Source organism: Cavia porcellus, unplaced genomic scaffold (assembly GCF_034190915.1).
Source record: "Cavia porcellus strain 051 isolate PalLab524CR breed Dunkin Hartley unplaced genomic scaffold, mCavPor4.1 scaffold_11, whole genome shotgun sequence".
NCBI classification, from domain to species: Eukaryota; Metazoa; Chordata; class Mammalia; order Rodentia; family Caviidae; genus Cavia; species Cavia porcellus.
In genome coordinates, this window is record NW_026947494.1 from 86611788 (window position 1) to 87188503 (window position 576716).

A 576716-nucleotide genomic window follows, 5' to 3' on the forward strand; every position below is an offset into this window, starting at 1 on the left:
CACTGCGTGGTGGTCAGCATGGGGATGTCAGGAAAAATGCAGTGGCAATGTAGGATAGGTTTCTGAAAAACATCGCGGTGTGGTGCGCATTGTATGGGTGTGTAACATTACATTCACTAGTAGGAGTGAGAAAAACATCGCGGGGTGGTGTGAATCGGAGGGTCTGAATTAGGATAGGCAGTGAGTGGCAATGTAGGATGGAGAAAAGCACCGCGGGGTGGTCAGCATGGGAGGTAAGGATACATGCAGTGGCAATGTAGGATAGGTTTCTGAAAAACATCGCGGGGTGGTGCGCATTGTATGGGTGTGTAACATTACATTCACTAGTAGGACTGAGAAAAACATCGCGGTGTGGTGTGCATTGTATGGGTGTGAAACATTACATTCACTAGTAGGAGTGAGAAAAACATTGCGGGGTGGTTTGAATCGGAGGGTCTGAATTAGGATAGGCAGTGAGTGGCAATGTAGGATGGAGAAAAGCACCACGGGTTGGTCAGCATGGGGAGGTCAGAAAACATGCAGTGGCAAAGTAGGATAGGTTTCTGAAAAACATCGCGAGGTTGTGCGCATTGTATTGGTGTGTAACCTTACATTCACAAGTAGGAGAGTGAAAAACATCACGGGGTGGTGTGAATCAGACGGTCTGAATTAGAATAGACAGTGAGTGGCAATGTAGGATGGAGAAAAGCACCGCGGGATGGTTAGCATGGGGAGGTCAGGAAACATGCTGTGGCAATGTAGGATAGGTTTCTGAAAACATCGTGGGGTGGTGCGCATTGTATGGGTGTGTAACATTACATTCACTAGTAGGAGTGAGAAAAACATCGTGGGGTAGTGTGAATCGGAGGGTGTGAATTAGGATAGGCAGTGAGTGGCAATGTAGGATAGAGAAAAGCAACGCGGGGTGGTCAGCATGGGAGGTAAGGATACATGCAGTGGCAAAGTAGGATAGATTTCTGAAAAACATCGCGGTGTGGTGCGCATTGTATGGGTGTGTAACATTACATTCACTAGTAGGAGTGAGAAAAACATCACTGGGTGGTGTGAATCGGAGGGTCTGAATTAGGATAGGCAGTGAGTGGCAATGTAGGATGGAGAAAAGCACCGCGGGGTGGTCAGCATGGGAGGTAAGGATACATGCAGTGGCAATGTAGGATAGGTTACTGAAAAACATCGCGGGGTGGTGCGCATTGTATGGGTGTGTAACATTACATTCACTAGTAGGACTGAGAAAAACATCGCGGTGTGGTGTGCATTGTATGGGTGTGAAAATTTACATTCACTAGTAGGAGTGAGAAAAACATTGCGGGGTGGTTTGAATCGGAGGGTCTGAATTAGGATAGGCAGTGAGTGGCAATGTAGGATGGAGAAAAGCACCACGGGGTGGTCAGCATGGGGAGATCAGGAAACATGCAGTGGCAAAGTAGGATAGGTTTCTGAAAAACATCGCGAGGTTGTGCGCATTGTATTGGTGTTTAACCTTACATTCACAAGTAGGAGAGAGAAAAACATCACGGGGTGGTGTGAATCAGACGGTCTGAATTAGAATAAACAGTGAGTGGCAATGTAGGATGGAGAAAAGCACCGCGGGATGGTCAGTATGGGGAGGTCAGGAAACATGCTGTGGCAATTTAGGATAGGTTTCTTAAAAACATCGCGGGGTGGTGCACATTGTATGGGTGTGTAACATTACATTCACTAGTAGGAGTGAGAAAAACATCGCGGGGTAGTGTGAATCGGAGGGTCTGAATTAGGATAGGCAGTGAGTGGCAATGTAGGATAGAGAAAAGCACCGCGGGGTGGTCAGCATGGGGAGGACAGGAACCACGCAGTGGCAATGCAAGACACTTTTTCAAAAACATCGCGGGGTGGTGCGCATCGTATGGGTGTGTAACAGTATATTCACTAGTAGGAGTGAGAAAAACATCACGGGGTGGTGTGAATCGGAGGGTCTGAATTAGGATATGCAGTGAGTTGCAATGTAGGATGGAGAAAAGCACCGCGGGGTGGTCACCATGGGGAGGTCAAGAAACATGCAGTGGCAATGTAGGATAGGTGTCTGAAAAACTTCGCGAGCTGGTGCGCCTTGTATGGGTGTGTAACATTACATTCACTAGTAGGAGTGGGAAAAACATCGCGGGGTGGTGTGAATCGGAGGGTCTGAATTACGATAGGCAGTGAGTGGCAATGTAGGATGGAGAAAAGCACTTTGGGGTGGTCAGCATGGGGAGGTCAGGAAAAATGCAGTGGCAATGTAGGATAGGTTTCTGAAAAACATCGTGGTGTGGTGCACATTGTATGGGTGTGTAACATTACATTCACTAGTAGGAGTGAGAAAAACATTCGGGGGTGGTGCGCTTTGTATGGGTGTGTATCATTTCATTCACTGGTAGGAGTGAGAAAAACATCACGTGGTTGGGCGCATTGTATGGGTGTGTAACATTACATTCACTAGTAGGAGTGAGAAAAACATCGGGCGGTGGTGCGCATTGTCTGGTTGTGTAATATTACATTCACTAGTAAGAGTGAGAAAAACATCATGGGGTGGTGTGAATTTTACGGTCTGAATTAGGATATGCAGTGAGTGGCAATGTAGGATGGAGAAAAGCACCGCTGGGATGTCAGCATGGGGAGGTCAGGAAACATGCAGTGGCAATGTAGGATAGGTTTCTGAAAAACATCGTGGGGTGGTGCACATTGTATGGGTGTGTAACATTACATTCACTAGTACGATTGAGAAAAACATCACGGGGTGGTGTGAATCAGAGGTTCATAATTAGTATAGGCAGTGAGTGGCAATGTAGGATGGAGAAAAGCACCGCAGGGTTTTCAGCATGGAGAGGTCAGGAAACATGCAGAGGCAATGTAGGACAGGTTTCTGAAAAACATCGCGGGTGGTGCGCATTGTATGGGTGTGTAACATTACATTCACTAGTAGGAGTGAGAGAAACATCACGGGGTGGTGTGAATCGGAGGGTCTGAATTAGGATAGGCAGTGAGTGGCAATGTAGGATGGAGAAAATCACCGCGGGGTGGTCAGCATGGGAGGTAAGGATACATGCAGTGGCAATGTAGGATAGGTTTCTGAAAAACATCGCGGGGTGGTGCGCATTGTATGGGTGTGTAACATTATATTCACTAGTAGGAGTGAGAAAAACATCGCGGGGTGGTTTAAATCGGAGGGTCTGAATTAGGATAGGCATGAGTGGCAAGGTAGGATGGAGAAAAGCACCACGGGGTGGTCAGCATGGGGAGGTCAGGAAAGATACAGTGGCAATGTAGGATAGGTTTCTGAAAAACATCGCGGGGTGGTGCGCATTGTATGTGTGTGTAACATTACATTCACCAGTAGGAGTGAGAAAAACATCACGGGGTGGTGTGAATCGGAGGGTCTGAATTAGGATAGGCAGTGAGTGGCAATGTAGGATGGAGAAAAGCACCACGGGGTGGTCAGCATGGGGAGGTCAGGAAAGATACAGTGGCAATGTAGGATAGGTTTCTGAAAAACATCGTGGTGTTGTGCGCATTGTATGGGTGTGAAACATTACATTCACTAGTAGGAGTGAGAAAAACATTGCGGGGTGGTTTGAATCAGACGGTCTGAATTAGGATAGGCAGTGAGTGGCAATGTAGGGTTCAGAAAACACCAAAGGGTTGTCAGCATGGGGAGGTCAGGAAACATGCAGTGGCAATGTAGGATAGGTTTCTGAAAAACATCAAGCGGTGGTGCGCATTGTATGGGTGTGTAACATTACATTCACTAGTAGTAGTGAGAAAAAAAATCACGGGGTGGTGTGAATCGGATGGTCTGAATTAGGATAGGCTGTGAGTGGCAATGTAGGATGGAGAAAAGCACCGCGGGGTGGTCAGCATGGGGAGGTCAGGAAAAATGCAGTGGCAATGTAGGATAGGTTTCTGAAAAACATCGCGGGGTAGTGCGCATTGTATGGGTGTGAAACATTACATTCACTAGTAGGAGTGAGAAAAACATTGTGGGGTGGTTTGAATCGGAGGGTCTGAATTAGGATAGGCAGTGAGTGGCAATGTAGGATGGAGAAAAGCATGACGGGGTGGTCAGCATGGGGAGGTCAGGAAACATGCAGTGGCAATGTAGGATAGGTATCTCAAAAACATCGCGCGGTGGTGCGCATTGTATTGGTGTGTAACATTACATTCACTAGTAGGAGTGGGAAAAACATGGCGGGGTGGTGCGCATTTTATGGGTGTGTAACATTACATTCACTAGTAGGAGTGAGAAAAACATCACGGGGTGGTGTAAATCGGAGGGTCTGAATTAGAATAGGCAGTGAGTGGCAATGTAGGATAGAGAAAAGCAACGCGGGGTGGTCAGCATGGGGAGGACAAGAACAATACAGTGGCAATGCAAGACAGTTTTCTGAAAAACATCGCGGGGTTGTGCGCATCGTATGGGTGTGTAACATTATATTCACTAGTAGGAGTGAGAAAAACATCACGGGGTGGTGTGATTCGGAGGGTCTGAATTAGGATATGCAGTGAGTTGCAATGTAGGATGGAGAAAAGCACCGCGGGGTGGTCACCATGGGGAGGTCAAGAAACAGGCAGTGGCAATGTAGGATAGGTTTCTGAAAAACATCGCGGGGTGGTGCGCATTGTATGGGTGTGAAACATTACATTCACTAGTAGGAGTGAGAAAAACATTGCGGGGTGGTTTGAATCGGAGGGTCTGAATTAGGATAGGCAGTGAGTGGCAATGTAGGATGGAGAAAAGCATCACGGGGTGGTCAGCATGGGGAGGTCAGGAAACATGCAGTGGCAATGTAGGATAGGTTTCTGAAAAACATCGCGCAGTGGTGCGCATTGTATTGGTGTGTAACATTACATTCACTAGTATGAGTGTGAAAAACATCACGGGGTGGTGTGAATCGGACGGCCTGAATTAGGATATGCAGTGAGTGGCAATGTAGGATGGAGAAAAGCACCGCGGGGTGGTCACCATGGGGAGGTCAAGAAACATGCAGTGGCAATGTAGGATAGGTTTCTGAAAAACATCGCGGGGTGGTGCGCTCTGTATGGGTGTGTATCATTACATTCACTGGTAGGAGTGAGAAAAACATCACGGGGTTGGGTGCATTGTATGGGTGTGTAACATTACATTCACTAGTAGGAGTGAGAAAAACATCGGGGGGTGTTGCGCATTGTATGGGTGTGTAATATTACATTCACTAGTATGAGTGTGAAAAACATCACGGGGTGGTGTGAATCGGACGGCCTGAATTAGGATATGCAGTGAGTGGCAATGTAGGATGGAGAAAAGCATCGCTGGGTTGTCAGCATGGGGAGGTCAGGAAACATGCAGTGGTAATGTAGGATACGTTTCTGAAAAACATCGTGGGGTAGTGCGCATTGTATGGGTGTGTAACATTACATTCACTAGTAGGAGTGAGAAAAACATCGCGGGGTGGTGTGAATCAGAGGTTCATAATTAGTATAGGCAGTGAGTGGCAATGTAGGATGGAGAAAAGCACCGCGGGGTTTTCAGCATGGAGAGGTCAGGAAACATGCAGAGGCAATGTAGGATAGGTTTCATAAAAACATCGCAGGGTCCTGCGCATTGTATGGGTGTGTAACATTACATTCACTAGTAGGAGTGAGAAAAACATCACGGGGTGGTGTAAATCGGAGGGTCTGAATTAGGATAGGCAGGGAGTGGGAATGTAGGATGGAGAAAAGCACCACGGGTTGGTCAGCATGGGGAGGTCAGAAAACATGCAGTGGCAAAGTAGGATAGGTTTCTGAAAAACATCGCGAGGTTGTGCGCATTGTATTGGTGTGTAACCTTACATTCACAAGTAGGAGAGTGAAAAACATCACGGGGTGGTGTGAATCAGACGGTCTGAATTAGAATAGACAGTGAGTGGCAATGTAGGATGGAGAAAAGCACCGCGGGATGGTTAGCATGGGGAGGTCAGGAAACATGCTGTGGCAATGTAGGATAGGTTTCTGAAAACATCGTGGGGTGGTGCGCATTGTATGGGTGTGTAACATTACATTCACTAGTAGGAGTGAGAAAAACATCGTGGGGTAGTGTGAATCGGAGGGTGTGAATTAGGATAGGCAGTGAGTGGCAATGTAGGATAGAGAAAAGCAACGCGGGGTGGTCAGCATGGGAGGTAAGGATACATGCAGTGGCAAAGTAGGATAGATTTCTGAAAAACATCGCGGTGTGGTGCGCATTGTATGGGTGTGTAACATTACATTCACTAGTAGGAGTGAGAAAAACATCACTGGGTGGTGTGAATCGGAGGGTCTGAATTAGGATAGGCAGTGAGTGGCAATGTAGGATGGAGAAAAGCACCGCGGGGTGGTCAGCATGGGAGGTAAGGATACATGCAGTGGCAATGTAGGATAGGTTACTGAAAAACATCGCGGGGTGGTGCGCATTGTATGGGTGTGTAACATTACATTCACTAGTAGGACTGAGAAAAACATCGCGGTGTGGTGTGCATTGTATGGGTGTGAAAATTTACATTCACTAGTAGGAGTGAGAAAAACATTGCGGGGTTTTTTGAATCGGAGGGTCTGAATTAGGATAGGCAGTGAGTGGCAATGTAGGATGGAGAAAAGCACCACGGGGTGGTCAGCATGGGGAGATCAGGAAACATGCAGTGGCAAAGTAGGATAGGTTTCTGAAAAACATCGCGAGGTTGTGCGCATTGTATTGGTGTTTAACCTTACATTCACAAGTAGGAGAGAGAAAAACATCACGGGGTGGTGTGAATCAGACGGTCTGAATTAGAATAAACAGTGAGTGGCAATGTAGGATGGAGAAAAGCACCGCGGGATGGTCAGTATGGGGAGGTCAGGAAACATGCTGTGGCAATTTAGGATAGGTTTCTTAAAAACATCGCGGGGTGGTGCACATTGTATGGGTGTGTAACATTACATTCACTAGTAGGAGTGAGAAAAACATCGCGGGGTAGTGTGAATCGGAGGGTCTGAATTAGGATAGGCAGTGAGTGGCAATGTAGGATAGAGAAAAGCACCGCGGGGTGGTCAGCATGGGGAGGACAGGAACCACGCAGTGGCAATGCAAGACACTTTTTGAAAAACATCGCGGGGTGGTGCGCATCGTATGGGTGTGTAACAGTATATTCACTAGTAGGAGTGAGAAAAACATCACGGGGTGGTGTGAATCGGAGGGTCTGAATTAGGATATGCAGTGAGTTGCAATGTAGGATGGAGAAAAGCACCGCGGGGTGGTCACCATGGGGAGGTCAAGAAACATGCAGTGGCAATGTAGGATAGGTGTCTGAAAAACTTCGCGAGCTGGTGCGCCTTGTATGGGTGTGTAACATTACATTCACTAGTAGGAGTGGGAAAAACATCGCGGGGTGGTGTGAATCGGAGGGTCTGAATTACGATAGGCAGTGAGTGGCAATGTAGGATGGAGAAAAGCACTTTGGGGTGGTCAGCATGGGGAGGTCAGGAAAAATGCAGTGGCAATGTAGGATAGGTTTCTGAAAAACATCGTGGGGTGGTGCACATTGTATGGGTGTGTAACATTACATTCACTAGTAGGAGTGAGAAAAACATTCGGGGGTGGTGCGCTTTGTATGGGTGTGTATCATTTCATTCACTGGTAGGAGTGAGAAAAACATCACGTGGTTGGGCGCATTGTATGGGTGTGTAACATTACATTCACTAGTAGGAGTGAGAAAAACATCGGGCGGTGGTGCGCATTGTCTGGTTGTGTAATATTACATTCACTAGTAAGAGTGAGAAAAACATCATGGGGTGGTGTGAATTTTACGGTCTGAATTAGGATATGCAGTGAGTGGCAATGTAGGATGGAGAAAAGCACCGCTGGGATGTCAGCATGGGGAGGTCAGGAAACATGCAGTGGCAATGTAGGATAGGTTTCTGAAAAACATCGTGGGGTGGTGCACATTGTATGGGTGTGTAACATTACATTCACTAGTACGATTGAGAAAAACATCACGGGGTGGTGTGAATCAGAGGTTCATAATTAGTATAGGCAGTGAGTGGCAATGTAGGATGGAGAAAAGCACCGCAGGGTTTTCAGCATGGAGAGGTCAGGAAACATGCAGAGGCAATGTAGGACAGGTTTCTGAAAAACATCGCGGGTGGTGCGCATTGTATGGGTGTGTAACATTACATTCACTAGTAGGAGTGAGAGAAACATCACGGGGTGGTGTGAATCGGAGGGTCTGAATTAGGATAGGCAGTGAGTGGCAATGTAGGATGGAGAAAATCACCGCGGGGTGGTCAGCATGGGAGGTAAGGATACATGCAGTGGCAATGTAGGATAGGTTTCTGAAAAACATCGCGGGGTGGTGCGCATTGTATGGGTGTGTAACATTATATTCACTAGTAGGAGTGAGAAAAACATCGCGGGGTGGTTTAAATCGGAGGGTCTGAATTAGGATAGGCATGAGTGGCAAGGTAGGATGGAGAAAAGCACCACGGGGTGGTCAGCATGGGGAGGTCAGGAAAGATACAGTGGCAATGTAGGATAGGTTTCTGAAAAACATCGCGGGGTGGTGCGCATTGTATGTGTGTGTAACATTACATTCACCAGTAGGAGTGAGAAAAACATCACGGGGTGGTGTGAATCGGAGGGTCTGAATTAGGATAGGCAGTGAGTGGCAATGTAGGATGGAGAAAAGCACCACGGGGTGGTCAGCATGGGGAGGTCAGGAAAGATACAGTGGCAATGTAGGATAGGTTTCTGAAAAACATCGTGGTGTTGTGCGCATTGTATGGGTGTGAAACATTACATTCACTAGTAGGAGTGAGAAAAACATTGCGGGGTGGTTTGAATCAGACGGTCTGAATTAGGATAGGCAGTGAGTGGCAATGTAGGGTTCAGAAAACACCAAAGGGTTGTCAGCATGGGGAGGTCAGGAAACATGCAGTGGCAATGTAGGATAGGTTTCTGAAAAACATCACGCGGTGGTGCGCATTGTATGGGTGTGTAACATTACATTCACTAGTAGTAGTGAGAAAAAAAATCACGGGGTGGTGTGAATCGGATGGTCTGAATTAGGATAGGCTGTGAGTGGCAATGTAGGATGGAGAAAAGCACCGCGGGGTGGTCAGCATGGGGAGGTCAGGAAAAATGCAGTGGCAATGTAGGATAGGTTTCTGAAAAACATCGCGGGGTAGTGCGCATTGTATGGGTGTGAAACATTACATTCACTAGTAGGAGTGAGAAAAACATTGCGGGGTGGTTTGAATCGGAGGGTCTGAATTAGGATAGGCAGTGAGTGGCAATGTAGGATGGAGAAAAGCATGACGGGGTGGTCAGCATGGGGAGGTCAGGAAACATGCAGTGGCAATGTAGGATAGGTATCTCAAAAACATCGCGCGGTGGTGCGCATTGTATTGGTGTGTAACATTACATTCACTAGTAGGAGTGGGAAAAACATGGCGGGGTGGTGCGCATTTTATGGGTGTGTAACATTACATTCACTAGTAGGAGTGAGAAAAACATCACGGGGTGGTGTAAATCGGAGGGTCTGAATTAGAATAGGCAGTGAGTGGCAATGTAGGATAGAGAAAAGCAACGCGGGGTGGTCAGCATGGGGAGGACAAGAACAATACAGTGGCAATGCAAGACAGTTTTCTGAAAAACATCGCGGGGTTGTGCGCATCGTATGGGTGTGTAACATTATATTCACTAGTAGGAGTGAGAAAAACATCACGGGGTGGTGTGATTCGGAGGGTCTGAATTAGGATATGCAGTGAGTTGCAATGTAGGATGGAGAAAAGCACCGCGGGGTGGTCACCATGGGGAGGTCAAGAAACAGGCAGTGGCAATGTAGGATAGGTTTCTGAAAAACATCGCGGGGTGGTGCGCATTGTATGGGTGTGAAACATTACATTCACTAGTAGGAGTGAGAAAAACATTGCGGGGTGGTTTGAATCGGAGGGTCTGAATTAGGATAGGCAGTGAGTGGCAATGTAGGATGGAGAAAAGCATCACGGGGTGGTCAGCATGGGGAGGTCAGGAAACATGCAGTGGCAATGTAGGATAGGTTTCTGAAAAACATCGCGCAGTGGTGCGCATTGTATTGGTGTGTAACATTACATTCACTAGTATGAGTGTGAAAAACATCACGGGGTGGTGTGAATCGGACGGCCTGAATTAGGATATGCAGTGAGTGGCAATGTAGGATGGAGAAAAGCACCGCGGGGTGGTCACCATGGGGAGGTCAAGAAACATGCAGTGGCAATGTAGGATAGGTTTCTGAAAAACATCGCGGGGTGGTGCGCTCTGTATGGGTGTGTATCATTACATTCACTGGTAGGAGTGAGAAAAACATCACGGGGTTGGGTGCATTGTATGGGTGTGTAACATTACATTCACTAGTAGGAGTGAGAAAAACATCGGGGGGTGTTGCGCATTGTATGGGTGTGTAATATTACATTCACTAGTAAGAGTGAGAAAAACATCATGGGGTGGTGTGAATTTTACGGTCTGAATTAGGATATGCAGTGAGTGGCAATGTAGGATGGAGAAAAGCATCGCTGGGTTGTCAGCATGGGGAGGTCAGGAAACATGCAGTGGTAATGTAGGATACGTTTCTGAAAAACATCGTGGGGTAATGCGCATTGTATGGGTGTGTAACATTACATTCACTAGTAGGAGTGAGAAAAACATCGCGGGGTGGTGTGAATCAGAGGTTCATAATTAGTATAGGCAGTGAGTGGCAATGTAGGATGGAGAAAAGCACCGCGGGGTTTTCAGCATGGAGAGGTCAGGAAACATGCAGAGGCAATGTAGGATAGGTTTCATAAAAACATCGCGGGGTCCTGCGCATTGTATGGGTGTGTAACATTACATTCACTAGTAGGAGTGAGAAAAACATCACGGGGTGGTGTAAATCGGAGGGTCTGAATTAGGATAGGCAGGGAGTGGGAATGTAGGATGGAGAAAAGCACTGCGGAGTGGTCAGCATGGGGATGTCAGGAAAAATGCAGTGGCAATGTAGGATAGGTTTCTGAAAAACATCGCGGTGTGGTGCGCATTGTATGGGTGTGTAACATTACATTCAATAGTAGGAGTGAGAAAAACATCGTGGGGTGGTGTGAATCGGAGGGTCTGAATTAGGATAGGCAGTGAGTGGCAATGTAGGATGGAGAAAAGCACAGCGGGGTGGTCAGCATGGGAGGTAAGGATACATGCAGTGGCAATGTAGGATAGGTTTCTGAAAAACATCGCGGGGTGGTGCGCATTGTATGGGTGTGTAACATTACATTCACTAGTAGGACTGAGAAAAACATCGCGGTGTGGTGTGCATTGTATGGGTGTGAAACACTACATTCACTAGTAGGAGTGAGAAAAACATTGCGGGGTGGTTTGAATCGGAGGGTCTGAATTAGGATAGGCAGTGAGTGGCAATGTAGGATGGAGAAAAGCACCACGGGTTGGTCAGCATGGGGAGGTCAGGAAACATGCAGTGGCAAAGTAGGATAGGTTTCTGAAAAACATCGCGAGGTTGTGCGCATTGTATTGGTGTGTAACCTTACATTCACAAGTAGGAGAGTGAAAAACATCACGGGGTGGTGTGAATCAGACGGTCTGAATTAGAATAGACAGTGAGTGGCAATGTAGGATGGAGAAAAGCACCGCGGGATGGTTAGCATGGGGAGGTCAGGAAACATGCTGTGGCAATGTAGGATAGGTTTCTGAAAACATCGCGGGGTGGTGCGCATTGTATGGGTGTGTAACATTACATTCACTAGTAGGAGTGAGAAAAACATCGTGGGGTAGTGTGAATCGGAGGGTGTGAATTAGGATAGGCAGTGAGTGGCAATGTAGGATAGAGAAAAGCAACGCGGGGTGGTCAGCATGGGGAGGACAAGAACAATGCAGTGGCAATGCAAGACAGTTTTCTGAAAAACATCGCGGGGTGGTGCGCATCGTATGGGTGTGTAACATTATATTCACTAGTAGGAGTGAGAAAAACATCACGGGGTGGTGTGATTCGGAGGGTCTGAATTAGGATATGCAGTGAGTTGCAATGTAGGATGGAGAAAAGCACCGCGGGGTGGTCACCATGGGGAGGTCAACAAACATGCAGTGGCAATGTAGGATAGGTGTCTGAAAAACATCGCGGGCTGATGCGCATTGTATGGGTGTGTAACATTACATTCATTAGTAGAAATGGGAAAAACATGGCTGGCTGGTGCGCATTTTATGGGTGTGTAACATTACATTCACTAGTAGGAGTGAGAAAAACATCACGGGGTGGTGTAAATCGGAGGGTCTGAATTAGAATAGGCAGTGAGTGGCAATGTAGGATGGAGAAAAGCACCGCGGGGTTTTCAGCATGGAGAGGTCAGGAAACATGCAGAGGCAATGTAGGACAGGTTTCTGAAAAACATCGCGGGTGGTGCGCATTGTATGGGTGTGTAACATTACATTCACTAGTAGGAGTGAGAAAAACATCACGGGGTGGTGTGAATCGGAGGGTCTGAATTAGGATAGGCAGTGAGTGGCAATGTAGGATGGAGAAAATCACCGCGGGTGGTCAGCATGGGAGGTAAGGATACATGCAGTGGCAATGTAGGATAGGTTTCTGAAAAACATCGCGGGGTGGTGCGCATTGTATGGGTGTGTAACATTATATTCACTAGTAGGAGTGAGAAAAACATCGCGGGGTGGTTTAAATCGGAGGGTCTGAATTAGGATAGGCATGAGTGGCAATGTAGGATGGAGAAAAGCACCGCGGGGTGGTCAGCATGGGGAGGTCAGGAAACATGAAGTGGCAATGTAGGATAGGTTTCTGAAAAACATCGCGGGGTGGTGCGCATTGTACGGGTGTGTAACATTAAATTCACTAATAGGAATGAGAAAAACATCATGGGGTGGTGTGAATCGAGGGGTCTGAATTAGGATAGGCAGTGAGTGGCAATGTAGTATGGAGAAAAGCACCACGGGCTGGTCAGCATGGGGAGGTCAGGAAAGATACAGTGGCAATGTAGGATAGGTTTCTGAAAAACATCGTGGGGTTGTGCGCATTGTATGGGTGTGAAACATTACATTCACTAGTAGGAGTGAGAAAAACATTGCGGGGTGGTTTGAATCAGACGGTCTGAATTAGGATAGGCAGTGAGTGGCAATGTAGGGTTCAGAAAAGCACCAAAGGGTTGTCAGCATGGGGAGGTCAGGAAACATGCAGTGCCAATGTAGGATAGGTTTCTGAAAAACATCACGCGGTGGTGCGCATTGTATGGGTGTGTAACATTACATTCACTAGTAGTAGTGAGAAAAAAAATCACGGGGTGGTGTGAATCGGATGGTCTGAATTAGGATAGGCTGTGAGTGGCAATGTAGGATGGAGAAAAGCACCGCGGGGTGGTCAGAATGGGGAGGTCAGGAAAAATGCAGTGGCAATGTAGGATAGGTTTCTGAAAAACATCGCGGGGTAGTGCGAATTGTATGGGTGTGAAACATTACATTCACTAGTAGGAGTGAGAAAAACATTGCGGGGTGGTTTGAATCGGAGGGTCTGAATTAGGATAGGCAGTGAGTGGCAATGTAGGATGGAGAAAAGCATGACGGGGTGGTCAGCATGGGGAGGTCAGGAAACATGCAGTGGCAATGTAGGATAGGTATCTCAAAAACATCGCGCGGTGGTGCGCATTGTATTGGTGTGTAACATTACATTCACTAGTAGGAGTGGGAAAAACATGGCGGGGTGGTGCGCATTTTATGGGTGTGTAACATTACATTCACTAGTAGGAGTGAGAAAAACATCACGGGGTGGTGTAAATCGGAGGGTCTGAATTAGAATAGGCAGTGAGTGGCAATGTAGGATAGAGAAAAGCAACGCGGGGTGGTCAGCATGGGGAGGACAAGAACAATACAGTGGCAATGCAAGACAGTTTTCTGAAAAACATCGCGGGGTTGTGCGCATCGTATGGGTGTGTAACATTATATTCACTAGTAGGAGTGAGAAAAACATCACGGGGTGGTGTGATTCGGAGGGTCTGAATTAGGATATGCAGTGAGTTGCAATGTAGGATGGAGAAAAGCACCGCGGGGTGGTCACCATGGGGAGGTCAAGAAATAGGCAGTGGCAATGTAGGATAGGTGTCTGAAAAACATCGCGGGCTGATGGGCATTGTATGGGTGTGTAACATTACATTCACTAGTAGGAGTGGGAAAAACATGGCGGGGTGGTGCGCATTGTATGGGTGTGTAACATTACATTCACTAGTAGTAGTGAGAAAAACATCACGGGGTGGTGTGAATCAGAGGGTCTGAATTAGGATAGGCAGTGAGTCTCAATGTAGGATGGAGAAAAGCACCGCGGGGTGGTCAGCATGGGGAGGTCAGGAAAAATGCAGTGGCAATGTAGGATAGGTTTCTGAAAAACATCGCGGGGTGGTGCGCATTGTATGGGTGTGAAACATTACATTCACTAGTAGGAGTGAGAAAAACATTGCGGGGTGGTTTGAGTCGGAGGGTCTGAATTAGGATAGGCAGTGAGTGGCAATGTAGGATGGAGAAAAGCATCACGGGGTGGTCAGCATGGGGAGGTCAGGAAACATGCAGTGGCAATGTAGGATAGGTTTCTGAAAAACATCGCGCAGTGGTGCGCATTGTATTGGTGTGTAACATTACATTCACTAGTATGAGTGTGAAAAACATCACGGGGTGGTGTGAATCGGACGGCCTGAATTAGGATATGCAGTGAGTGGCAATGTAGGATGGAGAAAAGCACCGCGGGGTGGTCACCATGGGGAGGTCAAGAAACATGCAGTGGCAATGTAGGATAGGTTTCTGAAAAACATCGCGGGGTGGTGCGCTCTGTATGGGTGTGTATCATTACATTCACTGGTAGGAGTGAGAAAAACATCACGGGGTTGGGTGCATTGTATGGGTGTGTAACATTACATTCACTAGTAGGAGTGAGAAAAACATCGGGGGGTGTTGCGCATTGTATGGGTGTGTAATATTACATTCACTAGTATGAGTGTGAAAAACATCACGGGGTGGTGTGAATCGGACGGCCTGAATTAGGATATGCAGTGAGTGGCAATGTAGGATGGAGAAAAGCATCGCTGGGTTGTCAGCATGGGGAGGTCAGGAAACATGCAGTGGTAATGTAGGATACGTTTCTGAAAAACATCGTGGGGTAGTGCGCATTGTATGGGTGTGTAACATTACATTCACTAGTAGGAGTGAGAAAAACATCGCGGGGTGGTGTGAATCAGAGGTTCATAATTAGTATAGGCAGTGAGTGGCAATGTAGGATGGAGAAAAGCACCGCGGGGTTTTCAGCATGGAGAGGTCAGGAAACATGCAGAGGCAATGTAGGATAGGTTTCATAAAAACATCGCAGGGTCCTGCGCATTGTATGGGTGTGTAACATTACATTCACTAGTAGGAGTGAGAAAAACATCACGGGGTGGTGTAAATCGGAGGGTCTGAATTAGGATAGGCAGGGAGTGGGAATGTAGGATGGAGAAAAGCACTGCGGGGTGGTCAGCATGGGGATGTCAGGAAAAATGCAGTGGCAATGTAGGATAGGTTTCTGAAAAACACCGCGGTGTGGTGCGCATTGTATGGGTGTGTAACATTACATTCACTAGTAGGAGTGAGAAAAACATCGCGGGGTGGTGTGAATCGGAGGGTCTGAATTAGGATAGGCAGTGAGTGGCAATGTAGGATGGAGAAAAGCACCGCGGGGTGGTCAGCATGGGAGGTAAGGATACATGCAGTGGCAATGTAGGATAGGTTTCTGAAAAACATCGCGGGGTGGTGCGCATTGTATGGGTGTGTAACATTACATTCACTAGTAGGACTGAGAAAAACATCGCGGTGTGGTGTGCATTGTATGGGTGTGAAACATTACATTCACTAGTAGGAGTGAGAAAAACATTGCGGGGTGGTTTGAATCGGAGGGTCTGAATTAGGATAGGCAGTGAGTGGCAATGTAGGATGGAGAAAAGCACCACGGGTTGGTCAGCATGGGGAGGTCAGAAAACATGCAGTGGCAAAGTAGGATAGGTTTCTGAAAAACATCGCGAGGTTGTGCGCATTGTATTGGTGTGTAACCTTACATTCACAAGTAGGAGAGTGAAAAACATCACGGGGTGGTGTGAATCAGACGGTCTGAATTAGAATAGACAGTGAGTGGCAATGTAGGATGGAGAAAAGCACCGCGGGATGGTTAGCATGGGGAGGTCAGGAAACATGCTGTGGCAATGTAGGATAGGTTTCTGAAAACATCGTGGGGTGGTGCGCATTGTATGGGTGTGTAACATTACATTCACTAGTAGGAGTGAGAAAAACATCGTGGGGTAGTGTGAATCGGAGGGTGTGAATTAGGATAGGCAGTGAGTGGCAATGTAGGATAGAGAAAAGCAACGCGGGGTGGTCAGCATGGGAGGTAAGGATACATGCAGTGGCAAAGTAGGATAGATTTCTGAAAAACATCGCGGTGTGGTGCGCATTGTATGGGTGTGTAACATTACATTCACTAGTAGGAGTGAGAAAAACATCACTGGGTGGTGTGAATCGGAGGGTCTGAATTAGGATAGGCAGTGAGTGGCAATGTAGGATGGAGAAAAGCACCGCGGGGTGGTCAGCATGGGAGGTAAGGATACATGCAGTGGCAATGTAGGATAGGTTACTGAAAAACATCGCGGGGTGGTGCGCATTGTATGGGTGTGTAACATTACATTCACTAGTAGGACTGAGAAAAACATCGCGGTGTGGTGTGCATTGTATGGGTGTGAAAATTTACATTCACTAGTAGGAGTGAGAAAAACATTGCGGGGTGGTTTGAATCGGAGGGTCTGAATTAGGATAGGCAGTGAGTGGCAATGTAGGATGGAGAAAAGCACCACGGGGTGGTCAGCATGGGGAGATCAGGAAACATGCAGTGGCAAAGTAGGATAGGTTTCTGAAAAACATCGCGAGGTTGTGCGCATTGTATTGGTGTTTAACCTTACATTCACAAGTAGGAGAGAGAAAAACATCACGGGGTGGTGTGAATCAGACGGTCTGAATTAGAATAAACAGTGAGTGGCAATGTAGGATGGAGAAAAGCACCGCGGGATGGTCAGTATGGGGAGGTCAGGAAACATGCTGTGGCAATTTAGGATAGGTTTCTTAAAAACATCGCGGGGTGGTGCACATTGTATGGGTGTGTAACATTACATTCACTAGTAGGAGTGAGAAAAACATCGCGGGGTAGTGTGAATCGGAGGGTCTGAATTAGGATAGGCAGTGAGTGGCAATGTAGGATAGAGAAAAGCACCGCGGGGTGGTCAGCATGGGGAGGACAGGAACCACGCAGTGGCAATGCAAGACACTTTTTGAAAAACATCGCGGGGTGGTGCGCATCGTATGGGTGTGTAACAGTATATTCACTAGTAGGAGTGAGAAAAACATCACGGGGTGGTGTGAATCGGAGGGTCTGAATTAGGATATGCAGTGAGTTGCAATGTAGGATGGAGAAAAGCACCGCGGGGTGGTCACCATGGGGAGGTCAAGAAACATGCAGTGGCAATGTAGGATAGGTGTCTGAAAAACTTCGCGAGCTGGTGCGCCTTGTATGGGTGTGTAACATTACATTCACTAGTAGGAGTGGGAAAAACATCGCGGGGTGGTGTGAATCGGAGGGTCTGAATTACGATAGGCAGTGAGTGGCAATGTAGGATGGAGAAAAGCACTTTGGGGTGGTCAGCATGGGGAGGTCAGGAAAAATGCAGTGGCAATGTAGGATAGGTTTCTGAAAAACATCGTGGGGTGGTGCACATTGTATGGGTGTGTAACATTACATTCACTAGTAGGAGTGAGAAAAACATTCGGGGGTGGTGCGCTTTGTATGGGTGTGTATCATTTCATTCACTGGTAGGAGTGAGAAAAACATCACGTGGTTGGGCGCATTGTATGGGTGTGTAACATTACATTCACTAGTAGGAGTGAGAAAAACATCGGGCGGTGGTGCGCATTGTCTGGTTGTGTAATATTACATTCACTAGTAAGAGTGAGAAAAACATCATGGGGTGGTGTGAATTTTACGGTCTGAATTAGGATATGCAGTGAGTGGCAATGTAGGATGGAGAAAAGCACCGCTGGGATGTCAGCATGGGGAGGTCAGGAAACATGCAGTGGCAATGTAGGATAGGTTTCTGAAAAACATCGTGGGGTGGTGCACATTGTATGGGTGTGTAACATTACATTCACTAGTACGATTGAGAAAAACATCACGGGGTGGTGTGAATCAGAGGTTCATAATTAGTATAGGCAGTGAGTGGCAATGTAGGATGGAGAAAAGCACCGCAGGGTTTTCAGCATGGAGAGGTCAGGAAACATGCAGAGGCAATGTAGGACAGGTTTCTGAAAAACATCGCGGGTGGTGCGCATTGTATGGGTGTGTAACATTACATTCACTAGTAGGAGTGAGAGAAACATCACGGGGTGGTGTGAATCGGAGGGTCTGAATTAGGATAGGCAGTGAGTGGCAATGTAGGATGGAGAAAATCACCGCGGGGTGGTCAGCATGGGAGGTAAGGATACATGCAGTGGCAATGTAGGATAGGTTTCTGAAAAACATCGCGGGGTGGTGCGCATTGTATGGGTGTGTAACATTATATTCACTAGTAGGAGTGAGAAAAACATCGCGGGGTGGTTTAAATCGGAGGGTCTGAATTAGGATAGGCATGACTGGCAAGGTAGGATGGAGAAAAGCACCACGGGGTGGTCAGCATGGGGAGGTCAGGAAAGATACAGTGGCAATGTAGGATAGGTTTCTGAAAAACATCGCGGGGTGGTGCGCATTGTATGTGTGTGTAACATTACATTCACCAGTAGGAGTGAGAAAAACATCACGGGGTGGTGTGAATCGGAGGGTCTGAATTAGGATAGGCAGTGAGTGGCAATGTAGGATGGAGAAAAGCACCACGGGGTGGTCAGCATGGGGAGGTCAGGAAAGATACAGTGGCAATGTAGGATAGGTTTCTGAAAAACATCGTGGTGTTGTGCGCATTGTATGGGTGTGAAACATTACATTCACTAGTAGGAGTGAGAAAAACATTGCGGGGTGGTTTGAATCAGACGGTCTGAATTAGGATAGGCAGTGAGTGGCAATGTAGGGTTCAGAAAACACCAAAGGGTTGTCAGCATGGGGAGGTCAGGAAACATGCAGTGGCAATGTAGGATAGGTTTCTGAAAAACATCACGCGGTGGTGCGCATTGTATGGGTGTGTAACATTACATTCACTAGTAGTAGTGAGAAAAAAAATCACGGGGTGGTGTGAATCGGATGGTCTGAATTAGGATAGGCTGTGAGTGGCAATGTAGGATGGAGAAAAGCACCGCGGGGTGGTCAGCATGGGGAGGTCAGGAAAAATGCAGTGGCAATGTAGGATAGGTTTCTGAAAAACATCGCGGGGTAGTGCGCATTGTATGGGTGTGAAACATTACATTCACTAGTAGGAGTGAGAAAAACATTGCGGGGTGGTTTGAATCGGAGGGTCTGAATTAGGATAGGCAGTGAGTGGCAATGTAGGATGGAGAAAAGCATGACGGGGTGGTCAGCATGGGGAGGTCAGGAAACATGCAGTGGCAATGTAGGATAGGTATCTCAAAAACATCGCGCGGTGGTGCGCATTGTATTGGTGTGTAACATTACATTCACTAGTAGGAGTGGGAAAAACATGGCGGGGTGGTGCGCATTTTATGGGTGTGTAACATTACATTCACTAGTAGGAGTGAGAAAAACATCACGGGGTGGTGTAAATCGGAGGGTCTGAATTAGAATAGGCAGTGAGTGGCAATGTAGGATAGAGAAAAGCAACGCGGGGTGGTCAGCATGGGGAGGACAAGAACAATACAGTGGCAATGCAAGACAGTTTTCTGAAAAACATCGCGGGGTTGTGCGCATCGTATGGGTGTGTAACATTATATTCACTAGTAGGAGTGAGAAAAACATCACGGGGTGGTGTGATTCGGAGGGTCTGAATTAGGATATGCAGTGAGTTGCAATGTAGGATGGAGAAAAGCACCGCGGGGTGGTCACCATGGGGAGGTCAAGAAACAGGCAGTGGCAATGTAGGATAGGTTTCTGAAAAACATCGCGGGGTGGTGCGCATTGTATGGGTGTGAAACATTACATTCACTAGTAGGAGTGAGAAAAACATTGCGGGGTGGTTTGAATCGGAGGGTCTGAATTAGGATAGGCAGTGAGTGGCAATGTAGGATGGAGAAAAGCATCACGGGGTGGTCAGCATGGGGAGGTCAGGAAACATGCAGTGGCAATGTAGGATAGGTTTCTGAAAAACATCGCGCAGTGGTGCGCATTGTATTGGTGTGTAACATTACATTCACTAGTATGAGTGTGAAAAACATCACGGGGTGGTGTGAATCGGACGGCCTGAATTAGGATATGCAGTGAGTGGCAATGTAGGATGGAGAAAAGCACCGCGGGGTGGTCACCATGGGGAGGTCAAGAAACATGCAGTGGCAATGTAGGATAGGTTTCTGAAAAACATCGCGGGGTGGTGCGCTCTGTATGGGTGTGTATCATTACATTCACTGGTAGGAGTGAGAAAAACATCACGGGGTTGGGTGCATTGTATGGGTGTGTAACATTACATTCACTAGTAGGAGTGAGAAAAACATCGGGGGGTGTTGCGCATTGTATGGGTGTGTAATATTACATTCACTAGTAAGAGTGAGAAAAACATCATGGGGTGGTGTGAATTTTACGGTCTGAATTAGGATATGCAGTGAGTGGCAATGTAGGATGGAGAAAAGCATCGCTGGGTTGTCAGCATGGGGAGGTCAGGAAACATGCAGTGGTAATGTAGGATACGTTTCTGAAAAACATCGTGGGGTAATGCGCATTGTATGGGTGTGTAACATTACATTCACTAGTAGGAGTGAGAAAAACATCGCGGGGTGGTGTGAATCAGAGGTTCATAATTAGTATAGGCAGTGAGTGGCAATGTAGGATGGAGAAAAGCACCGCGGGGTTTTCAGCATGGAGAGGTCAGGAAACATGCAGAGGCAATGTAGGATAGGTTTCATAAAAACATCGCGGGGTCCTGCGCATTGTATGGGTGTGTAACATTACATTCACTAGTAGGAGTGAGAAAAACATCACGGGGTGGTGTAAATCGGAGGGTCTGAATTAGGATAGGCAGGGAGTGGGAATGTAGGATGGAGAAAAGCACTGCGGAGTGGTCAGCATGGGGATGTCAGGAAAAATGCAGTGGCAATGTAGGATAGGTTTCTGAAAAACATCGCGGTGTGGTGCGCATTGTATGGGTGTGTAACATTACATTCAATAGTAGGAGTGAGAAAAACATCGTGGGGTGGTGTGAATCGGAGGGTCTGAATTAGGATAGGCAGTGAGTGGCAATGTAGGATGGAGAAAAGCACAGCGGGGTGGTCAGCATGGGAGGTAAGGATACATGCAGTGGCAATGTAGGATAGGTTTCTGAAAAACATCGCGGGGTGGTGCGCATTGTATGGGTGTGTAACATTACATTCACTAGTAGGACTGAGAAAAACATCGCGGTGTGGTGTGCATTGTATGGGTGTGAAACATTACATTCACTAGTAGGAGTGAGAAAAACATTGCGGGGTGGTTTGAATCGGAGGGTCTGAATTAGGATAGGCAGTGAGTGGCAATGTAGGATGGAGAAAAGCACCACGGGTTGGTCAGCATGGGGAGGTCAGGAAACATGCAGTGGCAAAGTAGGATAGGTTTCTGAAAAACATCGCGAGGTTGTGCGCATTGTATTGGTGTGTAACCTTATATTCACAAGTAGGAGAGTGAAAAACATCACGGGGTGGTGTGAATCAGACGGTCTGAATTAGAATAGACAGTGAGTGGCAATGTAGGATGGAGAAAAGCACCGCGGGATGGTTAGCATGGGGAGGTCAGGAAACATGCTGTGGCAATGTAGGATAGGTTTCTGAAAACATCGCGGGGTGGTGCGCATTGTATGGGTGTGTAACATTACATTCACTAGTAGGAGTGAGAAAAACATCGTGGGGTAGTGTGAATCGGAGGGTGTGAATTAGGATAGGCAGTGAGTGGCAATGTAGGATAGAGAAAAGCAACGCGGGGTGGTCAGCATGGGGAGGACAAGAACAATGCAGTGGCAATGCAAGACAGTTTTCTGAAAAACATCGCGGGGTGGTGCGCATCGTATGGGTGTGTAACATTATATTCACTAGTAGGAGTGAGAAAAACATCACGGGGTGGTGTGATTCGGAGGGTCTGAATTAGGATATGCAGTGAGTTGCAATGTAGGATGGAGAAAAGCACCGCGGGGTGGTCACCATGGGGAGGTCAACAAACATGCAGTGGCAATGTAGGATAGGTGTCTGAAAAACATCGCGGGCTGATGCGCATTGTATGGGTGTGTAACATTACATTCATTAGTAGAAATGGGAAAAACATGGCTGGCTGGTGCGCATTTTATGGGTGTGTAACATTACATTCACTAGTAGGAGTGAGAAAAACATCACGGGGTGGTGTAAATCGGAGGGTCTGAATTAGAATAGGCAGTGAGTGGCAATGTAGGATGGAGAAAAGCACTGCGGGGTGGTCAGCGTGGGGAGGTCAGGAAAATTGCAGTGGCAATGTAGGATAGGTTTCTGAAAAACATCGCGGGGTGGTGCGCATTGTATGGGTGTGTAACATTACATTCACTAGTAGGAGTGAGAAAAACATCGCGGGGTGGTGTGAATCGGAGGGTCTGAATTAGGATAGGCAGTCAGTGGCAATGTAGGATGGAGAAAAGCAAAGCGGGGTGGTCAGCATGGGGAGGTCAGGAAACATGCAGTGGCAATGTAGGATAGGTTTCTGAAAAACATCACGCGGTGGTGCGCAATGTATGGGTGTGTAACATTACATTCACTAGTAGTAGTGAGAAAAACGTCACGGGGTGGTGTGAATCGGAGGGTCTGAATTAGGATAGGCAGTGAGTGGCAATGTAGGATGGAGAAAAGCACCGCGGGGTGGTCAGCATGGGGAGGTCAGGAAAAATGCAGTGGCAATGTAGGATAGGTTTCTGAAAAACATCGCAGGGTGGTGCGCATTGTATAGGTGTGAAACATTACATTCACTAGTAGGAGTGAGAAAAACATTGCGGGGTCGTTTGAATCGGGGGGTCTGAATTAGGATAGGCAGTGAGTGGCAATGTAGGATGGAGAAAACGATCACGGGGTGGTCAGCATGGGGAGGTCAGGAAACATGCAGTGGCAATGTAGGATAGGTTTCTGAAAAACATCGCGTAGTGGTGCGCATTGTATTGGTGTGTAACATTACATTCACTAGTATGAGTGTGAAAAACATCACGGGGTGGTGTGAATCGGACGGCCTGAATTAGGATATGCAGTGAGTGGCAATGTAGGATGGAGAAAAGCACCGCGGGGTGGTCACCATGGGGAGGTCAAGAAACATGCAGTGGCAATGTAGGATAGGTTTCTGAAAAACATCACGGGGTGGTGCGCTTTGTATGGGTGTGTATCATTACATTCACTGGTAGGAGTGAGAAAAACATCACGGGGTTGGGCGCATTGTATGGGTGTGTAACATTACATTCACTAGTAGGAGTGAGAAAAACATCGGGGAGTGGTGAGCATTGTATGGGTGTGTAATATTACATTCACTAGTAAGAGTGAGAAAAACATCATGGGGTGGTGTGAATTTTACAGTCTGAATTAGGATATGCAGTGAGTGGCAATGTAGGATGGAGAAAAGCACCGCTGGGTTGTCAGCATGGGGAGGACAGGAAACATGCAGTGGTAATGTAGGATACGTTTCTGAAAAACATCGTGGGGTGGTGCGCATTGTATGGGTGTGTAACATTACATTCACTAGTAGGAGTGAGAAAAACATCGCGGGGTGGTGTGAATCAGAGGTTCATAATTAGTATAGGCAGTGAGGGGCAATGTAGGATGGAGAAAAGCACCGCGGGGTTTTCAGCATGGAGAGGTCAGGAAACATGCAGAGGCAATGTAGGATAGGTTTCATAAAAACATCGCGGGGTCCTGCGCATTGTATGGGTGTGTAACATTACATTCACTAGTAGGAGTGAGAAAAACATCGCGGGGTGGTGTGAATCGGAGGGTCTGAAATAGGATAGGCAGTGAATGGCAATGTAGGATGGAGAAAAGCACCGCGGGGTGGTCAGCATGGGGAGGTCAGGAAACATGCAGTGGCAATGTAGGATAGGTTTCTGAAAAACATCGCGGGTTGGTGCGCAATGTATGGTTGTATAACATTACATTCACTAGTAGGAGTGAGAAAAACATCACGGGGTGGTGTGAATGGGAGGGTCTGAATTAGGATAGGCAGTGAGTGGCAATGTAGGATGGAGAAAAGCACCGCGGGGTGGTCAGCATGGGAGGTAAGGATACATGCAGTGGCAATATAGGATAGGTTTCTGAAAAACATCGCGGGGTGGTGCGAATTGTATGGGTGTGTAACATTACATTCACTAGTAGGACTGAGAAAACATCGCGGTGTGGTGTGCATTGTATGGGTGTGAAACATTACATTCACTAGTAGGAGTGAGAAAAACATTGCGGGGTGGTTTGAATCGGAGGGTCTGAATTAGGATAGGCAGTGAGTGGCAATGTAGGATGGAGAAAAGCACCACGGGGTGGTCAGCATGGGGAGGTCAGGAAACATGCAGTGGCAAAGTAGGATAGGTTTCTGAAAAACATCGCGAGGTTGTGCGCATTGTATTGGTGTGTAACCTTACATTCACAAGTAGGAGAGTGAAAAACATCACGGGGTGGTGTGAATCAGACGGTCTGAATTAGAATAGACAGTGAGTGGCAATGTAGGATGGAGAAAAGCACCGCGGGATGGTTAGCATGGGGAGGTCAGGAAACATGCTGTGGCAATGTAGGATAGGTTTCTGAAAACATCGCGGGGTGGTGCGCATTGTATGGGTGTGTAACATTACATTCACTAGTAGGAGTGAGAAAAACATCGTGGGGTAGTGTGAATCGGAGGGTGTGAATTAGGATAGGCAGTGAGTGGCAATGTAGGATAGAGAAAAGCAACGCGAGGTGGTCAGCATGGGGAGGACAAGAACAATGCAGTGGCAATGCAAGACAGTTTTCTGAAAAACATCGCGGGGTGGTGCGCATCGTATGGGTGTGTAACATTATATTCACTAGTAGGAGTGAGAAAAACATCACGGGGTGGTGTGATTCGGAGGGTCTGAATTAGGATATGCAGTGAGTTGCAATGTAGGATGGAGAAAAGCACCGCGGGGTGGTCACCATGGGGAGGTCAACAAACATGCAGTGGCAATGTAGGATAGGTGTCTGAAAAACATCGCGGGCTGATGCGCATTGTATGGGTGTGTAACATTACATTCACTAGTAGAAATGGGAAAAACATGGCGGGGTGGTGCGCATTTTATGGGTGTGTAACATTACATTCACTAGTAGGAGTGAGAAAAACATCACGGGGTGGTGTAAATCGGAGGGTCTGAATTAGAATAGGCAGTGAGTGGCAATGTAGGATTGAGAAAAGCACTGCGGGGTGGTCAGCATGGGGAGGTCAGGAAAATTGCAGTGGCAATGTAGGATAGGTTTCTGAAAAACATCGCGGGGTGGTGCGCATTGTATGGGTGTGTAACATTACATTCACTAGTAGGAGTGAGAAAAACATCGCGGGGTGGTGTGAATCGGAGGGTCTGAATTAGGATAGGCAGTCAGTGGCAATGTAGGATGGAGAAAAGCACCGCGGGGTGGTCAGCATGGGGAGGTCAGGAAACATGCAGTGGCAATGTAGGATAGGTTTCTGAAAAACATCACGCGGTGGTGCGCATTGTATGGGTGTGTAACATTACATTCACTAGTAGTAGTGAGAAAAACGTCACGGGGTGGTGTGAATCGGAGGGTCTGAATTAGGATAGGCAGTGAGTGGCAATGTAGGATGGAGAAAAGCACCGCGGGGTGGTCAGCATGGGGAGGTCAGGAAAAATGCAGTGGCAATGTAGGATAGGTTTCTGAAAAACATCGTAGGGTGGTGCGCATTGTATAGGTGTGAAACATTACATTCACTAGTAGGAGTGAGAAAAACATTGCGGGGTCGTTTGAATCGGGGGGTCTGAATTAGGATAGGCAGTGAGTGGCAATGTAGGATGGAAAAAAGCATCACGGGGTGGTCAGCATGGGGAGGTCAGGAAACATGCAGTGGCAATGTAGGATAGGTTTCTGAAAAACATCGCGCAGTGGTGCGCATTGTATTGGTGTGTAACATTACATTCACTAGTATGAGTGTGAAAAACATCACGGGGTGGTGTGAATCGGACGGCCTGAATTAGGATATGCAGTGAGTGGCAATGTAGGATGGAGAAAAGCACCGCGGGGTGGTCACCATGGGGAGGTCAAGAATCATGCAGTGGCAATGTAGGATAGGTTTCTGAAAAACATCACGGGGTGGTGCGCTTTGTATGGGTGTGTATCATTACATTCACTGGTAGGAGTGAGAAAAACATCACGGGGTTGGGCGCATTGTATGGGTGTGTAACATTACATTCACTAGTAGGAGTGAGAAAAACATCGGGGGGTGGTGAGCATTGTATGGGTGTGTAATATTACATTCACTAGTAAGAGTGAGAAAAACATCATGGGGTGGTGTGAATTTTACGGTCTGAATTAGGATATGCAGTGAGTGGCAATGTAGGATGGAGAAAAGCACCGCTGGGTTGTCAGCATGGGGAGGACAGGAAACATGCAGTGGTAATGTAGGATACGTTTCTGAAAAACATCGTGGGGTGGTGCGCATTGTATGGGTGTGTAACATTACATTCACTAGTAGGAGTGAGAAAAACATCGCGGGGTGGTGTGAATCAGAGGTTCATAATTAGTATAGGCAGTGAGTGGCAATGTAGGATGGAGAAAAGCACCGCGGGCTTTTCAGCATGGAGAGGTCAGGAAACATGCAGAGGCAATGTAGGATAGGTTTCATAAAAACATCGCGGGGTCCTGCACATTGTATGGGTGTGTAACATTACATTCACTAGTAGGAGTGAGAAAAACATCGCGGGGTGGTGTGAATCGGAGGGTCTGAAATAGGATAGGCAGGGAATGGCAATGTAGGATGAAGAAAAGCACCGCGGGGTGGTCAGCATGGGGAGGTCAGGAAACATGCAGTGGCAATGTAGGATAGGTATCTGAAAAACATCGCGGTGTGGTGCACATTGTATGGGTGTGTAACATTACATTCACTAGTAGGAGTGAGAAAAACATCGCTGGGTGGTGTGAATCGGAGGGTCTGAATTAGGATAGGCAGTGAGTGGCAATGTATGATGGAGAAAAGCACCGCGGGGTGGTCAGCATGGGAGGTAAGGATACATGCAGTGGCAATGTAGGATAGGTTTCTGAAAAACATCGCGGGGTGGTGCGCATTGTATGGGTGTGTAACATTACATTCACTAGTAGGACTGAGAAAAACATCGCGGTGTGGTGTGCATTGTATGGGTGTGAAACATTACATTCACTAGTAGGAGTGAGAAAAACATTGCGGGGTGGTTTGAATCGGAGGGTCTGAATTAGGATAGGCAGTGATTGGCAATGTAGGATGGAGAAAAGCACCACGGGGTGGTCAGCATGGGGAGGTCAGGAAACATGCAGTGGCAAAGTAGGATGGGTTTCTGAAAAACATCGCGAGGTTGTGCGAATTGTATTGGTGTGTAACCTTACATTCACAAGTAGGAGAGAGAAAAACTTCACGGGGTGGTGTGAATCAGACGGTCTGAATTAGAATAGACAGTGAGTGGCAATGTAGGATGGAGAAAAGCACCGCGGGATGGTCAGCATGGGGAGGTCAGGAAACATGCTGTGGCCATGTAGGATAGGTTTCTGAAAAACATCGCGGGGTGGTGCGCATTGTATGGGTGTGTAACATTACATTCACTAGTAGGAGTGAGAAAAACATCGTGGCGTAGTGTGAATCGGAGGGTCTGAATTAGGATAGGCAGTGAGTGGCAATGTAGGATAGAGAAAAGCAACGCGGGGTGGTCAGCATGGGGAGGACAAGAACCATGCAGTGGCAATGCAAGACAGTTTTCTGAAAAACATCGCAGGGTGGTGCGCATCGTATGGGTGTGTAACATTATATTCACTAGTAGGAGTGAGAAAAACATCACGGGGTGGTGTGATTCGGAGGGTCTGAATTAGGATATGCAGTGAGTTGCAATGTAGGATGGAGAAAAGCACCGCGGGGTGGTCACCATGGGGAGGTCAAGAAACATGCAGTGGCAATGTAGGATAGGTGTCTGAAAAACATCGCGGGCTGATGCGCATTGTATGGGTGTGTAACATTACATTCACTAGTAGGAGTGGAAATAACATGGCGGGGTGGTGTGAATCGGACGGTCTGAATTACGATAGGCAGTGAGTGGCAATGTAGGATGGATAAAAGCACCGCGGTGTGGTCTGCATGGGGAGGTCATGAAACATGAAGTGGCAATGTAGGATAGGTTTCTGAAAAAAATCGCGGGGTGGTGCCCATTGTATGGGAGTATAACATTACATTCACTAGTAGGAGTGAGAAAAACATCGCGGGGTTTTGCGCATTGTATGGGTGTGTAACATTACATTCACCAGTAGGAGTGAGAAAAACATCACGGGGTGGTGTAAATCGGAGGGTCTGAATTAGTATAGGCAGGGAGTGGGAATGTAGGATGGAGAAAAGCACTGCGGGGTGGTCAGCATGGGGATGTCAGGAAAAATGCAGTGGCAATGTAGGATAGGTTTCTGAAAAACATCGGGGTGTGGTGCGCATTGTATGGGTGTGTAACATTACATTCACTAGTAGGAGTGAGAAAAACATCGCTGGGTGGTGTGAATCGGAGGGTCTGAATTAGGATAGGTAGTGAGTGGCAATGTAGGATGGAGAAAAGCACCGCGGGGTGGACAGCATGGGAGGTAAGGATACATGCAGTGGCAATGTAGGATAGGTTTCTGAAAAACATCGCGGGGTGGTGCGCATTGTATGGGTGTGTAACATTACATTCACTAGTAGGACTGAGAAAAACATCGCGGTGTGGTGTGCATTGTATGGGTGTGAAACATTACATTCACTAGTAGGAGTGAGAAAAACATTGCGGGGTGGTTTGAATCGGAGGGTCTGAATTAGGATAGGCAGTGAGTGGCAATGTAGGATGGAGTAAAGCACCACGGGTTGGTCAGCATGGGGAGGTCAGGAAACATGCAGTGGCAAAGTAGGATAGGTTTCTGAAAAACATCGCGAGGTTGTGCGCATTGTATTGGTGTGTAACCTTACATTCACAAGTAGGAGAGTGAAAAACATCACGGGGTGGTGTGAATCAGACGGTCTGAATTAGAATAGACAGTGAGTGGCAATGTAGGATGGAGAAAAGCACCGCGGGATGGTTAGCATGGGGAGGTCAGGAAACATGCTGTGGCAATGTAGGATAGGTTTCTGAAAACATCGCGGGGTGGTGCGCATTGTATGGATGTGTAACATTACATTCACTAGTAGGAGTGAGAAAAACATCGTGGGGTAGTGTGAATCGGAGGGTGTGAATTAGGATAGGCAGTGAGTGGCAATGTAGGATAGAGAAAAGCAACGCGGGGTGGTCAGCATGGGGAGGACAAGAACAATGCAGTGGCAATGCAAGACAGTTTTCTGAAAAACATCGCGGGGTGGTGCGCATCGTATGGGTGTGTAACATTATATTCACTAGTAGGAGTGAGAAAAACATCACGGGGTGGTGTGATTCGGAGGGTCTGAATTACGATAGGCAGTGAGTGGCAATGTAGGATGGATAAAAGCACCGCGGTGTGGTCTGCATGGGGAGGTCATGAAACATGAAGTGGCAATGTAGGATAGGTTTCTGAAAAAAATCGCGGGGTGGTGCCCATTGTATGGGAGTATAACATTACATTCACTAGTAGGAGTGAGAAAAACATCGCGGGGTTTTGCGCATTGTATGGGTGTGTGACATTACATTCATCAGTAGGAGTGAGAAAAACATCACGGGGTGGTGTAAATCGGAGGGTCTGAATTAGGATAGGCAGGGAGTGGGAATGTAGGATGGAGAAAAGCACTGCGGGGTGGTCAGCATGGGGATGTCAGGAAAAATGCAGTGGCAATGTAGGATAGATTTCTGAAAAACATCGCGATGTGGTGCGCATTGTATGGGTGTGTAACATTACCTTCACTAGTAGGAGTCAGAAAAACATCGCGGGGTGGTGTGAATCGGAGGGTCTGAATTAGGATAGGCAATGAGTGGCAATGTAGGATGGAGAAAAGCACCGCGGGGTGGTCAGCATGGGAGGTAAGGATACATGCAGTGGCAATGTAGGATAGGTTTCTGAAAAACATCGCGGGGTGGTGCGCATTGTATGGGTGTGTAACATTACATTCACTAGTAGGACTGAGAAAAACATCGCGGTGTGGTGTGCATTGTATGGGTGTGAAACATTACATTCACTAGTAGGAGGGAGAAAAACATTGCGGGGTGGTTTGAATCGGAGGGTCTGAATTAGGATAGGCAGTGAGTGGCAATGTAGGATGGAGAAAAGCACCACGGGGTGGTCAGCATCGGGACTTCAGGAAACATGCAGTGGCAAAGTAGGATAGGTTTCTGAAAAACATCGCGAGGTTGTGCGCATTGTATTGGTGTGTAACCTTACATTCACAAGTAGGAGAGAGAAAAACTTCACGGGGTGGTGTGAATCAGACGGTCTGAATTAGAATAGACAGTGAGTGGCAATGTAGGATGGAGAAAAGCACCGCGGGATGGTTAGCATGGGGAGGTCAGGAAACATGCTGTGGCAATGTAGGATAGGTTTCTGAAAAACATCGCGGGGTGGTGCGCATTGTATGGGTGTGTAACATTACATTCACTAGTAGGAGTGAGAAAAACATCGTGGCGTAGTGTGAATCGGAGGGTCTGAATTAGGATAGGCAGTGAGTGGCAATGTAGGATAGAGAAAAGCAACGCGGGGTGGTCAGCATGGGGAGGACAAGAACCATGCAGTGGCAATGCAAGGCAGTTTTCTGAAAAACATCGCGGGGTGGTGCGCATCGTATGGGTGTGTAACATTATATTCACTAGTAGGAGTGAGAAAAACATCACGGGGTGGTGTGATTCGGAGGGTCTGAATTACGATAGGCAGTGAGTGGCAATGTAGGATGGATAAAAGCACCGCGGTGTGGTCTGCATGGGGAGGTCATGAAACATGAAGTGGCAATGTAGGATAGGTTTCTGAAAAACATCGCGGGGTGGTGCCCATTGTATGGGAGTATAACATTACATTCACTAGTAGGACTGAGAAAAACATCGCGGTGTGGTGTGCATTGTATGGGTGTGTAACATTACATTCAATAGTAGGAGTGAGAAAAACATCGCGGGGTGGTGGAATCGGAGGGTCTGAATTAGGATAGGCAGTGAGTGGCAATGTAGGATAGAGAAAAGCACCGCGGGGTGGTCAGCATGGGGAGGACAGGAACCATGCAGTGGCAATGCAAGACACTTTTTGAAAAACATCGCGGGGTGGTGCGCATCGTATGGGTGTGTAACAGTATATTCACTAGTAGGAGTGAGAAAAACATCACGGGGTGGTGTGAATCGGAGGGTTTGAATTAGGATATGCAGTGAGTTGCAATGTAGGATGGAGAAAAGCACCGCGGGGTGGTCACCATGGGGAGGTCAAGAAACATGCAGTGGCAATGCAGGATAGGTGTCTGAAAAACTTCACGGGCTGGTGCGCATTGTATGGGTGTGTAACATTACATTCACTAGGAGAAGTGGGAAAAACATCGCGGGGTTGTGTGAATCGGAGGGTCTGAATTACGATAGGCAGTGAGTGGCAATGTAGGATGGAGAAAAGAAACGCGGTGTGCTCAGCATTGGGAGGTCATGAAACATGATGTGGCAATGTAGGAAAAGTTTCTGAAAATCATCGCGGGGTGGTGCGCATTGTATGGGAGTATAACATTACATTCACTAGTAGGAGTGAGAAAAACATCGCGGGGTTGTGCGCATTGTATGGGTATGTAACATTACATTCACTAGTAGGAGTGAGAAAAACATCACGGGGTGGTGTAAATCCGAGGGTCTGAATTAGGATAGGCAGTGACTGGCAATGTAGGATGGAGAAAAGCACTGCGGGGTGGTCAGCATGGGGAGGTCAGGAAAAATGCATTGGCAATGTAGGATAGGTTTCTGAAAAACATCGCGGGGTGGTGCGCATTGTATGGGTGTGTAACATTACATTCACAAGTAGGAGTGAGAAAAACATCGCGGGGTGGTGTGAATCGGAGGGTCTGAATTAGGATAGGCAGTCAGTGGCAATGTAGGATGTAGAAAAGCACCGCGGGATCGTCAGCATGCGGAGATCAGGAAACATGCAGTGGCAATGTAGGATAGGTTTCTGAAAAACATCGCGGGGTGGTGCACATTGTATGGGTGTGAAACATTACATTCACTAGTAGGAGTGTGAAAAACATTGCGGGGTGGTTTGAATCGGAGGGTCTGAATTACGATAGGCAGTGAGTGGCAATGTAGGATGGAGAAAAGCATCACGGGGTGGTCAGCATGTGGAGGTCAGGAAACATGCATTGGCAATGTAGGATAGGTTTCTGAAAAACATCGCGCAGTGGTGCGCATTGTATTGGTGTGTAAAATTACATTCACTAGAATGAGTGTGAAAAACATCACGGGGTGGTGTGAATCGGACGGCCTGAATTAGGATATGCAGTGAGTGGCAATGTAGGATGGAGAAAAGCACCGCGGGGTGGTCACCATGCGGAGGTCAAGAAACATGCAGTGGCAATGTAGGATAGGTTTCTGAAAAACATCGCGGGGTGGTGCGCTTTGTATGGGTGTGTATCATTTCATTCACTGGTAGGAGTGAGAAAAACATCACGGGGTTGGGCGCATTGTATGGGTGTGTAACATTACATTCACTAGTAGGAGTGAGAAAAACATCGGGGGGTGGTGCGCATTGTATGGGTGTGTAATATTACATTCACTAGTAAGAGTGAGAAAAACATCATGGGGTGGTGTGAATTTTACGGTCTGAATTAGGATATGCAGTGAGTGGCAATGTAGGATGGAGAAAAGCACCGCTGGGTTGTCAGCATGGGGAGGTCAGGAAACATGCAGTGGCAATGTAGGATAGGTTTCTGAAAAACATCGTGGGGTGGTGCACATTGTATGGGTGTGTAACATTACATTCATTAGTAGGAGTGAGAAAAACATCGCGGGGTGGTGTGAATCAGAGGTTCATAATTAGTATAGGCAGTGAGTGGCAATGTAGGATGGAGAAAAGCACCGCGGGGTTTTCAGCATGGAGAGGTCAGGAAACATGCAGAGGCAATGTAGGATAGGTTTCTGAAAAACATCGCGGATGGTGCGCATTGTATGGGTGTGTAACATTATATTCACTAGTAGGAGTGGGAAAAACATCACGGGGTTGTGTGAATCGGAGGGTCTGAATTACGATAGGCAGTGAGTGGCAATGTAGGATGGAGAAAAGCACCGCGGGGTGGTCAGCATGGGAGGTAAGGATACATGCAGTGGCAATGTAGGATAGGTTTCTGAAAAACATCGCGGGGTGGTGCGCATTGTATGGGTGTGTAACATTACATTCACTAGTAGGACTGAGAAAAACATCGCAGGGTGGTGCGCATTGTATGGGTGTGTAACATTATATTCACTAGTAGGAGTGAGAAAAACATCGCGGGGTGGTTTAAATCAGAGGGTCTGAATTAGGATAGGCATGAGTGGCAATGTAGGATGGAGAAAAGCACCGCGGGGTGGTCAGCATGGGGAGGTCAGGAAACATGAAGTGGCAATGTAGGATAGGTTTCTGAAAAACATCGCGGGGTGGTGCGCATTGTATGGGTGTGTAACATTAAATTCACTAATAGGAGTGAGAAAAACATCACGGGGTGGTGTGAATCGAGGGGTCTGAATTAGGATAGGCAGTGAGTGGCAATATAGTATGGAGAAAAGCACCACGGGCTGGTCAGCATGGGGAGGTCAGGAAACATGCAGTGCCAATGTAGGATAGGTTTCTGAAAAACATCGCGGGGTGGTGCGCATTGTATGTGTGTGTAACATTACATTCACCAGTAGGAGTGAGAAAAACATCACGGGATGGTGTGAATCGGAGGGTCTGAATTAGGATAGGCAGTGAGTGGCAATGTAGGATGGAGAAAAGCACCATGGGGTGGTCAGCATGGGGAGGTCAGGAAAGATACACTGGCAATGTAGGATACGTTTCTGAAAAACATCACGCGGTGGTGCGCATTGTATGGGTGTGTAACATTACATTCACTAGTAGTAGTCAGAAAAAAAATCACGGGGTGGTGTGAATCGGATGGTCTGAATTAGGATAGGCAGTGAGTGGCAATGTAGGATGGAGAAAAGCACCGCGGGGTGGTCAGCATGGGGAGGTCAGGAAAAATGCAGTGGTAATGTAGGATAGGTTTCTGAAAAACATCGCGGGGTAGTGCGCATTGTATGGGTGTGAAACATTACATTCACTAGTAGGAGTGAGAAAAACATTGCGGGTGGTTTTAATCGGAGGGTCTGAATTAGGATAGGCAGTGAGTGGCAATGTAGGATGGAGAAAAGCATCACGGGGTGGTCAGCATGGGGAGGTCAGGAAACATGCAGTGGCAATGTAGGATATTTTTCTGAAAAACATCGCGGGGTGGTGCGCTTTGTATGGGTGTTTATCATTACATTCACTAGTAGGAGAGAGAAAAACATCGCGGGGTTGGGCGCATTGTATGGGTGTGTAACATTACATTCTCTAGTAGGAGTGAGAAAAACATCGGGGGGTGGTGCGCATTGTATGGGTGTGTAACATTACATTCACTAGTAGGAGTGAGAAAAACATTGCGGGGTGGTGTGAATCGGAGGGTCTGAAATAGGATAGGTAGTGAATGGCAATGTAGGGTGGAGAAAAGCACCGCAGGGTGGTCAGCATGTGGAGGTCAGGAAACATGAAGTGGCAATATAGGATAGGTTTCTGAAAAATATCGCGGGTTGGTGCGCATTGTATGGGTGTGTAACATGACATTCACTAGTAGGAGTGAGAAAAACATCATGGGGTGGTGTGAATCGGAGGGTCCGAATTAGGATAGGCAGTGAGTGGCAATGTAGGATGGAGAAAAGCACCGCAGGTGGTCAACATGGGAGGTAAGGATACATGCAGTGGCAATGTAGGATAGGTTTCTGAAAAACATCACGGGGTGGTGCGCATTGTATGGGTGTGTAACATTACATTCACTAGTAGGACTGAGAAAAACATCGCGGGGTGGTGCGCATTGTATGGGTGTGTAAAATTATATTCACTAGTAGGAGTGAGAAAAACATCGCGGGGTGGTTTGAATCAGAGGGTCTGAATTAGGATAGGCATGAGTGGCAATGTAGGATGGAGAAAAGCACCGCGGGGTGGTCAACATGTGGAGGTCAGGAAACATGCAGTGGCAATGTAAGATAGGTTTCTGAAACACATAGCGGGGTGGTGCGCATTGTATGGGTGTGTAACATTAAATTCACTAGTAAGAGTGAGAAAAACATCACGGGGTGGTGTGAATCGGGGGGTCTGAATTAGGATAGGCAGTGAGTGGCAATGTAGGATGGAGAAAAGCACCACGGGCTGGTCAGCATGGGGAGGTCAGGAAACATGGAGTGCCAATGTAGGATAGGTTTCTGAAAAGCATCGCGGGGTGGTGTGCATTGTATGGGTGTGTAACATTACATTCACTAGTAGGACTGAGAAAAACATCGCGGGGTGGTGCGCATTGTATAGGTGTGTAACATTGCATTCACTAGTAGGAGTGAGAAACACATCGCGGGGTGGTGGGAATCAGAGGGTCTGAATTAGGATAGGCAGTGAGTGGCAATGTAGGATGGAGAAAAGCACCGCGGGATGGTCAGCATGGGGAGGTCAGGAAAAATACAGTGACAAAGTAGGATAGGTTTCTGAAAAACATCCCGGGGTGGTGCGCTTTGTATGGTTGTGAAACATTACATTCAATAGTAGGAGTGAGAAAAACTTCACGGGGTGGTGTGAATCAGAGGGTCTGAATTAGGATATGCAGTGAGTGGCAATGTAGGTGGGAGAAAAGCACCGCGGGGTGGTCACCATCGGGAGGTCAAGAAACATGCAGTGGCAATGTAGGATAGGATTCTGAAAAACATCACAGGGTGGTGCGCTTTGTACGTGTGTGTATCATTAAATTCACTAGAAGGAGTGAGAAAAACATTGCGGGGTTGTGCACATTGTATGCGTGTGTAACATTACATTAACTAGTAAGAGTGAGAGAAACATCACGGGGTGGTCTGAATCGGAGGGTCTGAATTAGGATAGGCAGTGAGTGGCAATGTAGGATGGAGAAAAGCACCGCGGGTTGGTCAGCATGGGGAGGTCAGGAAACATGCAGTGGCAATGTCGGATAGGTTTCTGAAAAACATCGCGTGGTGGTGCGCATTGTATTGGTGTGTACCATTACATTCACTGGTAACAGTGAGAAAAACATCACGGGGTGGCGTGAATCGGAGGGTCTGAATTAGGATAGGGAGTGAGTGGCAATGTAGGATGGAGAAAAGCACGGCGGGGTGGTCAGCATGGGGAGGTCAGGAAACATGCAGTGGCAATGTAGGATGGGTTTCTGAAAAACATCGCGGGGTCGTGCGCATTGAATGGGTGTGTGACATTATATTCACTAGTAGGAGTGAGAAAAACATCACGGGGTGGTGTGAATCGGAGGGTCTGAATTAGGATCGGTAGTGAGTGGCAATGTAGGATGGAGAAAAGCACCGTGAGGTGGTCAGCATTGGGAGGTCAGGAAATATGCAGTGGCAATGTAGGAGAGGTTTCTGAAAAACATCGCGGGGTGGTGCGCATTGTATTTGGTGTATCCTTACATTCACAAGTAGGAGTGAGAAAAACATCACGGGTGGTGTCAATCAGACGGTCTGAATTAGGACAGGCAGTGAGTGGCAATGTAGGATGGAGAAAAGCACCGTTGGATGGTCAGCATGGGGAGGTCAGGAAACATGCTGTGGCAATGTAGGATAGGTTTCTGAAAAACATCGCGCGGCGGTGCGCATTGTATTGGTGTGTAACATTACATTCACTAGTAGGAGTGAGAAAAACATCACGGGGTGGTGTGAATCGGACGGTCTGAATTAGGATATGCAGTGAGGGGCTGGGGATTTAGCTCAGCGGCATAAGCGCTTGCCTATCAAGCAGGCAGTCATGAGTACGATCCCTGGTACCGATAAAAAAGAAAAAGACAAAAAAAAAAAAAAAAAAAAAAAAAAAAAAAAAAACAAGGATATGCAGTGAGTGGCAATGTAGGATGGAGAAAAGCACCGCGGGGTGGTCACCATGGGAGGTCAAGAAACAGGCAGTGGCAATGTAGGATAGGTTTCTGAAAAACATCACGGGGTGGTGCGCTTTGTGTGGGTGTGTATCATTACATTCACTGGTAGGAGTGAGAAAAACATCGCGGGGTTGGGCGCATTGTATGGGTGTGTAACATTACATTCATTAGTAGGAGTGAGAAAAACATCGGGGGTTGGTGCGCATTGTATGCGTGTGTAACATTAAATTCACTAGTAGGAGTGAGAAAAACATCATGGGGTGGTGTGAATTGGACGGTCTGAATTAGGATATGCAGTGAGTGGCAATGTAGAATGGAGAAAAGCACCGCTGGGTTGTCAGCATGCGGAGGTCAGGAAACATTCAGTGGCAATGTAGGATAAGTTTCGGAAAAACATCGTGGGGGGTGCGCATTGTATGGGTGTGTAACATTGAATTCACTAGTAGGAGTGAGAAAAACATCGCGGGTTAGTGTGAATCGGAGGGTCTGAATTAGGATAGGCATGAGTGGCAATGTAGGATGGAGAAAAGCACCGCGGGGTGGTCAACATGTAGAGGTCAGGAAACATGCAGTGGCAATGTAAGATAGGTTTCTGAAACACATCGCGGGGTGGTGCGCATTGTATGGGTGTGTAACATTAAATTCACTAGTAGGAGTGAGAAAAACATCACGGGGTGGTGTGAATCGGGGGTTCTGAATTAGGATAGGCAGTGAGTGGCAATGTAGGATGGAGAAAAGCACCACGGGCTGGTCAGCATGGGGAGGTCAGGAAACATGGAGTGCCAATGTAGGATAGGTTTCTGAAAAGCATCGCGGGGTGGTGTGCATTGTATGGGTGTGTAACATTACATTCACTAGTAGGACTGAGAAAAACATCGCGGGGTGGTGCGCATTGTATAGGTGTGTAACATTGCATTCACTAGTAGGAGTGAGAAACACATCGCTGGGTGGTGTGAATCAGAGGGTCTGAATTAGGATAGGCAGTGAGTGGCAATGTAGGATGGAGAAAAGCACCGCGGGATGGTCAGCATGGGGAGGTCAGGAAAAATACAGTGACAAAGTAGGATAGGTTTCTGAAAAACATCCCGGGGTGGTGCGCTTTGTATGGTTGTGAAACATTACATTCAATAGTAGGAGTGAGAAAAACTTCACGGGGTGGTGTGAATCAGAGGGTCTGAATTAGGATATGCAGTGAGTGGCAATGTAGGTGGGAGAAAATCACCGCGGGGTGGTCACCATCGGGAGGTCAAGAAACATGCAGTGGCAATGTAGGATAGGATTCTGAAAAACATCACAGGGTGGTGCGCTTTGTACGTGTGTGTATCATTAAATTCACTAGAAGGAGTGAGAAAAACATTGCGGGGTTGTGCACATTGTATGCGTGTGTAACATTACATTAACTAGTAAGAGTGAGAAAAAAATCACGGGGTGGTCTGAATCGGAGGGTCTGAATTAGGATAGGCAGTGAGTGGCAATGTAGGATGGAGAAAAGCACCGCGGGTTGGTCAGCATGGGGAGGTCAGGAAACATGCAGTGGCAATGTCGGATAGGTTTCTGAAAAACATCGCGTGGTGGTGCGCATTGTATTGGTGTGTACCATTACATTCACTGGTAACAGTGAGAAAAACATCGCGGGGTGGCGTGAATCGGAGGGTCTGAATTAGGATAGGGAGTGAGTGGCAATGTAGGATGGAGAAAAGCACGGCGGGGTGGTCAGCATGGGGAGGTCAGGAAACATGCAGTGGCAATGTAGGATGGGTTTCTGAAAAACATCGCGGGGTCGTGCGCATTGAATGGGTGTGTGACATTATATTCACTAGTAGGAGTGAGAAAAACATCACGGGGTGGTGTGAATCGGAGGGTCTGAATTAGGATCGGTAGTGAGTGGCAATGTAGGATGGAGAAAAGCACCGCGAGGTGGTCAGCATTGGGAGGTCAGGAAACATGCAGTGGCAATGTAGGAGAGGTTTCTGAAAAACATCGCGGGGTGGTGCGCATTGTATTGGTGTAACCTTACATTCACAAGTAGGAGTGAGAAAAACATCACGGGTGGTGTGAATCAGACGGTCTGAATTAGGACAGGCAGTGAGTGGCAATGTAGGATGGAGAAAAGCACCATGGGATGGTCAGCATGGGGAGGTCAGGAAACATGCTGTGGCAATGTAGGATAGGTTTCTGAAAAACATCGTGGGGTGGTGCGCATTGTAAGGGTGTGTAACATTACATTCACTAGTAGGAGTGACAAAAACATCGCGTGGTGGCGTGAATCGGACGGTCTGAATTAGGATATGCAGTGAGGGGCTGGGGATTTAGCTCAGCGGCATAAGCGCTTGCCTTTCAAGCAGGCAGTCATGAGTTCGATCCCTGGTACCGATAAAAAAGAAAAAGACAAAAAAAAAACAAAAAACAAAAAACAAAAAAAACAAGGATATGCAGTGAGTGGCAATGTAGGATGGAGAAAAGCACCGCGGGGTGGTCACCATGGGAGGTCAAGAAACAGGCAGTGGCAATGTAGGATAGGTTTCTGAAAAACATCACGGGGTGGTGCGCTTTGTGTGGGTGTGAATCATTACAGTCACTGGTAGGAGTGAGAAAAACATCGCGGGGTTGGGCGCATTGTATGGGTGTGTAACATTACATTCATTAGTAGGAGTGAGAAAAACATCGGGGGTTGGTGCGCATTGTATGGGTGTGTAACATTAAATTCACTAGTAGGAGTGAGAAAAACATCATGGGGTGGTGTGAATTGGACGGTCTGAATTAGGATATGCAGTGAGTGGCAATGTAGAATGGAGAAAAGCACCGCTGGGTTGTCAGCATGGGGAGGTCAGGAAACATTCAGTGGCAATGTAGGATAAGTTTCGGAAAAACATCGTGGGGGGGTGCGCATTGTATGGGTGTGTAACATTGAATTCACTAGTAGGAGTGAGAAAAACATCGCGAGTTAGTGTGAATCGGAGGGTCTGAATTACGGTAGGCGGTGACTTCCAATGTAGGATAGAGAAAAGCACCACGGGGTGGTCAGCATGGGGAAGACAGGAACCATGCAGTGGTAATGTAGGATAGGTTTCTGAAAAACATCGCGGGGTGGTGCACATCATATGGGTGTGTAACATTACATTCACTAGTAGGAGTGAGAAAAACATCACGGGGTGGTGTGAATCGGAGGGACTGAATTAGGATATGCAGTGAGTTGCAATGTAGGATGCAGAAAAGCACCGCGGGGTGGTCACCATGGGGAGGTCAAGAAACATGCAGTGGCAATGTAGGATAGGTTTCTGAAAAACATGGCGGGGTGGTGCGCATTGTATGGGAGTGTAACATTACATTCACTAGTAGGAGTGAGAAAAACATCGCGGGGTGGTTTGAATCGGAGGGTCTGAATTAGGATAGGCAGTGAGCGGCAATGTAGGGTGGAGAAAAGATCCACGGGGTGGTCAGCATGGGGAGGTCAGGAAACATGCAGTGGCAATCTAGGATAGGTTTCTGAAAAACATCGCGCGGTGGTGCGCATTGTATGGGTGTGTAACATTACATTCACTAGTAGGAGTGAGAAAAACATCACGGGGTGGTGTCAATTGGAGGGTCTGAATTAGGATATGCAGTGAGTGGCAATGTAGGATGGAGAAAAGCACCGCGGGTGGTCACCATGGGGAGGTCAAGAAACATGCAGTGCCAATGTAGGATAGGTTTCTGATAAACATCGCAGGGTGGTGCGCTTTGTATGGGTGTGTATCATTACATTCACTGGTAGGAGTGAGAAAAACATCGCGGGGTGGTGCACATTGTATGGGTGTGTAACATTACATTCACTAGTAGGAGTGAGAAAAAAACCGCGGGGTGGTGCGCATTGTATGGGAGTGTAACATTACATTCATTAGTAGGAGTGAGAAAAACATTGCGGGGTGGTTTGAATCGGAGGTTCTGAATTAGGATATGCAGTGAGTGGCAATGTAGGGTGCAGAAAAGCACCCCGGGGTGGTCAGCATGGGGAGGTCTGGAAACATGCAGTGGCAATGTAGGATAGGTTTCTGAAAAACATCGCGGGGTGGTGCGCATTTTATGGGTGTGTAACATTACATTCACTAGTAGGAGTGAGAAAAACATCGCGGGGTGGTGTGAATCGGAGGGTCTGAATTAAGATAGGCAATGAGTGGCAATTTAGGATGGAGAAAAGCACCGCGGGTGGTCAGCATGGGGAGGTCAGGAAACATGCAGTGCCAATGTCGGATAGGTTTCTGAAAAACATCGCGGGGTGGTGCGCATTGTATGGGTGTGTAACATTACATTCACTAGTACGAGTGAGAAAAACATCATGGGGTGGTGTGAATCGGAGGGTGTGAATTAGGATATGCAGTGAGTGGCAATGTAGGATGTAGAAAAGCACCGCGGGTGGTCACCATGGGGAGGTCAAGAAACATGCAGTGCCAATGTAGGATAGGTTTCTGATAAACATCGCAGGGTGGTGGGCTTTGTATGGGTGTGTATCATTACATTTCCTGGTAGGAGTGAGAAAAACATCGCGGGGTGGTGCACATTGTATGGGTGTGTAACATTGCATTCACTAGTAGGAGTGAGAAAAAAACCGCGGGGTGGTGCGCATTGTATGGGTGTGTAACATCACATTTACTAGTAGAAGTGAGAAAAACATCACGAGGTGGTGTGAATCGGAGGGTCTGAATTAAGATAGGCAGTGAGTGGCAATGTAGGATGGAGAAAAGCACCGCGGGGTGGTAAGCATGGGGAGGTCAGGAAACATGCAGTGGCAATGTAGGATAGGTTTCTGAAAAACATCGCGGGGTGGTGCGCATCGTATGGGTGTGAAACATTACATTCTCTAGTAGGAGTGAGAAAAACATTGCGGGGGGGTTTGAATCGGAGGGTCTGAATTAGGATATGCAGTGAGTGGCAATGTAGGGTGCAGAAAAGCACCCCGGGGTGGTCAGCATGGGGAGGTCTGGAAACATGCAGTGGCAATGTAGGATAGGTTTCTGAAAAACATCGCGGGGTGGTGCGCATTGTATGGGTGTGTAACATTACATTCACTAGTAGGAGTGAGAAAAACATCGCGGGGTGGTGTGAATCGGAGGGTCTGAATTAAGATAGGCAATGAGTGGCAATTTAGGATGGAGAAAAGCACCGCGGGTTGGTCAGCATGGGGAGGTCAGGAAACATTCAGTGTCAATGTCGGATAGGTTTCTGAAAAACATCGCGGGGTGGTGCGCATTGTATGGGTGTGTACCATTACATTCGCTAGTAGGTGTGAGAAAAACATCGCGGGGTGGCGTGCATCGGAGGGTCTGAATTAGGATAGGGAGTGAGTGGCAATGTAGGATGGAGAAAAGCACTGCGGGGTGGTCAGCATGGGGAGGTCAGGAAACATGAAGTGGCAATCTAGGATAGGTTTCTGAAAAACATCGCGCGGTGGTGCGCATTGTATGGGTGTGTAACATTACATTCACTAGTACGAGTGAGAAAAACATCACGGGGTGGTGTGAATCGGAGGGTGTGAATTAGGATATGCAGTGAGTGGCAATGTAGGATGGAGAAAAGCACCGCGGGTGGTCACCATGGGGAGGTCAAGAAACATGCAGTGCCAATGTAGGATAGGTTTCTGATAAACATCGCAGGGTGGTGGGCTTTGGATGGGTGTGTATCATTACATTCCCTGGTAGGAGTGAGAAAAACATCGCGGGGTGGTGCACATTGTATGGGTGTGTAACATTGCATTCACTAGTAGGAGTGAGAAAAAAACCGCGGGGTGGTGCGCATTGTATGTGTGTGTAACATGACATTCACTAGTAGGAGTGAGAAAAACATCACGGGGTGGTGTGAATCGGAGGGTCTGAATTAGAATAGGCAGTGAGTGGCAATGTAGGATGGAGAAAAGCACCGCGGGGTGGTCAGCATGGGGAGGTCAGGAAACATGAAGTGCCAATGTAGGATAGGTTTCTGAAAAACATCGCGGGGTGGTGCGCGTTGTATGTGTGTGTAACATTACATTCACCAGTAGGAGTGAGAAAAACATCACGGGGTGGTGTGAATCGGAGGGTCTGAATTAGGATAGGCAGTGAGTGGCAATGTAGGATGGAGAAAAGCACCATGGGGTGGTCAGCATAAGGAGGTCAGGAAAGATACAGTGGCAATGTAGGATAGGTTTCTGAAAAACATCGTGGGGTTGTGCGCATAGTATGGGTGTGAAACATTACATTCACTAGTAGGAGTGAGAAAAACATTGCGGGGTGGTTTGAATCAGACGGTCTGAATTAGGATAGGCAGTGAGTGGCAATGTAGGGTTCAGAAAAGCACCATGAGTGGTGAGCATGGGGAGGTCAGGAAACATGCAGTGGCAATGTAGGATAGGTTTCTGAAAAACATCACGCGGTGGTGCGCATTGTATGGGTGTGTAACATTACATTCACTAGTAGTAGTCAGAAAAAAAATCACGGGGTGGTGTGAATCGGATGGTCTGAATTAGGATAGGCAGTGAGTGGCAATGTAGGATGGAGAAAAGCACCGCGGGGTGGTCAGCATGGGGAGGTCAGGAAAAATGCAGTGGCAATGTAGGATAGGTTTCTGAAAAACATCGCGGGGTAGTGCGCATTGTATGGGTGTGAAACATTACATTCACTAGTAGGAGTGAGAAAAACATTGTGGGTGGTTTTAATCGGAGGGTCTGAATTAGGATAGGCAGTGAGTGGCAATGTAGGATGGAGAAAAGCATCACGGGGTGGTCACCATGGGGAGGTCAAGAAACATGCAGTGGCAATGTAGGATAGGATTCTGAAAAACATCACAGGGTGGTGCGCTTTGTACGTGTGTGTATCATTAAATTCACTAGAAGGAGTGAGAAAAACATTGCGGGGTTGTGCACATTGTATGCGTGTGTAACATTACATTAACTAGTAAGAGTGAGAAAAACATCACGGGGTGGTCTGAATCGGAGGGTCTGAATTAGGATAGGCAGTGAGTGGCAATGTAGGATGGAGAAAAGCACCGCGGGTTGGTCAGCATGGGGAGGTCAGGAAACATGCAGTGGCAATGTCGGATAGGTTTCTGAAAAACATCGCGTGGTGGTGCGCATTGTATTGGTGTGTACCATTACATTCACTGGTAACAGTGAGAAAAACATCGCGGGGTGGCGTGAATCGGAGGGTCTGAATTAGGATAGGGAGTGAGTGGCAATGTAGGATGGAGAAAAGCACGGCGGGGTGGTCAGCATGGGGAGGTCAGGAAACATGCAGTGGCAATGTAGGATGGGTTTCTGAAAAACATCGCGGGGTCGTGCGCATTGAATGGGTGTGTGACATTATATTAACTAGTAGGAGTGAGAAAAACATCACGGGGTGGTGTGAATCGGAGGGTCTGAATTAGGATCGGTAGTGAGTGGCAATGTAGGATGGAGAAAAGCACCGCGAGGAGGTCAGCATTGGGAGGTCAGGAAACATGCAGTGGCAATGTAGGAGAGGTTTCTGAAAAACATCGCGGGGTGGTGCGCATTGTATTTGGTGTATCCTTACATTCACAAGTAGGAGTGAGAAAAACATCACGGGTGGTGTCAATCAGACGGTCTGAATTAGGACAGGCAGTGAGTGGCAATGTAGGATAAGTTTCGGAAAAACATCGTGGGGGGGTGCGCATTGTATGGGTGTGTAACATTGAATTCACTAGTAGGAGTGAGAAAAACATCGCGAGTTAGTGTGAATCGGAGGGTCTGAATTACGGTAGGCGGTGACTTCCAATGTAGGATAGAGAAAAGCACCACGGGGTGGTCAGCATGGGGAAGACAGGAACCATGCAGTGGTAATGTAGGATAGGTTTCTGAAAAACATCGCGGGGTGGTGCACATCATATGGGTGTGTAACATTACATTCACTAGTAGGAGTGAGAAAAACATCACGGGGTGGTGTGAATCGGAGGGACTGAATTAGGATATGCAGTGAGTTGCAATGTAGGATGCAGAAAAGCACCGCGGGGTGGTCACCATGGGGAGGTCAAGAAACATGCAGTGGCAATGTAGGATAGGTTTCTGAAAAACATGGCGGGGTGGTGCGCATTGTATGGGAGTGTAACATTTCATTCACTAGTAGGAGTGAGAAAAACATCGCGGGGTGGTTTGAATCGGAGGGTCTGAATTAGGATAGGCAGTGAGCGGCAATGTAGGGTGGAGAAAAGATCCACGGGGTGGTCAGCATGGGGAGGTCAGGAAACATGCAGTGGCAATCTAGGATAGGTTTCTGAAAAACATCGCGCGGTGGTGCGCATTGTATGGGTGTGTAACATTACATTCACTAGTAGGAGTGAGAAAAACATCACGGGGTGGTGTCAATTGGAGGGTCTGAATTAGGATATGCAGTGAGTGGCAATGTAGGATGGAGAAAAGCACCGCGGGTGGTCACCATGGGGAGGTCAAGAAACATGCAGTGCCAATGTAGGATAGGTTTCTGATAAACATCGCAGGGTGGTGCGCTTTGTATGGGTGTGTATCATTACATTCACTGGTAGGAGTGAGAAAAACATCGCGGGGTGGTGCAGATTGTATGGGTGTGTAACATTACATTCACTAGTAGGAGTGAGAAAAAAACCGCGGGGTGGTGCGCATTGTATGGGAGTGTAACATTACATTCATTAGTAGGAGTGAGAAAAACATTGCGGGGTGGTTTGAATCGGAGGTTCTGAATTAGGATATGCAGTGAGTGGCAATGTAGGGTGCAGAAAAGCACCCCGGGGTGGTCAGCATGGGGAGGTCTGGAAACATGCAGTGGCAATGTAGGATAGGTTTCTGAAAAACATCGCGGGGTGGTGCGCATTTTATGGGTGTGTAACATTACATTCACTAGTAGGAGTGAGAAAAACATCGCGGGGTGGTGTGAATCGGAGGGTCTGAATTAAGATAGGCAATGAGTGGCAATTTAGGATGGAGAAAAGCACCGCGGGTGGTCAGCATGGGGAGGTCAGGAAACATGCAGTGCCAATGTCGGATAGGTTTCTGAAAAACATCGCGGGGTGGTGCGCATTGTATGGGTGTGTAACATTACATTCACTAGTACGAGTGAGAAAAACATCACGGGGTGGTGTGAATCGGAGGGTGTGAATTAGGATATGCAGTGAGTGGCAATGTAGGATGGAGAAAAGCACCGCGGGTGGTCACCATGGGGAGGTCAAGAAACATGCAGTGCCAATGTAGGATAGGTTTCTGATAAACATCGCAGGGTGGTGGGCTTTGTATGGGTGTGTATCATTACATTCCCTGGTAGGAGTGAGAAAAACATCGCGGGGTGGTGCACATTGTATGGGTGTGTAACATTGCATTCACTAGTAGGAGTGAGAAAAAAACCGCGGGGTGGTGCGCATTGTATGGGTGTGTAACATTACATTTACTAGTAGAAGTGAGAAAAACATCACGAGGTGGTGTGAATCGGAGGGTCTGAATTAAGATAGGCAGTGAGTGGCAATGTAGGATGGAGAAAAGCACCGCGGGGTGGTAAGCATGGGGAGGTCAGGAAACATGCAGTGGCAATGTAGGATAGGTTTCTGAAAAACATCGCGGGGTGGTGCGCATCGTATGGGTGTGAAACATTACATTCTCTAGTAGGAGTGAGAAAAACATTGCGGGGTGGTTTGAATCGGAGGGTCTGAATTAGGATATGCAGTGAGTGGCAATGTAGGGTGCAGAAAAGCACCCCGGGGTGGTCAGCATGGGGAGGTCTGGAAACATGCAGTGGCAATGTAGGATAGGTTTCTGAAAAACATCGCGGGGTGGTGCGCATTGTATGGGTGTGTAACATTACATTCACTAGTAGGAGTGAGAAAAACATCGCGGGGTGGTGTGAATCGTAGGGTCTGAATTAAGATAGTCAATGAGTGGCAATTTAGGATGGAGAAAAGCACCGCGGTTGGTCAGCATGGGGAGGTCAGGAAACATTCAGTGGCAATGTCGGATAGGTTTCTGAAAAACATCACGGGGTGGTGCGCATTGTATGGGTGTGTACCATTACATTCGCTAGTAGGTGTGAGAAAAACATCGCGGGGTGGCGTGCATCGGAGGGTCTGAATTAGGATAGGGAGTGAGTGGCAATGTAGGATGGAGAAAAGCACTGCGGGGTGGTCAGCATGGGGAGGTCAGGAAACATGAAGTGGCAATCTAGGATAGGTTTCTGAAAAACATCGCGCGGTGGTGCGCATTGTATGGGTGTGTAACATTACATTCACTAGTACGAGTGAGAAAAACATCACGGGGTGGTGTGAATCGGAGGGTGTGAATTAGGATATGCAGTGAGTGGCAATGTAGGATGGAGAAAAGCACCGCGGGTGGTCACCATGGGGAGGTCAAGAAACATGCAGTGCCAATGTAGGATAGGTTTCTGATAAACATCGCAGGGTGGTGGGCTTTGGATGGGTGTGTATCATTACATTCCCTGGTAGGAGTGAGAAAAACATCGCGGGGTGGTGCACATTGTATGGGTGTGTAACATGACATTCACTAGTAGGAGTGAGAAAAACATCAAGGGGTGGTGTGAATCGGAGGGTCTGAATTAGAATAGGCAGTGAGTGGCAATGTAGGATGGAGAAAAGCACCGCGGGGTGGTCAGCATGGGGAGGTCAGGAAACATGAAGTGCCAATGTAGGATAGGTTTCTGAAAAATATCGCGGGGTGGTGCGCATTGTATGTGTGTGTAACATTACATTCACCAGTAGGAGTGAGAAAAACATCACAGGGTGGTGTGAATCGGAGGGTCTGAATTAGGATAGGCAGTGAGTGGCAATGTAGGATGGAGAAAAGCACCATGGGGTGGTCAGCATGGGGAGGTCAGGAAAGATACAGTGGCAATGTAGGATAGGTTTCTGAAAAACATCGTGGGGTTGTGCGCATAGTATGGGTGTGAAACATTACATTCACAAGTAGGAGTGAGAAAAACATCGCGGGGTGGTGCGCATTGTATAGGTGTGTAACATTGCATTCACTAGTAGGAGTGAGAAACACATCGCGGGGTGGTGTGAATCAGAGGGTCTGAATTAGGATAGGCAGTGAGTGGCAATGTAGGATGGAGAAAAGCACCGCGGGATGGTCAGCATGGAGAGGTCAGGAAAAATACAGTGACAAAGTAGGATAGGTTTCTGAAAAACATCCCGGGGTGGTGCGCTTTGTATGGTTGTGAAACATTACATTCAATAGTAGGAGTGAGAAAAACTTCACGGGGTGGTGTGAATCAGAGGGTCTGAATTAGGATATGCAGTGAGTGGCAATGTAGGTGGGAGAAAAGCACCGCGGGGTGGTCACCATCGGGAGGTCAAGAAACATGCAGTGGCAATGTAGGATAGGATTCTGAAAAACATCACAGGGTGGTGCGCTTTGTACGTGTGTGTATCATGAAATTCACTAGAAGGAGTGAGAAAAACATTGCGGGGTTGTGCACATTGTATGCGTGTGTAACATTACATTAACTAGTAAGAGTGAGAAAAACATCACGGGGTGGTCTGAATCGGAGGGTCTGAATTAGGATAGGCAGTGAGTGGCAATGTAGGATGGAGAAAAGCACCGCGGGTTGGTCAGCATGGGGAGGTCAGGAAACATGCAGTGGCAATGTCGGATAGGTTTCTGAAAAACATCGCGTGGTGGTGCGCATTGTATTGGTGTGTACCATTACATTCACTGGTAACAGTGAGAAAAACATCGCGGGGTGGCGTGAATCGGAGGGTCTGAATTAGGATAGGGAGTGAGTGGCAATGTAGGATGGAGAAAAGCACGGCGGGGTGGTCAGCATGGGGAGGTCAGGAAACATGCAGTGGCAATGTAGGATGGGTTTCTGAAAAACATTGCGGGGTCGTGCGCATTGAATGGGTGTGTGACATTATATTAACTAGTAGGAGTGAGAAAAACATCACGGGGTGGTGTGAATCGGAGGGTCTGAATTAGGATCGGTAGTGAGTGGCAATGTAGGATGGAGAAAAGCACCGCGAGGAGGTCAGCATTGGGAGGTCAGGAAACATGCAGTGGCAATGTAGGAGAGGTTTCTGAAAAACAACGCGGGGTGGTGCGCATTGTATTTGGTGTATCCTTACATTCACAAGTAGGAGTGAGAAAAACATCACGGGTGGTGTCAATCAGACGGTCTGAATTAGGACAGGCAGTGAGTGGCAATGTAGGATGGAGAAAAGCACCTTGGGATGGTCAGCATTGGGAGGTCAGGAAACATGCTGTGGCAATATAGGATAGGTTTCTGAAAAACATCGCGCGGCGGTGCGCATTGTATTGGTGTGTAACATTACATTCACTAGTAGGAGTGAGAAAAACATCACGGGGTGGTGTGAATCGGACGGTCTGAATTAGGATATGCAGTGAGGGGCTGGGGATTTAGCTCAGCGGCATAAGCGCTTGCCTTTAAAGCAGGCAGTCATGAGTTCGATCCCTGGTACTGATAAAAATGAAAAAGACAAAAAAAAATCAAGGATATGCAGTGAGTGGCAATGTAGGATGGAGAAAAGCACCACGGGGTGTTCACCATGGGACGTCAAGAAACAGGCAGTGGCAATATAGGATAGGTTTCTGAAAAACATCACGGGGTGGTGAGGTTTGTATGGGTGTGTATCATTACATTCACTGGTAGGAGTGAGAAAAACATCGCGGGGTTGTGCGCATTGTATGGGTGTGTAACATTACATTCACTAGTAGAGTGAGAAAAACATCATGGGGTGGTGTGAATTGGACGGTCTGAATTAGGATATGCAGTGAGTGGCAATGTAGGATGGAGAAAAGCACTGCTGGGTTGTCAGCATGGGGAGGTCAGGAAACATGCAGTGGCAATGTAGGAGAGGTTTCTGAAAAACATCGCGGGGTGGTGCGCATTGTATTGGTGTGTAACCTTACATTCACAAGTATGAGTGAGAAGAACATCACGGGAGGTGTGAATCAGACGGTCTGAATTAGGATAGGCAGTGAGTGGCAATGTAGGATGGAGAAAAGCACCGTGGGATGGTCAGCATGTGGAGGTCAGGAAACATGCTGTGGCAATGTAGGATAGGTTTCTGAAAAACATCGCGGGGTGGTGCGCATTGTAAGGGTGTGAAACATTACATTCACTAGAAGGAGTGAGAAAAACATTGCGGGGTGGTTTGAATCGGAGGTTCTGGATTAGCATAGGCAGTGAGTGGCAATGTAGGATGGAGAAAAGCATCACGGGGTGGTCAGCATGGGGAGGTCAGGAAACATGCACTGGCAATGTTGGATAGGTTTCTGAAAAACATCGCGCGGTGGTGCGCATTGTATTGGTGTGTAACATTACATTCACTAGTAGGAGTGAGAAAAACATCACGGGGTGGTGTGTATCGGACCATCTGAATTAGGATATGGAGTGAGGGGCTGTGGTTTAGCTCAGTGGCATAAGCGCTTGCCTTGCAAGCAGGCAGTCATGAGTTCGATCACTGGTACCGATAAAAAAGAAAAAGACAAAAAAAAAAAAACAAGGATATGCAGTGAGTGGCAATGTAGGATGGAGAAAAGCACCGCTGGGTTGTCAGCATGGGGAGGTCAGGAAACATGCAGTGGCAATCTAGGATAGGTTTCTGAAAAACATCGCGCGGTGGTGCGCATTGTATGGGTGTGTAACATTACATTCACTAGTAGGAGTGAGAAAAACATCACGGGGTGGTGTCAATTGGAGGGTCTTAATTAGGATATGCAGTGAGTGGCAATGTAGGATGGAGAAAAGCACCGCGGGTGGTCACCATGGGGAGGTCAAGAAACATGCAGTGCCAATGTAGGATAGGTTTCTGATAAACATCGCAGGGTGGTGCGCTTTGTATGGGTGTGTATCATTACATTCACTGGTAGGAGTGAGAAAAACATCGCGGGGTGGTGCACATTGTATGGGTGTGTAACATTACATTCACTAGTAGGAGTGAGAAAAAAACCGCGGGGTGTTGCGCATTGTATGGGTGTGTAACATTACATTCAATAGTAGAAGTGGGAAAAACATCACGAGGTGGTGTGAATCGGAGGGTCTGAATTAAGATAGGCAGTGAGTGGCAATGTAGGATGGAGAAAAGCACCGCGGGGTGGTAAGCATGGGGAGGTCAGACAACATGCAGTGGCAATGTAGGATAGGTTTCTGAAAAACATCGCGGGGTGGTGCGCATTGTATGGGTGTGTAACATTACATTCACTAGTAGGAGTGAGAAAAACATCGCGGGGTGGTGTGAATCGGAGGGTCTGAATTAAGATAGGCAATGAGTGGCAATTTAGGATGGAGAAAAGCACCGCGTGTTGGTCAGCATGGGGAGGTCAGGAAAAATGCAGTAGCAATGTCGGATAGGTTTCTGAAAAACATCGCGGGGTGGTGCACATTGTATGGGTGTGTACCATTACATTCACTAGTACGAGTGAGAAAAACATCACGGGGTGGTGTGAATCGGAGGGTGTGAATTAGGATATGCAGTGAGTGGCAATGTAGGATGGAGAAAAGCACCGCGGGTGGTCACCCTGGGGAGGTCAAGAAACATGCAGTGCCAATGTAGGATAGGTTTCTGATACACATCGCAGGGTGGTGGGCTTTGTATGGGTGTGTATCATTACATTCCCTGGTAGGAGTGAGAAAAACATCGCGGGGTGGTGCACATTGTATGGGTGTGTAACATTGCATTCACTAGTAGGAGTGAGAAAAAAACCGCGGGGTGGTGCGCATTGTATGGGTGTGTAACATTACATTTACTAGTAGAAGTGAGAAAAACATCACGAGTTGGTGTGAATCGGAGGGTCTGAATTAAGATAGGCAGTGAGTGGCAATGTAGGATGGAGAAAAGCACCGCGGGGTGGTAAGCATGTGGAGGTCTGGAAACATGCACTGGCAATGTAGGATAGGTTTCTGAAAAACATCGCGGGGTGGTGCGCATTGTATGGGTGTGTAACATCACATTCACTAGTAGGAGTGAGAAAATCATCACGGGGTGGTGTGAATCGGAGAGTCTGAATTAGGATAGGCAGTGAGTGGCAATGTAGGATGGAGAAAAGCACTGCGGGGTGGTCAGCATGGGGAAGTCAGGAAAAATGCTGTGGCAAAATATGATAGGTTTCTGAAAAACATCGCGGGGTGGTGTGCATTGTATGTTTGAGAAACATTACATTCACTAGTAGGAGTGAGAAAAACATTGCAGGGTGGTTTGAATCGGAGGGTCTGAAATAGGATAGGCAGTGAGTGGCAATGCAGGATGGAGAAAAGCACCACGGGGTGGTCAGCATGGGGAGGTCAGGAAACATGCAGTGGCAATGTAGGATAGGTTTCTGAAAAACATCGCACCGTGGTGCGCATTTTATGTGTGTGTAACCTTACATTCACTAGTAGGAGTGAGAAAAACATCGCGGGGTAGTGTGAATCGGAGGGTCTGAATTAGGATAGGCAGTGAGTTGCAATGTAGATGGAGAAAAGAACCGCGGGGTGGTCAGCAAGGGGAGGTCAAGAAACATGCAGTGGCAATGTAGGATAGGTTTCTGAAATACATCGCGTGGTGGTGCGCATCGTATGGGTGTGTAACATTACATTCACTAGTAGGAGTGAGAAAAACATCACTGGGTGGTGTGAATCAGAAAGTCGGAATTAGTATATGCAGTGAGTGGCAATGTAGGATGGAGCAAAGCACCGCGGGGTGGTCACCATGGGGAGGTCAAGAAACATTCAGTGGCAATGTAGGACAGGTTTCTGAAAAACATCGCGGGGTGGTGCGCTTTGTATGGGTGTGTACCATTACATTCACTAGTAGGAGTGAGAAAAACATCGCGGGGTTGTGCGCATTGTATGCGTGTGTAACATTACATTCACTAGTAGGAGTGAGAAAAAAACCGCGGGGTGGTGTGAATCGGAGGGTCTGAATTAAGATAGGCAATGAGTGGCAATTTAGGATGGAGAAAAGCACCGCGGGTTGGTCAGCATGGGGAGGTCAGGAAACATGCAGTGGCAATGTCGGATAGGTTTCCGAAAAACATCGCGGGGTGGTGCGCATTGTATGGGTGTGTACCATTACATTCGCTAGTAGGAGTGAGAAAAACATCGCGGGGTGGCGTGAATCGGAGCGTCTGAATTAGGATAGGGAGTGAGTGGCAATGTAGGATGGAGAAAAGCACTGCGGGGTGGTCAGCATGGGGAGGTCAGGAAAAATGCAGTGGCAATTTATGATAGGTTTCTGAAAAACATCGCAGGGTGGTGCGAATTGTATAGGTGTGAAACATTGCATTCACTAGTAGGAGTGAGAAAAACATTGCGGGGTGGTTTGAATCGGAGGGTCTGAATTAGGATAGGCAGTGAGTGGCAATGTAGGGTGGAGAAAAGCACCACGGGGTGGTCAGCATGGGGAGGTCAAGAAACATGCAGTGCCAATGTAGGATAGGTTTCTGAAAAACATCGCGGGTGGTGCGCTTTGTATGGGTGTGTATCATTACATTTACTGGTAGGAGTGAGAAAAACATCGCGGGGTGGTGCGCATTGTATGGCTGTGTAACATTACATTCACTAGTAGCAGTGAGAAAAAAACCGCGGGGTGGTGTGCATTGTATGGGTGTGTAACTTTACATTCACTAGTAGGAGTGAGAAAAACTTCACGGGGTGGTGTGAATCAGAGGGTCTGAATTAGGATATGCAGTGAGTGGCAATGTAGGTTGGAGAAAAGCACCGTGGGGTGGTCACCATCGGGAGGTCAAGAAACATGCACTGGCAATGTAGGATAGGATTCTGAAAAACATCACGGGGTGGTGCTCTTTGTATGGGTGTGTATCTTTACATTCACTAGAAGGAGTGAGAAAAACATCGCGGGGTTGTGCACATTGTATGCGTGTGTAACATTACATTAACTAGTAAGAGTGAGAAAAACATCACGGGGTGGTGTGATTCGGAGGGTCTGAATTAGGATAAGCAGTGAGTGGCAACGTAGGATGGAGAAAAGCACCGCAGGTTGGTCAGCATGGGGAGGTCAGGAAACATGCAGTTTCAATGTCGGATAGGTTTCTGAAAAACATCGCGTGCTGGTGCGCATTGTATTGGTGTGTACCATTACATTCACTGGTAACAGTGAGAAAACCATCGCGGGGTGGCGTGAATCGGAGGGTCTGAATGAGGATAGGGAGTGACTGGCAATGTAGGATGGAAAAAAGTCCGGCGGGGTGGTCACCATGGGGAGGTCAGGAAACATGCAGTGGCAATGTAGGATGGGTTTCTGAAAAACATCGCGGGGTCGTGCGCATTGAATGGGTGTGTGACATTATATTCACTAGTAGGAGTGAGAAAAACATCACGGGGTGGTGTGAATCGGAGGGACTGAATTAGGATCGGTAGTGAGTGGCAATGTAGGATGGAGAAAAGCACCGCGAGGTGGTCAGCATTGGGAGGTCAGGAAGCATGCAGTGGCAATGTAGAAGAGGTTTCTGAAAAACATCGCGGAGTGGTGCGCATTGTATTGGTGTAACCTTACATTCACAAGTAGGAGTGAGAAAAACATCACGGGTGGTGTGAATCAGACGGTCTGAATTAGGACAGGCAGTGAGTGGCAATGTAGGATGGAGAAAAGCACCGTGGGATGGTCAGCATGGGGAGGTCAGGAAACATGCTGTGGCAATGTAGGATAGGTTTCTGAAAAACATCGCGCGGTGGTGCGCATTGTATTGGTGTGTAACATTACATTCACTAGTAGGAGTGAGAAAAACATCACGGGGTGGTGTGAATCGGACGGTCTGAATTAGGATATGCAGTGAGGGGCTGGGGATTTAGCTCAGCGGCATAAGCGCTTGCCTTGCAAGCAGGCAGTCATGAGTTCGATCCCTGGTACTGATAAAAATGAAAAAGACCAAAAAAAAAAATCAAGGATATGCAGTGAGTGGCAATGTAGGATGGAGAAAAGCACCACGGGGTGGTCAGCATTGGGACGTCAGGAAACATGCAGTGGCAATGTAGGATAGGTTTCTGAAAAACATCGCGGGGTGGTGCGCATTGTATGGGTGTGTAACATTACATTCACTAGTAGGAGTGAGAAAAACATCATGGGGTGGTGTGAATTGGACGGTCTGAATTAGGATATGCAGTGAGTGGCAATTTAGGATGGAGAAAAGCACCGCTGGGTTGTCAGCATGGGGAGGTCAGGTAACATGCAGTGGCAATGTAGAATACGTTTCTGAAAAACATCGTGGGGTGGTGCGCATTGTATGGGTGTGTAACATTACATTCACTAGTAGGAGTGACAAAAACATCGCGTGGTGGCGTGAATCGGAGGTTCTGAATTAGGATAGGGAGTGAGTGGCAATGTAGGATGGAGAAAAGCACGGCGGGGTGGTCAGCATGGGGAGGTCAGGAAACATGCAGTGGCAATGTAGGATGGGTTTCTGAAAAACATCGCGGGGTCGTGCGCATTGAATGGGTGTGTGACATTATATTCACTAGTAGGAGTGAGAAAAACATCACGGGGTGGTGTGAATCGGAGGGTCTGAATTAGGATCGGTAGTGAGTGGCAATGTAGGATGGAGAAAAGCACTGAGGGGTGGTCAGCATGGGGAAGTCAGGACAAATGCAGTGGCAATGTAGGAGAGGTTTCTGAAAAACATCGCGGGGTGGTGCACATTGTATTGGTGTGTAACCTTACATTCACAAGTATGAGTGAGAAGAACATCACGGGAGGTGTGAATCAGACGGTCTGAATTAGGATAGCCAGTGAGTGGCAATGTAGGATGGAAAAAAGCACCGTGGGATGGTCAGCATGTTGAGGTCAGGAAACATGCTGTGGCAATGTAGGATAGGTTTCTGAAAAACATCACGGGGTGGTGCGCATTGTATGGGTGTGTAACATTACATTCACTAGTAGGAGTGAGAAAAACATCGCGGGTTAGTGGGAATCGGAGGGTCTGAATTACGATAGGCGGTGAGTTCCAATGTAGGATAGAGAACAGCACCGCGGGGTGGTCAGCATGGGGAAGACAGGAACCATGCAGTGGCAATGTAGGATAGGTTTCTGAAAAACATCGCGGGGCGGTGCACATCATATGAGTGTGTAACATTACGTTCACTAGTAGGAGTGAGAAAAACATCACGGGGTGGTGTGAATCGGAGGGAATGAATTAGGATATGCAGTGAGTTGCAATGTAGGATGTAGAAAAGCACCGCGGGGTGGTCACCATGGGGAGGTCAAGAAACATGCAGTGGCAATGTAGGATAAGTTTCTGAAAAACATGGCGGGGTGGTGCGCATTGTATGGGAGTGTAACATTACATTCACTAGTAGGAGTGAGAAAAACATCACGGGGTGGTGTGAATCGGAGGGTGTGAATTAGGATATGCAGTGAGTGGCAATGTAGGATGGAGAAAAGCACTGCGGGTGGTCACCATGGGGAGGTCAAGAAACAAGCAGTGCCAATGTAGGATAGGTTTCTGATAAACATCGCAGGGTGGTGCGCTTTGTATGGGTGTGTATCATTACATTCACTGGTAGGAGTGAGAAAAACATCGCGGGGTGGTGCACATTGTATGGGTGTGTAACATTACATTCACTAGTAGGACTGAGAAAAAAACCGCGGGGTGGTGCGAATTGTATGGGTGTGTAACATTACATTCACTAGTAGAAGTGAGAAAAACATCACGAGGTGGTGTGAATCGGAGGGTCTGAATTAAGATAGGCAGTGAGTGGCAATGTAGGATGGAGAAAAGCACCGCGGGGTGGTAAGCATGGGGAGGTCAGGAAACATGCAGTGGCAATGTAGGACAGGTTTCTGAAAAACATCGCGGGGTGGTGCGCTTTGTATGGGTGTGTATCATTACATTCACTAGTAGGAGTGAGAAAAACATCGCGGGGTTGTGCGCATTGTATGGGTGTGTAACATTACATTCACTAGTAGGAGTGAGAAAAACATCACGGGGTGGTGTGAATCGGAGGGTCTGAATTAGGATAGGCAGTGAGTGTCAATGTAGGATGGAGAAAAGCGCCTGGGTTTGGTCAGCATGAGGAGGTCAGGAAACATGCAGTGGCAATGTGGAATAGGTTTCTGAAAATCATCGCGTGGTGGTGCGCATTGTATGGGTGTGTACCATTACATTCGCTAGTAGGAGTGAGAAAAACATCGTGGGGTGGCGTGAATCGGACGGTCTGAACTAGGATAGGGAGTGAGTGGCAATGTAGGATGGAGAAAAGCACTGCGGGGTGGTCAGCATGGGGAGGTCAGGAAAAATGCAGTGGCAATTTATGATAGGTTTCTGAAAAACATCGCAGGGTGGTGCGCATTGTATGGGTGTGAAACATTACATTCACTGGTAGGAGTGAGAAATACATTGCGGGGTGCTTTGAATCGGAGGGTCTGAATTAGGATAGGCAGTGACTGGCAATGAAGGGTGGAGAAAAGCACCACGGGGTGGTCAGCATGGGGAGGTCAGGAAAAATGCAGTGGCAATGTAGGATAGGTTTGTGAATAACATCGCGCGGTGGTACGCATTGTATGGGTGTGTATCATTACATTCACTAGTAGGAGTGAGAAAAACATCATGGGGTGGCTTGAAGCGGAGGGTCTGAATTAGGATATGCAGTGAGTGGCAATGTAGGATGGAGAAAAGCACTGCGGGTCGGTCACCATGGGGAGGTCAAGAAACATGCAGTGCCAATGTAGGATAGGTTTCTGAAAAACATCGCGGGTTTTGCGCTTTGTATGGGTGTGTATCATTACATTCACTGGTAGGAGTGAGAAAAACATCGCGGGGAGGTGCGCATTGTATGGCTGTGTAACATTACATTCACTAGTAGAAGTGAGAAAAAAACCGCGGGGTGGTGCGCATTGTATGGGTGTGTAACTTTACATTCACTAGTAGGAATGAGAAAAACATCACGGGGTGGTGTGAATCGGAGGGTCTGAATTAGGATAGGCAGTGAGTGTCAATGTAGGATGGAGAAAAGCGCCGGGGTTTGGTCAGCATGAGGAGGTCAGGAAAAATGCAGTAGCAATGTCGGATAGGTTTCTGAAAAACATCGCGGGGTGGTGCACATTGTATGGGTGTGTACCATTACATTCACTAGTCCGAGTGAGAAAAACATCACGGGGTGGTGTGAATCGGAGGGTGTGAATTAGGATATGCAGTGAGTGGCAATGTAGGATGGAGAAAAGCACCGCGGGTGGTCACCCTGGGGAGGTCAAGAAACATGCAGTGCCAATGTAGGATAGGTTTCTGATACACATCGCAGGGTGGTGGGCTTTGTATGGGTGTGTATCATTACATTCCCTGGTAGGAGTGAGAAAAACATCGCGGGGTGGTGCACATTGTATGGGTGTGTAACATTGCATTCACTAGTAGGAGTGAGAAAAAAACCGCGGGGTGGTGCGCATTGTATGGGTGTGTAACATTACATTTACTAGTAGAAGTGAGAAAAACATCACGAGGTGGTGTGAATCGGAGGGTCTGAATTAAGATAGGCAGTGAGTGGCAATGTAGGATGGAGAAAAGCACCGCGGGGTGGTAAGCATGTGGAGGTCTGGAAACATGCACTGGCAATGTAGGATAGGTTTCTGAAAAACATCGCGGGGTGGTGCGCATTGTATGGGTGTGTAACATCACATTCACTAATAGGAGTGAGAAAATCATCACGGGGTGGTGTGAATCGGAGAGTCTGAATTAGGATAGGCAGTGAGTGGCAATGTAGGATGGAGAAAAGCACTGCGGGGTGGTCAGCATGGGGAAGTCAGGAAAAATGCTGTGGCAAAATATGATAGGTTTCTGAAAAACATCGCGGGGTGGTGTGCATTGTATGTTTGAGAAACATTACATTCACTAGTAGGAGTGAGAAAAACATTGCAGGGTGGTTTGAATCGGAGGGTCTGAAATAGGATAGGCAGTGAGTGGCAATGCAGGATGGAGAAAAGCACCACGGGGTGGTCAGCATGGGGAGGTCAGGAAACATGCAGTGGCAATGTAGGATAGGTTTCTGAAAAACATCGCACCGTGGTGCGCATTTTATGTGTGTGTAACCTTACATTCACTAGTAGGAGTGAGAAAAACATCGCGGGGTAGTGTGAATCGGAGGGTCTGAATTAGGATAGGCAGTGAGTTGCAATGTAGATGGAGAAAAGAACCGCGGGGTGGTCAGCAAGGGGAGGTCAAGAAACATGCAGTGGCAATGTAGGATAGGTTTCTGAAATAATTCGCGTGGTGGTGCGCATCGTATGGGTGTGTAACATTACATTCACTAGTAGGAGTGAGAAAAACATCACTGGGTGGTGTGAATCAGAATGTCGGAATTAGTATATGCAGTGAGTGGCAATGTACGATGGAGCAAAGCACCGCGGGGTGGTCACCATGGGGAGGTCAAGAAACATTCAGTGGCAATGTAGGACAGGTTTCTGAAAAACATCGCGGGGTGGTGCGCTTTGTATGGGTGTGTACCATTACATTCACTAGTAGGAGTGAGAAAAACATCGCGGGGTTGTGCGCATTGTATGCGTGTGTAACATTACATTCACTAGTAGGAGTGAGAAAAAAACCGCGGGGTGGTGTGAATCGGAGGGTCTGAATTAAGATAGGCAATGAGTGGCAATTTAGGATGGAGAAAAGCACCGCGGGTTGGTCAGCATGGGGAGGTCAGGAAACATGCAGTGGCAATGTCGGATAGGTTTCCGAAAAACATCGCGGGGTGGTGCGCATTGTATGGGTGTGTACCATTACATTCGCTAGTAGGAGTGAGAAAAACATCGCGGGGTGGCGTGAATCGGAGCGTCTGAATTAGGATAGGGAGTGAGTGGCAATGTAGGATGGAGAAAAGCACTGCGGGGTGGTCAGCATGGGGAGGTCAGGAAAAATGCAGTGGCAATTTATGATAGGTTTCTGAAAAACATCGCAGGGTGGTGCGAATTGTATAGGTGTGAAACATTGCATTCACTAGTAGGAGTGAGAAAAACATTGCGGGGTGGTTTGAATCGGAGGGTCTGAATTAGGATAGGCAGTGAGTGGCAATGTAGGGTGGAGAAAAGCACCACGGGGTGGTCAGCATGGGGAGGTCAAGAAACATGCAGTGCCAATGTAGGATAGGTTTCTGAAAAACATCGCGGGTGGTGCGCTTTGTATGGGTGTGTATCATTACATTTACTGGTAGGAGTGAGAAAAACATCGCGGGGTGGTGCGCATTGTATGGCTGTGTAACATTACATTCACTAGTAGCAGTGAGAAAAAAACCGCGGGGTGGTGTGCATTGTATGGGTGTGTAACTTTACATTCACTAGTAGGAGTGAGAAAAACTTCACGGGGTGGTGTGAATCAGAGGGTCTGAATTAGGATATGCAGTGAGTGGCAATGTAGGTTGGAGAAAAGCACCGTGGGGTGGTCACCATCGGGAGGTCAAGAAACATGCACTGGCAATGTAGGATAGGATTCTGAAAAACATCACGGGGTGGTGCTCTTTGTATGGGTGTGTATCTTTACATTCACTAGAAGGAGTGAGAAAAACATCGCGGGGTTGTGCACATTGTATGCGTGTGTAACATTACATTAACTAGTAAGAGTGAGAAAAACATCACGGGGTGGTGTGATTCGGAGGGTCTGAATTAGGATAAGCAGTGAGTGGCAACGTAGGATGGAGAAAAGCACCGCAGGTTGGTCAGCATGGGGAGGTCAGGAAACATGCAGTTTCAATGTCGGATAGGTTTCTGAAAAACATCGCGTGCTGGTGCGCATTGTATTGGTGTGTACCATTACATTCACTGGTAACAGTGAGAAAACCATCGTGGGGTGGCGTGAATCGGAGGGTCTGAATGAGGATAGGGAGTGACTGGCAATGTAGGATGGAAAAAAGTCCGGCGGGGTGGTCACCATGGGGAGGTCAGGAAACATGCAGTGGCAATGTAGGATGGGTTTCTGAAAAACATCGCGGGGTCGTGCGCATTGAATGGGTGTGTGACATTATATTCACTAGTAGGAGTGAGAAAAACATCACGGGGTGGTGTGAATCGGAGGGACTGAATTAGGATCGGTAGTGAGTGGCAATGTAGGATGGAGAAAAGCACCGCGAGGTGGTCAGCATTGGGAGGTCAGGAAGCATGCAGTGGCAATGTAGAAGAGGTTTCTGAAAAACATCGCGGAGTGGTGCGCATTGTATTGGTGTAACCTTACATTCACAAGTAGGAGTGAGAAAAACATCACGGGTGGTGTGAATCAGACGGTCTGAATTAGGACAGGCAGTGAGTGGCAATGTAGGATGGAGAAAAGCACCGTGGGATGGTCAGCATGGGGAGGTCAGGAAACATGCTGTGGCAATGTAGGATAGGTTTCTGAAAAACATCGCACGGTGGTGCGCATTGTATTGGTGTGTAACATTACATTCACTAGTAGGAGTGAGAAAAACATCACGGGGTGGTGTGAATCGGACGGTCTGAATTAGGATATGCAGTGAGGGGCTGGGGATTTAGCTCAGCGGCATAAGCGCTTGCCTTGCAAGCAGGCAGTCATGAGTTCGATCCCTGGTACTGATAAAAATGAAAAAGACCAAAAAAAAAATCAAGGATATGCAGTGAGTGGCAATGTAGGATGGAGAAAAGCACCACGGGGTGGTCAGCATTGGGACGTCAGGAAACATGCAGTGGCAATGTAGGATAGGTTTCTGAAAAACATCGCGGGGTGGTGCGCATTGTATGGGTGTGTAACATTACATTCACTAGTAGGAGTGAGAAAAACATCATGGGGTGGTGTGAATTGGACGGTCTGAATTAGGATATGCAGTGAGTGGCAATTTAGGATGGAGAAAAGCACCGCTGGGTTGTCAGCATGGGGAGGTCAGGTAACATGCAGTGGCAATGTAGAATACGTTTCTGAAAAACATCGTGGGGTGGTGCGCATTGTATGGGTGTGTAACATTACATTCACTAGTAGGAGTGACAAAAACATCGCGTGGTGGCGTGAATCGGAGGTTCTGAATTAGGATAGGGAGTGAGTGGCAATGTAGGATGGAGAAAAGCACGGCGGGGTGGTCAGCATGGGGAGGTCAGGAAACATGCAGTGGCAATGTAGGATGGGTTTCTGAAAAACATCGCGGGGTCGTGCGCATTGAATGGGTGTGTGACATTATATTCACTAGTAGGAGTGAGAAAAACATCACGGGGTGGTGTGAATCGGAGGGTCTGAATTAGGATCGGTAGTGAGTGGCAATGTAGGATGGAGAAAAGCACTGAGGGGTGGTCAGCATGGGGAAGTCAGGACAAATGCAGTGGCAATGTAGGAGAGGTTTCTGAAAAACATCGCGGGGTGGTGCACATTGTATTGGTGTGTAACCTTACATTCACAAGTATGAGTGAGAAGAACATCACGGGAGGTGTGAATCAGACGGTCTGAATTAGGATAGCCAGTGAGTGGCAATGTAGGATGGAAAAAAGCACCGTGGGATGGTCAGCATGTTGAGGTCAGGAAACATGCTGTGGCAATGTAGGATAGGATTCTGAAAAACATCACGGGGTGGTGCGCATTGTATGGGTGTGTAACATTACATTCACTAGTAGGAGTGAGAAAAACATCGCGGGTTAGTGGGAATCGGAGGGTCTGAATTACGATAGGCGGTGAGTTCCAATGTAGGATAGAGAACAGCACCGCGGGGTGGTCAGCATGGGGAAGACAGGAACCATGCAGTGGCAATGTAGGATAGGTTTCTGAAAAACATCGCGGGGCGGTGCACATCATATGGGTGTGTAACATTACGTTCACTAGTAGGAGTGAGAAAAACATCACGGGGTGGTGTGAATCGGAGGGAATGAATTAGGATATGCAGTGAGTTGCAATGTAGGATGTAGAAAAGCACCGCGGGGTGGTCACCATGGGGAGGTCAAGAAACATGCAGTGGCAATGTAGGATAAGTTTCTGAAAAACATGGCGGGGTGGTGCGCATTGTATGGGAGTGTAACATTACATTCACTAGTAGGAGTGAGAAAAACATCACGGGGTGGTGTGAATCGGAGGGTGTGAATTAGGATATGCAGTGAGTGGCAATGTAGGATGGAGAAAAGCACTGCGGGTGGTCACCATGGGGAGGTCAAGAAACAAGCAGTGCCAATGTAGGATAGGTTTCTGATAAACATCGCAGGGTGGTGCGCTTTGTATGGGTGTGTATCATTACATTCACTGGTAGGAGTGAGAAAAACATCGCGGGGTGGTGCACATTGTATGGGTGTGTAACATTACATTCACTAGTAGGACTGAGAAAAAAACCGCGGGGTGGTGCGAATTGTATGGGTGTGTAACATTACATTCACTAGTAGAAGTGAGAAAAACATCACGAGGTGGTGTGAATCGGAGGGTCTGAATTAAGATAGGCAGTGAGTGGCAATGTAGGATGGAGAAAAGCACCGCGGGGTGGTAAGCATGGGGAGGTCAGGAAACATGCAGTGGCAATGTAGGACAGGTTTCTGAAAAACATCGCGGGGTGGTGCGCTTTGTATGGGTGTGTATCATTACATTCACTAGTAGGAGTGAGAAAAACATCGCGGGGTTGTGCGCATTGTATGGGTGTGTAACATTACATTCACTAGTAGGAGTGAGAAAAACATCACGGGGTGGTGTGAATCGGAGGGTCTGAATTAGGATAGGCAGTGAGTGTCAATGTAGGATGGAGAAAAGCGCCTGGGTTTGGTCAGCATGAGGAGGTCAGGAAACATGCAGTGGCAATGTGGAATAGGTTTCTGAAAATCATCGCGTGGTGGTGCGCATTGTATGGGTGTGTACCATTACATTCGCTAGTAGGAGTGAGAAAAACATCGTGGGGTGGCGTGAATCGGACGGTCTGAACTAGGATAGGGAGTGAGTGGCAATGTAGGATGGAGAAAAGCACTGCGGGGTGGTCAGCATGGGGAGGTCAGGAAAAATGCAGTGGCAATTTATGATAGGTTTCTGAAAAACATCGCAGGGTGGTGCGCATTGTATGGGTGTGAAACATTACATTCACTGGTAGGAGTGAGAAATACATTGCGGGGTGCTTTGAATCGGAGGGTCTGAATTAGGATAGGCAGTGACTGGCAATGAAGGGTGGAGAAAAGCACCACGGGGTGGTCAGCATGGGGAGGTCAGGAAAAATGCAGTGGCAATGTAGGATTGGTTTGTGAATAACATCGCGCGGTGGTACGCATTGTATGGGTGTGTATCATTACATTCACTAGTAGGAGTGAGAAAAACATCATGGGGTGGCTTGAAGCGGAGGGTCTGAATTAGGATATGCAGTGAGTGGCAATGTAGGATGGAGAAAAGCACTGCGGGTCGGTCACCATGGGGAGGTCAAGAAACATGCAGTGCCAATGTAGGATAGGTTTCTGAAAAACATCGCGGGTTTTGCGCTTTGTATGGGTGTGTATCATTACATTCACTGGTAGGAGTGAGAAAAACATCGCGGGGAGGTGCGCATTGTATGGCTGTGTAACATTACATTCACTAGTAGAAGTGAGAAAAAAACCGCGGGGTGGTGCGCATTGTATGGGTGTGTAACTTTACATTCACTAGTAGGAATGAGAAAAACATCACGGGGTGGTGTGAATCGGAGGGTCTGAATTAGGATAGGCAGTGAGTGTCAATGTAGGATGGAGAAAAGCGCCGGGGTTTGGTCAGCATGAGGAGGTCAGGAAAAATGCAGTAGCAATGTCGGATAGGTTTCTGAAAAACATCGCGGGGTGGTGCACATTGTATGGGTGTGTACCATTACATTCACTAGTCCGAGTGAGAAAAACATCACGGGGTGGTGTGAATCGGAGGGTGTGAATTAGGATATGCAGTGAGTGGCAATGTAGGATGGAGAAAAGCACCGCGGGTGGTCACCCTGGGGAGGTCAAGAAACATGCAGTGCCAATGTAGGATAGGTTTCTGATACACATCGCAGGGTGGTGGGCTTTGTATGGGTGTGTATCATTACATTCCCTGGTAGGAGTGAGAAAAACATCGCGGGGTGGTGCACATTGTATGGGTGTGTAACATTGCATTCACTAGTAGGAGTGAGAAAAAAACCGCGGGGTGGTGCGCATTGTATGGGTGTGTAACATTACATTTACTAGTAGAAGTGAGAAAAACATCACGAGGTGGTGTGAATCGGAGGGTCTGAATTAAGATAGGCAGTGAGTGGCAATGTAGGATGGAGAAAAGCACCGCGGGGTGGTAAGCATGTGGAGGTCTGGAAACATGCACTGGCAATGTAGGATAGGTTTCTGAAAAACATCGCGGGGTGGTGCGCATTGTATGGGTGTGTAACATCACATTCACTAATAGGAGTGAGAAAATCATCACGGGGTGGTGTGAATCGGAGAGTCTGAATTAGGATAGGCAGTGAGTGGCAATGTAGGATGGAGAAAAGCACTGCGGGGTGGTCAGCATGGGGAAGTCAGGAAAAATGCTGTGGCAAAATATGATAGGTTTCTGAAAAACATCGCGGGGTGGTGTGCATTGTATGTTTGAGAAACATTACATTCACTAGTAGGAGTGAGAAAAACATTGCAGGGTGGTTTGAATCGGAGGGTCTGAAATAGGATAGGCAGTGAGTGGCAATGCAGGATGGAGAAAAGCACCACGGGGTGGTCAGCATGGGGAGGTCAGGAAACATGCAGTGGCAATGTAGGATAGGTTTCTGAAAAACATCGCACCGTGGTGCGCATTTTATGTGTGTGTAACCTTACATTCACTAGTAGGAGTGAGAAAAACATCGCGGGGTAGTGTGAATCGGAGGGTCTGAATTAGGATAGGCAGTGAGTTGCAATGTAGATGGAGAAAAGAACCGCGGGGTGGTCAGCAAGGGGAGGTCAAGAAACATGCAGTGGCAATGTAGGATAGGTTTCTGAAATAATTCGCGTGGTGGTGCGCATCGTATGGGTGTGTAACATTACATTCACTAGTAGGAGTGAGAAAAACATCACTGGGTGGTGTGAATCAGAATGTCGGAATTAGTATATGCAGTGAGTGGCAATGTACGATGGAGCAAAGCACCGCGGGGTGGTCACCATGGGGAGGTCAAGAAACATTCAGTGGCAATGTAGGACAGGTTTCTGAAAAACATCGCGGGGTGGTGCGCTTTGTATGGGTGTGTACCATTACATTCACTAGTAGGAGTGAGAAAAACATCGCGGGGTTGTGCGCATTGTATGCGTGTGTAACATTACATTCACTAGTAGGAGTGAGAAAAAAACCGCGGGGTGGTGTGAATCGGAGGGTCTGAATTAAGATAGGCAATGAGTGGCAATTTAGGATGGAGAAAAGCACCGCGGGTTGGTCAGCATGGGGAGGTCAGGAAACATGCAGTGGCAATGTCGGATAGGTTTCCGAAAAACATCGCGGGGTGGTGCGCATTGTATGGGTGTGTACCATTACATTCGCTAGTAGGAGTGAGAAAAACATCGCGGGGTGGCGTGAATCGGAGCGTCTGAATTAGGATAGGGAGTGAGTGGCAATGTAGGATGGAGAAAAGCACTGCGGGGTGGTCAGCATGGGGAGGTCAGGAAAAATGCAGTGGCAATTTATGATAGGTTTCTGAAAAACATCGCAGGGTGGTGCGAATTGTATAGGTGTGAAACATTGCATTCACTAGTAGGAGTGAGAAAAACATTGCGGGGTGGTTTGAATCGGAGGGTCTGAATTAGGATAGGCAGTGAGTGGCAATGTAGGGTGGAGAAAAGCACCACGGGGTGGTCAGCATGGGGAGGTCAAGAAACATGCAGTGCCAATGTAGGATAGGTTTCTGAAAAACATCGCGGGTGGTGCGCTTTGTATGGGTGTGTATCATTACATTTACTGGTAGGAGTGAGAAAAACATCGCGGGGTGGTGCGCATTGTATGGCTGTGTAACATTACATTCACTAGTAGCAGTGAGAAAAAAACCGCGGGGTGGTGTGCATTGTATGGGTGTGTAACTTTACATTCACTAGTAGGAGTGAGAAAAACTTCACGGGGTGGTGTGAATCAGAGGGTCTGAATTAGGATATGCAGTGAGTGGCAATGTAGGTTGGAGAAAAGCACCGTGGGGTGGTCACCATCGGGAGGTCAAGAAACATGCACTGGCAATGTAGGATAGGATTCTGAAAAACATCACGGGGTGGTGCTCTTTGTATGGGTGTGTATCTTTACATTCACTAGAAGGAGTGAGAAAAACATCGCGGGGTTGTGCACATTGTATGCGTGTGTAACATTACATTAACTAGTAAGAGTGAGAAAAACATCACGGGGTGGTGTGATTCGGAGGGTCTGAATTAGGATAAGCAGTGAGTGGCAACGTAGGATGGAGAAAAGCACCGCAGGTTGGTCAGCATGGGGAGGTCAGGAAACATGCAGTTTCAATGTCGGATAGGTTTCTGAAAAACATCGCGTGCTGGTGCGCATTGTATTGGTGTGTACCATTACATTCACTGGTAACAGTGAGAAAACCATCGTGGGGTGGCGTGAATCGGAGGGTCTGAATGAGGATAGGGAGTGACTGGCAATGTAGGATGGAAAAAAGTCCGGCGGGGTGGTCACCATGGGGAGGTCAGGAAACATGCAGTGGCAATGTAGGATGGGTTTCTGAAAAACATCGCGGGGTCGTGCGCATTGAATGGGTGTGTGACATTATATTCACTAGTAGGAGTGAGAAAAACATCACGGGGTGGTGTGAATCGGAGGGACTGAATTAGGATCGGTAGTGAGTGGCAATGTAGGATGGAGAAAAGCACCGCGAGGTGGTCAGCATTGGGAGGTCAGGAAGCATGCAGTGGCAATGTAGAAGAGGTTTCTGAAAAACATCGCGGAGTGGTGCGCATTGTATTGGTGTAACCTTACATTCACAAGTAGGAGTGAGAAAAACATCACGGGTGGTGTGAATCAGACGGTCTGAATTAGGACAGGCAGTGAGTGGCAATGTAGGATGGAGAAAAGCACCGTGGGATGGTCAGCATGGGGAGGTCAGGAAACATGCTGTGGCAATGTAGGATAGGTTTCTGAAAAACATCGCACGGTGGTGCGCATTGTATTGGTGTGTAACATTACATTCACTAGTAGGAGTGAGAAAAACATCACGGGGTGGTGTGAATCGGACGGTCTGAATTAGGATATGCAGTGAGGGGCTGGGGATTTAGCTCAGCGGCATAAGCGCTTGCCTTGCAAGCAGGCAGTCATGAGTTCGATCCCTGGTACTGATAAAAATGAAAAAGACCAAAAAAAAAATCAAGGATATGCAGTGAGTGGCAATGTAGGATGGAGAAAAGCACCACGGGGTGGTCAGCATTGGGACGTCAGGAAACATGCAGTGGCAATGTAGGATAGGTTTCTGAAAAACATCGCGGGGTGGTGCGCATTGTATGGGTGTGTAACATTACATTCACTAGTAGGAGTGAGAAAAACATCATGGGGTGGTGTGAATTGGACGGTCTGAATTAGGATATGCAGTGAGTGGCAATTTAGGATGGAGAAAAGCACCGCTGGGTTGTCAGCATGGGGAGGTCAGGTAACATGCAGTGGCAATGTAGAATACGTTTCTGAAAAACATCGTGGGGTGGTGCGCATTGTATGGGTGTGTAACATTACATTCACTAGTAGGAGTGACAAAAACATCGCGTGGTGGCGTGAATCGGAGGTTCTGAATTAGGATAGGGAGTGAGTGGCAATGTAGGATGGAGAAAAGCACGGCGGGGTGGTCAGCATGGGGAGGTCAGGAAACATGCAGTGGCAATGTAGGATGGGTTTCTGAAAAACATCGCGGGGTCGTGCGCATTGAATGGGTGTGTGACATTATATTCACTAGTAGGAGTGAGAAAAACATCACGGGGTGGTGTGAATCGGAGGGTCTGAATTAGGATCGGTAGTGAGTGGCAATGTAGGATGGAGAAAAGCACTGAGGGGTGGTCAGCATGGGGAAGTCAGGACAAATGCAGTGGCAATGTAGGAGAGGTTTCTGAAAAACATCGCGGGGTGGTGCACATTGTATTGGTGTGTAACCTTACATTCACAAGTATGAGTGAGAAGAACATCACGGGAGGTGTGAATCAGACGGTCTGAATTAGGATAGCCAGTGAGTGGCAATGTAGGATGGAAAAAAGCACCGTGGGATGGTCAGCATGTTGAGGTCAGGAAACATGCTGTGGCAATGTAGGATAGGATTCTGAAAAACATCACGGGGTGGTGCGCATTGTATGGGTGTGTAACATTACATTCACTAGTAGGAGTGAGAAAAACATCGCGGGTTAGTGGGAATCGGAGGGTCTGAATTACGATAGGCGGTGAGTTCCAATGTAGGATAGAGAACAGCACCGCGGGGTGGTCAGCATGGGGAAGACAGGAACCATGCAGTGGCAATGTAGGATAGGTTTCTGAAAAACATCGCGGGGCGGTGCACATCATATGGGTGTGTAACATTACGTTCACTAGTAGGAGTGAGAAAAACATCACGGGGTGGTGTGAATCGGAGGGAATGAATTAGGATATGCAGTGAGTTGCAATGTAGGATGTAGAAAAGCACCGCGGGGTGGTCACCATGGGGAGGTCAAGAAACATGCAGTGGCAATGTAGGATAAGTTTCTGAAAAACATGGCGGGGTGGTGCGCATTGTATGGGAGTGTAACATTACATTCACTAGTAGGAGTGAGAAAAACATCACGGGGTGGTGTGAATCGGAGGGTGTGAATTAGGATATGCAGTGAGTGGCAATGTAGGATGGAGAAAAGCACTGCGGGTGGTCACCATGGGGAGGTCAAGAAACAAGCAGTGCCAATGTAGGATAGGTTTCTGATAAACATCGCAGGGTGGTGCGCTTTGTATGGGTGTGTATCATTACATTCACTGGTAGGAGTGAGAAAAACATCGCGGGGTGGTGCACATTGTATGGGTGTGTAACATTACATTCACTAGTAGGACTGAGAAAAAAACCGCGGGGTGGTGCGAATTGTATGGGTGTGTAACATTACATTCACTAGTAGAAGTGAGAAAAACATCACGAGGTGGTGTGAATCGGAGGGTCTGAATTAAGATAGGCAGTGAGTGGCAATGTAGGATGGAGAAAAGCACCGCGGGGTGGTAAGCATGGGGAGGTCAGGAAACATGCAGTGGCAATGTAGGACAGGTTTCTGAAAAACATCGCGGGGTGGTGCGCTTTGTATGGGTGTGTATCATTACATTCACTAGTAGGAGTGAGAAAAACATCGCGGGGTTGTGCGCATTGTATGGGTGTGTAACATTACATTCACTAGTAGGAGTGAGAAAAACATCACGGGGTGGTGTGAATCGGAGGGTCTGAATTAGGATAGGCAGTGAGTGTCAATGTAGGATGGAGAAAAGCGCCTGGGTTTGGTCAGCATGAGGAGGTCAGGAAACATGCAGTGGCAATGTGGAATAGGTTTCTGAAAATCATCGCGTGGTGGTGCGCATTGTATGGGTGTGTACCATTACATTCGCTAGTAGGAGTGAGAAAAACATCGTGGGGTGGCGTGAATCGGACGGTCTGAACTAGGATAGGGAGTGAGTGGCAATGTAGGATGGAGAAAAGCACTGCGGGGTGGTCAGCATGGGGAGGTCAGGAAAAATGCAGTGGCAATTTATGATAGGTTTCTGAAAAACATCGCAGGGTGGTGCGCATTGTATGGGTGTGAAACATTACATTCACTGGTAGGAGTGAGAAATACATTGCGGGGTGCTTTGAATCGGAGGGTCTGAATTAGGAAAGGCAGTGACTGGCAATGAAGGGTGGAGAAAAGCACCACGGGGTGGTCAGCATGGGGAGGTCAGGAAAAATGCAGTGGCAATGTAGGATAGGTTTGTGAATAACATCGCGCGGTGGTACGCATTGTATGGGTGTGTATCATTACATTCACTAGTAGGAGTGAGAAAAACATCATGGGGTGGCTTGAAGCGGAGGGTCTGAATTAGGATATGCAGTGAGTGGCAATGTAGGATGGAGAAAAGCACTGCGGGTCGGTCACCATGGGGAGGTCAAGAAACATGCAGTGCCAATGTAGGATAGGTTTCTGAAAAACATCGCGGGTTTTGCGCTTTGTATGGGTGTGTATCATTACATTCACTGGTAGGAGTGAGAAAAACATTGCGGGGAGGTGCGCATTGTATGGCTGTGTAACATTACATTCACTAGTAGAAGTGAGAAAAAAACCGCGGGGTGGTGCGCATTGTATGGGTGTGTAACTTTACATTCACTAGTAGGAATGAGAAAAACATCACGGGGTGGTGTGAATCGGAGGGTCTGAATTAGGATAGGCAGTGAGTGTCAATGTAGGATGGAGAAAAGCGCCGGGGTTTGGTCAGCATGAGGAGGTCAGGAAAAATGCAGTGGCAATGTTGAATAGGTTTCTGAAAATCATCGCGGGGTGGTGCACAATGTATGGGTGTGTAACATTACATTCACTAGTAGGAGTGAGAAAAACATCGCGGGGTGGTGTGAATCGGAGGGTCTGATTTAAGATAGGCAGTGAGTGGCAATGTAGGATGGAGAAAAGCACCACGAGGTGGTCAGCATTGGGAGGTCAGGAAACATGCAGGGGCAATGTAGGAGAGGTTTCTGAAAAACATCGCGGGGTGGTGCGCATTGTATGGGTGTGTAACATTACATTCACTAGTAGGAGTGAGAAAAACATCACGGGGTGGTGTGAATCGGAGGGTCTGAATTAGGATAGGCAGTGAGTGGCAATGTAGGATGGAGAAAAGCACCGCGGGGTGGTCAGCATGGGGAGGTCAGGAAACATGCAGTGGCAATGTAGGATAGGTTTCTGAAAAACATCGCGCGGTGGTGCGCATTTTATGGGTGTGTAAAATTACATTCACTAGTAGGAGTGAGAAAAACATCGCGGGGTAGTGTGAATCGGAGGGTCTGAATTAGGATAGGCAGTGAGTGGCAATGTAGGATGGAGAAAAGCACCGCGGGGTGGTTAGCAAGGGGAGGTCAAGAAACATGCAGTGGCAATGTAGGATAAGTTTCTGAAAAACATCGCGGGGTGGTGCGCATCGTATGGTTGTGTAACATTACATTCACTAGTAGGAGTGAGAAAAACATCACGGGGTGGTGTGAATCGGAGGGTTTGAATTAGGATATGCAGTGAGTGGCAATGTAGGATGGAGAAAAGCACCGCGTGGTGGTCACCATTGGGAGGTCAAGAAACATGCAGTGCCAATGTAGGATAGGTTTCTGATAAACATCGCGTGGTGGTGCGCTTTGTATGGGTGTGTATCATTACATTCCCTGGTAGGAGTGAGAAAAACATCGCGGGGTGGTGCACATTGTATGGGTGTGTAACATTACATTCACTAGTAGGAGTGAGAAAAACATCACGGGGTGGTGTGAATCGGAGGGTCTGAATTAGGATAGGCAGTGAGTGTCATTGTAGAATGGAGAAAAGCGCCTGGGTTTGGTCAGCGTGAGGAGGTCAGGAAACATGCAGTGGCAATGTGGAATAGGTTTCTGAAAATCATCGCGGGGTGTTGCGCATTGTATGGGTGTGTAACATTACATTCGCTAGTAGGAGTGAGAAAAACATCGCGGGGTGGCGTGAATCGGAGGGTCTGAATTAGGACAGGGAGTGAGTGGCAATGTAGGATGGAGAAAAGCACTGCGGGGTGGTCAGCATGGGGAGGTCAGGAAACATGCAGTGGCAATCTAGGATAGGTTTCTGAAAAACATCGCGCGGTGGTGCGCATCGTATGGGTGTGTAACATTACATTCACTAGTAGGAGTGAGAAAAACATCACGGGGTCTTGTGAATCGGAGGGTCTGAATTAGGATATGCAGTGAGTGGCAATGTAGGATGGAGAAAAGCACCGCGGGTGGTCACCATGTGGAGGTCAAGAAACATGCAGTGCCAATGTAGGATAGGTTTCTGATAAACATCGCAGGGTGGTGCGCTTTGTATAGGTGTGTATCTTTACATTCACTGGTAGGAGTGAGAAAAACATCGCGGGGTGGTGCACTTTGTATGGGTGTGTAACATTACATTCACTAGTAGGAGTGAGAAAAAACCCGTGGGGTGGTGCGCATTGTATGGGTGTGTAACATTACATTCACTAGTAGAAGTGAGAAAAACATCACGAGGTGGTGTGAATCGGAGGGTCTGAATTAGGATAGGCAGTGAGGGGCAATGTAGGATGGAGAAAAGCACCGCGGTTTGGTCAGCATGAGGAGGTCAGGAAACATGCTGTGGCAATGTAGGATAGGTTTCTGAAAAACATCGCGCAGTGGTGCGCATTGTATGGGTGTGTAACATTACATTCACTAGTAGGAGTGAGAAAAACATCACGGGGTGGTGTGAATCGGACGGTCTGAATTAGGATATGCAGTGAGGGGCTGGGGATTTAGCTCAGCGGCATAAGCGCTTGCCTTGCAAGCAGGCAGTCATGAGTTCGATCCCTGGTACTGATAAAAATGAAAAAGACAAAAAAAAAATCAAGGATATGCAGTGAGTGGCAATGTAGGATGGAAAAAAGCACCACGGTGTGGTCACCATGGGAGGTCAAGAAACAGGCAGTGGCAATGTAGGATAGGATTATGAAAAACATCACGGGGTGGTGCGCTTTGTATGGGTGTGTATCATTACATTCACTGGTAGGAGTGAGAAAAACATTGCGGCGTTTGGCGCATTGTATGGGTGTGTAGCATTACATTCACTACGAGGAGTGAGAAAAACATCGGGGGGTGGTGCGCATTGTATGGGTGTGTAACATTACATTCACTAGTAGGAGTGAGAAAAACATCATGGGGTGGTGTGAATCGGACGGTCTGAATTAGGATATGCAGTGAGTGGCAATGTAGGATGGAGAAAGCACCGCTGGGTTGTCAGCATGGCGAGGTCAGGTAACATGCAGTGGCAATGTAGGATACGTTGCTGAAAAACATCGTGGGGTGGTGCGCATTGTATGGGTGTGTAACATTACATTCACTAGTAGGAGTGACAAAAACATCGCGTGGTGGCGTGAATCGGAGGGTCTGAATTAGGATAGGGAGTGAGTGGCAATGTAGGATGGAGAAAAGCACGGCGGGGTGGTCAGCATGGGGAGGTCAGGAAACATGCAGTGGCAATGTAGGATAGGTTTCTGAAAAACATCGAGCGGTGGTGCGCAATGTATGGGTGTGTAACATTACATTCACTAGTAGGAGGGAGGAAATCATCACGGGGTGGTTTGAATCGGAGGGTCTGAATTAGCATCGGCAGTGAGTGGCAATGTAGGATAGAGAAAAGCATCACGGGGTGGTCAGCATGGGGAGGTCAGGAAACATGCAGTGGCAATGTTGGATAGGTTTCTGAAAAACATCGCGCGGTGGTGCGCATTGTATTGGTGTGTAACATTACATTCACTAGTAGGAGTGAGAAAAACATCACGGGGTGGTGTGAATCGGAGGGTGTGAATTAGGATATGCAATGAGTGGCAATGTAGGATGGAGAAAAGCACCGCGGGTGGTCACCATGGGGAGGTCAAGAAACATGCAGTGCCAATGTAGGATAGGTTTCTGATAAACATCGCAGGGTGGTGCGCTTTGTATGGGTGTGTACCATTACATTCACTGGTAGGAGTGAGAAAAACATCGCGGGGTGGTGCACATTGTATGGGTTTGTAACATTACATTAACTAGTAGGAGTGAGAAAAAAACCGCGGGGTGGTGCGCATTGTATGGGTGTGTAACATTACATTCACTAGTAGAAGTGAGAAAAACATCACGAGGTGGTGTGAATCGGAGGGTCTGAATTAAGATAGGCAGTGAGTGGCAATGTAGGATGGAGAAAAGCACCGCGGGGTGGTAAGCATGGGGAGGTCAGGAAACATGCAGTGGCAATGTAGGACAGGTTTCTGAAAAACATCGCGGGGTGGTGCGCTTTGTATGGGTGTGTATCATTACATTCACTAGTAGGAGTGAGAAAAACATCACGGGGTGGTGTGAATCGGAGGGTCTGAATTAGGATAGGCAGTGAGTGTCAATGTACGATGGAGAAAAGCGCCTGGGTTTGGTCAGCATGAGGAGGTCAGGAAACATGCAGTGGCAATGTGGAATAGGTTTCTGAAAATATCGCGGGGTGTTGCGCATTGTATGGGTGTGTAACATTACATTCACAAGTAGGAGTGAGAAAAACATCGCGGGGTGGTGTGAATCGGAGGGTCTGAATTAAGATAGGCAGTGAGTGGCAATTTAGGATGGAGAAAAGCACCGCGGGTTGGTCAGCATGGGGAGGTCAGGAAACATGCAGTGGCAATGTCGGATAGGTTTCTGAAAAACATCGCGTGGTGGTGCGCATTGTATGGGTGTGTACCATTACATTCGCTAGTAGGAGTGAGAAAAACATCGCGGGGTGGCGTGAATCGGACGGTCTGAACTAGGATAGGGAGTGAGTGGCAATGTAGGATGGAGAAAAGCACTGCGGGGTGGTCAGCATGGGGAGGTCAGGAAAAATGCAGTGGCAATTTATGATAGGTTTCTGAAAAACATCGCAGGGTGGTGCGCATTGTATGGGTGTGAAACATTACATTCACTGGTAGGAGTGAGAAATACATTGCGGGGTGCTTTGAATCGGAGGGTCTGAATTAGCATAGGCAGTGAGTGGCAATGTAGGGTGGAGAAAAGCACCACGGGGTGGTCAGCATGGGAAGGTCTGGAAAAATGCAGTGGCAATGTAGGATAGGTTTGTGAAAAACATCGCGCGGTGGTACGCATTGTATGGGTGTGTATCATTACATTCACTAGTAGGAGTGAGAAAAACATCATGGGGTGGCTTGAATCGGAGGGTCTGAATTAGGATATGCAGTGAGTGGCAATGTAGGATGGAGAAAAGCACCGCGGGTCGGTCACCATGGGGAGGTCAAGAAACATGCAGTGCCAATGTAGGATAGGTTTCTGAAAAACATCGCGGGTGGTGCACTTTGTATGGGTGTGTATCATTACATTCACTGGTAGGAGTGAGAAAAACATCGCGGGGAGGTGCGCATTCTATGGCTGTGTAACATTACATTCACTAGTAGGAGTGAGAAAAAAACCGCGGGGTGGTGCGCATTGTATGGGTGTGTAACTTTACATTCACTAGTAGGAATGAGAATAACATCACGGGGTGGTGTGAATCGGAGGGTCTGAATTAGGATAGGCAGTGAGTGTCAATGTAGGATGGAGAAAAGCGCCGGGGTTTGGTCAGCATGAGGAGGTCAGGAAAAATGCAGTGGCAATGTGGAATAGGTTTCTGAAAATCATCGCGGGGTGGTGCACATTGTATGGGTGTGTAACATTACATTCACTAGTAGGAGTGAGAAAAACATCGCGGGGTGGTGTGAATCGGAGGGTCTGAATTAAGATAGGCAGTGAGTGGCAATTTAGGATGGAGAAAAGCACCACGAGGTGGTCAGCATTGGGAGGTCAGGAAACATGCAGGGGCAATGTAGGTGAGGTTTCTGAAAAACATCGCGGGGTGGTGCGCATTGTATGGGTGTGTAACATTACATTCACTAGTAGGAGTGAGAAAAACATCACGGGGTGGTGTGAATCGGAGGGTCTGAATTAGGATAGGCAGTGAGTGGCAATGTAGGATGGAGAAAAGCACCGCGGGGTGGTCAGCATGGGGAGGTCAGGAAACATGCAGTGGCAATGTAGGATAGGTTTCTGAAAAACATCGCGCGGTGGTGCGCATTTTATGGGTGTGTAAAATTACATTCACTAGTAGGAGTGAGAAAAACATCGCGGGGTAGTGTGAATCGGAGGGTCTGAATTAGGATAGGCAGTGAGTGGCAATGTAGGATGGAGAAAAGCACCGCGGGGTGGTTAGCAAGGGGAGGTCAAGAAACATGCAGTGGCAATGTAGGATAAGTTTCTGAAAAACATCGCGGGGTGGTGCGCATCGTATGGTTGTGTAACATTACATTCACTAGTAGGAGTGAGAAATACATCACGGGGTGGTGTGAATCGGAGGGTTTGAATTAGGATATGCAGTGAGTGGCAATGTAGGATGGAGAAAAGCACCGCGGGGTGGTCACCATGGGGAGGTCAAGAAACATGCAGTGCCAATGTAGGATAGGTTTCTGATAAACATCGCGGGGTGGTGTGCTTTGTATGGGTGTGTATCATTACATTCCCTGGTAGGAGTGAGAAAAACATCGCGGGGTGGTGCACATTGTATGGGTGTGTAACATTACATTCACTAGTAGGAGTGAGAAAAACATCACGGGGTGGTGTGAATCGGAGGGTCTGAATTAGGATAGGCAGTGAGTGTCATTGTAGAATGGAGAAAAGCGCCTGGGTTTGGTCAGCGTGAGGAGGTCAGGAAACATTCAGTGGCAATGTGGAATAGGTTTCTGAAAATCATCGCGGGGTGTTGCGCATTGTATGGGTGTGTAACATTACATTCGCTAGTAGGAGTGAGAAAAACATCGCGGGGTGGCGTGAATCGGAGGGTCTGAATTAGGACAGGGAGTGAGTGGCAATGTAGGATGGAGAAAAGCACTGCGGGGTGGTCAGCATGGGGAGGTCAGAAAACATGCAGTGGCAATCTAGGATAGGTTTCTGAAAAACATCGCGCGGTGGTGCGCATTGTATGGGTGTGTAACATTACATTCACTAGTAGGAATGAGAAAAACATCACGGGGTGGTGTGAATCGGAGGGTCTGAATTAGGATATGCAGTGAGTGGCAATGTAGGATGGAGAAAAGCACCGCGGGTGGTCACCATGTGGAGGTCAAGAAACATGCAGTGCCAATGTAGGATAGGTTTCTGATAAACATCGCAGGGTGGTGCGCTTTGTATGGGTGTGTATCATTACATTCACTGGTAGGAGTGAGAAAAACATCGCGGGGTGGTGCACATTGTATGGGTGTGTAACATTACATTCACTAGTAGGAGTGAGAAAAAACCCGCGGGTGGTGCGCATTGTATGGGTGTGTAACATTACATTCACTAGTAGAAGTGAGAAAAATATCACGAGGTGGTGTGAATCGGAGGGTCTGAATTAGGATAGGGAGTGAGTGGCAATGTAGGATGGAGAAAGCACCGCTGGGTTGTCAGCATGGGGAGGTCAGGTAACATGCAGTGGTAATGTAGAATACGTTTCTGAAAAACATCGTGGGGTGGTGCGCAATGTATGGGTGTGTAACATTACATTCACTAGTAGGAGTGACATAAACATCGCGTGGTGGGGTGAATCGGAGGGTCTGAATTAGGATAGGGAGTGAGTGGCAATGTAGGATGGAGAAAAGCACTGCGGGGTGGTCAGCATGGGGAAGTCAGGAAAAATGCTGTGGCAATGTAGGAGAGGTTTCTGAAAAACATCGCGGGGTGGTGCGCATTGTATTGGTGTGTAACCTTACATTCACAAGTATGAGTGAGAAGAACATCACGGGAGGTGTGAATCAGACGGTCTCAATTAGGATAGGCAGTGAGTGGCAATGTAGGATGGAGAAAAGCACCGTGGGATGGTCAGCATGTGGAGGTCAGGAAACATGCTGTGGCAATGTAGGATAGGTTTCTGAAAAACATCGCGGGGTGGTGCGCATTGTATCGGTGTGAAACATTACATTCACTAGTAGGAGTGAGAAAAACATTGCGGGGTGGTTTGAATCGGAGGGTCTGAATTAGCATAGGCAGTGAGTGGCAATGTAGGATAGAGAAAAGCATCACCGGGTGGTCAGCATGGGGAGGTCAGGAAACATGCAGTGGCAATGTTGGATAGGTTTCTGAAAAACATCGCGCGGTGGTGCGCATTGTATTGGTGTGTAACATTACATTCACTAGTAGGAGTGAGAAAAACATCACGGGGTGGTGTGAATCGGACCATCTGAATTAGGATATGCAGTGAGGGGCTGGGGTTTTAGCTCAGTGGCATAACCGCTTGCCTTGCAAGCAGGCAGTCATGAGTTCGATCCCTGGTACCGATAAAAAAGAAAAAGACAAAAAAAAAAAAAAAAAAAAAAAAAAAAAAAAAAAAAAAAAAACAAGGATATGCAGTGAGTGGCAATGTAGGATGGAGAAAAGCACCGCGGGGTGGTCACCAGGGGAGGTCAAGAAACAGGCAGTGGCATTGTAGGATAGGTTTCTGAAAAACATCACGGGGTGGTGCGCTTTGTATGGGTGTGTATCATTACATTCACTGGTAGGAGTGAGAAAAAACATCGCGGGGTTCGGCGCATTGTATGGGTGTGTAACATTATATTCACTAGTAGGAGTGAGAAAAACATCGGGGGGTGGTGCGCTTTGTATGGGTGTGTAACATTACATTCACTGGTAGGAGTGAGAAAAACATCACTGGGTGGTGCACATTGTATGGGTGTGTAACATTACATTCACTAGTTGGAGTGAGAAAAAAAACCGCGGGGTGGTGCGCATTGTATGGGTGTGTAACATTACATTCACTAGTAGAAGTGAGAAAAACATCACGAGGTGGTGTGAATCGGAGGGTCTGAATTAAGATAGGCAGTGAGTGGCAATGTAGGATGCAGAAAAGCACCGCGGGGTGGTAAGCATGGGGAGGTCAGGAAACATGCAGTGGCAATGTAGGATAGGTTTCTGAAAAACATCACGGGTTGGTGCGCATCGTATGGGTGTGAAACATTACATTCACTAGTAGGAGTGAGAAAAACATTGCGGGGTGGTTTGAATCGGAGGGTCTGAATTAGGATATGCAGTGAGTGGCAATGTAGGGTGCAGAAAAGCACCCCGGGGTGGTCAACATGGGGAGGTCTGGAAACATGCAGTGGCAAAGTAGGAGAGGTTTCTGAAAAACATCGCGGGGTGGTGCGCATTGTTTGGGTGTGTAACATTACATTCAATAGTAGGAGTGAGAAAATCATCACGGGGTGCTGTGAATCGGAGGGTCTGAATTAGGATAGGCAGTGATTGGCAATGTAGGATGGAGAAAAGCACCGCGGGGTGTTCACCATGGGGAGGTCAAGAAACATGCAGTGGCAATGTAGGAAGGGTTTCTGAAAAACATCGCGGGGTGGTGCGCATTGTATGGGAGTGTAACATTACATTCACTAGTAGGAGTGGGAAAAGCATCTCGGGGTGGTGTGAATCGGAGGGTCTCAATTAGGATAGGCAGTGAGTGGCAATATAGGATGGAGAAAAACACCGTGGGGTGGTCAGCATGGGGAGGTAAGGAAACATGCAGTGGCAATGTAGGATAGGTTTCTGAAAAACATCGCGGGGTGGTGAGCATTGTATGGGAGTGTAACATTACATTCACTAGTAGGAGTGAGAAAAACATCACGACGTGGTGTGAATCGGAGGGTCTGAATTAGGATCGGTAGTGAGTGGCAATGAAGGATGGAGAAAAGCACCATGAGGTGGTCAGCATTGGGAGGTCAGGAAACATGCAGTGGCAATGTAGGAGAGGTTTCTGTAAAACAACACGGTGTGGTGCGCATTGTATGATTGTGTAACATTACATTCACTAGTAGGAGTGAGAAAAACATCACGGGGTGGTGTGAATCGGAGGGTCTGAATTAGGATAGGCAGTGAGTGGCAATGTAGGATGGAGAAAAGCACCGCGAGGTGGTCAGCATTGGGAGGTCAGGAAACATGCACTGGCAATGTAGGAGAGGTTTCTGAAAAACATCGCGGGGTGGTGCGCATTGTATTGTTGTGTAACATTACATTCACAAGTATGAGTGAGAAAAACATCACCGGTGGTGGGAATCAGACGGTCTGAATTAGGATAGGCAGTGAGTGGCAATGTAGGATGGAGAAAAGCACCGTGGGGTGGTCAGCATTGGGAGGTCAGGAAACATGCAGTGGCAATGTAGGAGAGGTTTCTGAAAAACATCGCGGGGTGGTGCGCATTGTATGGGTGTGTAACAATACATTCACTAGTAGGAGTGAGAAAAACATCACGGCATGGTGTGAATCGGAGGGTCTGAATTATGATCGGTAGTGAGTGGCAATGTAGGATGGAGAAAAGCACCATGAGGTGGTCAGCATTGGGAGGTCAGGAAACATGCAGTGGCAATGTAGGAGAGGTTTCTGAAAAACATCGCGGGGTGGTGCACATTGTATTGTTGTGTACCCTTACATTCATAAGTATGAGTGAGAAAAACATCACGGGTGGTGGGAATCAGACGGTCTGAATTAGGATAGGCAGTGAGTGGCAATGTAGGATGGAGATAAGCACCGTGGGATGGTCAGCATGGGGAGGTCAGGAAACATGCTGTGGCAATGTAGGATAGGTTTCTGAAAAGCATCGCGGGGTGGTGCGCATTGTATGGATGTGAAACATTACATTCACTAGTAGGAGTGAGAAAAACATTGCGGGGTGGTTTGAATCGGAGGGTCTGAATTAGCATAGGCAGTGAGTGGCAATGTAGGATGGAGAAAAGCATCACGGGGTGGTCAGCATGGGGAGGTCAGGAAACATGCAGTGGCAATGTAGGATAGGTTTCTGAAAAACATAGCACAGTGGTGCGCATTGTATGGGTGTGTAACATTACATTCACTAGTAGGAGTGAGAAAAACATCACGAGGTGGTGTGAATCGGAGGGTCTGAATTAGGATATGCAGTGAGTGGCAATGTAGGATGGAGAAAAGAACCGCGGGTCGGTCACCATGGGGAGGTCAAGAAACATGCAGTGCCAATGTAGGATAGGTTTCTGAAAAACATCGCGGGGTGGTGCGCTTTATATGGGTGTGTATCATTACATTCACCAGTAGGAGGGAGAAAAACATCGCGGGGTGGTGCGCATTGCATGGGTGTGTAACATTACATTCACTAGTAAGGGTGAGAAAAAAAACGCGGGGTGGTGCGCATTGTATGGGTGTGTAACATTACATTCACTAGTAGGAGTGAGAAAAACATCACGAGGTGGTGTGAATCGGAGGGTCGGAATTAAGAAAGGCAGTGAGTGGCAATGTAGGATGGAGAAAAGCACCGCAGGGTGGTCAGCATGGGGAGGTCAGGAAACATGCAGTGGCAATGTAGGATAGGTTTCTGAAAAACATCGCGGGGTGGTGCGCATCGTATGGGTGTGTAACATTACATCCACTAGTAGGAGTGAGAAAAACATTACGGGGTGGTGTGAATCAGAGGGTCTGAATTAGGATATGCAGTGAGTTGCAATGTAGGATGGAGAAAAGCACCGAGGGGTGGTCACCATGGGGAGGTCAAGAAACATGCAGTGGCAATGTAGGATAGGTTTCTGAAAAACATCGCGGGGTGGTGCGCATTGTATGGGTGTGTAACATTACGTTCACTAGTAGGAGTGGGAAAAACGTCGCGGGGTGTTGCGAATCGGAGGGTCTGAATTAGGATAGGCAGTGAGTGGCAATGTAGGATGGAGAAAAGCCCCGCAGGGTCGTCAGCATGAGGAGGTCAGGAAACATGCAGTGGCAATGTAGGATAGCTTTCTGAAAAACATCGCGGGGTGGTGCGCATTGTATGGGAGTGTAACATTACATTCACTACTAGGAGTGAGAAAAACATCGCGGGGTTGTGCGTATTGTATGGGTGTGTAACATTACATTCATTAGTAGGAGTGAGAAAAACATTGCGGGGTGGTTTAAATCGGAGGGTCTGAATTAGGATAGGCAGTGAGTGGCAATGTAGGTTGGAGAAAAGCACCGCGGGGTGGTCAGCATGGGGAGGTCAGGAAACATGCAGTGGCAATGTAGGATAGGTTTCTGAAAAACATCGCGGGGTGGTGCCCATTGTATGGGAGTGTAACATTACATTCACTAGTAGGTGTGAGAAAAACATCGCGGGGTTGTGCGTATTGTATGGGTGTGTAACATTACATTCACTAGTAGGAGTGAGAAAAACATTGCGGGGTGGTTTGAATCGGAGGGTCTGAATTAGGATAGGCAGTGAGTGGCAATGTAGGGTGGAGAAAAGCACCACGGGGTGGTCAGCATGGGGAGGTCAGGAAACATGCAGTGGCAATGTAGGATAGGTTTCTGAAAAACATCGCGGGGTGGTGCGCATTGTATGGGAGTGTAACATTACATTCACTAGTAGGAGTGAGAAAAACATCACGGCGTGGTGTGAATTGGAGGGTCTGAATTAGGATCGGTATTGAGTGGCAATGTAGAATGGAGAAAAGCACCATGAGGTGGTCAGCATTGGGAGGTTATGAAACATGCAGTGGCAATGTAGGAGAGGTTTCTGAAAAACAACACGGTGTGGTGCGCATTGTATGATTGTGTAACATTACATTCACTAGTAGGAGTGAGAAAAACATCACGGGGTGGTGTGAATCGGAGGGTCTGAATTAGGATAGGCAGTGAGTGGCAATGTAGGATGGAGAAAAGCACCGCGAGGTGGTCAGCATTGGGAGGTCAGGAAACATGCAGTGGCAATGTAGGAGAGGTTTCTGAAAAACATCGCGGAGTGGTGCGCATTGTATTGTTGTGTAACATTACATTCACAAGTATGAGTGAGAAAAACATCACGGGTGGTGGGAATCAGACGGTCTGAATTAGGATAGGCAGTGAGTGGCAATGTAGGATGGAGAAAAGCACCGTGGGATGGTCAGCATGGGGAGGTCAGGAAACATGCTGTGGCAATGTAGGATAGGTTTCTGAAAAACATCGCGGGGTGGTGCGCATTGTATGGGTGTGAAACATTACATTCACTAGTAGGAGTGAGAAAAACATTGCGGTGTAGTTTGAATCGCAGGGTCTGAATTAGCATAGGCAGTGAGTGGCAATGTAGGATGGAGAAAAGCATCACGGGGTGGTCAGCATGGGGAGGTCAGGAAACATGCAGTGACAATGCAGGATAGGTTTCTGAAAAACAACGCACGGTGGTGCGCATTGTATGGGTGTGTAATATTACATTCACTAGTAGGAGTGAGAAAAACATCAAGGGGTGGTGTAAATCGGAGAGTCTGAATTAGGATATGCAGTGAGGGGCAATGTAGGATGGAGAAAAGCACTGCGGGGTGGTCAGCATGGGGAGGTCAGGAAAAATGCTGTGGCAATGTAGGATACGTTTCTGAAAAACATCGCGGGGTGCTGCGCTTTGTATGGGTGTGTATCATTACATTCACTGGTAGGAGTGAGAAAAACATCGCGGGGTGGGGCGCATTGTATGGGTGTGTAAAATTACATTCACTACTAAGGGTGAGAAAAAAACCGCGGAGTGGTGCGCATTTTATGGGTGTGTAACTTTACATTCACTAGTACGAGTGAGAAAAACATCACGGGGTGGTGTGAATCGGAGTGTCTGAATTAAGATAGGCAGTGTGTGGCAATGTAGGATGGAGAAAAGCACCGCGGGGTGGTCAGCATGAGGAGGTCAGGAAACATGCAGTGGCAATGTAGGATAGTTTTCTGAAAAACATCGCGGGGTGGTGCGCATTGTATGGGAGTGTAACATTACATTCACTAGTAGGAGTGAGAAAAACATCGAGGGGTGGTGCGCATTGTATGGGTGTGTAACATTACATTCACTAGTAGGAGTGTGAAAAACATCATGGGGTGGTGTGAATTGGACGTTCTGAATTAGGATATGCAGTGAGTGCAACGTAGGATGGAGAAAAGCACTGCTGGGTTGTCAGGATGGGGAAGTCAGAAAACATGCAGTGGCAATGTAGGAAACGTTTCTGAAAAACATCGTGGGGTGGTGCGCATTGTATGGGTGTGTAACATTACATTCACTAGTAGGAGTGAGAAAAACATCGCGGGGTGGTGTGAATCGGAGGGTCTGAATTAGGATAGGCAGTGAGTGCCAATGTAGGATGGAGAAAAGCACCGCCGGGTGGTCAGCATGGGGAGGTAAGTAAACATGCAGTGGCAATGTAGGATAGGTTTCTGAAAAACATCGCGGGGTTGTGCGCATTGTATTGTTGTGTAACCTTACATTCACTAGTAGGAGTGAGAAAAACATCACGGGGTGGTGTGAATCAGACGGTTTGAATTTGGATAGGCAGTGAGTGGCAATGTGGGATGGAGAAAAGCACCACGAGGTTGTCAGCATTGTGAGGTCAGGAAACATGCAGTGGCAATATAGGAGAGGTTTCTGAAAAACATCGCGGGGTGGTGCGCATCGTATGGGTGTGTAACATTACATTCACTAGTAGGAGTGAGAAAAACATCACGGGGTGGTGTGAATCATAGGGTCCGAATTAGTATATGCAGTGAGTTGCAATGTAGGATGGAGAAAAGCACCGCGGGATGTCCACCACGGGGAGGTCAAGAAACATGCTGTGGCAATGTAGGATAAGTTTCTGAAAAACATCGCGTGGTGGTGCGCATTGTATGGGTTTGTAACATTACATTCACTAGTAGGAGTGGGAAAAGCATCGCGGGGTGGTGTGAATCGGAGGGTATCAATTAGGATAGGCAGTGATTGGCAATGTAGGATGGAGAAAAGCACCGTGGGGTGGTCAGCATTGGGAGGTCAGGAAACATGCAGTGGCAATGTAGGAGAGGTTTCTGAAAAACATCGCGGGGTGGTGCGCATCGTATGGGTGTGTAACATTACATCCACTAGTAGGAGTGAGAAAAACATTACGGGGTGGTGTGAATCAGAGGGTCTGAATTAGGATATGCAGTGAGTTGCAATGTAGGATGGAGAAAAGCACCGCGGGGTGGTCACCATGGGGAGGTCAAGAAACATGCAGTGGCAATGTAGGATAGGTTTCTGAAAAACATCGCGGGGTGGTGCGCATTGTATGGGTGTGTAACATTACATTCACTAGTAGGAGTGGGAAAAACGTCGCGGGGTGTTGTGAATCGGAGGGTCTGAATTAGGATAGGCAGTGAGTGGCAATGTAGGATGGAGAAAAGCCCCGCAGGGTGGTCAGCATGAGGAGGTCAGGAAACATGCAGTGGAAATGTAGGATAGCTTTCTGAAAAACATCGCGGGGTGGTGCGCATTGTATGGGAGTGTAACATTACATTCACTAGTAGGAGTGAGAAAAACATCGCGGGGTAGTGCCCATTGTATGGGAGTGTAACATTTCATTCACTAGTAGGAGTGAGAAAAACATCACGGCGTGGTGTGAATTGGAGGGTCTGAATTAGGATCGGTAGTGAGTGGCAATGAAGGATGGAGAAAAGCACCATGAGGTGGTCAGCATTGGGAGGTCAGGAAACATGCAGTGGCAATGTAGGAGAGGTTTCTGAAAAACAACACGGTGTGGTGCGCATTGTATGATTGTGTAACATTACATTCACTAGTAGGAGTGAGAAAAACATCACGGGGTAGTGTGAATCAGAGGGTCTGAATTAGGATAGGCAGTGAGTGGCAATGTAGGATGGAGAAAAGCACCGCGAGGTGGTCAGCATTGGGAGGTCAGGAAACATGCAGTGGCAATGTAGGAGAGGTTTCTGAAAAACATCGCGGGGTGGTGCGCATTGCATTGTTGTGTAACATTACATTCACAAGTATGAGTGAGAAAAACATCACGGGTGGTGGGAATCAGACGGTCTGAATTAGGATAGGCAGTGAGTGGCAATGTAGGATGGAGAAAAGCACCCGGGATGGTCAGCATGGGGAGGACAGGAAACATGCTGTGGCAATGTAGGATAGGTTTCTGAAAAACATCGCGGGGTGGTGCGCATTGTATGGGTGTGAAACATTACATTCACTAGTAGGAGTGAGAAAAACATTGCGGTGTAGTTTGAATCGCAGGGTCTGAATTAGCATAGGCAGTGAGTGGCAATGTAGGATGGAGAAAAGCATCACGGGGTGGTCAGCATGGGGAGGTCAGGAAACATGCAGTGGCAATGCAGGATAGGTTTCTGAAAAACATCGCACGGTGGTGCGCATTGTATGGGTGTGTAACATTACATTCACTAGTAGGAGTGAGAAAAACATCACGAGGTGGTGTGAATCGGAGGGTCTGAATTAGGATATGCAGTGAGTGGCAATGTAGGATGGAGAAAAGAACCGCGGGTCGGTCACCATGGGGAGGTCAAGAAACATGCAGTGCCAATGTAGGATAGGTTTCTGAAAAACATCGCGGGGTGGTGCGCTTTGTATGGGTGTGTATCATTACATTCACTGGTAGGAGGGAGAAAAACATCGCGGGGTGGTGCGCATTGTATGGGTGTGTAACATTACATTCACTAGTAAGGGTGAGAAAAAAACCGCGGGGTGGTACGCATTGTATGGGTGTGTAACATTACATTCACTAGTAGGAGTGAGAAAAACATCACGAGGTGGTGTGAATCGGAGGGTCTGAATTAAGATAGGCAGTGAGTGGCAATGTAGGATGGAGAAAAGCCCCGCAGGGTGGTCAGCATGGGGAGGTCAGGAAACATGCAGTGGCAATGTAGGATAGGTTTCTGAAAAACATCGCGGGGTGGTGCGCATTGTATGGGTGTGTAACATTACAATCATTAGAGGAGTGGGAAAAAAATCGCGGGGTGGTGTGAATCGGAGTGTCTGAATTAGGATAGGCAGTGAGTGGCAATGTAGGATGGAGAAAAGCACGGCAGGTTGGTCAGCATGAGGAGGTCAGGAAACATGCAGTGGCAATGTAGGATAGGTTTCTGAAAAACATCGCGGGGTGGTGCGCATCGTATGGGTGTGTAACATTACATTCACTAATAGGAGTGAGAAAAACATCACGGGGTGGTGTGAATCATAGGGTCCGAATTAGTATATGCAGTGAGTTGCAATGTAGGATGGAGAAAAGCACCGCGGGGTGTCCACCACGGGGCGGTCAAGAAACATGCTGTGGCAATGTAGGATAGGTTTCTGAAAAACATCGCGGGGTGGTGCGCATTGTATGGGTTTGTAACATTACATTCACTAGTAGGAGTGGGAAAAGCATCTCGCGGTGGTGTGAATCGGAGGGTCTCAATTTGGATAGGCAGTGATTGGCAATGTAGGATGGAGAAAAGCACCGTGGGGTGGTCAGCATTGGGAGGTCAGGAAACATGCAGTGGCAATGTAGGAGAGGTTTCTGAAAAACATCGCGGGGTGGTGCGCAACGTATGGGTGTGTAACATTACATTCACTAGTAGGAGTGAGAAAAACATCACGGGGTGGTGTGAATCATCGGGTCTGAATTAGTATATGCAGTGAGTTGCAATGTAGGATGGAGAAAAGCACTGCGGGGTGTTCACCATGGGGTGGTCAAGAAACATGCAGTGGCAATGTAGGATAGGTTTCTGAAAAACATCGCGGGGTGGTGCGCATTGTATGGGTGTGTAACATTACATTCACTAGTAGGAGTGGGAAAAGCATTCCGGGGTGGTGTGAATCGGAGGGTCTCAATTAGGATAGGCAGTGAGTGGCAATGTAGGATGGAGAAAAGCACCGTGGGGTGGTCAGCATGGGGAGGTAAGGAAACATGCAGTGGCAATGTAGGATAGGTTTCTGAAAAACATCGCGGGGTGGTGCCCATTGTATGGGACTGTAACATTACATTCACTAGTAGGTGTGAGAAAAACATCGCGGGGTTGTGCGTATTGTATGGGTGTGTAACATTACATTCACTAGTAGGAGTGAGAAAAACATCACGGGGTGGTGTAAATCGGAGGGTCTGAATTAGGATAGGCAGTGAGGGGCAATGTAGGATGGAGAAAAGCACTGCGGGGTGGTCAGCATGGGGAGGTCAGGAAAAATGCTGTGGCAATGTAGGATACGTTTCTGAAAAACATCGCGGGGGGCTGCGCTTTGTATGGGTGTGTATCATTACATTCACTGGTAGGAGTGAGAAAAACATCGCGGGGTGGTGCGCATTGTATGGGTGTGTAAAATTACATTCACTAGTAAGGGTGAGAAAAAAACCGCTGAGTGGTGCGCATTTTATGGGTGTGTAACTTTACATTCACTAGTAGGAGTGAGAAAAACATCACGGGGTGGTGTGAATCGGAGTGTCTTAATTAAGATAGGCAGTGTGTGGCAATGTAGGATGGAGAAAAGCACCGCGGGGTGGTCAGCATGGGGAGGTCAGGAAACATGCAGTGGCAATGTAGGATAGGTTTCTGAAAAACATCGCGGGGTGGTGCGCATTGTATGGGTGTGTAACATTACAATCATTAGTAGGAGTGGGAAAAAAATCGCGGGGTGGTGTGAATCGGAGTGTCTGAATTAGGATAGGCAGTGAGTTCCAATGGAGGATAGAGAAAAGCGCCGCGGGGTGGTCAGCATGGGGAGGCCAGGAACCATGCAGTGGCAATGTAGGATAGGTTTCTGAAAAACTTCGCGAGGTGGTGCGCATTGTATGGGTGTGAAACATTACATTCACTAGTAGGAGTGAGAAAAACATTGCGGTGTGGTTTGAATCGGAGGGTCTGAATTAGGATAGGCAGTGAGTGGCAATGTAGGATGGAGAAAAGCACCGCAGGGTGGTCGGCATGAGGAGGTCAGGAAACATGCAGTGGCAATGTAGGATAGTTTTCTGAAAAACATCGCGGGGTGGTGCGCATTGTATGGGAGTGTAACATTACATTCAGTAGTAGGATTGAGAAAAACATCGAGGGGTGGTGCGCATTGTATGGGTGTGTAACATTACATTCACTAGTAGGAGTGTGAAAAACATCATGGGGTGGTGTGAATTGGACGGTCTGAATTAGGATATGCAGTGAGTGGCAATGTAGGATGGAGAAAAGCACTGCTGGGTTGTCAGCATGGGGAAGTCAGGAAACATGCAGTGGCAATGTAGGAAACGTTTCTGAAAAACATCGTGGGGTGGTGCGCATTGTATGGGTGTTTAACATTACATTCACTAGTAGGAGTGAGAAAAACATCGCGGGGTGGTGTGAATCGGAGGGTCTGAATTAGGATAGGCAGTGAGTGCCAATGTAGGATGGAGAAAAGCACCGCCGGGTGGTCAGCATGGGGAGGTAAGGAAACATGCAGTGGCAATGTAGGATAGGTTTCTGAAAAACATCGCGGGGTTGTGCGCATTGTATTGTTGTGTAACCTTACATTCACTAGTAGGGGTGAGAAAAACATCACGGGGTGGTGTGAATCAGACGGTTTGAATTTGGATAGGCAGTGAGTGGCAATGTGGGATGGAGAAAAGCACCACGAGGTGGTCAGCATTGTGAGGTCAGGAAACATGCAGTGGCAATATAGGAGAGGTTTCTGAAAAACATCGCGGGGTGGTGCGCATCGTATGGGTGTGTAACATTACATTCACTAGTAGGATTGAGAAAAACATCACGGGGTGGTGTGAATCATAGGGTCTGAATTAGTATATGCAGTGAGTTGCAATGTAGGATGGAGAAAAGCACCGCGGGGTGTCCACCACGGGGAGGTTAAGAAACATGCTGTGGCAATGTAGGATAGGTTTCTGAAAAACATCGCGGGGTGGTGCGCATTGTATGGGTTTGTAACATTACACTCACTAGTAGGAGTGGGAAAAGCATCGCGGGGTGGTGTGAATCGGAGGGTCTCAATTAGGATAGGCAGTGAGTGGCAATGTAGGATGGAGAAAAGCACCGTGGGATGGTCAGCATTGGGAGGTCAGGAAACATGCAGTGGCCATGTAGGAGAGGTTTCTGAAAAACATCGCGGGGTGGTGCGCATTGTATGGGTGTGTAACATTACATTCACTAGTAGGAGTGGGAAAAGAATCGCGGGGTGGTGTGAATCGGAGGGTCTCAATTAGGATAGGCAGTGAGTGGCAATGTAGGATGGAGAAAAGCACCGTGGGGTGGTCAGCATGGGGAGTTAAGGAAACATGCAGTGGCAATGTAGGATAGGTTTCTGAAAAACATCGCGGGGTGGTGCGCATTGTATGGGAGTGTAACATTACATTCACTAGTAGGAGTGAGAAAAACATCGCGGGGTTGTGCGTATTGTATGGGTGTGTAACATTACATTCACTAGTAGGAGTGAGAAAAACATCACGGCATGGTGTGAATCGGAGGGTCTGAATTAGGATCGGTAGTGAGTGGCAATGTAGGATGCAGAAAAGCACCATGAGGTGGTCAGCATTGGGAGGTCAGGAAACATGCAGTGGCAATGTAGCAGAGGTTTCTGAAAAACAACACGGCGTGGTGCGCATTGTATGGGTGTGTAACATTACATTCACTAGTAGGAGTGAGAAAAACATCACGGGGTGGTGTGAATCGGAGGGTCTGAATTAGGATAGGCAGTGAGTAGCAATGTAGGATGGAGAAAAGCACCGCGAGGTGGTCAGCATTGGGAGGTCAGGAAACATGCAGTGGCAATGTAGGAGAGGTTTCTGAAAAACATCGCGGGGTGGTGCGCATTGTATTGTTGTGTACCCTTACATTCACAAGTATGAGTGAGAAAAACATCACGGGTGGTGGGAATCAGACGGTCTGAATTAGGATAGGCAGTGAGTGGCAATGTAGGATGGAGAAAAGCACCGCGAGGTGGTCAGCATTGGGAGGTCAGGAAACATGCTGTGGCAATGTAGGATAGGTTTCTGAAAAGCATCGCGGGGTGGTGCGCATTGTATGGGTGTGAAACATTACATTCACTAGTAGGAGTGAGAAAAACATTGCGGGTTGGTTTGAATCGGAGGGTCTGAATTAGCGTGGGCAGTGAGTGGCAATGTAGGATGGAGAAAAGCATCACGGGGTGGTCAGCATTGGGAGGTCAGGAAACATGCAGTGGCAATGTAGGATAGGTTTCTGAAAAACATAGCACAGTGGTGCGCATTGTATGGTTGTGTAACATTACATTCACTAGTAGGAGTGAGAAAAACATCACGGGGTGGTGTGAATCGGAGGGTCTGAATTAAGATACGCAGTGTGGGGCAATGTAGGATGGAGAAAAGCACCGCGGGTTGGTCAGCATGGGGAGGTCAGGAAACATGCAGTGCCAATATAGGATAGGTTTCTGAAAAACATCGCGGGGTGGTGCGCTTTATATGGGTGTGTATCATTACATTCACTGGTAGGAGGGAGAAAAACATCGCGGGGTGGTGCGCATTGCATGGGTGTGTAACATTACATTCACTAGTAAGGGTGAGAAAAAAACCGCGGGGTGGTGCGCATTGTATGGGTGTGTAACATTACATTCACTAGTAGGAGTGAGAAAAACATCACGACGTGGTGTGAATCGGAGGGTCGGAATTAAGATAGGTAGTGAGTGGCAATGTAGGATGGAGAAAAGCACCGCAGGGTGGTCAGCATGGGGAGGTCAGGAAACATGCAGTGGCAATGTAGGATAGGTTTCTGAAAAACATCGCGGTTTGGTGCGCATCGTATGGGTGTGTAACATTACATCCACTAGTAGGAGTGAGAAAAACATCACGGGGTGGTGTGAATCGGAGGTTCTGAATTAGGATATGCAGTGAGTTGCAATGTAGGATGGAGAAAAGCACCGCGGGGTGGTCACCATGGGGAGGTCAAGAAACATGCAGTAGCAATGTAGGATAGGTTTCTGAAAAACATCGCGGGGTGGTGCGCATTGTATGGGTGTGTAACATTGCATTCACTAGTAGGAGTGGGAAAAACATCGCGGGGTGGTGTGAATCGGAGGGTCTGAATTAGGATAGGCAGTGATTGGCAATGTAGGATGGAGAAAAGCACCGCGGGGTGGTCAGCAAGGGGAGGTCAAGAAACATGCAGTGGCAATGTAGGATAGGTTTCTGAAAAACATCGCGGGGTGGTGCACATCGTATGGTTGTGTAACATTACATTCACTAGTAGGAGTGAGAAAAACATCAGGGGGTGGTGTGAATCAGAAGGTCTGAATTAGTATATGCAGTGAGTGGCAATGTAGGATGGAGCAAAGCACCGCGGGGTGGTCACCATGGGGAGGTCAAGAAACATGCAGTGGCAATGTAGGACAGGTTTCTGAAAAACATCGCGGGGTGGTGCGCTTTGTATGGGTGTGTATCATTACATTCACTAGTAGGAGTGAGAAAAACATCGCGGGGTTGTGCGCATTGTATGGGTGTGTAACATTACATTCACTAGTAGGAGTGAGAAAAACATCACGGGGTGGTGTGAATCGGGGGGTCTGAATTAGGATAGGCAGTGAGTGTCAATGTAGGATGGAGAAAAGCGCCTGGGTTTGGTCAGCATGAGGAGGTCAGGAAACATGCAGTGGCAATGTGGAATAGGTTTCTGAAAATCATTGCGGGGTGTTGCGAATTGTATGGGTGTGTAACATTACATTCACTAGTAGGAGTGAGAAAAACATCGCGGTGTGGTGTGAATCGGAGGGTCTGAATTAAGATAGGCAGTGAGTGGCAATTTAGATGGAGAAAAGCACCGCGGGTTGGTCAGCATGGGGAGGTCAGGAAACATGCAGTGGCAATGTCGGATAGGTTTCTGAAAAACATCGCGTGGTGGTGCGCATTGTATGGGTGTGTACCATTACATTCGCTAGTAGGAGTGAGAAAAACATCGCGGAGTGGCGTGAATCGGACGGTCTGTATTAGGATAGGGAGTGAGTGGCAATGTAGGATGGAGAAAAGCACTGCGGGGTGGTCAGCATGGGGAGGTCAGGAAAATTGCAGTGGCAATTTATGATAGGTTTCTGAAAAACATCGCAGGGTGGTGCGCATTGTATGGGTGTGAAACATTGCATTCACTAGTAGGAGTGAGAAAAACATCGCGGGGTTGTGCGTATTGTATGGGTGTGTAGCATTAAATTCACTAGTAGGAGTGAGAAAAACATCACTGGGTGGTGTGAATCGAAGGGTCTCAATTAGGATATGCAGTGAGTGGCAATGTAGGATGGAGAAAAGCACCGTGGGGTGGTCAGCATGGGGAGTTAAGGAAACATGCAGTGGCAATATAGGATAGGTTTCTGAAAAACATCGCGGGGTGGTGCGCATTGTATGGGAGTGTAACATTACATTCACTAGTAGGAGTGAGAAAAACATCGCGGGGTTGTGCGTATTGTATGGGTGTGTAACATTACATTCACTAGTAGGAGTGAGAAAAACATCACGGCATGGTGTGAATCGGAGGGTCTGAATTAGGATCGGTAGTGAGTGGCAATGTAGGATGCAGAAAAGCACCATGAGGTGGTCAGCATTGGGAGGTCAGGAAACATGCAGTGGCAATGTAGCAGAGGTTTCTGAAAAACAACACGGCGTGGTGCGCATTGTATGGGTGTGTAACATTACATTCACTAGTAGGAGTGAGAAAAACATCACGGGGTGGTGTGAATCGGAGGGTCTGAATTAGGATAGGCAGTGAGTGGCAATGTAGGATGGAGAAAAGCACCGCGAGGTGGTCAGCATTGGGAGGTCAGGAAACATGCAGTGGCAATGTAGGAGAGGTTTCTGAAAAACCTCGCGGGGTGGTGCGCATTGTATTGTTGTGTACCCTTACATTCACAAGTATGAGTGAGAAAAACATCACGGGTGGTGGGAATCAGACGGTCTGAATTAGGATAGGCAGTGAGTGGCAATGTAGGATGGAGAAAAGCACCGCGAGGTGGTCAGCATTGGGAGGTCAGGAAACATGCTGTGGCAATGTAGGATAGGTTTCTGAAAAGCATCGCGGGGTGGTGCGCATTGTATGGGTGTGAAACATTACATTCACTAGTAGGAGTGAGAAAAACATTGCGGGGTGGTTTGAATCGGAGGGTCTGAATTAGCGTAGGCAGTGAGTGGCAATGTAGGATGGAGAAAAGCATCACGGGGTGGTCAGCATGTGGAGGTCAGGAAACATGCAGTGGCAATGTAGGATAGGTTTCTGAAAAACATAGCACAGTGGTGCGCATTGTATGGTTGTGTAACATTACATTCACTAGTAGGAGTGAGAAAAACATCACGGGGTGGTGTGAATCGGAGGGTCTGAATTAAGATAGGCAGTGTGGGGCAATGTAGGATGGAGAAAAGCACCGCGGGTTGGTCAGCATGGGGAGGTCAGGAAACATGCAGTGCCAATATAGGATAGGTTTCTGAAAAACATCGCGGGGTGGTGCGCTTTATATGGGTGTGTATCATTACATTCACTGGTAGGAGGGAGAAAAACATCGCGGGGTGGTGCGCATTGCATGGGTGTGTAACATTACATTCACTAGTAAGGGTGAGAAAAAAACCGCGGGGTGGTGCGCATTGTATGGGTGTGTAACATTACATTCACTAGTAGGAGTGAGAAAAACATCACGACGTGGTGTGAATCGGAGGGTCGGAATTAAGATAGGTAGTGAGTGGCAATGTAGGATGGAGAAAAGCACCCCAGGGTGGTCAGCATGGGGAGGTCAGGAAACATACAGTGGCAATGTAGGATAGGTTTCTGAAAAACATCGCGGTTTGGTGCGCATCGTATTGGTGTGTAACATTACATCCACTAGTAGGAGTGAGAAAAACATCACGGGGTGGTGTGAATCGGAGGTTCTGAATTAGGATATGCAGTGAGTTGCAATGTAGGATGGAGAAAAGCACCGCGGGGTGGTCACCATGGGGAGGTCAAGAAACATGCAGTAGCAATGTAGGATATGTTTCTGAAAAACATCGCGGGGTGGTGCGCATTGTATGGGTGTGTAACATTACATTCACTAGTAGGAGTGGGAAAAACATCGCGGGGTGGTGTGAATCGGAGGGTCTGAATTAGGATAGGCAGTGATTGGCAATGTAGGATGGAGAAAAGCACCGCGGGGTGGTCAGCAAGGGGAGGTCAAGAAACATGCAGTGGCAATGTAGGATAGGTTTCTGAAAAACATCGCGGGGTGGTGCGCATCGTATGGTTGTGTAACATTACATTCACTAGTAGGAGTGAGAAAAACATCAGGGGGTGGTGTGAATCAGAAGGTCTGAATTAGTATATGCAGTGAGTGGCAATGTAGGATGGAGCAAAGCACCGCGGGGTGGTCACCATGGGGAGGTCAAGAAACATGCAGTGGCAATGTAGGACAGGTTTCTGAAAAACATCGCAGGGTGGTGCGCATTGTATGGGTGTGAAACATTGCATTCACTAGTAGGAGTGAGAAAAACATCGCGGGGTTGTGCGTATTGTATGGGTGTGTAGCATTAAATTCACTAGTAGGAGTGAGAAAAACATCACTGGGTGGTGTGAATCGAAGGGTCTCAATTAGGATATGCAGTGAGTGGCAATGTAGGTTGGAGAAAAGCACCGCGGTGTTGTCACCATGGGGATGTCAGGAAACATGCAGTGCCAATGTAGGATAGGTTTCTGAAAAACATCTCGGGTGGTGCGCTTTGTATGGGTGTGTATCATTACATTCACTGGTAGGAGGGAGAAAAACATCGCGGGGAGGTGCGCATTGTATGGCTGTGTAACATTACATTCACTAGTAGGAGTGAGAAAAAAACCGCTGGGTGGTGCGCATTGTATGGGTGTGTAACTTTACATTCACAAGTAGGAGTGAGAAAAACATCACGGGGTGGTGTGAATCGGAGGGTCTGAATTAGGATAGGAAGTGAGTGTCAATGTAGGATTCAGAAAAGCGCCGGGGTTTGGTCAGCATGAGGAGATCAGGAACATGTGGCAATGTGGAAGAGGTTTCTGAAAATCATCGCAGGGTGGTGCGCATTGTATGGGTGTGTAACATTACATTCACTAGTAGGAGTGAGAAAAACATCGCGGGGTGGTGTGAATCGGAGGGTCTGAATTAAGATAGGCGGTGAGTGACAATTTAGGATGGAGAAAAGCACCACGAGGTGGTCAGCATTGGGAGGTCATTAAACATGCAGTGGCAATGTAGGAGAGGTTTCTGAAAAACATCGCGGGGTGGTGCGCTTTGTATGGGTGTGAAACATTACATTCACTAATAGGTGTGAGAAAAACATTGCGGTGTGGTTTGAATTGGAGGGTCTGAATTAGGATAGGCAGTGAGTGGCAATGTAGAATGTAGAAAAGCACCACGGGGTGGTCAGCATGCGGAGGTCAGGAAACATGCAGTGGAAATGTAGGATAGGTTTCTGAAAAACATCGCGCGGTGGAGCGCATTGTATTGGTGTGTAACATTACATTCACTAGTAGGAGAGAGAAAAACATCGAGGGGTGGTGCCCATTGTATGGGTGTGTAACATTACATTCACTAGTAGGAGTGTGAAAAACATCATGGGGTGGTGTGAACTGGACGGTCTGAATTAGGATATGCAGTGAGTGGCAATGTAGGATGGAGAAAAGCACCGCTGGGTTGTCAGCATGGGAAAGTCAGGAAACATGCAGTGGCAATGTAGGATACGTTTCTGAAAAACATCGTGGGGTGGTGCGCATTGTATGGGTGTGTAACATTACATTCACTAGTAGGAGTGAGAAAAACATCGCGGGTGGTGTGAATCGGAGGGTCTGAATTAGGATAGGCAGTGAGTGGCAATGTAGGATGGAGAAAAACACCGCCGGGTGTTCAGCATGGGGAGGTAAGGAAACATGCAGTGGCAATGTAGGATAGGTTTCTGAAAAACATCGCGGGGTGGTGCGCATTGTATGGGTGTGTAACCTTACATTCACTAGTAGGAGTGAGAAAAACATCACAGGGTGGTGTGAATCAGACGGTTGGAATTAGGATAGGCAGTGAGTGGCAATGTAGGATGGAGAAAAGCACCACGAGGTGGTCAGCATTGGGAGGTCAGGAAACATGCAGTGGCAATGTAGGAGAGGTTTCTGAAAAACATCGCGGGGTGGTGCGCATCGTATGGGTGTGTAACATTACATTCACTAGTAGGAGTGAGAAAAACATCACGGGGTGGTGTGAATCATAGGGTCTGAATTAGTATATGCAGTGAGTTGCAATGTTGGATGGAGAAAAGCACCGCGGGGTGTTCACCATGGGGAGGTCAAGAAACATGCAGTGGCAATGTAGGATAGGTTTCTGAAAAACATCGCGGGGTGGTGCGCATTGTATGGGAGTGTAACATTACATTCACTAGTAGGAGTGGGAAAAGCATCGCGGGGTGGTGTGAATCGGAGGGTCTCAATTAGGATAGGCAGTGAGTGGCAATATAGGATGGAGAAAAGCACCGTGGGGTGGTCAGCATGGGGAGGTAAGGAAACATGCAGTGGCAATGTAGGATAGGTTTCTGAAAAACATCGCGGGGTGGTGCGCATTGTATGGGAGTGTAACATTACACTCACTAGTAGGAGTGAGAAAAACATCACGGCGTGGTGTGAATCGGAGGGTCTGAATTAGGATCGGTAGTGAGTGGCAATGTAGGATGGAGAAAAGCACCGCGAGGTGGTCAGCATTGGGAGGTCAGGAAACATGCACTGGCAATGTAGGAGACGTTTCTGAAAAACATCGCGGGGTGGTGCGCATTGTATTGTTGTGTAACATTACATTCACAAGTATGAGTGAGAAAAACATCACGGGTGGTGGGAATCAGACGGTCTGAATTAGGATAGGCAGTGAGTGGCAATGTAGGATGGAGAAAAGCACCGTGGGATGGTCAGCATGGGGAGGTCAGGAAACATGCTGTGGCAATGTAGGATAGGTTTCTGAAAAACATCGCGGGGTGGTGCGAATTGTATGGGTGTGAAACATTACATTCACTAGTAGGAGTGAGAAAAACATTGCGGTGTAGTTTGAATCGCAGGGTCTGAATTAGCATAGGCAGTGAGTGGCAATGTAGGATGGAGAAAAGCATCACGGGGTGGTCAGCATGGGGAGGTCAGGAAACATGCAGTGGCAATGCAGGATAGGTTTCTGAAAAACATCGCACGGTGGTGCGCATTGTATGGGTGTGTAACATTACATTCACTAGTAGGAGTGAGAAAAACATCACGAGGTGGTGTGAATCGGAGGGTCTGAATTAGGATATACAGTGAGTGGCAATGTAGGATGGAGAAAAGCACCGCCGGGTGGTCAGCATGGGGAGGTAAGGAAACATGCAGTGGCAATGTAGGATAGGTTTCTGAAAAACATCGCGGGGTTGTGCGCATTGTATTGTTGTGTAACCTTACATTCACTAGTAGGAGTGAGAAAAACATCACGGGGTGGTGTGAATCAGACGGTTTGAATTAGGATAGGCAGTGAGTGGCAATGTGGGATGGAGAAAAGCACCACGAGGTGGTCAGCATTGGGAGGTCAGGAAACATGCAGTGGCAATATCGGAGAGGTTTCTGAAAAACATCGCGGGGTGGTGCGCATCGTATGGGTGTGTAACATTACATTCACTAGTAGGAGTGAGAAAAACATCACGGGGTGGTGTGAATCATAGGGTCTGAATTAGTATATGCAGTGAGTTGCAATGTAGGATGGAGAAAAGCACCGCGGGGTGTCCACCACGGGGAGGTCAAGAAACATGCAGTGGCAATGTAATATAGGTTTCTGAAAAACATCGCGGGGTGGTGCGCATTGTATGGGTGTGTAACATTACATTCACTAGTAGGAGTGGGAAAAGCATCGCGGGGTGGTGTGAATCGGAGGGTCTCAATTAGGATAGGCAGTGAGTGGCAATGTAGGATGGAGAAAAGCACCGTGGGATGGTCAGCATTGGGAGGTCAGGAAACATGCAGTGGCAATGTAGGAGAGGTTTCTGAAAAACATCGCGGGGAGGTGCGCATTGTATGGGTGTGTAACATTATATTCACTAGTAGGAGTGGGAAAAGCATCGCGGGGTTGTGCGTATTGTATGGGTGTGTAACATTACATTCACTAGTAGGAGTGAGAAAAACATCACGGCATGCTGTGAATCGGAGGGTCTGAATTAGGATCGGTAGTGAGTGGCAATGTAGGATGGAGAAAAGCACCACGAGGTGGTCAGCATTGGGAGGTCAGGAAACATGCAGTGGCAATGTAGGAGAGGTTTCTGAAAAACATCGCGGGGTGGTGCGCATTGTATTGTTGTGTACCCTTACATTCACAAGTATGAGTGAGAAAAACATCACGGGTGGTGGGAATCAGACGGTCTGAATTAGGATAGGCAGTGAGTGGCAATGTAGGATGGAGAAAAGCACCGTGGGATGGACAGCATGGGGAGGTCAGGAAACATGCTGTGGCAATGTAGGATAGGTTTCTGAAAAGCATCGCGGGGTGGTGCGCATTGTATGGGTGTGAAACATTACATTCACTAATAGGAGTGAGAAAAACATTGCGGGGTGGTTTGAATCGGAGGGTCTGAATTAGCATAGGCAGTGAGTGGCAATGTAGGATGGAGAAAAGCATCACAGGGTGGTCAGCATGTGAAGGTCAGGAAACATGCAGTGGCAATGTAGGATAGGTTTCTTAAAAACATAGCACAGTGGTGCGCATTGTATGGGTGTGTAACATTACATTCACTAGTAGGAGAGAGAAAAACATCACGAGGTGGTGTGAATCGGAGGGTCTGAATTAGGATATGCAGTGAGTGGCAATGTAGGATGGAGAAAAGAACCGCGGGTCGGTCACCATGGGGAGGTCAAGAAACATGCAGTGCCAATGTAGCATAGGTTTCTGAAAAACATCGCGGGGTGGTGCGCTTCATATGGGTGTGTATCATTACATTCACTGGTAGGAGGGAGAAAAACATCGCGGGGTGGTGCGCATTGCATGGGTGTGTAACATTACATTCACTAGTAAGGGTGAGAAAAAAACCGCGGGGTGGTGCGCATTGTATGGGTATGTAACATTACATTCACTAGTAGGAGTGAGAAAAACATCACGAGGTGGTGTGAATCGAATGGTCTGAATTAAGATAGGCAGTGAGTGGCAATGTAGGATGGAGAAAAGCACCGCAGGGTGGTCAGCATGGGGAGGTCAGGAAACATGCAGTGGCAATGTAGGATAGGTTTCTGAAAAACATCGCGGGGTGGTGCGCATCGTATGGGTGTGTAACATTACATCCACTAGTAGGAGTGAGAAAAACATTACGGGGTGGTGTGAATCGGAGGGTCTGAATTAGGATATGCAGTGAGTTGCAATGTAGGATGGAGAAAAGCACCGCGGGGTGGTCACCATGGGGAGGTCAAGAAACATGCAGTGGCAATGTAGGATAGGTTTCTGAAAAACATCGCGGGGTGGTGCGCATTGTATGGGTGTGTAACATTACATTCACTAGTAGGAGTGGGAAAAACATCGCGGGGTGTTGTGAATCGGAGGGTCTGAATTAGGATAGGCAGTGAGTGGCAATGTAGGATGGAGAAAAGCCCCTCAGGGTGGTCAGCATGAGGAGGTCAGGAAACATGCAGTGGCAATGTAGGATACGTTTCTGAAAAACATCGTGGGGTGGTGCGCATTGTATGGGTGTGTAACATTACATTCACTAGGAGGAGTGGGAAAAACATCGCGGGGTGGTGTGAATCGGAGAGTCTGAATTAGGATAGGCAGTGAGTGGCAATGTAGGATGGAGAAAAGCCCCGCAGGGTGGTCAGAATGAGGAGGTCAGGAAACATGCAGTGGCAATGTAGGATAGGTTTCTGAAAAATATCGCGTGGTGGTGCGCATCATATGGGTGTGTAACATTACATCCACTAGTAGGAGTGAGAAAAACATCACGGGGTGGTGTGAATCGGAGGGTCTGAATTAGGATATGCCGTGAGTTTCAATGTAGGATGGAGAAAAGCACCGCGGGGTGGTCACCATGGGGAGGTCAAGAAACATGCAGTGGCAATGTAGGATAGGTTTCTGAAAAACATCGTGGGGTGGTGCGCATTGTATGGGTGTGTAACATTACATTCACTAGGAGGAGTGGGAAAAACATCGCGGGGTGGTGTGAATCGGAGAGTCTGAATTAGGATAGGCAGTGAGTGGCAATGTAGGATGGAGAAAAGCCCCGCAGGGTGGTCAGAATGAGGAGGTCAGGAAACATGCAGTGGTAATGTAGGATAGCTTTCTGAAAAACATCGCGGGGTGGTGCGCATTGTATGGGAGTGTAACATTACATTCACTAGTAGGAGTGAGAAAATCATCGTGGGGTGGTGCGCATTGTATGGGTGTGTAACATTACATTCACTAGTAGGAGTGAGAAAAACATCACGGTGTGGTGTGAATCGGAGGGTCTAAATTAGGATCGGTAGTGAGTGGTAATGTAGGATGGAGAAAAGCACCGCGGGGTGGTCAGCATGGGCAGGTCAGAAATCATGCATTGGCAATGTAGGTTAGGTTTTTGAAAAATATCGCGGGGTTGTGCACATTCTATGGGTGTGTAACAATACATTCACTAGTAGGAGTGAGAAAAACATCACGGGGTGGTGTGAATCGGAGGGTCTGAATTAGGTTAGGCAGTGACTGGAAATGCAGGATAGAGAAAAGCACCAAGGGGTGGTCAGCATGGGGAGGTCAGGAACATGAAGTAGCAATGTAGGATAGGTTTCTGAAAAACATCCTGTGGTGGTGGGCATTATATGGGAGTGTAACATTACATTCACTAGTGGGAGTGCGAAAAACATCGCGGGGTTGTGCGCATTGTATGGGTGTGTAACATTACATTCACTAGTAGGAGTGAGAAAAATATCATGGGGTGGTGTGAATCGGAGGGTCTGAATTAGGATAGGCAGTGAGTGGCAATGTAGGATGAAGAAAAGCACCGCGGGGTGGTCAGCATGGGGAGGTCAGGAAACATGCAGTGGCAATGTAGGATATGTTTCTGAAAAACATCGCGCGGTGGTGCGCATTGTATGCCTGTGTAACATTACATTCACTAGTAGGAGTGAGAAAAACTTCGCGGGGTGGTGTGAATCTGAGGGTCTGAATTAGGAAAGGCAGTGAGTGGCAATTTAGGTATGAGAAAAGCACTGCGGGGTGGTCAGCATGGATAGGTCAGGAAACATGCAGTGGCAATACAGGACAGGTGTCGGAAAAACATCGCGGGGTGGTGCGCATTGTATGGGTGTGTAACAATACATTCAATATTAGGAGTGAGAAAAACATCATTGGATGGTGTGAATCTGAGGGTCTGAAATAGGATAGGCAGTGAGTGGCAATGTAGGATGGAGAAAAGCACCGCGGGGTGGTCAGCATGGGGAGGTCAGGGAACATGCAGGGGCAATGTAGGATAGGTTTCTGAAAAATGTCGCGGGGTGGTGCACATTTTATGGGTGTGTAACATTACATTAACTAGTAGGAGTGAAAATAACATCGCTGAGTGGTGTGAATCGGAGGGTCTGAATTACGATAGGAAGTGAGTGGCAATGTAGGATGGAGAAAAGCACCGCGGGGTGGTCAGCATGGGGAGGTCAGGGAACGTGCAGTGGCAATGTAGGATAGGTTTCTGAAAAACATCGCGGGGTGGTGCGCATTGTATGGGTGTGTAACATTACATTCACTAGTAGGAGTGAGAAAAACATCACGGGGTGGTGTGAATCGGAGGGTCTGAATTAGGATAGGCAGTGAGTGGCAATGTAGGATGGAGAAAAGCACCGCGGGGTGGTCAGCATGGGGAGGTCAGGGAACATGCAGTGGCAATGTAGCATAGGTTTCTGAAAAACATCGCGGGGTGGTGTGCATTGTATGGGTGTGTAACATTACATTCACTAGTAGGAGTGAGAAAAACATCCCAGGGTGGTGTGAATCGGAGGGTCTGAATTAGGATAGGCAGTGAGTAGCAATGTAGGATGGAGAAAAGCACTGCGGGGTGGTCAGCATGGGGAGGTCAGGGAACATGCAGTGGCAATGTAGGATAGCATTCTGAAAAACATCGTGGGGTGGTGCGCATTGTATGGGTGTGTAACATTACATTCACTAGTAGGAGTGAGAAAAAATCACGTGGGGTGTGAATCGGAGGGTCTGAATAAGGATAGGCAGTGAGTGGCAATGTAGGATGGAGAAAAGCACCGCGGGGTGGTCAGCATGCGGAGGTCAGGGAACATGCAGGGGCAAAGTAGGATAGGTTTCTGAAAAACATCACGGGGTGGTGCGCATTGTATGGGTGTGTAACATTACATTCACTAGTAGGAGTGAGAAAAACATCACGGCGTGGTGCGAAATGTATGGGTGTGTAACATTACATTCACTAGTAGGAGTGAGAAAAACATCAAGGGGTGGTGTGAATCCGAGAGTCTGAATTAGGATAGACAGTGAGTGGCAATGTAGGATGGAGAAAAGCACCGCGGGGTGGTCAGCATGGGGATGTCAGGAAAAATGCTTTGGCAATGTAGGATACGTTTCTGAAAAACATCGCAGGGTGCTGCGCTTTGTATGGGTGTGTATCATTACATTCACTGGTAGGAATGAGAAAAACATCGCGGGGTGGTGCGCATTGTATGGGTGTGTAAAATTACATTCACTAGTAAAGGTGAGAAAAAAACCGCGGAGTGGTGCGCATTGTATGGGTGTGTAACTTTACATTCACTAGTAGGAGTGAGAAAAACATCACAGGGTGGTGTGAATCGGAGGGTCTGAATTAAGATAGGCAGTGTGTGGCAATGTAGGATGGAGAAAAGCACCGCGGGGTGGCCAGCACGGGCAGGTCAGGAAACATGCAGTGGCAATGTAGGATAGGTTTCTGAAAAACATCGCGGGGTGGTGCGCATCGTATGGGTGTGTAAAATTACATTCACTAGTAGGAGTGAGAAAAACATCACGGGGTGGTGCGAATCAGAGGGTCTGAATTAGGATATGCAGTGAGTTGCAATGTAGGATGGAGAAAAGCACCGTGGGGTGGTCACGATGGGGAGGTCAAGAAACATGCAGTGGCAATGTAGGATAGGTTTCTAAAAACATCGCGGGGTGGTGCGCATTGTATGGGTGTGTAACATTACATTCACTAGTAGGAGTGGGATAAACATCGCGGGGTGGTTTGAATCGGAGGGTCTGAATTAGGATAGGCAGTGAGTGGCAATGTAGGATGGAGAAAAGCCCCGCAGGGTGGTCAGCATGAGGAGGTCAGGAAACATGCAGTGGCAATGTAGGATAGCTTTCTGAAAAAAATCGCGGGGTGGTGCGCATTGTATTGGAGTGTAACATTACATTCACTAGTAGGAGTGAGAAAAACATCGCGGGGTTGTGCGTATTGTATGGGTGTGTAACATTACATTCATTAGTAGGAGTGAGAAAAACATTGCGGGGTGGTTTAAATTGGAGTGCCTGAATTAGGATAGGCAGTGAGTGGCAATGTAGGTTGGAGAAAAGCAGCGCGGGGTGGTAAGCATGGGGAGGTCAGGAAACATGCAGTGGCAATGTAGGATAGGTTTCTGAAAAACATCGCGGGGTGGTGCCCATTGTATGGGTGTGTATCATTACATTCACTGGTAGGAGTGAGAAAAACATCGCGGGGTGGTGCGCATTGTATGGGTGTGTAAAATTACATACACTAGTAAGGGTGAGAAAAAAACCGCAGAGTGGTGCGCATTGTATGGGTGTGTAACTTTACATTTCCTAGTAGGAGTGAGAAAAACATCACAGGGTGGTGTGAATCGGAGGGTCTGAATTAAGATAGGCAGTGTGGGGCAATGTAGTATGGAGAAAAGCACCGCGGGTTGGTCAGCATGGGGAGGTCAGGAAAAATGCAGTGGCAATTTATGATAGGTTTCTGAAAAACATCGCGTGGTGGTGCCCATTGCATGGGAGTGTAACATTACATTCACTAGTAGGTGTGAGAAAAACATCGCGGGTTTGTGCGTATTGTATGGCTGTGTAACATTACATTCACTAGTAGGAGTGAGAAAAACATCACGGTGTGGTTTAAATCGGAGGGTCTGAATTAAGATAGGCAGTGTGTGGCAATGTAGGATGGCGAAAAGCACCGCGGGGTGGTCAGCATGGGGAGGTCAGGAAACATGCAGTGGCAATGTAGGATAGGTTTCTGAAAAACATCACGGGGTGGTGCGCATCGTATGGGTGTGTAACATTACATTCACTAGTAGGAGTGAGAAAAACATCACGGGGTGGTGTGAATCAGAGGGTCTGAATTAGGGTATGCAGTGAGTTGCAATGTAGGATGGAGAAAAGCACCGCGGGGTGGTCACCATGGGGAGGTCAAGAAACATGCAGTGGCAATGTAGGATAGGTTTCTGAAAAACATCGCGGGGTGGTGCGCATTGTATGGGAGTGTAACATTACATTCACTAGTAGGAGTGGGAAAAAAATGGCGGGGTGGTGTGAATCGGAGGGTCTGAATTTGGATAGCCAGTGAGTGGCAATGTAGGATGGAGAACAGCACCTCAGGGTGGTCAGCATGAGGAGGTCAGGAAACATGCAGTGGCAATGTAGGATAGTTTTCTGAAAAACATCGTGGGGTGGTGCGCATTGTATGGGAGTGTAACATTACAATAACTAGTAGGAGTGAGAAAAACATCGCGGGGTTGTGCGTATTGTATGGGTGTGAAACATTGCATGCACTAGTAGGAGTGAGAAAAACATTGCGGGGTGGTTTGAATCGGAGGGTCTGAATTAGGATAGGCTGTGAGTGGCAATGTAGGGTGGAGAAAAGCACCACGGGGTGGTCAGCATGGGGAGGTCAGGAAACATGCAGAGGCAATGTAGGATAGGTTTCTGAAAAACATCGCGCGGTGGTGCGCATTGTATGGGTGTGTAACATTACATTCACTAGTAGGAGTGAGAAAAACATCGTGGGGTGGTTTGAATCGGAGGGTCTGAATTAGGATATGCAGTGAGTGGCAATGTAGGATGTGAAAAGCACCGCGGTCGGTCACCATGGGGAGGTCAAGAAACATGCAGTACCAATGTAGGATAGGTTTCTGAAAAACATCGCGGGTGGTGCACTTTGTATGGGTGTGTATCATTACATTCACTGGTAGGAGTGAGAAAAACATCACGGGGTGGTGTGAATCGGAGGGTCTGAATTAGGATATGCCGTGAGTTGCAATGTAGGATGGAGAAAAGCACCGCGGGGTGGTCACCATGGGGAGGTCAAGAAACATGCAGTGGCAATGTAGGATAGGTTTCTGAAAAACATCGTGGGGTGGTGCGCATTGTATGGGTGTGTAACATTACATTCACTAGGAGGAGTGGGAAAAACATCGCGGGGTGGTGTGAATCGGAGGGTCTGAATTAGGATAGGCAGTGAGTGGCAATGTAGGATGGAGAAAAGCCCCGCAGGGTGGTCAGAATGAGGAGGTCAGGAAACATGTAGTGGCAATGTAGGATAGCTTTCTGAAAAACATCGCGTGGTGGTGCGCATTGTATGGGAGTGTAACATTACATTCACTAGTAGGAGTGAGAAAATCATCGTGGGGTGGTGCGCATTGTATGGGTGTGTAACATTACATTCACTAGTAGGAGTGACAAAAACATCACGGTGTGGTGTGAATCGGAGGGTCTAAATTAGGATCGGTAGTGAGTGGTAATGTAGGATGGAGAAAAGCACCGCGGGGTGGTCAGCATGGGCAGGTCAGAAATCATGCATTGGCAATGTAGGTTAGGTTTTTGAAAAATATCGCGGGGTTGTGCACATTCTATGGGTGTGTAACAATACATTCACTAGTAGGAGTGAGAAAAACATCACGGGGTGGTGTGAATCGGAGGGTCTGAATTAGGTTAGGCAGTGACTGGAAATGCAGGATAGAGAAAAGCACCGAGGGGTGGTCAGCATGGGGAGGTCAGGAACATGAAGTAGCAATGTAGGATAGGTTTCTGAAAAACATCCTGTGGTGGTGGGCATTGTATGGGAGTGTAACATTACATTCACTAGTGGGAGTGCGAAAAACATCGCGGGGTTGTGCGCATTGTATGGGTGTGTAACATTACATTCACTAGTAGGAGTGAGAAAAATATCATGGGGTGGTGTGAATCGGAGGGTCTGAATTAGGATAGGCAGTGAGTGGCAATGTAGGATGAAGAAAAGCACCGCGGGGTGGTCAGCATGGGGAGGTCAGGAAACATGCAGTGGCAATGTAGGATATATTTCTGAAAAACATCGCGCGGTGGTGCGCATTGTATGGCTGTGTAACATTACATTCACTAGTAGGAGTGAGAAAAACATCGCGGGGTGGTGTGAATCTGAGGGTCTGAATTAGGAAAGGCAGTGAGTGGCAATTTAGGAATGAGAAAAGCACTGCGGGGTGGTCAGCATGGATAGGTCAGGAAACATGCAGTGGCAATATAGGACAGGTGTCGGAAAAACATCGCGGGGTGGTGCGCATTGTATGGGTGTGTAACAATACATTCAATATTAGGAGTGAGAAAAACATCATTGGATGGTGTGAATCTGAGGGTCTGAAATAGGATAGGCAGTGAGTGGCAATGTAGGATGGAGAAAAGCACCGCGGGGTGGTCAGCATGGGGAGGTCAGGGAACATGCAGGGGCAATGTAGGATAGGTTTCTGAAAAATGTCGCGGGGTGGTGCACATTTTATGGGTGTGTAACATTACATTAACTAGTAGGAGTGAAAAAAACATCGCTGAGTGGTGTGAATCGGAGGGTCTGAATTACGATAGGAAGTGAGTGGCAATGTAGGATGCAGAAAAGCACCGCGGGGTGGTCAGCATGGGGAGGTCAGGGAACGTGCAGTGGCAATGTAGGATAGGTTTCTGAAAAACATCGCGGGGTGGTGCGCATTGTATGGGTGTGTAACATTACATTCACTAGTAGGAGTGAGAAAAACATCACGGGGTGGTGTGAATCGGAGGGTCTGAATTAGGATAGGCAGTGAGTGGCAATGTAGGATGGAGAAAAGCACCGCGGGGTGGTCAGCATGGGGAGGTCAGGGAACATGCAGTGGCAATGTAGCAGAGGTTTCTGAAAAACATCGCGGGGTGGTGTGCATTGTATGGGTGTGTAACATTACATTCACTAGTAGGAGTGAGAAAAACATCACAGGGTGGTGTGAATCGGAGGGTCTGAATTAGGATAGGCAGTGAGTAGCAATATAGGATGGAGAAAAGCACTGCGGAGTGGTCAGCATGGGGAGGTCAGGGAACATGCAGTGGCAATGTAGGATAGCATTCTGAAAAACATCGTGGGGTGGTGCGCATTGTATGGGTGTGTAACATTATAATCACTAGTAGGAGTGAGAAAAAATCACGTGGGGTGTGAATCGGAGGGTCTGAATAAGGATAGGCAGTGAGTGGCAATGTAGGATGGAGAAAAGCACCGCGGGGTGGTCAGCATGGGGAGGTCAGGGAACATGCAGTGGCAAAGTAGGATAGGTTTCTGAAAAACATCACGGGGTGGTGCGCATTGTATGGGTGTGTAACATTACATTCACTAGTAGGAGTGAGAAAAACATCACGGCGTGGTGCGAAATGTATGGGTGTGTAACATTACATTCACTAGTAGGAGTGAGAAAAACATCACGGGGTGGTGTGAATCCGAGAGTCTGAATTAGGATAGACAGTGAGTGGCAATGTAGGATGGAGAAAAGCACCGCGGGGTGGTCAGCATGGGGATGTCAGGAAAAATGCTTTGGCAATGTAGGATACGTTTCTGAAAAACATCGCAGGGTGCTGCGCTTTGTATGGGTGTGTATCATTACATTCACTGGTAGGAATGAGAAAAACATCGCGGGGTGGTGCGCATTGTATGGGTGTGTAAAATTACATTTACTAGTAAAGGTGAGAAAAAAACCGCGGGGTGGAGCGCATTGTATGTGTGTAACTTTACATTCACTAGTAGGAGTGAGAAAAACATCACAGGGTGGTGTGAATCGGAGGGTCTGAATTAAGATAGGCAGTGTGTGGCAATGTAGGATGGAGAAAAGCACTGCGGGGTGGTCAGCACGGGGAGGTCAGGAAACATGCAGTGGCAATGTAGGATAGGTTTCTGAAAAACATCGCGGGGTGGTGCGCATCGTATGGGTGTGTAACATTACATTCACTAGTAGGAGTGAGAAAAACATCACGGGGTGGTGCGAATCAGAGGGTCTGAATTAGGATATGCAGTGAGTTGCAATGTAGGATGGAGAAAAGCACCGTGGGGTGGTCACCATGGGGAGGTCAAGAAACATGCAGTGGCAATGTAGGATAGGTTTCTGAAAAACATCTCGGGGTGGTGCGCATTGTATGGGTGTGTAACATTACAATCACTAGTAGAAGTGGGAAAAAATCGCGGGGTGGTGTGAATCGGAGGGTCTGAATTAGGATAGGCAGTGAGTGGCAATATAGGATGGAGAAAAGCACCGCAGGGTGGTCAGCATGAGGAGGTCAGGAAACATGCAGTGGCAATGTAGGATAGTTTTCTGAAAAACATCGCGGGGTGGTGCGCATTGTATGGGAGTGTAACATTACATTAACTAGTAGGAGTGAGAAAAACATCGCGGGGTTGTGAGCATAGTATGGGTGTGTACCATGACATTCACTAGTAGGAGTGAGAAAAACATCACGGGGTGGTGTAAATCGGAGGGTCTGAATTAGGATAGGTAGTGAGGGGCAATGTAGGATGGAGAAAAGCACTGCGGGGTGGTCAGCATGGGGAGGTCAGGAAAAATGCAGTGGCAATTTATGATAGGTTTCTGAAAAACATTGCAGGGTGGTGCGCATTGTATGGGTGTGAAACATTGCATTCACTAGTAGGAGTGAGAAAAACATTGCGGGGTGGTTTGAATCGGAGGGTCTGAATTAGGATAGGCTGTGAGTGGCAATGTAGGGTTGAGAAAAGCACCACGGGGTGGTCAGCATGGGGAGGTCAGGAAACATGCAGTGGCAATGTAGGATAGGTTTCTGAAAAACATCGCGCGGTGGTGCGCATTGTATGGGTGTGTAACATTACATTCACTAGTAGGAGTGAGAAAAACATCATCGGGTGGTTTGAATCGGAGGGTCTGAATTAGGATACGCAGTGAGTGGCAATGTAGGATGGGAAAAGCACCGCGGTCGGTCACCATGGGGAGGTCAAGAAACATGCAGTGCCAATGTAGGATAGGTTTCTGAAAAACATCGCGGGTGGTGCACTTTGTATGGGTGTGTATCATTACATTCACTGGTAGGAGTGAGAAAAACATCGCGGGGTGGTGCGCATTGTATGGCTGTGTAACATTACATTCACTAGTAGGAGTGAGATAAAAACCGCGGGGTGGTGCGCATTGTATGGGTGTGTAACTTTACATTCACTAGTAGGAGTGAGAAAAACATCACGGGGTGGTGTGAATCGGAGGGTCTGAATTAGGATCGGTAGTGATTGGCAATGAAGGATGGAGAAAAGCACCGCGGGGTGGTAAATATGGGGAGGTCAGGAAACATGCAGTGGCAATGTAGGATAGGTTTCTGAAAAACATCGCGGGGTGGTGCGCATCGTATGGGTGTGTAACATTACATCCACTAGTAGGAGTGAGAAAAACATCACGGGGTGGTGTGAATTGGAGGGTCTGAATTAGGATATGCAGTGAGTTGCAATGTAGGATGGAGAAAAGCACCGCGGGGTGGTCACCATGGGGAGGTCAAAAAACATGCAGTGGCAATGTAGGATAGGTTTCTGAAAAACATCGTGGGGTGGTGCGCATTGTATGGGTGTGTAACATTACATTCACTAGTAGGAGTGGGAAAAACATCGCGGGGTGTTGTGAATCGGAGGGTCTGAATTAGGATAGGCAGTGAGTGGCAATGTAGGATGGAGAAAAGCCCCGCAGGGTGGTCAGCATGAGGAGGTTAGGAAACATGCAGTGGCAATGTAGGATAGCTTTCTGAAAAACATCGCGAGGTGGTGCGCATTGTATGGGAGTGTAACATTACATTCACTAGTAGGAGTGAGAAAATCATCGTGGGGTGGTGCGCATTGTATGGGTGTGTAACATTACATTCACTAGTACCAGTGAGAAAAACATCACGTTGTGGTGTGAATCGGAGGTTCTAAATTAGGATCGGTAGTGAGTGGTAATATAGGATGGAGAAAAGCACCGCGGGGTGGTCAGCATGGGCAGGTCAGAAATCATGCAGTGGCAATGTAGATTAGGTTTTTGAAAAATATCGCGGCGTTGTGCGCATTCTATGGGTGTGTAACAATACATTCACTAGTAGGAGTGAGAAAAACAACACGGGGTGGTGTGAATCGGAGGGTCTGAATTAGGATAGGCAGTGAGTGGCAATGTAGGATGGAGAAAAGCACCGCGGGGTGGTCAGCATGGGGAGGTCAGGAAACATGTATTGGCAATGTAGGATATTTTTCTGAAAAACATCGCGCGGTGGTGCGCATTGTATGGCTGTGTAACATTACATTCACTAGTAGGAGTGAGAAAAACATCGCGGGGTGGTGTGAATCTGAGGGTCTGAATTAGGAAAGGCAGTGAGTGGCAATTTAGGATTGAGAAAAGCTCCGCGGGGTGGTCAGCATGGGGAGGTCAGGGAACATGCAGTGGCAATGTAGGATAGGTTTCTGAAAAACATCGCGGGGTTGGGCGCATTGTATGGCTGTGTAACATTACCTTCACTAGTAGGAGTGAGAAAAACATCACGGGAACGTGCGCATTTTATGGGTGTGTAACATTACATTCATTAGTAGGAGTGAGAAAAACATCACAGGGTTGTGCGCATTGAATGGGTGTGTAACATTACATTTACTAGTAGGAGTGAGAAAAACATCACGGGGTGGTGTGAATCGGAGGTCTGAATTAGGATAGACAGTGAGTGGCAATGTAGGATGGAGAAAAGCACCGCGGGGTGCTCAGCATGGGGAGGTCAGGGAACATGCAGTGGCAATGTAGGATAGGTCTCTGAAAAACATCGCGGGTGGTGCGCATTGTATGGGTGTGTAACATTACATTCACTAGTAGGAGTGAGAAAAACATCTCGGGGTGGTGTGAATTGGTGGGTCTGAATTAGGATAGGCAGTGAGTGGCAATGTAGGATGGAGAAAAGCACCCCGGGGTGGTCAGCATGGGGAGGTTAGGGAACATGCAGTGGCAATGTAGGATAGGTTTCGGAAAAACATCGTGGAGTGGTGCGCATTGTATGGGTGTGTAACATTTCATTCACTAGTATGAGTGAGAAAAATATCACGTGGTGGTGTGATTCGGAGGGTCTGAATTAGGATAGGCAGTGAGTGGCAATGTAGGATGGAGAAAAGCACCACGGGGTGGTCAGCATGGGGAGGTCAGGGAGCATGCAGTGGCAATATAGGATAGGTTTCTCCAAAACATCGCGGAGTGGTGCGCATTGTATGTGTGTGCAACATATCATTCACTAGTAGGAGTGAGAAAATCATCACGGGGGCGTGCGCATTGTATGGGTGTGAAACATTATATTTACTGGTAGGAGTGCGAAAAACATCACAGCGTGGTGCACATTGAATTGGTGTGTAACATTACATTCACTAGTAGGAGTGAGAAAAACATCACGGGGTGGTGTGAATCAGAGGGTCTGAATTAGTATAGGCAGTGTGTGGCAATGTAGGATGGAGAAAAGCACTGCGATGTGGTCAGCATGGGGAGGTCAGGAAACATGCAGTGGCAATGTAGGATAGGTTTCTGAAAAACATCGCGGGGTGGTGCGCATTGTATGGGTGTGTATCATTACATTCACTAGTAGGAGTGAGAAAAACATCATTGGGTGGTGTGAATCGGACGGTCTGAAATAGGACAGGCAGTGAGTGGCAATGTAGGATGGAGAAAAGCACCGCGGGGTGGTCAGAATGGGGAGGTCAGGGAACATGCAGGGGCAATGTAGGATAGGTTTCTGAAAAATGTCGTGGGGTGGTGCGCATTGTATGGGAGTGTAACATTACATTCACTAGTAAGAGTGAGAAAAACATCGCGGGGTTGTGCGTATTGTATGGGTGTGTAACATTACATTCACTAGTAGGAGTGAGAAAAACATTGCGGGGTGGTTTGAATCGGAGGGTCTGAATTAGGATAGGCAGTGAGTGGCAATGTAGGTTGGAGAAAAGCACCGCGGTGTGGTCAGCATGGGGAGGTCAGGAAACATGCAGTGGCAATGTAGGATAGGTTTCTGAAAAACATCGCGGGTGGTGCGCTTTGTATGTGTGTGTATCATTACATTCACTGGTAGGAGTGAGAAAAAAACCGCCGAGTGGTTCGCATTGTATGGGTGTGTAACTTTACATTCACTAGTAGGAGTGAGAAAAACATCACAGGGTGGTGTGAATCGGAGGGTCTGAATTAAGATAGGCAGTGTGTGGCAATGTAGGATGGAGAAAAGCACCGCGGGATGGTCAGCATGGGGAGGTCAGGAAACATGCAGTGGCAATGTAGGATAGGTTTCTGAAAAACATCGCGGGGTGGTGCGCATCGTATGGGTGTGTAACATTACATTCACTAGTAGGAGTGAGAAAAACATCACGGGGTGGTGTGAATCAGAGGGTCTGAATTAGGATATGCAGTGAGTTGCAATGTAGGATGGAGAAAATCACCACGGGGTGGTCACCATGGGGAGATCATGAAACATGCAGTGGCAATGTAGGATAGGTTTCTGAAAAACATCGCGGGGTGGTGCGCATTGTATGGGTGTGTAACATTACAATCACTAGTAGGAGTGGGAAAAAAATCGCGGGGTGGTTTGAATCGGAGGGTCTGAATTAGGATAGGCTGTGAGTGGCAATGTAGGGTGGAGAAAACCACCACGGGGTGGTCAGCATGGGGAGGTCAGGAAACATGCAGTGGCAATGTAGGATAGGTTTCTGAAAAACATCGCGCGGTGCTGCGCATTGTATGGGTGTGTAACATTACATTCACTAGTAGGAGTGAGAAAACATCATCGGGTGGTTTGAATCGGAGGGTCTGAATTAGGATATGCAGTGAGTGGCAATGTAGGATGGGAAAAGCACCGCGGTCGGTCACCATGGGGAGGTCAAGAAACATGCAGTGCCAATGTAGGATAGGTTTCTGAAAAACATCGCGGGTGGTGCACTTTGTATGGGTGTGTATCATTACTTTCACTGGTAGGAGTGAGAAAAACATCGCGGGGTGGTGCGCATTGTATGGCTGTGTAACATTACATTCACTAGTAGGAGTGAGATAAAAACCGCGGGGTGGTGCGCATTGTATGGGTGTGTAACTTTACATTCACTAGTAGGAGTGAGAAAAACATCACGGGGTGGTGTGAATCGGAGGGTCTGAATTAGGATCGGTAGTGTTTGGCAATGAAGGATGGAGAAAAGCACCGCGAGGTGGTAAATACGGGGAGGTCAGGAAACATGCAGTGGCAATGTAGGATAGGTTTCTGAAAAACATCGCGGGGTGGTGCGCATTGTATGGGTGTGTAACATTACATCCACTAGTAGGAGTGAGAAAAACATCACGGGGTGGTGTGAATTGGAGGGTCTGAATTAGGATATGCAGTGAGTTGCAATGTAGGATGGAGAAAAGCACCGGGGGTGGTCACCATGGGGAGGTCAAAAAACATGCAGTGGCAATGTAGGATAGGTTTCTGAAAAACATCGTGGGGTGGTGCGCATTGTATGGGTGTGTAACATTACATTCACTAGTAGGAGTGGGAAAAACATCGCGGGGTGTTGTGAATCGGAGGGTCTGAATTAGGATAGGCAGTGAGTGGCAATGTAGGATGGAGAAAAGCCCCGCAGGGTGGTCAGCATGAGGAGGTTAGGAAACATGCAGTGGCAATGTAGGATAGCTTTCTGAAAAACATCGCGAGGTGGTGCGCATTGTATGGGAGTGTAACATTACATTCACTAGTAGGAGTGAGAAAATCATCGTGGGGTGGTGCGCATTGTATGGGTGTGTAACATTACATTCACTAGTACCAGTGAGAAAAACATCACGTTGTGGTGTGAATCGGAGGGTCTAAATTAGGATCGGTAGTGAGTGGTAATATAGGATGGAGAAAAGCACCGCGGGGTGGTCAGCATGGGCAGGTCAGAAATCATGCAGTGGCAATGTAGATTAGGTTTTTGAAAAATATCGCTGCGTTGTGCGCATTCTATGGGTGTGTAACAATACATTCACTAGTAGGAGTGAGAAAAACAACACGGGGTGGTGTGAATCGGAGGGTCTGAATTAGGATAGGCAGTGAGTGGCAATGTAGGATGGAGAAAAGCACCGCGGGGTGGTCAGCATGGGGAGGTCAGGAAACATGTAGTGGCAATGTAGGATATTTTTCTGAAAAACATCGCGCGGTGGTGCGCATTGTATGGCTGTGTAACATTACATTCACTAGTAGGAGTGAGAAAAACATCGCGGGGTGGTGTGAATCTGAGGGTCTGAATTAGGAAAGGCAGTGAGTGGCAATTTAGGATTGAGAAAAGCTCCGCGGGGTGGTCAGCATGGGGAGGTCAGGGAACATGCAGTGGCAATGTAGGATAGGTTTCTGAAAAACATCGCGGGGTGGGGCGCATTGTATGGCTGTGTAACATTACCTTCACTAGTAGGAGTGAGAAAAACATCACGGAATCGTGCGCATTTTATGGGTGTGTAACATTACATTCATTAGTAGGAGTGAGAAAAACATCACAGGGTTGTGCGCATTGAATGGGTGTGTAACATTACATTTACTAGTAGGAGTGAGAAAAACATCACGGGGTGGTGTGAATCGGAGGTCTGAATTAGGATAGACAGTGAGTGGCAATGTAGGATGGAGAAAAGCACCGCGGGGTGCTCAGCATGGGGTGGTCAGGGAACATGCAGTGGCAATGTAGGATAGGTCTCTGAAAAACATCGCGGGTGGTGCGCATTGTATGGGTGTGTAACATTACATTCACTAGTAGGAGTGAGAAAAACATCTCGGGGTGGTGTGAATCGGTGGGTCTGAATTAGGATAGGCAGTGAGTGGCAATGTAGGATGGAGAAAGGCACCGCGGGGTGGTCAGCATGGGGAGGTTAGGGAACATGCAGTGGCAATGTAGGATAGGTTTCTGACAAACATCGCGGAGTGGTGCGCATTGTATGGGTGTGTAACATTTCATTCACTAGTAGGAGTGAGAAAAATATCACGTGGTGGTGTGAATCGGAGGGTCTGAATTAGGATAGACAGTGAGACGCAATGTAGGATGGAGAAAAGCACCGCGGGGTGGTCAGCATAGGGAGGTCAGGGAACGTGCAGTGGCAATGTAGGATAGGTTTCTGAAAAACATCGCGGGGTGGTGCGCATTGTATGGGTGTGTACCATTACATTCACTAGTAGGAGTGAGAAAAACATCACGGGGTGGTGTGAATCGGAGCGTCTGAATTAGGATTAGCAGTGAGTGGCAATGTAGGATGGAGAAAAGCACTGCGGGGTGGTCAGCATGGGGAGGTCAGGGAACATGCAGTGGCAATGTAGGAGAGCATTCTGAAAAACATCATGGGGTGGTGCACATTGTATGGGTGTGTAACATTACCTTCACTAGTATGAGTGAGAAAAAGATCACGTGGTGTGTGAATCGGAGGGTCTGAATAAGGATAGGCAGTGAGTGGCAATGTAGGATGGAGAAAAGCACCGCGGGGTGGTCAGCATGGGGAGGTCAGGGAACATGCAGTGGCAATGTAGGATAGGTTTCTGAAAAACATCGCGGGGTGGTGCGCATTTTATGGCTGTGTAACATTACCTTCACTAGTAGGAGTGAGAAAAACATCACGGCGTGGTGCGAAATGTATGGGTGTGTAACATTACATTCACTAGTAGGAGTGAGAAAAACATCACGGCGTGGTGCGAAATGTATGGGTGTGTAACATTACATTCACTAGTAGGAGTGAGAAAAACATCACGGGGTGGTGTGAATCCGAGGGTCTGAATTAGGATAGGCAGTGAGTGGCAATGTAGGATGGAGAAAAGCACCGCGGGGTGGTCAGCCTGGGGAGGTTAGGGAACATGCAGTGGCAATGTAAGATAGGTTTCGGAAAAACATCGTGGAGTGGTGCGCATTGTATGGGTGTGTAACATTTCATTCACTAGTATGAGTGAGAAAAATATCACGTGGTGGTGTGATTCGGAGGGTCTGAATTAGGATAGGCAGTGAGTGGCAATGTAGGATGGAGAAAAGCACCACGGGGTGGTCACCATGGGGAGATCATGAAACATGCAGTGGCAATGTAGGATAGGTTTCTGAAAAACATCGCGGGGTGGTGCGCATCGTATGGGTGTGTAACTTTACATTCACTAGTAGGAGTGAGAAAAACATCACAGGGTGGTGTGAATCGGAGGGTCTGAATTAAGATAGGCAGTGTGTGGCAATGTAGGATGGAGAAAAGCACGGCAGGGTGGTCAGAATGGGGAGGTCAGGGAACATGCAGTGGCAATGTAGGATAGGTTTCTGAAAAACATCGCGGGTGGTGCGCTTTGTATGTGTGTGTATCATTACATTCACTGGTAGGAGTGAGAAAAAAACCGCCGAGTGGTGCGCATTGTATGGGTGTGTAACTTTACATTCACTAGTAGGAGTGAGAAAAACATCACAGGGTGGTGTGAATCGGAGGGTCTGAATTAAGATAGGCAGTGTGTGGCAATGTAGGATGGAGAAAAGCACCGCGGGATGGTCAGCATGGATGGGTCAGGAAACATGCAGTGGCAATGTAGGATAGGTTTCTGAAAAACATCGCGGGGTGGTGCGCATCGTATGGGTGTGTAACATTACATTCACTAGTAGGAGTGAGAAAAACATCACGGGGTGGTGTGAATCAGAGGGTCTGAATTAGGATATGCAGTGAGTTGCAATGTAGGATGGAGAAAAGCACCACGGGGTGGTCACCATGGGGAGATCATGAAACATGCAGTGGCAATGTAGGATAGGTTTCTGAAAAACATCGCGGGGTGGTGCGCATTGTATGGGTGTGTAACATTACAATCACTAGTAGGAGTGGGAAAAAAATCGCGGGGTGGTGTGAATCGGAGGGTCTGAATTAGGATAGGCAGTGAGTGGCAATGTAGGATGGAGAAAAGCACCGCAGAGTGGTCTGCATGAGGAGGTCAGGAAACATGCAGTGGCAATGTAGGATAGTTTTCTGAAAAACATCGCGGGGTGGTGCGCATTGTATGGGAGTGTAACATTACATTAACTAGTAGGAGTGAGAAAAACATTGCGGGGTTGTGCGTATTGTATGGGTGTGTAACATTACATTCACTAGTAGGAGTGAGAAAAACATCACGGGGTGGTGTAAATCGGAGGGTCTGAATTAGGATAGGCAGTGAGTGGCAATGTAGGATGGAGAAAAGCACTGCGGGGTGGTCAGCATGGGGAGGTCAGGAAAAATGCAGTGGCAATTTATGATAGGTTTCTGAAAAACATCGCAGGGTGGTGCGCATTGTATGGGTGTGAAACATTGCATTCACTAGTAGGAGTGAGAAAAACATAGCGGGGTGGTTTGAATCGGAGGGTCTGAATTAGGATAGGCTGTGAGTGGCAATGTAGGGTGGAGAAAAGCACCACGGGGTGGTCAGCATGGGGAGGTCAGAAAACATGCAGTGGCAATGTAGGATAGGTTTCTGAAAAACATCGCGCGGTGGTGCGCATTGTATGGGTGTGTAACATTACATTCACTAGTAGGAGTGAGAAAAACATTATGGGGTGGTTTGAATCGGAGGGTCTGAATTAGGATATGCAGTGAGTGGCAATGTAGGATGGAGAAAAGCACCGCGGTCGGTCACCATGGGGAGGTCAAGAAACATGCATTGCCAATGTAGGATAGGTTTCTGAAAAACATCGAGGGTGGTGCACTTTGTATGGGTGTGTATCATTACATTCACTGGTAGGAGTGAGAAAATCATCGCGGGGTGGTGCGCATTATATGGCTGTGTAACATTACATTCACTAGTAGGAGTGAGATAAAAACCGCGGGGTGGTGCGCATTGTATGGGTGTGTAACTTTACATTCACTAGTAGGAGTGAGAAAAACATCACGGGGTGGTGTGAATTGGAGGGTCTGAATTAGGATCGGTAGTGAGTGGAAATGTAGGATGGAGAAAAGCACCGCGGGGTGGTAAATATGGGGAGGTCAGGAAACATGCAGTGGCAATGTAGGATAGGTTTCTGAAAAACATCGCGGGGTGGTGCGCATCCTATGGGTGTGTAACATTCCTTCCACTAGTAGGAGTGAGAAAAACATCACGGGGTGGTGTGAATTGGAGGGTCTGCATTAGGATATGCAGTGAGTTGCAATGTAGGATGGAGAAAAGCACCGCGGGGTGGTCACCATGAGGAGGTCAAGAAACATGCAGTGGCAATGTAGGATAGGTTTCTGAAAAACATCGCGGGGTGGTGCGCATTGTATGGGTGTGTAACATTACATTCACTAGTAGGAGTGGGAAAAACATCGCGGGGTGGTGTGAATCGGAGGGTCTGAATTAGGATAGGCAGTGAGTGGCAATGTAGGATGGAGAAAAGCCCCGCAGGGTGGTCAGCATGAGGAGGTCAGGAAACATGCAGTGGCAATGTAGGATAGCTTTCTGAAAAACATCGCGGGGTGGTGCGCATTGTATGGGAGTGTAACATTACATTCACTAGTAGGAGTGAGAAAATCATCGTGGGGTGGTGCGCATTGTATGGGTGTGTAACATTACATTCACTAGTAGGAGTGAGAAAAACATCACGGTGTGGTGTGAATCGGAGGGTCTAAATTAGGATCGGTAGTGAGTGGTAATGTAGGATGGAGAAAAGCACCGCGGGGTGGTCAGCATGGGCAGGTCAGAAATCATGCAGTGGCAATGTAGGTTAGGTTTTTGAAAAATATCGCGGGGTTGTGCGCATTCTATGGGTGTGTAACAATACATTCACTAGTAGGAGTGAGAAAAACATCACGGGGTGGTGTGAATCGGAGGGTCTGAATTAGCATAGGCAGTGACTGGCAATGCAGGATAGAGAAAAGCACCGAGGGGTGGTCAGCATGGGGAGGTCAGGAACATGCAGTGGCAATGTAGGATAGGTTTCTGAAAAATATCCTGTGGTGGTGGGCATTGTATGGGAGTGTAACATTACATTCACTAGTGGGAGTGAGAAAAACATCGCGGGGTTGTGCGCATTGTATGGGTGTGTAACATTACATTCACAAGTAGGAGTGAAAAAAACATCGCTGGGTGGTGTGAATCGGAGGGTCTGAATTACGATAGGAAGTGAGTGGCAATGTAGGATGGAGAAAAGCACCGCGGGGTGGTCAGCATGGGGAGGTCAGGGAACATGCAGTGGCAATGTAGGATAGGTCTCTGAAAAACATCGCGGGTGGTGCGCATTGTATGGGTGTGTAACATTACATTCACTAGTAGGAGTGAGAAAAACATCTCGGGGTGGTGTGAATCGGTGGGTCTGAATTAGGATAGGCAGTGAGTGGCTATGTAGGATGGAGAAAGGCACCGCGGGGAGGTCAGCATGGGGAGGTTAGGGAACATGCAGTGGCATTGTAGGATAGGTTTCTGAAAAACATCGCGGGGTTTTGCGCATTGTATGGGTGTGTAACATTACATTCACAAGTAGGAGTGAGAAAAACATCACGGGGTGGTGTGAATCGGAGGGTCTGAATTAGGATAGGCAGTGAGTGGCAATGTAGGATGGAGAAAAGCACCACGGGGTGGTCAGCATGGTGAGGTCAGGGAGCATGCAGTGGCAATGTAGGATAGGTTTCTGAAGAACATCGCGGGTTGGTGCGCATTGTATGGGTGTGTAACATTACATTAACTAGTAGGAGTGAGAAAAACATGACGGGGTGCTGTGAATCGGACGGTCTGAATTAGGATAGGCAGTGAATGGCAATGTAGGATGGAGAAAAGCACCGCGGGTTGGTCAGCATGGGGATGTCACGGAACATGCAGTGGCAATATAGGATAGGTTTCTCCAAAACATCGCGGAGTGGTGCGCATTGTATGTGTGTGCAACATATCATTCACTAGTAGGAGTGAGAAAATCATCACGGGGACGTGCGCATTGTATGGGTGTGATACATTATATTTACTGGTGGGAGTGAGAAAAACATCACAGCGTGGTGCACATCGAATTGGTGTGTAACATTACATTCACCAGTAGGAGTGAGAAAAACATCACGGGGTGGTGTGAATCAGAGGGTCTTAATTAGTATAGGCAGTGAGTGGCAATGTAGGATGGAGAAAAGCACTGCGATGTGGTCAGCATGGGGAGGTCAGGAAAAATGCAGTGGCAATGTAGGATAGGTTTCTGAAAAACATCGCGGGGTGGTGCGCATTGTATGTGTGTGTATCATTACATTCACTAGTAGGAGTGAGAAAAACATCATTGGGTGGTGTGAATCGGAGGGTCTGAAATAGGACAGGCAGTGAGTGGCAATGTAGGATGGAGAAAAGCACTGCGGGGTGGTCAGAATGGGGAGGTCAGGGAACATGCAGGGGCAATGTAGGATAGGTTTCTGAAAAATGTCGTGGGGTGGTGCGCATTGTATGGGAGTGTAACATTACATTCACTAGTAGGAGTGAGAAAAACATTGCGGGGTTGTGCATATTGTATGGGTGTGTAACATTACATTCACTAGTAGGAGTGAGAAAAACATTGCGGGGTGGTTTGAATTGGAGGGTTTGAATTAGGATAGGCAGTGAGTGGCAATGTAGGTTGGAGAAAAGCACCGCGGGGTGGTCAGCATGGGGAGGTCAGGAAACATGCAGTGGCAATGTAGGATAGGTTTCTGAAAAACATCGCGGGGTGGTGCCCATTGCATGGGAGTGTAACATTACATTCACTAGTAGGTGTGAGAAAAACATCGCAGGGTGCTGCGCTTTGTATGGGTGTGTATCATTACATTCACTGGTAGGAGTGAGAAAAACATCGCAGGGTGGTGCGCATTGTATGGGTGTGTAAAATTACATTCACTAGTAAAGGTGAGAAAAAACCGCGGAGTGGTGCGCATTGTATGGGTCTGTAACTTTACATTCACTAGTAGGAGTGAGAAAAACATCACAGGGTGGTGTGAATCGGAGGGTCTGAATTAAGATAGGCAGTGTGTGGCAATGTAGGATGGAGAAAAGCACCGCGGGGTGGTCAGCATGGGGAGGTCAGGAAACATGCAGTGGCAATGTAGGATAGGTTTCTGAAAAACATCGCGGGGTGGTGCGCATCGTATGGGTGTGTAACATTACATTCACTAGTAGGAGTGAGAAAAACATCACAGGGTGGTGTGAATCAGAGGGTCTGAATTAGGATATGCAGTGAGTTGCAATGTAGGATGGAGAAAAGCACCGCGGGGTGGTCACAATGGGGAGGTCAAGAAACATGCAGTGGCAATATAGGATAGGTTTCTGAAAAACATCGCGGGGTGGTGCGCATTGTATGGGTGTGTAACATTACAATCACTAGTAGGAGTGGGAAAAAAATCGCGGGGTGGTGTGAATCGGAGGGTCTGAATTAGGATAGGCAGTGAGTGGCAATGTAGGATGGAGAAAAGCACCGCAGGGTGGTCAGTATGAGGAGGTCAGGAAACATGCAGTGGCAATGTAGGATAGTTTTCTGAAAAACATCGCGGGGTGGTGCGCATTGTATGGGAGTGTAACATTACATTAACTAGTAGGAGTGAGAAAAACATCGCGGGGTTGTGCGTATTGTATGGGTGTGTAACATTACATTCACTAGTAGGAGTGAGAAAAACCTCACGGGGTGGTGTGAATCAGAGGGTCTGAATTAGTATAGGCAGTGAGTGGCAATGTAGGATGGAGAAAAGCACTGCGATGTGGTCAGCATGGGGAGGTCAGGAAACATGCAGTGGCAATGTAGGATAGGTTTCTGAAAAACATCGCGGGGTGGTGCGCATTGTATGGGTGTGTATCATTACATTCACTAGTAGTAGTGAGAAAAACATCATGGGGTGGTGTGAATCGGAGGGTGTGAAATAGGACAGGCAGTGAGTGGCAATGTAGGATGGAGAAAAGCACCGCGGGGTGGTCAGAATGGGGAGGTCAGGGAACATGCAGGGGCAATGTAGCATAGGTTTCTGAAAAATGTCGTGGGGTGGTGCGCATTTTATGGGTGTGTAACATTACATTCACTAGTAGGAGTGAGAAAAACATCGCTGGGCGGTGTGAATCGGAGGGTCTGAATTACAATAAGAAGCGAATGGCAATGTAGGATGGAGAAAAGCACCGCGGGGTGGTCACCATGGGGAGGTCTGGGAACATGCAGTGGCAGTGTAGGATAGGTTTCTGAAAAACTTCGCGGGGTGGGGCGCATTGTATGGCTGTGTAACATTACCTTCACTAGTAGGAGTTTGAAAAACATCACGGGATGGTGCGCATTTTATGGGTGTGTAACATTACATTCACTAGTAGGAGTGAGAAAAACATCACAGGGTTGTGCGCATTGAATGGGTGTGTAACATTACATTCACTAGTAGGAGTGAGAAAAATATCACGGGGTGGTGTGAATCGGAGGGTCTGAATTAGGATAGGCAGTGAGTGGCAATGTAGGATGAAGAAAAGCACCGCAGGGTTGTCAGCATGGGGAGGTCAGGGAACATACAGTGGCAATGTAGGATAGGTCTCTGAAAAACATCGCAGGTGGTGCGCATTGTATGGGTGTGTAACATTACATTCACTAGTAGGAGTGAGAAAAACATCACGGGGTGGTGTGAATCGGAGGGTCTGAATTTGCATAGGCAGTGAGTGGCAATGTAGGATGGAGAAAAGCACCGCGGGGTGGTCAGCATGGGGAGGTCAGGGAACATGCAGTGGCAATGTAGGATAGGTTCTGAAAAACATCGCGGGGTGGTGCACATTGTATGGGTGTGTAACATTACATTCACCAGTAGGAGTGAGAAAAACATCACAGGGTGGTGTGAAACGGAGGGGCTGAATTAGGATCGGTAGTGAGTGGTAATGTAGGATGGAGAAAAGCACCGCGGGGTGGTCAGCATGGGCAGGTCAGAAATCATGCAGTGGCAATGTAGGTTAGGTTTTTGAAAAATATCGCGGGGTTGTGCGCATTCTATGGGTGTGTAACAATACATTCACTAGTAGGAGTGAGAAAAACATCACGGGGTGGTGTGAATCGGAGGGTCTGAATTAGCATAGGCAGTGACTGGCAATGCAGGATAGAGAAAAGCACCGAGGGGTGGTCAGCATGGGGAGGTCAGGAACATGCAGTGGCAATGTAGGATAGGTTTCTGAAAAATATCCTGTGGTGGTGGGCATTGTATGGGAGTGTAACATTACATTCACTAGTGGGAGTGAGAAAAACATCGCGGGGTTGTGCGCATTGTATGGGTGTGTAACATTACATTCACAAGTAGGAGTGAAAAAAACATCGCTGGGTGGTGTGAATCGGAGGGTCTGAATTACGATAGGAAGTGAGTGGCAATGTAGGATGGAGAAAAGCACCGCGGGGTGGTCAGCATGGGGAGGTCAGGGAACATGCAGTGGCAATGTAGGATAGGTCTCTGAAAAACATCGCGGGTGGTGCGCATTGTATGGGTGTGTAACATTACATTCACTAGTAGGAGTGAGAAAAACATCTCGGGGTGGTGTGAATCGGTGGGTCTGAATTAGGATAGGCAGTGAGTGGCCATGTAGGATGGAGAAAGGCACCGCGGGGAGGTCAGCATGGGGAGGTTAGGGAACATGCAGTGGCATTGTAGGATAGGTTTCTGAAAAACATCGCGGGGTTTTGCGCATTGTATGGGTGTGTAACATTACATTCACAAGTAGGAGTGAGAAAAACATCACGGGGTGGTGTGAATCGGAGGGTCTGAATTAGGATAGGCAGTGAGTGGCAATGTAGGATGGAGAAAAGCACCACGGGGTGGTCAGCATGGTGAGGTCAGGGAGCATGCAGTGGCAATGTAGGATAGGTTTCTGAAGAACATCGCGGGTTGGTGCGCATTGTATGGGTGTGTAACATTACATTAACTAGTAGGAGTGAGAAAAACATGACGGGGTGCTGTGAATCGGACGGTCTGAATTAGGATAGGCAGTGAATGGCAATGTAGGATGGAGAAAAGCACCGCGGGTTGGTCAGCATGGGGATGTCACGGAACATGCAGTGGCAATATAGGATAGGTTTCTCCAAAACATCGCGGAGTGGTGCGCATTGTATGTGTGTGCAACATATCATTCACTAGTAGGAGTGAGAAAATCATCACGGGGACGTGCGCATTGTATGGGTGTGATACATTATATTTACTGGTGGGAGTGAGAAAAACATCACAGCGTGGTGCACATCGAATTGGTGTGTAACATTACATTCACCAGTAGGAGTGAGAAAAACATCACGGGGTGGTGTGAATCAGAGGGTCTTAATTAGTATAGGCAGTGAGTGGCAATGTAGGATGGAGAAAAGCACTGCGATGTGGTCAGCATGGGGAGGTCAGGAAAAATGCAGTGGCAATGTAGGATAGGTTTCTGAAAAACATCGCGGGGTGGTGCGCATTGTATGTGTGTGTATCATTACATTCACTAGTAGGAGTGAGAAAAACATCATTGGGTGGTGTGAATCGGAGGGTCTGAAATAGGACAGGCAGTGAGTGGCAATGTAGGATGGAGAAAAGCACTGCGGGGTGGTCAGAATGGGGAGGTCAGGGAACATGCAGGGGCAATGTAGGATAGGTTTCTGAAAAATGTCGTGGGGTGGTGCGCATTGTATGGGAGTGTAACATTACATTCACTAGTAGGAGTGAGAAAAACATTGCGGGGTTGTGCATATTGTATGGGTGTGTAACATTACATTCACTAGTAGGAGTGAGAAAAACATTGCGGGGTGGTTTGAATTGGAGGGTTTGAATTAGGATAGGCAGTGAGTGGCAATGTAGGTTGGAGAAAAGCACCGCGGGGTGGTCAGCATGGGGAGGTCAGGAAACATGCAGTGGCAATGTAGGATAGGTTTCTGAAAAACATCGCGGGGTGGTGCCCATTGCATGGGAGTGTAACATTACATTCACTAGTAGGTGTGAGAAAAACATCGCAGGGTGCTGCGCTTTGTATGGGTGTGTATCATTACATTCACTGGTAGGAGTGAGAAAAACATCGCAGGGTGGTGCGCATTGTATGGGTGTGTAAAATTACATTCACTAGTAAAGGTGAGAAAAAACCGCGGATTGGTGCGCATTGTATGGGTCTGTAACTTTACATTCACTAGTAGGAGTGAGAAAAACATCACAGGGTGGTGTGAATCGGAGGGTCTGAATTAAGATAGGCAGTGTGTGGCAATGTAGGATGGAGAAAAGCACCGCGGGGTGGTCAGCATGGGGAGGTCAGGAAACATGCAGTGGCAATGTAGGATAGGTTTCTGAAAAACATCGCGGGGTGGTGCGCATCGTATGGGTGTGTAACATTACATTCACTAGTAGGAGTGAGAAAAACATCACAGGGTGGTGTGAATCAGAGGGTCTGAATTAGGATATGCAGTGAGTTGCAATGTAGGATGGAGAAAAGCACCGCGGGGTGGTCACAATGGGGAGGTCAAGAAACATGCAGTGGCAATGTAGGATAGGTTTCTGAAAAACATCGCGGGGTGGTGCGCATTGTATGGGTGTGTAACATTACAATCACTAGTAGGAGTGGGAAAAAAATCGCGGGGTGGTGTGAATCGGAGGGTCTGAATTAGGATAGGCACTGAGTGGCAATGTAGGATGGAGAAAAGCACCGCAGGGTGGTCAGCATGAGGAGGTCAGGAAACATGCAGTGGCAATGTAGGATAGTTTTCTGAAAAACATCGCGGGGTGGTGCGCATTGTATGGGAGTGTAACATTACATTAACTAGTAGGAGTGAGAAAAACATCGCGGGGTTGTGTGTATTGTATGGGTGTGTAACATTACATTCACTAGTAGGAGTGAGAAAAACCTCACGGGGTGGTGTGAATCAGAGGGTCTGAATTAGTATAGGCAGTGAGTGGCAATGTAGGATGGAGAAAAGCACTGCGATGTGGTCAGCATGGGGAGGTCAGGAAACATGCAGTGGCAATGTAGGATAGGTTTCTGAAAAACATCGCGGGGTGGTGCGCATTGTATGGGTGTGTATCATTACATTCACTAGTAGTAGTGAGAAAAACATCATGGGGTGGTGTGAATCGGAGGGTGTGAAATAGGACAGGCAGTGAGTGGCAATGTAGGATGGAGAAAAGCACCGCGGGGTGGTCAGAATGGGGAGGTCAGGGAACATGCAGGGGCAATGTAGCATAGGTTTCTGAAAAATGTCGTGGGGTGGTGCGCATTTTATGGGTGTGTAACATTACATTCACTAGTAGGAGTGAGAAAAACATCGCTGGGCGGTGTGAATCGGAGGGTCTGAATTACAATAAGAAGCGAATGGCAATGTAGGATGGAGAAAAGCACCGCGGGGTGGTCACCATGGGGAGGTCTGGGAACATGCAGTGGCAGTGTAGGATAGGTTTCTGAAAAACTTCGCGGGGTGGGGCGCATTGTATGGCTGTGTAACATTACCTTCACTAGTAGGAGTTTGAAAAACATCACGGGATGGTGCGCATTTTATGGGTGTGTAACATTACATTCACTAGTAGGAGTGAGAAAAACATCACAGGGTTGTGCGCATTGAATGGGTGTGTAACATTACATTCACTAGTAGGAGTGAGAAAAATATCACGGGGTGGTGTGAATCGGAGGGTCTGAATTAGGATAGGCAGTGAGTGGCAATGTAGGATGAAGAAAAGCACCGCAGGGTTGTCAGCATGGGGAGGTCAGGGAACATACAGTGGCAATGTAGGATAGGTCTCTGAAAAACATCGCAGGTGGTGCGCATTGTATGGGTGTGTAACATTACATTCACTAGTAGGAGTGAGAAAAACATCACGGGGTGGTGTGAATCGGAGGGTCTGAATTTGCATAGGCAGTGAGTGGCAATGTAGGATGGAGAAAAGCACCGCGGGGTGGTCAGCATGGGGAGGTCAGGGAACATGCAGTGGCAATGTAGGATAGGTTCTGAAAAACATCGCGGGGTGGTGCGCATTGTATGGGTGTGTAACATTACATTCACCAGTAGGAGTGAGAAAAACATCACAGGGTGGTGTGAAACGGAGGGGCTGAATTAGGATACGCAGTGAGTGGCAATGTAGGATGGAGAAAAGCACCGCGGGGTGGTCAGCATGGGGAGGTCAGGGAGCATGCAGTGGCAATGTAGGATAGGTTTCTGAAGAACATCGCGGGGTGGTGCGCATTGTATGGTTGTGTAACATTACATTAACTAGTAGGAGTGAGAAAAACATCACGGGGTGCCGTGAATCGGAGGGTCTGAATTAGGATAGGCAGTGAACGGCAATGTAGGATGGAGAAAAGCACCGCGGGTTGGTCAGCATGGGGAGGTCACGGAACATGCAGTGGCAATATAGGATAGGTTTCCGCAAAACATCGCGGAGTGGTGCGCATTGTATGTGTGTGCAACGTATCATTCACTAGTAGGAGTGAGAAAATCATCACGGGGGCGTGCACATTGTATGGGTGTGAAACATTATATTTACTGGTAGGAGTGAGAAAAACATCACAGCGTGGTGCACATTGAATTGGTGTGTAACATTACATTCACTAGTAGGAGTGAGAAAAACATCACGGGGTGGTGTGAATCAGAGGGTCTGAATTAGTATAGGCAGTGAGTGGCAATGTAGGATGGAGAAAAGCACTGCGATGTGTTCAGCATGGGGAGGTCAGGAAACATGCAGTGGCAATGTAGGATAGGTTTCTGAAAACATCGCGGGGTGGTGCGCATTGTATGGGTGTGTATCATTACATTCACTAGTAGGAGTGAGAAAAACATCATTGGGTGGTGTGAATCGGAGGGTGTGAAATGGGACAGGCAGTGAGTGGCAATGTAGGATGGAGAAAAGCACGGCGGGGTGGTCAGAATGGGGAGGTCAGGGAACATGCAGGGGCAATGTAGGATAGGTTTCTAAAAATGTCGTGGGGTGGTGCGCATTGTATGGGAGTGTAACATTACATTCACTAATAGGAGTGAGAAAAACATCGCGGGGTAGTGTGTATTGTATGGGTGTGTAACATTACATTCACTAGTAGGAGTGAGAAAAACATTGCGGGGTGGTTTGAATCGGAGGGTCTGAATTTGCATAGGCAGTGAGTGGCAATGTAGGATGGAGAAAAGCACCGCGGGGTGGTCAGCATGGGGAGGTCAGGAAACATGCAGTGGCAATGTAGGATAGGTTTCTGAAAAACATCGCGGGGTGGTGCCCATTGCATGGGAGTGTAACATTACATTCACTAGTAGGTGTGAGACAAACATCGCGGGGTGGTGTAAATCGGAGGGTCTGAATTAGGATAGGCAGTGAGGGGCAATGTAGGATAGAGAAAAGCACTGCGGGGTGGTCAGCATGGGGAGGTCAGGAAAAATGCTGTGGCAATGTAGGATACGTTTCTGAAAAACATCGCAGGGTGCTGCGCTTTGTATGGGTGTGTATCATTACATTCACTGGTAGGAGTGAGAAAAACATCGCGTGGTGGTGCGCATTGTATGGGTTTGTAAAATTACATTCACTAGTAAGGGTGAGAAAAAAACCGCGGAGTGGTGCGCATTGTATGATTGTGTAACTTTACATTCACTAATAGGAGTGAGAAAAACATCACGGGGTGGTGTGAATCGGAGGGTCTGAATTAAGATAGGCAGTGTGTGGCAATGTAGGATGGAGAAAAGCACCGCGGGGTGGTCAGCATGGGGAGGTCAGGAAACATGAAGTGGCAATGTAGGATAGGTTTCTGAAAAACATCGCGGGGTGGTGCGCATCGTATGGGTGTGTAACATTACATTCACTAGTAGGAGTGAGAAAAACATCATGGGCTGGTTTGAATCGGAGGGTCTGAATTAGGATATGCAGTGAGTGGCAATGTAGGATGGAGAAAAGAACCGCGGTCGGTCACCATGGGGAGGTCAAGAAACATGCAGTGCCAATGCAGGATAGGTTTCTGAAAAACATCGCGGGTGGTGCACTTTGTATGGGTGTGTATCATTAGATTCACTGGTAGGAGTGAGAAAAACATCGCGGGGTGGTGCGCATTGTATGGCTGTGTAACATTACATTCACTAGTAGGAGTGAGATAAAAACCGCGGGGTGGTGCGCATTGTATGGGTGTGTAACTTTACATTCACTAGTAGGAGTGAGAAAAACATCACGGGATGGTGTGAATCAGAGGGTCTGAATTAGGATCGGTAGTGAGTGGCAATGTAGGATGGAGAAAAGCACCACGAGGTGGTCCGCATTGGGAGGTCAGGAAACATGCAGTGGCAATGTAGGATAGGTTTCTGAAAAACATCGCGTGGTGGTGCGCATTGTATGGTGTGTAACATCACATTGACTAGTAGGAGTGAGAAAAACATCACGGGGTGGTGTGAATCAGAGGGTCTGAATTAGGATAGGCATTGAGTTGCAATATAGGATGGAGAAAAGCACCGCGGGGTGGTCAGCATGGGGATGTCAGGAAACATGCAGTGGCAATGTAGGATAGTTTTCTGAAATACATCGCGGGGTGGTGTGCATTGTATGGGAGTGTAACAATACATTCACTAGTAGGAGTGAGAAAAACATCACAGGGTGGTGTGAATCGGAGGGTCTGAATTAGGATAGGCAGTGACTGGCAATGCAGCATAGAGAAAAGCACCGAGGGGTGGTCAGCATGGAGAGGTCAGGAACATGCAGTGGCAATGGAGGATAGGTTTCTGAAAAACATCCTGTGGTGGTGGGCATTGTATGGGAGTGTAACATTACATTCCCTAGTGGGAGTGAGAAAAACATCGCGGGGTTGTGCGCATTGTATGGGTGTGTAACATTACATTCACTAGTAGGAGTGAGAAAAATATCATGGGGTAGTGTGAATCGGAGGGTCTGAATTAGGATAGGGAGTGAGTGGCAATGTAGGATGGAGAAAAGCACCGCGGGGTGGTCAGCATGCGGAGGTCAGGAAACATGCAGTGGCAATGTAGGATATGTTTCTGAAAAACATCGCGCGGTGGTGCGCATTGTATGGCTGTGTAACATTACATTCACTAGTAGGAGTGAGAAAAATATCGCGGGGTGGTGTGAATCTGAGGGTCTGAATTAGGAAAGGCAGTGAGTGGCAATTTAGGATTGAGAAAAGCACCGAGAGGTGGTCAGCATGGATAGGTCAGGAAACATGCAGTGGCAATGTAGGACAGGTGTTGGAAAAAGATCGCGGGGTGGTGCGCATTGTATTGGTGTGTAACAATACATTCAATTGTAGGAGTGAGAAAAACATCATTGGATTGTGTGAATCTGAGGGTCTGAAATAGGATAGGCAGTGAGTGGCAATGTAGGATGGAGAAAAACATCGCGGGGTGGTCAGCATGGGGAGGTCAGGGAACATGCAGGGGCAATGTAGGATAGGTTTCTGAAAAATGTCACGGGGTGGTGCGCATTTTATGGGTGTGTAACATTACATTCATTAGTAGGAGTGAGAAAAACATCACAGGGTTGTGGGCATTGAATGTGTGTGTAACATTACATTTACTAGTAGGAGTGAGAAAAACATCACGGGGTGGTGTGAATCGGAGGTCTGAATTAGGATAGACAGTGAGTGGCAATGTAGGATGGAGAAAAGCACCGCGGGGTGCTCAGCATGGGGAGGTCAGGGAACATGCAGTGGCAATGTAGGATAGGTCTCTGAAAAACATCGCGGGTGGTGCGCATTGTATGGGTGTGTAACATTACATTCACTAGTAGGAGTGAGAAAAACATCTCGGGGTGGTGTGAATCGGTGGGTCTGAATTAGGATAGGCAGTGAGTGGCAATGTAGGATGGAGAAAGGCACCGCTGGGTGGTCATCATGGGGAGGTTAGGGAACATGCAGTGGCAATGTAGGATAGGTTTCTGACAAACATCGCGGAGTGGTGCGCATTGTATGGGTGTGTAACATTTCATTCACTAGTAGGAGTGAGAAAAATATCACGTGGTGGTGTGAATCGGAGGGTCTGAATTAGGATAGACAGTGAGAGGCAATGTAGGATGGAGAAAAGCACCGCGGGGTGGTCAGCATGGGGAGGTCAGGGAACTTGCAGTGGCAATGTAGGATAGGTTTCTGAAAAACATCGCGGGGTGGTGCGCATTGTATGGGTGTGTAACATTACATTCACTAGTAGGAGTGAGAAAAACATCACAGGGTGGTGTGAATCGGAGGGTCTGAATTAGGATAGGCAGTGAGTGGCAATGTAGGATGTAGAAAAGCACTGCGGGTGGTCAGCATGGGGAGGTCAGGGAACATGCAGTGGCAATGTAGGACAGCATTCTGAAAAACATCTTGGGGTGGTGCGCATTGTATGGGTGTGTAACATTACATTCACTAGTAGGAGTGAGAAAAGCATCACGGCGTGGTGCGAAATGTATGGGTGTGTAACATTACATTCACTAGTAGGAGTGAGAAAAACATCACGGGGTGGTTGAATCCGAGGGTCTGAATTAGGATAGGCAGTGAGTGGCAATGTAGGATGGAGAAAAGCACCGTGGGGTGGTCAGCATTGGGAGGTCAGGGAACGTGCAGTGGCAATGTAGGATAGGTTTCTGAAAAACATCGCCGGGTAGTGCGCATTGTATGGGTGTGTAACATTACATTCACTAGTAGGAGTGAGAAAAACATCACGGGGTGGTGTGAATCGGAGGGTCTGAATTAGGACAGGCAGCGAGTGGCCATGTAGGATGGAGAAAAGCACCGCGGGGTGGTCAGCATGGGGAGGTCAGGGAACATGCAGTGGCAATGTAGGATAGGTTTCGGAAAAACATCGTGGAGTGGTGCGCATTGTATGGGTGTGTAACATTTCATTCACTAGTATGAGTGAGAAAAATATCACGTGTAGGTGTGAATCGGAGGGTCTGAATTAGGATAGACAGTGAGAGGCAATGTAGGATGGAGAAAAGCACCGCGGGGTGGTCAGCATAGGGAGGACAGGGAACGTGCAGTGGCAATGTAGGATAGGTTTCTGAAAAACATCGCCGGGTGGTGCGCATTGTATGGGTGTGTAACATTACATTCACTAGTAGGAGTGAGAAAAACATCACGGGGTGGTGTGAATCAGTGGGTCTGAATTAGGATAGGTAGTGAGTGGCCATGTAGGATGGAGAAAAGCACCGCGGGGTGGTCAGCATGGGGACGTCAGGGAACATGCAGTGGCAATGTAGGATAGGTTTCTGAAAAACATCACGGGGTGGTGCGCATTGTATGGGTGTGTAACATTACATTCACTAGTAGGAGTGAGAAAAACATCTCAGGGTGGTGTGAATCGGATAGTCTGAATTAGGATAGGCAGTGAGTGGCAATGTAGGATGGAGAAAGGCACTGCGGGGTGGTCAGCATGGGGAGGTCAGGGAACATGCAGTGGCAATGTAGGATAGCATTCTGAAAAACATCGTGGGGTGGTGCGCATTGTATGGGTGTGTAACATTACATTCACTAGTAGGAGTGAGAAAAACATCACGGGGTGGTGTGAATCTGAGGGTCTGAATTAGGAAAGGCAGTGAGTGGCAATTTAGGATTGAGAAAAGCACCGCGGGGTGGTCAGCATGGATAGGTCAGGAAACACGCAGTGGCAATGTAGGACAGGTGTCGGAAAAACATCGCGGGGTGGTGCGCATTGTAAGGGTGTGTAACAATACATTCAATAGTAGGAGTGAGAAAAACATCATTGGATGGTGTGAATCTGAGGGTCTGAAAAAGGATAGGCAGTGAGTGGCAATGTAGGATGGAGAAAAGCACCGCGGGGTGGTCAGCATGGGGAGGTCAGGGAACATGCAGGGGCAATGTAAGATAGGTTTCTGAAAAATGTCGCGGGGTGGTGCGCATTTTATGGGTGTGTAACATTACATTCACTAGTAGGAGTGAAAACATCGCTGGGTGGTGTGAATCGGAGGGTCTGAATTACGATAGGAAGTGAGTAGCTATGTAGGATGGAGAAAAGCACCGCGGGGTGGTCAGCATGGGGAGGTCAGGGAACATGCAGTGGCAATGTAGGATAGGTTTCTGAAAAACATCGCGGGGTGGGGCGCATTGTATGGCTGTGTAACATTACCTTCACTAGTAGGAGTGAGAAAAACATCACGGGATCGTGCGCATTTTATGGGTGTGTAACATTACATTCATTAGTAGGAGTGAGAAAAACATCACAGGGTTGTGCGCATTGAATGGGTGTGTAACATTACATTTACTAGTAGGAGTGAGAAAAACATCACGGGGTGGTGTGAATCGGAGGTCTGAATTAGGATAGACAGTGAGTGGCAATGTAGAATGGAGAAAAGCACCGCGGGGTGCTCAGCATGGGGAGGTCAGGGAACATGCAGTGGCAATGTAGGATATGTCTCGGAAAAACATCGTGGGTCGTGCGCATTGTATGGGTGTGTAACATTACATTCACTAGTAGGAGTGAGAAAAACATCTCGGGTTGGTGTGAATCGGTGGGTCTGAATTAGGATAGGCAGTGAGTGGCAATGTAGGATGGAGAAAGGCACCGCGGGGTGGTCAGCATGGGGAGGCTAGGGAATATGCAGTGGCAATGTAGGATAGGTTTCTGACAAACATCGCGGAGTGGTGCGCATTGTATGGGTGTGTAACATTTCATTCACTAGTAGGAGTGAGAAAAATATCACGTGGTGGTGTGAATCGGAGGGTCTGAATTAGGATAGACAGTGAGAGGCAATGTAGGATGGAGAAAAGCACCGCGGGGTGGTCAGCATAGGGAGGTCAGGGAACGTGCAGTGGCAATGTAGGATAGGTTTCTGAAAAACATCGCGGGGTGGTGCGCATTGTATGGGTGTGTAACATTACATTCACTAGTAAGAGTGAGAAAAACATCACATTGTGGTGTGAATCGGAGGGTCTGAATTAGGATAGGCAGTGAGTGGCAATGTAGGATGGAGAAAAGCACTGCGGGGTGGTCAGCATGAGGAGGTCAGGGAACATGCAGTTGCAATGTAGGATAGCTTTCTGAAAAACATCGTGGGGTGGTGCGCATTGTATGGGTGTGTAACATTACATTCACTAGTAGGAGTGAGAAAAACATCACGGCGTGGTGCGAAATGTATGGGTGTGTAACATTACATTCACTAGTAGGAGTGAGAAAAGCATCACGGGGTGGTGTGAATCCGATGGTCTGAATTAGGATAGGCAGTGAGTGGAAATGTAGGATGGAGAAAAGCACCGTGGGCTGGTCAGCATGGGGAGGTTAGGAAACATGCAGTGGCAATGTAGGATAGGTTTCGGAAAAACATCGTTGAGTGGTGCGCATTGTATGGGTGTGTAACATTTCATTCACTAGTATGAGTGAGAAAAATACCACGTGGTGGTGTGAATCGGAGGGTCTGAATTAGGATAGGCAGTGAGTGGCAATGTAGGATGGAGAAAAGCACCGCGGTGTGTTCAGCATGGGGAGGTCAGGGAACATGCAGTGGCAATGTAGGATAGGTTTCTGAAAAACATCGCGGGGTTTTGCGCATTGTATGGGTGTGTAACATTACATTCACTAGTAGGAGTGAGAAAAACATCACGGGGTGGTGTGAATCGGAGGGTCTGAATTAGGATAGGCAGTGAGTGGCAATGTAGGATGGAGAAAAGCACCATGGGGTGGTCAGCATGGGGAGGTCCGGGAGCATGCAGTGGCAATGGAGGATAGGTTTCTGAAGAACATTGCGGGGTGGTGCGCATTGTATGGTTGTGTAACATTACATTTACTAGTAGGAGTGAGAAAAACATCACGGGGTGGTGTGAATCGGAGGTCTGAATTAGGATAGACAGTGAGTGGCAATGTAGGATGGAGAAAAGCACCGCGGGGTGCTCAGCATGGGGAGGTCAGGGAACATGCAGTGGCAATGTAGGATAGGTCTCTGAAAAACATCGCAGGTGGTGCGCATTGTATGGTTGTGTAACATTACATTAACTAGTAGGAGTGAGAAAAACATCACAGGGTGCTGTGAATCGGAGGGTCTGAATTAGGATAGGCAGTGAATGGCAATGTAGGATGGAGAAAAGCACCGCGGGTTGGTCAGCATGGGGAGGTCACGGAACATGCAGTGGCAATATAGGATAGGTTTCTGCAAAACATCGCGGAGTGGTGCGCATTGTATGTGTGTGCAACATATCATTCACTAGTAGGAGTGAGAAAATCATCACAGGGTCGTGCGCATTGTATGGGTGTGAAAGATTATATTTACTGGTAGGAGTGAGAAAAACATCACAGCGTGGTGCACATTGAATTGGTGGGTAACATTACATTCACTAGTAGGAGTGAGAAAAACATCACGGGGTGGTGGGAATCAGATGGTCTGAATTAGTATAGGCAGTGAGTGGCAATGGAGGATGGAGAAAAGCACTGCGATGTGGCCAGCATGGGGAGGTCAGGAAACATGCAGTGGCAATGTAGGATAGGTTTCTGAAAAACATCGCGGGGTGGTGCGCATTGTATGGGTGTGTATCATTACATTCACTAGTAGGAGTGAGAAAAGCATCACGGCGTGGTGCGAAATGTATGGGTGTGTAACATTACATTCACTAGTAGGAGTGAGAAAAACATCACGGGGTGGTTGAATCCGAGGGTCTGAATTAGGATAGGCAGTGAGTGGCAATGTAGGATGGAGAAAAGCACCGTGGGATGGTCAGCATTGGGAGGTCAGGGAACGTGCAGTGGCAATGTAGGATAGGTTTCTGAAAAACATCGCCGGGTGGTAAGCATTGTATGGGTGTGTAACATTACATTCACTAGTAGGAGTGAGAAAAACATCACGGGGTGGTGTGAATCGGAGGGTCTGAATTAGGATAGGCAGTGAGTGGCAATGTAGGATGGAGAAAAACACCATGGGGTGGTCAGCATGGGGAGGTCAGGGAGCATGCAGTGGCAATGGAGGATAGGTTTCTGAAGAACATTGCGGGGTGGTGCGCATTGTATGGTTGTGTAACATTACATTTACTAGTAGGAGTGAGAAAAACATCACGGGGTGGTGTGAATCGGAGGTCTGAATTAGGATAGACAGTGAGTGGCAATGTAGGATGGAGAAAAGCACCGCGGGGTGCTCAGCATGGGGAGGTCAGGGAACATGCAGTGGCAATGTAGGATAGGTCTCTGAAAAACATCGCAGGTGGTGCGCATTGTATGGTTGTGTAACATTACATTAACTAGTAGGAGTGAGAAAAACATCACAGGGTGCTGTGAATCGGAGGGTCTGAATTAGGATAGGCAGTGAATGGCAATGTAGGATGGAGAAAAGCACCGCGGGTAGGTCAGCATGGGGAGGTCACGGAACATGCAGAGGCAATATAGGATAGGTTTTTGCAAAACATCGCGGAGTGGTGCGCATTGTATGTGTGTGCAACATATCATTCACTAGTAGGAGTGAGAAAATCATCACAGGGTCGTGCGCATTGTATGGGTGTGAAAGATTATATTTACTGGTAGGAGTGAGAAAAACATCACAGCGTGGTGCACATTGAATTGGTGTGTAACATTACATTCACTAGTAGGAGTGAGAAAAACATCACGGGGTGGTGTGAATCAGATGGTCTGAATTAGTATAGGCAGTGAGTGGCAATGGAGGATGGAGAAAAGCACTGCGATGTGGCCAGCATGGGGAGGTCAGGAAACATGCAGTGGCAATGTAGGATAGGTTTCTGAAAAACATCGCGGTGTGGTGCGCATTGTATGGGTGTGTATCATTACATTCACTAGTAGGAGTGAGAAAAACATCATTGGGTGGTGTGAATCGGAGGGTCTGAAATAGGTGAGCGGCAATGTAGGATGGAGAAAAGCACCGCGGGGTGGTCAGAATGGGGAGGTCAGGGAACATGCAGTGGCAATGTAGGATAGGTTTCTGAAAAATGTCGTGGGGTGGTGCGCATTTTATGGGTGTGTAACATTACATTCACTAGTAGGAGTGAGAAAAACATCGCTGGGTGGTGTGAAGCGGAGGGTCTGAATTACAATAGGAAGTTAATGGCAATGTAGGATGGAGAAAAGCACCGCAGGGTGGTCATAATGGGGAGGTCTGGGAACATGCAGTGGCAGTGTAGGATAGGTTTCTGAAAAACATCGCGGGGTGGGGCGCATTGTATGGCTGTGTAACATTACCTTCACTAGTAGGAGTTTGAAAAACATCACGGGATGGTGCGCATTTTATGGGTGTGTAACATTACATTCACTAGTAGGAGTGAGAAAAACATCACAGGGTTGTGCGCATTGAATGGGTGTGTAACATTACATTCACTAGTAGGAGTGAGAAAAACATCACGGGGTGGTGTGAATCGGAGGGTCTGAATTAGGATAGGCAGTGAGGGGCAATGTAGTATGAAGAAAAGCACCGCGGGGTGGTCAGCATGGGGAGGTCAGGGAGCATGCAGTGGCAATGGAGGATAGGTTTCTGAAGAACATTGCGGGGTGGTGCGCATTGTATGGTTGTGTAACATTACATTTACTAGTAGGAGTGAGAAAAACATCACGGGGTGGTGTGAATCGGAGGTCTGAATTAGGATAGACAGTGAGTGGCAATGTAGGATGGAGAAAAGCACCGCGGGGTGCTCAGCATGGGGAGGTCAGGGAACATGCAGTGGCAATGTAGGATAGGTCTCTGAAAAACATCGCAGGTGGTGCGCATTGTATGGTTGTGTAACATTACATTAACTAGTAGGAGTGAGAAAAACATCACAGGGTGCTGTGAATCGGAGGGTCTGAATTAGGATAGGCAGTGAATGGCAATGTAGGATGGAGAAAAGCACCGCGGGTAGGTCAGCATGGGGAGGTCACGGAACATGCAGAGGCAATATAGGATAGGTTTCTGCAAAACATCGCGGAGTGGTGCGCATTGTATGTGTGTGCAACATATCATTCACTAGTAGGAGTGAGAAAATCATCACAGGGTCGTGCGCATTGTATGGGTGTGAAAGATTATATTTACTGGTAGGAGTGAGAAAAACATCACAGCGTGGTGCACATTGAATTGGTGTGTAACATTACATTCACTAGTAGGAGTGAGAAAAACATCACGGGGTGGTGTGAATCAGAGGGTCTTAATTAGTATAGGCAGTGAGTGGCAATGTAGGATGGAGAAAAGCACTGCGATGTGGTCAGCATGGGGAGGTCAGGAAAAATGCAGTGGCAATGTAGGATAGGTTTCTGAAAAACATCGCGGGGTGGTGCGCATTGTATGTGTGTGTATCATTACATTCACTAGTAGGAGTGAGAAAAACATCATTGGGTGGTGTGAATCGGAGGGTCTGAAATAGGACAGGCAGTGAGTGGCAATGTAGGATGGAGAAAAGCACTGCGGGGTGGTCAGAATGGGGAGGTCAGGGAACATGCAGGGGCAATGTAGGATAGGTTTCTGAAAAATGTCGTGGGGTGGTGCGCATTGTATGGGAGTGTAACATTACATTCACTAGTAGGAGTGAGAAAAACATTGCGGGGTTGTGCATATTGTATGGGTGTGTAACATTACATTCACTAGTAGGAGTGAGAAAAACATTGCGGGGTGGTTTGAATTGGAGGGTTTGAATTAGGATAGGCAGTGAGTGGCAATGTAGGTTGGAGAAAAGCACCGCGGGGTGGTCAGCATGGGGAGGTCAGGAAACATGCAGTGGCAATGTAGGATAGGTTTCTGAAAAACATCGCGGGGTGGTGCCCATTGCATGGGAGTGTAACATTACATTCACTAGTAGGTGTGAGAAAAACATCGCAGGGTGCTGCGCTTTGTATGGGTGTGTATCATTACATTCACTGGTAGGAGTGAGAAAAACATCGCAGGGTGGTGCGCATTGTATGGGTGTGTAAAATTACATTCACTAGTAAAGGTGAGAAAAAACCGCGGAGTGGTGCGCATTGTATGGGTCTGTAACTTTACATTCACTAGTAGGAGTGAGAAAAACATCACAGGGTGGTGTGAATCGGAGGGTCTGAATTAAGATAGGCAGTGTGTGGCAATGTAGGATGGAGAAAAGCACCGCGGGGTGGTCAGCATGGGGAGGTCAGGAAACATGCAGTGGCAATGTAGGATAGGTTTCTGAAAAACATCGCGGGGTGGTGCGCATCGTATGGGTGTGTAACATTACATTCACTAGTAGGAGTGAGAAAAACATCACAGGGTGGTGTGAATCAGAGGGTCTGAATTAGGATATGCAGTGAGTTGCAATGTAGGATGGAGAAAAGCACCGCGGGGTGGTCACAATGGGGAGGTCAAGAAACATGCAGTGGCAATGTAGGATAGGTTTCTGAAAAACATCGCGGGGTGGTGCGCATTGTATGGGTGTGTAACATTACAATCACTAGTAGGAGTGGGAAAAAAATCGCGGGGTGGTGTGAATCGGAGGGTCTGAATTAGGATAGGCAGTGAGTGGCAATGTAGGATGGAGAAAAGCACCGCAGGGTGGTCAGTATGAGGAGGTCAGGAAACATGCAGTGGCAATGTAGGATAGTTTTCTGAAAAACATCGCGGGGTGGTGCGCATTGTATGGGAGTGTAACATTACATTAACTAGTAGGAGTGAGAAAAACATCGCGGGGTTGTGCGTATTGTATGGGTGTGTAACATTACATTCACTAGTAGGAGTGAGAAAAACCTCACGGGGTGGTGTGAATCAGAGGGTCTGAATTAGTATAGGCAGTGAGTGGCAATGTAGGATGGAGAAAAGCACTGCGATGTGGTCAGCATGGGGAGGTCAGGAAACATGCAGTGGCAATGTAGGATAGGTTTCTGAAAAACATCGCGGGGTGGTGCGCATTGTATGGGTGTGTATCATTACATTCACTAGTAGTAGTGAGAAAAACATCATGGGGTGGTGTGAATCGGAGGGTGTGAAATAGGACAGGCAGTGAGTGGCAATGTAGGATGGAGAAAAGCACCGCGGGGTGGTCAGAATGGGGAGGTCAGGGAACATGCAGGGGCAATGTAGCATAGGTTTCTGAAAAATGTCGTGGGGTGGTGCGCATTTTATGGGTGTGTAACATTACATTCACTAGTAGGAGTGAGAAAAACATCGCTGGGCGGTGTGAATCGGAGGGTCTGAATTACAATAAGAAGCGAATGGCAATGTAGGATGGAGAAAAGCACCGCGGGGTGGTCACCATGGGGAGGTCTGGGAACATGCAGTGGCAGTGTAGGATAGGTTTCTGAAAAACTTCGCGGGGTGGGGCGCATTGTATGGCTGTGTAACATTACCTTCACTAGTAGGAGTTTGAAAAACATCACGGGATGGTGCGCATTTTATGGGTGTGTAACATTACATTCACTAGTAGGAGTGAGAAAAACATCACAGGGTTGTGCGCATTGAATGGGTGTGTAACATTACATTCACTAGTAGGAGTGAGAAAAATATCACGGGGTGGTGTGAATCGGAGGGTCTGAATTAGGATAGGCAGTGAGTGGCAATGTAGGATGAAGAAAAGCACCGCAGGGTTGTCAGCATGGGGAGGTCAGGGAACATACAGTGGCAATGTAGGATAGGTCTCTGAAAAACATCGCAGGTGGTGCGCATTGTATGGGTGTGTAACATTACATTCACTAGTAGGAGTGAGAAAAACATCACGGGGTGGTGTGAATCGGAGGGTCTGAATTTGCATAGGCAGTGAGTGGCAATGTAGGATGGAGAAAAGCACCGCGGGGTGGTCAGCATGGGGAGGTCAGGGAACATGCAGTGGCAATGTAGGTTAGGTTTTTGAAAAATATCGCGGGGTTGTGCGCATTCTATGGGTGTGTAACAATACATTCACTAGTAGGAGTGAGAAAAACATCACGGGGTGGTGTGAATCGGAGGGTCTGAATTAGCATAGGCAGTGACTGGCAATGCAGGATAGAGAAAAGCACCGAGGGGTGGTCAGCATGGGGAGGTCAGGAACATGCAGTGGCAATGTAGGATAGGTTTCTGAAAAATATCCTGTGGTGGTGGGCATTGTATGGGAGTGTAACATTACATTCACTAGTGGGAGTGAGAAAAACATCGCGGGGTTGTGCGCATTGTATGGGTGTGTAACATTACATTCACAAGTAGGAGTGAAAAAAACATCGCTGGGTGGTGTGAATCGGAGGGTCTGAATTACGATAGGAAGTGAGTTGCAATGTAGGATGGAGAAAAGCACCGCGGGGTGGTCAGCATGGGGAGGTCAGGGAACATGCAGTGGCAATGTAGGATAGGTCTCTGAAAAACATCGCGGGTGGTGCGCATTGTATGGGTGTGTAACATTACATTCACTAGTAGGAGTGAGAAAAACATCTCGGGGTGGTGTGAATCGGTGGGTCTGAATTAGGATAGGCAGTGAGTGGCCATGTAGGATGGAGAAAGGCACCGCGGGGAGGTCAGCATGGGGAGGTTAGGGAACATGCAGTGGCATTGTAGGATAGGTTTCTGAAAAACATCGCGGGGTTTTGCGCATTGTATGGGTGTGTAACATTACATTCACAAGTAGGAGTGAGAAAAACATCACGGGGTGGTGTGAATCGGAGGGTCTGAATTAGGATAGGCAGTGAGTGGCAATGTAGGATGGAGAAAAGCACCACGGGGTGGTCAGCATGGTGAGGTCAGGGAGCATGCAGTGGCAATGTAGGATAGGTTTCTGAAGAACATCGCGGGTTGGTGCGCATTGTATGGGTGTGTAACATTACATTAACTAGTAGGAGTGAGAAAAACATGACGGGGTGCTGTGAATCGGACAGTCTGAATTAGGATAGGCAGTGAATGGCAATGTAGGATGGAGAAAAGCACCGCGGGTTGGTCAGCATGGGGATGTCACGGAACATGCAGTGGCAATATAGGATAGGTTTCTCCAAAACATCGCGGAGTGGTGCGCATTGTATGTGTGTGCAACATATCATTCACTAGTAGGAGTGAGAAAATCATCACGGGGACGTGCGCATTGTATGGGTGTGATACATTATATTTACTGGTGGGAGTGAGAAAAACATCACAGCGTGGTGCACATCGAATTGGTGTGTAACATTACATTCACCAGTAGGAGTGAGAAAAACATCACGGGGTGGTGTGAATCAGAGGGTCTTAATTAGTATAGGCAGTGAGTGGCAATGTAGGATGGAGAAAAGCACTGCGATGTGGTCAGCATGGGGAGGTCAGGAAAAATGCAGTGGCAATGTAGGATAGGTTTCTGAAAAACATCGCGGGGTGGTGCGCATTGTATGTGTGTGTATCATTACATTCACTAGTAGGAGTGAGAAAAACATCATTGGGTGGTGTGAATCGGAGGGTCTGAAATAGGACAGGCAGTGAGTGGCAATGTAGGATGGAGAAAAGCACTGCGGGGTGGTCAGAATGGGGAGGTCAGGGAACATGCAGGGGCAATGTAGGATAGGTTTCTGAAAAATGTCGTGGGGTGGTGCGCATTGTATGGGAGTGTAACATTACATTCACTAGTAGGAGTGAGAAAAACATTGCGGGGTTGTGCATATTGTATGGGTGTGTAACATTACATTCACTAGTAGGAGTGAGAAAAACATTGCGGGGTGGTTTGAATTGGAGGGTTTGAATTAGGATAGGCAGTGAGTGGCAATGTAGGTTGGAGAAAAGCACCGCGGGGTGGTCAGCATGGGGAGGTCAGGAAACATGCAGTGGCAATGTAGGATAGGTTTCTGAAAAACATCGCGGGGTGGTGCCCATTGCATGGGAGTGTAACATTACATTCACTAGTAGGTGTGAGAAAAACATCGCAGGGTGCTGCGCTTTGTATGGGTGTGTATCATTACATTCACTGGTAGGAGTGAGAAAAACATCGCAGGGTGGTGCGCATTGTATGGGTGTGTAAAATTACATTCACTAGTAAAGGTGAGAAAAAACCGCGGAGTGGTGCGCATTGTATGGGTCTGTAACTTTACATTCACTAGTAGGAGTGAGAAAAACATCACAGGGTGGTGTGAATCGGAGGGTCTGAATTAAGATAGGCAGTGTGTGGCAATGTAGGATGGAGAAAAGCACCGCGGGGTGGTCAGCATGGGGAGGTCAGGAAACATGCAGTGGCAATGTAGGATAGGTTTCTGAAAAACATCGCGGGGTGGTGCGCATCGTATGGGTGTGTAACATTACATTCACTAGTAGGAGTGAGAAAAACATCACAGGGTGGTGTGAATCAGAGGGTCTGAATTAGGATATGCAGTGAGTTGCAATGTAGGATGGAGAAAAGCACCGCGGGGTGGTCACAATGGGGAGGTCAAGAAACATGCAGTGGCAATGTAGGATAGGTTTCTGAAAAACATCGCGGGGTGGTGCGCATTGTATGGGTGTGTAACATTACAATCACTAGTAGGAGTGGGAAAAAAATCGCGGGGTGGTGTGAATCGGAGGGTCTGAATTAGGATAGGCACTGAGTGGCAATGTAGGATGGAGAAAAGCACCGCAGGGTGGTCAGCATGAGGAGGTCAGGAAACATGCAGTGGCAATGTAGGATAGTTTTCTGAAAAACATCGCGGGGTGGTGCGCATTGTATGGGAGTGTAACATTACATTAACTAGTAGGAGTGAGAAAAACATCGCGGGGTTGTGCGTATTGTATGGGTGTGTAACATTACATTCACTAGTAGGAGTGAGAAAAACCTCACGGGGTGGTGTGAATCAGAGGGTCTGAATTAGTATAGGCAGTGAGTGGCAATGTAGGATGGAGAAAAGCACTGCGATGTGGTCAGCATGGGGAGGTCAGGAAACATGCAGTGGCAATGTAGGATAGGTTTCTGAAAAACATCGCGGGGTGGTGCGCATTGTATGGGTGTGTATCATTACATTCACTAGTAGTAGTGAGAAAAACATCATGGGGTGGTGTGAATCGGAGGGTGTGAAATAGGACAGGCAGTGAGTGGCAATGTAGGATGGAGAAAAGCACCGCGGGGTGGTCAGAATGGGGAGGTCAGGGAACATGCAGGGGCAATGTAGCATAGGTTTCTGAAAAATGTCGTGGGGTGGTGCGCATTTTATGGGTGTGTAACATTACATTCACTAGTAGGAGTGAGAAAAACATCGCTGGGCGGTGTGAATCGGAGGGTCTGAATTACAATAAGAAGCGAATGGCAATGTAGGATGGAGAAAAGCACCGCGGGGTGGTCACCATGGGGAGGTCTGGGAACATGCAGTGGCAGTGTAGGATAGGTTTCTGAAAAACTTCGCGGGGTGGGGCGCATTGTATGGCTGTGTAACATTACCTTCACTAGTAGGAGTTTGAAAAACATCACGGGATGGTGCGCATTTTATGGGTGTGTAACATTACATTCACTAGTAGGAGTGAGAAAAACATCACAGGGTTGTGCGCATTGAATGGGTGTGTAACATTACATTCACTAGTAGGAGTGAGAAAAATATCACGGGGTGGTGTGAATCGGAGGGTCTGAATTAGGATAGGCAGTGAGTGGCAATGTAGGATGGAGAAAAGCACCGCGGGGTGGTCAGCATGGGGAGGTCAGGGAACATGCAGTGGCAATGTAGGATAGGTTCTGAAAAACATCGCGGGGTGGTGCGCATTGTATGGGTGTGTAACATTACATTCACCAGTAGGAGTGAGAAAAACATCACAGGGTGGTGTGAAACGGAGGGGCTGAATTAGGATACGCAGTGAGTGGCAATGTAGGATGGAGAAAAGCACCGCGGGGTGGTCAGCATGGGGAGGTCAGGGAGCATGCAGTGGCAATGTAGGATAGGTTTCTGAAGAACATCGCGGGGTGGTGCGCATTGTATGGTTGTGTAACATTACATTAACTAGTAGGAGTGAGAAAAACATCACGGGGTGCCGTGAATCGGAGGGTCTGAATTAGGATAGGCAGTGAACGGCAATGTAGGATGGAGAAAAGCACCGCGGGTTGGTCAGCATGGGGAGGTCACGGAACATGCAGTGGCAATATAGGATAGGTTTCCGCAAAACATCGCGGAGTGGTGCGCATTGTATGTGTGTGCAACGTATCATTCACTAGTAGGAGTGAGAAAATCATCACGGGGGCGTGCACATTGTATGGGTGTGAAACATTATATTTACTGGTAGGAGTGAGAAAAACATCACAGCGTGGTGCACATTGAATTGGTGTGTAACATTACATTCACTAGTAGGAGTGAGAAAAACATCACGGGGTGGTGTGAATCAGAGGGTCTGAATTAGTATAGGCAGTGAGTGGCAATGTAGGATGGAGAAAAGCACTGCGATGTGTTCAGCATGGGGAGGTCAGGAAACATGCAGTGGCAATGTAGGATAGGTTTCTGAAAACATCGCGGGGTGGTGCGCATTGTATGGGTGTGTATCATTACATTCACTAGTAGGAGTGAGAAAAACATCATTGGGTGGTGTGAATCGGAGGGTGTGAAATGGGACAGGCAGTGAGTGGCAATGTAGGATGGAGAAAAGCACCGCGGGGTGGTCAGAATGGGGAGGTCAGGGAACATGCAGGGGCAATGTAGGATAGGTTTCTAAAAATGTCGTGGGGTGGTGCGCATTGTATGGGAGTGTAACATTACATTCACTAATAGGAGTGAGAAAAACATCGCGGGGTAGTGTGTATTGTATGGGTGTGTAACATTACATTCACTAGTAGGAGTGAGAAAAACATTGCGGGGTGGTTTGAATCGGAGGGTCTGAATTTGCATAGGCAGTGAGTGGCAATGTAGGATGGAGAAAAGCACCGCGGGGTGGTCAGCATGGGGAGGTCAGGAAACATGCAGTGGCAATGTAGGATAGGTTTCTGAAAAACATCGCGGGGTGGTGCCCATTGCATGGGAGTGTAACATTACATTCACTAGTAGGTGTGAGACAAACATCGCGGGGTGGTGTAAATCGGAGGGTCTGAATTAGGATAGGCAGTGAGGGGCAATGTAGGATAGAGAAAAGCACTGCGGGGTGGTCAGCATGGGGAGGTCAGGAAAAATGCTGTGGCAATGTAGGATACGTTTCTGAAAAACATCGCAGGGTGCTGCGCTTTGTATGGGTGTGTATCATTACATTCACTGGTAGGAGTGAGAAAAACATCGCGTGGTGGTGCGCATTGTATGGGTTTGTAAAATTACATTCACTAGTAAGGGTGAGAAAAAAACCGCGGAGTGGTGCGCATTGTATGATTGTGTAACTTTACATTCACTAATAGGAGTGAGAAAAACATCACGGGGTGGTGTGAATCGGAGGGTCTGAATTAAGATAGGCAGTGTGTGGCAATGTAGGATGGAGAAAAGCACCGCGGGGTGGTCAGCATGGGGAGGTCAGGAAACATGAAGTGGCAATGTAGGATAGGTTTCTGAAAAACATCGCGGGGTGGTGCGCATCGTATGGGTGTGTAACATTACATTCACTAGTAGGAGTGAGAAAAACATCATGGGCTGGTTTGAATCGGAGGGTCTGAATTAGGATATGCAGTGAGTGGCAATGTAGGATGGAGAAAAGAACCGCGGTCGGTCACCATGGGGAGGTCAAGAAACATGCAGTGCCAATGCAGGATAGGTTTCTGAAAAACATCGCGGGTGGTGCACTTTGTATGGGTGTGTATCATTAGATTCACTGGTAGGAGTGAGAAAAACATCGCGGGGTGGTGCGCATTGTATGGCTGTGTAACATTACATTCACTAGTAGGAGTGAGATAAAAACCGCGGGGTGGTGCGCATTGTATGGGTGTGTAACTTTACATTCACTAGTAGGAGTGAGAAAAACATCACGGGATGGTGTGAATCAGAGGGTCTGAATTAGGATCGGTAGTGAGTGGCAATGTAGGATGGAGAAAAGCACCATGAGGTGGTCCGCATTGGGAGGTCAGGAAACATGCAGTGGCAATGTAGGATAGGTTTCTGAAAAACATCGCATTGTGGTGCGCATTGTATGGTGTGTAACATCACATTGACTAGTAGGAGTGAGAAAAACATCACGGGGTGGTGTGAATCAGAGGGTCTGAATTAGGATAGGCATTGAGTTGCAATATAGGATGGAGAAAAGCACCGCGGGGTGGTCAGCATGGGGATGTCAGGAAACATGCAGTGGCAATGTAGGATAGTTTTCTGAAATACATCGCGGGGTGGTGTGCATTGTATGGGAGTGTAACAATACATTCACTAGTAGGAGTGAGAAAAACATCACAGGGTGGTGTGAATCGGAGGGTCTGAATTAGGATAGGCAATGACTGGCAATGCAGCATAGAGAAAAGCACCGAGGGGTGGTCAGCATGGGGAGGTCAGGAACATGCAGTGGCAATGGAGGATAGGTTTCTGAAAAACATCCTGTGGTGGTGGGCATTGTATGGGAGTGTAACATTACATTCCCTAGTGGGAGTGAGAAAAACATCGCGGGGTTGTGCGCATTGTATGGGTGTGTAACATTACATTCACTAGTAGGAGTGAGAAAAATATCATGGGGTAGTGTGAATCGGAGGGTCTGAATTAGGATAGGGAGTGAGTGGCAATGTAGGATGGAGAAAAGCACCGCGGGGTGGTCAGCATGCGGAGGTCAGGAAACATGCAGTGGCAATGTAGGATATGTTTCTGAAAAACATCGCGCGGTGGTGCGCATTGTATGGCTGTGTAACATTACATTCACTAGTAGGAGTGAGAAAAATATCGCGGGGTGGTGTGAATCTGAGGGTCTGAATTAGGAAAGGCAGTGAGTGGCAATTTAGGATTGAGAAAAGCACCGAGAGGTGGTCAGCATGGATAGGTCAGGAAACATGCAGTGGCAATGTAGGACAGGTGTTGGAAAAAGATCGCGGGGTGGTGCGCATTGTATTGGTGTGTAACAATACATTCAATTGTAGGAGTGAGAAAAACATCATTGGATTGTGTGAATCTGAGGGTCTGAAATAGGATAGGCAGTGAGTGGCAATGTAGGATGGAGAAAAACATCGCGGGGTGGTCAGCATGGGGAGGTCAGGGAACATGCAGGGGCAATGTAGGATAGGTTTCTGAAAAATGTCACGGGGTGGTGCGCATTTTATGGGTGTGTAACATTACATTCATTAGTAGGAGTGAGAAAAACATCACAGGGTTGTGCGCATTGAATGTGTGTGTAACATTACATTTACTAGTAGGAGTGAGAAAAACATCACGGGGTGGTGTGAATCGGAGGTCTGAATTAGGATAGACAGTGAGTGGCAATGTAGGATGGAGAAAAGCACCGCGGGGTGCTCAGCATGGGGAGGTCAGGGAACATGCAGTGGCAATGTAGGATATGTCTCTGAAAAACATCGCGGGTGGTGCGCATTGTATGGGTGTGTAACATTACATTCACTAGTAGGAGTGAGAAAAACATCTCGGGGTGGTGTGAATCGGTGGGTCTGAATTAGGATAGGCAGTGAGTGGCAATGTAGGATGGAGAAAGGCACCGCTGGGTGGTCATCATGGGGAGGTTAGGGAACATGCAGTGGCAATGTAGGATAGGTTTCTGACAAACATCGCGGAGTGGTGCGCATTGTATGGGTGTGTAACATTTCATTCACTAGTAGGAGTGAGAAAAATATCACGTGGTGGTGTGAATCGGAGGGTCTGAATTAGGATAGACAGTGAGAGGCAATGTAGGATGGAGAAAAGCACCGCGGGGTGGTCAGCATGGGGAGGTCAGGGAACTTGCAGTGGCAATGTAGGATAGGTTTCTGAAAAACATCGCGGGGTGGTGCGCATTGTATGGGTGTGTAACATTACATTCACTAGTAGGAGTGAGAAAAACATCACAGGGTGGTGTGAATCGGAGGGTCTGAATTAGGATAGGCAGTGAGTGGCAATGTAGGATGTAGAAAAGCACTGCGGGTGGTCAGCATGGGGAGGTCAGGGAACATGCAGTGGCAATGTAGGACAGCATTCTGAAAAACATCTTGGGGTGGTGCGCATTGTATGGGTGTGTAACATTACATTCACTAGTAGGAGTGAGAAAAGCATCACGGCGTGGTGCGAAATGTATGGGTGTGTAACATTACATTCACTAGTAGGAGTGAGAAAAACATCACGGGGTGGTTGAATCCGAGGGTCTGAATTAGGATAGGCAGTGAGTGGCAATGTAGGATGGAGAAAAGCACCGTGGGGTGGTCAGCATTGGGAGGTCAGGGAACGTGCAGTGGCAATGTAGGATAGGTTTCTGAAAAACATCGCCGGGTAGTGCGCATTGTATGGGTGTGTAACATTACATTCACTAGTAGGAGTGAGAAAAACATCACGGGGTGGTGTGAATCGGAGGGTCTGAATTAGGACAGGCAGCGAGTGGCCATGTAGGATGGAGAAAAGCACCGCGGGGTGGTCAGCATGGGGAGGTCAGGGAACATGCAGTGGCAATGTAGGATAGGTTTCGGAAAAACATCGTGGAGTGGTGCGCATTGTATGGGTGTGTAACATTTCATTCACTAGTATGAGTGAGAAAAATATCACGTGTAGGTGTGAATCGGAGGGTCTGAATTAGGATAGACAGTGAGAGGCAATGTAGGATGGAGAAAAGCACCGCGGGGTGGTCAGCATAGGGAGGACAGGGAACGTGCAGTGGCAATGTAGGATAGGTTTCTGAAAAACATCGCCGGGTGGTGCGCATTGTATGGGTGTGTAACATTACATTCACTAGTAGGAGTGAGAAAAACATCACGGGGTGGTGTGAATCAGTGGGTCTGAATTAGGATAGGTAGTGAGTGGCCATGTAGGATGGAGAAAAGCACCGCGGGGTGGTCAGCATGGGGACGTCAGGGAACATGCAGTGGCAATGTAGGATAGGTTTCTGAAAAACATCACGGGGTGGTGCGCATTGTATGGGTGTGTAACATTACATTCACTAGTAGGAGTGAGAAAAACATCTCAGGGTGGTGTGAATCGGATAGTCTGAATTAGGATAGGCAGTGAGTGGCAATGTAGGATGGAGAAAGGCACTGCGGGGTGGTCAGCATGGGGAGGTCAGGGAACATGCAGTGGCAATGTAGGATAGCATTCTGAAAAACATCGTGGGGTGGTGCGCATTGTATGGGTGTGTAACATTACATTCACTAGTAGGAGTGAGAAAAACATCACGGGGTGGTGTGAATCTGAGGGTCTGAATTAGGAAAGGCAGTGAGTGGCAATTTAGGATTGAGAAAAGCACCGCGGGGTGGTCAGCATGGATAGGTCAGGAAACACGCAGTGGCAATGTAGGACAGGTGTCGGAAAAACATCGCGGGGTGGTGCGCATTGTAAGGGTGTGTAACAATACATTCAATAGTAGGAGTGAGAAAAACATCATTGGATGGTGTGAATCTGAGGGTCTGAAATAGGATAGGCAGTGAGTGGCAATGTAGGATGGAGAAAAGCACCGCGGGGTGGTCAGCATGGGGAGGTCAGGGAACATGCAGGGGCAATGTAAGATAGGTTTCTGAAAAATGTCGCGGGGTGGTGCGCATTTTATGGGTGTGTAACATTACATTCACTAGTAGGAGTGAAAACATCGCTGGGTGGTGTGAATCGGAGGGTCTGAATTACGATAGGAAGTGAGTGGCTATGTAGGATGGAGAAAAGCACCGCGGGGTGGTCAGCATGGGGAGGTCAGGGAACATGCAGTGGCAATGTAGGATAGGTTTCTGAAAAACATCGCGGGGTGGGGCGCATTGTATGGCTGTGTAACATTACCTTCACTAGTAGGAGTGAGAAAAACATCACGGGATCGTGCGCATTTTATGGGTGTGTAACATTACATTCATTAGTAGGAGTGAGAAAAACATCACAGGGTTGTGCGCATTGAATGGGTGTGTAACATTACATTTACTAGTAGGAGTGAGAAAAACATCACGGGGTGGTGTGAATCGGAGGTCTGAATTAGGATAGACAGTGAGTGGCAATGTAGAATGGAGAAAAGCACCGCGGGGTGCTCAGCATGGGGAGGTCAGGGAACATGCAGTGGCAATGTAGGATATGTCTCGGAAAAACATCGTGGGTCGTGCGCATTGTATGGGTGTGTAACATTACATTCACTAGTAGGAGTGAGAAAAACATCTCGGGTTGGTGTGAATCGGTGGGTCTGAATTAGGATAGGCAGTGAGTGGCAATGTAGGATGGAGAAAGGCACCGCGGGGTGGTCAGCATGGGGAGGCTAGGGAATATGCAGTGGCAATGTAGGATAGGTTTCTGACAAACATCGCGGAGTGGTGCGCATTGTATGGGTGTGTAACATTTCATTCACTAGTAGGAGTGAGAAAAATATCACGTGGTGGTGTGAATCGGAGGGTCTGAATTAGGATAGACAGTGAGAGGCAATGTAGGATGGAGAAAAGCACCGCGGGGTGGTCAGCATAGGGAGGTCAGGGAACGTGCAGTGGCAATGTAGGATAGGTTTCTGAAAAACATCGCGGGGTGGTGCGCATTGTATGGGTGTGTAACATTACATTCACTAGTAAGAGTGAGAAAAACATCACATTGTGGTGTGAATCGGAGGGTCTGAATTAGGATAGGCAGTGAGTGGCAATGTAGGATGGAGAAAAGCACTGCGGGGTGGTCAGCATGAGGAGGTCAGGGAACATGCAGTTGCAATGTAGGATAGCTTTCTGAAAAACATCGTGGGGTGGTGCGCATTGTATGGGTGTGTAACATTACATTCACTAGTAGGAGTGAGAAAAACATCACGGCGTGGTGCGAAATGTATGGGTGTGTAACATTACATTCACTAGTAGGAGTGAGAAAAGCATCACGGGGTGGTGTGAATCCGATGGTCTGAATTAGGATAGGCAGTGAGTGGAAATGTAGGATGGAGAAAAGCACCGTGGGCTGGTCAGCATGGGGAGGTTAGGAAACATGCAGTGGCAATGTAGGATAGGTTTCGGAAAAACATCGTTGAGTGGTGCGCATTGTATGGGTGTGTAACATTTCATTCACTAGTATGAGTGAGAAAATTACCACGTGGTGGTGTGAATCGGAGGGTCTGAATTAGGATAGGCAGTGAGTGGCAATGTAGGATGGAGAAAAGCACCGCGGTGTGTTCAGCATGGGGAGGTCAGGGAACATGCAGTGGCAATGTAGGATAGGTTTCTGAAAAACATCGCGGGGTTTTGCGCATTGTATGGGTGTGTAACATTACATTCACTAGTAGGAGTGAGAAAAACATCACGGGGTGGTGTGAATCGGAGGGTCTGAATTAGGATAGGCAGTGAGTGGCAATGTAGGATGGAGAAAAGCACCATGGGGTGGTCAGCATGGGGAGGTCCGGGAGCATGCAGTGGCAATGGAGGATAGGTTTCTGAAGAACATTGCGGGGTGGTGCGCATTGTATGGTTGTGTAACATTACATTTACTAGTAGGAGTGAGAAAAACATCACGGGGTGGTGTGAATCGGAGGTCTGAATTAGGATAGACAGTGAGTGGCAATGTAGGATGGAGAAAAGCACCGCGGGGTGCTCAGCATGGGGAGGTCAGGGAACATGCAGTGGCAATGTAGGATAGGTCTCTGAAAAACATCGCAGGTGGTGCGCATTGTATGGTTGTGTAACATTACATTAACTAGTAGGAGTGAGAAAAACATCACAGGGTGCTGTGAATCGGAGGGTCTGAATTAGGATAGGCAGTGAATGGCAATGTAGGATGGAGAAAAGCACCGCGGGTTGGTCAGCATGGGGAGGTCACGGAACATGCAGTGGCAATATAGGATAGGTTTCTGCAAAACATCGCGGAGTGGTGCGCATTGTATGTGTGTGCAACATATCATTCACTAGTAGGAGTGAGAAAATCATCACAGGGTCGTGCGCATTGTATGGGTGTGAAAGATTATATTTACTGGTAGGAGTGAGAAAAACATCACAGCGTGGTGCACATTGAATTGGTGGGTAACATTACATTCACTAGTAGGAGTGAGAAAAACATCACGGGGTGGTGGGAATCAGATGGTCTGAATTAGTATAGGCAGTGAGTGGCAATGGAGGATGGAGAAAAGCACTGCGATGTGGCCAGCATGGGGAGGTCAGGAAACATGCAGTGGCAATGTAGGATAGGTTTCTGAAAAACATCGCGGGGTGGTGCGCATTGTATGGGTGTGTATCATTACATTCACTAGTAGGAGTGAGAAAAGCATCACGGCGTGGTGCGAAATGTATGGGTGTGTAACATTACATTCACTAGTAGGAGTGAGAAAAACATCACGGGGTGGTTGAATCCGAGGGTCTGAATTAGGATAGGCAGTGAGTGGCAATGTAGGATGGAGAAAAGCACCGTGGGGTGGTCAGCATTGGGAGGTCAGGGAACGTGCAGTGGCAATGTAGGATAGGTTTCTGAAAAACATCGCCGGGTGGTAAGCATTGTATGGGTGTGTAACATTACATTCACTAGTAGGAGTGAGAAAAACATCACGGGGTGGTGTGAATCGGAGGGTCTGAATTAGGATAGGCAGTGAGTGGCAATGTAGGATGGAGAAAAACACCATGGGGTGGTCAGCATGGGGAGGTCAGGGAGCATGCAGTGGCAATGGAGGATAGGTTTCTGAAGAACATTGCGGGGTGGTGCGCATTGTATGGTTGTGTAACATTACATTTACTAGTAGGAGTGAGAAAAACATCACGGGGTGGTGTGAATCGGAGGTCTGAATTAGGATAGACAGTGAGTGGCAATGTAGGATGGAGAAAAGCACCGCGGGGTGCTCAGCATGGGGAGGTCAGGGAACATGCAGTGGCAATGTAGGATAGGTCTCTGAAAAACATCGCAGGTGGTGCGCATTGTATGGTTGTGTAACATTACATTAACTAGTAGGAGTGAGAAAAACATCACAGGGTGCTGTGAATCGGAGGGTCTGAATTAGGATAGGCAGTGAATGGCAATGTAGGATGGAGAAAAGCACCGCGGGTAGGTCAGCATGGGGAGGTCACGGAACATGCAGAGGCAATATAGGATAGGTTTTTGCAAAACATCGCGGAGTGGTGCGCATTGTATGTGTGTGCAACATATCATTCACTAGTAGGAGTGAGAAAATCATCACAGGGTCGTGCGCATTGTATGGGTGTGAAAGATTATATTTACTGGTAGGAGTGAGAAAAACATCACAGCGTGGTGCACATTGAATTGGTGTGTAACATTACATTCACTAGTAGGAGTGAGAAAAACATCACGGGGTGGTGTGAATCAGATGGTCTGAATTAGTATAGGCAGTGAGTGGCAATGGAGGATGGAGAAAAGCACTGCGATGTGGCCAGCATGGGGAGGTCAGGAAACATGCAGTGGCAATGTAGGATAGGTTTCTGAAAAACATCGCGGTGTGGTGCGCATTGTATGGGTGTGTATCATTACATTCACTAGTAGGAGTGAGAAAAACATCATTGGGTGGTGTGAATCGGAGGGTCTGAAATAGGTGAGCGGCAATGTAGGATGGAGAAAAGCACCGCGGGGTGGTCAGAATGGGGAGGTCAGGGAACATGCAGTGGCAATGTAGGATAGGTTTCTGAAAAATGTCGTGGGGTGGTGCGCATTTTATGGGTGTGTAACATTACATTCACTAGTAGGAGTGAGAAAAACATCGCTGGGTGGTGTGAAGCGGAGGGTCTGAATTACAATAGGAAGTTAATGGCAATGTAGGATGGAGAAAAGCACCGCAGGGTGGTCATAATGGGGAGGTCTGGGAACATGCAGTGGCAGTGTAGGATAGGTTTCTGAAAAACATCGCGGGGTGGGGCGCATTGTATGGCTGTGTAACATTACCTTCACTAGTAGGAGTTTGAAAAACATCACCGGATGGTGCGCATTTTATGGGTGTGTAACATTACATTCACTAGTAGGAGTGAGAAAAACATCACAGGGTTGTGCGCATTGAATGGGTGTGTAACATTACATTCACTAGTAGGAGTGAGAAAAACATCACGGGGTGGTGTGAATCGGAGGGTCTGAATTAGGATAGGCAGTGAGGGGCAATGTAGTATGAAGAAAAGCACCGCGGGGTGGTCAGCATGGGGAGGTCAGGGAGCATGCAGTGGCAATGGAGGATAGGTTTCTGAAGAACATTGCGGGGTGGTGCGCATTGTATGGTTGTGTAACATTACATTTACTAGTAGGAGTGAGAAAAACATCACGGGGTGGTGTGAATCGGAGGTCTGAATTAGGATAGACAGTGAGTGGCAATGTAGGATGGAGAAAAGCACCGCGGGGTGCTCAGCATGGGGAGGTCAGGGAACATGCAGTGGCAATGTAGGATAGGTCTCTGAAAAACATCGCAGGTGGTGCGCATTGTATGGTTGTGTAACATTACATTAACTAGTAGGAGTGAGAAAAACATCACAGGGTGCTGTGAATCGGAGGGTCTGAATTAGGATAGGCAGTGAATGGCAATGTAGGATGGAGAAAAGCACCGCGGGTAGGTCAGCATGGGGAGGTCACGGAACATGCAGAGGCAATATAGGATAGGTTTCTGCAAAACATCGCGGAGTGGTGCGCATTGTATGTGTGTGCAACATATCATTCACTAGTAGGAGTGAGAAAATCATCACAGGGTCGTGCGCATTGTATGGGTGTGAAAGATTATATTTACTGGTAGGAGTGAGAAAAACATCACAGCGTGGTGCACATTGAATTGGTGTGTAACATTACATTCACTAGTAGGAGTGAGAAAAACATCACGGGGTGGTGTGAATCAGATGGTCTGAATTAGTATAGGCAGTGAGTGGCAATGGAGGATGGAGAAAAGCACTGCGATGTGGCCAGCATGGGGAGGTCAGGAAACATGCAGTGGCAATGTAGGATAGTTTTCTGAAAAACATCGCGGTGTGGTGCGCATTGTATGGGTGTGTATCATTACATTCACTAGTAGGAGTGAGAAAAACATCATTGGGTGGTGTGAATCGGAGGGTCTGAAATAGGTGAGCGGCAATGAAGGATGGAGAAAAGCACCGCGGGGTGGTCAGAATGGGGAGGTCAGGGAACATGCAGTGGCAATGTAGGATAGGTTTCTGAAAAATGTCGTGGGGTGGTGCGCATTTTATGGGTGTGTAACATTACATTCACTAGTAGGAGTGAGAAAAACATCGCTGGGTGGTGTGAAGCGGAGGGTCTGAATTACAATAGGAAGTTAATGGCAATGTAGGATGGAGAAAAGCACCGCAGGGTGGTCATAATGGGGAGGTCTGGGAACATGCAGTGGCAGTGTAGGATAGGTTTCTGAAAAACATCGCGGGGTGGGGCGCATTGTATGGCTGTGTAACATTACGTTCACTAGTAGGAGTTTGAAAAACATCACCGGATGGTGCGCATTTTATGGGTGTGTAACATTACATTCACTAGTAGGAGTGAGAAAAACATCACAGGGTTGTGCGCATTGAATGGGTGTGTAACATTACATTCACTAGTAGGAGTGAGAAAAACATCACGGGGTGGTGTGAATCAGAGGGTCTGAATTAGGATAGGCAGTGAGGGGCAATGTAGTATGAAGAAAAGCACCGCGGGGTGGTCAGCATGGGGAGGTCAGGGAACATACAGTGGCAATGTAGGATAGGTCTCTGAAAAACATCGCAGGTGGTGCGCATTGTATGGGTGTGTAACATTACATTCACTAGTAGGAGTGAGAAAAACATCACGGGGTGGTGTGAATCGGAGGGTCTGAATTTGCATAGGCAGTGAGTGGCAATGTAGGATGGAGAAAAGCACCGCGGGGTGGTCAGCATGGGGAGGTCAGGGAACATGCAGTGGCAATGTAGGATAGGTTTCTGAAAAACATCGCGGGGTGGTGCGCTTTGTATGGGTGTGTATCATTACATTTACTGGTTGGAGTGAGAAAAACATCGCGGGGTGGTGCGCATTGTATGTCTGTGTAACATTACATTCACTAGTAGGAGTGAGAAAAAAACCGCGGGGTGGTGCGCATTGTATGAGTGTGTAACTTTACATTCACTAGTAGGAGTGAGAAAAACATCACGGGCTGGTGTGAATCGGAGCGTCTGAATTAGGATCGGTAGTGAGTGGCAATGTAGGATGGAGAAAAGCACCACGAGGTGGTCAGCATTGGGAGGTCAGGAAACATGCAGTGGCAATGTAGGAGAGGTTTCTGAAAAACATCGCGGGGTGGTGCGCATTGTATGGATGTGTAACATTACATTCACTAGTAGGAGTGAGAAAAACATCGAGGGGTAGTGCGCATTGTATGGGTGTGTAACATTACATTCACTAGTAGGAGTGAGAAAAACATCACAGGGTGGTGTGAATCGGAGGGTCTGAATTAAGATAGGCAGTGAGTGGCAATATAGGATGGAGAAAAGCACCGCGGGTTGGTCAGCATGGGGAGGTCAGGGAACATGCAGTGGCAATGTAGGATAGGTTTCTGAAAAACATCGCGGGGTGGTGCGCATTGTATTGGTGTGTAACATCTCATTCACTAGTAGGAGTGATAAAAACATCACAGGGTGGTGTGAATCGGAGGGGCTGAATTAGGATACGCAGTGAGTGGCAAAGTAGGATGGAGAAAAGCACCGCGGGGTGGTCAGCATGGGGAAGTCAGGAAACATGCAGTGGCAATGTAGGATAGGTTTCTGAAAAACTTCGCGGGGTGGTGCGCATTGTTTGGGTGTGTAACATTACATTCAATAGTAGGAGTGAGAAAAACATCACGGGGTGGAGTGAATCAGAAGGTCTGAATTAGTATATGCAGTGAGTGGCAATGTAGGATGGAGCAGAGCACCGCGGGGTGGTCACCATGGGGAGGTCAAGAAACATGCAGTGGAAATGTAGGACAGTTTTCTGAAAAACCTAGCTGGGTGGTGCGCTTTGTATGGGTGTGTATCATTACATTCACTAGTAGGAGTGAGAAAAACATCGCGGGGTGGTGTGAATCGGAGGGTCTGATTAGGATAGGCAGTGAGTGTCAATGTAGGATGGAGAAAAGCACCGGGATTTGGTCAGCATGAGGTGGTCAGGAAACATGCAGTGGCAATGTGGAATAGGTTTCTGAAAATCATCGCGGGGTGGTGCGCATTGTATGGGTGTGTAACATTACATTCACTAGTAGGAGTGAGAAAAACATCGCGGGGTGGTGTGAATCGGAGGGTCTGAATTAGGATAGGCAGTGAGTGTCAATGTAGGATGGAGAAAAGCACCGGGATTTGGTCAGCATGAGGAGGTCAGGAAACATGCAGTGGCAATGTCGGATAGGTTTCTGAAAAACATCGCGGGGTGGTGCGCATTGTATGGGTGTGTAACATTACATTCACTAGTAGGACTGAGAAAAACATCACGGGGTGGTGTGAATCGGAGGGTCTGAATTAGGATAGGCAGTGAGTGCAATGTAGGATGGAGAAAAGCACCGCGGGGTGGTCAGCATGGGGAGGTCAGGGAACATGCAGTGGCAATGTAGGATAGGTTTCTGAAAAACATCGCGGGTGGTGCGCATTGTATGGGTGTGTAACATTACATTCACTAGTAAGAGTTAGAAAAACATCACAGGGTGGTGTGAATCGGAGGGTCTGAATTAGGATAGGCAGTGAGTGGCAATGTAGGATGGAGAAAAGCACTGCGGGGTGGTCAGCATGGGGAGGTCAGGGAACCTGCAGTTGCAATGTAGGATAGCTTTCTGAAAAACATCGTGGGGTGGCGCGCATTGTATGGGTGTGTAACATTACATTCACTAGTAGGAGTGAGAAAAACATCACGGCGTGGTGCGAAATGTATGGGTGTGTAACATTACATTCACTAGTAGGAGTGAGAAAAGCATCACGGGGTGGTGTGAATCCGATGGTCTGAATTAGGATAGGCAGTGAGTGGCAATGTAGGATGGAGAAAAGCACCGTGGGCTGGTCAGCATGGGGAGGTCAGGGAACATGCAGTTGCAATGTAGGATAGCTTTCTGAAAAACATCGTGGGGTGGTGCGCATTGTATGGGTGTGTAACATTACATTCACTAGTAGGAGTGAGAAAAACATCACGGCGTGGTGCGATATGTATGGGTGTGTAACATTACATTCACTAGTAGGAGTGAGAAAAGCATCACGGGGTGGTGTGAATCCGATGGTCTGAATTAGGATAGGCAGTGAGTGGCAATGTAGGATGGAGAAAAGCACCGTGGGCTGGTCAGCATGGGGAGGTTAGGAAACATGCAGTGGCAATGTAGGATAGGTTTCGGAAAAACATCGTGGAGTGGTGCGCATTGTATGGGTGTGTAATATTTCATTCACTAGTATGAGTGAGAAAAATATCACGTGGTGGTGTGAATCGGAGGGTCTGAATTAGGATAGGCAGTGAGTGGCAATGTAGGATGGAGAAAAGCACCGCGGTGTGTTCAGCATGGGGAGGTCAGGGAACATGCAGTGGCAATGTAGGATAGGTTTCTGAAAAACATCGCGGGGTTTTGCGCATTGTATGGGTGTGTAACATTACATTCACTAGTAGGAGTGAGAAAAACATCACGGGGTGGTGTGAATCGGAGGGTCTGAATTAGGATAGGCAGTGAGTGGCAATGTAGGATGGAGAAAAGCACCACGGGGTGGTCAGCATGGGGAGGTCAGGGAGCATGCAGTGGCAATGGAGGATAGGTTTCTGAAGAACATTGCGGGTTGGGGCCCATTGTATGGTTGTGTAACATTACATTAACTAGTAGGAGTGAGAAAAACATCACAGGGTGCTGTGAATCGGAGGGTCTGAATTAGGATAGGCAGTGAATGGCAATGTAGGATGGAGAAAAGCACCGCGGGTTGGTCAGCATGGGGAGGTCACGGAACATGCAGTGGCAATATAGGATAGGTTTCTGCAAAACATCGTGGAGTGGTGCGCATTGTATGTGTGTGCAACATATCATTCACTAGTAGGAGTGAGAAAATCATCACAGGGTCGTGCGCATTGTATGGGTGTGAAAGATTATATTTACTGGTAGGAGTGAGAAAAACATCACAGCGTGGTGCACATTGAATTGGTGTGTAACATTACATTCACTAGTAGGAGTGAGAAAAACATCACGGGGTGGTGTGAATCAGAGGGTCTGAATTAGTATAGGCAGTGAGTGGCAATGGAGGATGGAGAAAAGCACTGCGATGTGGCCAGCATGGGGAGGTAAGGAAACATGCAGTGGCAATGTAGGATAGGTTTCTGAAAAACATCGCGGGGTGGTGCGCATTGTATGGGTGTGTATCATTACATTCACTAGTAGGAGTGAGAAAAACATCATTGGGTGGTGTGAATCGGAGGGTCTGAAATAGGTGAGCGGCAATGTAGGATGGAGAAAAGCACCGCGGGGTGGTCAGAATGGGGAGGTCAGGGAACATGCAGTGGCAATGTAGGATAGGTTTCTGAAAAATGTCGTGGGGTGGTGCGCATTTTATGGGTGTGTAACATTACATTCACTAGTAGGAGTGAGAAAAACATCGCTGGGTGGTGTGAATCGGAGGGTCTGAATTACAATAGGAAGTGAATGGCAATGTAGGATGGAGAAAAGCACCGCAGGGTGGTCATAATGGGGAGGTCTGGGAACATGCAGGGGCAGTGTAGGATAGGTTTCTGAAAAACATCGCGGGGTGGGGCGCATTGTATGGCTGTGTAACATTACCTTCACTAGTAGGAGTTTGAAAAACATCACGGGATGGTGCGCATTTTATGGGTGTGTAACATTACATTCACTAGTAGGAGTGAGAAAAACATCACAGGGTTGTGCGCATTGAATGGGTGTGTAACATTACATTCACTAGTAGGAGTGAGAAAAACATCACGGGGTGGTGTGAATCGGAGGGTTTGAATTAGGATAGGCAGTGAGGGGCAATGTAGGATGAAGAAAAGCACCGCGGGGTGGTCAGCATGGGGAGGTCAGGGAACATACAGTGGCAATGTAGGACAGGTCTCTGAAAAACATCGCAGGTGGTGCGCATTGTATGGGTGTGTAACATTACATTCACTAGTAGGAGTGAGAAAAACATCACGGGGTGGTGTCAATCGGAGGGTCTGAATTTGCATAGGCAGTGAGTGGCAATGTAGGATGGAGAAAAGCACCGCGGGGTGGTCAGCATGGGGAGGTCAGGGAACATGCAGTGGCAATGTAGGATAGGTTTCTGAAAAACATCGCGGGGTGGTGCGCTTTGTATGGGTGTGTATCATTACATTTACTGGTAGGAGTGAGAAAACATCGCGGGGTGCTGCGCATTGTATGGCTGTGTAACATTACATTCACTAGGAGGAGTGAGAAAAAAACCGCGGGGTGGTGCGCATTGTATGGGTGTGTAACTTTACATTCACTAGTAGGAGTGAGAAAAACATCACGGGCTTGTGTGAATCGGAGCGTCTGAATTAGGATCGGTAGTGAGTGGCAATGTAGGATGGAGAAAAGCACCACGAGGTGGTCAGCATTGGGAGGTGAGGAAAAATGCAGTGGCAATGTAGGAAAGGTTTCTGAAAAACATCGCGGGGTGGTGCACATTGTATGGATGTGTAACATTACATTCACTAGTAGGAGTGAGAAAAACATCGAGGGGTAGTGCGCATTGTATGGGTGTGTAACATTACATTCACTAGTAGGAGTGATAAAAACATCACAGGGTGGTGTGAATCGGAGGGGCTGAATTAGGATACGCAGTGAGTGGCAAAGTAGGATGGAGAAAAGCACCGCGGGGTGGTCAGCATGGGGAAGTCAGGAAACATGCAGTGGCAATGTAGGACAGGTTTCTGAAAAACATCGCGGGGTGGTGCGCATTGTATGGGTGTGTAACATTACATTCACTAGTAGGAGTGAGAAAAACATCGCGGGGTGGTGTGAATCGGAGGGTCTGAATTAGGATAGGCAGTGAGTGGCAATGTAGGATGGAGAAAAGCACCGCGGGGTGGTCAGCATGGGGAGGTCAGGGAACATGCAGTGGCAATGTAGGATAGGTTTCTGAAAAACATCGCGGGTGGTGCGCATTGTATGGGTGTGTAACATTACATTCACTAGTAAGAGTGAGAAAAACATCACAGGGTGGTGTGAATCCGAGGGTCTGAATTAGGATAGGCAGTGAGTGGCAATGTAGGATGGAGAAAAGCACTGCGGGGTGGTCAGCATGGGGAGGTCAGGGAACATGCAGTTGCAATGTAGGATAGCTTTCTGAAAAACATCGTGGGGTGGTGCGCATTGTATGGGTGTGTAACATTACATTCACTAGTAGGAGTGAGAAAAACATCACGGCGTGGTGCGAAATGTATGGGTGTGTAACATTACATTCACTAGTAGGAGTGAGAAAAGCATCACGGGGTGGTGTGAATCCGATGGTCTGAATTAGGATAGGCAGTGAGTGGCAATGTAGGATGGAGAAAAGCACCGTGGGCTGGTCAGCATGGGGAGGTTAGGAAACATGCAGTGGCAATGTAGGATAGGTTTCGGAAAAACATCGTGGAGTGGTGCGCATTGTATGGGTGTGTAATATTTCATTCACTAGTATGAGTGAGAAAAATATCACGTGGTGGTGTGAATCGGAGGGTCTGAATTAGGATAGGCAGTGAGTGGCAATGTAGGATGGAGAAAAGCACCGCGGTGAGTTCAGCATGGGGAGGTCAGGGAACATGCAGTGGCAATGTAGGATAGGTTTCTGAAAAACATCGCGGGGTTTTGCGCATTGTATGGGTGTGTAACATTACATTCACTAGTAGGAGTGAGAAAAACATCACGGGGTGGTGTGAATCGGAGGGTCTGAATTAGGATAGGCAGTGAGTGGCAATGTAGGTTGGAGAAAAGCACCACGGGGTGGTCAGCATGGGGAGGTCAGGGAGCATGCAGTGGCAATGGAGGATAGGTTTCTGAAGAACATTACGGGGTGGTGCGCATTGTATGGTTGTGTAACATTACATTAACTAGTAGGAGTGAGAAAAACATCACAGGGTGCTGTGAATCGGAGGGTCTGAATTAGGATAGGCAGTGAATGGCAATGTAGGATGGAGAAAAGCACCGCGGGTTGGTCAGCATGGGGAGGTCAGGGAACATGCAGTGGCAATATAGGATAGGTTTATGCAAAACATCGTGGAGTGGTGCGCATTGTATGTGTGTGCAACATATCATTCACTAGTAGGAGTGAGAAAATCATCACAGGGTCGTGCGCATTGTATGGGTGTGAAAGATTATATTTACTGGTAGGAGTGAGAAAAACATCACAGCGTGGTGCACATTGAATTGGTGTGTAACATTACATTCACTAGTAGGAGTGAGAAAAACATCACGGGGTGGTGTGAATCAGAGGGTCTGAATTAGTATAGGCAGTGAGTGGCAATGGAGGATGGAGAAAAGCACTGCGATGTGGCCAGCATGGGGAGGTCAGGAAACATGCAGTGGCAATGTAGGATAGGTTTCTGAAAAACATCGCGGGGTGGTGCGCATTGTATGGGTGTGTATCATTACATTCACTAGTAGGAGTGAGAAAAACATCATTGGGTGGTGTGAATCGGAGGGTCTGAAATAGGTGAGCGGCAATGTAGGATGGAGAAAAGCACCGCGGGGTGGGCAGAATGGGGAGGTCAGGGAACATGCAGTGGCAATGTAGGATAGGTTTCTGAAAAATGTCGTGGGGTGGTGCGCATTTTATGGGTGTGTAACATTACATTCACTAGTAGGAGTGAGAAAAACATCGCTGGGTGGTGTGAATCGGAGGGTCTGAATTACAATAGGAAGTGAATGGCAATGTAGGATGGAGAAAAGCACCGCAGGGTGGTCATAATGGGGAGGTCTGGGAACATGCAGTGGCAATGTAGGATAGGTTTCTGAAAAACATCGCGGGGTGGTGCGCTTTGTATGGGTGTGTATCATTACATTTACTGGTAGGAGTGAGAAAACATCGCGGGGTGCTGCGCATTGTATGGCTGTGTAACATTACATTCACTAGTAGGAGTGAGAAAAAAACCGCGGGGTGGTGCGCATTGTATGGGTGTGTACCTTTACATTCACTAGTAGGAGTGAGAAAAACATCACGGGCTGGTGTGAATCGGAGCGTCTGAATTAGGATCGGTAGTGAGTGGCAATGTAGGATGGAGAAAAGCACCACGAGGTGGTCAGCATTGGGAGGTGAGGAAAAATGCAGTGGCAATGTAGGAAAGGTTTCTGAAAAACATCGCGGGGTGGTGCGCATTGTATGGATGTGTAACATTACATTCACTAGTAGGAGTGAGAAAAACATCGAGGGGTAGTGCGCATTGTATGGGTGTGTAACATTACATTCACTAGTAGGAGTGATAAAAACATCACAGGGTGGTGTGAATCGGAGCGGCTGAATTAGGATACGCAGTGAGTGGCAAAGTAGGATGGAGAAAAGCACCGCGGGGTGGTCAGCATGGGGAAGTCAGGAAACATGCAGTGGCAATGTAGGACAGGTTTCTGAAAAACATAGCTGGGTGGTGCGCTTTGTATGGGTGTGTATCATTACATTCACTAGTAGGAGTGAGAAAAACATCGCGGGGTGGTGTGAATCGGAGGGTCTGAATTAGGATAGGCAGTGTGTGTCAATGTAGGATATAGAAAAGCACCGGGATTTGGTCAGCATGAGGAGGTCAGGAAACATGCAGTGGCAATGTGGAATAGGTTTCTGAAAATCATCGCGGGGTGGTGCGCATTGTATGGGTGTGTAACATTACATTCACTAGTAGGAGTGAGAAAAACATCGCGGGGTGGTGTGAATCGGAGGGTCTGAATTAGGATAGGCAGTGAGTGTCAATGTAGGATGGAGAAAAGCACCGGACTTTGGTCAGCATGAGGAGGTCAGGAAACATGCAGTGGCAATGTCGGATAGGTTTCTGAAAAACATCGCGGGGAGGTGCGCATTGTATGGGGTGTGTACCATTATATTCGCTAGTAGGAGTGAGAAAAACATCGCGGGGTGGTGTGAATCGGAGGGTCTGAATTAGGATCAGTAGTGAGTGGCAATGTAGGATGGAGAAAAGCACCATGAGGTGGTCAGCATTGGGAGGTCAGGAAACATGCAGTGGCAATCTAGGAGAGGTTTCTGAAAAACAACACGGCGTGGTGCGCGTTGTATGGGTGTGTAACATTACATTCACTAGTAGGAGTGAGAAAAACATCACGGGGTGGTGTGAATCGGAGGGTCTGAATTAGGATAGGCAGTGAGTGGCAATGTAGGATGGAGAAAAGCACTGCGAGGTGGTAAGCATTGGGAGGTCAGGAAACATGCAGTGGCAATGTAGGAGAGGTTTCTGAAAAACATCGCGGGGTGGTGCGCATTGTATTGTTGTGTAACCTTACATTCACAAGTATGAGTGAGAAAAACATCACAGGTGGTGGGAATCAGACGGTCTGAATTAGGATAGGCAGTGAGTGGCAATGTAGGATGGAGAAAAGCACCATGGGATGGTCAGCATGGGGAGGTCAGGAAACATTCTGTGGCAATGTAGGATAGGTTTCTGAAAAACATCGCGGGCTGGTGCGCATTGTATGGGTGTGAAACATTACATTCACTAGTAGGAGTGAGAAAAACATTGCGGGGTGGTTTGAATCGGAGGGTCTGAATTAGCATAGGCAGTGAGTGGCATTGTAGGATGGAGAAAAGCATCACGGGGTGGTCAGCATGTGGAGGTCAGGAAACATGCAGTGGCAATGAAGGATAAGTTTCTGAAAAACATCGCGGGGTGGTGCGCATCGTATGGGTGTGTAACATTACATCCACTAGTAGGAGTGAGAAAAACATTGCGGGGTGGTTTGAATCGGAGGGTCTGAATTAGGATATGCAGTGAGTTGCAATGTAGGATGGAGAAAAGAACCGCGGGTCGGTCACCATGGGGAGGTCAAGAAACATGCAGTGCCAATGTAGGATAGGTTTCTGAAAAACATCGCGGGGTGGTGCGCTTTGTATGGTTGTGTATCATTACATTCACTGGTAGGAGGGAGAAAAACATCGCGGGGTGGTGCGCATTGTATGGGTGTGTAACATTACATTCACTAGTAAGGGTGAGAAAAAAACCGCGGGGTGGTGCGCATTGTATGGGTGTGTAACATTACATTCACTAGTAGGAGTGAGAAAAACATCACGGGGTGGTGTGAATCGGAGGGTCTGAATTAAGATAAGCATTGAGTAGCAATGTAGGATGGAGATAAGCACAGCAGGGTGGTCAGCATGGGGAGGTCACGAAACATGCAGTGGCAATGTAGGATAGGTTTCTGAAAAACATCGCGGGGTGGTGCGCATTGTATGGGTGTGTAACATTACATTCACTAGTAGGAGTGGGAAAAACATCGCGGGGTGGTGTGAAGCAGAGGGTCTGAATTAGGATAGGCAGTGAGTGGCAATGTAGTTTGGAGAAAAGCCCCGCAGGGTGGTCAGCATGAGGAGGTCAGGAAACATGCAGTGGCAATGTAGGATAGCTTTCTGAAAAGCATCGCGGGGTGGTGCACATTGTATGGGAGTGTAACATTACATTCACTAGTAGGAGTGAGAAAAACATCGCGGGGTTGTGCGTATTGTATGGGTGTGTAACATTACATTCACTAGTAGGAGTGAGAAAAACATTGCGGGGTGGTTTGAATCGGAGGGTCTGAATAAGGATAGGCAGGGAGTGGCAATGTAGTTTGGAGAAAAGCACCGCGGGGTGGTCAGCATGGGGAGGTCAGGAAACATGCAGTGGCAATGTAGGATAGGTTTCTGAAAAACATCGCGGTGTGTTGCGCATTGTATGGGAGTGTAACATTACATTCACTAGTAGGTGTGAGAAAAACATCGCGGGGTTGTGCGTATTGTATGGGTGTGTAACATTACATTCACTAGTAGGAGTGAGAAAAACATCACGGGGTGGTGTAAATCGGAAGGTCTGAATTAGGATAGGCAGTGAGGGGCAATGTAGGATGGAGAAAAGCACTGCGGGGTGGTCAGCATGGGGAGGTCAGGAAAAATGCTGTGACAATGTAGGATACGTTTCTGAAAAACATCGCGGAGTGGTGCGCATTGTATGGGTGTGATACATTACATTCACTAGTAGGAGTGAGAAAAATATTGTTGGGTGGTTTGAATCGGAGGGTCTGAATTAGGATAGGCAGTGAGTGGCAATGTAGGATGGAGAAAAGCACCACGGGGTGGTCAGCATGGGGAGGTCAGGAAACATGCAGTGGCAATGTAGGATAGGTTTCTGAAAAACATCGCGCGGTGGTGCGCATTGTATGGGTGTGTAACATTACATTCACTAGTAGGACTGAGAAAAACATCACGGGGTGGTGTGAATCGGAGGGTCTGAATTAGGATATGCAGTGAGTGGCAAAGTAGGATGGAGAAAAGAACCGCGGGTCGTTCACCATGGGGAGGTCAAGAAACATGCAGTGCCAATGTAGGATAGGTTTCTGAAAAACATCGCGGGGTGCTGCGCTTTGTATGGGTGTGTTCATTACATTCACTGGTAAGAGTGAGAAAAACATCGCGGGGTGGTGCGCATTGTATGGGTGTTAACTTTACATTCACTAGTAGGAGTGAGAAAAACCTCACGGGGTGGTGTGAATCGGAGGGTCTGAATTAAGATAGGCAGTGTGTGGCAATGTAGGATGGAGAAAAGCACCGCGGGTTGGTCAGCATGGGGAGGTCAGGAAACATGCAGTGGCAATGTAGGATAGGTTTCTGAAAAACATCGCGGGGTGGTGCGCATCGTATGGGTGTGTAACATTACATTCACTAGTAGGAGTGAGAAAAACATCACGAGGTGGTGTGAATCAGAGGGTCTGAATTAGGATATGCCATGAGTTGCAATGTAGGATGGAGAAAAGCACCGCGGGGTGGTCACCATGGGGAGGTCAAGAAACATGCAGTGGCAATGTAGGATAGGTTTCTGAAAAACATCGCAGGACGGTGCGCATTGTATGGGTGTGTAAAATTACACTCACTAGTAGGAGTGAAAAAAAAAATCGCGGGGTGGTTTGAATCGGAGGGTCTGAATTAGGATAGGCAGTGAGTGGCAATGTAGGATGGAGAAAAGCACCGCAGGGTGGTCAGCATGAGGAGGTCAGGAAACATGCAGTGGCAATGTAGGATAGTTTTCTGAAAAACATCGCGGGGTGTTGCGCATTGTATGGGAGTGTAACATTACATTAACTAGTAGGAGTGAGAAAAACATCGCGGGGTTGTGCGTATTGTATGGGTGTGTAACATTACATTCACTAGTAGGAGTGAGAAAAATATCACAGGGTCGTGTAAATCGGAGGGTCTGAATTAGGATAGGCAGTGAGTGGCAATGTAGGATGGAGAAAAGCACTGCGGGGTGGTCAGCATGGGGAGGTCAGGAAAAATGCAGTGGCAATTTATGATAGGTTTCTGAAAAACATCGCAGGGTGGTGCGCATTGTATGGGTGTGAAACATTGCATTCACTAGTAGGAGTGAGAAAAACATTGCGGGGTGGTTTGAATCGGAGGGTCTGAATTAGGATAGGCTGTGAGTGGCAATGTAGGGTGGAGAAAAGCACCACGGGGTGGTCAGCATGGGGAGGTCAGGAAACATGCAGTGGCAATGTAGGATAGGTTTCTGAAAAACATCGCATGGTGGTGCGCGTTGTATGGGTGTGTAACATTACATTCACTAGTAGGAGTGAGAAAAACATAATGGGGTGGTTTGAATCGGAGGGTCTGAATTAGGATAGGGAGTGAGTGGCAATGTAGGATGGAGAAAAGCACTGCGGGGTGGTCAGCATGGGGAGGTCAGGAAAAATGCAGTGGCAATTTATGATAGGTTTCTGAAAAACATCGCGGGTGGTGCGCTTTGTATGGGTGTGTATCATTACATTTACTGGTAGGAGTGAGAAAAACATCGCGGGGTGGTGCGCATTGTATGGCTGTGTAACATTACATTCACTAGTAGGAGTGAGAAAAAAACCGCGGGGTGGTGCGCATTGTATGGGTGTGTAACTTTACATTCACTAGTAGGAGTGAGAAAAACATCACGGGCAGGTGTGAATCGGAGCGTCTGAATTAGGATCGGTAGTGAGTGGCAATGTAGGATGGAGAAAAGCACCACGAGGTGGTCAGCATTGGGAGGTCAGGAAACATGCAGTGGCAATGTAGGAGAGGTTTCTGAAAAACATCGCGGGGTGGTGCGCATTGTATGGATGTGTAACATTACATTCACTAGTAGGAGTGAGAAAAACATCGAGGGGTAGTGCGCATTGTATGGGTGTGTAACCTTACATTCACTAGTAGGAGTTAGAAAATCATCACGGGGTGGTGTGAATCAGACGGTTTGAATTAGGATAGGCAGTGAGTGGCAATGTAGGATGGAGAAAAGCACCACGAGGTGGTCAGCATTGGGAGGTCAGGAAACATGCAGTGGTAATGTAGGAGAGGTTTCTGAAAAACATCGCGGGGTGGTGCGCATCGTATGGGTGTGTAACATTACATTCACTAGTAGGAGTGAGAAAAACATCGCGGGGTGGTGTGAATCGGAGGGTCTGATTAGGATAGGCAGTGAGTGTCAATGTAGGATGGAGAAAAGCACCGGGATTTGGTCAGCATGAGGAGGTCAGGAAACATGCAGTGGCAATGTGGAATAGGTTTCTGAAAATCATCGCGGGGTGGTGCGCATTGTATGGGTGTGTAACATTACATTCACTAGTAGGAGTGAGAAAAACATCGCGGGGTGGTGTGAATCGGAGGGTCTGAATTAGGATAGGCAGTGAGTGTCAATGTAGGATGGAGAAAAGCACCGGGATTTGGTCAGCATGAGGAGGTCAGGAAACATGCAGTGGCAATGTCGGATAGGTTTCTGAAAAACATCGCGGGGTGGTGCGCAATGTATGGGTGTGTAACATTACATTCACCAGTAGGACTTAGGAAAACATCACGGGGTGGTGTGAATCGGAGGGTCTGAATTAGGATAGGCAGTGAGTGGCAATGTAGGATGGAGAAAAGCACCGCGGAGTGGTCAGCATGGAGAGGTCAGGGAACATGCAGTGGCAATGTAGGATAGGTTTCTGAAAAACATCGCGGGGTGGTGCGCATTGTATGGGTGTGTAACATTACATTCACTAGTAAGAGTGAGAAAAACATCACAGGGTGGTGTGAATCGGAGGGTCTGAATTAGGATAGGCAGTGAGGGGCAATGTAGGATGGAGAAAAGCACTGCGGGGTGGTCAGCATGGGGAGGTCAGGGAACATGCAGTTGCAATGTAGGATAGCTTTCTGAAAAACATCGTGGGGTGGTGCGCATTGTATGGGTGTGTAACATTACATTCACTAGTAGGAGTGAGAAAAACATCACGGCGTGGTGCGAAATGTATGGGTGTGTAACATTACATTCACTAGTAGGAGTGAGAAAAGCATCACGGGGTGGTGTGAATCCGATGGTCTGAATTAGGATAGGCAGTGAGTGGCAATGTAGGATGGAGAAAAGCACCGTGGGCTGGTCAGCATGGGGAGGTTAGGAAACATGCAGTGGCAATGTAGGATAGGTTTCGGAAAAACATCGTGGAGTGGTGCGCATTGTATGGGTGTGTAATATTTCATTCACTAGTATGAGTGAGAAAAATATCACGTGGTGGTGTGAATCGGAGGGTCTTAATTAGGATAGGCAGTGAGTGGCAATGTAGGATGGAGAAAAGCACCGCGGTGTGTTCAGCATGGGGAGGTCAGGGAACATGCAGTGGCAATGTAGGATAGGTTTCTGAAAAACATCGCGGGGTTTTGCGCATTGTATGGGTGTGTAACATTACATTCACTAGTAGGAGTGAGAAAAACATCACGGGGTGGTGTGAATCGGAGGGTCTAAATTAGGATAGGCAGTGAGTGGCAATGTAGGATGGAGAAAAGCACCACGGGGTGGTCAGCATGGGGAGGTCAGGGAACATGCAGTGGCAATGGAGGATAGGTTTCTGAAGAACATTGCGGGGTGGTGCGCATTGTATGGTTGTGTAACATTACATTAACTAGTAGGAGTGAGAAAAACATCACAGGGTGCTGTGAATCGGAGGGTCTGAATTAGGATAGGCAGTGAATGGCAATGTAGGATGGAGAAAAGCACCGCGGGTTGGTCAGCATGGGGAGGTCACGGAACATGCAGTGGCAATATAGGATAGGTTTCTGCAAAACATCGCGGAGTGGTGCGCATTGTATGTGTGTGCAACATATCATTCACTAGTAGGAGTGAGAAAATCATCACAGGGTCGTGCGCATTGTATGGGTGTGAAAGATTATATTTACTGGTAGGAGTGAGAAAAACATCACAGCGTGGTGCACATTGAATTGGTGTGTAACATTACATTCACTAGTAGGAGTGAGAAAAACATCACGGGGTGGTGTGAATCAGAGGGTCTGAATTAGTATAGGCAGTGAGTGGCAATGGAGGATGGAGAAAAGCACTGCGATGTGGCCAGCATGGGGAGGTCAGGAAACATGCAGTGGCAATGTAGGATAGGTTTCTGAAAAACATCGCGGGGTGGTGCGCATTGTATGGGTGTGTATCATTACATTCACTAGTAGGAGTGAGAAAAACATCATTGGGTGGTGTGAATCGGAGGGTCTGAAATAGGTGAGCGGCAATGTAGGATGGAGAAAAGCACCGCGGGGTGGTCAGAATGGGGAGGTCAGGGAACATGCAGTGGCAATGTAGGATAGGTTTCTGAAAAATGTCGTGGGGTGGTGCGCATTTTATGGGTGTGTAACATTACATTCACTAGTAGGAGTGAGAAAAACATCGCTGGGTGGTGTGAATCGGAGGGTCTGAATTACAATAGGAAGTGAATGGCAATGTAGGATGGAGAAAAGCACCGCAGGGTGGTCATAATGGGGAGGTCTGGGAACATGCAGTGGCAGTGTAGGATAGGTTTCTGAAAAACATCGCGGGGTGGGGCGCATTGTATGGCTGTGTAACATTACCTTCACTAGTAGGAGTTTGAAAAACATCACGGGATGGTGCGCATTTTATGGGTGTGTAACATTACATTCACTAGTAGGAGTGAGAAAAACATCACAGGGTTGTGCGCATTGAATGGGTGTGTAACATTACATTCACTAGTAGGAGTGAGAAAAACATCACTGGGTGGTGTGAATCGGAGGGTCTGAATTAGGATAGGCAGTGAGGGGCAATGTAGGATGAAGAAAAGCACCGCGGGGTGGTCAGCATGGGGAGGTCAGGGAACATACAGTGGCAATGTAGGATAGGTCTCTGAAAAACATCGCAGGTGGTGCGCATTGTATGGGTGTGTAACATTACATTCACTAGTAGGAGTGAGAAAAACATCACGGGGTGGTGTCAATCGGAGGGTCTGAATTTGCATAGGCAGTGAGTGGCAATGTAGGATGGAGAAAAGCACCGCGGGGTGGTCAGCATGGGGAGGTCAGGGAACATGCAGTGGCAATGTAGGATAGGTTTCTGAAAAACATCGCGGGGTGGTGCGCTTTGTATGGGTGTGTATCATTACATTTACTGGTAGGAGTGAGAAAAACATCGCGGGGTGGTGCGCATTGTATGGCTGTGTAACATTACATTCACTAGTAGGAGTGAGAAAAAAACGGCGGGGTGGTGCGCATTGTATGGGTGTGTAACTTTACATTCACTAGTAGGAGTGAGAAAAACATCACGGGCTGGTGTGAATCGGAGCGTCTGAATTAGGATCGGTAGTGAGTGGCAATGTAGGATGGAGAAAAGCACCACGAGGTGGTCAGCATTGGGAGGTCAGGAAACATGCAGTGGCAATGTAGGAAAGGTTTCTGAAAAACATCGCGGGGTGGTGCGCATTGTATGGATGTGTAACATTACATTCACTAGTAGGAGTGAGAAAAACATCGAGGGGTAGTGCGCATTGTATGGGTGTGTAACATTACATTCACTAGTAGGAGTGATAAAAACATCACAGGTTGGTGTGAATCGGAGGGGCTGAATTAGGATACGCAGTGAGTGGCAAAGTAGGATGGAGAAAAGCACCGCGGGGTGGTCAGCATGGGGAAGTCAGGAAACATGCAGTGGCAATGTAGGATAGGTTTCTGAAAAACTTCGCGGGGTGGTTCGCATTGTTTGGGTGTGTAACATTACATTCAATAGTAGGAGTGAGAAAAACATCACGGGGTGGAGTGAATCAGAAGGTCTGAATTAGTATATGCAGAGAGTGGCAATGTAGGATGGAGCAAAGCACCGCGGGATGGTCACCATGGGGAGGTCAAGAAACATGCAGTGGCAATGTAGGACAGGTTTCTGAAAAACATAGCTGGGTGGTGCGCTTTGTATGGGTGTGTATCATTACATTCACTAGTAGGAGTGAGAAAAACATCGCGGGGTGGTGTGAATCGGAGGGTCTGAATTAGGATAGGCAGTGAGTGTCAATGTAGGATGGAGAACAGCACCGGGATTTGGTCAGCATGAGGAGGTCAGGAAACATGCAGTGGCAATGTGGAATAGGTTTCTGAAAATCATCGCGGGGTGGTGCGCATTGTATGGGTGTGTAACATTACATTCACTAGTAGGAGTGAGAAAAACATCGCGGGGTGGTGTGAATCGGAGGGTCTGAATTAGGATAGGCAGTGAGTGTCAATGTAGGATGGAGAAAAGCACCGGACTTTGGTCAGCATGAGGAGGTCAGGAAACATGCAGTGGCAATGTCGGATAGGTTTCTGAAAAATATCGCGGGGTGGTGCGCATTGTATGGGGTGTGTACCATTATATTCGCTAGTAGGAGTGAGAAAAACATCGCGGGGTGGTGTGAATCGGAGGGTCTGAATTAGGATCAGTAGTGAGTGGCAATGTAGGATGGAGAAAAGCACCATGAGGTGGTCAGCATTGGGAGGTCAGGAAACATGCAGTGGCAATCTAGGAGAGGTTTCTGAAAAACAACACGGCGTGGTGCGCGTTGTATGGGTGTGTAACATTACAATCACTAGTAGGAGTGAGAAAAACATCACGGGGTGGTGTGAATCGGAGGGTCTGAATTAGGATAGGCAGTGAGTGGCAATGTAGGAGGGAGAAAAGCACCGCGAGGTGGTAAGCATTGGGAGGTCAGGAAACTGCAGTGGCAATGTAGGAGAGGTTTCTGAAAAACATCGCGGGGTGGTGCACATTGTATTGTTGTGTAACCTTACATTCACAAGTATGAGTGAGAAAAACATCACGGGTGGTGGGAATCAGACGGTCTGAATTAGGATAGGCAGTGAGTGGCAATGTAGGATGGAGAAAAGCACCATGGGATGGTCAGCACGGGGAGGTCAGGAAACATGCTGTGGCAATGTAGGATAGGTTTCTGAAATACATCGCGGGCTGGTGCGCATTGTATGGGTGTGAAACATTACATTCACTAGTAGGAGTGAGAAAAACATTGCGGGGTGGTTTGAATCGGAGGGTCTGAATTAGCATAGGCAGTGAGTGGCATTGTAGGATGGAGAAAAGCATCACGGGGTGGTCAGCATGTGGAGGTCAGGAAACATGCAGTGGCAATGTAGGATAGGTTTCTGAAAAACATCGCGGGGTGGTGCGCATCGTATGGGTGTGTAACATTACATCCACTAGTAGGAGTGAGAAAAACATTGCGGGGTGGTTTGAATCGGAGGGTCTGAATTAGGATATGCAGTGAGTTGCAATGTAGGATGGAGAAAAGAACCGCGGGTCGGTCACCATGGGGAGGTCAAGAAACATGCAGTGCCAATGTAGGATAGGTTTCTGAAAAACATCGCGGGGTGGTGCGCTTTGTATGGTTGTGTATCATTACATTCACTGGTAGGAGGGAGAAAAACATCGCGGGGTGGTGCGCATTGTATGGGTGTGTAACATTACATTCACTAGTAAGGGTGAGAAAAAAACCGCGGGGTGGTGCGCATTGTATGGGTGTGTAACATTACATTCACTAGTAGGAGTGAGAAAAACATCACGGGGTGGTGTGAATCGGAGGGTCTGAATTAAGATAAGCAGTGAGTGGCAATGTAGGATGGAGATAAGCACAGCAGGGTGGTCAGCATGGGGAGGTCAGGAAACATGCAGTGGCAATGTAGGATAGATTTCTGAAAAACATCGCGGGGTGGTGCGCATTGTATGGGTGTGTAACATTACATTCACTAGTAGGAGTGGGAAAAACATCGCGGGGTGGTGTGAAGCAGAGGGTCTGAATTAGGATAGGCAGTGAGTGGCAATGTAGGTTGGAGAAAAGCCCCGCAGGGTGGTCAGCATGAGGAGGTCAGGAAACATGCAGTGGCAATGTAGGATAGCTTTCTGAAAACCATCGCGGGGTGGTGCACATTATATGGGAGTGTAACATTACATTCACTAGTAGGAGTGAGAAAAACATCGCGGGGTTGTGCGTATTGTATGGGTGTGTAACATTACATTCACTAGTAGGAGTGAGAAAAACATTGGGGTGGTTTGAATCGGAGGGTCTGAATTAGGATAGGCAGGGAGTGGCAATGTAGTTTGGAGAAAAGCACCGCGGGGTGGTCAGCATGGGGAGGTCAGGAAACATGCAGTGGCAATGTAGGATAGGTTTCTGAAAAACATCGCGGGGTGTTGCGCATTGTATGGGAGTGTAACATTACATTCACTAGTAGGTGTGAGAAAAACATCGCGGGGTTGTGCGTATTGTATGGGTGTGTAACATTACATTCACTAGTAGGAGTGAGAAAAACATCACGGGGTGGTGTAAATCGGAAGGCCTGAATTAGGATAGGCAGTGAGGGGCAATGTAGGATGGAGAAAAGCACTGCGGGGTGGTCAGCATGGGGAGGTCAGGAAAAATGCTGTGACAATGTAGGATACGTTTCTGAAAAACATCGCGGAGTGGTGCGCATTGTATGGGTGTGATACATTACATTCACTAGTAGGAGTGAGAAAAACATTGCGGAGTGGTTTGAATCGGAGGGTCTGAATTAGGATAGGCAGTGAGTGGCAATGTAAGATGGAGAAAAGCACCACGGGGTGGTCAGCATGGGGAGGTCAGGAAACATGCAGTGGCAATGTAGGATAGGTTTCTAAAAAACATCGCGCGGTGGTGCGCATTGTATGGGTGTGTAACATTACATTCACTAGTAGGACTGAGAAAAACATCACGGGGTGGTGTGAATCGGAGGGTCTGAATTAGGATATGCAGTGAGTGGCAAAGTAGGATGGAGAAAAGAACCGCGGGTCGGTCACCATGGGGAGGTCAAGAAACATGCAGTGCCAATGTAGGATAGGTTTCTGAAAAACATCGCGGGGTGCTGCGCTTTGTATGGGTGTGTTCATTACATTCACTGGTAAGAGTGAGAAAAACATCGCGGGGTGGTGCGTATTGTATGGGTGTTAACTTTACATTCACTAGTAGGAGTGAGAAAAACCTCACGGGGTGGTGTGAATCGGAGGGTCTGAATTAAGATAGGCAGTGTGTGGCAATGTAGGATGGAGAAAAGCACCGCGGGTTGGTCAGCATGGGGAGGTCAGGAAACATGCAGTGGCAATGTAGGATAGGTTTCTGAAGAACATCGCGGGGTGGTGCGCATCGTATGGGTGTGTAACATTACATTCACTAGTAGGAGTGAGAAAAACATCACGAGGTGGTGTGAATCAGAGGGTCTGAATTAGGATATAGAATGAGTTGCAATGTAGGATGGAGAAAAGCACCGCGGGTTGGTCAGCATGGGGAGGTCAGGAAACATGCAGTGGCAATGTAGGATAGGTTTCTGAAGAACATCGCGGGGTGGTGCGCATTGTATGGGTGTGTAACATTACACTCACTAGTAGGAGTGAAAAAAAAAATCGCGGGGTGGTTTGAATCGGAGGGTCTGAATTAGGATAGGCAGTGAGTGGCAATGTAGGATGGAGAAAAGCACCGCAGGGTGGTCAGCATGAGGAGGTCAGGAAACATGCAGTGGCAATGTAGGATAGTTTTCTGAAAAACATCGTGGGGTGTTGCGCATTGTATGGGAGTGTAACATTACATTCACTAGTAGGAGTGAGAAAAACATCGCGGGGTTGTGCGTATTGTATGGGTGTGTAACATTACATTCACTAGTAGGAGTGAGAAAAACATCACAGGGTCGTGTAAATCGGAGGGTCTGAATTAGGATAGGCAGTGAGTGGCAATGTAGGATGGAGAAAAGCACTGCGGGTTGGTCAGCATGGGGAGGTCAGGAAAAATGCAGTGGCAATTTATGATAGGTTTCTGAAAAACATCGCAGGGTGGTGCGCATTGTATGGGTGTGAAACATTGCATTCACTAGTAGGAGTGAGAAAAACATTGCAGGGTGGTTTGAATCGGAAGGTCTGAATTAGGATAGGCTGTGAGTGGCAATGTAGGGTGGAGAAAAGCACCACGGGGTGGTCAGCATGGGGAGGTCAGGAAACATGCAGTGGCAATGTAGGATAGGTTTCTGAAAAACATCGCGTGGTGGTGCGCGTTGTATGGGTGTGTAACATTACATTCACTAGTAGGAGTGAGAAAAACATAATGGGGTGGTTTGAATCGGAGGGTCTGAATTAGGATAGGGAGTGAGTGGCAATGTAGGATGGAGAAAAGCACTGCGGGGTGGTCAGCATGGGGAGGTCAGGAAAAATGCAGTGGCAATTTATGATAGGTTTCTGAAAAACATGGCGGGTGATGCGCTTTGTATGGGTGTGTATCATTACATTTACTGGTAGGAGTGAGAAAAACATCGCGGGGTGGTGCGCATTGTATGGCTGTGTAACATTACATTCACTAGTAGGAGTGAGAAAAAAACCGCGGGGTGGTGCGCATTGTATGGGTGTGTAACTTTACATTCACTAGTAGGAGTGAGAAAAACATCACGGGCTGGTGTGAATCGGAGCGTCTGAATTAGGATCGGTAGTGAGTGGCAATGTAGGATGGAGAAAAGCACCACGAGGTGGTCAGCATTGGGAGGTCAGGAAACATGCAGTGGCAATGTAGGAGAGGTTTCTGAAAAACATCGCGGGGTGGTGCGCATTGTATGGATGTGTAACATTACATTCACTAGTAGGAGTGAGAAAAACTTCGAGGGGTAGTGCGCATTGTATGGGTGTGTAACATTACATTCACTAGTAGGAGTGTGAAAAACATCATGGGTGGTGTGAATTGGACGGTCTGAATTAGGATATGCAGTGAGAGGCAATGTAGGATGGAGAAAAGCACCGCTGGGTTGTCAGCATGGGGAAGTCAGGAAACATGCAGTGGCAATGTAGGATACGTTTCTGAAAAACATCGTGGAGTGGTGCGCATTGTATGGGTGTGTAACATTACATTCACTAGTAGGAGTGAGAAAAACATCGCGGGGTGGTGTGAATCGGAGGGTCTGAATTAGGATAGGCAGTGAGTGGCAATGTAGGATGGGGAAAAGCACCGCCGGGTGGTCAGCATGAGGAGGTAAGGAAACATGCAGTGGCAATGTAGGATAGGTTTCTGAAAAACATCGCTGGGTGGTGCGCATTGTATTGGTGTGTAACCTTACATTCACTAGTAGGAGTGAGAAAATCATCACGGGGTGGTGTGAATCAGACGGTTTGAATTAGGATAGGCAGTGAGTGGCAATGTAGGATGGAGAAAAGCACCACGAGGTGGTCAGCATTGGGAGGTCAGGAAACATGCAGTGGTAATGTAGGAGAGGTTTCTGAAAAACATCGCGGGGTGGTGCGCATCGTATAGGTGTGTAACATTACATTCACTAGTAGGAGTGAGAAAAACATCACGGGGTGGTGTGAATCGGAGGGTCAGAATTAGTATATGCAGTGAGTTGCAATGTAGGATGGAGAAAAGCACCGCGGGGTGTTCACCATGGGGAGGTCAAGAAACATGCAGTGGCAATGTAGGATAGGTTTCTGAAAAACATCGCGGGGTGCTGCGCATTGTATGGGTGTGTAACATTACATTCACTAGTAGGATTGGGAAAATCATCGCGGGGTGGTGTGAATCAGAGGGTCTCAATTAGGATAGGCAGTGAGTGGCAATGTAGGATGGAGAAAAGCACCGTGGGGTGGTCAGCATGGGGAGGTAAGGAAACATGTAGTGGCAATGTAGGATAGGTTTCTGAAAAACATCGCGGGGTGGTGCGCATTGTATGAGAGTGTAACATTACATTCACTAGTAGGAGTGAGAAAAACATCGCAGGGTTGTGCGTATTGTATGGGTGTGTAACATTACATTCACTGGTAGGAATGAGAAAAACATCACGGCGTGGTGTGAATCGGAGGGTCTGAATTAGGATCAGTAGTGAGTGGCAATGTAGGATGGAGAAAAGCACCATGAGGTGGTCAGCATTGGGAGGTCAGGAAACATGCAGTGGCAATCTAGGAGAGGTTTCTGAAAAACAACACGGCGTGGTGCGCGTTGTATTGGTGTGTAACATTACATTCACTAGTAGGAGTGAGAAAAACATCACGGGGTGGTGTGAATCGGAGGGTCTGAATTAGGATAGGCAGTGAGTGGCAATGTAGGATGGAGAAAAGCACCGCGAGGTGGTAAGCATTGGGAGGTCAGGAAACATGCAGTGGCAATGTAGGAGAGGTTTCTGAAAAACATCGCGGGGTGGTGTGCATTTTATTGTTGTGTAACCTTACATTCACAAGTATGAGTGAGAAAACATCACGGGTGGTGGGAATCAGACGGTCTGAATTAGGATAGGCAGTGAGTGGCAATGTAGGATGGAGAAAAGCACCGTGGGATGGTCAGCATGGGGAGGTCAGGAAACATGCTGTGGCAATGTAGGATAGGTTTCTGAAAAACATCGCGGGCTGGTGCGCATTGTATGGATGTGAAACATTACATTCACTAGTAGCAGTGAGAAAAACATTGCGGGGTGGTTTGAATCGGAGGGTCTGAATTAGCATAGGCAGTGAGTGGCATTGTAGGATGGAGAAAAGCATCACGGGGTGGTCAGCATGTGGAGGTCAGGAAACATGCAGTGGCAATGTAGGATAGGTTTCTGAAAAACATCGCGGGGTGGTGCGCATCGTATGGGTGTGTAACATTACATCCACTAGTAGGAGTGAGAAAAACATTGCGGGGTGGTTTGAATCGGAGGATCTGAATTAGGATATGCAGTGAGTTGCAATGTAGGATGGAGAAAAGAACCGCGGGTCGGTCACCATGGGGAGGTCAAGAAACATGCAGTGCCAATGTAGGATAGGTTTCTAAAAAACATCGCGGGGTGGTGCGCTTTGTATGGTTGTGTATCATTACATTCACTGGTAGCAGGGAGAAAAACATCGCGGGGTGGTGCGCATTGTATGGGTGTGTAACATTACATTCACTAGTAAGGGTGAGAAAAAATCCGCGGGGTGGTGCGCATTGTATTGGTGTGTAACCTTACATTCACTAGTAGGAGTGAGAAAATCATCACGGGGTGGTGTGAGTCAGACGGTTTGAATTAGGATAGGCAGTGAGTGGCAATGTAGGATGGAGAAAAGCACCGCGAGGTGGTCACCATGGGGAGGTCAAGAAACATGCAGTGGCAATGCAGGATAGGTTTCTGAAAAACATCGCGGGGTGGTGTGCATTGTATGGGTGTGTAACATTACATTCATTAGTAGGAGTGGGAAAAACATCGCGGGGAGGTGTGAAGCGGAGGGTCTGAATTAGGATAGGCAGTGAGTGGCAATGTATGTTGGAGAAAAGCCCCGCAGGGTGGTCAGCATGAGGAGGTCAGGAAACATGCAGTGGCAATGTAGGATAGCTTTCTGAAAAGCATCGCGGGGTGGTGCACATTGTATGGGAGTGTAACATTACATTCACTAGTAGGAGTGAGAAAAACATCGCGGGGTTGTGCGTATTGTATGGGTGTGTAACATTACATTCACTAGTAGGAGTGAGAAAAACATTGCGGGGTGGTTTGAATCGGAGGTTCTGAATTAGGATAGGCAGTGAGTGGCAATGTAGGTTGGAGAAAAGCACCGCGGGGTGGTCAGCATGGGGAGGTCAAGAAACATGCAGTGGCAATGTACGATAGGTTTCTGAAAAACATCGCGGGGTGGTATCCATTGTATGGGAGTGTAACATTACATTCACTAGTAGGTGTGAGAAAAACATCGCGGGGTTGTGCGTATTGTATGGGTGTGTAACATTACATTCACTAGTAGGAGTGAGAAAAACATCACGTGGTGGTGTAAATTGGAAGGTCTGAATTAGGATAGGCAGTGAGGGGCAATGTAGGATGGAGAAAAGCACTGCGGGGTGGTCAGCATGGGGAGGTCAGGAAAAATGCTGTGGCAATGTAGGATACGTTTCTGAAAAACATCGCGGAGTGGTGTGCATTGTATGGGTGTGATACATTACATTCACTAGTAGGAGTGAGAAAAACATTGCGGGGTGGTTTGAATCGGAGGGTCTGAATTAGGATAGGCAGTGAGTGGCAATGTAGGATGGAGAAAAGCACCACGGGGTGGTCAGCATGGGGAGGTCAGGAAACATGCAGTGGCAATGTAGGATAGGTTTCTGAAAAACATCGCGAGGTGGTGCGCATTGTATGGGTGTGTAACATTACATTCACTAGTAGGACTGAGAAAAACATCACGGGGTGGTGTGAATCGGAGGGTCTGAATTAGGATATGCAGTGAGTGGCAAAGTAGGATGGAGAAAAGAACCGCGGGTCGGTCACCATGGGGAGGTCAAGAAACATGCAGTGCCAATGTAGGAAAGGTTTCTGAAAAACATCGCGGGCTGCTGCGCTTTTAATGGGTGTGTATCATTACATTCACTGGTAAGAGTGAGAAAAACATCGTGGGGTGGTGCGCATTGTATGGGTGTGTAAAATTACATACACTAGTAAGGGTGAGAAAAAAACCGCGGAGTGGTGCGCATTGTATGGGTGTGTAACTTTACATTCACTAGTAGGAGTGAGAAAAACATCACGGGGTGGTGTGAATCGGAGGGTCTGAATTAAGATAGGCAGTGTGTGGCAATGTAGGATGGAGAAAAGCACCGCGGGTTGGTCAGCATGGGGAGGTCAGGAAACATGCAGTGGCAATGTAGGATAGGTTTCTGAAAAACATCGCGGGGTGGTGCGCATCGTTTGGGTGTGTAACATTACATTCACTAGTAGGAGTGAGAAAAACATCACGAGGTGGTGTGAATCAGAGGGTCTGAATTAGGATATGCAGTGAGTTGCACTGTAGGATGGAGAAAAGCACCACGGGGTGGTGACCATGGGGAGGTCAAGAAACATGCAGTGGCAATGTAGGATAGGTTTCTGAAAAACATCGCGGGGTGGTGCGCATTGTATTGGTGTGTAACATTACACTCACTAGTAGGAGTGAAAAAAAAATCGCGGTGTGGTGTGAATCGGAGGGTCTGAATTAGGATAGGCAGTGAGTGGCAATGTAGGATGGAGAAAAGCACCGCAGGTTGGTCAGCATGAGGAGGTCAGGAAACATGCAGTGGCAATGTAGGATAGTTTTCTGAAAAACATCGCGGGGTGTTGCGCATTGTATGGGAGTGTAACATTACATTAACTAGTAGGAGTGAGAAAAACATCGCGGGGTTGTGCATATTGTATGGGGGTGTAACATTACATTCACTAGTAGGAGTGAGAAAAACATCACAGGGTGGTGTAAATCGGAGGGTCTGAATTAGGATAGGCAGTGAGTGGCAATGTAGGATGGAGAAAAGCACTGTGGGGTGGTCAGCATGGGGAGGTCAGGAAAAATGCAGTGGCAATTTATGATAGGTTTCTGAAAAACATCGCAGGGTGGTGCGCATTGTATGGGTGTGAAACATTGCATTCACTAGTAGGAGTGAGAAAAACATTGCGGGGTGGTTTGAATCGGAGGGTCTGAATTAGGATAGGCTGTGAGTGGCAATGTAGGGTGGAGAAAAGCACCACGGGGTGGTCAGCATGGGAAGGTCAGGAAACATGCAGTGGCAATGTAGGATAGGTTTCTGAAAAACATCGCGTGGTGGTGCGCGTTGTATGGGTGTGTAACATTACATTCACTAGTAGGAGTGAGAAAAACATAATGGGGTGGTTTGAATCGGAGGGTCTGAATTAGGATATGCAGTGAGGGCAATGTAGGATGGAGAAAAGCACCGCGGGTCGGTCACCATGGGGAGGTCAAGAAACATGCAGTGCCAATGTAGGATAGGTTTCTGAAAAACATCGCGGGTGGTGCGCTTTGTATGGGTGTGTATCATTACATTCACTGGTAGGAGTGAGAAAAACATCGCGGGGTGGTGCGCATTGTATGGCTGTGTAACATTACATTCACTAGTAGGAGTGAGAAAAAAACCGCGGGGTGGTGCGCATTGTATGGGTGTGTAACTTTACATTCACTAGTAGGAGTGAGAAAAACATCACGGGGTGGTGTGAATCGGAGGGTCTGAATTAGGATCGGTAGTGAGTGGCAATGTAGGATGGAGAAGAGCACCACGAGGTGGTCAGCATTGGGAGGTCAGGAAACATGCAGTGGCAATATAGGATAGGTTTCTGAAAAACATCGCGGGGTTCTGCGCATTGTATGGGTGTGTAACATTACATTCACTAGTAGGAGTGAGAAAAACATCACGGGGTGGTGTGAATCGGAGGGTCTGAATTAGGATAGGCAGTGAGTGGCAATGTAGGATGGAGAAAAGCACCGCGGGTTGGTCAGCATGGGGAGGTCAGGAAAAATGCAGTTGCAATGTAGGATAGGGTTCTGAAAAACATCGCGGGGTGGTGCGCATTGTATGGGTGTGAAACAGTACATTCACTAGTAGGAGTGAGAAAAACATTGCGGGGTGGTTTAAATCGGAGGGTCTGAATTAGGATAGGCAGTGAGTGGCAATGTAGAATGTAGAAAAGCACCACGGGGTGGTCAGCATGGGGAGGTCAGGAAACATGCAGTGGAAATGTAGGATAGGTTTCTGAAAAACATCGCGCGGTGGTGTGCATTGTATTGGTGTGTAACATTGCATTCACTAGTAGGAGTGAGAAAAACATCGATGGGTGGTGCGCATTGTATGGGTGTGTAACATTACATTCACTAGTAGGAGTGTGAAAAACATCATGGGTTGGTGTGAATTGGACGTTCTGAATTAGGATATGCAGTGAGTGGCAATGTAGGCTGGAGAAAAGCACCGCTGGGTTGTCAGCATGGGGACGTCAGGAAACATGCAGTGGCAATGTAGGATACGTTTCTGAAAAACATCGTAGGGTGCTGCGCATTGTATGGGTGTGTAACATTACATTCACTAGTAGGAGTGAGAAAAACATCGCGGGGTGGTGTGAATCGGAGGGTCTGAATTAGGATAGGAAGTGAGTGGCAATGTAGGATGGAGAAAAGCCCCGCCGGGTGGTCAGCATGGGAGGGTAAGGAAACATGCAGTGGCAATGTAGGGTAGGTTTCTGAAAAACTTCGCGGGGTGGTGCGCATTGTATTGGTGTGTAACCTTACATTCACTAGTAGGAGTGAGAAAAACATCACGGGGTGGTGTGAATCAGACGGTTTGAATTAGGATAGGCAGTGAGTGGCAATGTAGGATGGAGAAAAGCACCATGAGGTGGTCAGCATTGGGAGGTCAGGAAACAAGCAGTGGCAATGTAGGAGAGGTTTCTGAAAAACATCGCGGGGTGGTGCGCATCGTATGGGTGTGTAACATTACAATCACTAGTAGGAGTGAGAAAAAAATCACGGGGTGGTGTGAATCCGAGGGTCTGAATTAGTATATGCAGTGAGTTGCAATGTAGGATGGAGAAAAGCACCGCGGGGTGTTCACCATGGGGAGGTCAAGAAACATGCAGTGGCAATGTAGGATAGGTTTCTGAAAAACATCGCGGGGTGGTGCGCATTGTATGGGTGTGTAACATTACATTCACTAGTAGGAGTGGGAAAAACATCGCGGGGTGGTGTGAATTGGAGGGTCTGAATTAGGATAGGCAGTGAGTAGCAATGTAGGATGGAGAAAAGCACCGTGTGCTGGTCAGCATGGAGAGGTAAGGACACATGCAGTGGCAATGTAGGATAGGTTTTTGAAAAACATCGCGGGGTGGTGCACATTGTATGGGAGTGTAACATTACATTCACTAGTAGGAGTGAGAAAAACATCGCGGGGTTGTGCGTATTGTATGGGTGTCTAACATTACATTTTCTTGTAGGAGTGAGAAAAACATCACGGTGTGGTGTGAATCGAAGGGTCTGAATTAGGATCGGTAGTGAGTGGCAATGTAGGATGGAGAAAAGCACCACGAGGTGGTCAGCATTGGGAGGTCATGAAACATGCAGTCGCAATGTAGGAGAGGTTTCTGAAAAACAACACGGCGTGGTGTGCATTGTATGGGTGTGTAACATTACATTCACTAGTAGGAGTGAGAAAAACATTGCGGGGTGGTTTGAATCGGAGTGTCTGAATTAGGATAGGCAGTGAGTGGCAAAGTAGGATGGAGAAAAGCATCACGGGGTCGTCAGCATGGGGAGGTCAGGAAACATGCAGTGTCAATGTAGGATAGGTTTCTGAAAAACATCGCGCGGTGGTGCGCATTTTATTGGTGTGTAACATTACATTCACTTGTAAGAGTGAGAAAAACATCACGGGGTGGTGTGAATCGGAGGGTCTGAATTAGGATAGGCAGTGAGTGGCAATGTAGGATGGAGAAAAGCACCGCAGGTTGGTCAGCATGGGGAGGTCAGGAAAAATGCAGTGGCAATGTAGGATAGGTTTCTGAAAAACATCGCGGGGTGGTGCGCATTGTATGGGTGTGAAACAGTACATTCACTAGTAGGAGTGAGAAAAACATTGCGGGGTGGTTTAAATCGGAGGGTCTGAATTAGGATAGGCAGTGAGTGGCAATGTAGAATGTAGAAAAGCACCACGGGGTGGTCAGCATGGGGAGGTCAGGAAACATGCAGTGGAAATGTAGGATAGGTTTCTGAAAAACATCGCGCGGTGGTGTGCATTGTATTGGTGTGTAACATTACATTCACTAGTAGGAGTGAGAAAAACATCGATGGGTGGTGCGCATTGTATGGGTGTGTAACATTACATTCACTAGTAGGAGTGTGAAAAACATCATGGGTTGGTGTGAATTGGACGGTGTGAATTAGGATATGCAGTGAGTGGCAATGTAGGCTGGAGAAAAGCACCGCTGGGTTGTCAGCATGGGGACGTCAGGAAACATGCAGTGGCAATGTAGGATACGTTTCTGAAAAACATCGTAGGGTGCTGCGCATTGTATGGGTGTGTAACATTACATTCACTAGTAGGAGTGAGAAAAACATCACGGGGTGGTGTGAATCGGAGGGTCTGAATTAGGATAGCAAGTGAGTGGCAATGTAGGATGGAGAAAAGCACCGCCGGGTGGTCAGCATGGGAGGGTAAGGAAACATGCAGTGGCAATGTAGGGTAGGTTTCTGAAAAACTTCGCGGGGTGGTGCGCATTGTATTGGTGTGTAACCTTACATTCACTAGTAGGAGTGAGAAAAACATCACGGGGTGGTGTGAATCAGACGGTTTGAATTAGGATAGGCACTGAGTGGCAATGTAGGATGGAGAAAAGCACCATGAGGTGGTCAGCATTGGGAGGTCAGGAAACATGCAGTGGCAATGTAGGAGAGGTTTCTGAAAAACATCGCGGGGTGGTGCGCATCGTATGGGTGTGTAACATTACATTCACTAGTAGGAGTGAGAAAAACATCACGGGGTGGTGTGAATCCGAGGGTCTGAATTAGTATATGCTGTGAGTTGCAATGTAGGATGGAGAAAAGCACCGCGGGGTGTTCACCATGGGGAGGTCAAGAAACATGCAGTGGCAATGTAGGATAGGTTTATGAAAAACATCGCGGGGTGGTGCGCATTGTATGGGTGTGTAACATTACATTCACTAGTAGGATTGGGAAAATCGTTGCGGGGTGGTGTGAATCAGAGGGTTTCAATTAGGATAGGCAGTGAGTGGCAATGTAGGATGGAGAAAAGCACCGTGGGGTGGTCAGCATGGGGAGGTAAGGAAACATGTAGTGGCAATTTAGGATAGGTTTCTGAAAAACATCACGGGGTGGTGCGCATTGTATGGGAGTGTAACATTACATTCATTAGTAGGAGTGAGAAAAACATCGCAGAGTTGTGCGTATTGTATGGGTGTGTAACATTACATTCACTAGTAGGAGTGAGAAAAACATCACGGCGTGGTGTGAATCGGAGGGTCTGAATTAGGATCAGTAGTGAGTGGCAATGTAGGATGGAGAAAAGCACCATGAGGTGGTCAGCATTGGGAGGTCAGGAAACATGCAGTGGCAATCTAGGAGAGGTTTCTGAAAAACAACACGGCGTGGTGCGCGTTGTATGGGTGTGTAACATTACATTCACTAGTAGGAGTGAGAAAAACATCACGGGGTGGTGTGAATCGGAGGGTCTGAATTAGGATAGGCAGTGAGTGGCAATGTAGGATGGAGAAAAGCACCGCGAGGTGGTAAGCATTGGGAGGTCAGGAAACATGCAGTGGCAATGTAGGAGAGGTTTCTGAAAAACATCGCGGGGTGGTGCGCATTGTATTGTTGTGTAACCTTACATTCACAAGTATGAGTGAGAAAACATCACGGGTGGTGGGAATCAGACGGTCTGAATTAGGATAGGCAGTGAGTGGCAATGTAGGATGGAGAAAAGCACCGTGGGATGGTCAGCATGGGGAGGTCAGGAAACATGCTGTGGCAATGTAGGATAGGTTTCTGAAAAACATCGCGGGCTGGTGCGCATTGTATGGGTGTGAAACATTACATTCACTAGTAGGAGTGAGAAAAACATTGCGGGGTGGTTTGAATCGGAGGGTCTGAATTAGCATAGGCAGTGAGTGGCATTGTAGGATGGAGAAAAGCATCACGGGGTGGTAAGCATGTTGAGGTCAGGAAACATGCAGTGGCAATGTAGGATAGGTTTCTGAAAAACATCGCGGGGTGGTGCGCATCGTATGGGTGTGTAACATTACATCCACTAGTAGGAGTGAGAAAAACATTGCGGGGTGGTTTGAATCGGAGGATCTGAATTAGGATATGCAGTGAGTTGCAATGTAGGATGGAGAAAAGAACCGCGGGTCGGTCACCATGGGGAGGTCAAGAAACATGCAGTGCCAATATAGGATAGGTTTCTAAAAAACATCGCGGGGTGGTGCGCTTTGTATGGTTGTGTATCATTACATTCACTGGTAGCAGGGAGAAAAACATCGCGGGGTGGTGCGCATTGTATGGGTGTGTAACATTACATTCAGTAGTAAGGGTGAGAAAAAAACCGCGGGGTGGTGCGCATTGTATTGGTGTGTAAACTTACATTCACTAGTAGGAGTGAGAAAATCATCACGGGGTGGTGTGAATCAGACGGTTTGAATTAGGATAGGCAGTGAGTGGCAATGTAGGATGGAGAAAAGCACCGCGGGGTGGTCACCATGGGGAGGTCAAGAAACATGCAGTGGCAATGCAGGATAGGTTTCTGAAAAACATCGCGGGGTGGTGCGCATTGTATGGGTGTGTAACATTACATTCACTAGTAGGAGTGGGAAAAACATCGCGGGGAGGTGTGAAGCGGAGGGTCTGAATTAGGATAGGCAGTGAGTGGCAATGTATGTTGGAGAAGAGCCCCGCAGGGTGGTCAGGATGAGGAGGTCAGGAAACATGCAGTGGCAATGTAGGATAGCTTTCTGAAAAGCATCGCGGGGTGGTGCACATTGTATGGGAGTGTAACATTACATTCACTAGTAGGAGTGAGAAAAACATCGCGGGGTTGTGCGTATTATATGGGTGTGTAACATTACATTCACTAGTAGGAGTGAGAAAAACATTGCGGGGTGGTTTGAATCGGAGGGTCTGAATTAGGATAGGCAGTGAGTGGCAATGTAGGTTGGAGAAAAGCACCGCGGGGTGGTCAGCATGGGGAGGTCAGGAAACATGCAGTGGCAATGTACGATAGGTTTCTGAAAAACATCGCGGGGTGGTGTCCATTGTATGGGAGTGTAACATTACATTCACTAGTAGGTGTGAGAAAAACATCGCGGGGTTGTGCGTATTGTATGGGTGTGTAACATTACATTCACTAGTAGGAGTGAGAAAAACATCACGGGGTGGTGTAAATCGGAAGGTCTGAATTAAGATAGGCAGTGAGGGGCAATGTAGGATGGAGAAAAGCACTGCGGGGTGGTCAGCATGGGGAGGTCAGGAAAGATGCAGTGGCAATTTATGATAGGTTTCTGAAAAACATCGCAGGGTGGTGCGCATTGTATGGGTGTGAAACATTACATTCACTAGTAGGAGTGAGAAAAACATTTCGGGGTGGTTTGAATCGGAGGGGCTGAATTAGGATAGGCTGTGAGTGGCAATGTAGGGTGGAGAAAAGCACCACGGTGTGGTCAGCATGGGAAGGTCAGGAAACATGCAGTGGCAATGTAGGATAGGTTTCTGAAAAACATCGCGTGGAGGTGCGCGTTGTATGGGTGTGTAACATTACATTCACTAGTACGAGTGAGAAAAACATAATGGGGTGGTTTGAATCGGAGGGTCTGAATTAGGATATGCAGTGAGGGCAATGTAGGATGGAGAAAAGCACCGCGGGTCGGTCACCATGGGGAGGTCAAGAAACATGCAGTGCCAATGTAGGATAGGTTTCTGAAAAACATCGCGGGTGGTGCGCTTTGTATGGGTGTGTATCATTACATTCACTGGTAGGAGTGAGAAAAACATCGCGGGGTGGTGCGCATTGTATGGCTGTGTAACATTACATTCACTAGTAGGAGTGAGAAAAAAACCGCGGGGTGGTGCGCTTTGTATGGGTGTGTAACTTGACATTCACTAGTAGGAGTGAGAAAAACATCACGGGGTGGTGTGAATCGGAGGGTCTGAATTAGGATCGGTAGTGAGTGGCAATTTAGGATGGAGAAGAGCACCACGAGGTGGTCAGCATTGGGAGGTCAGGAAACATGCAGTGGCAATATAGGATAGGTTTCTGAAAAACATCGCGAGGTTCTGCGCATTGTATGGGTGTGTAACATTACATTCACTAGTAGGAGTGAGAAAAACATCACGGGGTGGTGTGAATCGGAGGGTCTGAATTAGGATAGGCAGTGAGTGGCAATGTAGGATGGAGAAAAGCACCGCGGGTTGGTCATCATGGGGAGGTCAGGAAAAATGCAGTTGCAATGTAGGATAGGTTTCTGAAAAACATCGCGGGGTGCTGCGCATTGTATGGGTGTGAAACAGTACATTCACTAGTAGGAGTGAGAAAAACATTGCGGGGTGGTTTAAATCGGAGGGTCTGAATTAGGATAGGCAGTGAGTGGCAATGTAGAATGTAGAAAAGCACCACGGGGTGGTCAGCATGTGGAGGTCAGGAAACATGCAGTGGAAATGTAGGATAGGTTTCTGAAAAACATCGCGCGGTGGTGTGCATTGTATTGGTGTGTAACATTACATTCACTAGTAGGAGTGAGAAAAACATCGATGGGTGGTGCGCATTGTATGGGTGTGTAACATTACATTCACTAGTAGGAGTGTGAAAAACATCATGGGTTGGTGTGAATTGGACGGTCTGAATTAGGATATGCAGTGAGTGGCAATGTAGGCTGGAGAAAAGCACCGCTGGGTTGTCAGCATGGGGACGTCAGGAAACATGCAGTGGCAATGTAGGATACGTTTCTGAAAAACATCGTAGGGTGCTGCGCATTGTATGGGTGTGTAACATTACATTCACTAGTAGGAGTGAGAAAAACATCGCGGGGTGGTGTGAATCTTAGGGTCTGAATTAGGATAGGAAGTGCGTGGCAATGTAGGATGGAGAAAAGCACCGCCGGGTGGTCAGCATGGGAGGGTAAGGAAACATGCAGTGGCAATGTAGGGTAGGTTTCTGAAAATCTTCGCAGGGTGGTGCGCATTGTATTGGTGTGTAACCTTACATTCACTAGTAGGAGTGAGAAAAACATCACGGGGTGGTGTGAATCAGACAGTTTGAATTAGGATAGGCAGTGAGTGGCAATGTAGGATGGAGAAAAGCACCATGAGGTGGTCAGCATTGGGAGGTCAGGAAACATGCAGTGGCAATGTAGGAGAGGTTTCTGAAAAACATCACGGGGTGGTGCGCATCGTATGGGTGTGTAACATTACATTCACTAGTAGGAGTGAGAAAAACATCAAGGGGTGGTGTGAATCCGAGGGTCTGAATTAGTATATGCAGTGAGTTGCAATGTAGGATGGAGAAAAGCACCGCGGGGTGTTCACCATGGGGAGGTCAAGAAACATGCAGTGGCAATGTAGGATAGGTTTCTGAAAAACATCGCGGGGTGGTGCGCATTGTATGGGTGTGTAACATTACATTCACTAGTAGGAGTGGGAAAAACATCGCGGGGTGGTGTGAATTGGAGGGTCTGAATTAGGATAGGCAGTGAGTAGCAATGTAGGATGGAGAAAAGCACCGTGTGCTGGTCAGCATGGGGAGGTAAGGACACATGCAGTGGCAATGTAGGATAGGTTTTTGAAAAACATCGCGGGGTGGTGCACATTGTATGGGAGTGTAACATTACATTCACTAGTAGGAGTGAGAAAAACATCGCGGGGTTGTGCGTATTGTATGGGTGTGTAACATTACATTCTCTTGTAGGAGTGAGAAAAACATCACGGTGTGGTGTGAATCGAAGGGTCTGAATTAGGATCGGTAGTGAGTGGCAATGTAGGATGGAGAAAAGCACCACGAGGTGGTCAGCATTGGGAGGTCATGAAACATGCAGTGGCAATGTAGGAGAGGTTTCTGAAAAACAACACGGCGTGGTGTGCATTGTATGGGTGTGTAACATTATATTCACAAGTAGGAGTGAGAAAAACATCACGGGGTGGTGTGAATCGGAGGGTCTGAATTAGGATAGGCAGTGAGTGGCAATGTAGGATGGAGAAAAGCACCGCGGGGTGGTCTGCATGGGGAGGTGATGAAAAATGCAGTGGAAATGTAGGAGAGGTTTCTGAAAAACATCGCGGGGTGGTGCGCATTGTATGGGTGTGAAACATTACATTGACTAGTAGGAGTGAGAAAAACATTGCGGGGTTGTTTGAATCGGAGTGTCTGAATTAGGATAGGCAGTGAGTGGCAAAGTAGGATGGAGAAAAGCATCACGGGGTCGTCAGCATGGGGAGGTCAGGAAACATGCAGTGTCAATGTAGGATAGGTTTCTGAAAAACATCGCGCGGTGGTGCGCATTTTATTGGTGTGTAACATTACATTCACTTGTAAGAGTGGGAAAAACATCGCGGGGAGGTGTGAAGCGGAGGGTCTGAATTAGGATAGGCAGTGAGTGGCAATGTAGGTTGGAGAAAAGCACCGCGGGGTGGTCAGCATGGGGAGGTCAGGAAACATGCAGTGGCAATGTACGATAGGTTTCTGAAAAACATCGCGGGGTGGTGTCCATTGTATGGGAGTATAACATTACATTCACTAGTAGGTGTGAGAAAAACATCGCGGGGTTGTGCGTATTGTATGGGTGTGTAACATTACATTCACTAGTAGGAGTGAGAAAAACATCACGGGGTGGTGTAAATCGGAAGGTCTGAATTAGGATAGGCAGTGAGGGGCAATGTAGGATGGAGAAAAGCACTGCGGGGTGGTCAGCATGGGAAGGTCAGGAAACATGCAGTGGCAATGTAGGATAGGTTTCTGAAAAACATCGCGTGGTGGTGCGCGTTGTATGGGTGTGTAACATTACATTCACTAGTAGGAGTGAGAAAAACATAATGGGGTGGTTTGAATCGGAGGGTCTGAATTAGGATAGGCTGTGAGTGGCAATGTAGGGTGGAGAAAAGCACCACGGGGTGGTCAGCATGGGAAGGTCAGGAAACATGCAGTGGCAATGTAGGATAGGTTTCTGAAAAACATCGCGTGGTGGTGCGCGTTGTATGGGTGTGTAACATTACATTCACTAGTAGGAGTGAGAAAAACATAATGGGGTGGTTTAAATCGGAGGGTCTGAATTAGGATATGCAGTGAGGGCAATGTAGGATGGAGAAAAGCACCGCGGGTCGGTCACCATGGGGAGGTCAAGAAACATGCAGTGCCAATGTAGGATAGGTTTCTGAAAAACATCGCGGGTGGTGCGCTTTGTATGGGTGTGTATCATTACATTCACTGGTAGGAGTGAGAAAAACATCGCGGGGTGGTGCGCATTGTATGGCTGTGTAACATTACATTCACTAGTAGGAGTGAGAAAAAAACCGCGGGGTGGTGCGCTTTGTATGGGTGTGTAACTTTACATTCACTAGTAGGAGTGAGAAAAACATCACGGGGTGGTGTGAATCGGAGGGTCTGAATTAGGATCGGTAGTGAGTGGCAATTTAGGATGGAGAAGAGCACCACGAGGTGGTCAGCATTGGGAGGTCAGGAAACATGCAGTGGCAATATAGGATAGGTTTCTGAAAAACATCGCGGGGTTCTGCGCATTGTATGGGTGTGTAACATTACATTCACTAGTAGGAGTGAGAAAAACATCACGGGGTGGTGTGAATCGGAGGGTCTGAATTAGGATAGGCAGTGAGTGGCAATGTAGGATGGAGAAAAGCACCGCGGGTTGGTCAGCATGGGGAGGTCAGGAAAAATGCAGTTGCAATGTAGGATAGGTTTCTGAAAAACATCGCGGGGTGCTACGCATTGTATGGGTGTGAAACAGTACATTCACTAGTAGGAGTGAAAAAAACATTGCGGGGTGGTTTAAATCGGAGGGTCTGAATTAGGATAGGCAGTGAGTGGCAATGTAGAATGTAGAAAAGCACCACGGGGTGGTCAGCATGTGGAGGTCAGGAAACATGCAGTGGAAATGTAGGATAGGTTTCTGAAAAACATCGCGCGGTGGTGTGCATTGTATTGGTGTGTAACATTACATTCACTAGTAGGAGTGAGAAAAACATCGATGGGTGGTGCGCATTGTATGGGTGTGTAACATTACATTCACTAGTTGGAGTGTGAAAAACATCATGGGATGGTGTGAATTGGACGGTCTGAATTAGGATATGCAGTGAGTGGCAATGTAGGCTGGAGAAAAGCACCGCTGGGTTGTCAGCATGGGGACGTCAGGAAACATGCAGTGGCAATGTAGGATACGTTTCTGAAAAACATCGTAGTTTACTGCGCATTGTATGGGTGTGTAACATTACATTCACTAGTAGGAGTGAGAAAAACATCGCGGGGTGGTGTGAATCGGAGGGTCTGATTTAGGATAGGAAGTGAGTGGCAATGTAGGATGGAGAAAAGCACCGCCGGGTGGTCAGCATGGGAGGGTAAGGAAACATGCAGTGGCATTGTAGGGTAGGTTTCTGAAAAACTTCGCAGGGTGGTGCGCATTGTATTGGTGTGTAACCTTACATTCACTAGTAGGAGTGAGAAAAACATCACGGGGTGGTGTGAATCAGACGGTTTGAATTAGGATAGGCAGTGAGTGGCAATGTAGGATGGAGAAAAGCACCATGAGGTGGTCAGCATTGGGAGGTCAGGAAACATGCAGTGGCAATGTAGGAGAGGTTTCTGAAAAACATCGCGGGGTGGTGCGCATCGTATGGGTGTGTAACATTACATTCACTAGTAGGAGTGAGAAAAACATCAAGGGGTGGTGTGAATCCGAGGGTCTGAATTAGTATATGCAGTGAGTTGCAATGTAGGATGGAGAAAAGCACCGCGGGGTGTTCACCATGGGGAGGTCAAGAAACATGCAGTGGCAATGTAGGATAGGTTTCTGAAAAACATCGCGGGGTGGTGCGCATTGTATGGGTGTGTAACATTACATTCACTAGTAGGAGTGGGAAAAACATCGCGGGGTGGTGTGAATTGGAGGGTCTGAATTAGGATAGGCAGTGAGTAGCAATGTAGGATGGAGAAAAGCACCGTGTGCTGGTCAGCATGGGGAGGTAAGGACACATGCAGTGGCAATGTAGGATAGGTTTTTGAAAAACATCGCGGGGTGGTGCACATTGTATGGGAGTGTAACATTACATTCACTAGTAGGAGTGAGAAAAACATCGCGGGGTTGTGCGTATTGTATGGGTGTGTAACATTACATTCTCTTGTAGGAGTGAGAAAAACATCACGGTGTGGTGTGAATCGAAGGGTCTGAATTAGGATCGGTAGTGAGTGGCAATGTAGGATGGAGAAAAGCACCACGAGGTGGTCAGCATTGGGAGGTCATGAAACATGCAGTGGCAATGTAGGAGAGGTTTCTGAAAAACAACACGGCGTGGTGTGCATTGTATGGGTGTGTAACATTATATTCACTAGTAGGAGTGAGAAAAACATCACGGGGTGGTGTTAATCGGAGGGTCTGAATTAGGATAGGCAGTGAGTGGCAATGTAGGATGGAGAAAAGCACCGCGGGGTGGTCTGCATGGGGAGGTCATGAAAAATGCAGTGGAAATGTAGGAGAGGTTTCTGAAAAACATCGCGGGGTGGTGCGCATTGTATGGGTGTGTAAAATTACATACACTAGTAAGGGTGAGAAAAAAACCGCAGAGTGGTGCGCATTGTATGGGTGTGTAACTTTACATTCACTAGTAGGAGTGAGAAAAACATCAAGGGGTGGTGTGAATCGGAGGGTCTGAATTAGGATATGCAGTGAGTTGCACTGTAGGATGGAGAAAAGCACCGCGGGGTGGTCACCATGGGGAGGTCAAGAAACATGCAGTGGCAATGTAGGAAAGGTTTCTGAAAAACATCGCGGGGTGGTGCACATTGTATGGGTGTGTAACATTACACTCACTAGTAGGAGTGAAAAAAAAATCGCGGGGTGGTGTGAATCGGAGGGTCTGAATTAGGATAGGCAGTGAGTGGCAATGTAGGATGGAGAAAAGCACCGCGGGGTGGTCTGCATGGGGAGGTCATGAAAAATGCAGTGGAAATGTAGGAGAGGTTTCTGAAAAACATCGCGGGGTGGTGCGCATTGTATGGGTGTGTAAAATTACATACACTAGTAAGGGTGAGAAAAAAACCGCAGAGTGGTGCGCATTGTATGGGTGTGTAACTTTACATTCACTAGTAGGAGTGAGAAAAACATCAAGGGGTGGTGTGAATCGGAGGGTCTGAATTAGGATATGCAGTGAGTTGCACTGTAGGATGGAGAAAAGCACCGCGGGGTGGTCACCATGGGGAGGTCAAGAAACATGCAGTGGCAATGTAGGAAAGGTTTCTGAAAAACATCGCGGGGTGGTGCACATTGTATGGGTGTGTAACATTACACTCACTAGTAGGAGTGAAAAAAAAATCGCGGGGTGGTGTGAATCGGAGGGTCTGAATTAGGATAGGCAGTGAGTGGCAATGTAGGATGGAGAAAAGCACCGCAGGTTGGTCAGCATGAGGAGGTCAGGAAACATGCAGTGGCAATGTAGGATAGTTTTCTGAAAAACATCGCGGGGTGTTGCGCATTGTATGGGAGTGTAACATTACATTAACTAGTAGGAGTGAGAAAAACATCGCGGGGTTTTGCATATTGTATGGGTGTGTAACATTACATTCACTAGTAGGAGTGAGAAAAACATCACAGGGTGGTGTAAATCGGAGGGTCTGAATTAGGATAGGCAGTGAGTGGCAATGTAGGATGGAGAAAAGCACTGCGGGGTGGTCAGCATGGGGAGGTCAGGAAAAATGCAGTGGCAATTTATGATAGGTTTCTGAAAAACATCGCAGGGTGGTGCGCATTGTATGGGTGTGAAACATTGCATTCACTAGTAGGAGTGAGAAAAACATTGCGGGGTGGTTTGAATCGGAGGGTCTGAATTAGGATAGGCTGTGAGTGGCAATGTAGGGTGGAGAAAACACCACGGGGTGGTCAGCATGGGAAGGTCAGGAAACATGCAATGGCAATGTAGGATAGGTTTCTGAAAAACATCGCGTGGTGGTGCGCGTTGTATGGGTGTGTAACATTACATTCACTAGTAGGAGTGAGAAAAACATAATGGGGTGGTTTGAATCGGAGGGTCTGAATTAGGATATGCAGTGAGGGCAATGTAGGATGGAGAAAAGCACCGCGGGTCGGTCACCATGGGGCGGTCAAGAAACATGCAGTGCCAATGTAGGATAGGTTTCTGAAAAACATCGCGGGTGGTGCGCTTTGTATGGGTGTGTATCATTACATTCACTGGTTGGAGTGAGAAAAACATCGCGGGGTGGTGCCCTTTGTATGGGTGTGTAACTTTACATTCACTAGTAGGAGTGAGAAAAACATCACGGGGTGGTGTGAATCGGAGGGTCTGAATTAGGATCGGTAGTGAGTGGCAATGTAGGATGGAGAAGAGCACCACGAGGTGGTCAGCATTGGGAGGTCAGGAAACATGCAGTGGCAATATAGGATAGGTTTCTGAAAAACATCGCGGGGTTCTGCGCATTGTATGGGTGTGTAACATTACATTCACTAGTAGGAGTGCGAAAAACATCACGGGGTGGTGTGAATCGGAGGGTCTGAATTAGGATAGGCAGTGAGTGGCAATGTAGGATGGAGAAAAGCACCGCGGGTTGGTCAGCATGGGGAGGTCAGGAAAAATGCAGTTGCAATGTAGGATAGGTTTCTGAAAAACATCGCGGGGTGGTGCGCATTGTATGGGTGTGAAACAGTACATTCACTAGTAGGAGTGAGAAAAACATTGCGGGGTGGTTTAAATCGGAGGGTCTGAATTAGGATAGGCAGTGAGTGGCAATGTAGAATGTAGAAAAGCACCACGGGGTGGTCAGCATGGGGAGGTCAAGAAACATGCAGTGGAAATGTAGGATAGGTTTCTGAAAAACATCGCGCGGTGGTGTGCATTGTATTGGTGTGTAACATTACATTCACTAGTAGGAGTGAGAAAAACATCGATGGGTGGTGCGCATTGTATGGGTGTGTAACATTACATTCACTAGTAGGAGTGTGAAAAACATCATGGGTTGGTGTGAATTGGACGGTCTGAATTAGGATATGCAGTGAGTGGCAATGTAGGCTGGAGAAAAGCACCGCTGGGTTGTCAGCATGGGGACGTCAGGAAACATGCAGTGGCAATGTAGGATACGTTTCTGAAAAACATCGTAGGGTGCTGCGCATTGTATGGGTGTGTAACATTACATTCACTAGTAGGAGTGAGAAAAACATCGCGGGGTGGTGTGAATCGGAGGGTCTGAATTAGGATAGGAAGTGAGTGGCAATGTAGGATGGAGAAAAGCACCGCCGGGTGGTCAGCATGGGAGGGTAAGGAAACATGCAGTGGCAATGTAGGGTAGGTTTCTGAAAAACTTCGCGGGGTGGTGCGCATTGTATTGGTGTGTAACCTTACATTCACTAGTAGGAGTGAGAAAAACATCACGGGGTGGTGTGAATCAGACGGTTTGAATTAGGATAGGCAGTGAGTGGCAATGTAGGATGGAGAAAAGCACCATGAGGTGGTCAGCATTGGGAGGTCAGGAAACATGCAGTGGCAATGTAGGAGAGGTTTCTGAAAAACATCGCGGGGTGGTGCGCATTGTATGGGTGTGTAACATTACATTCACTAGTAGGAGTGAGAAAAACATCACGGGGTGGTGTGAATCCGAGGGTCTGAATTAGTATATGCAGTGAGTTGCAATGTAGGATGGAGAAAAGCACCGCGGGGTGTTCACCATGGGGAGGTCAAGAAACATGCAGTGGCAATGTAGGATAGGTTTCTGAAAAACATCGCGGGGTGGTGCGCATTGTATGGGTGTGTAACATTACATTCACTAGTAGGAGTGGGAAAAACATCGCGGGGTGGTGTGAATTGGAGGGTCTGAATTAGGATAGGCAGTGAGTAGCAATGTAGGATGGAGAAAAGCACCGTGTGCTGGTCAGCATGGGGAGGTAAGGACACATGCAGTGGCAATGTAGGATAGGTTTTTGAAAAACATCGCGGGGTGGTGCACATTGTATGGGAGTGTAACATTACATTCACTAGTAGGAGTGAGAAAAACATCGCGGGGTTGTGCGTATTGTATGGGTGTGTAACATTACATTCTCTTGTAGGAGTGAGAAAAACATCACGGTGTGGTGTGAATCGAAGGGTCTGAATTAGGATCGGTAGTGAGTGGCAATGTAGGATGGAGAAAAGCACCACGAGGTGGTCAGCATTGGGAGGTCATGAAACATGCAGTGGCAATGTAGGAGAGGTTTCTGAAAAACAACACGGCGTGGTGTGCATTGTATGGGTGTGTAACATTACATTCACTAGTAGGAGTGAGAAAAACATCACGGGGTGGTGTGAATCGGAGGGTCTAAATTAGGATAGGCAGTGAGTGGCAATGTAGGATGGAGAAAAGCACCGCGGGGTGGTCAGCATGGGGAGGTCATGAAAAATGCAGTGGAAATGTAGGAGAGGTTTCTGAAAAACATTGCGGGGTGGTGCGCATTGTATGGGTGTGAAACATTACATTGACTAGTAGGAGTGAGAAAAACATTGCGGGGTGGTTTGAATCGGAGTGTCTGAATTAGGATAGGCAGTGAGTGGCAAAGTAGGATGGAGAAAAGCATCACGGGGTCGTCAGCATGGGGAGGTCAGGAAACATGCAGTGTCAATGTAGGATAGGTTTCTGAAAAACATCGCGCGGTGGTGCGCATTTTATTGGTGTGTAACATTACATTCACTTGTAAGAGTGAGAAAAACATCACGGGGTGGTGTGAATCGGAGGGTCTGAATTAGGATAGGCAGTGAGTGGCAATGTAGGATGGAGAAAAGCACCGCGGGTTGGTCAGCATGGGGAGGTCAGGAAAAATGCAGTGGCAATGTAGGATAGGTTTCTGAAAAACATCGCGGGGTGGTGCGCATTGTATGGGTGTGAAACAGTACATTCACTAGTAGGAGTGAGAAAAACATTGCGGGGTGGTTTAAATCGGAGGGTCTGAATTAGGATAGGCAGTGAGTGGCAATGTAGAATGTAGAAAAGCACCACGGGGTGGTCAGCATGGGGAGGTCAGGAAACATGCAGTGGAAACGTAGGATAGGTTTCTGAAAAACATCGCGCGGTGGTGTGCATTGTATTGGTGTGTAACATTACATTCACTAGTAGGAGTGAGAAAAACATCGATGGGTGGTGCGCATTGTATGGGTGTGTAACATTACATTCACTAGTAGGAGTGAGAAAAACATCATGGGTTGGTGTGAATTGGACGGTCTGAATTAGGATATGCAGTGAGTGGCAATGTAGGCTGGAGAAAAGCACCGCTGGGTTGTCAGCATGGGGACGTCAGGAAACATGCAGTGGAAATGTAGGATACGTTTCTGAAAAACATCGTAGGGTGCTGCGCATTGTATGGGTGTGTAACATTACATTCACTAGTAGGAGTGAGAAAAACATCGCGGGGTGGTGTGAATCGGAGGGTCTGAATTAGGATAGGAAGTGAGTGGCAATGTAGGATGGAGAAAAGCACCGCCGGGTGGTCAGCATGGGAGGGTAAGGAAACATGCAGTGGCAATGTAGGGTAGGTTTCTGAAAAACTTCGCGGGGTGGTGCGCACTGTATTGGTGTGTAACCTTACATTCACTAGTAGGAGTGAGAAAAACATCACGGGGTGGTGTGAATCAGACGGTTTGAATTAGGATAGGCAGTGAGTGGCAATGTAGGATGGAGAAAAGCACCATGAGGTGGTCAGCATTGGGAGGTCAGGAAACATGCAGTGGCAATGTAGGAGAGGTTTCTGAAAAACATCGCGGGGTGGTGCGCATCGTATGGGTGTGTAACATTACATTCACTAGTAGGAGTGAGAAAAACATCACAGGGTGGTGTGAATCCAAGGGTCTGAATTAGTATATGCAGTGAGTTGCAATGTAGGATGGAGAAAAGCACCGCGGGGTGTTCACCATGGGGAGGTCAAGAAACATGCAGTGGCAATGTAGGATAGGTTTCTGAAAAACATCGCGGGGTGGTGCGCATTGTATGGGTGTGTAACATTACATTCACTTGTAAGAGTGAGAAAAACATCACGGGGAGGTGTGAATCGGACGCTCTGAATTAGGATATGCAGTGAGTGGCAATGTAGGATGGAGAAAAGCACCGCGGGGTGGTCATGATGGGGAGGTCAAGAAACACGCAGTGGCAATGTAGGATAGGTTTCTGAAAAACATCGCGGGGTGGTGCGCTTTGTGTGGGTGTGTATCATTACATTCACCGGTAGGAGTGAGAAAAACATCGCGGGGTTGGGTGCATTGTATGGGTGTGTAACATTACATTCACTAGTAGGCTTGAGAAAAACATCAGCGTGTGGTGCGCATTGTATGGGTGTGTAACATTACATTCACTAGTAGGAGTTAGAAAAACATAACGGGGTGGTGTAAATCAGGGGGTCTGAATTAGGATTGGCAGTGAGTGGCAATGTAGGATGGAGAAAAGCACTGCGGGGTGGTCAGCATGGGGCGGTCAGGAAAACTGCAGTGGCAATGTAGGATAGGTTTCTGAAAAACATCGCGAGGTGGTGCGCATTGTATGGGTGTGAAACATTACATTCACTAGTAGGAGTGAGAAAAACATTGCGGGGTGGTTTGAATTGGAGGGTCTGAATTAGGATAGGCAGTGAGTGGCAATGTAGGGTGGAGAAAAGCACCACGGGGTGGTCAGCATGGGGAGGTCAGGAAACATGCAGTGGCAATGTAGGATAGGTTTCTGAAAAACATCGCGTGGTGGTGCACTTTGTATGGGTGTGTATCATTACATTCACTGGTAGGAGTGAGAAAATCATTGCGGGGTGGTGCACATTGTATGGGTGTGTAACATTACATTCACTAGTAGGAGTGAGAAAAACATCACTGGGTGGTGTGAATCGAAGGGTCTCAATTAGGATATGCAGTGAGTGGCAATGTAGGTTGGAGAAAAGCAACGCGGTGTTGTCACCATGGGGATGTCAGGAAACATGCAGTGCCAATGTAGGATAGGTTTCTGAAAAACATCGCGTGGTGGTGCACTTTGTATGGGTGTGTATCATTACATTCACTGGTAGGAGTGAGAAAATCATTGCGGGGTGGTGCACATTGTATGGGTGTGTAACATTACATTCACTAGTAGGAGTGAGAAAAAAACCGCGGGGTGGTGCGCATTGTATGGGTGTGTAACATTACATTCACTAGTAGGAGTGAGAAAAACATCACGGGGTGGTGTGAATCGGAGGGTCTGAATTAGAATCGGTAGTGAGTGGCTATGTAGGATGGAGAAGAGCACCACGAGGTGGTCAGCATTGGGAGGTCAGGAAACATGCAGTGGCAATATAGGATAGGTTTCTGAAAAACATCGCGGGGTTCTGCGCATTGTATGGGTGTGTAACATTACATTCACTAGTAGGAGTGAGAAAAACATCACGGGGTGGTGTGAATTGTAGGGTCTGAATTAGGATAGGCAGTGAGTGGCAATGTAGGATGGAGAAAAGCACCGCGGGTTGGTCAGCATGGGGAGGTCAGGAAAAATGCAGTGGCAATTTAGGATAGGTTTCTGAAAAACATCGCGGGGTGGTGCGCATTGTATGGGTGTGAAACAGTACATTCACTAGTAGGAGTGAGAAAAACATTGCGGGGTGGTTTAAATCGGAGGGTCTGAATTAGGATAGGCAGTGAGTGGCAATGTAGAATGTAGAAAAGCACCACGGGTTGGTCAGCATGGGGAGGTCAGGAAACATGCAGTGGAAATGTAGGATAGGTTTCTGAAAAACATCGCGCGGTGGTGTGCATTGTATTGGTGTGTAACATTACATTCACTAGTAGGAGTGAGAAAAACATCGATGGGTGGTGCGCATTGTATGGGTGTGTAACATTACATTCACTAGTAGGAGTGTGAAAAACATCATGGATTGGTGTGAATTGGACGGTCTGAATTAGGATATGCAGTGAGTGGCAATGTAGGCTGGAGAAAAGCACCGCGGGTTGGTTAGCATTGGGAGGTCAGGAAACATGCAGTGGCAATGTAGGATACGTTTCTGAAAAACATCGCAGGGTGCTGCGCATTGTATGGGTGTGTAACATTACATTCACTAGTAGGAGTGAGAAAAACATCGCGGGGTGGTGTGAATCGGAAGGTCTGAATTAGGATAGGCAGTGAGTGGCAATGTAGGATGGAGAAAAGCACCATGAGGTGGTCAGCATTGGGAGGTCAGGAAACATGCAGTGGCAATGTAGGAGAGGTTTCTGAAAAACATCGCGGGGTGGTGCGCATCGTATGGGTGTGTAACATTACATTCACTAGTAGGAGTGAGAAAAACATCACGGTGTGGTGTGAATCGAAGGGTCTGAATTAGGATCGGTAGTGAGTGGCAATGTAGGATGGAGAAAAGCACCGCGGGTTGGTCAGCATTGGGAGGTCATGAAACATGCAGTGGCAATGTAGGAGAGGTTTCTGAAAAACAACACGGCGTGGTGTGCATTGCATGGGTGTGTAACATTACATTCACAAGTAGGAGTGAGAAAAACATCACGGGGTGGTGTGAATCGGAGGGTCTGAATTAGGATAGGCAGTGAGTGGCAATGTAGGATGGAGAAAAGCACCGCGGGGTGGTCAGCATGGGGAGGTCATGAAAAATGCAGTGGAAATGTAGGAGAGGTTTCTGAAAAACATCGCGGGGTGGTGCGCATTGTATGGGTGTGAAACATTACATTGACTAGTAGGAGTGAGAAAAACATTGCGGGGTGGTTTGAATCGGAGTGTCTGAATTAGGATAGGCAGTGAGTGGCAAAGTAGGATGGAGAAAAGCATCACGGGGTCGTCAGCATGGGGAGGTCAGGAAACATGCAGTGTCAATGTAGGATAGGTTTCTGAAAAACATCGCGCGGTGGTGCGCATTTTATTGGTGTGTAACATTACATTCACTTGTAAGAGTGAGAAAAACATCACGGGGAGGTGTGAATCGGACGCTCTGAATTAGAATATGCAGTGAGTGGCAATGTAGGATGGAGAAAAGCACCGCGGGGTGGTCATAATGGGGAGGTCAAGAAACATGCAGTGGCAATGTAGGATAGGTTTCTGAAAAACATCGCGGGGTGGTGCGCTTTGTGTGGGTGTGTATCATTACATTCACCGGTAGGAGTGAGAAAAACATCGCGGGGTTGGGTGCATTGTATGGGTGTGTAACATTACATTCACTAGTAGGCTTGAGAAAAACATCAGCGTGTGGTGCGCATTGTATGGGTGTGTAACATTACATTCACTAGTAGGAGTTAGAAAAACATAACGGGGTGGTGTAAATCGGGGGGTCTGAATTAGGATTGGCAGTGAGTGGCAATGTAGGATGGAGAAAAGCACTGCGGGGTGGTCAGCATGGGGCGGTCAGGAAAACTGCAGTGGCAATGTAGGATAGGTTTCTGAAAAACATCGCGAGGTGGTGCGGATTGTATGGGTGTGAAACATTACATTCACTAGTAGGAGTGAGAAAAACATTGCGGGGTGGTTTGAATCGGAGGGTCTGAATTAGGATAGGCAGTGAGTGGCAATGTAGGGTGGAGAAAAGCACCACGGGTTGGTCAGCATGGGGAGGTCAGGAAACATGCAGTGGCAATGTAGGATAGGTTTCTGAAAAACATCGCGCGGTGGGGCGCATTGTATGGGTGTGTAACATTACATTCACTAGTAGAAGTGAGAAAAACATCACTGGGTGGTGTGAATCGAAGGGTCTCAATTAGGATATGCAGTGAGTGGCAATGTAGGTTGGAGAAAAGCACCGCGGTGTTGTCACCATGGAGATGTCCGGAAACATGCAGTGCCAATGTAGGATAGGTTTCTGAAAAACATCGCGTGGTGGTGCGCTTTGTATGGGTGTGTATCATTACATTCACTGGTAGGAGTGAGAAAATCATCGCGGGGTGGTGCACATTGTATGGGTGTGTAACATTACATTCACTAGTAGGAGTGAGAAAAAAACCGCGGGGTGGTGCGCATTGTATGGGTGTGTAACATTACATTCACTAGTAGGAGTGAGAAAAACATCACGGGGTGGTGTGAATCGGAGGGTCTGAATTAAGATAGGCAGTGAGTGGCAATGTAGGATGGAGAAAAGCACCGCGGGGTGGTCAGCATGGGTTGGTCACGAAACATGCAGTGGCAATGTAGGATAGGTTTCTGAAAAACATCGCGGGGTGGTGCGCTTTGTATGGGTGTGAAACATTACATTCACTGGTAGGAGTGAGAAAAACATCGCGGGTTTGAGCGCATTGTATGGGTGTGTAACGTTACATTCAAGAGTAGGAGTGAGGAAAACATCAGGGGGTGGTGCGCATTGTATGGGTGTGTAACATTACATTCACTAGTAGGAGTGAGAAAAACATCATAGGGTGGTGTGAATTGGACGGTCTGAATTAGGATATTCAGTGAGTGGCAATGTAGGATGGAGAAAAGCACCACGAGGTGGTCAGCATTGGGAGGTCAGGAAACACGCAGTGGCAATGTAGGAGAGGTTTCTGAAAAACATCGCGGGGTGGTGAGCATTGTATGGGTGTGTAACATTACATTCACTAGTAGGCGTGAGAAAAACATCACGGGATGCTGTGAATCGGAGGTCTGAATTAGGAGAGGCAGTGAGTAGCAATGTAGGATGGAGAAAATCACCGCGGGGTGGTCAGCATGGGGAGGTCAGGAAAAATGCAGTGGCAATGTAGGATAGGTTTCTGAAAAACATCGCGGTGTGGTGCGCATTGCATGGGTGTGAAACATTACATTCACTAGTAGGATTGAGAAAAATATTGCGGGGTGGTTTGAATCGGAGGGTCTGAATTAGGATAGGCAGTGAGTAGCAATGTAGGATGGAGAAAAGCACCGCGGGGTGGTCAGCATGGGGAGGTCAGGAAACATGCAGTGGCAATGTAGGATAGGTTTCTGAAAAACATCGCGGGGTGGTGCGCTTTGTATGGGTGTGTATCATTACATTCACTGGTAGGAGTGAGAAAAACATCGCGGGGTTGAGCGCATTGTATGGGTGTGTAACATTAAATTCACTAGTAGGAGTTAGTAAAACATAACGGGGTGCTGTAAATCGGGGGGTCTGAATTAGGATTGGCAGTGAGTGGCAATGTAGGATGGAGAAAAGCACTGCGGAGTGGTCAGCATGGGGCGGTCAGGAAAACTGCAGTGGCAATATAGGATAGGTTTCTGAAAAACATCGCGAGGTGGTGCGCATTGTATGGGTGTGAAACATTACATTCACTAGTAGGAGTGAGAAAAACATTGCGGGGTGGTTTGAATTGGAGGGTCTGAATTAGGATAGGCAGTGAGTGGCAATGTAGGGTGGAGAAAAGCACCACGGGGTGGTCAGCATGGGGAGGTCAGGAAAAATGCAGTGGCAATGTAGGATAGGTTTCTGAAAAACATCGCGTGGTAGGGCGCATTGTATGGGTGTGTAGCATTAAATTCACTAGTAGGAGTGAGAAAAACATCACTGGGTGGTGCACATTGTATGGGTGTGTAACATTACATTCACTAGTAAGAGTGTGAAAAAAACCGCGGGGTGGTGCGCATTGTATGGGTGTGTAACATTACATTCACTAGTAGGAGTGAGAAAAACATCACGGGGTGGTGTGAATCGGAGGGTCTGAATTAGAATCGGTAGTGAGTGGCAATGTAGGATGGAGAAGAGCACCACGAGGTGGTCAGCATTGGGAGGTCAGGAAACATGCAGTGGCAATATAGGATAGGTTTCTGAAAAACATCGCGGGGTTCTGCGCATTGTATGGGTGTGTAACATTACATTCACTAGTAGGAGTGAGAAAAACATCACGGGGTGGTGTGAATCGGAGGGTCTGAATTAGGATAGGCAGTGAGTGGCAATGTAGGATGGAGAAAAGCACCGCGGGTTGGTCAGCATGGGGAGGTCAGTAAAAATGCAGTGGCAATTTAGGATAGGTTTCTGAAAAACATCGCGGGGTGGTGCGCATTGTATGGGTGTGAAACAGTACATTCACTAGTAGGAGTGAGAAAAACATTGCGGGGTGGTTTAAATCGGAGGGTCTGAATTAGGATAGGCAGTGAGTGGCAATGTAGAATGTAGAAAAGCACCACGGGGTGGTCAGCATGGGGAGGTCAGGAAACATGCAGTGGAAATGTAGGATAGGTTTCTGAAAAACATCGCGCGGTGGTGTGCATTGTATTGGTGTGTCACATTACATTCACTAGTAGGAGTGAGAAAAACATCGATGGGTGGTGCGCATTGTATGGGTGTGTAACATTACATTCACTAGTAGGAGTGAGAAAAACATCGCGGGGTGGTGTGAATCGGAGGGTCTGAATTAGGATAGGCAGTGAGTGGCAATGTAGGATGGAGAAAAGCACCGCCGGGTGGTCAGCATGGGAGGGTAAGGAAACATGCAGTGGCAATGTAGGGTAGGTTTCTGAAAAACTTCGCGGGGTGGTGCGCATTGTATTGGTGTGTAACCTTACATTCACTAGTAGGAGTGAGAAAAACATCACGGGGTAGTGTGAATCAAACGGTTTGAATTAGGATAGGCAGTGAGTGGCAATGTAGGATGGAGAAAAGCACCATGAGGTGGTCAGCATTGGGAGGTCAGGAAACATGCAGTGGCAATGTAGGAGAGGTTTCTGAAAAACATCGCGGGGTGGTGCGCATCGTATGGGTGTGTAACATTACATTCACTAGTAGGAGTGAGAAAAACATCACGGGGTGGTGTGAATCCGAGGGTCTGAATTAGTATATGCAGTGAGTTGCAATGTAGGATGGAGAAAAGCACCGCGGGGTGTTCACCATGGGGAGGTCAAGAAACATGCAGTGGCAATGTAGGATAGGTTTCTGAAAAACATCGCGGGGTGGTGCGCATTGTATGGGTGTGTAACATTACATTCACTAGTAGGAGTGGGAAAAACATCGCGGGGTGGTGTGAATTGGAGGGTCTGAATTAGGATAGGCAGTGAGTAGCAATGTAGGATGGAGAAAAGCACCGTGTGCTGGTCAGCATGGGGAGGTAAGGACACATGCAGTGGCAATGTAGGATAGGTTTTTGAAAAACATCGCGGGGTGGTGCGCATTGTATGGGAGTGTAACATTACATTCACTAGTAGGAGTGAGAAAAACATCGCGGGGTTGTGCGTATTGTATGGGTGTGTAACATTACATTCACTTGTAGGAGTGAGAAAAACATCACGGTGTGGTGTGAATAGAAGGGTCTGAATTAGGATCGGTAGTGAGTGGCAATGTAGGATGGAGAAAAGCACCATGAGGTGGTCAGCATTGGGAGGTCATGAAAAATGCAGTGGAAATGTAGGATAGGTTTCTGAAAAACATCGCGGGGTGGTGTGCATTGTATGGGTGTGAAACATGACATTCACTAGTAGGAGTGAGAAAAACATTGCGGGGTGGTTTGAATCGGAGTGTCTGAATTACGATAGGCAGTGAGTGGCAAAGTAGGATGGAGAAAAGCATCACGGGGTCGTCAGCATGGGGAGGTCAGGAAACATGCAGTGTCAAGGTAGGATAGGTTTCTGAAAAACATCGCGCGGTGGTGCGCATTTTATTGGTGTGTAACATTACATTCACTAGTAAGAGTGAGTAAAACATCACGGGGAGGTGTGAATCGGATGGTCTGAATTAGGATATGCAGTGAGTGGCAATGTAGGATGGAGAAAAGCACCGCGGGGTGGTCATGATGGGGAGGTCAAGAAACATGCAGTGGCAATGTAGGATAGGTTTCTGAAAAACATCGCGGGGTGGTGCGCTTTGTGTGGGTGTGTATCATTACATTCACCGGTAGGAGTGAGAAAAACATCGCGGGGTTGGGTGCATTGTATGGGTGTGTAACATTACATTCACTAGTAGGCTTGAGAAAAACATCAGGGTGTGGTGCGCATTGTATGGGTGTGTAACATTACATTCACTAGTAGGAGATAGAAAAACATAACGGGGTGGTGTAAATCGGGGGGTCTGAATTAGGATTGGCAGTGAGTGGCAATGTAGGATGGAGAAAAGCACTGCGGGGTGGTCAGCATGGGGCGGTCAGGAAAACTGCAGTGGCAATGTAGGATAGGTTTCTGAAAAACATCGCGAGGTGGTGCGCATTGTATGGGTGTGAAATATTACATTCACTAGTAGGAGTGAGAAAAACATTGCGGGGTGGTTTGAATCGGAGGGTCTGAATTAGGATAGGCAGTGAGTGGCAATGTAGGGTGGAGAAAAGCACCACGGGGTGGTCAGCATGGGGAGGTCAGGAAACATGCAGTGGCAATGTAGGATAGGTTTCTGAAAAACATCGCGTGGTGGGACGCATTGTATTGGTGTGTAACATTACATTCACTAGTAGGAGTGAGAAAAACATCGATGGGTGGTGCGCAATGTATGGGTGTGTAACATTACATTCACTAGTAGGAGTGTGAAAAACATCATGGGTTGGTGTGAATTGGACGGTCTGAATTAGGATATGCAGTGAGTGGCAATGTAGGCTGGAGAAAAGCACCGCTGGGTTGTCAGCATGGGGACGTCAGGAAACATGCAGTGGCAATGTAGGATACGTTTCTGAAAAACATCGTAGGGTGCTGCGCATTGAATGGGTGTGTAACATTACATTCACTAGTAGGAGTGAGAAAAACATCGCGGGGTGGTGTGAATCGGAGGGTCTGAATTAGGATAGGAAGTGAGTGGCAATGTAGGATGGAGAAAAGCACCGCCGGGTGGTCAGCATGGGAGGGTAAGGAAACATGCAGTGGCAATGTAGGGTAGGTTTCTGAAAAACTTCGCGGGGTGGTGCGCATTGTATTGGTGTGTAACCTTACATTCACTAGTAGGAGTGAGAAAAACATTGCGGGGTGGTTTGAATCGGAGGGTCTGAATTAGGATAGGCAGTGAGTGGCAATGTAGGGTGGAGAAAAGCACCACGGGTTGGTCAGCATGGGGAGGTCAGGAAACATGCAGTGGCAATGTAGGATAGGTTTCTGAAAAACATCGCGCGGTGGGGCGCATTGTATGGGTGTGTAACATTACATTCACTAGTAGAAGTGAGAAAAACATCACTGGGTGGTGTGAATCGAAGGGTCTCAATTAGGATATGCAGTGAGTGGCAATGTAGGTTGGAGAAAAGCACCGCGGTGTTGTCACCATGGGGATGTCCGGAAACATGCAGTGCCAATGTAGGATAGGTTTCTGAAAAACATCGCGTGGTGGTGCGCTTTGTATGGGTGTGTATCATTACATTCACTGGTAGGAGTGAGAAAATCATCGCGGGGTGGTGCACATTGTATGGGTGTGTAACATTACATTCACTAGTAGGAGTGAGAAAAAAACCGCGGGGTAGTGCGCATTGTATGGGTGTGTAACATTACATTCACTAGTAGGAGTGAGAAAAACATCACGGGGTGGTGTGAATCGGAGGGTCTGAATTAAGATAGGCAGTGAGTGGCAATGTAGGATGGAGAAAAGCACCGCGGGGTTGTCAGCATGGGTTGGTCACGAAACATGCAGTGGCAATGTAGGATAGGTTTCTGAAAAACATCGCGGGGTGGTGCGCTTTGTATGGGTGTGAAACATTACATTCACTGGTAGGAGTGAGAAAAACATCGCGGGTTTGAGCGCATTGTATGGGTGTGTAACGTTACATTCAAGAGTAGGAGTGAGGAAAACATCAGGGGGTGGTGCGCATTGTATGGGTGTGTAACATTACATTCACTAGTAGGAGTGAGAAAAACATCATAGGGTGGTGTGAATTGGACGGTCTGAATTAGGATATTCAGTGAGTGGCAATGTAGGATGGAGAAAAGCACCACGAGGTGGTCAGCATTGGGAGGTCAGGAAACACGCAGTGGCAATGTAGGAGAGGTTTCTGAAAAACATCGCGGGGTGGTGAGAATTGTATGGGTGTGTAACATTACATTCACTAGTAGGTGTGAGAAAAACATCACGGGGTGCTGTGAATCGGAGGTCTGAATTAGGAGAGGCAGTGAGTAGCAATGTAGGATGGAGAAAATCACCGCGGGGTGGTCAGCATGGGGAGGTCAGGAAAAATGCAGTGACAATGTAGGATAGGTTTCTGAAAAACATCGCGGTGTGGTGCGAATTGCATGGGTGTGAAACATTACATTCACTAGTAGGAGTGAGAAAAATATTGCGGGGTGGTTTGAATCGGAGGGTCTGAATTAGGATAGGCAGTGAGTAGCAATGTAGGATGGAGAAAAGCACCGCGAGGTGGTCAGCATGGGGAGGTCAGGAAACATGCAGTGGCAATGTAGGATAGGTTTCTGAAAAACATCGCGGGGTGGTGCGCTTTGTATGGGTGTGTATCATTACATTCACTGGTAGGAGTGAGAAAAACATCGCGGGGTTGAGCGCATTGTATGGGTGTGTAACGTTAAATTCACTAGTAGGAGTTAGTAAAACATAACGGGGTGCTGTAAATCGGGGGGTCTGAATTAGGATTGGCAGTGAGTGGCAATGTAGGATGGAGAAAAGCACTGCGGAGTGGTCAGCATGGGGCGGTCAGGAAAACTGCAGTGGCAATGTAGGATAGGTTTCTGAAAAACATCACGAGGTGGTGCGCATTGTATGGGTGTGAAACATTACATTCACTAGTAGGAGTGAGAAAAACATTGCGGGGTGGTTTGAATTGGAGGGTCTGAATTAGGATAGGCAGTGAGTGGCAATGTAGGGTGGAGAAAAGCACCACGGGTTGGTCAGCATGGGGAGGTCAGGAAAAATGCAGTGGCAATGTAGGATAGGTTTCTGAAAAACATCGCGCGGTGGGGCGCATTGTATGGGTGTGTAGCATTAAATTCTCTAGTAGGAGTGAGAAAAACATCACTGGGTGCTGTGAATCGAAGGGTCTCAATTAGGATATGCAGTGAGTGGCAATGTAGGTTGGAGAAAAGCACCGCGGTGATGTCACCATGGGGATGTCAGGAAACATGCAGTGCCAATGTAGGATAGGTTTCTGAAAAACATCGCATGGTGGTGCGCTTTGTATGGGTGTGTATCATTACATTCAATGGTAGGAATGAGAAAAACATCACAGGGTGGTGCACATTGTATGGGTGTGTAACATTACATTCACTAGTAAGAGTGTGAAAAAAACCGCGGGGTGGTGCGCATTGTATGGGTGTGTAACATTACATTCACTAGTAGGAGTGAGAAAAACATCACGGGGTGGTGTGAATCGGAGGGTCTGAATTAGAATCGGTAGTGAGTGGCAATGTAGGATGGAGAAGAGCACCACGAGGTGGTCAGCATTGGGAGGACAGGAAACATGCAGTGGCAATATAGGATAGGTTTCTGAAAAACATCGCGGGGTTCTGCACATTGTATGGGTGTGTAACATTACATTCACTAGTAGGAGTGAGAAAAACATCACGGGGTGGTGTGAATCGGAGGGTCTGAATTAGGATAGGCAGTGAGTGGCAAAGTAGGATGGAGAAAAGCACCGCGGGTTGGTCAGCATGGGGAGGTCAGTAAAAATGCAGTGGCAATTTAGGATAGGTTTCTGAAAAACATCGCGGGGTGGTGCGCATTGTATGGGTGTGAAACAGTACATTCACTAGTAGGAGTGAGAAAAACATTGCGGGGTGGTTTAAATCGGAGGGTCTGAATTAGGATAGGCAGTGAGTGGCAATGTAGAATGTAGAAAAGCACCACGGGGTGGTCAGCATGGGTAGGTCAGGAAACATGCAGTGGAAATGTAGGATAGGTTTCTGAAAAACATCGCGCGGTGGTGTGCATTGTATTGGTGTGTCACATTACATTCACTAGTAGGAGTGAGAAAAACATCGATGGGTGGTGCGCATTGTATGGGTGTGTAACATTACATTCACTAGTAGGAGTGAGAAAAACATCGCGGGGTGGTGTGAATCGGAGGGTCTGAATTAGGATAGGCAGTGAGTGGCAACGTAGGATGGAGAAAAGCACCGCCGGGTGGTCAGCATGGGAGGGTAAGGAAACATGCAGTGGCAATGTAGGGTAGGTTTCTGAAAAACTTCGCGGGGTGGTGCGCATTGTATTGGTGTGTAACCTTACATTCACTAGTAGGAGTGAGAAAAACATCACGGGGTGGTGTGAATCAGACGGTTTGAATTAGGATAGGCAGTGAGTGGCAATGTAGGATGGAGAAAAGCACCATGAGGTGGTCAGCATTGGGAGGTCAGGAAACATGCAGTGGCAATGTAGGAGAGGTTTCTGAAAAACATCGCGGGGTGGTGCGCATCGTATGGGTGTGTAACATTACATTCACTAGTAGGAGTGAGAAAAACATCACGGGGTGGTGTGAATCCGAGGGTCTGAATTAGTATATGCAGTGAGTTGCAATGTAGGATGGAGAAAAGCACCGCGGGGTGTTCACCATGGGGAGGTCAAGAAACATGCAGTGGCAATGTAGGATAGGTTTCTGAAAAACATCGCGGGGTGGTGCGCATTGTATGGGTGTGTAACATTACATTCACTAGTAGGAGTGGGAAAAACATCGCGGGGTGGTGTGAATTGGAGGCTCTGAATTAGGATAGGCAGTGAGTAGCAATGTAGGATGGAGAAAAGCACCGCGGGGTGTTCACCATGGGGAGGTCAAGAAACATGCAGTGGCAATGTAGGATAGGTTTCTGAAAAACATCGCGAGGTGGTGCGCATTGTATGGGTGTGAAATATTACATTCACTAGTAGGAGTGAGAAAAACATTGCGGGGTGGTTTGAATCGGAGGGTCTGAATTAGGATAGGCAGTGAGTGGCAATGTAGGGTGGAGAAAAGCACCACGGGGTGGTCAGCATGGGGAGGTCAGGAAACATGCAGTGGCAATGTAGGATAGGTTTCTGAAAAACATCGCGCGGTGGGACGCATTGTATTGGTGTGTAACATTACATTCACTAGTAGGAGTGAGAAAAACATCGATGGGTGGTGCGCAATGTATGGGTGTGTAACATTACATTCACTAGTAGGAGTGTGAAAAACATCATGGGTTGGTGTGAATTGGACGGTCTGAATTAGGATATGCAGTGAGTGGCAATGTAGGCTGGAGAAAAGCACCGCTGGGTTGTCAGCATGGGGACGTCAGGAAACATGCAGTGGCAATGTAGGATACGTTTCTGAAAAACATCGTAGGGTGCTGCGCATTGTATGGGTGTGTAACATTACATTCACTAGTAGGAGTGAGAAAAACATCGCGGGGTGTGTGAATCGGAGGGTCTGAATTAGGATAGGAAGTGAGTGGCAATGTAGGATGGAGAAAAGCACCGCCGGGTGGTCAGCATGGGAGGGTAAGGAAACATGCAGTGGCAATGTAGGGTAGGTTTCTGAAAAACTTCGCGGGGTGGGTGCGCATTGTATTGGTGTGTAACCTTACATTCACTAGTAGGAGTGAGAAAAACATTGCGGGGTGGTTTGAATCGGAGGGTCTGAATTAGGATAGGCAGTGAGTGGCAATGTAGGGTGGAGAAAAGCACCACGGTTGGTCAGCATGGGGAGGTCAGGAAACATGCAGTGGCAATGTAGGATAGGTTTCTGAAAAACATCGCGCGGTGGGGCGCATTGTATGGGTGTGTAACATTACATTCACTAGTAGAAGTGAGAAAAACATCACTGGGTGGTGTGAATCGAAGGGTCTCAATTAGGATATGCAGTGAGTGGCAATGTAGGTTGGAGAAGCACCGCGGTGTTGTCACCATGGGATGTCCGGAAACATGCAGTGCCAATGTAGGATAGGTTTCTGAAAAACATCGCGTGGTGGTGCGCTTTGTATGGGTGTGTATCATTACATTCACTGATAGGAGTGAGAAAATCATCGCGGGGTGGTGCACATTGTATGGGTGTGTAACATTACATTCACTAGTAGGAGTGAGAAAAAAACCGCGGGGTGGTGCGCATTGTATGGGTGTGTAACATTACATTCACTAGTAGCAGTGAGAAAAACATCACGGGGTGGTGTGAATCGGAGGGTCTGAATTAAGATAGGCAGTGAGTGGCAATGTAGGATGGAGAAAAGCACCGCGGGGTGGTCAGCATGGGTTGGTCACGAAACATGCAGTGGCAATGTAGGATAGGTTTCTGAAAAACATCGCGGGGTGGTGCGCTTTGTATGGGTGTGAAACATTACATTCACTGGTAGGAGTGAGAAAAACATCGCGGGTTTGAGCGCATTGTATGGGTGTGTAACGTTACATTCAAGAGTAGGAGTGAGGAAAACATCAGGGGGTGGTGCGCATTGTATGGGTGTGTAACATTACATTCACTAGTAGGAGTGAGAAAAACATCATAGGGTGGTGTGAATTGGACGGTCTGAATTAGGATATTCAGTGAGTGGCAATGTAGGATGGAGAAAAGCACCACGAGGTGGTCAGCATTGGGAGGTCAGGAAACACGCAGTGGCAATGTAGGAGAGGTTTCTGAAAAACATCGCGGGGTGGTGAGCATTGTATGGGTGTGTAACATTACATTCACTAGTAGGTGTGAGAAAAACATCACGGGGTGCTGTGAATCGGAGGTCTGAATTAGGAGAGGCAGTGAGTAGCAATGTAGGGTGGAGAAAATCACCGCGGGGTGGTCAGCATGGGGAGGTCAGGAAAAATGCAGTGGCAATGTAGGATAGGTTTCTGAAAAACATCGCGGTGTGGTGCGCATTGCATGGGTGTGAAACATTACATTCACTAGTAGGAGTGAGAAAAATATTGCGGGGTGGTTTGAATCGGAGGGTCTGAATTAGGATAGGCAGTGAGTAGCAATGTAGGATGGAGAAAAGCACCGCGGGGTGGTCAGCATGGGGAGGTCAGGAAACATGCAGTGGCAATGTAGGATAGGTTTCTGAAAAACATCGCGGGGTGGTGCGCTTTGTATGGGTGTGTATCATTACATTCACTGGTAGGAGTGAGAAAAACATCGCGGGGTTGAGTGCATTGTATGGGTGTGTAACATTAAATTCACTAGTAGGAGTTAGTAAAACATAACGGGGTGCTGTAAATCGGGGGGTCTGAATTAGGATTGGCAGTGAGTGGCAATGTAGGATGGAGAAAAGCACTGCGGAGTGGTCAGCATGGGGCGGTCAGGAAAACTGCAGTAGCAATGTAGGATAGGTTTCTGAAAAACATCACGAGGTGGTGCGCATTGTATGGGTGTGAAACATTACATTCACTAGTAGGAGTGGGAAAAACATCGCGGGGTGGTGTGAATTGGAGGGTCTGAATTAGGATAGGCAGTGAGTAGCAATGTAGGATGGAGAAAAGCACCGTGTGCTGGTCAGCATGGGGAGGTAAGGACACATGCAGTGGCAATGTAGGATAGGTTTTTGAAAAACATCGCGGGGTGGTGCGCATTGTATGGGAGTGTAACATTACATTCACTAGTAGGAGTGAGAAAAACATCGCGGGGTTGTGCGTATTGTATGGGTGTGTAACATTACATTCACTTGTAGGAGTGAGAAAAACATCACGGTGTGGTGTGAATAGAAGGGTCTGAATTAGGATCGGTAGTGAGTGGCAATGTAGGATGGAGAAAAGCACCATGAGGTGGTCAGCATTGGGAGGTCAGGAAAAATGCAGTGGCAATGTAGGATAGGTTTCTGAAAAACATCGCGTGGTAGGGCGCATTGTATGGGTGTGTAGCATTAAATTCACTAGTAGGAGTGAGAAAAACATCACTGGGTGCTGTGAATCGAAGGGTCTCAATTAGGATATGCAGTGAGTGGCAATGTAGGTTGGAGAAAAGCACCGCGGTGATGTCACCATGGGGATGTCAGGAAACATGCAGTGCCAATGTAGGATAGGTTTCTGAAAAACATCGCGTGGTGGTGCGCTTTGTATGGGTGTGTATCATTACATTCAATGGTAGGAATGAGAAAAACATCACAGGGTGGTGCACATTGTATGGGTGTGTAACATTACATTCACTAGTAAGAGTGTGAAAAAAACCGCGGGGTGGTGCGCATTGTATGGGTGTGTAACATTACATTCACTAGTAGGAGTGAGAAAAACATCACGGGGTGGTGTGAATCGGAGGGTCTGAATTAGAATCGGTAGTGAGTGGCAATGTAGGATGGAGAAGAGCACCACGAGGTGGTCAGCATTGGGAGGTCAGGAAACATGCAGTGGCAATATAGGATAGGTTTCTGAAAAACATCGCGGGGTTCTGCGCATTGTATGGGTGTGTAACATTACATTCACTAGTAGGAGTGAGAAAAACATCACGGGGTGGTGTGAATCGGAGGGTCTGAATTAGGATAGGCAGTGAGTGGCAATGTAGGATGGAGAAAAGCACCACGGGTTGGTCAGCATGGGGAGGTCAGTAAAAATGCAGTGGCAATTTAGGATAGGTTTCTGAAAAACATCGCGGGGTGGTGCGCATTGTATGGGTGTGAAACAGTACATTCACTAGTAGGAGTGAGAAAAACATTGCGGGGTGGTTTAAATCGGAGGGTCTGAATTAGGATAGGCAGTGAGTGGCAATGTAGAATGTAGAAAAGCACCACGGGGTGGTCAGCATGGGGAGGTCAGGAAACATGCAGTGGAAATATAGGATAGGTTTCTGAAAAACATCGCGCGGTGGTGTGCATTGTATTGGTGTGTCACATTACATTCACTAGTAGGAGTGAGAAAAACATCGATGGGTGGTGCGCATTGTATGGGTGTGTAACATTACATTCACTAGTAGGAGTGAGAAAAACATCGCGGGGTGGTGTGAATCGGAGGGTCTGAATTAGGATAGGCAGTGAGTGGCAATGTAGGATGGAGAAAAGCACCGCCGGGTGGTCAGCATGGGAGGGTAAGGAAACATGCAGTAGCAATGTAGGGTAGGTTTCTGAAAAACTTCGCGGGGTGGTGCGCATTGTATTGGTGTGTAACCTTACATTCACTAGTAGGAGTGAGAAAAACATCACGGGGTGGTGTGAATCAGACGGTTCGAATTAGGATAGGCAGTGAGTGGCAATGTAGGATGGAGAAAAGCACCATGAGGTGGTCAGCATTGGGAGGTCAGGAAACATGCAGTGGCAATGTAGGAGAGGTTTCTGAAAAACATCGCGGGGTGGTGCGCATCGTATGGGTGTGTAACATTACATTCACTAGTAGGAGTGAGAAAAACATCACGGGGTGGTGTGAATCCGAGGGTCTGAATTAGTATATGCAGTGAGTTGCAATGTAGGATGGAGAAAAGCACCGCGGGGTGTTCACCATGGGGAGGTCAAGAAACATGCAGTGGCAATGTAGGATATGTTTCTGAAAAACATCGCGGGGTGGTGCGCATTGTATGGGTGTGTAACATTACATTCACTAGTAGGAGTGGGAAAAACATCGCGGGGTGGTGTGAATTGGAGGGTCTGAATTAGGATAGGCAGTGAGTAGCAATGTAGGATGGAGAAAAGCACCGTGTGCTGGTCAGCATGGGGAGGTAAGGACACATGCAGTGGCAATGTAGGATAGGTTTTTGAAAAACATCGCGGGGTGGTGCGCATTGTATGGGAGTGTAACATTACATTCACTAGTAGGAGTGAGAAAAACATCGCGGGGTTGTGCGTATTGTATGGGTGTGTAACATTACATTCACTTGTAGGAGTGAGAAAAACATCACGGTGTGGTGTGAATAGAAGGGTCTGAATTAGGATCGGTAGTGAGTGGCAATGTAGGATGGAGAAAAGCACCATGAGGTGGTCAGCATTGGGAGGTCATGAAAAATGCAGTGGAAATGTAGGATAGGTTTCTGAAAAACATCGCGGGGTGGTGCGCATTGTATGGGTGTGAAACATTACATTCACTAGTAGGAGTGAGAAAAACATTGCGGGGTGGTTTGAATCGGAGTGTCTGAATGAGGATAGGCAGTGAGTGGCAAAGTAGGATGGAGAAAAGCATCACGGGGTCGTCAGCATGGGGAGGTCAGGAAACATGCAGTGTCAATGTAGGATAGGTTTCTGAAAAACATCGCGCGGTGGTGCGCATTTTATTGGTGTGTAACATCACATTCACTAGTAAGAGTGAGAAAAACATCACGGGGAGGTGTGAATCGGATGGTCTGAATTAGGATATGCAGTGAGTGGCAATGTAGGATTGAGAAAAGCACCGCGGGGTGGTCATGATGGGGAGGTCAAGAAACATGCAGTGGCAATGTAGGATAGGTTTCTGAAAAACATCGCGGGGTGGTGCGCTTTGTGTGGGTGTGTATCATTACATTCACCGGTAGGAGTGAGAAAAACATCGCGGGGTTGGGTGCATTGTATGGGTGTGTAACATTACATTCACTAGTAGGCTTGAGAAAAACATCAGGGTGTGGTGCGCATTGTATGGGTGTGTAACATTACATTCACTAGTAGGAGATAGAAAAACATAACGGGGTGGTGTAAATCGGGGGGTCTGAATTAGGATTGGCAGTGAGTGGCAATGTAGGATGGAGAAAAGCACTGCGGGGTGGTCAGCATGGGGCGGTCAGGAAAACTGCAGTGGCAATGTAGGATAGGTTTCTGAAAAACATCGCGAGGTGGTGCGCATTGTATGGGTGTGAAATATTACATTCACTAGTAGGAGTGAGAAAAACATTGCGGGGTGGTTTGAATCGGAGGGTCTGAATTAGGATAGGCAGTGAGTGGCAATGTAGGGTGGAGAAAAGCACCACGGGGTGGTCAGCATGGGGAGGTCAGGAAACATGCAGTGGCAATGTAGGATAGGTTTCTGAAAAACATCGCGCGGTGGGACGCATTGTATTGGTGTGTAACATTACATTCACTAGTAGGAGTGAGAAAAACATCGATGGGTGGTGCGCAATGTATGGGTGTGTAACATTACATTCACTAGTAGGAGTGTGAAAAACATCATGGGTTGGTGTGAATTGGACGGTCTGAATTAGGATATGCAGTGAGTGGCAATGTAGGCTGGAGAAAAGCACCGCTGGGTTGTCAGCATGGGGACGTCAGGAAACATGCAGTGGCAATGTAGGATACGTTTCTGAAAAACATCGTAGGGTGCTGCGCATTGTATGGGTGTGTAACATTACATTCACTAGTAGGAGTGAGAAAAACATCGCGGGGTGGTGTGAATCGGAGGGTCTGAATTAGGATAGGAAGTGAGTGGCAATGTAGGATGGAGAAAAGCACCGCCGGGTGGTCAGCATGGGAGGGTAAGGAAACATGCAGTGGCAATGTAGGGTAGGTTTCTGAAAAACTTCGCGGGGTGGTGCGCATTGTATTGGTGTGTAACCTTACATTCACTAGTAGGAGTGAGAAAAACATCACGGGGTGGTGTGAATCAGACGGTTTGAATTAGGATAGGCAGTGAGTGGCAATGTAGGATGGAGAAAAGCACCATGAGGTGGTCAGCATTGGGAGGTCAGGAAACATGCAGTGGCAATGTAGGAGAGGTTTCTGAAAAACATCGCGGGGTGGTGCGCATCGTATGGGTGTGTAACATTACATTCACTAGTAGGAGTGAGAAAAACATCACGGGGTGGTGTGAATCCGAGGGTCTGAATTAGCATATGCAGTGAGTTGCAATGTAGGATGGAGAAAAGCACCGCGGGGTGTTCACCATGGGGAGGTCAAGAAACATGCAGTGGCAATGTAGGATAGGTTTCTGAAAAACATCGCGGGGTGGTGCGCATTGTATGGGTGTGTAACATTACATTCACTAGTAGGATTGGGAAAATCATCGCGGGGTGGTGTGAATCAGAGGGTCTCAATTAGGATAGGCAGTGAGTGGCAATGTAGGATGGAGAAAAGCACCGTGGGGTGGTCAGCATGGGGAGGTAAGGAAACATGTAGTGGCAATGTAGGATAGGTTTCTGAAAAACATCGCGGGGTGGTGCGCATTGTATGGGAGTGTAACATTACATTCACTAGTAGGAGTGAGAAAAACATCGCAGAGTTGTGCGTATTGTATGGGTGTGTAACATTACATTCACTAATAGGAGTGAGAAAAACATCACGGCGTGGTGTGAATCGGAGGGTCTGAATTAGCATCAGTAGTGAGTGGCAATGTAGGATGGAGAAAAGCACCATGAGGTGGTCAGCATTGGGAGGTCAAGAAACATGCAGTGGCAATCTAGGAGAGGTTTCTGAAAAACAACACGGCGTGGTGCGCGTTGTATGGGTGTGTAACTTTACATTCACTAGTAGGAGTGAGAAAAACATCACAGGGTGGTGTGAATCGGAGGGTCTGAATTAGGATAGACAGTGAGTGGCAATGTAGGATGGAGAAAAGCACCGCGAGGTGGTAAGCATTGGGAGGTCAGTAAACATGCAGTGGCAATGTAGGAGAGGTTTCTGAAAAACATCGCGGGGTGGTGCGCATTGTATTGTTGTGTAACCTTACATTCACAAGTATGAGTGAGAAAACATCACGGGTGGTGGGAATCAGACGGTCTGAATTAGGATAGGCAGTGAGTGGCAATGTAGGATGGAGAAAAGCACCGTGGGATGGTCAGCATGGGGAGGTCAGGAAACATGCTGTGGCAATGTAGGATAGGTTTCTGAAAAACATCGCGGGCTGGTGCGCATTGTATGGATGTGAAACATTACATTCACTAGTAGCAGTGAGAAAAACATTGCGGGGTGGTTTGAATCGGAGGGTCTGAATTAGCATAGGCAGTGAGTGGCATTGTAGGATGGAGAAAAGCATCACGGGGTGGTCAGCATGTGGAGGTCAGGAAACATGCAGTGGCAATGTAGGATAGGTTTCTGAAAAACATCGCGGGGTGGTGCGCATCGTATGGTTGTGTAACATTACATCCACTAGTAGGAGTGAGAAAAACATTGCGGGGTGGTTTGAATCGGAGGATCTGAATTAGGATATGCAGTGAGTTGCAATGTAGGATGGAGAAAAGAACCGCGGGTCGGTCACCATGGGGAGGTCAAGAAACATGCAGTGCCAATGTAGGATAGGTTTCTAAAAAACATCGCGGGGTGGTGCGCTTTGTATGGTTGTGTATCATTACATTCACTGGTAGCAGGGAGAAAAACATCGCGGGGTGGTGCGCATTGTATGGGTGTGTAACATTACATTCACTAGTAGGAGTGGGAAAAACATCGCGGGGAGGTGTGAAGCGGAGGGTCTGAATTAGGATAGGCAGTGAGTGGCAATGTATGTTGGAGAAAAGCCCCGCAGGGTGGTCAGCATGAGGAGGTCAGGAAACATGCAGTGGCAATGTAGGATAGCTTTCTGAAAAGCATCGCGGGGTGGTGCACATTGTATGGGAGTGTAACATTACATTCACTAGTAGGAGTGAGGAAAACATCGCGGGGTTGTGCGTATTGTATGGGTGTGTAACATTACATTCACTAGTAGGAGTGAGAAAAACATTGCGGGGTGGTTTGAATCGGAGGGTCTGAATTAGGATAGGCAGTGAGTGGCAATGTAGGTTGCAGAAAAGCACCGCGGGGTGGTCAGCATGGGGAGGTCAGGAAACATGCAGTGGCAATGTACGATAGGTTTCTGAAAAACATCGCGGGGTGGTGTCCATTGTATGGGAGTGTAACATTACATTCACTAGTAGGTGTGAGAAAAACATCGCGGGGTTGTGCGTATTGTATGGGTGTGTAACATTACATTCACTAGTAGGAGTGAGAAAAACATCACGGGGTGGTGTAAATCGGAAGGTCTGAATTAGGATAGGCAGTGAGGGGCAATGTAGGATGGAGAAAAGCACTGCGGGGTGGTCAGCATGGGGAGGTCAGGAAAAATGCTGTGGCAATGTAGGATACGTTTCTGAAAAACATCGCGGAGTGGTGTGCATTGTATGGGTGTGATACATTACATTCACTAGTAGGAGTGAGAAAAACATTGCGGGGTGGTTTGATTCGGAGGGTCTGAATTAGGATAGGCAGTGAGTGGCAATGTAGGATGGAGAAAAGCACCACGGGTTGGTCAGCATGGGGAGGTCAGTAAAAATGCAGTGGCAATTTAGGATAGGTTTCTGAAAAACATCGCGGGGTGGTGCGCATTGTATGGGTGTGAAACAGTACATTCACTAGTAGGAGTGAGAAAAACATTGCGGGGTGGTTTAAATCGGAGGGTCTGAATTAGGATAGGCAGTGAGTGGCAATGTAGAATGTAGAAAAGCACCACGGGGTGGTCAGCATGGGGAGGTCAGGAAACATGCAGTGGAAATATAGGATAGGTTTCTGAAAAACATCGCGCGGTGGTGTGCATTGTATTGGTGTGTCACATTACATTCACTAGTAGGAGTGAGAAAAACATCGATGGGTGGTGCGCATTGTATGGGTGTGTAACATTACATTCACTAGTAGGAGTGAGAAAAACATCGCGGGGTGGTGTGAATCGGAGGGTCTGAATTAGGATAGGCAGTGAGTGGCAATGTAGGATGGAGAAAAGCACCGCCGGGTGGTCAGCATGGGAGGGTAAGGAAACATGCAGTAGCAATGTAGGGTAGGTTTCTGAAAAACTTCGCGGGGTGGTGCGCATTGTATTGGTGTGTAACCTTACATTCACTAGTAGGAGTGAGAAAAACATCACGGGGTGGTGTGAATCAGACGGTTCGAATTAGGATAGGCAGTGAGTGGCAATGTAGGATGGAGAAAAGCACCATGAGGTGGTCAGCATTGGGAGGTCAGGAAACATGCAGTGGCAATGTAGGAGAGGTTTCTGAAAAACATCGCGGGGTGGTGCGCATCGTATGGGTGTGTAACATTACATTCACTAGTAGGAGTGAGAAAAACATCACGGGGTGGTGTGAATCCGAGGGTCTGAATTAGTATATGCAGTGAGTTGCAATGTAGGATGGAGAAAAGCACCGCGGGGTGTTCACCATGGGGAGGTCAAGAAACATGCAGTGGCAATGTAGGATAGGTTTCTGAAAAACATCGCGGGGTGGTGCGCATTGTATGGGTGTGTAACATTACATTCACTAGTAGGAGTGGGAAAAACATCGCGGGGTGGTGTGAATTGGAGGGTCTGAATTAGGATAGGCAGTGAGTAGCAATGTAGGATGGAGAAAAGCACCGTGTGCTGGTCAGCATGGGGAGGTAAGGACACATGCAGTGGCAATGTAGGATAGGTTTTTGAAAAACATCGCGGGGTGGTGCGCATTGTATGGGAGTGTAACATTACATTCACTAGTAGGAGTGAGAAAAACATCGCGGGGTTGTGCGTATTGTATGGGTGTGTAACATTACATTCACTTGTAGGAGTGAGAAAAACATCACGGTGTGGTGTGAATAGAAGGGTCTGAATTAGGATCGGTAGTGAGTGGCAATGTAGGATGGAGAAAAGCACCATGAGGTGGTCAGCATTGGGAGGTCATGAAAAATGCAGTGGAAATGTAGGATAGGTTTCTGAAAAACATCGCGGGGTGGTGCGCATTGTATGGGTGTGAAACATTACATTCACTAGTAGGAGTGAGAAAAACATTGCGGGGTGGTTTGAATCGGAGTGTCTGAATGAGGATAGGCAGTGAGTGGCAAAGTAGGATGGAGAAAAGCATCACGGGGTCGTCAGCATGGGGAGGTCAGGAAACATGCAGTGTCAATGTAGGATAGGTTTCTGAAAAACATCGCGCGGTGGTGCGCATTTTATTGGTGTGTAACATCACATTCACTAGTAAGAGTGAGAAAAACATCACGGGGAGGTGTGAATCGGATGGTCTGAATTAGGATATGCAGTGAGTGGCAATGTAGGATTGAGAAAAGCACCGCGGGGTGGTCATGATGGGGAGGTCAAGAAACATGCAGTGGCAATGTAGGATAGGTTTCTGAAAAACATCGCGGGGTGGTGCGCTTTGTGTGGGTGTGTATCATTACATTCACCGGTAGGAGTGAGAAAAACATCGCGGGGTTGGGTGCATTGTATGGGTGTGTAACATTACATTCACTAGTAGGCTTGAGAAAAACATCAGGGTGTGGTGCGCATTGTATGGGTGTGTAACATTACATTCACTAGTAGGAGATAGAAAAACATAACGGGGTGGTGTAAATCGGGGGGTCTGAATTAGGATTGGCAGTGAGTGGCAATGTAGGATGGAGAAAAGCACTGCGGGGTGGTCAGCATGGGGCGGTCAGGAAAACTGCAGTGGCAATGTAGGATAGGTTTCTGAAAAACATCGCGAGGTGGTCCGCATTGTATGGGTGTGAAATATTACATTCACTAGTAGGAGTGAGAAAAACATTGCGGGGTGGTTTGAATCGGAGGGTCTGAATTAGGATAGGCAGTGAGTGGCAATGTAGGGTGGAGAAAAGCACCACGGGGTGGTCAGCATGGGGAGGTCAGGAAACATGCAGTGGCAATGTAGGATAGGTTTCTGAAAAACATCGCGCGGTGGGACGCATTGTATTGGTGTGTAACATTACATTCACTAGTAGGAGTGAGAAAAACATCGATGGGTGGTGCGCAATGTATGGGTGTGTAACATTACATTCACTAGTAGGAGTGTGAAAAACATCATGGGTTGGTGTGAATTGGACGGTCTGAATTAGGATATGCAGTGAGTGGCAATGTAGGCTGGAGAAAAGCACCGCTGGGTTGTCAGCATGGGGACGTCAGGAAACATGCAGTGGCAATGTAGGATACGTTTCTGAAAAACATCGTAGGGTGCTGCGCATTGTATGGGTGTGTAACATTACATTCACTAGTAGGAGTGAGAAAAACATCGCGGGGTGGTGTGAATCGGAGGGTCTGAATTAGGATAGGAAGTGAGTGGCAATGTAGGATGGAGAAAAGCACCGCCGGGTGGTCAGCATGGGAGGGTAAGGAAACATGCAGTGGCAATGTAGGGTAGGTTTCTGAAAAACTTCGCGGGGTGGTGCGCATTGTATTGGTGTGTAACCTTACATTCACTAGTAGGAGTGAGAAAAACATCACGGGGTGGTGTGAATCAGACGGTTTGAATTAGGATAGGCAGTGAGTGGCAATGTAGGATGGAGAAAAGCACCATGAGGTGGTCAGCATTGGGAGGTCAGGAAACATGCAGTGGCAATGTAGGAGAGGTTTCTGAAAAACATCGCGGGGTGGTGCGCATCGTATGGGTGTGTAACATTACATTCACTAGTAGGAGTGAGAAAAACATCACGGGGTGGTGTGAATCCGAGGGTCTGAATTAGCATATGCAGTGAGTTGCAATGTAGGATGGAGAAAAGCACCGCGGGGTGTTCACCATGGGGAGGTCAAGAAACATGCAGTGGCAATGTAGGATAGGTTTCTGAAAAACATCGCGGGGTGGTGCGCATTGTATGGGTGTGTAACATTACATTCACTAGTAGGATTGGGAAAATCATCGCGGGGTGGTGTGAATCAGAGGGTCTCAATTAGGATAGGCAGTGAGTGGCAATGTAGGATGGAGAAAAGCACCGTGGGGTGGTCAGCATGGGGAGGTAAGGAAACATGTAGTGGCAATGTAGGATAGGTTTCTGAAAAACATCGCGGGGTGGTGCGCATTGTATGGGAGTGTAACATTACATTCACTAGTAGGAGTGAGAAAAACATCGCAGAGTTGTGCGTATTGTATGGGTGTGTAACATTACATTCACTAATAGGAGTGAGAAAAACATCACGGCGTGGTGTGAATCGGAGGGTCTGAATTAGCATCAGTAGTGAGTGCCAATGTAGGATGGAGAAAAGCACCATGAGGTGGTCAGCATTGGGAGGTCAAGAAACATGCAGTGGCAATCTAGGAGAGGTTTCTGAAAAACAACACGGCGTGGTGCGCGTTGTATGGGTGTGTACCTTTACATTCACTAGTAGGAGTGAGAAAAACATCACAGGGTGGTGTGAATCGGAGGGTCTGAATTAGGATAGACAGTGAGTGGCAATGTAGGATGGAGAAAAGCACCGCGAGGTGGTAAGCATTGGGAGGTCAGGAAACATGCAGTGGCAATGTAGGAGAGGTTTCTGAAAAACATCGCGGGGTGGTGCGCATTGTATTGTTGTGTAACCTTACATTCACAAGTATGAGTGAGAAAACATCACGGGTGGTGGGAATCAGACGGTCTGAATTAGGATAGGCAGTGAGTGGCAATGTAGGATGGAGAAAAGCACCGTGGGATGGTCAGCATGGGGAGGTCAGGAAACATGCTGTGGCAATGTAGGATAGGTTTCTGAAAAACATCGCGGGCTGGTGCGCATTGTATGGATGTGAAACATTACATTCACTAGTAGCAGTGAGAAAAACATTGCGGGGTGGTTTGAATCGGAGGGTCTGAATTAGCATAGGCAGTGAGTGGCATTGTAGGATGGAGAAAAGCATCACGGGGTGGTCAGCATGTGGAGGTCAGGAAACATGCAGTGGCAATGTAGGATAGGTTTCTGAAAAACATCGCGGGGTGGTGCGCATCGTATGGTTGTGTAACATTACATCCACTAGTAGGAGTGAGAAAAACATTGCGGGGTGGTTTGAATCGGAGGATCTGAATTAGGATATGCAGTGAGTTGCAATGTAGGATGGAGAAAAGAACCGCGGGTCGGTCACCATGGGGAGGTCAAGAAACATGCAGTGCCAATGTAGGATAGGTTTCTAAAAAACATCGCGGGGTGGTGCGCTTTGTATGGTTGTGTATCATTACATTCACTGGTAGCAGGGAGAAAAACATCGCGGGGTGGTGCGCATTGTATGGTTGTGTAACATTACATTCACTAGTAGGAGTGGGAAAAACATCGCGGGGAGGTGTGAAGCGGAGGGTCTGAATTAGGATAGGCAGTGAGTGGCAATGTATGTTGGAGAAAAGCCCCGCAGGGTGGTCAGCATGAGGAGGTCAGGAAACATGCAGTGGCAATGTAGGATAGCTTTCTGAAAAGCATCGCGGGGTGGTGCACATTGTATGGGAGTGTAACATTACATTCACTAGTAGGAGTGAGGAAAACATCGCGGGGTTGTGCGTATTGTATGGGTGTGTAACATTACATTCACTAGTAGGAGTGAGAAAAACATTGCGGGGTGGTTTGAATCGGAGGGTCTGAATTAGGATAGGCAGTGAGTGGCAATGTAGGTTGCAGAAAAGCACCGCGGGGTGGTCAGCATGGGGAGGTCAGGAAACATGCAGTGGCAATGTACGATAGGTTTCTGAAAAACATCGCGGGGTGGTGTCCATTGTATGGGAGTGTAACATTACATTCACTAGTAGGTGTGAGAAAAACATCGCGGGGTTGTGCGTATTGTATGGGTGTGTAACATTACATTCACTAGTAGGAGTGAGAAAAACATCACGGGGTGGTGTAAATCGGAAGGTCTGAATTAGGATAGGCAGTGAGGGGCAATGTAGGATGGAGAAAAGCACTGCGGGGTGGTCAGCATGGGGAGGTCAGGAAAAATGCTGTGGCAATGTAGGATACGTTTCTGAAAAACATCGCGGAGTGGTGTGCATTGTATGGGTGTGATACATTACATTCACTAGTAGGAGTGAGAAAAACATTGCGGGGTGGTTTGAATCGGAGGGTCTGAATTAGGATAGGCAGTGAGTGGCAATGTAGGATGGAGAAAAGCACCACGGGGTGGTCAGCATGGGGAGGTCAGGAAACATGCAGTGGCAATGTAGGATAGGTTTCTGAAAAACATCGCGCGGTGGTGCGCATTGTATGGGTGTGTAACATTACATTCACTAGTAGGACTGAGAAAAACATCACGGGGTGGTGTGAATCGGAGGGTCTGAATTAGGATATGCAGTGAGTGGCAAAGTAGGATGGAGAAAAGAACCGCGGGTCGGTCACCATGGGGAGGTCAAGAAACATGCAGTGCCAATGTAGGATAGGTTTCTGAAAAACATCGCGGGGTGCTGCGCTTTTAATGGGTGTGTATCATTACATTCACTGGTAAGAGTGAGAAAAACATCGTGGGGTGGTGCGCATTGTATGGGTGTGTAAAATTACATACACTAGTAAGGGTGAGAAAAAAACCGCAGAGTGGTGCGCATTGTATGGGTGTGTAACTTTACATTCACTAGTAGGAGTGAGAAAAACATCACGGGGTGGTGTGAATCGGAGGGTCTGAATTAAGATAGGCAGTGTGTGGCAATGTAGGATGGAGAAAAGCACCGCGGGTTGGTCAGCATGGGGAGGTCAGGAAACCTGCAGTGGCAATGTAGGATAGGTTTCTAAAAAACATCGCGGGGTGGTGCGCATCGTATGGGTGTGTAACATTACATTCACTAGTAGGAGTGAGAAAAACATCACGAGGTGGTGTGAATCAGAGGGTCTGAATTAGGATATGCAGTGAGTTGCACTGTAGGATGGAGAAAAGCACCGCGGGGTGGTCACCATGGGGAGGTCAAGAAACATGCAGTGGCAATGTAGGAAAGGTTTCTGAAAAACATCGCGGGGTGGTGCACATTGTATGGGTGTGTAACATTACACTCACTAGTAGGAGTGAAAAAAAAATCGCGGGGTGGTGTGAATCGGAGGGTCTGAATTAGGTTAGGCAGTGAGTGGCAATGTAGGATGGAGAAAAGCACCGCAGGTTGGTCAGCATGAGGAGGTCAGGAAACATGCAGTGGCAATGTAGGATAGTTTTCTGAAAAAACATCGCGGGGTGTTGCGCATTGTATGGGAGTGTAACATTACATTAACTAGTAGGAGTGAGAAAAACATCGCGGGGTTGTGCATATTGTATGGGTGTGTAACATTACATTCACTAGTAGGAGTGAGAAAAACATCACAGGGTGGTGTAAATCGGAGGGTCTGAATTAGGATAGGCAGTGAGTGGCAATGTAGGATGGAGAAAAGCACTGCGGGGTGGTCAGCATGGGGAGGTCAGGAAAAATGCAGTGGCAATTTATGATAGGTTTCTGAAAAACATCGCAGGGTGGTGCGCATTGTATGGGTGTGAAACATTGCATTCACTAGTAGGAGTGAGAAAAACATTGCGGGGTGGTTTGAATCGGAGGGTCTGAATTAGGATAGGCTGTGAGTGGCAATGTAGGGTGGAGAAAACACCACGGGGTGGTCAGCATGGGAAGGTCAGGAAACATGCAGTGGCAATGTAGGATAGGTTTCTGAAAAACATCGCGTGGTGGTGCGCGTTGTATGGGTGTGTAACATTACATTCACTAGTAGGAGTGAGAAAAACATAATGGGGTGGTTTGAATCGGAGGGTCTGAATTAGGATATGCAGTGAGGGCAATGTAGCATGGAGAAAAGCACCGCGGGTCGGTCACCATGGGGAGGTCAAGAAACATGCAGTGCCAATGTAGGATAGGTTTCTGAAAAACATCGCGGGTGGTGCGCTTTGTATGGGTGTGTATCATTACATTCACTGGTAGGAGTGAGAAAAACATCGCGGGGTGGTGCGCTTTGTATGGGTGTGTAACTTTACATTCACTAGTAGGAGTGAGAAAAACATCACGGGGTGGTGTGAATCGGAGGGTCTGAATTAGGATCGGTAGTGAGTGGCAATGTAGGATGGAGAAGAGCACCACGAGGTGGTCAGCATTGGGAGGTCAGGAAACATGCAGTGGCAATATAGGATAGGTTTCTGAAAAACATCGCGGGGTTCTGCGCATTGTATGGGTGTGTAACATTACATTCACTAGTAGGAGTGCGAAAAACATCACGGGGTGGTGTGAATCGGAGGGTCTGAATTAGGATAGGCAGTGAGTGGCAATGTAGGATGGAGAAAAGCACCGCGGGTTGGTCAGCATGGGGAGGTCAGGAAAAATGCAGTTGCAATGTAGGATAGGTTTCTGAAAAACATCGCGGGGTGGTGCGCATTGTATGGGTGTGAAACAGTACATTCACTAGTAGGAGTGAGAAAAACATTGCGGGGTGGTTTAAATCGGAGGGTCTGAATTAGGATAGGCATTGAGTGGCAATGTAGAATGTAGAAAAGCACCACGGGGTGGTCAGCATGGGGAGGTCAGGAAACATGCAGTGGAAATGTAGGATAGGTTTCTGAAAAACATCGCGCGGTGGTGTGCATTGTATTGGTGTGTAACATTACATTCACTAGTAGGAGTGAGAAAAACATCGATGGGTGGTGCGCATTGTATGGGTGTGTAACATTACATTCACTAGTAGGAGTGTGAAAAACATCATGGGTTGGTGTGAATTGGACGGTCTGAATTAGGATATGCAGTGAGTGGCAATGTAGGCTGGAGAAAAGCACCGCTGGCTTGTCAGCATGGGGACGTCAGGAAACATGCAGTGGCAATGTAGGATACGTTTCTGAAAAACATCGTAGGGTGCTGCGCATTGTATGGGTGTGTAACATTACATTCACTAGTAGGAGTGAGAAAAACATCGCGGGGTGGTGTGAATCGGAGGGTCTGAATTAGGATAGGAAGTGAGTGGCAATGTAGGATGGAGAAAAGCACCGCCGGGTGGTCAGCATGGGAGTGTAAGGAAACATGCAGTGGCAATGTAGGGTAGGTTTCTGAAAAACTTCGCGGGGTGGTGCGCATTGTATTGGTGTGTAACCTTACATTCACTAGTAGGAGTGAGAAAAACATCACGGGGTGGTGTGAATCAGACGGTTTGAATTAGGATAGGCAGTGAGTGGCAATGTAGGATGGAGAAAAGCACCATGAGGTGGTCAGCATTGGGAGGTCAGGAAACATGCAGTGGCAATGTAGGAGAGGGTTCTGAAAAACATCGCGGGGTTGTGCGCATCGTATGGGTGTGTAACATTACATTCACTAGTAGGAGTGAGAAAAACATCACGGGGTGGTGTGAATCCGAGGGTCTGAATTAGTATATGCAGTGAGTTGCAATGTAGGATGGAGAAAAGCACCGCGGGGTGTTCACCATGGGGAGGTCAAGAAACATGCAGTGGCAATGTAGGATAGGTTTCTGAAAAACATCGCGGGGTGGTGCGCATTGTATGGGTGTGTAACATTACATTCACTAGTAGGAGTGGGAAAAACATCGCGGGGTGGTGTGAATTGGAGGGTCTGAATTAGGATAGGCAGTGAGTAGCAATGTAGGATGGAGAAAAGCACCGTGTGCTGGTCAGCATGGGGAGGTAAGGACACATGCAGTGGCAATGTAGGATAGGTTTTTGAAAAACATCGCGGGGTGGTGCACATTGTATGGGAGTGTAACATTACATTCACTAGTAGGAGTGAGAAAAACATCGCGGGGTTGTGCGTATTGTATGGGTGTGTAACATTACATTCTCTTGTAGGAGTGAGAAAAACATCACGGTGTGGTGTGAATCGAAGGGTCTGAATTAGGATCGGTAGTGAGTGGCAATGTAGGATGGAGAAAAGCACCACGAGGTGGTCAGCATTGGGAGGTCATGAAACATGCAGTGGCAATGTAGGAGAGGTTTCTGAAAAACAACACGGCGTGGTGTGCATTGTATGGGTGTGTAACATTACATTCACTAGTAGGAGTGCGAAAAACATCACGGGGTGGTGTGAATCGGAGGGTCTGAATTAGGATAGGCAGTGAGTGGCAATGTAGGATGGAGAAAAGCACCGCGGGTTGGTCAGCATGGGGAGGTCAGGAAAAATGCAGTTGCAATGTAGGATAGGTTTCTGAAAAACATCGCGGGGTGGTGCGCATTGTATGGGTGTGAAACAGTACATTCACTAGTAGGAGTGAGAAAAACATTGCGGGGTGGTTTAAATCGGAGGGTCTGAATTAGGATAGGCAGTGAGTGGCAATGTAGAATGTAGAAAAGCACCACGGGGTGGTCAGCATGGGGAGGTCAGGAAACATGCAGTGGAAATGTAGGATAGGTTTCTGAAAAACATCGCGCGGTGGTGCGCATTGTATGGGTGTGTAACATTACATTCACTAGTAGGAGTGAGAAAAACATCACGGGGAGGTGTGAATCGGACGCTCTGAATTAGGATATGCAGTGAGAGGCAATGTAGGATGGAGAAAAGCAGCGCGGGGTGGTCATGATGGGGAGGTCAAGAAACATGCAGTGGCAATGTAGGATAGGTTTCTGAAAAACATCGCGGGGTGGTGCGCTTTGTGTGGGTGTGTATCATTACATTCACCGGTAGGAGTGAGAAAAACATCGCGGGGTTGGGTGCATTGTATGGGTGTGTAACATTACATTCACTGGTAGGCTTGAGAAAAACATCAGCGTGTGGTGCGCATTGTATGGGTGTGTAACATTACATTCACTAGTAGGAGTTAGAAAAACATAACGGGGTGGTGTAAATCGGGGGGTCTGAATTAGGATTGGCAGTGAGTGGCAATGTAGGATGGAGAAAAGCACTGCGGGGTGGTCAGCATGGGGCGGTCAGGAAAACTGCAGTGGCAATGTAGGATAGGTTTCTGAAAAACATCGCGAGGTGGTGCGCATTGTATGGGTGTGAAACATTACATTCACTAGTAGGAGTGAGAAAAACATTGCGGGGTGGTTTGAATTGGAGGGTCTGAATTAGGATAGGCAGTGAGTGGCAATGTAGGGTGGAGAAAAGCACCACGGGGTGGTCAGCATGGGGAGGTCAGGAAACATGCAGTGGCAATGTAGGATAGCTTTCTGAAAAACATCGCGCGGTGGGGCGCATTGTATGGGTGTGTAGCATTAAATTCACTAGTAGGAGTGAGAAAAACATCACTGGGTGGTGTGAATCGAAGGGTCTCAATTAGGATATGCAGTGAGTGGCAATGTAGGTTGGAGAAAAGCACCGCGGTGTTGTCACCATGGGGATGTCAGGAAACATGCAGTGCCAATGTAGGATAGGTTTCTGAAAAACATCGCGTGGTGGTGCACTTTGTATGGGTGTGTATCATTACATTCACTGGTAGGAGTGAGAAAATCATTGCGGGGTGGTGCACATTGTATGGGTGTGTAACATTACATTCACTAGTAGGAGTGAGAAAAAAACCGCGGGGTGGTGCGCATTGTATGGGTGTGTAACATTACATTCACTAGTAGGAGTGAGAAAAACATCACGGGGTGGTGTGAATCGGAGGGTCTGAATTAAGATAGGCAGTGAGTGGCAATGTAGGATGGAGAAAAGCACCGCGGGGTGGTCAGCATGGCTTGGTCACGAAACATGCAGTGGCAATGTAGGATAGGTTTCTGAAAAACATCGCGGGGTGGTGCGCTTTGTATGGGTGTGAAACATTACATTCACTAGTAGGAGTGAGAAAAACATCGCGGGGTGGTCTGAATCGGAGGGTCTGAATTAGGATAGGAAGTGAGTGGCAATGTAGGATGGAGAAAAGCACTGCCGGGTGGTCAGCATGGGAGGGTAAGGAAACATGCAGTGGCAATGTAGGGTAGGTTTCTGAAAAACTTCGCGGGGTGGTGCGCACTGTATTGGTGTGTAACCTTACATTCACTAGTAGGAGTGAGAAAAACATCACGGGGTGGTGTGAATCAGACGGTTTGAATTAGGATAGGCAGTGAGTGGCAATGTAGGATGGAGAAAAGCACCATGAGGTGGTCAGCATTGGGAGGTCAGGAAACATGCAGTGGCAATGTAGGAGAGGTTTCTGAAAAACATCGCGGGGTGGTGCGCATCGTATGGGTGTGTAACATTACATTCACTAGTAGGAGTGAGAAAAACATCACGGGGTGGTGTGAATCCAAGGGTCTGAATTAGTATATGCAGTGAGTTGCAATGTAGGATGGAGAAAAGCACCGCGGGGTGTTCACCATGGGGAGGTCAAGAAACATGCAGTGGCAATGTAGGATAGGTTTCTGAAAAACATCGCGGGGTGGTGCGCATTGTATGGGTGTGTAACATTACATTCACTTGTAAGAGTGAGAAAAACATCACGGGGAGGTGTGAATCGGACGCTCTGAATTAGGATATGCAGTGAGTGGCAATGTAGGATGGAGAAAAGCACCGCGGGGTGGTCATGATGGGGAGGTCAAGAAACATGCAGTGGCAATGTAGGATAGGTTTCTGAAAAACATCGCGGGGTGGTGCGCTTTGTGTGGGTGTGTATCATTACATTCACCGGTAGGAGTGAGAAAAACATCGCGGGGTTGGGTGCATTGTATGGGTGTGTAACATTACATTCACTAGTAGGCTTGAGAAAAACATCAGCGTGTGGTGCGCATTGTATGGGTGTGTAACATTACATTCACTAGTAGGAGTTAGAAAAACATAACGGGGTGGTGTAAATCGGGGGGTCTGAATTAGGATTGGCAGTGAGTGGCAATGTAGGATGGAGAAAAGCACTGCGGGGTGGTCAGCATGCGGCGGTCAGGAAAACTGCAGTGGCAATGTAGGATAGGATTCTGAAAAACATCGCGAGGTGGTGCGCATTGTATGGGTGTGAAACATTACATTCACTAGTAGGAGTGAGAAAAATATTGCGGGGTGGTTTGAATTGGAGGGTCTGAATTAGGATAGGCAGTGAGTGGCAATGTAGGGTGGAGAAAAGCACCACGGGGTGGTCAGCATGGGGAGGTCAGGAAACATGCAATGGCAATGTAGGATAGGTTTCTGAAAAACATCGCGCGGTGGGGCGCATTGTATGGGTGTGTAGCATTAAATTCACTAGTAGGAGTGAGAAAAACATCACTGGGTGGTGTGAATCGAAGGGTCTCAATTAGGATATGCAGTGAGTGGCAATGTAGGTTGGAGAAAAGCACCGCGGTGTTGTCACCATGGGGATGTCAGGAAACATGCAGTGCCAATGTAGGATAGGTTTCTGAAAAACATCGCGTGGTGGTGCACTTTGTATGGGTGTGTATCATTACATTCACTGGTAGGAGTGAGAAAATCATTGCGGGGTGGTGCACATTGTATGGGTGTTTAACGTTACATTCAAGAGTAGGAGTGAGGAAAACATCATAGGGTGGTGTGAATTGGACGGTCTGAATTACGATATTCAGTGAGTGGCAATGTAGGATGGAGAAAAGCACCACGAGGTGGTCAGCATTGGGAGGTCAGGAAACACGCAGTGGCAATGTAGGAGAGGTTTCTGAAAAACATCACGGGGTGGTGAGCATTGTATGGGTGTGTAACATTACATTCACTAGTAGGTGTGAGAAAAACATCACGGGGTGGTGTGAATCGGAGGTCTGAATTAGGAGAGGCAGTGAGTAGCAATGTAGGATGGAGAAAAGCACCGCGGGGTGGTCAGCATGGGGAGGTCAGGAAAAATGCAGTGGCAATGTAGGATAGGTTTCTGAAAAACATCGCGGTGTGGTGCGCATTGTATGGGTGTGAAACATTACATTCACTAGTAGGAGTGAGAAAAATATTGCGGGGTGGTTTGAATCGGAGGGTCTGAATTAGGATAGGCAGTGAGTAGCAATGTAGGATGGAGAAAAGCACCGCGCGGTGGTCAGCATGGGGAGGTCAGGAAACATGCAGTGGCAATGTAGGATAGGTTTCTGAAAAACATCGCGGGGTGGTGCGCTTTGTATGGGTGTGTATCATTACATTCACTGGTAGGAGTGAGAAAAACATCGCGGGGTTGAGCGCATTGTATGGGTGTGTAACATTAAATTCACTAGTAGGAGTTAGAAAAACATAACGGGGTGCTGTAAATCGGGGGGTCTGAATTAGGATTGGCAGTGAGTGGCAATGTAGGATGGAGAAAAGCACTGCAGGGTGGTCAGCATGGGGCGGTCAGGAAAACTGCAGTGGCAATGTAGGATAGGTTTCTGAAAAACATCGCGAGGTGGTGCGCATTGTATGGGTGTGAAACATTACATTCACTAGTAGGAGTGAGAAAAACATTGCGGGATGGTTTGAATTGGAGGGTCTGAATTAGGATAGGCAGTGAGTGGCAATGTAGGGTGGAGAAAAGCACCACGGGGTGGTCAGCATGGGGAGGTCAGGAAACATGCAGTGGCAATGTAGGATAGGTTTCTGAAAAACATCGCGCGGTGGGGCGCATTGTATGGGTGTGTAGCATTAAATTCACTAGTAGGAGTGAGAAAAACATCACTGGGTGCTGTGAATCGAAGGGTCTCAATTAGGATATGCAGTGAGTGGCAATGTAGGTTGGAGAAAAGCACCGCGGTGATGTCACCATGGGGATGTCAGGAAACATGCAGTGCCAATGTAGGATAGGTTTCTGAAAAACATCGCGTGGTGGTGCGCTTTGTATGGGTGTGTATCATTACATTCACTGGTAGGAGTGAGAAAAACATCACGGGGTGGTGCACATTGTATGGGTGTGTAACATTACATTCACTAGTAGGAGTGTGAAAAAAACCGCGGGGTGGTGCGCATTGTATGGGTGTGTAACATTACATTCACTAGTAGGAGTGAGAAAAACATCACGGGGTGGTGTGAATCAGAGGGTCTGAATTAGAATCGGTAGTGAGTGGCTATGTAGGATGGAGAAGAGCACCACGAGGTGGTCAGCATTGGGAGGTCAGGAAACATGCAGTGGCAATATAGGATAGGTTTCTGAAAAACATCGCGGGGTTCTGCGCATTGTATGGGTGTGTAACATTACATTCACTAGTAGGAGTGAGAAAAACATCACGGGGTGGTGTGAATTGGAGGGTCTGAATTAGGATAGGCAGTGAGTGGCAAAGTAGGATGGAGAAAAGCACCGCGGGTTGGTCAGCATGGGGAGGTCAGGAAAAATGCAGTGGCAATTTAGGATAGGTTTCTGAAAAACATCGCGGGGTGGTGCGCATTGTATGGGTGTGAAACAGTACATTCACTAGTAGGAGTGAGAAAAACATTGCGGGGTGGTTTAAATCGGAGGGTCTGAATTAGGATAGGCAGTGAGTGGCAATGTAGAATGTAGAAAAGCACCACGGGGTGGTCAGCATGGGGAGGTCAGGAAACATGCAGTGGAAATGTAGGATAGGTTTCTGAAAAACATCGCGCGGTGGTGTGCATTGTATTGGTGTGTAACATTACATTCACTAGTAGGAGTGAGAAAAACATCGATGGGTGGTGCGCATTGTATGGGTGTGTAACATTACATTCACTAGTAGGAGTGTGAAAAACATCATGGATTGGTGTGAATTGGACGGTCTGAATTAGGATATGCAGTGAGTGGCAATGTAGGCTGGAGAAAAGCACCGCTGGGTTGTCAGCATGGGGACGTCAGGAAACATGCAGTGGCAATGTAGGATACGTTTCTGAAAAACATCGTAGGGTGCTGCGCATTGTATGGGTGTGTAACATTACATTCACTAGTAGGAGTGAGAAAAACATTGCGGGGTGGTTTGAATCGGAGTGTCTGAATTAGGATATGCAGTGAGTGGCAATTTAGGTTGGAGAAAAGCACCACGGTGATGTCACCATGGGGATGTCAGGAAACATGCAGTGCCAATGTAGGATAGGTTTCTGAAAAACATCGCGTGGTGGTGCGCTTTGTCTGGGTGTGTATCATTACATTCACTGGTAGGAGTGAGAAAAACATCGCGGGGTGGTGCACATTGTATGGGTGTGTAACATTACATTCACTAGTAGGAGTGTGAAAAAAACCGCGGGGTGGTGCGCATTGTATGGGTGTGTAACATTACATTCACTAGTTGGAGTGAGAAAAACTTCGCGGGTGGTGTGAATCGGAGGGTCTGAATTAGGATAGGCCGTGAGTGGCAATGTAGGATGGAGAAAAGCACTGAGGTGTGGTCAGCATGGGGAGGTCAGGAAACATGCAGTGGCAATGTAGGATAGGTTTCTGAAAAACATCGCGGGGTGGTGCGCATTATATGGGTGTGTCACATTACATTCACTAGTAGGACTGAGAAAAACATTGCGGGGTCATGCGCATTGTATGGGTGTGTTAAATTATATTCACTAGTAGGAGTGAGAAAAACTTCGCGGGGTGGTTTGAATCGGAGTGTCTCAATTAGGATAGGCAAGAGTGGCAATGTAGGATGGAGAAAAGCACCGCGGGGTGGTAAGCATGGGGAAGTCAGGAAACATGAATTGGTAATGTAGGATAGGTTTCAGAAAAACATCGCGGGGTGGTGCGCATTGTATGGGTGTGTAACATTAAATTCACTAGTAGGAGTGAGAAAAACATCACGGGGTGGTGTTAATCGGGGGGTCTGAATTAGGATAGGCTGTGAGTGGCAATGTAGGATGGAGTAAAGCACCACGGGCTGGTCAGCATGGGGAGGTCAGGAAACATGCAGTGGCAACGTAGGATAGGTTTCTGAAAAACATCGCGGGGTGGTGCGCATTGTATGGGTGTGTCACATTACATTCACTAGTAGGACTGAGAAAAACATCGCGGGGTGGGGCGCATTGTATGGGTGTGTAACATTACATTCACTAGTAGGAGTTAGAAAAACATCACGGGGTGGTGTGAATCAGACGGTATGAATTAGGATAGGCAGTGAGTGGCAATGTAGGATGGAGAAAAGCACTGCGGGGTGGTCAGCATGGGGAGGTCAGGAAAACTGCAGTGGCAATGTAGGATAGGTTTCTGAAAAACATCGCGAGGTGGTGCGCATTGTATGGGTGTGTAACATTACATTCACTAGTAGGAGTGAGAAAAACATCACTGGGTGGTGTGAATCGGAGGGTCTCAATTAGGATATGCAGTGAGTGGCAATGTAGGATGGAGAAAAGCACCACGAGGTGGTCAGCATTGGGAGGTCAGGAAACACGCAGTGGCAATGTAGGAGAGGTTTCTGAAAAACATCGCGGGGTGGTGAGCATTGTATGGGTGTGTAACATTACATTCACTAGTAGGTGTGAGAAAAACATCACGGGGTGGTGTGAATCGGAGGTCTGAATTAGGATAGGCAGTGAGTAGCAATGTAGGATGGAGAAAAGCACCGCGGGATTGTCAGCATGGGGAGGTCAGGAAAAATGCAGTGGCAATGTAGGATATTTTTCTGAAAAACATCGCGGTGTGGTGCGCATTGTATGGGTGTGAAACATTACATTCACTAGTAGGAGTGAGAAAAACATTGCGGGGTGGTTTGAATCGGAGGGTCTGAATTAGGATAGGCAGTGAGTGGCAATGTAGGGTGGAGAAAAGCACCACGGGGTGGTCAGCATGGGGAGGTCAGGAAACATGCAGTGGCAATGTAGGATAGGTTTCTGAAAAACATCGCGCGGTGGGGCGCATTGTATGGGTGTGTAACATTACATTCACTAGTAGGAGTGAGAAAAACATCACTGGGTGGTGTGAATCGAACGGTCTCAATTAGGATATGCAGTGAGTGGCAATGTAGGTTGGAGAAAAGCACCGCGGGGTTGTCACCATGGGGATGTCAGGAAACATGCAGTGCCAATGTAGGATAGGGTTCTGAAAAACATCGCGTGGTGGTGCACTTTGTATGGGTGTGTATCATTACATTCACTGGTAGGAGTGAGAAAAACATCGCGGGGTGGTGCACATTGTATGGGTGTGTAACATTACATTCACTAGTAGGAGTGAGAAAAAAACCGCGGGGTGGTGCGCATTGTATGGGTGTGTAACATTACATTCACTAGTAGGAGTGAGAAAAACATCACGGGGTGGTGTGAATCGGAGGGTCTGAATTAAGAGAGGCAGTGAGTGGCAATGTAGGATGGAGAAAAGCACCGCGGGGTGGTCAGCATGCGTTGGTCACGAAACATGCAGTGGCAATGTAGGATAGGTTTCTGAAAAACATCGCGGGGTTGAGCGCATTGTATGGGTGTGTATCGTTACATTCAAGAGTAGGAGTGAGGAAAACATCAGGGGGTGGTGCGCATTGTATGCGTGTGTAACATTACATTCACTAGTAGGAGTGGGAAAAACATCACGGGGTGGTTTGAATCAGAGTTTCTGAATTAGGATAGGCAGTGAGTAGCAATGTAGGATTGAGAAAAGCACCGCGGGGTGGTCAGCATGAAGAGGTCAGGAAAAATGCTGTGGCAATGTAGGATAGGTTTCTGAAAAACATCGCGGGGTGGTGCGCATTGTATGGGTGTGAACCTTTACATTCACTAGTAGGAGTGAGAAAAACATTGCGGGGTGGTTTGAATCGGAGGGTCTGAATTAGGCTAGGCAGTGAGTGGCAATGTAGGATGGAGAAAAGCATCACCGGGTGGTCAGCATGGGGAGGTCAGGAAATATGCAGTGGCAATGTAGGATACGTATCTGAAAAACATCGTGTGGTGGTGCGCATTGTATGGGTTTGTAACATTACATTCACTAGTAGGTTTGAGAAAAACATCGCGGAGTGGTGTGAATTAGAGTGTCTTAATTAGTATAGGCAGTGAGTGGCAATGTAGGATGGAGAAAAGCACCGCGGGTTGTTCAGCATGGAGAGGTCAGGAAACATGCAGTGGCAATGTAGGATACGTTTCTGAAAAACATCGTGGGGTGGTGCGCATTGTTTGGGTGTGTAACATTACATTCACTAGTAGGAGTGAGAAAAAGATTGGGGGGTGGTGAGAATTGTATGGGTGTGTAACATTACATTCACTAGTAGGAGTGTGAAAAACATAATGAGGTGGTGTGAATTGGACGGTCTGAATTAGGATATGCAGTGAGTGGCAATGTAGGATGGAGAAAAGCACCGCTGGGTTGTCAGCATGGGAAGGTCAGGAAACATGCAGTGGCAATGCAGGATACGTTTCTGAAAAACATCGTGAGGTGGTGCGCATTGTATGGGTGTGTAACTTTACATTCACTAGTAGGAGTGAGAAAAACATCGCGGGGTGTTGTGAATCGGAGGGTCTGAATTAGGATAGGCAGTGAGTGGCAATGTAGGATGGGAAAAGCACCGCCGGGTGGTCAGCATGGGGATGTAAGGAAACATGCAGTGGCAATGTAGGATAGGTTTCTGAAAAACATCGCGGGGTGGTGCGCATTGTATTGGTGTGTAACATTACATTCACTAGTAGGAGTGAGAAAAACATCACGGGGTGGTGTGAATCGGAGGGTCTGAATTAGAATATGCAGTGAGTGGCAATGTAGGATGGAGAAAAGCACCGCGGGGTGGTCACCATGGGGAGGTCAAGAAACATGCTGTGGCAATGTAGGATAGGTTTCTGAAAAACATGGCGGGGTGGTGCGCTTTGTATGCGTGTGTATCATTACATTCACTGGTAGGAGTGAGAAAAACATCGCGGGGTTGGGCGCATTGTATGGTTGTGTAACATTACATTCACTAGTAGGAGTGAGAAAAACATCAGGGGGTGGTGCGCATTGTATGGGTGTGTAACATTACATTCACTAGAAGGAGTGAGAAAAACATCATGGGGTGGTGTTAATTGGACGGTCTGAATTAGGATATGCAGTGAGTGGCAATGTAGGATGGAGAAAAGCACCAATGGGTTGTCAGCATGGGGAGGTCAGGAAACATGCAGTGGCAATGTAGGATACGTTTCTGAAAAACATCGTGTGGTGGTGCGCATTGTATGCGTGTGTAACATTACATTCAGTAGTAGGAGTGAGAAAAACATCGCGGGGTGGTGTGAATCAGAGGGTCTTAATTAGTATGGGCAGTGAGTGTCAATGTAGGATGGAGAAAAGCACCGCGGGGTGTTCAGCATGGAGAGGTCAGGAAACATGCAGTGGCAATGTAGGATACGTTTCTGAAAAACATCGTTGGGTGGTGCGCATTGTTTGGGTGTGTAACATTACATTTACTAGTAGGAGTGAGAAAAACATCGGGGGGTGGTGAGCATTGTATGGGTGTGTAACATTACATTCGCTAGTAGGAGTGTGAAAAACATCATGGGGTGGTGTGAATTGGACGGTCTGAATTAGGATATGCAGTGAGTGGCAATGTAGGGTGGAGAAAAGCACCGCTGGGTTGTCAGCATGGGGAGGTCAGGAAACATGCAGTGGCAATGTAGGATACGTTTCTGAAAAACATCGTGGGGTGGTGCGCATTGTATGGGTGCGTGTTTCATTACATTCACTTGTAGGAGTGAGAAAAACTTCACGGGGTGGTGTGAATCGGAGGGTCTGAATTAGGATAGGCAGTGAGTGGCAATGTAGGATGGAGAAAAGCACCGCGGGTGGTCAGCATGGGGAGGTCAGGGAACATGCAGTGGCAATGTAGGATAGGTTTCTGAAAAACATCGCGGGGTGGTGCGCATTGTATGGGTGTGAAACATTACATTCACTAGTAGGAGTGAGAAAAACATTGCGGGGTGGTTTAAATCGGAGGGTCTGAATTAGGACACGCAGTGAGTGGCAATGTAGGGTGCAGATAAGCACCACGGGGTGGTCAGCATGGGGAGGTCAGGAAACATGCAGTGGCAATGTAGGATAGGTTTCTGAAAATCATCGCGTGGTGGTGCGCATTGTATGGGAGTGTAACATTACAATCACTAGTAGGAGTGAGAGAAACATCACGGGGTGGTGTGAGTCGGAGGGTCTGAATTAGGTTCGGTAGTGACTGGCAATGTAGGATGGAGAAAAGCACCATGAGGTGGTCAGCATTGGGAGGTCAGGAAACATGCAGTGGCAATGTAGGAGAGGTTTCTGAAAAACATCGCAGGGTGGTGCACATTGTATGGGTGTGTAACATTACATTCCCTAGTAGTAGTGGAAAAACATCACGGGGTGGTGTGAATCGGAGTTTCTGAATTAGGATAGGCAGTGAGTGGCAATGTAGGATGGAGAAAAGCATCACGGGGTGGTCAGCATGGGGAGGTCAGGAAACATGCAGTGGCAATGTAGGTTACGTTTCTGAAAAACATCGTGTGGTGGTGCGCATTGTATGGGTGTGTAACATTACATTCACTAGTAGGAGTGAGAAAAACATCACGGGGTGGTGTGAATCGGAGTTTCTGAATTAGGATAGGCCGTGAGTAGCAATGTAGGATGGAGAAAAGCACCGCGGGGTGGTCAGCATGAGGAGGTCAGGAAAAATGCTGTGGCAATGTAGGATAGGTTTCTGAAAAACATCGCGGGGTGGTGCGCATTGTATGGGTGTGAAACATTACATTCACTAGTAGGAGTGAGAAAAACATTGCGGGGTGGTTTGAATCCGAGGGTCTGAATTAGGATAGGCAGTGAGTGGCAATGTAGGATGGAGAAAAGCATCACGGGGTGGTCAGCATGGGGAGGTCAGGAAACATGCAGTGTCAATGTAGGATAGGTTTCTGAAAAACATCGCGCCGTGGTGCGCATTGTATTGGTGTGTAACATTACATTCACTAGTAGGAGTGAGAAAAACATCACGGGGTGGTGTGAATCTGAGGGTCTGAATTAGCATATGCAGTGAGTGGCAATGTAGGATGGAGAAAAGCACCGTGGGTTGGTCTCCATGGGGAGGTCAATAAACACGCAGTGGCAATGTAGGATAGGTTTCTGAAAAACATGGCGTGGTGGTGCACTCTGTATGGGTGTGTATCATTACATTCACTTGTAGGAGTGAGAAAAACATCACGGGGTTGGGCGCATTTTATGGGTGTGTAACATTACATTCACTAGTAGGATTGAGAAAAACATCAGGGGGTGGTGCACATTGTATGGGTGTGTAACATTACATTCACTAGTAGGAGTGAGAAAAACATCATGGGGTGGTGTTAATTTGACGGTCTGAATTAGTATATGCAGTGAGTGGCAATGTAGGATGGAGAAAAGCACCGCTGGGTTGTCAGCATGGGGAGGTCAGGAAACATGCAGTGGCAATATAGGATACGTTTCTGATAAACATCGTAGGGTGGTGCGCATTGTATGGGTGTGTAACATTACATTCACTAGTAGGAGTGAGAAAAACATCGCGGGTGCTGTGAATCAGAGGGTCTTAATTAGTATAGGCAGTGAGTGGCAATGTAGGATAGAGAAAAGCACCGCGGGGTGTTCAGCATGGAGAGGTCATGAAACATGCAGTGGCAATGTAGGATAGGTTTCTGAAAAACATCACTTGGTGGTGCGAATTGTATGGGTGTGTCACATTACCTTCACTAGTAGGACTGAGAAAAACATCGCGGGGTGGTGCGCATTTTATGGGTGTGTAACATTACATTCACCAGTAGGAGTGAGAAAAACATCACGGGGTGGTGTGAATCGGAGGGTCTGAATTAAGATAGGCAGTGAGTGGCAATGTATGATGGAGAAAAGCACCGCGGGGTAGTCAGCATGTGTTGGTCACGAAACATGCAGTGGCAATATAGGATAGGTTTCTGAAAAACATCGCGGGGTGGTGCACATTGTATGGCTGTGAAACATTACGTTCACTAGTAGGAGTGAGAAAAACATCACGGGGTGGTGTGAGTCGGAGGGTCTGAATTAGGATCGGTAGTGAGTGGCAATGTAGGATGGAGAAAAGCACCACGAGGTGGTCAGCATTGGGAGGTCAATAAACATGCAGTGGCAATGTAGGATAGGTTTCTGAAAAACATGGCGGGTTGGTGCGCTTTGTATGGGTGTGTATCATTACATTCACTTGTAGGAGTGAGAAAAACAACGCGGGGTTGGGCGCATTGTATGGGTGTGTAACATTACATTCACTAGTAGGAGTGAGAAAAACATCGCGGGGTGGTGCACATTGTATGGGTGTGTAACATTACATTCACTAGTATGAGTGAGAAAAAAACCGCGGGGTGGTGCGCATTGCATGGGTGTGAAACATTACATTCACTAGTAGGAGTGAGAAAAACATTGGGGGTGGTTTAAATCGGAGAGTCTGAATTAGGATAGGCAGTGAGGGGCAATGTAGGGTGCAGAAAAGCACCACGGGGTGGTCAGCATGGGGAGGTCAGGAAACATGCAGTGGCAATGTAGGATAGGTTTCTGAAAAACATCGCGCGGTGGTGCGCATTGTATGCGTGTGTAACATTACATTCACTAGTAGGAGTGAGAAAAACATCACGGGGTGGTGTGAGTCGGAGGGTCTGAATTAGGATCGGTAGTGAGTGGCAATGTAGGATGGAGAAAAGCACCACGAGGTGGTCAGCATTGGGAGGTCAATAAACATGCAGTGGTAATGTAGGATAGGTTTCTGAAAAACATGGCGGGGTGGTGCGCTTTGTATGGGTGTGTATCATTACATTCACTGGTAGGAGTGAGAAAAACATCGCGGGGTTGGGCGCATTGTATGGGTGTGTAACATTACATTCACTAGTAGGAGTGAGAAAAACATCAGGAGGGGGTGCACATTGTATGGGTGTGTAACATTACATTCACTAGTAGGAGTGAGAAAAACATCATGGGGTGGTGTTAATTTGACGGTCTGAATTAGGATAGGCAGTGAGTAGCAATGTAGGATGGAGAAAAGCACCGCGGGGTGGTCAGCATGAGGAGGTCAGGAAAAATGCTGTGGCAATGTAGGATAGGTTTCTGAAAAACATCGCGGGGTGGTGTGCACTGTATGGGTGTGAACCTTTACATTCACTAGTAGGAGTGAGAAAAACATTGCGGGGTGGTTTGAATCGGAGTGTCTGAATTAGGCGAGGCAGTGAGTGGCAATGTAGGATGGAGAAAAGCATCACGGGGTGGTCAGCATGGGGAGGTCAGGAAACATGCAGTGGCAATGTAGGATACGTTTCTCAAAAACATCGTGTGGTGGTGCGCATTGTATGGGTGTGTAACATTACATTCACTAGTAGGAGTGAGAAAAACATCGCGGGGTGTTGTGAATCAGAGGGTCTTAATTAGTATATGCAGTGAGTGGCAATGTAGGATGGAGAAAAGCACCGCGGGGTGTTCAGCCTGGAGAGGTCAGGAAACATGCAGTGGCAATGTAGGATACGTTTCTGAAAAACATTGTGGGGTGGTGCGCATTGTTTGGGTGTGTAACATTACATTCACTAGTAGGAGTGAGAAAAAGATCGGGGGGTGGTGAGCATTGTATGGGTGTGTAACATTACATTCACTAGTAGGAGTGTGAAAAACATCATGGGGTGGTGTGAATTGGACGGTCTGAATTAGGATAGGCAGTGAGTGGCAATGTAGGATGGGAAAAGCACCGCCGGGTGGTCAGCATGGGGAGGTAAGGAAACATGCAGTGGCAATGTAGGATAGGTTTCTGAAAAACATCGCGGGGTGGTGCGCATTGTATTGGTGTGTAACATTACATTCACTAGTAGAAGTGAGAAAAACATCACGGGGTGGTGTGAATCGGAGGGTCTGAATTAGGATATGAAGTGAGTGGCAATGTAGGATGGAGAAAAGCACCGCGGGGTGGTCACCATGGGGAGGTCAAGAAACATGCTGTGGCAATGTAGGATAGGTTTCTGAAAAACATGGCGGGGTGGTGCGCTTTGTATGCGTGTGTATCATCACATTCACTGGTAGGAGTGAGAAAAACATTGCGGGGTGGTTTGAATCGGAGGGTCTGAATTAGGATAGGCAGTGAGTGGCAATGTAGGGTGGAGAAAAGCACCATGGGGTGGTCTGCATGGGGAGGTCTGGAAATATGCAGTGGCAATGTAGGATAGGTTTCTGAAAAACATCGCGCGGTGGTGCGCATGGTATGGGTGTGTAACATTACATTCACTGGTAGGAGTGAGAAAAACATCGCGGGGTGGTGGACATTGTATGGGTGTGTAACATTACATTCACTAGTATGAGTGAGAAAAAAACCGCGGGGTGGTGCGCATTGTATGGGTGTGTAACATTACATTCACTAGTAGGAGTGAGAAAAACATCACGGGGTGGTGTGAATCGGAGGGTCTGAATTAAGATAGGCAGTGAGTGGCAATATAGGATGGAGAAAAGCACCGCGGGGTGGTCAGCATGGGTTGGTAACGAAACATGCAGTGGCAATATAGTATAGTTTTCTGAAAAACATCGCGGGGTGGTGCGCATTAAATGGGTGTGAAACATTACATTCACCAGTAGGAGTGAGAAAAACATTGCGGGGTGGTTTAAATCAGAGGGTCTGAATTAGGATAGGCAGTGAGTGGCAATGTAGGGTGCAGAAAAGCACCACGGGGTGGTCAGCATGGGGAGGTCAGGAAACATGCAGTGGCAATGTAGGATACGTTTCTGAAAAACATCGCGCGGTGGTGCGCATTGTATGGGTGTGTAACATTACATTCACTAGTAGGAGTGAGAAAAACTTCACGGGGTGGTGTGAGTCGGAGGGTCTGAATTAGGATCGGTAGTGAGTGGCAATGTAGGATGGAGAAAAGCACCATGAGGTGGTCAGCATTGGGAGGTCAGGAAACATGCAGTGGCAATGTAGGAGAGGTTTCTGAAAAACATCGCGGGGTGGTGCACATTGTATGGGTGTGTAACATTACATTCACTGGTAGGAGTGGGAAAAACATCATGGGGTGGTGTTAATTTGACGGTCCGAATTAGGATATGCCGTGAGTGGCAATGTAGGATGGAGAAAAGCACCGCTGTGTTGTCAGCATGGGGAGGTCAGGAAACATGCAGTGTCAATGTAGGATGCGTTTCTGATAAACATCGTGGGGTGGTGCGCATTGTATGGGTTTGTAACATTACGTTCACTAGTAGGAGTGAGAAAAACATCGCGGGTGCTGTGAATCAGAGGGTCTTAATTAGTATAGGCAGTGAGTGGCAATGTAGGATGGAGAAAAGCACCGCGGGGTGTTCAGCATGGAGAGGTCATGAAACATGCAGTGGCAATGTAGGATAGGTTTCTGAAAATCATCACGGGGTGGTACGCATTGTATGGGTGTGTCACATTACCTTCACTAGTAGGACTGAGAAAAACATCGCAGGGTGGTGCGCATTGTATGGGTGTGAAACATTACATTCACTAGTAGGAGTGAGAAAAACATTGCGGGGTGGTTTGAATCGGAGGGTCTGAATTAGGATAGGCAGTGAGTGGCAATGTAGGGTGGAGAAAAGCACCATGGGGTGGTCTGCATGGGGAGGTCTGGAAATATGCAGTGGCAATGTAGGATAGGTTTCTGAAAAACATCGCGCGGTGGTGCGCATGGTATGGGTGTGTAACATTACATTCACTGGTAGGAGTGAGAAAAACATCGCGGGGTGGTGGACATTGTATGGGTGTGTAACATTACATTCACTAGTATGAGTGAGAAAAAAACCGCGGGGTGGTGCGCATTGTATGGGTGTGTAACATTACATTCACTAGTAGGAGTGAGAAAAACATCACGGGGTGGTGTGAATCGGAGGGTCTGAATTAAGATAGGCAGTGAGTGGCAATATAGGATGGAGAAAAGCACCGCGGGGTGGTCAGCATGGGTTGGTAACGAAACATGCAGTGGCAATATAGTATAGTTTTCTGAAAAACATCGCGGGGTGGTGCGCATTAAATGGGTGTGAAACATTACATTAACCAGTAGGAGTGAGAAAAACATTGCGGGGTGGTTTAAATCAGAGGGTCTGAATTAGGATAGGCAGTGAGTGGCAATGTAGGGTGCAGAAAAGCACCACGGGGTGGTCAGCATGGGGAGGTCAGGAAACATGCAGTGGCAATGTAGGATACGTTTCTGAAAAACATCGCGCGGTGGTGCGCATTGTATGGGTGTGTAACATTACATTCACTAGTAGGAGTGAGAAAAACTTCACGGGGTGGTGTGAGTCGGAGGGTCTGAATTAGGATCGGTAGTGAGTGGCAATGTAGGATGGAGAAAAGCACCATGAGGTGGTCAGCATTGGGAGGTCAGGAAACATGCAGTGGCAATGTAGGAGAGGTTTCTGAAAAACATCGCGGGGTGGTGCACATTGTATGGGTGTGTAACATTACATTCACTGGTAGGAGTGGGAAAAACATCACGGGGTGGTGTGAATCGGAGTTTCTGACTTAGGATAGGCAGTGAGTAGCAATGTAGGATGGAGAAAAGCACCGCGGGGTGCTCAGCATGAGGAGGTCAGGAAAAATGCTGTGGCAATGTAGGATAGTTTTCTGAAAAACATCGCGGGTGGTGCGCATTGTATGGGTGTGAACCTTTACATTCAATAGTAGGAGGGAGAAAAACATTGCGGGGTGGTTTGAATCGGAGTGTCTGAATTAGGCTAGGCAGTGAGTGGCAATGTAGGATGGAGAAAAGCATCACGGGGTGGTCAGCATGGGGAGGTCAGGAAACATGCAGTGGCAATGTAGGATACGTTTCTCAAAAACATCGTGTGGTGGTGCGCATTGTATGGGTGTGTAACATTACATTCACTAGTAGGAGTGAGAAAAACATCGCGGGGTGTTGTGAATCAGAGGGTCTTAATTAGTATATGCAGTGAGTGGCAATGTAGGATGGAGAAAAGCACCGCGGGGTGTTCAGCATGGAGAGGTCAGGAAACATGCAGTGGCAATGTAGGATACGTTTCTGAAAAACATCGTGGGGTGGTGCGCATTGTTTGGGTGTGTAACATTACATTCACTAGTAGGAGTGAGAAAAAGATCGGGGGGGTGGTGAGCATTGTATGGGTGTGTAACATTACATTCACTAGTAGGAGTGTGAAAAACATCATGGGGTGGTGTGAATTGGACGGTCTGAATTAGGATATGCAGTGAGTGGCAATGTAGGGTGCAGAAAAGCACCACGGGGTGGTCAGCATGGGGAGGTCAGGAAACATGCAGTGGCAATGTAGGATAGGTTTCTGAAAAACATCGCGTGGTGGTGCGCATTGTATGGGTGTGTAACATTACATTCACTAGTAGGAGTGACAAAAAAATCACGGGGTGGTGTGAGTCGGAGGGTCTGAATTAGGATCGGTAGTGAGTGGCAATGTAGGATGGAGAAAAGCACCACGAGGTGGTCAGCATTGGGAGGTCAGGAAACATGCAGTGGCAATGTTGGAGAGGTTTCTGAAAAACATCGCGGGTTGGTCCCCATTGTATGGGTGTGTAACATTACATTCACTAGTAGGAGTGAGAAAAACATCACGGGGTGGTGTGAATCGGAGGGTCTGAATTAAGATAGGCAGTGTGTGGCAATGTAGGTTGGAGAAAAGCACCGCGGGGTGGTCAGCATGGGGAGGTCAGGAAACATGCAGTGGCAATGTAGGATAGGTTTCTGAAAAACATCGCGGGGTGGTGCCCATTGTATGGGTGTGTAACATTACATTCACTAGTAGGAGTGAGAAAAACATTGCGGGGTGGTTTGAATCGGAGTGTCTGAATTAGGATATGCAGTGAGTGGCAATGTAGGATGGAGAAAAGCACCGCTGGGTTGTCAGCATGGGGAGGTCAGGAAACATGCAGTGTCAACGTAGGATACGTTTCTGAAAAACATCGTGGGGTGGTGCGCATTGTATGGGTGTGTAACATTACATTCACTAGTAGGAGTGAGAAAAACATCGCTGGTGCTGTGAATCAGAGGGTCTTAATTAGTATAGGCAGGGAGTGGCAATGTAGGATGGAGAAAAGCACCGCGGTGTGTTTAGCATGGAGAGGTCATGAAACATGCAGTGGCAATGTAGGATAGGTTTCTGAAAAACATCACGGGGTGGTGCGCATTGTATGGGTGTGTCACATTACCTTCACTAGTAGGACTGAGAAAAACATCGCGGGGTGGTGCGCATTGTATGGGTGTTTAACATTACATTTACTAGTAGGAGTGAGAAAAACATCACGGGGTGGTGTAAATCGGAGGGTCTGAATTAGGATAGGCAGTGAGTGGCAATGTAGGATGGAGAAAAGCACTGCGGGGCGGTCAGCATGGGGAGGTCAGGAAAAATGCAGTGGCAATGTAGGATAGGTTTCTGAAAATCATCGCGAGTTGGTGCGCATTGTATGGGTGTGAAACATTACATTCACTAGTAGGATTGAGAAAAACATTGTGGGGTGGTTTGAATCGGAGGGTCTGAATTAGGATAGGCAGTGAGTGGCAATGTAGGGTGGAGAAAAGCACCACGGGGTGGTCAGCATGGGGAGGTCTGGAAACATGCAGTGGCAATGTAGGTTAGGTTTCTGAAAAACATCGCGCGGTGGTGCGCATTGTATGGGTGTGTAACATTACATTCACTGGTAGGAGTGAGAAAAACATCGCGGGGTGGTGCACATTGTATGGGTGTGTAACATTACATTCACTAGTATGAGTGAGAAAAAAACCGCGGGGTGGTGCGCATTGCATGGGTGTGAAACATTACATTCACTAGTAGGAGTGAGAAAAACATTGGGGGTGGTTTAAATCGGAGAGTCTGAATTAGGATAGGCAGTGAGGGGCAATGTAGGGTGCAGAAAAGCACCACGGGGTGGTCAGCATGGGGAGGTCAGGAAACATGCAGTGGCAATGTAGGATAGGTTTCTGAAAAACATCGCGCGGTGGTGCGCATTGTATGCGTGTGTAACATTACATTCACTAGTAGGAGTGAGAAAAACATCACGGGGTGGTGTGAGTCGGAGGGTCTGAATTAGGATCGGTAGTGAGTGGCAATGTAGGATGGAGAAAAGCACCACGAGGTGGTCAGCATTGGGAGGTCAATAAACATGCAGTGGTAATGTAGGATAGGTTTCTGAAAAACATGGCGGGGTGGTGCGCTTTGTATGGGTGTGTATCATTACATTCACTGGTAGGAGTGAGAAAAACATCGCGGGGTTGGGCGCATTGTATGGGTGTGTAACATTACATTCACTAGTAGGAGTGAGAAAAACATCAGGAGGGGGTGCACATTGTATGGGTGTGTAACATTACATTCACTAGTAGGAGTGAGAAAAACATCATGGGGTGGTGTTAATTTGACGGTCTGAATTAGGATAGGCAGTGAGTAGCAATGTAGGATGGAGAAAAGCACCGCGGGGTGGTCAGCATGAGGAGGTCAGGAAAAATGCTGTGGCAATGTAGGATAGGTTTCTGAAAAACATCGCGGGGTGGTGTGCACTGTATGGGTGTGAACCTTTACATTCACTAGTAGGAGTGAGAAAAACATTGCGGGGTGGTTTGAATCGGAGTGTCTGAATTAGGCGAGGCAGTGAGTGGCAATGTAGGATGGAGAAAAGCATCACGGGGTGGTCAACATGGGGAGGTCAGGAAACATGCAGTGGCAATGTAGGATACGTTTCTCAAAAACATCGTGTGGTGGTGCGCATTGTATGGGTGTGTAACATTACATTCACTAGTAGGAGTGAGAAAAACATCGCGGGGTGTTGTGAATCAGAGGGTCTTAATTAGTATATGCAGTGAGTGGCAATGTAGGATGGAGAAAAGCACCGCGGGGTGTTCAGCCTGGAGAGGTCAGGAAACATGCAGTGGCAATGTAGGATACGTTTCTGAAAAACATTGTGGGGTGGTGCGCATTGTTTGGGTGTGTAACATTACATTCACTAGTAGGAGTGAGAAAAAGATCGGGGGGTGGTGAGCATTGTATGGGTGTGTAACATTACATTCACTAGTAGGAGTGTGAAAAACATCATGGGGTGGTGTGAATTGGACGGTCTGAATTAGGATAGGCAGTGAGTGGCAATGTAGGATGGGAAAAGCACCGCCGGGTGGTCAGCATGGGGAGGTAAGGAAACATGCAGTGGCAATGTAGGATAGGTTTCTGAAAAACATCGCGGGGTGGTGCGCATTGTATTGGTGTGTAACATTACATTCACTAGTAGAAGTGAGAAAAACATCACGGGGTGGTGTGAATCGGAGGGTCTGAATTAGGATATGAAGTGAGTGGCAATGTAGGATGGAGAAAAGCACCGCGGGGTGGTCACCATGGGGAGGTCAAGAAACATGCTGTGGCAATGTAGGATAGGTTTCTGAAAAACATGGCGGGGTGGTGCGCTTTGTATGCGTGTGTATCATCACATTCACTGGTAGGAGTGAGAAAAACATCGCGGGGTTGGGCGCATTGTATGGGTGTGTAACATTACATTCACTAGTAGGAGTGAGAAAAACATCAGGGTGTGGTGCGCATTGTATGGGTGTGTAACATTACATTCACTAGTAGGAGTGAGAAAAACATCACGGGGTGGTGTGAATCAGAGGGTCTTAATTAGTATGGGCTGTGAGTGGCAATGTAGGATGGAGAAAAGCACCGCGGGGTGTTCAGCATGGAGAGGTCAGGAAACATGCAGTGGCAATGTAGGCATACGTTTCTGAAAAACATCGTGGGGTGGTGCGCATTGTATGGGTGTGTAACATTACATTCACTAGTAGGAGTGAGAAAAACATCGCGGGGTGGTGTGAATCAGAGGGTCTGAATTAGGATAGGCAGTGAATGGCAATGTAGGATGGGAAAAGCACCGCCGGGTGGTCAGCATGGGGAGGTAAGGAAACATGCAGTGGCAATGTAGGATGGGTTTCTGGAAAACATCGCGGGGTGGTGCGCATTGTATTGGTGTGTAACCTTACATTCACTAGTAGGAGTGAGAAAAACATCACGGGGTGGTGTGAATCAGACAGTTTGAATTAGGATAGGCAGTGAATGGCAATGTAGGATGGAAAAAGCACCGCGGTGTGGTCAGCATGGAGAGGTCAGGGAACATGCTGTGGCAATGTAGGATAGGTTTCTGAAAAACATCGCGGGGTGGTGCGCATCATATGGGTGTGTAAAATTACATTGACTAGTAGGAGTGAGAAAAACCTCGCGGGGTAGTGTGAATCGGAGGGTCTGAATTAGGATAGGCGCTGAGTTCCAATGTAGGATAGAGAAAAGCACCGCGGGGTGGTCAGCATGGGCAGGACAGGAACCATGCAGTGGCAATGTAGGATAGGTTTCTGAAAAACATCGCGGGGTGGTGCGCATCGTATGGGTGTGTAACATTACATTCACTAGTAGGAGTGAGAAAAACATCACAGGGTGGTGTGAATCGGACGGTCTGAATTAGGATATTCAGTGAGTTGCAATGTAGGATGGAGAAAAGCACCGCGGGGTGTTCACCATGGGGAGGTCAAGAAACATGCAGTGGCAATGTAGGATAGGTTTCTGAAAAACATAGCGGTGGTGGTGCGCATTGTATGGGTGTGTAACATTACATTCACTAGTAGGAGTGGGAAAAACATCGCGGGGTGGTGTGAATCGGAGGGTCTGAATTAGGATAGGCAGTGAGTGGCAATGTAGGATGGAGAAAAGCACCGCGGGGTTGTCAGCATGGGGAGGTAAGGAAACATGCAGTGGCAATGTAGGATAGGTTTCTGAAAAACATCGCGGGGTGGTGCGCATTGTATGGGAGTGTAACATTACATTCACTAGTAGGAGTGAGAAAAACATCGCGGGGTTGTGCGTATTGTATGGGTGTGTAACATTACATTCACTAGTAGGAGTGAGAAAAACATTGCGGGGTGGTTTGAATCGGAGGGTCTGAATTAGGATAGGCAGTGAATAGCAATGTAGGATGGAGAAAAGCATCACGGGCTGGTCAGCATGGGGAGGTCAGGAAACATGCAGTGGCAATGTAGGATAGGTTTCGGAAAAACATTACGCGGTGGTGCGCATTGTATTGGTGTGTAACATTACATTCACTAGTAGGAGTGAGAAAAACATTGCGGGGTGGTTTAAATCGGAGAGACTGAATTAGGATAGGCAGTGAGGGGCAATGTAGGGTGCAGAAAAGCATCACGGGCTGGTCAGCATGGGGAGGTCAGGAAACATGCAGTGCCCATGTAGGATAGGTTTCTGAAAAACATCACGCGGTGGTGCGCATTGTATTGGTGTGTAACATTACATTCACTAGTAGGAGTGCGAAAAACATCACGGGGTGGTGTGAATCGGACGGTCTGAATTAGGATATGCAGTGAGTGGCAATGTAGGATGGAGAAAAGCACCGCGGGGTTGTCACCAAGGGGAGGTCAAGAAACATGCAGTGGCAATGTAGGATAGGTTTCTGAAAAACATCGCGGGGTCGTGCGCTTTGTATGGGTGTGTATCATTACATTCACTGGTAGGATGAGAAAAACATCGCGGGGCTGGGCGCATTGTATGGGTGTGTAACATTACATTCACTAGTAGGAGTGAGAAAAACATCACGGGGTGGTGTGAATCGGAGGGTCTAAATTAAGATAGGCAGTGAGTGGCAATGTAGGATGGAGAAAAGCACCGCGGGGTGGTCAGCATGGGTTGGTAACGAAACATGCAGTGGCAATATAGGATAGGTTTCTGAAAAACATCGCGGGTGGTGCGGATTTAATGGGTGTGAAACATTACATTCACCAGTAGGAGTGAGAAAAACATTACGGGGTGGTTTAAATCAGAGGGTCTGAATTAGGATAGGCAGTGAGTGGCAATGTAGGGTGCAGAAAAGCACCACGGGGTGGTCAGCATGGGGAGGTCAGGAAAACTGCAGTGGCAATGTAGGATAGGTTTCTGAAAAACATCGCGCGGTGGTGCGCATTGTATGGGTGTGTAACATTACATTCACTAGTAGGAGTGAGAAAAACATCACGGGTTGGTGTGAGTCGGAGGGTTTGAATTAGGATCAGTAGTGAGTGGCAATGTAGGATGGAGAAAAGTACCACGAGGTGGTCAGCATTGGGAGGTCAGGAAACATGCAGTGGCAATGTAGGAGAGGTTTCTGAAAAACATCGCGGGGTGGTGCACATTGTATGGGTGTGTAACATTACACTCACTAGTAGGAGTGGGAAAAACATCACGGGGTGGTGTGAATCGGAGTTTCTGAATTAGGATAGGCAGTGAGTAGCAATGTAGGATGGAGAAAAGCACCGCGGGGTGGTCAGCATGAGGAGGTCAGGAAAAATGCTGTGGCAATGTAGGATAGGTTTCTGAAAAACATCGCGGGGTGGTGCGCATTGTATGGGTGTGAACCTTTACATTCACTAGTAGGAGTGACAAATACATTGCGGGGTGGTTTGAATCGGAGTGTCTGAATTAAGCTAGGCAGTGAGTGGCAATGTAGGATGGAGAAAAGCATCACGGGGTGGTCAGCATGGGGAGGTCAGGAAACATGCAGTGGCAATGTAGGATACGTTTCTGAAAAACATCGTGTGGTGGTGCGCATTGTATGGGTGTGTAACATTACATTCACTAGTAGGAGTGAGAAAAACATCGCGGGGTGGTGTGAAAGAGAGAGTCTTAATTAGTATAGGCAGTGAGTGGCAATGGAGGATGGAGAAAAGCACCGCGGGTTGTTCATCATGGAGAGGTCAGGAAACATGCAGTGGCAATGTAGGATACATTTCTGAAAAACATCGCGTGGTGGTGCGCATTGTATGGGTGTATCACATTACATTCACTAGTAGGACTGAGAAAAAAATCGCGGGGTGGTGCGCATTGTATGGGTGTGTAACATTATATTCACTAGTAGGAGTGAGAAAAACATCGCGGGGTGGTTTGAATCAGAGGGTCTGAATTAGGATAGGCAAGAGTCTCAATGTAGGATGGAGAAAAGCACCGCGGGGTGGTAAGCATGGGGAAGTCAGGAAACATGAAGTGGCAATGTAGGATAGGTTTCTGAAAAACATCGCGTGGTGGTGCGCATTGTATGGGTGTGTAACATTAAATTCACTAGTAGGAGTGAGAAAATCATCACGGGGTTGTGTGAATCGGGGGGTCTGAATTAGGATAGGCTGTGAGTGGCAATGTAGGATGGAGTAAAGCACCACGGGCTGGTCAGCATGGGGAGGTCAGGAAACATGCAGTGGCAATGTAGGATAGGTTTCTGAAAAACATCGCGGGGTGGTGCGCATTGTATGGGTGTGTCACATTACATTCACAAGTAGGACTGAGAAAAACATCGCGGGGTGGTGCGCATTGTATGGGTGTGTAACTTTACATTCACTAATAGGAGTGAGAAAAACATCGCGGGTTAGTGTGAATCGGAGGGTCTGAATTAGGATAGGCAGTGAGTTCCAATGTAGGATAGAGAAAAGCACCGCGGGGTGGTCAGCATGGGGAGGACAGGAACCATGCGGTGGCAATGTAGGATAGGTTTCTGAAAAACATCGCGGGGTTGTGCCCATTGTATGGGTGTGTAACATTACATTCACTAGTAGGAGTGAGAAAAACATCACGGGGTGGTGTAAATCGGAGGGTCTGAATTAGGATAGGCAGTGAGTGGCTATGTAGGATGGAGAAAAGCACTGCGGGGTGGTCAGCATGTGGAGGTCAGGGAAAATGCAGTGGCAATGTAGGATAGGTTTCTGAAAAACATCGCGAGGTGGTGCGCATCGTATGGGTGTGTAAAATTCCATTGACTAGTAGGAGTGAGAAAAACCTCGCGAGGTAGTGTGAATCGGAGGGTCTGAATTAGGATAGGCGGTGAGTTCCAATGTAGGATAGAGAAAAGCACCACGGGGTGGTCAGCATGGGCAGGACAAGAACCATGCAGTGGCAATGTAGGATAGGTTTCTGAAAAACATCGCGGGGTGGTGCGCATCGTATGGGTGTGTAACATTTCATTCACTAGTAGGAGTGAGAAAAACATCGCGGGGTGGTGTGAATCAGACGGTCTGAATTAGGATAGGCAGTGAGTGGCAATGTAGGTTGGAGAAAAGCACCGCTGGGTTGTCAGCATGGGGAGGTCAGGAAACATGCAGTGGCAATGTAGGATACGTTTCTGAAAAACATCGTGGGGTGGTGCGCATTGTATGGGTGTGTAACATTACATTCACTAGTAGGAGTGAGAAAAACATCGCGGGGTGGTGTGAATCGGACGGTCTGAATTAGGATAGGCAGTGAGTGGCAATGTAGGATGGGAAAAGCACCGCCGGGTGGTCAGCATGGGGAGGTAAGTAAACATGCAGTGGCAATGTAGGATAGGTTTCTGAAAAACATCGCGGGGTGGTGCGCATTGTATTGGTGTGTAACATTACATTCACTAGTAGGAGTGAGAAAAACATCACGGGGTGGTGTGAAGCGGAGGGTCTGAATTAGGATATGCAGTGAGTGGCAATGTAGGATGGAGAAAAGCACCGCGGGGTTGTCACCATGGGGAGGTCAAGAAACATGCTGTGGCAATGTAGAATAGGTTTCTGAAAAACATGGCAGGGTGGTGCGCTTTGTATGCGTGTGTATCATTACATTCACTGGTAGGAGTGAGAAAAACATCGCGGGGTTGGGCGCATTGTATGGGTGTGTAACATTACATTCACTAGTAGGAGTGAGAAAAACATCAGGGGGTGGTGCGCATTGTACGGGTGTGTAACATTACATTCACTAGTAGGAGTGAGAAAAACATCATGGGGTGGTGTTAATTGGACGGTCTGAATTAGGATATGCAGTGAGTGGCAATGTAGGAGGGAGAAAAGCACCGCTGGGTTGTCAGCATGGGGAGGTCATGAAACATGCAGTGGCAATGTAGGATACGTTTCTGAAAAACATCGTGTGGTGGTGCGCATTGTATGGGTGTGTAACATTACATTCACTAGTAGGAGTGAGAAAAACATCGCGGGGTGGTGTGAATCAGAGGGTCTTAATTAGTATGGGCAGTGAGTGGCAATGTAGGATGGAGAAAAGCACCGTGGGGTGTTCAGCATGGAGAGGTCAGGAAACATGCAGTGGGAATGTAGGATACGTTTCTGAAAAACATCGCGGGGTGGTGCGCATTGTATTGGTGTGTAACCTTACATTCACTAGTAGGAGTGAGAAAAACATCATGGGGTGGTGTGAATCAGACGGTTTGAATTAGGATAGGCAGTGAATGGCAATGTAGGATGGAGAAAAGCACCGCGGGGTGGTCAGCATGGAGAGGTCAGGGAACATGCTGTGGCAATGTAGGATAGGTTTCTGAAAAACATCGCGGGGTGGTGCGCATCGTATGGGTGTGTAAAATTCCATTGACTAGTAGGAGTGAGAAAAACCTCGCGAGGTAGTGTGAATCGGAGGGTCTGAATTAGGATAGGCGGTGAGTTCCAATGTAGGATAGAGAAAAGCACCGCGGGTTGGTCAGCATGGGCAGGACAGGAACCATGCAGTGGCAATGTAGGATAGGTTTCTGAAAAACATCGCGGGGTGGTGCGCATCGTATGGGTGTGTAACATTACATTCACTAGTAGGAGTGAGAAAAACATCACAGGGTGGTGTGAATCGGACGGTCTGAATTAGGATATGCAGTGAGTTGCAATGTAGGATGGAGAAAAGCACCGCGGGGTGTTCACCATGGGGAGGTCAAGAAACATGCAGTGGCAATGTAGGATAGGTTTCTGAAAAACATAGCGGTGGTGGTGCGCATTGTATGGGTGTGTAACTTTACATTCACTAGTAGGAGTGGGAAAAACATCGCGGGGTGGTGTGAATCGGAGGGTCTGAATTAGGATAGGCAGTGAGTGGCAATGTAGGATGGAGAAAAGCGCCGCGGGGTTGTCAGCATGGGGAGGTAAGGAAACATGCAGTGGCAATGTAGGATAGGTTTCTGAAAAACATCGCGGGGTGGTGCGCATTGTATGGGAGTGTAACATTACATTCACTAGTAGGAGTGAGAAAAACATCGCGGTGTTGTGCGTATTGTATGGGTGTGTAACATTACATTCACTAGTAGGAGTGAGAAAAACATTGCGGGGTGGTTTGAATCGGAGGGTCTGAATTAGGATAGGCAGTGAGTAGCAATGTAGAATGGAGAAAAGCATCACGGGCTGGTCAGCATGGGGAGGTCAGGAAACATGCAATGGCAATGTAGGATAGGTTTCTGAAAAACATCACGCGGTGGTGCGCATTGTATTGGTGTGTAACATTACATTCACTAGTAGGAGTGAAAAAAACATCACGGGGTGGTGTGAATCGGACGGTCTGAATTAGGATATGCAGTGAGTGGCAATGTAAAATGGAGAAAAGCACCGCGGGGTTGTCACCATGGGGAGGTCAAGAAACATGCAGTGGCAATGTAGGATAGGTTTCTGAAAAACATCGCGGGGTCGTGCGCTTTGTATGGGTGTGTATCATTACATTCACTGGTAGGATGAGAAAAACATTGCGGGGTTGGGCGCATTGTATGGGTGTGTAACGTTACATTCAAGAGTAGGAGTGAGAAAAACATCAGGGGGTGGTGCACATTGTATGGGTGTGTAACATTACATTCACTAGTAGGAGTGAGAAAAACATCATGGGGTGGTGTGAATTGGATGGTCTGAATTAGGATATTCAGTAAGTGCCAATGTAGGATGGAGAAAAGCACCGCTGGGTTGTCAGCATGGGGAGGTCAGGAAACATGCAGTGGCAATGTAGGATACGTTTCTGAAATACATCGTGGGGTGGTGCGCATTGTATGGGTGTGTAACATTACATTCACTAGTAGGAGTGAGAAAAACATCGCGGGGTGGTGTGAAAGAGAGAGTCTTAATTAGTATAGGCAGTGAGTGGCAATGGAGGATGGAGAAAAGCACCGCGGGTTGTTCATCATGGAGAGGTCAGGAAACATGCAGTGGCAATGTAGGATACATTTCTGAAAAACATCGCGTGGTGGTGCGCATTGTATGGGTGTATCACATAACATTCACTAGTAGGACTGAGAAAAAAATCGCGGGGTGGTGCGCATTGTATGGGTGTGTAACATTATATTCACTAGTAGGAGTGAGAAAAACATCGCGGGGTGGTTTGAATCGGAGGGTCTGAATTAGGATAGGCAAGAGTCTCAATGTAGGATGGAGAAAAGCACCGCGGGGTGGTAAGCATGGGGAATTCAGGAAACATGAAGTGGCAATGTAGGATAGGTTTCTGAAAAACATCGCGTGGTGGTGCGCATTGTATGGGTGTGTAACATTAAATTCACTAGTAGGAGTGAGAAAATCATCACGGGGTTGTGTGAATCGGGGGGTCTGAATTAGGATAGGCTGTGAGTGGCAATGTAGGATGGAGTAAAGCACCACGGGCTGGTCAGCATGGGGAGGTCAGGAAACATGCAGTGGCAATGTAGGATAGGTTTCTGAAAAACATCGCGGGGTGGTGCGCATTGTATGGGTGTGTCACATTACATTCACAAGTAGGACTGAGAAAAACATCGCGGGGTGGTGCGCATTGTATGGGTGTGTAACTTTACATTCACTAATAGGAGTGAGAAAAACATCGCGGGTTAGTGTGAATCGGAGGGTCTGAATTAGGATAGGCAGTGAGTTCCAATGTAGGATAGAGAAAAGCACCGCGGGGTGGTCAGCATGGGGAGGACAGGAACCATGCGGTGGCAATGTAGGATAGGTTTCTGAAAAACATCGCGGGGTTGTGCGCATTGTATGGGTGTGTAACATTACATTCACTAGTAGGAGTGACAAAAACATCACGGGGTGGTGTAAATCGGAGGGTCTGAATTAGGATAGGCAGTGAGTGGCTATGTAGGATGGAGAAAAGCACTGCGGGGTGGTCAGCATGGGGAGGTCACGGAAAATGCAGTGGCAATGTAGGATAGGTTTCTGAAAAACATCGCGAGGTGGTGCGCATCGTATGGGTGTGTAAAATTCCATTGACTAGTAGGAGTGAGAAAAACCTCGCGAGGTAGTGTGAATCGGAGGGTCTGAATTAGGATAGGCGGTGAGTTCCAATGTAGGATAGAGAAAAGCACCGCGGGGTGGTCAGCATGGGCAGGACAAGAACCATGCAGTGGCAATGTAGGATAGGTTTCTGAAAAACATCGCGGGGTGGTGCGCATCGTATGGGTGTGTAACATTACATTCACTAGTAGGAGTGAGAAAAACATCGCGGGGTGGTGTGAATCGGACGGTCTGAATTAGGATAGGCAGTGAGTGGCAATGTAGGTTGGAGAAAAGCACCGCTGGGTTGTCAGCATGGGGAGGTCAGGAAACATGCAGTGGCAATGTAGGATACGTTTCTGAAAAACATCGTGGGGTGGTGCGCATTGTATGGGTGTGTAACATTACATTCACTAGTAGGAGTGAGAAAAACATCGCGGGGTGGTGTGAATCGGACGGTCTGAATTAGGATAGGCAGTGAGTGGCAATGTAGGATGGGAAAAGCACCGCCGGGTGGTCAGCATGGGGAGGTAAGGAAACATGCAGTGGCAATGTAGGATAGGTTTCTGAAAAACATCGCGGGGTGGTGCGCATTGTATGGGAGTGTAACATTACATTCACTAGTAGGAGTGAGAAAAACATCACGGGGTGGTGTGAAGCGGAGGGTCTGAATTAGGATATGCAGTGAGTGGCAATGTAGGATGGAGAAAAGCACCGTGGGGTTGTCACCATGGGGAGGTCAAGAAACATGCTGTGGCAATGTAGGATAGGTTTCTGAAAAACATGGCAGGGTGGTGCGCTTTGTATGCGTGTGTATCATTACATTCACTGGTAGGAGTGAGAAAAACATCGCGGGGTTGGGCGCATTGTATGGGTGTGTAACATTACATTCACTAGTAGGAGTGAGAAAAACATCAGGGGGTGGTGCGCATTGTACGGGTGTGTAACATTACATTCACTAGTAGGAGTGAGAAAAACATCATGGGGTGGTGTTAATTGGACGGTCTGAATTAGGATATGCAGTGAGTGGCAATGTAGGAGGGAGAAAAGCACCACTGGGTTGTCAGCATGGGGAGGTCATGAAACATGCAGTGGCAATGTAGGATACGTTTCTGAAAAACATCGTGTGGTGGTGCGCATTGTATGGGTGTGTAACATTACATTCACTAGTAGGAGTGAGAAAAACATCGCGGGGTGGTGTGAATCAGAGGGTCTTAATTAGTATGGGCAGTGAGTGGCAATGTAGGATGGAGAAAAGCACCGTGGGGTGTTCAGCATGGAGAGGTCAGGAAACATGCCGTGGGAATGTAGGATACGTTTCTGAAAAACATCGTGGGGTGGTGCGCATTGTTTGGGTGTGTAACATTACATTCACTAGTAGGAGTGAGAAAAACATCGGGGGGTGGTGAGCATTGTATGGGTGTGTAACATTACATTCGCTAGTAGGGGTGTGAAAAACATCATGGGGTGGTGTGAATTGGACAGTCTGAATTAGGATATGCAGTGAGTGGCAATGTAGGATGGAGAAAAGCACCGCTGGGTTGTCAGCATGGGGAGGTCAGGAAACATGCAGTGGCAATGTAGGATACGTTTCTGAAAAACATCGTGGGGTGGTGTGCATTGTATGGGTGTGTAACATTACATTCACTAGTAGGAGTGAGAAAAACATCACGGGGTGGTGTGAATCAGAGGGTCTGAATTAGGATAGGCAGTGAGTGGCAATGTAGGATGGGAAAAGCACCGCCGGGTGGTCAGCATGGGGAGGTAAGGAAACATGCAGTGGCAATGTAGGATCGGTTTCTGAAAAACATCGCGGGGTGGTGCGCATTGTATTGGTGTGTAACCTTACATTCACTAGTAGGAGTGAGAAAAACATCATGGGGTGGTGTGAATCAGACGGTTTGAATTAGGATAGGCAGTGAATGGCAATGTAGGATGGAGAAAAGCACCGCGGGGTGGTCAGCATGGAGAGGTCAGGGAACATGCTGTGGCAATGTAGGATAGGTTTCTGAAAAACATCGCGGGGTGGTGCGCATCGTATGGGTGTGTAAAATTCCATTGACTAGTAGGAGTGAGAAAAACCTCGCGAGGTAGTGTGAATCGGAGGGTCTGAATTAGGATAGGCGGTGAGTTCCAATGTAGGATAGAGAAAAGCACCGCGGGTTGGTCAGCATTGGCAGGACAGGAACCATGCAGTGGCAATGTAGGATAGGTTTCTGAAAAACATCGAGGGGTGGTGCGCATCGTATGGGTGTGTAACATTACATTCACTAGTAGGAGTGAGAAAAACATCACGGGGTGGTGTAAATCGGAGGGTCTGAATTAGGATAGGCAGTGAGTGGCTATGTAGGATGGAGAAAAGCACTGCGGGGTGGTCAGCATGGGGAGGTCAGGGAAAATGCAGTGGCAATGTAGGATAGGTTTCTGAAAAACATCGCGAGGTGGTGCGCATCGTATGGGTGTGTAAAATTCCATTGACTAGTAGGAGTGAGAAAAACCTCGCAAGGTAGTGTGAATCGGAGGGTCTGAATTAGGATAGGCGGTGAGTTCCAATGTAGGATAGAGAAAAGCACCACGGGGTGGTCAGCATGGGCAGGACAAGAACCATGCAGTGGCAATGTAGGATAGGTTTCTGAAAAACATCGCGGGGTGGTGCGCATCGTATGGGTGTGTAACATTACATTCACTAGTAGGAGTGATAAAAACATCACAGGGTGGTGTGAATCGAAAGGTCTGAATTAGGATATGCAGTGAGTTGCAATGTAGAATAGAGAAAAGCACCGCGGGGTGTTCACCATGGGGAGGTCAAGAAACATGCAGTGGCAATGTAGGATAGGTTTCTGAAAAACATAGCGGTGGTGGTGCGCATTGTATGGGTGTGTAACATTACATTCACTAGTAGGAGTGGGAAAAACATCGCGGGGTTGTGCGTATTGTATGGGTGTGTAACATTACATTCACTAGTAGGAGTGAGAAAAACATTGCGGGGTGGTTTGAATCGGAGGGTCTAAATTAGGATAGGCAGTGAGTAGCAATGTAGGATGGAGAAAAGCATCACGGGCTGGTCAGCATGGGGAGGTCAGGAAACATGCAGTGGCAATGTAGGATAGGTTTCTGAAAAACATCACGCGGTGGTGCGCATTGTATTGGTGTGTAACATTACATTCACTAGTAGGAGTGAGAAAAACATCACGGGTGTTGTGAATCGGACGGTCTGAATTAGGATATGCAGTGAGTGGCAATGTAAAATGGAGAAAAGCACCGCGGGGTTGTCACCATGGGGAGGTCAAGAAACATGCAGTGGCAATGTAGGATAGGTTTCTGAAAAACATCGCGGGGTCGTGCGCTTTGTATGGATGTGTATCATTACATTCACTGGTAGGATGAGAAAAACATTGCGGGGTTGGTCGCATTGTATGGGTGTGTAACGTTACATTCAAGAGTAGGAGTGAGAAAAACATCAGGGGGTGGTGCACATTGTATGGGTGTGTAACATTACATTCACTAGTAGGAGTGAGAAAAACATCATGGGGTGGTGTGAATTGGATGGTCTGAATTAGGATATTCAGTAAGTGCCAATGTAGGATGGAGAAAAGCACCGCTGGGTTGTCAGCATGGGGAGGTCAGGAAACATGCAGTGGCAATGTAGGATACGTTTCTGAAAAACATCGTGGGGTGGTGCGCATTGTATGGGTGTGTAACATTACATTCACTAGTAGGAGTGAGAAAAACATCGCGGGGTGGTGTGAATGAGAGAGTCTTAATTAGTATAGGCAGTGAGTGGCAATGGAGGATGGAGAAAAGCACCGCGGGTTGTTCAGCATGGAGACGTCAGGAAACATGCAGTGGCAATGTAGGATACATTTCTGAAAAACATCGTGGGGTGGTGCGCATTGTTTTGGTGTGTAACATTACATTCACTAGTAGGAGTGAGAAAAACATCGCGGGGTGGTTTGAATCGGAGGGTCTGAATTAGGATAGGCAAGAGTCTCAATGTAGGATGGAGAAAAGCACCACGGGGTGGTAAGCATGGGGAAGTCAGGAAACATGAAGTGGCAATGTAGGATAGGTTTCTGAAAAACATCGCGTGGTGGTGCGCATTGTATGGGTGTGTAACATTAAATTCACTAGTAGGAGTGAGAAAATCATCACGGGGTTGTGTGAATCGGGGGGTCTGAATTAGGATAGGCTGTGAGTGGCAATGTAGGATGGAGTAAAGCACCACGGGCTGGTCAGCATTGGGAGGTCAGGAAACATGCAGTGGCAATGTAGGATAGGTTTCTGAAAAACATCGCGGGGTGGTGCGCATTGTATGGGTGTGTCACATTACATTCACAAGTAGGACTGAGAAAAACATCGCGGGGTGGTGCGCATTGTATGGGTGTGTAACTTTACATTCACTAATAGGAGTGAGAAAAACATCGCGGGTTAGTGTGAATCGGAGGGTCTGAATTAGGATAGGCAGTGAGTGGCTATGTAGGATGGAGAAAAGCACTGCGGGGTGGTCAGCATGTGGAGGTCAGGGAAAATGCAGTGGCAATGTAGGATAGGTTTCTGAAAAACATCGTGAGGTGGTGCGCATCGTATGGGTGTGTAAAATTCCATTGACTAGTAGGAGTGAGAAAAACCTCGCGAGGTAGTGTGAATCGGAGGGTCTGAATTAGGATAGGCGGTGAGTTCCAATGTAGGATAGAGAAAAGCACCACGGGGTGGTCAGCATGGGCAGGACAAGAACCATGCAGTGGCAATGTAGGATAGGTTTCTGAAAAACATCGCGGGGTGGTGCGCATCGTATGGGTGTGTAACATTTCATTCACTAGTAGGAGTGAGAAAAACATCGCGGGGTGGTGTGAATCAGACGGTCTGAATTAGGATAGGCAGTGAGTGGCAATGTAGGTTGGAGAAAAGCACCGCTGGGTTGTCAGCATGGGGAGGTCAGGAAACATGCAGTGGCAATGTAGGATACGTTTCTGAAAAACATCGTGGGGTGGTGCGCATTGTATGGGTGTGTAACATTACATTCACTAGTAGGAGTGAGAAAAACATCGCGGGGTGGTGTGAATCGGACGGTCTGAATTAGGATAGGCAGTGAGTGGCAATGTAGGATGGGAAAAGCACCGCCGGGTGGTCAGCATGGGGAGGTAAGGAAACATGCAGTGGCAATGTAGGATAGGTTTCTGAAAAACATCGCGGGGTGGTGCGCATTGTATTGGTGTGTAACATTACATTCACTAGTAGGAGTGAGAAAAACATCACGGGGTGGTGTGAAGCGGAGGGTCTGAATTAGGATATGCAGTGAGTGGCAATGTAGGATGGAGAAAAGCACCGCGGGGTTGTCACCATGGGGAGGTCAAGAAACATGCTGTGGCAATGTAGAATAGGTTTCTGAAAAACATGGCAGGGTGGTGCGCTTTGTATGCGTGTGTATCATTACATTCACTGGTAGGAGTGAGAAAAACATCGCGGGGTTGGGCGCATTGTATGGGTGTGTAACATTACATTCACTAGTAGGAGTGAGAAAAACATCAGGGGGTGGTGCGCATTGTACGGGTGTGTAACATTACATTCACTAGTAGGAGTGAGAAAAACATCATGGGGTGGTGTTAATTGGACGGTCTGAATTAGGATATGCACTGAGTGGCAATGTAGGAGGGAGAAAAGCACCGCTGGGTTGTCAGCATGGGGAGGTCATGAAACATGCAGTGGCAATGTAGGATACGTTTCTGAAAAACATTGCGGGGTGGTGCGCATTGTATTGGTGTGTAACCTTACATTCACTAGTAGGAGTGAGAAAAACATCATGGGGTGGTGTGAATCAGACGGTTTGAATTAGGATAGGCAGTGAATGGCAATGTAGGATGGAGAAAAGCACCGCGGGGTGGTCAGCATGGAGAGGTCAGGGAACATGCTGTGGCAATGTAGGATAGGTTTCTGAAAAACATCGCGGGGTGGTGCGCATCGTATGGGTGTGTAAAATTCCATTGACTAGTAGGAGTGAGAAAAACCTCGCGAGGTAGTGTGAATCGGAGGGTCTGAATTAGGATAGGCGGTGAGTTCCAATGTAGGATAGAGAAAAGCACCGCGGGTTGGTCAGCATGGGCAGGACAGGAACCATGCAGTGGCAATGTAGGATAGGTTTCTGAAAAACATCGCGGGGTGGTGCGCATCGTATGGGTGTGTAACATTACATTCACTAGTAGGAGTGAGAAAAACATCACAGGGTGGTGTGAATCGGACGGTCTGAATTAGGATATGCAGTGAGTTGCAATGTAGGATGGAGAAAAGCACCGCGGGGTGTTCACCATGGGGAGGTCAAGAAACATGCAGTGGCAATGTAGGATAGGTTTCTGAAAAACATAGCGGTGGTGGTGCGCATTGTATGGGTGTGTAACTTTACATTCACTAGTAGGAGTGGGAAAAACATCGCGGGGTGGTGTGAATCGGAGGGTCTGAATTAGGATAGGCAGTGAGTGGCAATGTAGGATGGAGAAAAGCGCCGCGGGGTTGTCAGCATGGGGAGGTAAGGAAACATGCAGTGGCAATGTAGGATAGGTTTCTGAAAAACATCGCGGGGTGGTGCGCATTGTATGGGAGTGTAACATTACATTCACTAGTAGGAGTGAGAAAAACATCGCGGTGTTGTGCGTATTGTATGGGTGTGTAACATTACATTCACTAGTAGGAGTGAGAAAAACATTGCGGGGTGGTTTGAATCGGAGGGTCTGAATTAGGATAGGCAGTGAGTAGCAATGTAGGATGGAGAAAAGCATCACGGGCTGGTCAGCATGGGGAGGTCAGGAAACATGCAATGGCAATGTAGGATAGGTTTCTGAAAAACATCACGCGGTGGTGCGCATTGTATTGGTGTGTAACATTACATTCACTAGTAGGAGTGAGAAAAACATCACGGGGTGGTGTGAATCGGACGGTCTGAATTAGGATATGCAGTGAGTGGCAATGTAAAATGGAGAAAAGCACCGCGGGGTTGTCACGATGGGGAGGTCAAGAAACATGCAGTGGCAATGTAGGATAGGTTTCTGAAAAACATCGCGGGGTCGTGCGCTTTGTATGGGTGTGTATCATTACATTCACTGGTAGGATGAGAAAAACATTGCGGGGTTGGGCGCATTGTATGGGTGTGTAACGTTACATTCAAGAGTAGGAGTGAGAAAAACATCAGGGGGTGGTGCACATTGTATGGGTGTGTAACATTACATTCACTAGTAGGAGTGAGAAAAACATCATGGGGTGGTGTGAATTGGATGGTCTGAATTAGGATATTCAGTAAGTGCCAATGTAGGATGGAGAAAAGCACCGCTGGGTTGTCAGCATGGGGAGGTCAGGAAACATGCAGTGGCAATGTAGGATACGTTTCTGAAATACATCGTGGGGTGGTGCGCATTGTATGGGTGTGTAACATTACATTCACTAGTAGGAGTGAGAAAAACATCGCGGGGTGGTGTGAAAGAGAGAGTCTTAATTAGTATAGGCAGTGAGTGGCAATGGAGGATGGAGAAAAGCACCGCGGGTTGTTCATCATGGAGAGGTCAGGAAACATGCAGTGGCAATATAGGATACATTTCTGAAAAACATCGCGTGGTGGTGCGCATTGTATGGGTGTATCACATAACATTCACTAGTAGGACTGAGAAAAAAATCGCGGGGTGGTGCGCATTGTATGGGTGTGTAACATTATATTCACTAGTAGGAGTGAGAAAAACATCGCGGGGTGGTTTGAATCGGAGGGTCTGAATTAGGATAGGCAAGAGTCTCAATGTAGGATGGAGAAAAGCACCGCGGGGTGGTAAGCATGGGGAATTCAGGAAACATGAAGTGGCAATGTAGGATAGGTTTCTGAAAAACATCGCGTGGTGGTGCGCATTGTATGGGTGTGTAACATTAAATTCACTAGTAGGAGTGAGAAAATCATCACGGGGTTGTGTGAATCGGGGGGTCTGAATTAGGATAGGCTGTGAGTGGCAATGTAGGATGGACTAAAGCACCACGGGCTGGTCAGCATGGGGAGGTCAGGAAACATGCAGTGGCAATGTAGGATAGGTTTCTGAAAAACATCGCGGGGTGGTGCGCATTGTATGGGTGTGTCACATTACATTCACAAGTAGGACTGAGAAAAACATCGCGGGGTGGTGCGCATTGTATGGGTGTGTAACTTTACATTCACTAATAGGAGTGAGAAAAACATCGCGGGTTAGTGTGAATCGGAGGGTCTGAATTAGGATAGGCAGTGAGTTCCAATGTAGGATAGAGAAAAGCACCGCGGGGTGGTCAGCATGGGGAGGACAGGAACCATGCGGTGGCAATGTAGGATAGGTTTCTGAAAAACATCGCGGGGTTGTGCGCATTGTATGGGTGTGTAACATTACATTCACTAGTAGGAGTGACAAAAACATCACGGGGTGGTGTAAATCGGAGGGTCTGAATTAGGATAGGCAGTGAGTGGCTATGTAGGATGGAGAAAAGCACTGCGGGGTGGTCAGCATGGGGAGGTCACGGAAAATGCAGTGGCAATGTAGGATAGGTTTCTGAAAAACATCGCGAGGTGGTGCGCATCGTATGGGTGTGTAAAATTCCATTGACTAGTAGGAGTGAGAAAAACCTCGCGAGGTAGTGTGAATCGGAGGGTCTGAATTAGGATAGGCGGTGAGTTCCAATGTAGGATAGAGAAAAGCACCGCGGGGTGGTCAGCATGGGCAGGACAAGAACCATGCAGTGGCAATGTAGGATAGGTTTCTGAAAAACATCGCGGGGTGGTGCGCATCGTATGGGTGTGTAACATTACATTCACTAGTAGGAGTGAGAAAAACATCGCGGGGTGGTGTGAATCGGACGGTCTGAATTAGGATAGGCAGTGAGTGGCAATGTAGGTTGGAGAAAAGCACCGCTGGGTTGTCAGCATGGGGAGGTCAGGAAACATGCAGTGGCAATGTAGGATACGTTTCTGAAAAACATCGTGGGGTGGTGCGCATTGTATGGGTGTGTAACATTACATTCACTAGTAGGAGTGAGAAAAACATCGCGGGGTGGTGTGAATCGGACGGTCTGAATTAGGATAGGCAGTGAGTGGCAATGTAGGATGGGAAAAGCACCGCCGGGTGGTCAGCATGGGGAGGTAAGGAAACATGCAGTGGCAATGTAGGATAGGTTTCTGAAAAACATCGCGGGGTGGTGCGCATTGTATGGGAGTGTAACATTACATTCACTAGTAGGAGTGAGAAAAACATCACGGGGTGGTGTGAAGCGGAGGGTCTGAATTAGGATATGCAGTGAGTGGCAATGTAGGATGGAGAAAAGCACCGCGGGGTTGTCACCATGGGGAGGTCAAGAAACATGCTGTTGCAATGTAGGATAGGTTTCTGAAAAACATGGCAGGGTGGTGCGCTTTGTATGCGTGTGTATCATTACATTCACTGGTAGGAGTGAGAAAAACATCGCGGGGTTGGGCGCATTGTATGGGTGTGTAACATTACATTCACTAGTAGGAGTGAGAAAAACATCAGGGGGTGGTGCGCATTGTACGGGTGTGTAACATTACATTCACTAGTAGGAGTGAGAAAAACATCATGGGGTGGTGTTAATTGGACGGTCTGAATTAGGATATGCAGTGAGTGGCAATGTAGGAGGGAGAAAAGCACCGCTGGGTTGTCAGCATGGGGAGGTCATGAAACATGCAGTGGCAATGTAGGATACGTTTCTGAAAAACATCGTGTGGTGGTGCGCATTGTATGGGTGTGTAACATTACATTCACTAGTAGGAGTGAGAAAAACATCGCGGGGTGGTGTGAATCAGAGGGTCTTAATTAGTATGGGCAGTGAGTGGCAATGTAGGATGGAGAAAAGCACCGTGGGGTGTTCAGCATGGAGAGGTCAGGAAACATGCCGTGGGAATGTAGGATACGTTTCTGAAAAACATCGTGGGGTGGTGCGCATTGTTTGGGTGTGTAACATTACATTCACTAGTAGGAGTGAGAAAAACATCGGGGGGTGGTGAGCATTGTATGGGTGTGTAACATTACATTCGCTAGTAGGGGTGTGAAAAACATCATGGGGTGGTGTGAATTGGACAGTCTGAATTAGGATATGCAGTGAGTGGCAATGTAGGATGGAGAAAAGCACCGCTGGGTTGTCAGCATGGGGAGGTCAGGAAACATGCAGTGGCAATGTAGGATACGTTTCTGAAAAACATCGTGGGGTGGTGTGCATTGTATGGGTGTGTAACATTACATTCACTAGTAGGAGTGAGAAAAACATCACGGGGTGGTGTGAATCAGAGGGTCTGAATTAGGATAGGCAGTGAGTGGCAATGTAGGATGGGAAAAGCACCGCCGGGTGGTCAGCATGGGGAAGTAAGGAAACATGCAGTGGCAATGTAGGATCGGTTTCTGAAAAACATCGCGGGGTGGTGCGCATTGTATTGGTGTGTAACCTTACATTCACTAGTAGGAGTGAGAAAAACTTCATGGGGTGGTGTGAATCAGACGGTTTGAATTAGGATAGGCAGTGAATGGCAATGTAGGATGGAGAAAAGCACCGCGGGGTGGTCAGCATGGAGAGGTCAGGGAACATGCTGTGGCAATGTAGGATAGGTTTCTGAAAAACATCGCGGGGTGGTGCGCATCGTATGGGTGTGTAAAATTCCATTGACTAGTAGGAGTGAGAAAAACCTCGCGAGGTAGTGTGAATCGGAGGGTCTGAATTAGGATAGGCGGTGAGTTCCAATGTAGGATAGAGAAAAGCACCGCGGGTTGGTCAGCATTGGCAGGACAGGAACCATGCAGTGGCAATGTAGGATAGGTTTCTGAAAAACATCGAGGGGTGGTGCGCATCGTATGGGTGTGTAACATTACATTCACTAGTAGGAGTGAGAAAAACATCACGGGGTGGTGTAAATCGGAGGGTCTGAATTAGGATAGGCAGTGAGTGGCTATGTAGGATGGAGAAAAGCACTGCGGGGTGGTCAGCATGGGGAGGTCAGGGAAAATGCAGTGGCAATGTAGGATAGGTTTCTGAAAAACATCGCGAGGTGGTGCGCATCGTATGGGTGTGTAAAATTCCATTGACTAGTAGGAGTGAGAAAAACCTCGCAAGGTAGTGTGAATCGGAGGGTCTGAATTAGGATAGGCGGTGAGTTCCAATGTAGGATAGAGAAAAGCACCACGGGGTGGTCAGCATGGGCAGGACAAGAACCATGCAGTGGCAATGTAGGATAGGTTTCTGAAAAACATCGCGGGGTGGTGCGCATCGTATGGGTGTGTAACATTACATTCACTAGTAGGAGTGATAAAAACATCACAGGGTGGTGTGAATCGAAAGGTCTGAATTAGGATATGCAGTGAGTTGCAATGTAGAATGGAGAAAAGCACCGCGGGGTGTTCACCATGGGGAGGTCAAGAAACATGCAGTGGCAATGTAGGATAGGTTTCTGAAAAACATAGCGGTGGTGGTGCGCATTGTATGGGTGTGTAACATTACATTCACTAGTAGGAGTGGGAAAAACATCGCGGGGTTGTGCGTATTGTATGGGTGTGTAACATTACATTCACTAGTAGGAGTGAGAAAAACATTGCGGGGTGGTTTGAATCGGAGGGTCTAAATTAGGATAGGCAGTGAGTAGCAATGTAGGATGGAGAAAAGCATCACGGGCTGGTCAGCATGGGGAGGTCAGGAAACATGCAGTGGCAATGTAGGATAGGTTTCTGAAAAACATCACGCGGTGGTGCGCATTGTATTGGTGTGTAACATTACATTCACTAGTAGGAGTGAGAAAAACATCACGGGTGTTGTGAATCGGACGGTCTGAATTAGGATATGCAGTGAGTGGTAATGTAAAATGGAGAAAAGCACCGCGGGGTTGTCACCATGGGGAGGTCAAGAAACATGCAGTGGCAATGTAGGATAGGTTTCTGAAAAACATCGCGGGGTCGTGCGCTTTGTATGGATGTGTATCATTACATTCACTGGTAGGATGAGAAAAACATTGCGGGGTTGGTCGCATTGTATGGGTGTGTAACGTTACATTCAAGAGTAGGAGTGAGAAAAACATCAGGGGGTGGTGCACATTGTATGGGTGTGTAACATTACATTCACTAGTAGGAGTGAGAAAAACATCATGGGGTGGTGTGAATTGGATGGTCTGAATTAGGATATTCAGTAAGTGCCAATGTAGGATGGAGAAAAGCACCGCTGGGTTGTCAGCATGGGGAGGTCAGGAAACATGCAGTGGCAATGTAGGATACGTTTCTGAAAAACATCGTGGGGTGGTGCGCATTGTATGGGTGTGTAACATTACATTCACTAGTAGGAGTGAGAAAAACATCGCGGGGTGGTGTGAATGAGAGAGTCTTAATTAGTATAGGCAGTGAGTGGCAATGGAGGATGGAGAAAAGCACCGCGGGTTGTTCAGCATGGAGAGGTCAGGAAACATGCAGTGGCAATGTAGGATACATTTCTGAAAAACATCGTGGGGTGGTGCGCATTGTTTTGGTGTGTAACATTACATTCACTAGTAGGAGTGAGAAAAACATCGCGGGGTGGTTTGAATCGGAGGGTCTGAATTAGGATAGGCAAGAGTCTCAATGTAGGATGGAGAAAAGCACCGCGGGGTGGTAAGCATGGGGAAGTCAGGAAACATGAAGTGGCAATGTAGGATAGGTTTCTGAAAAACATCGCGTGGTGGTGCGCATTGTATGGGTGTGTAACATTAAATTCACTAGTAGGAGTGAGAAAATCATCACGGGGTTGTGTGAATCGGGGGGTCTGAATTAGGATAGGCTGTGAGTGGCAATGTAGGATGGAGTAAAGCACCACGGGCTGGTCAGCATGGGGAGGTCAGGAAACATGCAGTGGCAATGTAGGATAGGTTTCTGAAAAACATCGCGGGGTGGTGCGCATTGTATGGGTGTGTCACATTACATTCACAAGTAGGACTGAGAAAAACATCGCGGGGTGGTGCGCATTGTATAGGTGTGTAACTTTACATTCACTAATAGGAGTGAGAAAAACATCGCGGGTTAGTGTGAATCGGAGGGTCTGAATTAGGATAGTCAGTGAGTAGCAATGTAGGATGGAGAAAAGCACCGCGGGGTGGTCAGCATGAGGAGGTCAGGAAAAATGCTGTGGCAATGTAGGATAGGTTTCTGAAAAACATCGCGGGGTGGGGTGGTGCGAATTGTATGGGTGTGAAACATTACATTCACTAGTAGGAGTGAGAAAAACATTGCGGGGTGGTTTGAATCGGGGGGTCTGAATTAGGATAGGCAGTGAGTGGCAATGTAGGATGGAGAAAAGCATCACGGCGTGGTCAGCATGGGGAGGTCAGGAAACATGCAGTGTCAATGTAGGATAGGTTTCTGAAAAACATGGCGGGGTGGTGTGCTTTGTATGGGTGTGTATCATTACATTCACTGGTAGGAGTGAGAAACATCGCGGGGTTGTGCGCATTGTATGGGTGTGTAACATTACATTCACTAGTAGGAGTGAGAAAAACATCAGGGGGTGGTGCACATTGTATGGGTGTGTAATATTACATTCACTAGTAGGAGTGAGAAAAACATCATGGGGTGGTGTTAATTTGACGGTCTGAATTAGGATATGCAGTGAGTGGCAATGTAGGATGGAGAAAAGCACCGCTGGGTTGTCAGCATGGGGAGGTCAGGAAACATGCAGTGGCAATTTAAGATACGTTTCTGAAAAACATCGTGGGATGGTGCGCATTGTATGGGTGTGTAACATTACATTCACTAGTAGGAGTGAGAAAAACATCACGGGTGGTGTGAATCAGAGGGTCTTAATTAGTAGAGGCAGTGAGTGGCAATGTAGGATGGAGAAAAGCACCGTGGGTTGTTCAGCATGGAGAGGTCATGAAACATGCAGTGGCAATGTAGGATAGGTTTCTGAAAAACATCACGGGGTGGTGCGCGTTGTATGGGTGTGTCACATTACATTCACTAGTAGGACTGAGAAAAACATCGCGGCGTGGTGCGCATTGTATGGGTGTGTAACATTATATTCACTAGAAGGAGTGAGAAAAACATCGCGGAGTGGGTTGAATCGCAGGGTCTGAATTAGGATATTCAAGTGTGGCATTGTAGGATGGCTAAAAGCACCGCGGGGTGGTAAGCATGGGGAGGTCAGGAAACATGAAGTGGCAATGTAGGATAGGTTTCAGAAAAACATCGAGGGGTGGTGCGCATTGTATGGGTGTGTAACATTAAACTCACTAGTAGGAGTGAGAAAAACATCATGGGGTGGTGTGAATCGGGGGGTCTGAATTAGGATAGGCAGTGAGTGGCAATGTAGGATGGAGAAAAGCACCGCGGGGTGGTCAGCATGGAGAGGTCTGGAAACATGCAGTGGCAATGTAGGATAAGTTTCTGAAAAACATCGCGGGGTGGTGCGCATTGTATGGGTGTGTCACATTACATTCACTAGTAGGACTGAGAAAAACATCGCGGGGTGGTGCGCATTGTATGGGTGTGTAACATTACATTCACTAATAGTGAGAAAAACATCGCGGGGTAGTGTGAATCGGAGGGTCTGAATTAGGATAGGCGGTGAGTTCCAATGTAGGATAGAGAAAAGCACCGCGGTGTGGTCAGCATGGGGAGGACAGGAACTATGCAGTGGCAATGTAGGATAGGTTTCTGAAAAACATCGCGGGGTGGTGCGCATTGTATGGGTGTGTAACATTACATTCACTAGTAGGAGTGAGAAAAACATTGCGCAGTTGTTTGAATCGGAGGGTCTGAATTAGGATAGGCAGTGAGTGGCAATGTAGGGTGGAGAAAAGCACCACGTGGTGGTCAGCATGGGGAGGTCTGGAAACATGCAGTGGCAATGTAGGATAGGTTTCTGAAAAACATCGCGCGGTGGTGCGCATTGTATGGGTGTGTAACATTACATTCACTGGTAGGAGTGAGAAAAACATCACGGGGTGGTGTGAATCGGAGGGTCTGAATTAAGATAGGCAGTGAATGGCAATGTAGGATGGAGAAAAGCACCGCCGGGTGGTCAGCATGGGTTGGTCACGAAACATGCAGTGGCAATATAGGATAGGTTTCTGAAAAACATCGCGGGGTGGTGCGCCTTGTATGGGTGTGAAACATTACATTCACTAGTAGGAGTGAGAAAAACATTGCGGGGTGGTTTGAATCGGAGGGTCTGAAATAGGATATGCAGTGAGTGGCAATGTAGGTTGCAGAAAAGCACCACGGGGTGGTCAGCATGGGGAGGTCAGGAAACATGCAGTGGCAATGTAGGATAGGTTTCTGAAAAACATCGCGGAGTGGTGCGCATTGTATGGGTGTGTAACATTACATTCACTAGTAGGAGTGGGAAAAACATCGCGGGGTGGTGTGAATCGGAGGGTCTGAATTAGGATAGGCAGTGAGTGGCAATGTAGGATGGAGAAAAGCATCGCGGGGTGGTCAGCATGGGGAGGTCAGGAAACATTCAGTGGCAATGTAGGATAGGTTTCTGAAAAACATCGCGGGGTGGTGCGCATTGTATGGGAGTGTAACATTACATTCACTAGTAGGATTGAGAAAAACATCGCGGGGTTGTGCGTATTGTATGGGTGTGTAACATTACATTCACTAGTAGGAGTGAGAAAAACATTGCGCAGTGGTTTGAATCGGAGGGTCTGAATTAGGATAGGCAGTGAGTGGCAATGTAGGGTGGAGAAAAGCACCACGGGGTGGTCAGCATGGGGAGGTCAGGGAACATGCAGTGGCAATGTAGGATAGGTTTCTGAAAAACATCACGCGGTGGTGCGCATTGTATTGGTGTGTAACATTACATTCACTAGTAGGAGTGAGAAAAACATCACGGGTGTTGTGAATCGGACGGTCTGAATTAGGATATGCTGTGAGTGGCAATGTAAAATGGAGAAAAGCACCGCGGGGTTGTCACCATGGGGAGGTCAAGAAACATGCAGTGGCAATGTAGGATAGGTTTCTGAAAAACATCGCGGGGTCGTGCGCTTTGTATGGATGTGTATCATTACATTCACTGGTAGGATGAGAAAAACATTGCGGGGTTGGTCGCATTGTATGGGTGTGTAACGTTACATTCAAGAGTAGGAGTGAGAAAAACATCAGGGGGTGGTGCACATTGTATGGGTGTGTAACATTACATTCACTAGTAGGAGTGAGAAAAACATCATGGGGTGGTGTGAATTGGATGGTCTGAATTAGGATATTCAGTAAGTGGCAATGTAGGATGGAGAAAAGCACCGCTGGGTTGTCAGCATGGGGAGGTCAGGAAACATGCAGTGGCAATGTAGGATACGTTTCTGAAAAACATCGTGGGGTGGTGCGCATTGTATGGGTGTGTAACATTACATTCACTAGTAGGAGTGAGAAAAACATCGCGGGGTGGTGTGAATGAGAGAGTCTTAATTAGTATAGGCAGTGAGTGGCAATGGAGGATGGAGAAAAGCACCGCGGGTTGTTCAGCATGGAGAGGTCAGGAAACATGCAGTGGCAATGTAGGATACATTTCTGAAAAACATCGTGGGGTGGTGCACATTGTTTTGGTGTGTAACATTACATTCACTAGTAGGAGTGAGAAAAACATCGCGGGGTGGTTTGAATCGGAGGGTCTGAATTAGGATAGGCAAGAGTCTCAATGTAGGATGGAGAAAAGCACCGCGGGGTGGTAAGCATGGGGAAGTCAGGAAACATGAAGTGGCAATGTAGGATAGGTTTCTGAAAAACATCGCGTGGTGGTGCGCATTGTATGGGTGTGTAACATTAAATTCACTAGTAGGAGTGAGAAAATCATCACGGGGTTGTGTGAATCGGGGGGTCTGAATTAGGATAGGCTGTGAGTGGCAATGTAGGATGGAGTAAAGCACCACGGCTGGTCAGCATGGGGAGGTCAGGAAACATGCAGTGGCAATGTAGGATAGGTTTCTGAAAAACATCGCGGGGTGGTGCGCATTGTATGGGTGTGTCACATTACATTCACAAGTAGGACTGAGAAAAACATCGCGGGGTGGTGCGCATTGTATAGGTGTGTAACTTTACATTCACTAATAGGAGTGAGAAAAACATCGCGGGTTAGTGTGAATCGGAGGGTCTGAATTAGGATAGTCAGTGAGTAGCAATGTAGGATGGAGAAAAGCACCGCGGGGTGGTCAGCATGAGGAGGTCAGGAAAAATGCTGTGGCAATGTAGGATAGGTTTCTGAAAAACATCGCGGGGTGGGGTGGTGCGAATTGTATGGGTGTGAAACATTACATTCACTAGTAGGAGTGAGAAAAACATTGCGGGGTGGTTTGAATCGGGGGGTCTGAATTAGGATAGGCAGTGAGTGGCAATGTAGGATGGAGAAAAGCACCGCTGGGTTGTCAGCATGGGGAGGTCAGGAAACATGCAGTGGCAATTTAAGATACGTTTCTGAAAAACATCGTGGGATGGTGCGCATTGTATGGGTGTGTAACATTACATTCACTAGTAGGAGTGAGAAAAACATCACGGATGGTGTGAATCAGAGGGTCTTAATTAGTAGAGGCAGTGAGTGGCAATGTCGGATGGAGAAAAGCACCGCGGGTTGTTCAGCATGGAGAGGTCATGAAACATGCAGTGGCAATGTAGGATAGGTTTCTGAAAAACATCACGGGGTGGTGCGCGTTGTATGGGTGTGTCACATTACATTCACTAGTAGGACTGAGAAAAACATCGCGGCGTGGTGCGCATTGTATGGGTGTGTAACATTATATTCACTAGAAGGAGTGATAAAAACATCGCGGAGTGGGTTGAATCGCAGGGTCTGAATTAGGATATTCAAGTGTGGCATTGTAGGATGGCTAAAAGCACCGCGGGGTGGTAAGCATGGGGAGGTCAGGAAACATGAAGTGGCAATGTAGGATAGGTTTCAGAAAAACATCGAGGGGTGGTGCGCATTGTATGGGTGTGTAACATTAAACTCACTAGTAGGAGTGAGAAAAACATCATGGGGTGGTGTGAATCGGGGGGTCTGAATTAGGATAGGCAGTGAGTGGCAATGTAGGATGGAGAAAAGCACCGCGGGGTGGTCAGCATGGAGAGGTCTGGAAACATGCAGTGGCAATGTAGGATAAGTTTCTGAAAAACATCGCGGGGTGGTGCGCATTGTATGGGTGTGTCACATTACATTCACTAGTAGGACTGAGAAAAACATCGCGGGGTGGTGCGCATTGTATGGGTGTGTAACATTACATTCACTAATAGTGAGAAAAACATCGCGGGGTAGTGTGAATCGGAGGGTCTGAATTAGGATAGGCGGTGAGTTCCAATGTAGGATAGAGAAAAGCACCGCGATGTGGTCAGCATGGGGAGGACAGGAACTATGCAGTGGCAATGTAGGATAGGTTTCTGAAAAACATCGCGGGGTGGTGCGCATTGTATGGGTGTGTAACATTACATTCACTAGTAGGAGTGAGAAAAACATTGCGCAGTTGTTTGAATCGGAGGGTCTGAATTAGGATAGGCAGTGAGTGGCAATGTAGGGTGGAGAAAAGCACCACGGGGTGGTCAGCATGGGGAGGTCTGGAAACATGCAGTGGCAATGTAGGATAGGTTTCTGAAAAACATCGCGCGGTGGTGCGCATTGTATGGGTGTGTAACATTACATTCACTGGTAGGAGTGAGAAAAACATCACGGGGTGGTGTGAATCGGAGGGTCTGAATTAAGATAGGCAGTGAATGGCAATGTAGGATGGAGAAAAGCACCGCCGGGTGGTCAGCATGGGTTGGTCACGAAACATGCAGTGGCAATATAGGATAGGTTTCTGAAAAACATCGCGGGGTGGTGCGCCTTGTATGGGTGTGAAGCATTACATTCACTAGTAGGAGTGAGAAAAACATTGCGGGGTGGTTTGAATCGGAGGGTCTGAAATAGGATATGCAGTGAGTGGCAATGTAGGTTGCAGAAAAGCACCACGGGGTGGTCAGCATGGGGAGGTCAGGAAACATGCAGTGGCAATGTAGGATAGGTTTCTGAAAAACATCGCGGGGTCGTGCGCTTTGTATGGATGTGTATCATTACATTCACTGGTAGGATGAGAAAAACATTGCGGGGTTGGTCGCATTGTATGGGTGTGTAACGTTACATTCAAGAGTAGGAGTGAGAAAAACATCAGGGGGTGGTGCACATTGTATGGGTGTGTAACATTACATTCACTAGTAGGAGTGAGAAAAACATCATGGGGTGGTGTGAATTGGATGGTCTGAATTAGGATATTCAGTAAGTGCCAATGTAGGATGGAGAAAAGCACCGCTGGGTTGTCAGCATGGGGAGGTCAGGAAACATGCAGTGGCAATGTAGGATACGTTTCTGAAAAACATCGTGGGGTGGTGCGCATTGTATGGGTGTGTAACATTACATTCACTAGTAGGAGTGAGAAAAACATCGCGGGGTGGTGTGAATGAGAGAGTCTTAATTAGTATAGGCAGTGAGTGGCAATGGAGGATGGAGAAAAGCACCGCGGGTTGTTCAGCATGGAGAGGTCAGGAAACATGCAGTGGCAATGTAGGATACATTTCTGAAAAACATCGTGGGGTGGTGCGCATTGTTTTGGTGTGTAACATTACATTCACTAGTAGGAGTGAGAAAAACATCGCGGGGTGGTTTGAATCGGAGGGTCTGAATTAGGATAGGCAAGAGTCTCAATGTAGGATGGAGAAAAGCACCGCGGGGTGGTAAGCATGGGGAAGTCAGGAAACATGAAGTGGCAATGTAGGATAGGTTTCTGAAAAACATCGCGTGGTGGTGCGCATTGTATGGGTGTGTAACATTAAATTCACTAGTAGGAGTGAGAAAATCATCACGGGGTTGTGTGAATCGGGGGGTCTGAATTAGGATAGGCTGTGAGTGGCAATGTAGGATGGAGTAAAGCACCACGGGCTGGTCAGCATGGGGAGGTCATGAAACATGCAGTGGCAATGTAGGATAGGTTTCTGAAAAACATCACGGGGTGGTGCGCGTTGTATGGGTGTGTCACATTACATTCACTAGTAGGACTGAGAAAAACATCGCGGCGTGGTGCGCATTGTATGGGTGTGTAACATTATATTCACTAGAAGGAGTGAGAAAAACATCGCGGAGTGGGTTGAATCGCAGGGTCTGAATTAGGATATTCAAGTGTGGCATTGTAGGATGGCTAAAAGCACCGCGGGGTGGTAAGCATGGGGAGGTCAGGAAACATGAAGTGGCAATGTAGGATAGGTTTCAGAAAAACATCGAGGGGTGGTGCGCATTGTATGGGTGTGTAACATTAAACTCACTAGTAGGAGTGAGAAAAACATCATGGGGTGGTGTGAATCGGGGGGTCTGAATTAGGATAGGCAGTGAGTGGCAATGTAGGATGGAGAAAAGCACCGCGGGGTGGTCAGCATGGAGAGGTCTGGAAACATGCAGTGGCAATGTAGGATAAGTTTCTGAAAAACATCGCGGGGTGGTGCGCATTGTATGGGTGTGTCACATTACATTCACTAGTAGGACTGAGAAAAACATCGCGGGGTGGTGCGCATTGTATGGGTGTGTAACATTACATTCACTAATAGTGAGAAAAACATCGCGGGGTAGTGTGAATCGGAGGGTCTGAATTAGGATAGGCGGTGAGTTCCAATGTAGGATAGAGAAAAGCACCGCGGTGTGGTCAGCATGGGGAGGACAGGAACTATGCAGTGGCAATGTAGGATAGGTTTCTGAAAAACATCGCGGGGTGGTGCGCATTGTATGGGTGTGTAACATTACATTCACTAGTAGGAGTGAGAAATACATTGCGCAGTTGTTTGAATCGGAGGGTCTGAATTAGGATAGGCAGTGAGTGGCAATGTAGGGTGGAGAAAAGCACCACGTGGTGGTCAGCATGGGGAGGTCTGGAAACATGCAGTGGCAATGTAGGATAGGTTTCTGAAAAACATCGCGCGGTGGTGCGCATTGTATGGGTGTGTAACATTACATTCACTGGTAGGAGTGAGAAAAACATCACGGGGTGGTGTGAATCGGAGGGTCTGAATTAAGATAGGCAGTGAATGGCAATGTAGGATGGAGAAAAGCACCGCCGGGTGGTCAGCATGGGTTGGTCACGAAACATGCAGTGGCAATATAGGATAGGTTTCTGAAAAACATCGCGGGGTGGTGCGCCTTGAATGGGTGTGAAACATTACATTCACTAGTAGGAGTGAGAAAAACATTGCGGGGTGGTTTGAATCGGAGGGTCTGAAATAGGATATGCAGTGAGTGGCAATGTAGGTTGCAGAAAAGCACCACGGGGTGGTCAGCATGGGGAGGTCAGGAAACATGCAGTGGCAATGTAGGATAGGTTTCTGAAAAACATCGCGGAGTGGTGCGCATTGTATGGGTGTGTAACATTACATTCACTAGTAGGAGTGGGAAAAACATCGCGGGGTGGTGTGAATCGGAGGGTCTGAATTAGGATAGGCAGTGAGTGGCAATGTAGGATGGAGAAAAGCATCGCGGGGTGGTCAGCATGGGGAGGTCAGGAAACATTCAGTGGCAATGTAGGATAGGTTTCTGAAAAACATCGCGGGGTGGTGCGCATTGTATGGGAGTGTAACATTACATTCACTAGTAGGATTGAGAAAAACATCGCGGGGTTGTGCGTATTGTATGGGTGTGTAACATTACATTCACTAGTAGGAGTGAGAAAAACATTGCGCAGTGGTTTGAATCGGAGGGTCTGAATTAGGATAGGCAGTGAGTGGCAATGTAGGGTGGAGAAAAGCACCACGGGGTGGTCAGCATGGGGAGGTCAGGGAACATGCAGTGGCAATGTAGGATAGGTTTCTGAAAAACATCACGCGGTGGTGCGCATTGTATTGGTGTGTAACATTACATTCACTAGTAGGAGTGAGAAAAACATCACGGGTGTTGTGAATCGGACGGTCTGAATTAGGATATGCAGTGAGTGGCAATGTAAAATGGAGAAAAGCACCGCGGGGTTGTCACCATGGGGAGGTCAAGAAACATGCAGTGGCAATGTAGGATAGGTTTCTGAAAAACATCGCGGGGTCGTGCGCTTTGTATGGATGTGTATCATTACATTCACTGGTAGGATGAGAAAAACATTGCGGGGTTGGTCGCATTGTATGGGTGTGTAACGTTACATTCAAGAGTAGGAGTGAGAAAAACATCAGGGGGTGGTGCACATTGTATGGGTGTGTAACATTACATTCACTAGTAGGAGTGAGAAAAACATCATGGGGTGGTGTGAATTGGATGGTCTGAATTAGGATATTCAGTAAGTGGCAATGTAGGATGGAGAAAAGCACCGCTGGGTTGTCAGCATGGGGAGGTCAGGAAACATGCAGTGGCAATGTAGGATACGTTTCTGAAAAACATCGTGGGGTGGTGCGCATTGTATGGGTGTGTAACATTACATTCACTAGTAGGAGTGAGAAAAACATCGCGGGGTGGTGTGAATGAGAGAGTCTTAATTAGTATAGGCAGTGAGTGGCAATGGAGGATGGAGAAAAGCACCGCGGGTTGTTCAGCATGGAGAGGTCAGGAAACATGCAGTGGCAATGTAGGATACATTTCTGAAAAACATCGTGGGGTGGTGCACATTGTTTTGGTGTGTAACATTACATTCACTAGTAGGAGTGAGAAAAACATCGCGGGGTGGTTTGAATCGGAGGGTCTGAATTAGGATAGGCAAGAGTCTCAATGTAGGATGGAGAAAAGCACCGCGGGGTGGTAAGCATGGGGAAGTCAGGAAACATGAAGTGGCAATGTAGGATAGGTTTCTGAAAAACATCGCGTGGTGGTGCGCATTGTATGGGTGTGTAACATTAAATTCACTAGTAGGAGTGAGAAAATCATCACGGGGTTGTGTGAATCGGGGGGTCTGAATTAGGATAGGCTGTGAGTGGCAATGTAGGATGGAGTAAAGCACCACGGCTGGTCAGCATGGGGAGGTCAGGAAACATGCAGTGGCAATGTAGGATAGGTTTCTGAAAAACATCGCGGGGTGGTGCGCATTGTATGGGTGTGTCACATTACATTCACAAGTAGGACTGAGAAAAACATCGCGGGGTGGTGCGCATTGTATAGGTGTGTAACTTTACATTCACTAATAGGAGTGAGAAAAACATCGCGGGTTAGTGTGAATCGGAGGGTCTGAATTAGGATAGTCAGTGAGTAGCAATGTAGGATGGAGAAAAGCACCGCGGGGTGGTCAGCATGAGGAGGTCAGGAAAAATGCTGTGGCAATGTAGGATAGGTTTCTGAAAAACATCGCGGGGTGGGGTGGTGCGAATTGTATGGGTGTGAAACATTACATTCACTAGTAGGAGTGAGAAAAACATTGCGGGGTGGTTTGAATCGGGGGGTCTGAATTAGGATAGGCAGTGAGTGGCAATGTAGGATGGAGAAAAGCACCGCTGGGTTGTCAGCATGGGGAGGTCAGGAAACATGCAGTGGCAATTTAAGATACGTTTCTGAAAAACATCGTGGGATGGTGCGCATTGTATGGGTGTGTAACATTACATTCACTAGTAGGAGTGAGAAAAACATCACGGGTGGTGTGAATCAGAGGGTCTTAATTAGTAGAGGCAGTGAGTGGCAATGTCGGATGGAGAAAAGCACCGCGGGTTGTTCAGCATGGAGAGGTCATGAAACATGCAGTGGCAATGTAGGATAGGTTTCTGAAAAACATCACGGGGTGGTGCGCGTTGTATGGGTGTGTCACATTACATTCACTAGTAGGACTGAGAAAAACATCGCGGCGTGGTGCGCATTGTATGGGTGTGTAACATTATATTCACTAGAAGGAGTGAGAAAAACATCGCGGAGTGGGTTGAATCGCAGGGTCTGAATTAGGATATTCAAGTGTGGCATTGTAGGATGGCTAAAAGCACCGCGGGGTGGTAAGCATGGGGAGGTCAGGAAACATGAAGTGGCAATGTAGGATAGGTTTCAGAAAAACATCGAGGGGTGGTGCGCATTGTATGGGTGTGTAACATTAAACTCACTAGTAGGAGTGAGAAAAACATCATGGGGTGGTGTGAATTGGGGGGTCTGAATTAGGATAGGCAGTGAGTGGCAATGTAGGATGGAGAAAAGCACCGCGGGGTGGTCAGCATGGAGAGGTCTGGAAACATGCAGTGGCAATGTAGGATAAGTTTCTGAAAAACATCGCGGGGTGGTGCGCATTGTATGGGTGTGTCACATTACATTCACTAGTAGGACTGAGAAAAACATCGCGGGGTGGTGCGCATTGTATGGGTGTGTAACATTACATTCACTAATAGTGAGAAAAACATCGCGGGGTAGTGTGAATCGGAGGGTCTGAATTAGGATAGGCGGTGAGTTCCAATGTAGGATAGAGAAAAGCACCGCGGTGTGGTCAGCATGGGGAGGACAGGAACTATGCAGTGGCAATGTAGGATAGGTTTCTGAAAAACATCGCGGGGTGGTGCGCATTGTATGGGTGTGTAACATTACATTCACTAGTAGGAGTGAGAAAAACATTGCGCAGTTGTTTGAATCGGAGGGTCTGAATTAGGATAGGCAGTGAGTGGCAATGTAGGGTGGAGAAAAGCACCACGGGGTGGTCAGCATGGGGAGGTCTGGAAACATGCAGTGGCAATGTAGGATAGGTTTCTGAAAAACATCGCGCGGTGGTGCGCATTGTATGGGTGTGTAACATTACATTCACTGGTAGGAGTGAGAAAAACATCACGGGGTGGTGTGAATCGGAGGGTCTGAATTAAGATAGGCAGTGAATGGCAATGTAGGATGGAGAAAAGCACCGCCGGGTGGTCAGCATGGGTTGGTCACGAAACATGCAGTGGCAATATAGGATAGGTTTCTGAAAAACATCGCGGGGTGGTGCGCCTTGTATGGGTGTGAAGCATTACATTCACTAGTAGGAGTGAGAAAAACATTGCGGGGTGGTTTGAATCGGAGGGTCTGAAATAGGATATGCAGTGAGTGGCAATGTAGGTTGCAGAAAAGCACCACGGGGTGGTCAGCATGGGGAGGTCAGGAAACATGCAGTGGCAATGTAGGATAGGTTTCTGAAAAACATCGCGGAGTGGTGCGCATTGTATGGGTGTGTAACATTACATTCACTAGTAGGAGTGGGAAAAACATCGCGGGGTGGTGTGAATCGGAGGGTCTGAATTAGGATAGGCAGTGAGTGGCAATGTAGGATGGAGAAAAGCATCGCGGGGTGGTCAGCATGGGGAGGTCAGGAAACATTCAGTGGCAATGTAGGATAGGTTTCTGAAAAACATCGCGGGGTGGTGCGCATTGTATGGGAGTGTAACATTACATTCACTAGTAGGATTGAGAAAAACATCGCGGGGTTGTGCGTATTGTATGGGTGTGTAACATTACATTCACTAGTAGGAGTGAGAAAAACATTGCGCAGTGGTTTGAATCGGAGGGTCTGAATTAGGATAGGCAGTGAGTGGCAATGTAGGGTGGAGAAAAGCACCACGGGGTGGTCAGCATGGGGAGGTCAGGGAACATGCAGTGGCAATGTAGGATAGGTTTCTGAAAAACATCACGCGGTGGTGCGCATTGTATTGGTGTGTAACATTACATTCACTAGTAGGAGTGAGAAAAACATCACGGGTGTTGTGAATCGGACGGTCTGAATTAGGATATGCAGTGAGTGGCAATGTAAAATGGAGAAAAGCACCGCGGGGTTGTCACCATGGGGAGGTCAAGAAACATGCAGTGGCAATGTAGGATAGGTTTCTGAAAAACATCGCGGGGTCGTGCGCTTTGTATGGATGTGTATCATTACATTCACTGGTAGGATGAGAAAAACATTGCGGGGTTGGTCGCATTGTATGGGTGTGTAACGTTACATTCAAGAGTAGGAGTGAGAAAAACATCAGGGGGTGGTGCACATTGTATGGGTGTGTAACATTACATTCACTAGTAGGAGTGAGAAAAACATCATGGGGTGGTGTGAATTGGATGGTCTGAATTAGGATATTCAGTAAGTGGCAATGTAGGATGGAGAAAAGCACCGCTGGGTTGTCAGCATGGGGAGGTCAGGAAACATGCAGTGGCAATGTAGGATACGTTTCTGAAAAACATCGTGGGGTGGTGCGCATTGTATGGGTGTGTAACATTACATTCACTAGTAGGAGTGAGAAAAACATCGCGGGGTGGTGTGAATGAGAGAGTCTTAATTAGTATAGGCAGTGAGTGGCAATGGAGGATGGAGAAAAGCACCGCGGGTTGTTCAGCATGGAGAGGTCAGGAAACATGCAGTGGCAATGTAGGATACATTTCTGAAAAACATCGTGGGGTGGTGCACATTGTTTTGGTGTGTAACATTACATTCACTAGTAGGAGTGAGAAAAACATCGCGGGGTGGTTTGAATCGGAGGGTCTGAATTAGGATAGGCAAGAGTCTCAATGTAGGATGGAGAAAAGCACCGCGGGGTGGTAAGCATGGGGAAGTCAGGAAACATGAAGTGGCAATGTAGGATAGGTTTCTGAAAAACATCGCGTGGTGGTGCGCATTGTATGGGTGTGTAACATTAAATTCACTAGTAGGAGTGAGAAAATCATCACGGGGTTGTGTGAATCGGGGGGTCTGAATTAGGATAGGCTGTGAGTGGCAATGTAGGATGGAGTAAAGCACCACGGCTGGTCAGCATGGGGAGGTCAGGAAACATGCAGTGGCAATGTAGGATAGGTTTCTGAAAAACATCGCGGGGTGGTGCGCATTGTATGGGTGTGTCACATTACATTCACAAGTAGGACTGAGAAAAACATCGCGGGGTGGTGCGCATTGTATAGGTGTGTAACTTTACATTCACTAATAGGAGTGAGAAAAACATCGCGGGTTAGTGTGAATCGGAGGGTCTGAATTAGGATAGTCAGTGAGTAGCAATGTAGGATGGAGAAAAGCACCGCGGGGTGGTCAGCATGAGGAGGTCAGGAAAAATGCTGTGGCAATGTAGGATAGGTTTCTGAAAAACATCGCGGGGTGGGGTGGTGCGAATTGTATGGGTGTGAAACATTACATTCACTAGTAGGAGTGAGAAAAACATTGCGGGGTGGTTTGAATCGGGGGGTCTGAATTAGGATAGGCAGTGAGTGGCAATGTAGGATGGAGAAAAGCACCGCTGGGTTGTCAGCATGGGGAGGTCAGGAAACATGCAGTGGCAATTTAAGATACGTTTCTGAAAAACATCGTGGGATGGTGCGCATTGTATGGGTGTGTAACATTACATTCACTAGTAGGAGTGAGAAAAACATCACGGGTGGTGTGAATCAGAGGGTCTTAATTAGTAGAGGCAGTGAGTGGCAATGTCGGATGGAGAAAAGCACCGCGGGTTGTTCAGCATGGAGAGGTCATGAAACATGCAGTGGCAATGTAGGATAGGTTTCTGAAAAACATCACGGGGTGGTGCGCGTTGTATGGGTGTGTCACATTACATTCACTAGTAGGACTGAGAAAAACATCGCGGCGTGGTGCGCATTGTATGGGTGTGTAACATTATATTCACTAGAAGGAGTGAGAAAAACATCGCGGAGTGGGTTGAATCGCAGGGTCTGAATTAGGATATTCAAGTGTGGCATTGTAGGATGGCTAAAAGCACCGCGGGGTGGTAAGCATGGGGAGGTCAGGAAACATGAAGTGGCAATGTAGGATAGGTTTCAGAAAAACATCGAGGGGTGGTGCGCATTGTATGGGTGTGTAACATTAAACTCACTAGTAGGAGTGAGAAAAACATCATGGGGTGGTGTGAATTGGGGGGTCTGAATTAGGATAGGCAGTGAGTGGCAATGTAGGATGGAGAAAAGCACCGCGGGGTGGTCAGCATGGAGAGGTCTGGAAACATGCAGTGGCAATGTAGGATAAGTTTCTGAAAAACATCGCGGGGTGGTGCGCATTGTATGGGTGTGTCACATTACATTCACTAGTAGGACTGAGAAAAACATCGCGGGGTGGTGCGCATTGTATGGGTGTGTAACATTACATTCACTAATAGTGAGAAAAACATCGCGGGGTAGTGTGAATCGGAGGGTCTGAATTAGGATAGGCGGTGAGTTCCAATGTAGGATAGAGAAAAGCACCGCGGTGTGGTCAGCATGGGGAGGACAGGAACTATGCAGTGGCAATGTAGGATAGGTTTCTGAAAAACATCGCGGGGTGGTGCGCATTGTATGGGTGTGTAACATTACATTCACTAGTAGGAGTGAGAAAAACATTGCGCAGTTGTTTGAATCGGAGGGTCTGAATTAGGATAGGCAGTGAGTGGCAATGTAGGGTGGAGAAAAGCACCACGGGGTGGTCAGCATGGGGAGGTCTGGAAACATGCAGTGGCAATGTAGGATAGGTTTCTGAAAAACATCGCGCGGTGGTGCGCATTGTATGGGTGTGTAACATTACATTCACTGGTAGGAGTGAGAAAAACATCACGGGGTGGTGTGAATCGGAGGGTCTGAATTAAGATAGGCAGTGAATGGCAATGTAGGATGGAGAAAAGCACCGCCGGGTGGTCAGCATGGGTTGGTCACGAAACATGCAGTGGCAATATAGGATAGGTTTCTGAAAAACATCGCGGGGTGGTGCGCCTTGTATGGGTGTGAAGCATTACATTCACTAGTAGGAGTGAGAAAAACATTGCGGGGTGGTTTGAATCGGAGGGTCTGAAATAGGATATGCAGTGAGTGGCAATGTAGGTTGCAGAAAAGCACCACGGGGTGGTCAGCATGGGGAGGTCAGGAAACATGCAGTGGCAATGTAGGATAGGTTTCTGAAAAACATCGCGGAGTGGTGCGCATTGTATGGGTGTGTAACATTACATTCACTAGTAGGAGTGGGAAAAACATCGCGGGGTGGTGTGAATCGGAGGGTCTGAATTAGGATAGGCAGTGAGTGGCAATGTAGGATGGAGAAAAGCATCGCGGGGTGGTCAGCATGGGGAGGTCAGGAAACATTCAGTGGCAATGTAGGATAGGTTTCTGAAAAACATCGCGGGGTGGTGCGCATTGTATGGGAGTGTAACATTACATTCACTAGTAGGATTGAGAAAAACATCGCGGGGTTGTGCGTATTGTATGGGTGTGTAACATTACATTCACTAGTAGGAGTGAGAAAAACATTGCGCAGTGGTTTGAATCGGAGGGTCTGAATTAGGATAGGCAGTGAGTGGCAATGTAGGGTGGAGAAAAGCACCACGGGGTGGTCAGCATGGGGAGGTCTGGAAACATGCAGTGGCAATGTAGGATAGGTTTCTGAAAAACATCGCGCGGTGGTGCGCATTGTATGGGTGTATAACATTACATTCACTGGTAGGAGTGAGAAAAACATCGCGGGGTGGTGCACATTGTATGGGTGTGTAACATTACATTCACTTCTATGAGTGAGAAAAAAACCAGGGGTGGTGCGCATTGTATGGGTTTGTAACATTACATTCACTAGTAGGAGTGAGAAAAACATCACAGGGTGGTGTGAATCGGAGGGTCTGAATTAAGATAGGCAGTGAATGGCAATGTAGGATGGAGAAAAGCACCGCCGGGTGGTCAGCATGGGTTGGTCACGAAACATGCAGTGGCAATATAGGATAGGTTTCTGAAAAACATCGCGGGGTGGTGCGCATTGTATGGGTGTGAAACATTACATTCACTAGTAGGAGTGAGAAAAACATTGCGGGGTGGTTTGAATCGGAGGGTCTGAAATAGGATAGGCAGTGAGTGGCAATGTAGGTTGCAGAAAAGCACCAAGGGGTGGTCAGCATGGGGAGGTCAGGAAACATGCAGTGGCAATGTAGGATAGGTTTCTGAAAAACATCTCGCGGTGGTGCGCATTGTATGGGTGTGTAACATTACATTCACTAGTAGGAGTGAGAAAAACATCACGGGGTGGTGTGAGTCGGAGGGTCTGAATTAGGATCGGTAGTGAGTGGCAATGTAGGATGGAGAAAAGCACCACGAGGTGGTCAGCATTGGGAGGTCAGGAATAATGCAGTGGCAATGTAGGAGCCGTTTCTGAAAAACATCGCGGGGTGGTGCCCATTGTATGGGTGTGTAACATTACATTCACTAGTAGGAGTGGGAAAAACATCACGGGATGGTCTGAATCGGAGTTTCTGAATTAGGATAGGCAGTGAGTAGCAATGTAGGATGGAGAAAAGCACCGCGGGGTGGTCAGCATGAGGAGGTCAGGAAAAATGCTGTGGCAATGTAGGATAGGTTTCTGAAAAACATCGTGGGGTGGTGCGCATTGTATGGGTTTGTAACATTACATTCACAAGTAGGAGCGAGAAAAACATCACAGGGTGGTGTGAATCGGAGGGTCTGAATTAAAATAGGGAGTGAGTGGCAATGTAGGATGGAGAAAAGCACCGCGGGGTGGTCAGCATGGGTTGGTCACGAAACATGCAGTGGCAATGTAGGATAGTTTTCTGAAAAACATCGCGGGGTGGTGCGCATTGTATGGGTGTGAAACATTACATTCACTAGTAGGAGTGAGAAAAACATTGCGGGGTGGTTTGTATCGGAGGGTCTGAATTAGGATAGGCAGTGAGTGGCAATGTAGGGTGCAGAAAAGCACCACGGGTTGGTCAGCATGGGGATGTCAGGAAACATGCAGTGGCAATGTAGGATATTTTTCTGAAAAACATCGCGTGGTGGTGCGCATTGTATGGGTGTGTAACATTACATTCACTAGTAGGAGTGACAAAAACATCAAGGGGTGGTGTGAGTCGGAGGGTCTGAATTAGGATCGGTAGTGAGTGGCAATGTAGGATGGAGAAAAGCACCACGAGGTGGTCATCATGGGTAGGTCAGGAAACATGCAGTGGCAATGTAGGATAGGTTTCTGAAAAACATTGCGCGGTGGTGCGCATTGTATGGGTGTGTAACATTACATTCACTAGTAGGAGTGAGAAAAACATCACGGGGTGGTGTGAATCGCAGTTTCTGAATTAGGATAGGCAGTGAGTAGCAATGTAGGATGGAGAAAAGCACCGCGGGGTGGTCAGCATGAGGAGGTCAGGAAAAATGCTGTGGTAATGTAGGATAGGTTTCTGAAAAACATCGCGGGGTGGTGCGCATTGTATGGGTGTGAAACATTACATTCACTAGTAGGAGTGAGAAAAACATTGCGGGGTGGTTTGAATCGGAGGGTCTGAATTAGGATATGCAATGAGTGGCAATGTAGGATGGAGAAAAGCACCGCGGGGTGGTCACCATGGGGAGGTCAATAAACATGCAGTGGCAATGTAGGATAGGTTTCTGAAAAACATGGCGGGGTGATGCGCTTTGTATGGGTGTGTATCATTACATTCACTGGTAGGAGTGAGAAAAACATCGCGGAGTTGGGCGCATTGTATGGGTGTGTAACATTACATTCACTAGTAGGAGTGAGAAAAACATCAGGGGGTGGTGCACATTGTATGGGTGTGTAACATTACATTCACTAGTAGGAGTGAGAAAAACATCATGAGGTGGTGTTAATTTGACGGTCTGAATTAGGATATGCAGTGAGTGGCAATGTAGGATGGAGAAAAGCACAGCTGGGTTGTCAGCATGGGGAGGTCAGGAAACATGCAGTGGCAATTTAGGATACGTTTCTGAAAAACATCGTGGGATGGTCCGCATTGTATGTGTGTGTAACATTACATTCACTAGTAGTAGTGAGAAAAACATCGCGGTTGGTGTGAATCAGAGGGTCTTAATTAGTAGAGGCAGTGAGTGGCAATGTAGGAGGAGAAAAGCATCGCGGGGTGGTCAGCATGGGGAGGTCAGGAAACATTCAGTGGCAATGTAGGACAGGTTTCTGAAAAACATCGCGGGGTGGTGCGCATTGTATGGATGTGTAACATTACATTCACTAGTATGAGTGAAAAAAAAACCAGGGGTGGTGCGCATTGTATGGGTGTGTAACTGCATTCACTAGTAGGAGTGAGAAAAACATCACGGGGTGGTGTGAATCGGAGGGTCTGAATTAAGATAGGCAGTGAGTGGCAATGTAGGATGGAGAAAAGCACCGCGGGGTGGTCAGCATGGGTTGGTCACGAAACAAGCAGTTGGCAATATAGGATAGGTTTCTGAAAAACATCGCGGGGTGGTGCGCATTGTATGGGTGTGAAACATTACATTCACTAGTAGGAGTGAGAAAAACATTGCGGGGTGGTTTGAATCGGAGGGTCTGAAATAGGATAGGCAGTGAGTGGCAATGTAGGTTGCAGAAAAGCACCACGGGGTGGTCAGCATGGGGAGGTCAGGAAACATGCAGTGGCAATGGAGGATAGGTTTCTGAAAAACATCGCGCGGTGGTGCGCATTGTATGGGTGTGTAACATTACATTCACTAGTAGGAGTGAGAAAAACATCACGGGGTGGTGTGAGTCGGAGGGTCTGAATTAGGATCGGTAGTGAGTGGCAATGTAGGATGGAGAAAAGCACCACGAGGTGGTCAGCATTGGGAGGTCAGGAAACATGCAGTGGCAATGTAGGAGACGTTTCTGAAAAACATCGCGGGGTGGTGCCCATTGTATGGGTGTGTAACATTACATTCACTAGTAGGAGTGGGAAAAACATCACGGGATGGTCTGAATTGGAGTTTCTGAATTAGGATAGGCAGTGAGTAGCAATGTAGGATGGAGAAAAGCACCGCAGAGTGGTCAGCATGAGGAGGTCAGGAAAAATGCTCTGGCAATGTAGGATAGGTTTCTGAAAATCATCGTGGGGTGGTGCGCATTGTATGGGTGTGAAACTTTACATTCACTAGTAGGAGTGAGAAAAACATTGCGGGGTGGTTTGAATCGGGGGGTCTGAATTAGGCTAGGCAGTGAGTGGCAATGTAGGATGGAGAAAAGCATCACGGGGTGGTCAGCATGGGGAGGTCAGGAAACATGCAGTGGCAATGTAGGATACGTTTCTGAAAAACATCGTGTGGTGGTGCGCATTGTATGGGTGTGTAACATTACATTCACTAGTAGGAGTGAGAAAAACATCGCGGGGTGGTGTGAATGAGAGAGTCTTAATTAGTATAGGCAGTGAGTGGCAATGGAGGATGGAGAAAAGCACCGCGGGTTGTTCAGCATGGAGAGGTCAGGAAACATGCAGTGGCAATGTAGGATACATTTCTGAAAAACATCGTGGGGTGGTGCGCATTGTTTGGGTGTGTAACATTACATTCACTAGTAGGAGTGAGAAAAACATCGCGGGGTGGTTTGAATTGGAGGGTCTGAATTAGGATAGGCAAGAGTCTCAATGTAGGATGGAGAAAAGCACCGCGGGGTGGTAAGCATGGGGAAGTCAGGAAACATGAAGTGGCAATGTAGGATAGGTTTCTGAAAAACATCGCGTGGTGGTGCGCATTGTATGGGTGTGTAACATTAAATTCACTAGTAGGAGTGAGAAAATCATCACGGGGTTGTGTGAATCGGGGGGTCTGAATTAGGATAGGCTGTGAGTGGCAATGTAGGATGGAGTAAAGCACCACGGGCTGGTCAGCATGGGGAGGTCAGGAAACATGCAGTGGCAATGTAGGATAGGTTTCTGAAAAACATCGCGGGGTGGTGCGCATTGTATGGGTGTGTCACATTACATTCACAAGTAGGACTGAGAAAAACATCGCGGGGTGGTGCGCATTGTATGGGTGTGTAACTTTACATTCACTAATAGGACTGAGAAAAACATCGCGGGTTAGTGTGAATCGGAGGGTCTGAATTAGGATAGGCAGTGAGTTCCAATGTAGGATAGAGAAAAGCACCGCGGGGTGGTCAGCATGAGGAGGACAGGAACCATGCGGTGGCAATGTAGGATATGTTTCTGAAAAACATCGCGGGGTTGTGCGCATTGTATGGGTGTGTAACATTACATTCACTAGTAGGAGTGAGAAAAACATCACGGGGTGGTGTAAATCGGAGGGTCTGAATTAGGATAGGCAGTGAGTGGCTATGTAGGATGGAGAAAAGCACTGCGGGGTGGTCAGCATGGGGAGGTCAGGGAAAATGCAGTGGCAATGTAGGATAGGTTTCTGAAAAACTTCGCGAGGTGGTGCGCATTGTATGGGTGTGAAACATTACATTCACTAGTAGGAGTGAGAAAAACATTGCAGGGTGGTTTGAATTGGAGGGTCTGAATTAGGATAGGCAGTGAGTGGCAATGTAGGGTGGAGAAAAGCACCACGGACTGGTCAGCATGGGGAGGTCAGGAAACATGCAGTGGCATTGTAGGATAGGTTTCTGAAAAACATCGCGTGGTGGTGCGCATTGTATGGGTGTGTAACATTACATTCACTAGTAGGAGTGAGAAAAAACCGCGGGTTGGTGCGCATTGTATGGGTTTGTAACATTACATTCACAAGTAGGAGTGAGAAAAACATCACGGGGTGGTGTGAATCGGAGGGTCTGAATTAAGATAGGCAGTGAGTGGCAATGTAGGATGGAGAAAAGCACCGCGGGGTGGTCAGCATGGGTTGGTCACGAAACATGCAGTGGCAATGTAGTATAGGTTTCTGAAAAACATCGCGGGGTGGTGCGCATTGTATGGGTGTGAAACATTACATTCACTAGTAGGAGTGAGAAAAACTTTGCGGGGTGGTTTGAATCGGAGGGTCTGAATTAGGATAGGCAGTGAGTGGCAATGTAGGGTGCAGAAAAGCACCACGGGTTGGTCAGCATGGGGAGGTCAGGAAAAATGCAGTGGCAATGTAGGATAGGATTCTGAAAAACATCGTGTGGTGGTGCGCACTGTATGGGTGTGTAACATTACATTCACTAGTAGGAGTGACAAAAACATCACGGGGTGGTGTGAGTCGGAGGGTCTGAATTAGGATCGGTAGTGAGTGGCAATGTAGGATGGAGAAAAGCACCACGAGGTGGTCAGCATTGGGAGGTCAGGAAACATGCAGTGGCAATGTAGGAGAGGTTTCTGAAAAACATCGCGGGGTGGTGCCCATTGTATGGGTGTGTAACATTACATTCACTAGTAGGAGTGAGAAAAACATCACGGGGTGGTGTGAATCGGAGTTTCTGAATTAGGATAGGCAGTGAGTAGCAATGTAGGATGGAGAAAAGCACCGCGGGGTGGTCAGCATGAGGAGGTCAGGAAAAATGCTGTGGCAATGTAGGATAGGTTTCTGAAAAACATCGCGGGGTGGGGTGGTGCGAATTGTATGGGTGTGAAACATTACATTCACTAGTAGGAGTGAGAAAAACATTGCGGGGTGGTTTGAATCGGGGGGTCTGAATTAGGATAGGCAGTGAGTGGCAATGTAGGATGGAGAAAAGCATCACGGCGTGGTCAGCATGGGGAGGTCAGGAAACATGCAGTGTCAATGTAGGATAGGTTTCTGAAAAACATGGCGGGGTGGTGTGCTTTGTATGGGTGTGTATCATTACATTCACTGGTAGGAGTGAGAAACATCGCGGGGTTGTGCGCATTGTATGGGTGTGTAACATTACATTCACTAGTAGGAGTGAGAAAAACAACAGGGGGTGGTGCACATTGTATGGGTGTGTAATATTACATTCACTAGTAGGAGTGAGAAAAACATCATGGGGTGGTGTTAATTTGACGGTCTGAATTAGGATATGCAGTGAGTGGCAATGTAGGATGGAGAAAAGCACCGCTGGGTTGTCAGCATGGGGAGGTCAGGAAACATGCAGTGGCAATTTAAGATACGTTTCTGAAAAACATCGTGGGATGGTGCGCATTGTATGGGTGTGTAACATTACATTCACTAGTAGGAGTGAGAAAAACATCACGGGTGGTGTGAATCAGAGGGTCTTAATTAGTAGAGGCAGTGAGTGGCAATGTAGGATGGAGAAAAGCACCGCGGGTTGTTCAGCATGGAGAGGTCATGAAACATGCAGTGGCAATGTAGGATAGGTTTCTGAAAAACATCACGGGGTGGTGCGCGTTGTATGGGTGTGTCACATTACATTCACTAGTAGGACTGAGAAAAACATCGCGGCGTGGTGCGCATTGTATGGGTGTGTAACATTATATTCACTAGAAGGAGTGAGAAAAACATCGCGGAGTGGGTTGAATCGCAGGGTCTGAATTAGGATATTCAAGTGTGGCATTGTAGGATGGCTAAAAGCACCGCGGGGTGGTAAGCATGGGGATGTCAGGAAACATGAAGTGGCAATGTAGGATAGGTTTCAGAAAAACATCGAGGGATGGTGCGCATTGTATGGGTGTGTAACATTAAACTCACTAGTAGGAGTGAGAAAAACATCATGGGGTGGTGTGAATCGGGGGGTCTGAATAAGGATAGGCAGTGAGTGGCAATGTAGGATGGAGAAAAGCACCGCGGGGTGGTCAGCATGGGGAGGTCTGGAAACATGCAGTGGCAATGTAGGATAAGTTTCTGAAAAACATCGCGGGGTGGTGCGCATTGTATGGGTGTGTCACATTACATTCACTAGTAGGACTGAGAAAAACATCGCGGGGTGGTGCGCATTGTATGGGTGTGTAACATTACATTCACTAATAGTGAGAAAAACATCGCGGGGTAGTGTGAATCGGAGGGTCTGAATTAGGATAGGCGGTGAGTTCCAATGTAGGATAGAGAAAAGCACCGCGGTGTGGTCAGCATGGGGAGGACAGGAACTATGCAGTGGCAATGTAGGATAGGTTTCTGAAAAACATCGCGGGGTGGTGCGCATTGTATGGGTGTGTAACATTACATTCACTAGTAGGAGTGGGAAAAACATCGCGGGGTGGTGTGAATCGGAGGGTCTGAATTAGGATAGGCAGTGAGTGGCAATGTAGGGTGCAGAAAAGCACCACTGGTTGGTCAGCATCGGGATGTCAGGAAACATGCAGTGGCAATGTATAATAGGTTTCTGAAAAACATCGCGGAGTGGTGCGCATTGTATGGGTGTGTAACATTACATTCACTAGTAGGAGTGGGAAAAACATCGCGGGGTGGTGTGAATCGGAGGGTCTGAATTAGGATAGGCAGTGAGTGGCAATGTAGGATGGAGAAAAGCATCGCGGGTTGGTCAGCATGGGGAGGTCAGGAAACATTCAGTGGCAATGTAGGATAGGTTTCTGAAAAACATCGCGGGGTGGTGCGCATTGTATGGGAGTGTAACATTACATTCACTAGTAGGATTGAGAAAAACATCGCGGGGTTGTGCGTATTGTATGGGTGTGTAACATTACATTCACTAGTAGGAGTGAGAAAAACATTGCGCAGTGGTTTGAATCGGAGGGTCTGAATTAGGATAGGCAGTGAGTGGCAATGTAGGGTGGAGAAAAGCACCACGGGGTGGTCAGCATGGGGAGGTCTGGAAACATGCAGTGGCAATGTAGGATAGGTTTCTGAAAAACATCGCGCGGTGGTGCGCATTGTATGGGTGTATAACATTACATTCACTGGTAGGAGTGAGAAAAACATCGCGGGGTGGTGCACATTGTATGGGTGTGTAACATTACATTCACTTCTATGAGTGAGAAAAAAACCAGGGGTGGTGCGCATTGTATGGGTGTGTAACATTACATTCACTAGTAGGAGTGAGAAAAACATCACAGGGTGGTGTGAATCGGAGGGTCTGAATTAAGATAGGCAGTGAATGGCAATGTAGGATGGAGAAAAGCACCGCCGGGTGGTCAGCATGGGTTGGTCACGAAACATGCAGTGGCAATATAGGATAGGTTTCTGAAAAACATCGCGGGGTGGTGCGCATTGTATGGGTGTGAAACATTACATTCACTAGTAGGAGTGAGAAAAACATTGCGGGGTGGTTTGAATCGGAGGGTCTGAAATAGGATAGGCAGTGAGTGGCAATGTAGGTTGCAGAAAAGCACCACGGGGTGGTCAGCATGGGGAGGTCAGGAAACATGCAGTGGCAATGTAGGATAGGTTTCTGAAAAACATCGCGCGGTGGTGCGCATTGTACGGGTGTGTAACATTACATTCACTAGTAGGAGTGAGAAAAACATCACGGGGTGGTGTGAGTCGGAGGGTCTGAATTAGGATCGGTAGTGAGTGGCAATGTAGGATGGAGAAAAGCACCACGAGGTGGTCAGCATTGGGAAGTCAGGAATAATGCAGTGGCAATGTAGGAGCCGTTTCTGAAAAACATCGCGGGGTGGTGCCCATTGTATGGGTGTGTAACATTACATTCACTAGTAGGAGTGGGAAAAACATCACGGGATGGTCTGAATCGGAGTTTCTGAATTAGGATAGGCAGTGAGTAGCAATGTAGGATGGAGAAAAGCACCGCGGGGTGGTCAGCATGAGGAGGTCAGGAAAAATGCTGTGGCAATGTAGGATAGGTTTCTGAAAAACATCGTGGGGTGGTGCGCATTGTATGGGTTTGTAACATTACATTCACAAGTAGGAGCGAGAAAAACATCACGGGGTGGTGTGAATCGGAGGGTCTGAATTAAAATAGGGAGTGAGTGGCAATGTAGGATGGAGAAAAGCACCACGAGGTGGTCATCATGGGTAGGTCAGGAAACATGCAGTGGCAATGTAGGATAGGTTTCTGAAAAACATTGCGCGGTGGTGCGCATTGTATGGGTGTGTAACATTACATTCACTAGTAGGAGTGAGAAAAACATCACGGGGTGGTGTGAATCGGAGTTTCTGAATTAGGATAGGCAGTGAGTAGCAATGTAGGATGGAGAAAAGCACCGCGGGGTGGTCAGCATGAGGAGGTCAGGAAAAATGCTGTGGTAATGTAGGATAGGTTTCTGAAAAACATCGCGGGGTGGTGCGCATTGTATGGGTGTGAAACATTACATTCACTAGTAGGAGTGAGAAAAACATTGCGGGGTGGTTTGAATCGGAGGGTCTGAATTAGGATATGCAATGAGTGGCAATGTAGGATGGAGAAAAGCACCGCGGGGTGGTCACCATGGGGAGGTCAATAAACATGCAGTGGCAATGTAGGATAGGTTTCTGAAAAACATGGCGGGGTGATGCGCTTTGTATGGGTGTGTATCATTACATTCACTGGTAGGAGTGAGAAAAACATCGCGGAGTTGGGCGCATTGTATGGGTGTGTAACATTACATTCACTAGTAGGAGTGAGAAAAACATCAGGGGGTGGTGCACATTGTATGGGTGTGTAACATTACATTCACTAGTAGGAGTGAGAAAAACATCATGAGGTGGTGTTAATTTGACGGTCTGAATTAGGATATGCAGTGAGTGGCAATGTAGGATGGAGAAAAGCACCGCTGGGTTGTCAGCATGGGGAGGTCAGGAAACATGCAGTGGCAATTTAGGATACGTTTCTGAAAAACATCGTGGGATGGTCCGCATTGTATGTGTGTGTAACATTACATTCACTAGTAGTAGTGAGAAAAACATCGCGGGTGGTGTGAATCAGAGGGTCTTAATTAGTAGAGGCAGTGAGTGGCAATGTAGGAGGAGAAAAGCATCGCGGGGTGGTCAGCATGGGGAGGTCAGGAAACATTCAGTGGCAATGTAGGACAGGTTTCTGAAAAACATCGCGGGGTGGTGCGCATTGTATGGATGTGTAACATTACATTCACTAGTATGAGTGAAAAAAAAACCAGGGGTGGTGCGCATTGTATGGGTGTGTAACTGCATTCACTAGTAGGAGTGAGAAAAACATCACGGGGTGGTGTGAATCGGAGGGTCTGAATTAAGATAGGCAGTGAGTGGCAATGTAGGATGGAGAAAAGCACCGCGGGGTGGTCAGCATGGGTTGGTCACGAAACAAGCAGTTGGCAATATAGGATAGGTTTCTAAAAAACATCGCGGGGTGGTGCGCATTGTATGGGTGTGAAACATTACATTCACTAGTAGGAGTGAGAAAAACATTGCGGGGTGGTTTGAATCGGAGGGTCTGAAATAGGATAGGCAGTGAGTGGCAATGTAGGTTGCAGAAAAGCACCACGGGGTGGTCAGCATGGGGAGGTCAGGAAACATGCAGTGGCAATGGAGGATAGGTTTCTGAAAAACATCGCGCGGTGGTGCGCATTGTATGGGTGTGTAACATTACATTCACTAGTAGGAGTGAGAAAAACATCACGGGGTGGTGTGAGACGGAGGGTCTGAATTAGGATCGGTAGTGAGTGGCAATGTAGGATGGAGAAAAGCACCACGAGGTGGTCAGCATTGGGAGGTCAGGAAACATGCAGTGGCAATGTAGGAGACGTTTCTGAAAAACATCGCGGGGTGGTGCCCATTGTATGGGTGTGTAACATTACATTCACTAGTAGGAGTGGGAAAAACATCACGGGATGGTCTGAATTGGAGTTTCTGAATTAGGATAGGCAGTGAGTAGCAATGTAGGATGGAGAAAAGCACCGCGGGGTGGTCAGCATGAGGAGGTCAGGAAAAATGCTCTGGCAATGTAGGATAGGTTTCTGAAAATCATCGTGGGGTGGTGCGCATTGTATGGGTGTGAAACTTTACATTCACTAGTAGGAGTGAGAAAAACATTGCGGGGTGGTTTGAATCGGAGGGTCTGAATTAGGCTAGGCAGTGAGTGGCAATGTAGGATGGAGAAAAGCATCACGGGGTGGTCAGCATGGGGAGGTCAGGAAACATGCAGTGGCAATGTAGGATACGTTTCTGAAAAACATCGTGTGGTGGTGCGCATTGTATGGGTGTGTAACATTACATTCACTAGTAGGAGTGAGAAAAACATCGCGGGGTGGTGTGAATGAGAGGGTCTTAATTAGTATTGGCAGTGAGTGGCAATGTAGCATGGAGAAAAGCACCGCGGGGTGTTCAGCATGGAGAGGTCAGGAAACATGCAGTTGCAATGTAGGATACGTTTCTGAAAAACATCGTGGGGTGGTGCGCATTGTTTGGGTGTGTAACATTACATTCACTAGTAGGAGTGAGAAAAACATCGGGTGGTGGTGAGCATTGTATGGGTGTGTAACATTACATTCGCTAGTAGGAGTGTGAAAAACATCAAGGGGTGGTATGAATCGGAGGGTCTGAATTAGGATAGGCAGTGAGTGGCAATGTAGGATGGGAAAAGCACCGCCGGGTGGTCAGCATGGGGAGGTATGGAAACATGCTGTGCAATGTAGGATAGGTTTCTGAAAAACATCGCGGGGTGGTGCGCATTGCATTGGTGTGTTACCTTACATTCACTAGTAGGAGTGAGAAAAACATCACGGGGTGGTGTGAATCAGACGGTTTGAATTAGGATAGGCAGTGAGTGGCAATGTAGGATGGAGAATAGCACCGCGTGGTGGTCAGCATGGAGAGGTGAGGGAACATGCAGTGGCAATGTAGGATAGGTTTCTGAAAAACATCGCGGGGTGGTGCGCATCGTATGGGTGTGTAAAATTACATTCACTAGTAGGAGTGAGAAAAACCTCGTGGGGTAGTGTTAATCGGAGGGTCTCAATTAGGATAGGCGGTGAGTTCCAATGTAGGATAGAGAAAAGCACCGCGGGGTGGTCAGCATGGGCAGGATAGGAACCATGCAGTGGCAATGTAGGATAGGTTTCTGAAAAACATCGCGGGGTGGTGCGCATCGTATCGGTGTGTAACATTACATTCACTGGTAGGAGTGAGAAAAACATCACGGTGTGGTGTGAATCGGAGGGTCTGAATTAGGATCGGTAGTGAGTGGCAATGTAGGATGGAGAAAAGCACCAGGAGGTGGTCAGCATTGTGAGGTCAGGAAACATGCAGTGGCAATGTAGGATAGCTTTCTGAAAAACATCGCGAGGTGGTGCGCATTGTATGGGTGTGAAACATTACATTCACTAGTAGGAGTGAGAAAAACATCGCGGGGTGGTTTGAATCAGAGGGTCTGAATTAGGATAGGCAAGAGTCGCAATGTAGGATGGAGAAAAGCACCGAGGGGTGGTAAGCATGGGGAAGTCAGGAAACATGAAGTGGCAATGTAGGGTAGGTTTCTGAAAAACATCGCGGGGTGGTGCGCATTGTATGGGTGTGTAACATTAAATTCACTAGTAGGAGTGAGAAAATCATCACGGGGTGGTGTGAATCGGGGGGTCTGAATTAGGATAGGCTGTGAGTGGCAATGTAGGATGGAGTAAAGCACCACGGGCTGGTCAGCATGGGGAGGTCAGGAAACATGCAGTGGCAATGTAGGATAGGTTTCTGAAAAACATCGCGGGGTGGTGCGCATTGTATGGGTGTGTCACATTACATTCACTAGTAGGACTGAGAAAAACATCGCGGGGTGGTGCGCATTGTATGGGTGTGTAACATTACATTCACTAATAGGAGTGAGAAAAACATCGCGGGGTAGTGTGAATCGGAGGGTCTGAATTAGGATAGGCAGTGAGTTCCAATGTAGGATAGAGAAAAGCACCGCGGGGTGGTCAGCATGGGGAGGACAGGAAGGATGCAGTGGCAATGTAGGATAGGTTTCTGAAAAACATTGCGGGGTGGTGCGCATTGTATGGGTGTGTAACATTACATTCACTAGTAGGAGTGAGAAAAACATCACGGGGTGGTGTAAATCGGAGGTTCTGAATTAGGATAGGCAGTGAGTGGCAATGTAGGATGGAGAAAAGCACTGCGGGGTGGTCAGCATGGGGAGGTCAGGGAAAATGCAGTGGCAATGTAGGATAGGTTTCTGAAAAACATCGCGAGGTGGTGCGCATTGTATGGGTGTGAAACATTACATTCACTAGTAGGAGTGAGAAAAACATTGCGGGGTGGTTTGAATCGGAGGGTCTGAATTAGGATAGTCAGTGAGTGGCAATGTAGGGTGGAGAAAAGCACCACGGGGTGGTCAGCATGGGGAGGTCAGGAAACATGCAGTGGCAATGTAGGATAGGTTTCTGAAAAACATCGCATGGTGGTGCGCATTGTATGGGTGTGTAACATTACATTCACTAGTAGGAGTGAGAAAAAAACCGCGGGGTGGTGCGCATTGTATGGGTTTGTAACATTACATTCACTAGTAGGAGTGAGAAAACATCATGGGGTGGTGTGAATCGGAGGGTCTGAATTAAGATAGGCAGTGAGTGGCAATGTAGGATGGAGAAAAGCACCGCGGGGTGGTCAGCATGGGTTGGTCACGAAACATGCAGTGGCAATGTAGGATAGGTTTCTGAAAAACATCGCGGGGTGGTGCGCATTGTATGGGTGTGAAACATTACATTCACTAGTAGGAGTGGGAAAAACATTGCGGCGTGGTTTGAATCGGAGGGTCTGAATTAGGATAGGCAGTGAGTGGCAATGTAGGGTGCAGAAAAGCACCACGGGGTGGTCAGCATGGGGAGGTCAGGAAACATGCAGTGTCAATGTAGGATAGGTTTCTGAAAAACATCGCGCGGTGGTGCGCCTTATATTGGTGTGTAACATTACATTCACTAGTAGGAGTGAGAAAAACATCACGGGGTGGTGTGAATCGGAGGGTCTGAATTAGGATATGCAGTGAGGGTCAATGTAGGATGGAGAAAAGCACCGCGGGGTGGTCACCATGGGGAGGTCAATAAACATGCAGTGGCAATGTAGGATAGGTTTCTGAAAAACATGGCGGGGTGGTGCGCTTTGTATGGGTGTGTATCATTACATTCACTGGTAGGAGTGAGAAAAACATCATGGGGTGGTGTGAATCAGAGGGTCTGAATTAGGATAGGCAGTGAGTGGCAATGTAGGATGGAGAAAAGCACTGCGGAGTGGTCAGCATGGGTAGGTCAGGAAAAATGCAGTGGCAATGTAGGATAGCTTTCTGAAAAACATCGCGAGGTGGTGCGCATTGTATGGGTGTGAAACATTACATTCACTAGTAGGAGTGAGAAAAACATTGCGGGGTGGTTTGAATCGGAGGGTCTGAATTAGGATAGGCAGTGAATGGCAATGTAGGATGGAGAAAAGCATCACGGGGTGGTCAGCATGGGGAGGTCAGGAAACATGCAGTGTCAATGTAGGATAGGTTTCTGAAAAACATCACGCGGTGGTGTGCATTGTATTGGTGTGTAACATTACATTCACTAGTAGGAGTGAGAAAAACATCACGGGGTGGGGTGAATCGGACGGTCTGACTTAGGATATGCAGTGAGTGGCAATGTAGGATGGAGAAAAGCACCGCGGGGTTGTCACCATGGGGAGGTCAAGAAACATGTAGTGGCAATGTAGGATAGGTTTCTGAAAAACATCGCGGGGTCGTGCGCTTTGTATGGGTGTGTATCATTACATTCACTGGTAGGATGAGAAAAACATCGCGGGGTTGGGCGCATTGTATGGGTGTGTAACGTTACATTCAAGAGTAGGAGTGAGAAAAACATCAGGGGGTTGTGCAAATTGTACGGGTGTGTAAAATTACATTCACTAGTAGGAGTGAGAAAAACATCATGGGGTGGTGTGAATTGGATGGTCTGAATTAGGATATGCAGTGAGTGGCAATGTAGGATGGAGAAAAGCACCGCTGGGTTGTCAGCATGGGGATGTCAGGAAACATGCAGTGGCAATGTAGGATACGTTTCTGAAAAACATCGAGGTGTGGTGCGCATTGTATGGGTGTGTAACATTACATTCACTAGTAGGAGTGAGAAAAACATCGCAGGGTGGTGTGAATCAGAGAGTCTTAATTAGTATAGGCAGTGAGTGGCAATGTAGGATGGAGAAAGGAACCGCGGGTTGTTCAGCATGGAGAGGTCAGGAAACATGCAGTGTCAATGTAGGATACATTTCTGAAAAACATCGTTGGGTGTTGCGCATTGTTTGGGTGTTTAACATTACATTCACTAGTAGGAGTGAGAAAAACATCGCGGGGGGTGTGAATCGGAGAGTCTGAATTAGGATAGGTTGTGAGTGTCAATGTAGAATCGAGAAAAGCACCGAGGGGTGGTCAGCATGGGGAGGTCAGGAAACATGCAGTGGCAATGTAGGATAGGTTTCTGAAAAACATCGCGGGGTGGTGCGCATTGTATTGGTGTGTAACATTACATTCACTAGTAGGAGTGAGAAAAACATCGCGGGGTGGTTTGAATCGGAGGGTCTGAATTAGGATAGGCAAGAGTCGCAATGTAGGATGGAGAAAAGCACCGAGGGGTGGTAAGCATGGGGAAGTCAGGAAACATGAAGTGGCAATGTAGGATAGGTTTCAGAAAAACATCGCGGGGTGGTGCGCATTGCATGGGTGTGTAACATTAAATGCACTAGTAGGAGTGAGAAAATCATCACGGGGTGGTGTGAATCGGGGGGTCTGAATTAGGATAGGCTGTGAGTGGCAATGTAGGATGGAGTAAAGCACCACGGGCTGGTCAGCATGGGGAGGTCAGGAAACATGCAGTGGCAATGTAGGATAGGTTTCTAAAAAACATCGCGGGGTGGTGCGCATTGTATGGGTGTGTCACATTACATTCACTAGTAGGACTGAGAAAAACATCGCGTGGTGGTGCGCATTGTATGGGTGTGTAACTTTACATTCACTAATAGGAGTGAGAAAATCATCGCGGGGTAGTGTGAATCGGAGGGTCTGAATTAGGATAGGCAGTGAGTTCCAATGGAGGATAGAGAAAAGCGCCGCGGGGTGGTCAGCATGGGGAGGCCAGGAACCATGCAGTGGCAATGTAGGATAGGTTTCTGAAAAACATCGCATGGTGGTGCGCATTGTATGGGTGTGTAACATTACATTCACTAGTAGGAGTGAGAAAAAAACCGCGGGGTGGTGCGCATTGTATTGGTTTGTAACATTACATTCACTAGTAGGAGTGAGAAAAACATCACGGGTTGGTGTGAATCGGAGGGTCTGAATTAAGATAGGCAGTGAGTGGCAATGTAGGATGGAGAAAAGCACCGCGGGGTGGTCAGCATGGGTTGGTCACGAAACATGCAGTGGCAATGTAGGATAGGTTTCTGAAAAACATCGCGGGATGGTGCGCATTGTATGGGTGTGAAACATTACATTCACTAGTAGGAGTTAGAAATGTATTGTGGGGTGGTTTGAATCGGAGGATCTGAATTAGGATAGGCAGTGAGTGACAATGTAGGGTGCAGAAAAGCACCACGGGGTGGTCAGCATGGGGAGGTCAGGAAACATGCAGTGGCAATGTAGGAGAGGTTTCTGAAAAACATCGCGGGGTGGTGCCCATTGTATGGGTGTGTAACATTACATTCACTAGTAGGAGTGAGAAAAACATCACGGGGTGGTGTGAATCGGAGTTTCTGAATTAGGATATGCAGTGAGTAGCAATTTAGGATGGAGAAAAGCACCGCAGGGTGGTCAGCATGAGGAGGTCAGGAAAAATGCTGTGGCGATGTAGGATAAGTTTCTGAAAAACATCACGGGGTGGTGCCCATTGTATGGGTGTGAAACATTACATTCACTAGTAGGAGTGAGAAAAATATTGCAGGGTGGTTTGAATCGGAGGGTCTGAATTAGGATAGGCAGTAAGTGGCAATGTAGGATGGAGAAAAGCATCACGGGGTGGTCAGCATGGGGAGGTCAGGAAACATGCAGTGTCAATGTAGGATAGGTTTCTGAAAAACATCGCGCGGTGGTGCGCATTGTATTGGTGTGTAACATTACATTCACTAGTAGGAGTGAGAAAAACATCACGGGGTGGTGTGAATCGGAGGGTCTGAATTAGGATATGCAGTGAGTGGCAATGTAGGATGGAGAAAAGCACCGCGGGGTGGTCACCATGTGGAGGTCAATAAACATGCAGTGGCAATGTAGGATAGGTTTCTGAAAAACATGGCGGGGTGGTGCGCTTTTTATGGGTGTGTATCATTACATTCACTGGTAGGAGTGAGAAAAACATCGCGGGGTTGGGCGCATTGTAGGGGTGTGTAACATTACATTCACTAGTAGGAGTGAGAAAAACATCAGGGGGTGGTGCACATTGTATGGGTGTGTAACATTACATTCACTAGTAGGAGTGAGAAAAACATCACGGGGTGGTGTGAATCAGAGGGTCTTAATTAGTATAGGCAGTGAGTGGCAATGTAGGATGGAGAAAAGCACCGCGGGGTGTTCAGCATCGAGAGGTCATGAAACATGCAGTGGCAATCTAGCATAGGTTTTTGAAAAACATCGCGGGGTGGTGCGTATTGTATGGGTGTGTAACATGACATTCACTAGTAGGACTGAGAAAAACATCGCGGGGTTGTGCGCATTGTACTGGTGTGTAACATTACATTCACTAGTAGGAGTGAGAAAAACATCACGGGGTTTTGTAAATCGGAGGGTCTGAATTAGGATATTCAAGTGTGGCAATGTAGGATGGAGAAAAGCACCGCGGGATGGTAAGCATGGGGAGGTCAGGAAACATGAAGTGGCAATGTAGGGTAGGTTTCAGAAAAACATCGCGGGGTGGTGCGCATTGTATGGGTGTGTAACATTAAACTCACTAGTAGGAGAGAGAAAAACATCACGGGGTGGTGTGAATCGGGGGGTCTGAATTAGGATAGGCAGTGAGTGGCAATGTAGGATGGAGAAAAGCACCACGGGCTGGTCAGCATGGGGAGGTCAGGAAACATGCAGTGGCAATGTAGGATAGGTTTCTGAAAACATCGAGGGGTTGTGCGTATTGTATGGGTGTGTAACATGACATTCACTAGTAGGACTGAGAAAAACATCGCGGGGTGGTGCGCATTGTACTGGTGTGTAACATTACATTCACTAGTAGGAGTGAGAAAAACATCACGGGGTGGTGTAAATTGGAGAGTCTGAATTAGGATAGGCAGTGAGTGGCAATGTAGGATGGAGAAAAGCACTGCGGGGTGGTCAGCATGGTGAGGTCAGGAAAAATGCAGTGGCAATGTATAATAGGTTTCTGAAAAACATCGCGGGGTGGTGCGCATTGTATGTATGTGAAACATTACATTCACTAGTAGGAGTGAGAAAAATATTGCGGGGTGGTTTGAATCGGAGGGTCTGAATTAGGATAGGCAGTGAGTGGCAATGTAGGGTGGAGAAAAGCACCACGGGGTGGTCAGCATGGGGAGGTCAGGAAACATGCAGTGGCAATGTAGGATAGGTTTCTGAAAAACATCGCGCGGTTGTGCGCATTGTATGGGTGTGTAACATTACATTCACTAGGAGGAGTGAGAAAAACATCGCGGGGTGGTGTGAATCAGAGGGTCTTAATTAGTATAGGCAGTGAGTGGCAATGTAGGGTGGAGAAAAGCACCACGGGGTGGTCAGCATCCGGAGGTCAGGAAACATGCAGTGGCAATGTAGGATACTTTTCTGAAAAACATCGTGGGGTGGTGCGCATTGTTTGGGTGTCTAACATTACATTCACTAGTAGGAGTGAGAAAAACATCACGGGGTGGTGTGAATCGGAGGGTCTGAATTAGGATAGGCCATGAGTGGCAATGTAGGATGGAGAAAAGCACCGAGGGGTGGTCAGCATGGGGAGGTCAGGAAACATGCAGTGGCAATATAGGATAGGTTTCTGAAAAACATCGCGGTGTGGTGCGCATTATATGGGTGTGTCACATTACATTCACTAGTAGGACTGAGAAAAACATCGCGGGGTCGTGCGCATTGTATGGGTGTGTAACATTATATTCACAAGTAGGAATGAGAAAAACATCACGGGGTGGTTTGATTCGGAGGGTCTGAATTAGGATAGGCAAGAGTGGCAATGTAGGATGGAGAAAAGCACCGCGGGGTGGTAAGCATGGGGAGGTCAGGAAACATGAAGTGGCAATGTAGGATAGGTTTCAGAAAAGCATCGCGGGGTGGTCCGCATTGCATTGGTGTGTAACATTAAATTCACTAGTAGGAGTGAGAAAAACATCACGGGGTGGTGTGTATCGGGGGGTCTGAATTAGGATAGGCAGTGAGTGGAAATGTAGGATGGTGAAAAGCACCACGGGCTGGTCAGAATAGGGAGGTCATGAAACATGCAGTGGCAATTTAGGATAGGTTTCTGAAAAACATTGCGCGGTGGTGCGCATTGTATGGGTGTGTAACATTACATTCACTAGTAGGAGTGAGAAAAACATCACGGGGTGGTGTGAATCGGAGGGTCTGAATTAGGATCGGTAGTGAGTGGAAATGTAGGATGGAGAAAAGCACCGCGGGGTGGTCAGCATGGGGAGGTCAGGAAAAATGCAGTGGCAATGTAGGATAGGTTTCTGAAAAACATCGCGGGGTGGTGCGCATTGTATGGGTGTGAAACATTACATTCACTAGTAGGAGTGAGAAAAACATTGCGGGGTGGTTTGAATCGGAGGGTGTGAATTAGGATATGCAGTGAGTGGCAATGTAGGATGGAGAAAAGCACCACGGGGTGGTCACCATGGGGAGGTCAAGAAACATGCAGTGGCAATGTAGGATAGGTTTCTGAAAAACATCGCGGGGTGGTGCGCTTTGTATGGGTGTGTATCATTACATTCACTGGTAGGAGTGAGAAAAACATCGCGGGGTTGGGCACATTGTATGGGTGTGTAACATTATATTCACTAGTAGGAGTGAGAAAAACATCAGGGGTTGGTGTGTATTGTATGGGTGTGTAACATTACATTCACCAGTAGGAGTGAGAAAAACAGCATGGGGTGGTGTTAATTGGACGGTCTGAATTAGGATATGCAGTGAGTGGCAATGTAGGATGGAGAAAAGCACCGCTGGGTTGTCAGCATGGGGAGGTCAGCAAAGATGCAGTGGCAATGTAGGATACGTTTCTGAAAAACATCGTGGGGTGGTGCGCATTGTATGGGTGTGTAACATTACATTCACTAGTAAGAGTGAGAAAAACATCGCGCGGTGGTGCGCATTGTATGGGTGTGTAACATTACATTCAATAGTAGGAGTGAGAAAAACATCGCGGGGTGGTGTGAATCGGAGGGTCTTAATTAGTATAGGCAGTTAGTGGCAATGTAGGATGGAGAAAAGCACCGCGGGGTGTTCAGCATGGAGAGGTCAGGAAACATGCAGTGAAAATGTAGGAAACGTTTCTAAAAACATCGTGGTTTGGTGCGTATTGTTTGGGTGTGTAACATTACATTCACTAGTATGAGTGAGAAAAACATCACGGGGTGGTGTGAATCGGAGGGTCGGAATTAGGATAGGCCGTGAGTAGCAATGTAGGATGGAGAAAAGCACCGAGGGTTGGTCAGCATGGGGAGGTCAGGAAACATGCAGTGGCAATGTAGGATAGGTTTCTGAAAAACATCGCGGGGTGGTGCGCATTGTATGGGTGTGTCACATTACATTCACTAGTAGGAATGAGAAAAACATCGCGGGGTGGTGCGCATTGTATGGGTGTGTAACATTATATTCACTACTAGGAGTGAGAAAAACATCGCGGGGTGGTGCGCATTGTATGGGTGTGAAACATTACATTCACTAGTAGGAGTGAGAAAAACATAGCGGGGTGGTTTGAATCGGAGGGTGTGAATTAGGATATGCAGTGAGTGGCAATGTAGGATGGAGAAAAGCACCGCGGGGTGGTCACCATGGGTGGTCAAGAAACATGCAGTGGCAATGTAGGATAGGTTTCTGAAAAACATCGCGGGGTGGTGCGCTTTGTATGGGTGTGTATCATTACATTCACTGGTAGGAGTGAGAAAAACATTGCGGGGTGGTGTGAATCAGAGGGTCTTAATTAGTATAGGCAGTGAGTGGCAATGTAGGTTGGAGAAAAGCACCGCGGGGTTTTCAGCATGGAGAGGTCAGGAAACATGCAGTGGCAATGTAGGAAACGTTTCTAAAAACATCGTGGGGTGGTGCGTATTGTTTGGGTGTGTAACATTACATTCACTAGTAGGAGTGAGAAAAACATCACGGGGTGGTGTGAATCGGAGGGTCTGAATTAGGATAGGCCGTGAGTGGCAATGTAGGATGGAGAAAAGCACCGAGGTTTGGTCAGCATGGGGAGGTCAGGAAACATGCAGTGGTAATGTAGGTTAGGTTTCTGAAAAACATCGCGGGGTGGTGCGCATTGTATGGGTGTGTCACATTACATTCACTAGTAGGACTGAGAAAAACATCGCGGGGTGGTGCGCATTGTATGGGTGTGTAACATTATATTCACTAGTAGGAGTGAGAAAAACATCGCGGGGTGGTTTGAATCAGAGGGTGTGAAATAGGATAGGCAAGAGTGGCAATGTCGGATGGAGAAAAGCACCGCGGAGTGGTAAGCATGGGGAGGTCAGGAAACATGAAGTGGCAATGTAGGATAGGTTTCAGAAAAACATCGCGGGGTGGTGCGCATTGTATGGGTGTGTAACATTAAACTCACTAGTAGGAGTGAGAAAAACATCACGGGGTGGTGTGAATCGGGGGGTCTGAATTAGGATAGGCAGTGAGTGGCAATGTAGGATGGAGAAAAGCACCACGGGCTGGTCAGCATGGGGAGGTCAGGAAACATGCAGTGGCAATGTAGGATAGGTATCTGAAAAACATCGCGGGTTGATGCGCATTGTATGGGTGTGTAACATGACATTCACTAGTAGGACTGAGAAAAATATCGCGGGGTGGTGCACATTGTATGGGTGTGTAACATTGCATTCACTAGTAGGAGTGAGAAACACATCGCGGTGTGGTGTGAGTCAGAGGGTCTGAATTAGGATAGGCGATGAGTGGCAATGTAGGATGGAGAAAAGTAACGTGGGGTGGTCAGCATGGGGAGGTCAGGAAACATGCAGTGGCAATGTAGGATAGTTTTCTGAGAAACATCGCCGGGTGGTGGGCATTGTATGGGTGTGAAACATTCCATTCACTAGTAGGAGTGAGAAAAACATTGCAGGGTGGTTTGAATCGAAGGGTCTGAATTAGGATAGGCAGTGAGTGGCATTGCAGGATGGAGAAAAGCACCACGGGGTGGACAGCATGGCGAGGTCAGGAAACATGCAGTGGCAATGTAGGATAGGTTTCTGAAAAACATCGCGCGGTGGTGCGCATTGTATGGGTGTGTAACATTACATTCAATAGTAGGAGTGAGAAAAACATCACGGTGTGGTGTAAATCGGAGGGTCTGAATTAGGATAGGCAATGAGTGGCAATGCAGGATGGAGAAAAGCACAGCGGGGTGGTCAGCATGGGGAGGTCAGGAAACATGCAGTGGCAATGTAGGATAGGTTTCTAAAAACATCGCGGGGTAGTGCGCATTGTATGGGTGTGTCACCTTACATTCACTAGTAGGACTGAGAAAAACATCGCGGGGTGGTGCGCATTGTATGGGTGTGTAACATTATATTCACTAGTAGGAGTGAGAAAAACATCGCGGGGTTGTTTGAATCAGAGGGTCTGAATTAGGATAGGCAAGAGTGGCAATGTAGGATGGAGAAAAGCACCGCGGGGTGCTAAGCATGGGGAGGTCAGGAAACATGAAGTGGCAATGTAGGATAGGTTTCAGAAAAACATCGCGGGGTGGTGCGCATTGTATGGGTGTGTAATATTAAATTCACTAGTAGGAGTGAGAAAAACATCACGGGGTGGTGTGAATCGGGGGGTCTGAATTAGGATAGGCAGTGAGTGGAAATGTAGGATGGAGAAAAGCACCACATGCTGGTCAGCATGGGGAGGTCAGGAAACATGCAGAGGCAATGTAGGATAGGTTTCTGAAAAACATCGCAGGGTGGTGCGCATTGTATGGCTGTGTAACATTACATTCACTAGTAGGACTGAGAAAAACATCGCGGGGTGGTGCGCATTGTATGGGTGTGTAACATTGCATTCACTAGTAGGAGTGAGAAACACATCGCGGGGTGGTGTGAATCAGAGGGTCTGAATTAGGATAGGCAGTGAGTTCCAATGTAGGATAGAGAAAAGCACCGCGGGGTGGTCAGCATGGGGAGGACAGGAACCATGCGGTGGCAATGTAGGATAGGTTTTTGAAAAACATCGCGGGGTTGTGCGCATTGTATGGGTGTGTAACATTACATTCACTAGTAGGAGTGACAAAAACATCACGGGGTGGTGTAAATCGGAGGGTCTGAATTAGGATAGGCAGTGAGTGGCTATGTAGGATGGAGAAAAGCACTGCGGGGTTGTCAGCATGGGGAGGTCAGGGAAAATGCAGTGGCAATGTAGGATAGGTTTCTGAAAAACTTCGCGAGGTGGTGCGCATTGTATGGGTGTGAAACATTACATTCACTAGTAGGAGTGAGAAAAACATTGCAGGGTGGTTTGAATTGGAGGGTCTGAATAAAGATAGGCAGTGAGTGGCAATGTAGGGTGGAGAAAAGCACCACGGACTGGTCAGCATGGGGAGGTCAGGAAACTTGCAGTGGCAATGTAGGATAGTTTTCTGAAAAACATCGCGTTTTGGTGCGCATTGTATGGGTGTGTAACATTACATTCACTAGTAGGAGTGAGAAAAAAACCGCGGGTTGGTGCGCATTGTATGGGTTTGTAACATTACATTCACAAGTAGGAGTGAGAAAAACATCACGGGGTGGTGTGAATCGGAGGGTCTGAATTAAGATAGGCAGTGAGTGGCAATGTAGGATGGAGAAAAGCACCGCGGGGTGGTCAGCATGGGTTGGTCACGAAACATGCAGTGGCAATTTAGGATAGGTTTCTGAAAAACATCGCGGGGTGGTGCGCATTGTATGGGTGTGAAACATTACATTCACTAGTAGGAGTGAGAAAAACATTGCGGGGTGGTTTGAATCGGAGGGTCTGAATTAGGATAGGCAGTGAGTGGCAATGTAGGGTGCAGAAAAGCACCACGGGTTGGTCAGCATGGGGAGGTCAGGAAACATGCAGTGTCAATGTAGGATAGGTTTCTGAAAATCATTGCGCGGTGGTGCGCATTGTATTGGTGTGTAACATTACATTCACTACTAGGAGTGAGAAAAACATCACGGGGTGGTGTGAATCGGAGGTCTGAATTAGGACATGCAGTGAGTGGCAATGTAGGATGGAGAAAAGCACCGCGGGGTGGTCACCATGGGGAGGTCAATAAACATGCAGTGGCAATGTAGGATAGGTTTCAGAAAAACATGGCGGTTTGGTGCGCTTTGTTTGGGTGTGTATCATTACATTCACTGGTAGGAGTGAGAAAAACATCGCGGGGTTGTGCGCATTGTATGGGTGTGTAACATTACATTCACTAGTAGGAGTGAGAAAAACATCAGGGGGTGGTGCACATTGTATGGGTGTGTAATATTACATTCACTAGTAGGAGTGAGAAAAACATCATGGGGTGGTGTTAATTTGACGGTCTGAATTAGGATATGCAGTGAGTGGCAATGTAGGATGGAGAAAAGCACCGCTGGGTTGTCAGCATGGGGAGGTCAGGAAACATGCAGTGGCAATTTAGGATACGTTTCTGAAAAACATCGTGGGATGGTGCGCATTGTATGGGTGTGTAACATTACATTCACTAGTAGGAGTGAGATAAACATCACGGGTGGTGTGAATCAGAGTGTCTTAATTAGTAGAGGCAGTCAGTGGCAATGTAGGATGGAGAAAAGCACCGCGGGTTGTTCAGCATGGAGAGGTCATGAAACATGCAGTGGCAATGTAGGATAGGTTTCTGAAAAACATCACGGGGTGGTGCGCATTGTATGGGTGTGTCACATTACATTCACTAGTAGGACTGAGAAAAACATCGCGGCGTGGTGCGCATTGTATGGGTGTGTAACATTATATTCACTAGAAGGAGTGAGAAAAACATCGCGGAGTGGGTTGAATCGCAGGGTCTGAATTAGGATATTCAAGTGTGGCATTGTAGGATGGCTAAAAGCACCGCGGGGTGGTAAGCATGGGGAGGTCAGGAAACATGAAGTGGCAATGTAGGATAGGTTTCAGAAAAACATCGCGGGGTGGTGCGCATTGTATGGGTGTGTAACATTAAACTCACTAGTAGGAGTGAGAAAAACATCATGGGGTGGTGTGAATCGGGGGGTCTGAATTAGGATAGGCAGTGAGTGGCAATGTAGGATGGAGAAAAGCACCGCGGGCTGGTCAGCATGGGGAGGTCAGGGAACATGTAGTGGCAATGTAGGATAAGTTTCTGAAAAACATCGCGGGGTGGTGCGCATTGTATGGGTGTGTCACATTACATTCACTAGTAGGACTGAGAAAAACATCGCGGGGTGGTGCGCATTGTATGGGTGTGTAACATTACATTCACTAATAGTGAGAAAAACATCGCGGGGTAGTGTGAATCGGAGGGTCTGAATTAGGATAGGCGGTGAGTTCCAATGTAGGATAGACAAAAGCACCGCGGGGTGGTCAGCATGGGGAGGACAGGAACTATGCAGTGGCAATGTAGGATAGGTTTCTGAAAAACATCGCGGGGTGGTGCGCATTGTATGGGTGTGTAACATTACATTTACTAGTAGGAGTGAGAAAAACATCACGGGGTGGTGTAAATCGGAGGGTCTGAATTAGGATAGGCAGTGAGTTCCAATGTAGGATAGAGAAAAGCACCGCAGGGTGGTCAGCATGGGGAGGACAGGAACCATGCAGTGGCAATGTATAATAGGTTTCTGAAAAACATCGCGGGGTGGTGCGCATTGTATGGGTGTGTAACATTACATTCACTAGTAGGAGTGGGAAAAACATCGCGGGGTGGTGTGAATCGGAGGGTCTGAATTAGAATAGGCAGTGAGTGGCAATGTAGAATGGAGAAAAGCATCGCGGGGTGGTCAGCATGGGGAGATCAGGAAACATTCAGTGGCAATGTAGGATAGATTTCTGAAAAACATCGCGGGGTGGTGCGCATTGTATGGGAGTGTAACATTACATTCACTAGTAGGATTGAGAAAAACATCGCGGGGTTGTGCGTATTGTATGGGTGTGTAACATTACATCACTAGTAGGAGTGAGAAAAACATTGCGCAGTGGTTTGAATCGGAGGGTCTGAATTAGGATAGGCAGTGAGTGGCAATGTAGGGTGGAGAAAAGCACCACGGGGTGGTCAGCATGGGGAGGTCTGGAAACATGCAGTGGCAATGTAGGTTAGGTTTCTGAAAAACATCGCGCGGTGGTGCGCATTGTATGGGTGTGTAACATTACATTCACTGGTAGGAGTGAGAAAAACATCGCAGGGTGGTGCACATTGTATGGGTGTGTAACATTACATTCACTTCTATGAGTGAGAAAAAAACCAGGGGTGGTGCGCATTGTATGGGTGTGTAACATTACATTCACTAGTAGGAGTGAGAAAAACATCACGGGGTGGTGTGAATCGGAGGGCCTGAATTAAGATAGGCAGTGAATGGCAATGTAGGATGGAGAAAAGCACCGCCGGGTGGTCAGCATGGGTTGGTCACGAAACATGCAGTGGGAATATAGGATAGGTTTCTGAAAAACATCGCGGGGTGGTGCGCATTGTATGGGTGTGAAACATTACATTCACTAGTAGGAGTGAGAAAAACATTGCGGGGTGGTTTGAATCGGAGGGTCTGAAATAGGATAGGCAGTGAGTGGCAATGTAGGTTGCAGAAAAGCACCACGGGGTGGTCAGCATGGGGAGGTCAGGAAACATGCAGTGGCAATGTAGGATAGGTTTCTGAAAAACATCGCGCGGTGGTGCGCATTGTATGGGTGTGTAACATTACATTCACTAGTAGGAGTGAGAAAAACATCACGGGGTGGTGTGAGTCGGAGGGTCTGAATTAGGATCGGTAGTGAGTGGCAATGTAGGATGGAGAAAAGCACCACGAGGTGGTCAGCATTGGGAGGTCAGGAAAAAATGCAGTGGCAATGTAGGAGCCGTTTCTGAAAAACATCGCGGGGTGGTGCCCATTGTATGGGTGTGTAACATTACATCCACTAGTAGGAGTGGGAAAAACATCACGGGATGGTCTGAATCAGAGTTTCTGAATTAGGATAGGCAGTGAATAGCAATGTAGGATGGAGAAAAGCACCGCGGGGTGGTCAGCATGAGGAGGTCAGGAAAAATGCTGTGGCAATGTAGGATAGGTTTCTGAAAAACATCGTGGGGTGGTGCGCATTGTATGGGTTTGTAACATTACATTCACAAGTAGGAGCGAGAAAAACATCACGGGGTGGTGTGAATCGGAGGGTCTGAATTAAAATAGGGAGTGAGTGGCAATGTAGGATGGAGAAAAGCACCGCGGGGTGTTCAGCATGGGTTGGTCACGAAACATGCAGTGGCAATATAGGATAGGTTTCTGAAAAACATCGCGGGGTGGTGCGCATTGTATGGGTGTGAAACATTACATTCACTAGTAGGAGTGAGAAAAACATTGCGGGGTGGTTTGAATCGGAGGGTCTGAATTAGGATAGGCAGTGAGTGGCAATGTAGGGTGCAGAAAAGCACCACGGGTTGCTCAGCATGGGGATGTCAGGAAACATGCAGTGGCAATGTAGGATATTTTTCTGAAAAACATCGCGTGGTGGTGCGCATTGTATGGGTGTGTAACATTACATTCACTAGTAGGAGTGACAAAAACATCACGGGGTGGTGTGAGTCGGAGGGTCTGAATTAGGATCGGTAGTGAGTGGCAATGTAGGATGGAGAAAAGCACCACGAGGTGGTCATCATGGGGAGGTCAGGAAACATGCAGTGGCAATGTAGGATATGTTTCTGAAAAACATCGCGCGGTGGTGCGCATTGTATGGGTGTGTAACATTACATTCACTAGTAGGAGTGAGAAAAACATCACGGGGTGGTGTGAATCGGAGTTTCTGAATTAGGATAGGCAGTGAGTAGCAATGTAGGATGGAGAAAAGCACCGCGGGGTGGTCAGCATGAGGAGGTCAGGAAAAATGCTGTGGTAATGTAGGATAGGTTTCTGAAAAACATCGCGGGGTGGTGCGCATTGTATGGGTGTGAAACATTACATTCACTAGTAGGAGTGAGAAAAACATTGCGGGGTGGTTTGAATCGGAGGGTCTGAATTAGGATATGCAGTGAGTGGCAATGTAGGATGGAGAAAAGCACCGCGGGGTGGTCACCATGGGGAGGTCAATAAACATGCAGTGGCAATGTAGGATAGGTTTCTTAAAAACATGGCGGGGTGGTGCGCTTTGTATGGGTGTGTATCATTACATTCACTGGTAGGAGTGAGAAAAACATCGCGGGGTTGGGCGCATGGTATGGGTGTGTAACATTACATTCACTAGTAGGAGTGAGAAAAACATCAGGGGGTGGTGCACATTGTATGGGTGTGTAACATTACATTCACTAGTAGGAGTGAGAAAAACATCATGGGGTGGTGTTAATTTGACGGTCTGAATTAGGATATGCAGTGAGTGGCAATGTAGGATGGAGAAAAGCACCGCTGGGTTGTCAGCATGGGGAGGTCAGGAAACATGCAGTGGCAATTTAGGATACGTTTCTGAAAAACATCGTGGGATGGTGCGCATTGTATGTGTGTGTAACATTACATTCACTAGTAGGAGTGAGAAAAACATCGCGGGTGGTGTGAATCAGAGGGACTTAATTAGTAGAGGCAGTGAGTGGCAATGTAGGATGGAGAAAAGCATCGCGGGGTGGTCAGCATGGGGAGGTCAGGAAACATTCAGTGGCAATGTAGGACAGGTTTCTGAAAAACATCGCAGGGTGGTGCGCATTGTATGGGTGTGTAACATTACATTCACTAGTATGAGTGAAAAAAAAACCAGGGGTGGTGCGCATTGTATGGGTGTGTAACTGCATTCACTAGTAGGAGTGAGATAAACATCACGGGGTGGTGTGAATCGGAGGGTCTGAATTAAGATAGGCAGTGAGTGGCAATGTAGGATGGAGAAAAGCGCCGCGGGGTGGTCAGCATGGGTTGGACACGAAACAAGCAGTGGCAATATAGGATAGGTTTCTGAAAAACATCGCGGGGTGGTGCGCATTGTATGGGTGTGAAACATTACATTCACTAGTAGGAGTGAGAAAAACATTGCGGGGTGGTTTGAATCGGAGGGTCTGAAATAGGATAGGCAGTGCATGGCAATGTAGGTTGCAGAAAAGCACCACGGGGTGGTCAGCATGGGGAGGTCAGGAAACATGCAGTGGCAATGGAGGATAGGTTTCTTTAAAACATCGCGCGGTGGTGCGCATTGTATGGGTGTGAAACATTACATTCACTAGTAGAAGTGAGAAAAACATCACGGGGTGGTGTGAGTCGCAGGGTCTGAATTAGGATCGGTAGTGAGTGGCAATGTAGGATGGAGAAAAGCACCACGAGGTGGTCAGCATTGGGAGGTCAGGAAACATGCAGTGGCAATGTAGGAGACGTTTCTGAAAAACTTCGCGGGGTGGTGCCCATTGTATGGGTGTGTAACATTACATTCACTAGTAGGAGTGGGAAAAACATCACGGGATGGTCTGAATTGGTGTTTCTGAATTAGGATAGGCAGTGAGTAGCAATGTAGGATGGAGAAAAGCACCGCGGGGTGGTCAGCATGAGGAGGTCAGGAAAAATGCTGTGGCAATGTAGGATAGGTTTCTGAAAAACATCGTGGGGTGGTGCGCATTGTATGGGTGTGAAACTTTACATTCACTAGTAGGAGTGAGGAAAACATTGCGGGGTGGTTTGAATCGGAGGGTCTGAATTAGACTAGGCAGTGAGTGGCAATGTAGGATGGAGAAAAGCATCACGGGGTGGTCAGCATGGGGAGGTCAGGAAACATGCAGTGGCAATGTAGGATACGTTTCTGAAAAACATCGTGTGGTGGTGCGCATTGTATGGGTGTGTAACATTACATTCACTAGTAGGAGTGAGAAAAACATCGCGGGGTGGTGTGAATGAGAGGGTCTTAATTAGTATTGGCAGTGAGTGGCAATGTAGGATGGAGAAAAGCACCGCGGGGTGTTCAGCATGGAGAGGTCAGGAAACATGCAGTTGCAATGTAGGATACGTTTCTGAAAAACATCGTGGGGTGGTGCGCATTGTTTGGGTGTGTAACATTACATTCACTAGTAGATGTGAGAAAAACATCGGGTGGTGGTGAGCATTGTATGGGTGTGTAACATTACATTCGCTAGTAGGAGTGTGAAAAACATCATGGGTTGGTGTGAATCGGAGGGTCTGAATTAGGATAGGCAGTGAGTGGCAATGTAGGATGGGAAAAGCACCGCCGGGTGGTCAGCATGGGGAGGTATGGAAACAGGCTGTGGCAACGTAGGATAGGTTTCTGAAAAACATCGCGGGGTGGTGCGCATTGTATTGGTGTGTTACCTTACATTCACTAGTAGGAGTGAGAAAAACATCACGGGGTGGTGTGAATCAGACGGTTTGAATAAGGATAGGCAGTGAGTGGCAATGTAGGATGGAGAATAGCACCGCGGGGTGGTCAGCATGGAGAGGTCAGGGAACATGCTGTGGCAATATAGGATAGGTTTCTGAAAAACATCGCGGGGTGGTGCGCATCGTATTGGTGTGTAAAATTACATTGACTAGTAGGAGTGAGAAAAACCTCGTGGGGTAGTGTTAATCGGAGGGTCTCAATTAGGATAGGCGGTGAGTTCCAATGTAGGATAGAGAAAAGCACCGCGGGGTGGTCAGCATGGGCAAGATAGGAACCATGCAGTGGCAATGTAGGATAGGTTTCTCAAAAACATCGCGGGGTGGTGCGCATCGTATGGGTGTGTAACATTACATTCACTAGTAGGAGTGAGAAAAACATCACAGGTGGTGTGAATCGGACGGTCTGAATTAGGATATGCAGTGAGTTGCAATGCAGGATGGAGAAAAGCACCGCGGGGTGTTCACCATGGGGAGGTCAAGAAACATGCAGTGGCAATGTAGGATAGGTTTCTGAAAAACATCGCGGTCGTGGTGTGCATTGTATGGGTGTGTAACATTACATTCACTAGTAGGAGTGGGAAAAACATCGCGGGGTGGTGTGAATCGGAGGGTCTGAATTAGGATAGGCAGTGAATGGCAATGTAGGATGGAGAAAAGCACCGCGGGGTGGTCAGCATGGGTTGGTCACGAAACATGCAGTGGCAATGTAGGATAGGTTTCTGAAAAACATCGCGGGGTGGTGCGCATTGTATGGGAGTGTAACATTACATTCACTCGTAGGAGTGAGAAAAACATCGCGGGGATGTGCGTATTGTATGGGTGTGTAACATTACATTCACTAGTAGGAGTGAGAAAAACATCACGGTGTGGTGTGAATCGGAGGGTCTGAATTAAGATCGGTAGCGCGTGGCAATGTAGGATGGAGAAAAGCACCACGAGGTGGTCAGCATTGTGAGGGCAGGAAACATGCAGTGGCAATGTAGGATAGCTTTCTGAAAAACATCGCGAGGTGGTGCGCATTGTATGGGTGTGAAACATTACATTCACTAGCAGGAGTGAGAAAAACATTGCGGGGTGGTTTGAATTGGAGTGTCTGAATTAGGATAGGCAGTGAGTGGCAATGTAGGATGGACAAAAGCATCACGGGGTGGTCAGCATGGGGAGGTCAGGAAACAAGCAGTGTCAATGTAGGATAGGTTTCTGAAAAACATCACGCGGTGGTGTGCATTGTATTGGTGTGTAACATTACATTCACTAGTAGGAGTGAGAAAAACATCACGGGGTGGGGTGAATCGGACGGTCTGACTTAGGATATGCAGTGAGTGGCAATGTAGGATGGAGAAAAGCACCGCGGGGTTGTCACCATGGGGAGGTCAAGAAACATGCAGTGGCAATGTAGGATAGGTTTCTGAAAAACATCGCGGTGTCGTGCACTTTGTATGGGTGTGTATCATTACATTCACTGGTAGGATGAGAAAAACATCGCGGGGTTGGGCGCATTGTATGGGTGTGTAACGTTACATTCAAGAGTAGGAGTGAGAAAAACATCAGGGGGTGGTGCAAATTGTATGGGTGTGTAACATTACATTCACTAGTAGGAGTGAGAAAACATCATGGGGTGGTGTGAATTGGATGGTCTGAATTAGGATATGCAGTGAGTGGCCATTTAGGATGGAGAAAAGCACCGCTGGGTTGTCAGCATGGGGATATCAGGAAACATGCCGTGGCAATGTAGGATACGTTTCTGAAAAACATCGTGGGGTGGTGCGCATTGTATGGGTGTGTAACATTACATTCACTAGTAGGAGTGAGAAAAACATGGCGGGGTGGTGTGAATCAGAGAGTCTTAATTAGTATAGGCAGTGAGTGGCAATGTAGGATGGAGAAAGGAACCGCGGGTTGTTCAGCATGGAGAGGTCAGGAAACATGCAGTGTCAATGTAGGATACGTTTCTGAAAAACATCGTGGGGTGTTGCGCATTGTTTGCGTGTTTAACATTACATTCACTAGGAGGAGTGAGAAAAACATCACGGGGGGTGTGAATCGGAGAGTCTGAATTAGGATAGGCCGTGAGTGTCAATGTAGAATGGAGAAAAGCACCGAGGGGTGGTCAGCATGGGGAGGTCAGGAAACATGCAGTGGCAATGTAGGATAGGTTTCTGAAAAACATCGCGGGGTGGTGCGCATTGTATGGGTGTGTCACATTACATTCACTAGTAGGAATGACAAAAACATCGCGGGGTGGTGCGCATTGTATGGGTGTGTAACATTATATTCACTAGTAGGAGTGAGAAAAACATCGCGGGGTGGTTTGAATCAGAGGGTCTGAATTAGGATAGGCAAGAGTCGCAATGTAGGATGGAGAAAAGCACCGAGGGGTGGTAAGCATGGGGAAGTCAGGAAACATGAAGTGGCAATGTAGGATAGGTTTCAGAAAAACATCGCGGGGTGGTGCGCATTGTATGGGTGTGTAACATTAAATTCACTAGTAGGAGTGAGAAAATCATCACGGGGTGGTGTGAATCGGGGGGTCTGAATTAGGATAGGCTGTGAGTGGCAATGTAGGATGGAGTAAAGCACCAAGGACTGGTGAGCATGGGGAGGTCAGGAAACATGCAGTGGCAATGTAGGATAGGTTTCTGAAAAACATCGCGGGGTGGTGCACATTGTATGGGTGTGTCACATTACATTCACTAGTAGGACTGAGAAAAACATCGCGGGGTGGTGCGCATTGTATGGGTGTGTAACATTACATTCACTAATAGGAGTGAGAAAAACATCGCGGGGTAGTGTGAATCGGAGGGTCTGAATTAGGATAGGCAGTGAGTTCCAATGTAGGATAGACAAAAGCACCGCGGGGTGGTCAGCATGGGGAGGACAGGAAGGATGCAGTGGCAATGTAGGATAGGTTTCTGAAAAACATTGCGGGGTGGTGCGCATTGTATGGGTGTGTAACATTACATTCACTAGTAGGAGTGAGAAAAACATCACGGGGTGGTTTAAATCGGAGGGTCTGAATTAGGATAGGCAGTGAGTGGCAATGTAGGATGGAGAAAAGCACTGCGGGGTGGTCACCATGGGGAGGTCAGGGAAAATGCAGTGGCAATGTAGGATAGGTTTCTGAAAAACATCGCGAGGTGGTGCGCATTGTATGGGTGTGAAACATTACATTCACTAGTAGGAGTGAGAAAAACATTGCGGGGTGGTTTGAATCGGAGGGTCTGAATTAGGATAGTCAGTGAGTGGCAATGTAGGGTGGAGAAAAGCACCACGGGGTGGTCAGCATGGGGAGGTCAGGAAACATGCAGTGGCAAGGTAGGATAGGTTTCTGAAAAACATCGCATGGTGGTGCGCATTGTATGGGTGTGTAACATTACATTCACTAGTACGAGTGAGAAAAAAACCGCGGGGTGGTGCGCATTGTATGGGTTTGTAACATTACATTCACAAGTAGGAGTGAGAAAACATCATGGGGTGGTGTGAATCGGAGGGTCTGAATTAAGATAGGCAGTGAGTGGCAATGTAGGATGGAGAAAAGCACCGCGGGGTGGTCAGCATGGGTTGGTCACGAAACATGCAGTGGCAATGTAGGATAGGTTTCTGAAAAACATCGCGGGGTGTTGCGCATTGTATGGGTGTGAAACATTACATTCACTAGTAGGAGTGAGAAAAACATTGCGGCGTGGTTTGAATCGGAGGGTCTGAATTAGGATAGGCAGTGAGTGGCAATGTAGGGTGCAGAAAAGCACCACGGGGTGGTCAGCATGGGGAGGTCAGGAAACATGCAGTGGCAATGTAGGAGAGGTTTCTGTAAAACATCGCGGGGTGGTGCCCATTGTATGGGTGTGTAACATTACATTCACTAGTAGGAGTGAGAAAAACATCACGGGGTGGTGTGAATCGGAGGGTCTGAATTAGGATAGGCAGTGAGTGCGAATGTAGGATGGAGAAAAGCACCGCGGGGTGGACAGCATGGGGAGATCAGGGAACATGCAGTGGCAATGTAGGATAGGTTTCTTATAAACATTGCGAGGAGGTGCGCATTGTATGGGTGTGTGTTACATTACATTCACTAGAAGGAGGGAGAAAAACATCACGGGGTGGTGGGCATTGTATGTGTGTGTGACATTACATTCACTAGTAGGAGTGAGAAAAACATCACGGGGTGGTGTGGATCAGAGGGTCTGAAGTACGATAGGCTGTGAGTGGTAATGTAGGATGGAGAAAATCACCGCGGGGTGGTCAGCATGGGGAGGTCAGGGAACATGCAGTTGCAATGTAGGATAGGATTCTGAAAAACACGGCAGGGTGGTGCGCATTGTATGGGTGTGTAACATTACATTCACTAGTAGGAGTGAGAAAAACATCACGGGGTGGTGTGAATCGGAGGGTCTGAGTTAGGATAGGCAGGGAGTGGAAATGTAGGATGGTGAAAAGCGCCGCGGGATTGGTAAGCATGGGGAGGTCAGGGAACATGCAGTGGCAATGTAGCATAGGTTTCTGAAAAACATCGCAGGGTGGTGCACATTGTATGGGTGTGTTACATTACATTCACTAGTAGGAGGGAGAAAAACATCACGGGGTGGTGTGAATCGGAGGGTCTGAATTAGGATAGCCAGTGAGTGGGAATGTAGGATGGAGAAAAGCACCGCGGGATGGAGAGCATGGGGAGGTCAGGGAACATGCAGTTGCAATGTAGGATAGGATTCTGAAAAACACGGCAGGGTGGTGCGCATTGTATGGGTGTGTAACATTACATTCACTAGTAGGAGTGAGAAAAACATCACGGGGTGGTGTGAATCGGAGGGTCTGAGTTAGGATAGGCAGGGAGTGGAAATGTAGGATGGAGAAAAGCGCCGCGGGATTGGTAAGCATGGGGAGGTCAGGGAACATGCAGTGGCAATGTAGGATAGGTTTCTGAAAAACATCAGGGGTGGTGCGCATTGTATGGGTGTGTAACATTAAATTCACTAGTAGGAGTGAGAAAAACATCACGGGGTGGTGTGAATCGGAGGGTCTCAATTAGGATAGGCAGTGAGTGGCAATGTAGGATGGAGAAAAGCACCGAGGGGTGGTCAGCATGGGGAGGTCAGGGAACATGCAGTGGCAATGTAGGATAGGTTTCAGAAAAACATCGGGGGTGGTGCGCATTGTATTGTTGTGTAACATTCCATTCACTAGTAGGAGTGACAAAAACATCACGGGGTGGTGTTAATCGGAGGGTCTGAATTAGGATAGGCAGTGAATGGCAATGTAGGATGGAGAAAAGCACCGCGGGGTGGTCAGAATGGGGAGGTCAGGGAACATGCAGTGGCAATGTAGGATAGGTTTCTGAAAAACATCGCGGGGTGGTGCGCATTGTATGGGTGTGTAACATTACATTCACTAGTAGGAGCGAGAAAATCATCACGGGGTGGTGTGAATCGGAGGGTCTGAATTAGGATAGGCAGTGAGTGGCAAAGTAGGATGGGGAAAAGCACCGCGGGGTGGTCAGCATGGGGAGGTCAGGGAACATGCAGTGGCAATGTAGGATAATTTTCTGAAAAACATCGCGAGGTGGTGCGCATTGTCTGGGTGTGTAACATTACATTCAACTAGTAGGAGTGAGAAATAAATCACGGGGTGGTGTGAATCGGAGGGTCTGAATTAGGATAGGTAGTGAGTGGCAATGTAGGATGGGAAAAAGCCCCGCGGGGTGGTCAGCATGGGGAGGTCAGGGAACATGCAGTGGCAATATAGGATAGGTTTCTGAAAAACATCGGGGGTGGTTTGCATTGTATGGGTGTGTAACATTAAATTCACTAGTAGGAGTGAGAAAAACAACATAGGGTGGTTTGAATCGGAGGGTCTGAATTAGGATAGGCAGTGAATGGCAATGTAGGATGGAGAAAAGCACCGCAGGGTGGTCAGCATGGGGAGGTCAGGGAACATGCAGTGGCAATGTAGGATAGGTTTCTGAAAAACATCGTGCGGTGGTGCGCATTGTATGGGAGTGTAACATTACATTCACTAGTAGGAGTGAGAAAAACATCACGGGGTGGTGTGAATCGGAGGGTCTCAATTAGGATAGGCAGTGAGTGGCAATGTAGGATGGAGAAAAGCACCGAGGGGTGGTCAACATGGGGAGGTCAGGGAACATGCAGTGGCAATTTAGGGTAGGTTTCTGAAAAACATCGGGAGTGGTGCGCATTGTATTGTTGTGCAACATTACATTCACTAGTAGGAGTGAGAAAAACATCACGGGGTGGTGTGAATTGGAGGGTCTGAATTAGGATAGGCAGTGAATGGCAAGGTAGGATGGAGAAAAGCACCACGGGGTGGTCAGAATGGGGAGGTCAGGGAACATGCAGTGGCAATGTAGGATAGGTTTCTGAAAAACATCTTGGGGTGGTGCGCATTGTATGGGTGTGTAACATTACATTCACTAGTAGGAGTGAGAAAAACATCACGGGGTGGTGTGAATCGGAGCGTCTGAATTAGGATTGGCAGTGAATGCCAATGTAGGATGGAGAAAAGCACCGTATGGTGGTCAGCTTGGGAAGGTCAGAGAACATGCAGTGGCAATGTTGGATAGCTTACTTAAAAACATCGCGGGGTGTTGCACATTGTATGGTTGTGTAACATTACATTCACTAGTAGGAGAGAGAAAAACATCATGGGTTAGTGTGAATCGGAGGGTCTGATTTAGGATAGGCAGTGAGTGGCAATGTAGGATGGAGAAAAGCACCGCGGGGTGGTCAGCATGGAGAGGTTCGGGAACATGCAGGGGCAATGTAGGATAGGTTTCTGAAAAACATCGCGGGGTGGTGCGCATTGTATGGGTGTGTAACATTACATTCACTAGTAGGAGTGAGAAAAACATCACGGGCTGGTGTGAATCGGAGGGTCTGAACTAGGATAGGCAGTGAGTGGCAATATAGGATAGAGAAAAGCATCGCGGGGTGGTCAGCAGGGGGAAGTCCGGGAACATGCAGTGGCAATGTAGGATAGGTTTCTGAAAAACATCGCGGGGTTGTGCGCATTGTATGGGTGTGTAACATTACACTCACAAGTAGGAGTGAGAAAAACATCACGGGGTGGTGTGAATAGGAGGGTCTGAATTAGGATAGACAGGGAGTGGCAATGTAGGATGGAGAATAGCAACGCGGGGTGGTCAGCATGGGGAGTTCAGGGAACATGCAGTGGCAATGTAGGATAGGTTTCTGAAAAACATCGCGGGGTGGTGCGCATTGTATGAGTGTGTAACATTACATTCACTAGTAGGAGTGAGAAAATCATCACGGGGTGGTGTGAATCAGAGGGTCTGAATTAGGATAGGCAGTGAGTGGCAAAGTAGGATGGGGAAAAGCACCGCGGGGTGGTCAGCATGGGGAGGTCAGGGAACATGCAGTGGCAATGTAGGATAGGTTTCTGAAAAACATCGCTGGGTGGTGCGCATTGTATGGGTGTGTAACATTACATTCACTAGTAGGAGTGAGAAAAACATCACGGTTTGGTGTCAATCGGATGGTCTGAATTAGGATAGGCAGTGAGTGGCAATGTAGGTTGGAGAAACGCACCGCAAGTGGTCAGCATGGGGAGGTCAGGGAACATGCAATGGCAAATTAGGATACATTTCTGAAAAACATCGCGTGGTGGTGCGCATTGTATGGTTGTGTAACATTACATTCACTAGTAGGAGTGAGAAAAACTTCACGGGGTGGTGTGAATCGGAGGGTCTGAATTAGGATAGGCAGGGAGTGGCAATGTAGGATGGAGAAAAGCAACGCGGGGTGGTCAGAATGGGGAGGTCAGGGAACATGCAGTGGCAATGTAGGATGGGTTTCTTATAAACTTTGCGAGGTGGTGCGCATTGTATGGGTGTGTGTTACATTACATTCACTAGAAGGAGGGAGAAAAACATCACGGGGTGGTGGGCATTGTATGTGTGTGTGACATTGCATTCACTAGTAGGAGTGAGAAAAACATCACGGGGTGTTGTGAATCGGAGAGTCTGAATTAGATTAGGAAGTGAGTGGCAATGTAGGATGGAGAAAAGCGCCGCGGGGTGGTAAGCATGGGGAGGTCAGGGAACATGCAGTGGCAATGTAGCATAGGTTTCTGAAAAACATCGCAGGGTGTTGAACATTGTATGGGTGTGTAACATTACATTCACTAGTCGGAGTGAGAAAAACATCACGGGGTGGTGTGAATCGGAGGGTCTGAATTAGGATATGCAGTGAGTGGGAATGTAGGATGGAGAAAAGCATCGCGGGGTGGACAGCATGGGGAGGTCAGGGAACATGCAGTGGCAATGTAGGATAGGTTTCTGAAAAACATCGCGGGGTGGTGCGCATTGTATGGGTGTGTAACATTACATTCACTCGTAGGAGTGAGAAAAACATCACGGGGCGGTGTGAATTGGAGGCTCTGAAGTAGGATAGGCAGTGAGTGGCAATGTAGGATGGGAAAAAGCACCGCGGGGTGGTCAGCATGGGGAGGTCAGGGAACATGCAGTGGCAATGTAGGATAGGTTTCTGAAAAACATCGGGGGTGGTGCGCATTGTATGGGTGTGTAACATTAAATTCACTAGTAGGAGTGAGAAAAACATCACGGGGTGGTGTGAATCGGAGGGTCTAAATTAGGATAGGCAGTGAGTGGCAATGTAGGATGAAGAAAAGCACCGAGGGGTGGTCAGCATAGGGAGGTCAGGGAACATGCAGTGGCAATGTAGGATAGGTTTCAGAAAAACATCGGGGGTGGTGCGCATTGTATTGTTGTGTAACATTCCATTCACTAGTAGGAGTGACAAAAACATCACGGCGTGGTGTGAATCGGAGGGTCTGAATTAGGATAGGCAGTGAATGGCAATGTAGGATGGAGAAAAGCACCGCGGGGTGGTCAGAATGGGGAGGTCAGCGAACATGCAGTGGCAATGTAGCATAGGTTTCTGAAAAACATCGCGGGGTGGTGCGCATTGTATGGGTGTGTAACATTACATTCACTAGTAGGAGTGAGAAAATCATCACGGGGTGGTGTGAATCGGAGGGTCTGAATTAGGATAGGCAGTGAGTGGCAAAGTGGGATGGGGAAAAGCACCGCGGGGTGGTCAGCATGGGGAGGTCAGGGAACATGCAGTGGCAATGTAGGATAATTTTCTGAAAAACATCCCGGGGTGGTGCGCATTGTCTGGGTGTGTAACATTACATTCACTAGTAGGAGTGAGAAAAAGATCACGGGGTGGTGTGAATCGGAGGGTCTGAATTAGGATAGGCAGTGAGTGGCAATGTAGGATGGGAAAAAGCCCCGCGGGGTGGTCAGCATGGGGAGGTCAGGGAACATGCAGTGGCAATGTAGGATAGGTTTCTGAAAAACATCGGGGGTGGTGCGCATTGTATTGGTGTGTAACATTAAATTCACTAGTAGGAGTGAGAAAAACAACATGGGGTGGTTCGAATCGGAGGGTCTGAATTAGGATAGGCAGTGAATGGCAATGTAGGATGGAGAAAAGCACCACAAGGTGGTGAGCATGGGGAAGTAAGGGAACATGCAGTGGCAATGTAGGATAGGTTTCTGAAAAACATCTTGGGGTGGTGCGCATTGTATGGGTGTGTAACATTACATTCACTAGTAGGAGTGAGAAAAACATCACGGGGTGGTGTGAATCGGAGCGTATGAATTAGGATAGGCAGTGAATGGCAATGTAGGATGGAGAAAAGCACCGTGTGGTGGTCAGCTTGGGAAGGTCAGAGAACATGCAGTGGCAATGTAGGATAGGTTTCTGAAAAACATCGCAGGGTGTTGCACATTGTATGGTTGTGTAACATTACATTCACTAGTAGGAGTGAGAAAAACATCATGGGTTAGTGTGAATCGGAGGGTCTGATTTAGGATAGGCAGTGAGTGGCAATGTAGGATGGAGAAAAGCACCGCGGGGTGGTCAGCATGGGGAGGTTCGGGAACATGCAGTGGCAATGTAGGATAGGTTTCTGAAAAACATCGCGGGGTGGTGCGCATTGTATGGGTGTGTAACATTACATTCACTAGTAGGAATGAGAAAAACATCACGGGCTGGTGTGAATCGGAGGGTCTGAACTAGGATAGGCAGTGAGTGGCAATATAGGATAGAGAAAAGCATCGCGGGGTAGTCAGCATGGGGAGGTCCGGGAACATGCAGTGGCAATGTAGGATAGGATTCTGAAAAACATTGCGGGGTTGTGCGCATTGTATGGGTGTGTAACATTACATTCACTAGTAGGAGTGAGAAAAACATCACGGGGTGGTGTGAATCGGAGCGTATGAATTAGGATAGGCAGTGAATGGCAATGTAGGATGGAGAAAAGCACCGTGTGGTGGTCAGCTTGGGAAGGTCAGAGAACATGCAGTGGCAATGTAGGATAGGTTTCTGAAAAACATCGCAGGGTGTTGCACATTGTATGGTTGTGTAACATTACATTCACTAGTAGGAGTGAGAAAAACATCATGGGTTAGTGTGAATCGGAGGGTCTGATTTAGGATAGGCAGTGAGTGGCAATGTAGGATGGAGAAAAGCACCGCGGGGTGGTCAGCATGGGGAGGTTCGGGAACATGCAGTGGCAATGTAGGATAGGTTTCTGAAAAACATCGCGGGGTGGTGCGCATTGTATGGGTGTGTAACATTACATTCACTAGTAGGAATGAGAAAAACATCACGGGCTGGTGTGAATCGGAGGGTCTGAACTAGGATAGGCAGTGAGTGGCAATATAGGATAGAGAAAAGCATCGCGGGGTAGTCAGCATGGGGAGGTCCGGGAACATGCAGTGGCAATGTAGGATAGGTTTCTGAAAAACATCGCTGGGTGGTGCGCATTGTATGGGTGTGTAACATTACTTTCACTAGTAGGAGTGAGAAAAACATCACGGTTTGGTGTCAATCGGATGGTCTGAATTAGGATAGGCAGTGAGTGGCAATGTAGGTTGGAGAAACGCACCGCAAGTGGTCAGCATGGGGAGGTCAGGGAACATGCAATGGCAAATTAGGATACATTTCTGAAAAACATCGCGTGGTGGTGCGCATTGTATGGTTGTGTAACATTACATTCACTAGTAGGAGTGAGAAAAATTCACGGGGTGGTGTGAATCGGAGGGTCTGAATTAGGATAGGCAGGGAGTGGCAATGTAGGATGGAGAAAAGCAACGCGGGGTGGTCAGAATGGGGAGGTCAGGGAACATGCAGTGGCAATGTAGGATGGGTTTCTTATAAACTTTGCGAGGTGGTGCGCATTGTATGGGTGTGTGTTACATTACATTCACTAGAAGGAGGGAGAAAAACATCACGGGGTGGTGGGCATTGTATGTGTGTGTGACATTGCATTCACTAGTAGGAGTGAGAAAAACATCACGGGGTGTTGTGAATCGGAGAGTCTGAATTAGATTAGGAAGTGAGTGGCAATGTAGGATGGAGAAAAGCGCCGCGGGGTGGTAAGCATGGGGAGGTCAGGGAACATGCAGTGGCAATGTAGCATAGGTTTCTGAAAAACATCGCAGGGTGGTGAACATTGTATGGGTGTGTAACATTACATTCACTAGTAGGAGTGAGAAAAACATCACGGGGTGGTGTGAATCGGAGGGTCTGAATTAGGATAGGCAGTGAGTGGGAATGTAGGATGGAGAAAAGCATCGCGGGGTGGACAGCATGGGGAGGTCAGGGAACATGCAGTGGCAATGTAGGATAGGTTTCTGAAAAACATCGCGGGGTGGTGCGCATTGTATGGGTGTGTAACATTACATTCACTCGTAGGAGTGAGAAAAACATCACGGGGCGGTGTGAATTGAAGGGTCTGAATTAGGATAGGCAGTGAGTGGCAATGTAGGATGGGAAAAAGCACCGCGGGGTGGTCAGCATGGGGAGGTCAGGGAACATGCAGTGGCAATGTAGGATAGGTTTTTGAAAAACATCGGGGGTGGTGCGCATTGTATGGGTGTGTAACATTAAATTCACTAGTAGGAGTGAGAAAAACATCACGGGGTGATGTGAATCGGAGGGTCTCAATTAGGATAGGCAGTGAGTGGCAATGTAGGATGAAGAAAAGCACCGAGGGGTGGTCAGCATGGGGAGGTCAGGGAACATGCAGTGGCAATGTAGGATAGGTTTCAGAAAAACATCGGGGGTGGTGCGCATTGTATTGTTGTGTAACATTCCATTCACTAGTAGGAGTGACAAAAACATCACGGGGTGGTGTGAATCGGAGGGTCTGAATTAGGATAGGCAGTGAATGGCAATGTAGGATGGAGAAAAGCACCGCGGGGTGGTCAGAATGGGGAGGTCAGCGAACATGCAGTGGCAATGTAGCATAGGTTTCTGAAAAACATCGCGGGGTGGTGCGCATTGTATGGGTGTGTAACATTACATTCACTAGTAGGAGTGAGAAAATCATCACGGGGTGGTGTGAATCGGAGGGTCTGAATTAGGATAGGCAGTGAGTGGCAAAGTAGGATGGGGAAAAGCACCGCGGGGTGGTCAGCATGGGGAGGTCAGGGAACATGCAGTGGCAATGTAGGATAATTTTCTGAAAAACATCGCGGGGTGGTGCGCATTGTCTGGGTGTGTAACATTACATTCACTAGTAGGAGTGAGAAAAAGATCACGGGGTGGTGTGAATCGGAGGGTCTGAATTAGGATAGGCAGTGAGTGGCAATGTAGGATGGAAAAAAGCCCCGCGGGGTGGTCAGCATGGGGAGGTCAGGGAACATGCAGTGGCAATGTAGGATAGGTTTCTGAAAAACATCGGGGGTGGTGCGCATTGTATTGGTGTGTAACATTAAATTCACTAGTAGGAGTGAGAAAAACAACATGGGGTGATTCGAATCGGAGGGTCTGAATTAGGATAGGCAGTGAATGGCAATGTAGGATGGAGAAAAGCACCGCAGGGTGGTGAGCATGGGGAAGTAAGGGAACATGCAGTGGCAATGTAGGATAGGTTTCTGAAAAACATCGTGCGGTGGTGCGCATTGTATGGGTGTGTAAAATTACATTCACTAGTAGGAGTGAGAAAAACATCACGGGGTGGTGTGAATCGGAGGGTCTCAATTAGGATAGGCAGTGAGTGGCAATGTAGGATGGAGAAAAGCACCGAGGGGTGGTCAACATGGGGAGGTCAGGGAACATGCAGTGGCAATTTAGGATAGGTTTCTGAAAACATCGGGAGTGGTGCGCATTGTATTGTTGTGCAACATTACATTCACTAGTAGGAGTGAGAAAAACATCACTGGGTGGTGTGATTTGGAGGGTCTGAATTAGGATAGGCAGTGAATGGCAATGTAGGATGGAGAAAAGCACCACGGGGTGGTCAGAATGGGGAGATCAGGGAACATGCAGTGGCAATGTAGGATAGGTTTCTGAAAAACATCTTGGGGTGGTGCGCATTGTATGGGTGTGTAACATTACATTCACTAGTAGGAGTGAGAAAAACATCACGGGGTGGTGTGAATCGGAGCGTCTGAATTAGGATAGGCAGTAAATGGCAATGTAGGATGGAGAAAAGCACCGTGTGGTGGTCAGCTTGGGAAGGTCAGAGAACATGCAGTGGCAATGTAGGATAGGTTTCTGAAAAACATCGCGGGGTGTTGCACATTGTATGGTTGTGTAACATTACATTCACTAGTAGGAGTGAGAAAAACATCATGGGTTAGTGTGAATCGGAGGGTCTGATTTAGGATAGGCAGTGAGTGGCAATGTAGGATGGAGAAAAGCACCGCGGGGTGGTCAGCATGGGGAGGTTCGGGAACATGCAGTGGCAATGTAGGATAGGTTTCTGAAAAACATCGCGGGGTGGTGCACATTGTATGGGTGTGTAACATTACATTCACTAGTAGGAATGAGAAAAACATCATGGGCTGGTGTGAATCGGAGGGTCTGAACTAGGATAGGCAGTGAGTGGCAATATAGGATAGAGAAAAGCATCGCGGGGTGGTCAGCATGGGGAGGTCCGGGAACATGCAGTGGCAATGTAGGATAGGATTCTGAAAAACATTGCGGGGTTGTGCGCATTGTATGGGTGTGTAACATTACATTCACTAGTAGGAGTGAGAAAATCATCACGGGATGGTGTGAATCAGAGGGTCTGAATTAGGATAGGCAGTGAGTGGCAAAGTAGGATGGGGAAAAGCACCGCGGGGTGGTCAGCATGGGGAGGTCAGGGAACATGCATTGGCAATGTAGGATGGGTTTCTTATAAACATTGCGAGGTGGTGCGCATTGTATGGGTGTGTGTTACATTACATTCACTAGAAGGAGGGAGAAAAACATCGCGGGGTGGTGCGCATTGTATGGGTGTGTAACATTACATTCACTAGTAGGAGTGAGAAAAACATCACGGGGTGGTGTGAATCGGAGGGTCTGAATTAGGATAGGCAGTGAGTGGGAATGTAGGATGGAGAAAAGCATCGCGGGGTGGACAGCATGGGGAGGTCAGGGAACATGCAGTGGCAATGTAGGATAGGATTCTGAAAAACATCGCGGGGTGGTGCGCATTGTATGGGTGTGTAACATTACATTCACTAGTAGGAGTGAGAAAAACATCACGGGGTGGTGTGAATCGGATGGTCTGAATTAGGATAGGCAGTGAGTGGCAATGTAGGATGGAGAAAAGCACCGTGGGGTGGTCAGCATGGGGAGGTCAGGGAACATGCAGTGGCAATGTAGGATAGGATTCTGAAAAACATCGCGGGGTGGTGCGCATTGTATGGGTGTGTAACATTACATTCACTAGTAGGAGTGAGAAAAACATCACGGGGTGGTGTGAATCGGAGGGTCTGAATTAGGATAGGCACGGAGTGGCAATGTAGGATGGAGAAAAGCAACGCGGGGTGGTCAGAATGGGGAGGTCAGGGAACATGCAGTGGCAATGTAGGATGGGTTTCTTATAAACATTGCGAGGTGGTGCGCATTGTATGGGTGTGTGTTACATTACATTCACTAGAAGGAGGGAGAAAAACATCACGGCGTGGTGGGCATTGTATGTGTGTGTGACATTGCATTCACTAGTAGGAGTGAGAAAAACATCACGGGGTGTTGTGAATCGGAGAGTCTGAATTAGATTAGAAAGTGAGTGGCAATGTAGGATGGAGAAAAGCGCCGCGGGGTGGTAAGCATGGGGAGGTCAGGGAACATGCAGTGGCAATGTAGCATAAGTTTCTGAAAAACATCGCAGGGTGGTGCACATTGTATGGGTGTGTAACATTACATTCACTAGTAGGAGTGAGAAAAACATCACGGGGTGGTGTGAATCGGAGGGTCTGAATTAGGATAGGCAGTGAGTGGGAATGTAGGATGGAGAAAAGCATCGCGGGGTGGACAGCATGGGGAGGTCAGGGAACATGCAGTGGCAATGTAGGATAGGTTTCTGAAAAACATCGCGGGGTGGTGCGCATTGTATGGGTGTGTAACATTACATTCGCTAGTAGGAGCGAGAAAATCATCACGGGGTGGTGTGAATCGGAGGGTCTGAATTAGGATAGGCAGTGAGTGGCAAAGTAGGATGGGGAAAAGCACCGCGGGGTGGTCAGCATGGGGAGGTCAGGGAACATGCAGTGGCAATGTAGGATAATTTTCTGAAAAACATCGCGGGTCGGTGCGCATTGTCTGGGTGTGTAACATTACATTCACTAGTAGGAGTGAGAAAAAGATCACGGGGTGGTGTGAATTGGAGGGTCTGAATTAGGATAGGCAGTGAGTGGCAATGTAGGATGGGAAAAAGCCCCGCGGGGTGGTCAGCATGGGGAGGTCAGGGAACATGCAGTGGCAATGTAGGATAGGTTTCTGAAAAACATCGGGGGTGGTGCGCATTGTGTGGGTGTGTAACATTAAATTCACTAGTAGGAGTGAGAAAAACAACATGGGGTGGTTTGAATCGGAGGGTCTGAATTAGGATAGGCAGTGAATGGCAATGTAGGATGGAGAAAAGCACCGCAGGGTGGTCAGCATGGGGAGGTCAGGGAACATGCAGTGGCAATTTAGGATAGGTTTCTGAAAAACATCGGGAGTGGTGCGCATTGTATTGTTGTGCAACATTACATTCACTAGTAGGAGTGAGAAAAACATCACGGGGTGGTGTGAATTGGAGGGTCTGAATTAGGATAGGCAGTGAATGGCAAGGTAGGATGGAGAAAAGCACCACGGGGTGGTCAGAATGGGGAGGTCAGGGAACATGCAGTGGCAATGTAGGATAGGTTTCTGAAAAACATCTTGGGGTGGTGCGCATTGTATGGTTGTATAACATTACATTCACTAGTAGGAGTGAGAAAAACATCACGGGGTGGTGTGAATCGGAGCGTCTGAATTAGGATAGGCAGTGAATGCCAATGTAGGATGGAGAAAAGCACCGTATGGTGGTCAGCTTGGGAAGGTCAGAGAACATGCAGTGGCAATGTAGGATAGCTTTCTTAAAAACATCGCGGGGTGTTGCACATTGTATGGTTGTGTAACATTACATTCACTAGTAGGAGTGAGAAAAACATCATGGGTTAGTGTGAATCGGAGGGTCTGATTTAGGATAGGCAGTGAGTGGCAATGTAGGATGGAGAAAAGCACCGCGGGGTGGTCAGCATGGGGAGGTTCGGGAACATGCAGGGGAAATGTAGGATAGGTTTCTGAAAAACATCGCGGGTTGTGCGCATTGTATGGGTGTGTAACATTACATTCACTAGTAGGAGTGAGAAAAACATCACGGGCTGGTGTGAATCGGAGGGTCTGAACTAGGATAGGCAGTGAGTGGCAATATAGGATAGAGAAAAGCATCGCGGGGTAGTCAGCATGGGGAGGTCCGGGAACATGCAGTGGCAATGTAGGATAGGTTTCTGAAAAACATCGCGGGGTGGTGCGCATTGTATGAGTGTGTAACATTACATTCACTAGTAGGAGTGAGAAAATCATCACGGTGTGGTGTGAATCAGAGGGTCTGAATTTGGATAGGCAGTGAGTGGCAAAGTAGGATGGGGAAAAGCACCGCGGGGTGGTCAGCATGGGGAGGTCAGGGAACATGCAGTGGCAATGTAGGATAGGTTTCTGAAAAACATCGCTGGGTGGTGTGCATTGTATGGGTGTGTAACATTACATTCACTAGTAGGAGTGAGAAAAACATCACGGTTTGGTGTCAATCGGATGGTCTGAATTAGGATAGGCAGTGAGTGGCAATGTAGGTTGGAGAAACGCACCGCAAGTGGTCAGCATGGGGAGGTCAGGGAACATGCAATGGCAAAGTAGGATACGTTTCTGAAAAACATCGCGTGGTGGTGCGCATTGTATGGTTGTGTAACATTACATTCACTAGTAGGAGTGAGAAAAACTTCACGGGGTGTTGTGAATCGGAGGGTCTGAATTAGGATAGGCAGTGAGTGGCAATGTAGGATGGAGAAAAGCACCGTGGGGTGGTCAGCATGGGGAGGTCAGGGAACATGCAGTGGCAATGTAGGATAGGATTCTGAAAAACATCGCGGGGTGTTGCGCATTGTATGGGTGTGTAACATTACATTCACTAGTAGGAGTGAGAAAAACATCACGGGGTGGTGTGAATCGGAGGGTCTGAATTAGGATAGGCAGGGAGTGGCAATGTAGGATGGAGAAAAGCAACGCGGGGTGGTCAGAATGGGGAGGTCAGGGAACATGCAGTGGCAATGTAGGATGGGTTTCTTATAAACGTTGCGAGGTGGTGCGCATTGTATGGGTGTGTGTTACATTACATTCACTAGAAGGAGGGAGAAAAACATCACGGGGTGGTGGGCATTGTATGTGTGTGTGACATTGCATTCACTAGTAGGAGTGAGAAAAACATCACGGGGTGTTGTGAATCGGAGAGTCTGAATTAGATTAGGAAGTGAGTGGCAATGTAGGATGGAGAAAAGCGCCGCGGGGTGGTAAGCATGGGGAGTTCAGGGAACATGCAGTGGCAATGTAGCATAGGTTTCTGGAAAACATCGCAGGGTGGTGAACATTGTATGGGTGTGTAACATTACATTCACTAGTAGGAGTGAGAAAAACATCACGGGGTGGTGTGAATCGTAGGGTCTGAATTAGGATAGGCAGTGAGTGGGAATGTAGGATGGAGAAAAGCATCGCGGGGTGGACAGCATGTGGAGGTCAGGGAACATGCAGTGGCAATGTAGGATAGGTTTCAGAAAAACATCGGGGGTGGTGCGCATTGTACTGTTGTGTAACATTCCATTCACTAGTAGGAGTGACAAAAACATCACGGGGTGGTGTGAATCGGAGGGTCTGAATTAGGATAGGCAGTGAATGGCAATGTAGGATGGAGAAAAGCACCGCGGGGTGGTCAGAATGGGGAGGTCAGGGAACATGCAGTGGCAATGTAGGATAGGTTTCTGAAAAACATCGCGGGGTGGTGCGCATTGTATGGGTGTGTAACATTACATTCACTAGTAGGAGTGAGAAAATCATCACGGGGTGGTGTGAATCGGAGGGTCTGAATTAGGATAGGCAGTGAGTGGCAAAGTAGGATGGGGAAAAGCAACGCGGGGTGGTCAGCATGGGGAGGTCAGGGAACATGCAGTGGCAATGTAGGATAATTTTCTGAAAAACATCGCGGGGTGGTGCGCATTGTCTGGGTGTGTAACATTACATTCACTAGTAGGAGTGAGAAAAAGATCACGGGGTGGTGTGAATCGGAGGGTCTGAATTAGGATAGGCAGTGAGTGGCAATGTAGGATGGGAAAAAGCCCCGCGGGGTGGTCAGCATGGGGAGGTCAGGGAACATGCAGTGGCAATGTAGGATAGGTTTCTGAAAAACATCGGGGGTGGTGCGCATTGTATTGGTGTGTAACATTAAATTCACTAGTAGGAGTGAGAAAAACAACATGGGGTGGTTCGAATCGGAGGGTCTGAATTAGGATAGGCAGTGAATGGCAATGTAGGATGGAGAAAAGCACCGCAGGGTGGTCAGCATGGGGAGGTCAGGGAACATGAAGTGGCAATGTAGGATAGGTTTCTGAAAAACATCGTGCGGTGGTGCGCATTGTATGGGTGTGTAACATTACATTCACTAGTAGGAGTGAGAAAAACATCACGGGGTGGTGTGAATCGGAGGGTCTCAATTAGGATAGGCAGTGAGTGGCAATGTAGGATGGAGAAAAGCACCGAGGGGTGGTCAACATGGGGAGGTCAGGGAACATGCAGTGGCAATTTAGGATAGGTTTCTGAAAACATCGGGAGTGCTGCGCATTGTATTGTTGTGCAACATTACATTCACTAGTAGGAGTGAGAAAAACATCACGGGGTGGTGTGAATTGGAGGGTCTGAATTAGGATAGGCAGTGAATGGCAATGTAGGATGGAGAAAAGCACCACGGGGTGGTCAGAATGGGGAGATCAGGGAACATGCAGTGGCAATGTAGGATAGGTTTCTGAAAAACATCTTGGGGTGGTGCGCATTGTATGGGTGTGTAACATTACATTCACTAGTAGGAGTGAGAAAAACATCACGGGGTGGTGTGAATCGGAGCGTCTGAATTAGGATAGGCAGTGAATGGCAATGTAGGATGGAGAAAAGCACCGTGTGGTGGTCAGCTTGGGAAGGTCAGAGAACATGCAGTGGCAATGTAGGATAGGTTTCTGAAAAACATCGCGGGGTGTTGCACATTGTATGGTTGTGTAACATTACATTCAGTAGTAGGAGTGAGAAAAACATCATGGGTTAGTGTGAATCGGAGGGTCTGATTTAGGATAGGCAGTGAGTGGCAATGTAGGATGGAGAAAAGCACCGCGGGGTGGTCAGCATGTGGAGGTTCGGGAACATGCAGTGGCAATGTAGGATAGGTTTCTGAAAAACATCGCGGGGTGGTGCGCATTGTATGGGTGTGTACCATTACATTCACTAGTAGGAATGAGAAAAACATCACGGGCTGGTGTGAATCGGAGGGTCTGAACTAGGATAGGCAGTGAGTGGCAATATAGGATAGAGAAAAGCATCGCGGGGTGGTCAGCATGGGGAGGTCCGGGAACATGCAGTGGCAATGTAGGATAGGTTTCTGAAAAACATCATGGGCTGGTGCGCATTGTATGGGTGTGTAACATTACATTCACTAGTAGGAGTGAGAAAATCATCACGGGGTGGTGTGAATCGGAGGGTCTGAATTAGGATAGGCAGTGAGTGGCAAAGTAGGATGGGGAAAAGCACCGCGGGGTGGTCAGCATGGGGAGGTCAGGGAACATGCAGTGGCAATGTAGGATAATTTTCTGAAAAACATCGCGGGGTGGTGCGCATTTTCTGGGTGTGTAACATTACATTCACTAGTAGGAGTGAGAAAAAGATCACGGGGTGGTGTGAATCGGAGGGTCTGAATTAGGATAGGCAGTGAGTGGCAATGTAGGATGGGAAAAAGCCCCGCGGGGTGGTCAGCATGGGGAGGTCAGGGAACATGCAGTGGCAATGTAGGATAGGTTTCTGAAAAACATCGGGGGTGGTGCGCATTGTATTGGTGTGTAACATTAAATTCACTAGTAGGAGTGAGAAAAACAACATGGGGTGGTTCGAATCGGAGGGTCTGAATTAGGATAGGCAGTGAATGGCAATGTAGGATGGAGAAAAGCACCGCAGGGTGGTGAGCATGGGGAAGTAAGGGAACATGCAGTGGCAATGTAGGATAGGTTTCTGAAAAACATCGTGCGGTGGTGCGCATTGTATGGGTGTGTAACATTACATTAACTAGTAGGAGTGAGAAAAACATCACGGGGTGGTGTGAATCGGAGGGTCTCAATTAGGATAGGCAGTGAGTGGCAATGTAGGATGGAGAAAAGCACCGAGGGGTGGTCAACATGGGGAGGTCAGGGAACATGCAGTGGCAATTTAGGATAGGTTTCTGAAAACATCGGGAGTGGTGCGCATTGTATTGTTGTGCAACATTACATTCACTAGTAGGAGTGAGAAAAACATCACTGGGTGGTGTGAATTGGAGGGTCTGAATTAGGATAGGCAGTGAATGGCAATGTAGGATGGAGAAAAGCACCACGGGGTGGTCAGAATGGGGAGAACAGGGAACATGCAGTGGCAATGTAGGATAGGTTTCTGAAAAACATCTTGGGGTGGTGCGCATTGTATGGGTGTGTAACATTACATTCACTAGTAGGAGTGAGAAAAACATCACGGGGTGGTGTGAATCGGAGCGTCTGAATTAGGATAGTCAGTGAATGGCAATGTAGGATGGAGAAAAGCACCGTGTGGTGGTCAGCTTGGGAAGGTCAGAGAACATGCAGTGGCAATGTAGGATAGGTTTCTGAAAAACATCGCGGGGTGTTGCACATTGCATGGTTGTGTAACATTACATTCACTAGTAGGAGTGAGAAAAACATCATGGGTTAGTGTGAATCGGAGGGTCTGATTAAGATAGGCAGTGAGTGGCAATGTAGGATGGAGAAAAGCACCGCGGGATGGTCAGCATGGGGAGGTTCGGGAACATGCAGTGGCAATGTAGGATAGGTTTCTGAAAAACATCGCGGGGTGGTGCGCATTGTATGGGTGTGTAACATTACATTCACTAGTAGGAATGAGAAAAACATCACGGGCTGGTGTGAATCGGAGGGTCTGAACTAGGATAGGCAGTGAGTGGCAATATAGGATAGAGAAAAGCATCACGGGGTGGTCAGCATGGGGAGGTCCGGGAACATGCAGTGGCAATGTAGGATAGGATTCTGAAAAACATTGCGGGGTTGTGCGCATTGTATGGGTGTGTAATATTACATTCACTAGTAGGAGTGAGAAAATCATCACGGGATGGTGTGAATCAGAGGGTCTGAATTAGGATAGGCAGTGAGTGGCAAAGTAGGATGGGGAAAAGCACCGCGGGGTGGTCAGCATGGGGAGGTCAGGGAACATGCATTGGCAATGTAGGATGGGTTTCTTATAAACATTGCGAGGTGGTGCGCATTGTATGGGTGTGTGTTACATTACATTCACTAGAAGGAGGGAGAAAAACATCGCGGGGTGGTGCGCATTGTATGGGTGTGTAACATTACATTCACTAGTAGGAGTGAGAAAAACATCACGGGGTGGTGTGAATCGGATGGTCTGAATTAGGATAGGCAGTGAGTGGCAATGTAGGATGGAGAAAAGCACCGTGGGGTGGTCAGCATGGGGAGGTCAGGGAACATGCAGTGGCAATGTAGGATAGGATTCTGAAAAACATCGCGGGGTGGTTCGCATTGTATGGGTGTGTAACATTACATTCACTAGTAGGAGTGAGAAAAACATCACGGGGTGGTGTGAATCGGAGGGTCTGAATTAGGATAGGCAGGGAGTGGCAATGTAGGATGGAGAAAAGCAACGCGGGGTGGTCAGAATGGGGAGGTCAGGGAACATGCAATGGCAATGTAGGATGGGTTTCTTATAAACATTGCGAGGTGGTGCGCATTGTATGGGTGTGTGTTACATTACATTCACTAGAAGGAGGGAGAAAAACATCACGGCGTGGTGGGCATTGTATGTGTGTGTGACATTGCATTCACTAGTAGGAGTGAGAAAAACATCACGGGGTGTTGTGAATCGGAGAGTCTGAATTAGATTAGGAAGTGAGTGGCAATGTAGGATGGAGAAAAGCGCCGCGGGGTGGTAAGCATGGGGAGGTCAGGGAACATGCACTGGCAATGTAGCATAGGTTTCTGAAAAACATCGCAGGGTGGTGCACATTGTATGGGTGTGTAACATTACATTCACTAGTAGGAGTGAGAAAAACATCACGGGGTGGTGTGAATCGGAGGGTCTGAATTAGGATAGGCAGTGAGTGGGAATGTAGGATGGAGAAAAGCATCGCGGGGTGGACAGCATGGGGAGGTCAGGGAACATGCAGTGGCAATGTAGGATAGGTTTCTGAAAAACATCGCGGGGTGGTGCGCATTGTATGGGTGTGTAACATTACATTCACTAGTAGGAGCGAGAAAATCATCACGGGGTGGTGTGAATCGGAGGGTCTGAATTAGGATAGGCAGTGAGTGGCAAAGTAGGATGGGGAAAAGCACCGCGGGGTGGTCAGCATGGGGAGGTCAGGGAACATGCAGTGGCAATGTAGGATAATTTTCTGAAAAACATCGCGGGGTGGTGCGCATTGTCTGGGTGTGTAACATTACATTCACTAGTAGGAGTGAGAAAAAGATCACGGGGTGGTGTGAATTGGAGGGTCTGAATTAGGATAGGCAGTGAGTGGCAATGTAGGATGGGAAAAAGCCCCGCGGGGTGGTCAGCAAGGGGAGGTCAGGGAACATGCAGTGGCAATGTAGGATAGGTTTCTGAAAAACATCGGGGGTGGTGCGCATTGTGTGGGTGTGTAACATTAAATTCACTAGTAGGAGTGAGAAAAACAACATGGGGTGGTTTGAATCGGAGGGTCTGAATTAGGATAGGCAGTGAATGGCAATGTAGGATGGAGAAAAGCACCGCAGGGTGGTCAGCATGGGGAGGTCAGGGAACATGCAGTGGCAATGTAGGATAGGTTTCTGAAAAACATCGTGCGGTGGTGCGCATTGTATGGGTGTGTAATATTACATTCACTAGTAGGAGTGAGAAAAACATCACGGGGTGGTGTGAATCGGAGGGTCTCAATTAGGATAGGCAGTGAGTGGCAATGTAGGATGGAGAAAAGCACCGAGGGGTGGTCAACATGGGGAGGTCAGGGAACATGCAGTGGCAATTTAGGATAGGTTTCTGAAAAACATCGGGAGTGGTGCGCATTGTATTGTTGTGCAACATTACATTCACTAGTAGGAGTGAGAAAAACATCACGGGGTGTTGTGAATTGGAGGGTCTGAATTAGGATAGGCAGTGAATGGCAAGGTAGGATGGAGAAAAGCACCACGGGGTGGTCAGAATGGGGAGGTCAGGGAACATGCAGTGGCAATGTAGGATAGGTTTCTGAAAAACATCTTGGGGTGGTGCGCATTGTATGGGTGTGTAACATTACATTCACTAGTAGGAGTGAGAAAAACATCACGGGGTGGTGTGAATCGGAGCGTCTGAATTAGGATAGGCAGTGAATGCCAATGTAGGATGGAGAAAAGCACCGTATGGTGGTCAGCTTGGGAAGGTCAGAGAACATGCAGTGGCAATGTAGGATAGCTTTCTTAAAAACATCGCGGGGTGTTGCACATTGTATGGTTGTGTAACATTACATTCACTAGTAGGAGTGAGAAAAACATCATGGGTTAGTGTGAATCGGAGGGTCTGATTTAGAATAGGCAGTGAGTGGCAATGTAGGATGGAGAAAAGCACCGCGGGGTGGTCAGCATGGCGAGGTTCGGGAACATGCAGGGGAAATGTAGGATAGGTTTCTGAAAAACATCGCGGGGTTGTGCGCATTGTATGGGTGTGTAACATTACATTCACTAGTAGGAGTGAGAAAAACATCACGGGCTGGTGTGAATCGGAGGGTCTGAACTAGGATAGGCAGTGAGTGGCAATATAGGATAGAGAAAAGCATCGCGGGGTGGTCAGCATGGGGAGGTCCGGGAACATGCAGTGGCAATGTAGGATAGGTTTCTGAAAAACATCGCGGGGTTGTGCGCATTGTATGGGTGTGTAACATTACATTCACTAGTAGGAGTCAGAAAAACATCACGGGGTGGTGTGAATAGGAGGGTCTGAATTAGCATAGACAGGGAGTGGCAATGTAGGATGGAGAATAGCAACGCGGGGTGGTCAGCATGGGGAGTTCAGGGAACATGCAGTGGCAATGTAGGATAGGTTTCTGAAAAACATCGCGGGGTGGTGCGCATTGTATGAGTGTGTAACATTACATTCACTAGTAGGAGTGAGAAAATCATCACGGGGTGGTGTGAATCAGAGGGTCTGAATTTGGATAGGCAGTGAGTGGCAAAGTAGGATGGGGAAAAGCACCGCGGGGTGGTCAGCATGGGGAGGTCAGGGAACATGCAGTGGCAATGTAGGATAGGTTTCTGAAAAACATCGCTGGGTGGTGCGCATTGTATGGGTGTGTAACATTACATTCACTAGTAGGAGTGAGAAAAACATCACGGTTTGGTGTCAATCGGATGGTCTGAATTAGGATAGGCAGTGAGTGGCAATGTAGGTTGGAGAAACGCACCGCAAGTGGTCAGCATGGGGAGGTCAGGGAACATGCAATGGCAAAGTAGGATACGTTTCTGAAAAACATCGTGTGGTGGTGCGCATTGTATGGTTGTGTAACATTACATTCACTAGTAGGAGTGAGAAAAACTTCACGGGGTGGTGTGAATCGGAGGGTCTGAATTAGGATAGGCAGTGAGTGGCAATGTAGGATGGAGAAAAGCACCGTGGGGTGGTCAGCATGGGGAGGTCAGGGAACATGCAGTGGCAATGTAGGATAGGATTCTGAAAAACATCGCGGGGTGGTGCGCATTGTATGGGTGTGTAACATTACATTCACTAGTAGGAGTGAGAAAAACATCACGGGGTGGTGTGAATCGGAGGGTCTGAATTAGGATAGGCAGGGAGTGGCAATGTAGGATGGAGAAAAGCAACGCGGCGTGGTCAGAATGGGGAGATCAGGGAACATGCAGTGGCAATGTAGGATGGGTTTCTTATAAACATTGCGAGGTGGTGCGCATTGTATGGGTGTGTGTTACATTACATTCACTAGAAGGAGGGAGAAAAACATCACGGGGTGGTGGGCATTGTATGTGTGTGTGACATTGCATTCACTAGTAGAAGTGAGAAAAACATCACGGGGTGTTGTGAATCGGAGAGTCTGAATTAGATTAGGAAGTGAGTGGCAATGTAGGATGGAGAAAAGCGCCGCCGGGTGGTAAGCATGGGGAGTTCAGGGAACATGCAGTGGCAATGTAGCATAGGTTTCTGAAAAACATCGCAGGGTGGTGAACATTGTATGGGTGTGTAACATTACATTCACTAGTAGGAGTGAGAAAAACATCACGGGGTGGTGTGAATCGTAGGGTCTGAATTAGGATAGGCAGTGAGTGGGAATGTAGGATGGAGAAAAGCATCGCGGGGTGGACAGCATGGGGAGGTCAGGGAACATGCAGTGGCAATGTAGGATAGGTTTCTGAAAAACATCGCGGGGTGGTGCGCATTGTATGGGTGTGTAACATTACATTCACTCGTAGGAGTGAGAAAAACATCACGGGGCGGTGTGAATTCTAGGGTCTGAATTAGGATAGGCAGTGAGTGGCAATGTAGGATGGGAAAAAGCACCGCGGGGTGGTCAGCATGGGGAGGTCAGGGAACATGCAGTGGCAATGTAGGATAGGTTTCTGAAAAACATCGTGGGTGGTGCGCATTGTATGGGTGTGTAACATTAAATTCACTAGTAGCAGTGAGAAAAACATCACGGGGTGGTGTGAATCGGAGGGTCTCCATTAGGATAGGCAGTGAGTGGCAATGTAGGATGAAGAAAAGCACCGAGGGGTGGTCAGCATGGGGAGGTCAGGGAACATGCAGTGGCAATGTAGGATAGGTTTCAGAAAAACATCGGGGGTGGTGCGCATTGTACTGTTGTGTAACATTCCATTCACTAGTAGGAGTGACAAAAACATCACGGGGTGGTGTGAATCGGAGGGTCTGAATTAGGATAGGCAGTGAATGGCAATGTAGGATGGAGAAAAGCACCGCGGGGTGGTCAGAATGGGGATGTCAGGGAACATGCAGTGGCAATGTAGGATAGGTTTCTGAAAAACATCGCGGGGTGGTGCGCATTGTATGGGTGTGTAACATTACATTCCCTAGTAGGAGTGAGAAAATCATCACGGGGTGGTGTGAATCGGAGGGTCGGAATTAGGATAGGCAGTGAGTGGCAAAGTAGGATGGGGAAAAGCACCGCGGGGTGGTCAGCATGGGGAGGTCAGGGAACATGCAGTGGCAATGTAGGATAATTTTCTGAAAAACATCGCGGGGTGGTGCGCATTGTCTGGGTGTGTAACATTACATTCACTAGTAGGAGTGAGAAAAAGATCACGGGGTGGTGTGAATCGGAGGGTCTGAATTAGGATAGGCAGTGAGTGGCAATGTAGGATGGGAAAAAGCCCCGCGGGGTGGTCAGCATGGGGAGGTCAGGGAACATGCAGTGGCAATGTAGGATAGGTTTCTGAAAAACATCGGGGGTGGTGCGCATTGTATTGGTGTGTAACATTAAATTCACTAGTAGGAGTGAGAAAAACAACATGGGGTGGTTCGAATTGGAGGGTCTGAATTAGGATAGGCAGTGAATGGCAATGTAGGATGGAGAAAAGCACCGCAGGGTGGTCAGCATGGGGAGGTCAGGGAACATGCAGTGGCAATGTAGGATATGTTTCTGAAAAACATCGTGCGGTGGTGCGCATTGTATGGGTGTGTAACATTACATTCACTAGTAGGAGTGAGAAAAACATCACGGGGTGGTGTGAATCGGAGGGTCTCAATTAGGATAGGCAGTGAGTGGCAATGTAGGATGGAGAAAAGCACCGAGGGGTGGTCAACATGGGGAGGTCAGGGAACATGCAGTGGCAATTTAGGATAGGTTTCTGAAAACATCGGGAGTGCTGCGCATTGTATTGTTGTGCAACATTACATTCACTAGTAGGAGTGAGAAAAACATCACGGGGTGGTGTGAATTGGAGGGTCTGAATTAGGATAGGCAGTGAATGGCAATGTAGGATGGAGAAAAGCACCACGGGGTGGTCAGAATGGGGAGATCAGGGAACATGCAGTGGCAATGTAGGATAGGTTTCTGAAAAACATCTTGGGGTGGTGCGCATTGTATGGGTGTGTAACATTACATTCACTAGTAGGAGTGAGAAAAACATCACGGGGTGGTGTGAATCGGAGCGTCTGAATTAGGATAGGCAGTGAATGGCAATGTAGGATGGAGAAAAGCACCGTGTGGTGGTCAGCTTGGGAAGGTCAGAGAACATGCAGTGGCAATGTAGGATAGGTTTCTGAAAAACATCGCCGGGTGTTGCACATTGTATGGTTGTGTAACATTACATTCAGTAGTAGGAGTGAGAAAAACATCATGGGTTAGTGTGAATCGGAGGGTCTGATTTAGGATAGGCAGTGAGTGGCAATGTAGGATGGAGAAAAGCACCGCGGGGTGGTCAGAATGGGGAGGTTCGGGAACATGCAGTGGCAATGTAGGATAGGTTTCTGAAAAACATCGCGGGGTGGTGCGCATTGTATGGGTGTGTACCATTACATTCACTACTAGGAATGAGAAAAACATCACGGGCTGGTGTGAATCGGAGGGTCTGAACTAGGATAGGCAGTGAGTGGCAATATAGGATAGAGAAAAGCATCGCGGGGTGGTCAGCATGGGGAGGTCCGGGAACATGCAGTGGCAATGTAGGATAGGTTTCTGAAAAACATCGCGGGGTTGTGCGCATTGTATGGGTGTGTAACATTGCATTCACTAGTAGGAGTGAGAAAAACATTACGGGGTGGTGTGAATAGGAGGGTCTGAATTAGGATAGGCAGTGAGTGGCAATGTAGGATGGAGAATAGCAACGCGGGGTGGTCAGCATTGGGAGTTCAGGGAACATGCAGTGGCAATGTAGGATAGGTTTCTGAAAAACATCGCGGGGTGGTGCGCATTGTATGAGTGTGTAACATTACATTCACTAGTAGGAGTGAGAAAATCATCACGGGATGGTGTGAATCAGAGGGTCTGAATTAGGATAGGCAGTGAGTGGCAAAGTAGGATGGGGAAAAGCACCGCGGGGTGGTCAGCATGGGGAGGTCAGGGAACATGCAGTGGCAATGTAGGATAGGTTTCTGAAAAACATCGCTGGGTGGTGCGCATTGTATGGGTGTGTAACATTACATTCACTAGTAGGAGTGAGAAAAACATCACGGTTTGGTGTCAATCGGATGGTCTGAATTAGGATAGGCAGTGAGTGGCAATGTAGGTTGCAGAAACGCACCGCAGGGTGTTCAGCATGGGGAGGTCAGGGAACATGCAATGGCAAAGTAGGATACGTTTCTGAAAAACATCGCGTGGTGGTGCGCATTGTATGGGTGTGTAACATTACATTCACTAGTAGGAGTGAGAAAAACTTCACGGGGTGGTGTGAATCGGAGGGTCTGAATTAGGATAGGCAGTGAGTGGCAATGTAGGATGGAGAAAAGCACCGTGGGGTGGTCAGCATGGGGAGGTCAGGGAACATGCAGTGGCAATGTAGGATAGGATTCTGAAAAACGTCGCGGGGTGGTGCGCATTGTATGGGTGTGTACCATTACATTCACTAGTAGGAGTGAGAAAAACATCACGGGGTGGTGTGAATCAGAGGGTCTGAATTAGGATAGGCAGGGAGTGGCAATGTAGGATGGAGAAAAGCAACGCGGGGTGGTCAGAATGGGGAGGTCAGGGAACATGCATTGGCAATGTAGGATGGGTTTCTTATAAATATTGTGAGGTGGTGCGCATTGTATGGGTGTGAGTTACATTACATTCACTAGAAGGAGGGAGAAAAACATCACGGGGTGGTGGGCATTGTATGTGTGTGTGACATTACATTCACTAGTAGGAGTGAGAAAAACATCACGGGGTGTTGTGAATCGGAGAGTCTGAATTAGATTAGGAAGTGAGTGGCAATGTAGGATGGAGAAAAGCGCCGCGGGGTGGTAAGCATGGGGAGGTCAGGGAACATGCAGTGGCAATGTAGCATAGGTTTCTGAAAAACATCGCAGGGTGGTGCACATTGTATGGGTGTGTAACATTACATTCAGTAGTAGGAGTGAGAAAAACATCACGGGGTGTTGTGAATCGGAGGGTCTGAATTAGGATAGGCAGTGAGTGGGAATGTAGGATGGAGAAAAGCATCGCGGGGTGGACAGCATGGGGAGGTCAGGGAACATGCAGTGGCAATGTAGGATAGGTTTCTGAAAAACATCGCGGGGTGGTGCGCATTGTATGGGTGTGTAACATTACATTCACTAGTAGGAGTGAGAAAAACATCACGGTTTGGTGTCAATCGGATGGTCTGAATTAGGATAGGCAGTGAGTGGCAATGTAGGTTGGAGAAACGCACCGCAGGGTGTTCAGCATGGGGAGGTCAGGGAACATGCAATGGCAAAGTAGGATACGTTTCTGAAAAACATCGCGTGGTGGTGCGCATTGTATGGGTGTGTAACATTACATTCACTAGTAGGAGTGAGAAAAACTTCACGGGGTCGTGTGAATCGGAGGGTCTGAATTAGGATAGGCAGTGAGTGGCAATGTAGGATGGAGAAAAGCACCGTGGGGTGGTCAGCATGGGGAGGTCAGGGAACATGCAGTGGCAATGTAGGATAGGATTCTGAAAAACATCGCGGGGTGGTGCGCATTGCATGGGTGTGTAACATTACATTCACTAGTAGGAGTGAGAAAAACATCACGGGGTGGTGTGAATCAGAGGGTCTGAATTAGGATAGGCAGGGAGTGGCAATGTAGGATGGAGAAAAGCAACGCGGGGTGGTCAGAATGGGGAGGTCAGGGAACATGCATTGGCAATGTAGGATCGGTTTCTTATAAACATTGCGAGGTGGTGCGCATTGTATGGGTGTGTGTTACATTACATTCACTAGAAGGAGGGAGAAAAACATCACGGGGTGGTGGGCATTGTATGTGTGTGTGACATTACATTCACTAGTAGGAGTGAGAAAAACATCACGGGGTGTTGTGAATCGGAGAGTCTGAATTAGATTAGGAAGTGAGTGGCAATGTACGATGGAGAAAAGCGCCGCGGGGTGGTAACCATGGGGACGTCAGGGAACATGCAGTGGCAATGTAGCATAGGTTTCTGAAAAACATCGCGGGGTGGTGCGCATTGTATGGGTGTGTAACATTACATTCACTCGTAGGAGTGAGAAAAACATCACGGGGCGGTGTGAATCGGAGTGTCTGAATTAGGATAGGCAGTGAGTGGCAATGTAGGATGGAAAAAAGCACAGCGGGGTGGTCAGCATGGGGAGGTCAGGGAACATGCAGTGGCAATGTAGGATAGGTTTCTGAAAAACATCGGGGGTGGTGCGCATTGTATGGGTGTGTAACATTAAATTCACTTGTAGGAGTGAGAAAAACATCACGGGGTGGTGTGAATCGGAGGGTCTGAATTAGGATAGGCAGTGAATGGCAATGTAGGATGGAGAAAAGCACCGCGGGGTGGTCAGAATGGGGAGGTCAGGGAACATGCAGTGGCAATATAGGATAGGTTTCTGAAAAACATCGCGGGGTGGTGCGCATTGTATGGGTGTGTAACATTACATTCACTAGTAGGAGTGAGAAAATCATCACGGGGTGGTGTGAATCGGAGGGTCTGAATTAGGATAGGCAGTGAGTGGCAAAGTAGGATGGGGAAACGCACCGCGGGGTGGTCAGCATGGGGAGGTCAGGGAACATGCAGTGGCAATGTAGGATAATTTTCTGAAAAACGTCGCGGGGTGGTGCGCATTGTCTGGGTGTGTAACATTACATTCACTAGTAGGAGTGAGAAAAAGATCACGGGGTGGTGTGAATCGGAGGGTCTGAATTAGGATAGGCAGTGAGTGGCAATGTAGGATGGAGGAAAGCACCGCGTGGTGGTCAGCGGGGAGGTCCGGGAACATGCAGGGGCAATGTAGGATAGGTTTCTCAAAAACATCGCGGGGTGGTGCGCATTGTATGGGTGTGTAACATTACATTCACTAGTAGGAGTGAGAAAAACATCACGGGGTGGTCTGAATCAGAGGGTTTGAAGTACAATAGGCTGTGAGTGGTAATGTAGGATGGAGAAAAGCACCGCGGGGTGGTCAACATGGGGAGGTCAGGGAACATGCAATGGCAATATAGGATAGGATTCTGAAAAACATGGCAGGGTGGTGCGCATTGTATGGGTGTGTAACACTACATTCTCTAGTAGGAGTGAGAAAAACATCACAGGGTGGGGCGCATTGAATGGGTGTGTAACATTACATTCACTAGTAGGAGTGAGAAAAACATAATGGGGTGGTGTGAATCGGAGGTTCTGAATTAGGATGGGCAGTGAGTGGCAATGTAGGATGGAGAAAAGCACCGCGGGGTGGTCAGCATGGGGAGGTCAGGGAACATGCAGTGGCAATGTAGGATAGGTTTCTGAAAAACATCGCTGGGTGGTGCGCATTGTATGGGTGTGTAACATTACATTAACTAGTAGGAGTGAGAAAAACATCACGGTTTGCTGTCAATCGGATGGTCTGAATTAGGATAGGCAGTGAGTGGCAATGTAGGTTGGAGAAAAGCACCGCGGGGTGGTCAGCATGGGGAGGTCAGGGAACATGCAATGGCAAAGTAGGATAGGTTTCTGAAAAACATCGCGTTGTGGTGCGCATTGTATGGGTGTGTAACATTACATTCACTAGTAGGAGTGAGAAAAACTTCACGGGGTGGTGTGAATCGGAGGGTCTGAATTAGGATAGGCACTGAGTGGCAATGTAGGATGGAGAAAAGCACCGTGGGGTGGTCAGCATGGGGAGGTCAGGGAACATGCAGTGGCAATGTAGGATAGGTTTCTGAAAAACATCACAGGGTGGTGCGCATTGTATGGGTGTGTAACATTACATTCACTAGTAGGAGTGAGAAAAACATCACGGGGTGGTGTGAATCGGAGGGTCTGAATTAGGATAGGCAGGGAGTGGCAATGTAGGATGGAGAAAAGCAACGCGGGGTGGTCAGCATGGGGAGGTGAGGAAACATGCAGTGGCAATGTAGGATAGGTTCCTTATAACCATTGCGAGGTGGTGCGCATTGTATGGGTGTGTGTTACATTACATTCACTAATAGGAGGGAGAAAAACCTCACACGGTGGTGGGCATTGTATGTGTGTGTGACATTACATTCACTAGTAGGAGTGAGAAAAACATCACGGGGTGTTGTGAATCGGAGAGTCTGAATTAGATTAGGAAGTGAGTGGCAATGTAGGATGGAGAAAAGCGCCACAGGGTGGTAAGCATGGGGAGGTCAGGGAACATGCAGTGGCAATGTAGCATAGGTTTCTGAAAAACATCGCAGGGTGGTGCACATTGTATGGGTGTGTAACATTACATTCACTAGTAGGAGTGAGAAAAACATCACGGGGTGGTGTGAATCGGAGGGTCTGAATTAGGATAGTCAGTGAGCTGGAATGTAGGATGGAGAAAAGCACCGCGGGGTGGACAGCATGGGGAGGTCAGGGAACATGCAGTGGCAATGTAGGATAGGTTTCTGAAAAACATCGCTGGGTGGTGCGCATTGTATGGGTGTGTAACATTACATTAACTAGTAGGAGTGAAAAAAACATCACGGTTTGCTGTCAATCGGATGGTCTGAATTAGGATAGGCTGTGAGTGGCAATGTAAGTTGGAGAAAAGCACCGCGGGGTGGTCAGCTTGGGGAGGTCAGGGAACATGCAGTGGCAATGTAGGATAGGTTTCTGAAAAACATCGCGGGGTGGTGTGCATTGTATGGTTGTGTAACATTACATTTACTAGTAGGAGTGAGAAAAACATCAAGGGGTAGTGTGAATCAGAGGGTCTGATTTAGGATAGGCAGTGAGTGGCAATGTAGGATGGAGAAAAGCACCGCGGGTTGGTCAACATGGGGAGGTCAGGGCACATGAAGTGGCAATGTAGGATAGGTTTATGAAAAACATCGGGGGTGGTGCGCATTGTATGGGTGTGTAACATTACATTCACTAGTAGGAGTGAGAAAAACATCACGGGGTGGTGTGAATCGGAGGCTCTGAATTAGAATAGGCCGTGAGTGGCAATGTAGGATGGAGAGAAGCACCCTGTGGTCAGCTTCGGGAGGTCAGGGAACATGCAGTGGCAATGTAGGATAGGTTTCTGAAGAACATCGCGAGGTGGTGCGCATTGTATGGGTGTGTAACATAACATTCACTAGTAGGAGTGAGAAAAACATCACGGGGTGGTGCGCATTGTATGGGTGTGTAGCATTACATTCACTAGTATGAGTGAGAAAAACATCACGGGGTGGTGTGAATCGGAGTGTCCGAATTAGGATAGGCAGTGAGTGGCAATGTAGGTTGCAGAAAAGCACCGCGGGGTGGTCATCATGCGGAGGTCAGGGAACATGCAGTGGCAATGTAGGATAGGTTTCTGAAAAACATCGCGGGGTGGTGCGCATTGTATGGGTGTGTAACATTACATTCACTAGTAGGACTGAGAAAAACATCATGGGGTGGTGTGAATCAGAGGGTCTGAATTAGGATAGGCAGGGAGTGGCAATGTAGGATGGAGAAAAGCACCGCGGGGTGGTCAGCATGGGGAGGTCAGGGAACATGCAGTGGCAATGTAGGATAGGTTTCTTATAAACATTGCGAGGAGGTGCGCATTGTATGGGTGTGTGTTACATTACATTTACTAGAAGGAGGGAGAAAAACATCACGGGGTGGTGGGCATTGTATGTGTGTGTGACATTACATTCACTAGTAGGAGTGAGAAAAACATCACGGGGTGTTGTGAATCGGAGAGTCTGAATTAGGATAGGAAGTGAGTGGCAATGTAGGATGGAGAAAAGCGCCGCGGGGTGGTAAGCATGGGGAGGTCAGGGATCATGCAGTGGCAATGTAGGATAATTTTCTGAAAAACATCGCGGGGTGGTGCGCATTGTCTGGGTGTGTAACATTACATTCACTAGTAGGAGTGAGAAAAACATCACGGGGTGGTGTGAATCGGAGGGTCTGAATTAGGATAGGCAGTGAGTGGCAATGTAGGATGGAGGAAAGCACCGCGTGGTGGTCAGCTTGGGGAGGTCCGGGAACATGCAGTGGCAATGTAGGATAGGTTTCTCAAAAACATCGTGGGGTGGTGCGCATTGTATGGGTGTGTAACATTACATTCACTAGTAGGAGTGAGAAAAACATCACGGGGTGGTCTGAATCAGAGGGTTTGAAGTACAATAGGCTGTGAGTGGTAATGTAGGATGGAGAAAAGCACCGCGGGTTGGTCAACATGGGGAGGTCAGGGAACATGCAATGGCAATATAGGATAGGATTCTGAAAAACATGGCAGGGTGGTGCGCATTGTATGGGTGTGTAACATTACATTCACTAGTAGGAGTGAGAAATACATCACGGGGTGGTGTGAATCGGAGGGTCTGAATGAGGATAGGCAGTGAGTGGGAATGTAGGATGGAGAAAAGCATCGCGTGGTGGACAGCATGGGGAGGTCAGGGAACATGCAGTGGCAATGTAGGATAGGTTTCTGAAAAACATCGCGGGGTGGTGCGCATTGTATGGGTGTGTAACATTACATTCACTCGTAGGAGTGAGAAAAACATCACGGGGCGGTGTGAATCGGAGTGTCTGAATTAGGATAGGCAGTGAGTGGCAATGTAGGATGGAAAAAAGCACAGCGGGGTGGTCAGCATGGGGAGGTCAGGGAACATGCAGTGGCAATGTAGGATAGGTTTCTGAAAAACATCGGGGGTGGTGCGCATTGTATGGGTGTGTAACATTAAATTCACTAGTAGGAGTGAGAAAAACATCACGGGGTGGTGTGAATCGGAGGGTCTGAATTAGGATAGGCAGTGAATGGCAATGTAGGATGGAGAAAAGCACCGCGGGGTGGTCAGAATGGGGAGGTCAGGGAACATGCAGTGGCAATATAGGATAGGTTTCTGAAAAACATCGCGGGGTGGTGCGCATTGTATGGGTGTGTAACATTACATTCACTAGTAGGAGTGAGAAAATCATCACGGGGTGGTGTGAATCGGAGGGTCTGAATTAGGATAGGCAGTGAGTGGCAAAGTAGGATGGGGAAAAGCACCGCGGGGTGGTCAGCATGGGGAGGTCAGGGAACATGCAGTGGCAATGTAGGATAATTTTCTGAAAAACATCGAGGGGTGGTGCGCATTGTCTGGGTGTGTAACATTACATTCACTAGTAGGAGTGAGAAAAAGATCACGGGGTGGTGTGAATCGGAGGGTCTGAATTAGGATAGGCAGTGAGTGGCAATGTAGGATGGAGGAAAGCACCGCGTGGTGGTCAGCGGGGAGGTCCGGGAACATGCAGGCGCAATGTAGGATAGGTTTCTCAAAAACATCGCGGGGTGGTGCGCATTGTATGGGTGTGTAACATTACATTCACTAGTAGGAGTGAGAAAAACATCACGGGGTGGTCTGAATCAGAGGGTTTGAAGTACAATAGGCTGTGAGTGGTAATGTAGGATGGAGAAAAGCACCGCGGGGTGGTCAACATGGGGAGGTCAGGGAACATGCAATGGCAATATAGGATAGGATTCTGAAAAACATGGCAGGGTGGTGCGCATTGTATGGGTGTGTAACACTACATTCTCTAGTAGGAGTGAGAAAAACATCACAGGGTGGGGCGCATTGAATGGGTGTGTAACATTACATTCACTAGTAGGAGTGAGAAAAACATAATGGGGTGGTGTGAATCGGAGGTTCTGAATTAGGATGGGCAGTGAGTGGCAATGTAGGATGGAGAAAAGCACCGCGGGGTGGTCAGCATGGGGAGGTCAGGGAACATGCAGTGGCAATGTAGGATAGGTTTCTGAAAAACATCGCTGGGTGGTGCGCATTGTATGGGTGTGTAACATTACATTAACTAGTAGGAGTGAGAAAAACATCACGGTTTGCTGTCAATCGGATGGTCTGAATTAGGATAGGCAGTGAGTGGCAATGTAGGTTGGAGAAAAGCACCGCGGGGTGGTCAGCATGGGGAGGTCAGGGAACATGCAATGGCAAAGTAGGATAGGTTTCTGAAAAACATCGCGTTGTGGTGCGCATTGTATGGGTGTGTAACATTACATTCACTAGTAGGAGTGAGAAAAACTTCACGGGGTGGTGTGAATCGGAGGGTCTGAATTAGGATAGGCACTGAGTGGCAATGTAGGATGGAGAAAAGCACCGTGGGGTGGTCAGCATGGGGAGGTCAGGGAACATGCAGTGGCAATGTAGGATAGGTTTCTGAAAAACATCACAGGGTGGTGCGCATTGTATGGGTGTGTAACATTACATTCACTAGTAGGAGTGAGAAAAACATCACGGGGTGGTGTGAATCGGAGGGTCTGAATTAGGATAGGCAGGGAGTGGCAATGTAGGATGGAGAAAAGCAACGCGGGGTGGTCAGCATGGGGAGGTGAGGAAACATGCAGTGGCAATGTAGGATAGGTTCCTTATAACCATTGCGAGGTGGTGCGCATTGTATGGGTGTGTGTTACATTACATTCACTAATAGGAGGGAAAAAAACCTCACACGGTGGTGGGCATTGTATGTGTGTGTGACATTACATTCACTAGTAGGAGTGAGAAAAACATCACGGGGTGTTGTGAATCGGAGAGTCTGAATTAGATTAGGAAGTGAGTGGCAATGTAGGATGGAGAAAAGCGCCACAGGGTGGTAAGCATGGGGAGGTCAGGGAACATGCAGTGGCAATGTAGCATAGGTTTCTGAAAAACATCGCAGGGTGGTGCACATTGTATGGGTGTGTAACATTACATTCACTAGTAGGAGTGAGAAAAACATCACGGGGTGGTGTGAATCGGAGGGTCTGAATTAGGATAGTCAGTGAGCTGGAATGTAGGATGGAGAAAAGCACCGCGGGGTGGACAGCATGGGGAGGTCAGGGAACATGCAGTGGCAATGTAGGATAGGTTTCTGAAAAACATCGCTGGGTGGTGCGCATTGTATGGGTGTGTAACATTACATTAACTAGTAGGAGTGAAAAAAACATCACGGTTTGCTGTCAATCGGATGGTCTGAATTAGGATAGGCTGTGAGTGGCAATGTAAGTTGGAGAAAAGCACCGCGGGGTGGTCAGCTTGGGGAGGTCAGGGAACATGCAGTGGCAATGTAGGATAGGTTTCTGAAAAACATCGCGGGGTGGTGTGCATTGTATGGTTGTGTAACATTACATTTACTAGTTGGAGTGAGAAAAACATCATGGGGTAGTGTGAATCAGAGGGTCTGATTTAGGATAGGCAGTGAGTGGCAATGTAGGATGGAGAAAAGCACCGCGGGTTGGTCAACATGGGGAGGTCAGGGCACATGAAGTGGCAATGTAGGATAGGTTTATGAAAAACATCGGGGGTGGTGCGCATTGTATGGGTGTGTAACATTACATTCACTAGTAGGAGTGAGAAAAACATCACGGGGTGGTGTGAATCGGAGGGTCTGAATTAGAATAGGCCGTGAGTGGCAATGTAGGATGGAGAGAAGCACCCTGTGGTCAGCTTCGGGAGGTCAGGGAACATGCAGTGGCAATGTAGGATAGGTTTCTGAAGAACATCGCGAGGTGGTGCGCATTGTATGGGTGTGTAACATAACATTCACTATTAGGAGTGAGAAAAACATCACGGGGTGGTGCGCATTGTATGGGTGTGTAGCATTACATTCACTAGTATGAGTGAGAAAAACATCACGGGGTGGTGTGAATCGGAGTGTCTGAATTAGGATAGGCAGTGAGTGGCAATGTAGGTTGCAGAAAAGCACCGCGGGGTGGTCATCATGCGGAGGTCAGGGAACATGCAGTGGCAATGTAGGATAGGTTTCTGAAAAACATCGCGGGGTGGTGCGCATTGTATGGGTGTGTAACATTACATTCACTAGTAGGACTGAGAAAAACATCACGGGGTGGTGTGAATCAGAGGGTCTGAATTAGGATAGGCAGGGAGTGGCAATGTAGGATGGAGAAAAGCACCGCGGGGTGGTCAGCATGGGGAGGTCAGGGAACATGCAGTGGCAATGTAGGATAGGTTTCTTATAAACATTGCGAGGAGGTGCGCATTGTATGGGTGTGTGTTACATTACATTCACTAGAAGGAGGGAGAAAAACATCACGGGGTGGTGGGCATTGTATGTGTGTGTGACATTACATTCACTAGTAGGAGTGAGAAAAACATCACGGGGTGTTGTGAATCGGAGAGTCTGAATTAGGATAGGAAGTGAGTGGCAATGTAGGATGGAGAAAAGCGCCGCGGGGTGGTAAGCATGGGGAGGTCAGGGATCATGCAGTGGCAATGTAGGATAATTTTCTGAAAAACATCGCGGGGTGGTGCGCATTGTCTGGGTGTGTAACATTACATTCACTAGTAGGAGTGAGAAAAACATCACGGGTTGGTGTGAATCGGAGGGTCTGAATTAGGATAGGCAGTGAGTGGCAATGTAGGATGGAGGAAAGCACCGCGTGGTGGTCAGCTTGGGGAGGTCCGGGAACATGCAGTGGCAATGTAGGATAGGTTTCTCAAAAACATCGTGGGGTGGTGCGCATTGTATGGGTGTGTAACATTACATTCACTAGTAGGAGTGAGAAAAACATCACGGGGTGGTCTGAATCAGAGGGTTTGAAGTACAATAGGCTGTGAGTGGTAATGTAGGATGGAGAAAAGCACCGCGGGGTGGTCAACATGGGGAGGTCAGGGAACATGCAATGGCAATATAGGATAGGATTCTGAAAAACATGGCAGGGTGGTGCGCATTGTATGGGTGTGTAACATTACATTCTCTAGTAGGAGTGAGAAAAACATCACAGGGTGGGGCGCATTGAATTGGTGTGTAACATTACATTCACTAGTAGGAGTGAGAAAAACATAATGGGGTGGTGTGAATCGGAGGGTCTGAATTAGGATGGGCAGTGAGTGGCAATGTAGGATGGAGAAAAGCACCGCGGGGTGGTCAGCATGGGGAGGTCAGGGAACATGCAGTGGCAATGTAGGATAGGTTTCTGAAAAACATCGCTGGGTGGTGCGCATTGTATGGGTGTGTAACATTACATTAACTAGTAGGAGTGAGAAAAACATCACGGTTTGCTGTCAATCGGATGGTCTGAATTAGGATAGGCAGTGAGTGGCAATGTAGGTTGGAGAAAAGCACCGCGGGGTGGTCAGCAGAGGGAGGTCAGGGAACATGCAATTGCAAAGTAGGATAGGTTTCTGAAAAACATCGCGTGGTGGTGCGCATTGTATGGGTGTGTAACATTACATTCACTAGTAGGAGTGAGAAAAACTTCACGGGGTGGTGTGAATCGGAGGGTCAGAATTAGGATAGGCACTGAGTGGCAATGTAGGATGGAGAAAAGCACCGTGGGGTGGTCAGCATGGGGAGGTCAGGGAACATGCAGTGGCAATGTAGGATAGGTTTCTGAAAAACATCACAGCGTAGTGCGCATTGTATGGGTGTGTAACATTACATTCACTAGTAGGAGTGAGAAAAACATCACGGGCTGGTGTGAATCGGAGGGTCTGAATTAGGATAGGCAGGGAGTGGCAATGTAGGATGGAGAAAAGCAACGCGGGGTGGTCAGCATGGGGAGGTGAGGGAACATGCAGTGGCAATGTAGGATAGGTTCCTTATAAACATTGCGAGGTGGTGCGCATTGTATGGGTGTGTGTTACATTACATTCACTAATAGGAGGGAGAAAAACCTCACGCGGTGGTGGGCATTGTATGTGTGTGTGACATTACATTCACTAGTAGGAGTGAGAAAAACATCACGGGGTGTTGTGAATCGGAGAGTCTGAATTAGATTAGGAAGTGAGTGGCAATGTAGGATGGAGAAAAGCGCCACAGGGTGGTAAGCTAGGGGAGGTCAGGGAACATGCAGTGGCAATGTAGCATAGGTTTCTGAAAAACATCGCAGGGTGGTGCACATTGTATGGGTGTGTAACATTACATTCACTAGTAGGAGTGAGAAAAACATCACGGGGTGGTGTGAATCGGAGTGTCTGAATTAGGATAGTCAGTGAGTGGGAATGTAGGATGGAGAAAAGCACCGCGGGGTGGACAGCATGGGGAGGTCAGGGAACATGCAGTGGCAATGTAGGATAGGTTTCTGAAAAACATCGCTGGGTGGTGCGCATTGTATGGGTGTGTAACATTACATTAACTAGTAGGAGTGAAAAAAACATCACGGTTTGCTGTCAATCGGATGGTCTGAATTAGGATAGTCTGTGAGTGGCAATGTAAGTTGGAGAAAAGCACCGCGGGGTGGTCAGCTTGGGGAGGTCAGGGAACATGCAGTGGCAATGTAGGATAGGTTTCTGAAAAACATCGCGGGGTGGTGCGCATTGTATGGTTGTGTAACATTACATTTACTAGTAGGAGTGAGAAAAACATCATGGGGTAGTGTGAATCAGAGGGTCTGATTTAGGATAGGCAGTGAGTGGCAATGTAGGATGGAGAAAAGCACCGCGGGTTGGTCAACATGGGGAGGTCAGGCCACATGAAGTGGCAATGTAGGATAGGTTTATGAAAAACATCGGGGGTGGTGCGCATTGTATGGGTGTGTAACATTACATTCACTAGTAGGAGTGAGAAAAACATCACGGGGTGGTGTGAATCGGAGGGTCTGAATTAGAATAGGCCGTGAGTGGCAATGTAGGATGGAGAGAAGCACCCTGTGGTCAGCTTCGGGAGGTCAGGGAACATGCAGTGGCAATGTAGGATAGGTTTCTGAAAAACATCGCGAGGTGGTGCGCATTGTATGGGTGTGTAACATAACATTCACTAGTAGGAGTGAGAAAAACATCACAGGGTGGTGCGCATTGTATGGGTGTGTAGCATTACATTCACTAGTAGGAGTGAGAAAAACATCACGGGGTGGTGTGAATCGGAGGGTCTGAATTAGGATAGGCAGTGAGTGGCAATGTAGGTTGCAGAAAAGCACCGCGGGGTGGTCATCATGCGGAGGTCAGGGAACATGCAGTGGCAATGTAGGATAGGTTTCTGAAAAACATCCCGGGGTGGTGCGCATTGTATGGGTGTGTAACATTACATTCACTAGTAGGACTGAGAAAAACATCACGGGGTGGTGTGAATCAGAGGGTCTGAATTAGGAAAGGCAGGGAGTGGCAATGTAGGATGGAGAAAAGCACCGCGGGGTGGTCAGCATGGGGAGGTCAGGGAACATGCAGTGGCAATGTAGGATAGGTTTCTTATAAACATTGCGAGGAGGTGCGCATTGTATGGGTGTGTGTTACATTACATTCACTAGAAGGAGGGAGAAAAACATCACGGGGTGGTGGGCATTGTATGTGTGTGTGACATTACATTCACTAGTAGGAGTGAGAAAAACATCACGGGGTGTTGTGAATCGGAGAGTCTGAATTAGGATAGGAAGTGAGTGGCAATGTAGGATGGAGAAAAGCGCCGCGGGGTGGTAAGCATGGGGAGGTCAGGGATCATGCAGTGGCAATGTAGGATAATTTTCTGAAAAACATCGCGGGGTGGTGCGCATTGTCTGGGTGTGTAACATTACATTCACTAGTAGGAGTGAGAAAAACATCACGGGGTGGTGTGAATCGGAGGGTCTGAATTAGGATAGGCACTGAGTGGCAATGTAGGATGGAGAAAAGCACCGTGGGGTGGTCACCATGCGGAGGTCAGGGAACATGCAGTGGCAATGTAGGATAGGTTTCTGAAAAACATCACAGCGTGGTGCGCATTGTATGGGTGTGTAACATTACATTCACTAGTAGGAGTGAGAAAAACATCACGGGGTGGTGTGAATCGGAGGGTCTGAATTAGGATAGGCAGGGAGTGGCAATGTAGGATGGAGAAAAGCAACGCGGGGTGGTCAGCATGGGGAGGTGAGGGAACATGCAGTGGCAATGTAGGATAGGTTCCTTATAAACATTGCGAGGTGGTGCGCATTGTATGGGTGTGTGTTACATTACATTCACTAATAGGAGGGAGAAAAACCTCACGCGGTGGTGGGCATTGTATGTGTGTGTGACATTACATTCACTAGTAGGAGTGAGAAAAACATCACGGGGTGTTGTGAATCGGAGAGTCTGAATTAGATTAGGAAGTGAGTGGCAATGTAGGATGGAGAAATGCGCCACAGGGTGGTAAGCATGGGGAGGTCAGGGAACATGCAGTGGCAATGTAGCATAGGTTTCTGAAAAACATCGCGGGGTGTTGCGCATTGTATGGTAGTGTAACATTACATTTACTAGTAGGAGTGAGAAAAACATCATGGGGTAGTGTGAATCAGAGGGTCTGATTTACGATAGGCAGTGAGTGGCAATGTAGGATGGAGAAAAGCACCGCGGGTTGGTCAACATGGGGAGGTCAGGGCACATGAAGTGGCAATGTAGGATAGGTTTATGAAAAACATCGGGGGTGGTGCGCATTGTATGGGTGTGTAACATTACATTCACTAGTAGGAGTGAGAAAAACATCACGGGGTGGTCTGAATCAGAGGGTTTGAAGTACAATAGGCTGTGAGTGGTAATGTAGGATGGAGAAAAGCACCGCGGGGTGGTCAACATGGGGAGGTCAGGGAACATGCAATGGCAATATAGGATAGGATTCTGAAAAACATGGCAGGGTGGTGCGCATTGTATGGGTGTGTAACATTACATTCTCTAGTAGGAGTGAGAAAAACATCACAGGGTGGGGCGCATTGAATGGGTGTGTAACATTACATTCACTAGTAGGAGTGAGAAAAACATAATGGGGTGGTGTGAATCGGAGGGTCTGAATTAGGATGGGCAGTGAGTGGCAATGTAGGATGGAGAAAAGCACCGCGGGGTGGTCAGCATGGGGAGGTCAGGGAACATGCAGTGGCAATGTAGGATACGTTTCTGAAAAACATCGCTGGGTGGTGCGCATTGTATGGGTGTGTAACATTACATTAACTAGTAGGAGTGAGAAAAACATCACGGTTTGCTGTCAATCGGATGGTCTGAATTAGGATAGGCAGTGAGTGGCAATGTAGGTTGGAGAAAAGCACCGCGGGGTGGTCAGCATAGGGAGGTCAGGGAACATGCAATTGCAAAGTAGGATAGGTTTCTGAAAAACATCGCGTGGTGGTGCGCATTGTATGGGTGTGTAACATTACATTCACTAGTAGGAGTGAGAAAAACTTCACGGGGTGGTGTGAATCGGAGGGTCTGAATTAGGATTGGCACTGAGTGGCAATGTAGGATGGAGAAAAGCACCGTGGGGTGGTCAGCATGGGGAGGTCAGGGAACATGCAGTGGCAATGTAGGATAGGTTTCTGAAAAACATCGCGGGGTGGTGCGCATTGTATGGGTGTGTAACATTACATTCACTAGTAGGAGTGAGAAAAACATCACGGGGTGGTGTGAATCGGAGGGTCTGAATTAGGATAGGCAGGGAGTGGCAATGTAGGATGGAGAAAAGCAACGCGGGGTGGTCAGCATGGGGAGGTGAGGGAACATGCAGTGGCAATGTAGGATAGGTTCCTTATAAACATTGCGAGGTGGTGCGCATTGTATGGGTGTGTGTTACATTACATTCACTAATAGGAGAGAGAAAAACCTCACGCGGTGGTGGGCATTGTATGTGTGTGTGACATTTACATTCACTAGTAGGAGTGAGAAAAACATCACGGGGTGTTGTGAATCGGAGAGTCTGAATTAGATTAGGAAGTGAGTGGCAATGTAGGATGGAGAAAAGCGCCACAGGGTGGTAAGCATGGGGAGGTCAGGGAACATGCAGTGGCAATGTAGCATAGGTTTCTGAAAAACATCGCAGGGTGGTGCACATTGTATGGGTGTGTAACATTACATTCACTAGTAGGAGTGAGAAAAACATCACGGGGTGGTGTGAATCGGAGGGTCTGAATTAGGATAGTCAGTGAGTGGGAATGTACGATGGAGAAAAGCACCGCGGGGTGGACAGCATGGGGAGGTCAGGGAACATGCAGTGGCAATGTAGGATAGGTTTCTGAAAAACATCGCTGGGTGGTGCGCATTGTATGGGTGTGTAACATTACATTCACTAGTAGGAGTGAAAAAAACATCACGGTTTGCTGTCAATCGGATGGTCTGAATTAGGATAGTCTGTGAGTGGCAATGTAAGTTGGAGAAAAGCACCGCGGGGTGGTCAGCTTGGGGAGGTCAGGGAACATGCAGTGGCAATGTAGGATAGGTTTCTGAAAAACATCGCGTGGTGGTGCGCATTGTATGGTTGTGTAACATTACATTTACTAGTAGGAGTGAGAAAAACATCATGGGGTAGTGTGAATCAGAGGGTCTGATTTAGGATAGGCAGTGAGTGGCAATGTAGGATGGAGAAAAGCACCGCGGGTTGGTCAACATGGGGAGGTCAGGGCACATGAAGTGGCAATGTAGGATAGGTTTATGAAAAACATCGGGGGTGGTGCGCATTGTATGGGTGTGTAACATTACATTCACTAGTAGGAGTGAGAAAAACATCACGGGGTGGTGTGAATCGGAGGGTCTGAATTAGAATAGGCCGTGAGTGGCAATGTAGGATGGAGAGAAGCACCCTGTGGTCAGCTTCGGGAGGTCAGGGAACATGCAGTGGCAATGTAGGATAGGTTTCTGAAAAACATCGCGAGGTGGTGCGCATTGTATGGGTGTGTAACATAACATTCACTAGTAGGAGTGAGAAAAACATCACAGGGTGGTGCGCATTGTATGGGTGTGTAGCATTACATTCACTAGTATGAGTGAGAAAAACATCACGGGGTGGTGTGAATCGGAGGGTCTGAATTAGGATAGGCAGTGAGTGGCAATGTAGGTTGCAGAAAAGCACCGCGGGGTGGTCATCATGCGGAGGTCAGGGAACATGCAGTGGCAATGTAGGATAGGTTTCTGAAAAACATCGCGGGGTGGTGCGCATTGTATGGGTGTGTAACATTACATTCACTAGTAGGACTGAGAAAAACATCACGGGGTGGTGTGAATCAGAGGGTCTGAATTAGGATAGGCAGGGAGTGGCAATGTAGGATGGAGAAAAGCACCGCGGGGTGGTCAGCATGGGGAGGTCAGGGAACATGCAGTGGCAATGTAGGATAGGTTTCTTATAAACATTGCGAGGAGGTGCGCATTGTATGGGTGTGTGTTACATTACATTCACTAGAAGGAGGGAGAAAAACATCACGGGGTGGTGGGCATTGTATGTGTGTGTGACATTACATTCACTAGTAGGAGTGAGAAAAACATCACGGGGTGTTGTGAATCGGAGAGTCTGAATTAGGATAGGAAGTGAGTGGCAATGTAGGATGGAGAAAAGCGCCGCGGGGTGGTAAGCATGGGGAGGTCAGGGATCATGCAGTGGCAATGTAGGATAATTTTCTGAAAAACATCGCGGGGTGGTGCGCATTGTCTGGGTGTGTAACATTACATTCACTAGTAGGAGTGAGAAAAACATCACGGGGTGGTGTGAATCGGAGGGTCTGAATTAGGATAGGCAGTGAGTGGCAATGTAGGATGGAGGAAAGCACCGCGTGGTGGTCAGCTTGGGGAGGTCCGGGAACATGCAGTGGCAATGTAGGATAGGTTTCTCAAAAACATCGTGGGGTGGTGCGCATTGTATGGGTGTGTAACATTACATTCACTAGTAGGAGTGAGAAAAACATCACGGGGTGGTCTGAATCAGAGGGTTTGAAGTACAATAGGCTGTGAGTGGTAATGTAGGATGGAGAAAAGCACCGCGGGGTGGTCAACATGGGGAGGTCAGGGAACATGCAATGGCAATATAGGATAGGATTCTGAAAAACATGGCAGGGTGGTGCGCATTGTATGGGTGTGTAACATTACATTCTCTAGTAGGAGTGAGAAAAACATCACAGGGTGGGGCGCATTGAATGGGTGTGTAACATTACATTCACTAGCAGGAGTGAGAAAAACATAATGGGGTGGTGTGAATCGGAGGGTCTGAATTAGGATGGGCAGTGAGTGGCAATGTAGGATGGAGAAAAGCACCGCGGGGTGGTCAGCATGGGGAGGTCAGGGAACATGCAGTGGCAATGTAGGATAGGTTTCTGAAAAACATCGCTGGGTGGTGCGCATTGTATGGGTGTGTAACATTACATTAACTAGTAGGAGTGAGAAAAACATCACGGTTTGCTGTCAATCGGATGGTCTGAATTAGGATAGGCAGTGAGTGGCAATGTAGGTTGGAGAAAAGCACCGCGGGGTGGTCAGCATAGGGAGGTCAGGGAACATGCAATTGCAAAGTAGGATAGGTTTCTGAAAAACATCGCGTGGTGGTGCGCATTGTATGGGTGTGTAACATTACATTCACTAGTAGGAGTGAGAAAAACTTCACGGGGTGGTGTGAATCAGAGGGTCTGAATTAGGATAGGCACTGAGTGGCAATGTAGGATGGAGAAAAGCACCGTGGGGTGGTCACCATGGGGAGGTCAGGGAACATGCAGTGGCAATGTAGGATAGGTTTCTGAAAAACATCACAGCGTGGTGCGCATTGTATGGGTGTGTAACATTACATTCACTAGTAGGAGTGAGAAAAACATTACGGGGTGGTGTGAATTGGAGGGTCTGAATTAGGATAGGCAGGGAGTGGCAATGTAGGATGGAGAAAAGCAACGCGGGGTGGTCAGCATGGGGAGGTGAGGGAACATGCAGTGGCAATGTAGGATAGGTTCCTTATAAACATTGCGAGGTGGTGCGCTTTGTATGGGTGTGTGTTACATTACATTCACTAATAGGAGGGAAAAAAACCTCACGCGGTGGTGGGCATTGTATGTGTGTGTGACATTACATTCACTAGTAGGAGTGAGAAAAACATCACGGGGTGTTGTGAATCGGAGAGTCTGAATTAGATTAGGAAGTGAGTGGCAATGTAGGATGGAGAAAAGCGAAACAGGGTGGTAAGCATGGGGAGGTCAGGGAACATGCAGTGGCAATGTAGCATAGGTTTCTGAAAAACATCGCAGGGTGGTGCACATTGTATGGGTGTGTAACATTACATTCACTAGTAGGAGTGAGAAAAACATCACGGGGTGGTGTGAATCGGAGGGTCTGAATTAGGATAGTCAGTGAGTGGGAATGTAGGATGGAGAAAAGCACCGCGGGGTGGACAGCATGGGGAGGTCAGGGAACATGCAGTGGCAATGTAGGATAGGTTTCTGAAAAACATCGCTGGGTGGTGCGCATTGTATGGGTGTGTAACATTACATTAACTAGTAGGAGTGAAAAAAACATCACGGTTTGCTGTCAATCGGATGGTCTGAATTAGGATAGGCTGTGAGTGGCAATGTAAGTTGGAGAAAAGCACCGCGGGGTGGTCAGCTTGGGGAGGTCAGGGAACATGCAGTGGCAATGTAGGATAGGTTTCTGAAAAACATCGCGGGGTGTTGCGCATTGTATGGTTGTGTAACATTACATTTACTAGTAGGAGTGAGAAAAACATCATGGGGTAGTGTGAATCAGAGGGTCTGATTTAGGATAGGCAGTGAGTGGCATTGTAGGATGGAGAAAAGCACCGCGGGTTGGTCAACATGGGGAGGTCAGGGCACATGAAGTGGCAATGTAGGATAGGTTTATGAAAAACATCGGGGGTGGTGCGCATTGTATGTGTGTGTAACATTACATTCACTAGTAGGAATGAGAAGAACATCACGGGGTGTTGTGAATCGGAGGGTCTGAATTAGGATAGGCAGTGAGTGGCAATGTAGGATGGGAAAAAGCCCCGCGGGGTGGTCAGCATGGGGAGGTCAGGGAACATGCAGTGGCAATGTAGGATAGGTTTCTGAAAAACATCGGGGGTGGTGCGCATTGTATTGGTGTGTAACATTAAATTCACTAGTAGGAGTGAGAAAAACAACATGGGGTGGTTCGAATCGGAGGGTCTGAATTAGGATAGGCAGTGAATGGCAATGTAGGATGGAGAAAAGCACCGCGGGGTGGTAAGCATGGGGAGGTCAGGGAACATGCAGTGGCAATGTAGGATAGGATTCTGAAAAACATGGCAGGGTGGTGCGCATTGTATGGGTGTGTAACATTACATTCTCTAGTAGAAGTGAGAAAAACATCACAAGCTGGTGCGCATTGAATGGGTGTGTAACATTACATTCACTAGTAGGAGTGAGAAAAACATAACGGGGTGGTGTGAATCGGAGGGTATGAATTAGGATAGGCAGTGAGTGGCAATGTAGGTTGGAGAAAAGCACCGCGAGGTGGTCAGCATGGGGAGGTCAGGGAACATGCAATGGCAAAGTAGGATACGTTTCTGAAAAACATCGCGGGGTGGTGCGCATTGTATGGGTGTGTAACATTACATTCACTAGTAGGAGTGAGAAAAACTTCACGGGGTGGTGTGAATCGGAGGGTCTGAATTAGGATAGGCAGTTTGTGGCAATGTAGGATGGAGAAAAGCACCGTGGGGTGGTCAGCATGGGGAGGTCAGGGAACATGCAGTGGCAATGTAGGATAGGTTTCTGAAAAACATCGCGGGGTGGTGCGCATTGTATGGGTGTGTAACACTACATTCACTAGTAGGAGTGAGAAAATCATCACGGGGTGGTGTGAATCGGAGGGTCTGAATTAGGATAGGCAGTGAGTGGCAAAGTAGGATGGGGAAAAGCAACGCGGGGTGGTCAGCATGGGGAGGTCAGGGAACATGCAGTGGCAATGTAGGATAATTTTCTGAAAAACATCGCGGGGTGGTGCGCATTGTATGGGTGTGTAACATTACATTCACTAGTAGGAGTGAGAAAAACATCACGGGGTGGTGTGAATCGGAGGGTCTGAATTAGGATAGGCAGTGAGTGGCAATGTAGGACGGAGGAAAGCACCGCGTGATGGTCAGCTTGGGGAGGTCAGGGAACATGCAGTGGCAATGTAGGATAGGTTTCTTATAAACATTGCGAGGTGGTGCGCATTGTAAGGGGGTGTAACATTACATTCACTAGTAGGAGTGAGAAAAACATCACGGGGTGGTGTGAATCAGAGGGTCTGAAGTACGATAGGCTGTGAGTGGTAATGTAGGATGGAGAAAAGCACCACGGGGTGGTCAGCATGGGGAGGTCAGGGAACATGCAGTGGCAATGTAGGATAGGATTCTGAAAAACACGGCAAGGTGGTGCGCATTGTATGGGTGTGTAACATTACATTCTCTAGTAGGAGTGAGAAAAACATCACAGGCTGGTGCGCATTGAATGGGTGTGTAACATTACATTCACTAGTAGGAGTGAGAAAAACATCACGGGGTGGTGTGAATCGGAGGGTCAGAATTAGGATAGTCAGTGAGTTGCAATGTAGGTTGGAGAAAAGCACCGCGGGGTGGTCAGCATAGGGAGGTCAGGGAACATGCAATTGCAAAGTAGGATAGGTTTCTGAAAAACATCGCGTGGTGGTGCGCATTGTATGGGTGTGTAACATTACATTCACTAGTAGGAGTGAGAAAAACTTCACGGGGTGGTGTGAATCGGAGGGTCTGAATTAGGATAGGCACTGAGTGGCAATGTAGGATGGAGAAAAGCACCGTGGGGTGGTCAGCATGGGGAGGACAGGGAACATGCAGTGGCAATGTAGGATAGGTTTCTGAAAAACATCACAGCGTGGTGCGCATTGTATGGGTGTGTAACATTACATTCACTAGTAGGAGTGAGAAAAACATCACGGGGTGGTGTGAATCGGAGGGTCTGAATTAGGATAGGCAGTTTGTGGCAATGTAGGATGGAGAAAAGCACCGTGGGGTGGTCAGCATGGGGAGGTGAGGGAACATGCAGTGGCAATGTAGGATAGGTTCCTTATAAACATTGCGAGGTGGTGCGCATTGTATGGGTGTGTGTTACATTACATTCACTAAAAGGAGGGAGAAAAACCTCACGCGGTGGTGGGCATTGTATGTGTGTGTGACATTACATTCACTAGTAGGAGTGAGAAAAACATCACGGGGTGTTGTGAATCGGAGAGTCTGAATTAGATTAGGAAGTGAGTGGCAATCTAGGATGGAGAAAAGCGAAACAGGGTGGTAAGCATGGGGAGGTCAGGGAACATGCAGTGGCAATGTAGCATAGGTTTCTGAAAAACATCGTAGGGTGGTGCACATTGTATGGGTGTGTAACATTACATTCACTAGTAGGAGTGAGAAAAACATCACGGGGTGGTGTGAATCGGAGGGTCTGAATTAGGATAGTCAGTGAGTGGGAATGTAGGATGGAGAAAAGCACCGCGGGGTGGACAGCATGGGGAGGTCAGGGAACATGCAGTGGCAATGTAGGATAGGTTTCTGAAAAACATCGCTGGGTGGTGCGCATTGTATGGGTGTGTAACATTACATTAACTAGTAGGAGTGAAAAAAACATCACGGTTTGCTGTCAATCGGATGGTCTGAATTAGGATAGGCTGTGAGTGGCAATGTAAGTTGGAGAAAAGCACCGCGGGGTGGTCAGCTTGGGGAGGTCAGGGAACATGCAGTGGCAATGTAGGATAGGTTTCTGAAAAACATCGCGGGGTGTTGCGCATTGTATGGTTGTGTAACATTACATTTACTAGTAGGAGTGAGAAAAACATCATGGGGTAGTGTGAATCAGAGGGTCTGATTTAGGATAGGCAGTGAGTGGCAATGTAGGATGGAGAAAAGCACCGCGGGTTGGTCAACATGGGGAGGTCAGGGCACATGAAGTGGCAATGTAGGATAGGTTTATGAAAAACATCGGGGGTGGTGCGCATTGTATGGGTGTGTAACATTACATTCACTAGTAGGAATGAGAAGAACATCACGGGGTGTTGTGAATCGGAGGGTCTGAATTAGGATAGGCAGTGAGTGGCAATGTAGGATGGGAAAAAGCCCCGCGGGGTGGTCAGCATGGGGAGGTCAGGGAACATGCAGTGGCAATGTAGGATAGGTTTCTGAAAAACATCGGGGGTGGTGCGCATTGTATTGGTGTGTAACATTAAATTCACTAGTAGGAGTGAGAAAAACAACATGGGGTGGTTCGAATCGGAGGGTCTGAATTAGGATAGGCAGTGAATGGCAATGCAGGATGGAGAAAAGCACCGCGGGGTGGTAAGCATGGGGAGGTCAGGGAACATGCAGTGGCAATGTAGGATAGGATTCTGAAAAACATGGCAGGGTGGTGCGCATTGTATGGGTGTGTAACATTACATTCTCTAGTAGAAGTGAGAAAAACATCACAAGCTGGTGCGCATTGAATGGGTGTGTAACATTACATTCACTAGTAGGAGTGAGAAAAACATGACGGGGTGGTGTGAATCGGAGGGTCTGAATTAGGATAGGCAGTGAGTGGAAATGTAGGTTGGAGAAAAGCACCGCGAGGTGGTCAGCATGGGGAGGTCAGGGAACATGCAATGGCAAAGTAGGATACGTTTCTGAAAAACATCGCGGGGTGGTGCGCATTGTATGGGTGTGTAACATTACATTCACTAGTAGGAGTGAGAAAAACTTCACGGGGTGGTGTGAATCGGAGGGTCTGAATTAGGATAGGCAGTGAGTGGCAATGTAGGATGGAGAAAAGCACCGTGGGGTGGTCAGCATGGCGAGGTCAGGGAACATGCAGTGGCAATGTAGTATAGGTTTCTGAAAAACATCGCGGGGTGGTGCGCATTGTATGGGTGTGTAACACTACATTCACTAGTAGGAGTGAGAAAATCATCACGGGGTGGTGTGAATCGGAGGGTCTGAATTAGGATAGGCAGTGAGTGGCAAAGTAGGATGGGGAAAAGCACCGCGGGGTGGTCAGCATGGGGAGGTCAGGGAACATGCAGTGGCAATGTAGGATAATTTTCTGAAAAACATCGCGGGGTGGTGCGCATTGTATGGGTGTGTAACATTACATTCACTAGTAGGAGTGAGAAAAACATCACGGGGTGGTGTGAATCGGAGGGTCTGAATTAGGATAGGCAGTGAGTGGCAATATAGGATGGAGGAAGGCACCGCGTGATGGTCAGCTTGGGGAGGTCAGGGAACATGCAGTGGCAATGTAGGATAGGTTTCTTATAAACATTGCGAGGTGGTGCGCATTGTAAGGGGGTGTAACATTACATTCACTAGTAGGAGTGAGAAAAACATCACGGGGTGGTGTGAATCAGAGGGTCTGAAGTACGATAGGCTGTGAGTGGTAATGTAGGATGGAGAAAAGCACCACGGGGTGGTCAGCATGGGGAGGTCAGGGAACATGCAGTGGCAATGTAGGATAGGATTCTGAAAAACACGGCAGGGTGGTGCGCATTGTATGGGTGTGTAACATTACATTCACTAGTAGGACTGAGAAAAACATCACGGGGTGGTGTGAATCAGAGGGTCTGAATTAGGATAGGCAGGGAGTGGCAATGTAGGATGGAGAAAAGCACCGCGGGGTGGTCAGCATGGGGAGGTCAGGGAACATGCAGTGGCAATGTAGGATAGGTTTCTTATAAACATTGCGAGGAGGTGCGCATTGTATGGGTGTGTGTTACATTACATTCACTAGAAGGAGGGAGAAAAACATCACGGGGTGGTGGGCATTGTATGTGTGTGTGACATTACATTCACTAGTAGGAGTGAGAAAAACATCACGGGGTGTTGTGAATCGGAGAGTCTGAATTAGGATAGGAAGTGAGTGGCAATGTAGGATGGAGAAAAGCGCCGCGGGGTGGTAAGCATGGGGAGGTCAGGGATCATGCAGTGGCAATGTAGGATAATTTTCTGAAAAACATCGCGGGGTGGTGCGCATTGTCTGGGTGTGTAACATTACATTCACTAGTAGGAGTGAGAAAAACATCACGGGGTGGTGTGAATCGGAGGGTCTGAATTAGGATAGGCAGTGAGTGGCAATGTAGGATGGAGGAAAGCACCGCGTGGTGGTCAGCTTGGGGAGGTCCGGGAACATGAAGTGGCAATGTAGGATAGGTTTCTCAAAAACATCGTGGGGTGGTGCGCATTGTATGGGTGTGTAACATTACATTCACTAGTAGGAGTGAGAAAAACATCACGGGGTGGTCTGAATCAGAGGGTTTGAAGTACAATAGGCTGTGAGTGGTAATGTAGGATGGAGAAAAGCACCGCGGGGTGGTCAACATGGGGAGGTCAGGGAACATGCAGTGGCAATGTAGGATAGGATTCTGAAAAACACGGCAAGGTGGTGCGCATTGTATGGGTGTGTAACATTACATTCTCTAGTAGGAGTGAGAAAAACATCACAGGCTGGTGCGCATTGAATGGGTTTGTAACATTACATTCACTAGTAGGAGTGAGAAAAACATCACGGGGTGGTGTGAATCGGAGGGTCAGAATTAGGATAGTCAGTGAGTTGCAATGTAGGTTGGAGAAAAGCACCGCGGGGTGGTCAGCATAGGGAGGTCAGGGAACATGCAATTGCAAAGTAGGATAGGTTTCTGAAAAACATCGCGTGGTGGTGCGCATTGTATGGGTGTGTAACATTACATTCACTAGTAGGAGTGAGAAAAACATCATGGGGTAGTGTGAATCAGAGGGTCTGATTTAGGATAGGCAGTGAGTGGCAATGTAGGATGGAGAAAAGCACCGTGGGGTGGTCAGCATGGGGAGGACAGGGAACATGCAGTGGCAATGTAGGATAGGTTTCTGAAAAACATCACAGCGTGGTGCGCATTGTATGGGTGTGTAACATTACATTCACTAGTAGGAGTGAGAAAAACATCACGGGGTGGTTTGAATCGGAGGGTCTGAATTAGGATAGGCAGGGAGTGGCAATGTAGGATGGAGAAAAGCAACGCGGGGTGGTCAGCATGGGGAGGTGAGGGAACATGCAGTGGCAATGTAGGATAGGTTCCTTATAAACATTGCGAGGTGGTGCGCATTGTATGGGTGTGTGTTACATTACATTCACTAATAGGAGGGAGAAAAACCTCACGCGGTGGTGGGCATTGTATGTGTGTGTGACATTACATTCACTAGTAGGAGTGAGAAAAACATCACGGGGTGTTGTGAATCGGAGAGTCTGAATTAGATTAGGAAGTGAGTGGCAATGTAGGATGGAGAAAAGCGCCACAGGGTGGTAAGCATGGGGAGGTCAGGGAACATGCAGTGGCAATGTAGCATAGGTTTCTGAAAAACATCGCAGGGTGGTGCACATTGTATGGGTGTGTAACATTACATTCACTAGTAGGAGTGAGAAAAACATCACGGGGTGGTGTGAATCGGAGGGTCTGAATTAGGATAGTCAGTGAGTGGGAATGTAGGATGGAGAAAAGCACCGCGGGGTGGACAGCATGGGGAGGTCAGGGAACATGCAGTGGCAATGTAGGATAGGTTTCTGAAAAACATCGCTGGGTGGTGCGCATTGTATGGGTGTGTAACATTACATTAACTAGTAGGAGTGAAAAAAACATCACGGTTTGCTGTCAATCGGATGGTCTGAATTAGGATAGGCTGTGAGTGGCAATGTAAGTTGGAGAAAAGCACCGCGGGGTGGTCAGCTTGGGGAGGTCAGGGAACATGCAGTGGCAATGTAGGATAGGTTTCTGAAAAACATCGCGGGGTGTTGCGCATTGTATGGTTGTGTAACATTACATTTACTAGTAGGAGTGAGAAAAACATCATGGGGTAGTGTGAATCAGAGGGTCTGATTTAGGATAGGCAGTGAGTGGCAATGTAGGATGGAGAAAAGCACCGCGGGTTGGTCAACATGGGGAGGTCAGGGCACATGAAGTGGCAATGTAGGATAGGTTTATGAAAAACATCGGGGGTGGTGCGCATTGTATGGGTGTGTAACATTACATTCACTAGTAGGAATGAGAAGAACATCACGGGGTGTTGTGAATCGGAGGGTCTGAATTAGGATAGGCAGTGAGTGGCAATGTAGGATGGGAAAAAGCCCCGCGGGGTGGTCAGCATGGGGAGGTCAGGGAACATGCAGTGGCAATGTAGGATAGGTTTCTGAAAAACATCGGGGGTGGTGCGCATTGTATTGGTGTGTAACATTAAATTCACTAGTAGGAGTGAGAAAAACAACATGGGGTGGTTCGAATCGGAGGGTCTGAATTAGGATAGGCAGTGAATGGCAATGCAGGATGGAGAAAAGCACCGCGGGGTGCTAAGCATGGGGAGGTCAGGGAACATGCAGTGGCAATGTAGGATAGGATTCTGAAAAACATGGCAGGGTGGTGCGCATTGTATGGGTGTGTAACATTACATTCTCTAGTAGAAGTGAGAAAAACATCACAAGCTGGTGCGCATTGAATGGGTGTGTAACATTACATTCACTAGTAGGAGTGAGAAAAACATAACGGGGTGGTGTGAATCGGAGGGTCTGAATTAGGATAGGCAGTGAGTGGCAATGTAGGTTGGAGAAAAGCACCGCGAGGTGGTCAGCATGGGGAGGTCAGGGAACATGCAATGGCAAAGTAGGATACGTTTCTGAAAAACATCGCGGGGTGGTGCGCATTGTATGGGTGTGTAACATTACATTCACTAGTAGGAGTGAGAAAAATTTCACGGGGTGGTGTGAATCGGAGGGTCTGAATTAGGATAGGCAGTTTGTGGCAATGTAGGATGGAGAAAAGCACCGTGGGGTGGTCAGCATGGGGAGGTCAGGGAACATGCAGTGGCAATGTAGGATAGGTTTCTGAAAAACATCGCGGGGTGGTGCGCATTGTATGGGTGTGTAACACTACATTCACTAGTAGGAGTGAGAAAATCATCACGGGGTGGTGTGAATCGGAGGGTCTGAATTAGGATAGGCAGTGAGTGGCAAAGTAGGATGGGGAAAAGCAACGCGGGGTGGTCAGCATGGGGAGGTCAGGGAACATGCAGTGGCAATGTAGGATAATTTTCTGAAAAACATCGCGGGGTGGTGCGCATTGTATGGGTGTGTAACATTACATTCACTAGTAGGAGTGAGAAAAACATCACGGGGTGGTGTGAATCGGAGGGTCTGAATTAGGATAGGCAGTGAGTGGCAATGTAGGACGGAGGAAAGCACCGCGTGATGGTCAGCTTGGGGAGGTCAGGGAACATGCAGTGGCAATGTAGGATAGGTTTCTTATAAACATTGCGAGGTGGTGCGCATTGTAAGGGGGTGTAACATTACATTCACTAGTAGGAGTGAGAAAAACATCACGGGGTGGTGTGAATCAGAGGGTCTGAAGTACGATAGGCTGTGAGTGGTAATGTAGGATGGAGAAAAGCACCACGGGGTGGTCAGCATGGGGAGGTCAGGGAACATGCAGTGGCAATGTAGGATAGGATTCTGAAAAACACGGCAAGGTGGTGCGCATTGTATGGGTGTGTAACATTACATTCTCTAGTAGGAGTGAGAAAAACATCACAGGCTGGTGCGCATTGAATGGGTGTGTAACATTACATTCACTAGTAGGAGTGAGAAAAACATCACGGGGTGGTGTGAATCGGAGGGTCAGAATTAGGATAGTCAGTGAGTTGCAATGTAGGTTGGAGAAAAGCACCGCGGGGTGGTCAGCATAGGGAGGTCAGGGAACATGCAATTGCAAAGTAGGATAGGTTTCTGAAAAACATCGCGTGGTGGTGCGCATTGTATGGGTGTGTAACATTACATTCACTAGTAGGAGTGAGAAAAACTTCACGGGGTGGTGTGAATCGGAGGGTCTGAATTAGGATAGGCACTGAGTGGCAATGTAGGATGGAGAAAAGCACCGTGGGGTGGTCAGCATGGGGAGGACAGGGAACATGCAGTGGCAATGTAGGATAGGTTTCTGAAAAACATCACAGCGTGGTGCGCATTGTATGGGTGTGTAACATTACATTCACTAGTAGGAGTGAGAAAAACATCACGGGGTGGTGTGAATCGGAGGGTCTGAATTAGGATAGGCAGGGAGTGGCAATGTAGGATGGAGAAAAGCAACGCGGGGTGGTCAGCATGGGGAGGTGAGGGAACATGCAGTGGCAATGTAGGATAGGTTCCTTATAAACATTGCGAGGTGGTGCGCATTGTATGGGTGTGTGTTACATTACATTCACTAATAGGAGGGAGAAAAACCTCACGCGGTGGTGGGCATTGTATGTGTGTGTGACATTACATTCACTAGTAGGAGTGAGAAAAACATCACGGGGTGTTGTGAATCGGAGAGTCTGAATTAGATTAGGAAGTGAGTGGCAATCTAGGATGGAGAAAAGCGAAACAGGGTGGTAAGCATGGGGAGGTCAGGGAACATGCAGTGGCAATGTAGCATAGGTTTCTGAAAAACATCGCAGGGTGGTGCACATTGTATGGGTGTGTAACATTACATTCACTAGTAGGAGTGAGAAAAACATCACGGGGTGGTGTGAATCGTAGGGTCTGAATTAGGATAGTCAGTGAGTGGGAATGTAGGATGGAGAAAAGCACCGCGGGGTGGACAGCATGGGGAGGTCAGGGAACATGCAGTGGCAATGTAGGATAGGTTTCTGAAAAACATCGCTGGGTGGTGCGCATTGTATGGGTGTGTAACATTACATTAACTAGTAGGAGTGAAAAAAACATCACGGTTTGCTGTCAATCGGATGGTCTGAATTAGGATAGGCTGTGAGTGGCAATGTAAGTTGGAGAAAAGCACCGCGGGGTGGTCAGCTTGCGGAGGTCAGGGAACATGCAGTGGCAATGTAGGATAGGTTTCTGAAAAACATCGCGGGGTGTTGCGCATTGTATGGTTGTGTAACATTACATTTACTAGTAGGAGTGAGAAAAACATCATGGGGTAGTGTGAATCAGAGGGTCTGATTTAGGATAGGCAGTGAGTGGCAATGGAGGATGGAGAAAAGCACCGCGGGTTGGTCAACATGGGGAGGTCAGGGCACATGAAGTGGCAATGTAGGATAGGTTTATGAAAAACATCGGGGGTGGTGCGCATTGTATGGGTGTGTAACATTACATTCACTAGTAGGAATGAGAAGAACATCACGGGGTGTTGTGAATCGGAGGGTCTGAATTAGGATAGGCAGTGAGTGGCAATGTAGGATGGGAAAAAGCCCCGCGGGGTGGTCAGCATGGGGAGGTCAGGGAACATGCAGTGGCAATGTAGGATAGGTTTCTGAAAAACATCGGGGGTGGTGCGCATTGTATTGGTGTGTAACATTAAATTCACTAGTAGGAGTGAGAAAAACAACATGGGGTGGTTCGAATCGGAGGGTCTGAATTAGGATAGGCAGTGAAAGGCAATGTAGGATGGAGAAAAGCACCGCGGGGTGGTAAGCATGGGGAGGTCAGGGAACATGCAGTGGCAATGTAGGATAGGATTCTGAAAAACATGGCAGGGTGGTGCGCATTGTATGGGTGTGTAACATTACATTCTCTAGTAGAAGTGAGAAAAACATCACAAGCTGGTGCGCATTGAATGGGTGTGTAACATTACATTCACTAGTAGGAGTGAGAAAAACATGACGGGGTGGTGTGAATCGGAGGGTCTGAATTAGGATAGGCAGTGAGTGGCAATGTAGGTTGGAGAAAAGCACCGCGAGGTGGTCAGCATGGGGAGGTCAGGGAACATGCAATGGCAAAGTAGGATACGTTTCTGAAAAACATCGCGGTGTGGTGCGCATTGTATGGGTGTGTAACATTACATTCACTAGTAGGAGTGAGAAAAACTTCACGGGGTGGTGTGAATCGGAGGGTCTGAATTAGGATAGGCAGTGAGTGGCAATGTAGGATGGAGAAAAGCACCGTGGGGTGGTCAGCATGGCGAGGTCAGGGAACATGCAGTGGCAATGTAGTATAGGTTTCTGAAAAACATCGCGGGGTGGTGCGCATTGTATGGGTGTGTAACACTACATTCACTAGTAGGAGTGAGAAAATCATCACGGGGTGGTGTGAATCGGAGGGTCTGAATTAGGATAGGCAGTGAGTGGCAAAGTAGGATGGGGAAAAGCACCGCGGGGTGGTCAGCATGGGGAGGTCAGGGAACATGCAGTGGCAATGTAGGATAATTTTCTGAAAAACATCGCGGGGTGGTGCGCATTGTATGGGTGTGTAACATTACATTCACTAGTAGGAGTGAGAAAAACATCACGGGGTGGTGTGAATCGGAGGGTCTGAATTAGGATAGGCAGTGAGTGGCAATATAGGATGGAGGAAAGCACCGCGTGATGGTCAGCTTGGGGAGGTCAGGGAACATGCAGTGGCAATGTAGGATAGGTTTCTTATAAACATTGCGAGGTGGTGCGCATTGTAAGGGGGTGTAACATTACATTCACTAGTAGGAGTGAGAAAAACATCACGGGGTGGTGTGAATCAGAGGGTCTGAAGTACGATAGGCTGTGAGTGGTAATGTAGGATGGAGAAAAGCACCACGGGGTGGTCAGCATGGGGAGGTCAGGGAACATGCAGTGGCAATGTAGGATAGGATTCTGAAAAACACGGCAGGGTGGTGCGCATTGTATGGGTGTGTAACATTACATTCTCTAGTAGGAGTGAGAAAAACATCACAGGCTGGTGCGCATTGAATGGGTGTGTAACATTACATTCACTAGTAGGAGTGAGAAAAACATCACGGGGTGGTGTGAATCGGAGGGTCTGAATTAGGATAGCCAGTGAGTGGGAATGTAGGATGGAGAAAAGCACCGCGGGATGGACAGCATGGGGAGGTCAGGGAACATGCAGTGGCAATGTAGGATAGGTTTCTGAAAAACATCGCGGGGTGGTGCGCATTGTATGGGTGTGTAAGATTACATTCACTCGTAGGAGTGAGAAAAACATCACGGGGTGGTGTGAATCGGAGGGTCTGAATTAGAATAGGCCGTGAGTGGCAATGTAGGATGGAGAGAAGCACCCTGTGGTCAGCTTGGGGAGGTCAGGGAACATGCAGTGGCAATGTAGGATGGGTTTCTGAAAAACATCGCGGGGTGGTGCGCATTGTATGGGTGTGTAACATAACATTCACTAGTAGGAGTGAGAAAAACATCACGGGGTTGTGCGCATTGTATGGGTGTGTAGCATTACATTCACTAGTAGGAGTGAGAAAAACATCACGGGGTGGTGTGAATCGGAGGGTCTGAATTAGGATAGGCAGTGAGTGGCAATGTAGGTTGCAGAAAAGCACCGCGGGGTGGTCATCATGGGGAGGTCAGGGAACATGCAGTGGCAATGTAGGATAGGTTTCTGAAAAACATCGCGGGGTGGTGCGCATTGTATGGGTGTGTAACATTACATTCACTAGTAGGAGTGAGAAAACCATCAAGGGGTGGTGGAATCGGAGGGTCTGAATTAGGATAGGCAGTGAGTGGCAATGTAGGATGGAGAAAAGCACCGCGGGGTGGTCAGCATGGGGAGTTCAGGGAACATTCAGTGGCAATGTAGGATAGGTTTCTGAAAAACATCGGGGGTGGTGCGCATTGTATGGGTGTGTGTTACATTACATTCACTAGTAGGAGGGAGAAAAACATCACGGGGTGGTGGGCATTGTATGTGTGTGTGACATTACATTCACTAGTAGGAGTGAGAAAAACCTCACGGGGTGTTGTGAATCGGAGAGTCTGAATTAGGATAGGAAGTGAGTGGCAATGTAGGATGGAGAAAAGCGCCGCGTTGTGGTAAGCATGGGGAGCTCAGCGAACATGCAGTGGCAATGTAGCATAGGTTTCTGAAAAACATCGCAGGGTGGTGCACATTGTATGGGTGTGTAACATTACATTCACTAGTAGGAGTGAGAAAAACATCACAGGCTGGTGCGCATTGAATGGGTGTGTAACATTACATTCACTAGTAGGAGTGAGAAAAACATCACGGGGTGGTGTGAATCGGAGGGTCTGAATTAGGATAGTCAGTGAGTGGGAATGTAGGATGGAGAAAAGCACCGCGGGGTGGACAGCATGGGGAGGTCAGGGAACATGCAGTGGCAATATAGGATAGGTTTCTGAAAAACATCGCTCGGTGGTGCGCATTGTATGGGTGTGTAACATTACATTAACTAGTAGGAGTGAAAAAAACATCACGGTTTGCTGTCAATCGGATGGTCTGAATTAGGATAGGCTGTGAGTGGCAATGTAAGTTGGAGAAAAGCACCGCGGGGTGGTCAGCTTGGGGAGGTCAGGGAACATGCAGTGGCAATGTAGGATAGGTTTCTGAAAAACATCGCGGGGTGTTGCACATTGTATGGTTGTGTAACATTACATTTACTAGTAGGAGTGAGAAAAACATCATGGGGTAGTGTGAATCAGAGGGTCTGATTTAGGATAGGCAGTGAGTGGCAATGTAGGATGGAGAAAAGCACCGCGGGTTGGTCAACATGGGGAGGTCAGGGCACATGAAGTGGCAATGTAGGATAGGTTTATGAAAAACATCGGGGGTGGTGCGCATTGTATGGGTGTGTAACATTACATTCACTAGTAGGAATGAGAAGAACATCACGGGGTGTTGTGAATCGGAGGGTCTGAATTAGGATAGGCAGTGAGTGGCAATGTAGGATGGGAAAAAGCCCCGCGGGGTGGTCAGCATGGGGAGGTCAGGGAACATGCAGTGGCAATGTAGGATAGGTTTCTGAAAAACATCGGGGGTGGTGCGCATTGTATTGGTGTGTAACATTAAATTCACTAGTAGGAGTGAGAAAAACAACATGGGGTGGTTCGAATCGGAGGGTCTGAATTAGGATAGGCAGTGAATGGCAATGTAGGATGGAGAAAAGCACCGCGGGGTGGTAAGCATGGGGAGGTCAGGGAACATGCAGTGGCAATGTAGGATAGGATTCTGAAAAACATGGCAGGGTGGTGCGCATTGTATGGGTGTGTAACATTACATTCTCTAGTAGAAGTGAGAAAAACATCACAAGCTGGTGCGCATTGAATGGGTGTGTAACATTACATTCACTAGTAGGAGTGAGAAAAACATCACGGGGTGGTGTGAATCGGAGGGTCTGAATTAGGATAGGCAGTGAGTGGCAATGTAGGATGGAGGAAAGCACCGCGTGATGGTCAGCTTGGGGAGGTCAGGGAACATGCAGTGGCAATGTAGGATAGGTTTCTTATAAACATTGCGAGGTGGTGCGCATTGTAAGGGGGTGTAACATTACATTCACTAGTAGGAGTGAGAAAAACATCACGGGGTGGTGTGAATCAGAGGGTCTGAAGTACGATAGGCTGTGAGTGGTAATGTAGGATGGAGAAAAGCACCACGGGGTGGTCAGCATGGGGAGGTCAGGGAACATGCAGTGGCAATGTAGGATAGGATTCTGAAAAACACGGCAGGGTGGTGCGCATTGTATGGGTGTGTAACATTACATTCTCTAGTAGGAGTGAGAAAAACATCACAGGCTGGTGCGCATTGAATGGGTGTGTAACATTACATTCACTAGTAGGAGTGAGAAAAACATCACGGGGTGGTGTGAATCGGAGGGTCTGAATTAGGATAGCCAGTGAGTGGGAATGTAGGATGGAGAAAAGCACCGCGGGATGGACAGCATGGGGAGGTCAGGGAACATGCAGTGGCAATGTAGGATAGGTTTCTGAAAAACATCGCGGGGTGGTGCGCATTGTATGGGTGTGTAAGATTACATTCACTAGTAGGAGTGCGAAAAACATCACGGGGTGGTGTGAATCGGAGGGTCTGAATTAGAATAGGCCGTGAGTGGCAATGTAGGATGGAGAGAAGCACCTTGTGGTCAGCTTGGGGAGGTCAGGGAACATGCAGTGGCAATGTAGGATAGGTTTCTGAAAAACATCGCGGGGTGGTGCGCATTGTATGGGTGTGTAACATAACATTCACTAGTAGGAGTGAGAAAAACATCACGGGGTTGTGCGCATTGTATGGGTGTGTAGCATTACATTCACTAGTAGGAGTGAGAAAAACATCACGGGGTGGTGTGAATCGGAGGGTCTGAATTAGGATAGGCAGTGAGTGGCAATGTAGGTTGCAGAAAAGCACCGCGGGGTGGTCATCATGGGGAGGTCAGGGAACATGCAGTGGCAATGTAGGATAGGTTTCTGAAAAACATCGCGGGGTGGTGCGCATTGTATGGGTGTGTAACATTACATTCACTAGTAGGAGTGAGAAAACCATCAAGGGGTGGTGGAATCGGAGGGTCTGAATTAGGATAGGCAGTGAGTGGCAATGTAGGATGGAGAAAAGCACCGCGGGGTGGTCAGCATGGGGAGTTCAGGGAACATTCAGTGGCAATGTAGGATAGGTTTCTGAAAAACATCGCGGGGTGGTGCGCATTGTATGGGTGTGTAACATAACATTCACTAGTAGGAGTGAGAAAAACTTCAGGGGGTGGTGTGAATCCGAGGGCCTGAATTAGAATAGGCAGTGAGTGGCAATGTAAGATGGAAAAAAGCACCGCAGGATGGTCAGCATGGGGAGGTCAGGGAACATGCAGTGGCAATGTAGGATAGGTTTCTGAAAAACATCGGGGGTGGTGCGCATTGTATGGGTGTGTGTTACATTACATTCACTAGTAGGAGGGAGAAAAACATCACGGGGTGGTGGGCATTGTATGTGTGTGTGACATTACATTCACTAGTAGGAGTGAGAAAAACCTCACGGGGTGTTGTGAATCGGAGAGTCTGAATTAGGATAGGAAGTGAGTGGCAATGTAGGATGGAGAAAAGCGCCGCGTTGTGGTAAGCATGGGGAGCTCAGCGAACATGCAGTGGCAATGTAGCATAGGTTTCTGAAAAACATCGCAGGGTGGTGCACATTGTATGGGTGTGTAACATTACATTCACTAGTAGGAATGAGAAAAACATCACGGGGTGGTGTGAATCAGAGGGTCTGAATTAGGATAGGCAGTGAGTGGGAATGTAGGATGGAGAAAAGCACCACGGGGTGGACAGCATGGGGAGGTCAGGGAACATGCAGTGGCAATGTAGGATAGGTTTCTGAAAAACATCGCGGGGTGGTGCGCAGTGTATGGGTGTGTAACATTACATTCACTAGTAGGAGTGAGAAAAACATCACGGGGTGGTGTGAATCAGAGGGTCTGAAGTACGATAGGCTGTGAGTGGTAATGTAGGATGGAGAAAAGCACCGCGGGGTGGTCAGCATGGGGAGGTCAGGGAACATGCAGTGGCAATGTAGGATAGGATGCTGAAAAACATGGCAGGGTGGTGCGCATTGTATGGGTGTGTAACATTACATTCTCTAGTAGGAGTGAGAAAAACATCACAGGCTGGTGCGCATTGATGGGTGTGTAACATTACATTCACTAGTAGGAGTGAGAAAAACATCACGGGGTGGTGTGAATCGGAGGGTCTGAATTAGGATAGGCAGTGAGTGGCAATGTAGGATGGAGAAAAGCACCGCGGGGAGGTCAGCATGGGGAGGTCAGGGAACATGCAGTGGCAATGTAGGATAGGTTTCTGAAAAACATCGCGGGGTGGTGCGCATTGTATGGGTGTGTAACATTACATTCACTAGTAGGAGTGAGAAAAACATCACGGTTTGGTGTCAATCGGATCGTTTGAATTAGGATAGGCAGTGAGTGGCAATGTAGGTTGGAGAAAAGCACCGCGGGGTGGTCAGCATGGGGAGGTCACGGAACATGCAATGGCAATGTAGGATATTTTTCTGAAAAACATCGCGGGGTGGTGCGCATTGTATGGGTGTGTAACATTACATTCACTAGTAGGAGTGAGAAAAACATCACGGGGTGTTGTGAATTGGAGGGTCTGAATTAGGATAGGCAGTGAGTGGCAATGTAGGATGGAGGAAAGCACCGCGTGATGGTCAGCTTGGGGAGGTCAGGGAACATGCAGTGGCAATGTAGGATAGGTTTCTCAAAAACATCGCGGGGTGGTGCGCATTGTATGGGTGTGTAACATTACATTCACTAGTAGGAGTGAGAAAAACATCACGGGGTGGTCTGAATCAGAGGGTTTGAAGTACGATAGGCTGTGAGTGGTAATGTAGGATAGAGAAAAGCACCGCGGGGTGGTCAGCATCGGGAGGTCAGGGAACATGCAGTGGCAATATAGGATAGAATTCTGAAAAACATGGCAGGGTGGTGCGCATTGTATGGGTGTGTAACATTACATTCTCTAGTAGGAGTGAGAAAAACATCACAGGGTGGTGCGCATTGAATGGGTGTGTAACATTACATTCACTAGTAGGAGTGAGAAAAACATCACGGGGTGGTGTGAATTGGAGGGTCTGAATTAGGATAGGCAGTGAGTGGCAATGTAGGATGGAGAAAAGCACCGCGGGGTGGTCAGCATGGGGAGGTCAGGGAACATGAAGTGGCAATGTAGGATAGGTTTCTGAAAAACATCGCTGGGTGGTGCGCATTGTATGGGTGTGTAACATTACATTCACTAGTAGGAGTGAGAAAAACATCACGGTTTGGTGTCAATCGGATGGTCTGAATTAGGATGGGCAGTGAGTGGCAATGTAGGTTGGAGAAAAGCACCGCGGGGTGGTCAGCATGGGGAGGTCAGGGAACATGCAATGGCAAAGTAGGATAGGTTTCTGAAAAACATCGCTGGGTGGTGCGCATTGTATGGGTGTGTAACATTGCATTCACTAGTAGGAGTGAGAAAAACTTCACGGGGTGGTGTGAATCGGAGGGTCTGAATAAGGATAGGCAGTGAGTGGCAATGTAGGATGGAGAAAAGCACCGTGCGGTGGTCAGCATGGGGAGGTCAGGGAACATGCAGTGGCAATGTAGGATAGGTTTCTGAAAAACATCTTGGGGTGGTGCGCATTGTATGGGGGTGTAACATTACATTCACTAGTAGGAGTGAGAAAAACATCATGGGGTGGTGTGAATCGGAGGGTCTGAATTAGGATAGGCAGGGAGTGGCAATGTAGGATGGAGAAAAGCACCGCGGGGTGGTCAGCATGGGGAGGTCAGGGAACATGCAGTGGCAATGTAGGATAGGTTTCTTATAAACATTGCGAGGTGTTGCGCATTGTATGGGTGTGTGTTACATTACATTCACTAGTAGGAGGGAGAAAAACATCACGGGGTGGTGGGCATTGTATGTGTGTGTGACATTACATTCACTAGTAGGAGTGAGAAAAACATCACGGTTTGGTTTCAATCGGATGGTCTGAATTAGGATAGGCAGTGAGTGGCAATGTAGGTTGGAGAAAAGCACCGCGGGGTTGTCAGCATGGGGAGGTCAGGGAACATGCAAAGGCAAAGTAGGATACGTTTCTGAAAAACATCGCGGGGTAGTGCGCATTGTATGGGTGTGTAACATTACATTCACTAGTAGGAGTGAGAAAAACTTCACGGGGTGGTGTGAATCGGAGGGTCTGAATTAGGATAGGCAGTGAGTGGCAATGTAGGATGGAGAAAAGCACCGTGGGGTGGTCAGCATGGGGAGGTCAGGGAACATGCAGTGTCAATGTAGGATAGGTTTCTGAAAATCATCGCGGGGTGGTGCGCATTGTATGGGTGTGTAACATTACATTCACTAGTAGGAGTGAGAAAAACATCACGGGGTGGTGTGAATCGGAGGGTCGGAGTTAGGATAGGCAGGGAGTGGAAATGTAGGATGGAGAAAAGCGCCGTGGGATTGGTAAGCATGGGGAGGTCAGGGAACATGCAGTGGCAATGTAGCATAGGTTTCTGAAAAACATCGCAGGATGGTGCACATTGTATGGGTGTGTCACATTACATTCACTAGTAGGAGGGAGAAAAACATCACGGGGTGGTGTGAATCGGAGAGTCTGAATTAGATTAGGAAGTGAATGGCAATGTAGGATGGAGAAAAGCGCCACAGGGTGGTAAGCATGGGGAGGTCAGGGAACATGCAGTGGCAATGTAGCATAGGTTTCTGAAAAACATCGCTGGGTGGTGCGCATTGTATGGGTGTGTAACATTACATTAACTAGTAGGAGTGAAAAAAACATCACGGTTTGCTGTCAATCGGATGGTCTGAATTAGGATAGGCTGTGAGTGGCAATGTAAGTTGGAGAAAAGCACCGCGGGGTGGTCAGCTTGGGGAGGTCAGGGAACATGCAGTGGCAAAGTAGGATAGGTTTCTGAAAAACATCGCGGGGTGTTGCGCATTGTATGGTTGTGTAACATTAGATTTACTAGTAGGAGTGAGAAAAACATCATGGGGTAGTGTGAATCAGAGGGTCTGATTTAGGATAGGCAGTGAGTGGCAATGTAGGATGGAGAAAAGCACTGCGGGTTGGTCAACATGGGGAGGTCAGGGCACATGAAGTGGCAATGTAGGATAGGTTTATGAAAAACATCGGGTGTGGTGCGCATTGTATGGGTGTGTAACATTACATTCACTAGTAGGAATGTGAAGAACATCACGGGGTGTTGTGAATCGGAGGGTCTGAATTAGAATAGGCCGTGAGTGGCAATGTAGGATGGAGAGAAGCACCCTATGGTCAGCTTGGGGAGGTCAGGGAACATGCAGTGGCAATGTAGGATAGGTTTCTGAAAAACATCGCGAGGTGGTGCGCATTGTATGGGTGTGTAACATAACATTCACTAGTAGGAGTGAGAAAAACATCACGGGGTGGTGCGCATTGTATGGGTGTGTAGCATTACATTCACTAGTAGGAGTGAGAAAAACATCACGGGGTGGTGTGAATCGGAGGGTCTGAATTAGGATAGGCAGTGAGTGGCAATGTAGGTTGGAGAAAAGCACCGCGAGGTGGTCAGCATGGGGAGGTAAGGGAACATGAAATGGCAAAGTCGGATACGTTTCTGAAAAACATCGCGGGGTGGTGCGCATTGTATGGGTGTGTAACATTACATTCACTAGTAGGAGTGAGAAAAACTTCACGGGGTGGTGTGAATCGGAGGGTCTGAATTAGGATAGGCAGGGAGTGACAATGTAGGATGGAGAAAAGCACCGCGGGGTGGTCAGCATGGGGAGGTCAGGGAACATGCAGTGGCAATGTAGGATAGGTTTCTTATAAACATTGCGAGGAGGTGCGCATTGTATGGGTGTGTGTTACATTACATTTACTAGAAGGAGGGAGAAAAACATCACGGGGTGGTGGGCATTGTATGTGTGTGTGACATTACATTCACTAGTAGGAGTGAGAAAAACATCACGGGGTGTTGTGAATCGGAGAGTCTGAATTAGGATAGGAAGTGAGTGGCAATGTAGGATGGAGAAAAGCGCCGCGGGGTGGTAAGCATGGGGAGGTCAGGGAACATGCAGTGGCAATGTAGCATAGGTTTCTGAAAAACATCGCAGGATGGTGCACATTGTATGGGTATGTAACATTACATTCACTAGTAGGAGTGAGAAAAACATCACGGGGTGGTGTGAATCGGAGGGTCTGAATTAGGATAGGCAGTGAGTGGGAATGTAGGATGGAGAAAAGCACCGCGGGGTGGACAGCATGGGGAGGTCAGGGAACATGCAGTGGCAATGTAGGATAGGTTTCTGAAAAACATCGCGGGGTGGTGCGCATTGTATGGGGGTGTAACATTACATTCACTAGTAGGAGTGAGAAAAACATCACGGGGTGGTGTGAATCAGAGGGTCTGAAGTACGATAGGCTGTGAGTGGTAATGTAGGATGGAGAAAAGCACCGCGGGGTGGTAAGCATGGGGAGGTCAGGGAACATGCAGTGGCAATGTAGGATAGGATTCTGAAAAACATGGCAGGGTGGTGCGAATTGTATGGGTGTGTAACATTACATTCTCTAGTAGAAGTGAGAAAAACATCACAAGCTGGTGCGCATTGAATGGGTGTGTAACATTACATTCACTAGTAGGAGTGAGAAAAACATGACGGGGTGGTGTGAATCGGAGGGTCTGAATTAGGATAGGCAGTGAGTGGCAATGTAGGTTGGAGAAAAGCACCGCGAGGTGGTCAGCATGGGGAGGTAAGGGAACATGCAATGGCAAAGTCGGATACGTTTCTGAAAAACATCGCGGGGTGGTGCGCATTGTATGGGTGTGGAACATTACATTCACTAGTAGGAGTGAGAAAAACTTCACGGGGTGGTGTGAATCGGAGGGTCTGAATTAGGATAGGCAGTGAGTGGCAATGTAGGATGGAGAAAAGCACCGTGGGGTGGTCAGCATGGGGAGGTCAGGGAACATGCAGTGGCAATGTAGGATAGGTTTCTGAAAAACATCGCGGGGTGGTGCGCATTGTATGGGTGTGTAACACTACATTCACTAGTAGGAGTGAGAAAATCATCACGGGGTGGTGTGAATCGGAGGGTCTGAATTAGGATAGGCAGTGAGTGGCAAAGTAGGATGGGGAAAAGCACCGCGGGGTGGTCAGCATGGGGAGGTCAGGGAACATGCAGTGGCAATGTAGGATAATTTTCTGAAAAACATCGCGGGGTGGTGCGCATTGTATGGGTGTGTAACATTACATTCACTAGTAGGAGTGAGAAAAACATCACGGGGTGGTGTGAATCGGAGGGTCTGAATTAGGATAGGCAGTGAGTGGCAATGTAGGATGGAGGAAAGCACCGCGTGATGGTCAGCTTGGGGAGGTCAGGGAACATGCAGTGGCAATGTAGGATGGGTTTCTTATAAACATTGCGAGGTGGTGCGCATTGTAAGGGGGTGTAACATTACATTCACTAGTAGGAGTGAGAAAAACATCACGGGGTGGTGTGAATCAGAGGGTCTGAAGTACGATAGGCTGTGAGTGGTAATGTAGGATGGAGAAAAGCACCACGGGGTGGTCAGCATGGGGAGGTCACGGAACATGCAGTGGCAATGTAGGATAGGATCCTGAAAAACACGGCAGGGTGGTGCGCATTGTATGGGTGTGTAACATTACATTCTCTAGTAGGAGTGAGAAAAACATCACAGGCTGGTGCGCATTGAATGGGTGTGTAACATTACATTCACTAGTAGGAGTGAGAAAAACATCACGGGGTGGTGTGAATCGGAGGGTCTGAATTAGGATAGCCAGTGAGTGGGAATGTAGGATGGAGAAAAGCACCGCGGGATGGACCGCATGGGGAGGTCAGGGAACATGCAGTGGCAATGTAGGATAGGTTTCTGAAAAACATCGCGGGGTGGTGCGCATTGTATGGGTGTGTAAGATTACATTCACTAGTAGGAGTGAGAAAAACATCACGGGGTGGTGTGAATCGGAGGGTCTGAATTAGAATAGGCCGTGAGTGGCAATGTAGGATGGAGAGAAGCACCCTGTGGTCAGCTTGGGGAGGTCAGGGAACATGCAGTGGCAATGTAGGATAGGTTTCTGAAAAACATCGCGGGGTGGTGCGCATTGTATGGGTGTGTAACATAACATTCACTAGTAGGAGTGAGAAAAACATCACGGGGTTGTGCGCATTGTATGGGTGTGTAGCATTACATTCACTAGTAGGAGTGAGAAAAACATCACGGGGTGGTGTGAATCGGAGGGTCTGAATTAGGATAGGCAGTGAGTGGCAATGTAGGTTGCAGAAAAGCACCGCGGGGTGGTCATCATGGGGAGGTCAGGGAACATGCAGTGGCAATGTAGGATAGGTTTCTGAAAAACATCGCGGTGTGGTGCGCATTGTATGGGTGTGTAACATTACATTCACTAGTAGGAGTGAGAAAACCATCAAGGGGTGGTGGAATCGGAGGGTCTGAATTAGGATAGGCAGTGAGTGGCAATGTAGGATGGAGAAAAGCACCGCGGGGTGGTCAGCATGGGGAGTTCAGGGAACATTCAGTGGCAATGTAGGATAGGTTTCTGAAAAACATCGCGGGGTGGTGCGCATTGTATGGGTGTGTAACATAACATTCACTAGTAGGAGTGAGAAAAACTTCAGGGGGTGGTGTGAATCGGAGGGCCTGAATTAGAATAGGCAGTGAGTGGCAATGTAGGATGGAAAAAAGCACCGCAGGATGGTCAGCATGGGGAGGTCAGGGAACATGCAGTGGCAATGTAGGATAGGTTTCTGAAAAACATCGGGGGTGGTGCGCATTGTATGGGTGTGTGTTACATTACATTCACTAGTAGGAGGGAGAAAAACATCACGGGGTGGTGGGCATTGTATGTGTGTGTGACATTACATTCACTAGTAGGAGTGAGAAAAACATCACGGGGTGTTGTGAATCGGAGAGTCTGAATTAGGATAGGAAGTGAGTGGCAATGTAGGATGGAGAAAAGCGCCGCGTTGTGGTAAGCATGGGGAGCTCAGCGAACATGCAGTGGCAATGTAGCATAGGTTTCTGAAAAACATCGCAGGGTGGTGCACATTGTATGGGTGTGTAACATTACATTCACTAGTAGGAATGAGAAAAACATCACGGGGTGGTGTGAATCGGAGGGTCTGAATTAGGATAGGCAGTGAGTGGGAATGTAGGATGGAGAAAAGCACCGCGGGGTGGACAGCATGGGGAGGTCAGGGAACATGCAGTGGCAATGTAGGATAGGTTTCTGAAAAACATCGCGGGGTGGTGCGCAGTGTATGGGTGTGTAACATTAAATTCACTAGTAGGAGTGAGAAAAACATCACGGGGTGGTGTGAATCAGAGGGTCTGAAGTACGATAGGCTGTGAGTGGTAATGTAGGATGGAGAAAAGCACCGCGGGGTGGTCAGCATGGGGAGGTCAGGGAACATGCAGTGGCAATGTAGGATAGGATTCTGAAAAACATGGCAGGGTGGTGCGCATTGTATGGGTGTGTAACATTACATTCTCTAGTAGGAGTGAGAAAAACATCACAGGCTGGTGCGCATTGATGGGTGTGTAACATTACATTCACTAGTAGGAGTGAGAAAAACATCACGGGGTGGTGTGAATCGGAGGGTCTGAATTAGGATAGGCAGTGAGTGGCAATGTAGGATGGAGAAAAGCGCCGCGGGGAGGTCAGCATGGGGAGGTCAGGGAACATGCAGTGGCAATGTAGGATAGGTTTCTGAAAAACATCGCGGGGTGGTGCGCATTGTATGGGTGTGTAACATTACATTCACTAGTAGGAGTGAGAAAAACATCACGGTTTGGTGTCAATCGGATCGTTTGAATTAGGATAGGCAGTGAGTGGCAATTTAGGTTGGAGAAAAGCACCGCGGGGTGGTCAGCATGGGGAGGTCACGGAACATGCAATGGCAATGTAGGATATTTTTCTGAAAAACATCGCGGGGTGGTGCGCATTGTATGGGTGTGTAACATTACATTCACTAGTAGGAGTGAGAAAAACATCACGGGGTGTTGTGAATTGGAGGGTCTGAATTAGGATAGGCAGTGAGTGGCAATGTAGGATGGAGGAAAGCACCGCGTGATGGTCAGCTTGGGGAGGTCAGGGAACATGCAGTGGCAATGTAGGATAGGTTTCTCAAAAACATCGCGGGGTGGTGCGCATTGTATGGGTGTGTAACATTACATTCACTAGTAGGAGTGAGAAAAACATCACGGGGTGGTCTGAATCAGAGGGTTTGAAGTACGATAGGCTGTGAGTGGTAATGTAGGATAGAGAAAAGCACCGCGGGGTGGTCAGCATCGGGAGGTCAGGGAACATGCAGTGGCAATATAGGATAGAATTCTGAAAAACATGGCAGGGTGGTGCGCATTGTATGGGTGTGTAACATTACATTCTCTAGTAGGAGTGAGAAAAACATCACAGGGTGGTGCGCATTGAATGGGTGTGTAACATTACATTCACTAGTAGGAGTGAGAAAAACATCACGGGGTGGTGTGAATCGGAGGGTCTGAATTAGGATAGGCAGTGAGTGGCAATGTAGGATGGAGAAAAGCACCGCGGGGTGGTCAGCATGGGGAGGTCAGGGAACATGAAGTGGCAATGTAGGATAGGTTTCTGAAAAACATCGCTGGGTGGTGCGCATTGTATGGGTGTGTAACATTACATTCACTAGTAGGAGTGAGAAAAACATCACGGTTTGGTGTCAATCGGATGGTCTGAATTAGAATGGGCAGTGAGTGGCAATGTAGGTTGGAGAAAAGCACCGCGGGGTGGTCAGCATGGGGAGGTCAGGGAACATGCAATGGCAAAGTAGGATAGGTTTCTGAAAAACATCGCTGGGTGGTGCGCATTGTATGGGTGTGAAACATTGCATTCACTAGTAGGAGTGAGAAAAACTTCACGGGGTGGTGTGAATCGGAGGGTCTGAATAAGGATAGGCAGTGAGTGGCAATGTAGGATGGAGAAAAGCACCGTGGGGTGGTCAGCATGGGGAGGTCAGGGAACATGCAGTGGCAATGTAGGATAGGTTTCTGAAAAACATCTTGGGGTGGTGCGCATTGTATGGGGGTGTAACATTACATTCACTAGTAGGAGTGAGAAAAACATCATGGGGTGGTGTGAATCGGAGGGTCTGAATTAGGATAGGCAGGGAGTGGCAATGTAGGATGGAGAAAAGCACCGCGGGGTGGTCAGCATGGGGAGGTCAGGGAACATGCAGTGGCAATGTAGGATAGGTTTCTTATAAACATTGCGAGGTGTTGCGCATTGTATGGGTGTGTGTTACATTACATTCACTAGTAGGAAGGAGAAAAACATCACGGGGTGGTGGGCATTGTATGTGTGTGTGACATTACATTCACTAGTAGGAGTGAGAAAAACATCACGGTTTGGTTTCAATCGGATGGTCTGAATTAGGATAGGCAGTGAGTGGCAATGTAGGTTGGAGAAAAGCAACGCGGGGTTGTCAGCATGGGGAGGTCAGGGAACATGCAAGGGCAAAGTAGGATACGTTTCTGAAAAACATCGCGGGGTAGTGCGCATTGTATGGGTGTGTAACATTACATTCACTAGTAGGAGTGAGAAAAACTTCACGGGGTGGTGTGAATCGGAGGGTCTGAATTAGGATAGGCAGTGAGTGGCAATGTAGGATGGAGAAAAGCACCGTGGGGTGGTCAGCATGGGGAGGTCAGGGAACATGCAGTGTCAATGTAGGATAGGTTTCTGAAAATCATCGCGGGGTGGTGCGCATTGTATGGGTGTGTAACATTACATTCACTAGTAGGAGTGAGAAAAACATCACGGGGTGGTGTGAATCGGAGGGTCTGAGTTAGGATAGGCAGGGAGTGGAAATGTAGGACGGAGAAAAGCGCCGCGGGATTGGTAAGCATGGGGAGTTCAGGGAACATGCAGTGGCAATGTAGCATAGGTTTCTGAAAAACATCGCAGGATGGTGCACATTGTATGGGTGTGTTACATTACATTCACTAGTAGGAGGGAGAAAAACATCACGGGGTGGTGTGAATCGGAGAGTCTGAATTAGATTAGGAAGTGAATGGCAATGTAGGATGCAGAAAAGCGCCACAGGGTGGTAAGCATGGGGAGGTCAGGGAACATGCAGTGGCAATGTAGCATAGGTTTCTGAAAAACATCGCAGGGTGGTGCACATTGTATGGGTGTGTAACATTACATTCACTAGTAGGAGTGAGAAAAACATCACGGGGTGGTGTGAATCGGAGGGTCTGAATTAGGATAGTCAGTGAGTGGGAATGTAGGATGGAGAAAAGCACCGCGGGGTGGACAGCATGGGGAGGTCAGGGAACATGCAGTGGCAATGTAGGATAGGTTTCTGAAAAACATCGCTGGGTGGTGCTCATTGTATGGGTGTGTAACATTACATTAACTAGTAGGAGTGAAAAAAACATCACTGTTTGCTGTCAATCGGATGGTCTGAATTAGGATAGGCTGTGAGTGGCAATGTAAGTTGGAGAAAAGCACCGCGGGGTGGTCAGCTTGGGGAGGTCAGGGAACATGCAGTGGCAAAGTAGGATAGGTTTCTGAAAAACATCGCGGGGTGTTGCGCATTGTATGGTTGTGTAACATTACATTTACTAGTAGGAGTGAGAAAAACATCATGGGGTAGTGTGAATCAGAGGGTCTGATTTAGGATAGGCAGTGAGTGGCAATGTAGGATGGAGAAAAGCACTGCGGGTTGGTCAACATGGGGAGGTCAGGGCACATGAAGTGGCAATGTAGGATAGGTTTATGAAAAACATCGGGGGTGGTGCGCATTGTATGGGTGTGTAACATTACATTCACTAGTAGGAATGAGAAGAACATCACGGGGTGTTGTGAATCGGAGGGTCTGAATTAGAATAGGCCGTGAGTGGCAATGTAGGATGGAGAGAAGCACCCTGTGGTCAGCTTGGGGAGGTCAGGGAACATGCAGTGGCAATGTAGGATAGGTTTCTGAAAAACATCGCGAGGTGGTGCGCATTGTATGGGTGTGTAACATAACATTCACTAGTAGGAGTGAGAAAAACATCACGGGGTGGTGCGCATTGTATGGGTGTGTAGCATTACATTCACTAGTAGGAGTGAGAAAAACATCACGGGGTGGTGTGAATCGGAGGGTCTGAATTAGGATAGGCAGTGAGTGGCAATGTAGGTTGGAGAAAAGCACCGCGAGGTGGTCAGCATGGGGAGGTAAGGGAACATGCAATGGCAAAGTCGGATACGTTTCTGAAAAACATCGCGGGGTGGTGCGCATTATATGGGTGTGTAACATTACATTCACTAGTAGGAGTGAGAAAAACTTCACGGGGTGGTGTGAATCGGAGGGTCTGAATTAGGATAGGCAGGGAGTGACAATGTAGGATGGAGAAAAGCACCGCGGGGTGGTCAGCATGGGGAGGTCAGGGAACATGCAGTGGCAATGTAGGATAGGTTTCTTATAAACATTGCGAGGAGGTGCGCATTGTATGGGTGTGTGTTACATTACATTTACTAGAAGGAGGGAGAAAAACATCACGGGGTGGTGGGCATTGTATGTGTGTGTGACATTACATTCACTAGTAGGAGTGAGAAAAACATCACGGGGTGTTGTGAATCGGAGAGTCTGAATTAGGATAGGAAGTGAGTGGCAATGTAGGATGGAGAAAAGCGCCGCGGGGTGGTAAGCATGGGGAGGTCAGGGAACATGCAGTGGCAATGTAGCATAGGTTTCTGAAAAACATCGCAGGATGGTGCACATTGTATGGGTATGTAACATTACATTCACTAGTAGGAGTGAGAAAAACATCACGGGGTGGTGTGAATCGGAGGGTCTGAATTAGGATAGGCAGTGAGTGGGAATGTAGGATGGAGAAAAGCACCGCGGGGTGGACAGCATGGGGAGGTCAGGGAACATGCAGTGGCAATGTAGGATAGGTTTCTGAAAAACATCGCGGGGTGGTGCGCATTGTATGGGGGTGTAACATTACATTCACTAGTAGGAGTGAGAAAAACATCACGGGGTGGTGTGAATCAGAGGGTCTGAAGTACGATAGGCTGTGAGTGGTAATGTAGGATGGAGAAAAGCACCGCGGGGTGGTAAGCATGGGGAGGTCAGGGAACATGCAGTGGCAATGTAGGATAGGATTCTGAAAAACATGGCAGGGTGGTGCGCATTGTATGGGTGTGTAACATTACATTCTCTAGTAGAAGTGAGAAAAACATCACAAGCTGGTGCGCATTGAATGGGTGTGTAACATTACATTCACTAGTAGGAGTGAGAAAAACATGACGGGGTGGTGTGAATCGGAGGGTCTGAATTAGGATAGGCAGTGAGTGGCAAAGTAGGATGGGGAAAAGCACCGTGGGGTGGTCAGCATGTGGAGGTCAGGGAACATGCAGTGGCAATGTAGGATAGGTTTCTGAAAAACATCGTGGGGTGGTGCGCATTGTATGGGTGTGTAACACTACATTCACTAGTAGGAGTGAGAAAATCATCACGGGGTGGTGTGAATCGGAGGGTCTGAATTAGGATAGGCAGTGAGTGGCAAAGTAGGATGGGGAAAAGCACCGCGGGGTGGTCAGCATGGGGAGGTCAGGGAACATGCAGTGGCAATGTAGGATAATTTTCTGAAAAACATCGCGGGGTGGTGCGCATTGTATGGGTGTGTAACATTACATTCACTAGTAGGAGTGAGAAAAACATCACGGGGTGGTGTGAATCGGAGGGTCTGAATTAGGATAGGCAGTGAGTGGCAATGTAGGATGGAGGAAAGCACCGCGTGCTGGTCAGCTTGGGGAGGTCAGGGAACATGCAGTGGCAATGTAGGATGGGTTTCTTATAAACATTGCGAGGTGGTGCGCATTGTAAGGGGGTGTAACATTACATTCACTAGTAGGAGTGAGAAAAACATCACGGGGTGGTGTGAATCAGAGGGTCTGAAGTACGATAGGCTGTGAGTGGTAATGTAGGATGGAGAAAAGCACCACGGGGTGGTCAGCATGGGGAGGTCAGGGAACATGCAGTGGCAATGTAGGATAGGATTCAGAAAAACACGGCAGGGTGGTGCGCATTGTATGGGTGTGTAACATTACATTCTCTAGTAGGAGTGAGAAAAACATCACAGGCTGGTGCGCATTGAATGGGTGTGTAACATTACATTCACTAGTAGGAGTGAGAAAAACATCACGGGGTGGTGTGAATCGGAGGGTCTGAATTAGGATAGCCAGTGAGTGGGAATGTAGGATGGAGAAAAGCACCGCGGGATGGACAGCATGGGGAGGTCAGGGAACATGCAGTGGCAATGTAGGATAGGTTTCTGAAAAACATCGCGGGGTGGTGCGCATTGTATGGGTGTGTAAGATTACATTCACTAGTAGGAGTGAGAAAAACATCACGGGGTGGTGTGAATCGGAGGGTCTGAATTAGAATAGGCCGTGAGTGGCAATGTAGGATGGAGAGAAGCACCCTGTGGTCAGCTTGGGGAGGTCAGGGAACATGCAGTGGCAATGTAGGATAGATTTCTGAAAAACATCGCGGGGTGGTGCGCATTGTATGGGTGTGTAACATAACATTCACTAGTAGGAGTGAGAAAAACATCACGGGGTTGTGCGCATTGTATGGGTGTGTAGCATTACATTCACTCGTAGGAGTGAGAAAAACATCACGGGGTGGTGTGAATCGGAGGGTCTGAATTGGGATAGGCAGTGAGTGGCAATGTAGGTTGCAGAAAAGCACCGCGGGGTGGTCATCATGGGGAGGTCAGGGAACATGCAGTGGCAATGTAGGATAGGTTTCTGAAAAACATCGCGGGGTGGTGCGCATTGTATGGGTGTGTAACATTACATTCACTAGTAGGAGTGAGAAAACCATCAAGGGGTGGTGGAATCGGAGGGTCTGAATTAGGATAGGCAGTGAGTGGCAATGTAGGATGGAGAAAAGCACCGCGGGGTGGTCAGCATGGGGAGTTCAGGGAACATTCAGTGGCAATGTAGGATAGGTTTCTGAAAAACATCGCGGGGTGGTGCGCATTGTATGGGTGTGTAACATAACATTCACTAGTAGGAGTGAGAAAAACTTCAGGGGGTGGTGTGAATCGGAGGGCCTGAATTAGAATAGGCAGTGAGTGGCAATGTAGGATGGAAAAAAGCACCGCAGGTTGGTCAGCATGGGGAGGTCAGGGAACATGCTGTGGCAATGTAGGATAGGTTTCTGAAAAACATCGGGGGTGGTGCGCATTGTATGGGTGTGTGTTACATTACATTCACTAGTAGGAGGGAGAAAAACATCACGGGGTGGTGGGCATTGTATGTGTGTGTGACATTACATTCACTAGTAGGAGTGAGAAAAACATCACGGGGTGTTGTGAATCGGAGAGTCTGAATTAGGATAGGAAGTGAGTGGCAATGTAGGATGGAGAAAAGCGCCGCGTTGTGGTAAGCATGGGGAGCTCAGCGAACATGCAGTGGCAATGTAGCATAGGTTTCTGAAAAACATCGCAGGGTGGTGCACATTGTATGGGTGTGTAACATTACATTCACTAGTAGGAATGAGAAAAACATCACGGGGTGGTGTGAATCGGAGGGTCTGAATTAGGATAGGCAGTGAGTGGGAATGTAGGATGGAGAAAAGCACCGCGGGGTGGACAGCATGGGGAGGTCAGGGAACATGCAGTGGCAATGTAGGATAGGTTTCTGAAAAACATCGCTGGGTGGTGCGCATTGTATGGGTGTGTAACATTACATTCACTAGTAGGAGTGAGAAAAACATCACGGTTTGGTGTCAATCGGATGGTCTGAATTAGGATAGGCAGTGAGTGGCAATGTAGGTTGGAGAAAAGCACCGCGGGGTGGTCAGCATGGGGAGGTCAGGGAACATGCAATGGCAAAGTAGGATAGGTTTCTGAAAAACATCGCTGGGTGGTGCGCATTGTATGGGTGTGTAACATTGCATTCACTAGTAGGAGTGAGAAAATCTTCACGGGGTGGTGTGAATCGGAGGGTCTGAATAAGGATAGGCGGGGAGTGGCAATGTAGGATGGAGAAAAGAACCGTGGGGTGGTCAGCATGGGGAGGTCAGGGAACATGCAGTGGCAATGTAGGATAGGTTTCTGAAAAACATCTTGGGGTGGTGCGCATTGTATGGGTGTGTAACATTACATTCACTAGTAGGAGTGAGAAAAACGTTATGGGGTGGTGTGAATCGGAGGGTCTGAATTAGGATAGGCAGGGAGTGGCAATGTAGGATGGAGAAAAGCCCCGCGGGGTGGTCAGCATGGGGAGGTCAGGGAACATGCAGTGGCAATGTAGGATAGGTTTCTTATAAACATTGGGAGGTGTTGCGCATTGTATGGGTGTGTGTTACATTACATTCACTAGTAGGAGGGAGAAAAACATCACGGGGTGGTGGGCATTGTATGTGTGTGTGACATTACATTCACTAGTAGGAGTGAGAAAAACATCACGGTTTGGTTTCAATCGGATGGTCTGAATTAGGATAGGCAGTGAGTGGCAATGTAGGTTGGAGAAAAGCACCGCGGGGTTGTCAGCATGGGGAGGTCAGGGAACATGCAAAGGCAAAGTAGGATACGTTTCTGAAAAACATCGCGGGGTAGTGCGCATTGTATGGGTGTGTAACATTACATTCACTAGTAGGAGTGAGAAAAACTTCACGGGGTGGTGTGAATCGGAGGGTCTGAATTAGGATAGGCAGTGAGTGGCAATGTAGGATGGAGAAAAGCACCGTGGGGTGGTCAGCATGGGGAGGTCAGGGAACATGCAGTGGCAATGTAGGATAGGTTTCTGAAAATCATCGCGGGGTGGTGCGCATTGTATGGGTGTGTAACATTACATTCACTAGTAGGAGTGAGAAAAACATCACGGGGTGGTGTGAATCGGAGGGTCTGAGTTAGGATAGGCAGGGAGTTGAAATGTAGGATGGAGAAAAGCGCCGCGGGATTGGTAAGCATGGGGAGGTCAGGGAACATGCAGTGGCAATGTAGCATAGGTTTCTGAAAAACATCGCAGGATGGTGCACATTGTATGGGTGTGTTACATTACATTCACTAGTAGGAGGGACAAAAACATCACGGGGTTGTGTGAATCGGATGGTCTGAATTAGGATAGCGAGTAAGTGGGAATGTAGGATGGAGAAAAGCACCGCGGGATGGACAGCATGGGGAGGTCAGGGAACATGCAGTGGCAATGTAGGATAGGTTTCTGAAAAACATCACGGGGTGGTGCGCATTGTATGGGTGTGTAACATTACATTCACTAGTAGGAGTGAGAAAAAGATCACGGGGTGGTGTGAATCAGAGCGTCTGAATTAGGATAGGCAGTGAGTGGCAATGTAGGATGGGAAAAAGCCCCGCGGGGTGGTCAGCATGGGGAGGTCAGGGAACATGCAATGGCAATGTAGGATAGGTTTCTGAAAAACATCGGGGGTGGTGCGCATTGTATGGGTGTGTAACATTAAATTTACTAGTAGGAGTGAGAAAAACAACATGGGGTGGTTTGAATCGGAGGGTCTGAATTAGTATAGGCAGTGAATGGCAATGTAGGATGGAGAAAAGCACCGTGGGGTGGTCAGCATGGGGAGGTCAGGGAACATGCAGTGGCAATGTAGGATAGGTTTCTGAAAAACATCGTGTGGTGGTGCGCATTGTATGGGTGTGTAACATTACATTCACTAGTAGGAGTGAGAAAAACATCACGGGGTGGTGTGAATCGGAGGGTCTCAATTAGGATAGGCAGTGAGTGGCAATGTAGGATGGAGAAAAGCATCCAGAAAAGCAGCAGGGGTGGTCAACATGGGGAGGTCAGGGAACATGCAGTGGCAATTTAGGATAGGTTTCTGAAAAACATCGGGAGTGGTGCGCATTGTATTGTTGTGTAACATTACATTCACTAGTAGGAGTGAGAAAAACATCACGGGGTGGTGTGAATCGGAGGGTCTGAATTAGGATAGGCAGTGAATGGCAATGTAGGATGGAGAAAAGCACCACGGGGTGGTCAGAATGGGGAGGTCAGGGAACATGCAGTGGCAATGTAGGATAGGTTTCTGAAAAACATCTTGGGGTGGTGCGCATTGTATTTGTGTGTAACATTACATTCACTAGTAGGAGTGAGAAAAACATCACGGGGTGGTGTGAATCGGAGCGTCTGAATTAGGATAGGCAGTGAATGGCAATGTAGGATGGAGAAAAGCACCGTGTGGTGGTCAGCTTGATGAGGTCAGAGAACATGCAGTGGCAATGTAGGATAGGTTTCTGAAAAACATCGCGGGGTGTTGCACGTTGTATGGTTGTGTAACATTACATTCACTAGTAGGGGTGAGAAAAACATCATGGGTTAGTGTGAATCGGAGGGTCTGATTTAGGATAGGCAGTGAGTGGCAATGTAGGATGGAGAAAAGCACCGCGGGGTGGTCAGCATGGGGAGGTCAGGGAACATGCAGTGGCAATGTAGGATAGGTTTCTGAAAAACATCGCGGGGTGGTGCGCATTGTATGGGTGTGTAACATTACATTCACTAGTAGGAGTGAGAAAAACATCACGGGCTGGTGTGAATCGGCGGGTCTGCACTAGGATAGGCAGTGAGTGGCAATACAGGATAGAGAAAAGCACCTTGGGGTGGTCAGCATGGGGAGTTCAGGGAACATGCAGTGGCAATGTAGGATAGCTTTCTGAAAAAAATCGCGGGGTTGTGCGCATTGTATGAGTGTGTAACATTACATTCACTAGTAGGAGTGAGAAAAACATCACGGGGTGGTCTGAATCAGAGGGTTTGAAGTACGATAGGCTGTGAGTGGTAATGTAGGATGGAGAAAAGCACCGCGGGGTGGTCAGCCTGGGGAGGTCAGGGAACATGCAGTGGCAATATAGGATAGGATTCTGAAAAACATGGCAGGGTGGTGCACATTGTATGGGTGTGTAACATTACATTCTTTAGTAAGAGTGAGTAAAACATCACAGGGTGGTGCGCATTGAATGGGTGTGTAACATTACATTCACTAGTAGGAGTGAGAAAAACATCACGGTGTGGTGTGAATCGGAGGGTCTGAATTAGGATAGGCAGGGAGTGGCAATGTAGGATGGAGAAAAGCAACGCGGGGTGGTCAGAATGGGGAGGTCAGGGAACATGCAGTGGCAATGTTGGATGGGTTTCTTATAAACATTGCGAGGTGGTGCGCATTGTATGGGTGTGTGTTACATTACATTCACTAGAAGGAGGGAGAAAAACATCACGGGGTGGTGGGCATTGTATGTGTGTGTGACATTACATTCACTAGTAGGAGTGAGAAAAACATCACGGGGTGTTGTGAATCGGAGAGTCTGAATTAGATTAGGAAGTGAGTGGCAATGTAGGATGGAGAAAAGCGCCGCGGGGTGATAAGCATGTGGAGGTCAGGGAACATGCAGTGGCAATGTAGCATAGGTTTCTGAAAAACATCGCAGGGTGGTGCACATTGTATGGGTGTGTAACATTACATTCACTAGTAGGAGTGAGAAAAACATCACGGGGTGGTGTGAATCGGAGGGTCTGAATTAGGATAGGCAGTGAGTGGGAATGTAGGATGGAGAAAAGCATCGCGGGGCGGACAGCATGGGGAGGTCAGGGAACATGCAGTGGCAATGTAGGATAGGTTTCTGAAAAACATCGCGGGGTTGTGCGCATTGTATGGGTGTGTAACATTACATTCACTCGTAGGAGTGAGAAAAACATCACGGGGCGGTGTGAATCTTAGGGTCTGAATTAGGATAGGCAGTGAGTGGCAATGTAGGATGGGAAAAAGCACCGCGGGGTGGTCAGCATGGCGAGGTCAGGGAACATGCAGTGGCAAAGTAGGATAGGTTTCTGAAAAACATCGGGGGTGGTGCGCATTGTATGGGTGTGTAACATTAAATTCACTAGTAGGAGTGAGAAAAACATCACGGGGTGGTGTGAATCGGAGGGTCTGAATTAGGATAGGTAGTGAGTGGCAATGTAGGATGGAGAAAAGCACCGAGGGGTGGTCAGCATGGGGAGGTCAGGGAACATGCAGTGGCAATGTAGGATAGGTTTCAGAAAAACATCGGGGGTGGTGCGCATTGTATTGTTGTGTAACATTCCATTCACTAGTAGGAGTGACAAAACCATCACGGGGTGGTGTGAATCGGAGGGTCTGAACTAGGATAGGCAGTGAATGGCAATGTAGGATGGAGAAAAGCACCGCGGGGTGGTCAGAATGGGGAGGTCAGGGAACATGCAGTGGCAATGTAGGATAGGTTTCTGAAAAACATCGCGGGGTGGTGCGCATTGTATGGGTGTGTAACATTACATTCACTAGTAGGAGTGAGAAAATCATCACGGGGTGGTGTGAATCGGAGGGTCTGAATTAGGATAGGCAGTGAGTGGCATAGTAGGATGGGGAAAAGCACCGCGGGATGGTCAGCATGGGGAGGTCAGGGAACATGCAGTGGCAATGTAGGATAATTTTCTGAAAAACATCGCGGGGTGGTGCGCATTGTCTGGGTGTGTAACATTACATTTACTAGTAGGAGTGAGAAAAACGTCATGGGGTGGTGTGAATCGGAGGGTCTGAATTAGGATAGGCAGTGAGTGGCAATATAGGATGGAGGAAAGCACCGCGTTTTGGTCAGCTTGGGGAGGTCCGGGAACATGCAGTGGCAATGTAGCATAGGTTTCTCAAAAACATCGCGGGGTGGTGCGCATTGTATGGGTGTGTAACATTACATTCACTAGTAGGAGTGAGAAAAACATCACGGGGTGGTCTGAATCAGAGGGTTTGAAGTACGATAGGCTGTGAGTGGTAATGTAGGATGGAGAAAAGCACCGCGGGGTGGTCAGCATGGGGAGGTCAGGGAACATGCAGTGGCAATATAGGATAGGATTCTGAAAAACATGGCAGGGTGGTGCGCATTGTATGGGTGTGTAACATTACATTCTCTAGTAGGAGTGAGAAAAACATCACAGGGTTGGGCGCATTGAATGGGTGTGTAACATTACATTCACGAGTAGGAGTGAGAAAAACATCACGGGGTGGTGTGAATCGGAGGGTCTGAATTAGGATAGGCAGTGAGTGGCAATGTAGGATGGAGAAAAGCACCGCGGGGTGGTCAGCATAGGGAGGTCAGGGAACATGCAGTGGCAATGTAGTATAGGTTTCTGAAAAACATCGCTGGATGGTGCGCATTGTATGGGTGTGTAACATTACATTAACTAGCAGGAGTGAGAAAAACATCACGGTTTGCTGTCAATCGGATGGTCTGAATTAGGATAGGCAGTGAGTGGCAATGTAGGTTGGAGAAAAGCACCGCGGGGTGGTCAGCATGGGGAGGTCAGGGAACATGCAATGGCAAAGTAGGATACGTTTCTTAAAAACATCGCGGGGTTGTGCGCATTGTATGGGTAACATTACATTCACTCGTAGGAGTGAGAAAAACATCACGGGGTGGTGTGAATCGGAAGGTCTGAATTAGGATAGGCAGTGAGTGGCAATGTAGGATGGGAAAAAGCACCGCGGGGTGGTCAGCATGGGGAGGTCAGGGAACATGCAGTGGCAATGTAGGATAGGTTTCTGAAAAACATCGGGGGTGGTGCGCATTATATGGGTGTGTAACATTACATTCACTAGTAGAAGTGAGAAAAACATCACGGGGTGGTGTGAATCGGAGGGTCTCAATTAGGATAGGCAGTGAGTTGCAATGTAGGATGGAGAAAAGCAGCGAGGGGTGGTCAGCAGGGGAAGGTCAGGGAACATGCAGTGGCAATGTAGGATAGGTTTCTGAAAAACATCGGGGGTGATGCGCATTGTATTGTTGTGTAACATTCCATTCACTAGTAGGAGTGAGAAAAACATCACGGGCTGGTGTGAATCGGAGGGTCTGAATTAGGATAGGGAGTGAATGGCAATTTAAGATAGGTTTCTGAAAAACATCGCGTGGTGGTGCGCATTGTATGGGTGTGTAACATTACATTCTCTAGTAGGAGTGAGAAAAACATCACAGGGTGGTGCGCATTGAATGGGTGTGTAACATTACATTCACTAGTAGGAGTGAGAAAAACATCACGGGGTGGTGTGAATCGGAGGGTCTGAATAAGGATAGGCAGTGTGTGGCAATGTAGGATGGAGAAAAGCAACGCGGGGTGGTCAGCATGGGGAGGTCAGGGAACATGCAGTGGAAATTTAGGATAGGTTTCTGAAAAACATCGCGGGGTGGTGCGCATTGTATGGGTGTGTAACATTACATTCACTAGTAGGAGTGAGAAAAACCTCGCGGGGTGGTGCGCATTGTATGTGTGTGTAACATTACATTCACTAGTAGGAGTGAGAAAAACATGACGGTTTGGTGTGAATCGGACGGTCTGAATTAGCATAGGCAGTGAGTGGCAATGTAGGTTGGAGAAAAGCACCGCGGGGTGGTCAGCATGGGGAGGTCAGTGAAGAGCAGTGGCAATGTAGCATAGGTTTCTGAAAAACTCCGCAGGGTGGTGCACATTGTATGGGTGTGTTACATTACATTCACTAGTAGGAGTGAGAAAAACATCACGGGGTGGTCTGAATCAGAGGGTTTGAAGTCCGATAGGCTGTGAGTGGTAATGTAGGATGGAGAAAAGCACCGCGGGGTGGTCAGCATGGGGAGGTCAGGGAACATGCAGTGGCAATATAGGATACGATTCTGAAAAACATGGCAGGGTGGTGCGCATTGTATGTGTGTGTAACATTACATTCTCTAGTAGGAGTGAGAAAAACATCACAGGGTGGTGCGCATTGAATGGGTGTGTAACATTACATTCACTAGTAGGAGTGAGAAAAACATCACGGGATGGTGTGAATCGGAGGGTCTGAATTAGGATAGGCAGTGAGAGGCAATGTAGGATGGAGAAAAGCACCGCGGGGTGGTCAGCATGGGGAGGTCAGGGAACATGCAGTGGCAATGTAGGATAGGTTTCTGAAAAACATCGCTGTGTGGTGCGCATTGTATGGGGGTGTAACATTACATTCACTAGTAGGAGTGAGAAAAACATCATGGTTTGGTGTCAATCGGATGGTCTGAATTAGGATAGGCAGTGAGTGGCAATGTAGGTTGGAGAAAAGCACTGCGGGGTGTTCAGCATGGGGAGGTCAGGGAACATGCAATGGCAAAGTAGGATACGTTTCTGAAAAACATCGCGGGGTGGTGCGCATTGTATGGGTGTGTAACATTACATTCAATAGTAGGAGTGAGAAAAACTTCAGGGGTGGTGTGAATCGGATGGTCTGAATTAGGATAGGGAGTGAGTGGCAATGTAGGATGGAGAAAAGCACCGTGGGGTGGTCAGCATGGGGAAGTCAGGGAACATGCAGTGGCAATGTAGGATAGCTTTCTGAAAAACATCGCGGGGTGGTGCGCATTGTATGGGTGTGTAACATTACATTCACTAGTAGGAGTGAGAAAAACATCACGGGGTGGTGTGAATCAGAGGGTCTGAATTAGGATAGGCAGGGAGTGGCAATATAGGATGGAGAAAAGCACCGCGGGGTGGTCAGCATGGGGAGGTCAGGGAACATGCAGTGGCAATGTAGGATAGGTTTCTTATAAACATTGCGAGGTGGTGCGCATTGTATGGGTGTGTGTTACATTACATTCACTAGTAGGAGGGAGAAAAACATCACGGGGTGGTGGGCATTGTATGTGTGTGTGACATTACATTCACTAGTAGGAGTGAGAAAAACATCACGGGGTGTTGTGAATCGGAGAGTCTGAATTAGATTAGGAAGTGAGTGGCAATGTAGGATGGAGAAAAGCGCCGCGGGGTGGTAAGCATGGGGAGGTCAGGGAACATGCAGTGGCAATGTAGGATAGGTTTCTGAAAAACATCGCAGGGTGGTGCACATTGTATGGGTGTGTAACATTACATTCACTAGTAGGAGTGAGAAAAACATCACGGGGTGGTGTGAATCGGAGGGTCTGAATGAGGATAGGCAGTGAGTGGCAATGTAGGATGGGAAAAAGCACCGCGGGGTGGTCAGCATGGAGAAGTCAGGGAACATGCAGTGGCAATGTAGGATAGGTTTCTGAAAAACATCGGGGGTGGTGCGCAATGTATGGGTGTGTAACATTAAATTCACTAGTAGGAGTGAGAAAAACATCACGAGGTTGTGTGAATCAGAGGGTCTGAAGTACGATAGGCTGTGAGTGGCAATGTAGGATGGAGAAAAGCACCGCGGGGTGGTCAGCATGGGGAGGTCAGGGAACATGCAGTGGCAATGTAGGATAGGTTTCTAAAAAACATGGTGGGGTGGTGCGCATTGTATGGGTGTGTAACATTACATTGTCTAGTAGGAGTGAGAAAATCATCACAGGGTGGTGCGCATTGAATGGGTGTGTAACATTACATTCACTAGTAGGAGTGAGAAAAACTTCACGGGGTGGTGTGAATCGGAGGGTCTGAATTAGGATAGGCAGTGAGTGGCAATGTAGGATGGAGAAAAGCACCGCGGGGTGGTCAGCATGGGGAGGTCAGGGAACATGCAGTGGCAATGTAGGATAGGTTTCTGAAAAACATCGTGGTGTGGTGGGCATTGTATGGGTGTGTAACATTACATTCACTAGTAGTAGTGAGAAAAACATCGCGGGGTGGTGCGCATTGTATGGGTGTGTAACATTACATTCACTAGTTGGAGTGAGAAAAACATCACGGGGTGGTGTGAATCGGAGGGTCTGAATTAGGATAGGCAGTGAGAGGCAATGTAGGATGGAGAAAAGCACCGCGGGGTGGTCAGCATGGGGAGGTCAGGGAACATGCAGTGGCAATGTAGGATAGGTTTCTGAAAAACATCGTGGGGTTGTGCGCATTGTATGGGTGTGTAACATTACATTCACTAGTAGGAGTGAGAAAAACATCACGGGGTGGTGTAAATTGGAGGGTCTGAATTAGGATAGGCAGTCAGTGGCAATGTACGATGGAGTAAAGCACCGCGTGGTGGTCAGCTTGGGGAGGTCAGGGAACATGCTGTGGCAATGTAGGATAGATTTCTGAAAAGCATCGCGTGGTGGTGCGCATTGTATGGGTGTGTAACATTACATTCTCTAGTAGGAGTGAGAAAAACATCACAGGGTGGTGCGCATTGAATGGGTGTGTAACATTACATTCACTAGTAGGAGTGAGAAAAACATCACGGGGTGGTGTGAATCGGAGGGTCTGAATAAGGATAGGCAGTGAGTGGCAATGTAGGATGGAGAAAAGCACCGCGGGGTGGTCAGAATGGGGAGGTCAGGGAACATGCAGTGGAAATTTAGGATAGGTTTCTGAAAAACATCGCGGGGTGGTGCGCATTGTATGGGTGTGTAACATTACATTCACTAGTAGGAGTGAGAAAAACATCGCGGGGTGGTGCGCATTGTATGTGTGTGTAACATTACATTCACTTGTAGGAGTGAGAAAAACATGACGTTTTGGTGTGAATCGGACCGTCTGAATTAGGATAGGCAGTGAGTGGCAATGTAGGTTGGAGAAAAGCACCGCGGGGTGGTCAGCATGGGGAGGTCAGGGAAGAGCAGTGGCAAAATAGGATAGGTTTCTGAAAAACATCGCGGGGTGGTGCGCATTGTATGGGTGTGTAACATTACATTCACTAGTAAGAGTGAGAAAAACATCACGGGGTGGTGTGAATCGGAGGGTCTGAATTAGGATAGGCAATGAGTGGCAATGTAGGATAGAGAAAAGCATCGCGGGGTGGTCAGCATGGGGAGGTCAGCGAACATGCAGTGGCAATGTAGGATAGGTTTCTGAAAAACATCGCGGATTGGTGCGCATTGTATGGGTGTGTAACATTACATTCACTAGTAGGAGTGAGAAAAACTTCATGGGGTGGTGTGAATCGGAGGGTCTGAATTAGGATAGGCAGTGAGTGGCAATGTAGGATGGAGAAAAGCACCGTGGGGTGGTCAGCATGGGGAGGTCAGGGAACATGCAGTGGCAATGTAGGATAGGTTTCTGAAAAACATTGCGGGGTGGTTCGCATTGTATGGGTGTGTAACGTTACATTCACTAGTATGAGTGAGAAAAACATCACGGGGTGGTGTGAATCGGAGTGTCTGAATTAGGATACGCAGGGAGTGGCAATGTAGGATAGAGAAAAGCACCGCGGGGTGGTCAGCATGGGGAGATCAGGGAACATGCAGTGGCAATTTAAGATAGGTTTCTGAAAAACATCGCGTGGTGGTGCGCATTGTATGGGTGTGTAACATTACATTCTCTAGTAGGAGTGAGAAAAACATCACAGGGTGGTGCGCATTGAATGGGTGTGTAACATTACATTCACTAGTAGGAGTGAGAAAAACATCACGGGGTGGTGTGAATCGGAGGGTCTGAATAAGGATAGGCAGTGTGTGGCAATGTAGGATGGAGAAAAGCAACGCGGGGTGGTCAGCATGGGGAGGTCAGGTAACATGCAGTGGAAATTTAGGATAGGTTTCTGAAAAACATCGCGGGGTGGTGCGCATTGTATGGGTGTGTAACATTACATTCACTAGTAGGAGTGAGAAAAACCTCGCGGGGTGGTGCGCATTGTATGTGTGTGTAACATTACATTCACTAGTAGGAGTGAGAAAAACATGACGGTTTGGTGTGAATCGGACCTTCTGAATTAGCATAGGCAGTGAGTGGCAATGTAGGTTGGAGAAAAGCACCGCGGGGTGGTCAGCATGGGGAGGTCAGTGAAGAGCAGTGGCAATGTAGCATAGGTTTCTGAAAAACACCGCAGGGTGGTGCACATTGTATGGGTGTGTTACATTACATTCACTAGTAGGAGTGAGAAAAACATCACGGGGTGGTCTGAATCAGAGGGTTTGAAGTCCGATAGGCTGTGAGTGGTAATGTAGGATGGAGAAAAGCACCGCGGGGTGGTCAGCATGGGGAGGTCAGGGAACATGCAGTGGCAATATAGGATACGATTCTGAAAAACATGGCAGGGTGGTGCGCATTGTATGTGTGTGTAACATTACATTCTCTAGTAGGAGTGAGAAAAACATCACAGGGTGGTGCGCATTGAATGGGTGTGTAACATTACATTCACTAGTAGGAGTGAGAAAAACATCACGGGATGGTGTGAATCGGAGGGTCTGAATTAGGATAGGCAGTGAGAGGCAATGTAGGATGGAGAAAAGCACCGCGGGGTGGTCAGCATGGGGAGGTCAGGGAACATGCAGTGGCAATGTAGGATAGGTTTCTGAAAAACATCGCTGTGTGGTGCGCATTGTATGGGGGTGTAACATTACATTCACTAGTAGGAGTGAGAAAAACATCATGGTTTGGTGTCAATCGGATGGTCTGAATTAGGATAGGCAGTGAGTGGCAATGTAGGTTGGAGAAAAGCACTGCGGGGTGTTCAGCATGGGGAGGTCAGGGAACATGCAATGGCAAAGTAGGATACGTTTCTGAAAAACATCGCGGGGTGGTGCGCATTGTATGGGTGTGTAACATTACATTCAATAGTAGGAGTGAGAAAAACTTCAGGGGTGGTGTGAATCGGATGGTCTGAATTAGGATAGGGAGTGAGTGGCAATGTAGGATGGAGAAAAGCACCGTGGGGTGGTCAGCATGGGGAAGTCAGGGAACATGCAGTGGCAATGTAGGATAGCTTTCTGAAAAACATCGCGGGGTGGTGCGCATTGTATGGGTGTGTAACATTACATTCACTAGTAGGAGTGAGAAAAACATCACGGGGTGGTGTGAATCAGAGGGTCTGAATTAGGATAGGCAGGGAGTGGCAATATAGGATGGAGAAAAGCACCGCGGGGTGGTCAGCATGGGGAGGTCAGGGAACATGCAGTGGCAATGTAGGATAGGTTTCTTATAAACATTGCGAGGTGGTGCGCATTGTATGGGTGTGTGTTACATTACATTCACTAGTAGGAGGGAGAAAAACATCACGGGGTGGTGGGCATTGTATGTGTGTGTGACATTACATTCACTAGTAGGAGTGAGAAAAACATCACGGGGTGTTGTGAATCGGAGAGTCTGAATTAGATTAGGAAGTGAGTGGCAATGTAGGATGGAGAAAAGCGCCGCGGGGTGGTAAGCATGGGGAGGTCAGGGAACATGCAGTGGCAATGTAGGATAGGTTTCTGAAAAACATCACGGGGTGGTGCGCATTGTATGGGAGTGTAACATTAAATTCACTCGTAGGAGTGAGAAAAACATCATGGGGTGGTGTGAATCGGAGGGTCTGAATTAGGATAGGCAGTGAGTGGCAATGTAGGATGGGAAATAGCACCGCGGGGTGGTCAGCATGGGGAGGTCAGGGAACATGCAGTGGCAATGTAGGATAGGTTTCTGAAAAACATCGGGGGTGGTGCGCATTGTATGGGTGTGTAACATTACATTCACTAGTAGGAGTGAGAAAAACATCGCGGGTGGTGCGCATTGTATGTGTGTGTAACATTACATTCACTAGTAGGAGTGAGAAAAACATCACGGTTTGGTGTGAATCGGACGGTCTGAATTATGATAGGCAGTGAGTGGGAATGTAGGTTTGAGAAAAGCACCGCGGGGTGGTGAGCATGGGGAGGTCAGGGAACAGCAGTGGCAAAGTAGGAGAGGTTTCTGAAAAACATCGCGGGGTGGTGCGCATTGTATGGGTGTGTAACATTACATTCACTAGTAGGAGTGAGAAAAACATCACCTGGTGTTGTGAATCAGAGGGTCTGATTAGGATAGGCAGTGAGTGGCAATGTAGGATGGAGAAAAGCTTTGCGGGGTGGTCAGCATGGGGAGGTCAGGGAACATGCAGTGGCAATGTAGGATAGGTTTCTGAAAAACATCGTGGGGTTGTGTGCATTGTATGGGTGTGTAACATTACATTCACTAGTAGGAGTGAGAAAAACATCACGGGGTGGTGTGAATTGGAAGGTCTGAATTAGGATAGGCAGCGAGTGGCAATGTAGGACGGAGAAAAGCACCGCGGGGTGGTCAGCATGGGGAGGTCAGGGAACATGCAGTGGCAATGTAGGATAGGTTTCTCAAAAACATCGCGGGGTGGTGCACATTGTATGGGTGTGTAACATTACATTCTCTAGTAGGAGTGAGAAAAACATCACAGGGTGGTGTGCATTGAATGGGTGTGTAACATTACATTCACTAGTAGGAGTGAGAAAAACATCACGGGGTGGTGTGAATCGGAGGGTCTGAATTAGGATAGGCAGTGAGTGGCAATGTAGGATAGAGAAAAACACCGCGGGGTGGTCAGCATGGGGAGGTCAGGGAACATGCACTGGCAATGTAGGATAGGTTTCTGAAAAACATCGCTGGGTGGTGCGCATTGTATGGGTGTGTAACATTACATTCACTAGTAGGAGTGAGAAAAACATCACGGTTTGGTGTCAATCGGATGGTCTGAATTAGGATAGGCAGTGAGTGGCAATGTAGGTTGGAGAAAAGCACCGCGGGGTGGTCAGCATGGGGAGGTCAGGGAACATGCAATGACAAAGTAGGAAACGTTTCTGGAAAACATCGCGGGGTGGTGCGCATTGTATGGGTTTGTAACATTACATTCACTAGTAGGAGTGAGAAAAACTTCACTGGGTGGTGTGAATCAGAGGGTCTGAATTAGTATAGGCAGTGAGTGGCAATGTAGGATGGAGAAAAGCACCGCGTGGGAGTCAGCATGGGGAGGTCAGGGAACATGCACTGGCAATATAGGACAAGTTTCTGAAAAACATCGCGGGGTGTGCGCATTGTATGGGTGTGTAACATTACATTCACTAGTAGGAGTGAGAAGATCAACACGGGGTGGAGTGAATCGGAGGGTCTGAATTAGGATAGGCAGTGAGTGTCAATATAGGATGGGGAAAAGCAGTGCGGGGTGGTCAGCATGGGGAGGTCAGGGAACATGCCGTGGCAATGTAGGATAATTTTCTAAAAAACATCGCGCTGTGGTGCGCATTGTATGGGTGTGTAACATTACATGCACTAGTAGGACTGAGAAAAACATCACGGGGTGGTGTGAATCCGAGGGTCTGAATTAGGATAGGCAGGGAGTGGCAATATAGGATGGAGAAAAGCACCGCGGGGTGGACAGCATGGGGAGGTCAGGGAAAATGCAGTGGCAATGTAGGATAGGTTTCTGAAAAACATCGCTGGGTGGTGCGCATTGTATGGGTGTGTAACATTACATTCACTAGTAGGAGTGAGAAAAACATCACGGTTTGGTGTTAATCGGATGGTCTGAATTAGGATAGGCAGTGAGTGGAAATGTAGGTTGGAGAAAAGCACCGCAGGGTGTTCAGCATGGGGAGGTCAGGGAACATGCAATGGCAAAGTAGGATACGTTTCTGAAAAACATCGCGGGGTGGTGCGCATTGTATGGGTGTGTAACATTACATTCACTAGTAGGAGTGAGAAAAACTTCAGGGGTGGTGTGAATCGGAGGGTCTGAATTAGGATAGGGAATGAGTGGCAATGTAGGATGGAGAAAAGCACCGTGGGGTGGTCAGCATGGGGAGGTCAGGGAACATGCAGTGGCAATGTAGGATAGCTTTCTGAAAAACATCGCGGGGTGGTGCGCATTGTATGGGTGTGTAACATTACATTCACTAGTAGGAGTGACAAAAACATCACAGGGTGGTGTGAATCGGAGGGTCTGAATTAGGATAGGCAGTGAGTGGGAATGTAGGATGGAGAAAAGCACCGCGGGGTGGACAGCATGGGGAGGTCAGGGAAAATGCAGTGGCAATGTAGGATAGGTTTCTGAAAAACATCGAGGGGTGATGAGAATTGTATGGGTGTGTAACATTACATTCACTCGTAGGAGTGAGAAAAACATCACGGGGTGGTGTGAATCGGGGGGTCTGAATTAGGATAGGCAGTGAGTGGCAATGTAGGATGGGAAAAAGCACCGCGGGGTGGTCAGCATGGGGAGGTCAGGGAACATGCAGTGGCAATGTAGGATAGGTTTCTGAAAAACATCGGGGGTGGTGCGCATTGTATGGGTGTGTAACATTACATTCACTAGTAGGAGTGAGAAAAACATCGCGGGGTGGTGCGCATTGTATGTGTGTGTAACATTACATTCACTAGTAGGAGTGAGAAAAACATCACGGTTTGGTGTGAATCGGACGGTCTGAATTAGGATAGGCAGTGAGTGGCAATGTAGGTTTGAGAAAAGCACCGCAGAGTGGTCAGCATGGGGAGGTCAGGGAACATGCAGTGGCAATGTAGGATAGGTTTCTGAAAAACATCGCGGGGTTGTGCGCATTGTATGGGTGTGTAACATTACATTCACTAGTAGGAGTGAGAAAAACATCAAGGGGTGGTGTGAATCGGAGGGTCTGAATTAGGATAGGCAGGGAGTGACAATGTAGGATGGAGAAAAGCACTGCGGGGTGGTCAGCATGGGGATGTCAGGGGACATGCAGTGGCAATGTAGGATAGGTTTCTGAAATACATCGCGTGGTGGTGCACATTGTATGGGTGTGTAACATTACATTCACTAGTAGGAGTGAGAAAAACACCACTGGGTGGTGTGAATCGGAGGTTCTGAATTAGGATCGGCAGTGATTGGCAATGTAGGATGGAGAAAAGCACCGCGTGGGAGTCAGCATGGGGAGGTCAGGGAACATGCACTGGCAATATAGGACAAGTTTCTGAAAAACATCGCGGGGTGTGCGCATTGTATGGGTGTGTAACATTACATTCACTAGTAGGAGTGAGAAAATCAACACGGGGTGGAGTGAATCGGAGGGTCTGAATTAGGATAGGCAGTGAGTGTCAATATAGGATGGGGAAAAGCAGTGCGGGGTGGTCAGCATGGGGAGGTCAGGGAACATGCCGTGGCAATGTAGGATAATTTTCTAAAAAACATCGCGCTGTGGTGCGCATTGTATGGGTGTGTAACATTACATGCACTAGTCGGACTGAGAAAAACATCACGGGGTGGTGTGAATCCGAGGGTCTGAATTAGGATAGGCAGGGAGTGGCAATATAGGATGGAGAAAAGCACCGCAGGGTGGTCAGCATGGGGAGGTCATGGAACATGCCTTGGCAATGTAGTATAGGTTTCTTATAAACATTGCGAGGTGGTGCGCATTGTATGGGTGTGTGTTACATTACATTCACTAGTAGGAGGGAGAAAAACATCACGGAGTGGTGGGCATTGTATGTGTGTGTGACATTACATTCACTAGTAGGAGTGAGAAAAACATCACGGGGTGTTGTGAATCGGAGAGTCTGAATTAGATTAGGAATTGAGTGGCAATGTAGGATGGAGAAAAGCGCCGCGGGGTGGTAAGCATGGGGAGGTCAGGGAACATGCAGTGGCAATGTAGCATAGGTTTCTGAAAAACATCGCAGGGTGGTGCACATTGTATCGGTGTGTAACATTACATTCACTAGTAGGAGTGAGAAAAACATCACGGGGTGGTGTGAATCGGTGGGTCTGAATTAGGATAGGCAGTGAGTGGGAATGTAGGATGGAGAAAAGCACCGCGGGGTGGACAGCATGGGGAGGTCAGGGAAAATGCAGTGGCAATGTAGGATAGGTTTCTGAAAAACATCGAGGGGTGGTGAGAATTGTATGGGTGTGTAACATTACATTCACTCGTAGGAGTGAGAAAAACATCACGGGGTGGTGTGAATCGGGGGGTCTGAATTAGGATAGGCAGTGAGTGGCAATGTAGGATGGGAAAAAGCACCGGGGGTGGTCAGCATGGGGAGGTCAGGGAACATGCAGTGGCAATGTAGGATAGGTTTCTGAAAAACATCGGGGGTGGTGCGCATTGTATGGGTGTGTAACATTACATTCACTAGTAGGAGTGAGAAAAACATCGCGGGGTGGTGCGCATTGTATGTGTGTGTAACATTACATTCACTAGTAGGAGTGAGAAAAACATCACGGTTTGGTGTGAATCGGACGGTCTGAATTAGGATAGGCAGTGAGTGGCAATGTAGGTTTGAGAAAAGCACCGCCGGGTGGTCAGCATGGGGAGATCAGGGAACAGCAGTGGCAAAGTAGGATAGGTTTCTGAAAAACATCGCGGGGTGGTGCGCATTGTATGGGTGTGTAACATTTCATTCACTAGTAGGAGTGAGAAAAACATCACCTGGTGGTGTGAATCAGAGGGTCTGATTAGGATAGGCAGTGAGTGGCAATGTAGGATGGAGAAAACCACCGTGGGGTGCTCAGCATGGGGAGGTCAGGGAACATGCAGTGGCAATGTAGGATAGCTTTCTGAAAAACATCGCGGGGTGGTGCGCATTGTATGGGTGTGTAACATTACATTCACTAGTAGGAGTGAGAAAAACATCACGGGGTGGTGTGAATCGGAGGGTCTGAATTAGGATAGGCAGGGAGTGGCAATATAGGATGGAGAAAAGCACCGCGGGGTGGTCAGCATGGGGAGGTCAGGGAACATGCAGTGGCAATGTAGGATAGGTTTCTTATAAACATTGCGAGGTGGTGCGCATTGTATGGGTGTGTAACATTACATTCTCTAGTAGGAGTGAGAAAAACATCACAGGGTGGTGCGCATTGAATGGGTGTGTAACATTACATTCACTAGTAGGAGTGAGAAAAACATCACGGGGTGGTGTGAATCGGAGGGTCTGAATAAGGATAGGCAGTGAGTGGCAATGTAGGATGGAGAAAAGCACCGCGGGGTGGTCAGAATGGGGAGGTCAGGGAACATGCAGTGGAAATTTAGGATAGGTTTCTGAAAAACATCGCGGGGTGGTGCGCATTGTATGGGTGTGTAACATTACATTCACTAGTAGGATTGAGAAAAACATCGCGGGGTGGTGCGCATTGTATGTGTGTGTAACATTACATTCACTAGTAGGAGTGAGAAAAACATGACGTTTTGGTGTGAATCGGACCGTCTTAATTAGGATAGGCAGTGAGTGGCAATGTAGGTTGGAGAAAAGCACCGCGGGGTGGTCAGCATGGGGAGGTCAGGGAAGAGCAGTGGCAAAATAGGATAGGTTTCTGAAAAACATCGCGGGGTGGTGCGCATTGTATGGGTGTGTAACATTACATTCACTAGTAAGAGTGAGAAAAACATCACGGGGTGGTGTGAATCGGAGGGTCTGAATTAGGATAGGCAGTGAGTGGCAATGTAGGATGGAGGAAAGCACCGCGTGGTGGTCAGCTTGGGGAGGTCAGGGAACATGTAGTGGCAGTGTAGGATAGGTTTCTCAAAAACATCGCGGGGTGGTGCGCATTGTATGGGTGTGTAACATTACATTCACTAGTAGGAGTGAGAAAAACATCATGGGGTGGTCTGAATCAGAGGGTTTGAAGTCCGATAGGCTGTGAGTGGTAATGTAGGATGGAGAAAAGCACCGCGGGGTGGTCAGCATGGGGAGGTCAGGGAACATGCAGTGGCAATATAGGATAGGATTCTGAAAAACATGGCAGGGTGGTGCGCATTGTATGGGTGTGTAACATTACATTCTCTAGTAGGAGTGAGAAAAACATCACAGGGTGGTGCGCATTGAATGGGTGTGTAACATTACATTCACTAGTAGGAGTGAGAAAAACATCACGGGATGGTGTGAATCGGAGGGTCTGAATTAGGATAGGCAGTGAGTGGCAATGTAGGATGGAGAAAAGCACCACGGGGTGGTCAGCATGGGGAGGTCAGGGAACATGCAGTGACAATGTAGGATAGGTTTCTGAAAAACATCGCTGGGTGGTGCGCATTGTATGGGTGTGTAACATTACATTCACTAGTAGGAGTGAGAAAAACATCACGGTTTGGTGTTAATCGGATGGTCTGAATTAGGATAGGCAGTGAGTGGAAATGTAGGTTGGAGAAAAGCACCGCAGGGTGTTCAGCATGGGGAGGTCAGGGAACATGCAATGGCAAAGTAGGATACGTTTCTGAAAAACATCGCGGGTTGGTGCGCATTGTATGGGTGTGTAACATTACATTCACTAGTAGGAGTGAGAAAAACTTCAGGGGTGGTGTGAATCGGAGGGTCTGAATTAGGATAGGGAGTGAGTGGCAATGTAGGATGGAGAAAAGCACCGTGGGGTGGTCAGCATGGGGAGGTCAGGGAACATGCAGTGGCAATGTAGGATAGCTTTCTGAAAAACATCGCGGGGTGGTGCGCATTGTATGGGTGTGTAACATTACATTCACTAGTAGGAGTGAGAAAAACATCACAGGGTGGTGTGAATCGGAGGGTCTGAATTAGGATAGGCAGTGAGTGGGAATGTAGGATGGAGAAAAGCACCGCGGGGTGGACAGCATGGGGAGGTCAGGGAAAATGCAGTGGCAATGTAGGATAGGTTTCTGAAAAACATCGAGGGGTGGTGAGAATTGTATGGGTGTGTAACATTACATTCACTCGTAGGAGTGAGAAAAACATCACGGGGTGGTGTGAATCGGGGGGTCTGAATTAGGATAGGCAGTGAGTGGCAATGTAGGATGGGAAAAAGCACCGCGGGGTGGTCAGCATGGGGAGGTCAGGGAACATGCAGTGGCAATGTAGGATAGGTTTCTGAAAAACATCGGGGGTGGTGCGCATTGTATGGGTGTGTAACATTACATTCACTAGTAGGAGTGAGAAAAACATCGCGGGGTGGTGCGCATTGTATGTGTGTGTAACATTACATTCACTAGTAGGAGTGAGAAAAACATCACGGTTTGGTGTGAATCGGACGGTCTGAATTAGGATAGGCAGTGAGTGGCAATGTAGGTTTGAGAAAAGCACCGCAGAGTGGTCAGCATGGGGAGGTCAGGGAACATGCAGTGGCAATGTAGGATAGGTTTCTGAAAAACATCGCGGGGTTGTGCGCATTGTATGGGTGTGTAACATTATATTCACTAGTAGGAGTGAGAAAAACATCAAGGGGTGGTGTGAATCGGAGGGTCTGAATTAGGATAGGCAGGGAGTGACAATGTAGGATGGAGAAAAGCACTGCGGGGTGGTCAGCATGGGGATGTCAGGGGACATGCAGTGGCAATGTAGGATAGGTTTCTGAAATACATCGCGTGGTGGTGCGCATTGTATGGGTGTGTAACATTACATTCACTAGTAGGAGTGAGAAAAACACCACTGGGTGGTGTGAATCGGAGGTTCTGAATTAGGATCGGCAGTGATTGGCAATGTAGGATGGAGAAAAGCACCGCGTGGGAGTCAGCATGGGGAGGTCAGGGAACATGCACTGGCAATATAGGACAAGTTTCTGAAAAACATCGCGGGGTGTGCGCATTGTATGGGTGTGTAACATTACATTCACTAGTAGGAGTGAGAAAATCAACACGGGGTGGAGTGAATCGGAGGGTCTGAATTAGGATAGGCAGTGAGTGTCAATATAGGATGGGGAAAAGCAGTGCGGGGTGGTCAGCATGGGGAGGTCAGGGAACATGCCGTGGCAATGTAGGATAATTTTCTAAAAAACATCGCGCTGTGTTGCGCATTGTATGGGTGTGTAACATTACATGCACTAGTCGGACTGAGAAAAACATCACGGGGTGGTGTGAATCCGAGGGTCTGAATTAGGATAGGCAGGGAGTGGCAATATAGGATGGAGAAAAGCACCGCAGGGTGGTCAGCATGGGGAGGTCATGGAACATGCCTTGGCAATGTAGTATAGGTTTCTTATAAACATTGCGAGGTGGTGCGCATTGTATGGGTGTGTGTTACATTACATTCACTAGTAGGAGGGAGAAAAACATCACGGAGTGGTGGGCATTGTATGTGTGTGTGACATTACATTCACTAGTAGGAGTGAGAAAAACATCACGGGGTGTTGTGAATCGGAGAGTCTGAATTAGATTAGGAATTGAGTGGCAATGTAGGATGGAGAAAAGCGCCGCGGGGTGGTAAGCATGGGGAGGTCAGGGAACATGCAGTGGCAATGTAGCATAGGTTTCTGAAAAACATCGCAGGGTGGTGCACATTGTATCGGTGTGTAACATTACATTCACTAGTAGGAGTGAGAAAAACATCACGGGGTGGTGTGAATCGGAGGGTCTGAATTAGGATAGGCAGTGAGTGGGAATGTAGGATGGAGAAAAGCACCGCGGGGTGGACAGAATGGGGAGGTCAGGGAAAATGCAGTGGCAATGTAGGATAGGTTTCTGAAAAACATCGAGGGGTGGTGAGAATTGTATGGGTGTGTAACATTACATTCACTCGTAGGAGTGAGAAACACATCACGGGGTGGTGTGAATCGGGGGGTCTGAATTAGGATAGGCAGTGAGTGGCAATGTAGAATGGGAAAAAGCACCGCGGGGTGGTCAGCATGGGGAGGTCAGGGAACATGCAGTGGCAATGTAGGATAGGTTTCTGAAAAACATCGGGGGTGGTGCGCATTGTATGGGTGTGTAACATTACATTCACTAGTAGGAGTGAGAAAAACATCGCGGGGTGGTGCGCATTGTATGTGTGTGTAACATTACATTTACTAGTAGGAGTGAGAAAAACATCACGGTTTGGTGTGAATCGGACGGTCTGAATTAGGATAGGCAGTGAGTGGCAATGTACGTTTGAGAAAAGCACCGCGGGGTGGTCAGCATGGGGAGGTCAGGGAACAGCAGTGGCAAAGTAGGATAGGTTTCTGAAAAACATCGCGGGGTGGTGCGCATTGTATGGGTGTGTAACATTTCATTCACTAGTAGGAGTGAGAAAAACATCACCTGGTGGTGTGAATCAGAGGGTCTGATTAGGATAGGCAGTGAGTGGCAATGTAGGATGGAGAAAACCACCGTGGGGTGGTCAGCATGGGGAGGTCAGGAACATGCAGTGGCAATGTAGGATAGGTTTCTGAAAAACATCGCGGGGTGGTTCGCATTGTATGGGTGTGTAACGTTACATTCACTAGTATGAGTGAGAAAAACATCACGGGGTGGTGTGAATCGGAGGGTCTGAATTAGGATAGGCAGGGAGTGGCAATGTAGGATAGAGAAAAGCACCGTGGGGTGGTCAGCATGGGGAGGTCAGGGAACATGCAGTGGCAATGTAGGATAGGTTTCTTATAAACATTGCGAGGTGGTGCGCATTGTATGGGTGTGTGTTACATTATATTCACTAGTAGGAGGGAGAAAAACATCACGGGGTGGTGGGCCTTGTATGTGTGTGTGACATTACATTCACTAGTAGGAGTGAGAAAAACATCACGGGGTGGTGTGAATCAGAGGGTCTGAAGTACGATATTCTGTGAGTGGCAATGTAGGATGGAGAAAAGCACCGCGGGGTGGTCAGCATGGGGAGGTCAGGGAACATGCAGTGGCAATTTAGGATAGTTTTCTGAAAAACATCGCGTGGTGGTGCGCATTGTATGGGTGTGTAACATTACATTCTCTAGTAGGAGTGAGAAAAACATCACAGGGTGGTGCGCATTGAATGGGTGTGTAACATTACATTCACTAGTAGGAGTGAGAAAAACATCACGGGGTGGTGTGAATCGGAGGGTCTGAATTAGGATAGGCAGGGAGTGGGAATGTAGGATGGAGAAAAGCAACGCGGGATGGACAGCATGGGGAGGTCTGGGAACATGCAGTGGCAATGTAGGATAGGTTTCTGAAAAACATATTGGGGTGGTGCGCATTGTATGGGTGTGTAACATTACATTCACTAGTAGGAGTGAGAAAAACATCACGAGGTGGTGTGAATCGGAGGGTCTGAATTAGGATAGGCAGTGAATGGCAATGTAGGATGGAGAAAAGCATCATGTGGTGGTCAGCTTGGGGAGGTCAGAGAACATGCAGTGGCAATGTAGGATAGGTTTCTGAAAAACATCGCGGGGTGTTGCACATTGTATGGTTGTGTAACATTACATTCACTAGTAGGAGTGAGAAAAACATCATGGGGTAGTGTGAATCGGAGGGTCTGATTTAGGATAGGCAGTGAGTGTCAATGTAGGATGGAGAAAAGCACCGCAGGGTGGTCAGCATGGGGAGGTCAGGGAACATGCAGTGGCAATGTAGGATAGGTTTCTGAAAAACATCGCGGGGTGGTGCGCATTGTATGGGTGTGTAACATTACATTCACTAGTAGGAGTGAGAAAAACATCACGGGCTGGTGTGAATCGGAGGGTCTGAACTAGGATAGGCAGTGAGTGGCAATATAGGATAGAGAAAAGCATCGCGGGGTGGTCAGCATGGGGAGGTCAGGGAACATGCAGTGGGAATGTAGGATAGGTTTCTGAAAAACATCGCGGGGTTGTGCACATTGTATGGGTGTGTAACATTACATTCACTAGTAGGAGTGAGAAAAACATCACGGGGTGGTGTGAACAGGAGGGTCTGAATTAGCATAGGCAGGGAGTGGCAATGTAGGATGGAGAATAGCAACGCGGGTTGGTCAGCATGGGGAGGTCAGGGAACATGCAGTGGCAATGTAGGATAATTTTCTGAAAAGCATCGCCGGGTGGTGCGCATTGTATGGGTGTGTAACATTACATTCACTAGTAGGAGTGAGAAAAACATCACGGGGTGGTGTGAATCGGAGGGTCTGAATTAGGATAGGCAGTGAGTGGCAATGTAGGATGGAGGAAAGCACCGCGTGGTGGTCAGCTTGGGGAGGTCAGGGAACATGTAGTGGCAGTGTAGGATAGGTTTCTCAAAAACATCGCGGGGTGGTGCGCATTGTATGGGTGTGTAACATTACATTCACTAGTAGGAGTGAGAAAAACATCACGGGGTGGTCTGAATCAGAGGGTTTGAAGTACGATAGGCTGTGAGTGGTAATGTAGGATGGAGAAAAGCACCGCGGGGTGGTCAGCATGGGGAGGTCAGGGAACATGCAGTGGCAATATAGGATAGGATTCTGAAAAACATGGCAGGGTGGTGCGCATTGTATGGGTGTGTAACATTACATTCTCTAGTAGGAGTGAGAAAAACATCACAGGGTGGTGCGCATTGAATGGGTGTGTAACATTACATTCACTAGTAGGAGTGAGAAAAACATCACGGGATGGTGTGAATCGGAGGGTCTGAATTAGGATAGGCAGTGAGTGGCAATGTAGGATGGAGAAAAGCACCGCGGGGTGGTCAGCATGGGGAGGTCAGGGAACATGCAGTTGCAATGTAGGATAGGTTTCTGAAAACCATCGCTGGGTGGTGCGCATTGTATGGGTGTGTAACATTACATTCACTAGTAGGAGTGCGAAAAACATCACGGTTTGGTGTCAATCGGATGGTCTGAATTAGGATAGGCAGTGAGTGGAAATGTAGGTTGGAGAAAAGCACCGCAGGGTGTTCAGCATGGGGAGGTCAGGGAACATGCAATGGCAAAGTAGGATACGTTTCTGAAAAACATCGCGGGGTGGTGAGCATTGTATGGGTGTGTAACATTACATTCACTAGTAGGAGTGAGAAAAACTTCAGGGGTGGTGTGAATCGGAGGGTCTGAATTAGGATAGGGAGTGAGTGGCAATGTAGGATGGAGAAAAGCACCGTGGGGTGGTCAGCATGGCGAGGTCAGGGAACATGCAGTGGCAATGTAGGATAGCTTTCTGAAAAACATCGCGGGGTGGTGCGCATTGTATGGGTGTGTAACATTACATTCACTAGTAGGAGTGAGAAAAACATCACGGGGTGGTGTGAATCGGAGGGTCTGAATTAGGATAGGCAGGGAGTGGCAATATAGGATGGAGAAAAGCACCGCGGGGTGGTCAGCATGGGGAGGTCAGGGAACATGCAGTGGCAATGTAGGATAGGTTTCTTATAAACATTGCGAGGTGGTGCGCATTGTATGGGTGTGTGTTACATTACATTCACTAGTAGGAGGGAGAAAAACATCACGGGGTGGTGGGCATTGTATGTGTGTGTGACATTACATTCACTAGTAGGAGTGAGAAAAACATCACGGGGTGTTGTGAATCGGAGAGTCTGAATTAGATTAGGAAGTGAGTGGCAATGTAGGATGGAGAAAAGCGCAGCGGGGTAGTAAGCATGGGGAGGTCAGGGAACATGTAGTGGCAACGTAGCATAGGTTTCCGAAAAACATCGCAGGGTGGTGCACATTGTATGGGTGTGTAACATTACATTCACTAGTAGGAGTGAGAAAACATCACGGGGTGGTGTGAATCGGAGGGTCTGAATTAGGATCGGCAGTGAGTGGGAATGTAGGATGGAGAAAAGCACCGCGGGGTGGACAGCATGGGGAGGTCAGGGAACATGCAGTGGCAATGTAGGATAGGTTTCTGAAAAACATCACGGGGTGGTGCGCATTGTATGGGAGTGTAACATTACATTCACTCGTAGGAGTGAGAAAAACATCACGGGGTGGTGTGAATTGGTGGGTCTGAATTAGGATAGGCACTGAGTGGCAATGTAGGATGGGAAATAGCACTGCGGGGTGGTCAGCATGGGGAGGTCAGGGAACATGCAGTGGCAATGTAGGATAGGTTTCTGAAAAACATCGGGGGTGGTGCGCATTGTATGGGTGTGTAACATTACATTCACTAGTAGTAGTGAGAAAAACATCGCGGGGTGGTGCGCATTGTATGTGTGTGTAACATTACATTCACTAGTAGGAGTGAGAAAAACATCACGGTTTGGTGTGAATCGGACGGTCTGAATTATGATAGGCAGTGAGTGGCAATGTAGGTTTGAGAAAAGCACCGCGGGGTGGTCAGTATGGGGAGGTCAGGGAACAGCAGTGGCAAAGTAGGAGAGGTTTCTGAAAAACATCGCGGGGTGGTGCGCATTGTATGGGTGTGTAGCATTACATTCACTAGTAGGAGTGAGAAAAACATCACCTGGTGGTGTGAATCAGAGGGTCTGATTAGGATAGGCAGTGAGTGGCAATGTAGGATGGAGAAAAGCTTTGCGGGGTGGTCAGCATGGGGAGGTCAGGGAACATGCAGTGGCAATGTAGGATAGGTTTCTGAAAAACATCGTGGGGTTGTGCGCATTGTATGGGTGTGTAACATTACATTCACTAGTAGGAGTGAGAAAAACATCACGGGGTGGTGTGAATCGGAGGGTCTCAATTAGGATAGGCAGTGAGTGGCAATGTAGGATGGAGTAAAGCACCACGTGGTGGTCAGCTTGTGGAGGTCAGGGAACATGCAGTGGCAATGTAGCATAGGTTTCTCAAAAACATCGCGGGGTGGTGCGCATTGTATGGGTGTGTAACATTACATTCACTAGTAGGAGTGAGAAAAACATCACGGTTTGGTGTCAATCGGATGGTCTGAATTAGGATAGGCAGTGAGTGGCAATGTAGGTTGGAGAAAAGCACCGCGGGGTGGTCAGCATGGGGAGGTCAGGGAACATGCAATGGCAAAGTAGGATACGTTTCTGGAAAACATCGCGGGGTGGTGCGCATTGTATGGGTGTGTAACATTACATTCACTAGTAGGAGTGAGAAAAACTTCACGGGGTGGTGTGAATCAGAGGGTCTGAATTAGTATAGGCAGTGAGTGGCAATGTAGGATGGAGAAAAGCACCATGGGGTGGTCAGCATGGGGAGGTCAGGGAACATGCAGTGGCAATGTAGGATAGGTTTCTGAAAAACATCGCGGGGTTGTGCGTATTGTATGGGTGTGTAACATTACATTCACTAGTAGGAGTGAGAAAAACATCAAGGGGTGGTGGGAATCGGAGGGTCTGAATTAGGATAGGCAGGGAGTGACAATGTAGGATGGAGAAAAGCACCGCGGGGTGGTCAGCATGGGGAGGTCATGGGACATGCAGTGGCAATGTAGGATAGGTTTCTGAAATACATCGCGTGGTGGTGCGCATTGTATGGGTGTGTAACATTACATTCACTAGTAGGAGTGAGAAAAACACCACGGGGTGGTGTGAATCGGAGGTTCTGAATTAGGATCGGCAGTGATTGGCAATGTAGGATGGAGAAAAGCACCGCGTGGGAGTCAGCATGGGGAGGTCAGGGAACATGCACTGGCAATATAGGACAAGTTTCTGAAAAACATCGCGAGGTGTGCGCATTGTATGGGTGTGTAACATTACATTCACTAGTAGGAGTGAGAAAATCAACACGGGGTGGAGTGAATTGGAGGGTCTGAATTAGGATAGGCAGTGAGTGTCAATATAGGATGGGGAAAAGCAGTGCGGGGTGGTCAGCATGGGGAGGTCAGGGAACATTCCGTGGCAATGTAGGATAATTTTCTAAAAAACATCGCGCTGTGGTGCGCATTGTATGGGTGTGTAACATTACATTCACTAGTAGGAGTGAGAAAATCAACACGGGGTGGAGTGAATCGGAGGGTCTGAATTAGGATAGGCAGTGAGTGTCCATATAGGATGGGAAAAAGCACCGAGGGGTGGTCAGCATGGGGAGGTCAGGGAACATGCTGTGGCAATGTAGAATAGGTTTCTGAAAAACATCGGGGGTGGTGCGCATTGTATGGGTGTGTAATATTACATTCACTAGTAGGAGTGAGAAAAACATCGCGGGGTGGTGCGCATTGTATGTGTGTGTAACATTACATTCACTAGTAGGAGTGAGAAAAACATCACGGTTTGGTGTGAATCGGACGGTCTGAATTAGGATAGGCAGTGAGTGGCAATGTAGGTTTGAGAAAAGCACCGCGGGGTGGTCAGCATGGGGAGGTCAGGGAACAGCAGTGGCAAAGTAGGATAGGTTTCTGAAAAACATCGCGGGGTGGTGCGCATTGTATGGGTGTGTAACATTACATTCACTAGTAGGAGTGAGAAAAACATCACCTGGTGGTGTGAATCAGAGGGTCTGATTAGGATAGGCAGTGAGTGGCAATGTAGGATGGAGAAAAGCATCGCGGGGTGGTCAGCATGGGTAGGTCAGGGAACATGCATTGGCAATATAGGATAGGTTTCTGAAAAACATCGTGGGGTTGTGCGCATTGTATGGGTGTGTAACATTACATTCACTAGTAGGAGTGAGAAAAATATCACGGGGTGGTGTGAATCGGAAGGTCTGAATTAGGATAGGTAGCGAGTGGCAATGTAGGATGGAGAAAAGCACCGCGGGGTGGTCAGCATGGGGAGGTCAGGGAACATGCAGTGGCAATGTAGGATAGGTTTCTGAAAAACATCGCGGGGTGGTGCGAATTGTATGGGTGTGTAACATTACATTCACTAGTAGGAGTGTGAAAAACGTCACGGGGTGGTGTGAATCGGAGGGTCTGAATTAGGATAGGCAGTGAGTGGCAATGTAGGATGGAGTAAAGCACCACGTGGTGGTCAGCTTGGGGAGGTCAGGGAACATGCAGTGGCAATGTAGCATAGGTTTCTCAAAAACATCGCGGGGTGGTGCGCATTGTATGGGTGTGTAACATTACATTCACTAGTAGGAGTGAGAAAAACATCACGGGGTGGTCTGAATCAGAGGGTTTGAAGTCCGATAGGCTGTGAGTGGTAATGTAGGATGGAGAAAAGCACCGCGGGGTGGTCAGCATGGGGAGGTCAGGGAACATGCAGTGGCAATATAGGATAGGATTCTGAAAAACATGGCAGGGTGGGGCGCATTGTATGGGTGTGTAACATTACATTCTCTAGTAGGAGTGAGAAAAACATCACAGGGTGGTGCGCATTGAATGGGTGTGTAACATTACATTCACTAGTAGGAGTGAGAAAAACATCACGGGGTGGTGTGAATCGGAGGGTCTGAATTAGGATAGGCAGTGAGTGGCAATGTAGGATGGAGAAAAGCACCATGGGGTGGTCAGCATGGGGAGGTCAGGGAACATGCAGTGGCAATGTAGGATAGGTTTCTGAAAAACATCGCGGGGTTGTGCGCATTGTATGGGTGTGTAACATTACATTCACTAGTAGGAGTGAGAAAAACATCACGGGGTGGTGTGAATCGGAGGGTCTGAATTAGGATAGGCAGGGAGTGACAATGTAGGATGGAGAAAAGCACCGCGGGGTGGTCAGCATGGGGAGGTCATGGGACATGCAGTGGCAATGTAGGATAGGTTTCTGAAATACATCGCGTGGTGGTGCGCATTGTATGGGTGTGTAACATTACATTCACTAGTAGGAGTGAGAAAAACACCACGGGGTGGTGTGAATCGGAGGTTCTGAATTAGGATCGGCAGTGATTGGCAATGTAGGATGGAGAAAAGCACCGCGTGGTAGTCAGCATGGGGAGGTCAGGGAACATGCACTGGCAATATAGGACAAGTTTCTGAAAAACATCGCGGGGTGTGCGCATTGTATGGGTGTGTAACATTACATTCACTAGTAGGAGTGAGAAAATCAACACGGGGTGGAGTGAATCGGAGGGTCTGAATTAGGATAGGCAGTGAGTGTCAATATAGGATGCGGAAAAGCAGTGCGGGGTGGTCAGCATGGGGAGGTCAGGGAACATGCCGTGGCAATGTAGGATAGTTTTCTGAAAAACATCGCGCTGTGGTGCGCATTGTATGGGTGTGTAACATTACATTCACTAGTAGGAGTGAGAAAATCAACACGGGGTGGATTGAATCGGAGGGTCTGAATTAGGATAGGCAGTGAGTGTCAATATAGGATGGGAAAAAGCACCGCGGGGTGGTCAGCATGGGGAGGTCAGGGAACATGCAGTGGCAATGTAGGATAGGTTTCTGAAAAACATCCGGGGTGGTGCGCATTGTATGGGTGTGTAACATTACATTCACTAGTAGGAGTGAGAAAAACATCGCGGGGTGGTGCGCATTGTATGTGTGTGTAACATTACATTCACTAGTAGGAGTGAGAAAAACATCACGGTTTGGTGTGAATCGGACGGTCTGAATTAGGATAGGCAGTGAGTGGCAATGTAGGTTTGAGAAAAGCACCGCGGGGTGGTCAGCATGGGGAGGTCAGGGAACAGCAGTGGCAAAGTAGGATAGGTTTCTGAAAAACATCGCGGGGTGGTGCGCATTGTATGGGTGTGTAACATTACATTCACTAGTAGGAGTGAGAAAAACATCACCTGGTGGTGTGAATCAGAGGGTCTGATTAGGATAGGCAGTGAGTGGCAATGTAGGATGGAGAAAACCATCGCGGGGTGGTCAGCATGGTGAGGTCAGGGAACATGCATTGGCAATGTAGGATAGGTTTCTGAAAAACATCGTGGGGTTGTGCGCATTGTATGGGTGTGTAACATTACATTCACTAGTAGGAGTGAGAAAAACATCACGGGGTGGTGTGAATCGGAAGGTCTGAATTAGGATAGGTAGCGAGTGGCAATGTAGAATGGAGAAAAGCACCGCGGGGTGGTCAGCATGGGGATGTCAGGGAACATGCAGTGGCAATGTAGGATATGTTTCTGAAAAACATCGCGGGGTGGTGCGCATTGTATGGGTGTGTAACATTACATTCACTAGTAGGAGTGTGAAAAACGTCACGGGGTGGTGTGAATCGGAGGGTCTCAATTAGGATAGGCAGTGAGTGGCAATGTAGGATGGAGTAAAGCACCACGTGGTGGTCAGCTTGGGGAGGTCAGGGAACATGCAGTGGCAATGTAGCATAGGTTTCTCAAAAACATCGTGGGGTGGTGCGCATTGTATGGGTGTGTAACATTACATTCACTAGTAGGAGTGAGAAAAACATCACGGTTTGGTGTCAATCGGATGGTCTGAATTAGGATAGGCAGTGAGTGGCAATGTAGGTTGGAGAAAAGCACCGCGGGGTGGTCAGCATGGGGAGGTCAGGGAACATGCAATGGCAAAGTAGGATACGTTTCTGGAAAACATCGCGGGGTGGTGCGCATTGTATGGGTGTGTAACATTACATTCACTAGTAGGAGTGAGAAAAACTTCACGGGGTGGTGTGAATCAGAGGGTCTGAATTAGTATAGGCAGTGAGTGGCAATGTAGGATGGAGAAAAGCACCATGGGGTGGTCAGCATGGGGAGGTCAGGGAACATGCAGTGGCAATGTAGGATAGGTTTCTGAAAAACATCGCGGGGTTGTGCGTATTGTATGGGTGTGTAACATTACATTCACTAGTAGGAGTGAGAAAAACACCACGGGGTGGTGTGAATCGGAGGTTCTGAATTAGGATCGGCAGTGATTGGCAATGTAGGATGGAGAAAAGCACCGCGTGGGAGTCAGCATGGGGAGGTCAGGGAACATGCACTGGCAATATAGGACAAGTTTCTGAAAAACATCGCAGGGTGTGCGCATTGTATGGGTGTGTAACTTTACATTCACTAGTAGGAGTGAGAAAATCAACACGGGGTGGAGTGAATTGGAGGGTCTGAATTAGGATAGGCAGTGAGTGTCAATATAGGATGGGGAAAAGCAGTGCGGGGTGGTCAGCATGGGGAGGTCAGGGAACATTCCGTGGCAATGTAGGATAATTTTCTAAAAAACATCGCGCTGTGGTGCGCATTGTATGGGTGTGTAACATTACATTCACTAGTAGGAGTGAGAAAATCAACACGGGGTGGAGTGAATCGGAGGGTCTGAATTAGGATAGGCAGTGAGTGTCCATATAGGATGGGAAAAAGCACCGAGGGGTGGTCAGCATGGGGAGGTCAGGGAACATGCAGTGGCAATGTAGAATAGGTTTCTGAAAAACATCGGGGGTGGTGCGCATTGTATGGGTGTGTAATATTACATTCACTAGTAGGAGTGAGAAAAACATCGCGGGGTGGTGGGCATTGTATGTGTGTGTAACATTACATTCACTAGTAGGAGTGAGAAAAACATCACGGTTTGGTGTGAATCGGACGGTCTGAATTAGGATAGGCAGTGAGTGGCAATGTAGGTTTGAGAAAAGCACCGCGGGGTGGTCAGCATGGGGAGGTCAGGGAACAGCAGTGGCAAAGTAGGATAGGTTTCTGAAAAACATCGCAGGGTGGTGCGCATTGTATGGGTGTGTAACATTACATTCACTAGTAGGAGTGAGAAAAACATCACCTGGTGGTGTGAATCAGAGGGTCTGATTAGGATAGGCAGTGAGTGGCAATGTAGGATGGAGAAAAGCATCGCGGGGTGGTCAGCATGGGTAGGTCAGGGAACATGCATTGGCAATATAGGATAGGTTTCTGAAAAACATCGTGGGGTTGTGCGCATTGTATGGGTGTGTAACATTACATTCACTAGTAGGAGTGAGAAAAATATCACGGGGTGGTGTGAATCGGAAGGTCTGAATTAGGATAGGTAGCGAGTGGCAATGTAGGATGGAGAAAAGCACCGCGGGTTGGTCAGCATGGGGAGGTCAGGGAACATGCAGTGGCAATGTAGGATAGGTTTCTGAAAAACATCGCGGGGTGGTGCGCATTGTATGGGTGTGTAACATTACATTCACTAGTAGGAGTGTGAAAAACGTCACGGGGTGGTGTGAATCGGAGGGTCTGAATTAGGATAGGCAGTGAGTGGCAATGTAGGATGGAGTAAAGCACCACGTGGTGGTCAGCTTGGGGAGGTCAGGGAACATGCAGTGGCAATGTAGCATAGGTTTCTCAAAAACATCGCGGGGTGGTGCGCATTGTATGGGTGTGTAACATTACATTCACTAGTAGGAGTGAGAAAAACATCACGGGGTGGTCTGAATCAGAGGGTTTGAAGTCCGATAGGCTGTGAGTGGTAATGTAGGATGGAGAAAAGCACCGCGGGGTGGTCAGCATGGGGAGGTCAGGGAACATGCAGTGGCAATATAGGATAGGATTCTGAAAAACATGGCAGGGTGGGGCGCATTGTATGGGTGTGTAACATTACATTCTCTAGTAGGAGTGAGAAAAACATCACAGGGTGGTGCGCATTGAATGGGTGTGTAACATTACATTCACTAGTAGGAGTGAGAAAAACATCACGGGGTGGTGTGAATCGGAGGGTCTGAATTAGGATAGGCAGTGAGTGGCAATGTAGGATGGAGAAAAGCACCATGGGGTGGTCAGCATGGGGAGGTCAGGGAACATGCAGTGGCAATGTAGGATAGGTTTCTGAAAAACATCGCGGGGTTGTGCGCATTGTATGGGTGTGTAACATTACATTCACTAGTAGGAGTGAGAAAAACATCACGGGGTGGTGTGAATCGGAGGGTCTGAATTAGGATAGGCAGGGAGTGACAATGTAGGATGGAGAAAAGCACCGCGGGGTGGTCAGCATGGGGAGGTCAGGGAACATGCAGTGGCAATGTAGGATAGGTTTCTGGAATACATCGCGTGGTGGTGCGCATTGTATGGGTGTGTAACATTACATTCACTAGTAGGAGTGAGAAAATCACCATGGGGTCGTGTGAATCGGAGGGTCTGAATTAGGATCGGCAGTGATTGGCAATGTAGGATGGAGAAAAGCACCGCGTGGGAGTCAGCATGGGGAGGTCAGGGAACATGCACTGGCAATATAGGATAAGTTTCTGAAAAACATCGCGGGGTGTGCGCATTGTATGGGTGTGTAACATTACATTCACTAGTAGGAGTGAGAAAATCAACACGGGGTGGAGTGAATCGGAGGGTCTGAATTAGGATAGGCAGTGAGTGTCAATGTAGGATGGGGAAAAGCAGTGCGGGGTGGTCAGCATGGGGAGGTCAGGGATCATGCCGTGGCAATGTAGGATAATTTTCTAAAAAACATCACGCTGTGGTGCACATTGTATGGGTGTGTAACATTACATGCACTAGTAGGACTGAGAAAAACATCACGTGGTGGTGTGAATCCGAGGGTCTGAATTAGGATAGGCAGGGAGTGGCAATATAGGATGGAGAAAAGCACCTCAGGGTGGTCAGCATGGGGAGGTCATGGAACATACCTTGGCAATGTAGGATAGGTTTCTTATAAACATTGCGAGGTGGTGCGCATTGTATGGGTGTGTGTTACATTACATTCACTAGTAGGAGGGAGAAAAACATCACGGGGTGGTGGGCATTGTATCTGTGTGTGACATTACATTCACTAGTAGGAGTGAGAAAAACATCACGGGGTGTTGTGAATCGGAGAGTCTGAATTAGATTAGGAAGTGAGTGGCAATGTAGGATGGAGAAAAGCGCCGCGGGGTGGTAAGCATGGGGAGGTCAGGGAACATGCAGTGGCAATGTAGCATAGGTTTCTGAAAAACATCGCAGGGTGGTGCACATTGTATGGGTGTGTAACATTACATTCACTAGTAGGAGTGAGAAAAACATCACGGGGTGGTGTGAATCGGAGGGTCTGAATTAGGATAGGCAGTGAGTGGGAATGTAGGATTGAGAAAAGCACCGCGGGGTGGACAGCATGGGGAAGTCAGGGAAAATGCAGTGGCAATGTAGGATAGGTTTCTGAAAAACATCGCGGGGTGGTGCGCATTGTATGGGTGTGTAACATTACATTCACTCGTAGGAGTGAGAAAAACATCACGGGGTGGTGTGAATCGGAGGGTCTGAATTAGGATAGGCAGTGAGTGGCAATGTAGGATGGGAAAAAGCACCGCCGGGTGGTCAGCATGGGGAGGTCAGGGAACATGCAGTGGCAATGTAGGATAGGTTTCTAAAAAACATCGGGGGTGGTGCGCATTGTATGGGTGTGTAACATTACATTCACTAGTAGGAGAGAGAAAAACATCGCGGGGTGGTGCGCATTGTATGTGTGTGTAACATTACATTCACTAGTAGGAGTGAGAAAAACATCACGGTTTGGTGTGAATCGGACGGTCTGAATTAGGATAGGCAGTGAGTGGCAATGTAGGTTTGAGAAAAGCACCGCGGGGTGGTCCGCATGGGGAGGTCAGGGAACAGCAGTGGCAAAGAAGGATAGGTTTCTGAAAAACATCGCGGGGTGGTGCGCATTGTATGGGTGTGTAACATTACATTCACTAGTAGGAGTGAAAAAAACATCAACAGGTGGTGTGAATCAGAGGGTCTGATTAGGATAGGCACTGAGTGGCAATGTAGGATGGAGAAAAGCATCGCGGGGTGGTCCGCATGGGGAGGTCAGGGAACATGCATTGGCAATGTAGGATAGGTTTCTGAAAAACATCATGGGGTTGTGCGCATTGTATGGGTGTGTAACATTACATTCACTAGTAGGAGTGAGAAAAACATCACGGGGTGGTGTGAATCGGAAGGTCTGAATTAGGATAGGTAGCGAGTGGCGATGTAGGATGGAGAAAAGCACCGCGGGGTGGTCAGCATGGGGAGGTCAGGGAACATGCAGTGGCAATGTAGGATAGGTTTCTGAAAAACATTGCGGGGTGGTGCGCATTGTATGGGTGTGTAACATTACATTCACTAGTAGGAGTGAGAAAAACGTCACGGGGTGGTGTGAATCGGAGGGTCTGAATTAAGATAGGCAGTGAGTGGCAATGTAGGATGGAGGAAAGCACCGCGTGGTGGTCAGCTTGGGGAGGTCAGGGAACATGCAGTGGCAATGTAGGATAGGTTTCTGAAAAACATCGCGGGGTGGTGCGCATTGTATGGGTGTGTAACATTACATTCACTAGTAGGAGTGAGAAAAACATCACGGGGTGGTCTGAATCAGAGGGTTTGAAGTACGATAGGCTGTGAGGGGTAATGTAGGATGGAGAAAAGCACCGCGGGGTGGTCAGCATGGGGAGGTCAGGGAACAAGCAGTGGCAATATAGGATAAGATTCTGAAAAACATGGCAGGGTGGGGCGCATTGTATGGGTGTGTAACATTACATTCTCTAGTAGGAGTGAGAAAAACATCACAGGGTGGTGCGCATTGAATGGGTGTGTAACATTACATTCACTAGTAGGAGTGAGAAAAACATCACGGGGTGGTGTGAATCGGAGGGTCTGAATTAGGATAGGCAGTGAGTGGCAATGTAGGATGGAGTAAAGCACCACGTGGTGGTCAGCTTGGGGAGGTCAGGGAACATGCAGTGGCAATGTAGCATAGGTTTCTCAAAAACATCGCGGGGTGGTGCGCATTGTATGGGTGTGTAACATTACATTCACTAGTAGGAGTGAGAAAAACATCACGGGGTGGTCTGAATCAGAGGGTTTGAAGTCCGATAGGCTGTGAGTGGTAATGTAGGATGGAGAAAAGCACCGCGGGGTGGTCAGCATGGGGAGGTCAGGGAACATGCAGTGGCAATATAGGATAGGATTCTGAAAAACATGGCAGGGTGGGGCGCATTGTATGGGTGTGTAACATTACATTCTCTAGTAGGAGTGAGAAAAACATCACAGGGTGGTGCGCATTGAATGGGTGTGTAACATTACATTCACTAGTAGGAGTGAGAAAAACATCACGGGGTGGTGTGAATCGGAGGGTCTGAATTAGGATAGGCAGTGAGTGGCAATGTAGGATGGAGAAAAGCACCATGGGGTGGTCAGCATGGGGAGGTCAGGGAACATGCAGTGGCAATGTAGGATAGGTTTCTGAAAAACATCGCGGGGTTGTGCGCATTGTATGGGTGTGTAACATTACATTCACTAGTAGGAGTGAGAAAAACATCACGGGGTGGTGTGAATCGGAGGGTCTGAATTAGGATAGGCAGGGAGTGACAATGTAGGATGGAGAAAAGCACCGCGGGGTGGTCAGCATGGGGAGGTCAGGGAACATGCAGTGGCAATGTAGGATAGGTTTCTGGAATACATCGCGTGGTGGTGCGCATTGTGTGGGTGTGTAACATTACATTCACTAGTAGGAGTGAGAAAATCACCATGGGGTCGTGTGAATCGGAGGGTCTGAATTAGGATCGGCAGTGATTGGCAATGTAGGATGGAGAAAAGCACCGCGTGGGAGTCAGCATGGGGAGGTCAGGGAACATGCACTGGCAATATAGGATAAGTTTCTGAAAAACATCGCGGGGTGTGCGCATTGTATGGGTGTGTAACATTACATTCACTAGTAGGAGTGAGAAAATCAACACGGGGTGGAGTGAATCGGAGGGTCTGAATTAGGATAGGCAGTGAGTGTCAACGTAGGATGGGGAAAAGCAGTGCGGGGTGGTCAGCATGGGGAGGTCAGGGATCATGCCGTGGCAATGTAGGATAATTTTCTAAAAAACATCACGCTGTGGTGCACATTGTATGGGTGTGTAACATTACATGCACTAGTAGGACTGAGAAAAACATCACGTGGTGGTGTGAATCCGAGGGTCTGAATTAGGATAGGCAGGGAGTGGCAATATAGGATGGAGAAAAGCACCTCAGGGTGGTCAGCATGGGGAGGTCATGGAACATACCTTGGCAATGTAGGATAGGTTTCTTATAAACATTGCGAGGTGGTGCGCATTGTATGGGTGTGTGTTACATTACATTCACTAGTAGGAGGGAGAAAAACATCACGGGGTGGTGGGCATTGTATCTGTGTGTGACATTACATTCACTAGTAGGAGTGAGAAAAACATCACGGGGTGTTGTGAATCGGAGAGTCTGAATTAGTTTAGGAAGTGAGTGGCAATGTAGGATGGAGAAAAGCGCCGCGGGGTGGTAAGCATGGGGAGGTCAGGGAACATGCAGTGGCAATGTAGCATAGGTTTCTGAAAAACATCGCAGGGTGGTGCACATTGTATGGGTGTGTAACATTACATTCACTAGTAGGAGTGAGAAAAACATCACGGGGTGGTGTGAATCGGAGGGTCTGAATTAGGATAGGCAGTGAGTGGGAATATAGGATTGAGAAAAGCACCGCGGGGTGGACAGCATGGGGAAGTCAGGGAAAATGCAGTGGCAATGTAGGATAGGTTTCTGAAAAACATCGCGGGGTGGTGCGCATTGTATGGGTGTGTAACATTACATTCACTCGTAGGAGTGAGAAAAACATCACGGGGTGGTGTGAATCGGAGGGTCTGAATTAGGATAGGCAGTGAGTGGCAATGTAGGATGGGAAAAAGCACCGCCGGGTGGTCAGCATGGGGAGGTCAGGGAACATGCAGTGGCAATGTAGGATAGGTTTCTAAAAAACATCGGGGGTGGTGCGCATTGTATGGGTGTGTAACATTACATTCACTAGTAGGAGAGAGAAAAACATCGCGGGGTGGTGCGCATTGTATGTGTGTGTAACATTACATTCACTAGTAGGAGTGAGAAAAACATCACGGTTTGGTGTGAATCGGACGGTCTGAATTAGGATAGGCAGTGAGTGGCAATGTAGGTTTGAGAAAAGCACCGCGGGGTGGTCCGCATGGGGAGGTCAGGGAACAGCAGTGGCAAAGTAGGATAGGTTTCTGAAAAACATCGCGGGGTGGTGCGCATTGTATGGGTGTGTAACATTACATTCACTAGTAGGAGTGAGAAAAACATCAACAGGTGGTGTGAATCAGAGGGTCTGATTAGGATAGGCACTGAGTGGCAATGTAGGATGGAGAAAAGCATCGCGGGGTGGTCCGCATGGGGAGGTCAGGGAACATGCATTGGCAATGTAGGATAGGTTTCTGAAAAACATCATGGGGTTGTGCGCATTGTATGGGTGTGTAACATTACATTCACTAGTAGGAGTGAGAAAAACATCACGGGGTGGTGTGAATCGGAAGGTCTGAATTAGGATAGGCAGTGAGTGGCAATGTAGGATGGAGGAAAGCACCGCGTGGTGGTCAGCTTGGGGAGGTCAGGGAACATGCAGTGGCAATGTAGGATAGGTTTCTGAAAAACATCGCGGGGTGGTGCGCATTGTATGGGTGTGTAACATTACATTCACTAGTAGGAGTGAGAAAAACATCACGGGGTGGTCTGAATCAGAGGGTTTGAAGTACGATAGGCTGTGAGGGGTAATGTAGGATGGAGAAAAGCACCGCGGGGTGGTCAGCATGGGGAGGTCAGGGAACAAGCAGTGGCAATATAGGATAAGATTCTGAAAAACATGGCAGGGTGGGGCGCATTGTATGGGTGTGTAACATTACATTCTCTAGTAGGAGTGAGAAAAACATCACAGGGTGGTGCGCATTGAATGGGTGTGTAACATTACATTCACTAGTAGGAGTGAGAAAAACATCACGGGGTGGTGTGAATCGGAGGGTCTGAATTAGGATAGGCAGTGAGTGGCAATGTAGGATGGAGTAAAGCACCACGTGGTGGTCAGCTTGGGGAGGTCAGGGAACATGCAGTGGCAATGTAGCATAGGTTTCTCAAAAACATGGCGGGGTGGTGCGCATTGTATGGGTGTGTAACATTACATTCACTAGTAGGAGTGAGAAAAACATCACGGGGTGGTCTGAATCAGAGGGTTTGAAGTCCGATAGGCTGTGAGTGGTAATGTAGGATGGAGAAAAGCACCGCGGGGTGGTCAGCATGGGGAGGTCAGGGAACATGCAGTGGCAATATAGGATAGGATTCTGAAAAACATGGCAGGGTGGGGCGCATTGTATGGGTGTGTAACATTACATTCTCTAGTAGGAGTGAGAAAAACATCACAGGGTGGTGCGCATTGAATGGGTGTGTAACATTACATTCACTAGTAGGAGTGAGAAAAACATCACGGGGTGGTGTGAATCGGAGGGTCTGAATTAGGATAGGCAGTGAGTGGCAATGTAGGCTGGAGAAAAGCACCATGGGGTGGTCAGCATGGGGAGGTCAGGGAACATGCAGTGGCAAAGTAGGATAGGTTTCTGAAAAACATCGCGGGGTTGTGCGCATTGTATGGGTGTGTAACATTACATTCACAGGTAGGAGTGAGAAAAACATCACGGGGTGGTGTGAATCGGAGGGTCTGAATTAGGATAGGCAGGGAGTGACAATGTAGGATGGAGAAAAGCACCGCGGGGTGGTCAGCATGTGGAGGTCAGGAACATGCAGTTTCAATGTAGGATCGGTTTCTGAAATACATCGCGTGGTGGTGCGCATTGTATGGGTGTGTAACATTACATTCACTAGTAGGAGTGAGAAAATCACCACGGGGTCGTGTGAATCGGAGGGTCTGAATTAGGATCGGCAGTGAGTGTCAATGTAGGATGGGGAAAAGCAGTGCGGGGTGGTCAGCATGGGGAGGTCAGGGATCATGCCGTGGCAATGTAGGATAATTTTCTAAAAAACATCACGCTGTGGTGCACATTGTATGGGGGTGTAACATTACATGCACTAGTAGGACTAAGAAAAACATCACGTGGTGGTGTGAATCCGAGGGTCTGAATTAGGATAGGCAGGGAGTGGCAATATAGGATGGAGAAAAGCACCGCAGGGTGGTCAGCATGGGGAGGTCATGGAACATACCTTGGCAATGTAGGATAGGTTTCTTATAAACATTGCGAGGTGGTGCGCATTGTATGGGTGTGTGTTACATTACATTCACTAGTAGGAGGGAGAAAAACATCACGGGGTGTTGTGAATCGGAGAGTCTGAATTAGATTAGGAAGTGAGTGGCAATGTAGGATGGAGAAAAGCGCCGCGGGGTGGTAAGCATGGGGAGGTCAGGGAACATGCAGTGGCAATGTAGCATAGGTTTCTGAAAAACATCGCAGGGTGGTGCACATTGTATGGGTGTGTAACATTACATTCACTAGTAGGAGTGAGAAAAACATCACGGGGTGGTGTGAATCGGAGTGTCTGAATTAGGATAGGCAGTGAGTGGGAATGTAGGATGGAGAAAAGCACCGCGGGGTGGACAGAATGGGGAGGTCAGGGAAAATGCAGTGGCAATGTAGGATAGGTTTCTGAAAAACATCGCGGGGTGGTGCACATTGTATGGGTGTGTAACATTACATTCACTGGTAGGAGTGAGAAAAACATCACGGGGTGGTGTGAATCGGATGGTCTGAATTAGGATAGGCAGTGAGTGGCAATGTAGGATGGGAAAAAGCACCGCGGGGTGGTCAGCATGGGGAGGTCAGGGAACATGCAGTGGCAATGTAGGATAGGTTTCTAAAAAACATCGGGGGTGGTGCGCATTGTATGGGTGTGTAACATTACATTCACTAGTTGGAGAGAGAAAAACATCGCGAGGTGGTGCGCATTGTATGTGTGTGTAACATTACATTCACTAGTAGGAGTGAGAAAAACATCACGGTTTGGTGTGAATCGGACGGTCTGAATTAGGATAGGCAGTGATTGGCAATGTAGGTTTGAGAAAAACACCGCGGGGTGGTCAGCATGGGGAGGTCAGGGAACAGCAGTGGCAAAGTAGGATAGGTTTCTGAAAAACATCGCGGGCTGGTGCGCATTGTATGGGTGTGTAACATTACATTCACTAGTAGGAGTGAGAAAAACATCACCAGGTGGTGTGAATCAGAGGGTCTGATTAGGATAGGCAGTGAGTGGCAATGTAGGATGGAGAAAAGCATCGCGGGGTGGTCAGCATGGGGAGGTCAGGGAACATGCATTGGCAATGTAGGATAGGTTTCTGAAAAACATCGTGGGGTTGTGCGCATTGTATGGGTGTGTAACATTACATTCACTAGTAGGAGTGAGAAAAACATCACGGGGTGGTGTGAATCGGAACGTCTGTATTAGGATAGGTAGCGAGTGGCAATGTAGGATGGAGAAAAGCACCGTGGGGTGGTCAGCATGGGGAGGTCAGGGAACATGCAGTGGCAATGTAGGATAGGTTTCTGAAAAACATCGAGGGGTGGTGCGCATTGTATGGGTGTGTAACATTACATTCACTAGTAGGAGTGTGAAAAACGTCACGGGGTGGTGTGATTCGGAGGGTCTGAATTAGGATAGGCAGTGAGTGGCAATGTAGGATGGAGTAAAGCACCGCGTGGTGGTCAGCTTGGGGAGGTCAGGGAACATGTAGTGGCAATGTAGGATAGGTTTCTCAAAAACATCGCAGGGTGGTGCGCATTGTATGGGTGTGTAACATTACATTCACTAGTAGGAGTGAGAAAAACATCACGGGGTGGTCTGAATCAGAGGGTTTGAAGTACGATAGGCTGTGAGGGGTAATGTAGGATGGAGAAAAGCACCGCGGGGTGGTCAGCATGGGGAGGTCAGGGAACATGCAGTGGCAATATAGGATAGGATTCTGAAAAACATGGCAGGGTGGTGCGCATTGTATGGGTGTGTAACATTACATTCTCTAGTAGGAGTGAGAAAAACATCACAGGGTGGTGCGAATTGAATGGGTGTGTAACATTACATTCACTAGCAGGAGTGAGAAAAACATCACGGTGTGGTGTGAATCGGAGGGTCTGAATTAGGATAGGCAGTGAGTGGCAATGTAGGATAGAGAAAAGCACCGCGGGGTGGTCAGCATGGGGAGGTCAGGGAACATGCACTGGCAATGTAGGATAGGTTTCTGAAAAACATCGCTGGGTGGTGTGCATTGTATGGGTGTGTAACATTACATTCACTAGTAGGAGTGAGAAAAACATCACGGTTTGGTGTCAATTGGATGGTCTGAATTAGGATAGGCAGTGAGTGGCAATGTAGGTTGGAGAAAAGCACCGCGGGGTGGTCAGCATGGGGAGGTCAGGGAACATGCAGTGGCAATTTGGGGTAGGTTTCTGAAAAACATCGCGGGGTGGTGCGCATTGTATGGGTGTGTAACATTACATTCTCTAGTAGAAGTGAGAAAAACATCACAGGGTGGTGCGCATTGAATGGGTGTGTAACATTACATTCACTAGTAGGAGTGAGAAAAACTTCATGGGGTCTTGTGAATCGGAGGGTCTGAATTAGGATAGGCAGTGAGTGGCAATGTAGGATGGTGAAAAGCATCGCGGGGTGGTCAGCATGGGGAGGTCAGGGAACATGCAGTGGCAATGTAAGATAGGTTTCTGAAAAACATCGCGGTGTTGTGCGCATTGTATGGGTGTGTAACATTACATTCACTAGTAGGAGTGAGAAAAACATCACGGGGTGGTGTGAATTGGAGGGTCTGAAATAGGATAGGCAGGGAGTGGCAATGTAGGATGGAGAAAAGCAACTCGGGTGGTCAGCATGGGGAGGTCAGGGAACATGCAGTGGCAATGTAGGATAGTTTTCTGAAAAACATCGCGGGGTGGTGCGCATTGTATGGGTGTGTAACATTACATTCACTAGTAGGAGTGAGAAAAACATCACGGGGTGGTGTGAATCAGAGGGTCTGAAGTACGATAGGCTGTGAGTGGTAATGTAGGATGGAGAAAAGCACCGCGGGGTGGTCAGCATGGGAGGTCAGGGAACATGCAGTGGCAATTTAGGATAATTTTCTGAAAAACATCGCGGGGTGGTGCGCATTGTATGGGTGTGTAACATTACATTCACTAGCAGGAGTGAGAAAAACATCACCGGGTGGTGTGAAACGGAGGGTCTGAATTAGGATAGGCAGTGAGTCGTAATGTAGGATGGAGGAAAGCACCGCGTGGTGGTCAGCTTGGGGAGGTCAGGGAACATGCAGTTTCAATGTAGGATAGGTTTCTGAAAAACATCGCGGGGTGGTGCGCATTGTATGGGTGTGTAACATTACATTCACTAGTAGGAGTGAGAAAAACATCACGGGGTGGTGTGAATCAGAGGGTCTGAAGTACGATAGGCTGTGAGTGGTAATGTAGGATGGAGAAAAGCACCGCGGGGTGGTCAGCATGGGGAGGTCAGGGAACATGCAGTTGCAATGTAGGATAGGATTCTGAAAAACATGGCAGGGTGGTGCGCATCGTATGGGTGTGTAACATTACATTCTCTAGTAGGAGTGAGAAAAACATCACAGGGTGGTGCTCATTGAATGGGTGTGTAACATTACATTCACTAGTAGGAGTGAGAAAAACATCACGGGGTGGTGTGAATCGGAGGGTCTGAATTAGGATAGGCAGTGAGTGGCAATGTAGGATGGAGAAAAGCACCGCGGGGTGGTCAGCATGGGAGGGTCAGGGAACATGCAGTGGCAATGTAGGATAGTTTTCTGAAAAACATCGCGTTGTGCTGCGCATTGTATGGGTGTGTAACATTACATTCACTAGTAGGAGTGAGAAAAACATCGCGGGGTGGTGCGCATTGTAGGGGTGTGTAACATTACATTCACTAGTAGGAGTGAGAAAAACATCACGGTTTGGTGTGAATAGGATGGTCTCAATTAGGATAGGCAGTGAGTGGCAATGTAGGTTGGAGAAAAGCACCGCGGGGTGGTCAGCATGGGGAGGTCAGGGAACATGCAATGGCAAAGTAGGATAGGTTTCTGAAAAACATCGCGGGGTGGTGCGCATTGTATGGGTGTGTAACATTACATTCACTAGTAGGAGTGAGAAAAACATCACGGTTTGGTGTCAATCGGATGGTCTGAATTAGGATAGGCAGTGAGTGGCAATGTAGGATGGTGAAAAGCATCGCGGGGTGGTCAGCATGGGGAGGTCAGGGAACATGCACTGGCAATGTAGGATAGGTTTCTGAAAAACATCGCTGGGTGGTGCGCATTGTATGGGTGTGTAACATTACATTCACTAGTAGGAGTGAGAAAAACATCACGGTTTGGTGTCAATCGGATGGTCTGAATTAGGATAGGCAGTGAGTGGCAATGTAGGTTGGAGAAAAGCCCCGCGGGGTGGTCAGCATGGGGAGGTCAGGGAACATGCAGTGGCAATTTAGGGTAGGTTTCTGAAAAACATCGCGGGGTGGTGCGCATTGTATGGGTGTGTAACATTACATTCTCTAGTAGAAGTGAGAAAAACATCACAGGGTGGTGCGCATTGAATGGGTGTGTAACATTACATTCACTAGTAGGAGTGAGAAAAACTTCATGGGGTCGTGTGAATCGGAGGGTCTGAATTAGGATAGGCAGTGAGTGGCAATGTAGGATGGTGAAAAGCATCGCGGGGTGGTCAGCATGGGGAGGTCAGGGAACATGCAGTGGCAATGTAAGATAGGTTTCTGAAAAACATCGCGGTGTTGTGCGCATTGTATGGGTGTGTAACATTACATTCACTAGTAGGAGTGAGAAAATCATCACGGGGTGGTGTGAATCGGAGGGTCTGAATTAGGACAGGTAGTGAGCGGCAAAGTAGGATGCGGAAAAGCACCGCGGGGTGGTCAGCATGGGGAGGTCAGGGAACATGCAGTGGCAATTTAGGATAATTTTCTGAAAAACATCGCGGGGTGGTGCACATTGTATGGGTGTGTAACATTACATTCACTAGCAGGAGTGAGAAAAACATCACCGGGTGGTGTGAAACGGAGGGTCTGAATTAGGATAGGCAGTGAGTCGTAATGTAGGATGGAGGAAAGCAACGCGTGGTGGTCAGCTTGGGGAGGTCAGGGAACATGCAGTGGCAATGTAGGATAGGTTTCTGAAAAACATCGCGGGGTGGTGCGCATTGTATGGGTGTGTAACATTACATTCACTAGTAGGAGTGAGAAAAACATCACGGGGTGGTGTGAATCAGAGGGTCTCAAGTACGATAGGCTGTGAGTGGTAATGTAGGATGGAGAAAAGCACCGCGGGGTGGTCAGCATGGGGAGGTCAGGGAACATGCAGTTGCAATGTAGGATAGGATTCTGAAAAACATGGCAGTGTGGTGCGCATTGTATGGGTGTGTAACATTACATTCTCTAGTAGGAGTGAGAAAAACATCACAGGGTGGTGCTCATTGAATGGGTGTGTAACATTACATTCACTAGTAGGAGGGAGAAAAACATCACGGGGTGGTGTGAATCGGAGTGTCTGAATTAGGATAGGCAGTGAGTGGCAATGTAGGATGGAGAAAAGCACCGCGGGGTGGTCAGCATCGGAGGGTCAGGGAACATGCAGTGGCAATGTAGGATAGGTTTCTGAAAAACATCGCGTTGTGCTGCGCATTGTATGGGTGTGTAACATTACATTCACTAGTAGGAGTGAGAAAAACATCGTGGGATGGTGCGCATTTTATGGGTGTGTAATATTACATTCACTAGTAGGAGTGAGAAAAACATCACGGTTTGGTGTGAATCGGATGGTCTCAATTAGGATAGGCAGTGAGTGGCAATGTAGGTTGGAGAAAAGCACCGCGGGGTGGTCAGCATGGGGAGGTCAGGGAACATGCAATGGCAAAGTAGGATACGTTTCTGAAAAACATCGCGGGGTGGTGCGCATTGTATGGGTGTGTAACATTACATTCACTAGTAGGAGTGACAAAAACTTCACGGGGTGGTGTGAATCAGAGGGTCTGAATTAGTATAGGCAGTGAGTGGCAATGTAGGATGGAGAAAAGCACCATGGGGTGGTCAGCATGGGGAGGTAAGGGAACATGCAGTGGCAATGTAGGATAGGTTTCTGCAAAACATCGCGGGGTTGCGCGCATTGTATGGGTGTGTAACATTACATTCACTAGTAGGAGTGAGAAAAACATCACGGGGTGGTGTGAATCGGAGGGTCTGAATTAGGATAGGCAGGGAGTGACAATGTAGGATGGAGAAAAGCACCGCGGGGTGGTCAGCATGGGGAGGTCAGGGAACATGCTGTGGCAATGTAAGATAGGTTTCTGAAATACATCGCGGGGTGGTGCGCATTGTATGGGTGTGTAACATTACATTCACTAGTATCAGTGAGAAAAACACCACGGGGTGGTGTGAATCGGAGGGTCTGAATTAGGATCGGCAGTGATTGGCAATGTAGGATGCAGAAAAGCACCGCGTGGGATTCAGCATGGGGAGGTCAGGGAACATGCACTGGCAATTTAGGGTAGGTTTCTGAAAAACATCGCGGGGTGGTGCGCATTGTATGGGTGTGTAACATTACATTCTCTAGTAGAAGTGAGAAAAACATCACAGGGTGGTGCGCATTGAATGGGTGTGTAACATTACATTCACTAGTAGGAGTGAGAAAAACTTCATGGGGTCGTGTGAATCGGAGGGTCTGAATTAGGATAGGCAGTGAGTGGCAATGTAGGCTGGTGAAAAGCTTCGCGGGGTGGTCAGCATGGGGAGGTCAGGGAACATGCAGTGGCAATGTAAGATAGGTTTCTGAAAAACATCGCGGTGTTGTGCGCATTGTATGGGTGTGTAACATTACATTCACTAGTAGGAGTGAGAAAAACATCACGGGGTGGTGTGAATTGGAGGGTCTGAATTAGGATAGGCAGGGAGTGGCAATGTAGGATGGAGAAAAGCAACGCGGGGTGGTCAGCATGGGGAGGTCAGGGAACATGCAGTGGCAATGTAGGATAGTTTTCTGAAAAACATCGCGGTGTGGTGCGCATTGTATGGGTGTGTAACATTACATTCACTAGTAGGAGTGAGAAAATCATCACGGGGTGGTGTGAATCGGAGGGTCTGAATTAGGACAGGCAGTGAGTGGCAAAGTAGGATGGGCAAAAGCACCGCGGGGTGGTCAGCATGGGGAGGTCAGGGAACATGCAGTGGCAATTTAGGATAATTTTCTGAAAAACATCGCGGGGTGGTGCGCATTGTATGGGTGTGTAACATTACATTCACTAGTAGGAGTGAGAAAAACATCACGGTTTGGTGTGAATCGGATGGTCTCAATTAGGATAGGCAGTGAGTGGCAATGTAGGTTGGAGAAAAGCACCGCGGGGTTGTCAGCATGGGGAGGTCAGGGAACATGCAATGGCAAAGTAGGATACGTTTCTGAAAAACATCGCGGGGTGGTGCGCATTGTATGGGTGTGTAACATTACATTCACTAGTAGGAGTGTGAAAAACGTCACGGGGTGGTGTGAATCGGAGGGTGTGAATTAGGATAGGCAGTGAGTGGCAATGTAGGATGGAGTAAAGCACCGCGTGGTGGTCAGCTTGGGGAGGTCAGGGAACATGCAGTGGCAATGTAGGATAGGTTTCTCAAAAACATCGCGGGGTGGTGCGCATTGTATGGGTGTGTAACATTACATTCACTAGTAGGAGTGATAAAAACATCACGGGGTGGTCTGAATCAGAGGGTTTGAAGTACGATAGGCTGTGAGGGGTAATGTAGGATGGAGAAAAGCACCGCGGGGTGGTCAGCATGGGGAGGTCAGGGAACATGCAGTGGCAATATAGGATAGGATTCTGAAAAACATGGCATGGTGGTGCGCATTGTATGGGTGTGTAACATTACATTCTCTAGTAGGAGTGAGAAAAACATCACAGGGTGGTGCGAATTGAATGGGTGTGTAACATTACATTCACTAGTAGGAGTGAGAAAAACAAAACGGGGTGGTGTGAATCTGAGGGTCTGAATTAGGATAGGCAGTGAGTGGCAATGTAGGATAGAGAAAAGCACCGCGGGGTGGTCAGCATGGGGAGGTCAGGGAACATGCACTGGCAATGTAGGATAGGTTTCTGAAAAACATCGCTGGGTGGTGCGCATTGTATGGGTGTGTAACATTACATTCACTAGTAGGAGTGAGAAAAACATCACGGTTTGGTGTCAATCGGATGGTCTGAATTAGGATAGGCAGTGAGTGGCAATGTAGGTTGGAGAAAAGCACCGCGGGGTGGTCAGCATGGGGAGGTCAGGGAACATGCAGTGGCAATTTAGGGTAGGTTTCTGAAAAACATCGGGGGTGGTGCGCATTGTATGGGTGTGTAACATTACATTCTCTAGTAGAAGTGAGAAAAACATCACAGGGTGGTGCGCATTGAATGGGTGTGTAACATTACATTCACTAGTAGGAGTGAGAAAAACTTCATGGGGTCGTGTGAATCGGAGGGTCTGAATTAGGATAGGCAGTGAGTGGCAATGTAGGATGGTGAAAAGCATCGCGGGGTGGTCAGCATGGGGAGGTCAGGGAACATGCAGTGGCAATGTAAGATAGTTTTCTGAAAAACATCGCGGTGTTGTGCGCATTGTATGGGTGTGTAACATTACATTCACTAGTAGGAGTGAGAAAATCATCACGGGGTGGTGTGAATCGGAGGATCTGAAGTACGATAGGCTGTGCGGGGTAATGTAGGATGGAGAAAAGCACCGCGGGGTGGTCACAATGGGGAGGTCTGGGAACATGCAGTGGCAATTTAGGGTAGCTTTCTGAAAAACATCGCGGGGTGGTGCGCATTGTATGGGTGTGTAACATTACATTCTCTAGTAGAAGTGAGAAAAACATCACAGGGTGGTGCTCATTGAATGGGTGTGTAACATTACATTCACTAGTAGGAGTGAGAAAAACATCACGGGATGGTGTGAATCGGAGGGTCTGAATTAGGATAGGCAGTGAGTGGCAATGTAGGATGGAGAAAAGCACCGCGGGGTGGTCAGCATGGGAGGGTCAGGGAACATGCAGTGGCAATGTAGGATAAGTTTCTGAAAAACATTGCGTTGTGCTGCGCATTGTATGGGTGTGTAACATTACATTCACTAGTAGGAGTGAGAAAAACATCGCGGGGTGGTGCGCATTGTATGGGTGTGTAACATTACATTCACTAGTAGGAGTGAGAAAAACATCACGGTTTGGTGTGAATCGGATGGTCTCAATTAGGATAGGCAGTGCGTGGCAATGTAGGTTGGAGAAAAGCACCGCGGGGTGTTCAGCATGGGGAGGTCAGGGAACATGCAATGGCAAAGTAGGATACGTTTCTGAAAAACATCGCGGGGTGGTGCGCATTGTATGGGTGTGTAACATTACATTCACTAGTAGGAGTGAGAAAAACTTCACGGGGTGGTGTGAATCAGAGGGTCTGAATTAGTATAGGCAGTGACTGGCACTGTAGGATGGAGAAAAGCACCATGGAGTGGTCAGCATGGGGAGGTAAGGGAACATGCAGTGGCAATGTAGGATAGGTTTCTGCAAAACATCGCGGGGTTGTGCGCATTGTATGGGTGTGTAACATTACATTCACTAGTAGGAGTGAGAAAAACATCACGGGGTGGTGTGAATCGGAGGATCTGAATTAGGATAGGCAGGGAGTGACAATGTAGGATGGAGAAAAGCACCGCGGGGTGGTCAGCATGGGGAGGTCAGGGAACATGCAGTGGCAATGTAGGATAGGTTTCTGAAATACATCGCGGGGTGGTGCGCATTGTATGGGTGTGTAACATTACATTCACTAGTAGGAGTGAGAAAAACACCACGGGGTGGTGTGAATCGGAGGGTCTGAATTAGGATCGGCAGTGATTGGCAATGTAGGATGCAGAAAAGCACCGCGTGGAATTCAGCATGTGGAGGTCAGGGAATATGCACTGGCAATATAGGATAAGTTTCTGAAAAACATCGCGGGGTGGTGCGCATTGTATGGGTGTGTAACATTACATTCACTAGTAGGAGTGAGAAAATCAACACGGGGTGGAGTGAATCGGAGGGTCTGAATTAGGATAGGCAGTGAGTGTCAATGTAGGATGGGGAAAAGCAGCGCGGGGTGGTCAGCATGGGGAGGTCAGGGAACATGCCGTGGCAATGTAGGACAATTTTCTAAAAAACATCGCGCTGAGGTGCGCATTGTATGGGTGTGTAACATTACATGCACTAGTAGGACTGAGAAAAACATCACGGGGTGGTGTGAATCAGAGGGTCTGTATTAGGATAGGCAGTGAGTGGCAATGTAGAATGGAGAAAAGCACCGCAGGCTGGTCAGCATAGGGAGGTCAGGGAACACGCAGTGGCAATGTAGGATAGGTTTCTGAAAAACATCGCGGGGTGGTGCGCATTGTATGTGTGTGTAACATTACATTCACTAGTAGGAGTGAGAAAAACGTCACGGGGTGGTGTGAATCGGAGTGTCTGAATTAGGATAGGCAGTGAGTGGCAATGTAGGATGGAGGAAAGCACCGCGTGGTGGTCAGCTTGGGGAGGTCAGGGAACATGCAGTGGCAATGTAGGATAGGTTTCTCAAAAACATCGCGGGGTGGTGCGCATTGTATGGGTGTGTAACATTACATTCACTAGTAGGAGTGAGAAAAACGTCACGGGGTGCTGTGAATCGGAGGGTCTGAATTAGGATAGGTAGTGAGTGGCAATGTAGGATGGAGAAAAGCATAGCGGGGTGGTCAGCATGGGGAGGTCAGGGAACATGCAGTGGCAATGTAGGATAGGTTTCTGAAAAACATCGTGGGGTTGTGCGCATTGTATGGGTGTGTAACATTACATTCACTAGTAGGAATGAGAAAAACATCACGGGGTGGTGTGAATCAGAAGGTCTGAATTAGGATAGGCAGCGAGTGGCAATGTAGGATGGAGAAAAGCACCGCGGGGTGGTCAGCATGGGGAGGTCAGGGAACATGCAGTGGCAATGTAGGATAGGTTTCTGAAAAACATCGCGGGGTGGTGCGCATTGTATGGGTGTGTAACATTATATTCACTAGTAGTAGTGAGAAAAACATCACGGGGCGGTCTGAATCAGAGGGTTTGAAGTACGATAGGCTGTGAGGGGTAATGTAGGATGGAGAAAAGCACCGCGGGGTGGTCAGCATGGGGAGGGCAGGGAACATGCAGTTTCAATATAGGATAGGATTCTGAAAAACATAGCAGGGTGGTGCACATTGTATGGGTGTGTAACATTACATTCTCTAGTAGGAGGGAGAAAAACATCACAGGGTGGTGCGCATTGTATGGGTGTGTAACATTACATTCACTAGTAGGAGTGAGAAAAACATCACGGGGTGGTGTGAATCGGAGGGTCTGAATTAGGATAGGCAGTGAGTGGCAATGTAGGATAGAGAAAAGCACCGCGGGGTGGTCAGCATGGGGAGGTCAGGGAACATGCAGTGCCAATGTAGGATAGGTTTCTGAAAAACATCCCTGGGTGGTGCGCATTGTATGGGTGTGTAACATTACATTCTCTAGTAGGAGTTAGAAAAACATCACAGGGTGGTGCTGATTGAATGGGTGTGTAACATTACATTCACTAGTAGGAGTGAGAAAAACATCACGGGGTGGTGTGAATCGGAGGGTCTGAATTAGGATAGGCTGTGAGTGGCAATGTAGGATGGAGAAAAGCACTGCGGGGTGGTCAGCAAGGGGAGGTCAGGGAACATGCAGTGGCAATGTAGGAAAGGTTTCTGAAAATCATCGTGGGGTGCTGCGCATTGTATGGGTGTGTAACATTACATTCACTAGTAGGAGTGAGAAAAACATCGCGGGTGGTGCGCATTGTATGGGTGTGTAACATTACATTCACTAGTAGGAGTGAGAAAAACTTCACGGGGTGGTGTGAATCGGAGGGTCTGAATTAGGATAGGCAGGGAGTGACAATGTAGGATGGAGAAAAGCACCGCGGGGTGGTCAGCATGGGGATGTCAGGGAACATGCAGTGGCAATGTAGGATAGGTTTCTGAAATACATCGCGGGGTGGTAAGCATTGTATGGGTGTGTAACATTACATTCACTAGTAGGAGTGAGAAAAACACCACGGGGTGGTGTGAATCGGACGGTCTGAATTAGGATAGGCAGTGAGTGGCAATGTAGGATGGAGAAAAGCACCGCGTGGGAGTCAGCATGGGGAGGTCAGGGAACATGCAGTGGCATTATAGGATAAGTTTCAGAAAAACATCGCGGGGTGGTGCGCATTGAATGGGTGTGTAACATTATATTCACTAGTAGGAGTGAGAAAAACATCAAAGGGTGGTGCGCATTGAATGGGTGTGTAACATTATATTCACTAGTAGGAGTGAGAAAATCAACACGGGGTGGAGTTAATCGGAGGGTCTGAATTAGGATAGGCAGTGAGTGTCAATGTAGGATGGGGAAAAGCAGCGCGGGGTGGTCAGCATGGGGAGGTCAGGGAACATGCCGTGGCAATGTAGGATAATTTTCTAAAAAACATCGCGCTGTGGTGCGCATTGTATGGGTGTGTAACATTACACGCACTAGTAGGACTGAGAAAAACATCACGGGGTGGTGTGAATCAGAGGGTCTGAATTAGGATAGGCAGTGAGTGGCAATGTAGGATGGAGAAAAGCACCGCGGGCTGGTCAGCATAGGGAGGTCAGGGAACATGCAGTGGAAATGTAGGATAGGTTTCAGAAAAACATCGCGGTGTGGTGCGCAGTGTATAGGTGTGTAACATTACATTCACTAGTAGGAGTGAGAAAAACATCACGGGGTGGTGTGAATCGAAGGGTCTGAATTAGGATAGGCAGTGAGTGGCAATGTAGGATGGAGGAAAGCATCGCGTGGTGGTCAGCTTGGGGAGGTCAGGGAACATGCAGTGGCAATGTAGGATAGGTTTCTGAAAAACATCGCAGGGTGGTGCGCATTGTATGGGTGTGGACATTACATTCACAAGTAGTAGTGAGAAAAACATCATGGGGTGGTCTGAATCAGAGGGTTTGAAGTACGATAGGCTGTGAGTGGTAATGTAGGATGGAGAAAAGCACCGCGGGGTGGTCAGCATGGGGAGGTCAGGGAACATGCAGTGGCAATATAGGGTAGGATTCTGAAAAACATGGCAGGGTGGTGCGCATTGTATGGGTGTGTAACATTACATTCTCTAGTAGGAGTGAGAAAAACATCACAGGGTGGTGCGCATTGAATGGGTGTGTAACATTACATTCACTAGTAGGAGTGAGAAAAACATCACGGGGTGGTGTGAATCGGAGGGTCTGAATTAGGATAGGCAGTGAGTGGCAATGTAGGATAGAGAAAAGCACCGCGGGGTGGTCAGCATGGGGAAGTCAGGGAACATGCAGTGGCAATGTAGGATAGGTTTCTGAAAAACATCGCTTGGTGGTGCGCATTGTATGGGTGTGTAACATTACATTCACTAGTAGGAGTGAGAAAAACATCACGGTTTGGTGTCAATCAGATGATCTGAATTAGGATAGGCAGTGAGTGGCAATGTAGGTTGGAGAAAAGCATAGCGGGGTGGTCAGCATTGGGAGGTCAGGGAACATGCAGTGGCAATTTAGGTTAGGTTTCTGAAAAATATCGCGGGTGGTGCGCATTGTATGGTTGTGTACCATTACATTCTCTAGTAGAAATGAGAAAAACATCACAGGGTGGTGCGCATTGAATGGGTGTGTATCATTACATTCACTAGTAGGAGTGAGAAAAACTTCATGGGGTGGTGTGAATCGGAAGGTCTGAATTAGGATAGGCAGTGAGTGGCAATGTAGGATGGAGAAAAGCATCGCGGGGTGGTCAGCATGGGGAGGTCAGGGAACATGCAGTGGCAATGTAGGATAATTTTCCGAAAAACATCGCGGGGTGGTGCGCTTTGTATGGGTGTGTAACATTACATTCACTAGCAGGAGTGAGAAAAACATCACCGGCTGGTGTGAAACGGAGGGTCTGAATTAGGATAGGCAGTGAGTGGCAATGTAGGATGGAGGAAAGCACCGCGTGGTGGTCAGCTTGGGGAGGTCAGGGAACATGCAGTGGCAATGTAGGATAGGTTTCTGAAAAACATCGCGGGGTGGTGCGCATTGTATGGGTGTGTAACATTACATTCACTAGTAGGAGTGAGAAAAACATCACGGGGTGGTGTGAATCAGAGGGTCTGAAGTACGATAGGCTGTGAGTGGTAAAGTAGGATGGAGAAAAGCACCGCGGGGTGGTCAGCATGGGGAGGTCAGGGAACATGCAGTTGCAATGTAGGATAGGATTCTGAAAAACATGGCAGGGTGGTGCGCATTGTATGGGTGTGTAACATTACATTCTCTAGTAGGAGTGAGAAAAACATCACAGGGTGGTGTGAATCGGAGGGTCTGAATTAGGATAGGCAGTGAGTGGCAATGTAGGATGGAGGAAAGCATCGCGTGGTGGTCAGCTTGGGGATGTCAGGGAACATGCAGTGGCAATGTAAGATAGGTTTCTGAAAAACATCGCAGGGTGGTGCGCATTGTATGTGTGTGTAACATTACATTCACTAGTAGGAGTGAGAAAAACATCACGGGGTGGTGTGAATCAGAGGGTGTGAAGTAGGATAGGCTGTGAGTGGCAATGTAGGATGGAGAAAAGCACCGCGGGGTGGTCAGCATGGGGAGGTTTGGGAATATGCAGTGGCAATGTAGGATAGGTTTCTGAAAAACATCGCGAGGTTGTGCGCATTGTATGGGTGTGTAACATTACATTCACTAGTAGGATTGAGAAAAACATCACAGGGTGGTGCGCATTGAATGGGTATGTAACATTACATTCACTAGTAGGAGTGAGAAAAACATTAGGGGTTGGTGTGAATCGGAGGGTCTGTATTAGGATAGGCAGTGAGTGGCAATGAAAGATGGAGAAAAGCACCGAGGGGTGGTCAGCAAGGGGAGGTCAGGGAACATGCAGTGGTAATGTAGGATACGTTTCTGAAAAACATCGCAGGTTTGTGCGCATTGTATGGGTGTGTAACATGATATTCACTAGTAGGAGTGAGAAAAACATCATGGGGTGGTGTGCATTGTATGGCTGTGAAATATTACATTCACTAGTTGGAGTGAGAAAAACATCACGGGGTGGTGTGAATCGGAGGGTCTGTATTAGGATAGGCAGTGAGAGGCAATGTAGGATGGAGAAAAGCATCGCCGGGTGGTCAGCATGGGGAGGTCAGGGAACATGCAGTGGCAATGTAGGATAGCTTTCTGAAAAACATCGCGGGGTGGTGCGCATTGTATGGGTGTGTAACATTACATTCACTAGTAGGAGTGAGAAAAACATCACGTGGTGGTGTGAGTCCGATGGCCTGAATTAGGATAGTCAGTGAGAGGCAATGTAGGCTGGAGAAAAGCACCGCGGGTTGGTCAGCATGGGGAGGTCAGGGAACATGCAGTGGCAATGTAGGATAGGTTTCTGAAAAACATTGCGGGGTGGTGCGCATTGTATGGGTGTGTAACATTACATTCACTAGTAGTAGTGAGAAAAACATCACGGGGCGGTCTGAATCAGAGGGTTTGAAGTACGATAGGCTGTGAGGGGTAATGTAGGATGGAGAAAAGCACCGCGGGGTGGTCAGCATGGGGAGGGCAGGGAACATGCAGTTTCAATATAGGATAGGATTCTGAAAAACATAGCAGGGTGGTGCGCATTGTATGGGTGTGTAACATTACATTCTCTAGTAGGAGGGAGAAAAACATCACAGGGTGGTGCGAATTGAATGGGTGTGTAACATTACATTCACTAGTAGGAGTGAGAAAAACATCACGGGGTGGTGTGAATCGGAGGGTCTGAATTAGGATAGGCAGTGAGTGGCAATGTAGGATAGAGAAAAGCACCGCGGGGTGGTCAGCATGGGGAGGTCAGGGAACATGCAGTGGCAATGTAGGATAGGTTTCTGAAAAACATCCCTGGGTGGTGCGCATTGTATGGGTGTGTAACATTACATTCTCTAGTAGGAGTGAGAAAAACATCACAGGGTGGTGCTGATTGAATGGGTGTGTAACATTACATTCACTAGTAGGAGTGAGAAAAACATCACGGGGTGGTGTGAATCGGAGTGTCTGAATTAGGATAGGCTGTGAGTGGCAATGTAGGATGGAGAAAAGCACTGCGGGGTGGTCAGCAAGGGGAGGTCAGGGAACATGCAGTGGCAATGTAGGAAAGGTTTCTGAAAATCATCGTGGGGTGCTGCGCATTGTATGGGTGTGTAACATTACATTCACTAGTAGGAGTGAGAAAAACATCGCGGGTGGTGCGCATTTTATGGGTGTGTAACATTACATTCACTAGTAGGAGTGAGAAAAACTTCACGGGGTGGTGTGAATCGGAGGGTCTGAATTAGGATAGGCAGGGAGTGACAATGTAGGATGGAGAAAAGCACCGCGGGGTGGTCAGCATGGGGATGTCAGGGAACATGCAGTGGCAATGTAGGATAGGTTTCTGAAATACATCGCGGGGTGGTAAGCATTGTATGGGTGTGTAACATTACATTCACTAGTAGGAGTGAGAAAAACACCACGGGGTGGTGTGAATCGGACGGTCTGAATTAGGATAGGCAGTGAGTGGCAATGTAGGATGGAGAAAAGCACCGCGTGGGAGTCAGCATGGGGAGGTCAGGGAACATGCAGTGGCATTATAGGATAAGTTTCAGAAAAACATCGCGGGGTGGTGCGCATTGAATGGGTGTGTAACATTATATTCACTAGTAGGAGTGAGAAAAACATCACAGGGTGGTGCGCATTGAATGGGTGTGTAACATTATATTCACTAGTAGGAGTGAGAAAATCAACACGGGGTGGAGTTAATCGGAGGGTCTGAATTAGGATAGGCAGTGAGTGTCAATGTAGGATGGGGAAAAGCAGCGCGGGGTGGTCAGCATGGGGAGGTCAGGGAACATGCCGTGGCAATGTAGGATAATTTTCTAAAAAACATCGCGCTGTGGTGCGCATTGTATGGGTGTGTAACATTACACGCACTAGTAGGACTGAGAAAAACATCACGGGGTGGTGTGAATCAGAGGGTCTGAATTAGGATAGGCAGTGAGTGGCAATGTAGGATGGAGAAAAGCACCGTGGGCTGGTCAGCATAGGGAGGTCAGGGAACATGCAGTGGAAATGTAGGATAGGTTTCAGAAAAACATCGCGGTGTGGTGCGCAGTGTATAGGTGTGTAACATTACATTCACTAGTAGGAGTGAGAAAAACATCACGGGGTGGTGTGAATCGAAGGGTCTGAATTAGGATAGGCAGTGAGTGGCAATGTAGGATGGAGGAAAGCATCGCGTGGTGGTCAGCTTGGGGAGGTCAGGGAACATGCAGTGGCAATGTAGGATAGGTTTCTGAAAAACATCGCAGGGTGGTGCGCATTGTATGGGTGTGGACATTACATTCACAAGTAGTAGTGAGAAAAACATCACGGGGTGGTCTGAATCAGAGGGTTTGAAGTACGATAGGCTGTGAGTGGTAATGTAGGATGGAGAAAAGCACCGCGGGGTGGTCAGCATGGGGAGGTCAGGGAACATGCAGTGGCAATATAGGGTAGGATTCTGAAAAACATGGCAGGGTGGTGCGCATTGTATGGGTGTGTAACATTACATTCTCTAGTAGGAGTGAGAAAAACATCACAGGGTGGTGCGCATTGAATGGGTGTGTAACATTACATTCACTAGTAGGAGTGAGAAAAACATCACGGGGTGGTGTGAATCGGAGGGTCTGAATTAGGATAGGCAGTGAGTGGCAATGTAGGATAGAGAAAAGCACCGCGGGGTGGTCAGCATGCGGAGGTCAGGGAACATGCAGGGGCAATGTAGGATAGGTTTCTGAAAAACATCGCTTGGTGGTGCGCATTGTATGGGTGTGTAACATTACATTCACTAGTAGGAGTGAGAAAAACATCACGGTTTGGTGTCAATCAGATGATCTGAATTAGGATAGGCAGTGAGTGGCAATGTAGGTTGGAGAAAAGCATAGCGGGGTGGTCAGCATTGGGAGGTCAGGGAACATGCAGTGGCAATTTAGGGTAGGTTTCTGAAAAATATCGCGGGTGGTGCGCATTGTATGGTTGTGTACCATTACATTCTCTAGTAGAATTGAGAAAAACATCACAGGGTGGTGCGCATTGAATGGGTGTGTATCATTACATTCACTAGTAGGAGTGAGAAAAACTTCATGGGGTGGTGTGAATCGGAAGGTCTGAATTAGGATAGGCAGTGAGTGGCAATGTAGGATGGACAAAAGCATCGCGGGGTGGTCAGCATGGGGAGGTCAGGGAACATGCAGTGGCAATGTAGGATAATTTTCCGAAAAACATCGCGGGGTGGTGCGCTTTGTATGGGTGTGTAACATTACATTCACTAGCAGGAGTGAGAAAAACATCACCGGCTGGTGTGAAACGGAGGGTCTGAATTAGGATAGGCAGTGAGTGGCAATGTAGGATGGAGGAAAGCACCGCGTGGTGGTCAGCTTGGGGAGGTCAGGGAACATGCAGTGGCAATGTAGGATAGGTTTCTGAAAAACATCGCGGGGTGGTGCGCATTGTATGGGTGTGTAACATTACATTCACTAGTAGGAGTGAGAAAAACATCACGGGGTGGTGTGAATCAGAGGGTCTGAAGTACGATAGGCTGTGAGTGGTAAAGTAGGATGGAGAAAAGCACCGCGGGGTGGTCAGCATGGGGAGGTCAGGGAACATGCAGTTGCAATGTAGGATAGGATTCTGAAAAACATGGCAGGGTGGTGCGCATTGTATGGGTGTGTAACATTACATTCTCTAGTAGGAGTGAGAAAAACATCACAGGGTGGTGTGAATCGGAGGGTCTGAATTAGGATAGGCAGTGAGTGGCAATGTAGGATGCAGGAAAGCATCGCGTGGTGGTCAGCTTGGGGATGTCAGGGAACATGCAGTGGCAATGTAAGATAGGTTTCTGAAAAACGTCGCAGTTTGGTGCGCATTGTATGTGTGTGTAACATTACATTCACTAGTAGGAGTGAGAAAAACATCACGGGGTGGTGTGAATCAGAGGGTGTGAAGTAGGATAGGCTGTGAGTGGCAATGTAGGATGGAGAAAAGCACCGCGGGGTGGTCAGCATGGGGAGGTTTGGGAATATGCAGTGGCAATGTAGGATAGGTTTCTGAAAAACATCGCGAGGTTGTGCGCATTGTATGGGTGTGTAACATTACATTCACTAGTAGGATTGAGAAAAACATCACAGGGTGGTGCGCATTGAATGGGTATGTAACATTACATTCACTAGTAGGAGTGAGAAAAACATTAGGGGTTGGTGTGAATCGGAGGGTCTGTATTAGGATAGGCAGTGAGTGGCAATGTAAGATGGAGAAAAGCACCGAGGGGTGGTCAGCAAGGGGAGGTCAGGGAACATGCAGTGGTAATGTAGGATACGTTTCTGAAAAACATCGCAGGTTTGTGCGCATTGTATGGGTGTGTAACATGATATTCACTAGTAGGAGTGAGAAAAACATCATGGGGTGGTGTGCATTGTATGGGTGTGAAATATTACATTCACTAGTTGGAGTGAGAAAAACATCACGGGGTGGTGTGAATCGGAGGGTCTGAATTAGGATAGGCAGTGAGTGGCAATGTAGGTTGGAGAAAAGCACCGCGGGGTGGTCAGCATGGAGAGGTCATGGAACATGCAGTGGCGATGTAGGATAGGTTTCTGAAAAACCTTGCGGGGTGGTGCGCATTGTATGGGTGTGTAACATTACATTCACTAGTAGGATTGAGAAAAACATCAGGGGTGGTGTGAATCGGAGGGTCTGAATTAGGATAGGCAGTGAGAGGCAATGTAGGATGGAGAAAAACACCGTGGGGTGGGCAGCATGGGTAGGTCAGGGATCATGCAGTGGCAATATAGGATAGGTTTCTGAAAAACATCGCGGGGTTTTGCGCATTTTATGCGGGTGTAACATTACATTCACTAGTAGGAGTGAGAAAAACATCACGGAGTGGTGTGAATCGGAGGGTCTGTATTAGGATAGGCAGTGAGAGGCAATGTAGGATGGAGAAAAGCATCGCCGGGTGGTCAGCATGGGGAGGTCAGGGAACATGCAGTGGCAATGTAGGATAGCTTTCTGAAAAACATCGCGGGGTGGTGCGCATTGTATGGGTGTGTAACATTACATTCACTAGTAGGAGTGAGAAAAACATCACGTGGTGGTGTGAGTCCGATGGCCTGAATTAGGAGAGGCAGTGGGAGGCAATGTAGGCTGGAGAAAAGCACCGCGGGTTGGTCAGCATGGGGAGGTCAGGGAACATGCAGTGGCAATGTAGGATAGGTTTCTGAAAAACATTGCGGGGTGGTGCGCATTGTATGGGTGTGTAACATTACATTCACTAGTAGGAGTAGGAAAAACATCACGGGGTGGTATGAATCCGAGGGTCTGAATTAGAATGGGCAGTGAGTGGAAATGTAGGATGGAGAAAAGCACCGAGGGGTGGTCAGCAAGGGGAGGTCAGGGAACATGCAGTGGCAATGTAGGATAGGTTTCTGAAAAACATCGCAGGGTTGTGCGCATTGTATGGGTGTGTAACATGATATTCACTAGTAGGAGTGAGAAAAACATCATGGGGTGGTGTGCATTGTATGGGTGTGAAATATTACATTCACTAGTTGGAGTGAGAAAAACATCACGGGTTGGTGTGAATCGGAGGGTCTGAATTAGGATAGGCAGTGAGTGGCAATGTAGGTTGGACAAAAGCACCACGGGGTGGTCAGCATGGAGACGTCTTTGAACATGCAGTGGCAATGTAGGATAGCTTTCTGAAAAACCTTGCGGGGTGGTGCGCATTGTATGGGTGTGTAACATTACATTCACTAGTAGGATTGAGAAAAACATCACGGGGTGGTGTGAATCGGAGGGTCTGAATTAGGATAGGCAGTGAGAGGCAATGTAGGATGGAGAAAAACACCGTGGGGTGGGCAGCATGGGTAGGTCAGGGATCATGCAGTGGCAATATAGGATAGGTTTCTGAAAAAGATCGCAGGGTTTTGCGCATTTTATGCGTGTGTAATATTACATTCACTAGTAGGAGTGAGAAAAACATCACGGGGTGGTGTGAATCGGAGGGTCTGTATTAGGATAGGCAGTGAGAGGCAATGTAGGATGGAGAAAAGCATCGCCGGGTGGTCAGCATGGGGAGGTCAGGGAACATGCAGTGGCAATGTAGGATAGCTTTCTGAAAAACATCGCGGGGTGGTGCGCATTGTATGGGTGTGTAACATTACATTCACTAGTAGGAGTGAGAAAAACATCACGGGGTGGTGTGCATTGTATGGGTGTGAAACATTACATTCACTAGTAGGAGTGAGAAAAACATCACGTGGTGGTGTGAGTCCGATGGCCTGAATTAGGATAGGCAGTGAGGGGCAATGTAGGCTGGAGAAAAGCACCGCGGGTTGGTCAGCATGGGGAGGTCAGGGAACATGCAGTGGCAATGTAGGATAGCTTTCTGAAAAACATCGCGGGGTGGTGCGCATTGTATGGGTGTGTAACATTACATTCACTAGTAGGAGTGAGAAAAACATCACGGGGTGGTATGAATACGAGGGTCTGAATTAGAATAGGCAGTGAGTGGAAATGTAGGATGGAGAAAAGCCCCGCGGGGTGGTCAGCATGGGGAGGTAGGGAACATGCAGTGGCAATGTAGGATAGGTTTCTGAAAAACATCGCGGGGTTGTGCGCATTGTATGGGTTTGTAACATTACATTCACTAGTAGGAGTGAGAAAAACATCATGGGGTGGTGTGAATCGGAGGGTCTGAATTAGGATAGGCAGTGAGTGGAAATGTAGGATGGAGAAAAGCACCGCGTGGGAGTCAGCATGGGGAGGTCAGGGAACATGCAGTGACAATGTAGGATAGGTTTCTGAAAAACATCGCGGTTGGTGCGCATTGTATGGGTGTGTAACATTACATTCACTAGTAGGAGTGAGAAAAACATCGCAGGGTGGTGTGCATTGAATGGGTGTGTAACGTTACATTCACTAGTAGGAGTGAGAAAAACATCACGGGGTGGTGTGAATCAGAGGGTCTGAAGTAGGATAGGCTGTAAGTGGCAATGTAGGATGGAGAAAAGCACCGCGGAATAGTCAGCATGGGGAGGTCAGCGAACATGCAGTGGCAATGTAGGATAGGTTTCTGAAAAATATCGCGGGGTGGTGCGCATTGTATGGGTGTGTAACATTACTTTCACTAGTAGGATTGAGAATAACATCACAGGGTGGTGTGCACTGAATGGGTGTGTAACGTTACATTCACTAGTGGGAGTGAGAAAAACATTACTTGGTGGTGTGAATCGGAGCTTCTGAATTAGGATAGGCAGTGAGTGGCAATGTAGGATGGAGAAAAGCACCGCGGGATGGTCATCATGGGGAGGTACGGAAACATGCAGTGCATTGTAGAATAGGTTTCTGTAAAACATCGCGGGGTGGTGTGCATTGTATGGGTGTGTAACATTCGATTCACTAATAGGAGTGAGATCTAAATCGCGGTGTGGTGTGAATCGCAGTGTCTGAATTAGTATAGGCAGTGAGTGGCAATGTAGGATTGAGAAAAGCAACGCCGGATGGTCAGCATGGGGAGGTCAGGAAACATGCAGCGGCAATGTAGGATAGGTTTCTGAAAAACATCGCGGGGTGGTGCGCATTGTATGGGTGTGTAACATTACATTCACTAGTAGGAGTGAGAAAAACATCACGGGGTGGTGCACATTGTATGGGTGTGTAACATTACATTCACTAGTAGGAGTGAGAAAAACATCGCGGGGTGGTGTAAATCGGAGGGTCTGAATAAGGAAAGGCAGTGAGGGGCAATGTAGGATGGAGAACAGCACCGCGGGGTGGTCAGCATTGGGAGGTCAGGAAACATGCAGTGGCAATGTGGGATAGTTTCTGAAAAACATCGGGGGTTGGTGCGCATTGTATGGTTGTGTAACATTACATTCAATAGTAGGAGTTAGAAAAACATCGCGGGGTGGTGTGAATCGGAGGGTTTGAATTAGGATAGGCAGTGAGTGGCAATGTAGGATGGAGAAAAGCACGCGGGGTGGTCAGCATGGGGATGTCAGGTAACATGCAGTGGCAATGTTGGATAGTTTTCTAAAAAACATCGCGGTGTTGTGCGCATTGTATGGGTGTGTAACATTACATTCACTAGTAGGAGGGAGAAAAACATCGCGCTGTGTTGCACATTGTATGGGTGTGTAACATTACATTCACTAGTAGGAGTGAGGAAAACATCCTGGGGTGGTGTGAATCAGAGGGTCTGAATTAGGATAGGCAGTGAGTGGCAATCTAGGATGGAGAAAAGCAACGCGGGATGGTCAGCATGGGGATGTCAAAAAACATGCAGTGGTAATGTCGGATAGGCTTCTGAAAAACATTGCGGGGTGGTGCGCATTGTAAGGGTGTGTAACATTACATTCACTAGTAGGAGTGAGAAAAACATCGCATGGTGGTGCTCTTTGTATGGGTGTGAAACATTACATTCACTAGTATGAGTGAGAAAAACATCGCGGGGTGGTGTAAATCGGAGGGTCTGAATTAGGATAGGCAGTGAGTGGCAATGTAGGATGGAGAAAAGCATTGCGGGGTGGTCAGCATGGGGAGGTAAGGAAACATGCAGTGGCAATGAAGGATAAGTTTCTGAAAAACAGCGCGGCGTGGTGTGCATTGTATGGGTGTGTAACTTTACATTCACTAGTAGGAGTGAGAACAACATCGCGGGGTGGTGCGCATTGTATAGGTGTGTAACATTACATTCACTCGTAGGAGTGAGAAAAACATCACGGGTAGACGTGAATCGGAGGGTCTGAATTAGGATAGGTAGTGAGTTGCAATGTAGGTTGGAGAAAAGCACCACGGGGTGGTCAGCATGGGGAGGTCAGGGAACATGCAGTGGAAATGTAGGATAGGTTTCTGAAAAACATTGCGGGGTGGTGCGCATTGTATGGGTGTGTAACATTACATTCACTAGTAGGAGTGAGAAAAACATTACTTGGTGGTGTGAATCGGAGGGTCTGAATTAGAATAGGCAGTGAGTGGCAATGTAGGATGGAGAAAAGCACCGAGGGGTGGTCCGCAAGGGGAGGTCAGGGAACATGCAGTAGCAATGTAGGATAGGTTGCTGAAAAACATCGCAGGGTCGTGCGCATTGTATGGGTGTGTAACATGACATTCACTAGTAGGAGTGAGAAAAACATCACGGGGTGGTGCGCATTGTATTTTTGTGAAACATTTCATTCACTAGTAGGAGTGAGAAAAACATCAAGGGGTGGTGCTTTTAGGAGGGACTGAATTAGGATAGGCAGTGAGTGGCAATGTAGGTTGGAGAAAAGCACCACGGGGTGGTCAGCATTGGGAGGTCAGGGAACATGCAGTGGCAATGTAGGATAAGTTTCTGAAAAACATCGCGGCGTGGTGCGCATTGTATTGGTGTGTAACATTACATTCACTAGTAGGAGTGAGAAAAACCTCACGGGGTGGTGTGAATCGGAGGGACTGAAATAGGATAGGCAGTGAGTTGCAATGTAGGATGGAGTAAAGCATCGCGGGTGGTCAGCATGGGGACGTAAAGAAACATGCACTGGCAATGTAGGATAGAATTCTGAAAAACATCGCGGGGTGGTGCGCATTTTATGATTGTGTAACATTACATTCACTAGTAGCAGTGAGAAAAACATCGCGGGGTGGTGTGAATCGGAGTGTCTGAATTAGGATAGGTAGTGAGTGGCAATGAAGGATGGAGATAAGCAACGCGGGGTGATCAGCATGGTGAGGTGAGAAAACATGCAGTGGCAATTTACGATTGGTTTTCTGAAAAACATCACAGGGTGGTGCGCATTGTATGTGTGTGTAACATTACTTTCACTAGTAGGAGTGAGAAAAACATCACGGGTGGTGCGCATTGTATGGGTGTGTAACAATACATTCACTAGTAGGGGTGAGAAAAACATCACGGGGTGGTGTGAATCGCAGTGTCTGAATTAGGATAGGGAGTGAGTGGCAATGTAGGATGGAGAAAAGCACCGCGATTTGGTCAGGATGTGGAGGTCAGGAAACATGCAGTGGCAATGTAGGATAGGTTACTGAAAAACATCGCGGGGTGATGCGCATTGTATGGGTGTGTAACATTACATTCACTAGTAGGAGTGAGAAAAACATCGCGGGGTGGTGTGAATCGGAGGGTCTGAATTAGGAGAGGAAGTCAGGGGCAATGAAGGATTGAGAAAAGCACCGCGGGTGGACAGCATAGGGAGGTCAGGGAACATGCAGTGGCAATGTAGGATAGGTTTCTGAAAAACATCGCGGTGTGGTGCACATGGTATGGGTGTGTAACATTACATTCACTAGTAGGAGTGAGAAAAACATCAAGGGGTGGTATGAATCGGAGCGTCTGAATTTGGATAGGCAGTGACTGTTAATGTATAATGGAGAAAAGCACCGTGGGGTGGTCAGCATGGGGAGGTCAGGGAACATGGAGTGGCAATTTAGGATAGGTTTCTGAAAAACATCACAGGGTGCTGCGCATTGTATGGGTGTGTAACATTACATTCACTAGTAGGAGTGAGAAAAACATAACGGGGTGGTGTGAATCAGAGGGTCTGAATTAGGAAAGGCAGGGAGTGGCAATGTAGGATGGAGAAAAGCACCGCGGGGTGGTCAGCAAGGGGAGGTCAGGGAACATGCAGTGGCAATGTAGGATAGGTTTCTGAAAAACATCGCGAGGTGGTGCACATTGTATGGGTGTGTAACATTACATTCACTAGTAGGAGTGCGAAAACCATCACAGGGTGGTGCGCATAGAATGGGTGTGTAACATTACATTCACTAGTAGGAGTGAGAAAAACATCATGGGGTGGTGTGAATCAGAGGGTCTGAATTAGGATAGGCAGTGAGTGGCAAAGTGGGATGGAGAAAAACACCGCGGGTGGTCAGCATGGGGAGGTCAGGGAACATGCAGGGGCAATATAGGATATGTTTCTGAAAAACATTGCGGAGTGGTGCACATTTTATGGGTGTGTAACATTACATTCACTATTAGGAGTGAGAAAAACATCACGGGGTGGTGTGATTCGGAGGGTCTGAATTAGAATAGGTAGTGAGTGGCAATGTAGGCTGGTGAAAAGCACCGAGGGGTGGTCAGCAAGGGGAGGTCAGGGAACATGCAGTGGCAATGTAGGATAGGTTTCTGAAAAACATAGCGGGGTGGTGCGCATTGTATGGGTGTGTAACATGACATTCACTAGTAGGAGTGAGAAAAACATCACGGGGTGGTGCACATTGTATGGGTGTGAAACATTACATTCACTAGTAGGTGTGAGAAAAACATCACGGGCTGGTGTGTATCGGAGGGGCTGAATTAGGATAGGCAGTGAGTGGCAATGTAGGCTGGAGAAAAGCACCGCGGGGTGGTCAGCATGGGGAGGTCAGGGAACATGCCATGGCAATGTTGGATAGGTTTCTGAAAAACATTGCGGGGTGGTGCGCATTGTATGGGTGTGTAACATTACATTCACTAGTAGGAGTTAGAAAAACATCACGGGGTGTGTGAATCAGAGGGTCTGAATTAGGATAGGCAGTGAGTGGCAATGTAGGATGGAGAAAAGCACCGCGTTGTGGTCAGCATGGGGAGGTCAGGGAACATGCAGTGGAAATGTAGGATAGGTTTCTGAAAAACGTCAAGGGGTGGTGCGCTTTGTATGGGTGTTTAACATTACATTCACTAGTAGGAGTGAGAAAAACATCACGGGGTGGTGTGAATCGGACGGTCTGAATTACGATAGGCCGTGAGTGGCCATGTAGGATGGAGAAAAGCACCGCGGGGTAGTCAGCATGGGGAGGTCAGGGAACATGCAGTGGCAATGTAGGATAGGTTTCTGAAAAACATCGCGTGGTGGTGCGCATTGTATGTTTGTGTAACATTACATTCAGTAGTATGAGTGAGAAAAACATCGTGGGGTGGTGTGAACCGGAGGGTCTGAATTAGGATAGGCAGTGAGTGGCAATGTAGGAGGGAGAAAAGCACCGCGTGGTGGTCAGCATGTGGAGGTCAGGGAACATGCAGTGGCAATGTAGGATAGGTTTCTGAAAGACATCGCGGGGAGGTGCGCATTGTATGGGTGTGTAACATTACATTCACTAGTAGGAGTGAGAAAAACATCACGGGTAGATGTGAATCGGAGGGTCTCAATTAGGATAGGCAGTGAGTTGCAATGTAGGTTGGAGAAAAGCACCATGGGGTGGTCAGCATGGGGAGGTCAGGGAACATGCAGTGGCAATGTAGGATAGGTTTCTGAAAAACATTGCGGGGTGGTGCGCATTGTATGGGTGTGTAACATTACATTCACTAGTAGGATTGAGAAAAACATCACAAGGTGGTGCGCATTGAATGGGTGTGTAACATTACATTCACTAATAGGAGTGAGAAAAACCTCACGGGGTGGTGTGAATCGGCGGGACTGAAATAGGATAGGCAGTGAGTGGCAATGTAGGATGGAGAAAAGCACCGCGGGTGGTCAGCATGGGGACGTCAAGAAACATGCATTGGCAATGTAGGATAGGATTCTGAAAAATATCGCGGGGTGGTGCGCATTTTATGGTTGTGTAACATTACATTCACTAGTAGCAGTGAGAAAAACATCGCGGGGTGGTGTGAATCGGAGGTTTCTGAATTAGGATAGGTAGTGAGTGGCAATGAAGGATGGAGAAAAGCACCGCGGGGTTATCAGCATGGTGAGGTGAGGAAACATGCAGTGGCAATTTACGATTGGTTTTCTGAAAACATCACGGGGTGGTGCGCATTGTATGTGTGTGTAACATTACTTTCACTAGTAGGAGTGAGAAAAACATCACGGGTGGTGCGCATTGTATGGGTGTGTAACAATACATTTCCTAGTAGGAGTGAGAAAAACATCGCAGGGTGGTGTGAATCGCAGTGTCTGAATTAGGATAGGGAGTGAGTGGCAATGTAGGATGGAGAAAAGCACCGCGATTTGGTCAGGATGTGGAGGTCAGGAAACATGCAGTTGCAATGTAGGATAGGTTACTGAAAAACATCGCGGGGTGATGCGCATTGTATGGGTGTGTAACATTACATTCACTAGTAGGAGTGAGAAAAACATCGCGGGGTGGTGTGAATCGGAGGGTCTGAATTAGGATATGCAGTCAGGGTCAATGAAGGATTGAGAAAAGCAATGCGGGGTGGACAGCATAGGGAGGTCAGGGAACATGCAGTGGCAATGTAGGTTAGGTTTCTGAAAAACATCGCGGTGTGGTGCACATTGTATGGGTGTGTAACATTACATTCACTAGTAGGAATGAGAAAAACATCAAGGGGTGGTGTGAATCGGAGCGTCTGAATTAGGATAGGCAGTGACTGTTAATGTATAATGGAGAAAAGCACCGTGGGGTGGTCAGCATGGGGAGGTCAGGGAACATGGAGTGGCAATTTAGGATAGGTTTCTGAAAAACATCACAGGGTGCTGCGCATTGTATGGGTGTGTAACATTACATTCAATAGTAGGAGTGAGAAAAACATAACGGGGTGGTGTGAATCAGAGGGTCTGAATTAGGATAGGCAGTGAGTGGCCATGTAGGAGAGAGAAAAGCACCGCGGGGTGGTCAGCAAGGGGTGGTCAGGGAACATGCAGTGGCAATGTAGGATAGGTTTCTGAAAAACATCGCGAGGTGGTGCACATTGTATGGGTGTGTAACATTACATTCACTAGTAGGAGTGCGAAAAACATCACAGGGTGGTGCGCATTGAATGGGTGTGTAACATTACATTCATTAGTAGGAGTGAGAAAAACATCATGGGGTGGTGTGAATCAGAGGGTCTGAATTAGGATAGGCAGTGAGTGGCAATGTAGGATGGAGAAAAACATCGTGGGGTGGTCAGCATGGGGAGGTCAGGGAACATGCAGTGGCAATATAGGATATGTTTCTGAAAAACATCGCGGAGTGGTGCACATTTTATGGGTGTGTAACATTACATTCAATATTAGGAGTGAGAAAAACATCACGGGGTGGTGTGAATCGGAGGGTCTGAATTAGGATAGGCAGTGAGTGGCAATGTGGGCTGGTGAAAAGCACCGAGTCGTGGTCAGCAAGGGGAGGTCAGGGAACATGCAGTGGCAATGTAGGATAGGTTTCTGAAAAACATAGCGGGGTGATGCTCAATGTATGGGTGTGTAACATGACATTCACTAGTAGGAGTGAGAAAAATATCACGGGGTGGTGCGCATTGTATGGGTGTGAAACATTACATTCACTAGTAGGTGTGAGAAAAACATCACGGGGTGGTGTGAATCGGAGGGCCTGAATTAGGATAGGCAGTGAGTGGCAATGTAGGCTGGAGAAAAGCACCGCGGGGTGGTCAGCATGGGGAGGTCAGGGAACATGCCATGGAAATGTTGGATAGGTTTCTGAAAAACATTGCGGGGTGGTGCGCATTGTATGGGTGTGTAACATTACATTCACTAGTAGGAGTTAGAAAAACATCACGGGGTGTGTGAATCGGAGGGTCTGAATTAGGATAGGCAGTGAGTGTCAATGTAGGATGGAGAAAAGAACCGCGGGGTGGTCAGCATGGGGAGGTCAGGGAACATGCAGTGGAAATGTAGGATAGGTTTCTGAAAAACGTCTCGGGTTGGTGCACTTTGTATGGGTGTTTAACATTACATTCACCAGTAGGAGTGAGAAAAACATCACGGGGTGGTGTGAATCGGACGGTCTGAATTACGATAGGCCGTGAGTGGCCATGTAGGATGGAGAAAAGCACCGCGGGGTGGTCAGCATGGGGAGGTCAGGGAACATGCAGTGGCAATGTAGGATAGGTTTCTGAAAAACATCGCGTGGTCGTGTGCATTGTATGTTTGTGTAACATTACATTCAGTAGTATGAGTGAGAAAAACATCGCGGGGTGGTGTGAACCGGAGGGTCTGAATTAGGATAGGCAGTGAGTGGCAATGTAGGAGGGAGAAAAGCACCGCGTGGTGGTCAGCATGAGGAGGTCAGGGAACATGCAGTGGCAATGTAGGATAGGTTTCTGAAAGACATCGCGGGGAGGTGCGCATTGTATGGGTGTCTAACATTACATTCACTGGTACGAGTGAGAAAAACATCACGGGTAGATGTGAATCGGAGGGTCTGAATTAGGATAGGCAGTGAGTTGCAATGTAGGTTGGAGAAAAGCACCACGGGGTGGTCAGCATGGGGAGGTCAGGGAACATGCAGTGGCAATGTAGGATAGGTTTCTGAAAAACATTGCGGGGTGGTGCGCATTGTATGGGTGTGTAACATTACATTCACTAGTAGGATTGAGAAAAACATCACAAGGTGGTGCGCATTGAATGGGAGTGTAACATTACATTCACTAGTAGGAGTGAGAAAAACATTACTTGGTGGTGTGAATCGGAGGGTCTGAATTAGAATAGGCAGTGAGTGGCAATGTAGGATGGAGAAAAGCACCGAGGGGTGGTCAGCAAGGGGAGGTCAGGGAACATGCAGTAGCAATGTAGGATAGGTTGCTGAAAAACATCGCGGGGTCGTGCGCATTGTATGGGTGTGTAACATGACATTCACTAGTAGGAGTGAGAAAAACATCATGGGGTGGTGCGCATTGTATGGGTGTGAAACATTACATTCACTAGTAGGAGTGAGAAAAACATCACGGGGTGGTGCTTTTAGGAGGGTCTGAATTAGTATAGGCAGTGAGTGGCAATGTAGGTTGGAGAAAAGCTCCACGCGGTGGTCAGCATTGGGAGGTCAGGGAACATGCAGTGGCAATGTAGGATAAGTTTCTGAAAAACATCGCGGCGTGGTGCCCATTGTATTGGTGTGTAACATTACATTCACTAGTAGGAGTGAGAAAAACCTCACGGGGTGGTGTGAATCGGAGGGACTGAAATAGGATAGGCAGTGAGTGGCAATGTACGATGGAGAAAAGCACCGCGGGTGGTCAGCATGGGGACGTCAAGAAACATGCATTGGCAATGTAGGATAGGATTCTGAAAAATATCGCGGGGTGGTGCGCATTTTATGGTTGTGTAACATTACATTCACTAGAAGCAGTGAGAAAAACATCGTGGGGTGGTGTGAATCGGAGGGTCTGAATTAGGATAGGTAGTGAGTGGCAATGAAGGATGGAGAAAAGCACCGCGGGGTGATCAGCATAGTGAGGTGAGGAAACATGCAGTGGCAATTTACCATTGGTTTTCTGAAAAACATCACGGGGTGGTGCGCATTGTATGTGTGTGTAACATTACTTTCACTAGTAGGAGTGAGAAAAACATCATGGGTGGTGCGCATTGTATGGGTGTGTAACAATACATTCCCTAGTAGGAGTGAGAAAAACATCGCGGGGTGGTGTGAATCGCAGTGTCTGAATTAGGATAGGGAGTGAGTGGCAATGTAGGATGGAGAAAACACCGCGATTTGGTCAGGATGTGGAGGTCAGGAAACATACAGTGGCAATGTAGAATAGGTTACTGAAAAACATCGCGGGGTGATGCGCATTGTATGGGTGTGTAACATTACATTCACTAGTAGGAGTGAGAAAAACATCGCGGGGTGGTGTGAATCGGAGGGTCTGAATTAGGATATGCAGTCAGGGTCAATGAAGGATTGAGAAAAGCACCGCGGGGTGGACAGCATAGGGAGGTCAGTGAACATGCAGTGGCAATGTAGGATAGGTTTCTGAAAAACATCGCGGTGTGGTGCACATTGTATGGGTGTGTAACATTACATTCACTAGTAGGAATGAGAAAAACATCAAGGGGTGGTGTGAATCAGAGCGTCTGAATTAGGATAGGCAGTGACTGTTAATGTATAATGGAGAAAAGCACCGTGGGGTGGTCAGCATGGGGAGGTCAGGGAACATGGAGTGGCAATTTAGGATAGGTTTCTGAAAAACATCACAGGGTGGTGCGCATTGTATGGGTGTGTAACATTACATTCACTAGTAGGAGTGAGAAAAACATAACGGGGTGGTGTGAATCAGAGGGTCTGAATTAGGATAGGCAGTGAGTGGCCATGTAGGATAGAGAAAAGCACCGCGGGGTGGTCAGCAAGGGGAGGTCAGGGAACATGCAGTGGCAATGTAGGATAGGTTTCTGAAAAACATCGCGAGGTGGTGCACATTGTATGGGTGTGTAACATTACATTCACTAGTAGGAGTGCGAAAAACATCACAGGGTGGTGCGCACTAAATGGGTGTGTAACATTACATTCATTAGTAGGAGTGAGAAAAACATCATGGGGTGGTGTGAATCAGAGGGTCTGAATTAGGATAGGCAGTGAGTGGCAATGTAGGATGGAGAAAAACACCGTGGAGTGGTCTGCATGGGGAGGTCAGGGAACATGCAGTGGCAATATAGGATAGGTTTCTGAAAAACATCGCGGAGTGGTGCACATTTTATGGGTGTGTAACATTACATTCAATATTAGGAGTGAGAAAAACATCACGGGGTGGTGTGAATCGGAGGGTCTGAATTAGGATAGGCAGTAAGGGGCAATGTGGGCTGGTGAAAAGCACCGAGGGGTGGTCAGCAAGGGGAGGTCAGGGAACATGCAGTGGTAATGTAAGATAGGTTTCTGAAAAACATAGCGGGGTGGTGCGCAATGTATGGGTGTGTAACATGACATTCACTAGTAGGAGTGAGAAAAATATCACGGGGTGGTGCGCATTGTTTGGGTGTGTAACATTACTTTCACTAGTAGGAGTTAGAAAAACATCACGGGGTGTGTGAATCGGAGGGTCTGAATTAGGATAGGCAGAGAGTGTCAATGTAGGATGGAGAAAAGCACCGCGGGGTGGTCAGCATGGGGAGGTCAGTGAACATGCAGTGGCAATGTAGGATAGGTTTCTGAAAAACATCGCGGGGTGGTGCGTATCGTATGGGTGTGTAACATTACATTCACTAGTGGGAGTGAGAAAAACATCACGGGGTGGTGTGAATCGGAGGGTCTGAATTAGTATAGGCAGTGAGTGGCAATGTAGGATGGAGAAGAGCACTACGGGGTGTTCAGCATGGGTGGTCAGGGAACATGTAGTGGCAATGTAGGATAGGTTTCTGAAAAACATCACGTGGTGGTGCACATTTTATGGGTGTGTAACATTATATTCACTAGTAGGAGTGCGAAAAACATCACAGGGTGGTGCCCATTGAATGGGTGTGTAACATTACATTCACTAGTAGGAGTGAGAAAAACATCACGGGGTGGCGTGAACCGGAGGGTCTGAATTAGGATAGGCAGTGAGTGGCAATGTAGGTTGGTGAAAAGCAGCGCGGGTTGGTCAGCATGGGGAGGTCAGGGAACATGCAGTGGCAATGTAGGATAGGTTTATTGAAAACAACGCGGGGTGGTGCGCATTGTATGGGTGTGTAACATTACATTCAATAGTAGGAGTAAGAAAAACATCACGGGGTGGTGTGAATCGGAGGGTCTGAATTAGGATAGGCAGTGAGTGGCAATGTAGGATAGAGAAAAGCACCGCGGGGTGGTCAGCATGGGGAGGTCAGGGAACATGCAGTGGAAATGTAGGATAGGTTTCTGAAAAACGTCGTGGGGTGGTGCGCATTGTATGGGTGTTTAACATTACATTCACTAGTAGGAGTGAGAAAAACATCACGGGGTGGTGTGAATCGGACGGTCTGAATTACGATAGGCCGTGAGTGGCCATGTAGGATGGAGAAAAGCACCGCGGGGTGGTCAGCATGTGGAGGTCAGGGAACATGCAATGGCAATGTAGGATAGGTTTCTGAAAAACATCACGTGGTGGTGCGCATTGTATGTTTGTGTAACATTACATTCAGTAGTATGAGTGAGAAAAACATCGCTGGGTGGTGTGAATCGGAGGGTCTGAATTAGGATAGGTGGTGAGTGGCAAAGTAGGATAGAGAAAAGCACCGCGGGTGGTCAGCATGGGGATGTCAGGGAACATGCAGTGGCAATGTAGGATAGGTTTCTGAAAGACATCGCGGGGTGGTGGTCATTGTATGGGTGTTTAACATTACATTCACTAGTAGGAGTGAGAAAATCATCAAGAGCAGGTGTGAATCGGAGGGTCTGAATTAGGATATGCGGTGAGTGGCAAAGTAGGATGGAGAAAAGCACCGCGGGGTGGTCAGCATGGGGATGTCAGGGAACATGCAGTGGCAATGTAGGATAGGTTTCTGAAAAATATCGCGGGGTGGTGCGCATTGTATGGGTGTGTAACATTACATTCACTAGTAGGAGTGAGAAAACATCACGGGGTGGTGTGAATCAGAGGGTCTGAATTAGGATAGGCAGTGAGTGGCAATGTAGGATGGAGAATAGCACCACGGGGTTTTCAGCATGGGGAGGTCAGGGAACATGCAGTGGCAATGTAGGATAGGTTTCTGAAGAACATCGCGGGGTGGTGCACATTGTATGGGTGTGTAACATTACCTTCACTAGTAGGAGTGACAATAACATCACAGGGTGGTGCCCATTGAATGGGTGTGAAACATTACATTCAATAGTAGGAGTGAGAAAAACATCACGGGGTGGTGTGAATCAGAGGGTCTGAATTAGGATAGGCAGTGAGTGGCAAAGTAGGATGGAGAAAAGCACCACGGGGTGGTCAGCATGGGGAGGTCAGGGAACATGCAGTGGCAATGTAGGATAGGTTTCTGAAAAACATCGAGGGGTGGTGCGCATTGTATGGGTGTGTAATATTACATTTACTAGCAGGATTGAGAAAAACATCACGGGGTGGTGCGCATTGTATATGTGTGTAACATTACATTCACTAGTAGGAGTTAGAAAAACATCATGGGGTGGTGCGCATTGTATGGGTGTGTAACATTACATTCACTAGTAGGAGTGAGAAAAACATAACGGGGTGGTGTGAATCAGAGGGTCTGAATTAGGATAGGCAGTGAGTGGCCATGTATGATGGAGAAAAGCACCGCGGGGAGGTCAGCAAGGGGAGGTCAGGGAACATGCAGTGGCAATGTAGGATAGGTTTCTGAAAAACATCGCGGGGTGGTGCACATTGTATGGGTGTGTAACATTACATTCACTAGTAGGAGTGAGAAAAAAGTCACGGGGTGGTGTGAATCAGAGGGTCTGAAGTAGGATAGGCTGTGAGTGGCAATGTAGGATGGAGAAAAGCACCGCGGGATGGTCAGCATGGGGAGGTCAGGGAACATGCAGTGGCAATGTAGGATAGGTTTCTGAAAAACATCGCGGGGTGGTGCGCATTGTATGGGTGTGTAACATCACATTCACTAGTAGGAGTGAGAAAAACGTAATGGTTTGGTGTGAATCAGAGGGTCTGAATCAGGATAGACAGTGAGTGGCAATGTAGGATGGAGAAAAACACCGCGGGGTGGTCAGCATGGGAGGTCAGGGAACATGCAGTGGCAATATAGGATATGTTTCTGAAAAACATCGCTGAGTGGAGCGCATTTTATGGGTGTGTAACATTACATTCACTATTAGGTGTGAGAAAAACATCACGGGGTGGTGTGAATCGGAGGGTCTGAATTAGGATAGGCAGTGAGTGGCAATGTAGGCTGGTGAAAAGCACCGAGGGGTGGTCAGCAAGGGGAAGTCAGGGAACATGCAGTGGCAATGTAGGATAGGTTTCTGAAAAACATAGCGGGGTGGTGCGCATTGTATGGGTGTGTAACATGACATTCACTAGTAGGAGTGAGAATAACATCACGGGGTGGTGCGCATTGTATGGGTGTGAAACATTACATTCACTAGTAGGTGTGAGAAAAACATCACGTGGTGGTGTGAATCGGAGGGGCTGAATTAGGATAGGCAGTGAGTGGCAATGTAGGCTGGAGAAAAGCACCGCGGGGTGGTCAGCATGGGGAGGTCAGGGAACATGCCGTGGCAATGTAGGATAGGTTTCTGAAAAACATTGCGGGTGGTGCGCATTGTATGGGTGTGTAACATTACATTCACTAGTAGGAGTGAGAAAAACATCACGGGGTTGTGTGAATCTGAGGGTCTGAATTAGGATAGGCAGTGAGTGGCAATCTAGGATGGAGAAAAGCACCGCGGAGTGGTCAGCATGGGGAGGTCAGGGAACATGCAGTGGCAATGTAGGATAGGTTTCTGAAAAACATCGCGGGGTTGTGCGCATTGTATGGGTGTGTAACATTACATTCACTAGTAGGAGTGAGAAAAACATCAAGGGGTGGTGTGAATCGGAGGGTCTGAATTAGGATAGGCATTGAGTTGCAATGTAGGATGGAGAAAAGCACCGCTGGGTGGTCAGCATGGGGAGGTCAGGAAACATGCAGTGGCAATGTAGGATAGGTTGCTGAAAAACATCGCGGGGTCGTGCGCATTGTATGGGTGTGTAACATGATATTCACTAGTAGGAGTAAGAAAAACATCACGGGGTGGTGCACATTGTATGGGTGTGAAACATTACATTCACTAGTAGGAGTGAGAAAAACATCACGGGGTGGTGCTTTTAGGAGGGTCTGAATTAGGATAGGCAGTGAGTGGCAATGTAGGTTGGAGACAAGCACCACGGGGTGGTCAGCATTGGGAGGTCAGGGAACATGCAGTGGCAATGTAGGATAAGTTTCTGAAAAACATCGCAGCGTGGTGCGCATTGTATTGGTGTGTAACATTACATTCACTAGTAGGAGTGAGAAAAACCTCACGGGGTGGTGTGAATCGGGGGGACTGAAATAGGATAGGCAGTGAGTGGCAATGTAGGATGGAGAAAAGCACCGCGGGTGGTCAGCATGGGGACGTCAAGAAACATGCATTGGCAATGTAGGATAGGATTCTGAAAAACATCGCGGGGTGGCGCGCATTTTATGGTTGTGTAACATTACATTCACTAGTAGCAGTGAGAAAAACATCGCGGGGTGGTGTGAATCGGAGGGTCTGAATAAGGATAGGTAGTGAGTGGCAATGAAGGATGGAGAAAAGCACCGCGGGGTGGTCAGCATGGTGAGGTGAGGAAACATGCAGTGGCAATTTACGATTGGTTTTCTGAAAAACATCACGGGGTGGTGCGCATTGTATGTGTGTGTAACATTACTTTCACTATTAGGAGTGAGAAAAACATCACGGGTGGTGCGCATTGTATGGGTGTGTAACAATACATTCCCTAGTAAGAGTGAGAAAAACATCGCGGGGTGGTGTGAATCGCAGTGCCTGAATTAGGATAGGGAGAGAGTGGCAATGTAGGATGGAGAAAAGCACCGCGATTTGGTCAGGATGTGGAGGTCAGGAAACATGCAGTGGCAATGTAGGATAGGTTACTGGAAAACATCGCGGGGTGATGCGCATTGTATGTGTGTGTAACATTACATTCACTAGTAGGAGTGAGAAAAACATCGCGGGGTGGTGTGAATCGGAGGGTCTGAATTAGGATAGGCAGTGAGTGGCAATGTAGGCTGGTGAAAAGCACCGAGGGGTGGTCAGCAAGGGGAGGTCAGGGAACATGCTGTGGCAATGTAGGATAGTTTTCTGAAAAACGTAGCGGGGTGGTGCGCATTGTATGGGTGTGTAACATGACATTCATGAGTAGGAGTGAGAAAAACATCACGGGGTGGTGCGCATTGTATGGGTGTTAAACATTACATTCACTAGTAGGTGTGAGAAAAACATCACGGGGTGGTGTGAATCGGAGGGCCTGAATTAGGATAGGCAGTGAGTGGCAATGTAGGCTGGAGAAAAGCACCGCGGGGTGGTCAGCATGGCGAGGTCAGGGAACATGCCGTGGCAATGTTGGATAGGTTTCTGAAAATCATTGCGGGGTGGTGCGCATTGTATGGGTGTGTAACATTACATTCACTAGTAGGAGTGAGAAAAACATCACAGGGTGGTGCCCATTGAATGGGTGTGTAACAATACATTCCCTAGTAGGAGTGAGAAAAACATCGCGGGGTGGTGTGAATCGCAGTGTCTGAATTAGGATAGGGAGTGAGTGGCAATATAGGATGGAGAAAACACCGCGATTTGGTCAGGATGTGGAGGTCAGGAAACATACAGTGGCAATGTAGGATAGGTTACTGAAAAACATCGCGGGGTGATGCGCATTATATGGGTGTGTAACATTACATTCACTAGTAGGAGTGAGAAAAACATCGCGGGGTGGTGTGAATCGGAGGGTCTGAATTAGGATATGCAGTCAGGGTCAATGAAGGATTGAGAAAAGCACCGCGGGGTGGACAGCATAGGGAGGTCAGTGAACATGCAGTGGCAATGTAGGATAGGTTTCTGAAAAACATCGCGGTGTGGTGCACATTGTATGGGTGTGTAACATTACATTCACTAGTAGGAATGAGAAAAACATCAAGGGGTGGTGTGAATCAGAGCGTCTGAATTAGGATAGGCAGTGACTGTTAATGTATAATGGAGAAAAGCACCGTGGGGTGGTCAGCATGGGGAGGTCAGGGAACATGGAGTGGCAATTTAGGATAGGTTTCTGAAAAACATCACAGGGTGGTGCGCATTGTATGGGTGTGTAACATTACATTCACTAGTAGGAGTGAGAAAAACATAACGGGGTGGTGTGAATCAGAGGGTCTGAATTAGGATAGGCAGTGACTGGCCATGTAGGATAGAGAAAAGCACCGCGGGGTGGTCAGCAAGGGGAGGTCAGGGAACATGCAGTGGCAATGTAGGATAGGTTTCTGAAAAACATCGCGAGGTGGTGCACATTGTATGGGTGTGTAACATTACATTCACTAGTAGGAGTGCGAAAAACATCACAGGGTGGTGCGCACTAAATGGGTGTGTAACATTACATTCATTAGTAGGAGTGAGAAAAACATCATGGGGTGGTGTGAATCAGAGGGTCTGAATTAGGATAGGCAGTGAGTGGCAATGTAGGATGGAGAAAAACCCCGTGGGGTGGTCAGCATGGGGAGGTCAGGGAACATGCAGTGGCAATATAGGATAGGTTTCTGAAAAACATCGCGGAGTGGTGCACATTTTATGGGTGTGTAACATTACATTCAATATTAGGAGTGAGAAAAACATCACGGGGTGGTGTGAATCGGAGGGTCTGAATTAGGATAGGCAGTAAGGGGCAATGTGGGCTGGTGAAAAGCACCGAGGGGTGGTCAGCAAGGGGAGATCAGGGAACATGCAGTGGTAATGTAGGATAGGTTTCTGAAAAACATAGCGGGGTGGTGCGCAATGTATGGGTGTGTAACATGACATTCACTAGTAGGAGTGAGAAAAATATCACGGGGTGGTGCGCATTGTTTGGGTGTGTAACATTACTTTCACTAGTAGGAGTTAGAAAAACATCACGGGGTGTGTGAATCGGAGGGTCTGAATTAGGATAGGCAGAGAGTGTCAATGTAGGATGGAGAAAAGCACCGCGGGGTGGTCAGCATGGGGAGGTCAGTGAACATGCAGTGGCAATGTAGGATAGGTTTCTGAAAAACATCGCGGGGTAGTGCGTATCGTATGGGTGTGTAACATTACATTCACTAGTGGGAGTGAGAAAAACATCACGGGGTGGTGTGAATCGGAGGGTCTGAATTAGTATAGGCAGTGAGTGGCAATGTAGGATGGAGAAGAGCACTACGGGGTGTTCAGCATGGGTGGTCAGGGAACATGCAGTGGCAATGTAGGATAGGTTTCTGAAAAACATCGCGGGGTGGTGCACATTTTATGGGTGTGTAACATTATATTCACTAGTAGCAGTGCGAAAAACATCACAGGGTGGTGCCCATTGAATGGGTGTGTAACATTACATTCACTAGTAGGAGTGAGAAAAACATCACGGGGTGGCGTGAACCGGAGGGTCTGAATTAGGATAGGCAGTGAGTGGCAATGTAGGTTGGTGAAAAGCACCGCGGGTTGGTCAGCATGGGGAGGTCAGGGAACATGCAGTGGCAATGTAGGATAGGTTTATTGAAAACAACGCGGGGTGGTGCGCATTGTATGGGTGTGTAACATTACATTCAATAGTAGGAGTAAGAAAAACATCACGGGGTGGTGTGAATCGGAGGGTCTGAATTAGGATAGGCAGTGAGTGGCAATGTAGGATAGAGAAAAGCACCGCGGGGTGGTCAGCATGGGGAGGTCAGGGAACATGCAGTGGAAATGTAGGATAGGTTTCTGAAAAACGTCGTGGGGTGGTGCGCATTGTATGGGTGTTTAACATTACATTCACTAGTAGGAGTGAGAAAAACATCACGGGGTGGTGTGAATCGGACGGTCTGAATTACGATAGGCCGTGAGTGGCCATGTAGGATGGAGAAAAGCACCGCGGGGTGGTCAGCATGTGGAGGTCAGGGAACATGCAATGGCAATGTAGGATAGGTTTCTGAAAAACATCACGTGGTGGTGCGCATTGTATGTTTGTGTAACATTACATTCAGTAGTATGAGTGAGAAAAACATCGCTGGGTGGTGTGAATCGGAGGGTCTGAATTAGGATAGGCAGTGAGTGGCAATGTAGGAGGGAGAAAAGCACCACGTGGTGGTCAGCATGAGGAGGTCAGGGAACATGCAGTGGCAATGTAGGATAGGTTTCTGAAAGACATCGCGGGGTGGTGCGCATTGTATGGGTGTGTAACATTACATTCACTAGTAGGAGTGAGAAAATCATCACGAGGAGGTGTGAATCGGAGGGTCTGAATTAGGATAGGTGGTGAGTGGCAAAGTAGGATAGAGAAAAGCACCGCGGGGTGGTCAGCATGGGGAGGTCAGGGAACATGCAGTGGCAATGTAGGATAGGTTTCTGAAAGACATCGCGGGGTGGTGGTCATTGTATGGGTGTTTAACATTACATTCACTAGTAGGAGTGAGAAAATCATCAAGAGCAGGTGTGAATCGGAGGGTCTGATTTAGGATATGCGGTGAGTGGCAAAGTAGGATGGAGAAAAGCACCGCGGGGTGGTCAGCATGGGGATGTCAGGGAACATGCAGTGGCAATGTAGGATAGGTTTCTGAAAAATATCGCGTGGTGGTGCGCATTGTATGGGTGTGTAACATTACATTCACTAGTAGGAGTGAGAAAACATCACGGGGTGGTGTGAATCAGAGGGTCTGAATTAGGATAGGCAGTGAGTGGCAATGTAGGATGGAGAATAGCACCACGGGGTTTTCAGCATGGGGAGGTCAGGGAACATGCAGTGGCAATGTAGGATAGGTTTCTGAAGAACATCGCGGGGTGGTGCACATTGTATGGGTGTGTAACATTACCTTCACTAGTAGGAGTGACAATAACATCACAGGGTGGTGCCCATTGAATGGGTGTGAAACATTACATTCAATAGTAGGAGTGAGAAAAACATCACGGGGTGGTGTGAATCAGAGGGTCTGAATTAGGATAGGCAGTGAGTGGCCATGTAGGATGGAGAAAAGCACCGCGGGGAGGTCAGCAAGGGGAGGTCAGGGAACATGCAGTGGCAATGTAGGATAGGTTTCTGAAAAACATCGCGGGGTGGTGCTCATTGTATGGGTGTGTAACATTACATTCACTAGTAGGAGTGAGAAAAAAGTCACGGGGTGGTGTGAATCAGAGGGTCTGAAGTAGGATAGGCTGTGAGTGGCAATGTAGGATGGAGAAAAGCACCGCGGGATGGTCAGCATGGGGAGGTCAGGGAACATGCAGTGGCAATGTAGGATAGGTTTCTGAAAAACATCGCGGGGTGGTGCGCATTGTATGGGTGTGTAACATTACATTCACTAGTAGGAGTGAGAAAAACATAATGGTTTGGTGTGAATCAGAGGGTCTGAATCAGGATAGACAGTGAGTGGCAATGTAGGATGGAGAAAAACACCGCGGGGTGGTCAGCATGGGAGGTCAGGGAACATGCAGTGGCAATATAGGATATGTTTCTGAAAAACATCGCTGAGTGGAGCGCATTTTATGGGTGTGTAACATTTCATTCACTATTAGGTGTGAGAAAAACATCACGGGGTGGTGTGAATCGGAGGGTCTGAATTAGGATAGGCAGTGAGTGGCAATGTAGGCTGGTGAAAAGCACCGAGGGGTGGTCAGCAAGGGGAAGTCAGGGAACATGCAGTGGCAATGTAGGATAGGTTTCTGAAAAACATAGCGGGGTGGTGCGCATTGTATGGGTGTGTAACATGACATTCACTAGTAGGAGTGAGAATAACATCACGGGGTGGTGCGCATTGTATGGGTGTGAAACATTACATTCACTAGTAGGTGTGAGAAAAACATCACGGGGTGGTGTGAATCGGAGGGGCTGAATTAGGATAGGCAGTGAGTGGCAATGTAGGCTGGAGAAAAGCACCGCGGGGTGGTCAGCATGGGGAGGTCAGGGAACATGCCGTGGCAATGTAGGATAGGTTTCTGAAAAGCATTGCGGGTGGTGCGCATTGTATGGGTGTGTAACATTACATTCACTAGTAGGAGTGAGAAAAACATCACGGGGTTGTGTGAATCCGAGGGTCTGAATTAGGATAGGCAGTGAGTGGCAATCTAGGATGGAGAAAAGCACCGCGGAGTGGTCAGCATGGGGAGGTCAGGGAACATGCAGTGGCAATGTAGGATAGGTTTCTGAAAAACATCGCGGGGTTGTGCGCATTGTATGGGTGTGTAACATTACATTCACTAGTAGGAGTGAGAAAAACATCAAGGGGTGGTGTGAATCGGAGGGTCTGAATTAGGATAGGCATTGAGTTGCAATGTAGGATGGAGAAAAGCACCGCTGGGTGGTCAGCATGGGGAGGTCAGGAAACATGCAGTGGCAATGTAGGATAGGTTTCTGAAAAACATCGCGGGGTTGTGTGCATTGTATGGGAGTTTAACATTACATTCACTAGTAGGAATGAGAAAAACATCGTGGGGTGGTGCGCATTGTATGGGTATGTAACATTACATTCACTTGTAGGAGTGAGAAAAACATCGTGGGGTGGTGCGCATTGTAGGGGTGTGTAACATTACATTCACTAGTAGGATTGAGAAAAACATCACAAGGTGGTGCGCATTGAATGGGTGTGTAACATTACATTCACTAGTAGGAGTGAGAAAAACATTACTTGGTGGTGTGAATCGGATGGTCTGAATTAGAATAGGCAGTGAGTGGCAATGTAGGATGGAGAAAAGCACCGAGGGGTGGTCAGCAAGGGGAGGTCAGGGAACATGCAGTAGCAATGTAGGATAGGTTGCTGAAAAACATCGCGGGGTCGTGCGCATTGTATGGGTGTGTAACACGATATTCACTAGTAGGAGTAAGAAAAACATCACGGGGTGGTGCACATTGTATGGGTGTGAAACATTACATTCACTAGTAGGAGTGAGAAAAACATCACGGGGTGGTGCTTTTAGGAGGGTCTGAATTAGGATAGGCAGTGAGTGGCAATGTAGGTTGGAGACAAGCACCACGGGGTGGTCAGCATTGGGAGGTCAGGGAACATGCAGTGGCAATGTAGGATAAGTTTCTGAAAAACATCGCAGCGTGGTGCGCATTGTATTGGTGTGTAACATTACATTCACTGGTAGGAGTGAGAAAAACCTCACGGGGTGGTGTGAATCGGGGGGACTGAAATAGGATAGGCAGTGAGTGGCAATGTAGGATGGAGAAAAGCACCGCGGGTGGTCAGCATGGGGACGTCAAGAAACATGCATTGGCAATGTAGGATAGGATTCTGAAAAACATCGCGGGGTGGCGCGCATTTTATGGTTGTGTAACATTACATTCACTAGTAGCAGTGAGAAAAACATCGCGGGGTGGTGTGAATCGGAGGGTCTGAATAAGGATAGGTAGTGAGTGGCAATGAAGGATGGAGAAAAGCACCGCGGGGTGGTCAGCATGGTGAGGTGAGGAAACATGCAGTGGCAATTTATGATTGGTTTTCTGAAAAACATCACGGGGTGGTGCGCATTGTATGTGTGTGTAACATTACTTTCACTATTAGGAGTGAGAAAAACATCACGGGTGGTGCGCATTGTATGGGTGTATAACAATACATTCCCTAGTAAGAGTGAGAAAAACATCGCGGGGTGGTGTGAATCGCAGTGCCTGAATTAGGATAGGGAGAGAGTGGCAATGTAGGATGGAGAAAAGCACCGCGATTTGGTCAGGATGTGGAGGTCAGGAAACATGCAGTGGCAATGTAGGATAGGTTACTGAAAAACATCGCGGGGTGATGCGCATTGTATGGGTGTGTAACATTACATTCACTAGTAGGAGTGAGAAAAACATCGCGGGGTGGTGTGAATCGGAGGGTCTGAATTAGGATAGCCAGTGAGTGGCAATGTAGGCTGGTGAAAAGCACCGAGGGGTGGTCAGCAAGGGGAGGTCAGGGAACATGCTGTGGCAATGTAGGATAGGTTTCTGAAAAACGTAGCGGGGTGGTGCGCATTGTATGGGTGTGTAACATGACATTCATGAGTAGGAGTGAGAAAAACATCACGGGGTGGTGCGCATTGTATGGGTGTTAAACATTACATTCACTAGTAGGTGTGAGAAAAACATCACGGGGTGGTGTGAATCGGAGGGCCTGAATTAGGATAGGCAGTGAGTGGCAATGTAGGCTGGAGAAAAGCACCGCGGGGTGGTCAGCATGGCGAGGTCAGGGAACATGCCGTGGCAATGTTGGATAGGTTTCTGAAAATCATTGCGGGGTGGTGCGCATTGTATGGGTGTGTAACATTACATTCACTAGTAGGAGTTAGAAAAACATCACGGGGTGTGTGAATCGGAGGGTCTGAATTAGGATAGGCAGTGAGTGTCAATGTAGGATGGAGAAATGCACCGCGGGGTGGTCAGCATGGGGAGGTCAGGGAACATGCTGTGGCAATGTAGGATAGGTTTCTGAAAGACATCGCAGGGTGGTGCGCATTGTATGGGTGTGTAACATTACATTCACTAGTAGGAGTGAGAAAATCATCACGATGAGGTGTGAATCGGAGGGTCTGAATTAGGATATGCGGTGAGTGGCAAAGTAGGATGGAGAAAAGGACCGCGGGGTGGTCAGCATGGGGATGTCAGGGAACATGCAGTGGCAATGTAGGATAGGTTTCTCAAAAATATCGCGGGGTGTTGCGCATTGTATGGGTGTGTAACATTACCTTCACTAGTAGGAGTGACAAAAACATCACAGGGTGGTGCCCATTGAAAGGGTGTGTAACATTACATTCAAAACTAGGAGTGAGAAAAACATCACGGGGTGGTGTGAATCAGAGGGTCTGAATTAGGATAGGCAGTGAGTGGCAAAGTAGGATGGGGTAAAGCACCACAGGGTGGTCAGCATGGGGAGGTCAGGGAACATGCAGTGGCAATGTAGGATAGGTTTCTGAAAAACATCGAGGGGTGGTTCGCATTGTATGGGTGTGTAACATTACATTAACTAGCAGGATTGAGAAAAACATCACGGGGTGGTGTGAATCGGAGGGTGTGAATTAGGATAGGCCGTGAGTGGCAATGTCGGATGGAGAAAAGCTCAGCGTGGTGGTCAGCATGGGGAGGTCAGGGAACATGCAGTGTCAATGTAGATAGGTTTCTGAAAAACATCGCGGGGTGGTGCGCATTTTATGTGTGTGTAACATTACATTCACTAGTGGGAGTGAGAAAAACATCACGGGGTGGTGCGCATTGTATGGGTGTGTAACATTACATTCAATAGTAGGGGTGAGAAAAACATAACGGGGTGGTGTGAATCAGTGGGTCTGAATTAGGATAGGCAGTGAGTGGCCATGTAGGATGGAGAAAAGCACCGCGGGGTGGTCAGCATGGGGAGGTCAGGGAACATGCAGTGGCAATACAGGATATGTTTCTGAAAAACATCGCGGAGTGGTGCGCATTTTATGGGTGTGTAACATTACATTCACTATTAGGAGTGAGACAAACATCACGGGGTGGTGTGAATCGGAGGGTCTGAATTAGGATAGGCAGTGAGTGGCAATGTAGGCTGGTGAAAAGCACCGAGGGGTGGTCAGCAAGGCGAGGTCAGGGAACATGCAGTGGCAATGTAGGATAGGTTTCTGAAAAACATAGCGGGGTGGTGCGCATTGTATGGGTGTGTAACATGACATTCACTAGTAGGAGTGAGAAAAACATCACGGGGTGGTGCGCATTGTATGGGTGTGAAACATTACATTCACTAGTATGTGTTAGAAAAACATCACGTGGTGGTGTGAATCGGAGGGCCTGAATTAGGATAGGCAGTGAGTGGCAATGTAGGCTGGCGGAAAGCACCGCGGGGTGGTCAGCATGGGGAGGTCAGGGAACATGCCGTGGCAATGTTGGATAGGTTTCTGAAAAACATTGCAGGGTGGTGCGCATTGTATGGGTGTGTAACATTACATTCACTAGTAGGAGTTAGAAAAACATCACGGGGTGTGTGAATCGGAGGGTCTGAATTAGGATAGGCAGTGAGTGTCAATGTAGGAAGGAGAAAAGCACCGCGGGGTGGTCAGCATGGGGAGGTCAGTGAACATGCAGTGGCAATGTAGGATAGGTTTCTGAAAAACATCGTGGGGTGGTGCGTATTTTATGGGTGTGTAGCATTACATTCACTAGTAGGAGTGAGAAAAACATCACGGGGTGGTGTGAATTGGAGGGTCTGAATTAGTATAGGCAGTGAGTGGCAATGTAGGATGGAGAAGAGCACCACGGGGTGTTTAGCATGGGTGGTCAGGGAACATGCAGTGGCAATGTAGGATAGGTTTCTGAAAAATATCGCGTGATGGTGCGCATTGTATGTTTGTGTAACATTACATTCAGTAGTATGAGTGAGAAAAACATCGCGGGGTGGTGTGAATCAGAGGGTCTGAATTAGGATAGGCAGTGAGTGGCAATGTAGGAGGGAGAAAAGCACCGCGTGGTGGTCAGCATGAGTAGGTCAGGGAACATGCAGTGGCAATGTAGGATAGTTTCTGAAAGACATCGCGGGGTGGTGCGCATTGTATGGGTGTGTAACATTACATTCACTAGTAGGAGTGAGAAAATCATCACGAGGAGGTGTGAATCGGAGGGTCTGAATTAGGATAGGCGGTGAGTGGCAAAGTAGGATAGAGAAAAGCACCGCGGGGTGGTCAGCATGAGGAGGTCAGGGAACATGCAGTGGCAATGTAGGATAGGTTTCTGAAAGACATCGCGGGGTGGTGCGCATTGTATGGGTGTGTAACATTACATTCACTAGTAGCAGTGAGAAAAACATCACTGGGTAGTGCGCAATGAATGGTTGTGTAACATTACATTCACTAGTATAAGTGAGAAAAACATCACGGGGTGGTGTGAATCGGAGGGTCTGAATTAGGATAGGCAGTGAGTGGCAATGTAGGATGGAGAAAAACACCGCGGGGTGGTCAGCATGGGTTGGTCAGGGAACATGCAGTAGCAATATAGGATATGTTTCGGAAAGAAATCGCGGAGTGGTGAGCATTTTATGGGTGTGTAACATTACATTCACAATTAGGTGTGAGAAAAACATCACGGGGTGGTGTGAATCGGAGGGTCTGAATTAGGATAGGCAGTGAGTTTCAATGTAGGCTGGTGAAAAGCACCGAGGTGTGGTCAGCAAGGGGAGGTCAGGGAAAATGCAGTGGCAATGTTGGATAGGTTTCTGAAAAACATAGCGGCGTGGTGCGCATTGTATTGGTGTGTAACATGACATTCACTAGAAGGAGTGTGAAAAACATCACGGGGTCGTGTGCATTCTATGGGTGTGAAACATTACATTCACTAGTAGGTATGAGAAAAACATCACGGGTGGTGTGAATCGGAGGGCCTGAATTAGGATAGGCAGTGAGTGGCAATGTAGGCTGGAGAAAAGCACCGCAGGGTGGTCAGCATGGGGAGGTGAGGGAACATGCCATGGCAATGTAGGATAGGTTTCTGAAAAACATTGCGGGGTGGTGCGCATTGTATGGGTGTGTAACATTACATTCACTAGTAGGAGTGAGAAAAACATCACGGGGTTGTGTGAATCCGAGGGCCTGAATTAGGATAGGCAGTGAGTGGCAATCTAGGATGCAGAAAAGCACCGCGGAGTGGTCAGCATGGGGAGGTCAGGGAACATGCAGTGGCAATGTAGGATAGGTTTCTGAAAAACATCGCGGGGTTGTGCGCATTGTATGGGTGTGTAACATTACATTCACTAGTAGGAGTGAGAAAAACATCACGGGGTGGTGTGAATCAGAGGGTCTGAATTAGGATAGGCAGTGAGTGGCAATGTAGGATGGAGAAAAGCACAGCGGGGTGGTCAGCATAGGGAGGTCAGGGAACATGCAGTGGCAATGTAGGATAGGTTTCAGAAAAACATCGCGGGGTGGTACGCATTGTGTAGGTGTGTAGCATTACATTCACTAGTAGGAGTGAGAAAAACATCAAGTGGTGGTGTGAATCGGAGGGTGGAAATTAGGATAGGCAGTCAGTGGCAATGTAGGATGGAGAAAAGCACCGCGCGGTGGTCAGCATGGGGAGGTTAGGGAACATGCAGTGGCAATGTAGGATAGGTTTCTGAAAAACATCGCGGGGTGGTGCGCATTGTATGGGTATGTAACATTACATTCACTTGTAGGAGTGAGAAAAACATCGTGGGGTGGTGCGCATTGTAGGGGTGTGTAACATTACATTCACTAGTAGGATTGAGAAAAACATCACAAGGTGGTGCGCATTGAATGGGTGTCTAACATTACATTCACTAGTAGGAGTGAGAAAAACATCGCGGGGTGGTGTGAATCGGAGGGTCTGAATTAGGATAGGTAGTGAGTGGCAATGAGGGATGGAGAAAAGCACCGCGGTGTGGTCAGCATGGTGAAGTGAGGAAACATGCAGTGGCAATTTACGATTGGTTTTCTGAAAAACATCACGGGGTGGTGCGCATTGTATGTGTGTGTAACATTACTTTCACTAGTAGGAGTGAGAAAATCATCACGGGTGGTGCGCCTTGTATGGGTGTGTAACAATACATTCCCTAGTAGGAGTGAGAAAAACATCGCGGGGTGGTGTGAATCGCAGTGCCTGAATTAGGATAGGGAGTGAGTGGCAATGTAGGATGGAGAAAAGCACCGCGATTTGGTCAGGATGTGGAGGTCAGGAAACATGCAGTGGCAATGTAGGATATGTTACTGAAAAACATCGCGGGGTGATGCGCATTGTATGGGTGTGTAACATTACATTCACTAGTAGGAGTGAGAAAAACATCGCGGGGTGGTGTGAATCGGAGGGTCTGAATTAGGATAGGCAGTGAGTGGCAATGTAGGCTGGTGAAAAGCACCGAGGGGTGGTCAGCAAGGGGAGGTCAGGGAACATGCTGTGGCAATGTAGGATAGGTTTCTGAAAAACGTAGCGGGGTGGTGCGCATTGTATGGGTGTGTAACATGACATTCACTAGTAGGAGTGAGAAAAACATCACAGGGTGGTGCGCATTGTATGGGTGTGAAACATTACATTCACTAGTAGGTGTGAGAAAAACATCACGGGGTGGTGTGAATCGGAGGGACTGAATTAGGATAGGCAGTGAGTGGCAATGTAGGCTGGAGAAAAGCACCGCGGGGTGGTCAGCATGGCGAGGTCAGGGAACATGCTGTGGCAATGTTGGATAGGTTTCTGAAAATCATTGCGGGGTGGTGCGCATTGTATGGGTGTGTAACATTACATTCACTAGTAGGAGTTAGAAAAACATCACGGGGTGTGTGAATCGGAGGGTCTGAATTAGGATAGGCAGTGAGTGTCAATGTAGGATGGAGAAAAGCACCGCGGGGTGGTCAGCATGGGGAGGTCAGGGAACATGCTGTGGCAATGTAGGATAGGTTTCTGAAAAACGTAGCGGGGTGGTGCGCATTGTATGGGTGTGTAACATGACATTCACTAGTAGGAGTGAGAAAAACATCACGGGGTGGTGCGCATTGTATGGGTGTGAAACATTACATTCACTAGTAGGTGTGAGAAAAACATCACGGGGTGGTGTGAATCGGAGGGCCTGAATTAGGATAGGCAGTGAGTGGCAATGTAGGCTGGAGAAAAGCACCGCGGGGTGGTCAGCATGGGGAGGTCAGGGAACATGCTGTGGCAATGTAGGATAGGTTTCTGAAAGACATCGCAGGGTGGTGCGCATTGTATGGGTGTGTAACATTACATTCACTAGTAGGAGTGAGAAAATCATCACGATGAGGTGTGAATCGGAGGGTCTGAATTAGGATATGCGGTGAGTGGCAAAGTAGAATGGAGAAAAGGACCGCGGGGTGGTCAGCATGGGGATGTCAGGGAACATGCAGTGGCAATGTAGGATAGGTTTCTCAAAAATATCGCGGGGTGTTGCGCATTGTATGGGTGTGTAACATTATCTTCACTAGTAGGAGTGACAAAAACATCACAGGGTGGTGCCCATTGAAAGGGTTAGTAACATTACATTCAAAAGTAGGAGTGAGAAAAACATCACGGGGTGGCGTGAACCGGAGGGTCTGAATTAGGATAGGCAGTGAGTGGCAATGTAGGATGGAGAAAAGCACCGCGGAGTGGTCAGCATGGGGAGGTCAGGGAACATGCAGTGGCAATGTAGGATAGGTTTCTGAAAAACATCGCGTGATGGTGCGCATTGTATGTTTGTGTAACATTACATTCAGTAGTATGAGTGAGAAAAACATCGCGGGGTGGTGTGAATCGGAGGGTCTGAATTAGGATAGGCAGTGAGTGGCAATGTAGGAGGGAGAAAAGCACCGCGTGGTGGTCAGCATGAGGAGGTCAGGGAACATGCAGTGGCAATGTAGGATAGTTTCTGAAAGACATCGCGGGGTGGTGCGCATTGTATGGGTGTGTAACATTACATTCACTAGTAGGAGTGAAAAAATCATCACGAGGAGGTGTGAATCGGAGGGTCTGAATTAGGGTAGGCGGTGAGTGGCAAAGTAGGATAGAGAAAAGACCGCGGGGTGGTCAGCATGTGGAGGTCAGGGAACATGCAGTGGCAATGTAGGATAGGTTTCTGAAAGACATCGCGGGGTGGTGCGCATTGTATGGGTGTGTAACATTACATTCACTAGTAGCAGTGAGAAAAACATCACGGGGTGGTGTGAATCGGAGGGTCTGAATTAGGATAGGCAGTGAGTGGCAATGTAGGATGGAGAAAAACACCGCGGTGTGGTCAGCATGGGGAGGTCAGGGAACATGCAGTGGTATTATAGGATATGTTTCTGAAAGACATCGCGGAGTGGTGCGCATTTTATGGGTGTGTAACATTACATTCACAATTAGGTGTGAGAAAAACATCACGGGGTGGTGTGAATCGGAGGGTCTGAATTAGGATAGGCAGTGAGTGGCAATGTAGGGTGGTGAAAAGCACCGAGGTGTGGTCAGCAAGGGGAGGTCAGGGAAAATGCAGTGGCAATGTTGGATAGGTTTCTGAAAAACATAGCGGGGTGGTGCGCATTGTATGGGTGTGTAACATGACATTCACTAGAAGGAGTGAGAAAAACATCACGGGGTCGTGTGCATTCTATGGGTGTGAAACATTACATTCACTAGTAGGTGTGAGAAAAACATCACGGGTGGTGTGAATCGGAGGGCCTGAATTAGGATAGGCAGTGAGTGGCAATGTAGGCTGGAGAAAAGCACCGCGGGGTGGTCAGCATGGGGAGGTCAGGGAACATGAAATGGCAATGTAGGATAGGTTTCTGAAAAATATTGCGGGGTGGTGCGCACTGTATGGGTGTGTAACATTACATTCACTAGTAGAAGTGAGAAAAACATCACGGGGTTGTGTGAATCCGAGCGTCTGAATTAGGATAGGCAGTGAGTGGCAATCTAGGATGGAGAAAAGCACCGCGGAGTGGTCAGCATGGGGAGGTCAGGGAACATGCAGTGGCAATGTAGGATAGGTTTCTGAAAAACATCGCGGGGTTGTGCGCATTGTATGGGTGTGTAACATTACATTCACTAGTAGGCGTGAGAAAAACATCACGGGGTGGTGTGAATCGGAGGGTCTGAATTAGGATAGGCAGTGAGTGGCAATGTAGGAGGGAGAAACGCACCGCGTGTTGGTCAGCATGAGGAGGTCAGGGAACATGCAGTGGCAATGTAGGATAGTTTTCTGAAAAACATCCCGTGGTGGTGCGCATTGTATGGGTGTGTAACATTACATTCACTATTAGGAGTGAGAAAAACACCACGGTGTGGTGCGCATTGTATGGGTGTGAAACATTACATTCACTAGTAGGTGTGAGAAAAACATCACGGGGTGGTGTGAATCGGAGGGCCTGAATTAGGATAGGCAGTGAGTGGCAATGTAGGTTGGAGAAAGGCACCGCGCGGTGGTCCCCATGGGGAGGTCAGGGAACATGCAGTGGCAATATAGGATAGGTTTCTGAAAAACATCGCAGGGTGGTGCGCATTGTATGGGTGTGTAACATTACATTCACTAGTAGGAGTGAGAAAACATCACGGGGTGGTGTGAATCGGAGGGTCCGAATTAGGATAGGCAGTGAGTGGCAATGTAGGATGGAGAAAAGCACCACGGGGTTTTCAGCATGGGGAGGTCAGGGAAGATGCAGTGGCAATGTAGGATAGGTTTCTGTAGAACATCGCGGGGTGTTGCGCATTGTATGGGTTTGTAATATTACCTTCACTAGTAGGAGTGAGATAAACATCACAGGGTGGTGCCCATTGAATGGGTGTGTAACATTACATTCACTAGTAGGAGTGAGAAAAACATCACGCGGTGGTGTGAATCTGAGGGTCTGAATTAGGATAGGGAGTGAGTGGCAAAGTAGGATGGAGAAAAGCACCACTGGGTGGTCAGCATGGGGAGGTCAGGGAACATGCAGTGGCAATGTAGGATAGGTTTCTGAATAACATCACGGGGTGGTGCGCATTGTATGTGTGTGTAACATTACTTTCACTAGTAGGAGTGAGAAAAACATCACGGGGTGGTGCGCATTGTATGGGTGTGTAACATTACATTCACTAGTAGGAGTGAGAAAAACATCACGGGGTGGTGCGCATTGTATGGGTGTGTAACATTACATTCACTAGTAGGAGTGAGAAAAACATAACGGGGTGGTGTGAAGCAGAGGGTCTGAATTAGGATAGGCAGTGAGCGGCCATGTAGGATGGAGAAAAGCACCGTGGGGTGGTCAGCAAGGGGAGGTCAGGGAACATGCAGTGGCAATGTAGGATAGGTTTCTGAAAAACATAGCGGGGTGGTGCGCATTGTATGGGTGTGTAACATGACATTCACTAGTAGGAGTGAGAAAAACATAACGGGGTGGTGCGCATTGTATGGGTGTGTAACATTACATTCACTAGTAGGAGTGAGAAAAACATCACGGGGTGGTGCGCATTGTATGGGTGTGTAACATTACATTCACTAGTAGGAGTGAGAAAAACATAACGGGGTGGTGTGAATCGGAGGGTCTGAATTAGGATAGGCACTGAGTGACAATCTAGGATGGAGAAAAGCACTGCGGAGTGGTCAGCATCGGGAGGTCAGGGAACATGCAGTTTCAAAGTAGGATAGGTTTCTGAAAAACATCGCGGGGTGGTGCGCATTGTATGGGTGTGTAACATTACATTCACTAGTGGGAGTGAGAAAAACATCACGGGGTGTGTGAATCGGAGGGTCTGAATTAGGATAGGCAGTGAGTGGCAATGTAGGATGGAGAAAAGCTGCCTGTGGTGATCAGCATGGGGAGGTCAGGGAACATGCAGTGGCAATGTAGGATAGGTTTCTGAAAGACATCGCGGGGTGGTGCGCATTGTATTGGTATGTAACATTACATTCTCTAGTAACAGTGAGAAAAACATCACGGGGTGATGCCCATTGTATGGGTGTGTAACATTACATTCACTAGTAGGAGTGAGAAAAACATCACGGGGTGGTATGAATCCGAGGGTCTGAATTAGGACAGGCAGTGAGTGGCAATGTAGGTTGGAGAAAAGCACCGCCGGGTGGTCAGCATGGGGAAGTCAGGGAACATGCAGTGGCAATGTGGGATAGGTTTCTGAAAGACATCGCGGGGTGGTACGCATTGTATGGGTGTGTAACATTACATTCACTAGTAGGAGTGAGAAAATCATCACAAGGATGTGTGAATCGGAGGGTCTGAATTAGGATATGCGGTGAGTGGCAAAGTAGGATGGAGAAAAGCACCGCGGGGTGGTCAGCATGGGGATGTCAGGAAACATGCAGTGGCAATGTAGGATAGGTTTCTGAAAAATATCACGGGGTGGTGCGCATTGTATGGGTGTGTAAAATTACATTCACCAGTAGGAGTGAGAAAACATCACGGGGTGGTGTGAATCGGAGGGTCTGAATTAGGATAGGCAGTGAGTGGCAATGTAGGATGGAGAAGAGCACCACGGGGTGTTCAGCATGGGTGGTCAGGGAACATGCAGTGGCAATGTAGGATAGGTTTCTGAAAAACATCGCGGGGTGGTGCGCATTGTATGGGTGTGTAACATTACATTCACTAGTAGGAGTGAGAAAAACATCACGGGGTGGCGTGAACCGGAGGGTCTGAATTAGGATAGGCAGTGAGTGGCAATGTAGGTTGGAGAAAAGCACCGCGGGGTGGTCAGCATGGGGAGGTCAGGGAACATGCCGTGGCAATGTTGGATAGGTTTCTGAAAAACATTGCGGGGTGGTGCGCATTGTATGGGTGTGTAACATTACATTCACTAGTAGGAGTTAGAAAAACATCACGGGGTGTGTGAATCGGAGGGTCTGAATTAGGATAGGCAGTGAGTGTCAATGTAGGAAGGAGAAAAGCACCGCGGGGTGGTCAGCATGGGGAGGTCAGTGAAAATGCAGGGGCAATGTAGGATATGTTTCTGAAAAACATCGTGGGGTGGTGCGTATTGTATGGGTGTGTAACATTACATTCACTAGTAGGAGTGAGAAAAACATCACGGGGTGGTGTGAATTGGAGGGTCTGAATTAGTATAGGCAGTGAGTGGCAATGTAGGATGGAGAAGAGCACCACGGGGTGTTTAGCATGGGTCGTCAGGGAACATGCAGTGGCAATGTAGGATAGGTTTCTGAAAAACATCGCGTGATGGTGCGCATTGTATGTTTGTGTAACATTACATTCACTAGTAGGAGTGAGAAAAACATCACGGGGTGGTGTGAATTGGAGGGTCCGAATTAGGATAGGCAGTGAGTGGCAATGTAGGGGGGAGAAAAGCACCGCGTGGTGGTCAGCATGAGGAGGTCAGGGAACATGCAGTGGCAATGTAGGATAGTTTCTGAAAGACATCGCGGGGTGGTGCGCATTGTATGGGTGTGTAACATTACATTCACTAGTAGGAGTGAGAAAATCATCACGAGGAGGTGTGAATCGGAGGGTCTGAATTAGGATAGGCGGTGAGTGGCAAAGTAGGATAGAGAAAAGCACCGCGGGGTGGTCAGCATGGGGAGGTCAGGGAACATGCAGTGGCAATGTAGGATAGGTTTCTGAAAGACATCGCGGGTTGATGCGCATTGTATGGGTGTGTAACATTACATTCACTAGTAGGAGTGAGAAAAACATCACTGGGTGGTGCGCAATGAATGGTTGTGTAACATTACATTCAGTAGTATAAGTGAGAAAAACATCACGGGGTGGTGTGAATCGGAGGGTCTGAATTAGGATAGGCAGTGAGTGGCAATGTAGGATGGAGAAAAACACCGCGGGGTTGTCAGCATGGGGAGGTCAGGGAACATGCAGTGGCAATATAGGATATGTTTCTGAAAGACATCGCGGAGTGGTGCGCATTTTATGGGTGTGTAACATTACATTCACAATTAGGTGTGAGAAAAACATCACGGGGTGGTGTGAATCGGAGGGTCTGAATTAGGATAGGCAGTGAGTGGCAATGTAGGCTGGTGAAAAGCACCGAGGTGTGGTCAGCAAGGGGAGGTCAGGGAAAATGCAGTGGCAATGTTGGATAGGTTTCTGAAAAACATAGCGGGGTGGTGCGCATTGTATGGGTGTGTAACATGACATTCACTAGAAGGAGTGAGAAAAACATCACGGGGTCGTGCGCATTCTATGGGTGTGAAACATTACATTCACTAGTAGGTGTGAGAAAAACATCACGGGTGCTGTGAATCGGAGGGCCTGAATTAGGATAGGCAGTGAGTGGCAATGTAGGCTCGAGAAAAGCACCGCGGGGTGGTCAGCATGGGGAGGTCAGGGAACATGCCATGGCAATGTAGGATAGGTTTCTGAAAAACATTGCGGGGTGGTGCGCATTGTATGGGAGTGTAACATTACATTCACTAGTAGGAGTGAGAAAAACATCACGGGGTTGTGTGAATCCGAGGGTCTGAATTAGGATAGGCAGTGAGTGGCAATCTAGGATGGAGAAAAGCACCGCGGAGTGGTCAGCATGGGGAGGTCAGGGAACATGCAGTGGCAATGTAGGATAGGTTTCTGAAAAACATCGCGGGGTTGTGCGCATTGTATGGGTGTGTAACATTACATTCACTAATAGGAGTGAGAAAAACATCACCGGGTGGTGTGAATCAGAGTGTCTGAATTACGTTAGGCAGTGAGTGGCAATGTAGGATGGAGAAAAGCACCGCGGGGTGGTCAGCATAGGGAGGTCAGGAACATGCAGTGGCAATGTAGGATAGGTTTCTGAAAAACATCGCGGGGTGGTGCGCATTGTATGGGTGTGTAACATTATATTCACTAGTAGGAATGAGAAAAACATCACGGGGTGGTGTGAATCAGAGGGTCTTAAGTAGGATAGGCTGTGAGTGGCAATGTAGGTTGGAGAAAAGCACCGCGGGACAGTCAGTATGGGGAGGTCAGGGAACATGCAGTGGCAATGTAGGATAGGTTTCTGAAAAACATCGCGGGGTTGTGCGCATTGTATGGGTGTGTAACATTTCATTCACTAGTAGGAGCGAGAAAAACATCATGGGGTGGTGTGAATCGGACGGTCTGAATTACGATAGGCAGTGAGTGGCCATGTAGGATGGAGAAAAGCACCTCGGGGTGGTCAGCATGGGGAGGTCAGGGAACATGCAGTGGCAATGTAGGATAGGTTTCTGAAAAACATCGCGGGGTGGTGCGCATTGTATGTTTGTGTAACATTACATTCAGTAATATGAGTGAGGAAAACATCGCGGGGTGGTGTGAATCGGAGGGTCTGAATTAGGATAGGCAGTGAGTGGCAATGTAGGAGGCAGAAAAGCACCGCGTGGTGGTCAGCATGAGGAGGTCAGGGAACATGCAGTGGCAATGTAGGATAGGTTTCTGAAAAACATCGCGGGATGGTGCGCATTGTATTGGTATGTAACATTACATTCTCTAGTAACAGTGAGAAAAACATCACGGGGTGATGCCCATTGTATGGGTGTGTAACATTACATTCACTAGTAGGAGTGAGAAAAACATCACGGGGTGGTATGAATCCGAGGGTCTGAATTAGGACAGGCAGTGAGTGGCAATGTAGGTTGAAGAAAAGCACCGCGTGGTGGTCAGCATGGGGAAGTCAGGGAACATGCAGTGGCAATGTGGGATAGGTTTCTGAAAGACATCGCGGGGTGGTGCGCATTGTATGGGTGTGTAACATTACATTCACTAGTAGGAGTGAGAAAATCATCACGAGGAGGTGTGAATCGGAGGGTCTGAATTAGGATATGCGGTGAGTGGCAAAGTAGGATGGAGAAAAGCACCGCTGGGTGGTCAGCATGGGGATGTCAGGGAACATGCAGTGGCAATGTAGGATAGGTTTCTGAAAAATATCACGGGGTGGTGCGCATTGTATGGGTGTGTAACATTACATTCACCAGTAGGAGTGAGAAAACATCAAGGGGTGGTGTGAATCGGAGGGTCTGAATTAGGATAGGCAGTGAGTGGCAATGTAGGATAGAGAAGAGCACCACGGGGTGTTCAGCATGGGTGGTCAGGGAACATGCAGTGGCAATGTAGGATAGGTTTCTGAAAAACATCGCGGGGTGGTGCGCATTGTATGGGTGTGTAACATTACATTCACTAGTAGGAGCGAGAAAAACATCACAGGGTGGTGCCCATTGAATAGGTGTGTAACATTACATTCACTAGTAGGAGTGAGAAAAACATCACGGGGTGGCGTGAACCGGAGGGTCTGAATTAGGATAGGCAGTGAGTGGCAATGTAGGTTGGAGAAAAGCACCGCGGGTTGGTCAGCATGGGGAGGTCAGGGAACATGCAGTGGCAATGTAGGATAGGTTTATTGAAAACAACGCGGGTTGGTGCGCATTGTATGGGTTTGTAACATTACATTCACTAGTAGGAGTAAGAAAAACATCACGGGGTGGTGTGAATCGGAGGGTCTGAATTAGGATAGGCAGTGAGTGGCAATGTAGGATGGAGAAAAGCACCGCGGGGTGGTCAGCATGGGGAGGTCAGGGAACATGCAGTGGAAATGTAGGATAGGTTTCTGAAAAACGTCGCGGGGTGGTGCGCATTGTATGGGTGTTTAACATTACATTCACTAGTAGGAGTGAGAAAAACATCATGGGGTGGTGTGAATCGGACGGTCCGAATTACGATAGGCAGTGAGTAGCCATGTAGGAAGGATAAAAGCACCGCGGGGTGGTCAGCATGGGGAGGTCAGGGAACATGCAGTGGCAATGTAGGATAGGTTTCTGAAAAACATCCCGTGGTGGTGCGCATTGTATGTTTGTGTAACATTACATTCAGTAGTATGAGTGAGAAAAACATCGCGGGGTGGTGTGAATCGGAAGGCCTGAATTAGGATAGGCAGTGAGTGGCAATGTAGGAGGGAGAAAAGCACCGCGTGGTGGTCAGCATGTGGACGTCAGGGAACATGCAGTAGCAATGTAGGATAGGTTTCTGAAAGACATCGCGGGGTGGTGCGCATTGTATGGGTGTGTAACATTACATTCACTAGTAGGAGTGAGAAAATCATCACGAGGAGGTGTGAATTGGAGGGTCTGAATTAGGATAGGCGGTGAGTGGCAAAGTAGGATAGAGAAAAGCACCGCGGGGTGGTCAGCATGGGGAGGTCAGGGAACATGCAGTGGCAATGTAGGATAGGTTTCTGAAAAACGTAGTGGGGTGGTGCGCATTGTATGGGTGTGTAACATGACATTCACTAGTAGGAGTGAGAAAAACATCACGGGGTGGTGCGCATTGTATGGGTGTGAAACATTACATTCACTAGAAGGTGTGAGAACAACATCACGGTGTGGTGTGAATCAGAGGGTCTGAATTAGGATAGGCAGTGAGCGGCCATGTAGGATGGAGAAAAGCTCCGCGGGTTGGTCAGCAAGGGGAGGTCAGGGAACATGCAGTAGCAATGTAGGATAGGTTGCTGAAAAACATCGCGGGGTCGTGCGCATTGTATGGGTGTGTAACATGACATTCACTAGTAGGAGTGAGAAAAACATCACGGGGTGGTGCGCATTGTATGGGTGTGAAACATTACATTCACTAGTAGGAGTGAGAAAAACATCACGGGGTGGTGCTTTTAGGAGGGTCTGAATTAGGATAGGCAGTGAGTGGCAATGTAGGTTGGAGAAAAGCACCACGGGGTGGTCAGCATTGGGAGGTCAGGGAACATGCAGTGGCAATGTAGGATAAGTTTCTGAAAAACATCGCGGCGTGGTGCGCATTGTATTGGTGTGTAACATTACATTCAGTAGTAGGAGTGATAAAAACCTCACGGGGTGGTGTGAATCGGGGGGACTGAAATAGGATAGGCAGTGAGTGGCAATGTAGGATGGAGAAAAGCACAGCGGGTGGTCAGCATGGGGACGTCAAGAAACATGCATTGGCAATGTAGGATAGGATTCTAAAAAACATCGCGGGGTGGCGCGCATTTTATGGTTGTGTAACATTACATTCACTAGTAGCAGTGAGAAAAACATCGCGGGGTGGTGTGAATCGGAGTGTCTGAATTAGGATAGGTAGTGAGTGGCCATGTAGGATGGAGAAAAGCACCTCGGGGTGGTCAGCATGGGGAGGTCAGGGAACATGCAGTGGCAATGTAGGATAGGTTTCTGAAAAACATCGCGGGGTGGTGCGCATTGTATGTTTGTGTAACATTACATTCAGTAATATGAGTGAGAAAAACATCGCGGGGTGGTGTGAATCGGAGGGTCTGAATTAGGATAGGCAGTGAGTGGCAATGTAGGAGGCAGAAAAGCACCGCGTGGTGGTCAGCATGAGGAGGTCAGGGAACATGCAGTGGCAATGTAGGATAGGTTTCTGAAAAACATCGCGGGATGGTGCGCATTGTATTGGTATGTAACATTACATTCTCTAGTAACAGTGAGAAAAACATCACGGGGTGATGCCCATTGTATGGGTGTGTAACATTACATTCACTAGTAGGAGTGAGAAAAACATCACGGGGTGGTATGAATCCGAGGGTCTGAATTAGGACAGGCAGTGAGTGGCAATGTAGGTTGGAGAAAAGAAGCACCGCGGGGTGGTCATCATGGGGAAGTCAGGGAACATGCAGTGGCAATGTGGGATAGGTTTCTGAAAGACATCGCGGGGTGGTGCGCATTGTATGGGTGTGTAACACTACATTCTCTAGTAGGAGTGAGAAAATCATCATGAGGAGGTGTGAATCGGAGGGTCTGAATTAGGATAGGCGGTGAGTGGCAAAGTAGGATAGAGAAAAGCACCGCGGGGTGGTCAGCATGGGGAGGTCAGGGAACATGCAGTGGAAATGTAGGATAGGTTTCTGAAAGACATCGCGGGGTGGTGCGCATTGTATGGGTGTCTAACAATACATTCACTAGTAGGAGTGAGAAAAACATCATGGGGTGGTATGAATCCGAGGGTCTGAATTAGGACAGGCAGTGAGTGGCAATGTAGGTTGAAGAAAAGCACCGCGGGGTGGTCAGCATGGGGAAGTCAGGGAACATGCAGTGGCAATGTGGGATAGGTTTCTGAAAGACATCACGGGGTGGTGCGCATTGTATGGGTGTGTAACATTACATTCTCTACTAGGAGTGAGAAAATCATCATGAGGAGGTATGAATCGGAGGGTCTGAATTAGGATAGGCGGTGAGTGGCAAAGTAGGATAGAGAAAAGCACCGCGGGGTGGTCAGCATGGGGAGGTCAGGGAACATGCAGTGGCAATGTAGGATAGGTTTCTGAAAGACATCGCGGGGTGGTGCGCATTGTATGGGTGTGTAACATTACATTCACTAGTAGGAGTGAGAAAATCATCACGAGGAGGTGTGAATCGGAGGGTCTGAATTAGGATATGCGGTGAGTGGCAAAGTAGGATGGAGAAAAGCACCGCTGGGTGGTCAGCATGGGGATGTCAGGGAACATGCAGTGGCAATGTAGGATAGGTTTCTGAAAAATATCACGGGATGGTGCGCATTGTATGGGTGTGTAACATTACATTCACCAGTAGGAGTGAGAAAACATCAAGGGGTGGTGTGAATCGGAGGGTCTGAATTAGGATAGGCAGTGAGTGGCAATGTAGGATAGAGAAGAGCACCACGGGGTGTTCAGCATGGGTGGTCAGGGAACATGCAGTGGCAATGTAGGATAGGTTTCTGAAAAACATCGCGGGGTGGTGCGCATTGTATGGGTGTGTAACATTACATTCACTAGTAGGAGCGAGAAAAACATCACAGGGTGGTGCCCATTGAATAGGTGTGTAACATTACATTCACTAGTAGGAGTGAGAAAAACATCACGGGGTGGCGTGAACCGGAGGGTCTGAATTAGGATAGGCAGTGAGTGGCAATGTAGGTTGGAGAAAAGCACCGCGGGTTGGTCAGCATGGGGAGGTCAGGGAACATGCAGTGGCAATGTAGGATAGGTTTATTGAAAACAACGCGGGTTGGTGCGCATTGTATGGGTTTGTAACATTACATTCACTAGTAGGAGTAAGAAAAACATCACGGGGTGGTGTGAATCGGAGGGTCTGAATTAGGATAGGCAGTGAGTGGCAATGTAGGATGGAGAAAAGCACCGCGGGGTGGTCAGCATGGGGAGGTCAGGGAACATGCAGTGGAAATGTAGGATAGGTTTCTGAAAAACGTCGCGGGGTGGTGCGCATTGTATGGGTGTTTAACATTACATTCACTAGTAGGAGTGAGAAAAACATCATGGGGTGGTGTGAATCGGACGGTCTGAATTACGATAGGCAGTGAGTAGCCATGTAGGAAGGATAAAAGCACCGCGGGGTGGTCAGCATGGGGAGGTCAGGGAACATGCAGTGGCAATGTAGGATAGGTTTCTGAAAAACATCCCGTGGTGGTGCGCATTGTATGTTTGTGTAACATTACATTCAGTAGTATGAGTGAGAAAAACATCGCGGGGTGGTGTGAATCGGAAGGCCTGAATTAGGATAGGCAGTGAGTGGCAATGTAGGAGGGAGAAAAGCACCGCGTGGTGGTCAGCATGTGGAGGTCAGGGAACATGCAGTAGCAATGTAGGATAGGTTTCTGAAAGACATCGCGGGGTGGTGCGCATTGTATGGGTGTGTAACATTACATTCACTAGTAGGAGTGAGAAAATCATCACGAGGAGGTGTGAATTGGAGGGTCTGAATTAGGATAGGCGGTGAGTGGCAAAGTAGGATAGAGAAAAGCACCGCGGGGTGGTCAGCATGGGGAGGTCAGGGAACATGCAGTGGCAATGTAGGATTGGTTTCTGAAAAACGTAGTGGGGTGGTGCGCATTGTATGGGTGTGTAACATGACATTCACTAGTAGGAGTGAGAAAAACATCACGGGGTGGTGCGCATTGTATGGGTGTGAAACATTACATTCACTAGAAGGTGTGAGAAAAACATCACGGTGTGGTGTGAATCAGAGGGTCTGAATTAGGATAGGCAGTGAGCGGCCATGTAGGATGGAGAAAAGCTCCGCGGGTTGGTCAGCAAGGGGAGGTCAGGGAACATGCAGTAGCAATGTAGGATAGGTTGCTGAAAAACATCGCGGCGTCGTGCGCATTGTATGGGTGTGTAACATGACATTCACTAGTAGGAGTGAGAAAAACATCACGGGGTGGTGCGCATTGTATGGGTGTGAAACATTACATTCACTAGTAGGAGTGAGAAAAACATCACGGGGTGGTGCTTTTAGGAGGGTCTGAATTAGGATAGGCAGTGAGTGGCAATGTAGGTTGGAGAAAAGCACCACGGGGTGGTCAGCATTGGGAGGTCAGGGAACATGCAGTGGCAATGTAGGATAAGTTTCTGAAAAACATCGCGGCGTGGTGCGCATTGTATTGGTGTGTAACATTACATTCAGTAGTAGGAGTGATAAAAACCTCACGGGGTGGTGTGAATCGGGGGGACTGAAATAGGATAGGCAGTGAGTGGCAATGTAGGATGGAGAAAAGCACAGCGGGTGGTCAGCATGGGGACGTCAAGAAACATGCATTGGCAATGTAGGATAGGATTCTAAAAAACATCGCGGGGTGGCGCGCATTTTATGGTTGTGTAACATTACATTCACTAGTAGCAGTGAGAAAAACATCGCGGGGTGGTGTGAATCGGAGTGTCTGAATTAGGATAGGTAGTGAGTGGCCATGTAGGATGGAGAAAAGCACCTCGGGGTGGTCAGCATGGGGAGGTCAGGGAACATGCAGTGGCAATGTAGGATAGGTTTCTGAAAAACATCGCGGGGTGGTGCGCATTGTATGTTTGTGTAACATTACATTCAGTAATATGAGTGAGAAAAACATCGCGGGGTGGTGTGAATCGGAGGGTCTGAATTAGGATAGGCAGTGAGTGGCAATGTAGGAGGCAGAAAAGCACCGCGTGGTGGTCAGCATGAGGAGGTCAGGGAACATGCAGTGGCAATGTAGGATAGGTTTCTGAAAAACATCGCGGGATGGTGCGCATTGTATTGGTATGTAATATTACATTCTCTAGTAACAGTGAGAAAAACATCACGGGGTGATGCCCATTGTATGGGTGTGTAACATTACATTCACTAGTAGGAGTGAGAAAAACATCACGGGGTGGTATGAATCCGAGGGTCTGAATTAGGACAGGCAGTGAGTGGCAATGTAGGTTGGAGAAAAGAAGCACCGCGGGGTGGTCATCATGGGGAAGTCAGGGAACATGCAGTGGCAATGTGGGATAGGTTTCTGAAAGACATCGCGGGGTGGTGCGCATTGTATGGGTGTGTAACATTACATTCTCTAGTAGGAGTGAGAAAATCATCATGAGGAGGTGTGAATCGGAGGGTCTGAATTAGGATAGGCGGTGAGTGGCAAAGTAGGATAGAGAAAAGCACCGCGGGGTGGTCAGCATGGGGAGGTCAGGGAACATGCAGTGGAAATGTAGGATAGGTTTCTGAAAGACATCGCGGGGTGGTGCGCATTGTATGGGTGTCTAACATTACATTCACTAGTAGGAGTGAGAAAATCATCACGAGGAGGTGTGAATCGGAGGGTCTGAATTAGGATATGCGGTGAGTGGCAAAGTAGGATGGAGAAAAGCACCGCGGTGTGGTCAGCATGGGGATGTCAGGGAACATGCAGTGGCAATGTAGGATAGGTTTCTGAAAAATATCACGGGGTGGTGCGCATTGTATGGGTGTGTAATATTACATTCACCAGTAGGAGTGAGAAAACATCACGGGGTGGTGTGAATCGGAGGGTCTGAATTAGGATAGGCAGTGAGTGGCAATGTAGGATGGAGAAGAGCACCACGGGGTGTTCAGCATGGGTGGTCAGGGAACATGCAGTGGCAATGTAGGATAGGTTTCTGAAAAACATCGCGGGGTGGTGCGCATTGTATGGGTGTGTAACATTACATTCACTAGAAGGAGTGAGAAAAACATCACAGGGTGGTGCCCATTGAATGGGTGTGTAACATTACATTCACTAGTAGGAGTGAGAAAAACATCACGAGGTGGCGTGAACCGGAGGGTCTGAATTAGGATAGGCAGTGAGTGGCAATGTAGGTTGGAGAAAAGCACCGCGGGTTGGTCAGCATGGGGAGGTCAGGGAACATGCAGTGGCAATGTAGGATAGGTTTATTGAAAACAACGCGGGGTGGTGCGCATTGTATGGGTGTGTAACATTACATTCACTAGTAGGAGTAAGAAAAACATCAAGGGGTGGTGTGAATCGGAGGGTCTGAATTACGATAGGCAGTGAGTAGCCATGTAGGATGGATAAAAGCACCGTGGGGTGGTCAGCATGGGGAGGTCAGGGAACATGCAGTGGCAATGTAGAATAGGTTTCTGAAAAACATCCCGTGGTGGTGCGCATTGTATGATTGTGTAACATTACATTCAGTAGTATGAGTGAGAAAAACATCGCGGGGTGGTGTGAATCGGAGGGCCTGAATTAGGATAGGCAGTGAGTGGCAAGGTAGCAGGGAGAAAAGCACCGCGTGGTGGTCAGCATGAGGAGGTCAGGGAACATGCAGTGGCAATGTAGGATAGGTTTCTGAATGACATCGCGAGGTGGTGCGCATTGTATGGGTGTGTAACATTACATTCACTAGTAGGAGTGAGAAAAACATCACAGGGTTGTGCCCATTGAATGGGTGTGTAACATTACATTCACTAGTAGGAGTGAGAAAAACATCACGGGGTGGCGTGAACCGGAGGGTCTGAATTAGGATAGGCAGTGAGTGGCAATGTAGGTTGGAGAAAAGCACCGCGGGTTGGTCAGCATGGGGAGGTCAGGGAACATGCAGTGGCAATGTAGGATAGGTTTATTGAAAACAACGCGGGGTGGTGCGCATTGTATGGGTTTGTAACATTACATTCACTAGTAGGAGTAAGAAAAACATCACGGGGTGGTGTGAATCGGAGGGTCTGAATTAGGATAGGCAGTGAGTGGCAATGTAGGATGGAGAAAAGCACCGCGGGGTGGTCAGCATGGGGAGGTCAGGGAACATGCAGTGGAAATGTAGGATAGGTTTCTGAAAAACGTCGCGGGGTGGTGCGCATTGTATGGGTGTTTAACATTACATTCACTAGTAGGAGTGAGAAAAACATCATGGGGTGGTGTAAATCGGACGGTCTGAATTACGATAGGCAGTGAGTAGCCATGTAGGATGGATAAAAGCACCGCGGGGTGGTCAGCATGGGGAAGTCAGGGAACATGCAGTGGCAATGTAGGATAGGTTTCTGAAAAACATCCCGTAGTGGTGCGCATTGTATGTTTGTGTAACATTACATTCAGTAGTATGAGTGAGAAAAACATCGCGGGGTGGTGTGAATCGGAGGGCCTGAATTAGGATAGGCAGTGAGTGGCAATGTAGGAGGGAGAAAAGCACCGCGTGGTGGTCAGCATGAGGAGGTCAGGGAACATGCAGTGGCAATGTAGGATAGGTTTCTGAAAGACATCGCGGGGTGGTGCGCATTGTATTGGTGTGTAACATTACATTCACTAGTAGGAGTGAGAAAATCATCACGAGGAGGTGTGAATCGGAGGGTCTGAATTAGGATAGGCGGTGAGTGGCAAAGTAGGATAGAGAAAAGCACCGCGGGGTGGTCAGCATGGGGAGGTCAGGGAACATGCAGTGGCAATGTAGGATAGGTTTCTGAAAAACGTAGTGGGGTGGTGCGCATTGTATGGGTGTGTAACATGACATTCACTAGTAGGAGTGAGAAAAACATCACGGGGTGGTGCACATTGTATGGGTGTGAAACATTACATTCACTAGTAGGTGTGAGAAAAACATCACGGGGTGGTGTGAATCAGAGGGTCTGAATTAGGATAGGCAGTGAGCGGCCATGTAGGATGGAGAAAAGCTCCGCGGGGTGGTCAGCAAGGGGAGGTCAGGGAACATGCAGTAGCAATGTAGGATAGGTTGCTGAAAAACATCGCGGGGTCGTGCGCATTGTATGGGTGTGTAACATGACATTCACTAGTAGGAGTGAGAAAAACATTACGGGGTGGTGCGCATTGTATGGGTGTGAAACATTACATTCACTAGTAGGAGTGCGAAAAACATCACGGGGTGGTGCTTTTAGGAGGGTCTGAATTAGGATAGGCAGTGAGTGGCAATGTAGGTTGGAGAAAAGCACCACGGGGTGGTCAGCATTGGGAGGTCAGGGAACATGCAGTGGCAATGTAGGATAAGTTTCTGAAAAACATCGCGGCGTGGTGCGCATTGTATTGGTGTGTAACATTACATTCACTAGTAGGAGTGATAAAAACCTCACGGGGTGGTGTGAATCGGGGGGACTGAAATAGGATAGGCAGTGAGTGGCAATGTAGGATGGAGAAAAGCACAGCGGGTGGTCAGCATGGGGACGTCAAGAAACATGCATTGGCAATGTAGGATAGGATTCTAAAAAACATCGCGGGGTGCCGCGCATTTTATGGTTGTGTAACATTACATTCACTAGTAGCAGTGAGAAAAACATCGCGGGGTGGTGTGAATCGGAGTGTCTGAATTAGGATAGGTAGTGAGTGGCCATGTAGGATGGAGAAAAGCACCTCGGGGTGGTCAGCATGGGGAGGTCAGGGAACATGCAGTGGCAATGTAGGATAGGTTTCTGAAAAACATCGCGGGGTGGTGCGCATTGTATGTTTGTGTAACATTACATTCAGTAATATGAGTGAGAAAAACATCGCGGGGTGGTGTGAATCGGAGGGTCTGAATTAGGATAGGCAGTGAGTGGCAATGTAGGAGGCAGAAAAGCACCGCGTGGTGGTCAGCATGAGGAGGTTAGGGAACATGCAGTGGCAATGTAGGATAGGTATCTGAAAAACATTGCGGGATGGTGCGCATTGTATTGGTATGTAACATTACATTCTCTAGTAACAGTGAGAAAAACATCACGGGGTGATGCCCATTGTATGGGTGTGTAACATTACATTCACTAGTAGGAGTGAGAAAAACATCACGGGGTGGTATGAATCCGAGGGTCTGAATTAGGACAGGCAGTGAGTGGCAATGTAGGTTGGAGAAAAGCACCGCGGGGTGGTCATCATGGGGAAGTCAGGGAACATGCAGTGGCAATGTGGGATAGGTTTCTGAAAGACATCGCGGGGTGGTGCGCATTGTATGGGTGTGTAACATTACATTCACTAGTAGGAGTGAGAAAATCATCACGAGGAGGTGTGAATCAGAGGGTCTGAATTAGGATATGCGGTGAGTGGCAAAGTAGGATGGAGAAAAGCACCGCGGGGTGGTCAGCATGGGAATGTCAGGGAACATGCAGTGGCAATGTAGGATAGGTTTCTGAAAAATATCACGGGGTGGTGCGCATTGTATGGGTGTGTAACATTACATTCACCAGTAGGAGTGAGAAAACATCACGGGGTGGTGTGAATCAGAGGGTCTGAATTAGGATAGGCAGTGAGTGGCAATGTAGGATGGAGAAGAGCACCACGGGGTGTTCAGCATGGGTGGTCAGGGAACATGCAGTGGCAATGTAGGATAGGTTTCTGAAAAACATCGCGGGGTGGTGCGCATTGTATGGGTGTGTAACATTACATTCACTAGTAGGAGTGAGAAAAACATCACAGGGTGGTGCCCATTGAATGGGTGTGTAACATTACATTCACTAGTAGGTGTGAGAAAAACATCACGGGGTGGCGTGAACCGGAGGGTCTGAATTAGGATAGGCAGTGAGTGGCAATGTAGGTTGGAGGAAAGCACCGCGGGTTGGTCAGCATGGGGAGGTCAGGGAACACGCAGTGGCAATGTAGGATAGGTTTATTGAAAACAATGCGGGGTGGTGCGCATTGTATGGGTGTGTAACATTACATTCACTAGTAGGAGTAAGAAAAACATCAAGGGTTGGTGTGAATCGGAGGGTCTGAATTAGGATAGGCAGTGAGGGGCAATGTAGGATGGAGAGAAGCACCGCGGGGTGGTCAGCATGGGGAGGTCAGGGAACATGCAGTGGAAATGTAGGATAGGTTTCTGAAAAACGTCGCGGGGTGGTGCGCATTGTATGGGTGTCTAACATTACATTCACTAGTAGGAGTGAGAAAAACATCATGGGGTGGTGTGAATCGGACGGTCTGAATTACGATAGGCAGTGAGTAGCCATGTAGGATGGATAAAAGCACCGCGGGGTGGTCAGCATGGGGAGGTCAGGGAACATGCAGTGGCAATGTAGGATAGGTTTCTGAAAAACATCCCGTGGTGGTGCGCATTGTATGATTGTGTAACATTACATTCAGTAGTACGAGTGAGAAAAACATCGCGGGGTGGTGTGAATCGGAGGGCCTGAATTAGGATAGGCAGTGAGTGGCAATGTAGGAGGGAGAAAAGCACCGCGTGGTGGTCAGCATTAGGAGGTCAGGGAACATGCAGTGGCAATGTAGGATAGGTTTCTGAAAGACATCGCGGGGTGGTGCGCATTGTATGGGTGTGTAACATTACATTCACTTGTAGGAGTGAGAAAATCATCACGAGGAGGTGTGAATCGGAGGGTCTGAATTAGGATAGGCGGTGAGTGGCAAAGTAGGATAGAGAAAAGCACCACGGGGTGGTCAGCATGGGGAGGTCAGGGAACATGCAGTGGCAATGTAGGATAGGTTTCTGAAAAACGTAGCGGGGTGGTGCGCATTGTATGGGTGTGTAACATGACATTCACTAGTAGGAGTGAGAAAAACATCACGGGGTGGTGCGCATTGTATGGGTGTGAAACATTACATTCACTAGTAGGTGTGAGAAAAACATCACAGGGTGGTGTGAATCAGAGGGTCTGAATTAGGATAGGCAGTGAGCGGCCATGTAGGATGGAGAAAAGATCCGCGTGGTGGTCAGCAAGGGGAGGTCAGGGAACATGCAGTAGCAATGTAGGATAAGTTGCTGAAAAACATCGCAGGGTCGTGCGCATTGTATGGGTGTGTAACATGACATTCACTAGTAGGAGTGAGAAAAACATCACGGGGTGGTGCGCATTGTATGGGTGTGAAACATTACATTCACTAGTAGGGTGAGAAAAACATCACGGGGTGGTGCTTTTAGGAGGGTCTGAATTAGGATAGGCAGTGAGTGGCAATGTAGGTTGGAGAAAAGCACCACGGGGTGGTCAGCATTGGGAGGTCAGGGAACATGCAGTGGCAATGTAGGATAGGTTTCTGAAAAACATCGCGGCGTGGTGCGCATTGTATTGGTGTGTAACATTACATTCACTAGTAGGAGTGAGAAAAACCTCACGGGGTGGTGTGAATCGGGGGGACTGAAATAGGATAGGCAGTGAGTGGCAATGTAGGATGGAGAAAAGCACCGCGGGTGGTCAGCATGGGGACGTCAAGAAACATGCATTGGCAATGTAGGATAGGATTCTGAAAAACATCGCGGGGTGGCGCGCATTTTATGGTTGTGTAACATTACATTCCATAGTAGCAGTGAGAAAAACATCGCGGGGTGGTGTGAATCGGAGGGTCTGAATTAGGATAGGTAGTGAGTGGCAATGAGGGATGGAGAAAAGCACCGCGGGGTGGTCAGCATGGTGAGGTGAGGAAACATGCAGTAGCAATTTACGATTGGTTTTCTGAAAAACATCACGGGGTGGTGCGCATTGTATGTGTGTGTAACATTACTTTCACTAGTAGGAGTGAGAAAAACATCACGGGTGGTGCGCATTGTATAGGTGTGTAACAATACATTCACTAGTAGGAGTGAGAAAAACATCGCGGGGTGGTGTGAATCGCAGTGCCTGAATTAGGATAGGGAGTGAGTGGCAATGTAGGATGGAGAAAAGCACCGCGATTTGGTCAGGATGTGGAGGTCAGGAAACATGCAGTGGCAATGTAGGATAGGTTACTGAAAAACATCGCGGGGTGATGCGCATTGTATGGGTGTGTAACATTACATTCACTAGTAGGAGTGAGAAAAACATCGCGGGGTGGTGTGAATCGGAGGGTGTGAATTAGGACAGGCAGTGAGTGGCAATGTAGGCTGGTGAAAAGCACCGAGGGGTGGTCAGCAATTTGAGGTCAGGGAACATGCAGTGGCAATGTAGGATAGGTTTCTGAAAAACGTAGCGGGGTGGTGCGCATTGTATGGGTGTGTAACATGACATTCACTTGTACGAGTGAGAAAAATATCGCGGGGTGGTGCGCATTGTATGGGTGTGTAACATTACCTTCAGTAGTAGGAGTGACAAAAACATCACAGGTTGGTGCCCATTGAAAGGTTGTGTAACATTACATTCAAAAGTAGGAGTGAGAAAAACATCACGGGGTGGTGTGAATCAGAGGGTCTGAATTAGGATAGGCAGTGAGTGGCAAAGTAGGATGGAGTAAAGCACCACGGGGTGGTCAGCATGGGGAGGTCAGGGAACATGCAGTGGCAATGTAGGATAGGTTTCTGAAAAACATCGAGGGGTGGTGCGCATTGTATGGGTGTGTAACATCACATTAACTAGCAGGATTGAGAAAAACATAATGGGGTGGTGTGAATCGGAGGGTGTGAATAAGGATAGGCCGTGAGTGGCAATGTCGGATGGAGAAAAGCTCAGCGTGGTGGTCAGCAGGGGAGGTCAGGGAACATGCAGTGTCAATGTAGATAGGTTTCAGAAAAACATCGCGGGGTGGTGCGCATTTTATGTGTGTGTAACATTACATTCACTAGTGGGAGCGAGAAAAACATCACGGGGTGGTGCACATTGTATGGGTGTGTAACATTACATTCACTAGTAGAAGTGAGAAAAACATAACGGGGTGGTGTGAATCAGAGGGTCTGAATTAGGATAGGCAGTGAGTGGCCATGTAGGATGGAGAAAAGCACCCTGGTGTGGTCAGCAAGGGGAGGTCAGGGAAAATGCAGTGGCAATGTTGGATAGGTTTCTGAAAAACATAGCGGGGTGGTGCGCATTGTATGGGTGTGTAACATGACATTCACTAGTAGGAGTGAGAAAAACATCACGGGGTCCTGCGCATTCTATGGGTGTGAAACATTACATTCACTAGTAGGTGTGAGAAAAACATCACGGGTTGTGTGAATCGGAGGGCCTGAATTAGGATAGGCAGTGAGTGGCAATGTAGGCTGGAGAAAAGCACCACGGGGTGGTCAGCATGGGGAGGTCAGGGAACATGCCATGGCAATGTAGGATAGGTTTCTGAAAAACATTGCGTGGTGGTGCGCATTGTATGGGTGTGTAACATTACATTCACTAGTAGGAGTGAGAAAAACATCACGGGGTTGTGTGAATCCGAGGGTCTGAATTAGGATAGGCAGTGAGTGGCAATCTAGGATGGAGAAAAGCACCGCGGAGTGGTCAGCATGGGGAGGTCAGGGAACATGCAGTGGCAATGTAGGATAGGTTTCTGAAAAACATCGCGGGGTTGTGCGCATTGTATGGGTGTGTAACATTACATTCACTAGTAGGAGTGAGAAAAACATCACGGGGTGGTGTGAATCAGAGGGTCTGAATTAGGATAGGCAGTGAGTGGCAATGTAGGATGGAGAAATGCACCGCGGGGTGGTCAGCATAGGGAGGTCAGGGAACATGCAGTGGCAATGTAGGATAGGTTTCAGAAAAACATCGCGGGGTGGTACGCATTGTATAGGTGTGTAGCATTACATTCACTAGTAGGAGTGAGAAAAACATCAAGGGGTGGTGTGAATCGGAGGGTCGAAATTAGTATAGGCTGTCAGTTGCAATGTAGGATGGAGAAAAGCACCGCGGGGTGGTCAGCATGGGGAGGTTAGGGAACATGCAGTGGCAATGTAGGATAGGTTTCTGAAAAACATCGCGGGGTGGTGCGCATTGTATGGGTGTGTAACATTACATTCACTAGTAGGAATGAGAAAAACATCACGGGGTGGTGTGAATCAGAGGGTCTTAAGTAGGATAGGCTGTGAGTGGCAATGTAGGATGGAGAAAAGCACCACGGGATAGTCAGTATGGGGAGGTCAGGGAACATGCAGGGGCAATGTAGGATAGGTTTCTGAAAAATATCGCGGGGTGGTGCGCATTGTATGGGTGTGTAACATTACATTCACTATTAGGAGTGAGAAAAACATCACGGGGTGGTGTGAATCGGAGGGTCTGAATTAGGATAGGCAGTGAGTGTCAATGTAGGAAGGAGAAAAGCACCGCGGGGTGGTCAGCATGGGAGGTCAGTGAACATGCAGTGGCAATGTAGGATAGGTTTCTGAAAGACATCGCGGGGTGGTGCGCATTGTATGGGTGTGTAACATTACATTCACTAGTAGGAGTGAGAAAATCATCACGAGGTGGTGTGAATCGGAGGGTCTGAATTAGGATAGGCGGTGAGTGGCAAAGTAGGATAGAGAAAAGCACCGCGGGGTGGTCAGCATGGGGAGGTCAGGGAACATGCAGTGGCAATGTAGGATAGGTTTCTGAAAGACATCGCGGGGTGGTGCGCATTGTATGGGTGTGTAACATTACATTCACTAGTAGGAGTGAGAAAAACATCACTGGGTGGTGCGCAATGTATGGTTGTGTAACATTACATTCACTAGTATAAGTGAGAAAAACATCACGGGGTGGTGTGAATCGGAGGGTCTGAATTAGGATAGGCAGTGAGTGGCAATGTAGGATGTAGAAAAACACCGCGGGGTGGTCAGCATGGGGAGGTCAGGGAACATGCTGTGGCAATATAGGATATGTTTCTGAAAGACATCGCGGAGTGGTGCGCATTTTATGGGTGTGTAACATTACATTCACAATTAGGTGTGAGAAAAACATCACGGGGTGGTGTGAATCGGAGGGTCTGAATTAGGATAGGCAGTGAGTGGCAATGTAGGCTGGTGAAAAGCACCCTGGTGTGGTCAGCAAGGGGAGGTCAGGGAAAATGCAGTGGCAATGTTGGATAGGTTTCTGAAAAACATAGCGGGGTGGTGCGCATTGTATGGGTGTGTAACATGACATTCACTAGTAGGAGTGAGAAAAACATCACGGGGTCCTGCGCATTCTATGGGTGTGAAACATTACATTCACTAGTAGGTGTGAGAAAAACATCACGGGTGGTGTGAATCGGAGGGCCTGAATTAGGATAGGCAGTGAGTGGCAATGTAGGCTGGAGAAAAGCACCACGGGGTGGTCAGCATGGGGAGGTCAGGGAACATGCCATGGCAATGTAGGATAGGTTTCTGAAAAACATTGCGGGGTGGTGCGCATTGTATGGGTGTGTAACATTACATTCACTAGTAGGAGTGAGAAAAACATCACGGGGTTGTGTGAATCCGAGGGTCTGAATTAGGATAGGCAGTGAGTGGCAATCTAGGATGGAGAAAAGCACCGCGGAGTGGTCAGCATGGGGAGGTCAGGGAACATGCAGTGGCAATGTAGGATAGGTTTCTGAAAAACATCGCGGGGTTGTGCGCATTGTATGGGTGTGTAACATTACATTCACTAGTAGGAGTGAGAAAAACATCACGGGGTGGTGTGAATCAGAGGGTCTGAATTAGGATAGGCAGTGAGTGGCAATGTAGGATGGAGAAATGCACCGCGGGGTGGTCAGCATAGGGAGGTCAGGGAACATGCAGTGGCAATGTAGGATAGGTTTCAGAAAAACATCGCGGGGTGGTACGCATTGTATAGGTGTGTAGCATTACATTCACTAGTAGGAGTGAGAAAAACATCAAGGGGTGGTGTGAATCGGAGGGTCGAAATTAGTATAGGCTGTCAGTGGCAATGTAGGATGGAGAAAAGCACCGCGGGTTGGTCAGCATGGGGAGGTTAGGGAACATGCAGTGGCAATGTAGGATAGGTTTCTGAAAAACATCGCGGGGTGGTGCGCATTGTATGGGTGTGTAACATTACATTCACTAGTAGGAATGAGAAAAACATCACGGGTTGGTGTGAATCAGAGGGTCTTAAGTAGGATAGGCTGTGAGTGGCAATGTAGGATGGAGAAAAGCACCACGGGATAGTCAGTATGGGGAGGTCAGGGAACATGCAGGGGCAATGTAGGATAGGTTTCTGAAAAATATCGCGGGGTGGTGCGCATTGTATGGGTGTGTAACATTACATTCACTAGTAGGAGTGAGAAAAACATCATGGGGTGGTGTGATTCGGACGGTCTGAATTACGATAGGCAGTGAGTGGCCATGTAGGATGGAGAAAAGCACCTCGGGGTGGTCAGCATGGGGAGGTCAGGGAACATGCAGTGGCAATGTAGGATAGGTTTCTGAAAAACATCGCGGGGTGGTGCGCATTGTATGTTTGTGTAACATTACATTCAGTAATATGAGTGAGAAAAACATCGCGGGGTGGTGTGAATCGGAGGGTCTGAATTAGGATAGGCAGTGAGTGGCAATGTAGGAGGCAGAAAAGCACCGCTTGGTGGTCAGCATGAGGAGGTCAGGGAACATGCAGTGGCAATGTAGGATAGGTTTCTGAAAAACATCGCGGGATGGTGCGCATTGTATTGGTATGTAACATTACATTCTCTAGTAACAGTGAGAAAAACATCACGGGGTGATGCCCATTGTATGGGTGTGTAACATTACATTCACTAGTAGGAGTGAGAAAAACATCACGGGGTGGTATGAATCCGAGGGTCTGAATTAGGACAGGCAGTGAGTGGCAATGTAGGTTGGAGAAAAGCACCGCGGGGTGGTCAGCATGGGGAAGTCAGGGAACATGCAGTGGCAATGTAGGATAGGTTTCTGAAAAACATAGCGGGGTGGTGCGCATTGTATGGCTGTGTAACATGACATTCACTAGTAGGAGTGAGAAAAACATCACGGGGTGGTGCGCATTGTATGGGTGTGAAACATTACATTCACTAGTAGGTGTGAGAAAAACAACACGGGGTGGTGTGAATCGGAGGGCCTGAATTAGTATAGGCAGTGAGTGGCAATGTAGGCTGGAGAAAAGCACCGCGGGGTGGTCAGCATGGGGAAGTCAGGGAACATTCCGTGGAAATGTTGGATAGGTTTCTGAAAAACATTGCCGGATGGTGCGCATTGTATGGGTGTGTAACATTACATTCACTAGTACGAGTTAGAAAAACATCACGGGGTGTGTGAATCGGAGGGTCTGAATTAGGATTGGCAATGAGTGTCAATGTAGGAAGGAGAAAAGCACCGCGGGGTGGTCAGCATGGGGAGGTCAGTGAACATGCAGTGGCAATGTAGGATAGGTTTCTGAAAAACATCGTGGGGTGGTGCGTATTGTATGGGTGTGTAACATTACATTCACTAGTAGGAGTGAGAAAAACATCACGGGGTGGTGTGAATTGGAGGGTCTGAATTAGTATAGGCAGTGAGTGGCAATGTAGGATGGAGAAGAGCACCACGGGGTGTTTAGCATGGGTGGTCAGGGAACATGCAGTGGCAATGTAGGATAGGTTTCTGAAAAACATCGCGTGATGGTGCGCATTGTATGTTTGTGTAACATTACATTCACTAGTAGGAGTGAGAAAAACATCACGGTGTGGTGTGAATCGGAGGGTCTGAATTAGGATAGGCAGTGAGTGGCAATGTAGGATGTAGAAAAGCACCGCGGGGTGGTCAGCATGGGGAGGTCAGGGAACATGCAGTGGCAATGTAGGATAGGTTTCTGAAAAACATTGCGGGGTGGTGCGCATTGTATGGGTGTGTAACATTACATTCATTAGTAGGAGTTAGAAAAACATCACGGGGCCTGTGAATCGGAAGGTCTGAATTAGGATAGGCAGTGAGTGGCAATGTAGGATGGAGAAGAGCACCACGGGGTGTTCAGCATGGGTGGTCAGGGAACATGCAGTGGCAATGTAGGATAGGTTTCTGAAAAACATCGCGGGGTGGTGCGCATTGTATGGGTGTGTAACATTACATTCACTAGTAGGAGTGAGAAAAACATCACAGGGTGGTGCCCATTGAATGGGTGTGTAACATTTCATTCACTAGTAGGAGTGAGAAAAACGTCACGGGGTGGCGTGAACCGGAGGGTCTGAATTAGGATAGGCAGTGAGTGGCAATGTAGGTTGGAGAAAAGCACCGCGGGGTGGTCAGCAAGGGGAGGTCAGGGAACATGCAGTGGCAATGTAGGATAGGTTTATTTAAAACATCGCGGGGTGGTGCGCATTGTATGGGTGTGTAACATTACATTCACTAGTTGGAGTAAGAAAAACATCACGGGGTGGTGTGAATCGGAGGGTCTGACTTAGGATAGGCAGTGAGTGGCAATCTAGGATGGAGAAAAGCACCGCGGAGTGGTCAGCATGGGGAGGTCAGGGAACATGCAGTGGCAATGTAGGATAGGTTTCTCAAAAACATCGCGGGGTTGTGCGCATTGTATGGGTGTGTAACATTACATTCACTAGTAGGAGTGAGAAAAACATCACGGGGTGGTGTGAATCAGAGGGTCTGAATTAGGATAGGCAGTGAGTGGCAATTTAGGATGTAGAAAAGCACCGCGGGGTGGTCAGCATGGGGAGGTCAGGGAACATGCAGTGGCAATGTAGGATAGGTTTCTGAAAAACATTGCGGGGTGGTGCGCATTGTATGTGTGTGACACATTACATTCATTAGTAGGAGTTAGAAAAACATCACGCGGTGTGTGAATCGGAGGGTCTGAATTAGGATAGGCAGTGAGTGGCAATGTAGGATGGAGAAGAGCACCACGGGGTGTTCAGCATGGGTGGTCAGGGAACATGCAGTGGCAATGTAGGATAGGTTTCTGAAAAACATCGCGTAGTGGTGCGAATTGTATGGGTGTGTAACATTACATTCACTAGTAGGAGTGAGAAAAACATTACAGGGTGGTGCCCATTGAATGGGTGTGTAACATTTCATTCACTAGTAGGAGTGAGAAAAACGTCACGGGGTGGCATGAAACGGAGGGTCTGAATTAGGATAGGCAGTGAGTGGCAATGTAGGTTGGAGAAAAGCACCGCGGGGTGGTCAGCAAGGGGAGGTCAGGGAACATGCAGTGGCAATGTAGGATAGGTTTATTTAAAACATCGCGGGGTGGTGCGCATTGTATGGGTGTGTAACATTACATTCACTAGTTGGAGTAAGAAAAACATCACGGGGTGGTGTGAATCGGAGGGTCTGAATTAGGATAGGCAGTGAGTGGCAATGTAGGATGGAGAAAAGCACCGCGGGATGGTCAGCATGGGGAGGGCAGGGAACATGCAGTGGCAATGTAGGATAGGTTTCTGAAAAACGTCGCGGGGTGGTGTGCATTGTATGGGTGTGTAACATTACGTTCACTAGTAGGAGTGAGAAAAACATCACGGGGCGGTGTGAATCGGACGGTCTGAATTACGATAGGCAGTAAGTGGCCATGTAGGATGGAGAAAAGCACCGCGGGTTGGTCAGCATGGGGAGGTCAGGGAACATGCAGTGGCAATTTAGGATAGGTTTCTGAAAAACATCGCGGGGTGCTGCGCATTGTATGTTTGTGTAACATTACATTCAGTAGAATGAGTGAGAAAAACATCGCGGGGTGGTGTGAATCGGAAGGTCTGAATTAGGATAGGCAGTGAGTGGCAATGTAGGATGGAGAAAAGCACCGCGTGGTGGTCAGCATGAGGAGGTCCGGGAACATGCAGTGGCAATGTAGGATAGGTTTCTGAAAAACACGCGGGGTGGTGCGCATTGTATTGGTGTGTAACATTACATTCACTAGTAACAGTGAGAAAAACATCACGGGGTGGTGCGCATTGTATGGGTGTGTAACATTACATTCACTAGTAGGAGTGAGAAAAACATCACGGGGTTGTGTGAATCCGAGGGTCTGAATTAGGATAGGCAGTGAGTGGCAATGTAGGTTGGAGAAAAGCACCGCGGGGTGGTCAGCATAGTGAAGTCAGGGAACATGCAGTGGCAATGTAGGATAGGTTTCTGAAAGACATCGCGGGGTGGTGAGCATTGTAAGGGTGTGTAACATTACATTCACTAGTAGGAGTGAGAAAATCATCACGAGGAGGTGTGAATCGGAGGGTCTGAATTAGGATAGACGGTGAGTGGCAAAGTAGGATGGAGAAAAGCACCGCGGGGTGGTCAGCATGGGGAGGTCAGGGAACATGCAGTGGCAATGTAGGATAGGTTTCTGAAAGACATCGCGGGGTGGTGCGCATTGTATGGGTGCGTAACATTACATTCACTAGTAGGAGTGAGAAAATCATCACGAGGTGGTGTGAATCGGAGGGTCTGAATTAGGATAGGCGGTGAGAGGCAAAGTAGGATGGAGAAAAGCACCGCGGGGTGGTCAGCATGGGGAGGTCAAGGAACATGCAGTAACAATGTAGGATAGGTTTCTGAAAAATATCGCGGGGTGGTGCGCATTGTATGGGTGTGTAACATTACATTCACTAGTAGGAGTGAGAAAACATCACGGGGTGGTGTGAATCGGAGGGTCTGAATTAGGATAGGCAGTGAGTGGCCATGTAGGATGGAGAAAAGCACCACGGGGTTTTCAGTATGGGGAGGTCAGGGAACATGCAGTGGCAATGTAGGATAGGTTTCTGAAGAACATCGCGGGGTGGTGCGCATTGTATCGGTGTGTAACATTACCTTCACTAGTAGGAGTGAGAAAAACATCACGGGGTGTGTGAATCAGAGGGTCTGAATTAGGATAGGCAGTGAGTGGTAAAGTAGGATGGAGAAAAGCACCACGGGGTGGTCCGCATGGGGAGGTCAGGGAACATGCAGTGGCAATGTAGGATAGGTTTCTGAAAAACGTCGCGGGGTGGTGTGCATTGTATGGGTGTGTAACATTACATTCACTAGTGGGAGTGAGAAAAACATCACGGGGTGTGTGAATCAGAGGGTCTGAATAAGGATAGGCAGTGAGTGTCAATGTAGGATGGAGAAAAGCACCGCGGTGTGGTCAGCAAGGGGAGGTCAGGGAACATGCAGTGGCGATGTAGGATAGGTTTCTGAAAAACATAGCGGGGTGGTGCGCATTGTATGGGTGTGTAACATGACATTCACTAGTAGGAGTGAGAAAAACATCACGGGGTGGTGCGCATTGTATGGGTGTGAAATATCACATTCACTAGTAGGTGTGAGAAAAACATCACGGGGTGGTGTGAATCGGAGGGCCTGAATTAGGCTAGGCAGAGAGGGGCAATGTAGGTTGGAGAAAAGCACCGCGTGGTGGTCAGCATGGGGAGGTCAGGGAACATGCCATGGCAATGTAGGATAGGTTTCTGAAAAACATTGCGGGGTGGTGCGCATTGTATGGGTGTGTAACATTACATTCACTAGTAGGAGTTAGAAAAACATCACGGGGTGTGTGAATCGGAGGGTCTGAATTAGGATAGGCAGTGAGTGTCAATGTAGGATGGAGAAAAGCACCGCGGGGTGGTCAGCATGGGGAGGTCAGTGAACATGCAGTGGCAATGTAGGATAGGTTTCTGAAAAATATCGCGGGGTGGTGCGTATTGTATGGGTGTGTATCATTACATTCACTAGAAGGAGTGAGAAAAACATCACAGGGTGGTGCCCATTGAATGGGTGTGTAACATTACATTCACTAGTAGGAGTGAGAAAAACATCACGGGGTGGCGTGAACCGGAGGGTCTGAATTAGGATAGGCAGTGAGTGGCAATGTAGGTTGGAGAAAAGCAAAGCGGGGTGGTCAGCATGGGGAGGTCAGGGAACATGCAGTGGAAATGTAGGATAGCTTTATTGAAAACATCGCGGGGTGGTGCGCATTGTATGGCTGTGTAACATTACATTCACTAGTAGGAGAAAGAAAAACGTCACGGGGTGGTTTGAATCTGAGGGTCTGAATTAGGATAGGCAGTGAGTGGCAATGTAGGATGGAGAAAAGCACCGCGGGGTGGTCAGCATGGGGAGGTCAGGGAACATGCAGTGGCAATGTAGGATAGGTTTCTGAAAAACGTCGCGGGGTGGTGCGCATTGTATGGGTGTGTAACATTACATTCACTAGTAGGAGTGAGAAAAACATCACGGGGTGGTGTGAATCGGACGGTCTGAATTACGATAGGCAGTAAGTGGCCATGTAGGATGGAGAAAAGCACCGCGCGGTGGTCAGCATGGGGAGGTCATGGAACATGCAGTGGCAATTTAGGATAGGTTTCTGAAAAACATCGCGGGGTGGTGCGCATTGTATGTTTGTGTAACATTACATTCAGTAGTATGAGTGAGAAAAACATCGCGGGGTGGTGTGAATCGGAGGGTCTGAATTAGGATAGGCAGTGAGTGGCAATGTAGGAGGGAGAAAAGCACCGCGTTGTGGTCAGCATGAGGATGTCAGGGAACATGCAGTGGCAATGTAGGATAGGTTTCTGAAAAACATCGCGGGGTGGTGCGCATTGTATTGGTGTGTAACATTACATTCACTAGTAACAGTGAGAAAAACTTCACGGGGTGGTGCGCATTGTATGAGTGTGTAACATTACATTCACTAGTAGGAGTGAGAAAAACATCACGGGGTTGTGTGAATCCGAGGGTCTGAATTAGGATAGGCAGTGAGTGGCAATGTAGGTTGGAGAAAAGCACCGCGGGGTGGTCAGCATAGTTAAGTCAGGGAACATGCAGTGGCAATGTAGGATAGGTTTCTGAAAGACATCGCGGGGTGGTGCGCATTGTATGGGTGTGTAACATTACATTCACTAGTAGGAGTGAGAAAATCATCACGAGGAGGTGTGAATCGGAGGGTCTGCATTAGGATAGGCGGTGTGTGGCAAAGTAGGATGGAGAAAAGCACCGTGGGGTGGTCAGCATGGGGAGGTCAGGGAACATGCTGTGGCAATGTAGGATAGGTTTCTGAAAGTCATCGCGGGGTGGTGCGCATTGTATGGGTGTGTAACATTACATTCACTAGTAGGAGTGAGAAAATCATCTTGAGGTGGTGTGAATCGGAGGGTCTGAATTAGGATAGGCGGTGAGTGGCAAAGTAGGATGGAGAAAAGCACCGCGGGGTAGTCAGCATGGGGAGGTCAGGGAACATGCAGTGGCAATGTAGGATAGGTTTCTGAAAAATATCGCGGGGTGGTGCGCATTGTATGGGTGTGTAATATTACATTCACGAGTAGGAGTGAGAAAACATCACGGGGTGGTGTGAATCGGAGGGTCTGAATTAGTATAGGCAGTGAGTGGCAATGTAGGATGGAGAAGAGCACCACGGGGTGTTCAGCATGGGTGGTGAGGGAACATGCAGTGGCAATGTAGGATAGGTTTCTGAAAAACATCGCGGGGTAGTGCGCATTGTATGGGTGTGTAACATTACATTCACTAGAAGGAGTGAGAAAAACATCACAGGGTGGTGCCCATTGAATGGGTGTGTAACATTACATTCACTAGTAGGAGTGAGAAAAACATCACGGGGTGGCGTGAACCGGAGGGTCTGAATTAGGATAGGAAGTGAGTGGCAATGTAGGTTGGAGAAAAGCACAGCGGGGTGGTCAGCATGGGGAGATCAGGGAACATGCAGTGGCAATGTAGGATAGGTTTATTGAAAACATCGCGGGGTGGTGCGCATTGTATGGGTGTGTAACATTACATTCACTAGTAGGAGTAAAAAAAACATCACGGGGTGGTGTGAATCGGAGGGTCTGAATTAGGATAGGCAGTGAGTGGCAATGTAGGATCGAGAAAAGCACCGCAGGGTGGTCAGCATGGGGTGGTCAGGGAACATGCAGTGGCAATGTAGGATAGGTTTCTGAAAAACGTCGCGGGGTGGTGCATATTGTATTGGAGTGTAACATTACATTCACTAGTAGGAGTGAGAAAAACATCACGGGGTGGTGTGAATCGGACGGTCTGAATTACGATAGGCAGTAAGTGGCCATGTAGGATGGAGAAAAGCAACGCGGGGTGGTCAGCATGGGGAGGTCAGGGAACATGCAGTGGCAATTTAGGATAGGTTTCTGAAAAACATCGCGGGGTGGTGCGCATTGTATGTTTGTGTAACATTACATTCAGTAGTATGAGTGAGAAAAACATCGCGGGGTGGTGTGAATCGGAGGGTCTGAATTAGGATAGGCAGTGAGTGGCAATGTAGGAGGGAGAAAAGCACCGCCTTGTGGTCAGCATGAGGAGGTCAGGGAACATGCAGTGGCAATGTACGATAGGTTTCTGAAAAACATCGCGGGGTGGTGCGCATTGTATTGGTGTGTAACATTACATTCACTAGTAACAGTGAGAAAAACATCACGGGGTGGTGCACATTGTATGGGTGTGTAACATTACATTCACTAGTAGGAGTGAGAAAAACATCACGGGGTTGTGTGAATCCGAGGGTCTGAATTAGGATAGGCAGTGAGTGGCAATGTAGGTTGGAGAAAAGCACCGCGGGGTGGTCAGCATAGGGAAGTCAGGGAACATGCAGTGGCAATGTAGGATAGGTTTCTGAAAGACATCGCGGGGTGGTGCGCATTGTATGGGTGTGTAACATTACATTCACTAGTAGGAGTGAGAAAATCATCACGAGGAGGTGTGAATCGGAGGGTCTGAATTAGGATAGGCGGTGAGTGGCAAAGTAGGATGGAGAAAAGCACCGTGGGGTGGTCAGCATGGGGATGTCAGGGAACATGCAGTGGCAATGTAGGATAGGTTTCTGAAGGACATCGCGGGGTGGTGCGCATTGTATGGGTGTGTAACATTACATTCACTAGCAGGAGTGAGAAAACATCACGGGGTGGTGTGAATCGGAGGGTCTGAATTAGGATAGGCAGTGAGTGGCAATGTAGGATGGAGAAAAGCACCACGGGGTTTTCAGCATGGGGAGGTCAGGGAACATGCAGTGGCAATGTAGGATAGGTTTCTGAAAAACATCGAGGGGTGGTGCGCATTGTATGGGTGTGTAACATTACATTCACTAGCAGGAGTGAGAAAAACATCACGAGGTGGTGTGAATCGGAGGGTCTGAATTAGGATACGCAGTCAGTGGCAACGTAGGATGGAGAAAAGCTCTGCGTGGTGGTCAGCATGGGGAGGTCAGGGAACATGCAGTGTCAATGTAGATAGGTTTCTGAAAAACATCGCGGGGTGGTGCGCATTGTATGTGTGTGTAACATTACATTCACTAGTAGGAGTGAGAAAAACATCACGGGGTGGTGCGCATTGTATGGGTGTGTAACATTACATTCACTAGTTGGAGTGAGAAAAACATAACGGGTTGGTGTGAATCAGAGGGTCGGAATTAGGATAGGCAGTGAGTGGCCATGTAGGATGGAGAAAAGCACCGCGGGGTGGTCAGCAAGGGGAGGTCAGGGAACATGCAGTGGCAATGTAGGATAGGTTTCTGAAAAACATCGTGGGGTGGTGCACATTGTATGGGTGTGTAACAATACATTCACTAGTTGGAGTGAGAAAAACTTCATGGGTTGGTGTGAATCACAGGGTCTGAAGTAGGATAGGCAGTGAGTGGCAATGTAGGATGGAGAAAAGCACCGCGGGGTGGTCAGCATGGGGAGGTCAGGGAACATGCAGTGGCAATGTAGGATAGGTTTCTGAAAAACGTCGCGGGGTGGTGCGCATTGTATGGGTGTGTAACATTACATTCACTAGTAGGAGTGAGAAAAACATCACGGGGTGGTGTGAATCGGACGGTCTGAATTACGATAGGCAGTAAGTGGCCATGTAGGATGGAGAAAAGCACCGCGCGGTGGTCAGCATGGGGAGGTCAGGGAACATGCAGTGGCAATTTAGGATAGGTTTCTGAAAAACATCGCGGGGTGGTGCGCATTGTATGTTTGTGTAACATTACATTCAGTAGTATGAGTGAGAAAAACATCGTGGTGTGGTGTGAATCGGAGGGTCTGAATTAGGATAGGCAGTGAGTGGCAATGTAGGAGGGAGAAAAGCACCGCGTTGTGGTCAGCATGAGGATGTCAGGGAACATGCAGTGGCAATGTAGGATAGGTTTCTGAAAAACATCGCGGGGTGGTGCGCATTGTATTGGTGTGTAACATTACATTCACTAGTAACAGTGAGAAAAACTTCACGGGGTGGTGCGCATTGTATGAGTGTGTAACATTACATTCACTAGTAGGAGTGAGAAAAACATCACGGGGTTGTGTGAATCCGAGGGTCTGAATTAGGATAGGCAGTGAGTGGCAATGTAGGTTGGAGAAAAGCACCGCGGGGTGGTCAGCATAGTTAAGTCAGGGAACATGCAGTGGCAATGTAGGATAGGTTTCTGAAAGACATCGCGGGGTGGTGCGCATTGTATGGGTGTGTAACATTACATTCACTAGTAGGAGTGAGAAAATCATCACGAGGAGGTGTGAATCGGAGGGTCTGCATTAGGATAGGCGGTGTGTGGCAAAGTAGGATGGAGAAAAGCACCGTGGGGTGGTCAGCATGGGGAGGTCAGGGAACATGCTGTGGCAATGTAGGATAGGTTTCTGAAAGACATCGCGGGGTGGTGCGCATTGTATGGGTGTGTAACATTACATTCACTAGTAGGAGTGAGAAAATCATCACGAGGTGGTGTGAATCGGAGGGTCTGAATTAGGATAGGCGGTGAGTGCCAAAGTAGGATGGAGAAAAGCACCGCGGGGTAGTCAGCATGGGGAGGTCAGGGAACATGCAGTGGCAATGTAGGATAGGTTTCTGAAAAATATCGCGGGGTGGTGCGCATTGTATGGGTGTGTAATATTACATTCACGAGTAGGAGTGAGAAAACATCACGGGGTGGTGTGAATCGGAGGGTCTGAATTAGTATAGGCAGTGAGTGGCAATGTAGGATGGAGAAGAGCACCACGGGGTGTTCAGCATGGGTGGTGAGGGAACATGCAGTGGCAATGTAGGATAGGTTTCTGAAAAACATCGCGGGGTAGTGCGCATTGTATGGGTGTGTAACATTACATTCACTAGAAGGAGTGAGAAAAACATCACAGGGTGGTGCCCATTGAATGGGTGTGTAACATTACATTCACTAGTAGGAGTGAGAAAAACATCACGGGGTGGCGTGAACCGGAGGGTCTGAATTAGGATAGGCAGTGAGTGGCAATGTAGGTTGGAGAAAAGCACAGCGGGGTGGTCAGCATGGGGAGATCAGGGAACATGCAGTGGCAATGTAGGATAGGTTTATTGAAAACATCGCGGGGTGGTGCGCATTGTATGGGTGTGTAACATTACATTCACTAGTAGGAGTAAAAAAAACATCACGGGGTGGTGTGAATCGGAGGGTCTGAATTAGGATAGGCAGTGAGTGGCAATGTAGGATCGAGAAAAGCACCGCAGGGTGGTCAGCATGGGGAGGTCAGGGAACATGCAGTGGCAATGTAGGATAGGTTTCTGAAAAACGTCGCGGGGTGGTGCATATTGTATTGGAGTGTAACATTACATTCACTAGTAGGAGTGAGAAAAACATCACGGGGTGGTGTGAATCGGACGGTCTGAATTACGATAGGCAGTAAGTGGCCATGTAGGATGGAGAAAAGCAACGCGGGGTGGTCAGCATGGGGAGGTCAGGGAACATGCAGTGGCAATTTAGGATAGGTTTCTGAAAAACATCGCGGGGTGGTGCGCATTGTATGTTTGTGTAACATTACATTCAGTAGTATGAGTGAGGAAAACATCGCGGGGTGGTGTGAATCGGAGGGTCTGAATTAGGATAGGCAGTGAGTGGCAATGTAGGAGGGAGAAAAGCACCGCCTTGTGGTCAGCATGAGGAGGTCAGGGAACATGCAGTGGCAATGTACGATAGGTTTCTGAAAAACATCGCGGGGTGGTGCGCATTGTATTGGTGTGTAACATTACATTCACTAGTAACAGTGAGAAAAACATCACAGGGTGGTGCACATTGTATGGGTGTGTAACATTACATTCACTAGTAGGAGTGAGAAAAACATCACGGGGTTCTGTGAATCCGAGGGTCTGAATTAGGATAGGCAGTGAGTGGCAATGTAGGTTGGAGAAAAGCACCGCGGGGTGGTCAGCATAGGGAAGTCAGGGAACATGCAGTGGCAATGTAGGATAGGTTTCTGAAAGACATCGCGGGGTGGTGCGCATTGTATGGGTGTGTAACATTACATTCACTAGTAGGAGTGAGAAAATCATCACGAGGAGGTGTGAATCGGAGGGTCTGAATTAGGATAGGCGGTGAGTGGCAAAGTAGGATGGAGAAAAGCACCGTGGGGTGGTCAGCATGGGGATGTCAGGGAACATGCAGTGGCAATGTAGGATAGGTTTCTGAAGGACATCGCGGGGTGGTGCGCATTGTATGGGTGTGTAACATTACATTCACTAGCAGGAGTGAGAAAACATCACGGGGTGGTGTGAATCGGAGGGTCTGAATTAGGATAGGCAGTGAGTGGCAATGTAGGATGGAGAAAAGCACCACGGGGTTTTCAGCATGGGGAGGTCAGGGAACATGCAGTGGCAATGTAGGATAGGTTTCTGAAAAACATCGAGGGGTGGTGCGCATTGTATGGGTGTGTAACATTACATTCACTAGCAGGAGTGAGAAAAACATCACGGGGTGGTGTGAATCGGAGGGTCTGAATTAGAATACGCAGTCCGTTGCAACGTAGGATGGAGAAAAGCTCTGCGTGGTGGTCAGCATGGGGAGGTCAGGGAACATGCAGTGTCAATGTAGATAGGTTTCTGAAAAACATCGCGGGGTGGTGCGCATTGTATGTGTGTGTAACATTACATTCACTAGTAGGAGTGAGAAAAACATCACGGGGTGGTGCGCATTGTATGGGTGTGTAACATTACATTCACTAGTTGGAGTGAGAAAAACATAACGGGTTGGTGTGAATCAGAGGGTCGGAATTAGGATAGGCAGTGAGTGGCCATGTAGGATGGAGAAAAGCACAGCGGGGTGGTCAGCAAGGGGAGGTCAGGGAACATGCAGTGGCAATGTAGGATAGGTTTCTGAAAAACATCGTGGGGTGGTGCACATTGTATGGGTGTGTAACAATACATTCACTAGTTGGAGTGAGAAAAACTTCATGGGTTGGTGTGAATCACAGGGTCTGAAGTAGGATAGGCTGTGAGTGGCAATGTAGGATGGAGAAAAGCACCGCGGGATGGTCAGCATATGGAGGTCAGGGAACATGCAGTGGCAATGTAGGATAGGTTTCTGAATAACATCGCGGGGTGGTGCGCATTGTATGGGTGTGTAACATTACATTCACTAGTAGGAGTAGAAAAACATCACTGGGTGGTGCGCATTGAATGGGTGTGTAACATTACATTCACTAGTAGCAGTGAGAAAAACATCACGGGGTGGTGTGAATCGGTGGGTCTGAATTAGGATAGGCAGTGAGTGGCAATGTAGGATGGAGAAAAACACCGAGGGGTGGTCAGCAAGTGGAGGTCAGGGAACATGCAGTGGCAATGTAGGATAGGTTTCTGAAAAACATAGCGTGGTGGTGTGCATTGTATGGGTGTGTAACATTTCATTCACTAGTAGGAGTGACAAAAACATCACAGGGTGGTGCGCATTGTATGGGTGTGAAACATTACATTCACTAGTAGGTGTGAGAAAAACATCACGTGGTGGTGTGAATCGGAGGAACTGAATTAGGATAGGCAGTGAGTGGCAATGTAGGAAGGAGAAAAACACCGCGGGGTGGTCAGCATGGGGAGGTCAGGGAACATGCAGTGGCAATATAGGATATGTTTCTGAAAAACATCGCGGAGTGGTGCGCATTTTATGGGTGTGTAACATTACATTCACTATTAGGAGTGAGAAAAACATCACGGGGTGGTGTGAATTGGAGCGTCTGAATTAGGATAGGCAGTGAGTGGCAATGTAGGCTGGTGAAAAGCACCGAGGGGTGGTCAGCAAGGGGAGGTCACGGAACATGCAGTGGCAATGTAGGATAGGTTTCTGAAAAACATAGCGGGGTGGTGCGCATTGTATGGGTGTGTAACATGACATTCACTAGTAGTAGTGAGAAAACATCACGGGGTGGTGTGAATCGGAGGGTCTGAATTAGGATAGGCAGTGAGTGGCAATGTAGGATGCAGAAAAACACCATGGGATTTTCAGCATGGGGAGGTCAGGGAACATGCAGTGGCAATGTAGGATAGGTTTCTGAAGAACATCGCCGGGTGGTGCGCATTGTATGGGTGTGTAATATTACCTTCACTAGTAGGAGTGAGAAAAACATCACAGGGTGGTGCGCATTGAATGGGTGTGTAACATTACATTCACTAGTAGGAGTGAGAAAAACATCACTGGGTGGTGTGAATCAGACGGTCTGAATTAGGATAGGGAGTGAGTGGCAAAGTATGATGGAGAAAAGCACCACTGGGTCGTCAGCATGGTGAGGTCAGGGAACATGCAGTGGCAATGTAGCATAGGTTCCTGAATAACATCGCGGTGTGGTGCGCATTGTATGTGTGTGTAACATTACATTCACTAGTAGGAGTGAGAAAAACATCACGGGTTGGTGCGCATTATATGGGTGTGTAACATTACATTCACTAGTAGGAGTGAGAAAAACATAACGGGGTGGTGTGAATCAGAGGGTCTGAATTAGGATAGGCAGTGAGTGGCCATGTAGAATGGAGAAAAGCACCGCGGGGTGGTCAGCAAGGGGAGGTCAGGGAACATGCAGGGGCAATGTAGGATAGGTTTCTGAAAAACATCGCGGGGTGGTGCACATTGTATGGGTGTGTAACATTACATTCACTAGTAGGAGTGAGAAAAACGTCACGGGGTGGTGTGAATCAGAGGGTCTGAAGTAGGATAGTCTGTGAGTGGCAATGTAGGAGGGAGAAAAGCACCGCGGGATGGTCAGCATGGGGAGGTCAGGGAACATGCAGTGGCAATGTAGGATAGGTTTCTGAAAAACATCGCCGGGTGGTGCGCATTGTATGGGTGTGTAACATTACATTCCCTAGTAGGAGTGAGAAAAACATCACGGGGTGGTGCGCATTGTATGGGTGTGAAACATTACATTCACTAGAAGGTGTGAGAAAAACATCACGGGATGGTGTGAATCGGAGGGCCTGAATTAGGATAGGCAGTGAGTGTCAATGTAGGATGGAGAAAAGCACCGCGTGGTGGTCAGCATGGGGAGGTCAGTGAACATGCAGTGGCAATGTAGGATAGGTTTCTGAAAAACATCGCGGGGTGGTGCGTATTTTATGGGTGTGTAACATTACATTCACTAGTAGGAGTGAGAAAAACATCACGGGTTGGTGTGAATCCGAGAGTCTGAATTACGATAGGCAGTGAGTGGCAATGTAGGTTGGAGAAAAGCACCACGGGGTGGTCAGCATGGGGAAGTCAGGGAACATGCAGTGGCAATGTAGGAATGGTTTCTGAAAGACATCGCGGGGTGGTGCGCATTGTATGGGTGTGTAACATTACATTCACTAGTAGGAGTGAGAAAATCATCACGAGGAGGTGTGAATCGGAGGGTCTGAATTAGGATAGGCGGTGAGTGGCAAAATAGGATGGAGAAAAGCACCGCGGGGTGGTCAGCATGGGGAGGTCAGGGAACATGCAGTGGCAATGTAGGTTAGGTTTCTGAAAGACATCGCGGGGTGGTGCGCATTGTATGGGTGTGTAACATTACATTCACTAGTAGGAGTGAGAAAATCATCACGAGGAGGTGTGAATTGGAGGGTCTGATTTAGGATTGGCGGTGAGTGGCAAAATAGGATGGAGAAAAGCACCGCGGGGTGGTCAGCATGGGGAGGTCAGGGAACATGCAGTGGCAATGTAGGATAGGTTTCTGAAAAATATCGCAGGGTGGTGCGCATTGTATGGGTGTGTAACATTACATTCACTAGTAGGAGTGAGAAAACATCACGGGGTGGTGTGAATCGGAGGGTCTGAATTAAGATAGGGAGTGAGTAGCAATGTAGGATGGAGAAAAGCTCAGCGTGGTGGTCAGCATGGGGAGGTCAAGGAACATGCAATGTCAATGTAGATAGGTTTCTGAAAATCATTGCGGGGTGGTGCGCATTGTATGTGTGTATAACATTACATTCACTAGTATTAGTGAGAAAAACATCGCGGCCTGGTGCGCATTGTATGGGTGTGTAACATTACATTCACTTGTAGGAGTGAGAAAAACATCACGAGGTGGTGTGAATCGGAGGGTCTCAATTAGGAAAGGCACTGAGTGGCAATGTAGAATGGAGAAAAGCACCGAGGGGTGGTCAGCAGGGGGAGGTCAGGGAACATGCAGTGGCAATGTAGGATAGGTTGCTGAAAAACATCGCGGGGTCATGCGCATTGTATGGGTGTGTAACATGACATTCACTATTAGGAGTGAGAAAAACATCACGGGGTGGTGCACATTGTATGGGTGTGAAACATTACATTCACTAGTAGGAGTGAGAAAAACATCACGGGGTGGTGTGAATAGGAGGTTCTGAATTAGGATAGGCAGTGAGTGGCAATGTAGGTTGGAGAAAAGCACCGCGGGGTGGTCAGCATGGGGAGGGCAGGGATCATGCAGTGGCAATGTAGGATAAGTTTCTGAAAAACATCCCATGGTGGTGCGCATTGTATGGGTGTGTAACATTACATTCACTAGTAGGAGTGAGAAAAACATCACGGGGTGGTGTGAATCCGAGGGTCTGAATTAGGATAGGCAGTGAGTGGCAATGTAGGTTGGAGAAAAGCACCGCGGGGTGGTCAGCAAGGGGAGGTCAGGGAACATGCAGTGGCAATGTAGGATAGGTTTCTGAAAAACATCGCGGGGTGGTGCGCATTGTATGGGTGTGTAACATTACATTCACTAGTAGGAGTGCGAAAAACATCACAGGGTGGTGCGCATTGAATGGGTGTGTAACATTACATTCCCTAGTAGGAGTGAGAAAAACATCATGGGGTGGTGTGAATCAGAGGGTCTGAATTAGGATAGGCAGTGAGTGGGAATGTAGGATGGAGAAAAACACCGCGGGGTGGTCAGCATGGGGAGGTCAGGGAACATGCAGTGGCAATACAGGATATGTTTCTGAAAAACATCGCGGAGTGGTGCGCATTTTATGGATGTGTAACATTACATTCACTATTAGGAGTGAGAAAAACATCACGGGGTGGTGTGAATCGGAGGGTCTGAATTAGGATAGGCAGTGAGTGGCAATGTAGGATGGAGAAAAGCACCACGGGGTTTTCAGCATGGGGAAGTCAGGGAACATGCAGTGGCAATGTAGGATAGGTTTCTGAAAAACATCGTGGGGTGGTGCACATTGTATGGGTGTGTAACAATACATTCACTAGTAGGAGTGAGAAAAACGTCATGGGGTGGTGTGAATCAGAGGGTCTGAAGTAGGATAGGCTGTGAGTGGCAATGTAGGATGGAGAAAAGCACCGCGGGATGGTCAGCATGTGGACGTCATTGAACATGCAGGGGCAATGTAGGATAGGTTTCTGAAAAACGTCGCGGGGTGGTGCGCATTGTATGGGTGTGTAACATTACATTCACTAGTAGGAGTGAGAAAAACATCACTGGGTGGTGCGCACTGAATGGGTGTGTAACATTACATTCACTAGTAGCAGTGAGAAAAACATCACGGGGTGGTGTGAATCGGTGGGTCTGAATTAGGATAGGCAGTGAGTGGCAATGTAGGATGGAGAAAAACACCGAGGGGTGGTGAGCAAGGGGAGGTCAGGGAACATGCAGTGGCAATGTAGGATAGGTTTCTGAAAAACATAGCGGGGTGGTGCGCATTGTATGGGTGTGTAACATTTCATTCACTAGTAGGAGTGACAAAAACATCACGGGGTGGTGCGCATTGTATGGGTGTGAAACATTACATTCACTAGTAGGTGTGAGAAAAACATCACGTGATGGTGTGAATCGGAGGGCCTGAATTAGGATAGGCAGTGAGTGGCAATGTAGGATGGAGAAAAACACCGCGGGGTGGTCAGCATGGGGAGGTCAGGGAACATGCAGTGGCAATAGAGGATATGTTTCTGAAAACATCGCGGAGTGGTGCGCATTTTATGGGTGTGTAACGTTACATTCACTATTAGGAGTGAGAAAAACATCACGGGGTGGTGTGAATTGGAGCGTCTGAATTAGGATAGGCAGTGAGTGGCAATGTAGGCTGGTGAAAAGCACCGAGGGGTGGTCAGCAAGGGGAGGTCAGGGAACATGCAGTGGCAATGTAGGATAGGTTTCTGAATAACATCGCGGTGTGGTGCGCATTGTATGTGTGTGTAACATTACATTCACTAGTAGGAGTGAGAAAAACATCACGGGTTGGTGCGCATTATATGGGTGTGTAACATTACATTCACTAGTAGGAGTGAGAAAAACATAACGGGGTGGTGTGAATCAGAGTGTCTGAATTAGGATAGGCAGTGAGTGGCCATGTAGAATGGAGAAAAGCACCGCGGGGTGGTCAGCAAGGGGAGGTCAGGGAACATGCAGGGGCAATGTAGGATAGGTTTCTGAAAAACATCGCGGGGTGGTGCGTATTGTATGGGTGTGTAACATTACATTCACTAGTAGGAGTGAGAAAAACGTCACGGGGTGGTGTGAATCAGAGGGTCTGAAGTAGGATAGGCTGTGAGTGGCAATGTAGGAGGGAGAAAAGCACCGCGGGATGGTCAGCATGGGGAGGTCTGGGAACATGCAGTGGCAATGTAGGATAGGTTTCTGAAAAACATCGCCGGGTGGTGCGCATTGTATGGGTGTGTAACATTACATTCACTAGTAGGAGTGAGAAAAACATCACTGGGTGGTGCGCATTGATTGGGTGCGTAACATTACATTCACTAGTAGGAGTGAGAAAAACATCACGGGGTGGTGTGAATCGGAGGGTCTGAATTAGGATAGGCAGTGAGTGGCAATGTAGGATGGAGAAAAGCACCGCGGGGTGGTCAGCATGGGGAGGTCAGGGAACATGCAGGGGCAATATAGGATAGGTTTCTGAAAAACATCGCGGAGTGGTGCGCTTTTTATGGGTGTGTAACATTACATTCACTATTAGGAGTGAGAAAAACATCACGGGGTGGTGTGAATCGGAGAGTCTGAATTAGGATAGGCAGTGAGTGGCAATGTAGGCTGGTTAAAAGCACCGAGGGGTGGTCAGCAAGGGGAGGTCAGGGAACATGCAGTGGCAATGTAGGATAGGTTTCTGAAAAACATAGCGGGGTGGTGCGCATTGTATGGGTGTGTAACATGACATTCACTAGTAGGAGTGAGAAAAACATCACGGGGTGGTGCGCATTATATGGGTGTGAAATATTACATTCACTAGTAGGTGTGAGAAAAACATCACGGGGTGGTGTGAATCGGAGGGCCTGAATTAGGATAGGCAGTGAGTGGCAATGTAGGCTGGAGAAAAGCACCGCAGGGTGGGCAGCATGGGGAGGGCAGGGATCATGCAGTGGCAATGTAGGATAGGTTTCTGAAAAACATCGCGTTGTGGTGCGCATTGTATGGGTGTGTAACATTACATTCACTAGTAGGAGTGAGAAAAACATCACGGGGTGTGTGAATCAGAGGGTCTGAATTAGGATAGGCAGTGAATGTCAATGTAGGATGGAGAAAAGCACCGCGGGGTGGTCAGCATGGGGAGGTCAGTGAACATGCAGTGGCAATGTAGGATAGGTTTCTGAAAAACATCGCGGGGTGGTGCGTATTGTATGGGTGTGTAACATTACATTCACTAGTAGGAGTGAGAAAAACATCACGGGTTGGTGTGAATCCGAGAGTCTGAATTACGATAGGCAGTGAGTGGCAATGTAGGTTGGAGAAAAGCACTACGGGGTGGTCAGCATGGGGAAGTCAGGGAACATGCAGTGGCAATGTAGGATAGGTTTCTGAAAGACATCGTGGGGTGGTGCGCATTGTATGGGTGTGTAACATTACATTCACTAGTAGGAGTGAGAAAATCATCACGAGGAGGTGTGAATCGGAGGGTCTGAATTAGGATAGGCGGTGAGTGGCAAAATAGGATGGAGAAAAGCACCGCGGGGTGGTCAGCATGGGGAGGTCAGGGAACATGCAGTGGCAATGTACGATAGATTTCTGAAAGACATCGCGGGGTGGTGCGCATTGTATGGGTGTGTAACATTACATTCACTAGTAGGAGTGAGAAAATCATCACGAGGAGGTGTGAATTGGAGGGTCTGAATTAGGATTGGCGGTGAGTGGCAAAGTAGGATGGAGAAAAGCACGGCGGGGTGGTCAGCATCGGGAAGTCAGGGAAAATGCAGTAGCAATGTAGGATAGGTTTCTGAAAAATATCGCAGGGTGGTGCGCATTGTATGGGTGTGTAACATTACATTCACTAGTAGGAGTGAGAAAACATCACGGGGTGGTGTGAATCGGAGGGTCTGAATTAAGATAGGGAGTGAGTGGCAATGTAGGATGGAGAAAAGCTCAGCGTGGTGGTCAGCATGGGGAGGTCAGGGAACATGCAATGTCAATGTAGATAGGTTTCTGAAAATCATTGCGGGGTGGTGCGCATTGTATGTATGTGTAACATTACATTCACTAGTAGGAGTGAGAAAAACATCGCGGCCTGGTGCGCATTGTATGGGTGTGTAACATTACATTCACTAGTAGGAGTGAGAAAAACATCACGGGGTGGTGTGAATCGGAGGGTCTTAATTAGGAAAGGCAGTGATTGGCAATGTAGGATGGAGAAAAGCACCGAGGGGTGGTCAGCAGGGGGAGGTCAGGGAACATGCAGTGGCAATGTAGGATAGGTTGCTGAAAAACATCGCGGGGTCATGCGCATTGTATGGGTGTGTAACATGACATTCACTATTAGGAGTGAGAAAAACATCACGGGGTGGTGCGCATTGTATGGGTGTGAAACGTTACATTCACTAGTAGGAGTGAGAAAAACATCACGGGGTGGTGTGAATAGGAGGTTCTGAATTAGGATAGGCAGTGAGTGGCAATGTAGGTTGGAGAAAAGCACCGCGGGGTGGTCAGCATGGGGAGGTCAGGGAACATGCAGTGGCAAGGTAGGATAGGTTTCTGAAAAACATCGCGGGGTGGTGCGCATTGTATGGGTGTGTAACATTACATTCACTAGTAGGAGTGAGAAAAACATCACGGGGTGGTGTGAATCAGAGGGTTGAATTAGGATACGGAGTGGGAGGCAATATACGATGGAGAAAAGCACCGCAGGGTGGGCAGCATGGGGAGGGCAGGGGTCATGCAGTGGAAATGTAGGATAGGTTTCTGAAAAACATCCCGTGGTGGTGCGCATTGTATGGGTGTGTAACATTACATTCACTAGTAGGAGTGAGAAAAACATCACGGGGTGTGTGAATCGGAGGGTCTGAATTAGGATAGGCAGTGAGTGTCAATGTAGGATGGAGAAAAGCACCGCGGGGTGGTCAGCATGGGGAGGTCAGTGAACATGCCGTGGCAATGTAGGATAGGTTTCTGAAAAACATCGCGGGGTGGTGCGTATTGCATGGGTGTGTAACATTACATTCACTAGTAGGAGTGAGAAAAACATCACGGGTTGGTGTGAATCCGAGAGTCTGAATTACGATAGGCAGTGAGTGGCAATGTAGGTTGGAGAAAAGCACCACGGGGTGGTCAGCATGGGGAAGTCAGGGAACATGCAGTGGCAATGTAGGATAGGTTTCTGAAAGACATCGCGGGGTGGTGCGCATTGTATGGGTGTGTAACATTACATTCACTAGTAGGAGTGAGAAAATCATCACGAAGAGGTGTGAATCGGAGGGTCTGAATTAGGATAGGCGGTGAGTGGCAAAGTAGGATGGAGAAAAGCACCGCGGGGTGGTCAGCATGGGGAGGTCAGGGAACATGCAGTGGCAATGTAGGATACGTTTCTGAAAGACATCACGGGGTGGTGCGCATTGTATGGGTGTGTAACATTACATTCACTAGTAGGAGTGAGAAAATCATCACGAGGAGGTGTGAATCGGAGGGTCTGAATTTGGATTGTCGGTGAGTGGCAAAGTAGGATGGAGAAAAGCACCGCGGGGTGGTCAGCATCGGGAAGTCAGGGAACATGCAGTAGCAATGTAGGATAGGTTTCTGAAAAATATCGCGGGATGGTGCGCATTGTATTGGTGTGTAACATTACATTCACTAGTAGGAGTGAGAAAACATCACGGGGTGGTGTGAATCGGAGGGACTGAATTAAGATAGGCAGTGAGTGGCAATGTAGGATGGAGAAAAGTTCAGCGTGGTGGTCAGCATGGGGAGGTCAGGGAACATGCAATGTCAATGTAGATAGGTTTCTGAAAATCATTGCGGGGTGGTGCGCATTGTATGTGTGTGTAACATTACATTCACTAGTAGGAGTTAGAAAAACATCACGTAGTGTGTGAATCGGAGGGTCTGAATTAGGTTAGGCAGTGAGTGTCAATGTAGGATGCAGAAAAGCACCGCGGGGTGGTCAGCATGTGGAGGTCAGTTAACATGCAGTGGCAATGTAGGATAGGTTTCTGAAAAACATCGCGGGGTGGTGCGTATTGTATGGGTGTGTAACATTACATTCACAAGTAGGAGTGAGAAAAACATCACGGGGTGGTGTGAATCAGAGGGTCTGAATTAGTATAGGCAGTGAGTGGCAATGTAGGATGGAGAAGAGCACCACGGGTTGTTCACCATGGGTGGTCAGGGAACATGCAGTGGCAATGTAGGATAGGTTTCTGAAAAATATCGCGGGTTGGTGCGCATTGTATGGGTGTGTAAAATTACATTCACAAGTAGCAGTGAGAAAAACATCACAGGGTGGTGCCCATTGAATGGGTGTGTAACATTACATTCACTAGTAGGAGTGAGAAAAACATCACGGGGTGGCGTGAACCGGAGGGTCTGAATTAGGATAGGCAGTGAGTGGCAATGTAGGTTGTAGAAAAGCACCGCGGGTTGGTCAGCATGGGGAGGTCAGGGAACATGCAGTGGCAATGTAGGATAGGTTTATTGAAAAGATCGCGGGGTGGTGGGCATTGTATGGGTGTGTAACATTACATTCACTAGTAGGAGTAAGAAAAACATCACGGGGTGGTGTGAATCGGAGGGTCTGAATTAGGATAGGCAGTGAGTGGCAATGTAGGATGGAGATAAGCACCGCGGGGTGGTCAGCATGGGGAGTTCAGGGAACATGCATTGGAAATGTAAGATAGGTTTCTGAAAAATGTCGCGGGGTGGTGCGCATTGTATGGGTGTGTAACATTACATTCACTAGTAGGTGTGAGAAAAACATCACGGGGTGGTGTGAATCGGACGGTCTGAATTACCATAGGCAGTGAGTGGCCATGTAGGATGGAGAAAAGGACCGCGGGGTTGTCAGCATGGGGAGGTCAGGGAACATGCAGTGGCAATGTAGGATAGGTTTCTGAAAAACATCGCGTGGTGCTGCGCATTGTATGTTTGTGTAACATTACATTCAGTAGTATGAGTGAGAAAAACATCGCGGGGTGGTGTGAATCGGAGGGTCTGAATTAGGATAGGCAGTGAGTGGCAATGTAGGAGGGAGAAAAGCACCGCGTGGTGGTCAGCATGAGGAGGTCAGGGAACATGCAGTGGCAATGTAGGATAGGTTTCTGAAAGACATCGCGGCGTGGTGCGCATTGTATGGGTGTGTAACATTACATTCACTAGTAGGAGTGAGAAAATCATCACGAGGAGGTGTGAATCGGAGGGTCTGAATTAGGATATGCGGTGAGTGGCAAAGTAGGATGGAGAAAAGCACCGGGGGGTGGTCAGCATGGGGATGTCAGGGAACATGCAGTGGCAATGTAGGATAGGTTTCTGAAAAATATCGCGGGGTGGTGCGCATTGTATGGGTGTGTAACATTACATTCACTAGTAGGAGTGAGAAAACATCACGGGGTGGTGTGAATCGGAGGGTCTGAATTAGGATAGGCAGTGAGTGGCAATTTAGGATGGAGAAAAGCACCACGGAGTTTTCAGCATGGGGAGGTCAGGGAACATGCAGTGGCAATGTAGGATAGGTTTCTGAAGAACATCGCGGGGTGGTGCGCATTGTATGAGTGTGTAACATTACCTTCAATAGTAGGAGTGACAAAAACATCACAGGGTGGTGCCCATTGAAGGGTGTGTAACATTACATTCAAAAGTAGGAGTGAGAAAAACATCACGGGGTGGTGTGAATCAGAGGGTCTGAATTAGGATAGGCAGTGAGTGGCAAAGTAGGATGGAGTAAAGCACCACGGGGTGGTCAGCATGGGGAGGTCAGGGAACATGCAGTGGCAATGTATTATAGGTTTCTGAAAAACATCGAGGGGTGGTGCGCATTGTATGGGTGTGTAACATTACATTAACTAGCAGGATTGAGAAAAACATCACGGGGTGGTGTGAATCAGAGGGTCTGAATTAGGATAGGCCGTGAGTGGCAATGTCGGATGGAGAAAAGCTCAGCGTGGTGGTCAGCATGGGGAGGTCAGGGAACATGCAGTGTCAATGTAGATAGGTTTCTGAAAAACATTGCGGGGTGGTGCGCATTGTATGTGTGTGTAACATTACATTCACTAGTGGGAGTGAGAAAAACATCACGGGGTGGTGCGCATTGTATGGGTGTGTAACATTACATTCACTAGTAGGAGTGAGAAAAACATAACGGGGTTGTGTGAATCAGATGGTCTGAATTAGGATAGGCAGTGAGTGGCCATGTAGGATGGAGAAAAGCACCGCGGGGTGGTCAGCATGGGGAGGTCAGGGAACATGCAGTGGCAATACAGGATATGTTTCTGAAAAACATCGCAGAGTGGTGCGCATTTTATGGGTGTGAAACATTACATTCACTAGTAGGTGTGAGAAAAACATCACGGGGTGGTGTGAATCGGAGGGCCTGAATTAGGATAGGCAGTGAATGGCAATGTAGGCTGGAGAAAAGCACCGCGGGGTGGTCAGCATGGGGAGTCAGGGAACATGCCGTGGCAATGTTGGATAGGTTTCTGAAAAACATTGCGGCGTGGTGCGCATTGTATGGGTGTGTAACATTACATTCACTAGTAGGAGTTAGAAAAACATTACGGGGTGTGTGAATGGGAGGGTCTGAATTAGGATAGGCAGTGAGTGTCAATGTAGGATAGAGAAAAGCACCGCGGGGTGGTCAGCGTGGGGAGGTCAGTGAACATGCAGTGGCAATGTAGGATAGGTTCCTGAAAAACATCATGGGGTGGTGCGTATTGTATGGGTGTGTAATATTACATTCACTAGTAGGAGTGAGAAAAACATCACGGGGTGGTGTGAATCGGAGGGTCTGAATTAGGATAGGCAGTGAGTGGCAATGTAGGCTGGTGAAAAGCACCAAGGGGTGGTCAGCAAGGGGAGGTCAGGGAAAATGCAGTGGCAATGTTGGATAGGTTTCTGAAAAACATAGCGGGGTGGTGCGCATTGTATGGATGTGTAACATGACATTCACTAGTAGGAGTGAGAAAAACATCACGGGGTCGTGCGCATTGTATGGGTGTGATACATTACATTCACTAGTAGGTTTGGGAAAAACATCACGGGGTGGTGTGAATCGGAGGGCCTGAATTAGGATAGGCAGTGAGTGGCAATGTAGGCTGGAGAAAAGCACCGCGGGGTGGTCAGCACGGGGAGGTCAGGGAACATGCCATGGCAATGTAGGATAGGTTTCTGAAAAACATTGCGGGGTGGTGCGCATTGTATGGGTGTGTAACATTACATTCCCTAGTAGGAATGAGAAAAACATCACGGGGTTGTGTGAATCCGAGGGTCTGAATTAGGATAGGCAGTCAATGGCAATCTAGGCTGTAGAAAAGCACCGCGGAGTGGTCAGCATGGGGAGGTCAGGAAACATGCAGTGGCAATGTAGGATAGGTTTCTGAAAAACATCGCGGGGTTGTGCGCATTGTATGGGTGTGTAACATTACATTCACTAGTAGGAGTGAGAAAAACATCACGGGGTGGTGTGAATCAGAGGGTCTGAATTAGGATAGGCAGTGAGTGGCAATGTAGAATGGAGAAAAGCACCGCGGGGTGGTCAGCATAGGGAGGTCAGGGAACATGCAGTGGCAATGTAGGATAGGTTTCAGAAAAACATCGCGGGGTGGTGCGCATTGTATAGGTGTGTAGCATTACATTCACTAGTAGGAGAGAGAAAAACATCAAGGGGTGGTGTGAATCGGAGGGTCGAAATTAGGGTAGGCAGTGAGTGGCAATGTAGGATGGAGAAAAGCACCGCGGGGTGGTCAGCATGGGGAGGTCAGGGAACATGCAGTGCCAATGTAGGATAGGTTTCTGAAAAACATCGCGGGGTGGTGCGCATTGTATGTTTGTGTAACATTACATTCAGTAATATGAGTGAGAAAAACATCGCGGGGTGGTGTGAATCGGAGGGTCTGAATTAGGATAGGCAGTGAGTGGCAATGTAGGAGGCAGAAAAGCACCGCGTGGTGGTCAGCATGAGGAGGTCAGGGAACATGCAGTGGCAATGTAGGATAGGTTTCTGAAAAACATCGCGGGATGGTGCGCATTGTATTGGTGTGTAACATTACATTCTCTAGTAACAGTGAGAAAAACATCAGGGGGTGTGCCCATTGTATGGGTGTGTAACATTACATTCACTAGTAGGAGTGAGAAAAACATCACTGGCTGGTGCGCATTGAATGGGTGTGTAACATTACATTCACTATTAGGAGTGAGAAAAACATCACGGGGTGTTGTGAATCGGAGGGTCTGAATTAGGATAGGCAGTGAGTGGCAAAGTAGGCTGGAGAAAAGCACCGCGGGGTGGTCAGCATGGGGAGGTCAGGGAACATGCCGTGGCAATGTAGGATAGGTTTCTGAAAAACATTGCGGGGTGGTGCGCATTGTATGTGTGTGTAACATTACATTCACTAGTAGGAGTGAGAAAAACATCACGGGGTTGTGTGAATCCGAGGGTCTGAATTAGGATAGGCAGTGAGTGGCAATCTAGGATTGAGAAAAGCACCGCGGAGTGGTCAGCATGGGGAGGTCAGGGAACATGCAGTGGCAATGTAGGATAGGTTTCTGAAAAACATCGCGGGGTTGTGCGCATTGTATGGGTGTGTAACATTACATTCACTAGTAGGAGTGAGAAAAACATCACGGGGTGGTGTGAATCAGAGGGTCTGAATTAGGATAGGCAGTGAGTGGCAATGTAGGATGGAGAAAAGCACCGCGGGGTGGTCAGCATGGGGAGGTCAGGGAACATGCAGTGGCAATGTAGGATAGGTTTCTGAAAAACATTGCGGGGTGGTGCGCATTGTATGGGTGTGTAACATTACATTCATTAGTAGGAGTTAGAAAAACATCGCGGGGTGTGTGAATCGGAGGGTCTGAATTAGGATAGGCAGTGAGTGTCAATGTAGGATGGAGAAAAGCACCGCGGGGTGGTCAGCATGGGGAGGTCAGTGAACATGCAGTGGCAATGTAGGATAGGTTTCTGAAAAATATCGCGGGGTGGTGCGTATTGTATGGGTGTGTAACATTACATTCACTAGTGGGAGTGAGAAAAACATCACGGGGTGGTGTGAATCGGAGGGTATGAATTAGTATAGGCAGTGAGTGGCAATGTAGGATGGAGAAGAGCACCACGGGGTGTTCAGCATGGGTGGTCAGGGAACATGCAGTGGCAATGTAGGATAGGTTTCTGAAAAACATCGCGGGGTGGTGCGCATTGTATGGGTGTGTAACATTACATTCACTAGTAGGAGTGAGAAAAACATCACAGGGTGGTGCCCATTGAATGGGTGTGTAACATTTCATTCACTAGTAGGAGTGAGAAAAACATCACGGGGTGCGTGAACCGGAGGGTCTGAATTAGGATAGGCAGTGAGTGGCAATGTAGGTTGGAGAAAAGCACCGTGGGGTGGTCAGCATGGGGAGGTCAGGGAACATGCAGTGGCAATGTAGGATATGTTTATTTAAAACATCGCGGGGTGGTGCGCATTGTATTGGTGTGTAACATTACATTCACTAGTAGGAGTAAGAAAAACATCACGGGGTGGTGTGAATCGGAGGATCTGAATTAGGATAGGCAGTGAGTGGCAATGTAGGATGGAGAAAAGCACCGCGGGGTGGTCAGCATGGGGAGGTCAGGGAACATGCAGTGGCATTGTAGGATAGGTTTCTGAAAAACGTCGCGGGGTGGTGCGCATTGTATGGGTGTGCAACATTACATTCACTAGTAGGAGTGAGAAAATCATCACAGTGTCGTGCGCATTGTATGGGTGTGAAACATTACATTCACTAGTAGGAGTGAGAAAAACATCACGAGGTGGTGTGAATCAGAGGGTCTGAATTAGGATAGGCAGTGAGTGGCAATGTAGGATGGAGAAAAGCACCACGGGGTTTTCAGCATGGGGAGGTCAGTGAACATGCAGTGGCAATGTAGGATAGGTTTCTGAAAAATATCGCGGAGTGGTGCGTATTGTATGGGTGTGTAACATTACATTCACTAGTGGGAGTGAGAAAAACATCACGGGGTGGTGTGAATCGGAGGGTCTGAATTAGTGTAGGCAGTGAGTGGCAATGTAGGATGGAGAAGAGCACAACGGGGTGTTCAGCATGGGTGGTCAGGGAACATGCAGTGGCAATGTAGGATAGGTTTCTGAAAAACAATGCGGGGTTGTGCGCATTGTATGGGTGTGTAACATTACATTCAATAGTAGGAGTGAGAAAAACATCACAGGGTGGTGCCCATTGAATGGGTGTGTAACATTACATTCACTAGTAGGAGTGAGAAAAACATCACGGGGTGGCGTGAACCGGAGGGTCAAATTAGGATAGGCAGTGAGTGGCAATATAGGTTGGAGAAAAGCACCGCGGGGTGGTCAGCATGGGGAGGTCAGGGAACATGCAGTGGCAATGTAGCATAGGTTTATTGAAAACATCGCGGGGTGGTGCGCATTGTATGGGTGTGTAACATTACATTCACTAGTAGGAGTAAGAAAAACATCAGGGGGTGGTGTGAATCGGAGGGTCTGAATTAGGATAGGCAGTGAGTGGCAATGTAGGATGGAGAAAAGCACCGCGGGGTGGTCAGCAAGGGGAGGTCAGGGAACATGCAGTGGCAATGTAGGATAGGTTTCTGAAAAACGTCGCGGGGTGGTGCGCATTGTATGGGTGTGTAACATTACATTCACTAGTAGGAGTGAGAAAAACATCACGGGGTGGTGTGAATCGGACAGTCTGAATTACGATAGGCAGGAAGTGGCCATGTAGGATGGAGAAAAGCACCACGGGGTGGTCAGCATGGGGAGGTCAGGGAACATGCAGTGGCAATTTAGGATAGGTTTCTGAAAAACTTCGCAGGGTGGTGCGCATTTTATGTTTCTGTAACATTACATTCAGTAGTATGAGTGAGAAAAACATCGCGGGGTGGTGTGAATCGGAGGGTCTGAATTAGGATAGGCAGTGAGAGGCAATGTAGAAGGGAGAAAAGCACCACGTGGTGGTCAGCATGAGGAGGTCAGGGAACATGCAGTGGAAATGTACGATAGGTTTCTGAAAAACATCGCGGGGTTGTGCGCATTGTATTGGTGTGTAACATTACATTCACTAGTAACAGTGAGAAAAACATCACGCGGTGGTGCGCATTGTATGGGTGTGTAACATTACATTCACTAGTAGGAGTGAGAAAAACATCACGGGGTTGTGTGAATCCGAGGGTCTGAATTAGGATAGGCAGTGAGTGGCAATGTAGGTTGGAGAAAAGCACCGCGGGGTGGTCAGCATAGGGAAGTCAGGGAACATGCAGTGGCAATGTAGGATAGGTTTCTGAAAGACATCGCGGGGTGGTGCGCATTGTATGGGTTTGTAACATTACATTCTCTAGTAGGAGTGAGAAAATCATCTTGAGGTGGTGTGAATCGGAGGGTCTGAATTAGGATAGGTGGTGAGTGGCAAAGTAGGATGGAGAAAAGCACCGCGGAGTGGTCAGCATGGGGAGGTCAGGGAACATGCAGTGGCAATGTAGGATAGGTTTCTGAAAAATATCGCGGGGTAGTGCGCATTGTATGGGTGTGTAACATTACATTCACTAGTAGGAGTGAGAAAACATCACGGGGTGGTGTGAATCGGAGGGTCTGAATTAGGATAGGCAGTGAGTGGCAACGTAGGATGGAGAAAAGCACCACGGGGTTTTCAGCATGGGGAGGTCAGGGAACATGCAGTGGCAATGTAGGATAAGTTTCTGAAGAACATCGCGGGGTGGTGCGCATTGTATGGGTGTGTAACATTACCTTCACTAGTAGGAGTGAGAAAAACATCACAGGGTGGTGCGCATTGAATGGGTGATTTACATTACATTCAGTAGTAGGAGTGAGAAAAACATCACGGGGTGGTGTGAATCAGAGGGTCTGAATTAGGATAGGCAGTGAGTGGTAAAGTAGGATGGAGAAAAGCACCACGGGGTGGTCAGCACGGGGAGGTCAGGGAACATGCAGTGGCAATGTAGGATAGGTTTCTGAAAAACATCGAGGGGTGGTGTGCATTGTATGGGTGTGTAACATTACATTCACTAGCAGGAGTGAGAAAAACATCACGGGGTGGTGTGAATCGGAGGGTCTGAATTAGGATAGGCAGTGAGTGGCAATGTAGGGTGGAGAAAAGCTCAGCGTGGTGGTCAGCATGGGGAGGTCAGGGAACATGCAGTGTCAATGTAGATAGGTTTCTGAAAAACATCGCGGGGTGGTGCGCATTGTATGTGTGTGTAACATTACATTCACTAGTAGGAGTGAGAAAAACATCACGGGGTGGTGCGCATTGTATGGGTGTGTAACATTACATTCACTAGTATGAGTGAGAAAAACATAACGGGGTGATGTGAATCAGAGGGTCGGAATTAGGATAGGCAGTGAGTGGCCATGTAGGATGGAGAAAAGCACCGCGGGGTGGTCAGCAAGGGGAGGTCAGGGAACATGCAGTGGCAATATAGGATAGGTTTCTGAAAAACATCGTGGGTTGGTGCACATTGTATGGGTGTGTAACATTACATTCACTAGTAGGAGTGAGAAAAACGTCATGGGGTGGTGTGAATCAGAGGGTCTGAAGTAGGATAGGCAGTGAGTGGCAATTTAGGCTGGTGAAAAACACCGAGGGGTGGTCAGCAAGGGGAGGTCAGGGAACATGCAGTGGCAATGTAGGATAGGTTTCTGAAAAACATAGCGGGGTGGTGCGCATTGTATGGGTGTGTAACATGACATTCACTAGTAGGAGTGAGAAAAACATCACGGGGTGGTGCGCATTGTATGGGTTTGAAACATTACATTCACTAGTAGGTGTGAGAAAAACATCACGGGGTGTTGTGAATCGGAGGGCCTGAATTAGGATAGGCAGTGAGTGGCAATGTAGGATGGAGAAAAACACCGCGGGGTGGTCAGCATGGGGAGGTCATGGAACATGCCGTGGCAATATAGGATATGTTTCTGAAAAACATCGCGGAGTGGTGCGCATTTTATGGGTGTGTAACATTACATTCACTATTAGGAGTGAGAAAAACATCACGGGGTGGTGTGAATTGGAGCGTCTGAATTAGGATAGGCAGTGAGTGGCAATGTAGGCTGGTGAAAAGCACCGAGGGGTGGTCAGCAAGGGGAGGTCACGGAACATGCAGTGGCAATGTAGGATAGGTTTCTGAAAAACATAGCGGGGTTGTGCGCATTGTATGGGTGTGTAACATGACATTCACTAGTAGGAGTGAGAAAACATCACGGGGTGGTGTGAATCGGAGGGTCTGAATTAGGATAGGCAGTGAGTGGCAATGTAGGATGCAGAAAAGCACCATGGGGTTTTCAGCATGGGGAGGACAGGGAACATGCAGTGGCAATGTAGGATAGGTTTCTGAAGAACATCGCCGGGTAGGGCGCATTGTATGGGTGTGTAATATTACCTTCACTAGTAGGAGTGAGAAAAACATCACAGGGTGGTGCCCATTGAATGGGTGTGTAACATTACATTCACTAGTAGGAGTGAGAAAAACATCACGGGGTGGTGTGAATCAGAGGGTCTGAATTAGGATAGGGAGTGAGTGGCAAAGTATGATGGAGAAAAGCACCACTGGGTGGTCAGCATGGGGAGGTCAGGGAACATGCAGTGGCAAAGTAGGATAGGTTTCTGAATAACATCGCGGTGTGGTGCGCATTGTATGTGTGTGTAACATTACATTCACTAGTAGGAGTGAGAAAAACATCACGGGTTGGTGCGCATTGTATGGGTGTGTAACATTACATTCACTAGTAAGAGTGAGAAAAACATCACGGGGTGGTGCGCATCGGAAGGCCTGAATTAGGATAGGCAGTGAGTCGCAATGTAGGCTGGAGAAAAGCACCGCGGGGTGGTCAGCATGGGGAGGTCAGGGATCATGCAGTGGCAATGTAGGATAGGTTTCAGAAAAACATCGCTGGGTGGTGCGCATTGTATAGGTGTGTAACATTACATTCACTAGTAGGAGTGAGAAAAACATCAAGGGGTGGTGTGAATCGGAGGGGCTGAATTAGGATAGGCAGTGAGTGGCCATGTAGGATGGAGAAAAGCACCGCGGGGTGGTCAGCATGGGGAGGTCAGGGAACATGCAGTGGCAATGTAGGATAGGTTTCTGAAAAACATCGCGGGGTGGTGCGCATTGTATTGGTGTGTAACATTACATTCACTAGTACGAGTGAGAAAAACATCACGGGGTGGTGTGAATCAGAGGGTCTGAATTAGGATAGGCAGTGAGAGGCAATGTAGGATGGAGAAAAGCACCGCAGGGTGGGCAGCATGGGGAGGGCAGGGATCATGCAGTGGCAATGTAGGATAAGTTTCTGAAAAACATAGCGTGGTGGTGCGCATTGTATGGTGTGTAACATTACATTCACTAGTAGGAGTGAGAAAAACATCACGGGGTGTGTGAATCGGAGGGTCTGAATTAGGATAGGCAGTGAGTGTCAAGGTAGGATGGAGAAAAGCACCGCGGGGTGGTCAGCATGGGGAGGTCAGTGAACATGCAGTGGCAATGTAGGATAGGTTTCTGAAAAACATCGCGGGGTGGTGCGTATTGTATGGGTGTGTAACATTACATTCACTAGTAGGAGTGAGAGAAACATCACGGATTGGTGTGAATCCGAGAGTCTGAATTACGATAGGCAGTGAGTGGCAATGTAGGATGGAGAAAAGCACCACGGGGTGGTCAGCATGGGGAGGTCAGGGAACATGCAGTGGCAATGTAGGATAGGTTTCTGATAAAAAGGTCGCGGGGTGGTGCGCATTGTATGGGTGTGTAACATTACATTCACTAGTGGGAGTGAGAAAAACATCACGGGGTGGTGTGAATCGGACAGTCTGAATTACGATTGGCAGTAAGTGGACATGTAGGATGGAGAAAAGCACCGCGGGGTGGTCAGCATGGGGAGGTCAGGGAACATGCAGTGGCAATTTAGGATAGGTTTCTGAAAAACTTCGCGGGGTGGTGCGCATTGTATGTTTGTGTAACATTACATTCAGTAGTATGAGTGAGAAAAACATCGCGGGTTGGTGTGAATCGGAGGGTCTGAATTAGGATAGGCAGTGAGTGGCAATGTAGGAGGGAGAAAAGCACCGCGTGGTGGTCAGCCTGAGGAGGTCAGGGAACATGCAGTGGCAATGTACGATAGGTTTCTGAAAACATCGCGGGGTGGTGCGCATTGTATTGGTGTGTAACATTACATTCACTAGTAACAGTGAGAAAAACATCACGGGGTTGTGCGCATTGTATGGGTGTGTAACATTACATTCACTAGTAGGAGTGAGAAAATCATCACGAGGAGGTGTGAATCGGAGGGTCTGAATTAGGATAGGCGGTGAGTGGCAAAGTAGGATGGAGAAAAGCACCGTGGGGTGTTCAGCATGGGGAGGTCAGGGAACATGCAGTGGCAATGTAGGATAGGTTTGTGAAAGACATCGCGGGGTGGTGCGCATTGTATGGGTGTGTAACATTACATTCACTAGTAGGAGTGAGAAAATCATCTTGAGGTGGTGTGAATCGGAGGGTCTGAATTAGGATAGGCGGTGAGTGGCAAAGTAGGATGGAGAAAAGCACCGCGGGGTGGTCAGCATGGGGAGGTCAGGGAACATGCAGTGGCAATGTAGGATAGGTTTCTGAAAAATATCGCGGCGTGGTGCGCATTGTATGGGTGTGTAACATTACATTCACTAGTAGGACTGAGAAAACATCACGGGGTGGTGTGAATCGGAGGGTCTGAATTAGGATAGGCATTGAGGGGCAATGTAGGATGGAGAAAAGCACCACGGGGTTTTCAGGATGGGGAGGTCAGGGAACATGCATTGGCAATGTAGGATAGGTTTCTGAAGAACATCGCGGGCTGGTGCTCATTGTATGGGTGTGTAACATTACCTTCACTAGTAGGAGTGAGAAAAACATCACAGGGTGGTGCCCATTGAATGGGTGTTTTACATTACATTCTGTAGTAGGAGTGAGAAAAACATCACGGGGTGGTGTGAATCAGAGGGTCTGAATTAGGATAGGCGGTGAGTGGCAAAGTAGGATGGAGAAAAGCACCACGGGGTGGTCAGCATGGGGAAGTCAGGGAACATGCAGTGGCAATGGAGGATAGGTTTCTGAAAAACATCGAGGGGTGGTGCGCATTGTATGGGAGTGTAACATTACATTCACTAGCAGGAGTGAGAAAAACATCACGGGGTTGTGTGAATCGGAGGGTCTGAATTAGGATAGGCAGTGAGTGGCAATGTAGGCTGGTGAAAAGCACCGAGGGGTGGTCAGCAAGGGGAGGTCAGGGAACATGCAGTGGCAATGTAGGATAGGTTTCTGAAAAACATAGCGGGGTGGTGCGCATTGTATGTTTTTGTAACATTACATTCAGTAGTATGAGTGAGAAAAACATCGCGGGATGGTGTGAATCGGAGGGTCTGAATTAGGATAGGCAGTGAGTGGCAATGTAGGAGGGAGAAAAGCACCGCGTGGTGGTCAGCATGAGGAGGTCAGGGAACATGCAGTGGCAATGTACGATAGGTTTCTGAAAAACATCGCGGGGTGGTGCGCATTGTATTGGTGTGTAACTTTACATTCACTAGTAACAGTGAGAAAAACATCACGGGGTGGTGCGCATTGTATGGGTGTGTAACATTACATTCACTAGTAGGAGTGAGAAAAACATCACGGGATTGTGTGAATCCGAGGGTCTGAAATAGGATAGGCATTGAGTGGCAATGTAGGTTGGAGAAAAGCACCGCGCGGTGGTCAACATAGGGAAGTCAGGGAACATGCAGTGGCAATGTAGGATAGGTTTCTGAAAGACATCGCGGGGTGGTGCGCATTGTATGGGTGTGTAACATTACATTCACTAGTAGGAGTGAGAAAATCATCACGAGGAGGTGTGAATCGGAGGGTCTGAATTAGGATAGGCGGTGAGTGGCAAAGTAGGATGAAGAAAAGCACCGTGGGGTGTTCAGCATGGGGAGGTCAGGGAACATGCAGTGGCAATGTAGGATAGATTTCTGAAAGACATCGCCGGGTGGTGCGCATTGTATGGGTGTGTAACATTACATTCACTAGCAGGAGTGAGAAAAACTTCACGGGGTGGTGTGAATCGGAGGGTCTGAATTAGGATAGGCATTGAGTGGCCATGTAGGATGGAAAAAAGCTCAGCGTGGTGGTCAGCATGGGGAGGTCAGGTAACATGTAGTGTCAATGTAGATAGGTTTCTGAAAAACATCGCGGGGTGGTGCGCATTGTATGTGTGTGTAACATTACATTCACTAGTAGGAGTGAGAAAAACATCACGGGGTGGTGCGCATTGTATGGATGTGTAACATTACATTCACTAGTAGGAGTGAGAAAAACATAACGGGGTGGTGTGAATCAGAGGGTCGGAATTAGGATACGCAGTGAGTGGCCATGTAGGATGGAGATAAGCACCGCGGGGTGGTGAGCAAGGGGAGGTCAGGGAACATGCAGTGGCAATGTAGGATAGGTTTCTGAAAAACATCGTGGGGTGGTGCACATTGTATGGGTGTGTAACAATACATTCACTAGTAGGAGTGAGAAAAACGTCATGGGGTGGTGTGAATCGGAGGGTCTGAATTAGGATAGGCAGTGAGTGGCAATGTAGGCTGGTGAAAAACACCGAGGGGTGGTCAGCAAGGGGAGGTCAGGGAACATGCAGTGGCAATGTAGGATAGGTTTCTGAAAAACATAGCGGGGTGGTGCGCATTGTATGGGTGTGTAACATGACATTCACTAGTAGGAGTGAGAAAAACATCACGGGGTGGTGCGCATTGTATGGGTGTGAAACATTACATTCACTAGTAGGTGTGAGAAAAACATCACGGGGTGGTGTGAATAGGAGGGCCTGAATTAGGATAGGCAGTGAGTGGCAATGTAGGATGGAGAAAAACCCCGCGGGGTGGTCAGCATGGGGAGGTCATGGAACATGCAGTGGCAATATAGGATATGTTTCTGAAAAACATCGCGGAGTGGTGCGCATTTTATGGGTGTGTAACATTGCATTCACTATTAGGAGTGAGAAAAACATCACGGGGTGGTGTGAATTGGAGCGTCTGAATTAGGATAGGCAGTGAGTGGCAATGTAGGCTGGTGAAAAGAACCGAGGGGTGGTCAGCAAGGGGAGGTCACGGAACATGCAGTGGCAATGTAGGATAGGTTTCTGCAAAACATAGCGGGGTGGTGCGCATTGTATGGGTGTGTAACATGACATTCACTAGTAGGAGTGAGAAAACATCACGGGGTGGTGTGAATCGGAGGGTCTGAATTAGGATAGGCAGTGAGTGGCAATGTAGGATGCTGAAAAGCACCATAGGGTTTTCAGGATGGGGAGGTCAGGGAACATGCAGTGGCAATGTAGGATAGGTTTCTGAAGAACATCGCCGGGTGGTGCGCATTGTATGGGTGTGTAATATTACCTTCACTAATAGGAGTGAGAAAAACATCACAGGGTGGTGCCCATTGAATGGGTGTGTGACATTACATTCATTAGTAGGAGTGAGAAAAACATCACGGGGTCGTGTGAATCAGAGGGTCTGAATTAGGATAGGCAGTGAGTGGCCATGTAGAATGGAGAAAAGCACCGTGGGCTGGTCAGCAAGGGGAGGTCAGGGTACATGCAGTGGCAATATAGGATAGGTTTCTGAAAAACATCGCGGGGTGGTGCACATTGTATGGGTGTGTAACATTACATTCACTAGTAGGAGTGAGAAAAACGTCACGGGGTGGTGGGAATCAGAGGGTCTGAAGTAGGATAGGCTGTGAGTGGCAATGTAGGATGGAGAAAAGCACCGCGGGATGGTCAGCATGGGGAGGTCAGGGAACATGCAGTGGCAATGTAGGATAGGTTTCTGAAAAACATCACAGGATGGTGCGCATTTTATGGGTGTGTAACATTACATTCACTAGTAGGAGTGAGAAAAACATCACTGGGTGGTGCGCATTGATTGGGTGTATAACATTACATTCACTAGTAGGAGTGAGAAAAACATCACGGGGTGGTGTGAATCGGAGGGTCTGAATTAGGATAGGCAGTGAGTGGCAATGTAGGATGGAGAAAAACACCGCGGGGTGGTCAGCATGGGGAGGTCAGAGAACATGCAGTGGCAATATAGGATTGGTTTCTGAAAAACATCGCGGAGTGGTGCGCATTTTATGGGTGTGTAACACATTCACTATTAGGAGTGAGAAAAACATCACGGGGTGGTGTGAATCGGAGGGTCTGAATTAGGATAGGCAGTGAGTGGCAATGTAGGCTGGTGAAAAGCACCGAGGGGTGGTCAGCAAGGGGAGGTCAGGGAACATGCAGTGGCAATGTAGGATAGGTTTCTGAAAAACATAGCGGGGTGGTGCGCATTGTATGGGTGTGTAACATGACATTCACTAGTAGGAGTGAGAAAAACATCACGGGGTGGTGCGCATTGTATGGGTGTGAAACATTACATTCACTAGTAGGAGTGAGAAAAACATCACGGGGTGGTGTGAATCGGAGGGTCTTAATTAGGAAAGGCATTGAGTGGCAATGTAGGATGGAGAAAAGCACCGAGGGGTGGTCAGCAGGGGGAGGTCAGGGAACATGCAGTGGCAATGTAGGATAGGTTGCTGAAAAACATCGCGGGGTCGTGCGCATAATATGGGGGTGTAACATGACATTCACTATTAGGAGTGAGAAAAACATCACGGAGTGGGGCGCATTGTATGGGTGTGAAACATTACATTCACTAGTAGGAGTGAGAAAAACATCACGGGGTGGTGTGAATAGGAGGTTATGAATTAGGATAGGCAGTGAGTGGCAATGTAGGTTGGAGAAAAGCACCGCGGGGTGGTCAGCATGGGGAGGTCAGGGAACAGGCAGTGGCAAGGTAGGATAGGTTTCTGAAAAACATCCCGTGGTGGTGCACATTGTATGGGTGTGTAACATTACATTCACTAGTAGGAGTGAGAAAAACATCACGGAGTGTGTGAATCGGAGGGTCTGAATTAGGATAGGCAGTGAGTGTCAATGTAGGATGGAGAAAAGCACCGCGGGGTGGTCAGCATGGGGAAGTCAGGGAACATGCAGTGGCAATGTAGGATAGGTTTCTGAAAGACATCGCGGGGTGGTACGCATTGTATGGGTGTGTAACATTACATTCACTAGTAGGAGTGAGAAAATCATCAGGAGGAGGTGTGAATCGGAGGGTCTGAATTAGGATAGGCGGTGAGTGGCAAAGTAGGATGGAGAAAAGCACCGCGGGGTGGTCAGCATGGGGAGGTCAGGGAACATGCAGTGGCAATGTAGCATAGGTTTCTGAAAGACATCGCGGGGTGGAGCGCATTGTATGGGAGTGTAACATTACATTAACTAGTAGGAGTGAGAAAATCATCACAAGGAGGTGTGAATCGGAGGGTCTGAATTAAGATAGGCAGTGAGTGGCAATGTAGGATGGAGAAAAGCTCAGCGTGGTGGTCAGCATGGGGAGGTCAGGGAACATGCAATGTCAATGTAGATAGGTTTCTGAAAATCATTGCGGGGTGGTGCGCATTGTATGTGTGTGTAAATTTACATTCACTAGTAGGAGTGAGAAAAACATCGCAGCCTGGTGCGCATTGTATGGGTGTGTAACATTACATTAACTAGTAGGAGTGAGAAAAACATCACGAGGTGGTGTGAATCAGAGGGTCTGAATTAGGATAGGCAGTGAGTGGCAATGTAGGATGGAGAAAAGGACCACGGGGTGGTCAGCATGGGGAGGTCAGGGAACATGCAGTGGCAAAGTAGGATAGGTTTCTGCAAAACATCGCGGGGTGATGCGCATTGTATGGGTGTGCAACATTACATTCACTACTAGGAGTGAGAAAATCATCACAGTGTCGTGCGCATTGTATGGGTGTGAAACATTACATTCACTAGTACGAGTGAGAAAACATCACGGGGTGGTGTGAATCGGAGGGTCTGAATTAGGATAGGCAGTGAGTGGCAATGTAGGATGGAGAAAAGCACCACGGGGTTTTCAGCATGGGGAGGTCAGGGAACATGCAGTGGCAATGTAGGATAGGTTTCTGAAGAACATCGCGGGGTGGTGCGCATTGGATCGGTGTGTAACATTAACTTCACTAATAGGAGTGAGAAAGACATCACAGGGTGGTGCCCATTGAATGTGTGTTTAACATTACATTCAATAGTAGGAGTGAGTAAAACATCACTGGGTGGTGTGAATCAGAGGGTCTGAATTAGGATAGGCAGTGAGTGGTAAAGTAGGATGGAGAAAAGCACCACGGGGTGGTCAGCATGGGGAGGTCAGGGAACATGCAGTGGCAATGTAGGATAGATTTCTGTAAAACGTCGCGGGGTGGTGCGTATTGTATGGGTGTGTAACATTACATCCACTAGTGGGAGTGAGAAAAACATCACGGGGTGTGTGAATCAGAGGGTCTGAATTAGGATAGGCAGTGAGTGTCAATGTAGGATGGAGAAAAGCACCGTGGGGTGGTCAGCAAGAGGAGGTCAGGGAACATGCCGTGGCAATGTAGGATAGGTTTCTGAAAAACATAGCGGGGTGGTGCGCATTGTATGGGTGTGTAACATGACATTCACTAGTAGGCGTGAGAAAAACATCACGGGGTGGTGCGCATTGTATGGGTGTGAAATATTACATTCACTCGTAGGTGTGAGAAAAACATCACGGGGTGGTGTGAATCGGAGGGCCTGAATTAGGATAGGCAGTGAGTGGCAATGTAGGCTGGAGAAAAGCACCGCGGGGTGGTCAGCATGGGGAGGTCAGGGAACATGCCGTGGCAATGTAGGGGAGGTTTCTGAAAAACATTGCGGGGTGGTGCGCATTGTATGGGTGTGTAACATTACATTCACTAGTAGGAGTTAGAAAAACATCACGGGGTGTGTGAATCGGAGGGTCTGAATTAGGATAGGCAGTGAGTGTCAATGTAGGATGGAGAAAAGCACCGCGGGGTGGTCAGCATGGGGAGGTCGGTGAACATGCAGTGGCAATGTAGGATAGGTTTCTGAAAAATATCGCGGGGTGGTGCGTATTGTATGGGTGTGTAACATTACATTCACTACTAGGAGTGAGAAAAACATCACGGGGTGGTGTGAATCGGAGGGTCTGAATTAGTATAGGCAGTGAGTGGCAATGTAGGATGGAGAAGAGCACCACGGGGTGTTCAGCATGTGTGGTCAAGGAACATGCAGTGGCAATGTAGGATATTTTTCTGAAAAACATCGGTGGGTGGTGCGCATTGTATGGGTGTGTAACATTACATTCACTAGTAGGAGTGAGAAAAACATCACAGGGTGGTGCCCATTGAATGGGTGTGTAACATTACATTCACTAGTAGGAGTGAGAAAAACATCACGGGTTGGCGTGAACCGGAGGGTCTGAATTAGGATAGGCAGTGAGTGGCAATGTAGGTTGGAGAAAAGCACCGCGGGGTGGTCAGCATGGGGAGGTCAGGGAACATGCAGTGGCAATGTAGGATAGGTTGATTGAAAACATCGCGGGGAGTGCGCATTGTATGGGTGTGTAACATTACATTCACTAGTAGGAGTAAGAAAAACATCACGGGGTGGTGTGAATCGGAGGGTCTGAATTAGGATAGGCAGTGAGTGGCAATGTAGGATGGAGAAAAGCACCGCGGGGTGGTCATCATGGGGAGGTCAGGGAACATGCAGTGGCAATGTAGGATAGGTCTCTGAAAAACGTCGCGGGGTGGTGCGCATTGTATGGGTGTGTAACATTACATTCACTAGTAGGAGTGAGAAAAACATCACGGGGTAGTGTGAATCGGACGGTCTGAATTACGATAGGCAGTAAGTGGCCATGTAGGATGGAGAAGAGCACAACGGGGTGTTCAGCATGTGTGGTCAGGGAACATGCAGTGGCAATGTAGGATATTTTTCTGAAAAACATCGCGGGGTGGAACGCATTGTATGGGTGTGTAACATTACATTCACTAGTAGGAGTGAGAAAAACATCACAGGGTGGTGCCCATTGAATGGGTGTGTAACATTACATTCACTAGTAGGAGTGAGAAAAACATCACGGGTTGGCGTGAACCGGAGGGTCTGAATTAGGATAGGCAGTGAGTGGCAATGTAGGTTGGAGAAAAGCACCGCGGGGTGGTCAGCATGGGGAGGTCAGGGAACATGCAGTGGCAATGTAGGATAGGTTTATTGAAAACATCGCGGGGAGTGCGCATTGTATGGGTGTGTAACATTACATTCACTAGTAGGAGTAAGAAAAACATCACGGGGTGGTGTGAATCGGAGGGTCTGAATTAGGATAGGCAGTGAGTGGCAATGTAGGATGGAGAAAAGCACCGCGGGGTGGTCAGCATGGGGAGGTCAGGGAACATGCAGTGGCAATGTAGGATAGGTCTCTGAAAAACGTCGCGAGGTGGTGCGCATTGTATGGGTGTGTAACATTACATTCACTAGTAGGAGTGAGAAAAACATCACGGGGTGGTGTGAATCGGACGGTCTGAATTACGATAGGCAGTAAGTGGCCATGTAGGATGGAGAAAAGCACCGCGGGGTGGTCAGCATGGGGAGGTCAGGAAACATGCAGTGGCAATTTAGGATAGGTTTCTGAAAAACTTCGCGGGGTGGTGCGCATTGTATGTTTGTGTAACATTTCATTCAGTAGTATGAGTGAGAAAAACATCGCGGGGTGGTGTGAATCGGAGGGTCTGAATTAGGATAGGCAGTGAGTGGCAATGTAGGAGGGAGAAAAGCACCGCGTGGTGGTCAGCATGAGGAGGTCAGGGAACATGCAGTGGCAATGTACGATAGGTTTCTGAAATACATCGCGGGGTGGTGCGCATTGTATTGGTGTGTAACATTACATTCACTAGTAACAGTGAGAAAAACATCACGGGGTGGTGCGCATTGTATGGGTGTGTAACATTACATTCACTAGTAGGAGTGAGAAAAACATCACGGGGTTGTGTGAATCCGAGGGTCTGAATTAGGATAGGCAGTGAGTGGCAATGTAGGTTGGAGAAAAGCACCGCGGGGTGGTCAGCATAGGGAAGTCAGGGAACATGCAATGGCAATGTAGGATAGGTTTCTGAAAGACCTCGCGGGGTGGTGCGCATTGTATGGGTGTGTAACATTACATTCACTAGTAGGAGTGAGAAAATCATCACGAGGAGGTGTGAATCGGAGGGTCTGAATTAGAATAGGCGGTGAGTGGCAACGTAGGATGGAGAAAAGCACCGTGGGGTGTTCAGCATGGGGAGGTCAGGGAACATGCAGTGGCAACGTAGGATAGGTTTCTGAAAGACATCGCGGGTTGGTGCGCATTGTATGGGTGTGTAACATTACATTCACTAGTAGGAGTGAGAAAATCATCTTGAGGTGGTGTGAATCGGAGGGTCTGAATTAGGATAGGCGGTGAGTGGCAAAGTAGGATGGAGAAAAGCACCGCGGGGTGGTCAGCATGGGGAGGTCAGGGAACATGCAGTGGCAATGTAGGATAGGGTTCTGAAAAATATCGCGGGGTGGTGCGCATTGTATGGGTGTGTAACATTACATTCACTAGTAGGAGTGAGAAAACATCATGGGGTGGTGTGAATCGGAGGGTCTGAATTAGGATAGGCAGTGAGAGGCAATGTAGGATGGAGAAAAGCACCGCAGGGTGGGCAGCATGGGGAGGGCAGGGATCATGCAGTGGCAATGTAGGATAGGTTTCTGAAAAACATCGCGGAATGGTGCGCATTTTATGGGTGTGTAACATTACATTCACTAGTAGGAGTGAGAAAACATCACGGGGTGGTGTGAATCGGAGGGTCTGAATTAGGATAGGCAGTGAGTGGCAATGTAGGATGGAGAAAAGCACCACGGGGTTTTCAGCATGGGGAGGTCAGGGAACATGCAGTGGCAATGTAGGATAGGATTCTGAAGAACATCGCGGGGTGGTGCGCATTGGATCGGTGTGTAACATTAACTTCACTAGTAGGAGTGAGAAAAACATCACAGGGTGGTGCCCATTGAATGGGTGTTTAACATTACATTCAATAGTAGGAGTGAGTAAAACATCACTGGGTGGTGTGAATCAGAGGGTCTGAATTAGGATAGGCAGTGAGTGGTAAAGTAGGATGGAGAAAAGCACCACGGGGTGGTCAGCATGGGGAGGTCAGGGAACATGCAGTGGCAATGTAGGATACGTTTCTGAAAAACGTCGCGGGGTGGTGCGCATTGTATGGGTGTGTAACATTACATCCACTAGTGGGAGTGAGAAAAACATCACAAGGTGTGTGAATCAGAGGGTCTGAATTAGGATAGGCAGTGAGTGTCAATGTAGGATGGAGAAAAGCACCGTGGGGTGGTCAGCAAGGGGAGGTCAGGGAACATGCAGTGGCAATGTAGGATAGGTTTCTGAAAAACATAGCGGGGTGGTGCGCATTGTATGGGTGTGTAACATGACATTCACTAGTAGGAGTGAGAAAAACATCACGGGGTGGTGCGCATTGTATGGGTGTGAAATATTACATTCACTCGTAGGTGTGAGAAAAACATCACGGGGTGGTGTGAATCGGAGGGCCTGAATTAGGATAGGCAGTGAGTGGCAATGTAGGCTGGAGAAAAGCACCGCGGGGTGGTCAGCATGGGGAGGTCAGGGAACATGCCGTGGCAATGTAGGGGAGGTTTCTGAAAAACATTGCGGGGTTGTGCGCATTGTATGGGTGTATAACATTACATTCACTAGTAGGAGTTAGAAAAACATCACGGGGTGTGTGAATCGGAGGGTCTGAATTAGGATAGGCAGTGAGTGTCAATGTAGGCTGGAGAAAAGCACCGCGGGGTGGTCAGCATGGGGAGGTCGGTGAACATGCAGTGGCAGTGTAGGATAGGTTTCTGAAAAATATCGCGGGGTGGTGCGTATTGTATGGGTGTGTAACATTACATTCACTAGTAGGAGTGAGAAAAACATCACGGGGTGGTGTGAATCGGAGGGTCTGAATTAGTATAGGCAGTGAGTGGCAATGTAGGATGGAGAAGAGCACCAAGGGGTGTTCAGCATGTGTGGTCAGGGAACATGCAGTGGCAATGTAGGATATTTTTCTGAAAAACATCGCGGGGTGGTGCGCATTGTATGGGTGTGTAACATTACATTCACTAGTAGGAGTGAGAAAAACATCACAGGGTGGTGCCCATTGAATGGGTGTGTAACATTACATTCACTAGTAGGAGTGAGAAAAACATCACGGGTTGGCGTGAACCGGAGGGTCTGAATTAGGATAGGCAGTGAGTGGCAATGTAGGTTGGAGAAAAGCACCGCGGGGTGGTCAGCATGGGGAGGTCAGGGAACATGCAGTGGCAATGTAGGATAGGTTTATTGAAAACATCGCGGGGAGTGCGCATTTTATGGGTGTGTAACATTACATTCACTAGTAGGAGTAAGAAAAACATCACGGGGTGGTGTGAATCGGAGGGTCTGAATTAGGATAGGCAGTGAGTGGCAATGTAGGATGGAGAAAAGCACCGCGGGGTGGTCATCATGGGGAGGTCAGGGAACATGCAGTGGCAATGTAGGATAGGTCTCTGAAAAACGTCGCGGGGTGGTGCGCATTGTATTGGTGTGTAACATTACATTCACTAGTAACAGTGAGAAAAACATCACGGGGTGGTGCGCATTGTATGGCTGTGTAATATTACATTCACTAGTAGGAGTGAGAAAATCATCACGAGGAGGTGTGAATCGGAGGGTCTGAATTAGGATTGGCGGTGAGTGGCAAAGTAGGATGGAGAAAAGCACCGCGGGGTGGTTAGCATCGGGAAGTCAGGGAACATGCAGTAGCAATGTAGGATAGGTTTCTGAAAAATATCGCGGGGTGGTGCGCATTGTATGGGTGTGTAACATTACATTCACTAGTAGGAGTGAGAAAACATCAAGGGGTGGTGTGAATCGGAGGGTCTGAATTAAGATAGGCAGTGAGTGGCAATGTAGGATGGAGAAAAGCACCGCGGGGTGGTCATCATGGGGAGGGCAGGGATCATGCAGTGGCAATGTAGGATAGGTTTCTGAAAAACATCGCGTGGTGGTGCGCATCGTATGGGTGTGTAACATTACATTCACTAATAGGAGTGAGAAAAACATCGCGGCTTGGTGCGCATTGTATGGGTGTGAAACATTACATTCATTAGTAGGAGTGAGAAAAACATCACAGATTGGTGTGAATCGGAGGGCCTGAATTAGGATAGGCAGTGAGTGGCAATGTAGGATGGAGAAAAACACCGCAGGGTGGTCAGCATGGGGAGGTCATGGAACATGCAGTGGCAATATAGGATATGTTTCTGAAAAACATCGCGGAGTGGTGCGCATTTTATGGGTGTGTAACATTACATTCACTATTAGGAGTGAGAAAAACATCACGGGGTGGTGTGAATTGGAGCGTCTGAATTAGGATAGGCAGTGAGTGGCAATGTAGGCTGGTGAAAAGCACCGAGGGGTGGTCAGCAAGGTGAGGTCACGGAACATGCAGTGGCAATGTAGGATAGGTTTCTGAAAAACATAGTCTGGTGGTGCGCATTGTATGGGTGTGTAACATGACATTCACTAGTAGGAGTGAGAAAACATCACGGGGTGGTGTGAATCGGAGGGTCTGAATTAGGATAGGGAGTGAGTGGCAATGTATGATGGAGAAAAGCACCACTGGGTGGTCAGCATGGGGAGGTCAGGGAACATGCAGTGGCAATGTAGGATAGGTTTCTGAAAAACATAGTCTGGTGGTGCGCATTGTATGGGTGTGTAACATGACATTCACTAGTAGGAGTGAGAAAACATCACGGGGTGGTGTGAATCGGAGGGTCTGAATTAGGATAGGGAGTGAGTGGCAATGTATGATGGAGAAAAGCACCACTGGGTGGTCAGCATGGGGAGGTCAGGGAACATGCAGTGGCAATGTAGGATAGGTTTCTGAATAACATCGCGGTGTGGTGCGCATTGTATGTGTGTGTAACATTACATTCACTAGTAGGAGTGAGAAAAATATCACGGGTTGGTGCGCATTGTATGGGTGTGTAACATTACATTCACTAGTAAGAGTGAGAAAAACATCAAAGGGTGGTGCCCAATGAATGGGTGTGTGACATTATATTCACTAGTAGGAGTGAGAAAAACATCACGGGGTGGTGTGAATCAGAGGGTCTGAATTAGGATAGGGAGTGAGTGGCAATGTATGATGGAGAAAAGCACCACTGGGTGGTCAGCATGGGGAGGTCAGGGAACATGCAGTGGCAATGTAGGATAGGTTTCTGAATAACATCGCGGTGTGGTGCGCATTGTATGTGTGTGTAACATTACATTCACTAGTAGGAGTGAGAAAAATATCACGGGTTGGTGCGCATTGTATGGGTGTGTAACATTACATTCACTAGTAAGAGTGAGAAAAACATCACGGGGTGGTGCGCATTGTATGGATGTGTAACATTACATTCACTAGTAGGAGTGAGAAAAACATAACGGGGTGGTGTGAATCAGAGGGTCTGAATTAGGATAGGCAGTGAGTGGCCATGAAGAATGCAGAAAAGCACCGCGGGGTGGTCAGCAAGGGGAGGTCAGGGAACATGCAGTGGCAATGTAGGATAGGTTTCTGAAAAACATCGCGGGGTGGTGCACATTGTATCGGTGTGTAACATTACATTCACTAGTAGGAGTGAGAAAAACGTCACGGGGTGGTGTGAATCAGAGGGTCTGAAGTAGGATAGGCTGTGAGTGGCAATGTAGGATGGAGAAATGCACCGCGGGATGGTCAGCATGGGGAGGTCAGGGAACATGCAGTGGCAATGTAGGATAGGTTTCTGAAAAACATCGCCCGGTGGTGCGCATTGTATGGGTGTGTAACATTACATTCACTAGTAGGAGTGAGAAAAACATCACTGGGTGGTGCGCATTGATTGGGTGTGTAACATTACATTCACTAGTAGGAGTGAGAAAAACATCACGGGGTGGTGTGAATCGGAGGGTCTGAATTAGGATAGGCAGTGAGTGGCAATGTAGGATGGAGAAAAACATCGCGGGGTGGTCAGCATGGGGAGGTCAGGGAACATGCAGTGGCAATATAGGATAGGTTTCTGAAAAACATCGCGGAGTGGTGCGCATTTTATGGGTGTGTAACATTACATTCACTATTAGGAGTGAGAAAAACATCACGGGGTGGTGTGAATCGGAGGGTCTGAATTAGGATAGGCAGTGAGTGGCAATGTAGGCTGGTGAAAAGCACCGAGGGGTGGTCAGCAAGGGGAGGTCAGGGAACATGCAGTGGCAATGTAGGATAGGTTTCTGAAAAACATAGCGGGGTGGTGCGCATTGTATGGGTGTGTAACATGACATTCACTAGTAGGAGTGAGAAAAACATCACGGGGTGGTGCGCATTGTATGGGTGTGAAACATTACATTCACTAGTAGGTGTGAGAAAAACATCACGGGGTGGTGTGATTCGGAGGGCCTGATTTAGGATAGGCAGTGAGTGGCAATGTAGGCTGGAGAAAAGCACCGCGGGGTGGTCAGCATGGGGAGGTCAGGGAACATGCCGTGGCAATGTAGGATATGTTTCTGAAAAACATCGCGTGGTGGTGGGCATTGTATGGGTGTGTAACATTACATTCACTAGTAGGAGTGAGAAAAACATCACGGGGTGTGTGAATCGGAGGGTCTGAATTAGGATAGGCAGTGAGTGTCAATGTAGGATGGAGAAAAGCACCGCGGGGTGGTCAGCATGGGGAGGTCAGTGAACATGCAGTGGCAATGTAGGATAGGTTTCTGAAAAACATCGCGGGGTGGTGCGTATTGTATGGGTGTGTAACATTACATTCACTAGTAGGAGTGAGAAAAACATCACGGGTTGGTGTGAATCCGAGAGTCTGAATTACGATAGGCAGTGAGTGGCAATGTAGGTTGGAGAAAAGCACCACGGGGTGGTCAGCATGGGGAAGTCAGGGAACATGCAGTGGCAATGTAGGATAGGTTTCTGAAAGACATCGCGGGGTGGTGCGCATTGTATGGGTGTGTAACATTACATTCACTAGTAGGAGTGAGAAAATCATCTGGAGGTGGTGTGAATCGGAGGGTCTGAATTAGGATAGGCGGTGAGTGTCAAAGTAGGATGGAGAAAAGCACCGCGGGGTGGTCAGCATGGGGAGGTCAGGGAATATGCAGTGGCAATGTAGGATAGGTTTCTGAAAAATATCGCGGGGTGGTGCGCATTGTATGGGTGTGTAACATTACATTCACTAGTAGGAGTGAGAAAACATCACGGGGTGGTGTGAATCGGAGGGTCTGAATTAGGATAGGCAGTGAGTGGCAATGTAGGATGGAGAAAAGCACCATGGGGTTTTCAGCATGGGGAGGTCAGGGAACATGCAGTGGCAATATAGGATAGGTTTCGGAAGAACATCGCGGGGTGGTGCGCATTGTATGGGTGTGTAACATTACCTTCACTAGTAGGAGTGAGAAAAACATCACAGGGTGATGCCCATTGAATGGGGGTTTAACATTACATTCAGTAGTAGGAGTGAGAAAAACATCACGGGGTGGTGTGAATCAGAGGGTCTGAATTAGGATAGGCAGTGAGTGGTAAAGTAGGATGGAGAAAAGCACCACGGGGTTGTCAGCATGGGGAGGACAGGGAACATGCAGTGGCAATGTAGGATAGGTTTCTGAAAAACATCGAGGGGTGGTGCACATTGTATGGGTGTGTAACATTACATTCACTAGCAGGAGTGAGAAAAACATCACGGGGTGGTGTGAATCGGAGGGTCTGAATTAGGATAGGCAGTGAGTGGCAATGTAGGATGGAGAAAAGCTCAGCGTGGTGGTCAGCATGGGGAGGTCAGGGAACATGCAGTGTCAATGTAGATAGGTTTCTGAAAAACATCGCGGGGTGGTGCGCATTGTATGTGTGTGTAACATTACATTCACTAGTAGGAGTGAGAAAAACATCACGGGGTGGTGCGCATTGCATGGGTGTGTAACATTTCATTAACTAGTAGGAGTGAGAAAAACATCACGAGGTGGTGTGAATCAGAGGGTCTGAATTAGGATAGGCAGTGAGTGGCAATGTAGGATGGAGAAAAGGACCACGGGGTGGTCAGCATGGGGAGGTCAGGGAACATGCAGTGGCAATGTAGGATAGGTTTCTGCAAAACATCGCCGGGTGATGCGCATTGTATGGGTGTGCAACATTACATTCACTAGTAGGAGTGAGAAAATCATCACAGTGTCGTGCGCATTGTATGGGTGTGAAACATTACATTCACTAGTAGGAGTGAGAAAAACATCACGAGGTGGTGTGAATCAGAGGGTCTGAATTAGGATAGGCAGTGAGAGGCAATGTAGGATGGAGAAAAGCACCGCAGGGTTGGCAGCATGGGGAGGGCAGGGATCATGCAGTGGCAATGTAGGATAGGTTTCAGAAAAACATCGCGGGGTGGTGCGCATTGTATAGGTGTGTAACATTACATTCACTAGTAGGAGTGAGAAAAACATCAAGGGGTGGTGTGAATCAGAGGGCCTGAATTAGGATAGGCAGTGAGTGGCAATGTAGGATGGAGAAAAGCACCGCGGGGTGGTCAGCATGGGGAGGTCAGGGAACATGCAGTGGCAATGTAGGATAGACTTCTGAAAAACATCGCGGTGTGGTGCGCATTGTATGGGTGTGTAACATTACATTCACAAGTAAGAGTGAGAGAAACATCACGGGGTGGTGTTAATCAGAGGGTCTGAATTAGGATAGGCAGTGAGAGGCAATGTAGGATGGAGAAAAGCACCGCACGGTGGGCAGCATGGGGAGGGCAGGGATCATGCAGTGGCAATGTAGGATAGGTTTCTGAAAAACATCGCATGGTGGTGGGCATTGTATGGGTGTGTAACATTACATTCACTAGTAGGAGTGAGAAAAACATCACGGGTGTGTGAATCGGAGTGTCTGAATTAGGATAGGCAGTGAGTGTCAATGTAGGATGGAGAAAAGCACCGCGGGGTGGTCAGCATGGGGAGGTCAGTGAACATGCAGTGGCTATGTAGGATAGGTTTCTGAAAGACATCGCGGGGTGGTGCGCATTGTATGGGTGTGTAACATTACATTCACCAGTAGGAGTGAGAAAATCATCACGAGGAGGTGTTAATCGGAGGGTCTGAATTAGGATAGGCGGTGAGTGGCAACGTAGGATGGAGAAAAGCACCGTGGGGTGTTCAGCATGGGGAGGTCAGGGAACATGCAGTGGCAATGTAGGATAGGTTTCTGAAAGACATCGCGGGTTGGTGCGCATTGTATGGGTGTGTAACATTACATTCACTAGTAGGAGTGAGAAAATCATCTTGAGGTGGTGTGAATCGGAGGGTCTGAATTAGGATAGGCGGTGAGTGGCAAAGTAGGATGGAGAAAAGCACCGCGGGGTGGTCAGCATGGGGAGGTCAGGGAACATGCAGTGGCAATGTAGGATAGGTTTCTGAAAAATATCGCGGGGTGGTGCGCATTGTATGGGTGTGTAACATTACATTCACTAGTAGGAGTGAGAAAACATCACGGGGTGGTGTGAATCGGAGGGTCTGAATTAGGATAGGCAGTGAGTGGCAATGTAGGATGGAGAAAAGCACCATGGGGTTTTCAGCATGGGGAGGTCAGGGAACATGCAGTGGCAATATAGGATAGGTTTCGGAAGAACATCGCGGGGTGGTGCGCATTGTATGGGTGTGTAACATTACCTTCACTAGTAGGAGTGAGAAAAACATCACAGGGTGATGCCCATTGAATGGGTGTTTAACATTACATTCAGTAGTAGGAGTGAGAAAAACATCACGGGGTGGTGTGAATCAGAGGGTCTGAATTAGGATAGGCAGTTAGTGGTAAAGTAGGATGGAGAAAAGCACCACGGGGTTGTCAGCATGGGGAGGACAGGGAACATGCAGTGGCAATGTAGGATAGGTTTCTGAAAAACATCGAGGGGTGGTGCACATTGTATGGGTGTGTAACATTACATTCACTAGCAGGAGTGAGAAAAACATCACGGGGTGGTGTGAATCGGAGGGTCTGAATTAGGATAGGCAGTGAGTGGCAATGTAGGATGGAGAAAAGCTCAGCGTGGTGGTCAGCATGGGGAGGTCAGGGAACATGCAGTGTCAATGTAGATAGGTTTCTGAAAAACATCGCGGGGTGGTGCGCATTGTATGTGTGTGTAACATTACATTCACTAGTAGGAGTGAGAAAAACATCACGGGGTGGTGCGCATTGTATGGGTGTGTAACATTACATTCACTAGTAGGAGTGAGAAAAACATAACGGGGTGGTGTGAATCAGAGTGTCGGAATTAGGATAGGCAGTGAGTGGCCATGTAGGATGGAGAAAAGCACCGCGGGGTGGTCCGCAAGGGGAGGTCAGGGAACATGCAGTGGCAATGTAGGATAGGTTTCTGAAAAACATCCTGGGGTGGTGCACATTGTATGGGTGTGTAACGATACATTCACTAGTAGGAGTGAGAAAAACGTCATGGGGTGGTGTGAATCAGAGGGTCTGAAGTAGGATAGGCTGTGAGTGGCAATGTAGGATGGAGAAAAGCACCTCGGTTTGGTCAGCATGTGGAGGTCAGGGAACATGCAGTGGCAATATAGGATAGGTTTCTGAAAAACATAGCGGGGTGGTGCGCATTGTATGGGTGTGTAACATGACATTCACTAGTAGGAGTGAGAAAAACATCACGGGGTGGTGCGCATTGTATGGGTGTGAAACATTACATTCACTAGTAGGTGTGAGAAAAACATCACGGGGTGGCGTGATTCGGAGGGCCTGATTTAGGATAGGCAGTGAGTGGCAATGTAGGCTGGAGGAAAGCACCGCGGGGTGGTCAGCATGGGGAGGTCAGGGAACATGCCGTGGCAATGTAGGATATGTTTCTGAAAAACATTGTGGGGTGGTGCTCATTGTATGGTTGTGTAACATTACATTCACTAGTAGGAGTGAGAAAAACATCACGGGGTGGTGCGCATTGTATGGGTGTGTAACATTACATTAACTAGTAGGAGTTAGAAAAACATCACGAGGTGGTGTGAATCAGAGGGTCTGAATTAGGATAGGCAGTGAGTGGCAATGTAGGATGGAGAAAAGGACCACGGGGTGGTCAGCATGGGGAGGTCAGGGAACATGCAGTGGCAAAGTAGGATAGGTTTCTGCAAAACATCGCGGGGTGATGCGCATTGTATGGGTGTGCAACATTACATTCACTACTAGGAGTGAGAAAATCATCACAGTGTCGTGCGCATTGTATGGGTGTGAAACATTACATTCACTAGTAGGAGTGAGAAAAACATCACGAGGTGGTGTGAATCAGACGGTCTGAATTAGGATAGGCAGTGAGAGGCAATGTAGGATGGAGAAAAGCACCGCAGGGTTGGCAGCATGGGGAGGGCAGGGATCATGCAGTGGCAATGTAGGATAGGTTTCAGAAAAACATCGCGGAGTGGTGCGCATTGTATAGGTGTGTAACATTACATTCACTAGTAGGAGTGAGAAAAACATCAAGGGGTGGTGTGAATCAGAGGGCCTGAATTAGGATAGGCAGTAAGTTGCAATGTAGGATGGAGAAAAGCACCGCGGGGTGGTCAGCATGGGGAGGTCAGGGAACATGCAGTGGCAATGTAGGATAGGTTTCTGAAAAACATCGCGGGGTGGTGCGCATTGTATGGGTGTGTAACATTACATTCACTAGTAGGAGTGAGAAAAACATCACGGGGTGGTGTGAATCAGAGGGTCTGAATTAGGATAGGCAGTGAGAGGCAATGTAGGATGGAGAAAAGCACCGCAGGGTGGGCAGCATGGGGAGGGCAGGGATCATGCAGTGGCAATGTAGGATAGGTTTCTGAAAAACATCGCGTGGTGGTGCGCATTGTATGGGTGTGTAACATTACATTCACTAATAGGAGTGAGAAAAACATCGCGGCTTGGTGCGCATTGTATGGGTGTGAAACATTACATTCATTAGTAGGAGTGAGAAAAACATCACGGGTTGGTGTGAATCGGAGGGCCTGAATTAGGATAGGCAGTGAGTGGCAATGTAGGATGGAGAAAAACACCGCAGGGTGGTCAGCATGGGGAGGTCATGGAACATGCAGTGGCAATATAGGATATGTTTCTGAAAAACATCGCGGAGTGGTGCGCATTTTATGTGTGTGTAACTTTACATTCACTATTAGGAGTGAGAAAAACATCACGGGGTGGTGTGAATTGGAGCGTCTGAATTAGGATAGGCAGTGAGTGGCAATGTAGGCTGGTGAAAAGCACCGAGGGGTGGTCAGCAAGGTGAGGTCACGGAACATGCAGTGGCAATGTAAGATAGGTTTCTGAAAAACATAGTCTGGTGGTGCGCATTGTATGGGTGTGTAACATGACATTCACTAGTAGGAGTGAGAAAACATCACGGGGTGGTGTGAATCGGAGGGTCTGAATTAGGATAGGCAGTGAGTGGCCATGAAGAATGGAGAAAAGCACCGCGGGGTGGTCAGCATGGGGAGGTCAGGGAACATGCAGTGGCAATGTAGGATAGGTTTCTGAAGAACATCGCCGGGTGGTGCGCATTGTATGGGTGTGTAATATTACCTTCACTATTAGGAGTGAGAAAAACATCAAAGGGTGGTGCCCAATGAATGGGTGTGTGACATTATATTCACTAGTAGGAGTGAGAAAAACATCACGGGGTGGTGTGAATCAGAGGGTCTGAATTAGGATAGGGAGTGATTGGCAATGTATGATGGAGAAAAGCACCACTGGGTGGTCAGCATGGGGAGGTCAGGGAACATGCAGTGGCAATGTAGGATAGGTTTCTGAATAACATCGCGGTGTGGTGCGCATTGTATGTGTGTGTAACATTACATTCACTAGTAGGAGTGAGAAAAATATCACGGGTTGGTGCGCATTGTATGGGTGTGTAACATTACATTCACTAGTAAGAGTGAGAAAAACATCACGGGGTGGTGCGCATTGTATGGATGTGTAACATTACATTCACTAGTAGGAGTGAGAAAAACATAACGGGGTGGTGTGAATCAGAGGGTCTGAATTAGGATAGGCAGTGAGTGGCCATGAAGAATGGAGAAAAGCACCGCGGGGTGGTCAGCAAGGGGAGGTCAGGGAACATGCAGTGGCAATGTAGGATAGGTTTCTGAAAAACATCGCGGGGTGGTGCACATTGTATGGGTGTGTAACATTACATTCACTAGTAGGAGTGAGAAAAACGTCACGGGGTGGTGTGAATCAGAGGGTCTGAAGTAGGATAGGCTGTGATTGGCAATGTAGGATGGAGAAATGCACCGCGGGATGGTCAGCATGGGGAGGTCAGGGAACATGCAGTGGCAATGTAGGATAGGTTTCTGAAAAACATCACCCGGTGGTGCGCATTGTATGGGTGTGTAACATTACATTCACTAGTAGGAGTGAGAAAAACATCACTGGGTGGTGCGCATTGATTGGGTGTGTAACATTACATTCACTAGTAGGAGTGAGAAAAACATCACGGGGTGGTGTGAATCGGAGGGTCTGAATTAGGATAGGCAGTGAGTGGCAATGTAGGATGGAGAAAAACATCGCGGGGTGGTCAGCATGGGGAGGTCAGGGAACATGCAGTGGCAATATAGGATAGGTTTCTGAAAAACATCGCGGAGTGGTGCGCATTTTATGGGTGTTTAACATTGCATTCACTATTAGGAGCGAGAAAAACATCACGGGGTGGTGTGAATCGGAGGGTCTGAATTAGGATAGGCCGTGAGTGGCAATGTAGGCTGGTGAAAAGCACCGAGGGGTGGTCAGCAAGGGGAGGTCAGGGAACATGCAGTGGCAATGTAGGATAGGTTTCTGAAAAACATCCTGGGGTTGTGAACATTGTATGGTTGTGTAACGATACATTCACTAGTAGGAGTGAGAAAAACGTCATGGGGTGGTGTGAATCAGAGGGTCTGAAGTAGGATAGGCTGTGAGTGGCAATGTAGGATGGAGAAAAGCACCTCGGTTTGGTCAGCATGTGGAGGTCAGGGAACATGCAGTGGCAATATAGGATAGGTTTCTGAAAAACATAGCGGGGTGGTGCGCATTGTATGAGTGTGTAACATGACATTCACTAGTAGGAGTGAGAAAAACATCACGGGGTGGTGCGCATTGTATGGGTGTGAAACATTACATTCACTAGTAGGTGTGAGAAAAACATCACGGGGTAGTGTGATTCGGAGGGCCTGATTTAGGATAGGCAGTGAGTGGCAATGTAGGCTTTAGGAAAGCACCGCGGGGTGGTCAGCATGGGGAGGTCAGGGAACATGCTGTGGCAATGTAGGATATGTTTCTGAAAAACATTGTGGGGTGGTGCTCATTGTATGGTTGTGTAACATTACATTCACTAGTAGGAGTGAGAAAAACATCACGGGGTGGTGCGCATTGTATGGGTGTGTAACATTACATTAACTAGTAGGAGTGAGAAAAACATCACGAGGTGGTGTGAATCAGAGGGTCTGAATTAGGATAGGCAGTGAGTGGCAATGTAGGATGGAGAAAAGCTCAGCGTGGTGGTCAGCATGGGGAGGTCAGGGAACATGCAGTGTCAATGTAGATAGGTTTCTGAAAAACATCGCGGGGTGGTGCGCATTGTATGTGTGTGTAACATTACATTCACTAGTAGGAGTGAGAAAAACATCACGGGGTGGTGCGCATTGTATGGGTGTGTAACATTACATTCACTAGTAGGAGTGAGAAAAACATAACGGGGTGGTGTGAATCAGAGTGTCGGAATTAGGATAGGCAGTGAGTGGCCATGTAGGATGGAGAAAAGCACCGCGGGGTGGTCCGCAAGGGGAGGTCAGGGAACATGCAGTGGCAATGTAGGATAGGTTTCTGAAAAACATCCTGGGGTGGTGCACATTGTATGGGTGTGTAACGATACATTCACTAGTAGGAGTGAGAAAAACGTCATGGGGTGGTGTGAATCAGAGGGTCTGAAGTAGGATAGGCTGTGAGTGGCAATGTAGGATGGAGAAAAGCACCTCGGTTTGGTCAGCATGTGGAGGTCAGGGAACATGCAGTGGCAATATAGGATAGGTTTCTGAAAAACATAGCGGGGTGGTGCGCATTGTATGGGTGTGTAACATGACATTCACTAGTAGGAGTGAGAAAAACATCACGGGGTGGTGCGCATTGTATGGGTGTGAAACATTACATTCACTAGTAGGTGTGAGAAAAACATCACGGGGTGGCGTGATTCGGAGGGCCTGATTTAGGATAGGCAGTGAGTGGCAATGTAGGCTGGAGGAAAGCACCGCGGGGTGGTCAGCATGGGGAGGTCAGGGAACATGCCGTGGCAATGTAGGATATGTTTCTGAAAAACATTGTGGGGTGGTGCTCATTGTATGGTTGTGTAACATTACATTCACTAGTAGGAGTGAGAAAAACATCACGGGGTGGTGCGCATTGTATGGGTGTGTAACATTACATTAACTAGTAGGAGTTAGAAAAACATCACGAGGTGGTGTGAATCAGAGGGTCTGAATTAGGATAGGCAGTGAGTGGCAATGTAGGATGGAGAAAAGGACCACGGGGTGGTCAGCATGGGGAGGTCAGGGAACATGCAGTGGCAAAGTAGGATAGGTTTCTGCAAAACATCGCGGGGTGATGCGCATTGTATGGGTGTGCAACATTACATTCACTACTAGGAGTGAGAAAATCATCACAGTGTCGTGCGCATTGTATGGGTGTGAAACATTACATTCACTAGTAGGAGTGAGAAAAACATCACGAGGTGGTGTGAATCAGACGGTCTGAATTAGGATAGGCAGTGAGAGGCAATGTAGGATGGAGAAAAGCACCGCAGGGTTGGCAGCATGGGGAGGGCAGGGATCATGCAGTGGCAATGTAGGATAGGTTTCAGAAAAACATCGCGGAGTGGTGCGCATTGTATAGGTGTGTAACATTACATTCACTAGTAGGAGTGAGAAAAACATCAAGGGGTGGTGTGAATCAGAGGGCCTGAATTAGGATAGGCAGTAAGTTGCAATGTAGGATGGAGAAAAGCACCGCGGGGTGGTCAGCATGGGGAGGTCAGGGAACATGCAGTGGCAATGTAGGATAGGTTTCTGAAAAACATCGCGGGGTGGTGCGCATTGTATGGGTGTGTAACATTACATTCACTAGTAGGAGTGAGAAAAACATCACGGGGTGGTGTGAATCAGAGGGTCTGAATTAGGATAGGCAGTGAGAGGCAATGTAGGATGGAGAAAAGCACCGCAGGGTGGGCAGCATGGGGAGGGCAGGGATCATGCAGTGGCAATGTAGGATAGGTTTCTGAAAAACATCGCGTGGTGGTGCGCATTGTATGGGTGTGTAACATTACATTCACTAATAGGAGTGAGAAAAACATCGCGGCTTGGTGCGCATTGTATGGGTGTGAAACATTACATTCATTAGTAGGAGTGAGAAAAACATCACGGGTTGGTGTGAATCGGAGGGCCTGAATTAGGATAGGCAGTGAGTGGCAATGTAGGATGGAGAAAAACACCGCAGGGTGGTCAGCATGGGGAGGTCATGGAACATGCAGTGGCAATATAGGATATGTTTCTGAAAAACATCGCGGAGTGGTGCGCATTTTATGTGTGTGTAACTTTACATTCACTATTAGGAGTGAGAAAAACATCACGGGGTGGTGTGAATTGGAGCGTCTGAATTAGGATAGGCAGTGAGTGGCAATGTAGGCTGGTGAAAAGCACCGAGGGGTGGTCAGCAAGGTGAGGTCACGGAACATGCAGTGGCAATGTAAGATAGGTTTCTGAAAAACATAGTCTGGTGGTGCGCATTGTATGGGTGTGTAACATGACATTCACTAGTAGGAGTGAGAAAACATCACGGGGTGGTGTGAATCGGAGGGTCTGAATTAGGATAGGCAGTGAGTGGCCATGAAGAATGGAGAAAAGCACCGCGGGGTGGTCAGCATGGGGAGGTCAGGGAACATGCAGTGGCAATGTAGGATAGGTTTCTGAAGAACATCGCCGGGTGGTGCGCATTGTATGGGTGTGTAATATTACCTTCACTATTAGGAGTGAGAAAAACATCAAAGGGTGGTGCCCAATGAATGGGTGTGTGACATTATATTCACTAGTAGGAGTGAGAAAAACATCACGGGGTGGTGTGAATCAGAGGGTCTGAATTAGGATAGGGAGTGATTGGCAATGTATGATGGAGAAAAGCACCACTGGGTGGTCAGCATGGGGAGGTCAGGGAACATGCAGTGGCAATGTAGGATAGGTTTCTGAATAACATCGCGGTGTGGTGCGCATTGTATGTGTGTGTAACATTACATTCACTAGTAGGAGTGAGAAAAATATCACGGGTTGGTGCGCATTGTATGGGTGTGTAACATTACATTCACTAGTAAGAGTGAGAAAAACATCACGGGGTGGTGCGCATTGTATGGATGTGTAACATTACATTCACTAGTAGGAGTGAGAAAAACATAACGGGGTGGTGTGAATCAGAGGGTCTGAATTAGGATAGGCAGTGAGTGGCCATGAAGAATGGAGAAAAGCACCGCGGGGTGGTCAGCAAGGGGAGGTCAGGGAACATGCAGTGGCAATGTAGGATAGGTTTCTGAAAAACATCGCGGGGTGGTGCACATTGTATGGGTGTGTAACATTACATTCACTAGTAGGAGTGAGAAAAACGTCACGGGGTGGTGTGAATCAGAGGGTCTGAAGTAGGATAGGCTGTGATTGGCAATGTAGGATGGAGAAATGCACCGCGGGATGGTCAGCATGGGGAGGTCAGGGAACATGCAGTGGCAATGTAGGATAGGTTTCTGAAAAACATCACCCGGTGGTGCGCATTGTATGGGTGTGTAACATTACATTCACTAGTAGGAGTGAGAAAAACATCACTGGGTGGTGCGCATTGATTGGGTGTGTAACATTACATTCACTAGTAGGAGTGAGAAAAACATCACGGGGTGGTGTGAATCGGAGGGTCTGAATTAGGATAGGCAGTGAGTGGCAATGTAGGATGGAGAAAAACATCGCGGGGTGGTCAGCATGGGGAGGTCAGGGAACATGCAGTGGCAATATAGGATAGGTTTCTGAAAAACATCGCGGAGTGGTGCGCATTTTATGGGTGTTTAACATTGCATTCACTATTAGGAGCGAGAAAAACATCACGGGGTGGTGTGAATCGGAGGGTCTGAATTAGGATAGGCCGTGAGTGGCAATGTAGGC